Source organism: Mustela putorius, unplaced genomic scaffold (assembly GCF_011764305.1).
Source record: "Mustela putorius furo isolate JIRA1106 unplaced genomic scaffold, ASM1176430v1.1 tig00000698_pilon_pilon_pilon, whole genome shotgun sequence".
Classification (NCBI taxonomy): domain Eukaryota; kingdom Metazoa; phylum Chordata; class Mammalia; order Carnivora; family Mustelidae; genus Mustela; species Mustela putorius.
Genome location: NW_025421449.1, coordinates 4323285 through 4810828, shown reverse-complemented (window position 1 = coordinate 4810828; position 487544 = coordinate 4323285). Strand labels below are relative to the sequence as shown.

General features: G+C 38.0%; 10 protein-coding genes and 1 pseudogene across 59 annotated transcripts; 8 read left to right on the top strand and 3 right to left on the bottom strand.

The window, feature by feature from the left end:
• The first annotated feature begins 4413 nt into the window (after positions 1 to 4413).
• Positions 4414 to 127153, top strand: USP54 (ubiquitin specific peptidase 54). Of its 21 annotated transcripts, none has more exons than XM_004769431.3 (23): positions 4414 to 4528; positions 66148 to 66724; positions 71454 to 71546; positions 87477 to 87611; positions 89648 to 89761; positions 89891 to 89973; positions 90402 to 90507; positions 90620 to 90766; positions 92169 to 92318; positions 93885 to 94053; positions 95608 to 95778; positions 98306 to 98437; positions 98593 to 98973; positions 99199 to 99430; positions 102163 to 102296; positions 103589 to 103756; positions 107074 to 107208; positions 108135 to 108330; positions 110339 to 111735; positions 119716 to 119840; positions 120160 to 120300; positions 123614 to 123800; positions 125832 to 127153. In XM_004769431.3, exons 2-23 carry the CDS (start codon positions 66578 to 66580, stop codon positions 126389 to 126391), a joined length of 5103 nt encoding a protein of 1700 aa, XP_004769488.1. In that variant the 5' UTR covers positions 4414 to 4528; positions 66148 to 66577; the 3' UTR covers positions 126392 to 127153. The 21 variants fall into 21 exon arrangements, 20 of the variants coding, with proteins under 20 accessions (XP_004769488.1, XP_004769487.1, XP_004769486.1 ...); XM_004769430.3 differs by lacking the exon at positions 4414 to 4528 and adding an exon at positions 4544 to 4846; XM_004769429.3 differs by lacking the exon at positions 4414 to 4528 and adding an exon at positions 4544 to 4878.
• Positions 127154 to 128887: 1734 nt separating this feature from the next.
• On the top strand, positions 128888 to 183468 carry PPP3CB (protein phosphatase 3 catalytic subunit beta). Of its 7 annotated transcripts, none has more exons than XM_045083482.1 (15): positions 128892 to 129057; positions 144539 to 144739; positions 145426 to 145550; positions 148646 to 148757; positions 151398 to 151543; positions 151815 to 151954; positions 152058 to 152135; positions 152242 to 152336; positions 155293 to 155418; positions 167376 to 167453; positions 172012 to 172038; positions 174104 to 174185; positions 175557 to 175654; positions 180386 to 180415; positions 181853 to 183468. In XM_045083482.1, exons 1-15 carry the CDS (start codon positions 128973 to 128975, stop codon positions 182029 to 182031), a joined length of 1602 nt encoding a protein of 533 aa, XP_044939417.1. In that variant the 5' UTR covers positions 128892 to 128972; the 3' UTR covers positions 182032 to 183468. The 7 variants fall into 7 exon arrangements, with proteins under 7 accessions (XP_044939420.1, XP_044939421.1, XP_044939417.1 ...); XM_045083481.1 differs by having other exon boundaries at positions 174101 to 174185; XM_045083485.1 differs by lacking the exon at positions 180386 to 180415 and having other exon boundaries at positions 128888 to 129057; positions 174101 to 174185.
• A 136-nt stretch (positions 183469 to 183604) lies between these two features.
• MSS51 (MSS51 mitochondrial translational activator) lies at positions 183605 to 194739 on the top strand. 3 transcript variants are annotated; one of them, XM_004769444.3, is made up of 7 exons: positions 183605 to 186052; positions 190256 to 190498; positions 190777 to 190932; positions 191979 to 192103; positions 192303 to 192869; positions 193189 to 193282; positions 193630 to 194739. In XM_004769444.3, the coding sequence occupies exons 2-7, from the start codon at positions 190278 to 190280 to the stop codon at positions 193847 to 193849; spliced, it is 1383 nt and encodes a 460-aa protein (XP_004769501.1). In that variant the 5' UTR covers positions 183605 to 186052; positions 190256 to 190277; the 3' UTR covers positions 193850 to 194739. The 3 variants fall into 3 exon arrangements, with proteins under 3 accessions (XP_004769501.1, XP_004769502.1, XP_004769500.1); XM_004769445.3 differs by lacking the exon at positions 183605 to 186052 and adding an exon at positions 188279 to 188313; XM_004769443.3 differs by lacking the exon at positions 183605 to 186052 and having other exon boundaries at positions 189855 to 190498.
• Positions 194740 to 199575: 4836 nt separating this feature from the next.
• On the top strand, positions 199576 to 233289 carry ANXA7 (annexin A7). 3 transcript variants are annotated; one of them, XM_004769447.3, is made up of 14 exons: positions 199576 to 199713; positions 205688 to 205742; positions 207512 to 207716; positions 208655 to 208765; positions 209745 to 209809; positions 210226 to 210291; positions 216311 to 216413; positions 216628 to 216722; positions 218881 to 218994; positions 219275 to 219445; positions 222479 to 222649; positions 222729 to 222804; positions 225015 to 225127; positions 227349 to 233289. In XM_004769447.3, the coding sequence occupies exons 2-14, from the start codon at positions 205689 to 205691 to the stop codon at positions 227469 to 227471; spliced, it is 1467 nt and encodes a 488-aa protein (XP_004769504.1). In that variant the 5' UTR covers positions 199576 to 199713; position 205688; the 3' UTR covers positions 227472 to 233289. The 3 variants fall into 3 exon arrangements, with proteins under 3 accessions (XP_004769504.1, XP_004769506.1, XP_004769505.1); XM_004769448.3 differs by lacking the exon at positions 199576 to 199713 and adding an exon at positions 199806 to 199826; XM_004769449.3 differs by lacking the exon at positions 210226 to 210291.
• A 749-nt stretch (positions 233290 to 234038) lies between these two features.
• CFAP70 (cilia and flagella associated protein 70) lies at positions 234039 to 341834 on the top strand. 8 transcript variants are annotated; one of them, XM_004769452.3, is made up of 28 exons: positions 234040 to 234236; positions 235783 to 235885; positions 236847 to 237033; positions 254925 to 255023; positions 255193 to 255272; positions 262534 to 262710; positions 266842 to 267024; positions 268691 to 268785; positions 272401 to 272500; positions 274133 to 274267; positions 281821 to 281991; positions 282175 to 282255; positions 283763 to 283854; positions 291844 to 291904; positions 292233 to 292427; positions 294379 to 294510; positions 299551 to 299676; positions 305387 to 305520; positions 305640 to 305755; positions 305954 to 306181; positions 320782 to 320940; positions 321492 to 321613; positions 323099 to 323251; positions 323778 to 323939; positions 326155 to 326244; positions 330427 to 330528; positions 339487 to 339534; positions 341537 to 341834. In XM_004769452.3, the coding sequence occupies exons 2-28, from the start codon at positions 235823 to 235825 to the stop codon at positions 341615 to 341617; spliced, it is 3372 nt and encodes a 1123-aa protein (XP_004769509.2). In that variant the 5' UTR covers positions 234040 to 234236; positions 235783 to 235822; the 3' UTR covers positions 341618 to 341834. The 8 variants fall into 8 exon arrangements, with proteins under 8 accessions (XP_012899766.1, XP_044939407.1, XP_004769509.2 ...); XM_004769454.3 differs by having other exon boundaries at positions 262531 to 262710; XM_013044312.2 differs by lacking the exon at positions 320782 to 320940 and having other exon boundaries at positions 234039 to 234236; positions 262531 to 262710.
• Positions 312737 to 313383, bottom strand: LOC106003489 (annotated as a pseudogene).
• A 1127-nt stretch (positions 341835 to 342961) lies between the features above and the next one.
• On the top strand, positions 342962 to 344604 carry MRPS16 (mitochondrial ribosomal protein S16). Its single transcript, XM_004769467.2, has 3 exons — positions 342962 to 343184; positions 343627 to 343887; positions 344362 to 344604. The coding sequence occupies exons 1-3, from the start codon at positions 343172 to 343174 to the stop codon at positions 344493 to 344495; spliced, it is 408 nt and encodes a 135-aa protein (XP_004769524.1). The 5' UTR covers positions 342962 to 343171; the 3' UTR covers positions 344496 to 344604.
• Positions 344605 to 344750: 146 nt separating this feature from the next.
• DNAJC9 (DnaJ heat shock protein family (Hsp40) member C9) lies at positions 344751 to 351440 on the top strand. Of its 3 annotated transcripts, none has more exons than XM_013044263.2 (5): positions 344751 to 346158; positions 347207 to 347347; positions 347895 to 348149; positions 350241 to 350327; positions 350603 to 351440. In XM_013044263.2, exons 1-5 carry the CDS (start codon positions 346075 to 346077, stop codon positions 350831 to 350833), a joined length of 798 nt encoding a protein of 265 aa, XP_012899717.1. In that variant the 5' UTR covers positions 344751 to 346074; the 3' UTR covers positions 350834 to 351440. The 3 variants fall into 3 exon arrangements, with proteins under 3 accessions (XP_012899717.1, XP_012899716.1, XP_004769523.1); XM_013044262.2 differs by lacking the exon at positions 344751 to 346158 and adding an exon at positions 346247 to 347032; XM_004769466.3 differs by lacking the exon at positions 344751 to 346158 and adding an exon at positions 346258 to 347032 and having other exon boundaries at positions 350680 to 351440.
• A 1415-nt stretch (positions 351441 to 352855) lies between these two features.
• FAM149B1 (family with sequence similarity 149 member B1) lies at positions 352856 to 426641 on the bottom strand. 7 transcript variants are annotated; one of them, XM_004769460.3, is made up of 14 exons: positions 426397 to 426641; positions 422128 to 422232; positions 420136 to 420265; positions 404373 to 404515; positions 403465 to 403581; positions 392514 to 392681; positions 387506 to 387693; positions 364929 to 365053; positions 362728 to 362834; positions 359682 to 359906; positions 357447 to 357567; positions 357089 to 357214; positions 354474 to 354552; positions 352856 to 353219 (listed from the first exon to the last, which is right to left on the bottom strand). In XM_004769460.3, exons 1-14 carry the CDS (start codon positions 426441 to 426443, stop codon positions 353146 to 353148), a joined length of 1755 nt encoding a protein of 584 aa, XP_004769517.1. In that variant the 5' UTR covers positions 426444 to 426641; the 3' UTR covers positions 352856 to 353145. The 7 variants fall into 7 exon arrangements, with proteins under 7 accessions (XP_004769517.1, XP_004769519.1, XP_004769522.1 ...); XM_004769462.3 differs by having other exon boundaries at positions 352856 to 354552; positions 420138 to 420265; positions 422128 to 422263; XM_004769465.3 differs by having other exon boundaries at positions 352856 to 354552.
• Positions 413077 to 458130, top strand: ECD (ecdysoneless cell cycle regulator). 3 transcript variants are annotated; one of them, XM_045083470.1, is made up of 14 exons: positions 413077 to 413094; positions 428149 to 428366; positions 431758 to 431875; positions 435003 to 435090; positions 435207 to 435385; positions 437105 to 437297; positions 437852 to 437980; positions 439781 to 439909; positions 442474 to 442559; positions 450661 to 450767; positions 450903 to 451083; positions 453070 to 453137; positions 454876 to 455090; positions 457843 to 458130. In XM_045083470.1, the coding sequence occupies exons 2-14, from the start codon at positions 428162 to 428164 to the stop codon at positions 458071 to 458073; spliced, it is 1929 nt and encodes a 642-aa protein (XP_044939405.1). In that variant the 5' UTR covers positions 413077 to 413094; positions 428149 to 428161; the 3' UTR covers positions 458074 to 458130. The 3 variants fall into 3 exon arrangements, with proteins under 3 accessions (XP_044939405.1, XP_004769515.2, XP_004769516.2); XM_004769458.3 differs by lacking the exon at positions 413077 to 413094 and adding an exon at positions 426739 to 426895; XM_004769459.2 differs by lacking the exon at positions 413077 to 413094 and adding an exon at positions 426740 to 426996.
• A 1395-nt stretch (positions 458131 to 459525) lies between these two features.
• NUDT13 (nudix hydrolase 13) lies at positions 459526 to 476755 on the bottom strand. Of its 3 annotated transcripts, XM_004769468.3 has the most exons (9): positions 476658 to 476755; positions 469031 to 469122; positions 466173 to 466312; positions 464602 to 464736; positions 463722 to 463828; positions 462657 to 462782; positions 462377 to 462488; positions 461515 to 461669; positions 459526 to 460604 (listed from the first exon to the last, which is right to left on the bottom strand). In XM_004769468.3, exons 2-9 carry the CDS (start codon positions 469111 to 469113, stop codon positions 460410 to 460412), a joined length of 1053 nt encoding a protein of 350 aa, XP_004769525.1. In that variant the 5' UTR covers positions 469114 to 469122; positions 476658 to 476755; the 3' UTR covers positions 459526 to 460409. The 3 variants fall into 3 exon arrangements, 2 of the variants coding, with proteins under 2 accessions (XP_004769525.1, XP_012899714.1); XR_006607701.1 differs by lacking the exon at positions 462377 to 462488 and having other exon boundaries at positions 460468 to 460604; XM_013044260.2 differs by lacking the exons at positions 463722 to 463828; positions 464602 to 464736; positions 476658 to 476755 and adding an exon at positions 467860 to 467918.
• Between the last annotated feature and the right edge of the window lie 10789 nt (positions 476756 to 487544).

Here is a 487544-nt window from a genome sequence, read left to right as displayed (position 1 = left end):
AAAGAGACTCTCAAGCAGACTCTGCTGAGCGTGGAGCCCAGTGTGAGGCTCCGCCTCCTGACCTTGAGATCATGAACTGAGCCAAAACCAAGGGTCAGATGCTTAGCCAACTGCGCCACCAGGCATCCTGCACATGCACATTTTAAATTGAAAAATTTATTTATTATTATTTTTTAAATTCAACTAATTAACATGTAGTGTACTATTAGTTTCAGAGGTAGAGTTCAGTGATTCATCTGTTGCATATAACACCCAATACTCATTACATCATGTGCCCTCCTTAATGCCATTCCCCTACTCACCTCCCCTTCTTCAACCCTCAGTTTGTTCCCTATAGTTAGGAGTGTTATGGTTTTCCTCCCTGTTTTTTTTTTTTTTTTTAAGATTTTATTTATTTATTTGATAGAGAGAGATACAGTGAGAGAGGGAACACAAGCATGGGGAGTGAGAGAGGGAAAAGCAGGCCTCTCGTCAAGCAGGGAGCCCGATGTGGGGCTCAATCCCAGGTCCCTGGGATCACCACCCGTGATCTGAAGGCAGATGCTTGATGACTGAGCCACCCAGGCACCCCTCTTCCCTCTCTGTTTTTATGTTATTTTGTTTTTCTTAGTTTTCTATTTTGTTTTCCTTTCCCCAATGCTCATGTTTTATTTCTTAAATTCCACATGAGTGAAATCATATTAGTCTTTCTCTCTCTCTCATATGATATTTGTCTTTCTCTGACTGATTTATTTTACTTAGTATAATACCCTCTAGTTCTATCCATGTTGTTGCAATGGCATGATTTCAATCTTTTTGATGGATAAGTAACATTCTCCTCGTTTTTTCTAAAGATTTTTCTGTATTTTTTAAAAAGATTTTATTTATTTATTTGACAGACAGAGATCACAAGTAGGCAGAGAGGCAGGCAGAGAGAGAGGGGAAGCAGGGAGCCCAACACTGGGCTCCATCCCAGGATCCTGAGATCATGACCTGATCTAAAGGCAGAGGCTCAACCCACTGAGCCACCCAGGTGCCCTCTGTGTGTATTTTTTTTAAGGAGAGTGTTGCCATAGGCTGGATTTTCCTCCCAAAAGACCCTAAGACAAAGATTTGGATGTAAGTAATCCCAGAAAGTTGGATGATGATCCCAGAAATCCAAATAGTGTAAGGGAGTGGAAAGAAAGCCAGTAAAGTTGCTTTGGGCAACTGGAGTTAAATCCCATTTGGTACTACCTGAGAAAAATGCTATTGGAAGTGTGGTCCATGGATTGGTGGTATTATTATTTCCTGTGAGATTGGTTAAAGTGCAAACTCAAGAATCTGAGTATTTGATCTCTCCAGGCGATTCATATGTGTCAGTAGATTTTGAGAAACACTCCTTTAGAACAGACCTCAGAATTGCCCCACTGAGGGGGTGAGGAAATGCAGTATTTAGCTACCAAATTCCATCTTTCATTGGTTGCAGATTGCTACTGGGAATGTTAAACTTGCTGGCTAAACTTGTTAAACTTGCTGGTTCTTCCAGGCAAAGAAATACTCTGGTGTCTGAGGTAGAAGCTATAGACTTGTACCATCTACCAAAACTGTAGTAAGCTCTGTGGTGGGCTGAGGGAATACGGGTAGGGCATATCCAACATCCCTATCCAACAGGATCTGGATAAGGGTTCATTGTTTTCATCAGATTCTCACGTTTAAAAATCTGTGACCCCTCCTCCAAAGTTAAAAACTATATTCCTTTTCTTAAAAATCCCACCACCAGGGCTGTATTTCTTTAACAAATGTTTATTGAGTGCCTATTGTATACTAGGTATTATGTCAGGCATCAGCTGTACAAAGACACATACCAACTTTTATGTGACACAATCAACCATAAAATAACTATTAAATGCCTATCCTTAAAGTTGGGGTTAAAAAGAAAAGTCAAAGGTCAGCTAGTCAACAGTTCTGGGAACCTAGAAACTTTATTTTTCTAAGCTCAGAATGTTTGAAATCTTAAATATAACAAAAAATCATGACACAAGCTTATTTACAGGGAGTTTAGGTTGGTTGTGAAATTACCTTCTCAGTAGGTAAGTCTACTTACTCTTTTTTAAGGTTATTTATTTACTTATTTGGCAGAGAGAAAGTGTGTGTACAAGCAAGGGGAGAAGCAGGCAGAGGGAGAATTGGACTCCCCACTGACCAAGAGGCCCAACATGGGGCTCGATGTGAGGCTCGATCCCAGGACCCTGGGTACATGACCTGAGCTGAAGGCAGATATTTAACTAAGCCACACAGATGCCCCAAGAAGTCTACTTGTAGGTCAAATTATTATCAGAGGTTGCAATGGTGGTTTTCTTTTCCTTTTAAAAATTTCTTATTTAGGGACACCTGGGTGGCTCAGTTGGTTGGATGACTGCCTTCGGCTCAGGTCATGATCCTGGAGTCCCGGGATCGAGTCCCGCATCCGGCTCCCAGCTCCACGGGGAGTCTGCTTCTCTCTCTGACCTTCTCCTCGCTCATGCTCTCTCTCACTGTCTCTCTCTCAAATAAATAAAAAAAAAATAAAAAATCTTTAAAAAAATTATAAAAAAAAATTTCTTATTTAAATTCAATTTAATTAACATATACTGTATTATTAGTTTCAGAGGTAGAATTTAATGACTTATCAGTTGCATGTAACATCCAGTGTTCATTACTTCAAGTGCCCTCCTTAATGCCCATCACCCAATTACCTTATCCCCACTCAATGGTGATTTCATGTATTAAGGTGCACACTTGCACAGGATCCAGCTAGCGGAATCCTCAAGCTTTGCTGTCTTTGCCTGTACACTATTCTGTTAAAAAATATTTTCTTCAAAAATGTTTTGTACATTTGAATACCACAGTTCATAGAAGCCACATATTGGCAGCAGATCTAACTGTCTATACTACTCACAGACATTTTCTGTTTGTCATCAGTGTGTTTTATTTTATTTGTCATCATTGTATTTTGAAACTCAGGAGCTCAGGCAGCTATCCTTTAGATAGGTGCTCGTACTCTCCAATGAGTCCTAGTCCCCACTACTACCTTTTTTTTTTTCCGTAGATTATCTTTGTTACTTGCCTAGCTTCTGCAATCATTTGAATTAGCCACTTCAAGAATTTCTTCTACAGAAAACACAATGCCCATAATACAATCCCCCAGTCACCCAGGTAGGGTATTCTCTAGTCTGTGGTCTAGAGCTTTCCTTTCCGGTACTAATAACTAGTCACATGAAGTCATTGAGCTCTTGAAATGTGCCTAGTTGAAATTGAGATGCTCTGTAAATATAAACCTCAAATTTTGAAGACTTAATATGAAAAAAGTAAAATACGTCAATAATTTCAAAATATTTTTAAAAATTTAAAATATTGTTCACGTATTGAAAGATTTTGAATATGTTGGGTTAAATTTCATATTTCTTACTTTTTGAAAACGTGGCCACTAGAAATTTTAAGTCACATAATGCAACTCACAATATATTTCTACCAGACAGTATTGATCTAGACTATCAGAACTATTCAGGGGCTTTGACGGAAGAATGTGAACTTCCCACTTTTATTTTTCTGTTTTACTCTTCCTTGTTCACCAACGTTTTTTCTTGTTTTTAAGTCAAGTGCAGCAGTGAGAATGGAGAAATAGTAGAACAAGGAGTTCTATCTGTAAAACAATCAATTGAGACAATTCACTATCTTCAGACCAAGCTCACCAACGTTCTTTAAATCCATCTTCTGTTCCAGATGCTATTCAATCTGCTTTTACGGTTGTCTGAGAGCAGAGAGAAAGACCTACAACTAAATACTGAGCCAGGAGTTAAGAATATGTCCACAGAGCGGCAAGCAACAAGTGCAAAGTTCAAATCACAGACCAGTGCGGTCCCCTTCCCGTATCCAAGGCCAAACACCTGCTCTTTTGTTCGATTTTTTAAAAAACCGTTTATTTCATATTTTGGTCTGGCGAACTGAGGAGTGGGGGACCCCTATCAAACAGTATTTCTGTGAAACCAAATACCATTTGCAAACTAGTGTGAGAAGAACGAATGAAAACTACTTGTAAGAAGGTTATGAGAAGATGGCAAGGTCAATTTCTGGCTTGCTCACTCCATCTCTAACCACTCTGTAAGCATAAGGAAAATGCCTGGAAATCTAAACTTCAACTAAAGGCGACATTACTCTAACTTCGAGGCACTTGGAGGATGCCACATCCCTGAAGTTATTCCAATGCAGGTTTCGCCATACTAACTTCCCCCAGCTCAGCCCGTGCTCCCTGCAGTAGTTTTCCGACTCTTTCCCTCCAGATCTTTCTTTGCTCTCACCAACTACCAGAGCTTTCCAGGCCACCCCTAAAACGCCTGGCGGCCGCCATCTTACCAACTACTATCGCGAGACATACTTACCCTTCTCGAGCTTGACTCGTTTACTTTCTTGCGAGAAGCTCTTCTCGGCTGTTCTCGCCGTTAGCTGAGGAAAGTGTCGCGAGAGCTGGTTGCCTTGGCTCCCTGTAGCTATAGCAGCCGCGGCGGTTAAGGATGCGGCGGCAGGAGCTGTGAGTGCGACACCCTCAGGGGGGCGGGGTCGGAGGTAACGGGGTGCAGGGGGTAGCCCTGGTTGTGGAGTAGGTAGGGAGGAATGGGCCCAAGTGTGACGTGTGAGGGATAACCTAGGTCCCGTGTGTACAGGGAACTGACGCCGGTCTGTACTAGGGCACTCACGGAGGGCTAGAGCTGCCGGGAGGTCCAGTGGGAGGGACCCGGGTGTAGTAGGGTTCAAGGGGCAGGGGCCGGAGCGTGGAGGGTGTGTGTATTGGCAGGAAGAGGGTTACGCGGACTCAGAACTGGATAAAGGCACCGGACTACATCGAGGAGTAAGTGGGAAGAAATGGGGTATCGAGAAGAGGTGGGTATGTTGAATGGGAGCACGGAGGTTGGGCCCGGTTTGCTTTGCACTGGGGGATGGGGGCCGGTATCGGACCCTTCGCAGCCCCTGAGGGTCCGCGGAACGCTGGTCTAGGACTGCGCGCCAGGACCTGGGTCCTAAATGGCGTGGCGGGAATGGTGGCGTCCGGAACCTCCACTATCACCCGCCCCTTCCAAAGAAATTCCCCACAGTCTGTGAGATGTGGAAGTAGGGTCCTGGTGAACTAGTATTAGTTGGTGAGGTTCTTTCTGCGGAGAGACTGTGAGTGGGATAATGAATGATTGCTACTGTAAAGTGTGGGGTGGGGGCGGGAGAGAAATTCTTGAAGGAAAAAAAAAAAAACACTAAGATGTGCGTCCTCTGGAGCGTATTGAGTTGGAAAAAGGGGTGTGTGTGCTGAGATCACGTTTCTTCCCAGTTTCATTCAAGTATAGAATTCCTTTACGGTGTACTTATGAGATTATATATGCAGTGTAAAACCAGTTTAGCTGATACTGTAGAAGAATGTGCAGTACGACACTTAAGCCTTCCACGAATGTAATTTAAAAACTAAGAAAAGTGTTTCTATTGCAGCAGCACCAGCAGCAAGCTGAACACTAGGGATAGATTTAGTTAAGTTGAATATAAAACGGAGTGTCCCCAAAGTGTGCATGTTCAGGTTATTTGCCTTTTAAGAAACGGATGAAGGTTTTTGTTTGTTTTTTAAGAGACAGAACAAGTTTTGAATATCTGCTGATTTGAGAATAAAAGGAATCTCCCAGGAGTTAAAATCAAGGAGTGGGCAAAATATTTAGTTTCTGAGTCTCAGAATTGTTTTGTGGAGAGGGGTTGGGACCACTTTGCTTCTGAACTCTTTATTTCTAGTGCAAACAATGGCTTCAATTCAGGCATAAAAATAACCTACCCATTTCAGTCTCCAGATACAAACTTTCTGATAATTTTTCTCACTATCTTTTGTAGGTATAAATTTGCAGGGTATAACCTCTCTTGATTATGTAACTGGATTTTCCATGTTGAGGTTCACAAATTCATTAATTAGAATAATGGCTTTTAAATCCTTCTCGCACTAGCCTTGATGTGGTCATTTGACCTATTTATTTGATATGTGTTAGACTAAAACTTTAAATTTGTAATATTCAGAGCTAAACTTTAAAATAGAAATGCTTTTCTGAGGCAAGATGCAGCTTTATGTTGTTGGGTCCAAAAGATTGCTGCATGAATCCATTAAGGAGCTTTACTGAGTTCCTATTATGTATAGAGTATGGTGTTAGGCATTGGGGTGGGGGGGGGAATTCATTCACTCATTTACCCATTCAGCAAACATTTATTGAGACCTATTTTGTGTGATTATAAAGCCTCAGGATAAGCTTTGCTCTCTGTCTTGCAATGCTTAGAATCTAGGAAGGGAGAGTGACAGAGAACAAATAATTACAATGTAATAAGCACAATATGTGAAACCAAGCTTGTGAAACAAGGTTCTTGCCCTCAAGAGTTTACCTAGTTGACAAGACTAAAAAGGAAGAAATAATTTCGAAAATTACAAAACATTGAGCAAATTCTAAACTGTGCTGCATAAGTAGAACATATGTTTCTCAGAAGAGAGAAAAGTTATAATGAAAGCTTGAGAAAATTCACAGGTCAGTTGATAATTTAAGTCTTTTGTACTCTTAAATACCACTGTATGTTCTTAAGTCAACAATAAGGTAATAACTGATATTTGTTGATTAATTATTAGTGTGCCAGGCACATTATCTCATTTTAACTTTATAACTTTACTCTTCAGCTGGTACTACAATTTTAAAGACAAGAAAATGGAAGCTTAAAAATTAAGGAAGTTGCTAAAGATCACAGAGCTAGTAAATGGCAGATTTAGGGTTTGGAGTTGGAAATATGTGTGCTTGGAGAAACCTAAGCAAGATTCCTTTCTTTTGCAGGGAGGGTACCTTGGGATTGGGGGGGCCAGAGATTAAAGGTGGAATTGGCACAAAGACCAGAATTCAATCTCTTTATCTTTGTTCATAGATATTTCTCCCTCACATATTTACACTATATATGGGAACAAATTTAAATATTAACATGATACTAAATATGAAATTTGTATTATACAGAGAATTGAGTAAATTGCCATATTCATGTTGTATATAATTGTATAGGGAACTGTGTTTGGGAAAATAGTTGTAACAAGCAATTGTTAATGGTTGCAGTCTTCTAGAAAGTGATCATTTTAATAATGGAAACGGTTATCTATCTTCACATTCAGTGTAGGGCAAATTTTATTGTAACAGAATTTAAGAGATTTTGTCAAACACTTTCTTTTCTTTCCTTTTTTTTTTTTTTTAAGATTTTATTTATTTATTTGACAGAGAGAGATCACAAGTAGGCAGAGAGGCAGGCAGAGAGTGAGGGGAAGTGGGCTCCCTGCCAAGCAGAGAGCCCGATGCGGGGCTGGATCCCAGGACCCTGAGATCATGACCTGAGCCGAAGGCAGAGGCTTAACCCCCTGAGCTACCCAGGCGCCCCTTGTCAAACACTTTTCTTATATTGCTTTTTTTGTATTGAGAAAAATGTATATACATATCACATGTATTTATATATTTGCATTCAGACTTTCTAAACTCTATATTCTAAAGTCCAAAATGTGATTTTCTGGTTGGAATTCAAATTTTATATCTTAATATATGGTTTCTTTAGAAATCTAAATGAGAGTGATAGATACCATCACTGTTAATACTTAGATCTAGACTTAATGATTAGAGGTGGATGAGTCCAATCCATTTCCTTTTATATTAAGGAAACTGAAGCCTAGAGGAACTTTTCAGTGACTTGCCAAAGTCACACAGCTGCAATGTCCCAGGTGTCCTGACTTCCAATTAAGTATTTCTTCAACTGTATCACATTGCTAAATTATATTTAATAATTGCTATACATAGAGGTATAGGTGCTCTCAGCTACTTTCAGGAAACCGCTGTTGTCAGGAGGCTGCTGACAGAGTACAAACTGATTATATGTTTCCTTTATAGTGTTCTTATACTTCCTACTTATACTTAAAATAAATGCGTTCAGGTTGTTTATTCAGAAGCTTCTTACATTTAGTTTGTTATATTTCTGTTTCACTTTCTTTTTGTTTTAAAGATTTTATTTATTTATTTGACAGAGGGAGAGACAGAGAGGGAACACAAGCAGGGGGAGTGGGAGAGGGAAAAGCAGGCTTCCTACTGAGCAGGGAGCCCCATGTAGGGCTCAATCCCAGGACCCTGGGATCATGACCTGAGCTGAAGGCAGACACTTAACTGGCTGAGCCCCCAGGTGCTCCTCTGTTTCACTTTTTTGTATCTAGCTGCATTATTGGCCCATTTTAACAAATGTTGATCTGCCTTAAAAAAAGTGGAGGGATATAACTATGTTGTAATACATAGTATTCTTTATTCTTAAAGATTTATTTGTTTGTTTGTTTTAGAGAGAGAGTGCATGTGAATGGAAGCATGAGTGAGTGAGGGAGGGGCAGAGAGAGAGAATCCCCAAGCTGACTCCCCGCTGAACATGGAATGCAACTTGGGGCTCGATCTCAGGACCCCGAGATCATGACCTGAGCCAAAACCAGGATGTTCAACTGACTGAGCCACCTGGGTGCCCCTGTAATACATAATATTCTTAATACACACATAGAGATTTGAAGTTGAGTCAGGTGAGGGTTTTTCCAGTGAGTTGACTTTCTGCAATGGTTCTACATCTATAGGCTGGAATAGCATGGGGGTATGAAGAAAATTCTGTGTTTTCTAACATCTTTTAACTAAGTGGGCTGAGTGCCCATGTTTTTCATGTGACTTATTTTTGAGGCATTGAGACATTTTTCTAAGAAAGGTTTAGAGTAAAAGAGTGAGATGAGAGGAAGACCCTTGAGGGCAGAGTATGGAACTTCTATCCCAGAAAGGTTGAAAACTGAGAGTAGTTGAGAATGTGTCAAGTGGATAATGGTCTAAAAGTATTCTGTTAACTCTCAACCTCCACAAAAGAAGACCTTTTCTTTCACTTTGATGCACATACTCTCTGGAAAGATTCTATTCATTTACACTCCTCCAGGGATGGAAGTGGGAAAAAGTATTATTTTCCCAGAATTTACATCAACAATAATAAATAGAGATTGAACAAATTAAAAACCGTTTATTTGATGGGTAAAAAGTGATATCTCATTTTATTTTATTTTTTAAAAGATTTTATTTATTTATTTGACAGAGATCATAAGCAGGCAGAGAGGCAGGCAGAGAGAGAGAGAGGAAGGGAAGCAGGCTCCCTGCCGCGCAGAGAGCCCGATGCGGGGCTCAATCCCAGGACCCTGGGATCATGACCTGAGTCGAAGGCAGAGGCTTTAACCCACTGAGCCACCCAGGCACCTCATGATATCTCAGTTTAAGTTTCGATTTCTTTGATTGCCTGTGAAGTTGAACATATTTCCATATTTGTTTTTCTCTCTAGACTTCACTGTTTATGTTTCTTTAATCTTTTTTAAAAAATTATTTTTATTAACATATAATGTGTTATTTGCCCCAGAGGTACAGGTCTGTGAATCATTAGGCTTACACAATTCACAGCACTCACCATAGCACGTACCCTCCCCAACGTCCATAACCCAACCACCCTCTCCTTACCCACTTCCCCCTGCAACTCTCAGTTTGTTTTGTGAGATTAAGGTCTCTTATGATTTGTCTCCCTCCCAATCCCATCTTGTTTCTTTTTTTTTTTTTTTTAAAGATTTTATTTTTAAGTAACTCTGCACCCGAGGTTGGACTTGAACTTATAACCCGAGGATCAAAAATGTGTGTTCTATTGACTGAGCCAGTCAGGGGCCCCAAACACTTAATTTTTTTAAAATATTTTTTTTATTTTTAAGTAATCTCTACATCCAACATGGGGCTCAAACCTACAACCCCGAGATCAAGAGTTGTATGCTCTTACCAACTGAGCCAGCAGATGCCCCAATTTTTTTTTTTAAAGATTTTATTTGTTTATTTGGCAGACAGAGATTACAAGTAGGCAGAGAGTCAGGCGGGGTGGTGGGGGAGGGCGGGAGGAAGACTCCCTGCTGAGCAGAGAGCCCCATGTGGGGCATGATCCAAGGACACTGGGATCACGACCTGAGCTGAAGGCAGAGGCTTTAACCCACTGAGCCACCCAGGTGCCCCAGATGCCCCAATTTTTATAAATATTTAAATTGTATACTTTAAGAGAAAAAAAATTAAAGAAATTTATGTAGAGGCTAAGGAGCAAAGGACCCCTTTCTAGAATATTCTGTTGGTGGGTTTTCATCCAGTGATTTTTCTATGCCATTTATAATTTATGTAACTATTTATAGCTCTTTATGAAGGATAGTATTTTTTCTGCAGTTCTTTTTTTTTTAATTTAGTTATGTGCCTGTGAGCTCTCATCCTGTTAATACACACTTTTTAACTGCTGATAATATTTCATTTTGAATTCCTGCAATTTATTTAACTTCTTTTATTGATGGACACTTAAGTTATCCACTTAAATAATCCATTTTGCATTTACCAACTAAAATGAACATCTCTTTTTTTTTTTTAAGATTTAATTTATTTTACACAGAGAGATCACAAGTAGGCAGAGAGGCAGGCAGAGAGAGCAGATGGGGGGAAGCAGGCTCCCTGCTGAGCAGAGAGAGCCTGATGTGGGGCTCGATCCCAGGACCCTGAGATCATGACCTGAGTAGAAGGCAGAGATTTTAACCCACTGAGCCACCCAGGCGCCCCTGAAATGAACATCTCTTATTCTTGTGTCTTGTGTAAATGTTCTAGAAATACCTCTGGAGTAGTGGCTAGGATTGTTGCTTGAAATGTATATATATTTTCAAAGGTATTGCCACTCTGCCCTTCAAATAGTCTGTGTACTATTATGCATTGCACCAGCAGTTTATGAAAGCACCTATATCCTTACCTACTTGCCAACACTTGGTATTATTTTTTTTTTTAAAGATTTTATTTATTTATTTGACAGAGAGAGATGACAAGCAGGCAGAGAGGCAGGCACAGAGAGAGGAGGAAGCAGGCTCCCTGCCGAGCAGAGAGCCCGATGCGGGGCTCGATCCCAGGACTCTGAGATCATGACCTGAGCCGAAGGCAGCGGCTTAACCCACTGAGCCACCCAGGCACCCCAACACTTGGTATTATTGATCTTTTTTAAAAATTTTAATTTAATTTATTTATTTGACAGAGAGAGAGATCACAACTAGGCAGAGAGGCAGGCAGAGAGAGAGGGGGAAGCAGGCTCCTTGCTGAGCAGAGAGCCTCATGTGGGACTTGATCCCAGGACCCTGAGACTATGACCTGAGCTGAAGGCAGAGGTTTAAGCCACTGAGCCATCCAGGTGCCCCGGTATTATCAATCTCGTACATTTTTACCAATATGGTAGTCAAAATTTTTTGCTTTAATTTGCAGTTTTTAGACTACTTGGGAGTTAGATCATCTTTAAATTTCTTTATTGGCTATTATATTTATTTCTGTGAAATTTCTATTCCTTGCCTTTTTGAAGCTTTTTCTTTTACCTATTGATTAATAAGAACTCTTTATATGTATGTGGATGCAAATCTGTATTTTATATATATATATATATATATACACACACACACACATATTTATATATATATATATAGCACATATTTTCTCCAGTGTATTGCATTATGTGTACGGTGTCTATTGATGTAATAAAATTTTTATATTCATATAGTCCCATCTTTTTCAAAAGTTTTTTTTTTTAAGATTTTATTTATATTTGACAGAGATCATAAGTAGGCAGAGAAGCAAGCAGAGAGAGAAGGAAGCAGGCTCCCTACTGAGCAGAGAGCCCGATGTGGGGCTTGATCCCAGGACCCTGGGATAATGACCTGAGCCAAAGGCAGAGGCTTTAACCCACTGAGCCACCCAGGTACCCCTTTAAAAGATTTTTTAAAAGTAATCTCTACACCCAGTGAATGTGGAGCTTGAACTGACAACCCTGAGATCAGGAGTTGCATGCTGCAGTGACTGAGCCAGCCAGGTATACCAGTATCATCCAGTTTTAATTTTTGCTGATTTACTGTGTGTTTGAAGGTCAGTTCCCCTCTCAGTCTTAGAATATATGTAAGAGACTTTTTCTTTCAGAATTAGCCTCTCCGGTTTCATTACAAACAAAAATTCTGTTGGAACTGTAATTGGGATTTCAGTTGAAACAGAAAGATTATTTACTTTATGGGACAATTTATATCTTTACAATGTTGAGACTTCCCATTTAGAAACAGGATATTCTTGGGTGCCTGGGTGGCTCAGTTGGTTAAGCGACTGCCTTTGGCTTGGGACATGATCCTGGAGTCCCAGGATGGAGTCCTGCATCAGGCTCTGTGCGCAGTCGGGAGTCTCCTTCTCCCTCTGACCCTCTCCCCTCTCATGCTGTCTCACTCTCTCTCTTTCAAGTAAATAAATATAAGTTTTTTTTTTTTTTTTAGAAACAGGATATTCTCTTTATTCAACTTAAGAAAAAATCCTTCAGAAAAGTTTATAGTTCTCTTCATATTAATCTTGAACATGTCTAATTTTTAAGTCTTTTACAGTTATTTAAAGTTGTTGTGGCAATTGGGATCTTTTACCTTATGACATTTTAAAAAATTGGTTATTGCTGACATATAGTAAAGCTGTTGATTCTTTTATGTTGATCTTGAATTGGATTTCCTTACTAAATGCTTTTATTAAATACAATGATTTTTTCATTTGATTCCTTTGGATTTTCAAGATAGTCATATATTATAGCTGGTGTCTATGGCAGTTTTCATTTTGGCATACAAAATGAAAACTTTTTTTTTTAATCTGTTTTTTAATTTTTTTAAAAGATTTTATTTATTTATTTGACAGATCACAAGTAGGCAGAGAGGCAGGCAGAGAGAGAGAGGGGGAAGCAGGCTCCCTGCTGAGCAGAGAGCCTGATGCGGGCCTCAATCCCAGGACCCTGGGATCATGACCTGAGCCTAATGCAGAGGCTTTAACCCACTGAGCCACCCAAGCGTAGAAGAAATACTTAAAATGGATTTTAATGTCTAGGTTAATGTTGAGCCAGTCACCAGCCTGATCTTATCTTCACTAAGATTTTAAGTTGATTTATTAATATGAAAAATATGGACACAGTTTTTATGTTTATTGAAAATTAGTGGGAAAGTAGAATTCACGTTGAGGTTCACTTTTCAGTCTTTTTCTCCCAGGGAGTACATCTATAGAAATGGCTATCTAAATTTTTTGTTTTGGGGACAGTGCCATATAGTAAATTTGTGAACTCTCTCTCATTCTCATTTATATCAGACATGAACATAAACATTTATATGATTGTAGTATATACAAAAACTTTCTTATCTTTAAAAAAAAGATTTTAGGGGTGCCTGGGTGGCTCAGTGGGTTAAGCCTCTGCCTTTGGCTCAGGTCATGATCTTGGGGTCCTGGGATCGAGTTCCGTATCAGGCTCTCTGCTCAGCAGGGAGCCTGCTTCCCTCTCTCTCTGCCTGCCTCTCTGTCTACTTGTGATCTCTCTCTGTCAAATAAATAAATAAAATCTTTAAAAAAAAGTTTTTAATCTTCTGTTGCTTTTTCAGAGTTTTTCATATTTCTTTCTGTTTGGCTATATAAATGTTCTTTATAGACAAGTGGCTTTCGAGAAAAAAACAATTAGCCCAGTTGTTGGTGTGCAATGAGTGAACTTTTCTGAAATCCATGTTTCAGTATTTAAGTACTTTTTACATATTTTTATTTTTATTTATTTTTAAAGCTTTTGTATATTTATTTATCAGAGAGAGAGAGAGAGCAAGAGAGGGAACACAAGCAGGGGGAATGGGAGAGGGAGAAGCAGAGCTCGATTCCAGAGCCCTGGGACCATGACCCGAGCTGAAGGCAGATGCTTAACTGACTGAGCCACCCAGGCACCCCTAAAGTAAATATTACATTCCCATCAGCAGTGTATCATTGAACCAGTTTCTTGCACCTTCACCAGCATTTGGTGGTGTCACTCCTTTTTATTTTAGCCATTCTGATATATGTGCTGTGATACTGGATTGTGGTTCTGATTTTCATTTCCCTGATAGCTAATAATGTTGAACATCTTTTCAGTTGCTTATTTGCCGCTTATATATTCTCTTTGTTGAAAAATCTCTTTATATCTTGTGCCCATTTTCTAATTGGCTTGCTTGATATTTTACTGTTGAGTTTTGAGAAGTCTTTATATAACCTAGGTACTAGTTCTTTGCTGAATATGTGGTTTGCAAATATTTTCTGTAGCTTATTATTTTTTCATCCTTTCACCTGGGCTTTTTTTTTTTAAGATTTTATTTATTTATTTGACAGACAGATCACAAGATTACAAGTAGACAGAGAGGCAGGCAGAGAGAGGGGGGGGGGAGCAGGCTCCCTACTGAGCAGAGAGCCCAATGCGGGGCTTGATCACAGGACCCTGAGATCATGACCTGAGCCGAAGGCAAAGGCTTAACCCACTTAGCCACCCAGGTGCCCCTCACCTGGGCTTTATAGAACAAAAGTTTCCCCTTCTTGGTTGCAAGTCCCCTGTCATCTCTCAAAGGTAACCACTCATGAATTTAATACTTCTCTGACTAGTTTATACTCTGTAGCCTATTAGTGTATTAGAAGCTTATTGTGGCAGAAGTAAAAATACTGCTGAGGTCCTGTGGAAGGCTAAGGCAGAAAGAGATACTTCTTAGATTTTTTTAAGTTGAAACCTGGTTCATCTTCCTCTCAGAGATGGCTGTACATAAAGGTATACAGAAATATTTGTTGAATGACTACTTGGTACCCAGGTACTTCTGATTGAAGATATTTAGTACCTATATATTATTTTGAAATGATGTCTACATATCTTTTGGGTTAAGATTGTTAGGATCCTTTACCAATAAATAGATAGCTTTGACAGAATAGATGTTTTCTTAGAAGTAGTGAACCTGAGTAACAGACTTGAGGTTTCAGTATTTATTTCTAACTGCATATAGTACATTTAGCTGCCTTAGTTAATAGAGACTTGTGGACAGAACAAATAGTAAGAGATGTACAAGCATTACAATTCCTGGTACAGGAAAGTAAGTTTAATTCTGGAGAATGGGGTTAATTCTGGTGAGGTTCGATGCAGGGTAGGGACCTGTTGAAACAAACAGCTCAATGTTCACTGAGTAGCAGTGAAGGGCCTGACCCTGACCTCCACTGGAGCTGAAAATGTAATCCTCCTCTAGTGAGGCCGTAACTGCTGTCTGAACTTTGTGGTTGTGTGAAGTGGCTATAACAGGAAATGATTCCATGGTACCAGGCTTGTATAGGGAAGGACTTGTTCTAGTTCTGGCCAAGTGGTTGCACAGGTTGTGGGTGTCACTTTACTTATTTATTTATTTATTTATATTTTTTGTGGGTTTCACTTTAAACATACAAAGACCTGTTCGTTGGAGGAGGAGCAGCTTCCTGAGGATCAGGTACGTATCTGAAGGGATGAGCTCATCCTTCTAACCAGACCTGCTCTAGACGCTGAGTGAATGTTTTCCTAATTGCAAGTCCTGCAGCTGGGAGAAGCAGGAAATGGTTGAAGCTTCAGGCAGTTCGTGAGTAGCAAAAAAATAGAAGCAGTTTTGGGACTCTTTTGAAACATGTAGCTGTGAATATCAGGTTGAAGGTGACACACATTGACACTCAGTCTTTGTCTAAGTTGAGGATTACAGTAAAGTGGTGGGTCGAGGAAAGCTTTGGTGGTTTTAACTTTAATGATTCTTTTTGAGGTGACTTAATAATTTATTTTTCATACTGTCTTGTTTGATTTTGCTGCTTTAGGAAATAAGAGTTCTGGGGTCTCCTTTTTAATTTCCAGAGATGGACATTTTTTTCTTTATGACTTTTTTGAGCTTCAGTGGATGGGACTTGTCCTACTTTTGGAGTCTGCTGTGCTGGCTTTCAGAGCTGTATGCATTATTTTTTTTATTTTGTTTTAATTTACATATGCTATTTACTTTAAGTAAGGCTCTTTAAAATGAAATTGGTTTAGGGGTGTCTGGGTGGCTCGGTTGTACATCTGACTCTTGGTTTCAGCTTGGGTTATGGTCTCGGGGTCTTTGGATTGAGCCTGGTGTAGGGCTCCCTGCTCAGTAGGGAGTCTGCTTGAGATTTTCTCTCTCTCTACCCCTTCTCCCCACCCTCCTGCCCCATCATATACACGTGCATTCTCTAAATAAGTGAATAAATAAAGTGAAATTGGCTTAAAAAAAGAAAATATTATTATTTTCTTTTTTTCTTTTAAAAGATTTTATTTATCTATTCGACAGAGAGAGATCACAAGTAGGCAGAGAGGCAGGCAGAGAGAGAGAGAGAGAGAGAGGAGGAAGCAGGCTCCCCGCCGAGCACAGAGCCTGATGCGGGACTCGATCCCAGGACCCCGAGATCATGACCTGAGCCGAAGGCAGCGGCCTAACCCACTGAGTCACCCAGGCGCCCAAGAAATATTATTATTTTTATTAGACTTTTTACTTTGAGATAATTCTAGATTCACGTCGAGTGAGGAGAGATCTGATAACCCTCCTTTATTTTTCAAGATTTTATTTATTTATTTGACAGAGAGATCACAAGCAGGCAGAGAAGCAGGCAGAGAGAGAGGGGGAAGCAGGCTCCCTGCTGAGCAGAGAGCCCAGTGTGGGGCTCGATCCCTGGACCCTGAGATTATGACCTGAGAGCTGAAGGCAGAGGCTTAACCCAAAGAGCCACCCAGGTGCCCTAAGAGATCGGATATACTCCTTATGTGGTTTCCTGAGTAGTAACACCTGGCAAAACTATTGTACAATATATCAACCAGGATATTGACATTGATACAGTGAAAGTACAAAATATTTTCATCACCACAGTATCCATTATGTTGCCCTCTTATAGCCACACCCACTTCCTTTCTATATCCTTTCTTTAACCCCTCTCAGCCTCTAATCAAAACATCAGTTTTGGGGGCGCCCGCGTGGCTCAGTCGTTAAGCATCTGCCTTCAGCTCAGGTCATGATCCTAGGGTCCTGGGATCCAGCCTATCCAGCCCCACATTGGGCTCCTTGTTCAGTGGGGAGCCTGCTTCTCCCTCTCCCACTCCGCCTGCTTGTGTTCCCTCTCTCACTGTGTCTCTATCAAATAAATAAAAATCTCTAAAAACAAACACCCTTCCCTCCCCCGAAAATATCAGTTTCTAAGCAAGAGAATTTTTAAAAAACATTTTACTTATTTGAGAGAGAGAGAGGAAGAGGGAGCACGTACAACCTGGGGGAGGGGCAGAGAGAGGGGGAAACAGGCTCCCAGTTGAGCAGGAAGCTTGACCTAGGGTCTGTCCCAGGATACTGGGATCATGACCTGAGCCAAAGGCAGCTGCTTAACAAACTGAGCCACCCAGGCATCACTTAACCAAGAAATTTTTTGTGCAATCTTAAGTAGTTTTATATTATAAATCCATATAGCCTTAATGAAAAGAGCTCTGGACTGGGATGGAAGATTTTGGTTCACTATAGCTCTGTGACCTTGGGCAAATAATTTTAATTTCTCTGTGCTTCAGCTTCCTTATGCATAAAATGGGATAATGGTATATTAGTTTCTATCTAACCTATTTATAGGATTTTAAGAAATTGTAAAGTTCTTTAAAAAATAAGTTCTAGATACATTATTAGCAACAAGGATGATAGTTTTTTTTTTTTTTTTTTTTAAGATTTGATTTATTTATTTGACAGAGTGAGAGCAGGAACATAAGCAAGGGGAGGGAGAGAGAGTGAGCGAAGCAGGCTTCCCTCCAAGCAAGGGGCCTAATGGGGGTTGGATCCCAGGACCCTGGGATCACAACCTGAGCAAAGGCAGACACTTAACTGAGCCACCCAGGTGCCCCAGGGTGACAGATATTTTCAAACTAGAAAATAGAAAGCAAATTTTAAACCAGAGGGGTGCCTGGGTGGCTCAGGCAGGTAAGTGTCTGCTTTTGGGTCAGGTCATGATCCCAGAGTCCTGGGGTGGAGCCCTGCATTGGGCTCCGTGCTCAGCTGGGAGTCTGCTTCTCCCTCTCCTTCTGCCCCTTCCCCTCACACTTGTGCTTGCTCGCTTTCTCAAATAAATAAAATCTTTCAAAAAGTTGTAAACCAGACACTGTAGCCAGTTAAGAGTGAATGCTTTAGGGATGCCTGGGGTGGCTCAGTCTGTTAAGTGGCTACCTTTGGCTCAGGTCATGATCCCAGGGATTGAGTGCTGGAATCGAGTCCCACGTCGGGCTCCTTACTTGGCGGGAGCCTGCTTCTCCGTCTGCCTTTGCCTGCCACTCTGTCTGCTTGTGCTCTCTTTCTTTTTGACAAATAACTAATTAAATCTTAAAAAAGAAAAGAGTGAACGTTTTAAAATGAATTTAAATCTACGCTCACTTAAATTTCACAGTACTAAATTAATTGATGATCTCAGAGCCACTGTTGTTTATCTGAGAAATCATAAAAACCAAAGAGAGACAAATGTTCTGATATCCAAAAAGAAGAAAGTACTTGGAAAATTGTAAAGTGGATGTTAAATCCTGGAAAAATTATAAATGATTAAATAGATGATATGGAATACTAAATGAAAGGAATTTGTATGAGGTGATTTATCGAAAATTACTTCTATTTCGGTTCTTGAATTCTGTTACTTCTATTTAGAAGTATGAGGTAGTAGGTCAGAAAATTGTTCTAGTTATAGTCATAATCCCACACTTACACAGTTTTTTATGATGCATTTATGACTGATATGTAGTAAAATATGGCTTGGCTGATAAATTAAGTGAATGTGTACAAGATTGAATAGTTGGGCCCACTTAGATTGTTGGCTTCACCAGGAAAATCTCTGGTGGATTATTTTTGGACCTTGGGTAGAGTTAAAATTAAAAACAAAACAAAACATGTTAATTATGTAAGTATTGCAAAACTGTAGGAGTAGTTAATATGGCAGATGATGAATAAAGCCTTAAAAATTAAAGCCATGGGGACGCCTGGGTGGCTCGGTTGGTTAAGCAGCTGCCTTCGGCTCAGGTCATGATCCCAGCATCCTGGGATCGAGTCCCACATCGGGCTCCTTGCTCGGCAGGGAGCCTGCTTCTCCCTCTGCCTGCCATTCTGTCTGCCTGTGCTCGCTCTCTCCCCTTCTCTCTCTCTGATAAATAAATAAAATCTTAAAAAAAAATTAAAGCCATAGAATGAAATTGTAGGCCCAAACTGAAATTAAATTTAATAGAGATAATCTCTGTGTTTAAATTCAGAATCTCAAGTTCTGAGATTCTGAATTCCTTCTCCCTCAGGAGGAGCTGGGTAGACTCGTTAGTGTGACAGATTATCTGGAAATTTTGGTTAATTACAAATGTAGCATGAACTGGCTACGTAATGTGCTGCTAAAAACACTTGGCAGCTATATTATTAGAAGTTTATCCAGGTCACAAAAGTATTGGTTCCAGTGTATTTTTGTACTAGGTTGGAAACACATTTTTCCATGTTTGTTTAAATGGACACTGGCAAAAGTTGAGAGCACTCCAAGAAAGGCAGGCAGAATTGTAAATGGTCCGAAAGCCATTTATATAGGAAACTTTGGGGACTTGTGGAAGGTAGTGTTGATAAGTTTTAAAACTGCAATTATAATAAAACACCCATAATCCCATCATCCAGAATTAACTGCTCTTATCTGTTCTTTTAGAAATATAAAAAATTGAGATAAAGCCAAAACCCGACTTTCCTCCTTCTTCCTACAAGGAACTCTGTCTTATTTTTATCAAGGTAACACATCTCCGTAGTTTCAAAAATTCAAATAGTATTATATGCTTAGAAGGAAAAATAGCAGTTATCCCACCTCTGGAGGAAACCGTAGTCATATATCTTAAATATATATATATTTTTTAAGATTTTATTTATTTATTTGAGAGGTAGAGATTGCACACAAATGGGGGGCGGAGGGAGAGGGAAAAGGAGAAGCAGACTGAGCAGGGAGTCTGATACAGGACTGGGAAGGACCCTGAAATTGTACTTGAGCTGAAGGCAGATGCTTAACTGACCGAGCCACCCAGGTGCCTGGATCTTAAATATTTCTAATAGCATAGTCGTAACACTTGCTTTTAAAAAATATTAAACCTGTATACAGTGCCATAGAAGATGAGTGTTTGGTTCTTTTAAATGCATATATGTCTTTTCCCTTATATTCTCAATATGGTTATGTAATTTTGGGGGGCTAAATCATTATTTTTTTATTTTACACAAATATTGAACCTGAGCTATATAATGTATAATGATTATAATTATTTTCTCATACAACTTTTAATTTTCCTTAGGCATAATTAATTACCTTGCTTTTTTTACTTGCTCAGCTTTCAAAGTTCAGCTTACTAAATTATTCCCAGACTCTCAGCCAGGACCATAAGGCTCTGCCCCATTCATTCAAGTCCAATAGATAATTTATAATTATTTTTTAACCCTTAGAGATCTACTTTGTATATTCTGTATATTCTATATTCTGCTCTAGCATGGGTTGGTTGGTTCTATAGATCTCACCCTGGGATTTCCTTTTACTATCCTCCTGGGAATTCTGTTTCCTGAATTACTTGTCATTTTCTTTCTTGCTTCTCCAGAACCTCTCTGAGAGTTAAAATTTATGAGAATTAAATTTTTTGAAATCTTGCATATTTGAAAATGTTTTTATTCTATCCTCGATATAAAAAATAATACTCTATTTAATAGAATTTTCTGTTGGAAATAATTTCCTCATTATTTAAAGGTATTGCTATTTTCTTCCTGTGTTGCCCATGAAAAGTCTAATATTCTTTTTATTTTATTTTTACAAAAACAAATGGTAGTTTTTAAAAATAAATAAAAATATATAATTTTTAGGAATACAGACTGGGCATTTGCAATATGTTTACTTCAGAAGCCTACAGAAAATGTATTGTTTTTATATGCACATTTCTTTTTTTTTTTTAAAAGATTTTTTTATTCATTTGTTAGCGAGAGAGAGTGAGCACACAGAGGGAGAGGAAGAAGCAGACACCCCACTGAGCAGGGAGCCCAGATATGGGACTTGATCCCAGGACCCTAGGATCATGACCTGAGCTGAAGGCAGACACTTAACTGACTGAGCCACTCAGGTGCCCCTGTATGCACTAATTCTTATGAAGGAATTGGGATCTGACCATTGAGGTACTCCGTTATTATTATTTTTTTTAAAGTAGGCTCTGTGCCCAGTATATGGAGCTGGAACTCATGATTCTGAGATCAAGACCAGAGCTGAAATAAAGAGTCGGATACTTATCTGACTGAGCCACCCAGGTACCCTCCATCATTCTTGTTTTTAAACACTTTTTTTGGTTAAATATACATAACATAAAGCTTACCATTTGAACCATTTTTAAGTGTATGCTTCTGTGGCATTAAGTACATTTATATTGTTGTGCAACCTGATGTCATTCTGATTTCATTCCTTTGTATGATACCTTTTTTTCCTTCTCTCTAGATACTTACAGAATTTTCTCTTTATTCCTAGTGTTCTACAGTTTAGAATTATTTGTGCCATAGTGTGGATTTTTAAATTCATTATGGTAGGGGCTTTGTGATTCCTTTAAATTGAAAACTCATGATCTTAAAATCTGGGATATTTTTTGTACTTTTTCTTTGATATTTTCTTCTTCTCTTTTTTCTGGAAAGCCTGAATTGATTCTCTGTTTTTTAATCCATTATCTTTTCCGTTTCTTTGTCTTTATATTTTAACCAACTGAGCTACCCAGGCGTCCTTTGTCTTGATATTTTACATGTTGGGAGATGTCCTTAAATTTGTCTTTCAAATCTTCCATTGGACTTTGTATTATTTCTTGGTTTAGAGATGCAAAATCTTACCTTTCTGAGAAATACATTTTAGATTTTTAAGTTTTCTTATATTCTCTGGATTGTCGGTCTCCTTCAGGCTCCACCCCCCCATCCCCATTTGAGTACCATCAGCTGTATGTATTTATAGGTATTCTTTTGGGCCTGTTAATTTTCCCAGATGGAAGTCCTCTAGTTTCTTGCTGGGGGAGCTTGGTGTCTGACTACAAGTGGTTTGGTGCTGAGAGGGAGAAGAGGGATGGGGGATCTCCCCATTTAGTATATAGACTTTAACTTAATTTCCATGTGCTTTTTTAAGATTGAAATTTTTAAATTTTAAGTTTTAACTTAAAAATTGAATTTTAAATTTAGATAAAAATATATTTATTTCAGAGTGAGAGCGAGTAAGAGAGAGCATGAGAGGGGAGAAGGTCAGAGGGAGAAGCAGATTCCACATGGAGCTGGGAGCCCAAAACGCAGAAGGCAGTTGATTAACCAACTGAGCCACCCAGGCACCCCATTTAACTTCTTATACACATTTTTTAATTGCTTTTCCATTTTTAAGTTCCACCCCACATTCCCTCCTGCAAAGGGTGCCAATCCTGAGCCTTCCCTGGGTTCTGTAGTAGGAGTATGTATGCTTTTGTTTGCCAACATTTACCCTCTGGTTCTTTCTCTGGTATGTTAATCAATTACCGCACATTTATCTGCTTTCCAGCTTCTAAAATTTTGTGTAAATTCTTCCCCTGTTTTCAGTTACTTTGTCTTTATGGATTTTTACCTTTTGTATTCCTTTACTCTTATTTTTGGTGGAGAATTAAATTAGAAGGGTGTGGAGGTAAATTATTTAATTAATATATTTAAGTAGAAATGCAATCCATTTCTTATAATTTTGTGTATGTATAAAATGTATCCACATCTAATGTATAGTAGTGCTTTATGTGTTTTGGAAATTTTACATAAATGGGAGTGCCTGGCTGGCTCACTCAATAGAGCATACAGCATGTGACTCTTGATCTCTAGTTGATCCCCATGTTGGGTATAGAGATTACTTTAAAATATTTAAAAATAAGGGGCTCCTGGGAGCTCAGTTGGTTAAGTAACTGCCTTTGGTTCAGGTCATGATCCTGGAGTCCTGGGATCGAGTCCCACATCGGGCTCCCTGCTTGGCAGGGAGTCTTCTTCTCCCTGTGACCCTCTCCCCTCTCATGCTCTCTCTTGCTCTCAAATGAATGAATAAAATCTTAAAAAAAATATTTTAAAATAAAAAAAATAAAAATTTTATATGAATGGGGGTGCCTGGCTGCTCAGTCAGTAGAGCATGCAACTCTTGATCTTGGGGTTCAGAGTTCAAGCCCCATGTTTGATGTAGAGATTACTTAAAAAGATAAAAACTTAAAGAGAATTTTTACATAAGTGGACTATTTTAGGGATAACTCTACAACTTTTCCCCTTAGCATTATATTGAGATTGAATAGATCTAGTTTAAATAGATCTAGTTCATTTTTGAATGCTACATAGCAATAAATCTTAAGATTGTAATATATTGTATTTTCTTTTGATGAGCATTTAGATTGTTTTTGTTTTCCTCTAATAAAGATATGTGTGAGAATTTTTCTAAGCTATGATGAGAGGTGAAATTGCTAGGTTACTTATCTATTGCTGCATAACAAATTACCTCAAAATTTAATGACTTAAAACAATTAATATTTGGGGGCACCTGGGTGGCTCAGTGGGTTAAAGCCTCTGCCTTCGGCTCAGGTCATGATCCCAGAGTCCCGGGATCGAGCCCCACATCGGGCTCTCTGCTCAGCGAGGAGCCTGCTTCTCTCCCACCCGCCCCGCCTGCCTCTCTGCCTACTTGTGATCTCTGTCAAATAAATAAATAAAATCTTAAAACAAAAACAAAATAAAAACAAAAACAATACATATTTGTTATCTCATGTTTCTATGGGTCAGGATTCAAGGTGTGTGCTACCCTATGACCCAGCAATTGCACTACTAGGTATTTACTCCAAAGATACAAATGTAATGATCCAAAGGGACACTTGCACCCCAGTCTTTATAGCAGCAATGTCCACAATAGATAAACTATGGAAAGAGCCCAGCTGTCCTTCAAAAGATAAATGGATAAAGAAGATATGGTGTGTTTGTACACATACACACACACACATATACACATATGCCCGCATACACTGGAATAAAACTCAGCCATCAAAAAATGAAATCTTGCCATTTGCATTGATGTGAATGGAACTAGAAGGTACTATGCTAAGCGAAATAAGTCAATCAGAAAGACATCATATGATCTTATATGAGGAATTTAAGAAACAAAACAGGGGTGCCTTGATGGCTCAGCTGGTTAAACATCTGCATTTGGCTCAGGTCATGATCCTAGAGTCCCAGGATCAAGCCTGTGCAGTGGGGAGTCTGCTTCTCCTTCTGCCCCTCACCCTGCTCATGCTCTTTCTCTCTCTCTCAAATAAGTAAGTAAAACCTTTGGGGGGGAAAAAAAAAAACAAAAACAAAATAGAGGGTTATAGGGGAAGGGACAAAAAAAATGAAACAAGACAAAATTAGAGAGGGAAACAAAATGTAAGAGACTTAATCATAGGAAACAAACAGGATTACTGGAGGGGTGGGGGATGGGAAGATGGAGTAACTGGATGATGAACATTAAAGAGTGCACTTGATGTAATGGGCACTGGGTGTTCTATGCAAGTGATGAATTACTGACCTCTACCTCTGAAACTAATACTATGTTAATAATTGAAAGAAGTTCACTTATTTGAATGTGGAAAAAAATAAAGTTCTTAAGTTTTTTTTTTTTTTTTAAAGATTTTATTTATTTATTTGACAGACAGATCACGAGTAGGCAGAGAGGCAGGCAGAGAGAGAGAGAGGAGGAAGCAGGCTCCCTGCTGAGCAGAGAGCCCGATGCGGGACTCGATCCCAGGACCCTGAGATCATGACCTGAGCCGAAGGCAGCGGCTTAACCCACTGAGCCACCCAGGCGCCCAGTTCTTAAGTTTTGATTACAAAAAAAAGAGGAATCAAAGAGTGTCTCTCATAGTTTGCAATCAGGTTGTTAGCTAAAGTTTTGGTTTCCTCTGAAGATTGAGCTGGGGGAGGATCTGCTTCCAAGTTCTCTGATGTGATTATTGGCAGGACTCAGTTCCTCATGGGTTGATTGACTGAGGGCCTTCCTTCGTTGCTGGTTTGTTGGCTAGAGGCCTTTTTCGGTTCCTTGCCTTGTAGGACTCAACACAGAGCAGTTTAAAACACCACACCTGGCTTCCATGACAGTGAAGAAGACAGAAGCCAAAGTCTGTAACCTAATTTTGGTAATGACATCCCAATCACCTTTCCTGTATTCTGTTTATTACAAGTAAATCACCAGGTCCAGCCTGTATTCCAAGAGTGGGGATTACACAAGGGCATAAATAAGGTTGTGTACCACACTGAGTCATAGTCATACTAGAATATTTAGCCTGAAAGAGGTGATTAAGGGAACATAAGAATTTTGTCTTACATATTTGGAATGCTTATGTAAAGAGGAGATAGTAGATCTGCTTACTTTTAGATCAGAGATTGAACTTAGAATGGTGAGTGTAAATTAGAATCTGTCTTAGGGTGAGGGGGGCTTGGTTGAGCATCTGACTTTTAGTTTCAGCTCAGGTCATGATCCTCATTGGTTGTGAGATTGAGCCCCGTGTGGGGCTCCCCAGTCATCAGGAATTCTTCTTGAAATTTCGCTCCTTCTGTTCTTCCCCCAGCTTGTGTGCACGTGTATACTCTCTCAAATAAATAAATAAATCTTCTAAAAAAATTTGCTGCCTTATGGGATAATGTACTCTCTGTTCTTGAACATATTCTGGCAGAGGCTGTGACCCCTTATAAAAAGGATTATAAAAAGTGTTCTTGCATTAGGTTAGAAAGCTAAGTATATGCTCTTTAAAGATTCTACTCGTAAGATTCTATAATTATAAATGAATGAGTTTTAAACTGTTCGTATTTGAATAGTCTGTTCAGGGAGAAGTGTATAAAAATACATGTGCATTTGTACATTTGAGGTTTTATTTATTTATTTATTTATAAGTGAGTCAGTATTGAACTTTTTTTTTTGCTTCTTTTGTAAATAACTTCTTTCCATTTAATGCAGATATTTTAGAATTTTAAAAAAATTATTTATTTATTTACATATGAGAGAGAGAGAGAGGCAGAAGCAGACTCCCCAAGGAGCAGGGAGCCTGATATGGGATTTGATCCCAGGACCCTGGGATCATGACCTGAGCCAAAGGTAGACACTTAACCATCTGAGCCACCCAGGTGCCCCTGAGGTTGATTTAGAAGACCGGGCTAAAGAAATGAAATCTTGCCATTTGCAATGACATGGATGAAACTAGAGGGTATTAGGCTGAGCGAAATATGTCAATTAGAGAAAGACAATTATATGATCTCCCTGATAGGAGGAATTTGAGAGGCACAGAGGGGGGTTTGGAGGGTAGGGAAGGAAAAAATGAAACAAGATGGGATCGGGAGGGAGACAAACGGTAAGAGACTCAATCTCACAAAACAAACTGAGGGTTGCTGAGGAGAGGGTGGTTAGGTTATGGACATTGGGGAGGGTATGTGATGTGAGTGCTGTGAAGTGTGTAAGCCTGATGATTCACAGACCTGTACCCCTGGGGCAAGTAATACATTATATGTTAATAAAAATAATAATAATAAAAAAAGAAGACTCAGGCTAAGAAGGTAAGAGGAGAGCTATAAATTTATACTTTTAATTACTGAAAAAAAAATCAGTGTTCATATCCTATTTTTATTTTATATTCCTTTGGCTACTCTAGGATGTTTACTAATACAATTCTTATTTTAAAATGTTAGAAGTGACTCTTTTTTTCTTCCAGCAAAAAATTATTTTTATTGTAAAAAAAATAGAAAATACAAATGAGGAAAAAATAAGAGGTAAATACCCTATAATATTCCTGCCCAAAGATTATATTAACTATATTAATATGATATAATGACATATAATCTCTTAGACCTTTTTTTTTTTAAAGATTTTATTTATTTATTTGACAGAGATCACAAGTAGGTAGAGAAGCAGGCAGAGAGAGAAGAGGAAGTAGGCTCCCCACGGAGCAGAGAGCCTGATGCGGGACTCCATCCCAGGACCCTGGGATAATGACCTGAGCCGAAGGCAGAGGCTTTAACCCACTGACTCACCGAGGTGTCCTCTCTCTGACCTTTTAATTTAATATGCACACACGCACACGCGCGCACACACACACACACACGTTGTTGGTGGTAGTATGTTCTATAACATCATCGTGAACACTGAATGAGTACTGAATTATTGCTCCTAGAACAAATACGGATTAGGTTCCTGTGTACCTCTGGTTATATTTTCATTAACTGATTAATCCCTAAATTCATTTTATGTGTGTGGTTTAAAGAGATCTTTTTTTTTTTTATTTTTTTGAAGAGTTTTTTTTTTTTTAATATATTTTTGAGAGAGACAGTGCATGCGTGAGCGAGTGTCCAAGAGTGGGAGGAGGGGCAGTGGGAGAAGCAGGCTTCCTGCTGAGAAGGGAGGCTGATGTGGGACTTGATCCTTGGACTCTGGGATCATGACCTGAGCCAAAGGCAGATGCTTGACTGAGCCTCCCAGGTACCCTAAGGACATGTTATTTAATATATATTATTAATTTATTTATGTTGAACTCACAACAGATAGCCCTGTAATTTATGCCTGAATGAATGTATATAACATGTATTATATCCAGAAGGCACATCACAGCCTTCTTAGAAACACTGGATAGCACTTTAGCTCTATGCTTGGAAGTCATTTTGAACAGGAATCACCCAACCAAGAATACAAAAATATGAAGAATGTAACACCACACCACAAAAAAGGACTTTTTTTAATAGTATGAAAGCTGAACCAAGAAGGCCAAGCATTTCATTGTCTAGTTTGACCTTGATTGGGAGTGTGCATTTCAGGCAACTCAAAATCTTTACCATTCTGTATATGTCCATTGACCAGAGAATTGCTGCAAATATTGATTTTGGGGTGACAAATGTATTTTGACAAGTAGGCAAATTTGTGCATACAGAATCCATGAATAATGAGGACTGACGTGTGTGTATGTAGTGGCTTCTGTTTTCCTTTTTTTCCCCAAAGATTTTATTTATTTATTTGACAGATCACAAGTAGGCAGAGAGGCAGGCAGAGAGAGAGGGGGAAGCAGGCTCCACGCTGAGCAGAGAGCCTGATGCGGGGCCCGATCCCAGGACCCTGAGACCATGACCCGAGAGAAGGCAGAGGCCTAACCCACTGAGCCACCCAGGCACCCCTCCATTTTGTTTAATTATATAATTATATAAGAAAGAAGTAATTACATAAGAAAAGTAATTTTGAAAGTACTGTTAAAATTTGCTCCTTTCACCTAACATTCTAACCTTTCAACAAGTATTTATGTCTTGCCCACTGTGTATCCACATAGTGTTCTAGACTCTGGAGATGCCATAGCAAACAAAACTGACAAAGTGTCTGCCTCAGGGAGCTTACATTCTAATAGAGAAGGTATTCTTCTACCAGTACTTCTGTCTACTAGATAGAAGTACTATCTGGTAGTGTTAAGTACAACAACAGCAAAATAAAGCAAGGTAAAGAGATAGGGTGGCAAGTGGTCATTTTAGTTTTAAAAATTTATTTTTTCATTGAAGTATAGTTGAAATAGGTAGTAATTTTAGATGAAGGGAAGTCCCTTTGAGGAGGGTAATATTTAAGTCAAGACCAGAATGAAATGAAGGTTCAGACTATAGAAAGAGCTAGGGAATAGATTTTCAGAGGAGAGAGATTAGCAAGTGAAGAAGTCTTGAGATGAGAAGTTACTTGAAATCTTTGAAAAATAAAGGGCAAAGAGCAGTAAAGATGAAATTGTTAAGAGAAGTAGAAGCTGGATCATGAGAATTTTAAAATAAGGAATCTAGATTTTATTCAGAACGTATCGGGAAGACAATGTAATTACACTGATTTATTAAAGATTATTCTAGTTGCTGTGTAGAGTGACTGATTATAATGGAAGCAAGGGAGACCGAATAGAAGGCTATTGTAGTAGTATTCTAGGCAGTAGATAGAGGTGGCTTTGTCTTGGATGGTAACAGCGGAGGTGGTAAGAAGGGATATGTTTTGATAGTAGCACCCATAAGATTTGCTGATGGTTTGGTGAGATGTTAGGGAAGCAAGGAAGTCAAGCATGGCTCCAACTTTAGCCAGAACAAGTGAGTGAATGGTAGTACTATTTACTGAGATATGGAAGAGTATGGAGTAGCTGACTGGGGTGTACTTGGTGAGAATTAAGTTTTTTTTTCTTTAGGACATGTTAAGTTCGAGATACCTGGTAGACAACCAAGTGGTGATACTCAGTAGAAAGTTGAATGTACATGTCTGGACCTCAGGGGAAGAGAATGGATCTGGAGCTTAAGGGTATGATGTTTATGTGTTTATGATGTTATGTGTTTATGTCAGTAAATATTCATCTACAACATATTTTTTTATGATTGAGTCATGCTCCTGACAGCAAGCCCTCTTGGTCAACTATAGAACCCTGACAGTTAAAACTAGAAATAGACAAGACCACTTAATTCATGTTCAAACTAAACCCTGTTGTGTTTATTTTTTATGGTACTTTGTTAATGCATTGACAGAGATGTTTGCAGTGACCAAAACATTCCAACCAGCAGACCAGAAAAGCCTTGATAGCAACAGAATGCCTAAAAGACCACACCCCACTACATTCCCTTCCCTGCCTGTAATTACCATTGAACACGTATGGACCTTCACCCATGATCACGTGCTCTCTGCCTGCTCTCTCATGCTGCCTCCCTTAACCACCCTCTGTAAAAATCTAGGTGTTCATCTTGCTGGCAGAGATACTGGTTGGTAAGGCTTGAGGCTGCCACCTCCCCCAGTTGCCAGCACTTGAAGAAAATCTCTCCCTTTCTCTTTTCCAAGCCCTCATCTCTTGAGCTAGTGACTTCTCTTGGGGTGAGTTTATCCAAATTTGTTTGGCAACATTCTGGGAAACCCATCCAGGAGCTGTGTCTTCAGTTTGTCCAGTCTGCTTGAGGTTCTTTGGGATGGGGCATTTGGCTACAGTAGCACTCTAGGGCTTACGTGTTTGTTTCCTGAGTTAGTGGCTATGATAGGCCATTCTGTAACATTCCGTTGTATTTAAATGTACTGTATTTTTTTTTTTTAAAGATTTTATTTACCTGAGAGAGAGAGAGAGAGCATGAGAGGGGAGAGGGTCACAGGGAGAGGCCAACCTCCCCGCTGAGCAGGAAGCCTGATGCAGGACTCGATCCTAGGACTCCAAGATCATGATTTGAGCTGAAGGCAGTCACTTAACCAACTGAGCCCAGCCAGGTGCCTCTTTATGTACTGTATTTTGTGATGAGTAATTTTGTAAGTCCATATTTTAAACCAATTCCTGTAGGGTATTTGCAGTGCAGTTTTGACATTAATGAGAATTAGCTCTATTTATTTTTTTATTTTATATATTTTTAAAGATTTTTATCTATTTTACAAACAGAGATCACAAGTAGGCAGAGAGACTGGCAAAGAGAGAGGAGGAAGCAGGCTCCCTGTGGAGCAGAGAGCCCGATGTGGGGCTCGATCCCAGGACTCTGGGATCATGACCTGAGCCAAAGGCAGAGGCTTTAACCCACTGAGCCACCTAGGCGCCCCGAATTAGCTCTATTTATGCCAGTTAAGGGCATTGTCCCTCACAAGACTTTCTGCATTTGAGATGCCAACTACAAGTTCAGGAATCTCCAGGCCATCTGTATTTCTGACCAAATTCAGGAGTTCTGAGCCCCTCAGATTTGATAATTCACTAGAACAACTCGTAGAACTCAGGAAAGTGCTGTTCTTAGGATTACAGTTTTATTATAGCAAAAGGTTACACATTTGAACCAGCAAAAGGGAGAGATGCATAGGGCAAGGTCTGGGAGATTCGCAAAAGCAAAGCTTCTGTGTCCTCAGGATGTGTCACCTTCCCAGCACATTGATGTGTATTACTAACCAGAGAAGCTCACCAACTCTGTGTTCACAGTTTTTACTAGGATTTCATTAGGTAGACAGGAGTGATTGAATCATTGGCTGTATGTTTGAACTCTGTCTTCAACCTGTTTATATTCCCCAAAGGTCAAGCTAATATCATGTGGCTCAGTGCATCAATCCTTTAATCATATAGTTGGTCTTTCCAGAATGGGCATCCCTCATCTTGAAACTAGGGGCCCAATGTCAGTCACTTGGTTAGCATAAACCCAATGTGGCTGGAAGAACCCACCTTAAATAACACAGACACTCCTATCAGTTGGGAAATTCCAAAGGTTTAGAGGCTTACCTCACAGGAACCAGGCACACAGACCAGTCAAATTCTTTATTATACAATAGTGTTAAAACCCAATTAAGTTATTACATCCTTTGGAAAACCTTACTTAGACTTTCCAAGGGCCTTTGTTCACATCTCTGTTACAGTTTTTTTTTTCCTCTCATTAGTGAACCCTTTGAAGGTCCCCTGATTTTAGTCATCTTTGTACCTCAAATATTAGCACTATATCTGGCTTACAGTAGTAAGTAGGCTCAGTAAGTATTTAATGAGTTAAAATATTTAAGCTATAGTTCATAAGAGGAGAAGTTCAGTGTAGAATTCTCTTATTAGAATTTCAAAGGTCAAATAGAATCAGTGGTCTCACTTCATTTCTCTTATTCCATTCATCACCATTTGCTCTACTTTAACATTTTTATATCTTTTTAATGTGGACATCAAATATACAAAAGAGAAAAGGAGATTTTGCTTTTTTTTTTTTTAAAGATTTTATTTATTTGAGAGAGATCACAAGTAGACAGAGAGGCAGGCAGAGAGAGAGAGAGAGAGGGAAGCAGTCTCCCCACTGAGCAGAGAGCCCAATGTGGGACTCAATCCCAGGACCCTGAGATCACAACCCGAGCCGAAGGCAGTGGCCAAACCCACTGAGCCACCCAGGCGCCTGGAGATTTTGCTTTTTAAAATAATATATCAATAGTATTTAAAGAACAACCTTTTCTAATGCATTTAAAATATACCAAATTTCTACTTACACAGTTTATAGAGACTGCATTGTCATATAAGTATTATCATGCTGAACCTCAGAGAATCTTTATGTTTCTTTCTGATATTAAGGATGGATAAGTTCTGGGGCACCTGCGTGGCTCAGTTGTTAAGTGGCTGCCTTCAGCTCAGGTCATGATCCCAGGGTCCTGGGATCAATCCCCATATTGGGCTCCTTGCTCAGTGGGAAGCCCGCTTCTCCCTCTTCCACTCCCTCTGCTTGTGTTCCCTCTCTTGCTGTGTCTTTCTCTGTCAAATAATAAATGGATTCTTTAAAAAAAAAAAAAAAGATGAATAAGCTCTAATGTCTTCTAGTGTGCCCTATCTGTGCATAGGTAGAGAGTACTTAGTAAAAATGGAATAATATTCCCTAAACCACTCTGTATTAAGATAAATATAAATATAAATACACACATGCATGCACACACATATTACCCAAAGTGTATTTATGGGATGGTTTCCCACTCATCTTGATTCAGGGTGCTTTTAATTTTTTTTTTTAAATTTATTTTAAGGGGCGCCTGGGTATCTCAGTGGGTTAAGCCTCTGTCTTTGGCTCAGGTCATGATCTCAGGGTCCTGGGATCAGAGCCCTGCATCGGGCTCTCTGCTCAGCGGGGAGCCTGCTTCTCCCTCTCTCTCTGCCTGCCTCTCTGCCTACTTGTGATTTCTGTCTCTGTCAAATAAATAAATAAAAATCTTTAAACAAAAATTTATTTTAATATATTTATTATTTGTTTTAAATAATGACAATTTAAAATAGTGACACCAACAAAGCCAGCATCACTATTTAAAATGTTTAGCATAACCAGAACTCTGCTGAGAAATGTAAGATTATAAAATTCATAGTTTTTAATTCATCCATCAAATATTAATTAAACATATAAAATATTCGAGATACAACATTAAGCCCTGGGGACTCAAAGATTAATACAGCATGATCCCTAACATTAAGAAGCTTATAGCTTTTGGGGCAAGACACAACATTCATCAGATCACTGAACAATGTTAAGGTAAGAGATTAATGCAGTGCTATGGGGTGCTTACCACGAGTGTGAATATAGCCTGGAGACCTTCCTGGAGTGGAGTGGTGGTGCGTGAAAGTGGGCATAGATGCTTTGCAAACTATAAATACTATGCAAATATAGGCAAGTATTATTGATATATGTTCTTACCAAAGAGTTCCGCCTATAGGAAAAGACAGTTAAATAGTCTGAAGTGGAAAATGATTACTCATTTTTGCTAAGACTTATACACTTTTTCCTTGATTGGAGCTGCTAAAATACTACCTGGTGACTAGTGTTAAGGGAATGTCCAGAAAAAACAAAAACAGAAAAAATTACTGGTGCATTTAGCATAGAATTTAACTTTTAAATCATGTGGCCCCGGGCTGTACATTGTAGGTATTAGATAATGTATATTCAGTGACAGTCACAAACTTGGTCATTGCTTCCAAATAAAATTAAGACCTTAATTCCATAAGGGTGATTTTAGTTCTGGTTTTAGTTCTGATTTTAGTGTGTACTAAACTCCTGTTTGTGCATGGCCAAAGATGGTACTGATTTTGTAGCATCCTGGACACTTCACATCCACCCATGAAGTAGGAATTGGGGCTCTGCATGAGGCACTTCTTGTGCTTACTCTTCTCTTCCTTCAGGGATGGGTGGAGGAGGTCCTCTCATTGGGAGGTAGTCACCACTGGAAAGCAAAAAACAAAAGCAAAAATAAAAATGAAAACAAACCTAATGTCTTTATCTAGGCTGGTTCGTATGAGATAGTATTTCACTGGGATGTATCCTTTTTGGAGTAGTAGAGACACAAGAAATTATTTGCATGAGATTTATTTTTTCTCTATTACATAATTTTCTTTTTCTTTTTGTTTAGAATTTAAAAAACATTTTTGAGAGAGACACACAAAGAAAGTACCAGCCAGGTGAGGGGCAGAGGGAGAAGTAGGCTCCCTGCTCAGCTGTAAGGCTGGATCCCAGGACCCTGAGATCATGACCTGAGACAAAGGGAGATGCTTAACCATCTGAACCACCTAGGCACCCCGTTACATAATTTTTCATTTGCATGAGATTTAAAAAATTTAAGAAATCTGATTTTTATTAAATTCCTATCCTTTTTCCATAAGCTTTTAAACACATTATTTAGAACAGTTTTTACCGATTTTAACTGATTTTTATTAAATTCTTATCCTTTTTTCATAAGCTTTTTTTTTTTAAGATTTTATTTATTTATTTGAGAGAGAATGAGTGAGAGAGAGCATGAGAGAGGAGGAGGTTAGAGGGAGAAGCAGACTCCCCAAGGAACTGAGAACCCGATGCGGGACTCGATCCTGGAAGTCCGGGATCATGACCTGAGCCAAAGGCAGTCGCTCAACCATCTGAGCCACCTAGGCAACCTTTCATAAGCTTTAAAACATGTTTTTTAGAACAGTTTTAGATTACAGAAAAGCTGAGATGATAGTATGGAGTTCTCTATTTCCTCATCCAGTTTTCATTATTATTATTTTTTTAAAGATTTTATTTATTTGACAGACAGAGATCACAAAGCAGGCAGAGAGGAGGAAGCGGGCCCCCTGCCAAGCAGAGAACCCGATGTGGGGCTCGATCCCAGGACCCTGAGATCATGACCTGAGCTGAAAGCAGAGGATTAACTCACTGAGCCACCCAGGCGCCCCCAGTTTTCATTATTACTAACATCTTAGAGTTATTGCAGTTAATGAATCAATATTGGTACATTATTATTAAACACTTCACATTTCCTTAGCTGTTATCTTATGTCTTTTCTTTGTTCCAGGCTCCCATCCAGGATACTGCATTAATTTAGTAGTCATGTCTCCTTAGGCTCTTCTTGGCTGTCACAGACTTTCCTTGTTTTTGATGACCTGATAGTTTTTAGGAGTACTAGTGAAGTATTTTTAGGATGCTTCTCTTCTGGAATTTGTCTGATGATGTTCTCATAATTAGACTGGGGTTGTGGGTTTTGAGGTGTGTTAACCTTATTTTTTTTTAAAAGAGATTTATTTTTTTGATAGACACAGCAAGAGAGGTAACAAGAGCAGGGGGAGTGGGAGAGGGAGAAACAGGCTTCTTGTAGACCAGGGAGCCCGATGCAGGGCTGGATCCCAGGATTCTGGGATAATGACCTGAGCTGAAGGCAGATGCTTAATGACTGAGCCACCCAGTTGCCCCTGGGTGTGTTAACCTTAGAAATAAAACAGTCTTACCAGTAACACTGTTTATTATACTAGCAAAAATGCTTTTACTTGGGAATAACAGAGAATTGCAATTCAGGCTATGCAAGCTATGGCAAAGCCATAGGCAAATCTCACAAAGGAGTGGAACCTTATTTTAATGGAGAAAGAGGAAGTTGGGAGGGTTTGTTTTGAACAAAAGTCCATTGGAGAAAAGCAAGAGTGTAGGGTGATTTTTCAAAGCCTGAGTTGCAGAATTAGTAGATTTTTAAAATATGAGACGCAGTCTACATCGTTCTCTGTTGGGACCTTTAGTTGACAATTCTTTTCCAGTGATGATGATTCTGTTGTATTTGTAATTGACAGTTTTTCCTGTAATTGATATTGAGTGGTACAGCTCCCCCTTCCAGCCTCCCCTTCTAGCATCTAGAGTCCACTTTATTTTTTTTTTTAAGATTATTTATTTATTTATTTGACAGAGAGAGAGATCACAAGTAGGCAGAGAGGCAGGCAGAGAGAGGGGGAAGCAGGCTCCCCGCTGAGCAGAGAGCCCGATGCGGGACTCGATCCCAGGACCCTGAGATCATGACCTGAGCCGAAGGCAGGGGCTTAACCCACTGAGCCACCCAGGCACCCTAGAGTCCACTTTAGTGAGGTTTCCCTTTTTTAGTTTTCACAAGTGGAAGATCACAGATACAGTGCTATTCTTATCACATCATATCAAGGGTATATATTATCGACATGATTTATCATTGTTGATAATGATCTTAATCACTTGGCTGAGGTTGTCAAGTTTCTCTGCTAAAGTTAGTCTCCCCCTTCCCTTTTTCTATGCTTTACTTTTTTTTTTTTTTAAGAGAGAGCGTGGGGGAGGGAGAGAGAGAATCTTAAGCTAGCTCCACACCCAATGCAGAGCCCAGCATGAGGCATGATCTTTTTTTTTTTTAAGTTTTTTTGTCAGAAGAGAGAGAGGGAGAGAGAGCGAGCACAGGCAGACAGAATGGCAGGCAGAGGCAGAGGGAGAAGCAGGCTCCCTGCTGAGTAAGGAGCCTGATGTGGGACTCGATCCCAGGATGCTGGGATCATGACCTGAGCCGAAGGCAGCCGCTTAACCAACTGAGCCACCCAGGCGTCCCAGCATGAGGCTTGATCTTATGACCCCAACATCATGACTTCAGCTGAATCAGGAGTCGGATGCTTGACTGACTTAGCCACCCAGGTGCCTGTCCATGCTGTAGTTTTTGGAACAAGGGCTCCATGCACTTAAGGAGTGGGATTTATTGTCCTTATCTTTCCAGGGGGGAGTAGCTGATAAATTATCTGGAATTCTTCTGCAAGGGAAATTTGTTCTTCTCCATTTGTTTATTTAATTATTTCCTTATTATCACTATGAACTCATAGATTCTTATTTTATACTTTATATTTTATACTTTATTTTATTCTTTTTTTTTTTTTAAGATTATTTATTTATTTATTTGACAGACAGAGATCACAAGCAGGCAGAGAGACAGGCAGAGAGAGAGGAAGGGAAGCAAGCTCTCTGCTGAGCAGAGAGCCTGACACGGGGCTCGATCCCAGGATCCCGGGATCATGACCCAAGCTGAAGGCAGAGGCTTAACCCACTGAGCCACCCAGGCGCCCCTACTTTATTTTATTCTTATTTTATACTTTAGATTTGGCTTTTGGAAGCTCATTCCGTTTGTCTTCTGTGTTCCTTTTGGATACCTCTGTCAATTTAGGATTTTTGTTTTGTTTTTTACCATTTCCTTAGTTTCTGACATAACAAGATGCTTGGGCTTATCTTGTGTATTTCCTTTGCAGTCCTGGAATCAGACATTTCTCCAAGAAAACTGGGTTTATTTCGTTGGAGAGTGGTATTAGAAACTAAGATCTTGTCTCTTGGTGTGCTTGTTACAGCTGGTATGTCATTGATTCTAAGCATTCTTAGCTGACAGAATAAGTCAATATATACACATACATATGTATACTCATACATATAGATCTATAAATATTTCTAGATGTAACCATCCATATTTTTATTAGGTGAAACACAAGTTCATATTCTAATTCTAATCCGTTACCACATGGATCGTTTTAGCCTTTTCTTCCTGCTTATCTTTAATCTCCCATTCTAAAAGCGAGAAACCTTCTACCATCCACCATTCAGTTACCTAATTGTCCAGGTTCAGTATACATGTATAGTGGTTTGAGAGTTGTTAACTTGTACACCTGTGGGAAACAGCTTTATTAGCTAGAGTACAATGCTAATGCATGGTTCCCTATCCTTTTAGTCTAAAAGAATCCAGTAATTTCCAAAGTTATGTGGGCCAATACTTTTATCCACTGTCCTCTTCAATGATGTTGTTTCATAGGTTTGTTGTATATTTTTATTATAGCAAATTTCAAACATATCAAAAATAAGGGAAAGAATATAGTGAACCACATGTACCCATCACCAGCCTCAAGAAAATTATTAAATTTGTGGTTAGTCATGTTTTATCTGTATTCCCTCTTATGCCTCCTAGTCAACATGTGATTAAGAGGGAACACAAGCAGGGGGAATGGGAGAGGGAGAAGCAGGTTTCCCGTGGAACAGGGAGCTGGATGCGGAGCTAGATCCCAGGACTCTAGGATCATGACCTGAGCCAGAGGCAGATGCTTAATGACTGAGCCACCCAGGTGCCCACCCTCATTGGTTATTTTTATTTATTTATTTTTAAGATTTTTATTTATTTATTTGACAGAGAGAGATCACGAGTAGGCAGAGAGGCAGGCAGAGAGAGAGAGGAGGAAGCAGGCTCCCTGCTGAGCAGAGAGCCCGATGCAGGACTCAAGTCCAGGACCCTGAGATCATGACCTGAGCCGAAGGCAGCGGCTTAACCCACTGAGCCACCCAGGCGCCCCCTCATTGGTTATTTTGACGTAAATCCTATGTATATTATTTCCTCTGTAGATATTCCCAAATGCGACTTAACCATAATTTAACCAGTCCCCTATTGCCAGTTTTTATTTATTACAAGTAGTACAACTATAAATATCCATTTATATTTAGCTTGCAACTGAAGGGTGAATTTCCAGAAGTTGAATTGTTGAGACAAAGATATAAGCTTTTAAAATTGAGAAATACTGCCAAATTAATTTTAATACTACCAAGAGTAAATGAGAATTTATCCTTCTCTGTACCTTCACCTACACTGATTTTATCCAACTTTTAAATATTTGGCAATCTGAAAAATGATATATATGTATCTTTTTTTTTTCCTTTCTTTAATTATAAATGGATAGGACATTTTCCCTATCTTTAGTGGTCTTTTTTTTTTTTTTCTTTCTGTGAACTGTGCAGTTAAATTCTTTGCTTATTTAAGAAAAGGAAATAAATTGTCACAAAGGTCCAATTTCTTTTCCTAAACCATTAATACTGTGCTGCCTTATCTCCTTTTTTCCCTTACTCCTAGTTCAGATTGCCAATTCAGGAGTGGTATTTATGTCCCTTCAATGAAGGTAGATACCTGCCCACTTTTTTTCTTCTGTCCTCTTTTTACCCACCAAAGGTTCTTAGTTCTCTGTTTTCTGTGAGCTGTGGATACAGATTGTCTATCGAACAGATGGGTTCTTTTTTTTTTTTTTCAAGATTTTATTTTTCTTTGACAGAGAGAGAGATTGAGAGAGAGAGATTGGGAGAGAGAGAGCATAAGCAGGGGGAGTGGCAGACAGAGGGAAAGGGAGAAGCAGGCTCCCCATTGAGCAGCGAGCCCCCAATCTTGGGGCTCCATCCCAGGACCCTGGGATCATGACCTGAGCTGAAGGCAGATGCTTAACTGCCTCAGCCTCCCAGATGCCCCTCAAACAGATGGTTTTTAAGTCCGCTTCTGAAGGAGTTTTCTAGAGAAATACGCCCAAGAATCGATAGGAAGGATTTCTACAGACATGTGGGGGTACTGTTGGTAATTGTTTAACAAAGAGGATGCCCAGGGAATATCACTTCAGCCTGCTTTGTTCATCTGTTCTTTTTTTTTCCCCAATATTTTATTTATTTATTTGACAGAGAGAGACACAGCGAGAGGGGAACACAAGTAGGGAAAGTGGGAGAGGAAGAAGCAGGCTTCCTGTGGAGTAGGAAGCCTGATGTAGGGTTTGATCCCAGGAGCCTGGAATTATGACCTGAGCTAAAGGCAGGCACTTAACAACTGAGCCATCCAGGCGGCCCTGTTCATCTGTTTTGTCTTTACATGCAAACACGAGACATGCACTCTGACTTTTGCTGCTGTGCCCTTTTGACAGCATTTTCAGCCTTCTTTTTGTCAGAGTGAATTATCTGTCTCCATGTACTTCGGACATAAGTGTACTCAATAGTACTATTGTTGGTTTCTTCAGTTAGGGAAATGGGGATTGCATTCTGTCCTGAATTAAATGACAATGTCAGAGTATAAAATGTAATGACAGACTGATTTTCTTTGCTTTTATATTCCTTAAAAACAACTGTTCAAAATCTCATACACATAGAAGTTGTTTGCCAAGCATTTGAAGCCATCTAGTTTACCAAGTGGCAGCTGCTGCTGTTTATTGGACAGAGTGTAGAAAGAGTTCTCATATGGTTCTCCCCCACAGTTTATCCTGTTATTAATTTTTTGTATTAGTATAGTTTATTTGTTACAAGTAGTGAACCAAAATTGATACATTGTTATTAGCTGAAGTCCATAGTTTATTCAAATGTCTTTAGTTTTTACCTAATATCTCTCTTCAGTTCCAAGTTTCTATTTAAAATTCCACATTAGAAAGGCGCCTGAGTGGTGTAGTTGATTAAGCATTGGCCTTTTGGTTTGGCTCAGGTTGTGATCTCAGTGTCATGAGATGGAGGCCTGCATCGCTCCGTACTTGGCATGGAGTCTGCTTAGGATTCTCTATCCCTCTCCTTGTGTCCCTCCTGCTTGTGCCTTCTTTCTTTAATAAATAAATCTTTAAGAAAAGATATATTACATTACTTGTCCATTCTTGCTGGCTCCTCTTAGCTGTAATGGTTTTGCATACTTGTTTTTGATGATCTTGACAGTTTTGAAGAGTACTGGTCAAGTACTTTGTAAGATGCCCCTCTATTGGAATTTGTCTCATATTTTTCTCATGATTAGACTGGGATTGAGTTTTTTGAATAGAGGATCACAGAGATACTGTATCATTTTCATCCAATCATATCAAGGGTATGTATTATTGATGTGATTTATCATTTTTTTTTAAAGATTGTATTTATTTATTTGACAGATCACAAGTAGACGGAGAGGCAGGCAGAGAGAGAGAGAGAGAAGCAGGCTCCCTGCTGAGCAGAGAGCCCGATGCGGGATTCGATCCCAGGACCCTGAGATCATGACTGAGCCGAAGGCAGTGGCTCAACACACTGAGCCACCCAGGCGCCCCAATGATTTATCATTCTTTTTTTTTTTAATATTTTATTTATTTATTTGACAGAGAGAAATCACAAGTAGATGGAGAGGCAGGCAGAGAGAGAGAGAGAGAGAGAGAAGCAGGCTCCCTGCTGAGCAGAGAGCCCGATGCGGGATTCGATCCCAGGACCCTGAGATCATGACCTGAGCCGAAGGCAGTGGCTTAACCCACTGAGCCACCCAGGCGCCCCATGATTTATCATTCTTGATACTGAGCTTGATCACCTGGCTAAGGCACTGGTTGTCCAGTTTCTCCAGTGTAAAGGGAGTCCTGCTTCTTTCTGTACTCCATTGTTGGGCAGTTTTTCATGTTCTCATTATCCATTTGTGTATTTTCTTTGGAGAAATATCTACTCAGATCCTTTTTTAATTGGAGTTTTAAAAGGGATCCATTTATAATTTGGATTGTTTTTTATTACTCGGCTGTAAGAATTCTTTGTATGTTCTAGATACAAGTCCCTTATATATAATTTGCAAATGTTTCATCCCATTCTTTGGTTTGTCTTATTAATTTTGATGAACTCAGATTTATCTATTTTTTCTTCTGCTTATGTTATATCTAAGAAAATTGCCTAACTCAAGGTCATGAAGATATATGCTTTTTTTTTTGTAAAAGTTTTATAGTTTTTATTCATTTGGACATTTGACCCCATTGTCAGTTAATTTTTACATGTGGTGTGCGTCAGGAGTCCACCTTCATTCTCTTGCATATGGGTATCCAGTTGCCTTAATGCCATTTGTTAATGAGACTGTTCTTTCCACATTAAATTGTCCTAGCACAACTGTATGTTGTTTAAGGTTCAGTTGAATATAGAGAAAAATTTAGCATGTACTTTTATTTATTTATTTATTTATAAAAAGATCTTATTTATTTATTTGACAGAGAGATCACAAGTAGGCAGAGAGGCAGGCAGAGAGAGAGAGAGAGAGAGGAGGAAGCAGGCTCCCTGCTGAGCAGAGAGCCAGATATGGTACTCGATCCCAGGACGCTGAGATCATGACCTGAGCTGAAGGCAGCAGCTTAACCCACTGAGCCACCAGGCGCCCCTGGCATGTACTTTTTTAAAAAAAGATTTTATTCATCTACCTGACAAAGAGATAGAGAGAGAGGGCATGAGTAGGGAGAAGGAGCAGAGGCAGAAGGAGAAGCAGGCTCCCTGCTGACCTGGGAGCCCTGTGTAGGACTTGATCCCAGGACCCTGGGATTAAGACCGGAGCTGAAGGCAGATGCTTAACTGACTGAGTCACCCAGGTCCCCCTGGCATGTACATCAAACAAATTATTGGTAACTCTACCCAAAATCAGTTGAAGTTGGCTCAAGTATGGTAGAAATCTCAGAGGCTTTCACTACTGTTAGAGAGGACCAAAAATAATTTAGGAAACAATATTGCCAAAAATATAAATTACTCTGCTGACACTTACCACAATTGTAGACTCTATGGTTCTCTCCTTTCCTTTTTCTTTTATTTGAGTGTAGTTGACACACAATGCTATATTAGTTTTGGGTGTACAACTTAGTGATTTAATAGGTTTTCACCATGAGTGTAGCTACCATCTGTCCCATTACATCATTAGTACAATATGATTGACTGTGTTCCTTATGGTGTGCCTTTTATTGACTTATTCATTTCATTACTGGAAGCCTCCCTCTTCCCTTCACCCATTTTGTCCCCACTCCCAGCAACCATCAGTTTATTCTGTGTTTATGAGTAGAAACATGTATTTTTTCTTTCTCAGTCTGACTTATTTCATTTAGCATAATACTGCTTTAGGTCCATCCATTTTTGTCTCAAATGGCACAATCTTACTGTTTTTATGGCTGTGTAATATTCCATTGTATATATACCACATTTTCCTTATACATTCGTCTACTGATGGATGCAGATTGCTTCCATATATTGGCTATTATAAAAAGTGCTGTGATAAACATAGGGGTGCATATATCTTTTTGAATTAGTCTTTTTGTTTTCTTTGGGTTAATACCCAATAGTGGAATTAAGATTCTCTCTTCGTCTGCCCCTGCCACATCTCTTTCTCTGTCCCACTCTCTTTCTCCCCCTTCTCTAAAAACAAATAAATAAATAAGAGAGAATGATAGATTTTTTTTTCCTTTTTGTGAGACTAGATTTAGGTGATCTTGCAGTATACTTGAGAGATATTTCACATTCTTTTTTTTTTTTTTTTTTTAGATTTTTTTGAAATTATTTATTTGACAGAGAGAGAGAGAGATCACAAGTAGGCAGAGAGGCAGGCAGTGGGTGGGGAGTAGGCTCCCTGCTGAGCAGAGAGCCTGATGCAGGGCTCAATCCCAGGACCCTGAGACCATGACCTGAGCAGAAGGCAGAGGCTTAACCCACTGAGCCACGCAGGCACCCCAATATTTCACATTCTTACTGCTTTCTAGGAGCTTTCAGTCTAAGTTAAGAAAATTTAAGCCCTCGTTCTAGAGATATGTTGGCCAGTATTCATAATGATAATGCTATTTGAAGTAATTTTTAGAATGCAAAATGTAATTTAATATATGAATTTAAAGGATGATGATAGGGCGTCTGGGTGGCTCAGTGGGTTAAGCCTCTGCTCAGGTCATGATCTCAGGGTCCTGGGATTGAGTCCCACATTGGGCTCTCTGCTCCGCAGGGAGCCTGCTTCCTCCTCTCTCTCTCTCTGCCTGCCTCTCTACCTACTTGTGATCTCTGTCTGTCAAATAAATAAATAAAATCTTAAAAAAAAAATAAAGAATGATGATATTATAATAGTAGAAACCCAACTAAATGGTCTCCAACTACCTTTCCTCTTTTTTTTTTTTTTTTCTTTTTTGAGAGAAAGAGAACATTTGCATGAGTAGGGGTGTGGATGAACAGAGGGGAAGAGAGAATCCCAAGCCTGGCTTGAACCCATAACCCTGAGATCATGACCTCTGCTAAAATTAAGAGGATGATGTTTAACCTACCGAGCCACCCTGGTGCCCCATTCCTCTTTTTTTTAAAGAGTCCATTTGTGTGAGAAATAGACAAGTTTTCTTGGATGGTTTTACTACCTAGGCCTGTTCTTAGTAGCCAAAGTTTCTCCAAAATATGCCCTTAGAATCAGGTTTTTTTACCTTTTTTCTCTTCTTTGTCTGCAATATACCTCTTCTCAGTACCATGTATTTAAGTGAAATGATCAGATATTTAAGGTATACACACTATCAACACTGTGAGTAAATCTCAGAATGAAAACTAGATACAAATTAGCTGTATAGTTTTTCTTGTTTTCCATGGACTTTCCGGTATATTCTCCTTATAGGGTCAAAAAGCTAGAAATTTTTGAGGGATTCCTTGTTAACTAAGATCAAGTCTGTTTCTTAGTTTCATTTTCCAAAACTCCAGTTTTACAGCTCTGAATTAAGCTCCTTTTTTTTTTTTTTTCCCCTATGAGCATATAACCTAGAGATCAAATGCTACTGTTTCTATGGGCTCCACTTGATATAAACCAATCTCTACCCTGTTCCTCCCCACTTCAAGCCTCCGTAGTTTATTTAGAAGTCCACAGACTTCCTCACTACCCTCTGGAGTGCTAGAATCAAGAGGCTTTTATTTTCCAATTTGGCTTATACTCTGGAGCCACTCAGCTCTTGCCTTTACTGCCAACATCAGTATTATCATTAGCATCTCAGAAATAAAAACCAACAAAAATGGTTTTGCTTTGGGGTTACTCCAGGAGGGAGTCACTTTGGCTTTTCTTAGAGAAATTCAGTTTTTCTTTTATGACTTTAAGAGAGGCAGAATGTTCTTTCATTAAATTGAACATTCTGCTGTACCCTACCTCGTTTACTAGTGGAGACCAATTATGAAAGGTTGTAGTGTCAGACCAAGTAGGAACATTTTAGCCTGTGTTCTTTTTTTTTTAATTTTTTAAAATTTTTAAAATTTTTTATATCTTTTAATTTTATTTATTTATTTGACAGACAGAGATCACAAGTAGGCAGAGAGGCAGGCAGAGAGAGAGAGGAGGAAGCAGGCTCCCCGCTGAGCAGAGAGCCCGATGTGGGGCTCGATCCCAGGACCCTGGGATCATGACCTGAGCCGAAGGCGGGCGCTTTAACCCACTGAGCCACCCAGGCATCCCATAGCCTGTGTTCTTCTATTAAACCTGCCTCTACTCCCTATTTCTCTTGATTGCTTTATTCAAGTCTTAGAGGTAGTTTCTCCTTGCTAATGATACTTACATATTTTTTTCCAGAGGTTTTTTTATCTCTTATGGTCAAAGGAAGGATATTATATGTAATACTCCTTGCATAGTACTTGAACAATGTGACAAGTTTTGTGGAAGGACAGTTTTGAAAAGTACTGGTGTAACCAGTCATCCAGGTTTAGGTTCCCAGGACATTTAGACATGACTTCTGAAACCATATATATTACTCTCTTGACCTAGCAGTCGTGTTCACAAAAACCCTCCTATAGGCAGCTTGGCACTTACCTCGCAGACACCTGTAGTTACTCAATTTATTTTAGGTGGAAAGGCCCAGTGGTTGATGCAGGATTGTGTCTGTGTGAGACAGAATCTCGTCTTTTTTTTTTTTTAACTTTTCATTTATTTATTTATTTGAGATAAGCAGGAGGAGCAAGCAGCAGGCAGAGGGAGAGGGAGAAGCAGGCTCCACGCTGAGCAGGGAGCCAGCCGCTGGACTCAATCCCAGGGCCTACGATCATAACCTGAGCTGAAGGCAGAAGCTCAACCCACTGAGCCGCCCAGGTCCCCCTCTCCTGTGCAGTCTTGAAAAGGTAATAAGAAATGTCAAAATATAGGGGAGCCTGGGTCGCTTAGTTGGTCAAGTGTCCCAACTCTTGATCACAGTTCAGGTCTCAATCTCAACAGTTTTGAGTTCAAGAAATAACTGGTCCAAGAAATAACTCATACAAGGTGGAATATGATTATATAGAAGAATTTTACATGATGGATTTTCTGAGGGGCTTCAGAAGAGATTACAACCTGTTAGGGTGAGATTTTCCTGTGGATCACCTCCCTTGCCTGGCTAATATATGAAAAGTCATTTATGTTGTTACATTGAATCAGGGTTGAAGATCTCTAATTCTTTCCCAGTTACTCTAGTTTTATTTGATTAGCCCTACAACAAATATATAACCATCACTGAATAACTTGATTAGAGAGCTTGACCTGGATATTTGTACATTCTTTTTTGCAGTTAGCACTAATCAGTAGAAATTCTGTGTCTCACACTTTGGAATGACATCTCCACCCACACCTACCACTAGGAAACTTGAGTTAGAATGCTAATGGTTAGCAAAAGAAAAGCAGTAATTTTTTAAATTTAATTTTTTTTTTTTTTTTAATTTGGGCACTCTTACTATTGTGAAAGGAGTGTTTTAGTTTAAATGTTAAACTATTAACTATTAAATGTTAAACTATTGTTAAAATGTGAGAACTTAATTAGTTTTGGGCAGTGCCTGAATCTGTTTCATTTTACTAATAAATCTTAATTAAATCTTTTTAAAAGTCAACTTATATTTTCTTTTGCAATCTATAGAAATACAACAGACCTTCATATTTGACAGGGTTTCTGTTGATGAGTTTTTAAAATGACTATGCTTATAAAACAACTTCTTTCAATAAAGTTATTTTATAACTGGGTGTAATATGTAGAAGGGTGTGTGTTGGTCCTCTGGGGCTTTTGTGCCCTGCCTGCAAATGTAAGTTCTGGGCTGAGTGATCACATGTTTGGAGTCAGGACTCTGCCTGCTGTTTGTTCTTGGTGATATAACTTGGCTTCTTCCCTGAGAAAGGGGTGGAGATCTTTCACTGTCCTTGCCTTTGGTTTTGGCAACCTTTGAGATCCAAAGCATTTTAGAATTGATTCCTGAATTCAGAAAACTCAGTTCACACAATAACTTTCTTTAAGAGTATGTCTTGTTTAAGGAGGTGTTTTGCTTATTAAAGTGATATAATTTAAGTCCAGATGGTTTTGGAATTCTGAATTAAGGATTCAAACAATGACATTGTTTTGGTTATTCTCTAAAGTACTATGAATGTGTCTTCTAGTGCTCCTTTTGAGTGTAGTGCAAAGGGCTATTTTTTAGGGCTGGCTCTCTGGTAGCAGCTGCTACTCTGCAAACCTTATTGTTACATTGTTGACCTTTGTCATCAGGAATGCCCCTAGAGAAAACAGACTCCCTAATTGTTTTTCTTAAGCTCTTATGAAGTTTGTGATATGCCCTTTCAAGTTACTTTTGGTTACTTTCTTAAGTATACTTTGTTTACATTTAATTTGGAGGCCCCATCTTTTTAGCTTTATCATAAATTGTCAGTTCTGAGTTCCTGGTAGGTTGTAAAGAAGAATTGCCCTTTCCCTGTTATCCTGTTCTGCAGGAAGCCTTTGTGGTTTAGATTCACAGTTTCCCATTGTTGCTAGTTGCTGTTGTCTCCTCCCTTCTGTACCCTCCCCTCCCCGCAACTCTCGCTCTTCCCTTGGTCTTCCTCATTCCTGGTTTTTCCTTGCCCCATAAATGCCCTTGGGATTGCTGGAGTTTGAACATGCTGTCTGGTAAGTTATTGTCTGTGTGGCAAAACTGCAAGTAGATGGAGGGATTTCGTCTTTGTGTCTGGTCATTCTTTGTGAAGTGTTGCTTGTAACAGTAAAGGTTTAAACTTTGAAATTGAGGTTGTAGGGCTCTCTTCACTTTCAGGAGGGCTTCTGTCATACACTATTGTTTTTGCTCTTCTCTCCTATTTCAATTGTTAAGGCTTTGGAAACTTGATTTTTATTACTGCTTTTAAAAACATTCTCATAGATTTTCTTGAGCTCATTAAGATTAAAGCAGATGGTATGGGTTTAATATTTTAAGTTTCCTTCAAATGGAAGTATATTTATTTTCAGTATTAACATATTGATAAAAGTAATAATGAAGAAAAGATCTATTTTGTGGCTGAGGGGGAAAGTAGCATTTGCTTCTAGTCTCAGAATGATTCTTTTTTCCTCTCAGCAGAATGTTTTTGGCAAAATTCACTAAGATTTTAGTATTATGTACTTAATTCTGGGAAATGGTTTGCTGAATACTTCAGGATAACAAATGCTTCTGGGAATTATTTTGGGGGGGAAGTTAGATTTGTTTATTAGCTCCTGCAATAAAATCTCCAAGATCTATAATCCTTTCGAGAGTAAAATATTAATATTTAGTGTTCAGATTGAGTCGAATATCACCTTAATAATGGACTTTCTTATTTTTTTGGATTGTATGTTTTGATCCTCAACTAAGAAGCTGTACGTGCCCATACCTTTGGTTCTCCAAAAGTATTGCCAATTAAAGTCATTTTTATGGTAGACAGTGTAAGGGAAAACTTGTTCATGGGATGTTATTACTGTTCATTTGAGTCATTTATTCAAGTGATAGGTGTGCTTGTACTATTTCCTGAGTTTCTGTGATGTGGCAGGTGCTAGTTCCTATGCTAAGTACTTTGCATTTACTTCTGATTCCCAGTATAACCCTGCCACATAGGTAGCATTGTCCCTCTGGGAAGCAGTCATGCATAGGTAGAAGGGACATGGGTTTTTATTTTCTGCAAAATGAGAACAGTCCTTATTTGGCAGATTAGTTGTGGGAATTAAAGGACATGCTATGTGTATGGCGCCTAGCTCAGAGTTGGTTTTCATTAAGTGGTGACTGCTATTATAATTTTATAGTTAAATAACTTGCTGAAGATCTCTCAGTTTTGAGTGTTAGAGCTAGGATTTGAACTGACTCAAAACATGGAGTCTGGTAGTATGTTTTTGTTTGAGTATTGCAAAGGCTTTTAGAGTAGATTTCAGTGGATCCCTGTCCATTCCTCCACCTCCTGCCCTTGTAGAGTTGGGGTTCTTTATAGATGCCCTTCTTTTCTTGGTATCTTCTGTCAACCTTCCTAGTCATGTGCTTGGTCTCTCACACTGGAATTGCTTGTGCCATTCAGTACCAGTGTTCTCCCAGCAGTAATGAGTCAAGCCAGTGCAGTCAGTGGCTTCCCTTCCTATTTTCCTCTTGTTGATAGAGCCATCATGCTTTCATTATTGTTTGTGGCAAAATAATTTGGGTAGTGGTGTATTTATAATGATTCCTAAATAGTGCATAGCTGCAATCAAGCCCTTGAATTTAGAAAAATTAGGGGCTTAAACAATTAAGGGAAAAAATTTCTAGCTCTAAATTATTGAGCCAGAGGATAATACATGGTAACTTCATGCAACTCATAGTTATCATTTTGCCTAATATAGTTATCATTCTGGGGCCTAATTTAATTGCTATGATTCTCTTTCCTTTAACCCCTGCTGTTACTGGTTTGATGCCATTAGCAGTGTGTTTTAGAGAGAATATTGTGTTAATCCTTCTGGCCATAAAGAAGAGTATCTTTATTCCACAGACCTTTTGGAAACAGAGTGTGTGATTTAGGTATGATGTAATTTATACAGTAGATTCAGGGAAGAAACAGAGAGATGATTTATCATTCTTATAACTGAGTTAATCTCTAAACTGAAAAATGTGTTTCACAAAGTTTAGTTCTTCATTTATTCTTTTTTTTTTTTAAAGATTTTTTTTTATTTATTTGACAGACAGAGATCACAAGTAGGCAGAGAGGCAGAGAGGCAGACAGTGAGAGGGGGAAGCAGGCTCCCTGAGGAGCAGAGAACCCAATGTGGGGCTCGATCCCAGGACCCTGGGTTCATGACCTGAGCCAAAGGCAGAGGCTTTAACCCACTAAGCCACCCAGGCGCCCCTTCATTTATTCTTTTATTTAATAAGTATTGAGCATCTCTTGAGTGTAAGGCAGTGTAACTTCCTATATTGTATTCTAATAAAGTACAGATATATTGGTTAAGTACTGATTAATGAAGTGCCTGAGGGAAGGAATATGTCTCAATTGGTAAGAAGCAGTATTTAGACAATTCTTTGGAAAATGATTTAATATAAATGACTCTTGCTTCCTAATAGGTGTGACTATCATTAGTCTCTATTACTGTAAGTTCCCAGCAGAATGGCTTTTTCAAACAGTTTTCCTGAGTGGAAAGGATTACTTGTATTAGGTGGCATTGGGAAGATGGGAGTGGGAAAGGGAGTAATAATATTCCTTATTGAGCAAAATGCTGGATATGTACACAGAACACACATGTTTTTTTTTTTTTATATATTTTTTTTTATTCATTTGACAGAGAATCAGGCAGAGAGAGAGGAGGAAGGAGGCTCCCTGCTGAGCAGAGCCCAATGTGGGGCTCGATCCCAGGACCCTGGGATCACGACCTGAGCCGAAGGTAGAGGCTTTAACCCACTGAGCCACCCAGGTGCCCCTTTTGTGTGTGTTTTAAGGGGATTAGTGGTAGATGAGGTTGGAAATTGTACATGGGTTATTTAAGGCCAAGGAGTTTTGACTATGTTTTGTCACTGAAGTTTTCTAAGCTAAACAGTGATAGATCAGAGTTTGCTTTTGGTAGTGTTTTATAGACAGGATTAGAAAGGTAATGGAAGTCAATACAGTAGTCCATGTAAATTGTATTGAGAATGCATTATTTTTAGATTATATTTGCCCTCATTTTGATGTGGTTGTGTTTGTGCTATCACAGGATTTTTGTCATAGGATTTTTTTTTTAAGGTTTTATTTATTTATTTGACAGACAGAGATCACAAGTAGGCAGAGAAGCAGGCAGACAGAGAGGAAGGGAAGCAGGCCCCCTGCTGAGCAGAGAGCCCGATGCGGGACTCTATCCCAGGACCCTGAGATCACGACCCGAGCCGAAGGCAGCGGCTTAACCCACTGAGCCACCCAGGCGCTCTGTCATAGGATTTTTACATTAAGTTTATGTGTGTATGTTTGTGTGTGTAAAAGAGAAAGGAAGAAGGAAGGAGAGAGGTATAGGGGATGGCCAGTTATGATTATTTACTTTTTTTTTTTTTTTAAGATTTTACTCATTTATTTGACAGAGGGAGATCACAAGTAGGCAGACAGCAGGCAGAGAGAGAGGGGGAAGCAGGCTCCCTGTTGAGCAGAGAGCCCAATGTGGGGCTTGATCCCAGGACCCTGAGATCATGACCTGAGCCGAAGGCAGAGGCTTCAGCCCACTGAACCATCCAGGTGCCCCAAAATTGATTTACTTTTTTTAAAAGTACACTCTGTGCCCAATGTGAAGTTTGAACTCAAGATCCTAAAATCAAGAGTTACATGCTCTATCAACTGAGCCAGCCAGGTGCCCCCTCCAGCCATCATAATCGGAGCTCCTATTTTGTGTTGTTCCCAAGAATTTTGCAAATATAATTTTGTTGAGTACTCTCAACAGATTACCTTTACTGTAGGCAGTAAATGATCTGAAAGTGATGGAGTGGGTTGTGAAATGTAGATTCATCTTATTCTTTATCATTATCATCAAAGCATTTATGTCTCACTAATACCAGGTACTGGGCTAATTATATATGTGTGCATTATCCTCATAACAATCCCATAACGTAGATGTTATTTATTAATCCCCGTTTATTGATGAGGTACCTGAGACTTCAGTAACTGATTCAGTAACTTGGTCATGATGTTGTTAGTTGTTAGATGGTGGAGTCCAGACCTGTTCCACCTTCTAACTCTGGATCCCTAAGTTGTATAATTCACATTGTGTTCCCTGGGAATGATACCCCTTGGATGTCCATTGTGAGCATGGTGTTTCCTGAGGTTATGCAATGTAGTTGGCCCTGCAGAGGCTGCACTTTTAACTACTCTGTTCTTTTTACTATCACGCTGCCTCCCTCAGAAGTCAGTAAATTATCTATACAGCTCCGGATCCTTATAAGGATGGACTAAGTAGCCTGCAACTATTATTTCTTGGTTTTTCAGTCATAACAAAGTGAAACGTATCTTCTTGTTCTTTTATTTTCTTCCCAACTGGTTTTGGGAAATTTGCTGTAAATGACAGTTTTCTAAGTTTTTATGAAAGGAAAAATAAGGCTTTCTGTTTTTTATCAGCATACAGTTCTTCTTGTTGTACATGATGTAATAATTTGAAGCTGCCCAAGTCCAACCCTCAGGAAATTGTTTGAGTTGAGTAACTGTATTCACTGGGGAGTTTAAGATAACCAGCCCATAAATCAACGAATAACTTAGCTTTTTTTAAATGGTTGTAGATGCTTATCTGTCTTTATTTTCAAGCTTGAATCAGAAGCAAATATTGATTTAATTGGTATAGTCTCGATTAGAAAAAATCTGCAGTATCTCAAGCTAGCTATGGGCATTTGGGGGGTTCTTTTACTTAAGGAAAGTTAGAATTTATTAGGATGTTGGAATTGGTTGTTCTAGGTTATTGCTTCAAACAAAAATTTTCTCTTTCAATTAAACTTTTCAACGATTCAGTGCCAATTATATTCAACCTCTGTAAAAAGATGCCCTTAAGGGGACGCCTGGGTGGCTCAGTTGGTTGGGCGGCTGCCTTCGGCTCAGGTCATGATCCCAGCGTCCTAGGATCGAGTCCCGCGTCGGGCTCCTTGCTCAGCAGGGAGCCTGCTTCTCCCTCTGCCTCTGCCTGCCATTCTGTCTGCCTGTGCTCGCTCTCTCCCCCTCTCTCTCTCTGATAAATAAATAAAATCTTTAAAAAAAAAAAAAAGATGCCCTTAAGGAATACATGTTATAGTCCATGTACACAAATAACTGTAACATGAGGGAGGATGGGAATGCTCCACATGTACTGAGAGCACAAAAGAGGATGAAATGAGTGAAAATGGAAAGGTGGGAGAGGGAATCTGGGAAGGCTTTTTTTTTTTTTAAATTTATTTATTTGAGAGAGGGAGAGAGAGAGAGAGAGCAGACTCTCTGCTGAGCAGGGACCCCAATGTGGGGCTCAGTCCCAGCCCCCTGGGATCATGACCTGAACTAAAGGCAGGTGTGTAACCAACTAAAACATCCAGGTGCCCCCTGGGAAGGCTTTTGATTCAGCTTTTACTTGTAGGATACTTACGACTTTTTTTTTTTTTTAGATACTTATGATTTTTAACAAGAAGAAATGGGTAGGAAAGGCGTTGCTGGTGGAGGCAATATTAGAGCCAAGGCACTGAGGAAGTTGAGTATAGAGCGTATCATTCATTGTACAGAAAAGAATCCAGCTTACTTGGAGTGGAGGATGAGTGAGGGACACATAATAGGTGCTTAGTGAAATATCTGATCAATGAATGAGTGAGTAGAAGTTGTGGCTGAAAATGGTGGTAAGATCTAATTTCAAACTTTGTGCAGGCACCAGACATACTGAATTCAATCTACAAATAAAAGTTAATTTTATACTGGCAGAGTATGTGAATATAGAAATATGCAGTATAAAAGTCACAATCATGAGCATGAGTCAATAAGGAAAAAATGCTGTCAAAGTAGGTCCAGTTGACTGCTTTTTTTTTCTTGAAGTTTGCTATTTTTCATGATTTTGCCCTCTTAGTATTAGAATAAGAAGACAAGAAAACATTAAGAGAGAGAAACTTGTAAAAAATCCATCCATTAATTTTCCCCTTCGTGAATTAGAAAATTACTGTTTTTCTCTAGCCAAAAGAATGCCCCTTCTGGGAGCCATTGAAGATTTTTGAAAAGGGGAGTAATGTGATATTTTAGGAGTCCTGTGGTAGCTATATGTGGGATTGGAGGCTTGGCAGTGAATCAGTAATGTGGTGACTTGGTCCAGAGGTGGTGAGGATCTGAACCTTAGCAGCATCCACAATGAGAATAGAATGAAAGGAAATAGATATCCAAATCAACTCCCTTATTTCTTTTTTTTTTCTTTTTTCTTTATTTATTAGAGGGACAGAAATCACAAGTTGGGTGGGGCAGAGACAGAGGGAGAGAGAATCCTGAAGCAGACTCCCTACCAAACTTGAAGCCCAATGCAGGGCTCGACAGGACCCTGAGATCATGACCTGAGCTGAAACCAAGTGTCAGCTACTTAACTGACTGAGCCACTCAGGTGTCCCTAGCCCCCTATTTCTAAATAAAAAATAGTTATCAATTATTAATTTTTTAAGATTGTATTTATTTATTTGACAGAGAATATAAGCGGAGGGGAATGGCAGGCAGAAGGAGAGGGAGAAGCCGGCTCCCTGCTGAGTAAAGAGCCCAACACTGGGCTCATTTCCAGGACCCTGGGACCATGACCTGAGCTGAAGGCAGATGCTTAACTGACAGCCACCCAGGGGCCCCAGAAATAGTTATCAATTATTGGACAACTTTCATATCGTTGGTGTCTTAGGTGTTGTCAGTGATTGGTTACCTCTGGTCCAGAGTCCTTTCATTGTATCTTTAGGTCAAATGAGTTTAAATTTCACTTTTGGCTTTACTTTATGTAAGATGATGATGAATTATATATGAATTATGGGTAATTTAGAAAATAGACAAAAGGATAAAAAATCATAATTCCATCACCCTAATAATACTTTTTTAATTTTTTAATTAAAATATTTTTAATTTTGGGCGCCTGGGTGGCTCAGTGGGTTGGGCCGCTGCCTTCGGCTCAGGTCATGATCTCAGGGTCCTGGGATCGAGTCCCGCATTGGGCTCTCTGCTCCGCGGGGAGCCTGCTTCCCTCTCTCTCTCTCTTTCTGCCTGCGTCTCCGACTACTTGTGATTTCTCTCTGTCAAATAAATAAATAAAATCTTAAAAAAAATTTTTTTTAAATTTTTACTTGAAAAATTTTTAAATTTTTTTTAATATTTACTTGAATTTATAAACTTAGATAATAGTTTATTTTAGGCAGATCACGCTCTGAGAAACAGGTTCCTGGGGCGCCTGGGTGGCTCAGGGGGTTAAGCCTCTGCCTTCAGCTCAGGTCATGATCCCAGGGTCCTGGGATCGAGCCCCGCATCGGGCTCTCTGCTCAGCGGGAAGCCTGCTTCCTCCTCTCTCTCTGCCTGCCTCTCTGCCTACTTGTGATCTCTGTCTGTCAAATAAATAAATAAAACCTTTTAAAAAAAAAAAAAAAAAAAAAAAAGAAACAGGTTCCTAAACTAATAGAACAACCCATTAACTGCTGTGCTGTGAACCCAACATAATGAACCCAGAGGTTTCACAAGAAAGCTTCATTGGCCTCTGGTTTACCGGGATCACAAACTATGTCAATGCCTTCTCTTTTCCTATAAATCTTAGTCCACCTACCTTTATACATATAGATATTAACCTTCCAAATGCCTCAGTTCCCTGCTGGGCCCAAGGTTCCATCTCCTTCAGTGAATTATTTGCACAATTTAAAGTGTTTGTTTTTTTTTTTTTACTTTGAACCAATTTTGGACTTAAGTTGCAGAAATAATTCAGAGAAAGGAATTTTCATATTTCCTTCAGCCAGCTTCCTCTAATGTTATTTTTTTTTATTAAAGAGTTTTATTTATTTCTTTTTATTTAAAGATTTTTATTTATTTGACAGAGAGAGATAGCGAGAGAGGGAACACAGCAGGAGGAGTGGGAGAGGGAGAAACAGGCCTCCCGCCGAGCAGGGAGCCCGATGGAGGTCTCGATCCCAGGGCCCCAGGATCATGATCCAAGCTGAAGGCAGATGCTTAACAACTGAGCCACCCAGGTGTCCCAAGACTTTTATTTATTAATCTGAGAAGAGAGGACAAACAGAGAGAGCAGCAGGCAGAGGGAGAGGATGAAGGAGAAGCAGACTCCCTACTGAGGAGGGAGCCCCATGTGGAGCTCGATCCCAGGATCCTAGGACCATGACCTGAGCTGAAGACAAATGCTTAACCGACTTAGCCACCCCGGTGCCCCTAAAGTTATAAGTACAATGATGAGAACCAGGAAGTTAATATTGGTATAGTACTGCCAATAATTGAAGACCTTTTTTAAATTTCACAGGTTTGTCCACCGGTGTTCTTTTCTATTCCAGGATCCTGTCTAGGTTCTCACATTGCATTTTAGGTGTTGTTATTCCTTAATTTCCTGGATTCTGTAAACATTTCTGTCTCTCTTTGTCTTTTATAACCTTGATGTCTTTGGAGAGTATTGATCACTTGTTTTGTCAGTTGTCCCTGAATTTGGATTTTTCTGGCGTTTTTTTCATGAGTGGACTGAGACCATATGGTTTAGATAAGAATACTATAAATAATGTTTTGTCTTCAGTGTATTATTACCATGGGATACATGATGTTAGTATATATTATTGCCGGTGATGTGGACCTTGATCTCTTGGTTAAGGTGGTTTCTACCAGGTTGCTCCATGGTAAAGTTACTGTCTTTTCCTTTGTAGATAATAGTATCTTGGTGGGGATACTTTGATACTATCATTTGCATAAACGTCATATTCTCTACACTTGAAATTAGTAATGTTTACTTAGAGACATCATTGAACTTTATTATGAAATAAATCCCCTTAAGGAGACCTATCCCCTTCTAAGCTTCCCGTGCCTTATATCTGGTTTCATCAAAGGATCCCTAGGCTCTGCAGCAACAAATCCTTTCTAGTCTTCATTGATCTCAGTGATATTCATGTCACATTCATAATGAGGTCTCCAATGTTAGTTACCTGTAGATCTCTGAACCTTGTTTACCTCACAATCTCTTAGGGTGACAGGCTTTTCCTGGCTCAGTGTTCCTCTAAGCCTCATCTCTCTTTATGGATAAGCCAGTTTCATTTCAACAAATATTTGAATGCCTGTTTTGGGTTTTTTAGGAACAGAGGCAGAGAGAAGCTGACTTTGTTGATGAAGAATGCAGTAGGGGATAATTAGAGTGGCTTTGGCTATAGCCTGGTTTATTACTTTGGTCTGAGAAAAATGGCAGCAAATTTTGAGGTACTGGATATATTCTTGTGAAGTAATTGTTCTTTGTATTTCATTAATACAGAGAAATAAAATGTTTTTCTAAATTTAATTGGCTTCTAGAGCATTACTTCTAATGCTGGCAATCTTAAGCTATGGTCTTTTAAATGTAGCCCTGTCATTTTTATTCTGTCAGCTGTGAGTCCTCAGTGGAATTATTACAGTGGATTTTTCAAGAATGAAAAATCCAGGGACACCTGGGTGGCTCAGTTGGTTAAGCTGCTGCCTTCAGCTCAGGTCATGATCCCAGGGTCCTAGGATTGAGTCCCGAGAGCAGGGAGCCTGCTTCTCCGCCTCTGCCTGCCACTCTGCCTGCTTGTGTGTGCGCGCTCTCTCTCTCTCTGACAAATAAATAAATAAATAAATAAGATCTTTAAAAAAAAAAAAAAAGAATGTAAAATCCAAATGTGCATCAACAGTATAATTTAGCTATTTAGTGCTATTGAACTTTATACAATGAAAAACACATACTACATGTTACTTTAATTAAGAAAATAAAAATTTATTAATATTGCTGAATTTAAAGTAGCTTTTTGAATTACATATTTTCTCAATAATATATACTTTAGAAACCTAATTTCTGTAATATAACTCATATTACCCAGATATATATAACTCAGATTCTAGGGGCCTGGAAGCTCATATAATTGAGGGGTTCCTGTTTAAGGAAAACATTTTATAAAAGTAAAAATTAGGTATTGGACCTTGAGGCCCTGTGTAAGAGAGGGAATCTGAAGCTTAATCTTCCCTAGTTTCTTTGTAAATCTGCCTCTAATTGTGGGGGTCTGCAAAAAGGTTAGGACCCAGTTTTCTATCATCTCACACATGGAAAAGTTTTTAGCCTGCTCATAGGAAGCTAGTGTGTTCAGATTGGGAACAATGTAGGACATACAATTTAGTATCTCTACTACACAAGGAAATAATAGGTAATAAGGTAACATGCTTCTTTCCCAATTTTGGCTTCTAGTTTCCTAGAAGTTTACGTGATATTAGAGACTACAAAGGAAAGCAGGCTGTTTTGATGTAGTAAGTTCCAGGAGCTGTGTAGTAATAATGATTAAATAAGTATAAGGAAAATTAAAGGTTAAATAAATACAAATATTTATGTTCAGATTTTCTATTTCTTCATGATTCAGTCTTGGTGGGTTGTATATTTCTAGGAATTTATCCAGGTCTTCTAGGTTATCCAGTTTGTTGGCATATATTTTTTTAATAGTAGTTTCTTTTCTTTCTTTCTTTCTTTTTTTTTTTTAAAGATTTTATTTTTTATTTGACAGAGAGGGACACAGCGAGAAAGGGAACACAAGCCCGGGGAGTGGGAGAGCAGAGAGCCCAATTCTGGGCTCAATCCCAGGACCCTGGGATCATGACCTGAGCCCAAGCCAGATGCTTAATGACTGAGCCACCCAGATGCCCCTCTTTTCTTTTTTTTATTTAAAAAAACCTTGATTTTTTTCCTCCAAATTTTTATTTAGATTTCAGTTAGTTAACATAGTGTTATACTGTTTCAGGTGTAGAATTTAGTGATTTATCACTTACATAGCCTGTACTCATCACAGCAGGTGCACTCCTTAATGCCCATCCCCTGTTTGATATATCCAGCACTTCCCCCCACCTCCCCTCTAGTAACCCTCAGTTACTATAATTTGTTCTCTATAGTTAAGAATCTTAACAGTAGTTTGTTTGCTTGGTTTTTTTCTTTCTTTTTTTTACAAGATTTTATTTTTAAGTTATTTCTACACCCAACGTGGGGCTCAAACTTAAATTTTTTTTTTTTTTTAAGATTTTATTTATTTATTTGAGAGAGAGAGAGAGAGAGTACACGGTTGGGGTAGAGGGGCAGAGAGGGGAAGAGAGGGAAGGAGAAGCAGGCTTCCCATTGAACAGGGAGCCTGATGTGGGACTCAATCCTAAGACCCCGAGATCATTACCTGAGCTGAAGGCAGGCACTTAATGACTGAACCACCCAGGCACCCTCAAACTTACAGTCTTGAGATTAGGAATCACGTGCTTCACTGACCAAGCCAGCCAGGTGCCCCTTCACAGCAGTTTCTTATGATTCTTAGTATTTCTATGTTATTGTAATATTTCTTTCATTTCTGATTTTGTTAGTCTTCTTTCTTAGTCTAGCAAAAGAGTTGTCAATTTTTTTTATTTTTTCAAAAATCCAACTCTTTATTTTATCTTTTCTATTCTCATTCTAGTATGTTAACTTGATTATGAGAGTTCTTTCACAATATATACATATATCAAATCATCATGTCGTACACTTCATTATATACTACATTATAATTTTATTTGTCAATTATACCTTAATAAAGCTGGAAAAATTTATGAACAAGCTTATTTGGCTCCTTAGAGTCTATTCAGTAATAGTAAAATATAGATCACTATAACTTTCAGAGTTGAGAGCAACACAATATTAAATTTTTATATGCTGTTTCTCTTCCTTCCACCTTTGATTGATTACTCCATAGTTGTAGCACTTGGCTGGAAACTAGTAAATGTGGGTAAAGATGATAACGTTTTCTGTACAGTTTGTGAATAAATAGCTGCCAAGTAGCCTACTATCTCTAAGTTTGTTGTAGTTTAGGACTGTTCTTTGTAGAATGCTGTGAGTCCTTTGGTTGCTGCTGTGAGGGGCAAAGTGAGAGAGGAGTTCTAGGCAATAGACTATGGAGATGTCTTAATTTAAATTTCAATACATTTGTACATACAGCATCATTGCCATTATCAGGTGGTGGTGGTTCTTAATCATCCTCTAATAGACATAAAAATTAAGCAAGATTCTGTATTTCTTTTTATTATTTAAAAAATTTTAAAAAAGATTTTATTTATTTGAGAGAACACAGAACACACACAAGAGGCATGAGCACAAGCAGGAGGAGGGGCAGAGGGAGACGCAGACTCCTGGTTGAGCAGGGACCCCAGCAGGATTGACCCTGGGCTCAATCCCAGGACCCTGAGTTCATGACCTGAGCTGAAGGCAGGTGCTTAACCAACTGAGCCACCCAGGCACCCAAGATTCTATATTGAAACTGTATGTGGAAAACTGCCACCAAACAAATAATGAATGCTCACCAAGTTTCTTTCTTTTCTTAAAACTAAGTATCTAAGGATATGACTCTTGGATATAATTGTAGAGACCTTCCTAGAGTGGTGCCTGGCTGGCTCAGTCTGTAGAGCATGTGACTCTCGATCTCAGGGTCATAAATTTGAGCCCCACTCTGGGTATAGTGGTTACTTTGGGTGTGGGCTAAGCATCTTCCTTCAGCTCAGGTTATGATCTCAGAGTCCTGGGATGGTTCCCCACAGGAGGCTCCCTGCTCAGCAGGGAGTCTACTTCTCCCTCTCCCACTGAACCAGATATTGGCTGGTTCAGTGGGAGAGGGAGAATGTGAGAATGTGACCTCAGCTGAAACCAAAGAGTTGGAGGCTTAACTGACTGAGCCACCCAGGCGTTGCTTAAATAAATCAAAAGAAAAGGGGGGGGGAAAAAAACCTACTTCCCTAGAATCTCACCAGCCCAAAGCTGTGTAATGTCTCTTAAAATGTTTATAGTGATGGTGAGGAAAAGCCAGAAGTTTTAACTGAGTCATATTAATACAAAAATACCTTCCTTGATAAGATGAAACAATTAATTTGGAAAGTTAAGAAATATATAGCTCATACTTTATATATATCTGTAGAGTCACAATTTATAAACAGAAAGATGGATTATATGACAAATGGAAAAAACTTTGATAAACTTTTGTGATACTATGGGTGCTTGGGTGGCTCAGTCGGTTAAACATCTACCTTTGGTTCAGGTGATAATCCTAGGGTTCTGGTATTGAGTCCTGCATTGGGCTCCTTGCAAAGCAGGGAGCCTGCTTTTCCCTCTACCTCACCCTTTCTCTTTCTCTCTGTCTCTCATGAATAAATAAATAAAATCTTCAAAAAATTATTTGTGATAATATGTCTGGCAATAACAGATATATGGATATAACACAATTGGCTTCTGACCTCTATCCAGTCCCTGTTCTCAAATGGGGTGGGATAAAACTCTCTACCCTTTAGGGATGGAGGGTAACATAGGTGGGGGGAGGATCATAGAAACATTGGTATAAGGGAAACACTGATCTTAAATAATGGAAAACTTTGGGGCACCTTGGTGGCTGGGTTGGAGCCTCTGACTCCGGATTTGGTCTCAGGTCATGATCTCAGGGTCTGAGATTGAACCCTGCCTTAGGGCTTCATGCTCAGTGGAGTGTCTGCTGGAGATTTTCTCCTTACTCCCTCTGCCCCTCCCCACACTGTGTATGTAAATAAATATAAATTTAAATAAAAATTTTAAATAAATTTAATAAAATTTAAATTAAATTTTAAATTAATTAAAAATTTTAAAATTAATTTATTTATTTTATTTTTTTTTATTTTATTTATTTGACAGAGAGAGATCACAAGTAGGCAGAGAGGCAGGCAGAGAGAGAGGAGGAAGCAGGCTCCCCGCCGAGCAGAGAGCCCTATGTGGGACTCGATCCCAGGACCTGAGATCATGACCCGAGCCGAAGGCAGCGGCTTAACCCACTGAGCCACCCAGGCGCCCCAAAATTTTAAAATTAAAATTAATTTTTAAATTAAAATTAATTTTTAAATTTTAAATTAAAATTAAAAATTTGAATTAAATAAAATTAGATTTAAATAAAATTTAAATAGATCTTTTATTTATTTTTTTTATTTTTTTATTTTTTTAAAGATTTTATTTATTTATTTGACAGAGAGAGATCACAAGTAGATGGAGAGGCAGGCAGAGAGAGAGAGAGGGAAGCAGGCTCCCTGCTGAGCAGAGAGCCCGATGCGGGACTCGATCCCAGGACCCTGAGATCGTGACCTGAGCGGAAGGCAGCGGCTTAAACCACTGAGCCACCCAGGTGCCCTAAATAGATCTTTTAAAAACTATTGAAAACATATAGGAGTTAAGAAGTGGGTGATATATCTTCAGGCTCGGGGTAGTCAAGGAATTTTTTTTTTTAAGAAATTTATTTATTTGAGGGAGAGAGAGTGAGAGCGCACAGCAGGGAGAGGGCAGGGGGAGAGGGAGAAGCAGGGAGCTGAGTTCAGGGCTTGATCCCAGGACCCTGGAATCATGACCTGAGCTAAAGGCAGAAGCTTAACCCACTGAGCTGCCCAGGCACGCCTGTCATTTCATTTTATACGTTCTCTCTTTTTCTTATTAATGCATCCAGTGACTCCAGGATCATGTAGCATCAAGGTAGCCAGTGTTAAGTGCTACAGAAAAATTAAGAAGAATGAGGCCTATGGAAAAGCCAGTAGGTTTTGCAATTAGGAGATTGATTGATTGATTGATTGATTTTTAAATGATTTTATTTATTTATTTGACAGACAGAGATCACAAGTAGGCAGAGAGACAGGCAGAGAGAGAGGGGAAAGCAGGCTCCCCGTTGAGCAGAGAGTCCGATGTGGGGCTCGATCCCAGGACCCCGGGATCATGACCTGAGCTGAAGGCAGAGACTTTAACCCACTGAGCCACCCAGGCGCCCCTAGATTTCTTTAAATGGAGATATTCCGTGAAGTAAAATTTTGGTGGTGGTGGAGTAAAGATCAGTACCATGTCCTGAAGAGATTGATGGTGAGCATGTAGAGGTAGCAGCTGTAAATTATTAATTGTAGAGACATTTAGCAGTGAAAGGTCCAAAAAAATTTGGGACAGTAGGCATAGGAGTTAATAAATTCAAGGTGGTCTTTTTTGTTGCTGTTTTTGTTTTTCAAGAATATAGGGTATCTCTGTGTGGATGTCTTTAAAGGGAAAAGAACTCATGAAGAGGAAATGTTAGAAAGTAATGGTAATAACAATAATTTATACAGTAATTACTATATGCTAGACATCAAATTAGTACTTTGCATAAATTAATTTTAATTCTTATAATAACAAACAAGATACTATAGATGTAGTTGGGGATTATTGACATATGGCACCCCAGCGTTAATCACTTTTAATGGGGCTACTGTTCCTTCATTAGAAACTCAGATACAGGGCGCCTGGGTGGCTCAGTGGGTTAAGCCGCTGCCTTCGGCTCAGGTCATGAGCTCAGGGTCCTGGGATCGAGTCCCGCATCAGGCTCTCTGCTCAGCAGGGAGCCTGCTTCCTCCTCTCTCTCTGCCTGCCTCTCTGCCTATTTGTGATCTCTCTCTGTCAAATAAATAAATAAATAATCTTTAAAAAAATAAAAAAGAAAAAAAAAAGAAACTCAGATACACATCATGGTTTTTCCATTTGAATCATTTATCACTTGGACATGGTCATTCTTTGTAGACCTTCTAAAATGTTACACTGTTCCTTGTAGTAGGCTCAACTGTTTGCCTTTTTACAAATAGAAAGTTAAACTTCGTATTTTAAAAATAACTGTAAAAAAAAATTAAAATTCAAATGTTTCCCCAAGCACATAAATTGTTCTGATATATCCCTTGTCTTTTGTGAGGCCTGCTGTTCTTTTTATATAATTAGAGGAATTATTCCTGGTGGCTTACCACTTTGTAGTATCCTGAGGTCCCCAACCAGAATTTACTTTCATACTTCTAGGCATTGCGGTTTGCTCATTCAGTGGAACTCGTTATTCATCCTCTGTTTGGCAAACTTGCTAGCACTTTGGCATGCTTATTAGTAAATCTTAACCAGCGTGTTAAATCTGTATTGTGCCATTGTTTTACAGAGCCCCCAAAACAAAGTTCAGGATGTTTAAGTAGTTAGGATTATACAAAGTAGTAAAAATGTGGAAATTGAACCCATGTCTTCTACCTCCAAGCTTAGTCTTGGTCCCATTTGTATAATATCGTAATTATTCAACATATACTTGTTCTTAGAACAACTAGACATTATACTGTATTTTAAACTCTCCTTTTCATAGAAATAGTATTAAAGCTTTATTCCATTCTACTTTACCCTCATATCTATACTGTTTTGAATTTATCTTTCTCTTTTTCTTTTTTTCAAATTTTAATTTGGGATTGCTAATATTTTCTGGCTATTATCTACCAGCTTAATGATTTTAGTCATTTTTGCATTAAATCATGAATACTATGTACATTACAAAGTAATTTCTACATAATTTTAAATTCTTTTTTTTTTTTTTTTGCAGTTCTCTTTCAACTTAAAAAAATGGCTTAAAACTTACAGTAAAGTTACAAGTTACAAGAAATGGTACAAAGAATTTCCCATATCCCTTTTAGCCACATTTACCTGTTGTCAACATTATTGCTATATTTGCTCTACCATTCTCCCTTTCTCTCCATATTTACAAATATTCACATACCCACACCCATATATATATATATATATATATATATATTTATTTTCTTCTGAACCATTTCAGAATAAGGTGCAGACATGCTCTTTTACCTCTAAATACTTGAATATTGCCTAAGAAGTTCTTTTTAAAAATAGGTTTTTAGATTGATGTGGGTAAAACTTTTAATTGACTTTGTCATATATCTTACTAGATGGCACAGTAGAAGGATTATGTTGTTTGGTGTTGGACCTGCAACTTAAGTGAAATGTTTTGTCATCAGTATTTCTTGGGATCATTTGTTACTCCCTCTCTTGACCCTGTTCTTTCTGGCACTCACCTCTAGTTTCTGATACACCTAGAGCCAGTGTGAGAGCTTTTTGCCTTACCCTACATAATGCTGCCATTCAGAGCCTGAGAATCTTTTTTTCTGTGACTGCTTTTTTTTTTTTCTCTTGGCTCCCTGAACTCAGGGGTGTGTATCATAGGGCAGCCTGAGTTTCAGTAAGCTCTTAATGTGGATACTGGAAACCCTACCTGTCTGCCAAGTCCTTTTGGCTGTGAGCAAAGTAGAGGCTTGGTACTTGTCATTCCTTTGCAGCAGTTGAGCTGAAGGAATGCCGCCTGGCTTGTTGAAGTTGCTTAGTAGCTCTGAATGGGGTGTGTATGAGGGTGTATATAGAGAGTTGAGGGTCTTTTAATCTGTGTGGGAGATATGGGATCCTTCCTGGTGCCATGCTAATCATCAGGGAGTATTTATTGAGTTCCTCCTTATGATTAGCACTATGATAGGAGCTTTTGAAAGTCTAATAAAATACATAATTAAAGTCACAGATTTATAATAGTTAAAAAAATTCTAGTTCTGCCACTTACTAGTTGATTTGGGCAAGTTAAGTCTCACTGCTGTTCTGTAAAATGGAACTGTTAACACCTCATAATAGAGCTATTGTAAAGAGTAAATGAAGAATGTTAAGTATAGTGTTTAGTATTTGTCTGACACTAGTTAGTATTTCATTTCATACAGTCATTCGGGATATATGACTGATACCATATAAAACAAATAGAGAGTAATAAAAACAAATAGAGAATAATATGATACTACAGTGTGTAGTCAAATACTTTAATTGTGACATGTAGATTATAAATAGTCTGGGAATTTAGAGAAGGGAAAGAACAGTCTTGTGCAACCATTTAATGTTCCTGTGCCTCAGTTTTTCCACTGGATATACTGGATAGTGCTAGGTGATCTCTTAGAGAATGATTAAAATGCTTTAGCATTTTTGCTTTTTAGGTGGTTCATTTGATGATAGGAACTCAGGAAGGGAGAAGCGTGGGGAACTGTTGGAAACCAAATTTAATACTTAACATTCTTAATTTTTTCCTTATATGGACATGGCAGCCTTAAAGGAAAGCTTAAAGCTGGAGATAGAAGTATTTCCTTCCAGGAAAGGTGTCTGCTTTGGTATTTCTACCCTGTTGCTTCACTGGCATTTTTAATTAGTTGAAAACTAATGTTGGTCAATGAATGGCCACTGATTATGAGTGCCTCAGATTTAATCTGAGAAATTATTTGTAACCCATATTATCTCTCTGATCCTCTGGCAAAAATAAAACACACAAACAGGGCAGGAGATTTAGTTCTCTAGGACTTGATGTTAAGGACATATGGTTTACTTGCCTTGAGTGTTTCTGTGAGATGGGACATCTTTCCTCAGAACAGAGTCCAGACTGATAACTTGGCCTTCCATGCCTTTAAACAGGCTTTCATAGTCATGAACATGTAAACGTAAAACACCTTTAAAAATTTCTTTATTTATAATATCTAACAGAAACTGTTCCAATACTTCATCTGGTATATGTTTACTTTGTTACTCTGATTTTGGAAAGTTGGTGTTTTGTTTTTGTTTTTGTCCCAATCAACTTTCTTCTAGAAAATTTCAGAGAAGTTTCCTGTGAAAGTAAATCTGCTCATACCTTTGTTTTTTTCTTTCCTCTTTGGCTTGACTGCTTTTCCTTTTTGTTGTTGTTAAGGTTTTTTGGGTTTTGTTGTTGTTGTTGTTGTTGTTGGGGTTTTTCTTGTGGGGGGGGGTGGGGGGTCATTGTTTGCCAAGGTTTCAAGTTTATAGTGAGAGGTGAGGCAACGTTGATCTTGGCAGAATAGCACAAAGCCAGTAGAGTCATTAAGTGACGCAAGCTTTTAGGTTTTTTTTTTTTCTTTTTGTTAAAGCTCTCTGGCAGAGCTGGCTATTCTAGTCACAGAGGAAAAGAAGAGAAGAGACATCTGAAATTCTGGATGGAATGATAGAAGACTTTAGGGGTGTAGTAAAAAAAGAACAGCAATTAGGAAAAAAACCACAAATAATTCCAACATATTTCTTAACCTTTGTGGATTTTATGTCAGTTGTTTAGAACTTGAGTTTTTACTTTAGATGATGATGGGACAAGGAATACAGAATGTGAGGAGGGTTGCATGGGATTCTTGCTTATTTGTCTGCTTCTCCTTCCAGTTGGGAAAATTCTTCAGTCTACAAGAAGCATCATCAACAAGTCTAAGAAATACATCCTACCGTGATCCTGGATTCTGCTGGAGTTGAGGACTACAGCCACTTCACCACTATTTTATGGAGGCAATTCAAGAAAAATAGAAGGACACAATACCTAAGGATTTCTCTGTTTATGTTAGTACTGTGCCATGTTAAATTTGGGGCATTGTTTGGAGCAAGTTGGAGATGGCTCTGTCATGTAGATCTAAGAAGATACCTGAGTTCCTTGAGCTACACAGATGATGTTTGGAAGGTTGTACACTCAAAGTATTTCAGCATAAATTCATTGAATTCTGGATTCTTTTTTTTACAAGTCAGGACTTCAGCAGACAGAAACTTTTTCCCAAAAAGATACAAAGCCTTTTCTGAGTTTTCAAGCTAAATGTGAACAATAATGTCTTGGAAAAGAAATTATTTTTCAGGGGGCCGTGGTAGTGTCCAAGGGATGTTTGCACCTCGAAGCTCAACCTCCATAGCCCCCAGCAAAGGCCTCAGTAATGAGCCAGGACAAAACAGCTGCTTCCTCAACAGTGCCCTGCAGGTAAGGGCAATTTCTTTCTTTCTGGTGAACTTTGATTCTTGGTTGCTGGTGCTATGTTTCCAATAACTCTTTTTTTTTTTTTTTTTTTTTTAGGATTTTATTTATTTATTTGATAGAGTGAGCACAAGTAGGCAGAGAGGTAGGGGGAAAAGGCTCCCCGTGGAGCAGAGTCTGGTGTCAGGATCGATCCCCCAATAACTCTTTTAAATATAATCCTTGATGGTCTCTGTTTAAGGTTGGCAGACTGAGATCATTTTTAAGCCTATCTGTGTGATCTTAGGCAAGGTACTTATCTCTTCGAATAATTACCTTATTTGTAGGAAAATGGGATTAATAATGATAACAGAAATAACTGTGACTACTACTACTTACCTGCCTGAGGGGAAAGTCCATGGACTAGATGATCTTAATACTTGTTTATTGGTGCGCCTGGGTGTCTCAATTGGTTAAGCGTCTGCCTTTGGCTCAGGTCGTAATCCCAGGGTCCTGGGATCGAGCCCTACATTGGGCTCCCTGTTTTGCGAGCCTGCTTCTCCCTCTTCTTCTGCCTGCCACTCCCACTGCTGTGCTCTCCCTCTGTCAAATAAATAAAATCTTAAAATAAAAATACTTGTTTGTTGACTTTCTTTTTGCTTCCTTTTTTACCTTTTGAGACCAAACTGTATCGCTCTCCTTGTTTTTCTCTAGTAAAGAAAGCAAAGTTCTTTCCACTAGTCAAAGACTTCTAGGTGTATTACTCTTGTCTTCATTAGAAGGCTCTTAGCATTCAGGCTCTTAGCATATACACTGAATGGAGTCTAGTCTTGTCCATTTCTTCTTCTCCTTCCTCTGAGCTCTCTTGTAGTGGTTCATGATTGGTGTCTGGTCAGATATGCTTGAACAAACGTAGTGGAAAGTAATTCCCCTAAGGTGTGATTTTCTATACTAGATTTTCCCTTCTGGTATTGGTTGCCACACTAGTGATAGCAGAATCCCAAAGCTTCTTGTCTGCCTGCCTTCTTTGCCTTGTCATGCACATAGAATGTTAAGTTCATCCCCTTTGGCCTAACTTTCAAGCAATTACTTTCCCTTCTTTTCTGCTCCTCAGAATAAGAGTAAATGAAATTTGCCACCCAAGATAGTTATGCTGGGGTAAAATATTAGTGTATTGTTCAGATGTAATGAGAAAAGAAGTTGCTATGAGAGAAGAAAAGACAAGGCAATGTATTTGGTATAAAAAGCAGTGGACACTCTCTCTAAAATAAATCTTTTTTTTTTTTTAAGATTTTATTTATTTATTTGACAGAAATCACAAGTAGGTAGAGAGGCAGGCAGAGAGTGGGGGGAAGCAGGCTGCCTGCTGAGCGGAGAGGCTGATGTAAGGCTCAATCCCAGGACCCTGGGATCATGACCTGAGCTAAAGACAGAGACTTTAACCCACTGAGCCACCCAGGAGCCCCTAAAATAAATAAATAAATCTTAAAAAAAAAAAAAAATGGACGGGGGCGGCCCTGATGGCTCAGTTGGTTGAGCAACTGACTCTTGGTTTTAGCTCAGGTTGTGGTCTCAGGGTCGTGAGATCAGGCCCCGAGTCGGGCTCTGTGCTTAGTGTGGAGGAGTCTGCTTGGGACTTTCTCTACTTCTCCCCCTGTCCCTCTCTCCTGCTCTCTCTCATTGCTTCTCTTTAGAATAAATAAATAAATCTTTAAAAAAAAAAAAAAAAGCACTGGGGGGTGCCTGGGTGGCTCAGTGGGTTAAAGACTCTGCCTTCAGCTCGGGTCGTGATCCCAGCGTCCTGGGATCAGCCCGCCTCAGGCTCTCTTCCCCCTCTCTATGCCTGCCTCCCTGCCTACTTATGATCTCTCTCTCTGTTAAATAAATAAATATAAAAATCTTTAAAAAAATGCTAGACTTATGAATTAGTTCTAGTGTAATTGTAGACTTGTGACCTTGTACAGGTAATAGTATTTCAGTTTCCTTTCCAAGCTTATTTATGTAATAAAGTTTCATACTTAGGATGCATGGCTGGCTCAGTCAGTGGAGTATCTGATTCTTGGTCTCAGGGTTATGAGTTCAGGCCCTACACTGAGTTAAGAGATTACTTTAAAAAGTTTTATACTCGGGGCGCCTGGGTGGCTCAGTGGTTTAAGCCTCTGCCTTCAGCTCAGGTCATGATCTCAGGGTCCGGGGATTGAGCCCCACATCGGGCTCTCTGCTCAGCGGGGAGCCTGCTTCCCCCTGCCTCTCTGCCTACTTGTGATCTCTCTCTCTATCAAATAGATAAATGAAAATCTTAAAAAAAAAAAGTTTTATACTCTCAGTTTTCAAATTTTTATTGGAAAACACTAAAAAATCCTATGCTGTTAAGCCTAGAGAAAGAATTTAACTATATTCCCTCATTACTACCACAAACTTAAGGCAGTTGGGTGGAGTTTGTTAGTTTTTTTTTTCCACAGATGCTGCATGTGAGTTTTTTGAGTGACATTGCATAAACTAATAATACTTTTGGATTTTAGAAGGAGGCAAAAAGCGGCACCTGGGTGGCTCAGTGGGTTAAAGCCTCTGCCTTCGGCTCAAGTCATGATCCTGGGATTGAGCCCTGCATTGGGCTCTTTGCTTGGCAGGGAGCCTGCTTCCTCCTCTCTCTTTGCCTGCCTCTCTGCCTACTTGTGATCTCTGTCTGTCAAATAAATAAATAAAATCTTAAAAAAAAAAAAAAGCAGGCAAAAAAAAAAGTGTTGATATAGGTGTATGTTTATCTCCTTCTTGGCCACAGTCCTGTTTTGATAATTGTTTTTTCCTATATGCTCTGTCTGATTGAAACAACAATATTTATGACTTTCTGTTCTAATTTTCAGTGCCATATGGAATACATAACACACACACACAAACACACATTTATAAATCCATACTTAAAGATTGAGTCATTGATGGTTTTGAGTGCCTATTGTAATCGTGTTACAAGTTGAAAATAATTGTTTCTATAAACTAATATTCTATCTTTTTAAAAAAAAGATTTTATTTATATTTATTTGAGAGAGAGAGCACATGCGGGGGAGCAGCAGGCAGAGGGAGAAACAGGCTTCCATCCAGCAGGGAGCCTGATGTGGGACTTGATCCCAGGACTCTGGGATCATGACCTAAGCTGAAGGTAGACAATTAACTGACTGCACCCCCCAGGCATCCCATATTCTGACTTTTGATATGAATGCTATGTTGGCCACAGATGTATTGAAGCCATTATGTTTATTATAAAAAGATGTTACTTATTTGGGAGTACAATGTATTTTGAAGAACTTCTGGATTATATACTTTGAAGACACATAAGTAAGAAGAAGCTCCACAAGTATAGTGCCTTTTCAGATATGATGCCATTTAAATGTTTTCCAAGCAAGTGGAGCTTCCTGAGGCATTATGCTATATATTATACCATTTCTTTTTTAGCTAAAGTCCATATTCTATTCAGATTTCCTTAATTTTTGCCTAGTATCTTTTTCTGTTCCAGGATCCCATTGAGGATACCACAGTTACATTTACTTATCATGTCTCCTTTGGCTTTTCTTGGCTCTGTCAGTTTCTCAAAATTTCCTTGTTTTTGATGATCTTAACAATTTTGAGGAGTAATACTATTCGTGTATTTTGTGGGATGCCCCACTATCGGAATTTGTTTGATATGTTTCTCATCATTAGACTCTTCTGGGTCTTGAGAGGAAGACCACAAAAATAAAGTATCCTTTTCATCATATCATATCTAGGTTACATACTATGAACATGATTTATCACTGTTGCTATCACCATTTTTTTATTCTGTTGACATAAAGAAGGTCATACATCTCTTAGAAAGGTCCAAAAATTGAGAAATCTAGCAAAGACAAAATTCTACACTACAATTCAAACTCTAAAAAGTTTTCAGTACCATATGATTTCACTTACATGTGGAATCCAAAAAGCAAAACAAATGATAAACAAAAAGCAGAATCAGATTTATAAATATGGAGAAAAATTGATGGTTGTAAGAGGGAAAGGAGATGGAGGGGTGGGCAAAATGGTGAAGGGGGGTGGGAGTTCCAGTTATGGAATGAATAAGTCATGGGGAGGGGCATTTGGCTGGCTTAGTTGGTAGAGCATGTGACTCTTGATCTCAGGGTTGTGAGTTCAAGCCTTAGGTTAGGTGTGGAGATTACTTAAAAGAGTAATAAAACCTTTAAAAAAATCATGGTAATAAAAGGGAACAGCATAGGGAATATAGTCAGTGGTATTATAATAGTGATGAATGTGACAGATGGCAGCTACACATGTGTTTGTAAGCACAACATAACATATAGACATGTGGAATCCCTATGTTATATATCTGAAACTAATGTAATGTGTATCAACTATATGTAAAAAAAAAAGTTTGTTCCAAAAAATTTTTTTTCTTGTGTGGATCATTTAAATATACCCTCTTCTGCAGCTTTTAACCCATAAATTAACACTTCAGGATCACATTTGATGTATGTTATACCTTATTTTCTCTGTGTAAACTTCCTTCATTTTCAAATTAATGTGTTTTTTAGAATATAGTTATCTGCTCTCATGTTAGCTACCTTACCCTTTTTTGACATTTGTTTTAATATACTAGAATGAGCTTTTCTCTTGAGAATGAAGATATATTCTGTAGTCATTACCTATGTTTTTTTAAATTCTTAACTCTAAGATCAAATGGAAGCTTTTTGTAGAGTAATGAAGTATTTCCTCCCTTTTTTGCCAGGTTTTATGGCACTTGGACATCTTCCGACGTAGCTTTAGGCAGCTTACAACTCACAAGTGCATGGGTGATTCCTGCATCTTTTGTGCTCTCAAGGTAAGGTTTTCAAATCTGTTTCTTCTCACCACCATTAGGCTGCCAAATGATCAATATTGAGGTAGTTTGGTTAATCAGAGTGATGCTAAAGAATTTTTTATTAGTGCAAAGATGAATATGATTAGTTTTTCTTGCTTCGAGAAATTGTTACTTGGCTTAGGTTGTCTGTTTTTCGGAAACTATTTTGTCCATACAGCTCTATTTAATATGATAGGATTTTATTCAAATGTACTTAGACTTTGAGTATTACCTGAAGAGATAATTCTAAATTTTTATTTCGAAAGAATAAACAGCCAGGTATTTTTAGTGGAATTAACTTTTGTCTGTTAAAGCTAAATTTAGCAACAAACTCTTCCTATTGAAAAAAGCCAGTACTAACATTTTTTTATTCCCTGATGTTTCCCATTACCACATTTAATAGATTCATTATACCCATTCGCGACCCCGTTGTCTGACTTCCAAGTTTTTCATTTCTGAATAAAATGAAACCCAAGGATTCAGAGTATGCTGCAATAGAGGAAGAACTAGGTTGTATAAAAGGCCCCATTCTCAATTACTTTATCTGTTGTCCAACATTGAGCTTCTCTGTGGTTTTTTTTTTTTTTTTTTGGTTTGTATGTACAATGGATTATTTATGGCTGGATGAGTCTGCATGAGTTCTGATAAGCATATAGTGTCACTTTTCAGACTCAAGAAGTCATTCTTGGTTTGTGACAGGGATGCTTGAGTGTGGTCATTATAGATTTAATTTAGTTGTTTTTACATCTTGAAGTAAGAACTATAATAAAAATCCAGGAAAATTTCCCAGTTATTTCAGATGTTCACAACAACAGAGCAGCATCACTTTGGAGTTTTAAGTCCATGTTGGGCAGATATTTTTAGAAAGAGATGACTGAGTCTTCTGAACATTATATTGCCTGGGTCACAAATATCTTTTTTCTTTCCCCCTTGGAAGCACTGCAATTTTTAGCAAAATATATGTTATTGATTAATTGGGAGTTCAAATGTGAATTTTTTTTTAAGACTTTATTTATTTATTCAACAGAGAGAGATTACAAGTAGGCAGAGAGGCAGGCAGAGAGAGAGAGAGAGAGAGAGAGAGAAGGAAGCAGGCTCCCTGCTGAGCAGAGAGCCCGATGCGGGACTCGATCCCAGGACCCTGAGATCATGACCTGAGCTGAAGGCAGCGGCTTAACCCACTGAGCCACCCAGGCGCCCTCAAATGTGAATTTTAATGAAACCAAATCTTTTACAAATTGTAACATTTCTGACTGCCCATTCCAACAGAAGTCCATCCACGAGAGTATTTGGCTTGATTTTCTGAAGGGCATATTAACATTAAATATCTAATTTTGGGTCAGCAAGAAATATAGTGGTTCTCTGGCCAGCAAATCCAAGAAAAGTCTAGTTCATGGCATTAAAATCCTAAGTTAGGTACTTGCTAGAGAAATTTGAATCCTGGAGAAATCTCTGGTAGAAGAATCTCTTGAAACTAGAAGCTCTAATCTGTACCAGGAAGTAATGATAGAACACCCCCTTGACGTGACTTTGATTAGTCAGGACTGTGTCATCCAATTCCTTGACCAAGGTGGGATTCTGCTGAACTGGCTGTACCAGTGTTGTTATGTTTTAATTTCCAGAAGTACAAATTGTTATTGTGATATAAATTAGTATCATTATAGAAGCCAAATAGATGAAGAAAACCAACAATGGGACTTCATGGGATACCTTCTGAGAGACCCAAGTAAGAAAGGAGGATATTTTTCAACTTATGAGGCTGAGGATATATCTTGGGACTCTTTCAGAGAAGCAGTTGCTTATGGCAGATGGGTAAATGGGCTTGGGGAATCAAAGGCTCTGTTTTAGATTTTCATAATTCTGAGGAGTTCTAGTATTTTCCTCATCACATCATTGTCTGAACTATCAATGAGGTTTATTTTCCTTCACTGCTTCTTTTGTTATATTGGGAGTATATAAAAATTTTGATGTTTTCCCATAAAGTGCTTTTCAGTCCCTCAGTGCTATATAAGTATTAAATAATTAAGCTCTAAATAATTAAGTTTGCATTCTTTTAATTGTTGTATACCTCATTTGAAAATTATAAATAGACTTATATTGCAAATGGATTAATTTGACTGTGTGGATGAACTGAACGTGGTTCTAAGAGTTAAGAAATTTAAATTGTTAGAATAGTCATATTCCTTCATCCAGGAGGATTTCATTTTCTGAGAGAAGAGAAGGAATGTTGAGTGTTTGGAAGAGTAAATCTGGGATGGACCATCAGCACCTGGAATGTCTCTTTTTTGTTCCCTACTTTAATTTTTTTTTTTTTTTTTAAAGAAAACGAAATGGGGGCAGGGCAGAGGGAAAGGTAGGGAGAGAATCTTAAGCAGTCTCCACGCCCAGCAGGAGACAACCCTGAGATCATGACCTGAGCCAAAATCAAAGGTTGGATGCTTACCTGAGCCACCCATGTGCCCCTAAAAATATTTTTATGGAATATGAAATAATATGATTCATCATTGAACTAGATTCTAGTCAGTATAATAAGACAAAAGGATAAATATTAGAAAGCAGCAAAGGTATTATCTACAGATGATATGATTGGCTATTAAAAAAAATCTCAAAATATCTGCTGATATAGCAGTGGAATCAATAAGAGGATTTAGCATGTTGTTGCCTGTAAGATTAAGGTATAACATTCAATTCTATTTCTGTGTACTAGCAACTAACAGAAAATGCAACTTAAAAAGAGTTTTTATAATAATAACCAAGTATATAAAGCACATATGAATAAATCTAATGAAAAGATAGGACATTTATTTATTTATTTTTTATTTTTTTTTTTTTTTTTTTTTTTAAAGATTTTATTTATTTATTTGAGAGAGAGACAGTGAGAGAGAACATGAGCAAGGAGAAGGTCAGAGGGAGAAGCAGACTCCCCATGGAGCTGGGAGCCCGATGTGGGACTCGATCCCGGGACTCCAGGATCATGACCTGAGCCGAAGGCAGTCGTCCAACCAACTGAGCCACCCAGGCGCCCCAAAGATAGGACATTTATATAAAATCTCCACAGAGATCCAGTATAATGAATAATCACAAAATGAATATCTTGTAACAACTCTTTGGGTGAAAATAGAATACTGTCAGTACCATAGACATTCACCCTCCCTTCTTTCTCAGTCGTATCTCCGTCTTTCTCCCAGGAGTGGTCACTTTTCTGATGTTTGTGGTAATCACTTCCTTGTTTTATGTGAATAGTTTTCCTACCTATGTATCCATTCTTAACCAATCAAATTTAAAAATTATCTGTTTTTTAAAAAATTACTTCTCTGTAAATGGGATCATTTTTAAAAGATTTATTTATTTTAGAGAGATAGAGGGAGTGCAACAGCACAGGGGAATGGAATAAATGGGATGGTCAGAGGGAAAGAGACTCTTAAGCAGACTCTGAACTGAGCATGGATCCATCTCAGGACTCTGAGATCATTACCTGAGCTAAAACCACGAGTCCGTCGCTTAACTGACTATGCCACTTAGGTGCCCTGTAAATGGAATCATTTTATATAAATTCGTGTGTGTGTGTGTGTGTGTTCTTCAGTGCAGTAATATGTTTATAAGAGCATCATATTTTTATGTGGAGGTTGACTTCATTTTTTTTTTTTTAAAGATTTTCTATTTATTTGACACAGAGAGAGAGAAATCACAAATAGGCAGAGAGGCAGGTAGAGAGAGAGAGGGGAGGAAGCAGGCTCCCTGCGGAGCTGGAGCAGAGAGCCTGACTCGGGGCTCGATCCCAGAATCCTGGGATCATGACCTGAGCTGAAGGCAGAGGCTCTAACCCACTGAGCCACCCAGGCACCCCCATCTTCATTATTATATGGTATTTCATTGTGTAAAGAAACCAGTTTGTTTATTCCATTGCTGGTAGTCATTTGGATTATTTCCAGTTTTTAATTTTTTATGAACAATATTGCCAAGAACATTCTTGTATATATCTACATATGTATACACATTTTTTGCATATATGCCCAGGAATAGAATTACTGCATCATAGGATATGTAGATCTTCAATTTTTTTTTTTTTTTTTAAATAATGCTAACTGTCTTCCAGTATTTCCATAAGTCAGTATATTCTGACTGGCAGGTTTGTCCTGGAAGTTGAGAAAATTCAGTTCTGAAATCCTTTTTTTTAAAAGATTTTATTTATTTATTTGATAGAAAGAGACACAGCAAAAGAGGGAACACAAGCAGGGGGAGTGGGAGAGGGAGAAGCAGGCTCCCTGCTGAGCAGGGAGTGGGATGCAGGGTTCTATCCCAGGACCCTGGGATCATGACCTGAACCAAAGGCAGACGCTTAACCGACTGAGCCAATCAGGTGTCCCTAATTTTTCCATTTCTTAAATTGGGTGGTGGACACATGGGCATTTCTTTATTATTACTTGACTAAATATATATATCATGCTTGTTTATAATTTAAATGATGGTTTTTATTTTTATTTTAAAAAAGATTTTATTTATTTATTTGACAGAGAGACACACTGAGAAAGGGATCACAAGCAGGGGGAGTGGGAGAGGGAGAAGCAGGCCTCCTACTGAGCAGGGAGCCCAACGTGGGGCTCGATCGGAACCTGAGCCGAAGGCAGACACTTTTTAACTGAGTCACCCAGGTGCCCCAAATGATGATTTTTATTATTTCTACTGCAGGGGTGCCTCGCAGGATCAGTCAGTAGAGTGTGCAACTCTTGATCTCAGGGTTCAAGCCCTATGTAGGGTATAGAAATCACTTAAAATCTTGACAACAACAGCAAACAAACTATAATCATTTTAGAAAGCACAACTAAAGTATAAAGAGGAAGGCTGAAAGTTGACTGAATTGCATCTCAGAGATTGTCATTTCCCTTTATGCCTCTCTTCTGGTCAATGATATTTCTAGTAATAAGTCGTTCCATCTGCTTACAATAAAAAGAATACTTTTTTTCCAGACCCCTGAGTTGCCTCTCTCTCTAGTGTCATCCTATTTCATTTGTTCTAACCTCAGAATATGCTGGAGTGTTGTTTTGAAGTTACTCCCTTCTTGTATAACCTTGAAGAGTCTCCCTATTAACTCTTAAATCACTTAAAAATGTATGATTATAGGCATTTAAAAAACTAGTTTCATACTTTCTTTTTCCTTTCTTTCCTTCCTCAGGCACTCTCCATTTCAGCTATGATAGCCAATGGTACGCTATCTATACCTGCCTCTTAGATGTTGCAGATGTTAGTCACTTTGCCTGGATCCCTTGGTGCCAAATCAGTAACAACAATAAAACAACACATCCCTTTTAAACTCAACCACATCTAGTCCTTTCAGAACTCCAATTCAGAAACTTATCTTCTTACCCCCAACCCCAGAAATATATCTTCTTTTTTTTTTTGTTAAAGATTTTATTTATTTATTTGAGTGAGAGAGAGCACAAGAGGGGAGAAAGTCAGAGGGAGAAGCAGACTCCCTGAAGAGCTGGCAGCCCGATGGGGGACTCGATCCTGGGATTCCGGCATCACAACCTGACCGGAAGGCAATGGCTTAACCAACTTAGCCACCTAGGCGCCCCAGAAATGTATCTTCTTAATGATGTTTAAAAAATATTGCCTCTATCTAGACCCATGATTGTGTTACTTAATAGTATTTAGCATAGCTGGATGAGTTTTTGGGAAGGTGGTTCAGCATTTCCTCCCTGTTGGTATTCCTTACAGTGCTTGCACCATAATGTAAACACTTAACTTTTCTGGGTTCATATATATTTTTTAAGTATTTCTTAATTTTAGTTATAAACTTTTCGGTATTTGCCTTTTTCTTCTCTTTTTGTCTTTTATGTGCTCTCTCACTCTTGTTCTACTTGAGATTGTCATTGTGACTTTTAGTTTTACACTTTTTTTTAAGTAGGTTTACTTAATCTGGGAGTTTATGCCTCATTTAGTTAGGGAAGGGTGAGATGTATGTGTTTGGTGGGGGTCTTGGGGATTTGATGGTGGGAAGATCTGCTAAAAAGTCAAAAGCCTCGGGTTCTGTCAACAAAGCAGTTACCTGGTATCCTATAATTATAAATTACATTAAATTACTTTGTGGTGTCCCAGTGTGGGTGTAGTTCTATATATTTAAATCCCTTTTTTTCCCTCTGCCTCCTATTTAGAAATTAGAGGAATGTTTGGTGAAGCAAATAAGAATTCCTTTTTCCTGGTACTTTGTGTCCTATTTGCATTCTTTAGTGCTAAGGTTTTTTTTTTCTTCTTTTTTTTAAAAAAGATTTTCTTTATTTATTTGACAGACAGAGATCACAAGTAGGCAGAGAGGCAGGCAGAGAGAGGAGGAGGCAGGTTCCCTGCTAAGCAGAGAGCGCGATGAGGGGTTCCATCCCAGGAACCTGGGATCATGACCTGAGCCGAAGGCAGAGGCTTTAACCTACTGAGCCACCCCAGGTGCCCAGTTCTAAGTTTGAAATGTGAAATTCTTATATCATAGATTTTTTTTTTCAAAACAGAAAACTCCAGACTTCTTGAATTTGAAGTACTCTAGAAGAACTTGCCAGTTCTATAAAGTCAGACTTCTTTATGTTGGTACATAATTGTTTAGCTCTAGAACCCAGTATTAAGAACAAGAGGAGACACAAACATGTTCCTAGATGAATCAGAAACTAGCCAACTTTCCCTTAATCTAATGTTTTGGATGAAGGATTTGCCCTTCTGAGTCTGGCTAGAAGATATATATCCCTGCTTTTTCTCCATTTTTTACTTTACCTTGCACCAACCATTAAAATGCCTTTACTGTTGGTCTTATGTGAACACATTTTATATAATATTTTGCTTTTTCTTCTGCTCTCTGAATGTTTGTCAGTATTTTTGTGCCTTGTGACCTTGGCCAGGTACCATCGTATATGTTGTACCCAGAGCTTACAATTGCTTTTGGTGGTTTATACATAATATTTAGGATAATTTATTTCTTTTGGTTCTATAAAATGTACTAGGTTTTTTTTTTTTCCTATTTTACTTTATACTAAGTTCCTAAAGTAATTTCAGCCTTGAAATCTTGCATGCAAATTATTAATGATGCTTTCATTAAAAAAGAATTTGTGTCAGTGTATCTGTCTTCTTACCATAATGCTGATTTAGCAAAGAGAAGCGATTTTTGTGCTGATTACCCTGTTTCTTCTGAATCCACAAATATATTCCCATCTAGTGTTACTAAAAGATATTTCCTGACCTGAACTGTTGTCATGCCTATAGCCCAGAGCTCTTATTTATTATTCATATTGAATCTGCCCTTTTGCCTCCAGCCCCCAGGGTATGATTTTACTTTGGTGTTGGCTTATTTATTTATCTCTGTCCAGGGGAGGAAATCCGTCCTCTGTACTTAGTATGCCACAAAGATTTTGTTCTCCTTCCAGGGATTGTGCTAGAGGCTTTGCAGTGTGCCAAGACGTAGGACAGAGTGTTTTTTGTTATAGGCAAAGGAAAATGCCTCATTGATTGATTAAATTCAACAAATCTTCTCAATTAGTGATTTTTCTTTTAAGAATGCTAGTACAAGGCATCAAAGCCAGGGAATGATGGTGATGGTGAGGTAGGTGGGGAGGAAATAGGTCCTTGTAATATAAGGTGTTGTGTAATGTAAGTCTATATTGGTAGAGCAGTAAGACTTTTGAAAGGGGCAGAAAAATCTGTGTTCTATTGATAGCCCACCTGTTAATTGGGGGGAGATTTGAGAGTGCAGAGAATGAATACCTCAGTATATTTTATGTATGTATCATATAGTTGTTTCTCTATTGGGTATTGAAGCACAAGCACAGGAAAGTGGTGTAAGAAATTACTCATTGTTCATTATCAGTTCACTCCTTTTTTTGGTAGATTATTAGAATAGAAGGTTCTTCATGGTCAGTATCAGAGCAGAGTAAATCCATTATGCTGGACTATTTAAACCAGGAAATTAGATTTCTTTTTATGTATGTATGTATGTATGCATGTATGTATGTATTTGACAGAGAGAGACAGCAAAAGAGGGAACGCAAGCAAGGGGAGTGGGAGAAGGAGAAGCAGGCTTCCCGCGGAGCAGGGGAGCCAGATGCGGGGCTCAATCCCAGGACCCTGAGCTAAAGAGATGCCCAAAGACTAAGCCACCCAGGTGCCCCAAAACCAGGAAATTAGATTTCTGATATGTTCCCTGGAAATTTTAGATGGTAATAAACAGTCCTCACATGAAGAAGGTATATCCTTATGTCTAATGCAAATATCATCTTGAGTTGAACTTGAGTTGAACTTCTTTGTTTTGCTTATCTATGGGATATGAGTGTATATGTGTGGTCTTTTGGTTAACCTTTCTTAGTCTTAAAATCCTAGGAGGCTGTACCAAAATATTCTCAACTAATTTAGCCATTGATATAACTTGGATAGTATAAAGTTGAGTCTTTTACCCTCTTTAAAATTTGGGGTTTAGAATTTTGCAAAATATTCAAATAGAGGGACATGGCTGCAAGGAAAAACATAGTAGATCGTCATGATTCTTTCCTTTCCACAGTTTATGGCAGAACCTGAAACTTAAACAATCTCAGAATCTTTGTGCATATCCAGAAGGGTCCCCCTTTTCATTTTCCTTGTGGAGTAAGTGGTTATGGTATTGATTCTCAAAATTTGATTTAAATACTGTTGGTAATCTCTAAGGTCCTACAGTTTTGATCTTGACAAAAATTAGCAAATTGACTATTATATTTTGTAAAACCTCACCATTAGTTAATGATTTCCCACTATAAGCGATACCATCCTCTGGTGAATTTGGCCTGTCTGTTCTGTGGCTCTCTGTCCAGTGTCTTTTTTTTTTTTTTTTTAAGAGGTAGGGTTTTTTTTTGTTGTTGTTGTTGTTTTAAAGATTTTATTTATTTATTTGACAGACAGAGATTCAAGTAGGCAGAGAGGCAGGCAGAGAAAGAGAGGGGGAAGCAGGCCAGACCCTGGGATCATGACCTGAGCCGAAGGCAGAGGCTTTAACCCACTGAGCCATGCAGGCGCCCCTCTCTGTCCAGTATCTTGAAGTCTTGGTGTTTCTTTCTGTATCTCTGTGTGTATGTGGGTGTCTATCTCTTTTGTACTGGTCACAGAAATGAGTGTGATAGGTAGCTTATGATGGTCTTAACTTTGCCACTGCAAGTCCACAAAGTATTGGGTTATGGACTCAAAAGAGTGCAAATAAAGCCCATGGGGAGATATGGTATTGGTAGGTGAATGTACTTAAAAGGACTGGTATAGGATATGCAGATAATTATCTAATTGTGAAGTCCAGAAAAGGTAGGTATTTTTAGACATATGGTTAAGGAATCCTAGTAGAGAAACTAACCAGCTGTTCTCTGCCTTTTCCAATGTTGGAGCAAGAGTTTCTATTAAATTGACTGGATATTTGATGATATTAAGGAATTATTATTACCTTTTTCTAACTGTTGTAATTATATTATAGTTATGTTTTAAACAAAAAGAGTTCTTCTTCTTTTTTTTTTTTTTTTTTTTTTTTTTTAAGAGGCATGCCCTGAAATGTTTACAGATGAATAATGTCTGGTATTTGCTTCAAAATGATCTGGGAATGGGGTAAGTGGGTGGGTTGTATATATGAGATGAGATTGGCCACAGGCTGATAATTGTTGAAGATAGATAATAGGTACATGGGAGTTTGTTGTGGTATTTTGTCTACTCTAGTATGTTTGAGATTTTCTGCAATAAAATGTTAAAAATCCAATATTATTGTTTTGGGTGCCAAAATGGCAAATATTTACATACTATTCTCTTCTTTGAAAAAGAAAGTTCGAGAGTCCTTTGAACACATAAAACTAGTGAAAAGTTCTCTTTTCTAGTAGTCTTCAAGGAGTAATAGCTCTTTTATCTTTCTTTCAGAGGATTGTGTTTACAAACAGGCTTGATTGGCCACATTCAGGTTTATAAGTTATTAAGTCTCTGATTTCCAGGAAGTGTGGAGAAAAGGAGAGCCAAAATGATGAGAGATTTGGGAAGCCCAGGTCAAGAAGAGAAAACCTAAGAACTGAGTTAGTAGCAGTGCATAAAGTATGTTGTGCCTTTGCAAAAGTTATTGTTGGACACCCTTCAGGGATGAGTTGGACTGCTAACTTTCCAAAAACCTAGGGCCCTAAAGCATCAAATTTAGTGATGGACCTTTTCCTTGACCCCCATCTTCTCTACTCATGACTTCTTTTAGATGCAAGGCTATGAAGTCCTGAGAGAGAAGTAAATAGCTGTTCGCCGCCTAAAGACAAAAGTCTGTGTTTTAGGGGAAAAAACTTAAGCAACAGCTGCATTTGTAGATGCCAAAACACAAAGACTTTCTGTCTTTATGGTACTTTTATGTTATTTACTTGGTTTTTACTAATCCAAATAATTATGTGCTCATGTGGGTAGAATTGTTTGCTCCATGATCCAAGAGAAATGGGTGGGGAAGCACCTGCTTTTAGTCATTAAAGTCTTATTGCTTTTGCACTGCATCCAAGAAAATACTTAACAGACAAAAAGTAATTTGCCTTTTCCTGAGAATAAAAAGGAAGACCTCTTTGGTTTCACTTTGTGAAGAAGAGCTGAGCGAAACCTCAAAGGTGGGTTTTCTCTGTTTATTGAAATGAAACCATCAGGGATCCCATAGGGAAAAGTGATTCCTGGGTTTGGGTTCTTCCTGCCCTTTCTCACTCCCTGCCCCAGAACTCAGCAATTGGAAGAATACCAGTTTTTGTTCCTTATTGGTGCTACCACCTGTTCTTATTGCTGAACTAAATGTTCTTGGCTTTCTTTGGTGTGAACAGGATCTCCCTCTGGGAAAGGTGGGAGGAGGGTAAAAAAGGGAACAGGAGGAGGCCCGTTCCAGCCCTTGTGCTCATGTGAGAGGGACACACAGGGGTTAGTGTGCTGCCCTAACAGAGGGGCTTTGTACTACAGCTTCTTCCAGAGCAGCAGCTACACAGATGCATGCTGGGAGAGCTCAGGCTGCTTCATCCCTGATACACTTGCCTTTTCCTAACAATAGCAGAGCAAGACTGATAATAATAGTTACAATAAAATAAAGAGGATGCAGGCATTCTGAATACATTCAGATATTCATTGTGTATGGAGACCGTTACCTGTAAATAAGAGATGAGAAAAGAGTATAGTTTAGAGACATGATGACACTGAACACAAGTTGAATTTGTTACTACATATCCACCGTGCATGTAGGCAGAGCTCTGACTTTAGATGTTTCCCTTTCTGTGCTGAAACCTTGCTTAGATAGTCATGGGAAATCTGCCTCTTTTAAGTAAGAGCAACAGAAAGAGAAAAGTTTGGTCCTTCCTACCCAGATTTCAGAGACTGGGGAGGTAGCTTAAAGTAGATGCATTTCTGACCCAAGGTCAGTGGCAGACAGGCTCCTTAGTAACCTAAAATATAATGACAACAACAACAACAACAACAACAACAATGGCAGCTAATACTTAGCATTTATACAGCCAGGCAATAGCTTAAGGTATAGATAGAGATACAGATAATTTATTTAATCTGTAAATAACCATAGGAGGTAAATACTATTGCTAATCCTCTTTTTTTTTAAATTTTTTTATATTTTTAAATTTATTTGACAGACAGAGATCACAGGTAGACAGAGAGTCAGGCAGAGAGAGAGGAAGGGAAGCAGGCTCCCCGAGAGCAGAGAGCCCGATGCGGGGCTCGATCCCAGAACCCTGGGATCATGACCTAAGCCGAAAGCAGAGGCTTTAACCCACTGAGCCACCCAGGCGCCCCGCTAATCCTCTTTTAAAAGAGGAAACTGAAGCCTAGAAGGTTAAGTAGCTTTTCTAAGGTCATAGAGATGGTAAATAACAGGACTGGAATTATGAACCCATGTAGTCTGGTTCCAGAGTCCATGCTTTTAACCATTACTCTATACCATCTCTCAGTGGAATCCTGTCCTTTCTCAAGCAGGGTCATCTGAACCACAGACCACACAACATGACTGGAGTGACTATTTTAATTCTCTTTGATTAATAACATAGCTACTGCTATGCATAGGAGAGAAGTTAGTTCATTAGGAATTGTTGATGCCTTAAAGTATTATGGCTTAATTCTTGAGGGACCTCAGCTGAGAAAGACTAACGGGGCTGTAGTTGGCAAATATTACATTTGTGCAGAACTGTCATGAAGCCAGTTTTGGACTCTGGACAAAGAACCAAGCCTCATCCATCCCATTCTCTAGAGATAGAGCCTTCGTTAGCAGTAATATCTTAGTATTAACCATTGAGAACGGCAAGTTGGGATGTGATAATGGTCACTTACTGTTTTCAGTGGTCAAGCCACCATTACTTGTAGAAGCAGTCACTGCTTCTTTGGCCACCTTTTCCTTTGTTTGTCTGTTCCTCTGTTTCAGAATCCTGTAGGTCACTTGGTATAGATATCTAGTTGTCCTCTGAGAATGTTTAACTGTGGACCTAGACCATTCCTTTAGATCTAGTTTAAGGGTCAATGATAGATATTTTTCTATTTCCAGCAATAAATTATGGAAGGTCCTGCCTTGCCTTTACCTGATCTTAAATATATTTGTGAAAAATATCTAGGTTAATCCAAAATAACTTAGAGTACTTATAAAGATTTCTTCCAGTTCCTAGCTCATAAAACAATACTAAATATGTATTATTAGTACTGTCTCCTCCACATCATATAGAATCCTTTGTAGGGAATAATAGCAGGTTATGTAGCAAATTGTTCTTGAGCTGTTTTGGGGGTAGATGTTCAATGTGTATGAGGAGGAACAGTGTTACTGAGAGAATAGAATGAGGAAAAAAACAGTTCGAACTTGAAGTTAGCAGAATGAGGTTAAATCCCATTTTGTATTACCAGTTATATTACCTTAAGAAAATAATTTCAACTTTTCTAGGTGATTCTTTATTGGCTTTTAAAAAAGAGGGGACTAGGGATACTTGGGTGTCAGTAGGTTAAGTGTCTGACTCTTTTAAGATTTTTTTAAAAAATTTATTTGACACACACACACAGAGGTCACAAGCAGGCAGAGAGGCAGGCAGAGAGAGAGGGGGAAGCAGGCTCCCTGATGTGGGGCTCGATCCCAGGACCCTGAGACCATGACCTGAGCCGAAGGCAGAGGCTTTAGCCTACTGAGCCACGCAGGCGCCCCAAGTGTCTGACTCTTGATCTCAACTCAGGTCTTGATCTCTGGGTCATGGGTTCAGGCCCCATATTGGGCTCCCCACTGGGCATGAAGCCTACTTAAAAAAAAGAGGGGACTTATTTATCTTAATAAGGGTGCCTGGGTGGCTTAGTGGGTTAAGCCACTGCCTTCGGCTCGGGTCATGATCCCAGGGTCCTGGGATCGAGTCCCACAACGGGCTCTCTGCTGAGTGGAGAGCCTGATTTCCTCTCTCTCTCTCTCTCTGCCTGCCTCTCTGCCTACTTGTGATCTCTCTCTGTCAAATAAATAAAATCTTTAAAAAAAAATAATATCTTAATAAGATCTACCCATATCACATCATCCATCCATCCATCCATCCATCCATCCATCTATCCATCCATCCAAAACTAGTTATTGGTTGCCCTCTATATGCCAGTATCCTTCTAAGTGCTGGGAATAATATAGCAGGGAATTAAAGGACAAAAATTTTCTGTCCTCACACTTAAATTCTAGAGAATGTTGTCAGATAATAAGTAAGTAAAATATATGGTATTACAGATGTTATAATACATGCCACAGAGAAAAATAAAACAGGTGAGGGTGGAAGGTTTGAGGAAGAGGGGGTGGCGCTTGCAATTTTAAATAGAGTGATCAGGGGACGCCTGGATGGCTCAGTTGGTTAAGCATCTCCCTTTGGCTCAGGTCACAATCCCAGAGTCCTGGGATCAAGTCCTCATTGGGCTCCTTGCTCAGTGGGGAGCGTGCTTCTCCCTGTGCCTGCCACTTCCCCTACTTTTGCTCTCTCTCTTTTCGACAAAATCTTTGAAAGAAAGAAAGAAAGAAAGAAAGAAAAGAAAAAAGAAAAAGAGGTAAATCAGTCAGGAAATACTATATAGTGAGGGTAGTATTTGGATGAAAAACTGATATGTGAGTGACTGAGCTGCTTATAGTTCAAGTAAAATGAGGACCAAGAATTGACTATTCTAGGTTGATGAGGCCTCCTATTCTTAGATCATATAAGTAGGTTTATAAAATGGTCTTTTTTCTGGTCTCATTAGTAATTCTGAAAAATAACCAAGGGTTTCTTTTTATATGAAGAAATTACTATCAAGAATGTTAGTAAGTTATACTCTTTGGTGTGTCAATATGTAACACATCATTGAATTTATTGTTTTTCTGGGTGTTTTAGTGAGGATCTGGGCCATGTGATGGCCCATATTGTAGTTTTTATGGGGAATGTCTAAAACATATTCTGGACCATATTCTAGTTTTTGTGGGGAATGTCTAATACTACTTGAGAAGGACTCATCAAGCCAGGTGCCACTTGTTGCCACTCTGTTTCCATTCTCTGGATATCACATTTATTATTGTTTCAGATCAGGTAAAGATGGAGGATATAGATACATTTAATTACACCAAAATTAAAAAACTGGTCCACATAAAAGACACTAGAAGACTGCAAGAAGATATTTGCCACAAGTCATATTCACAAAAGATCCAGAAAAACTAAATGTAGTTAGAAAGACTCAAATTAACCAGTCTGAGTGTATTAATTAATTGCTGACAAGGATATGGGGAAATTTATGTATATTTATTTACCTGTAGAAGTAAAAGTTGACATAGCTTCTCTGTAACGGCAACAAATTAGCGGCTGCCAAAATATCTGTCAATAAAGAAATAGATAAATAGATGTCTCATAGACATCTGATCAAATACAGTCCAGCAGGGAAAAAGAATGAATTGTGTGTGTGCGCACGTGCGCTCGTGTGTGTGTGTATAAATTATGGACAGTTCTCAAAAATAACGCTGAATTTAAAAAAGTAAAAGTGTGATATTTTGTATATAAATAAAAATATATGTAAAAGTATTTAAGGGTATATATATATATGTACATGTGTGTACACACACACATACACAAACACAAATACACAGGTATATAGAAGTATTAAAAAACAGAAGACTGCGCAACAAACTCATGATAGTGAGTGGCTGGTAGAGAGTGGGTGATCTTTTTTTTTTTTTTTAAAGATTTATTTATTTATTTATTTATTTGAGAGAGAGACAGTGAGAGAGAACATGAGCGAGGAGAAGGTCAGAGGGAGAAGCAGACTCCCCATGGAGCTGGGAGCCCGATGTGGGACTCGATCCCGGGACTCCAGGATCATGACCTGAGCCGAAGGCAGTCGTCCAACCAACTGAGCCACCCAGGCACCCCAGAGAGTGGGTGATCTTAAATGGGACTTCATCTGTAGATTTGAACATGTTGAACATGTTGAACGTGTTTTCGTGTTTATTTCTAGGTATTAGACAAGTCAGTCTTTGTTTTATTATTGTCCCTTTGAGTAATTCTAAATTAGGAGAAGGGGGCCAAGTTTCATAGGATGAGTCCTCAGAGTATTATTTACCAAACCATTTATATATAATGTCCTTATTTACTATGGATCTTCTACCTCTGTATCAGAGGAAATGAGGTAACCCTATATTACATTAACTCATGACAGTGGTCTCTCCTAATGTGTTCTTGATGGTATCACAGTCAGATGGGAGAGCAAGGATCCCTGCTAGCATAGATCATGCCCTTTATTCTGACTCTTGATTTTTTACTTTGTTGCTAACTTCAAGCATGTCAACTCATGGAAAGTACATTGGTTCCATTGTGAAAAGCACGGAGATGCTAGCTTGACAGACTGGGATATGTAGAAGCTTAATAATAACAACACTATGCTTTTTTCCTTTGTCTAACCTCTTCCCTACAGGGAATCTTTAACCAGTTTCAGTGTAGTAGTGAAAAAGTGCTTCCATCTGACACTCTCCGCAGTGCTCTGGCAAAGACTTTCCAGGATGAACAGCGTTTCCAGCTGGGAATTATGGATGATGCTGCGGAGTGCTTTGTAAGTGTTGGCCTCTGGACCTCTTTGATATGAGGTGAGACTGTTGATGGTCTCCATCAAGGACTGGGTACTTTACTGTAGTATTTACTCTGCCCTTGTATCTACAATTAGAACTAGGAATTTCTGGAGTTTTTCAGAGCTCTTGGGTGTCTCTCTTAATGAAGTAGGAATTGCATAATGGGTTTGTTCTTTTTCCTTTGGGTTTAGAGTAGTTTTGTGCTTGCCATTTTATAAAACAGTGGCTCTTGCCTTCAGAGGAGAAGGGCTTATTAAAATACACATTGCTGTGTCCCACTCCCTTGAGTTTCTGATTCAGTAGGTCTGGATTAGGGTCCAAGAATATCTAGCTCTAACAAGTTTCCAGGTGATGCTAATACTAATGCTGTTGGTCTGGGGACCACTGTACTTTGTGAACTCCTGCATTACTAATAATTAAACAGAGAATAGCTGAGTCCCTAACACAAGTGTAATACGCTGTTTAGGTAGCTACGTTGCTCCCAGTGACTTTAGTAGAAGACTCTTCGGAACTCTGGGTTTTAATTCTATCCATCAGCCTTCAAAAGACTGTGTATCCATTTAAAAAAATCTATATTAAAAAATACAGAGTGATCTATATTCCATTACAGGGTAAAATGTCACCAGAATCAGAGTTACTCCTGAGAAACTGGATCATTTACTGCTGGTGGGAATGTAAAATGGTATAGCCACCATGGAAAACAGTTTGGCAGTTTCTTAAAAAACTAAACTTGCGGGGCACCTGGGTGGCTCAGTGGGTTAAGCCTCTGCCTTCGGCTCAGGTCATGATCCCAGGGTCCTGGGATTGAGCTCTCCGTCGGGCTCTCTGCTCTGCAGGGAGCCTGCTTCCTCCTCTCTCTCTGCCTGCCTCTCTGCCTACTTGTGATCTCTGTCAGATAAATAAAGAAAAAAATCTTAAAAAAAAAAACTAAACTAAACTTACAAATTATCATATGGTTCAGCAGTTGCATTACTGGACTTGTATCCCAGAGAAATGAAAACTTAAGTTTATACAAAAACCTGTACATGAATGTTCATAGAATCTTTATTTGTAATAGTCCCAAATTGGAAACAACCCAATGCTCTTAATGGTGTATAGTGAAACAAACTTTGATACTTCCATACTAGGGAATACTATGCAGTAATAAAAAGGAATGACTGACTTACACATCAACTTGAATGGATTTAAAGGGGATTATGCTGAGGGGAAAAAACACAGTATCAAAAGGTTAAATACCTACCATATGTTTCCATTTATGTAATATTCCGAAATAACAAGCTTATAGAGATAAGCGAATAGATAAGTGGTTACTAGGTGTCAGGGTTGGAATTGGGTGGGTAAGGCTGTAAAGGAATAATGTGAGGGAACCTTGTGATGAAACAGTTTTATATCTTGATTGCATGGTTGTTATATGACTCTTTACATGTGAGAAAATTGCATAGAGTTATAGACACAAATAAGTGTAGGTAAAACTGGTGAAATCTAAATAAACTCTGTAGACTGTATTGATGTCCATTTCTTGGTTTGGTTATTGTAGTATAGTTATGCAAGATGTTACCACTGGAGGAAAGTTGGTGAAGGGTATATGGATCCCCCACACACAATTTTTTTGAAACTTCCTATGAATTTATAGTTACTTAAAATTAAAATTTTTTTTTAAAGTAGAGGTATTCTTTTTTCTTTTTAAAGATTTTATTTATTTATTTATTTGTCAGAGAGAGAGAGAGAGAGAGAGGAGTGAGAGTGAGCACAAGCAGACAGAGTGGTAGGCAGAGGCAGAGGGAGAAGCAGGCTCCCGGCTGAGCAAGGAGCCCGATGCAGGACTCGATCCCAGGACGCTGGGATCATGACCTAAGCTGAAGGCAGCCGCTTAACCAGCTGAGCCACCCAGGCATCCCTAAAGTAGAGGTATTCTTACCTTCCAAGAGGATTACTATTTCTCTGAGTAAACTGCCTACCAATTTGTGCATTTTTTCTTTTAAGTATCACTGATACACTGCTTTTGTTTTTTCCCTATTAGGAAAACCTCCTGATGAGAATTCACTTCCAGATTGCTGATGAAACCAAAGAGGATATATGTACTGCCCAACACTGCATCTCCCACCAGAAATTTGCAATGACATTGTTTGAACAGGTGAACCTTATCTCTATCTACATCACTTCTTCTTCAAGAACACTTTATGCTGGGATGTGGGGTATTAGATGGGTGCCAAAACAATTAATGACTGTGGCTGCTTGGTTTTGCTTTTTTACCTGGGCCCAGTGTGTGTGTACTAGCTGTGGTGCCACTTCTGATCCACTGCCTTTCATCCAGATGGTACATTACATCTCCACCACTTCCCTTTGGTGAGTCTTAAAGGGTTATCTGTTTGTACCCTTAGGTACTTCGTAAGTGATTGAGTTTTCACTGATGGCATCCATATAGCTTTTATTTTTATTGCTAAGACTATGCTATATTGTAGGAACTCAGAACAACTTTAAAGTAACCTTTGTTCTTTTCCGTCCTCTCCCAACTTTTCTTAGGTTCAGTTCTGGTCAACAAGGTGGGAGGTGAAATGGGGATTCTATGAGCTTTGGATTTTGGGACAGGCGCTTATTGTGTTTGGGACAGTGAAGCTGGTCAGGATAAGGGCTTTGGTATAGTGGGCATAGTGGGCAAAGGAAGAAAATCAAACATGTGAGTTAGGAGTTTGTATGAATAATCTATTTGATTTAGTTATAACTCTGAGTAACTTCTACCATCATCTTCTACCCTTCCATTCCCTATCTTGAAGCAATCAGGCTATTTGTATGCTGGAAAGACGAGAAAAACCCTCACCAAGCATGTTTGGTGAACTGCTGCAAAATGCTAGCACCATGGGGGATCTGCGGAACTGTCCGGTGAGTTAAGTCAGGGGTAGAGTTTAGAGTTGGAAGAGGAGCCCTAAGATTAATGGAATTGAGACAGAGCCAGTGGGAAACATCTCAAACTAGTCTTATATATGTATTTCAGAGCAACTGTGGAGAAAGGATTCGGATTCGCCGTGTGTTGATGAATGCTCCACAGATTATCACAATTGGACTGGTATGGGACTCAGACCACTCAGACTTGGCAGAGGATGTCATTCACAGCCTGGGTACCTGCCTTAAGCTTGGTGATGTGAGTATTAGTTACCTTTGTCTCTGACTTGGAGTTCTTGTATCTTAGTATTGCTTAAGTGCAGTGAAAACTAAACACAAAGGTATATCCTAGATGACAAATATTATAGAGTTTTGGACAAGTATACTTATTATATGTGTACACATACATGTGCATGCATGTACCTGCTCACATACCTCCTTTGGGTAGGTGGGAAAGGCTTTTTAGGAAAAATGGGATTACGTTGGCCTTGAAAGACAGGATGTATAAAGCTTAGCTACTGATAAAAATCAAGCAGTTTATAGAGTTATTATGTGCCCTACTCATTATTTATACCCATGTAGAGTAGGAAGGTGTATTTAGCCACAGGTGGAAATAAGGTCAAAAAAGTGAGCAGGCCTGACTAGAGCTGCTATGAGAGGTGAAGGGGTTAAAATTGGTGACCTGAGTTTTATAATACAAAATTTACAGTGAGGAACCGATGTCTGTTGAGAGGATAAGGAAGTAGCTTGGAAGAAAATTGAGTGGTTTAGTGGTTTTCTGTGCATCTATTCAGAGAAATAGGGAAAAAGACTTCAAGCCTGTTGTCCTTAACTTTGTCAGCTCCATGCCCTAGTAGGTACAGCCAGGGTTTTCCTTCAGTTCAAGAGAAGAGCCAGAAATTCTGTAGTTTCCTTTCTACTGGTTTCTTTCTCTTACAGTCCTGTGAGTGAGGAGATCTCTTGTCATTCTTGAATGTCACTAAGCTGCAACTGAGAATAAATGAACTATCTGGGACCTTATTTTAGGTCTCCTTCCCAAGGAATCTCTGACATGAGTAGGTTATGCACAATTAAATCTTCTTTTTCTAAATTTCTGTAGTCTACATCTTCTGTATTCTAGTTTTGTTTTATTTTTATGATTTTCTCACTCATATAAGTTTCTCAAGGCAAATATCCTTTTCTTCAATTTTTTTTGTGTATGTCTTAGAACCTATGGCACTGCTAGACATCTACAAATTGAAGTACTGATAACCAGCATGGTGGTATTGCTCCTTTTAAGGGCATTGTTACCCTTTAGTTAGGGTCTCTGCAGGAAATTTATATTTGTGGCACCAGCTGATAAATAACTTTTGAAACTTGAGTGTTTTTGTTTTGTTTTGTATTTTTCAACTTTGATTCCTCTTATGATAAGCATCAGCAATAACATATTAATTGAAAGTATGAAGAAACATCACCACCTTACCAGTTTACTGCCACTATCTTTCTTGTGTTTTGTCTTTTTAGGTTCATTTCTGATGATTAGTATAGACTAGGGAGAATTTTAGACTGAAGAGTGGAGAAACAAGTCAGTACCTCAATAAGAAATGATGGAGTCTGCGGAGAGGTGATTTAAGAGGGTTGAGTATGTGACTGTTTTTTCCATTTTCTTTTTTCCCCCACAGCTGTTTTTCAGAGTGACAGATGACCGGGCCAAGCAGTCTGAACTGTACTTAGTAGGAATGATCTGTTACTATGGCAAACATTATTCTACATTCTTTTTCCAAACAAAGATCCGCAAATGGATGTATTTTGATGATGCTCATGTCAAGGAGGTAGGAATATTTAAGCCCTTCTTAAAGTGTTTGGTGGCTGCAACCAAAATAACTAGGATAATTACTTGTCTTCTTGTCTTGAGTGTTTATTTTCATTGTTTGATGTCTGTTCACCTATCTGTTGAATTTATGAGAGGGTCAGTCTTGTCTTCTCCAAATAGATGGCAAGTTTCTCAAAGATAGGATGGATATATTTTCTGTTATTTTCTCTGACTTCTCACCATGCAGTCAGTACAGTTCTGCGTTTATAGTTGACAACGGGGTTTTTTTTTTTTAATGTATTAATTGGTTGATTTGAGTGAGAACAGTTTAATGCCTCAAATTAGGCTAGAAGGTTAGCATGAAATTCAGAATTTCAGAGTTCAAATTATCAGTGGGTAATCCTTTGTCCCAGAGCTGCTATCAATTATTCTCTGATTGTTACCTCTCTGAAGTACCTTAACATGTTTTGGGAATAGTGTAGGAAAGAAAAAATGGGGCTATGAGAATATTTAAAGCTGGAAACTTGTTACTGTTTAAGTCACAGAGTCCATGACTGAAGTATTTAAGGTGATCTGTATAAGTTAGGAAGCTTCATGAGGTAAGATTAGCAGGAGGAGATTCCTGACTATAATTTACAGCAATCCATGGACATTAAGCAGTGTCTTCTATAAATAGTAAAGTCTGTCACATTTCTTGATTGTCTCTGTTTTGCTGTTGTAGTTTTGGGGAATTTATATGAATTCTTTGAGCTTTAGCATTTTTATTTGAAAAATAATACTTATAAGATTTTAAACGAGATTTATATGTAAAAAGGATTTTTTTAGTTAAAATAATAATTTAGTTATAAATGTATGAAATTAGCACTATGCTAGTTGTTCAACTCTTAAGAACACACCATCTCAGAATGTGACTGGTTCAAATTTAAGAGAGGGCGAGTTTAGGGATTTGATTGGATTGTTTCCATGCCTCTCCTGTCACTGTTTTGCACTGCTTTGGCAGTGCTGAATCCAGCTCAAAGCTAAGGCCGAGGTTCAGCTGTCTATTCTAAGCAGTTTGACATTTTATGTCCTGCCATGTGTGAACTCTGAAATGGAATGTCATTTATTCTAAGGCAGCCTGTGAGAGTTTCTGCCTGCTGTTTAGCTTCATAAAAGTGATTTTAATATTTAGATGAAAATTATATAATTTATAGAAATGATAGAATTGCAAATTTCAAGCAAGGGCTTTAATCTGTGAAAAGAAATTGATCACCAAAGCAGCTGAAGTCCCCTCACATAGCATGTTAACCTTTGAGAGCTTTCATTTATATCTGATCTTGATGTTTCACAGGAATAAAAGTAATTTTATTAATCATTTCTACCTCTTACAGGGTTTTACGCTTTCTAAAAGGATTTAACAACAACAACAAAAGATTTAACAAAAAATTTATAAAATTTAGGTCTAAGGTCTCTTTTGTGGTTTCTTTACCCAATTTTTGTCTTTTTGTCATTCTTATTTTCTTTAGAAAAACAGAATGGGAAGATATGTTTTGGATTGTGGATACAAAATATAACTGTCATATTCTTCTGATTGTTTCTGGTTCAGATTGGGCCCAAATGGAAGGATGTGGTGACCAAATGCATCAAGGGGCATTATCAGCCTTTGCTACTGCTTTATGCAGACCCACAGGGTACCCCAGTGTCTACCCAGGACCTGCCTCCCCAGGTTGAGTTCCAGTCATACAGCAGAACGTGCTATGATAGTGAAGATTCAGGTGAGCAGTCTAGCTCTTTACTTCTTCCTCCTTCCTTCCAGTGTGATCGCTGGACAGTTATGACTCATACTTAAATCATGAGCCCAACACAATAGCCTAGCCTGTAGATAGAGGATCCGTTAGAGATGGAAAGAAGTGCCAGCTCGTGCTGAAGCCCAAGGTGTGCCAGGCTTTGTTTCCTTCCGCCTTCAAGAATGTTGTTGCCTAAGTCACCTGGCCCTGATTCAAAAGTGAGAAGGCAATTAGGTTGATTTAGCCTGAAGTAATTAGTTTGTGAGGAAGACTCAGTGTTTAACCTTCTAATAATATAAGATGACTGATTCTTGCTGTCAATTTAACAGTGACTTCAGCAAATTGTTAAGACCGAGAAAAATTTTATGTGTTACTACAAGACTAGTCATTTTGTTTGGGATAAGAGATTTTTGTTTTAAAATGCCAAGCGTAGTAGCAGTATCCTTCAGCCTATGAATCAGATTTTCACTTCTAATTCAACTGTTTGCAACTTAAATCACGTTTTCCTGTAGAAACAGTTTGCAGCTTGATGGCTGAAGTCTCAGGATAGCTCAAAGAGGCTTATAATGTATTAGAAATATAACCCTAATAGTTTCGGCTTGTTTTCTAAAAAGGAGGAAAAAGAAATACCCTTTTCATTTTCTAGATCTAGGACTGCTCTGGAGTATAGTTTTGAAAGAGAAGATGCTTGTTCTTGAAATTTTTTCCCCTACCTTTTGTGCTTCCCTCCCACTTGGCATCTGGCGTTCTTCCCAACCATGTACCTACTCAGACCTTTTTCTCCCTTCAGTCAAACACGCATTTCCCCTTTTGTGTTTTTCTGAGCAAGTTGTTCAGAGAAAAGTAATCTGATTGAACTGATTTACTCCAAAGGATATATAACAGCCCTAGGGCGCTGGCACCTGGGTGGCTCAGTCCTTAAGCGTCTGCCTTCAGCTTGTGCCTACATCAGTCTCCTTGCTCAGCGGGATGCCTGCTTCTCCTTCTCCCACTCCCCCTGCTTGTGTTCCCTCTCTTGCTATCTCTCTGTCAGATAAATAAAATCTTTATAAGTACGTAAGTAAATAAATAAATAACGGCCCCATAATTTATCAGATATATTAAAAATGCTTACAATGTTAATTAAATTTTTTTTTTAAAGTGACATTTCTGGCAGTGTAGGAGAAAAATGATGGGCTGGGAGGCAACTGGTTATGTATGCCAGGTTGGCCTGGGACTCTCCATCCAAATAGATCTTACTTTTCACAACTTTTTCCTTTCTTCCACTTTCCCCCATAGGTTTTCTAAAAGCCCCACAGTTTTTCACAGTGGCAGGCAAAGTGAGGGCTTCAGCAAGGTAGGGGCAGGAGTGGGAGGAATTGTTTGTGTGTCTGGGTTATCTGGAAGTTGGGTGTTGGGAAGAACAGCTCTGGTATATCCTTCTCACTCTTCCATTTAGGAAATTCTTGCCTTATGGACCCTTGTTGCCATCCAACTCTTTGCCTTCGCTATCACTGTCCTCTCTTTCCTTACTTTTGTGTATGTGTCTCCTCCTTCCCTCAGGGAGGGAGCCCTCCATCTCAAGTGACACTCGAACAGATTCCTCAACGGAGAGCTATCCCTACAAACATTCCCACCATGAGTCTGTGGTCAGTCACTTCTCTTCTGATTCTCAGGGGACAGTCATCTATAATGTGGAGAATGATTCCACGTCTCAGAGCAGTCGGGACACAGGTAGGGAGTTATACAGTGGACGCTGCTTGCCTGATTCAGTTCCTACATAGAGATTCTCCCAGGGAAAAGAAACTGGGGCAAGTTAGAAATGTTAGTCATGGAAAGGGAGAAAGGCACAGAATTTGGGTAATTGACTGGGATGAAAAGAAGCAACACAACTCTGAATGAAACAATGATAACTCCATTACACATATGCCTATTAACACCAGCATGTCAGTAAGAATGATTGTAATGTGATTGATTATTGATGTGATTGCTTATTTCAAAATCTGCTTTTTGTTCTTCCTATATTCTCGATCCCTGTCCTTCTCATAGTTTTCCAGTAACATTTGTTGCCTTGCTCCTCATCATGTTTTCATGTCAGGCATTATCCCAAGTGGAGGGCTTTAAGAGAAGGGGCATGTTTATGGGCATGGGACACTTGCTCATCACCTTGCTGGACTTCCTGAAGGACAGAAAAGCAAAAGAAGGAAAGCTAGCCTGTTTGTTACTGTGCTCTCCATGCAGAGAACATTCTTGAACTGTTCTGTTAATCTGTAGAAGAATGTGCCTATTGTCAGTGGAAGAAATCAGTACAGAGCATGAAAGGAAAAGAAGTGCATGACTCACTGCTGAGATGAAAAGTTTATCACCTAATGCATCGAACAGTGCCCATATTCTTAGAGACTTGGGAATTAGTGAGCTCATGGCTTCGGATTGGTGGTTCCTACTCTGTGCTTGACTTTTTTTTTGAGGTTTTTATTTAAATTCCAGCTGTTAACATACAGTATAATATTAGTTTCAGGTATACAATATAGTGATTCAACACTCGTCATAGAGCACCTGGTGCCCATCACAATGAGTGGCACTTCTTAATCCCCATCACCTATTTCACCTTTTCTATAAATATTTGTAGTATGTATCTCTAAAATCATTTTTTAAAATGTCATTATCACACTTAAAAATATTAATAGTTCCTAAAAACTAAATAACCAATGAGTGTTCAAAAACATAAGTATCTTGTAATTTTTAAAAAAATTTTTATCATTTTTTAATGGTTTATGTGCTTTATTCTGAATCCAAGTGAGACCTACACTTGATAAGTCTTTTGCATTTCTTTTAAGCTATAGGTTTCTCTATTTTTCCTGTAGCTGATTGTTGAATAACTAGGTATAGTTTGTCTTATAGATTGCCTACATTCTGAAGTTTGCAGATTATATTCCTAAGGTAAACTCTAGCATGTTTCTCTGTTCTCTGTATTTCTTGTAAATTGGCAGTTGGATCTGGAGGTTTGGTTAGATTCATGTTGAATTTCTTTTGATGACTATTGCATTAGGTGATTACTTTGATTTTTTTTTTTTTAGACTGTATTTCTGAAACTGTGAATCAGGGAGAAGCCAAATAACACGATAAACAAGGCATATTTTCCAGGAGAGTCAGGTTTATATTAAAGGTTTGTGAATGGCCAGGGGTAGGGGAGTGTACTCCCATTGGTATAACATTTGCAGATTTAGTTGCTCCAAGTTATTTCCTTCTTTCTGAAATCTTTCCTTTGGGCCTGGAGGTAACAAAGGATCAGATAAAGCAATAGAAGATTACGTTGGTTAATTTCTTGAAAATAGGTAGCATATCACTACCCCTGCTGGTACGTGAATTTGTACAAAAATTTTCATATATTAACTTATGAAAACAAATTAGCGCTTGGTGCATTTGAAAACCTAGAGGCTTTTCTCTAAATCTGTTTTCTAATTTAATTCAGTTGCTTAATTCACCTTTGGCTTCTAGCAGTTTAGATTGATTATATCCTTTATAATCTGACCTTTGCTGTTATCATATCATACATTTACATTCTGTGGCCATGAAGCAGGGCAAGTCATGTAAAAGAGCCCATATCTCCTGGGCTTCCCAGTGATCAGTACTGAGGAATTATGAAGTGTAATCTCTGGGTAAAACCAGGTTTGGTAAAGCACTCTTTGGAGATGGGAATAAGAATTATTCAAAGTTCAAATGCCCTTCTAAATGATTCACATTTAAGGAAGATTTAGAACTGAATCTTAAAGCCACCCACAATCAGAGCGCTCTTGTGGGCAAAGGCTGGGGAACCTGGGCAATACCAGATGTAATAAAAAATTAGGCTTTACTCAGTATGTGTTGGTAAATGAAAGGGAGGCTCTATCTTTTATTTATTTTAGTGAAAATATGTTGATACATGACATTTTTATACAATCTTTACAACTGTCACCTTTTAAAAATTACCAAGTAATGTGTCCTTTCTGGGTCACTGGGAAAGATTATGAGCAGAATCAAGACTGGTAATTGGTCAGGAGACATTGTCAATTTGCAGGATTCCATTTAAATACTTGAGCTTCTCTGCATTTATCTGTATTCCTGCTACACTTAAATCAGATAGCCTTGGCCTCTACAGCTTCTGATTCATGGGTATACTAAATTTGTAGCACTGTTATGAATCCCAGAGGGAGACTAGGTTCTCAAGAGGATGGAGGTCAGTCTCAGAAACCAGCTTACCCCCATTTCCTTGTTCTTTCAGGACACCTGACTGATAGTGAATGTAATCAGAAACTCACATCCAAGAAAGGATCACTGATAGAACGCAAGAGGAGCTCCGGCCGGGTTAGGAGGAAAGGCGATGAGCCACAGGCCTCAGGGTACCACAGTGAAGGCAAGCCATTCTGCACTGTTTGTCTTTCTTCATTCACTCTGGCAAACTTGTGTCGTACTCCAGACTGGCTTTTCTTTTCTGCTTTCACACTTTGGGGTCTGGGTATCTGTCATCATTTTAAACATTTATGTTTATTTAATTCTTTGTGTTTTTAGGAGAAACACTGAAAGAGAAACAGGCCCCTAGGAATGCCTCTAAACCATCCAGCAGCACCAATAGACTAAGGGATTTTAAAGAGACAGTCAGCAATATGATTCACAACAGACCATCCCTGGCTTCTCAGACCAACCTAGGATCCCCGTGTGTGGGGAAGGGAGGAGACCTGACTGACAAAAAGCCTCCTAGGAACCTGTCTTTACATTGTCGTGACTGGGAAGTAGAGAGTACCAGCAGTGAGTCAAAATCCAGTTCTTCTAGCAAGTATCGTCCAACATGGAGACCCAAACGAGAGTCTCTGAATATTGACAGTATCTTTAGTAAGGACAAAAGGAAGCACTGTGGCTATACCCAGCTTAGCCCCTTTTCTGAGGATTCAGGTGAGGAGATAATTAGGGAAGAATTGGGCTTTTGAATAAAGTTGACTTACGTATTTAAAAAACCTGGATTTTCTGGTATACTTAGCAAGGTACATTTTTATGCTGATGCTTTTGGAGATAGGAGTTCAGTGAAGGAGTAGCTGGGGGGAGGGGTTGGTTATGTCTTAATTTGAAGCCGATGCTAAAAATACCTCCTTTTCCATACTTGTCCTTTGATCCGGATAGCTAAAGAATTTACGCCAGATGAACTAAGCAAGCCACCTGCTTACGACGTTAAAACTGGTGGACCAAGCCCCCAGTATAAGCCCTGGGGCCCCGCACGGCCAGGCTCTCACCTTTTAGAACAGCACCCTCGCCTAATACAGCGAATGGAGTCTGGCTATGAGAGCAGTGAGAGGAACAGCAACAGCCCTGTCAGCCTGGATGCAGCCCTGCCTGAGAGCACCAGTGTCTGCAGGTATTGTTTGGCCTTTGAATAGCGGCATTGTCCCTTGCAGCAATGTGAGCCACCAGGAGGCTTTTCAACACACAGGGGTGGAGAAATAGAATTTATTAACAATCAACTTTCTTTCTTTCTTTTTTTAAAAATTGAAATAAAGTTGATATACCATGTATTAGTTTTAGGTGTACAACATAGTGATTGGACAATTCTGTATATTACACTGTGCTCACGGCAGTACATATGGTGACCATCTGTCACCATAGAATGTTATTACAATATTATTGACTATATTCTCTATGCTGTACTTTTTATCCCCCATGTAATTGTACCTCTTAATCTCCTTCTGTTATTTCACCCTTCCCCCAACATTCTTCCCTCCGGCAACCACCAGTTTGTTTTTGTATTTGTGATTCTGTTTCTGTTTTTTATTTGTTTGTTCATTTGTTTTGTCTTTTAGGTTCCACATCTAAGTGAAATCATTTAGTATTTGTCTTTCTCTGACTTACTTCACTTATTTCACCAGTACCCTGGGATCATGACCCGAGCCGAAAGTAGAGGCTTTAACCCACTGAGCCACCCAGACGACCCTCCATTCATCTTTTAATGGACATTTAGGTTGCTTCCATATGTTGGCTGTTGAAAACAATGCTACCCTAAACATGGTCGAGGGTGCTCTGTCAGCTTTCTATGACAACAGCACCCTCTGCTGGAAGAAGGAGCAAAGGCATTTGAGAAAGGAGAGAACTTGATTATGTGTAAAATAATTACTTAGTAAATAACTTGTAATGGAAGAATTAGTGAATCAAAATATAGTTCTATGATCAGAGAGAAAATACAGTTGGTATTTATTCTTCCATTTAGGATGGTTTCTTTCTTTCTTTCTTTTTTTTTTTTTTAAAGATTTTATTTATTTGACAGAGATCACAAGTCGTAAGAGAGGCAGGCAGAGAGAGAAGAGGAAGTAGGTTCCCTGCTGAGCAGAGAGCCCGATGTGGGGCTTGATCCCAGGACCCTGAGACCATGACCTGAGCCGAAGGCAGAGGCTCAACCCACTGAGCCACTCAGGCTCCCCTGGTTTCTTCTTTTTAAGAGTCACAGGGATTCTGTGTTTTGTAAGTCAGTGATACTCATAATTCCAAAAGGTAATAATAATGATTTAATAGTATTCATTGTACCTTATTCCTGGGGCACAGTTTGCTTTATAAATTTCAGGTTTTCATATGCTGTTTCTACTGAGTTGCCACAGAGGCAAATTTCTTAACAGAGTTGCTGTTTGCAAAGAGTGACTATATCTTCTACAAGGGTGTTAGTTACATCCTCATATTTTCCCACTGCTTATCACTCAGCATGGGATCCAGAATTGTCCAATAACCTGTTAAGTTTACACATGAGGGGGTGCTTGGGTGGCTCAGTGGATTAAGCCGCTGCCTTCGGCTCAGGTCATGATCTCAGGGTCCTGGGATTGAGCCCCGCATCGGGCTCTCTGCTCGGCGGGGAACCTGCTTCCCCTTCTCTCTCTGCCTGACTCTCTGCCTACTTGTGATCTCTCTCTCTGTCAAATAAATAAATAAAACCTTAAAAAAAAAATTTACACATGAGAAGATGGCTGCAGAGGTATAAGAAAGAGGAAAGCAATTCATATGAGAGCTTATGTTTATTAATATATTAAATAAATTTTGTGCCAGGTAGTGCTAGATGCACAAAATATGAATGAGGTGAGATAAGATGGGGGAACTACTTTCAGAAATAGTTTAGCAGGTACTTTAAGTATATATTAGCTTGATTTTTTTTTTTTAAGATGTTATTTATTTATTTATTTGACAGAGAGAAATCACAAGTGGATGGAGAGGCAGGCAGAGAGAGAGAGAGAGGGAAGCAGGCTCCCCGCTGAACAGAGAGCCCGATGCGGGACTCGATCCCAGAACCCTGAGATCATGACCTGAGCCGAAAGCAGCAGCTTAACCCACTGAGCCACCCAGGCACCCCTACTGTTGTTTTTTTTTTTTTTAAAGATTTTATTTATTTATCAGAGAGAGAGAAGGGAAGAGAGCGAGCACAGGCAGACAGAATGGCAGGCAGAGGCAGAGGGAGAAGCAGGCTCCCCGCTGAGCAAGGAGCCCGATGTAGGACTCGATCCCAGGACGCTGGGATCATGACCTGAGCCGAAGGCAGCTGCTTAACCAACTGAGCCACCCAGGCGTCCCCCCTATTGTTGTTTTTTAAAAAGATTTTTTATTTATTTAGGACACCTGGGTGGCTCAGATGGTTAAGCATCTGCCTTCAGCTCAGGTCATGATCCCAGGGTCCTGGGATCAAGTCCTGCATTTGGCTCCCTGCTTCTTGGGGAGCCTGGTTCTCCCTTTGCCTCTGCCTCTGTCTCTCTCTCTCTCTGTCTCTCATGAATAAATAAATAAAATATTTTTTTAAAGTATTTTATTTATTTTTAAAAACATATTTTATTTATTTATTTGAAGATTTTATTTATTTATTAGAGAGAGAGGGAGCGCAAGCACAAGCAGGGGAAGCAGCAGGCAGAGGGAGAGGCAGGGTACCCGCTAAGAAGAGAGCCTGACGTGGGACTCGATCCCAGGACCCTGAGATCATAACCCGAGCTGAAGGCAAATTTTTGACTGACTGAGCCACCCAGGAGCCCCTGTTTTTTGTTTTTTTGAGGGAATTTAGTTGTAGGAATGTTGCAGGTTATCACTCTTCTGATGTTTTCACTAAACTCTGGTTTGCTTTTGAAGGGATCCAAGTGCTAAGAGATCAGCTGGGTTGGCACCTTCCTGGCGTCATATCCCAAAGTCTCACAGCAGTAGCATACTGGAGGCAGACTCCATAGCATCCAGGAGTAACTGGACAAAGAATCAGCCCTTCTCAGGTAAGCAGAAAGACACTGGGTTTCGAGGGCTGGATTTGACTGCCAATTCTATTTGGAAATAGCCTTATCTGAGCCCATCTGAAATTAGAGGACAGTTGTATCTTAAAATCTCCATCAGTATGTAAATATGGAGGCATTTGAGCCATTCCATCTTTAGATTTATCTGTTTTTTGTCCTTCATCATGGCTTGCCTGTTTGTTCTTTACTATTTGGGGAGAGCCCTTGTGGGAATAAAAAGGAACAGAAATATGGTGAACAGTGTCAGTAGCACCTGTAATCCTCAGAAGAATAAGTTCTCAGGTTTTTTCCCTTGGTATAGAGGAAGCCTCATGAGAATGGATTTCTCATTGTTTAGTTCTATGAGTTGAGATGACAAAGGGAGACATGAAGGCTATGGGTGAAACTAGGGAGTAAGTAGGTCAGACCTATCCTTATCCCTGCCTCTATATCCTATCCAGTATCCCTGTTTTCTTTTCCCTAATTGAGTGCCTTGTGTCCTCATATTCCCTCCTCCCTTTTTTTTGGAAGAGTGCATGGGCAGGGAGAGGGCAGAGGGAGAAAGGGTCTTAAGCGGACTCCACACTGAGTGCCGTGCTCAATCCCATGACCCTGAGATTATGACCTGAGCCGACACCCAAGAATCCAATGCTTAACTCACTATATCACCCAGGCGCCCCTACAAACTCTCTGTTTTACTGGATGTTTTACCAGCTCTTTAAAGAGATACTGGAAGTTAAGGCTGAGAAATTGACTTGCTTGAAGATTCCCAATGAATTACTGGCAACACATAGCTGAGAATGCTGTCTATTAAGAGCATAGATTATGAATTTAAGCTATTTGACTTTAGTTCAGCTCTACCATTTATCATCTTTGTCACCTTAGGCAAGTTATTTGTTTATTCTCTTCGTGTCTCTGTTTCTTTATTCCTAAAATGTGGGCAATAATAGTATCTATTTCATAGGTTGTCATAAGAATTAAATGAAATAATATATGTAAAAGTACTTAAAACTATCTATCAGTTTTAAATGCTCATGGTAAATGCTCAACCAAATGTTATTTTTCACATTGTTATTGTTCTAATAAAGCCACTCAATAAGTATATTACCATCATCACTATAATCCATAGCCCAGATTTCACCCTGAATCTGATGTGGACAGCACTGTCCAGAACATGAACCCCAAATTGAATCGAGTTCCAAAGGAAAGGCAATGTAGTGGCCATAAATGCAACAGGTGCCTAGTCTTATTTATGGAAATGTGACAATTTTCTCTTCTCCCTTGCTTATATTTAGGTGGGGAGATATCTTCCAAAAGTGAACTGGATGAACTGCAGGAGGAAGTGGCCAGGAGGGCCCAGGAACAGGAACTTCGAAGGAAACGGGAGAAGGAATTAGAGGCAGCTAAAGGGTTTAATCCTCATCCCAGCCGCTTCATGGACTTGGATGAACTGCAGAATCAGGGTAATTGTTGTGAGCATAGATTGTGGGTGATGGGAACAGAGAGAGAAGGGAGGGGAAATATTCAGGCCTGTAAATTCCTAAAGAATTTACATAAGTTGTATTTTATTTTATTTATTTATTTTTAAAAAATATTTTTATTTATTTATTTGACAGAGATCACAAGTAGGCAGAGAGGTGGGCAGAGAGAGAGGAGGAAGCAGGCTCCCTGTGGAGCAGAGAGCCCGATGTGGGACTTGATCCCAGGACCCCGGGACGATGACCCGAGCTGAAGGCAGAGGGCTTAATCCACTGAGCCATCCAGGCACCCCTAGCTAAGTTGTATTTTATCACAATTCACTCATTTTAATGAGAACTAGGGAAAATAGGTGACAAGTCTATTAATTGGAAGACAGGCACTGATTTTGGGTTTACCTATTGAAAGTCTATAGTTTAGGGATAGGGATATTTTTCTCCTCACGAAAAATATTTCCCATGAATATCTGTAGAAGGTATAAATAAAACTAGTCATAATTCAGAAACAGCACAACAGGGCAGTGGGTGAGCTACATTGATGAGGGAAATTCTGCTTGCTGGGCAGAAATATACTCTTGAAATTGCCCATCTGGAGCTTCAGGGAAGTAAGTCTACCAAATATGTTCTAAGAACACAAAGCTTGATTGCCTTTTGATCCTCTGATGATTCGTTCCCAATCTCATACAATTTTCATGTACTTTACAAGGCTTCATCAACTGCCCCACACTAGTTACTTTTCTTCTTCAATTGCTTTAGGATGTCATTTTGTATCAGAGGAGACTAGTCTTCAGGATAGGAGTTTAAAAAGACTGAGGTATATATCTTAATTAGACTCCTGAAACTTACATCTCTCTGTTTTTCTTTCTATGAAATGAATTTATTGTTCTTATTATTCAGAATCTCCAGATGTAACAAATTATGGATATTATAGCAGTGCAAAGAATAGGGGTCAGTGCTGTTTTGGATGGTTGCTTTCTTGTTGACCATTTCCTACTTTTTGTCAACAGAGAAGCTTAGTGGGCTAATTTAGGGCCTATTTGGGGACCATTTTTCTCCTCTAATCCTGCTGTCTTTTGATTTGAGGAAATTGTTGCTTTATATTTCCCAAGGCATTGTATCTGTTTCCAAATTAGTTTTAAATTCCTAGTTCCTTAGTTGTCCCTATATTTGGATAATTTGGATAGTCTTCTTTTCCTTTTCATCCTTAAGCTATGTCACGTTTGGGTCTCGGGTTTTTATTGTTTCTGAAGGAGGAATCTTGTCATCTCCTTCCCTTACTTTTTTTCCTTCCTCTTTTAGTTGGGCAGTACATGAAAGTTGAGAGAGAATCCTTCTGGCCACATTTCATTGGCAGTTCTCCATATACTTTGATTCACAATCTCCTGGAAGAGCAAGGAATGGAGTACTAAGATTCTAAGATTAGAATTAAAATCTAGTATGGTGATTGATCAACTGTAGTTTGTATGTCTATAGAGAACTTTTTTGTTTTTTGTTTTTTTAAAGATTTTATTTGTTTATTTGACAGACAGAGATTACAAGTAGACAGAGAGGCAGGCAGAGAGAGAGAGAGGGAAGCAGGCTCCCTGCTGAGCAGAAAGCCCGATGCGGGACTCGATCCCAGGACCCTGGGACCATGACCTGAGCCGAAGGCAGCAGCTTAACCCACTGAGCCACCCAGGCGCCCCGAGAACTTTTTTTTTTTTTTTTAAAGATTTTATTTATTTATTTGACAGCGAGAAATCACAAGTAGTCGGAGAGGCAGGCAGAGAGAGAGAGACAGAAGCAGGCTCCCTGCTGAGCAGAGAGCTCGATGCGGGACTCTATCCCAGGACCCTGAGATCATGACCTGAGCAGAAGGCAGCGGCTTAACCCACTGAGCCACCCAGGCGCCCCCCGAGAACTTTTTTGTTTTAATGGCTCTCACTACCATCTCTGATTATAAAGATTATATAGATTAAAAAAATTTTTTTTAAGATTTTTATTTATTTATTTGACAGAGATCACAAGTAGGCAGAGGGGCAGGCAGAGAGAGAGAGAGGGGGAAGCCAACTCCCCGCTGAGCAGAGAGCCCGATGCGGAGCTCGATCCCAGGACCCTGAGATCATGACCTGAGCTGAAGGCAGAGGCTTAACCCACTGAGCCACCCTGGCGCCCCAAGATTATATAGATTTAGTCAATGTTAAATATTATGAGAAAACTTTAGGCTGTATCTCTTGATGGACCTGAATCCCAGGTTCTTCTGAACAAACTTACTACTTCCACAGCCTTCTCATTGCTCTCTAAAATGGTGATTTAAGGAGTGAATATTAGGGGTTTGGAAGAGCCTTTCTTATCCAGCTGGAGGTAAGTGGAGGATGGGGACATTATGAGAGAAATGCCTCCGACATTTTGATATTTTTTCTTGTGAGCTTGTGAAAACTCATCATTAATCCCAATCGTGAGTGAATTTACAATACAGCTTACTACCAATTTATGGTTATGAGTGAGTAAAAGCCAAGGGGGAACATAAACTTGAGTGTTCTTTTATAAAAGTTGGCCTTACAGTACTTTTTTCTTGCTTTTTCATCTGGCACTGTACTTGAACTCTTTTGCGCCCGCTTTGGTAGACCTTTGCTTTCACAGGAGGAAGGAGTATTTCATGCTCTGGGTATGGGAAAGTGACTTCTGCAGTCAGCTTAGCAAGGAAGGGTATGATGAGAAAAATACTTATCACTGCTGATGGAACATATGTGCTTGCACACCAACAAGGGTTGTTCAACTGCCCTGGTAGGTGTATTAAGTTTAGGAACTATAGAGCACCTGTACCCAAGAGGTATACTAATTTTTCAGTTGCGGGTGGCATAGAGAGGACTGAATTGATGTAGGAAAGACGTTTTACAGATGGGTTTCCACAGAGTCGTGAAGCCACTTTTGCCTTAACACAGCAGTGGAGGTCTCCATGGAGGTCTGGGACATTCCGACACTGGCTGGCAAGACGTATCTTTTTGCACTGTGGAAAAACAGATCAGTTACAGGCATAAGAGTCCACCCTTCTGCTATAGACAATACTTTGGTCTTTTCTTGAGGGTCCTCTTAAGAGCTCTTAGAATTGGAATATGTGGTGGATAATGACAATACTCCTCTTTCATGGCCTTGGCATGTCTTGGTTAAGGCAAAAACGATGTCCTACATGTTTCAGAGAATTCTTCATGGCAATGAAGAGTTAGAATAAAGGTAGATCAAAGGCTCAGCAAGGAGCTGTGTGCACTGAAGGGAAACGTCACTACATAGAAAAAGTTGGAACAAACTATAATAAAAATGAAAAGTGCTGGCCCTTTCAGGGAGGAGTGACGGCTTTGAGAGGTCCTTGCAAGAGGCAGATTCAGTGTTTGAAGAGTCGCTGCATCTGGAACAGAAGGGAGACTGTGCTGCAGCTTTGGCTTTCTGTAACGAAGCTATCTGTAAGTAACTCTAACTGCTATAGCTATGGCAATTTTAACTAACTTTGCGATAGGTATCATTAGAGTCATCACTCAGATGGGATGAAAACAGCTTTTATGTCTTTTCACTGTCACTCTCCCAAACTGAGTTCCTTTAGGCTATCTTTGCCCTTTGGATAAGTGTGCCACATGCTGTCACTGTGGCCTATGGATATTTACTGGAATAACTTAAGCCGGAGTCCACAGATGAACTATCCAGTCATGCCTACCTTCTTATCCCAAGATAAAGTTAGACCTCAGATTTGAGGTTAGTCTGCTCTTTCTCTAGTCACTGACTAGGTAGGTGGAGCTTATGGCAAGAGGAAATGAGTATATTGACCTCGACTTCCCAGGCCTGTGACTTTGCACCGCATATTTGATTTGTGTTTCTGCCCTGCTTTCCTGGTATGCTGCACCATAAAGTTACAGTGAAGGACTAAGGCTTAGAATTTGTATCTGGTTCTTAAATGTGACCCACAAGAAGCTGTGTTCTGTAAAGACAGATGCAGATTTGGATCTTATTTCTGCTGTTGGCTGTCGGGAAGGGGAAGTTGGGAGCAAAGTGTGGAGACCAGAGTCGGACAGGTCAGTTGCCAAGGACGAGAGTGACAGTCTCTAAGATGGAAGCACCAGTTTCTCTTCCTGACTCATTTTAGTTTAGCTTTTTGTTTGTTTGTTTGTTTTTTTAAATTCGAATTAACCTGTTTGGCCTCCATGGCTTCCATGAATGTTCCTTAGAGCCAGAGAAGCTCTGTACCCTGGACAGTATGTGCATGGTCCACGCCTTGCATTCCTGCTGCATATTTTGAGTTTTACTGCATATCTTTGCTCATTTTTGGTTCAATTTTATTTTTATTTTTGTTTGTGTTTTGTGTTCTGTTTCTGCTATATTTTCTTTTGCATTTTAGCTAAACTAAGACTTGCCCTGCATGGTGCCAACTCTAGCACGCACAGCAGAGCCCTAGTCGATAAGAAGTTGCAAATCAGTATTCGAAAAGCACGGAGCCTGCAGGAACGCATGCAGCAGCAGCAATCTTCGGCGCAGTCGTCGCAGCCCTCAGCCTGCCTCCCCTCTCAGGGGGCGGCCCTCCCTCAGCCAACAAGGTAGTGCCTGCAATCCACTGTAGTTTATGGACACCAGGGGAGGAAATGACCACGGGTGCTCCATAGTCAGAGCTCTCCTTGGCTTGGTGTCTACAGAGGACAGAGAAAAGTCCTCTGGAAAGATTTACTTCTCAGGTCAGACATACCGTGGAAAGCTCATCCCACTGCTGGTCCTTTTCTTAATAGTTCATAGAAAGATACAGAAAGTATGGCATAATCAATAGGCTGTCCATATTTCCTGTGGGTGAGTTTGTCCTGGGACTTGTGTAATAATATGATTATTAAATCTGTACATATTATGTTTTCAGACATGGCAATCTGAGCTCTATTGTAATAGAAACCATGTGATTTTTGGGGGGATTTCAGAGCTTCCTGTCTCTGGTGGAAGCAGAGAAAGCAGTCTTTGCTCTGACTGAACCATAGAGAAGAGACACAAAGATTCCTTTTGTTTTGCTTTGCTATGGGCAGAAATAGGAAAAAACTTCCTGGGGCCACTCATGTAGTTTTCACACTTTAGCTCTTGAATTTGGTTCTATTCAAAATACATAGATTTAAGTCAAAACTAATTTTGGCTGTTCATAAGCCTACGTAGTTCTCAGAATATAAATATTATAAAAACAGCTAACATTTATTGAACATTTTTTTTAAAGATTTTATTTATTTATTTTTAGAGAGAGCAGGCGAGCAAGAGAGAGCTGGGGGAGTGCAGAGGGAGAGGGAAAGAGAGAATCCCAAGTACACTCCACATGGAATGCAGGGCCCAATGTAGGGCTCAGTCCCACCACCCCAAGATCATGACCCAAGCTGAAATCAAGAGTCAGATGCTCAACTGACTGAGCCACCGAGGCACCCCGATTTATTGTCCAGGCACTAAGCTAAGTACTTCAGTTCTCACAATAACCTTAGGAGATCAGAAGGGTTACTTAGCGATATTTTCTGAAAGAGGAAACTCAAGCTCAGGGAGTATAATATACATAAGGCACCCAAGATTCCTCAGCTAGTAAGTGGTAGAGGGTAGAGGTGTGGACTTCAGATCCAGGTCTGTTTCACTCCATTGGGTCTCCTCCATAAGTATAATGATAGGTTCTTCATAATATTGTAAGGGTAACTGGGTGGCTATGACTACAAAAGTTGATAGTATATTATCATTCAAATTTAATGCTAATAGCTAGGATCTTCCTTTTTCTTCTTTTCTCCTACAGTTTACTCTAATAGTTGAATACTGATCTGAGAACCTGATGAGAGATATGTTTGAATATAAGCAATTTAGGCAGCTAAACTCTTTCTAGAAAACTTAACACCACTTAATATATGTGAGTAATTGAGGCTTTTATTTAAGTGCATTTAACAGAGTTTTTTAGGTCAGAAATACAAAACAATTAGTAAGAAACCTAGTAAATGCAGTTAATTTCTTAGTCTTACTCCCAATCTCAAGAGAGTCACAATGCATTACTTTGGGAAAATATCTCAGTGAATAATAAAACCAAATCCATATTATGAAAACACACTTGAAGTGGCTGAATTCTGTGTAATCCCATGAACCTGAATTACACTGTACTCTGAAATGTGCCTTTTGGTTCTTGTGGCTGGTGTGCCTCTCAGGACCCCAGGTATGAGTGATTTCTAGGCTTTGCTCACCTCCATGTCATCTGCATGTGGGATTAGCAATTTTTATTTTTTAATTTGCAAGAAGAATATGATTGGAATGGGACTTTAAAGGCAGTGAAGACTATCGACAAGGACTTCACTTAATATTACTGTGTGGAACTTTGGTGAGGGCAGTTAATAAAAAGGATTAATATTACCTAGTGCTTGGGTGTGAGCTGACCATGTGCCTACCTTCTCTTGTGAACCTCTGAACTGTTGACTCTACTTGTGCTTGTCTTTTTGTTTATTTTTACCATCCCCTTTGTGGATGGCTAGAAATGGGAACCAAATGAACAGGCCTTTTTGTAAGTGATCTTGTCATTTAAGGCAGCTTATGACTGTTTCTCTCCATTTATTTCAGTGAACAGCCTATCCCGCTCCAAGTATTGTTAAGCCAGGAGGCTCAACTGGAACCCTGCACGAATACAGAGTTTGGGGCCAGTTCTTTCATCCACTCACCTGCTTCCTGCCATGAGTCGCACTCATCACTATTCCCAGAGTCATCTGCCTTGTCTGCCTCACACCCCAATTCCCCTAGTAGGTCTGCCTCAAACCTTCTGACTTCAGTTGAGGAGGACAGCATTGACCCCTCTGCACTCCACAGGCAGGCCTTACCTAAAACACCAGGGAGGACTGAGAAGAATGCTCATTATGGTTGGGAACCATTGGATATACCAGAGGGTAAGCTGCAAGGCTACAGGATTGACAACAGCAGCTGTACCAGGTTCCCTCCACAAGAAGGAAGAGGCATTGCTCAAGAACAGCTATTCCAAGAAAAGAAGGATCCTCCTGTCTCATCCCAGGTGATGCCTTGGTCACGCTCAGCTGGAACAGATACCTCTGAGAGAGGAGATGCATACAGCCTAGGCTGTAGTCCTTCCAGTTTATCAGCTCAGCCCAGTCTTTCCCTGTACAGGGCCTGCCACCCCGTAATGCCTGCTGCTTCCTCACCTATGCTTCACTCTCCTGATACTGTGCAGAAAACTAACCAATGCCTCCAAGCCCAAAGCCTCAAAACTCTGTTGACTTCAAAAGTGGATGGAGGCAGTGAGGATCCCTATAAGCCAGAGTTTCCCAGCACAAAGGGGCTTGTCCGCTCACTAGCAGAGCAGTTCCAGAGGATGCAAGGTGCCTCCACAAGGGATGGCATAGGTTCCCAGGATAGAAGTTTGACAAATAGTCTAAGGAAGAACTCTTCCCCTTCTGACTGTAAGCCTCCCTTCCTCCAGGGTCAAGGGAAAGGCCACTGGCCTTGGGCAAAACAACAGTCCTCCTTGGGTGGTAAGGACAGACTACCTTCCTGGGAAGAGCCGGCTAATTATCCTTCTGTTGCCATGAACTCTGGGCAGCCTAATAGTGAAACTTCTAGGGGAAGACAGCCCAGGTTGGCAGAACCAAGCATGAACCAAGGAAAGCCATCTCAAGTGAGAGATGCTAGGCCTAAGGAACTAGGCAGCAGTGTTGACTTGGGGACTTCCTTGCCTTTAGACTCTTGGGTGAATGTCACGAGGCTCTGTGATTCACAACTTAAACATGGGGTCCCTGGGCCAGGAATGAAGTCCTCCCCCCATGATTCCCATACCTGTGTAGCCTATCCGGAAAAAACCCACATCCATTTGCATCCACATTGGAACCAAGACACGGAGCAGGAAACCTCAGAATTGGAGTCTCTCTACCAAGCTAGTCTTCAGGCTTCTCAAGCTGGCTGTTCTGGATGGGGGCAGCAAGATATGGCCTGGCACTCCTTTAACCAAACAGGTAGGGATGCAACCATGGGCAGGGGGAGTGGGGGACATATAAAAGCTGAAAGTGAGAGGACAAGATCAGAAGAGGGATGGTAGTCTGTCCAAACAACATCCCCAGCTTAGGAGGTAGTAGTAGATCTTCTGATTTTATTCATAAAGACTTTAGGACAAGAGCTAGACTTTTTCCTAGCTAGAGTAGAATCATTCATTGTCAATGAATATGTGCCCAGGGCTTCAGCAGTATGCAGTGCTAAGGAGTGGTTCATAGGTCTTTGAGAGGGACTCAGAATGAAATAGGGGAGACTGAGAAAAAAAAAGTTATCCTTCTATGGCTTAGGAGCTTGAATCCAAGATCCAGTTTCCAGATCCAGCTTGTAAAAGGGATGCCCACATTGAGCCATATCTCCCAATGTGGCATCGCCAGATCATACTGAGCCAGAAATATTAGGTTCTTCCTTGATCTCTTCAGGAACTACCAGGTATAGAATTTTCAAGATTGTATGCCTGTTCACTGACTACCCCTTAGATTATGTTGTGTAAAGAATGAAGTCTACACCTTAAATGGACTTCACAGACGTAGTTCTGGAAACTGAAGACATGAAGAATATATATAACTGAACTATTTTCCTGGTTCCATCATTAACTGTCAGCATAAATTTGGACAATTCACTTACTATCCCATGGCCAACTTTTTACCTGTAAAATTAGAGAATGGGTTCAGTGATTTTTTTTTTTTTAAAGATTTCTTCCTACTCTTAAAATGATATATGTGATTCTATGAAATTGAACTCATAGAATTTTATCTTTAGCTTGGTATGACAGTTTCCATAACAGCACAGGTTCCTTGCATGCTGCCAACTGATGTTTAAATACAGCCATACGAGTATTTATTGAGTACCTAGGAGCTTTTCCTAGAAGCTGTTAGTGGGGGGATATCACATAAATATAAGATTTGATATTAAGGTATGTTTTTTAGGATATGGATCATAGTGTAGACTTTGCAGTACTGTTTATTAAGTGCTCCCTAGGTACACGGGACAGAGTACTATGGGAAAAATTCCAAAGAATGAGGAAAAGTGAATACTACCTCAATTAGCTTTCTGTCTGAGGGAGAAAGAATATACAAATGTCAAGTATTTTATGCATCATAAAAAACACATATAAAAGAATATATTGCAATTAAAATTAAACTGAATGTCAAGCAATTATATTACAAAAAAAACCCCATACAAACAAAAAGCTTACATTACCTAAAATAGGAAATTTTTCATTGTAGATGCTTTTGAAAATACATAAAGTAACAAAAATCATCGATAATCCCACTCGTAATTCCATTAGCTTACTTCTGGCTTTGTTTTTTTATGCATATGTTGTCAGGTCGAGGCCAGCTCAACGAATCGACCAGGGTAACCGCGAGGGCTAAGAGGTGATGGAAAAAAAGTTAAGAGACAAAGAGATGGGGGCAGGAGGGACACTGAAGATGATGTCCAACAGTGCCAGTTTTATTCCACATCTTACAAGCATTTATAAGGCAGACCAGAATAGGAGGAGTAATATATCAGTACCTCTTCAGATGACCGCAAGTTCCTATAACAAGTTCACATTAACTACAAGCAAACCTCGTGAGGCCAGGTAGTTTCTGCTAAAGGCATTAGCAAGACAATCAACCAGGGAGTGGGTTATGGGAGGTACAGAACCAAAGGACTAACTAAGAACTCAGGACTCTGGCCACATTGTTTTTTCCTGTAGGGAGAGTGTGTGGGAAGTCACGTAAGCGAGCGCACGACACATTGCACAGACCCTTTCTCAGTGCACACTCAACTTTCCCGTCCTTAACCTTGTCAAGGTTTCCGGACTTTGAAGGAGACACAAGTCAGGGCCTGGTTTGGTCCTTGACTCCAACCATGCCGTGGCCTCCAACAATATATACGATATATTTATTTATTATTCTTACAAAATCATTACAATATATGTATGTGGTTTATTCTCATCATATTTTTAGATTATATTCATAAGCATTTTCCCTTTGAAAAAAACTACTTTTAAGGACTGGCAATATGCTGCATATGAATATACTGTAATATAGTCAATCATTTTACTATACTTCATATACTTCAAATTTTTAGATAAATAGATGATGACTATATTTATATGTAAGTGTTTGGCCACAATTCTGATTAGCTCCTCAGAATAAATTTCCAGAAGGATAATAACTAGTTGAAGGTTATATACATTTATAAATCTCTTGATATGTACTGGTAAATTAGCCTTCAGGAAAATTATGATTCCGAAAACAATTTGAAAGAGTACCTACTAAACATTACTGTTTTGCTTAAGAGGGAGCAAAAATTAATTTTAAAAAATCCATCTGATGAGTCAGTCCTCAAAATCCTTGTCAAACCAAACTAGCCTTTATTTTAACATAAAGAAGTGATCAGGAGGAATAAATCAGGAAGTAGGTAATGAAGGGAAATGTCAACTAGGATCTTTGTATGATAGAATATATCTCTAGGGGAATCCCTCTTTATCTTATCATAAAGCATTTTTTTTAAGATTTTATTTATTTATTTGATAGAGGGAGAGAGATCAAAAGTAGGCAGAGAGAGAGGCAGAGAGAGGAAGGGAAGTAGGCTCCCTGCCTAGCAGAGAGCCTGATGTGGGGCTCGATCCCAGGACCCTGGGATCATATGACCTGAGCCGAAGGCAGAGGCTTTAACCCACTGAGCCACCCAGGTGCCCCTCGTAAAGAATTTTTTAAGTACAAAGGTACTTTCTCACCCCAGCTTTATTGATATAATTGACAAATAACATTGTATAAGGTTAAGGTGTACAGTGTGAAGGTTTGACACATATATATTGTGAAATGATTATCACAATAATGTTAGTTGACACAACCATCACCACAGATAAATTATAGTTTCTTTTTGGTAAGGACATTTAAGAACTACTCTCTTAGCAACTTTAAATAACACAACATTGTTAATTACAGTCACAGTCCTGTACATTAGATTCCCAGGATTTATTCATCTTATATCCTTTGATCATCACCTCCCCATTTTCCTATCGACCAGATGCTATCAACTACCATTCTGTGTTTCAGTAATTCGTCTCTTTTTAGATTCCACATATAAGTAAGATCATGTAGTATTTGTTTTTCTCTTATTACTTAAAAAAAAAGCTTTACTGATATGTAATTTACATACCATACAATTCACCTACTTAATATGTATAGTTCTGTTTTTTAAGAGTATTCACAGAATTATCCATCCATCACCACAATCAGTTTTAAAGTGTTTTCATCACCCCATAGGGCACCTGGGTGTCTCAGTGGGCTAAGCATTGGACTCTTGATTTTAGCTCAGGTCATGATCTCAGGGCTATGAGATCAAGCCCCACATCTGTGCTCAATGTGGAGTTTGCTTGAGATTCTCTCCCACTCTATACTCTCCCTCCTGCCCAGCATATGCTCTCTCTCTCTAAAATAAATAAATAAAATGTTTAAAGTGTTTTCACCACCCCAAAAAGAAACCCAGTACCCATTAGTAGTCATTCCCCATTTCCCCTTACCCCTCTCTCCTCCAGCCCTAGGCAATCTGTAATCCGTTTTCTGTCTATAGATTTGCCTGTTTTGGACATATGATATAATGGAGTTGTACAGTATATGGTGCTTTGTGAGCAGATTAATTTTCATATTATAGTTTCTTTTTTTTTTTTAAGATTTTATTCATTTATTTGAAAAGAGAGTGAGTGAGGAACACAAGCAGGGGGAGTGGGAGAGAGAGAAGTGGGCTTCCCGCCAAGCAGGGAGTCCGAAGTGGGGCTTGATCCCAGGACCCCAGGACCATGAGCTGAGCTGAAGGCAGATGCTTAATGATTGAGCCACCAAGGTGCCCCTAATTTTGACATTATAGTTTCTAAAGAATTATATAAACATTGCCCTTGACATATATTTCTAAATTTCATAGAATTTTGAAGTTAGGCAGACATCATCTTAAAAATAACTTTTTGTTATAGAAAATTTCAAATACATTCAAGAGTAATGAGTTAATGTTACAATAGTCCTCCAATAAGCCAATACTTATCAGTAGCTTCCAGAGTGATTATCTTAACCATTTATCAACATATGGCCAATTCTGATATAGCTATAGTGCCTCCCTCTCCTCCTACATTTCCCCTCCCTACTGGATTATTTTACTATTTATTTATTTAATTATTTAATTCAAAATGTTTTATTTATTTATTTATTTATTTCCTTAAGTTATCTCTATATCTAGTATGGGGCTCAAGCTCATGATCCTGAGATCAAGAATTGTGCAAAGTAGAGTTGTGTAGAGTCAGCCAGGTACCCCTCTACTGAATTATTTTAAAGCAAATCCCAGACATTTTATTATTCCATGCATAAACAATTTGGAATGCATCTCTAAGAAATAAAGACTCTTTTTTTATAAGGCAAAACTATAATATTATACCTAAAAAATTAACAAAAATTTTTAATATAATACAGTAACTAGCCAGTATTCACATTTTTTCAATTGTCCCATAAATGCCTTTTCATAGTTAGTTTATTTCAAATTAGTATTCAAACAAGATCTACACATTGCATTTTGTTGATTTGTTTCAAGGCTTTATTAGCCTATAAAATTCCGGTCTTTTTTTCCTCTTGTCAAAGGGGAAATTTGGCCATTTGTCAAGTCCACATTCTAGATTTTACTAATTATATTCTAGTAGTTTTAAAAACATGTTCTTTTTAAAAACATGTTCTTCTACCCAATTTTTTGTAATCTGGTAGTTTAGGGGTAGAGGCTTGATTAAAGTCAGGTTCAATTTTTTTCTTAAGTTTTATTTTATTAAGTAATCTCTGCACCCAATGTGGGGCTTAACTCACTACCCCAAGATCAAGAGTTATGCGCTCCTCTAGTCAGACAACCCTCAGTTGTGTTTTCTTTTCTTTTTTTTCTTTCCTTTTTTTCTTTTTTGTTAATGGGAATATCTTAGAGATGGTACTTTGTATTTCTTCTTTTTAAAAAAAAAAATTTATTTATTTGAGAGAGTGTGTGTGCATGCACGAGCAGGGGCAGGGGCAGAGGGTGAGTGAGACAGAATCTCAAACGGACTCCACGCTGAGCAGGGAGCCCAACACGGGGGGCTTTAATCTCAGGACCCTGAAAGCATGACCCCAGCTGAAATCAAGAGTCAGATGCTTAACCACTTAGCCACCCAGGTGCCCTACTTTGTATTTCTTCTTATATCAGGAAGTGTATGATGTCTAGTAGTTTTTCTTCTTGTAACTGTTGATCCATGAGTAGACATCATCCTAACTCTGTCTTCTATCAAATCCATATATCTCCTCAACAGTACTCCTTAAAGGTGGCCATCTTCACCTCTGCTGAAGTATCTTTAAAAGAATCAGCCTATTCCCTTCCGGAGGTTCCAGCAGCCACCTCCTTGTCTAGTAATCAGACTTTATTAGAAGAACATCACATTCTAACGATTACAGCTGTAATTCTTAAATCTGGCTGCCCATAATAGTCAAATAGTCACCCAAGGAGTGGCTTTTTAAAAAACAGAGAAATTGGGGCGCCTAGGTGGCTCAGTGGGTTAAGCTGCTGCCTTCGGCTCAGGTCATGATCTCAGAGTCCTGGGATCGAGTCCCGCATCGGGCTCTCTGCTGAGCGGAGAGCCTGCTTCCCTCTCTCTCTCTCTCTGCCTGCCTCTCCATCTACTTGTGATTTCTCTCTGTCAAATAAATAAATAAAATCTTTAAAAAAAAAATAAAAAAAAATAAAAAACAGAGAAATAATTTTATATAAATGGGATGACAGCACACATGCTGTTTTTATTGTAGATATTTTCTTATTTCTCCTCCTGTTACATAAATTCCTACCTTTTATCCTCCACCTTCTAGGGAATAATGTAATGTGCATATTTCTGTATTTTTCTGTTCATATAATCCTATGTAGACCTACATATACAGTAGGGTTTTTTGCCTTGGGATAATATTACAGATTCTTTTTTTCCTTTTAAGTTAACAATCCTTCATGAAAATTCATCCAGGTCATCTAGTTTAACTCCGTTCATTCTTTTTAGTGAGTGGCTGGGCATATTTGATATTAGAGATATCTTAGTGTATTTAGTCATTCTGCTATCAATGGGCATTACTTCATTTCTAGTTTTTTGGCTGCTACAAATAATGCCTCAGTAAACTGGTATTTTTGTTTCTTATTCCTAGGAGTAGAATTGTTGGATAAAAGGGTAAATCATATTTTCAATTTTAATGGATATTTTTAAACAGGATTTTTAGGAGGACTATAACATTTCAAATTTCGTTCAACAATGTGTGGGGATATTGTCCTATACTTTGTGGGGAAGCCTTTGTTTTATTTATTTTTAAAGATTTTATTATTTATTTATTTAAAGATTTTATTTATTTATCAGAGGGAGAGAGGGGGAGAGAGCAAACACAGGCAGACAGAATGGCAGGCAGAGGCAGAGGGAGAAGCAGGCTCCCTGCTGAGTAAGGAGACTGATGTGGGACTCGATCCCAGGATGCTGGGATCATGACCTAAGCCGAAGGCAGCTGCTTAACCAACTGAGCCACCCAGGCGTCCCAAGATTTTATTTTTAAATAATCTCTATGCCCAACTCCTAACCTAGAGATCAAGAGTCACATGCTTCAGTAACTTAGCCAGCCAGGTGCCCCTCCAGGAAGCCTTTTAAAAATAAGTATTCCCAGGCTCACCACAAAGATTCTGATTCAGCAGGGCTGTGGAGAGATAGAGGAATCTGTATTTTTACAGCTCCTAGATGAATCTGAGGTGGTATTAGAACTTCTATACCAGAAAATACTAAAAATAATATTTTAGCTTGGCATTAGGAATATCCTCCTTTAGCCAGATACATGTATTAGGATCAACATATCAAATCAAGATGTGAATTGGTGGGGCGCCTGGGTGGCTCAGTGGGTTAAGCCGCTGCCTTCGGCTCAGGTCATGATTTCAGGGTCCTGGGATCGAGTCCCGCATCGGGCTCTCTGCTCAGTGGGGAGCCTGCTTCCCTCTCTCTCTCTCTCTGCCTGCCTCTCCATCTACTTGTGATTTCTTTCTGTCAAATAAATAAATAAAATAAAAAAAAAAAAGATGTGAATTGGTGGTAGACATACATTAAATGTAGGTCAAGGGCATGTGCGTTTTCAGAATGGAAGGCTTAATTAGTTGTATTGGGGCGAGCCCCTTGGGAGTCACATATCCAGTTTGGAGCAGTTCTTAATACTCTAGCAAAATTTTTAGGAAGAGATAAGCATTTAGTGATTGTTTAGAATTTAAGCAGTTAATGATTGAGAGAATTTGATGGGGAAATACAAGGGTGTTACACATTCAAAATGTCATTGAAGAGTTCTTGTTCATAGTAATAGGAAGTGAAATCAAGAGTCTTGAATTTTAATTCTGATTAAACTACTTACTACCTTTCAAACCCTAGAACTCATTTTCCTGTTATATAAAATGAGGAGGTTTGATAAATGATTATTATAGTCATCTCAATTTCTAAATAGACTGAAGATAATGTTCCCTTTGTCATCACAGACACTCTAGAGAACAACTGTGTTAGACAGTTTCCTCTGTATATATTATAAGTCTTGGGCACAAGTCCGACAGAAGCAAAGCTGATTGTTTTTAAAAAATTGAAATGAGGCAAGATGGGACATTCAGCTGTCTTTCTACAGAGCCCCTTCTGTACAAGTTCTTCAAGGCTTGTGTCCTGAGACCCTCGTTGGCCTATAGGAAGCTATCCATATTCTGAAATTGTTTCTACATTATAGGAGCACATCTCTATTCATTTCAGGAATACATATTTGTTATTTCATGAAAAGAACTCCTGAAAGTTTTTTGTTTGTTTGGTTGTTTTTTTGTTTTTGTTTTTGTTTTTTGCTGTCAGGCTGACGTTAGGGTCCAGGAGAAAAGATGGCTTCAACTTGTATTTATGTTTTCCTCCTCAGGCTCTGCAGATGGTGTGGGGAGGAGGTTGCACTCAGCCCCTGGCCTTGGTCTCTCAAAGACTCCAACAGCAGAAATGGAGCACAGTCTCCATGAAACCAGCACAGTGCCTGCTTCTGCTTCTCAGGTAGCAGCCTCAGGTCCTACAGTGCTGACATGGGGTGGTGCGTTGGGAAAGGAAGTGTGAAAAGATATGAGTGGTAGGGTTGTTGGTAAGGCAGGAGCATGGTAATGTGGGGCTGTTGGAAGAGAACAAGGTCTATGATTGGACTTCTTTTAAATGAGAGGAGATTGCCACATGGCCACTATCTTTCAAATATATCTAATTCAGGTTGCTAGTAGTGAGGTCTTACCCTATTTTCTCCCATACCCCTGGGGACGGGGTCTGTGGGAAAACCATAGGTCTGGTGTTTTGTGTCTGCCTGTGTGTGTCTGTGTGTTTGAAGGCTGCACCTTGCCGAGGCCCCAGGAGGGAATATGGGGAGGATGATCAATACGGTGCAGAGAACTTTCACCGCATCTCACGCAGTCTCAGTGGCACCGTTGTCTCAGAGAGGGACGAGGCTCCAGTCTCTTCCCACAGTTTTGTAAGTAGAATCAGGGTCTGTCTATTCAGAGCACCCTTTTTCTTTTGCTAAGATAAAAATACAGTGTAGGTAGAGGGGCAGGGGAAACTAAAAGTTGTAATTTGGGGGAAGGCCATGTGCATTCAGCAAAAATGATGACACAGTCATTACTTTATTGACACACATTTTGTTGGAGCCCAGAGGAATGTCCCTTCGTAGCAGTTATGGAAGGTATATTATAGGGTTCCCTAGGGTGAAAAGAGTCCTAGTAGCCTAGTAGCCTTGAGTCTCAGAAGCAATAGCTGTTGATTGGGTCAAAACCTGTTGCACTAATCAAGGGAAGAAGGGAAGACATGGGATGGGATATTGTTTTTGCCTTTTCCTCCCCATTCCAGTATAAGATTGAGTGGGGTCTAGTATGCTTTCATGCTAAAATGAAGCAGGTGCATTAGCAAGAAAAGGAAAGTGATATAAAACAGTCGTCCTGAAGGCTTTTCATATAGAATCAATGCAGTGATCTGTAGGTGAAAGGGAAAGGGACACCGAAGTCAGCAGAAATCAATAACTCAAATATTTTCAGTGACTGGGTTTATAAATTATCCTTTTGAGAATTCTAAACACTTGCCCAAGGCAAGTTGAGTTTTGATTACAATGGAGGTCAGGATGCAAAGCTCCAGTGCGTTAAAGCTTATTCACCAGGTAAGTTCAATAAAAATTGAAAAACCAGTTTTAAATACATGATAAAAAAATTAAATGGTATAAAGAATATATAGTAAAAACTAAGTCTCTGTCCTACTAGGCCTTCAGATCCAGTGTCCCTCCCAAGTAACAGTCATGTTTTTCCAATTTATTGTTCAAAATTTCCTAAACAACTCTAAACACCTTGCCATTCTTTTTGGGATAGGTGGTGGTTTCTGCCTAGCATTTGTTCTTATGTACTGTTAGTGAATTTAATGGCAGATTGTTATTTTTCTAGGGAGTTGGCTTCCTCTCTCCTGACTTCTATATATCATTAATTTATTCACTGATTCATTCTTTAAAACAAATGCTGTTTGGGCATGTGTTCTAGGTATTGTGCCAAGTGCTGGGGATACAGTGGTGGGTGAGCTAGATGTAGTCCCTGGTGTCATTACCTTTACAGTGGGTGGGTGAGCTAGATGCAGTCCCTGGTGTCATTACCTTACCTGGGGAGACAGATAAATAATTATAATATGATAAGATTTAATGCTATGGAAGCATAATAGAAGGGACAACTAAACCAGATTTGAGGGATCAAGGAAGCTTCCTGAAGGAAGTAAAGCAACCATAGCAGGTAAAGGAACTTGAAGCAGATACTCACTGAATCAAAAGCAACTCATTTGGTATGCAGAATTAAATTCTGGGGAGGGAAGGACAGTGTTGGCAAATGAGACTGGAAAGAATATAAACAAGAGTCCTATCATGAACCACCGTATGGAGTTTGGGAGGATAGAGAGAAATGGACATGTTGGAAAGCCAAAGAGGAAGTGAAAATCATTGGGATTCGGTGCCTGATTGGATATATGGAGAGGAGAATCATGGAGAATCAATCCAAGAATTATGGGTTGATAATGATGTATTTGAGGGAAGAGATATGTATAATTTTGGATATATTATACTTGTGATATCTGGTAGGCCTTTGGATGTGACACTTTTAAAGCTTGAAATCAAGATTCAAGAATCATAGCCATTGAAAAGAGGAAAAGAATATTGTGAAAAGAGGAGAGAAGCCAGGACATATCCCTGATGAGTACTATATTTAAGTGGTTCATCTGAAGAACCCTTAAGAGAGTGAGGACCAGAGAGATAATAGGAAAGTGTGGCATCACTTTCTTCTGTGCAGGAGAAAGGAAGGTTGTCTATGTCACATACTGAGAGGATTGGCACCTGGTCCTTAGGCTGTATGGTAAATGTCTCTATAATGTACCATGCTGTGGTAGGTACTATGAGCATGGCCTGATGAAATAATTCTGCCCTTGATTGGCTTACAACCTAGTTGGGAAATAAGATATACTGGTATGTAGATTATTTTATTTGATTTGTTATTTGTTAGGTGCGTGTAATGTTCCAGGTCCTGTTGAGGGTGCTGGGAATACTGGAGTAAAAAGAAATATATTCTACCAGGGGAGAAAGACAATAAACAAGTAAACACCAAACAATGTGTAATTGAGAAGAATAGAACAAGGCAAGGGGAGAAGGACTAAAGAGGTAATAGTGGTTATTCTCAGTGGTTATTGAGGGAAGTCAGCTCTAAGAAAATAACATTTGATCAGAGACTTCAGTGAATGATGGTGTGAGCCATGAAGACTATTCCAGGTAACAGAAACAGTTAAGTGAAAAAGCCCTGAGTTGGAATAATCTTGGTGTGTTTGAAGGAACATTAAGAAAGTTGTAGTGAAAAATGGTAGAGATAAAGTGAGAAAGATCAGCATTGCTAGCACATAGCAACTTGCAGGCCACAATAAGGAAGTAGCAGGCTTGGAGATAGGAAGATCAGATTGGAGGCTGTTGCCCTGGTCCGCTTGAGCTTAAATATAAAAACTGTAGGTAGAAATGGTATTTCTTGATAAAGGCAACTAGTGGAATCATGGATGAGAAGTGCAAAAGTAAGGGCAATGTCAACATTTGAATCTAGGTGACTTAGGAAAATGTGGTACCAGGAGGTGCAGCTTGGAAGGATGTTGGTTTGATTTTGGACATATTAGTGTTTTAAGTGTTAAAGGGGATATTTCTGAGACTTTGCCACGAAAATGAGATGAGTGGAGTACAGAACAGGACACAAGCATCAGTGATTACAAACTTGAGTGGCAGAAGACTGGAGTGTAGCAGTGACAGGAGAGAAGGTGGAGTAGTAGAATTCCTGATTATACATTTAGGGAGATACATTTTTAGTTCCCAGTATTTAAAGTGTACAGAATTTTCTTTTTCAGTCTTGGGCTTTCTGATTTTTCTTTTCTCTTTCTTATTTCTCTATTTTAAAATTTCTATCTCAACCTGATTCTAGTGTTAGCATTAAAGAGTTTGCCAAAGACCTAGATGGTAGGGTTGGGAAGATGAGGGCTATGAGAGAGACAGGTTAATGGAAGAGGATCTGCAGTTCCATGTCTCCAGTTCCTAGCCGTCTAGGGATATTCCTAGAGGGGTTGATGGAAAGAGTGACTGAGTAAATTGGGTCCCTCTCTAGAGCTAGGCATATTGGTACTCCAGTTCCCTCCATCTCTCCCTGCTTGCCTCACTGTGTTTACCCAACCATATCCGACTGTGTGTTAATCCTCATCTTTATGTTTTTTTGTTTTTTGTCTTGTCTCACTATAAGGATTCATCAAACGCGAGGAAAAAGCCTTTGGAAACCGGGCACCGTTGTTCCAGCTCCTCTTCCCTCCCTGTCATCCATGACCCTCCTGTGTTTCTCCTTGGTCCCCAAATGTACCCACCCCAACCACAGTTCCTGTCCCCAGATGTCTTGATGCCCAGCATGGCAGGGGATCCCCATAGTCCCCCAGGTAACTCTCCCCAAATCTAATTATCATGTGCCATAATGTGGTACCTTTCTAGAGACAACCCAGAAAGATAAAATCAGTACACATATGGGGGCAGGGTGGAGTCCCAAGGTAGGTAGTAAAGGGATATGAATTACCACTTTAAGATCAAACATTGGTCAAGATGAATTGTGATTGAATCATTACTCAGTTAATATGGTTGGCTGCTGTAGATCCTTAGTCTAACTACCCAAGAGAATGAACAGGGTCTATCGTGATAAGACAAGCTTTTAAACAACCAAGAGGAGTTAATATCGAGTCTTTAGCATCTTCCCAAAACAGAAAGTGTCATCTCTATTAGCTAGTTTCTCTCCTACTATCCCCTGAGTCTCAGCTGAGGGATAGTCTAGAAGGACAAGGAGTAAATGGGAGACCTGGAAACACCTTGTATATGGAATACCTATGTGGTATATGCAGACCCAGACAATCTTGGGAAAGGTGGATGGCATCCTTCTGGCTTTCTTTCACCCTCTGTAGTAAGATTTGCTATGTTTCTTTCTCACGAAGAGGCTGAGTCTACTTAAAGCAGGGATTCTAAGTGGGAAAGGGAAAGTACTACTGGCATCCAATGAGTGGAAGCCAGGGATGCTGCTAAATATCCTACAGTGCACAGGCCAGTTTACCTCTATGACCACCCCCCCCCCAAAAAAGTAGTATCAGCTCAAAGTATCAGTAGTGTTGAGATTGAGAAACCCTAGCTTACAGAGGTAAATGCCCTGGGGCAGGGTGTGGTAGTGGTTCTAGAACCAAAGGTAAGATTTGTATTCTAGGTATGTGTCCACATTTTAGGGAGGTTTGGATAAGCAGGCGTTCTGGATAGATGAACTTCCTGTTACTCAGTGGAGCAGCCAGATAGTCCCCTGTGTTTGGCAATTGTTATGGGCATCTATCCCATTAGGCAACATTTAGTGTAGCCTATTCTGGACTAAATGCTATGGTGAACATAGGGGAGAAAGAAGGCAGCTCTCTGTTCTTAAAGAGCTCAGAGCTGTAATAATCAGGATATACATACATACAGGAGTATACTAAGGAACTAAGGATGTTGATGGGTTATAAAATAAAGAATCGAAAGTATTTTTTATAAGTGATTTTTCTTTCTTTTTCTCTCTCTCTCTCTCTCTCTATTTTTGTTGTTGTTGTTGGGTGCCTGGGTGGCTCAGGCAGTTGGGCGTTCCAACTCTTGTTTTCAGCTCAGGTCTTGATCTCCAGGTCATGAGTTCAACCCCTGCATTGCCTTCCATGCTGGGTGTGGAGCCTACTTTAAAAAAAAAAAATAGAAGTGACTTTTTAAGATTATGTATTTTGTTTCATTTAAGTAAAGGGGAACTAATGTATAGAAAAGGCATTCCATACTGTGTATGTGGTAGGAGTAGTGTGAACAAAAACAGAGATCTCAGGGACTGAGCAAGAATGTGAGCAGAAACAGATTAACTGGAGTAAAAGTACATATTAAGAAAAGCAGAGTGATGTTTTGGAGTGGTGGCTCTAAAAGTAGAGTTGTTATAGTGAGTTATATATTTGTAATATTAGGGAGCCGTTCTTCGGGGGGTGGAGGAAGAATTATAGTAGAGTGAGATAGAAGTTATGACAACATTTGCCCAGGTTGGATGTGAGAGACTTGATTTTGATGTATATTAAGAATTTTTAAAAAAGATTTTATTTATTTATTTGAGAGAGAGAAAGCAAGAAAGCACAAGCAGGCAGAGCAGCAGGCAGAGGGAGATGGAGAAGCGGGTTACCCACTGAGGAGGGAGCCCCGATGTAGGGCTGATCCCAGGATCCTGGGATCATGACCTGAGCATAACCAACTGAGCCACCCAGGCTCCCCTAACAATTTTTAAAAATGAAGTTAAAAGCAGAGCTAGACTTCTTCTTTCCCATATGTGTATGCTCTTATGGCTATAGGGAGTTGAGAGGAATAGTCAGGAATGTCCTTTGGGAAGGAGAATGGTTTACTGAAGATGCTTTATCTTTGGTTTCTTTTTCTCTTCCCAGGAACTTCGAGGAGTGTCCAGCAGTTTCTGGCTGTGTGTGACAGGGGTGAAACTTGCCAGGGGGTCAAGTACACAGGAAGAACTCTGAACTACCAGAGTCTCCCCCATCGTTCCAGAACAGATGCCTCCTGGGGGCCATGGTCAGACACCAACCAGCATATTGGGGCCAGATTCCTGAGTACTCCAGGGTGCAAGCCTCAGCTGACACACACTGCCACACTACCAGAAAGACGCCAGGGCCTTCAGGTTCCTCATGCTCAGTCCTGGGGGGATATTTTCCATTCTTCCTCTCACCCTCCCATTGTTTACCCTGTGTCTCCACCATCAAGCAGTCTTCATGTACCCCTGAGGTCAACTTGGAATTTGGGTCCTGTTCCTGATTCTCGAGTCCCTGGTCCTCGAAGAGTAGATATGCCCCCAGATGATGACTGGAGGCAAACCAGTTATGCCCCGCAGTCTGGGCCCAGGAGGACAGGGGGAGAGGAGTTTCTGTTTGTTCTAGCGGATGCTCCTGGAAGAGAACAGATAAGGGCAAGGGCCCTGCAGCACAATAGGTGGTAAGGGTTACCTCTTTCCTTTCCTGGAGCCACAGCTTTCTCCATTAGACTGTACTGTGGAGTTAGCACGCATCCCTCCAAGGTTCTGCTAGTCTCATCTCAACATAGAGCTGGCAGTTTCTCCTAGGGATAACTGGAACCCCTAATAAGACCTGGCTTCTTGAGGGGAATATTTGAAATTCCAATTTCCATTCACCTAGCAAAAGGAAGCAACTGCTGTTTAGGGTTTTATTTGAGCCACTTTAAAGATGAATCCATATTACCCTGGACACTAGCCATTCCTTAGGGTTTTAGGGCCACCATTTTATTCCTGGATCCTTTATGCCCCCACATGCACCTGAGCCTTCATCCTCTTTTCCCTACTATACTGCCAACTTCTGTTCTTTGTTTTACCCACCTATCCGTATTACCTGACCTTCTGTCTTCCCCATACCCCATCCTTGGAGGGGCATGTAGCTGTGTGGTCATGGTACTGACCATATCATTCAGGGAAGCCTACCTGCCAGGTATTATGGGCTGTCAGCCTTCCCTGTCCCCCCAAACCTTAGGCCTAGAATTCAGAGCTGCCAACATTAACACTTGTCCTTCTGAACAGATGGAGTCAGGCACACTAACACACCTTCCTGTCCTCAGCAGCAGAGCCATTACTGCCACTTGCTCAGTCACTGTTGTAAACCCTCAGAGTCAGCTAAACTATTTTAGGGCCAAACATACTGTTTTTGTAAAGTATTTTTCATTAATAAATCTTTAAGATAGTTGTATTTAATTCCTTGTCATTTGTCTATTTAACGCCTTTTGTATGCTCTTGCTCTTTTATATTGGGGGTGGGGGGAAGGCCTGAAGAAGCAAAAAATAAAAATTCCCAGTGGCCTGGGGCTCCCAAAGAGAGAGCCATGGCACAAACATACATGTATATGTAAGCGTGAGTGTGAGTGTGGCTTTTGATGAAGGTGAGGAGCTAAATAGTTTTAAGGATAATTGAAGGAAATATACTGACGGTAGGATTCAATGGGCCCCTAAAGTGGAGTGACTTTCCTTGTTATTACTGCTGCTAGTATATTTCTTATTCCTTTCCAGCTTAAAGGCCCTCAGTATATTACATACTTCCTCCTTTCCTCCTTAGGGTGATTTTCTTGGGATTCAGATCCTCTTAGAAACTCACTCCTGATCTATGTACAAGTTTGTGAGATGCCTCCTATCCCTTCCTTGTTCTCTTCCCATGGCTGCCCCTCCCCTTGCCTGCATTGTGGAATTTCTGCACTTCTCTGGTGGTTCTCACATCTTTGAAACAGGTGGTTGTTGACAGTGAAGTGGAATAACTATTGCTCAGAAAGGTCCATTTTCACCTCTGCCTCACTCCCAAATTCTCCCTCTAAAAGATATTTTGTGGGCTCCCTTTGCAAAGAATACCCTTTGGACACTTAACCTCCTCTTTTACCTTTTACTCCTCTTTTACCTCAAATCATTAAGATTGACCGAAAGAAGAGGTAGAATGTTTTTCTTTGAGGCCTTTGGACCACTGCTTAACATCCTCCATTGTAAGCAGATTTTGAGTACATTTAGTATTCATCAGGAAGATGGGCAGGAATTTCTCACCCCACTTGGATCCTATGCCATCAAGACATAGATCTTAGTGGATACACTGGCCTCTGTCCACGATTCAGTACATCTCTTACTGTCATACACACACCTTCTAATAATTGTTGATTAAACCATCAGTTAGTTCTTGTCCCACCATCCCTTTTCCCATGAAGGTCCATCTCTATAAAGTTTCTCAGCTGGGCTCAGATTTTGTATGTGCACAGAAGTATCATGTGAAGTATTATAAGAAACAAATTTCCAATTTCCAATTCTCTATATACTCCTCTGCCTTCCAAATCTCTGTTTTCTGAGTGGATCGAGAGGCAGGCTGTGTCCTTTTCAGGTGAATTCTGTACACTTTGAACATCTCTTGGTGTCATCCCTTCCTTTCCCCTTACCTACTTTTGATTTTGGAGCCTATTCTGCTCTACCTATATTTTAATTCTGTACCTTCAGACTCTTGACAGTTCCAGGCTCCAAACAGAAGGGCCAGCTTCTCAAACTCCATTTTGAACAGTCACTTCTCTCTAGAACCTGCAGTGCCTTGTCTATTTTCCGGTCCATTATCAACCAAAGTACCCAGATTTGGTAGCCAAACTGTTATACATTTTTTTCTCTACTAGTAGATTCTAAGGTTTAAGTCTCCCCATCATATCGGGAGCTCCAAGAGAACCAGTGTTACGTTTCCTAGCACTTAATTCAATGCAGCTACTAGCAATAGATATAGTCCGCCCTCTTCACTCTCTATTGTTTCTGCCTGCCCAGAATTTTAACCTGATCCCTTGGCCTCGTCCTGTTTCTCTCCCAGCCTCAGTAATTTTGCCCAGGTCCCTAGAGTCTGCCCCGCCCCCGCCCCCGCAAAGCGCGGTGCATGCCGGTCTTAGCCCCTCTGTAGGGAAAGGGTCCGCCATGTTCCCCGGCGGCGCCGCCGCTTGGCTCTGGTAGCCGCCGCCCCCGCCCCCAACCCCGCCCGGCCCAGCGCCTAGCCGAGCCCCGGGCCCAGCATGGCCGCCCCGGAGCCGGCCCGGGCTGCACCGCCCCCACCCCCGCCCCCGCCGCCCCCTCCCGGGGCTGACCGCGTCGTCAAAGGTGAGAGGTGGACGAAGCCCTGGGGGCCTGGCCTGAGGAGCTGTGTGTGAGGGCGGGCGGGAGACCGTCCCCTCCGGAGCGGGCCCGGAAGGGCGGGCGAGTGACTGGCTGTCTCCCTTGGGGAGTGGCCCCTGGGCGGGCCCCTGCTGGGCTGGGCTGATTCGGTAGCGGTGGCTCCACGGTCTCATGCCTTAAGGCCCGAGACCGGGGTTTCGCTCTTGTGGTCTTCTAGCCTTAGGGGTGAGTCTCCTAGCCGCTTTGAGCCCTTTTCTTTTTTTCTCCTGGGCCTGTCAAAACGGCCCAGAGGCCGCGATTAGCTTCCTGCCCGGCGACAGCTGCACGCCTGGCTTCCCTGGGCGGACCGAGGGGGCTTGGAGACCTTCAGCCACGCGGGGCCGGGCGATGAGCAGTCAGAAATCACCTCGGCTTTGGCCCACGCCTGCTCCCCAGTGACAGCCGTCAGCCCGATTCGCGCCTAGTTAGCGCCAGCCGCAGGGGTTCGCGCTTGGCCCTCAGGTGTCACTCCACGCGGAAACTGGGGGAACCATGTGGGATTGGACAAGGGTGAAGAGACAGGCAGGATTTGGGGGACCCGGCTTTTAAGTGCCGAATAGATGGAAATAAGGCAGCATAAAAGGAAAACGGCTTGTGGATAGAAAAAACCCTTTACTTAGAAAACCGGCCAACACTGGTCAAAGGCCAAAAGGGGTTACCCCTCACCTTGCAAACAAACACCCATAGAAGAAAAAATTAAATATTTCTCAGCTGGGACAGAATTTATGTATACCCACAGCGGATCAGCAGATTAATTTAAAATAGAATACTGAGGGGAAATTGTTGCTTAAGATTTCCATGCTCTCACAGAGCCATCAACTTGAAACACCGATGTGGAGGTGAAAAACAATCTGAAATGGTTATTCTTTACTGTGTAGCTTGGTCAATAAATTGACATCATTTTAGAATAAAGTTTTCTATGTTGTATTACGTTTCTTTTGGAAGGCCAGATACTTCCTGTTTTCATTCAGCTTCTCAAATATACTGGCACAATGTTTAAACACTGTTAGTCCAGTTTTTGAAATTTGACCAGGTATGTTTCTATTAAAATACTTAAAAACAAGAAAGCCTTTTCCTTTGTGTTTTTTATTTTAACTTTTATTTTATTTAAGATTTTATTTATTTATTTGACAGAAAGATCACAAGCAGGCAGAGGCAGGCAGAGAGAGAGGGGGAAGCAGGCCCCCTGCTGAGCAGAGAGCGGATGTAGGGCTGGATCCCAGGACCCTGAGATCATGACCCCAGCCAAAAGCAGAGGCTTAACTCACTGAGCCACCCAGGCGCCCCTATTTTAACTAAAAAAAATTTTTTTTAATTTATTTTATTTTTTTAAAGATTTTATTTATTTATTTGACAGACAGAGATCACAAGTAGGCAGAGAGAGAGGAAGGGAAGCAGGTTCCCTTTCGAGCAGAGAGCCCTATGTGGAGCTCCATCCTAGGACCCTGGGATCATGACCTGAGCCAAAGGTAGAGGAGTTAATACACTGAGCCACCCAGGCGCCCCTATTTTAATTTTTCAATTTGAGCCTCCTTTAATAATAACAACCCTGATCTGTATCCAGGCTTGTGTAGACCATTTTTAAAAGTTAGTAGTATATCCAGTTGGACCAGGCCTTGGAATGAGCTGAATAAAGAGTTTATGGAATCCTTGTCCTGATAAATCTTTATAAAAAGAGAAGGGGGGAGAAAAAAAAAAAAGATTGGTAGTTCAGACTGGTTGTCCTAACATGAAATCCCTGAAGTTCTGTGGGGATTGGGGAACAGAGACATGGGCTGCCTCTTCATTTTCTGACTATATTCATGTTGTATTTTCATGCCCGGAGGTACTTTTCACCTTACTATTAGATAGGACAACTAGTCACATTCCCGAGCAACTTTGTGCTCTCCTTATGCTTGTGAATCTTCTTGGTTTTTTGTCATATATATGATAATGTTTTTCTGTATTGTACTGCTTTAATACAGTAAAAATAAGATTCCAAACATAAGGCATATTCCCTTAAGGGTGAGTTGTGAATCCAAGATGGTCACATTTGTAGATTATTGATATGGAATAAAAGTCATTTGATTTAGGTAAATAGGAAAGGATCTTGTTGGTGTAGAAAATTATAGTTAAATAGAGCTCATAGAAGTAGCATCTCATGTGCTTATTATATTCTTCACCAAGACAACTTTCATTTCTTTATGGAATTTGTTAGCAGCTGGAATGCCTGATAAGGATCACATGTTTAGAGATGGTGGCAACAGACTGGTTTGCACGGCTCATGGAGTCTCCATTCTGGCTTCCTCAGAAATTAATGAGAAATACACCTTTTATACAGAAATCTGGTTTTGGATTTCATCTTCAGGGTTCTCGCCTACCTTCTTTGAATAATTGTACAATCATGTTATATTTGATGATAGAGAACACTCTTGTCAGAACATACATGACCACAGTGCTCCTTAAACTTAAGTTCAACTTACGAAAATCTTGTAAGTTTAGTATGTGCTAATTTTGTATCTGTATCATTTCATAGTAGTAATATCATGGAGGCCATTGTTGGTATTGAATACAAGTAGTCTTTTATTCCCTGAACCTTTTCCTTGTTTCTAAATTTTATACTTTTATACTTTTTAGTCAGAAGGCCTGTATTTTATGGTCATGATAGTTTCAAAAGGGCTGTAGATCTTTCTGTGTTTAATTCATGTGTCTAAAGTTCATATGAAGTTTGAAATCTTGGAATATTGTAGGTGATTCATGTATTAATTTAATTAGCTTTTCACTGACATTAAAATTATTAATGGTGAGGGACGCCTGGGTGGCTCAGTTGGTTGAGCAGCTGCCTTCGGCTCAGGTCATGATCCCAGTGTCCTGGGATCGAGTCCCACATCGGGCTCCTTGCTCCGCAGGGAGCCTGCTTCTCCCTCTGACTCTGCCTTCCACTCTGCCTGCCTGTGCTCGCTCTCGCTCTCTCTCTGACAAATAAATAAATAAATAAATCTTAAAAAAAAAATTATTAATGGTGATTCCATATTGCTGATTATGGGTGATTAGGTTTCCTGGCTAGTGAAAGCAATTTCTTTTTTTTTTTTTCCAGATTGTATTTATTAGAGAGCAAGAAAGCATGGGAGGGTAGGGACAGAAGGAGGGGGATGAGCAGACTCCCCGCTGAAAATGGGATTGATGCCGGGTTTGATCCCAGGACCCCAGGATCATGACCTGAGTGGAAGGCAGAACCACCCAGGCTCCCCACCAATTTTATTTCTGAGCCTACTCCAGCTGTTGCTGGCTTAGGTAAAATTCTTGTGTTTGAAAGTTGCTGTAGCCCAGTGGTTTAGGTGAGATAGTATGCCCTCTTAAGTATTTCCCATTATACATTTTTCTATTCTTCCACTAAGATAAGTTGGAAATAAGAAAAAGCAAACAAAGAAAAAGGGCTAATTGTATCTGCATGAGTGCCTTAACTGCCACATCAGCAAAATTGCTATGGGTAATTAAAGCATAAAACCCTGAATTTATATATATTGCTCGCTCCCTCCCTCCCCAATTTACTTGACTTGAATTGTCCAGATACTACCCTACCTTTTATTTCCAGATACTTTAAAAATATACTTTCTATATAGATGTGGTCTCAGATTTGTAAAACTGTATTGTCTCTTGAGATCATTGAATCTGTTAGTCTTGATAAAAGAATCCACCTTTATCATTTAGAGAGCATTGTCTATACCGTATATGTTCATTTTAGTATGCACACTGTGACTTTCCTTTGTATTCAGTATAGTTTCTTTATTTCCTAGGTTATATTAACCTTATCTCTTAAATTATCAGACTTTCAGATTGAACCAAAGTGCTGAAGAGAGTGTGTGTGTGTGTTAAGTTTTTAAGCTGATATATTTCAAATAGGCAGCTTTGCAGTTCATTTCTGTTCTCTTGCCAGCTGCCCTGCTTATAAGTCTGAGGTCATTTGGCTCAAGTGTTTTCCACTAGATAGCTTTATTAGGATTGCTTATTTTCATTACAGATTGTTAGATGACCCACATAGGTCTTTGGGTCACATGGCTACTTCAGTGTTTCTTGCTAGTTCTATTTCATCATATTTTAAAGCAACTTGAATTTTAATTTTTTGTTTACTAAATGTATTTTGTGGACTTACCTGTCTAAAAAGATAACTCTTGAAAATGATTTTTCTTTTTTCCTTCCACCCCCATTAAACTGTTAAGCATTCTAAAATAAATCTTCAGTACCATGTGTCCTAGAGAAAGCAAAGGAACAGAGAAAATAGTGTCTGTGAGAGTGTGTATATGAGAGAGACAGAAAGAGATGGAGAGAGGAAGGGAAGGAGAGAGAACATTGTGGTAACAAGTCATCTTAGAAGGAAAATGCCAAGGAAGGAATATAGCTGCTCAGTAGTAAGGCAAAAGCTTTAGATTGCAGTTATTGAATGAATTAGCAAGAGCTATTAGGAAACGTTTGATGAAAAGAATCTTGATTTATTAAATGAGGTGTATTTTAGTACCAATCATATGACTTCATTTTATCATAAAAATGTTTATTTATACACAGATAAAATTAAGTGAAGATAATTGGGCATCCTTCTATGTTATGTAATATTTATTTTGGAACATCATAGTAATCAAATAGCAAATATTTATTAAATGCCTGCTGTATGCTAAAAACTGTAGGGAGACAACAGAAGTATAAAAAAATGAGGGGCACCTGGGTGCCTCAGTCGTTAAGCATCTGCCTTTGGCTCAGGTCATGATCCCAGGTCCTGGGATCGAGTTCCACATTGAGCTCCCTGCTCTGCAGGAAACCTGCTTCTCCCTCTCCCATTCACCCCACTTGTGTTCCCTCTCTTGCTGTGTCTTTCTGTGTCAAATAAATAAAATCTTCTAAAAGAAAAAGAAAAACCGTCTTAGTCCTTGGAGAAAAAAGTATTCATGAAAAGTTATTTGTATATGTCATAAGGGTGGGTGCCATTAATAATTGCCAGATAAGTGACTGAGCCAGTAAGGGAGTTTAAAGGAGGTACTGATGACTCTGGAGTGGAATAGTCTAACAAGAGTTTATATAAGGAAGAAGGAGATCTTGAAGGAAGGGTAGGATTTAAATAGCCAGAGGATTGTGACCATCTATGTGCAACATTTACTGAGTACCTGCTTTGTACCAAAGCATAATAGGCATTGAGGAGACACAATTGAATTAGATATAATTAAGTAAGATTGTCTTGGAGTGCTGGCAGTCTAGTGGGGGAGGCATTATTGCAACTAAATAATATAACAAGGTATGTATGAAGTGCTATTGGAACTGTAAAGAAGAAGTTGACTTTTTCTTATTTGGAGAGAAAGCATCAGTGAGAGGATTATGCTTTGAGGTAGGGCTTGAAGGGTGAGTAGAATTTTTGCTAACAGAAGGTAGGACTGGAATAGAGAAAACAGCAGCAGAAAGGCATGGATGGAGTTTGGGAAAAAAGCTTGAAATTGTGTGACAGTAGTGTGTAAATGCTTGGCTGTTGAGTGGCAGGAGATGACGTTAGAAACCATCTTTGGTACACTAAGTTGAGGAGCTGAAACTAAAGCTCTCAAGCAGTATAGCCTCTGGATGATGAAGAGGCTTTGGAGTTCAATTGTCTAGGTTTGAATCCTAGGTTACCTTAATAACCTTTTCACTGTGGACAAGATATTTAATATCACCAACCTTCAGTGTTCTCATTGGTAAAATTGAATTAATAAAGTATTTTTCAGGGTTTTTGAAGGATTAATGGTGATGGTCCATGTAAAGTATGTACCTCAGTGCATAGCATGGCACATGATTGTCTCTTGCACTTACTGAATCTGTTAGTCTTAGTATAAGAATCCACCTTCTCACTTAGAGGGCATTGTCTGTATTGTGTGTATGTTCATTTTAGTACACACACTGTGACTTTCCTTTGCATTTGATATATTTATTTCCTAGGTTATATTAACCTTTTCTTAAATTAACCAGTGGTAGCCATCATCATATTTATTGAAGGTTTTGAAATAGAAGATTGACCCAAATGTAACATGGTATTATATAGAACAAAATATTAGAAGGGGAGAGACTTAAATCAGGGTGAAGGATTAATTATTAAATTTTAGCGAGAGAATTCTGAGTGTTGTAGAGTGGGCAAAATTGAAAAGATTGTAGTAATTCTAGGTGGGGGGGAGTCCTTATTCAGCATCTTAGGACCAAAGTAGTCCAAGTGCAGAATGACCAAAGCATGCATTAAGGGAAAGAGAGAAACCATATATGACACAAATTCTGAATAATTTTAGAAGTAGATATATTGGGGTGCCTGGGTGGCTCAGTTGGTTAGGTATCTGCCTTCGGCTTAGGTCATGATCCTGGGGTCCTGAGATCAAGCCCAGCAAGGAGCTCCCTGCTCACCGGGGAGCGTGCTTCTCCCTCTCCCTCTGCTGCTTTTCCCCATGGATGGGCGCATGCTCTCTCGATCGTGCTCGCTCTCTCTTTAAATTTTTTTTAGAAAAGTAGATATATTGGATCAGTTATTGGGTATGCTAACAAGTAGAAGACCAAAACTTTTTAAGGAAATGATCATACTAATTTTGCTTTAGGGATTGATTAAATTGAGCAATTGTAGTTAGAGGCAAAGATTGGAAAGAAATGTAAAAGACTGAAATGGTCAAAGAGGGAAGGATCTTGGAAATGCGTTTGTGGCTACCCCCCCACCTTTATTTTTTAGTTCTTAAGAAACTACCCCAAAGTTTTGAATAGGTTAATCTGGCAGTGTTTTGTACAAACAAGAGGGAGGGAAAATAGAACTGAGTTCGTTTTTTTTTTTTTTTTTTTTTTGTTAGATTTTTTTTAGTACACAAAGCAATAAGTACTTGAACTAGCATTGCAGCAATGGAGAGGTAAGAAAATGAAGAAAATTTGAAGAATCAGTAGGACTTGGAGTCTTGGAAGAGAACAATAACACCAAAATTTCAAGTTCCAGTGAGAGAGAGGTGATAACCATGTCAAAAATAAGACATGAAGGGGAACCAATTTTGAGGGAAAGGTACTATATTAAATAACCACCACAGATTAAAAGGATCCCAAGGGATACCTTGAAATTTTGAGAACTGTACTGTAGGATTTATTGAATCTTTTTTTTTTTTTTTTTTTTTTTTAAGAGCATGTGGTCAATGCATGGCACCAGAATGGGATTATACCCATTTTCATGATGAGGAAACTTTTGATGACTCTTTGAGCCAGAAGACATTGTCATTTTGTTGGTATAAGACAGATTGTATTGGAGTAGTATTCTGAAGACCTCAATTTCAACCATGGTTCTACCCCTTACTAGTTGAAACACCTTGAGAAAGCCATTTAAGTTCTCTGAACCTTTATTTATTTATTTATTTGACGCAGGGCCCGGGGGGATAGATCACAAGTAGGCAGAGAGGCAGGCCGAGAGAGAGTAGGAAGCAGGCTCCCCGCCCAGCAGAGAGCCTGATTAGGGGCTCCATCCCAGGACCCTGGGATCATGACCTGAGCTGAAGGCAGAGGCTTAACCCACTGAGCTACCCAGGTGCCCCAAGTTTTCTGAACCTCTTATCCCATTTATGAAATGGGGATAAAACCTGCCCTACCAAACTTCCAGGATGCCTCTGAAAATCTTATAGGTTTATGTATGTCAAAGTACATACTTTGTAAACTGCAAATAAAACAGTATAAATATATTGTCATTGCTATATAAATTAGTGTCCAGATATACAAGTGTTTTAGAAACTATATCATTAATTCAGTAAATATTGATTAATAGCAATGTTCTAATCCCCAGATATGTGGTGATGAAAGACATAGCTCCCTCCTTTCAAAGAGTTCATAAGCACATGGGGGAGATATTTTTACAGTGCAATTAGTAAGTGCCATGATATAGATGTGGATTATAGGCTATGATATAGGACCACAATGGAAGGGACACCATTAACTTAGTCTGAGAACATGAGGAAAAGTTTTCAAGATTCGGAACACTGAAATGAGGTTTAAGGACAAGAAGTTAATTAAAAGAAAAAATGGTAATAGTGTACCCCCAAACAGGGCATGAAAAAGTAGAGAGATTTTTAAAAAATGATATAATTTAAAAAACGAAAATAAAGTTTCTGGAGTATAGAAAGTATCTGGAATGTGAGGTAGTGACAAGATGAGGGTTGAAAATGTAGGCAAGGTTCAGATTACAAGGGATCTTGCATGCCATCTGAAGATAAAGAATTAGGATTTTGTATACTCAAGCCAGTTCTGAAACAAGAGAAGGTTAAGATTTGAATTTTAGAAAGAATATACTGACTGTAGTAGAGTAGGCAAAATTTGAAAGATTGTGTAATTCTAGGGGAAAATATCTTTACTCAGTGTCTCAGGACCAAAGGAACAGATCAGAGAATTATATAGGACTTATTGGCCATGTAGGGTGAGGAATAAAGGGAATTCTAGGATAATTCCTAGTTGGGTAATTATTGGTAATGGTTTAGAGGGAAAAATCATACCCTAAATTCTGTACATAATGAGTTTGAGATATGTATTGAACATCCAAGTACAGATATTTGATAGTTTACAAAGGATCTGGAGTTTAGGGGAGAGATCTAGACTGAGCAATCTACTTGAGGGTCCTCAAAATGTAGATTTTAGTTGAAACTATGGTTATGAATGAGATCACTAGTTCAGAGGGCCAACGACAGAATCATAGGACACGCATTTAAGGATCAGGTAAAAGACTAGAAGCCCATGAAATAGACCAATCAGCTGTGACCAGGTGAAGTGTAAGAAAGACCAGGTGAGTGATTTCAAGAACCCAAAAGAGGAGAGAGTTACAGTGGAGGAATAGAGCAGAAGCCAGAAAAATATGGACTGAGGAAAATAGACAAAAAGTGAGAAAATGAAGATCCCCATTGTAGATTTGAACACCCTTTCAAGAAGCTTAATTGTCAAAAAGGATATATATATGGCAGAAGCAGGGATGAGTCAGGGCTACTTGTTTGGATTTTTAGATCTTAAAGATGTGTAAGTATGTTTATATGCTCAAAGGAAAGACCCAATGGAGAGTCAGGCAGAGGAAGCAGTAAGACCTTGGGAGGGATGGGGAGGGTGACTGAAATTAAGAGGTTGGGAGAGTGGGATGCAGGAACCAAATAGAGTGTTTAGTAAAGGACAGGAGGAATACCTCTTCCCTGAAATGGGGAGAAATTTAAAAACACATACTGGTGTAGATGTGGATGGAGAGGAGCAAGAAAGTGAAGTTTGGTCTGAAAGCCTCAATTTTCTCTGAAATTGGACACAAAATTGATAACCGAGTAAGAGATAAGGTTGAGTGAAGGGTTCAAAAAAGAGGAGACCACTTGAAATCTCCCCTGAGGAATATGTGAGAGAATATTTAATAGGATTGCTGAGAAATGCACATAACTAAGGTGAAGACCATGAATTTGTAGTAGCCATTTTGGGCCATTTTGATGGGCCATTTTGATGACTTTATACTAAGCACCCAAGTTTAGAAGCCAACTCAGTGCCACCCAGGCGCCCCAGAACATCTCAGTTCTTAAGTTCTACATAGATCATCCCACATGGACTTTGATGATGGGCTTGAGTGGAGAAGGCTTGTTGAAGGCTTGGAAGCCAGGAACCAGAGTTTTGTGTGAGAGTTGACTAGAAGTTTAGTAGATGGCAGGGACGAGGATAAATTAGCTGGAAGGCATGAACCCCAAAGGAGAAGATACTTTTTTTCTTCTTTGGAGTGATGAATTGGAAGTGGTCATGTGGAGCTGCACCAAGACCAAAGCCTTCTCTGGTGAAAATAGTAAAGTGTGGAAAAATGTGCAGCATCCATTTTGAAAAAAGTGTCTGAAAAATGCTGTCCTTCAGGGTAGCTAAGATTTAATTAAACTAGAGAGATGATAGCATTACATGAAGATCTTAAGAGGGTGTGTGTGTGTCTGTGTGTGTGTCTGTGTGTGTGTGTGTGTGTGTGTGTGTGTGTAGGGGGAGAGCGTTGAGTTAAAAAACATAAAATGGGTATTCAAAATGAAAAGGATTGAGGGGAAGGAGAACTGCCAGAGATGGCCTGGTATGAAAGAAGTACAGAGAAAAATACAGAAACATAGATGATAGGAGGGACTTTATTTGGATAGTTACCAATAATGGTAATGATGAGAGGCCCAAGTTTCTGATTGATACTTTATAGGAAAGTTTTTCAGTTGGCGTAGGTTGCAGGCACTCCACTTGGTGTTGGGGGCCTCATGGGACTAATAATTTGTAGCCTTTGCTTAGAGTTGGGGTACAGGTTTAGTTATTTTCTAGGATCCCTTGCCCAGTAGTAGTAAAAGAAGTATCTGTGGCCTTCCCCCATCCCTGATCAATATGGATCCCTGATTTATTTTTCCAATTGTCTAAATTAAAACTTCCTATAGACATTTTTTTAAGCCACTTTACATTAAATCTGGATGAAATTAGCTTGTGGATGTTATTGATTACTATACAAATATGCGCTTCATTCCAAAATTTAGGTTAAAGGGAATTTTCCAACAGAACAGTTATATCAAAATGAATATTACTAAATCAGGTTTTCTGGTGTTGGAAACTTGGTGATTTGTGATTATCTTGTAGCTCTTTAGCTTATTCCAACTAATCCTTCTTTTAGGCTACATTAGTTTTTGACTGTTTACATTATATTTACATATATTTATGTTCTGCTTTTTCCCTATCACAAATATAGAAGAGTAGGAAAAGTAGGCTGAAAATAAGGAGAGGGCGCCTGGGTGGCTCTGTTGGTTGTGTCTACCTTCCACTCAGGTCATGATCGCAGGGTCTGGGATCAAGTCTTACATTGGGCTCCCTGCTCAGCAGGAGTGTGCTTCTCCCTCTGCCTTCACCTCATGTCGACTGAGTCTCATGCATGTGTGCATGCAAAAATAAATAGAATCTTTTAAAAAAGAAAAGGAGAAAAAAATATACAGGAAGAAAATCCTAGAAAAGCAGGAATAATTGACTGAAGTTGAATTAGAAATAAAAAGAAAAACCATTTAAAAGCCTGAAAATAGATGGGAATACTTTAAAATGCCTTTGGAATTACAAAACAAAGTAATAGTTGAGAATATTAATTTTTAATGAAAAAACTTTTTTTCAAAAGATTTTATTTATTTATTTGAGAGAGAGCACAAGCAGGGTGTAGAGTCAGAGGGAGAAGGAGAAGCAGACTCCCCACTAAGCAGGAAGCCTGATAAGGGACTCGATCCCAGGACTCTGGGCTGGGATCCTGACCCGAGTCAAAGGCAGACGTCAAACAGACCCAGCCCCACCGGTGCAGGAAAAAAACGTTTTTAATTCTCTAGACCGGCAGGGTTAATAATTAACCTCCATTAGCTAAATCCTATTTGGTTGGCTTTCTTTTGCCTGGTCAGATCACCTGCCACAGCTCCTTTCTCCTACTTCCAGAGAGGATGTCCCTTTTCCCTTTTATATCTTTCCACATGACTTTTCTTATGTACTGACATACCAAAATGTACTCTTAATGATGAAGTCTTAGAATATAGATGAGGTTCAATGACATAGAGTTTGGAGCTGATGGACAAGTAAGAGTTCTTGAGATGTCTTTGGTGCAAAATGGTGCTTTATTAAAGCACAGGGACAGGACCCGTGGGCAGAAAGAGCTGCTGCCCTAGGTTTGTGAGGGAGTGGTCCATTATATACTTGTAAGTTGGGAAGGGGGTTAGGGATGGCAGAAGTCTAAGGAATTTTGGAAGCAAGGTTTCTTGGATCTTGAGGGGCTAGCCATTGTTTGGGAAGAAGGTTATTCATTACCAGTAATAAAACCTTTTTGGAGACCTTTTTGATACATATCAGTGGACTTGGGAATGATCATCACACTATCTTAAAGGGTTTAGAGATAAAGTTTTCAAAGGAATTGTTGAAGTAGACTTAATAGGATCCTGGTTGGGGATAGAGGCCTGTCAGGCTAGGATTGCCCTTTGCCCTTAGGAAAGCTCCATGTGGAAGCACTTGTGTCCCTAGAGGAATGTTTCTCTGCCTGTTTTAAGGGCTTGTCAGTGGATAAGGAAATAAAATAATTTTTCTTCTGCCTCTGTTTCCCACATCATTTAGAAACTTCATTTTCTACTTTTAGTGTTGTGTTGTTAGAACAACACTGATATGTAGTTTTCATCTCTCATTTATGGTGGCAGTTCTTTATCCTTCCACAATGTATCCATTCCTTAAAATGTATCCCAGCTAGTTTTGAAATGTAAAAAAAAGTATGCCTTGGGATGCCTGGGTGGCTCACTTGTTTGAACGATTTACCCCTCTGCCTTCTGAGGTCATGATCTCTGGGCTCCCTGCTCAGTGGGGAGTCTGCTGCTCCCTCTCCTTGTGCCCCTCCTCCACTCATACTGTCTCCCTCAAATGGATAAATAACATACTTGAAAAAAAGCACGCTTTGAGTTGAAGAAGGGGAAAAGCATAGGTCTACAGATGATTTACCCATGAGCGTGAAGGCAGCGATACTTTTTTTCAGGTGAATAAAACATTCTGGTTGTTGGTTAAAAAGTGGAAACACCTCAGTGTGAATTGCAGTGGGACATTCACAAATTGTATGAAAACATTGAGTAACATTGGTGACTGGTTGAGTTGAGAGGATGGGGAATGGTGTCCCAGTTGGGTTTTTAGGAAGTTGTATATTTCAAATAGAATTCAGCCAGTAGTAAAATTGTGTTGTTATTAGAAAGTGTACATAATGTTAAATGCATCATCTTGAATGGTATCTGTTTTCCTGAATAGAGTGATAAAAAAATTCTCTTGGCCTGTTGAGAGAATTATGATTCCATCTTAATCTCAAAAATTCATACTTGAGATATTTAACCTTTTCATTTTTATAATGTCCCAAAGTAATCAGTTATTAAAATCTGTAGGTTTTTTTTTTTTTTTAAGATTTTATTTATTTATTTGTTTGACGGAGATCACAAATAGGCAGAGAAGCAGGCAGAGAGAGAGGAGGAAGCAGGCTCCCTCTGAGCAGAGAGCCCGATGCGGAGCTCGATCCTAGGACTCTGGGATCATGACCTGAGCCGAAGGCAGAGGCTTTAACCCACTGAGCCACCCAGGTGCCCCTAAAATCTGTAGTTTTTAAACAGTTGATTTACTGATAGGGTCAAATTTGGTTTATTTACTCTCTGGCTAGAGAAAAAAATAACTTTAACAGAGGTTTTTTTTTTTTTTAAATTAGAATGTAGACATACTATATTTGGGGGAACAGAGTGTATTTTAATGCTTTGTTCCAAATGTGGTGAAAAGTAGTGGAAATTAATATGTTCTAATGAGAAAATAAGGAAGTTCAGATTTTATTTACTAAGTGTCAAAGAAAGCAAGAGGAATTGGTGATTTCAAAACCTTTTAGAATTGGTTGACATCCTTCTGCCTTAATTCTTATTTCACTTCTAAAATATTTTTAAAAGATTATTTATTTATTTATTTATTTACTTGACACAGAGAGAGAGAGAGAGCACAAGTAGGGGGAGCAGCAGGCAGAGGGAGAGGTTCACAGGCTACCCGCTGAACAGAGAGAGCCTAATGTGGGCTTGATCCCAGGACTCTGGGATCAGGACCTGAGCCGAAGGCAGCCGCTTAACTGACTGAGCCACCCAGGTGCCCCACTTCTAAAGTATTGAGTTCTTGGGGCGCCTGGGTGGCTTAATTGTTAAGCGGCTGCCTTCGGCTCAGGTCATGATCCCAGGGTCCTGGAATCTTAACACCGCATCAGGCTCCCTGCTGGTCGGGAAATTGCTTCTCCCTCTACCACTCCCCTTGCTTGTGTTCCCACTAGAGGTCTCTGTCAAGTAGATGAATAAAATCTTTAAAAAAAAAAAAATAGAAGTATTAAGTTCTTCCTAATTTGTTTTCCTGGTAAACTAGAACATCGTTACTTATTATTCTTTCTCATGTCATTGATATAATTCTTTTTTTTTTTTTTAAAGATTGTATTTACTCATTGACACAGAGAGATCACAAGTAGGCAGCAGAGGCAGGTAGAGAGGGAGTAGAAGCAGGCTTCCCCGGGGGAGCAGAGATTCCCAGGACCCTGAGATCATGACCTGAGCCGAAAGCCAAGGCTTAACCAACTGAGCCACCCAGGTGCCCCAAAGTCATCGGTATAATTCTAACCCAGGCTCCTGTTTTTAGGGTTTTTTTTTGTTTAAGTTGAAATGAGAAAAAGCAGTTGGTCCTATACATTTGCAGTCTCCTGTATAATAATTGACTATTACAGTGATGATTCTGAAACATCAGGAAAATACTATATACTGAATGCCTGAATATAAAGTGAGTTTTTTCTAAAACAATTTTTATTTCAGAAAAGAGAGAGCTGCCTTAATTTGAGTCTGCATATAGATTTCTACTATAAATTTCTCTATTTTTTTCTTTATTTTGAAAAACAAAGTACTCTTTCGTAAAGAGCCTAAAACTGCTTCAAACTGATTTTGAATGTATGATAAAGTCACTTGTTGGAGTCAGTGAAAAAGGAATCTAATAAATTTAATATAGTAATTTTTCCTAGGCATATGACCTCAAAATTGTGCTAGATACTATTGAAAATAGACCTTATAGTTTTCCATTCCATTTAACAAATATCAGTTTGAAAGAGTACAGTTGGTAATTAATATATATGGAAACTGTGGCTTGGGATAAATTTGCAGTGATTGCATTTTATGTATATTTAAAAAGTGTGTATCAAACAAATGGAAGTGAAGATTTGCCTTTGAAAAGAATGTTAGATGACTCAAAAATGACTCCAATGATAAGGAATACCCTGATGTCAAAGATGTGCATAAAGATTTTGAATGAAGGTGGTTTGTGATTCATGGAGTAGGAGGAAAAGCAGTATTTCAAAATTACCATGATTTATTAATGTTGTTTTAAATGCATCTGTGCATCTAAATTAAATTTTATAAGTATTTGACTTTTATCTATAGCTCTAAAAGTTTCTTTTCAAGTTGGCCAGAAAATATTGCTTTTAACTTTCTAGGAAACATGGTAGTTCACCTTATATTTGGGAATTCTTCCTATTCAGGCTTATGTGGTAATAAATTTACATTTATTGTACTTCATTAAGGTAAAGACTGTGTAATATGATATGCGAGTTCTGCTAAAAAATGTTATGGCTTAAAGAAAACTTTAGTTATCCTGAAAGAGCTTTTAATTTTTGAGGCAGTACATTCTCTAATAATTCTCAACAAAGAACATGTTATTATACATAGATTAATAAAAGTATAATTTGATTACTCTTTTTAAAAAACCCTTAAAAATATTAACACCTCTATCCAGTAAATAAAGAAGAAATAAAAACTCCAGCTTTTCAGGTTTTACTTTTATTTACGAAGATCCATTGATAGTTTTTATGTTACTGTATTAACAGTGATTTATTTTTTATTAATTAAAACAATTGCAGCTGTACCCTTTCCCCCAACACATCGCTTGACATCTGAAGAAGTATTTGATATGGATGGGATACCCAGGGTTGATGTTCTGAAGAACCACTTAGTAAAAGAAGGTCGGGTAGATGAAGAAATTGCACTTAGAATTATCAATGAGGGTGCTGCCATCCTTCGGAGAGAGAAAACCATGATAGAAGTAGAGGCTCCAATCACAGGTACACTTGTTTAAGTTTTGGATATTATTTTTTTAATTATACCGTTATTTAGTTGCTTGGATCTAAGGCTGTTTACTTTTTAATCTATGGTATACTAAAATAATATTACAAGGACATTATCTTGAATTTTGAGATAATTTTTTGTAATTTTTTTGGTTTTTGCCTATTTTCAGTGAATAGACATGATCTTAAGTAACCTGGGTGCAGAAGTTGGTCTAACTCGCTTTTGTGAAGGTTTCATCAGTTGTGTTGGCCATAATTCAATTTGATTCAACAAATTCTTATTTACTTTGCTTTCAATTATTAGGGGCAAATACCTCAGTGTAACATAGCAGTCAATAGAAAGTATTGCATTAGGATGGAGATTTTACTACCACCATTATAAATTTTGTAATCCTAAGACCTACACTTGGCTTCTTAAAGAGGAGCTTTATAAATTTAGGTGAAAATTCTGTCACTGACTTCAAATTTCATTATTTTGATTATATCTTGTTCTAGATCTTGAGCGCATAAACACTTGGGTACACATCATCCCTATTAGGACTCTTAATAGATACTAAGACTTCCTGCTGATACCTTTTCTTGATAGAATTTACATTATTTCTTATGTAAAAGAAATTAGAATTTAAGTAAAATTTGTTATTTCAGAGGTTTTTTTTTCATATCTAATAATCTTCTTGTTTCAGTGTGTGGTGACATCCATGGCCAATTTTTTGATCTGATGAAACTTTTTGAAGTAGGAGGATCACCTGCTAATACACGATACCTTTTTCTTGGTGATTATGTGGACAGAGGTTATTTTAGTATAGAGGTAATAATCATATACTATCATTTGATTTGCTTTTAAGTGTTACCATAGATGATTTCCATTAATTCCTAGTAAAATAAGTTACTTAAATTACCTATATTGGGTTCTTTTTAATACCTCTGCTATTCTGAAGTTTTTAGGTAAAACTACTACTTATTCTCTTCTGCTTTTCAAACTCTTTTATTTTCTTTGTATTACTCTGTTTATGCAATTATAATTGCCATTTTTCCCAGCAGAAATTATATGTAAACTGAGGGTTCTTTATTGTCCTGTTATCTAGTGGCCCTGAGGACCTAGTGCTATTTCTCTCTCTTGCCCCTAAAGGCATTACCCCATGTGAAAAAAGATTAATTGATTTTTTTCTGATTAAATAAAGCATACTATAATGCTTTTAAGGCTTAAACCCTAGTGCTTTTATTCCACCTTCTATAGCTATTAAGACCCAAGTCTTTTGTGTGTTGTGAAAGTATTCATTTCTTTTAAAAAACAAGAGGCATTAAAATGACCTGTTGATCATTACTTAACAGCTCATGGTTCTTTTTGCTTCATTTATTTCTCTAATTATATATATAAAAAAAAAAGTAAATGTAGAACTATTTGCATTTTTTAATATAGACATTTCTCTTTCTTTTTTTTAAATGAAAATGTAGCCATATTGTAATGTTGTTCTGTAACTTTTTTCATATATCCCTATACTGTGATGTCTTTCCAGGTCAGTATATATAAATTTATAGAATTTTTAATAGCCACATTGTATTCTGTTGAATAAATAAGCCACAGTTAAATATTGTTAGACACTTAAGGTATTCTTAATTTTTTTCCATTACAAATGATGCTTCAATGAGTCTGATTATTTATACATTTTTGCGCACTTGCTGAATTATTTCTGTGGGGCAGATTCTTGGAGGTAAAATTGCTGGATGAAAGCTCTACTAATAGATATTTCTGTGGTGTTGAGTATTTACTGTGTTCCAAGTATATCCTAAGCACTTAACACACATTAATCCTCACAACACTATGACATAAGTACTATTATTTTATCCATTTTATAGATGAGGAAACTGAGGCTTGGAGAAGTTAAATAGCTTCCCCAAGGACACATTGTTAGTAAGCAGTGCAGCCAGTCTTATTCTAAGGCTATACTCTTTTTTTTTAAGATTTTATTTTTATTTTTAAAGAGAGAGCAAGCAAGGGAGAGGGGAGAGGGAGATGGAGAGAGAGGATCTCCAGCACACTCCACAAGGAGCTTGCAGCCTGATGCGGGGCTCCATCTCCTGACCTTGAGATCATAACCTAAGCTGAAATCAGAAATCAATCATTTAGCCAACTGAGCCATCCAAGCACCTCCTAAGCCTGTACTCTTAACCACCTTTCCCAGTAGATAATTGAATCTTTACCTGGTGAATTTCCATGCTGGTTCCTGTTTATATCTTCTCCAGTATTTTTAACCTCCTTTCTCAGGTATACTAGGACTCATGGTGAGGAAAGGAGTTCAGTGTTCTGTCTGCTCAAATTCCCTAAGGAATTTTGTTACCTCTGAGTTCTTCTTCCTTTATTTATAGTTCCATCACCACTATACCTCAAACTTTCCTCAAAGCTTCAAGGAAACCAGAAAATGGCCCCTCTTAATGAAAAAAATAGGGGCCTTTGACAGAAACAATAAAATAAACAATTTTAGAAAGTTTTTTTGGTAACTAAGCATATTGGTGTTTGTGTCCTTATATTCGAGTGTTTTGTGGCTGACTCTTTTAATAAATTTTATTTTTGAAAAGGAAAATAATAAAGAATCAAAATAAGCAAAAAAGAAAGGTAGAATTTAGTATTTCTCTGGCTTAATTTCTTTTGTTCCTTGTGAAAAAAATGTAGGTGTGAATAGTTACACATTTTAATATAACTTAACTGGTTAAAAATAAAGTTTGTTTCCTTTTTGTTTATAATTCTATAAACCAGGCCAATTTCTGTATGAAATATCTTTCCTCTTTTTTTTTTTTTTAAAGATTTTATTTATTGAGAGAGCACAAACAGGAGTAGGGGGAGGAGGGAAGGCCAGAGACAGAGGGAGACAAAATCCCAAGCAGACTCCATGCCAGAAATGGAGCCCAACTTGGAGTTCTTCTATCCCATGACCTTGAGGTCTCCACCTGAGCTGAAATCAAGAGTCCAACGCTTAACTGACTGAGTCACCTAGGTGCCCTGATTTCCTTTTTTTTTTTAACCAAATAAGTAAAATGTGAGTTTCTTATGTTAAATCTATTGAGAGGGGTACCTAGCTGGCTCAGTTGAGAGTGTGGCTCTTGATCTTGAGGTTGTGAGTTTGAACCATGTGTTCAAACACACACACACACACACATAAATCTATTTAGAGAAAAGTGTCTACTATACTGTTTGCTTTAATATTCTTCTTATTTATTTGGATCAGTTTAGGTAATAAGTACCTACTTCAGGTAAGGCAGCAAGTATAACCAACAAAATAACATAAGACAAAGTTATTGCCTTCAGAGGGCTGGATGGCATAATGCTTAAGATCAGAGGGTCGGAATCCCGTCTCTATTATTTAAAAGTTTTGTGATTTCAGACAAATTACTTGAACTCTTTGCTTCAGTTTCCTTATTTGTAAAATAGAAATTATATTACGTACTTTATAGGGTTGTTTGAGGAATAAACGAGGAGTATTAAATACATGTCACTTGATACATTGTAAGTACTCAATAAATGGTCAGTGCTATTATTTTTGACATTATTATTATTTATTGATATACCTAAGAAGGACACCAGTCTGCCAATTGTTTTTAATAGCAAACAATCTATAAATCTAAAGTAATTACATAGATAGTTTAAGTCATTCATTCAACAGATATTTGTTACTCTGTTTCTGCTGTTTAGGTACTTTTCTAGGAGTGGAGGGTGAGAAGTGAATAAGATGACAAAGTCCCCGATTTCATGGAGCTTCTATTTTAGTAAAGGACAAAGAGAAAAAGGTAGTAAAGAGTAATAGAGATTGTAAGGACAATAGGGTTAGAGGAAAATGAGCAAATAATCAAACAACTTAGTTAAATAAAAATAAAAGATAAATTTTCTCAAAACATTTTCTTTTGCAGTGTGTCTTATATTTATGGGTCCTGAAGATTCTGTACCCAAGCACATTATTTCTTCTGCGAGGCAATCATGAATGCAGACACCTTACTGAATATTTTACCTTTAAGCAGGAATGTGAGTACTGTCATGAGAAATATTTTCATTTCCTCAGTATTCCTGTGGAGTGTTATGGCTAGTAAGACTTTACAGTATAACAGAAAAATTTTGTGTCCAAACATACAAAACTTTGAAGATTATTGTTTAGAGAGTTTTTTAGTGTTTAATGGTGTTTTAGTCAGATGTTTTCATTTCAGGGTTTCCTATTAAGTTTGATTTTATAAATATATTTAGAAATGGCTTTGGGTTATATAGCCTTAATGTTTAAGTGATTTTTTTTTTCTAACAGGAAGAATAAAAACCAAAAGGAAAAAAATAATTGTTGCATTGGAGATTTTTGTCCCCCAATATTTTTTTTTTAAAGATTTTATTTATTCATTTGACAGAGAGAGATTACAAGTAGGCAGAGAGGCAGGCAGAGAGAGAGAGGAGGAAGCAGGCTCCCTGCTGAGCAGAGGGACTCCATCCCAGGACCCTGAGATCATGACCTGAGCCGAAGGCAGCGGCTTAACCCACTGAGCCACCCAGGCGCCCTGTCCCCCAATATTGAAGCTCTTCCATGAAGATTCTTAAATTATTCATCTTGTCCTCATTTCAGATTGTTTCAAACATGCTATTGATGAATTGAAATTCTTAACCTACAGTGTTTACCCTATTTCTCTCTTAAATTATTGTGGCAATGGCAATCTAATAACCAGAAGCAAGAATATTATATAGAGCAGTATTTGACCTTTTTTCACACCTCTTAACTGTATGCTTATTAAGTTAATATTCATGACTACAATAATTCTTAAAGTTCTAAAAATAGAAATAATTTCAGAATTATAGAGACTCAAACATGATCCAGTAAAGATCATATTACTAGAGACTTCCAGTAAAAAGAGAAAAATATAGTGGTGAGTAATGGCAGAGAACACAGTCATATAACTTCAGGGATCAGGTGGGTAACCTAAATGAATAGGTTATGAATAACAACAATAAAAGTAATGAAATAATAAAATAGTAAAAAATGAAGTAATAAATGAATAAAAGATGAGACCTGGAAAGTGCATACTTGACCTAAAAGCAATTAATTTAAATTTTTTATTAAACCTCAGTGCTGGAAAACAGTTAACAGACTACCAGTTTAGAACCTCTGGTTGCTGTTATAGGTTTTTCTCGTATTTTTGTGGCTTTTTTTTTTTTAATAAGACTTTATTTATTTGACAGAGAAATCACAAGTAGGCAGAGAGGCAGGCAGAGAGAGAGGAGGAAGCAGGCTCCCTGCGGAGCAGAGAGCCTGATGCAGGGCTTGATCCCAGGACCCTGGGATCACGACTTGAGCCAAAGGCAGAGGCTTTAACCCACTAAGCCACCCAGGCGCCCCTTTTTGTGGCTTTTTAAAAATTTAATTTTTAAAATTAAATTATTTGAGAGTGAGTGAGTGAGAGAGAACATGAGCAGGTGGGGAGGGGCAGAAGGAGAGGGAGAAGTAGACTCCCCACTGAGCGGGGATCCCCCCCAATATGGGACTGGATCCCAGGTGACCGAAGGCAGACGCTTAATGAACTGAGCCACCCAGGCGCCCCAGATTTTCTCATATTTGAATGTTACTGTATTCAAAAGGGGAAAAGGAACTAAGCTCTTTTTTCTTTAGATAATTAATAAACTACTCACCAAAATTGCAGCAAAAATGTAAAATAGCCAGGAATTTTAATAATAGAAAAGAGCAAAGGGATGTGTATGATAATCTTCTTAAACGTAAATGACAGTTGGATTTAGTGGAGTTTTGTCTCTCTGGTGTTATTTTGGCTTCATGCTTCACTGTCCATTTTAAGCATTCATTGTAGACTAGAGGAACCCCTCTGTTCTTCCAATATATGAATAAATTTATCTTTTTTTTTTTTAGTTGGGTGGACCTTGGGTTTTGTTGTGATGTTGTAGTAGTCCTGCCTATAACAAAGTAGTCACTGACTCTTAGAATAAAATAAAGTATTAAAACTAAGTATACTTCTAATTTAGCCTTACTTGGCCTGTAAAGGTAAAGGGTTGAGATGATTTTAGGGATTTGACTTAATTTATTATAAGTAATATTTTATGATGATCTGCTGCATGCCCAAATTTAGAAGCAGCTAATATTTTGTCTTGGAAGACCAATACTGCCTCTTTTACTGATTCTCATAGGGCAAGATGCTTGCCTTTTAAAAAAATGATTGTATACAATAAAATTCACTCTTTCTAGTCTTGAGTTCTCAGTTTTGACAAATGCATAGAACTGCCCATCCCCCACAGCCATGATACAGAAAAGTTTCATCATCTCATAAATTCCTTCTTGCTCCCTTTTCATAATCACCCCCATACTCATTGTAAACCCCTGGCTACCACTTGGCTGTTTTCTGTGTCTGTAGTTTTCTTGCCTTGTTTTTTTTTTTTTTTTAAAGATTTTATTTATTTATTTGACAGATAGAGATCACAAGTAGGCTGAGAGGCAGGCAGAGAGAGAGAGGAGGAAGCAGGCTCTATCCCAGGACTTTGGGATCATGACCGGAGCCGAAGGCAGAGGCTTTAACCCACTGAGCCACCCCGGTGCCCCTTGCCTTGGTTTTAATAGTCAATTTATGTATCTATGTATCTTCAAAATAATAGTAATTGATTATCAATTATTTTTTCTTTTTCTAGGCAAAATTAAATATTCAGAAAGAGTCTATGAAGCTTGTATGGAAGCTTTTGATAGCCTGCCTCTCGCTGCACTTTTAAATCAACAATTTCTTTGTGTTCATGGTGGACTTTCACCAGAAATACACACACTGGATGATATTAGGAGAGTGAGTATATATTGCAGTTCCAAGGTTGATTCCTATTTATAGTACTTTGTTGCGTAGACAGTAGAAGCTTCAAACTTCTCTTCACTGCCAAGATTAGGTAATGGTAAAAAAAAATAATATACTGATATTTTAAGGAAATATCTTCTAACCATTCAGAACAATGTAGTATGGACAGTATTCAAAGTTGGTACCACTTTCCTGTGTCCATTCTATTCTCACTTTTTGACAAGTTATTTCTGTTCTTTGTTTCTTTCTTTTCTTTCTTTCACAGTTAGATAGATTCAAAGAGCCACCTGCATTTGGACCAATGTGTGACTTGCTATGGTCCGATCCTTCTGAAGATTTTGGAAATGAAAAATCACAGGAACATTTTAGTCACAATACAGTTCGAGGATGTTCTTATTTTTATAAGTAAGGAAAATATCCAAGATTAAACACATTTTAGTTGTTAAAATAGCAGATGTTTCATATAGAAAACCATTATTTTACTTAATTTACTTTTTTCCCCCTACAGCTATCCAGCAGTGTGTGAATTTTTGCAAAACAATAATTTGTTATCGATTATTAGAGCTCATGAAGCTCAAGATGCAGGGTAAGAATTCTGTTTCCCTGGCCCAAATTAACACCTTATGTACAAATCAAACTTAGTAACTCATGATTGATGCTTTACGATGCATATTAAGCTATTTGTTTTACAGCTATAGAATGTACAGAAAAAGTCAAACTACAGGGTTCCCTTCATTAATAACAATTTTTTCGGCACCTAATTACTTAGATGTCTACAATAATAAAGGTAAGATATTGTTGATAAAAAATTGTTAAACAACTTAGCATTTTAATTGACTTTTTTAAAAAAAATAATAGAAAAGAGGCATTGTTTGAAACTGTAACTATCCAAATCTTGTTATAAAAAAGTATAAGATATAAGGGAGGGGAGAAAACAAGAAATAAAAATCCAAAATGTAAAACTTAAATCATATGTAACCATTCCACAACTTGGCACTCATAGAAGCTGTCTTACAAAAAAATGTTCTGAATTAAGTCAAGAAACCACACATGATTTTCTCAGACTCCCCTTTCTTAAATCTTTCCCCTTGTAATCAAGAGAATGTTTTCTTATTTACATAAAGCTGTTGCTGCTTTGACCATTTTGTGTATTTACACTGTATAGTTAATTTAGTTTATCATGTTTCTTGGTTTATGTTCACTGATCTAGGTTCTCTTCCCCTTTCTTATTCCCTACTTTCACCTCTTATCATTGCCCCCTGAAGATTAATAATTGAATTGTCCTTGATCAGTTCACTCTGACCTCTCGGATATATTCCTCCATTTTTTCTTAAATCTTTTTTCTTTATGTGCTTTTCCACCAGTTTCCATTCCCTTTCTTTCTGTCCAGATTTGATCTGTTTATAATAATTTGGTTTCATTTAACTTTGAACATAGCTTATTGACAGATAATGCCAAAGGATCTTAATCTAGTTAAGTGTGTGCCAAGGAAATTGAAGATGAGCTTGGGTATGTTTATGTAGTGCACATTTTCAGAAGAGGAAATTAAGAAGCCATCTCCTATTCTGTCTTGACATGTCTCGAATTCAGTTGACTATGCCATAGTTTCCAGGGTCACTGGAGCAGATGTGCCAGGAGGAAAGAACAGAAGGTTAAAGACTTTTAAAAGTATTAGAGAGATAATGAGGTCATCGCTAAATATGGGTCATGGAGTTCAAAAGAGGAACAGAAGAGTTTTTTTTTTAGTTATTGGAGATGATGGTTAAAAGATTAAAACATTTGCCTGAGATCAAATGGTAACATGCTATATAACTTTGATACAGAATATGTTACAAAAACTCAATATTATATTAATTACCCAAAAAACCCTGTACCTTGACTGAGTTGCTCATCTTCAGAAACTACTGTCAATGCAGCCTTTAAGGATTATGCCAGTGCTAAAATATTCTTTTAAATTACAGAATTTCAAATTATAAATTTCAGAACTTCTAGAGAAGTTACCTAATGATGTATGGCTTCATTTTTGAGGAGAATGTATCTAAGTTTTGACCCCACTTTTAAGAACAGAATAGAGGGCTACATTTAACTTTGTACCAGTGCTCTAATGCCTCATCCGTAACCTCCTCTTCTCAGTATTACAGGACCTAGTGTTCAGTGCTCAGCTGATTATTGTCTAATTGGTTGTCCTCTGTTAGTTTGATTTAGGGGGCTAAAGGAATCACTTTTCTGAGTATTCAGAAAAGAAACTCAAACCATTGAATCTGTCTTGTCAAAATCAAATGTCTCTTAGTAGTGATTAAGTCTGCATATAGTGTTAATGATTTGAGTGCTTACATGGTATGGATATGTTTGTAATGTTTCATTTCACCTGGAAGGCAATTTTCTAGATTCTTTATTTTGCTTTAAAGCTTAAAACTTGGTATCATTCCTTAATTTCTGATGCTAAATTTAAAATACTTTTATTTCATAAGGGAAACAAGCATATTACTTGTGCCTTTGTATTAGCCAGAATCCCAAATCTTGGAATTTAATATCTGCATTTTTGTGCTTTTCATTAAAATGGAAAAAAAAAGTAACCACATAATTATTATAATATCTACAAAGCATTTTATACTTTTATATACCTTCATGTGAAATAGATTGTCTGATCGTATAACAAACATCTGAGGTAGTCAAGGTGGACATATTAGTCCTGTTTTATAAATGAGAAACAGATTAGTTAAATAATTTACCAAGCATTGCAAAGCTAGTGTGTGTTGCAGCTTAGATTGGAATCTAGCCTATCTAACCCAGTATTCCATAAAATAGTATAACCAGTGACTGAAATCTCTGTAGTTAATTTAAGATATTATTTCTTTTAATGTATTGAAACATTAGAAAGATACTTGAAATTGAGATGAGTATGTTACCTTTGTGTTATTTGGTTATAATATTTTCTTTTTGGCATTTTAGTGGAGTTTTTTCTTTCTTTTTTTTTTTTTAAAGATTTTATTTATTTATTTGAGAGAGAGTGTGAGAGAGAATGAGAGAGGAGAAGGTCAGAGGGAGAAGCAGACTCCCCATGGAGCTGGGAGCCCAATGTGGGACTCAGTCCCGGGACTCTGGGGTCATGACCTGACCGAAAGGCAATTGCTTAACCAACTGAACCACCCAGGCAGCCCCAGTGGAATTTCTTCTAAATGAAATAAAACATTTCTTTGTAGTAGTTTCACTTGATTTCCCATATTAAGTGAAATAAATACATTCATACAGTCATAAAAAACTGCTTTTTTTCTGGGTTTTGTTTTTGTTTTTTCCTTCATTCCCATCAGCAATGCTTTTCAGGTTGCCTGTAACTAAAAAGATCCTCTTAAATTCCTTCAACTTGTAGGAACTTTTAAACCTAGAAAATTGCTCATTGCCATTCTGTGTTTCCTCTAAAAATTGAGTTTTCACCATTTTGGATATAGTAAAAGTGCATGTTCATCACTGAATTGTAAAGTAAAGCAAACAACTTAGAAATTTGGAAATTTCATTAATAATAAATATAGATCTGACTATGCTCTACATAAAAGTGTGTTAAAAAACAAAAATGTGTTTTTACTAACAATTAGTACCTGTCTCCCTCTACTAGTCCTCATTCAACTCACACCTTGATTCCCCACTCCTTTAAAAACAGTATTTTTTTTTTTTTGCTTTTATGTGTTATAGAGTTTTAGAGCTAAAGACAAGTTGTTACATTCACATTCAAACTTATCTTACAGCTGCTGTATTAAAGTATGAAAATAATGTGATGAATATTCGACAGTTTAACTGTTCTCCACATCCTTACTGGTTGCCCAATTTTATGGATGTCTTCACATGGTCATTACCATTTGTTGGAGAAAAAGGTATTTTTTTTAATGTTTAATTACTGTCACATTTACTCCAGTTTTCTATTGGAGGCACATACTTGATAAAGGAAACTGAAGTCTGGTTTCACTACGGGTTCAGCTCTACTTGTGTCAGTGGGTGTGGATATGAGAGCCTCAAAGATATTTTGGTTAGCTGTTTATAGCCCCCATGTGAGGGTGTCTGGGGGACTGGAAGAAGACTTATAAATAGCCTGATGTTGTCTTCAGCTGTTGGGTTTTCTTTCTGTTTTTCTTTAGCTTACATCTTTTATGAAAGAATGGAAGGATGGCTTTGCTTTAGAATGGACACTTTTGCACATTTTAACACCACTTTTGGGAATGTCAGAGTAATTGATAGAAGGATTTAATAACCCTAGTTTTGGGCAGTGTTAGTCATAGTTCTATACTCTGAGAAAAATGATGAGAAGTTCAGGTTCAAATCTAATACTTCTTCTCCCATGTAAAAAATATGTATACAAATTTAGTGGTAATGCTTTCTGATGATTTCTATTAATAATATATTAGTATATATTTAAATGGCTTTTTAAGAGAAATGCTATTTAAGAAATTTGTGGGGGGGGTGCCTGGGTGGCTCAGTGGATTAAGCCTCTGTCTTTGGCTCAGGTTATGATCTCAGGGTCCTGGGATCAAGTCCCGCATCCAGCTCTCTGCTCAGCGGGGAGCCTGCTTCCCTCTCTTTCTCTATCTGCCTCTCTGCCTTCTTGTGATCTCTTGCTCTGTCAAATAAATAAATAAAATCTTTAAAAAAAGAAAATTTTTTTTCTAGTTGTATAGAATTTTTAGGATTTCCTTATTTCATCACATTCTCCTTTTCCATTTTAGTGCTGATTTTTCCACAAGGCAATGCCTCAGTTTCCATATCTGGAAAACAAGATTATGAGAATACAGACATGATTATAAAACATTTTATTCTAGATCCCTTTTTTTTTTTTCCTCACCTCTTCCATGTTACAAATGTTCCTTTCTGTTTGGGATATGTTACTTCTGCCAATGCAGTTTTGGGTTCTAAAATACAGAGTTAATACTTAAACTCTGTATAGTAAACAGATTTTTTGAAGATTGCCACTGGTCTTCATCAGTTACTCAGTAGGTCAACATTAAGCTAATATGGAGATAGAATTACCCACTTTAGCATTTGAGAAAGGGGGCCAGTAAAGGGCTTAGGTGCAAGGGATGCATTACACTTATAACCTTCTATCTTTGGTGTATGAGAAATAGTTCAATCATAGCATCATCGGGCTAAAGGGAATTTAAGAATTCATCTTGCTCATTCTCCTGCCTTCAGGCTAGACTGCTACTCAACTGTTTTAATGTAATATAAGTAGGGTGGGGGGTGGTAAGAATGGGGAGCATAGAAGGAAAATGGACATTTCGTAAATTCTAATTTCTCTAATGCTTCCACAATAAGGAAATACTTCAGTTATTACTAGTCTAAATATTAGTGCTATCAGTGTTTAAACAAGGAAAGAAATAGAGATAATAGGGGCACCTGGGTGGCTCAGTGGGTTGGCCTGTCTGCCTTTGGCTCAGGTTATGATCTCAGGGTTCTGGGATCAAGCCCCGCATTGGGCTCTCTGTTCAGCAGGGAGCCTGCTTCCCCCCCCTCTCACTGCCTGCCTCTCTGCGTACTTGTGATCTTTCTTTCTCTCTCTCTGTCAAATAAATAAATAAAATCTTTTTAAAAAGAAAGAAATAGAGATAATAGCTTCTCTTAACTAATGCACCTATCAAAAACCAGGACATCATAGAATTTTAGAACTAATAGTGAACTTAATAATCATGTAGTCTGGCTCCTTTTGAGAGATGAGAAAATTTAATCTAGTTTCTGTGGATATATCATAAGTGAAGATGGTGAATCAGGTTTCTATATGCTCCTATATTTGAAATCTGCTACTACGTAATCTTTTGTTCTTTTTTTGCCACTCTAAATCATCTTATAAGATGAGGAAGTATTCAGACCTTTTGACCAGTTTTGTTTTTTTCCTGTGGATCTTCTCCAAATTATTCATGTCTTTCTAAAAATGTGAAGCTTGGATTTGAATATGTACACAAATAGAATCCTAACCAATGTTGAGCACAGTAAGGTTTTTTTCACTCTTTGCATATTTTTCCATTTTAATATCTGTTAGTTGTTTATACAGCCTAACTAGTTGATTCTAATGAAAATTTTCTTTTGTTGTGAATAGCAAATGACATCTCATTTGTTCCACTTTGAAATAGCCAGTTTGACTCTGATCTAGTCTCTGAAAAGCAACTGACCTAAGCCAGAGGCTTCTTTAGAGACTGATTTAATCCTAAAGTTAGATGAAATCTGTAGTTTTTAACCTTTTAGAGGCTTTGCTTTTTTTTAAAGATTTATGTATTTATTTGAGAGAAAGAGTGTGTGTGAGGGTGCATGTGCGCAAGTTCAGGGATGGGGAGAGGGAGAGAATCCTCAAGCAGACTGCTAAGCATGGAGCATGTTGTGGGGCTAGATCTCATAACCCTGAGATCATGACCTGAGCTGAACTTGATGTTTAACTTAACCAACTTAACTGACTGAGCCACCCAGGCACACCTGGGGCTTTTTATTTCTTTTTCTTTATCTTTAAAAAAAAATCCTATGTTGGAAAATTTCCACCATGCACAAAGGCCGAGTGAATAATATGGTGAATTGCTGTGTACCAGTTACTCAGCTCCAACATTTATGAAATCATGGCCAACGTTGTGTCATTTATATCTCCATCCACTACTCCCCACCCCACACTTTAATTATTTTGGGTCATGTTTCAGCTATTTCTTTTATAGCTCTAAATAGCTATAAACATTTTATATAGCTATAAATATTTTAGAATGAATCTCTAAAAGGTAAGGACTCTTTCTTATTATTAAAGTAACTACACAAAAAACTTTTATTAATTTCTTAACACATACCTTTTTGAGAATCTGATTAAAGTTACGGACTTTTGTCCCAGAAAAATTCATACACAAATACATGTATATTTGTATATAAACATAACATTGTCAGGGTGGTTGTAGATCTGAAGTGAATTGGTAACCTCCCTCAGGTTTACTGATCCCAATTTAAGAACTCTGTTCTAGAGGATCCAATATAGTGTGATCTTCCATAGAAGGTCATACATGTAAGATTTATTCATTTAGTAGATTTTTTGGGGGGAAGTCTGTTTTATTCAAGTTACTAAAGATACAAAAACACAAGTAAGATATAGGTCTTTACAGGTTAATAGAGGACTTAAGATACATAAATAATAACAAAAATATAATATTAGGTAAGTGCTCCTAGAGAAATACAGTTTTATCGGAATTGAGAGGAGGGGTTGATTCTATTTATTGAAGGGATCAAAGTAGCATTTGAACCAACGCTTGAAGAATGGTGGAATTGGAATCGTGCTGGTAGATATGGGCGAGAGAATTCTAGGTAAGAGAACTTTCTAAGCCTGAGTCAGAAAGCAAGAGAGTGTAAGACCACTAACAAGTGTTGAGGGGTTTAGATTGATTTACAGTTAAGATGTATGAAGGACAATAGTAGAAAAAGAATGAAAAGTTAAATCGGGACTAGATGATGAGGATCTTGATCACCACGCAGAGTTTGGAGCTTTGATAAATGGTGGGAAGCAACTGAAACAGAATACGACCATGATAGTCATTCAGAAAAATTGGTGAAATGGACTGGAAGAAAGACTCAAAATTGAGAGACCTGTTACGAAGCTCCATTAAGACTCAAGTGGATATATAATGAAGCCCTGGTAGCATGAGAAATAGAGAGCAAGGGAGAACTAAAGAGGTAAAATCAGTAAGACTTAACAAGATTGCATGCTGCAGGGGAAGGAATGGTTGAAGATGACTTGGATATTTTAAGTCTGGTGATGATATTGCCATTAACACTCTCTGATGAAAACCTGCTATTTTAGCAACCCTTCACTCCAGTTGTAGCTGCTCTTGGTCTTCACTGGGATTGCTTGGGTTGGCCTTTGACCATATCATTTTCTTATTAGTCAGATCCCTTCTTGCCTCTCAACATACCTTCAGATTCCTTTCTCTCTCTCTCTTTTTTTTTTTTTCCTACTTCACTTATCTTATAAATCTGAGCCCCAGTAAATGCAACCATCCATTTTCTCCATTCTCACAGCCAGAGTATAGAGCACTGCTAGCGATACTTACATAGCCTTATGCAGTGGTATCACCCTTTGATTGCTAGCATTGGCTGAGCTCTTGACAGTACCCCAAAATTCTTTGTGTCGCTAGTCTTCTTCCTTTACCCTTAGGATATATTCTCAACTTAATTTTTTTTTCTCTTAAACATTCTTTTTGTAGCCATTTCTCTTACTCTCAGAAGAAACATTTACTACTAGTGGGAGTTTTCTCCATTTATTGTTCCCTTGCTTTATAAACTGCACTCATCTTGAATTCTGATCTTGTTGAAGAGGTGACCCTTCCATTTAGAGCTAGAACTACTACTACTTCTTCTTATTCTTCTTCTCTTCTTCTTTTTCCTTAAGATTTTATTTATTTATTTGACAGAGAGAGATCACAAGTAGGCAGAGAGGCAGCAGAGATAGAAGGGGGTAGCAGGCTCCCTGCTGAGCAGAGAGCCCGATGCGGGGCTTGATCCCAGCACCCTGAGATCATGATCCAAGCCAAAGGCAGGGCTTAACCCACTGAGCCATCCAGGCCCTCCATGGGGGCTAGAACTTCTAACTTGACTCTGGATTCCATTATGCTTCTACTTTTTTAGGAACCTTGATTGATCTGTTAGGTCTTCTGTGTCTTCAAACTCTCTCTACTAAGTTTATATAAATTGTTCAAATCCATCTGATCTTTATTTTAAAGATAAATAACATTTCCCCCATTTGTTATTTTTCCTTATCTACTACTATGCTATTACTTTCTTGCCTTTCCTTTAGAGGATGAAAAGTGCTATATGCCTAAAAGCTACTATTTATTATTCATAAATGACTTCTTGTAGTTTTGAAGATAAACCTTAACCTGTCGCCAAGGTCTTTGGATCTTCCTACTTTCTCTTTAGTCTCATTTCTCTCCTTCTTGTCTTAGTCTCTGTTTCTAGCCGTAACACAGCATAACTGATTCCTGAATATGTTATGCTCAATTAAGTTTCATGTCTTCCTAATTTGTCTTTATTTTTTCAAAACAGTTTTACTGAGATATAGTTTATGTCCCATATAGTTAACCTGTTTAAGTCCTACAATTCAGTGGTTTTTAGTATATTTGTGGAGTTGTACAATGGTCATTACAGTAATTTTTGAAACATTTTTATCATCCTTCCCAAGAAGCCCTGTGTCCTTAGCAGTCACTCCCCATTTCCTCCTACCTCTCCTTGCTGGCCCTAGGCAACTGTTTTGCCTAATTTGGACATTTCATGTAAGATAATTTGTGATATTTTGTGACTAGCAACTTTCTATAATGTAGTCAAGGTTTATCCATGTTTTAGTAATTTGTTCCTCTTTGTGACCAAATAATATTCTATTATATGTATATACCACTTTTAAAAAAATTTAGTCTATTTTTTTTTTAAGATTTTATTTATTTATTTGCCAGAGAGGGAGAGCGAGAGCACACACACAGGCAGAGTGGCAAGCAGAGGCAGAGAGAGAAGCAGACTCCCCGCTGAGCAAGGAGCCCGATGTGAGACTCGATCCCAGGACCCTAGGATCATGACCTGAGCCAAAGGCAATGGCTTAACCAACTGAGCCACCCAGGTGTTCCTGGATAGACCACTTTTAAAATAGAAAATTTATTTTGGGTGAGGAGGGTAAAGAAAAGTTTAATTGTAGTGTAGTTAATAATCAGTGCTACATTAGTTTCAGGTGTACAATATAGTGATCAACAGTCCCTTTTACTATTCAGTGCTCATCAAGATAAGTGTGGTCTTAATCCCCTTCACCTGTTTTACCTGTTGTCCTCTCCCCCCTAGCCCCACCAGCCACCTTCTGTCTGGTAACCATTAATTTGTTTTCTATAGTTAAGAGTCTGTGTTTTGGTTTTTTGCTTTTTTTCCTTTGTTCATTTGTTTTATTTCTTAAACTCGACATATGGGTCTTTCTCTGATTGGCTTATTTCACTTAGCATTATAGTCTCTAAATTCATTCATGTTGTTGCAAATGGCAAGATGTCATTCTTTTTTATAACTGGATAATATTCCATTGTGTATATTTGTGTGTGTTTGTATATTTATACTTATTTATCCATTCATCTGTCGAGGGACACGGGCTGCTTCCATAATTTGGCTGTTGTAAATAATGTTGCTGTAAACATAGGGGGGCAGGTATCCCTTTGTATTAGTGTTTTTGCATTTTGGGGGTACTCAGTAGTGCGATTACTAGATTGTAGAGTAGTTCAATTTTTTTTTTTTTTTTAAAGATTTTATTTATTTATTTGACAGAGAGAAATCACAAGTAGATGGAGAGGCAGGCAGAGAGAGAGAGAGAGAAGCAGGCTCTCTGCTGAGCAGAGAGCCCGATGCGGGACTCGATCCCAGGACCCTGAGATCATGACCTGAGCCGAAGGCAGGGGCTTAACCCACTGAGCCACCCAGGCGCCCGAGTAGTTCAATTTTTAACTTTTTGAGGAACCTCAATACTCCACCGTGGCTGCACCAGTTTGCAATTCCCATTAGCAATTTAAGAGGGTTCCTTTTTCTGTGTGTCCTCACCAACACATGTCGTTTCTTGTGTTTTTGATATTAGCTTTCTGACAGTTATGAGGTGATATCTCCTGTAGTTTTGATTTGCATTTCCCTGATGATGAATGATGTTGAGCATCTTTTCATGTGTCTGTTGGCCATCTGGATGTCTTCTTTGGAGAAATATGTTTATATCTTCTGCTCATTTTTTAATTGGATTTTTTGGGGTTTTTTAGGTGTTGAATTATATAAGTTCTTTATATATACTAGCCCTTTATCAGATATGTAATTTGCATATATCCTCTCTCACTGAGTAGGATTGTGGGTTTAATCTGCATTTCCCTGATGATGAGTGATATTGTATACCACATTTTGTTTATCCATTCATTATCTGCAAAATATTTGATTACTTCCACTTTTTAACTATTATCAATAATGCTGCAATGAACATTCATGTATAAGTTTTTGTTTGAAAATGTGTTTATTTTCGTATGTGTAGACCTGGGAGTCACATGGTAACTCTCTGTTTAACCTTTTGAGGTCTGTTTTTCAGAGCAGCTATACAGTCCCACTGGCATTGCACAACAGTGCCATTTTTTTCAAATTCTTGCCAACATTTGTAATTGTGTATTTTTTATTAGAGCCATCATATTGGATGTGAAATTGTATCTCATGGTTTTGATTTGCATTTCCCTAATGAATGATGGTGTTGAGTATACTTGTATGTGCTTATTGGCCATTTGCTTATCTTCTTTGAAGAAATGTTTATTTAAATAATGTGTTTATTAGAAAAAAATTTTTTTTAGAAAAAGAATTTTTAATTGAAGTATAGTTGGCATACAATATTAGTTTCAGGTGTACAGCATAGTGATTTGACAATTTGACAATTATATACATTATGAAAAGCTTATCATAAATACAGTTAACTACCTATCACCATACAAAGCTATTACAATATTATTGAGTATATTCCCTGTGCTGCACTTTTCATCCCTATGACTTATTTCTTTTATAACTCTGGCAGTATGTACTTCTTAATCCCTTTCACCTATCTTGCCTATCTCCCATCCCCTCTCTGCCAATGATGAGTTTCTTCTCTGTATTTATGAGTCTCTTTCTGTTTTTTAGATTCTATGCACACGTGAAATAGCATGATATTTGTCTTTTCTGTCTGACTTATTTCAGTTAGTATAACATCCCATACATTTATCTATTTTGGAGAAGATTTCCATGTTGGCAAGATTTCATTCTTTTTTTTTTATGGCTGAGTAATATTTCACTGTGTATACATACCACATCTTCTTTAAACTTTCATCTATCAGTGGACACTTAGATTGTTTCTATATATTGGCTATTTAAAATAATGCTGCAGTAAACATAAGAGTACATATATTTTTTTGAATTTGTGTTTTTGTTTTCTTCAGGTAAGTCCTTGGAAGTAGAATTACTGGATCATATAGTATTTCTGTTTTTATTTTTTTGAGGAATCTCCATACTGTTTTCCATAGTGACTGCACCAGTTTGCATTCCTCCCAGTAGTGCATGAGTTCCCTTTTCTCTACATTTTTGCCAATACTTGCTGCTTATCTTTTTGATAACAAGCCTTTCTGACTAGTGTGAAGTAATATTTCATTATGGTTTTGATTTGTATTTCCCTGATGGTTAGTGATTGTGAACATCTTTTCAAGTGTCTGTTGGCCATCTGTTTGTCTTTTTTGGAAAAATATTTATTCAAGTCCTCTGCCCATTTTTTAATAGGATTGTTTGGGGTTTTGGTGTTGAGTTGTATGAGTTCTTTATATATTTTAGATACTAACCTCTCATTGGATATATCATTTGCAAATATCTTCTCCATTCAGTAGGTTGCTTTTTCATTTTTTTCTTAAAGATTTTGTTTGTTTGTCAGAGAGGGAGAGCACAAGCAGGGGGAGCTGGAGAGGGAGAAGGAGGTTCCCTACTGGGCAGCCCCCCTCCATGTGAGACTTGATCCCAGGACCCTGAGATCATGATCTGAGCTGAAGGCAGATGCCCAAATGACTGAGCCACGCAGGCGTTCTGGTTGCCTTTTCATTTTGTTGATGGGTTCCTTCACTGTGCAAAAGCTTTTTAGTTTGCTATAGTCCTGATTGTTTATTTTTGCTTTTGTTTCTGTTGCTTGAGGAGAGAACTAGAAAAATACTGCTAAGGCCAATCTCTAAGAGTTTGCTGGCTATTTTCTTTGAGTTTTATGGTTTCAGGTCTGTCTTTTAGGTCTTTAATCCATTTTGAGCTTATTTTTTGTATATGGTATAAAAAAGAGGTCCAGTTTCTTTCTTTCTTTCTTTTTTTTTTTTGCATGTAGCTTTCCAGTTTTCCCAACATCGTTTATTCAAGAGACACTCTTCTCTATCATGTATTCTTGTCTCATTTTTTATAGATTAATTGACAGTATAAGCATGGATTTATTCCTAGGCTTTCTATGCTGTTTCATTGGTCTGTATGTCTTTTTTGTGCCAGTACCATTCTGTTTGATTATCATAGCCTTGAAGTATATAGGCCATTTGTTTATCTTCTTTGAAGAAACATTCATTTAAATCTTGTGTTTATTTTTAAAGTGGTTTTCTTTTTATCTCCTTTTTTTTTTAATCACTGAGTTGTAAGAGTTCCTTGTGTATTCTAGATGCAAGTTCCTTGTTCCTTACAAGATATATCATTTGTAAGTATTTCTCCTTGTTCCTTGAGTTGTCTTTTCACTTTCTTGATGGTGTCCTTTGAAGCATAAGAGTTTTAAATTTTGATGAATTCCACATTCAGAATTTGATGAATTTATTTTTTTTGTTGTTGCATGTGTTTTGGGGATCATGTTTAATAAACTGTTGCCCAATCCAAACTAATGATTTTCCTCTATGATATCTTCTAAGACTTTTATAGTTTAACTTTTATATGAAGGCCTTTGATCTTTTTTGTTTTTGTTTTTGAGGGAGAGAGAGACAGTTGGAAGAGTGAGGGTAAGGGGCAGATGGAGAGGGAGAGAGAGAATCCCAAGCAGGCTCCATATCCAGTACAGAGCCAGATGTGAGGCTCAGCCTCACAACCCTGAGATCTTGAGCTGAGCTAATCTGAAATCAAGAGTTGGACACTTAATTGACTAAACCACCCAGGTTCTCTGGTCTTTGATTCATTTTTAGTTAATATTTGTATATGGTGTATAGTGAGGGGTTCAGCTTCATCCTTTTGCATGTGAATATTCAGTTGTCCCAGCCCCAGTTGTTGAAAAGACTGTTTTTTCCCACACTGAATTGTTTTGGAACCCTTGTTGAAAATCAGTTGAATTAAAATGTGAGGTTTCTGGACTCTTAGTTCTGTTCCATTGATCTATAATGACTACTTCATACTTTTTCTAACCTATGATTAGAAAGCCTTATCTGCGCTCTCCACCTGACAAACTCCTATTGCATGATTCCTCTACCAGAAGCCTTCCTTTTCCCTATAGGTCTTTTTGTATAACTGCATTTTTATAGTATAGGGTTTATCACTTTACTGTGGTATGTGTGTGCATATATATATATATCTGCATATAAATAACTCCTTTAGTAGTTAGTAAACTTCTGCAAGGTAGAGACAGGACCTTCTGTATCTGATTTCCAGTGCCTGGCATGTGGTGTGCTATTAATATATTTATAGGAGGAATAATAGGAGCAGTATTGAATTTTGTTTTGGATGTGTTCATTTCTAGGTATCATTAGGACATCCAGGGGCTAATATTTAATAGGCATTTTTATTTATTAATTGAAACTTGCTTATACCTTTCTTTTTTAAAATACTCATTTGTCAAATATTTATTGGATGCCTATTGTCTATCAATCACTGTATTAGACTCTGAGGTACAATAGTAAACAAAACATCATCCTGCATTTATGAAGCTTTCATTTTAGTAGGAGAAACACGCAATATAAAATGGCTGAAGATGGTTAGCAATAAAACCATCAGGGAAATCCGGAGGCTGAAGGAGAGGTCAACACTAGTGATACAGACTTCGGAATCATCTTCACAAAGGTGATACTTGAAACTGTATAGTTACAGATGGAATGGCCAGGAGCATATAAAATCACCAAAAGACTGTGGAGAGAGAGTCTTGAGAATATCTAAAGTTAGGGGGGAAATAGTCTGAAATGTAGGAAAACCAAAAGAGTAGAACCCTGCAAACTAAGGGAAAAATACATAGAATGGTAAAGGAGTAAGCCTAAGAAAGAACCACAGGTTCAGGTTGTTAGTCATTAGTAATCTTAAGAATTAAGTTTTAGGGAACCTGCTAGAGTAAGTTTTTAAAAAATTGAATTCTGGGTACTCCTTGGTGGCTTAGTTGATGAATCATCTGATGGGTCATGATCCCAGGGTTGTGACATCTGAGCCCCATATCCGGCTTCACACCAAAAGTGGAGCCTGCTTAGGATTCTCTCTCCTCCCTCTGACCCTCCCCACCCATGCTCTTGCTCTTAAAAAAATAGTAATAATAATAATTCTAGAGCTTTTTTGAAACAGTGAAACTGTGCTGTGACTTTTTTCTTACTCTGTAAGGAAATGCTATATCCATAGATGAAGAATTTAAATGTATACATTTTGATGTTATTCATGTCTGGGGGGCTTCATTTTTTGTGTAGAATCTCTCTAAGACTTGTAATCCATTAAATTTCTTTCATTTTTAAGACCTTGTGTTTTGTTTGTTTGTTTGTTTTAAGATTTTATTTATTTGAGAGAGAAAAAGAGAGAGCACGTGAGCAGAGGAAAGGGCAGAGAGGGAGAAAGAGGAAGAGGGAAAGAATCCCAAGTAGACTCCGTGCTGAGCTTGGAGCCCAACTTGAGGCTCAGTCTCAAGACCCCGAGGAGTGCCTGGGTGGTTCAGTGGGTTAAAACTCCGCCTTCGGCTCAGGTCATGATCTCCGGGTCCTGTGATCAAGCCGCCTATGGGGTCAGCATGGAGCCTGTTTCCCCCTCCCCCTCTGCCTGCCTGTTTGACTACTTGTGATCTATCTCTTTCCCTGTCAAATAAATAAATAAAATCTTAAAAAAAAAAAAAAACCCTGAGATCATGATGTGAGCCAAAACAGAGTTGGATGCTTAACTGACTTCAGCCACGCACATGCCCCAAACCTTGGTATTTTTTTAGTTTCTTCATTCTTGCTATCAGAATGTATGTCTTCTTGGGTTAAAAATCATTGACCATTGTATGAATAACTGGTATGTGTACTTATAGACAGTTGAATTTGGTCCACTAACTTGTAACTGTTCTTTTTCTTTTTTCATTTTTGATTAGTGACAGAAATGTTGGTAAATGTTCTGAGTATTTGCTCTGATGATGAACTGATGACTGAAGGTGAAGACCAGTTTGATGGTATGATTTTTCATTTTACTATTTTTTTATTGTGAAATGGTATCTTTTAACTGCCCAGCTTCAATACACACTCTTTTGTGATCAAATGTAGTTATTGTTCTCAAATGGCTATGCCAATTGATAAGAGTCAAGACATTTTCTTAGATACTGTTTAAGATTTTTTCTTAGCGATTTTACCTTTTTTCAGTTGGTATGGGGAAGATGAATTTTGGGAAAAGGGAAATTTGGAAGAACAGAAGGAAAGGAAAATGGAAAGTACTAAAGAATGTGGTTCTTCATGAATATGGACACTGCTTAGAGGGAGAATAAAAATGCTTTTTGTTTCATTGGTACATTGTTTCTTCTTAGTGCATCAGAAACATACCAGAACCCCCAGTGTTGTTGTCACTGTTTTTTTCCCAAAAACTCAAGTAGGCTGTTCCCAACCTATGAGTGGTTGTGTTCTACAAGACCACTTACTGGTTTAATTTGATTTTCAGAAGCATCTTTTCCATAGAAACAAGGTTAAATATGGCTGTTTGCTCTCCTGTAAGCCAACCAGTGCACTGATGTACATTTATAGTATAATTTAATACCATAAAAACAAAATTCCTTTTATTTTTATGTCTTGAAATTTTTATTTAAGACTTTAATTTAAAACTTTTTAAATATTTTTTAAACTTTAAGTCATTGAGAAACAGAAACGTAAACATCTTAAAGCTGAGAACTATTTATTTCCTTCTATATGCTGCTCACATCTTTGTTGCAGCATTCTTTTAATAGTTGTAATCCGTATGTAATTGTTTCCATATATTAAACATGGTCTACATTTTGGTACAACTTAATAGCTACATATTTCTAAGTATATTAATATACCATAATTTTCATAGTTAATCTCGTGTTTTTGTCATTTGCGTTGCTTTCAGTTGTCCTTATTATGAATAGCATGCAATGCATATGTTTATACAATAGTTTTTTTCTTGGGATAAATATCTTGAAGAGAATTATGGACTTAAATATGTGTTTTAGCTTCCTTATTTTAGCTATGAACTGCCAGATTACTTTGCAGAAGAATTGGACCAATAACGAAGTACTTTTAGCAATGAATCCATTGACCTCTTTCTCCACAGTCCCAGCTCATTGAGTTTTGGTCATTTTTACTTATTTTGCTTGGTAGCTACGTAATAGTGAACTACACTTGGTTTAACTTAAGATTTCTTTGATTTCCTAATGATTTTTAATTTAAAAAAATTACTGTCTACTTTTTCAAGTGTATAAACTGTATATCTTATTTGACTACTTAATTAAGTACAATCTGAGTAAAAGCTATTTAGAAATTTCTCTGCTTGCAAACAGATTTAATTCTTAAACACTTTTGTAAGCCCATTTGTTAAAAGTACAAAGTGACTGTACAAGTGTCTCCTACTGCCATCTGTTGGTGGCAAGCAAAGATACGCTTTTTTTTTGTTAACTGAATAAGTTTTTTTTGGTTAACTGAAATAAATTATATCCATTCGTTTTTAGTTTCGATAATAGGCCTTAGTGAATAATATTTTTTTATTTTAGTTCTCCTTTTGTTTGTGTGGAAGTTTTAGCTCTACCATATTTCATTGTATTTGTCTTTTATGTAAAATTTTTAAGTAGTTGCAGTTAAATACTTTTTCCCTATTCTGCCACCTTTTCCCTTTTCTCTTGTTAGACTAGGTCTGGGTTCAGACTCTAGTTTCTCATAGTTGTTATATGACCTCAGGCAAATTTTTTAGCTTCTGAGTCTTATTTTGTTTATCTTCAAAATGAAGATAATGGTACCTACTTCATAATCTTACAGGTGTTGATATAATGACTGAAATAATTTTTGGTTCATAGTTTACTTATTTCTTCAGATAAAGTTTTCTGTTGTATGTCAAATTCTGTGAAATATCAAGTAATAGTTTTAATCGGTATCTCATTAAATCTATATCTGCATCTAGGAAGTTTTTATTTTATTGTTCCAGTTTTTATTATATGTGCTGCCGAAGTGGGCACTAGGAAGTTTTAATATTTACTTCTCTAAACTCAGATCAAGATCTCTTGCTCTATATAATTAGTTCATCTACTATAATTACTACATTTAATATATTTAATGTACAATTATTCCATTTAAAAATCACATAGTTTTTCTCTGAAAAAATCTGTTATTGTCAAGTTAAATTAATACTATAGGATTTTATATCCTTATTACAACTGGTGTCTTTTAACATATATTCTGTGTGTAAGGTATATATTATATACTTGTGGGTTTATCATATGACAGCTTGGATCAGCAGAATTATTTCCTACAGTAATTTTTATTTAGTTCTCCTTAACATTTAAAAATGTCATTTGCATAAGGCTGATACTGTTATTTATTTTTCTACATTTTACTTTTATTTTTTAATTTTTAAAAATTTGTATCAATATCATTAATAGTGATTTTTTTTAAATGTATTTTAAGTAGTAATGACAGGTAATGCTTTAGTCCTCTTCCTATAAAAAAAAATTTCCTTGTTAAGTCCGTTACATTTGGTTTAGATACTTACGATTTATACGAGGACAGTGGCTGAATCACTTGGGATTCAACCAGGAATATGTATAAAATTTTACTACATTCCAAATGAGATTTTATGTATCTAATTAACATTTTCCTCTCAGTGATAAATTATGCTTATTTATCCACTTGTCATATCATTCTTTCACTCCAAAGATGAATTAAGTTTGCTCATTAAAGAGATTTTGTAGCTGTGTAATTTTGGAGAAGTTAACTTAACCTCCCAGGATCTTTTCATCCATGGATTGAAGGAGTAGAAAGGAAATAATTTTAAAATTTGGTAAGCTGTCATTTATGACAGTGTTTCTGTGTGAAAATACACTGAGTTCCAGCTTTGAATACTAGAAATAGATCTCCCTTCACTGCCAACATAGCAGGTATAATTACTCCTCATTTGTTCACCCTTCCATACCAAATATTAGAAGTAGATACTCCAAGAAAATTTTAAGAATATGAATCTGGGAGTTTGTATGGAAGAATGAGAATGGCTTGGGGGAGACCATTGAGGAATGGAGGAATTGGGAGATTAGGGTAGATACTAGGATGGGATAGGGAAAAGAGCTGCTGGAACTGGGTTTATTTCCCTTCCTTAGTCATATTCCCATACTTCTTTCCCTTAACTCTGTATATCTTTTCTCCTTTCCTTTCACTATGATAGCATGCCTTTCATACTCTCCTTCCTTTTTTCCTGTTCAGCAGTAGAACCATTCAGTGAGCTGGGCACAGGGAGAAATCTGACTTAGAAAGAAAACTTGATGGTGTAGGTATTGTTGTGGAGGCAGAATAAGAGTTTAGCTTTTCTGTGGGGAAAGGGAGAGAGCAAGAATGGAGATATTCCAGTGGCAGGAAGGAAAGAATAGTTTTTGCATATTTAAGGTGAGATTGGTTGGGTAAAGGAGTAAGACTTAAGTGATGATCCTTGGTATTCTGCGGTGTTTAATGTATACGTGGAGTTATTTTTAAAGGCAAAAATTTGCCTTTAAACAAAACAATTTGCCTTCAAACAAAACATTGCATGTGTAAGTGCACAGAGCATTCCTTTTAGAGGTATTATTTAATCATTAAAGAAAATTTCTGAACACTGATTTCTGTGATATTTAGAATGCATACTGTTTTTTTCAGATATTTATCTTTTTTCTTGAGTTTGGTAAAGGAAATACAGAATCCACATGTGTTACAGTTTTACTAAACTAAAACTTTGCATTTCCTGTAATGGAATCATGTATCTTTGCATTAGAATGGAGGATATGGAAAGCTCAAATGAAACATTTCTGCTGCCTACTCTTAGAGCTATTACTTGCTTTGAAGCAGTCTGTTGCTATTTCTGCAAAAAGATGTCCCTCCAGCTCCCAGATTGGATTGGGAACGAAAGCACATACTGTTGATCCTGAGTATGTGCAAAAGTTCGAAATTATGTGTTCTTGTTATTATGGAGTGTGGGAGGCTTAGCCTTTCTGTTATTCTAAGTGGGTAAGATTTTCCATTGAGGTAGTTTATAAAGTTACCTACATTTTTCTGTATATACTACAGATTTTGCAGATGTTGGTGTCCTTGAAGAACCACATGAGTTTGTATATCATTTGTGTCATTACCCTTCACTTAACATACTCCCATGGGTGACACATTTCCTTAGGGGTATCAGTATAAATGTGCGATTGTTGTTTGCACAGTCTTTTATCAGTCTTATGTGTTTTCACGTGTTTTTTTTTTTCTGTCCCTAATTTGTCTACTTTCATCAAATATTATAGTCATTCTGTCCATGATTTCTTCTGACCACATATCTTTTAAGAAATCTTTCCTTTAGAGTCCTACCCAGTGGCATCCCTCTTTTATTCACCAGATCCTACAGTACTACATTTTTCAAATTTCGAATATGAGGGCCTTCATTTTTCTCCCTTTCTTTCTACATTCATTCTTCAGTACCACTGCCAAGTTAAATCTCTATCTTTTTATTTGTCTCAACCACCTTTTCTCCATCATTCACTTCCTTTTTTCTGGACTCTCCATCTGAAGAACGGCTCATATATGGCAATAAAAAAGGTACAGACCAGACAGAGTAACACTGTTTTGAAATATGACTTCATAAGTTATCCTCATGTCCATGTAAGTTAGCACATTCATTGAGTACCATTTATGCAGAGTCCTTTTGGGCCTTGTGCAAATTTAGTGTAAGTGCTATCTGAGATAGAATTTGATGTTTTTAGAAGTCATATTCCAAGATATCTGTCTTTCTGTGCATGGAAATATGTTTCCCTCTTTTTCATTCCTCTTGATTTAAAATTTCATTCTTTTGCTTATTTGTAATGTTTTGTACTTTTCCCTGCATGATTAGGGGTGTTTGATTGTCTGTCTTATTCCCCAGAGTAATTTTACTGTGGACATTTACTTTACTATTATGCATGATGTGTTTGTAGACTGATTTAAAATCCTGACTTGTATAGTGTTTTTATATTCCAGTGATTTTTTAAACTTGAAATCAGTACAGTTTACATATTATTCAGTTTTACAGATATATAAATTAAGGCCGAAAATATGAATGTACCTCATTGCAGCCATCCTCTCCTATCCCCATACTCCTCTCCCCCAGTCTAGCTATTTTTAAAATTCCATCAATTTTAAATCAATGTTTATGTTAATTAATTCAAAGAAATCAGAGTTACCTTATGTCCTTGGACAAAACCATTAATAAACTTGGTTTTGTCATCTCTAAAATGAGGAGATTAAACTTTGCATTATTCCTAATGTCTCTTCAAATTCTAATGTTCTACGATGCTGGGACTTTTAGTAATTTTTTTTGTTGCATCTTAAAAATAGCTGCATAGTACCATAGCACCTACGCAGTTTTGAACTTGCAAGAGCTGTAGCTTCAGTGCTCATAATACTACCCTTTGGAGCATCATAAACATGGTCATGGAGCCTCTTTTCTCTAAAATATGTCTTTTGTTTTTGTCTTTGAAATTGGATTTCTTTTCTGTTTCCTTGCAGTAAGGTCCAGTCATCATCTTAGTTTTTAATTATATGGTATTTGTGGGCTGCTTGAATTTTAAATGAGATGCTCTACGCCAGAAAACTTAACGGTTGTTCAGACCTCTGTATATCTACAGCCCCTTTTAGTCTAGTCTTTTTAGCCTTTCTTTTACTTTCTCCTCAACCATGGTGCTTCTCTATGTGTTTTCATCATGCTGAAGCACAGCTCTAAGGAACCACACACACTCTTGGGTCCAGAGTGATTCTAGTTGCTGTATATGAGATGACAAGACTGGGCTGTTGTTGTTCTTTCTGGAGGCCAGGGGAAGGAAGATAGAACTTTTGAGTTTTTACTGAAGATCGAGTTATTATGTTCTATTATTCTCTTCTGTGTTGGTGATAGGCAATACAGCTAACCCTGTAGAGAGGAAACATGAGTGATCCTTTGGCCATGTTTTTTAGGGAATCTTTTCTCATTGCTCACTCTCCTTGTGTCATACTCATCTAGGGATGTAAGAACTATATATTTGCATGATCTTGAGGACATTTAGTTCATGAGGTTAAGATGTGCATTATAATTGATATGCTGGTATGGTCCTTAGTTCATCGTCATCTGCACAGTAGTTATCTCATACCATTGTTTTTAAACCCACTTTGAACAAGGAACTTACTCTGTCTTAGTAAGATGGGATATTTCCAGCCTGCATGTCAGAGGCTTTTATAACAGAAGCCTATACAGAGTTATTACCAATTCTTGTCTGTTAGTCTGCATGCATAGGCCCTCATGAGAATTAAAGACTATAGGATTGTTACCCTTTTCCCCCCCCTCTGGTTTGTGGTACAAGTTGGGTTCTAGTTTCTTTCCCATTGCTGTTTTAATGACTAGCAGTACTGTGAGAGTCATGTTTGTGGATTACTTTTCATTTGTATCTGTATCAGACCCCAGTATTAGACCAGTGCTAAGTTAAACATTGAAGGAGTGAGAGGCTTTCTGGCATGAGTTCACCTAATCTCCTCCATGTGAGCTGGTGGCAGAGGGTTTGATGGGTTAAGATGAGCGTGGTATAGTTAATAGAATGATGCAAATGTGGATGCCCTAAACTTGAGTCTTTTTTTCTATTTATTCCATTGAAAGTAGGTTCAGCTGCAGCCCGGAAAGAAATCATAAGAAACAAAATTCGAGCAATTGGCAAGATGGCAAGGGTCTTCTCTGTTCTCAGGTAATGATATATTTTCCTGATTATTTGCTTTACAGAAATTCTTTTATTGTACTTTGCTATAAGCAGACACCCAAAAGCAATTTAGTAACATTCTTCCTATAAAGAAGTTAGTTTTACATTTATATAGTGAAGAGGGGAACACAGTTCCCTTTGAAACTAGGGTTTTTGACCCTAGTGATTACTATTGCTCACTTGGAGTATGTGTTACCTTTCTGTGATGAAAGCACTAGTTCTACACCTTGAAAATTAGAGTAGGATAAGGAGAGGGTACCTTTTAGAGTATGCCTGATGGACTTACTCGTCCATATAGGAAGTTCCTTTTGTTGGAGCCACAATCTTCTTAGGGTGAATTCAGGAAGACTAGGTTTAAAGGCACACGTAAATGAGTCAGTCCTTAAAAATGTGTTTGCAAAACTGGTTATATCAGACATTTGAACTTTATGCTATAGAAATAACCATATTTTCTTGTGGTGCCTGGGTGGCTCAATCATTAAACATCTGCCTTTGGCTCAGGCCATGATCCCAGGGTCCTGGGATGGAGCCCTGCATTGGGCTCCCTGTTCAGTGGGAAGCTTGCTTCTCCCTCTCCCATGCCCCCTGCTTGTGTTCCCTCTCTCTCTCTGTCTCTCTGTGTCAAATAAATAAATAATCTTTGAGATTTTATTTATTTATTTGAGAGAGAGAGAGAGAGCACGCGAGAGGGAGCATGGGAAGGGGGAGCGTCAAAGGGAGAAGCAGACTCCCTGCTCTGGAGTCTGATGTGGGACTTGATCCTGGGACTCCAGGATCATAACCTGAGCAGAAGGCAGTCACTTAACCAACTGAGTCACCCAGGTGCCCCCAAAATCTTTAACTTAAAAAAAAAAAAAGTATTTTCTCAATTGTATGATTCTCATTGATTATCAATCTCATCATATATTTAATAAAGCTTCTTAGGAAAAACAATATATGCCTCACTTGTAAGGCGTACCCTCTTATCTCAAACATTTAAAATATGGAAGAGAATATCTTGGACTTGAGGAAAATACTTTGGGTAATAACATTGAATGTCATAAATTATTTACATGGCCTAACCTCTGGGCCCCATCTCCTCTTTTAAACTACAAACTTTTTTTTTTTACATGCCCCCCCTACAAACTTTTTTTTTTTTTTAAGATTTTATTATTTGACAGAGATCACAAGTAGGCAGAGAGGCAGGCAGAGAGAGAGGGGGAAGCAGGCTCCTTGCCAAGCAGAGCATCTGATGTGGGGCTCAATCCCAGGACCCAGGGGTCATGACTTGAGCTAAAGGCAGAGGCTTTAACTCAGTGAGCCACCTAAGTGCCCTTGTTGGAAGTCTCTGATGTTTTTTGTTATGTCTCTTTGCTATAGGGAGGAGAGTGAAAGTGTGCTGACACTCAAGGGCCTGACTCCCACAGGGATGTTGCCTAGTGGAGTGTTGGCTGGAGGACGACAGACCCTGCAAAGTGGTAATGATGTTATGCAACTTGCTGTGCCTCAGATGGACTGGGGCACACCTCACTCTTTTGCTAACAATACACATAATGCATGCAGGGAATTCCTTCTGCTTTTTAGTTCCTGTCTCAGCAGCTGACACAGGCAGAATACTATATGGTAGGGAGTGTCTGCTTAATAACATGACCAGGGCAGAAAATTGATAGAATAGGTATTACTTTCAACTGAAAATAATGGTCAGTCTCTCAGCTTTCAGTGAAATGATATGGGAACGGCTCATATCATAATGTCTAAATATTTATTTATTTTTGTTTGTCTAATACACCCTTTTCTTTTAAAAGCCCCAGTTTCAGAATGTCAATCAAGGATATCCATATTACTAAAATGGAAATGTAATTCCAAGTTTCTTATTTTTTATTTTTTTGAGTTATGTAATTGTATTAGACTATGCTTATATTTTCAGATACTTAATTTTAGAATTAACAGTCTGCTTGGGCCCCAAACATTACTTATGCACTTCACTTGCCAAAAGATTTGTGCAAGGTTTTGTACCCTGGTAAATGATGCCAAAGTTTGTTTTCTGTGGTGTTTGTCAAATGTTCTATGTATAATTGACTGTCTGTAACATGCTGTTTTCTTCCTCTGCAGATGTAGCTGCTTTCCTAAATCTGTCTGTCTTTCTTTAGGTTAGCTGTATGTCTGTAAAAGTATGTTAAATTAAATTACTCTTCCAGACGCTTGTCTGTCTTTTGATGTAGAAGCAACTTTGTAGCACCTTGTTTTGAGGTTTGCTGCATTTGTTGCTGTACTTTGTGCATTCTGAACATGAATGTAACGTTAGATATTAAGTCATTGTTATAAGGGGTTGAACTTAAATCCTGTAAGTCAAAATTGAAAGGGTGTTATTAAGTGTGCCTTTATTTTGCATGAAAATAAAAAGAATTATACGTAAAGCATTCCTGTAATCTGGCTCATTGAATATTTTATATTTTTAAAAAAAAACTTATTTTTTTGGCGTAAATATTTGTGTAAATACTGGGTTAACTTTTGAAAGCCCATTACATATTAAATAGAAGAGTGATGTGAATGTTTTAGAGTATACACAAAAACTCAAAGTCTAGATTTCTTTCCCTTGTGGTTGGAAAGCAAAAAATGTGATATGGAATAGCTTTAATCTATGTTTTATTGTAGCCACTTTTGACAGCCCTCCAGGGGTCAGTGCTCTATTGAAACAGGCAGGAACAGATCTGATGTTTTCTTCAGTCATGACTAACTTTCTTCCTGGTGTTAAAATTAGTGAATTTTTTTAAAACAAAAAATAAATAATTCAAATTTTTGAATAAATTTAAAGTAGATTGACTTTTCAGTCTCATTTCACTCAGTCTCATAATAAATGCCTAAATAAATAAGCACATTTTTCCTGTAGTAAATAATTTCTCCTTCTAGCCTATACATGTTCTATTTTATATGTTAGTGTGTTGTCTGCTACCACCACGGTATATGTGAGAAGTACAGCTATGTTTTAAAATGATAGTTTCAAATTTTCATTCTGAGTGATGTTTCCTTTTTTTTTTTTTTTTATTAAAAGAAAACCTGCTTTGATTTTCTTTATATTCCTTGCTCTTCATTTTTCTTACTATATTATAGACATTAGCAAAGGGAGCTAAAAAGAATTTCGCTAAAACTAAGCCCTTAAACATTCAATAAAACTAGCAAAAACAAGTGTTAATAGAAAAGGATGAACTTTAGTAGTTTGAAATATGTTATATTCTTTCTCTTTTTTGTTCATGAAAGAAAAAAATGAAAGGCCTTATGCTTTAATAAATCTCCAGTGCAGTCATCTCCGTTATCCTTGGATATATTATTACTTTGATGTTGTATCTACAGCAAACCTTTCTTTCAGATGTCACAATTAGTACCTGCTAATTACATGCTTTGTTGGCAGCTCAGCATTTCTCATTCTTAATTTGCATGCAGCCTGAAGCCCAGTCTTCCAACTTTGACCTTACCTCCAGCTGCAGGAAAGGTTTGAAGGACAGCTTTCCTATAGGGATTGTATTCCCACAGAGTGAATTACAGGACAGTGCTGAGTTTAAGGGGTCTAATTTGGGAAACTAGATAGCTCCCTAGCTGTGCCAGCGATGGCTCTTCATAGTGTGGAGCAATTTTCCTAGCATAATAAGATAAACCCATTTTGAAGCACATAACAAGACTCCTACAGAAGCTGCATCTGAGTGATTTAAATTTTTTTTCTAATATCATAGTAGACATGTTCTCTGATATGAATAACTCAGAGTTAAATATTACAAAAAGGTTTTCAAATTCTAATACCTCAGTCCTGTCTTCAGAAAATAGTCCAATTGCCTTCTCAATAACCTTAATTTAGATTTCTTGAGTGTTTTCACAAACTACACAGCTCTTTTGGAATAGGAATTGATATATTTTATGTACATTTTTTTCAAGGAAATTTATTTGGGAGCTAGCCCTATAATGCTACCTTCACCAGGACATATATGGGAAAGTATGTGGCCATCTCTTTAAGTAATGCCAAGTTCTTCTTCATTATTTATCCCATGTAGTATTGAGGAACACAGTTTGTGACAGCGCTGAACATAAACTTACTAAGGCCCTGTCAGAATGCCCTATAAAACTGAAAACAAATAGAGGAAAAACAGTGTCTTTCAGATTGAACTTTGCAATTATAAAATCTCTTTTCAGCTTAATGCTTAAGCTTCAAATGACCTTTTATTCAATTTTAAACATTCACGCTTGACATGGTATGCAATTTTGAGTGTGATATGTATTTTGTGTCCTCAAAAGGATTAGGAGCATTTAGAAGCTTCTAGAAAGAGAAGAGAATATCATTTGACCTAGAACATGCTTTCACTTATAATAGAATGGTTTCAGAAGTATGTTGTTAAATTTCATAATTTGAAAAATTTATTAATAGACTTTTGAACTACTGATGCACTCAGATACTAATTCTTACAGTAATATCAGGTTTTATTTTTAATTTATTCCCATATATAATACAAGTTATGAAATATTTCATATAAAATCACTTCTGTTACCATAAGCTCTTTAAAACATTCTGATAGGCATTTATTTTTTTTACCCATTCAATGTCTAAATTATAAAGAAAATAGTCCATATTTTGAAGAATAGAAATTGTAGGGCAGTTCAAGAAGAGGTGGGTCACTTATCCCAGTTTTCTGTGTGGGAAGATACAAAGAATATATTCCAGGTGTACAGAGCTAGGTTTTTTTAAAATGGTGATTTGTACAGTGGGTATACAATAAGTATGTCTGCTTGGATTTGTGATACAGTTTAACAGTTAAGGAAAGTTCATTCTTTTTTATTAGTGTTCATCCTACTTTTTTTGGGTCCCCAACTCACTTTACTATCTGGTTAAGATTAATGAATTTCTAATTTAGATCTACTTTAATTCCCTAGATTAATCAGCTTTCTTTCACCTTAATAACTGCTTTGGACAAAATTTATTATTTCTAAAATTTATTATTTCTAATTGGCCTTTTAGAAGAAGCAAAATAGAAAGGAGGGACTTATTGTTATAAATATTCTGAGTGTGTGCACTTTGGGTAAAAAATGGAGAATTTGCAATATTGTCAGGCAACATTGTCCTCTGCAGTCTTTGATCCTAGTCCTCAGCGTGAGTGCTGTGTACAGTTTGATCCCAGAAATGAGCCAAAAGGATGTTTCACTACAAAATGTATGACTAAATAATGTTGTGATTCTTTAAATGGGCCAGAGACAAGCTGTACTACTGAGTGCATTTCTCCCTTATATGACCTATGTATATGTCCATATCATACAGTAATTAGGATTTATTGCCTATAAGACCTCACTTTTATCTTGATTCCTCTCTTGGTAGATGGGCTTGAAAAGATATATATTGTCCTTTTTATCTTCATTTGAGAATGCATGCTATTAGTACCTGAGGCAGATTTGAGTTCATGATAAACTGAACATAAATAGCTTTTTAAAAAGGCTATAGATATTAATATCTTTAGATATTTGGGACACCAGTGTTAGAATAGAAAGGAAGTTCCTGGAAGACAAGAAGGGTCTTTTTAGGTTATCCATAATCAACAGAGCTACAGAACTGTTCTGCTTAGAGTAATTCACCAGGTTTATAGCCCTTAAGTTTCATTATGGCCGTACTGACGTCTGCAGCTTTTGCTATGCCTTATGAATTAGAAGCAAAAGGAAAAGCATTACTGACCCTTCTACTTTATATCTTGTGGAACAATTGATAATGAGAATTGTTTCAGTTAGATGGGGGAGGGGGGAGAATCTTCTGTTTGCTCTTCTGCTACAATTCTGCCATCATAATTTAACCATAGAGAATTCCCTTGTGATTGTGATGGATGTGATATAATAAATATGTTGAAAAGTTCTAAGGCCATCAAAATACTGAATTCACAATAGGTAATTAATACCGGAGTGCATCTGCATGGGTGCTGAGGTGTCTGTGTTTATATTAGGTCCATGTGTTCTGTGCTCTGAGCGGTGTTGTCATAGTGCTGTGTGTAAACTGTGCTGTGTCAGGAATTGGGGGATTGGATGGGGCTTTCTAATATGGTTACTATTTATGTTAAATTGTAAATGATGATGTAGTATGGGATACTGTGATATTTTACGTGATCATTGCCTTTTCTGCTGTACAATATGACCCTTCTCATCTCTCTCATTCATTTTGCATGCCTCTGCTCACTTCTGTACAGCCACAGTTGAGGCTATTGAGGCTGAAAAAGGTACGATCAGAGTCCTTGTGCTGGGCAGAGATCTGTGGTGTGTGGGTGGGCATCAGAGAATGTCCTATGGGTGTGTTTTACTCCTAGTTTGCACAGCCCAAGATGAATCAGGCTCACTGACTCATCAAGTTTAATAGTCACATTCCTCTTTTTTTTCTTTTCCTTTCTTTTCTTTTCCTTTTTAAAAAAAATTTTTAAATTACAAGGACCAATTTCCATAGTGATAATCTGGTTTTTCCCTTTTCCAGTATTGTGCACAACCAGCATTTACCATTCCTGAATTCTTTAGAGTACAGCATGTTATACTATATTATTATAGCATTTGAAGTTGCAAAGAAAGGTCTATTCTACATTTTGCATGTTTCTATGCTATTTAGATAATTTTTCCCCCAAATGAAACCCCCTCTAGGTATAGGTTTGAGTTAGTTTTTACTCGTTTTCAGTAATTCACCTGAGAGTACAGGAGCTGTCACTATGATTTTTTTTTTTTTCCTGTTTGGCCTAGAGTTTGCTGATAACATTTATTCATATATATCATATGTTGGCTTGATATAACATCACTAAATGCTTTGCTGTTCCAACCATTTATTTGGTTCACATGCACAGACTTTGAGTCCCAGGAATTGCACATATTATAAAGCAACCAGATTATAACCAGTGGTATGGAAATCTTTTGTATGTACAGTTTAATAGTAGAAAAAGCATTATTCCAGATGAAGTGAATGAGAAATTAAAACAATTGGAGGAGGATTGTCATTTACTTTGATTTGGGTTTCCAAAGAACATGCAGTGAATGGCCATTGAATTAAGGAAGACATTTCTTAAAAATATGAAACTGAATACTTTTTACTATCAGCCAAATACAGATCTAACTCCTGGAGGCATTTCCCACCTTTTTCATTTCATTCTGGTGGTGATAGGGTGATGATACCTTGACCTCCAAGATAGTTCTGATCTGCTAAATTTTAACATAGTTTGCCTCTTTCTCCTCCCAAGCCCTTGGTACAGATTTGTATGTCAAGGTTAACCTTGTTTAGCCTCCTCACTTGCCCTTACTCTTGTTGCTGCCTTACTGTGATAGTCACTGGTGATTTTAAGGTCTGAGGTAGGAGAAACTTGGTATAGTAGAAGTCAGACTGAGACCCTGAGACCATTGCCTATAAGTTAATTTGGGGGCCAGGGAAGGGTTATTTTTGTGAGTTCTCTTTTAAAAGCTATGCTAACACTTTTCATCTATGAAACTATTGTGTTTATATTTAGGTTTAAAGATTTCACATTTTAAGGGGAAGTCTGGAATGGGGGTAGGATTCAGTTAAAATAAGATTTAAATATTGCTACATACAGCTAATTTCTTTCTTCTTAAAAATCATTAATTATGTTTGTGAAATCTCAGAAATGTTTTTCTATTACTGACTTTCAAATTTGCATTTTGTTAAGCAATACGAGGATTCTCTCCACCACATAGAATCTGCAGTTTTGAAGAGGCAAAGGGTTTGGATAGGATCAATGAGAGAATGCCACCCCGGAAAGATGCTGTACAGCAAGATGGTTTCAATTCCCTGAACACCGCACATGCCACTGAGAACCACGGGACTGGCAACCATAGTGCCCAGTGACCCACGGCTTCCCAGGGACTCTCACATCTCGGGCCCCAAATGGACAGATCACCCCCAGGATCTGGAGGGGTCGGCCAAGCTGACTGTAAATGTCACAGTCCCTCTGGAGAAACCATTGTGCTTTTTGAGACCCCAGCCCCCTTCCTGGATGGAGGCTTGAGGGCCCTGGGACATGTGGTGATATCTGATAAGATTGAGACATCGCTGCCAAGGTGGAGGGCAGTGAGCAAGGGGCTTGGGGCAATTTCCAGTGGAGGGCAACTATACCTCCATTTATGCTTGTGGTTCACACATTTAAGTTTACAAATGAGATTTCTTTTCCCCTCAGTAGAATTAGATTTTGTTTTTTAACCATGACTTCAAATGCAATCCTAAGAGCTAATGTGGACTTTTTTTCCCCCCATGAAATGTCTTTAAAGGATGAATTAGCATGGTCTTAAAATACATTTCTGAGGTTACTAAGCTGTATTTTGAATTATGGGCAAAATGCTGAGAAAACCAGTTGGCATTTATACAAATGCTGACCTCAGGTCTATAGTTCTTAAATGTGGCTAATTCTGTAATATAGTCTTGGTATTTTTCAATTATGAATGCATAACCTATTTCTAGGCAGACACTCTTGAACACAAATCCAAAAACTAATTTAGAATCTTTTTTGCCCAGATCTTTTGAAATTTACACCCCAGAGATTTAAGAAGAAAACCTCTAAATTTCAAAATTATGAAGAATTACAGAATTACTCATTTAAGGTACTTTAAAAGAAGTTTGTACATTGTCAAAGTAAATTTTAATTCAAATCATGTCTGTAAAACTTGACGTATTTTGTGTATGCATGTTTTCATTTTGCAAATATTTAATATATAGACCTATGATGTACAGGTACGACATGTATAGGTTACCTAGATGTTATGAGAAATTTTAGTTTATTGTGAGTACTCAAGTTGCTTAAATAGCCACCAGGGTGATTTGCTGCTGGCTTTCTATCATTTTTATGTTTTGATGCAAAGGAAATTTTAAAATGTTCTGGAAGTGTTTTTGATTAAGCAATGCAGCATAGAAGCAATGGTTCTGTTCAATCATTCAGATGTTAGTGGAAGCATAAAAGTCAAGATTGCATGTTGAACCTTTTCTTTTGATAGTTACAGAACTGCTTGGTTAAACTAAATGGAACCATGTGCTAATTTTTCACAATTATTGACCTGTATTGATTGCCACTGTAGTTTGGTATTTCCCTTTACTTTGGTGGCCTGCTTCCCTCATGCCCTGGAATACAACTCAGAGCTCCAGGCAGCGGAACCATTTATTGTTTTGTTTGCCAGAAAGTGCACCCTGTATGGTCTCCTGTCTAAGTTGGAAATATTATGCATGTGCAGGACTATTCGAGTATTTTATAAACAGTAGCACACAATAAATTCCATGCATGGGCCGCTGCTCCTATCTCTGTGTTGGGTTTTATTTGGAACATGTAGTCTGATTTGACGTCATGCAAATCAGAAAATCCTGTTAATAGGTCTGGGATATATAGCCTTCAGAGATTATCTCGTGGATGGTTCATGGTAATTTGATAAATTAAATTCTTGTCTTCATAAATTTCCTTTTTTTTTTTAACTTTGGTTACATTTGTCTTACATAAGCATTAATAACTGAAAACTAGAGTACTTTGGGTGCCTATTATAGGCCTCCTAAATCTAATATTTAAAATCACTATTTCATTTAACTTTTAGTTGAAAGAAAATGTTACTATGTAGAGTTTTATTATAGTAGTATTGGGAATTTATTGGGTGTTTTAACAATAAGAGAAAGAATATTCATGATACTGTATTTTCTTGCCATCACGTTCCTTTCTTTTCCATAATCAAAATAAGTATGAAATTTTGCAAATTGAGGGAAATTAGGATATTGCTCAACATTTTATAATATCATATAATGACTTAACAGTTTTCAATAATAATTATAAAAGAGGCACCTTACAAAGCATTCATTTAATTTGAACTGTATATACTTGCCTTATTCCAGGTAGCAAATAGAACTCAAATTGTTGATTATTACAGCTTGCAGTTGCTGTATTATCAGCTTGCATACATAGCAGTCCTTGAACTATCCTTAAAGCTACTGTGCACTGCATACCTTTAAAGGTTCTTTTGGATGTTACTGTTTTATGAAAACTCTGCATCTCTAAATTAAGAGCTTAACTAGTATGTTCCTCAGACCTTAGGTCCATCACTGGGATTCTTGGGTAAACATAAAACATCATTAACAAACTAGAAGAATTATGGGTTGATGGTAAAGATTAAAAAGAAGAAGGAAGTGAGAGAAAGGAACAGAATGCTGAAAAGTGGTATACAGTAAGAGTGGTAGAAAAATCACCCAGTGCCTCACAGACCACTTCCTAACTGTTGAATAAGAACCTCTTTCTAGTCCTTCTTCGTAACTGTGCACCACAGAAGTGTTTTTTAAGGTTTCACCTTGAACCTTAGAAACATTTTAAGGCTTCTAAAAAAATGTAACTTAACAATGAAAGCAAACTGAAAAGTTCAGATCTTTCTAAATTGTAAATTTGAATGTCTACCAAAGCTAGTAGTAGTGATGGTAAAATATAAGTTAATATCCAGTATCAATTTTTTCTATATATTATATCCCTTTATATTCAAAGATGACACTTCTGAGTTAGAGAAGACCATCTCTGACTTCCTGTCCTGCAGTTCAGCAATCATTCACAGAACTCATAACCTTTAAAAATACTGCCAGTTAAATTTGAAATAGGCCTGAAATCTTTGCTTAAAATGAATTACTCCTGTTTTACTCAGGATTTTTGCGTATTGCTACTGACTTTCTTTCCTCCACAGCTATTCTGAATAATATGTAATGTTTCATTGTATCCTTAACACTTAACTTTTACTTTCCCTGTGTGTAGTTAATTTCTACAGTTTGGTGCTCCTTTAGAATCCATCCTCTGCATCTATTCATATGTAAATTTTTGATTTGCCACATTCCAGGACCTCAAATTGACTGTAAGTTGTTCTGTTCCCCAGTTTGATGATGTTCACAGAGGCAGGTAAGTGACATAGCTAGGACCAGGTATAAGCAGAAAGTCAGGTCTTGCAGTCGTGTAGGACCACTGCCCTTCTGGTAGACTCTGGAGCTTGATAAGTGAAAAGGAGCTCAGAATGTGTAATCAGGTTCCCTGGATCATCATTCATTGTAGGAAGGAATAAGATGTTTGAATTGATTCTTTTATATTTTCTGTTCCTAGAAATTGTGTATTTTTAGCCAATAATATTTTGGTTTTGTTTACTCTATTCCTCTATTTATTCCTCTTTTGAAATAAGTAAGTGAAGTGTGCCTGATGACATTTACTCAGAAAGTACCTTGCTCTCCTTTCAGAGAAAGTGAATTTTACAAATTAATTATTTCCCCTACAATTGATTTCCTTCTGTACCATTAAATGACCATTTGTATTCTTCTATCTTAAGCCCAGATTGATCATTGTTGAGTTGTGTTTGAGCAGTGTTTGTTATACTCAAAGGGACTTGGGCTCTGTTGATCTGAGCTAGTGCCTACCTTTCCAACCAAATGATGACTTCTGAACTAATCCCAGGATTTTTGTTTTTGTTTTGTTTTTAATTTTTTTTTTCTCTGACTCTCTGGACTGAGAGCAGAAATGCTGCCTTAGTGAGAGAGGTTCAGGAAGCAACAGGTTTCATCTTTCCTTAGCCTGCCTAGCCTTTGGTGAGTTTGGGAGTGTTGACAGAGTTCTTAGCCTTCTTGGCAGAGAAGGAAGGTCAGAAGGAGAGAAGTCCACGGGCAGAGGGCCAGGTCTCTCCTTACCTCATTAGGGATAGCATTGTCTGTCTGGTTGGCAGGACACACCTAATCACAGAGACTCAGCATTTCAGCAGTTTGCAAAGGGAAGTGATATGAAGGGACAGCTGCAAGTCAGCCACAACCTAGATAGGAGGAGGTGAAGCATTTACTTCACTTGGAAGAAAGAGAGAAGGAAGGAAGCCGAGGGCTTAGCAGGGTAAGTTGCTTTTCCATCAAACCATCTGCTTGCTTAGTTTATAGTTGAGTAAAACATTTATCACCCCTGGGAGTGTTAATCACTGATTAAGCAGCCGAATGTGCTTCATAAGAGCAATATTCTTAATATATTCCTCCTTTTCTCTTTCTCTCTCCCAGCTCCTTCTAGGATCCCCCACTGACTAGAATCATTTCCCCCTTTCCCTACCTCCCCAAAGGGTGAATTAGAGAAAATTAGATTGTCCTTCCTGTTCTGGAGATAGTGAGAAGGTAACTGGTTTGGGTGAAACTTGAGGCTTTTGGTGATGAAGGAGAAAAATGGGAGACCTGGTCTAGGAATAGGCTAATATTGGAGGGAATTTGGAAATAAAAGATAAGAGTTTTTATAGACCGTGCAGACTGTCTCCTCTTTAGTCCTTAGTGTTGGTGTTTTCTCTCTTACGAGAATATATTAGAGCCCAAGTTATTGGGGATAGCTAGAAAAAAGTTGAAGTGATTCCTTGTAGGTGAGGTAGACTCTAATATCTGGAAAATTCTGAAAGCTTATTATATATAATTCCTTCCAGCTTCTCCCTGTCCTGTCTGGTTTTTTGCCTTCATTTCTCAGTCCTATTCCTTCCCCTCAAACTTGGAGGATCCTGGGGCAGGGAAGTTAGAACCAGGGAAGCTGGGTCTGGTCCTAGGGTACACAAACTCCGATATGAACCTCATGTAGATACAAATGCACCTTCTTACCTTACTCTACCTTCTTCCCAGAAATTTAGTTCATTTGTATCATTAACCTTCTCTAGAGGAAACTATCAAGGATTCATCACCACCACTCCTCCCCAAACTGATCTCTGCACTTCCCAGCCAGTTCAGCCAACCCCCCAGAGAGCCAAGAGTTAATCTTCCATTGGAGAAAGACATCTTTGGAAAGGCAGATTAAGTTAGGAAGTACATTTCTGGTCTTAATTGGCTTCCATTGCAGCACAAAAGCTAGTTGAACATCAGGAATATATATTTATTATTGCTCCTGGGATTTAAGACTCTTGACCTACCTCAAATCAAAGATAATTTTTCTCTATATCTTTCAAGAAAGATGAATCCATTCTTTCAAGGTTCAAGAAGGTATCTTGCCTAAAGAGGCTGGGTAGCTAGAGCAGAGGAATGCTTCTCAAGTTGCAGTGATTTTGGAAATTGGAAAGAAGGGGCGCCTGGGTGGCTTTGTCAGTTGAGTGTTCAACTCTTGATTTCAGCTCAGGTCATGATCTTGGGGTTACAAGATTGAGCTTCAAGTTGGGCTCTGCACTGAGTGTGGGGTCTGCTCAAAATTCTCTCCCTCTCCCTTTGCCCCTCCCTGGCTGCTCAAATAGGCTTGCTCTCTTAAAAATATAGATAGATAGATAGATAGATAGATAGATAGATAGATGATAGATAGGATAGACAGATAAATGAAATAAAGCGTATATTTTTTAAAAGTGGAGGAAGTGTCAGGTCAGTTGTTGGAAATGGTGTACTCAGGTGTGAAGGCATCCTTTAGTAAAGGGACATGACCCTTAAATCTTAAAATAATCTATCACCTTGAGGTCTAATTTCTTCTGTATTGGCGAGAATGTAGAAGATATATGCAGATGAGCTTAGCTATTCCTGTTCTGTAGACTCTGAAAACATCCATTTATCTGTGGGATGAGGGGAGAGATTACAGGGGTACAGTGAGAGGATGAGAGAGAAGTACAAAGGAAAATACAGATTAGTTCCCTCATTAAGTAAGGACAACAGTTTGCAAGAGCCATGTTGTAAAATAAGAGACTTTTTTAAAGTTTTCCTTTTAATTCCAGTTAGTTAACATGCAGTGTTATATTAGTTTCAGGTGTACTGGGTGATTCTGGGAAGTTTTTGTTTGTTCTGCCACTTATACCTCAGCTGAATGATGATTCTTGGAGTTTTTTCCCTAACAGATCTGGTCCAGAAGGATTAAATGTCAGACTATTTTTGGAACAAAACCTGATCCCTGATTTGTACTTTAATAGTTACCTTATTCACAATAAAACCAATCACTGTTAGCATTTTTATCCTCTACCATTTTCCTGTCCCTAGAAGCAGTTAATCTGAGGGTTAATAATTTTTTAGCTTCTCCGAGATGCCTGGGTGGCTGAGTTAGTTAAGCATCTGCCTTGTGGTTATGATTTCAGGGTCCTGGGACTGAATCCTGCATTGGGCTCCTTGCTCAGCGGGGAGCCAGGCTGCTGCTTCTGCCTACTGCTCCCTCTGCTTGGGCAGGTACTTGCACGCACACTATCTTTCTCTGACAAATAAAATCTCTTTAAAAATAATTGTTTAGCTTCTCAATCTCTACCTTTTTTATTTTTTAATTGAGGTGAAATTCACATAACATAAAATTAATCCTTTTAAAATGAGCATGTTATGTCATACATTCACATTGTTGCGCAACCATGACCTCTATCTAGTTCCAAAACATTTTCACCATCTCAAAAGAAAAACCTATAACCATTTAACAGTCACTCCCCATCCCTCCCTCTTCCATCCAGCCCCTGGCAGCCGAGAATCTGCTTTCTCTTTGGATTTACCTTTTCTCAATATTTCATATAAACGGAATCATGTAACGTATGATCTTTTGTGTCTGGCTTTCAGTTAGCATAATGTTTTTGAGGTTCACCCACATTATAGCATATTATTAGTACTTCATTTCTTTTAATGGTGTCCTATCTGAGAAATTGCCAAATCCATATTATGACACTTTTCCATATGTGTTCTTCTAAAACTTTATAGTTTTAATTCTTACATTGATGTTATACTTAATAATCAAACTCATACCATTCTATTTCATTAATTCCTAGAGTGTTCCCATCTACAGTTCTATGCTCATGCTCTTCTCTGTGCTTAGAATTCCTTTTTCTGTCTCCATTTATTCAAAGTATTACCATCATTAATGGGTCTGTTCTGACTGCTCTATGCTTTGTAAAGTCGTCTACAGCTAACTAACTGAGGAGACTCCTTCTGATCTGCTTTAGTTTCACTTTTCTTACAGGATTTATATACTGCCTTATATTATAATTTACATTTGATCCCTCTTTAAGACATTTACATATTAAGTATATTTTGCATATGTTTCCCTTATAATATTTTATAAATGATTATATGTGTTTAGCAATAAATATTCTTTGAATAAATGGATGTTTTTATTTTTCCCAATATAGTTCTTTTTGTTTACTCATTCCTTTGGGAAGGAATGGGAGAAGACGAGGAGGGAAAGGAGAATATCAGAGTTCCTCCTAGGTAGTGGGTAGATAATGGGATTAGTTCTACTTTAAAGCTCAGTTGTTTAGGAAATTTTCCTCATAATTTGCATAACTTGCTTTGACTACATAAATCTAAATATTGTGGTGCTGATTTTGTATTGCATTTAATTTCTACTTCTGGGCTGAGTGCTTAAAAATGTGATGATAGGTCTTCTAAAATGAATGTTTTATTTCCCTAGCTAGGTGAGGTTGACTGATTCTCCAAATAGTTGGTAGTTTTGAACAACCAAAATTTCTGTTGCTTTTTCCTCCATTATTTTAAGTTGATTTTTTTCAATGCATTAATAATATATGAATATATTCTTAGTATTCAAGAGTCAAATATTACAGATAAGTCTGAAGTTCCTTTTGATTAACCCAGTTCCTATCCCATTATTTCTTTCCCTCCAAGCTAATCATTGTTATTGGGTTTGTTGTTTTTATTTTTTTTAAGATTTTATTTATTTATTTGAGAGAGAGAGAAAGCATGAGAGGAGAGAGGTCAGTGGGAGAAGCAGACTCACTGCTGAGCAGGGAGCCCAATGTGGAACTTGATCCCAAGGACTCCAGGATCATGACCTGAGCCAAAAGTAGTCGCTTAACCAACTGAGCCACCCAGGCCCCTCTGTTACTGGTTTTATATGAGCCCTGCCAGACCTTTTTCTATGCATTTACTTATATACATAGTTTATATTTCATGTAGAACTTCATATGTGATACATATATAATTATGTTGATATATAATTATTTTCCTCCTGTTTTTTATAACTGCCTATGATGATCAATCATCAATAGATCCTAAGTAAATCTTACTGATAGCTAGGTCTGAGAGACTGTAATGAAAATTGAAAGGTCAAACATATGAAAACACAGTGTACTTGTCTAGCTTGCAAAATTTCATTCTATATCTGTTCTACATATAGTCCCAGGTATCAGTGGACAGCTATGGCTCCAAGATCCCGGCAACGAAGGCACAAGAAACCCCCTTCATCGGTGACTCCCATGGTTGTAACCCCACCCACAGTTGTGACCTCTGTGCCTCTGACCCTCTCAAAACCTGACCCTAGCATTGATGCACTTGGCTTCTTCTCCTTGGAGAATAATGTTCCTGGCCTATCCCAGCTAATCCTTCAAAAGCTAAACATGAAAAGCTATGAAGAATACAAGTGAGTGTCTAGCTCTGTGGAAGAGTAATATATTAATCTCTGGGAGAAATGATTTCAGAAAGCAAGAAGGGAATAGAACTTGGGGAATATGGAGCATTTACAATGAGGGAGTTTCTCATCCTGACTTTTGCAAGTTTTATTACTATAGAAGAAATATAATATGCTCATGTGAGAAATAGTGGGAATAGATGGAAATATATAGGAAACAAGGTATAGGTCATGAATGATTCTGGAGATACTCTTTTTCCTATTGCTACTTCTCCATGCCATTTCTGCAGGTTGGTGCTAGATGGGGGTGCTTCTGTATCAGGCTTTGGATTCCGATGTCTTCGAGAAATGTTCCAGAAGATGGAGGACACATTCCAATTCTGTGCTCACTGTAGAGCTCTTCCTAGTGGCCTTTCAGACTCCAAGGTCCTGCGGCAGTGCAAGAGGTGACTAGTCAGGGGCTAATAGGAAAGTCATCCAGAAATGATCCTGTTCTAAGACTTCATTGCAGGAGGAAAGGTCTAAGAGTTTTCAGATAACTTTGGGCTCACTTCTCATTTTGTGGGATCCAGACCACAGAAAGATTAGAAAAGGACTGGGCTCCTATTTACTTTGGGTGTTATGGGAAAGTCAGACAATGGTCCAATAGTCCCCCTTATGTGCAGTTTCAAGTTCTACGGTTTCAGTTATGTGTGGTGAACCACAGTCTGGAAGCAGATGACCTCCTCTGGCTATTACCACAAAGTTAATAATGTAATGCTGAGTCACAGCACCTACGTCATTCACCTCACTTCATCTTACCATGTTGAAGGCATTTTAGGCATTTTATCATCTCACATCACAAGAAGAAGGGTCAGTATAGTACAATAAGATACTTTGAGAGAAAGGCCACATTCATATAACATTTATTATAGTATAATTATTTTATTATGTTGTCATTAATCTTTTGCTGTGCCTAATTAATAAACTTTATCATAGATATGTATATGCAGGAAAATACATAGTATATATAGGGTTTGGTACTGTCCATGAGTTCAGGCATCCACTGGAGTCTTAGAACATTTTCCCTGTGGAGAAGGGAATAATCTGTATAATCTACTGTATAATTTTCTCCACTTCCTTCCTCTTGAGTATTCAATGGGTAAGATTCTGTCTGTTCTGGGGAGGTTGGGGTTGAGCCACACCTGTGATAAAAGGGCAGCTGCAAACTCCTAATGTTTATTTTTTTTTCTGTAAGGGATGTAAAAAGTGAGTTGTTCCAGATACAGACTGAAGTGTACTCTGACCCAAGAGAATAATTACATTCCTAGTCTCTCGTGCCTCCTCTGCCAAATGTAATCTCCAAAATTGGTGCATCAGCTCTAACTCCTCTCCGTACTTCCCTACTCAGTGATCTTTCTTCCTAGATATAGCAAGTGTCAATTCCCTTCCCTAGACATCTCCAATCACCTTTGAGGTTTAGGAACATCTATTTCTGGGGCTAATCTTTCAGGTGCAGAAATGTCTATTACTGTGGTCCAGAGTGCCAGAAGTCAGACTGGCCAGAGCACAGGAAGGTTTGTCAAGAGCTGCGTCTGGTAGCTGTGGACCGTCTCATGGAATGGCTTCTAGTCACAGGTGAAGTGGTGGTGCTGGAGAACTCTGTCACAGCAGTCATAGTTGGTTATACTGGGAAAAAGATAAGAAAGCATGTTCTTATGAGGAAAACATGAGAAACTCAGTGGGGCAGTCCTGGTCACAAGTAGGAAGAGTAAATTTTAGAAAGAATATTGAAGCCAGGAAAGGTTTAGGTCTCTCTTATCCCTTCTTTCTACAGGTGCTTTTGTCCTACCTTCAGGACCTTGGCCATGCCTGGCTGAAGTTGTACAGGGTTGGGATACCTGGTTTTCTATGCGGCATTTACAGCTAGAAGCTGCACTGGATGCTGTACTAGGTAGTCATGCCATGAACACCCTGTGGGCCAACGTAGGACGGCCAAGGCCAGACCCAGATGTCCTGCAGGGCTCTTTGAAGCGGCTGCTGACAGATGCCCTATCACGGCCCTTGACACTGGGCCTTGGGCTTCGGGCCTTGGGGATAGATATTGGGAAGACTGGGGGAAGCACAGTGCATGTGGTTGGTGCTTCCCATGTGGAGACATTCCTCACTCGCCCTGGGGACTATGATGAGCTTGGCTACATGTTTCCTGGACACCTAGGCCTCCGTGTCATCATGGTGGGTATAGACGTATCTGCTAACTTTACACAGAGCACCTCAACTTCCCCCCTGGAACCTGGCACAGTTCAACTTAGTGGCCATAGGGGCCTCTATCATGACTTCTGGGAGGAACAGGTAGAGACTGGACAGATAGCCCATCCAGATTTGGTGGTGGCATTCCATCCAGGTAAGAGTCATTCAGGGGGATACTGGTTGGCTTTTCAGGGAATTTTCCATCCTGATTCTTATATCTCCTCTATTTGGAACCCCATTCATTTGGTCTGATTAAACATACTATGATGACAACCTTGGTTGATCATTAGCCATACGTGCTATACCTTGGTTCAGAATTTTCCATTGCAGAACCTGGGATGGATGGAGGTGGTAAATGAGCACTGGAGGTGAGCAAGGTGAAGGGATGGGTGGACACAAAAAAGTAAATTGCTTAGGGTCTACCTCAGCCTTTCTTCTCTCTATATCCATTTCTGTTATTTTTTTCCCCATAGGTTTTCATGCTTCCCCAGATTTGATGGAGGCTTGGCTGCCCACCCTCCTGCTACTTCGTGATTATGAGATCCCTACATTGATCACTGTTTACAGGTTCCAACCTCTTCCTATTTGTGATACCTCCCTCCCTCACTCATACCTCTCTCTGTATAGATGAGCTCATTTCTCTCCCCCCTTCCTCATCTTCTGTCTTCTGGTGAGGATTTTCTTCCTTTCTAATCCCCTTGGAACCAAGTCCTATGCTAGTTAATCTGGTACTCAGTGAGATATTTGGGAGAGAAGGATACCCTGGCCTGTCTAGCCTTAGGTAATTTGGGGGATTACTGAGTCCAGAAGTATCAAGTTCTGAGGAATTTCTCTCCTGTGTGTCTCATAATTAGCAGAGCAATTTCTTTTTTCCTCTCTCTCTCTCTCTCTTTTTTAAAATCTGTCTCCTATAGCCATCAGGAGTTGGCGGCTTCTTTGCAGATTCTGGTGGACCTGGATACACACATCACTGCCTATGGAGCTAACCCTTTCGCATCCCTCAAACCTGAACAGGTCTATTCCAACCCCAACAAGCAACCAGTATACTGCAGTGCCTACTATATCATGTTTCTTGGAAGTTCCTGCCAGCTGGATAGGACGCAACTGGAAGAGAAAGTAGATGGTGGGGTTTAAATAGCTGAGGCAGATCCTGACCGGACTTTTAGAAAATTGGGAGGTTGTGATGAAAGTACCCTGCTGATGTCAGGTTGTTGCCAAGCTTGAAATCCACTATATTTTAAACCTTGGCAACTTGTATAGGTAAAGAGTCTAAGATGAATGAGAGTTCCTATATGATTTGACTCTTTTCTGAGATTAGCCACAAGTAGCTTCCAGAAACAGGATTCTAGATTTAATGTGTGGCAAGAAGCCCTAGAATCACTCTCCAGAGCCTAGAATTCCTGACATTTTCCTTTGTGAGAAAGTTGTACCTTTTGACTTGAATCAGATGCTGCCAAGGAAAAGAATGGCACCTTCTTTTTTTTGGAAAAAGACTTTCTTATCTGGCAATCTGGGCTGAAAAATGGAGAGGTGTTAATGACTTGAAGTGGTACAAGAATAGGCAATAGAGAAGTGGCCAGGAACATGAGAGAGATTGTGAGGATTGGCATATTGTTTTATTTCCTGGCTTTTTCTAAGTAAATATCTTATTTTCTTCTTGCTTGGGGCCTTCTAGCCCTAGATCAGCTTTTTGCCTTGTGTTGTATTTAAATATTCCAGGGTAAGAGTACCTGGGTGTGCAGTCATTGTTGAGTTTCTCACTCTTGAGCATAAACTCTGCTCTGGTCACAATCTCAGGGTCATGGGATTGATCCTTGCATTGGACTCCATGCTCAGGGTGAATCTGCTTGATATTCTCTCTCCCTCTCCCTCTACCCCTGCCGCTTGTACTCTCTAAAATAAATAAATCTTTCAAAAAATTAAAAATAAATATCCTAGGGTCTATTGGACTTCAGTTGAATAAACTGGAGTTATTTGTCATTACCTAGTGTATACCACAATAAACTCAGTTTGGGGCTTCTTAAGTTACTTGTTTGTCCTATGTCCTATTCACTGGCAAGTATTACTTGTCTAGTCAGAATACCTCAAGACTGGAGGTTTCTCTCTTGCCAAAGGAGTGATTAACACCAGCTCTCTGTTTGGGCCTGCTATTCTGCCACATCATATCTCATGCCATCCTTCTCTTACCACATTCTCAAAATTAGGATATTCCTTAAGTATTCGTTCCTACAGCCTTGCCATGACCTCAGCCTCCCATCCCTAACCTTAACACACACATATATATTCTTATTGTCCAGTCTGATAGGGGTTATGTTAGAATTCATGTGTTCTAGGGTACCTAGGTGGCTCAACTGGTTAAATGTCTGACTGTAGATTTTGGCTCAGGTCATGATCTCAGGGTTGTGGGATTGAGCCTCATGTTGGGTTCTACATTGGGCATGGAGCCTACCTTAAAAAAAAAAAAAAGAGAGAGTAAAGTAAAAACTTTTGCAAAGTTGGAGGACTTACGCATTTCAGTTGCCAAGTTTACTACAAAACAATGGTAATCAAGACGGTGTGGTACTTGCCTAGGATAGACCTATAGATATAGATAGATAGATATAAATAGATATCTATATAGATATAGAGCTATATATAGATATAGATAGATCAATGACATCAAATTGATATGCAATAAATAAATTGAGAAGCAAGAAATAACATTTATGCACAACTGATTTTTGACAAGAGTAATAAAACAATTCAATGGGAAAAGAACAGATTTTTTAACAGCTGGTGCTGGAACAACAGGATTCCACATGCAAAAGGAGGAAGTTGGACCCTAAGTTCTAACTAAGAGAATTTCTTCTTAGTTAGAGAACTGAATTCTCTCAATAGCAACTGAAAAATTTAAGATAACATACTAACCAACTAACCAATGTTAACATCAATTAGTTAGTTGGTTAGTTGAAGTTGGTTTTCAATTCAGTGAAATTATAATATTAAAAAGTTTATCCTGGGGTGCCTGGGTGGCTCAGTCATTAAGCATCTAAACATCTAGCTAACTAGTCAGTAACTAACTCCAGTCCCGCTGAAGTTGGACCCCCCCCCCGCAACACACACACAACACAAAAAAACTAATTCAAAATGGATCAAAGACCTAAAACTATTCAACTCTTAGAAGAAAACATAAGGGTAAATCTATGTGAAGCTGGATTGGGCAATGGTTTATTAAATATGATATCAAACCTATAAGCAACCAAAATAAAAATAGATAAATTAGACTTTATCAAATTTAAAAACTATTGAAAGGACACCATCAAGAAAGTTAAAAGAATGTAAGAAAATATTAGTAAACCACATATCTGATAATGGACTTATTCCAGAATATATATTAACGAACGGTCACAACTTAACAATAAAAGAACAAAAAAATCCAATTACAAAATAGGCAAATATCTGAATAGGTATTTCCCCAAAGAAGATATACAAATGATCAATAAGCACATGAAAAGGTGCTTAACATCTTTAGTCCTCAGGAAATAAAAGTCAAAACCACAATGAAATAGCACTTCATCCATTAAAACAAGGATAATTAAAAAGAGAAATAAGTTTTGGTGATGTAGAGCAATTGTAGCCCTCATACACTCTTGGTGGGGATATAAAATGATGTAGCCATTTTGGAATACAGTCTGGCAGTTACTCAAGAAGTTAAACATTGAGTTACCATTTGATCCAGCCATTATCTTCCTTGGTATGCCCCATGAGAAATGAAATCATGTACACAAATGACCATAGTTGCATTATTCACAATAGTCAAAAGATAAAAACCCAATGTCCATCAACTTATGAATGGATAAATAAAATGTAGTGTATCCATGTAATGAAATATTGGCCTTACAAGGGAATTACTGATTCATGCTACAACATGGATGAACCTTGAAAATATGTTCGTTGATGTTCATATTAAGTGGAAGAAGTCACAAACACCACATAATATATGAATATATTTATATGAAATGTCTAGAATAGACAAATCTATGAAGCCAAAGTAGATTAGTGGCAGCATATGGATGAGGGGGATGAGGGAATTGAGGTAATGGGTTAAGGGTGTGGTTTTATTTTGGAGGTGATGTAAATGTTCTAAAATTTATTCTGATGGTGATATGGCTGAATATATTAAAAATCCTTGAATTGTACTGAGTGACTAGATCTTCATAAAGCTGTTACCAAAAAAAATTTTTTTTAACTTAGTGTAGGTAGGGGTGCCTGGGTGGCTCAGTTGATTAAGTGCCCAAGTCTTGATTTTGGCTCAGGTCATGATCTCAGGGTTGTGGATTGAGCTTGGGCTCTGTGCTGGCCAGAGTGTGCTTGAGGTGCTCTCTCCCTTCTCTTTCTGCCCCTCCCCCCTGGGGGGAAAAATCTTAGAAACTGTAAAAATGGGGAATATTGGCTAAGCATTTAATGCAATGCCTAGCACATAGTTCATACTTAATAAATGGTACCTATTGTTAAATCCATACCATTTTAATTTTACACAGCAACATAAGCCTTGAGCTAGCATACTGTGTAAGTATTGATTTGATTATGGAAAAGCCAATTGGATGTGTCTTGGTTCAGATAAGATAATGCCGGTGCCAGATAAGGTAATAGTGTTAGGTCCATGGTCAAAGGAACGAGACTGATATAAAGCAAAGGTCAAGCAAAGCTTTATTTCGCGCCAAGCATTGAGAATCAAACCGACTGTTCGGGGTCGCCTTTACAGAGAGAGGGGACCCCCTCCCCAAGCCTCCTCACAGACTTTTATAGAGCAAAGGCCATGTGGTTGAGCCTGGCCACACCCAGGTGGCCAATGAGATTGCAACACAGAGAGAAAGCTGCACAGTCATGCTAGGTCACACACGGGTGGCCAATTGAATTACAGTTCACCCCATAGTAGCTATTTGAACTAGCCTATCATCTTGGTCAGGATTGGTGCCCAAAAGGTGCCCCAAAGGTGGGGCCCACACTCCTTGGTAGCTAGGGAGACATTATGCGTGCTCCACTGTTGGGATGTCTCCACCTGGCCCAACTCATTCCCCCATTCAGGCTCTGTTGTCTCCACCTGACCTGACCCGCCCTTGTATTTGGGCTCTGTTACCAGGGACTGGTCGACTAGTAGAATGCTACTGGTTTCCCCGACTTGCTTTTAAGTAAGTTCCCGGCGGGGTGGGGTAGGGTCAGTTTAAGTTTTACTGCCTACACAACAAAATGGCTGTTCAGCCGAGATGGAGCCTCCCTTACTAAATAGGCCCTTACAATAGTAGGAGGCATGGAAAGGGAAGGGATAATTTCTAACAAGTAAATTGTGACATTTTATAGAAAAAGCATGAAAGTAAAGTCTATAGGGTTTGGTTATTGATTATGATGGGTGAAGTGTTATGTATCTCTCAGAAGAATCAGATTAGGAGAGAGAAACCACGCAGTAACAAGTGACACAAAATTTCCAATTTAGTCATCTGGTGGTGAGAGTACATAAAAGTTGAAATGCCTACCTTCGTGCTAACTGCTGAGAAATCTGAGATGGCTTCTGCCCTTAAAGTGCTTCCAATTTAATAGAAGAAGACTGACTTAAGGGAAATGGAAAACCATTAAAAATCCTGTAGGATAGTACTAAATTGAATTCTGTTTTTTTTTTTTTAATTTATTTATTTAACAGAGATCACAAGTAGGCAGAGAGGCAGGCAGAGAGAGAGGAAGGGAAGCTTGCTCCCTGCTCAGCAGAGAGCCAGTTGCGGGGCTCAATCCCAGGACCCTGGGATCATGACATGAGCTGAAGGCAGAGGCTTCAACCCACTGAACCACCCAGGCGACCCCTAAATTGGATTTTGACATGCTCATCTCAGCAGGTCTATCAGAGCCATTTTTCCTCCAGTATGAGATATAGCTCTGCTTATTTGATCACTTGGCTTGGGTTTTGGTTTTTCCCAAAACATGGTTTTTGCCTTGGGTTTTGCCCGCCATTCATTTGGGGGAATAATTTTTTTAGAGAATAAATTGGTCTATGTCATTCCCTTGATTCAACTTCTCAGTACCTTCCCACTGGAACCAGAATAAAATCCAAATTCCTGGCCCACCCTCATGAGGAAGCTTTTGAGTAGAAAAGCAAGTAGAGTGACAAGTTGGTGGTTCCCAGACTTAAGTGTGCTCGAACCACCTGGAAGCTTTGTTAAACAAATTGCTTGGCTCCGCCCCAGAGTTTGAGTCAGTAGATTTAAGGTGGAGCCTCAAATCTGCATTTCTATCAAGTTTCCTAGTCAAATTGCCGCTACTTGTATGAGGACCATACTTGGAGAACCACTGTAAAAGCTTAACTGGTTTTTGCTCTGAAATAAACTTTTTTAATAAGTTTAAGATACTGGTCTGAGCCCCTGAAATGACCTCAAACGTTTAATGCTAGTGTTTGTGTCAGCTGTTAGGGCTCTAGTATAAGGGAACCTAGAATCACCCAACAACCTGTATGGAGTGGTTTTGATTTATAATGCATCTCGAGTTCTGACTGTCTAGAATTCCAGTAAGTTTTCATTCATTTCATAGGGATCTAACAAAAGACACGGTTTTCATCTCAGTGGAGACGGTACATCAGAGGCCAAGAGGCTGCACCTGGCCTTGATGGTGCGTGGCCCTTCTCAACCCCCCGTCACAGAAAGGGCTGTGGGATTCCTTAAAACCGCTGTGACTTGAGAGAGCCCTAAAGGGATTGAATGGTCCCTGCGGCCGAGAAATGTGATAAAACTGGCTCGTTCAGCAGGAGGGTGCGTCTCCTCCCGCAGGTGGAGCGGCGCGGTAGGAGCGACGCGGAAGCAGGAGCGGGGCTGAGCCGGGTACCGCCCCCTCCAGCTGCAGGGGCGTTCCCAGCTGCCGCGGCGATCCTAACGGGCTCGGGCGGAGGCCCCTGGCGCTCCGCCTCCCGGCGCCCTCCCCCGGCTCCATCTTGCTGCCGACCAGGGTTGGGCTGTGACGCTGCTCCCTCGGGTCAGGTGAGGAACGGCGCCCCCTACCCTTCGTGTGCCCCTTTCCTGGGTCACCTCGCTCATGCCAGCTCTGAGGTGCGCCGTCTGGGAGATGGCGGGGCCCGGCGTGTGTCCCCGCGGTAAGGGTTCCGTGGAGGTGCCTGCGGGCCTCCGGGGCGGCGGGCGTCTCCGCGTGTGGGTCTCAGGATCCTGGCTCCCCTCGCGGGGGCTTTCCGGCGAAGGCGCACGCCTTGGGGTAGACGAGGCGGCCGGCCTCCGTGCCACTCGGATGCGATGTTCGGAGAACAGAGGGAGCAGTGACACCCCGCGCGCAGGCAGGTGGACCACAGGTGGACCACAGGTGGACCACAGGTGGACCACAGGTGGAGGCACTGAGGCCAGAGGATGGCCGTGCTGAAGTGACCTCGAGGAAGGCTGAGTAGGGAAACCAGCAAGGAGCAAGGAAAGCTGTCTGGCTGGTGACTAGATTTTCCGGTGACACAGCAAATTTTGGGAAATTTGACCTGTGCTTCACTAGGCCTGGGACAGAATGCGTAAGCCTAAAATTGTACGTTGCCTCAAGTTTATAGTTCTTGAAGCTGTTCTAGGAAATAGCATTCCAGATTTGGTTCCTCTTCCCCGAACAGCCACAGAAGTGTGCTGATATCAGGCCCGTCTGTCCTGAGCGAACACTTCCTATGCAGCGTGAGGTGGCCAATGTCCACCATGAAAGTGACGGAAATGAGAAGTCCTAACTACCTTTAAACTCCCTAATATCTTCTATCTGATAGGAAGCTGATCTGATAATATGATAATTAATTAGAGTGTAATGAATTACGTCTCAGGCACAGAAGGAGTTTCAAGCTCTAGATGGCAGGGAGAAGAGAGAATTTTGGCCACTCCAAATTTAAGCTGCTTTTTAGTCCTCACTGGCAATGGTTGACTACCCTGTCCCTTACTCTAGTTTTTTATCCAAAGACCCTTTATGACTGATCTAAATCGGCCTTCCCCACCAAGAGGCAGGTTTGGGGAAATTGTAGTAGCTCCTGTTGGCCATTTTCATTTGCCCTTTCTGTTTCATAGATCTGCGATAGCTGCCTCTTGTGTTCCTGGGCTTCCTGCCATCTTCAGACTCCTATAGTGAGACCCACCCCTTTTAGTAGCTGACTCACTGGGTGGAGATGGTTTGGAGAACCAAGAATGATTTCTAGTCTTTTAAAACTAGTTACGGATGGAGAAAGTTAAAATGGATATATAAGCTTTTGTTTGCCAGTATAGTCTTATTACTCCTTGGTCAAAATGAGTAATTTATTGAGTCACCCTGGAATTTGTTTATTTTTTTGCAAAAGCTTTTTATTTTTATTTTTTTATAGATTTTATTTATTTATTTGACAGAGAAATCACAAGTAGGCGGAGAGTCAGGCAGAGAGAGAGAGAGAAGCAGGCTCCCGCTGAGCAAAGAGCCCGATGCGGGGCTCGATCCCAGGACACTGAGATCATGACCTGAGCCGAAGGCAGTGGCTTAATCCACTGAGCCACTCAGGCGCCCCTGCAAAAGCTTTTTAAATCTACCTTTTGAATAGATGATAAATACACAACTCCAAAAGGGCTAAAAGTACATTGAAAATTGATTTTCCTTCTCAGTATGCCTCAATTGCCTCCTTGGAGGCAGCTACTGGTTTCTACCTTTTTGAGGATACCTTCAGAGATGTTCTCTTATACATACAAGCAAATAAATGTATTTTCTACACTTATAATTGGCAGTTTATGCAGTTGTTTTTTTGTTTTTTGTTTTTTGTTTTTTGTTTTTTTTTAGTTTATGCAGTTTTTACCTTGCCTTTTCCCCCTACTTATTGTGGTTTAGAGATGGTTTCATGTATGAGTTAAAAAATACGATTCATAGACCAGGAACATCAGCATCACCTGGAAGAATCTCATGTCCCATCTCAGAAATGAAGCAGAATTTGGATTTTTAACAAGATCCCCAAGTTATTCACATACACATCAAAGTTGAAGAAGAAAAAAAAATAAATAAACGTTGCAGAAGTACTGTTTTGTCTAGTACGTTGTTCAAAGAAGGGAGAGAGATTTGAGCTTGGTAAGTCAGGGAAGGGGAGTGAGCCCAGGTGTGAGGGCCAAGTCAGTTAGTAACAGTGGCTGAAGCAAAGGCATGTTGGGAATGGTTCAAGTGGTAGAGATTTCACATTGGAGGTTAGGTATTGTTAAGAGATAAATTGGAACCAGTACTAAGAAGACCTGAATATCAGTTCCATGAATTTTCATGTGATACTCCAGCAGCAGTCTTTGAGGAGTTTTGACTTGAAGAGTCATATACTGAGGGAGGAGCATTTCAGGAAAATTTTAAGTGTGAGAGTATATGCAAGGACATAAATAGAAAAGTAATTTTAGTAAAATAAGCACCAAGTGATGAACACCTGGTCTAAGGATATGACCATGAGAACAGAATTTATGGGAAGAGTAGAAGAGGCATTTCAAAGGAAAAAGAAAAACATTGGGTTATTTACTGTACTTAGTAATACGTAATTTAAGTAGTGGTACTAGTAACCGGATTTTTTCCCTCAGGTTTTTGTTGAAATCCCAATCAGCCAACAGACATACGGTATTAGTTTCAGGTGTAGACTTTAGTGATTCATCACAACACCGTGTGCTTATCACAAGGGCCATCCTCAACACCCATCACCTGTTTAACACCCCACCCTCCTGCCCAGTAAGCATCACTTTGTTCTCTATAGTTGAGTCTGTTTTTGGTTAGATAGAGGATATTAAGAGTGATCTGGTGGGGAAAAATGAGTATTTAATTCCACACCAATACTGAAGGTCTCCTAGCTGGCTTCTATCTTAATATAGTCCTCATTCTTTTTTCATCTTACAATTATATCCCACCTTTTGCTTTGCACATGGTAGTGTTCAACTTCCCCACCAATGTATCCATCACCTTGAAAAACAGTTTAAACCTCTGATCATCCTTTAACTCTCCAGTCTTAGTACAGTGTTTTAAGGTAGATGCTAAAAAAATGATTATTTGACTTTATGTAGATATATTTGCCAGGCATATTGTATCTGATCACCAGTAGTTTTTTTAAGAAATGGTCAGGCTCTGAAATGGTATTGTTTCGAATGTGTGTTTTTCCCCCCTCTGTTTATTTGTATTGTTTTAGGTTAGTGGTATTTTCTTCAAATGCAAAAGGCATTTACACACATACATACGTATGTGTATATATTTGTGGCTTTTTGCTTCACCCTGGCTGTATTTGTTTTACATGGGCTGTGTTTTACTTATTTTAGTTTAAATTCTATTAATTAACATACAGTATATTATTAGTTTCAGAAGTAGAGGTCAGTGATTCATCAGTTGGTATAACATCCAGTGCTCCTCACATCACCAGTTACCCCACCCCCCCCCCCTTCTAGCAACCCTCAGTTTCCTATGATTAAGAGTCTCATTGTTTGTATGAGCTGTCTTTTTAAAAAAATCTTTATTATGGAAAAATTGAAACATGCATGAGTGGGCAGAAGAGTGTGTTGAATACCCACATACTTGTCACCCAGCATAAATAACCCACTCGTGATGATCCAGTTTAATCTATACTCCTGCCCAGCCCTTTCATATTATTTTGAAGTGATTCCAGGATATTACAGCATTTTATATATATTCAGTGTGTATCTCTAAAAGATGAGATGCTTCACAAAAATCATACCAATATGACAGCTAAATATCTAATAATTTCTTAATATCATCCGATAAATAGGTTATTGTTTGCATTTCCAAAGAGGAATGAGTTCCTTTTGAAGAAAAACACTTTGAATTCATTCTTCTTTTTAGAGAGGGAGAGAAAGAATCTTAAGTAGGCTGCACACCTAACACAGAGCTCAATCTCACAACCTGGAGATCATGACCTGAGCTAAAATCAAGAGTCAGACACTTAAACAACTGTGCTACCCAGGCATCCCTCAGTATGTACTATAGTTCAGGAAAACCATAGAGTTGATAAAAGGAGATTTCTCAAAGATTGCAGATAATAAATGAAGAAAAAAATGATAGAATTAGATCTAGGCATTGATTATCAACCATGAAAAAGAGAGATGGCTGATCATTTATGTGTTCCCTGATAGAAGCAAACAATATTTTCTAAGTATGCGTGCCAAAAAAGTAATCTGATCAACCTTCTAGACCTGACTACAAATTTGTAGTAAGTAAATAACTGTTAAAGATTATCATGGAGATTCAATTGGCAAAATCCAGATAGAGGGAGATTTCAAGACAAATTGTCAGTTCCTTCAACAAGTAAGCTGCACGGAAAAAAAATAGAGGTGAGGCTTTTACAAGAGATTTAAGAGACATGCCAAATGATTAGACTATATGGACCTTATTTGTATACTGATTTGAACAACCAAACTGTGAAAATGATTTTAAGACATTTGGATAAATTTGAACACTGAGTGGACATCTGATAATAGGAAATTAAATTTTTAAGGTACAGTATTGGTAAATAACTATGGCTTAAAAGAGTCTTCTTTTTACAGATAGTATATTGACATATTTATGAGTAAAGGGATATGATGTCCAGGGAATTGCTTTAAAATGATCTAGGGAAGGAGCACCTGGGTGGCTGACTTTGGCTCAGATCATGATCTCAAGAGTCCTGGGATCAAGACCCATGTGGGCTCTGTGCTCCATGGGGAGTCTGCTTGTCCTCTCCTACGCACCCCCACCCCACCCCCAGCTTATGCTCTCTCTCAAATAGATAAAATCTTAAAAAAAAAAAAAAAAAAAAACCCTAGGGAAGGGTACCAATGCAATAGAATTAACTATGACTTCATAATTATTGAAACTGAATATGAAGGTTATGTGAACTTTCATTATATCAGGTTGAACCACAACAAATTTGTATGTTAAAACAGGATTTCAGTAATGCCATGTAGTTCAATCTAACAGTATTCTAAAATTTTTGAATTTTCCATAATAACCAAGTAAAAAACAGTAAAAATACTTAAAAGACAATAGAAATTTGAACACTGACATATTGATGATATTACAGTTTTATTTTAAAAACAACCCTGTTAATTAAAAAAAGTTACGTTTGTAGGTATATATAGTGAAGCATGTATAGGTTAAAATGGTAACATGCCTGGGATTTGATTCAGAAAAATCCAGTGGAGTGATAGGAGATGAGTGAGAGTACTGAAAAAAAAAATTGGCCATGAATTAGTAATTACTGCAGCTGAGTGTTGAGTCTTTGGGGTTTCTTACACCACTAACTTTACTTTTGATTAAGTTACAAAAAGGTTTGTGTGACAATGGAATGCTAACTTCCCCCCCCCCCCAAAGATTGTATTTATTTATTCGACAGAGAAAGACTTCGATTGAGGGAGAAACAGGCTCCCTGCTGAACAAGGAGCCCAAGGTGGGGCTGGATCCCAGGACCCTGGGATCAGGACCTGAGCCGAAGGCAGATACTTAACCAACTGAGCCACCCAGCACCCCCAGAATGTTAACTCTTAACCATTGTTTCCCATAATGTTGCATCACCAAATAAGGGATATCTGTGGCACCTGAAAAGCCTTTATTTTAATATGTATATGTTCATTTTAATCTTACCTTCTCAAGAAGCTATCATAAGTTTTCCATTTATGGAAGTGATATGAAGTAATCATAAAATAAATTTAAGTGAAAAATTATTTCGCTTAAAAGATAGTCTGTAAATATTCCACAAGTAATAGTACTAGTAGTATTCAGATATGACAGATTGTGTGGTATGAGGAGAATGAAGTTGGAACATTTACTATGCTTTACTGACTCTACTGGTGTGAATGGTGAAACAAAGAAGCGTTTTACAAACTTTGCTTATACCTTTACTATCTACCTATTGAATGCCTGACAGACTCTTTTGAGAGAAGGTATAAAACTGTATGACAATATATATCTTCAAAGGACTTAACCCTTACAAAAAAAATTAGAGGACTTTTTTTGTTGTTACAGAATGTCATACCCAGGCTATCCCCCAACAGGCTACCCACCTTTCCCTGGATATCCTGTAAGTATTGCCACTTTAAAGAGTCACATAGCTTGTGTACTTGGAACCAGCATTGTATAAGACTAGTCCGTGACAGATGTTACTGGTTTGCTAGAACAGGGGTCATAATCTCAATTGCCCAGAGGTACTGAGTAGAAGTGTGTTGGGTGGGTATTATGGACGAATGAGAGGGCACTTGCCTCACTAAGGAAAGCCAGCAGCTAACTCAGCTGTAGCCCAAGCCATGGCGGGAGGCTGACTCAGTGTTGCTAATACTCCATTTCTTCAAGTAAAACCTGAAATGTGGATTTGATATGAAATTGCCTCATCTTTTTGAACTGGAAAATTAATCTTTTTAAAGGTTAAGTGTTGTATGAGCCAATAACACATATATGTAAGTTAAATCCATCCCATGAATCACTGGTTTTTAACCTTTGTGTTAGAAGGTTTAAAATAATTAAGAAGGGCTTGACTCAGCAAATTGCAGTAGATTAAAGGTCCCTGGATTTGTATTTCTGAGACTGAGTATTTGAAGTTCATTTCATAAATGTGCTACTAGGTTCTGCCTTGTTGATGTCTGGACTGTGAGGACTAAACTCACAGCTGAGACATTTAAGTGAGAATTACGCATTTCAGTTTTATATTCCCTAACTGAGTAAGGCTTCTTTCTAACTCTGGGAGAATACAAAGAGAGGCCTATGTAGGTTAATGAGAATGTGTGAGTCCTTATGTAAAATGAATAAATAGCTCTCCTGAATTTATCATAGGAGTGATGAGAATTATGACTATGTTCTCAGGCTCCTATATCCTGAACTGGACTCTGGCCACCATTTTGTCAGTGTGGGCTAATTTCTGAAACGACAACCCCAACCTCTAAGTGACTTTACACAATAAAAACTTATTTCTTACTACTTTAGTTCCTAGAAATCAGTGGTGGGAAGGTGGGAGGGTGGGAGGAATCAAGGAGGCTTTAGTCCATGTAGTCTCTCAGGTTCCCAGGCCCCTTCCACACACTGGCTCTTCCATCCTCTAGTGCCATAGAGTCTTCCCCTGGATTCTCTGCTTCCATTTGGCCAATGAAGGAAAAAACGATGAGAGCATATAGAGGATTGCACAGGTTTTTTAGGGGCCAGGCTGGAAGTGGTGTATATCACTTCTGTCTCTGCTCATTCACCAATACTCAGTCATATTCTACTTAACTGCAGGGGAATCTGGGAAAGGTAGTCTAGCTTTATGGCCAGAGGAGAAAGTTCGGTGAATATGTGACAGTCTCTGCCACTCTCAGACATTGTCTAGTCTGAACTGGGCTTCAAAATGTCACACCCTATGTATGACTCAGGTCAGTTTTCTTCTTCCCTTTTTTTTTTTTTTTCTATTATGCAACAGCTTCAGGTGTGTTACAAGAGAGCTGTGAATTCTCTTTAGGGTAGAGAGCTGTATCTTTCTCATATTTCCAGGTGCTAGAAAAATGAAGAAACTGATGAGCTTTATTAGTTTTTCTGGAAGCCTTGAGGTTTGTAGAGAGTCTAGTTCTTACTCCCCAATAGAGAAACAGACCCCTCTTGCCTGACACTGAATTTAAATAAAATTTAACTGAGTTCTGACAAGCAAATGTCTTGACAAACTATACTGACTGGTAAACTAGTAGAAGATACTGAGACTTTTAGTGGGATTTTTAAGATGTAAAAGAAAATCTAGACCTTAACAATTACTGCTGTTTGTTTTTTTTTTTAGGTGGGTCATATTTCTGTGTAATCACATTCATTTGAAAAATTTTCTTATTTTTGCAGCCTGCAGGTCAGGAGTCATCTTTTCCCCCTCCGGGTCAGTATCCTTATCCTAGTGGCTTTCCTCCAGTGGGAGGAGGTGCCTACCCCCCAGCCCCAAGTAGTGGCTACCCTGGAGCTGGAGGCTACCCGGCCCCTGGAGGTTATCCAGCCCCCGGAGGTTATCCTGGTGCCCCACCACCAGGGGGAGCTCCATCCTATCCAGGAGGTGAGTAATGGGTTGTGGCATTAGTGATGATTTGGGTTGCCTTTTTTGTATGGGGTCAGAGATGCTCTTAGCCTACTTTCTATCGAAGATAGTAAGAACCTAGCTGGCAAGATAGAGGGATAAAGGTTCTTAGGGAGTATGAAAGCTGGAAACAGTCTTAAAAATTCTGTTGTGAGGGGCGCCTGGGTGGCTCAGTGGGTTAAAGCCTCTGCCTTTGGCTCAGGTCATGATTCCAAGGTTCTGGGATCGAGCCCCGCATTAGGCTCTCTGCTCAGCGGGGAGCCTGCTTCCTTCTCTCTCTCTGCCTGCCTCTCTGCCTACTTGTGATCTCTGTCAAATAAATAAATAAAATCTTAAAAAAAAATTCTCTTGTGAAAAAAGAATAAATCTCGTGGTAAAAAAAAGGACCAGTATATAACAGTTTGCTTTGTTTTTTTTTTTTTTTTTTTTTTTAAGATTTTATTTATTTATTTGTCAGAGAGAGAGATTGAAAGAACAAGCAGGGGGAGCAGAAGGCAGAAGGAGAAGCAGACTCCTTGCTGAACAAGGAGCCCAATGTGGGACTTGATTCCAGGACCCCAGGATCAAGACCCGAGTTGAAGGCAGACACTTAACTGACTGAGCTACCAAGGCATCATGTTGATTATTTGTAATCTTAAGAACTGATTAAGTTCAGTTCAGTTAGCATGATTGTGATCTTTAAGACAGCTTTGTTAAAGGGTAAAAAAGCTTAGCACTTCTGTATTATAAGTTATTTACGCAGATGAATGAGATAAAAATTTTGTAATGGAGAAGGAATTGGTAAGTTGAATTTAGACCAGAAGAGACTGCTGTTATAGCATTAATAGCCTATTTTTTCCCACTGTTCTTAGTAGATATTTTTCTAAAGTTGACTCTTCAATCATAAGAACTGTCACTGTATTTATTCTTTTTTCTAGTTCCTCCAGGTCAAGGGTTTGGCACCCCACCAGGTGGAGCAGGCTTTTCTGGCTATCCACAGCCACCCTCACAGTCTTATGGTGGCAGCCCAGCACAGGTCCCACTACCTGGTAGGTACCAACTATCCAGAGATAAACAATAGTATGCTGTCTTAAATCTTTCAGTTGCCATTGAGAGAACTTGGTTTATGTTTGGGATAGTCTTCAGTAAACTTTATTCTAAGTACTTCTATAAATAATTTTAAATATATGGTTTTGTGAAATGGACTAATTTGTTGGAGAAGTTTAATCAGTAAGATGGAAATAAGTACCCACTTTTTCAATTACAAAATATCTGTTCCAAAGCCAAAAAAGCAAAACATTTAGAAGCTTCTCTGCTCACTCCTATACCACTCCTAACCTCTCAGAACTATGTCCTGACATCCTTTTCAGATGGAATCAGAATTTAGTTTGCTTTGAGTGTTTAAAGAAAAAAAAAGGATTATTTGTTAAATTGTGTAGAACATGAGATATTTTAAAAGGTTCTTATGACCAAAGTTGGTATTATTTCTGTTTTTTTAGAATTTTTATTTATTTGATAGAGCACAAGCAGGGGGAGTAGCAGGTGGAAGGAGAAAGAAAGGCAGGCTCCTCTCTGAGCAGGGAGCCAGATGTGGGGCTCAATCCCAGGACCTTGGGATCATGACTTGTGCCGAAGGCAATTGCTAAACCCAGGCACCCCACCAAAGTTGGTTTTCAGTTCAGTGAACTGTAAACCTGGGGTGCCTGCGTGGCTCAGTCGTTAAGCATCTGCCTTGGGCTCAGGTCATGATCCTGGGGTCCTGGGATTGAGCCCTGCATTAGGCTCCCTGCTCAGCGGGGAGCCTGCTTCTCCCTTTACTGCTCCCCCTGCTCGTGTTCCCTCTCATTGTGTCGCTCTGTCAAATAAAATAAATCTTAAAAAAAATAAATAAAAAGTTTATCCTAGTAACTAACATGGTGTGAATGTTCTCATATCTTTTCCATATTCATAGTAGTCAATGCTGTTTTGAAAAATTAAATCCTTTAAGACCTGTTTATTGTTTGTTTGTTTTTTTTTTTTAATGTGTAGGTGGCTTTCCTGGAGGACAGATGCCTTCTCAGTATCCTGGAGGACAAGCTCCTTACCCAAGTCAGGTATTTCTGCTCCTTTCTTTATATTTCATCCAATTTAATTGGATAATGCCAAAGAAGGGCACCACTCCTTTGCTGACATTAGAGATTTCCAAGAAGCACAGTAGATGGTTTATTATAGTCACTTAAGATTCTAATCTTTGGTCTGGTAGACTTACTGCTCACTTCGGTCCATCTTTTGCTGTGTGTCCTGATTTTAAGAAGACAAGCATAGGTCTCTTCCCACAGGTGATGATACTCATAACTTTTCCATAGAGATTCACTTGGGTTCTTGGTATTGGTTTTCTTTTTCTTCTCCCCTTGCTGACAATTAAAACTATGAACTTGCGTGACTGAGTAATTGGTATTTCTGGCAGTGTTTGAGAAAGTGTGGATTTGTTTTCTCTTTTTACCCTCATAATGTTCTACTCTTTTTTCAGATCAATACAGAATCCTTTCCTTCCTATCCTGTTTTCTCTCCTGTTTCTTTGGATTATAACAGTGAAGTGAGTAAGGTTTTCTAATGTTCACTAATTAATAGGTATCCTGTATGTGCCTTCATTACTTTCTGATTTCTCATGTATTTGTCTCTCACAACTTCCTTGAGGACTCAATATCTGATTTACCATTTTGTCCTTTTAGTGCTTGACAAGGCTTTAACCATCATAGCCAATTAGCCCTGGGAGGTCTCCCATATATCAAATTTTTGCCTCATCTCTGTATAGCCCTTTATTTATTATTTTTTTAAAGATTTTATTTATTTATTTGACAGAGAGAGCTCACAAGTAGGCAGAGAGGCAGGCAGAGAGAGGAGGAAGCAGGCTTCCTGCTGAGCAGAGAGCCTGATGTGGGACTCGATCCCAGCACCCCGAGATCATGACCTGAGCCGAAGGCAGCGGCTTAACCCACTGAGCCACCCAGTCGCCCCTATAGCCCTTTATTTTAATACTGTTTAGTTTTTAATTGCCTTGTTAATTCTTTTATATCCTATGCAAGTTACCAGGAACACAAGCAGTATACTTTTATGCTTCTCTTTATCTTGATTTTCTTATTTATTAACATATTATTTCTTCATAAAGATCTATCATTTTCAAGCTTTTTTAAAGCTGGGCTGGGAGGGGGCTTACAGTGGTAGAAGCGAAACATGTTAGCTGTTTTCTGGTTTACTTTCTTGATTTAAGGTATTTGAGCTCCAGAGAGATTAAGAAACTTGTCCAGAGCCACACAGCTAGTGAAAGACAAAGCTAAGACTAGATCTAGCTCTTCTGACTCTCAGACCAGTTGTCTTCCTATCACAGTGCTGTTGGCTGATACTGTAAATGATATTCCTCCAAAGCACATAGAGAATTGTTTGTGATCCTTTTTAAATCTGTTTTTGATCCTTTTTAAATTGAAATTGATCTTTAATCATATTATAAATCTATAACTTTATTTAGTATATATAGAAATTATATATAAATAAATATAAAACTTTAGACTTATTATAAATCTGTAACTTTTAGTAATATATGAGAATTTTAATTTTATTTTAGCTTAAGCATGCTCATAGTTTTAGAAACATTTTATGACTGAATATAAAAGATTTTCAAACATAAGACACTAAAAATGAAACACACATACACATGCAACTCCTGTGTAACAATTTTTACCTTAAGATAGAACTAAAACAAGTAGGTGGAAGTTTACTGAGTGGTAGATTTTGGAAGATCTTTTACATGGAAGTAGAGCAGGCTGCCTTGTGAGGAGAGAGCTCCCTGTCACTGAAAGTCCTCATGTGTGTGTGTTTAGGAAGATGAAAATTTTTGTCTTGGTTGGGCATTTGGATCAGGTGACCTTTCCTGATTGACCCAAATTTTGTTTTTCAGTAGGAAGGTTGGCATCAAATGAATGTCGAAGGGTGGAATTTTTGGTGGCAGATAGTGTGGGCTTTGCTATGCTGAGAAATTTTCCCTAGTTTGAGTTTTGACCTCTAGAACATAGACCCTGATTTCCTTTAATTCATTGTAATGGCTGAAGGATAGTATTTTTTTTTTTTTTAAGATTTATTTATTTATTTATTTGACAGAGAGAGAGATCACAAGTTAGGCAGAGAGGCAGGCAGAGAGAGAGGAGGAAGCAGGCTCCCTGCTGAGCAGAGAGCCCGATGCGGGACTCGATCCCAGGACTCTGAGATCATGACCTGAGCCGAAGGCAGCAGCTTAACCCACTGAGCCACCCAGGCGCCCCAAGGATAGTATTTTTGATGAAGATTCACTTCAAATGTAGACTTTTAACATAGAATAAGACAATTCCATTTTTTTCCTACAGATGAAAAATGGAGTAGTTTTTAAAAAGATTTTATTTATTTATTTGACAGACAGTGAGAGAAGGAACACAAGCAGGGGGAGTGGCAGAGGGAGAAGCAGGCTTCCCGCCGAGCAGGGAACCTGATTGGGGCTTGATCCCAGGACCCTGGCATTATGACCTGAGCTGAAGGCAGATGCTTAACAACTAAGCCACCCAGATGCCCCAAGATTTATTTTTTTTAAGATTGATTGATTGATTGATTTTAGCACGCACACACATGCATATGTGGTGGGAAATGGCAGAGAGTTTTAAGTGGATTGCATGCTATGTGGGGAGCTTGACCTGGGGCTTGATCTTATGACCCCAAGATCATGACCTGAGCCAAACCTGCACCAAACCACTACACCACCCAGGCACCCCATTTATTTGAGAGAGAGAGAGCCCCCACAGTGCAGGGGTAGGGACAGAGAGAGATGGAGAGAGAAATCCAAGTGGACTCTGTGTTTGCTGTCACGACACTGCGATCACCATCTGAGCCGAAACCAAGAGTCAGATGCTTAACCAACTGTTCACCCAGACATCCCAGTTTTTGTTTGTTTTTTGAGAAAGAAGAGGATAACAGAAAATGAGACTCATCAAATAGTACATGTTGAGGGTTAGTTTCTCTCACTGCCTAGTCCAGTGTATTATAAACAAAGGCTTTTTGCCCTACTTAGGTTTTAAAGATTTTTTTTTTTTTTTTATTTGACAGAGAGAGGGATGACAAGTAGGCAGAGAGGCAGGCAGAGAGACAGAGGGGAAAGCAGGCTCCCTGCTTCCGAGCAGAGAGCCCGATGCGGGACTTGATCCCAGGACCCTGAGATCACGACCTGATCTGAGGGCAGAGGCTTAACCCACTGAGCCACTCAGGCGTCCCTGCCCTACTTAGGTTTTAATGAAGGTGGTTACATCAAAGGAAATTTGCTTTAGACTCATGTAAAGGCTTATGTTGAAAAAAAAAATTTATACTTGAATATTTGGAGTTGATAATGGTTTCATTTTTTTCTTAAAACCACTATATAAGTATTTGTTAGTTCCTTGCTTATATTCCTGGCTTAGAAACTTGAGTATGGGATGGTTGTTAGAAAAAAATGTTGGTTTGAGAATATAGATAACTGTGAGAAATTATTGACCCTACAAATGTTTGCTAAAAGATGGTTTGTTCCCTTTATCCCCTTTTACTTCGCTCCTGTAGTTGCTGGCATATTGCTGTATCCAGTGAGTATAACTTTAAATGCAGTTTCAGTTGCAATTGAGTCATTTTACATTTTGCAGTCATGTTGAATACATCTTTAAATTACATTTGAGAGATAATGAGTTAAATAAAATATATTATTAAAATTCAGTTTTGGGGCACCTGGGTGACTCAGTGGGTTAAAGCCTCTACCTTCAGCTCAGGTCATGATCCCAGGGTCCTGGGATTGAGCCCCGCATTGGGCTCTCTGGTCAGTGGGGAGTCTGCTTTCCCCTCTCTCTCTGCCTCCCTCTCTGCCTACTTGTGATCTCTGTCAAATAAATCTTTAAAAAAATAATTCAGTTTTAAGAAACTGTGGTGGGATATCATCTCACTTCATCCCGTCTCTCTTAGGCCCTGATTTGAATAGTTTAAGAAAACTATTGAATTGTTTCCTAGCTATGTATTTTTAAATTTTCAAATAATTTCAGACTTAAAAAAAGTTATAAAGATTGTATATAGGGGGATTCTGAGTAGCTCAGTCAGCTAAGCATCTGCCTTCAGCTCAGATCATGATCCCAGAGTCCTGGGATCAAACCCTGCATTGGGCTTCCTGCTCCCCCGGAGCCGCTTCTCCCTCTCCCTCTGCCTGCTGCTCTCCTGCTTGTGTTCATTCTCTGTGTGTGTGTGTGTCAGATAAATAAATAAAATCTTTAAACAAAAAACTGTAGGGATGCCTGAGTGGCTCAGTTGATTGGGTGTCTGCCTTCGGCTCAGTTCGTGATCCTGGGGTCCTGGGATCAAGTCCCAGGTCGAGCTCCTTGGACAGTGGGGAGCTTGCTTCTGCCTCTGCCTGCAGCTTCTCCTGCTTGTGCTCACTCGCTCTCTCTGACAAATTTTTTAAAAGTTGTACATAGAATTCCTGTATACCCTTTACCCAGATCTTCCAATATTAACTTCCTACATAAACACAGCACAGTGATCAAAGTCAGGAAATAACAATGATATAATAATATAACCCAGCTTATAGACCTTATTCAGGTTTTACCAGTTGTCCCAATAATGACCTTCTTTTCTGGTTCAGGATCAAATCCAGTATGAAACATTGCATTTATCATATCTATTAAGTTTCCTTTTTTTCCCCATTTTTATTTTATTATTTTTTAGTAGTCTCTCTGCCCCATATGGGTCTCAAACTCCAGACCCTGAGATCAAGAGTCACATGCTCTACTGACTGAACCAGCCAGGTACCTCTCTTAAGTTTCCTTTTTTAAATTTTTTTAAAGATTTTATTTATTTGACAGAGGGAGATCACAAGTAGGCAGAGTAGCAGGCAGAGAGAGAAGGGGAAGCAGGTTCCCTGCTGAGCAGAGAGCCCGATGTAGGGCTCAATCCCAGGACCCTGGGATCATGACCTGAGCCGAAGGCAGAGGCTTAACCCACTGAGCCACCCAGGCGCCCCTTAAGTTTCCTTTAATGTGACACAGTTCTTCAGTTTTTATTGTTTATGACCTTCACACTTTTAAAGAGTGCTACTACTATTACCAGTTATTTTGTAGAAAATTCCTTGGTTTGGGTTTGTCTGATACTTTCTCATGACTAAGGTTAGGTTTTGCCATTTTGGAGGGAATATCACAGAAATGATCTTGGATCCCCAGTGCATTATATATCAGGAGACTTATTCTGTTACTGGAAATGATTGATTTTGATCACTTGGGTCTGCCAAGTTTTCTACTATACTGTTACAAACTATGCAAATACCTTGGATTGCATCATACTTTTAATAATTTTAGCATCCATTGATATTTCTCTCCAGAAACAGTTACTACCATGGCATTTGTTAAATTGATTTTTAAATTTCCCCATAGATTTGTATTTTTAAAATACAGTCCCTGTTTTGCTTTCTGGTTTATTTCCTATGTCATCAATGAAGAATATTCTACCTCCCAGAATCTCCGATCATTGTTCCCTTTTATTTTGTGCTTTCTTATTATAAAACATTTTATTTCATCTTTGATAATGAGGGCTTGTAGAAGAAATCGGAGATACTGTCAAAATTATATTGCCTGGGGGCACCTGGGTGTCTCGGTCAGTTAAGCGTCTGCCTTTAGCTCATCATGATCTCAGGTTGCTGGCATTGAGCCCTGCATCGGGTTCCCTCCTCAGCGTGGGAATCAGCTTCTCCCTCTGTCCCTCCTCCTTGCTTGTGTGCTCTCAAGTAAATCTTAAAAAAAAATTATATTGCTTGTCCGAAACCTCATTGGGCAGCTCAAGGTCTACTTAACTAAAACCCTTATTATATTACTGTCTTTAAATCAAACACTGCTGCTCATCTCACACTATCCAGGGATCGATCTCTTTTTTCCTCCTACTAAGAAGAAAATCAAGACTCAGAAAGATTTTGGCAAGTTTCACAAGCTTGACTTTCTTCTCTCCTAAAAGTTTGGCGTTTAGCTGTTTTTTGGCAGGTAGAGAATAGGTCTTTCTTGCCTGCTCCAGAGTGAGCCTTCATAATAAAATACTCGGGTCCTTTGTCCTAAAACTTAAACATGGCCTTCTTGACTAAGAGTGTTGACTGGGGAAGTCTTAAGTTGTCTTCTTGACAGCAGAGAGTCCTGACTTTTTTTTTTTTTAATTTATATTTCTTTACTAAAGATGTTGAGTATTTTTTCATGTTTCTTTTTTCCCCAATTTTATTGAGATATGAGTAACCTGTAACATTGTATTAGTTTTGGGTGTACAATATGATGATTTGATTTGATCTATTTTTTTTTAAATTTTATTTATTTGGGAGAGTGCAAGAGAAAGTGAGCTGGAGGAGGGGGAGAGGCAAAGGGAGAGGGAGAAGCAGATTCCCCACCGAGCAGGGCGCCGGATTTGGGGGCTCAATTCTGGGACTCTGGGATCCTGACGTGAGCTGAAGGCAGGCACTTAACGGACTGAGCCATCCAGGTGCCCTGATGTATTTTTATATTATGAAATGATTAGCACAATAACTGAGTTGGATTTTGTGCCTTGTGTTTCAGCCTGCTGCGATGACTCAGGGAACTCAAGGAACAGTCCGACCAGCTGCCAACTTTGATGCCATGAGAGATGCAGAAATTCTTCGTAAAGCAATGAAAGGTTTTGGTAAGGAAAACAGGTTTTTAATCTTATTTATAATTTTGATTGATTGAATCTAAAGTACAAATAAGCTTTATTTTACAAGTGAAATTTATGTGTCCACCTGTGCACGTGACTCAGTGTAGTCTGGCACCAGGCACCTTGTAAGCATCTAAGAGATGTTGTCAAGGAATACCCAGGACAGAGTTCATCCTTACTTAAACATGTATGGTTCTTTCAGGGACAGACGAGCAGGCAATTGTGGACGTTGTGGCCAACCGTTCCAATGATCAGAGGCAAAAAATTAAAGCAGCTTTTAAGACCATGTATGGCAAGGTACATATATTTTTTCTTTTCTGGCCACAGACAGTGGCCTGTAGACTTTACATTTATGTCAGGTTGGATACTATCTTTTTATTAGTGCTGGTGGTGCGTAGTAGAGACAACTAGATTTCAGACACCATAGGAGTGGTGTGTTCACTATTTCTCTTAAAAGCCTTTCTAATTTTGGAGTAGTCCTTGATCTCATAGTCCTACTCATACCTCAGATGATGTCTGATATAGGATAGATGCTCAGTAGAAAGTAGATTATGGCCATAATAGCATAACTGATAGTAGATAAATTTATATATAAAATAGGTAGATAAATAGTATAATAGAAAAAGAGTTTGGTTCTCAGCCTTCTCTTTACATGGGATTCAAGGACTTTTTCTTGGTGTTTGGCATCCTCTTCCACTCCTCTCCCTCCCTCTAAACATATCCTGTCTTAGGATGCATGCAACTTTTTGTCATTCCCTGCACACATCCTGGTCTTTCATAATGCTGTGCTTCGTATACATTGTTCTCTAGGCCTAGAACACCACTTCCTCTTTTTTTTTTTTTTCTTCATGGCGAACACCTTATTTAGGATTTAGCTTGCATCAGCTACTCTGTGAAGTTTCTCTCCTTTCTCAGGGCAGAGTTTTGCTGCCATTTTCACGGCAGTACAGTCATATTTTGTAAAATCTCTGCCATAACTGATCTTCTTGCCTACTCCCTGCAGCAGTGAGCTCCCCTCAGACAAACCATGTCCTCTTCATCTGGGCATTTGCAGCACCAAGTATAGGAGTAGTAACAAATAGCCACTTAATAAATATTTCCTGAATGGATGGTCAGTGACAAAATCCAGCAAGATTCTAGGGCTAAAAAGCGCTATTGCTTCTGATATATGAAGGGGAAAGCTGGATAGCATTATTTTTCTATTTAGATAGAAATCCTAAAATTTCCTAACATTCTCTGGAACCGGTTTACTTTTGTCAGAATGGGAATAGAGGTTCATTGGTTTGTCCCACTTCACCTATTCTATGCCTTACTCTCTCTGCCTGGCCCAGCTCCACTTCTTTAGTCTTAAAGCTGATTAAGTGACACAAAGTCTAGATTTCCTTACAGTTCCACATCAGATTCACTTCACTAACAAAATTATTTTCCTTGTTATGAATCTCTTTAATATATACCCTATGCTGTGCTGTCCTGAATTTTCTCCTATATCAGTTTTGAATTAAAACTAAATTCACAGCCTATGTTTGTTTTTGGTTTTTTGTTTTGCACCCAGCCACCTTTTCTCTTGGCTTCCTGGTTTTTTAAAAAAATTGATTAATTAATTTAAAAGATTTTATTCATTTATTTGACAGATAGAGATCACAAGTAGGCAGAGAGAAAAGGGGAAGCAGGCTTCCTGCTGAGCTGAGAGCTCGGTGTGGCGCTCGATCCTAGGACCCTGAGACCATGACCTAAGCCAAAGGCAGTCAGAGAATGACAAATTACCATATGATTTCACTCACGTGTGGGATTTAAAAAACAACACAGATGAGCATAAGGGAAGGAAAAATAAGGTAAAATCAGAGAGGGAGACAAACCATCATAAGAGACTCTTAATTATAGGAAACAAACAGGATTGCTGGAAGGGAGGGGATGGGGGAATGGGGTAACTGGGTGATGGACGACATCAAGAAGGGCGCTTGATGTAATGAGTACTGGGTGTTGTATGCAACTGATGAATCACTAAACTCTACTTCTGAAACTAATAATACACTATGCTAATTAATTGATTTTAAATTGAAAAAATAGGGGTGCCTGGGTGGCTCTGTGATTAAGCATCTGTCTTCGGCTCAGGTCATCTTCCCAGGGTTCTGGGATCGAGCCCAGCATCAGGCTCCCTGCTCAGCCAGGAGCCTGCTTCTCCCTCACCTATTGCCCCTGCTTGTATTCTTTCACTGTCTCTCTGTCAAATAAATAAATAAGATTTTTAAAAAATTAATTATTGAAAAATTAATTTGCATGAGTGTAACAAACTCTAAATGTATATATTTACTTGTTTTTAGTACATACTATTCAAATTTGAAATTTTAGGCTTTCATAAAGCAACTCAATTCCATTTTCCATATTTTTTTAAAAAAAATTTAGGCAGTAAAATTTGGAGAACACACATACTTAGTTTTTATTTGTAATTAAACAGGATTTAATCAAAGACCTTAAATCAGAGTTAAGTGGAAATATGGAAGAACTGATCCTTGCCCTATTCATGCCACCTACATATTACGATGCCTGGAGTTTACGGAATGCAATGAAGGTACTGTGTGTCATTTACTTTGTATATTTTATCCTATTTCAAATGGAAAACCCCACAAATTACGGCAGTTTTGAATATACAGAGACAGCTAAATCAATACATTATATTATATCATCTGAATATAGAGAGAGCTTTGCAGGTTTGGAGGCCAAAGAAGTATTCGATGGAATAGTGAGATTTAATTACTTCCAGCAGTTTTTTTTTTTCCTTCTTTTTATTTATTTATTTATTTATTTATTTATTTATTTAGTATAATTCTCCCTTTCTTCATTTCACACAGGGAGCAGGAACTCAGGAACGTGTATTGATTGAAATTTTGTGCACGAGAACAAATCAGGAAATCCGAGAAATTGTCAGATGTTATCAGTCAGAATTCGGACGAGACCTTGAAAAGGATATTAGGTCAGATACATCCGGGCATTTTGAACGTTTACTGGTATCCATGTGCCAGGTGAGTATACCATGAATGTATGCTGATAGAGGGAACATTCTTCATGTTCTATGACCAGTGAGCATTCCTTATTACTTTTAGTATTTAACTCACTCGGAATCTTGCCATCGTTACAAGGGGCAACACAGAATCCAACATACAAATTTCTTTGTAGTCACAATTGAGATTTATTTCTGCAGATCTGGCTTTTGTAAGGGATTAGAAATTAACTTCTTTAGGGTGCCTAGGTGGCTCTGTGGGTTGAGCCTCTGCCTTCGGGTCAGGTCGTGATCTCAGCATCCTGGGATAGAGTCCCACATCAGGCTCTCTGCCTGGCGGAGAGCCTGCTTCCCCATCTCTCTCCCTGCCTCTCTGCCTACTTGTGATTTCTCTCTGTGTCAAATAAATAAATAAAAGAAAATAAAAAAAAGAAAAGAGGGTGCCTGGGTGGCTCAGTGGGTTAAGCCACTGCCTTTGGCTCGGGTCATGATCCCAGGGTCCTGGGATCGAGTCCCGAATCGGGCTCTCTGCTCAGCAGGGAGCCTGCTTCCCTCTCTCTCTCTCTCTCTGCCTGCCTCGCTACTTGTGATCTCTGTCTGTCAAATAAACAAATAAAATCTTTAAAAAAAAAAAAAAAGAAAGAAATTAACTTCTTTAAAGTTATATGGAATCAGAAATCAACTTGAGACTCTCTATTTTAGGCTGGGGATGAAATTTTGTACTTTAAGCTTAGCATTGTACTGTCAGTTAAATTGGACCATCAACTGAAAATATGCAGGACCATCACGGAAGTGCTAGAGGAAGTGAAAACTGTGAGAAGAGCCAGAAATGCAGAAACATTTCTTGGACTTCACAGCAATGTGGTGATAAGCACCTTCCTTATTCTGATTTCCCAGATGTGCTGGAGAAGTGACAGAAAATTCTCCAAATAGAGTATTTGGAATGATATTAACATACTTATAGATGAGATGATCAAGGTTTATTTGAAATAAATGATGCAGAAGACCAGCAAACTGATTCAGTATCAGGAGTCAGTGGCTTTCCTGCTAGTATAGAAGGTTGGATAGTCCCAAGAGATCTGAGAGTAGACAACATGCTTTTCAGAGCAAAGGGAGATAGTGGCAGGAAACAGTGCACCAGGGTCAGTGGATGTGGACATGAGAAAAGAAAGCAAATGGTTGGGAAGAAATTGAATTTACCTATGATGGAATAACAGTAGGAGAGTAGATTGGCATTTAAAAACAATAACAAGAAGAAACACAAGAAGACAAAAGCAGGAATAGAGACTTAACACTCATTTTTTAGTATTATTAAGTGATTATTAAGACTTTATATGAGGGGGCGCGGGGCGCCTGGGTGGCTCAGTTGGTTAAAGCCTCTGCCTTCGGCTCAGGTCATGATCCCAGGGTTCTGGGATCATCGAGCCCCACATCAGGCTCTCTGCTCAACAGGAAGCCTGCTTCCTACTCTCTCTCTCTGCCTGCCTCTCTGCCTACTTGTGATCTCTGTCTGCCAAATAAATAAATAAAATCTAAAAAAAAAAAAAAAAAAAAGACTTTATATGAGGTGCTAAGTTTCTTTATGCAGAATTTAAAGCCTGGCTACTTTATGAAGTAAAGGGGCCTCTTTCAGGGAGTGAGCAGAGGAATGTCTTCCCAGGAAAATGAGATTTGTGTTCTGTGTTTGAGTCCAAAAGCAGTCATCTGGAGAGTTTTTCCTGAACATCTTTCATGTGCTACCTATAGTCTCCCTTTTAGAATATGCTTCTGTATATTCCATGTGCCCAGTGGTCTTACGGATATAGCATCTCACCTTCAGGAACACCTCTCTCCATTTTGTTCACAGACAGGCATGGAGACTCTAGAGGGCAGCCTTTCCTTTTTTTGGATTTGTGTTTCTGTTTTTGAGAGAAACCAAATGCCCATCTAAGCTTAGCTCTTGCTCAGACCCAGAGCTCCCTTTCCAGCTGTCTCCTTCCTCTTCTCAGGGAAGAGTTTGGTATACAAATTGGCACAGTCTAGCAGAACTTGAGTTATTTATAGCTTCTTCTAAAAAGTTCGTGTGTCTCTTGTATGTATACAGCCAGAATTTACATGATGTATCATTACACTTGGCTGAAGGAAAGGAGGTTCATGAAGCCTCCATATTATAAATTCCCTCCCTTGACTTAAATTCTTGAGAGCAGGGACCTGGTCTTTCTTGTGTCCCTACCACCTAGCACATCCTGTTGGTTCACTTTCTCTGGAGAACCCTGGCTAACAGAGCCTCACACAAAACAAGTGCTCTTTAGCTTTTAGCTGCATGAATGAAAGCAAACTGGAACTCAGTATAACACATATTTATCTTAAATCTCAGCTAAGGAAAATTATAATTTCTTCACTTGAGTGGTAGTTTATATCTCCTAGTAGAGATGTTTTTCTTTTCTTTCCTTTTTTTTTTTTAATTAGGGTTTTTTTTTTGGCTTTTTGGTTTTTTGTTTTTAATATTTTATTTATTTATTTGACAGACAGAGATTGCAAGTAGGCAGAGAACCAGGCAGAGAGAGAGGAGGAAGCAGGCTCCCTGCTAAGCCCGATGTGGGGCTCGATCCCAGGACCTTAGGATCATGACCTGAATCGAAGGCAGACGCTTTAACCCACTGAGCCACCCAGTTGCCCCTAGAGATGTTTTTCTTTTTTTGTTGTTGTTTTTTTTTTTTTTTTGAGGAGGCAGGGAATGAAGATATACATGACAAACTTTATGCATTGATTTTCAATAAATTGTTCTTTAAGTCCAAAAGTAACTAGGGTTTTTTAAAAGATTTTATTTATTTATTTGACAGAGATCACAAGTAGGCAGAGAGGCAGGCAGAAAGAGAGGGGGAAGCAGTCTCCCTGCTGAGCAGAGAGCCCAATGCGGGGCTCCATCCCAGGACCTTGAGATCATGACCTGAGCCGAAGGCAGAGACTTAACCCATTGAGCTACCCAAGCGCCCCCAGAAGTGACTAGATTGTTAAAAAATTTTTCAGTAGAACTTGTATCATGTTTTCCAATTCTTGCCTTCCTCTCTTGCAGGGAAATCGTGATGAGAACCAGAACGTTAACCACCATTTGGCTCAGGAAGATGCTCAGCGTCTCTATCAAGCTGGTGAGGGAAGACTAGGGACAGATGAATCCTGCTTTAACATGATTCTTGCCACAAGAAGCTTTCCTCAACTGAAAGCTACTGTGGAGGCTTATTCCAGGGTATGAGCTTTTCTTTTGAAGATTTGGCTTCAGTTTTAGGTTGTGAAAATATTTTAACCCTTGTACTTCTTGTTTGCAGGTGGCTAATCGAGATTTGCTAAGTAGTGTTGCCCGTGAATTTTCTGGAAATGTTGAAAGTGGTTTAAAGACCATCTGTAAGATACTTCTACATTTTGCTTTGTTTTGTTTGTAGATGAAAAAGCTTTGAATAGTTGTTTCCATTAAATGATGAAATTAATATAGCCTAGGAATCTGCTTAGGCAGAGGCTGAGCCAGTCCTATGTTTTTATATATGTAGTTCCCTATGAATGGTGGTGGTGTGATCAGAAAGGGTTATTTGGAATTATTTGGTCTTCATTCTGTATGCTTTTCATGAAGACTGAGCAGGAATTACAGTAGATGTAGCGTTTCCATTGAAGTGAATGGGGAAGCCTTAAGGAACTACAAGTGTGACCACACAAAGCCTCATTTTGAGCTCCCAAAAAAATGTTTTGTTTTTTTTTTAAAAGATTTTATTTATTTATTTGAGAGACAGCATGAGCGGAGGTGGGTGGAAGGGAGGGAGATAGAGAGAGAGAGGGGCAGACTCCCTGCTGATCGGGGCTCAATCCCAGAGCCCTGAGATCATGACCTGAGTTGAAGGCAGACACTTGGCTGAGCCACCCAGGTGCCCCAAAAAACACCTTTTTAAAAAAAGTTTATTTATAATCTCTCCACCCAACATGGGCTTTGAACTCACAATCCCAAGATGAAGAGTCACACAGTCCACTGACTGAGCCAGTCAGGTACCCCTCAAAAAACCCCTTTCAGATAGGATCCAATGAGACCCCTTTCCCTTTTGAAATTAAAAACAAAACAAAACTTTCTGGTGTTCTTTGAGTTGTCCAATGAAATGGAAATTTAATTCTCATGGAGAATATAGGACTAAAGAGAGTGTTATTAACACATTGGTATTAATAATTGAGTGTCCTAAAAATAGTACTGTAGTAATTGTAGGTAAAGCAGTCATGTAAAGTTAGTATATTTCTACCATCTGCAAGAAGAGACTTTGCTAAGTTAATTTTCCTAAGAGAAAATGTCAGACTTATTATCATTCTCAATTTTTGACTCAAATCTGTTTTTTGTTTTTGTTTTTTTTTTTTTAAGATTTTATTTATTTAGGGCGCCTGGGTGGCCCAGTGGGTTAAAGCCTCTGTCTTCAACTCAGGTCATGGTCTCAGGGTCCTGGGATCGAGTCCCGCATCAGGCTCTCTGCTTATCAGGGAACCTGTTTCCCCCTCTCTCTCTCTCTGCCTGCCTCTCTGCCTACTTGTGACCTCTCTCTGTCAAATAAATTAAAAAATCTAAAAAAAAAAGATTTTATTTATTTATTTAACAGAGATCATGAGTAGGCAGAGAGAGAGGAGGAAGCAGGCTCCCTGCTGAGCAGAGAGCCCAATGCGGGGCCTGATCCCAGGACCCTGGGATCATGACCTGAGCTGAAGGCAGAGGCTTTTTTTTTTTTTTTTTCCAAAGATTTTATTTAGTTATTTGACAGGCAGAGATCACAAGTAGGCAGAGAGGCAGGCAGAGAGAGGAGAGGAAGCAGGCTCCCCGCGGAGCAGAGAGCCCAATGTGGGGCTCGATCCTGGAACACTGAGATCATGACCTGAGTCGAAGGCAGAGGCTTTAACCCACTGAGCCACCCAGGCGCCCCTGAAGGCAGAGGCTTTAACCCACTGAACCACCTAGGCGCCGCTCCTCAGAGCTTTCTTTGTAATGGAGTCTTAGAGCTGCTGCTTTTGGAGAGTCAGAGGTGTGGGGACTTGGCTGATTTGAAGAGAATCTTTGAGTTCTTAAGTCAAGACGGGGAAGATGGGGAAAATGATGTCATCTAGAGTCCGGCGTGGGCTTGGGTGAGAGAAGGTACTACTGTACTGAAGGCAGCCGTGATTTACACGTGATTCACTAAGCCACCCAGGCGCCCCACAAATCTGTTTTTTGTACTGGAACGTATCTCATATCCTTCTGTCAGCCAAACGATTTATTTGACGTCTAGAATTCAGATTTCAGTCATTATTTCTTTTAAGTAAGATATTTACCAGGGCACCATTGTCACAGATTTTCTCCCTTGAAGGGGGAAAAAAACGTAAAGAATCTAAGCTCTTGCATCTATGGAGAAAAACATGGGATTTATTGGCTAAAGGGAATCCTCTAGAATTAAAGGTATCCTGTCTGCAGCTAGAAAGATGGATGAATGCTAAGAAAAATCAAGATTTCTGAGGTGACTATAAGGAAGGATCAAAGGCAGGCTGGAAGTGATAAATGAAGCTGAAGCATGGATACCTTGTCAAGGCATCACATGTGAATTATCTTTGACTTGCAGTGCAGTGTGCCCTGAATCGCCCTGCCTTCTTTGCTGAGAGGCTCTACTATTCTATGAAAGGTGCCGGCACAGATGACTCCACCCTGGTCAGGATTGTGGTCACTCGAAGTGAGGTGAGTCTTTCTTTTCTTATTTGATCCTACTTGATTTTTTTTTTTTTTAGATTTATTTATTTGTGGGGGAGAAAAAGGGAGAGAGAAAGAGAGAGAAAACACAAGGGGATTGAGGGAGAGAATCTTCAAGCAGATTCCCCCGCCCACCCTGAGTGTGAGCCCATGGAGGGCTCTGTCCCAGGACCCTGAGAGCATGACCTAAGTTGAAATGAAGAATGACATGTTTAACCAACTGTGCCACCCAGGTGCCCCTGATCTTCACTGGATTTTGAATGTTGATTTCCTAAAGGTTCCTCAGCTGACAAATAGGAAAGATGTTCTCCCTTTGTCACCTCTGGTAGAGGTTATATAAAGCAGTGTTCACTCTCCTCATGCCGAGAGAGAGGATTGGGTTGGAGAAACCAATCACTGTGCCAAGAGATTTTCCTACTTGAGAAGGTCTGTGGAGAATACTGATTTATATCCAATTGGAAAATGTTTATCTTTTCATTTTGCTAATGTAAAAAACTGTATGACAGATTAACCCAATTGGATATAAAAATTCTTGAAATTTAGCATGCCTTCTAATTATAAAATTATTTTTAAAACCTTTTTCTCGGGGCGCCTGGGTGGCTCAGTGGGTTAAAGCCTCTGCCTTTGGCTCAGGTCGTGATCCTAGGGTCCTGGGATCGAGCCCCGCATCGGGCTCTCTGCTCAGCAGGGAGCCTGCTTCCTCCTGCCTCTCTGCCTGCCTCTCTGCCTGCCTGTGATCTCTGTCAAATGAATAAATAAAATCTTTAAAAAAAAAAAAAAAAAAAAAAAAACAACCTTTTTCTCTTTACCTAAATATACCTCAAATGCTTTCTTTTCTTTGACTTTCTATATTTATTGCACTTCTTACTTGAAAGAAAACATGCCATAAATTATGGTAGGAAAGATAAATCATTTTTCAAAAGACAACAATCATATGGTATTTTTAAAAAACTTTGTGTATCTATACTCAGACCCAGGTTTTTTAAGCATGATCTCTTTAAATCGCAATAAAATATATACAACATAAAACTTAACATCTTAACCATTTTATTTATTTATTTATTTATAGATTTTATTTATTTATTTAACACAGAGATCACAAGTAGGCAGAGAGAGAGGGGGAAGCAGGCTCCCTGGGGCTCAATCCCAGGACCCTGAGACCATGAGCTGAGCCAAAGGCAGAGGCTTAACCCAGTGAGCCACCCAGGCGTCTCACATTTTAACCATTTTAAAGTATGCATTCCAGTGGCTTAAATTAAGTACATTGACATTGTTGTACTGCCATTACCAGCACAACTTTTTTTACCTTGTAAAACTTAAAATCCATACTCATTATATAATAATTCACCATTCTCCTTTCTCCCCAGCCCATGGCAGCCCTTCTGCGTTCTCTTCCTCTGAATTTGACTACTCTAGGTACCTTGTATAGGTGAAATCATACAGCATTTACCCATTTGTGACTGGCTTCTTTCACTTAGCATAACTTTTTCAGGACTTATCCATGTTGTAGCATGTGTCAGAATTTCTTTTCCAGGCTGAATAATACTGTTCTGTATGTGTAGACCACCTTCTCTTACTCATCTGTAGTGGACACTAGGATTGCTTCCACCTTTCGGCTCCTGTAAACACAGGTGTACAAATATTTGCTTGAGTCCTTGCTTTTCACTTTTGTGTATGTACCTGGAAGTGGAACTGAAGTATCATATGGTAATTCTGTTTTGTTTTTAGTATATGTGCTGCCGAAGTGGGCACTGTTTTTTTTTTTTTTTTTTTTTTTTTTTTTTTTTTTGAGGAATCACCAAACCTTTTTCTACAGCAGCTGCATTGTTACATTCCTACCAGCAGGATACAAGGGTTCCAGTTTCTCCACACCCTTTCCAACAGTTGTTATTTTCTATGTTTTTTAGAGTAACCTTCCTATCAAATGGTTTTATTTTTTTAATGGTTTTTAAATAACCAGCATTTTGAGGATAATAGATGAAACTGGTACCACCCTTCTTCAGTATTTTTACAGAATAGCGAATCCACCCTTCATTGAGTAATGCCAGCAGTGGTATGAATGCTAGCAGTCAAATGTTTGTCACTTGGTGTTTTTTTCTGCCCTCTGCTTTGATTATAATTAGGCTCTTTTCACTATTAAAGAATAATTCTAATCTCAGTTTTCTTTTAACAGCTTTTTTCTAATATCAAAAATATCTCTTGCATGCAGATTGATCTTGTACAAATAAAACAGACCTTCAGTCAGATGTATCAGAAGACCCTGGGCACAATGATTGCGAGTGACACAAGTGGAGATTACCGAAAGCTGCTTCTGGCCATTGTGGGCCAATAGGAGGGATTTTTTTTTTTTTTTTTTAAATAAATGAAGCATATCCTTCAGTGATTGACCTGCATGCAGCAGTATCAACCATCACCTAACCAAAAGAGCTTTTTACTAAGGACCGTGTCAGGGTATTGTGCTTGGTTTGCACATGTGGTTACTGCCTTAATTCCAATGTTATTTTTTTCTCTATATACAATCAATTTGAAGCCATATCACAATGATGTACTAATGCAATGGTTGTAAGGCATAATTCGCACTGTTCTTATCCTAATCAGGATCCCAAATTGAATAAAAAATCACAGCAGTTTCCAAGTCTGCATAATAAAGCTGAATAAAAGAAAAAGTTGCAAAACTCTGCCTTCCAAAGCACATGTAGGTCCATTGGACAACTATAGTTGGTAGTATGTCAAAACTGTATTACTTTTTTAAAGATTCAGCTCTTTGGACCTAGAAGAGTAATTTGCATCTTATTTTACATAAATTGGTATTCTATATTTATAAGCATTAAACTTTTCACGTAGGAAAAGGATGAGTATTGCCTGTAGTAACTTTTTAAAAAGGGATTATATGTTTATATGCGTAAAATATATAGCCTACCTTTATGTCTACTAAAACTCCCTGAATATCTTCATTGTTCTGTGGTTTTGAAAAAAAAAATTATGAAAGACTATAAAAACTAGTAACAATTTAGTCATGATTCAAGAAAGTGAAGCTTGACAAATAGGAGGGGCTCAATTAGTGAATGAAGCTTATAGTATCTCTGGGAAAATTGGGTCCTAGCTCCTTGGAGTAGTTCAGGAGCTCACTCAGTGGTGTAGCAGGATGATTACAAAACCCATTGGCTTATCCCCACTACCGTGCAATTACTAATTGAGTATACTGAGCATTATAATAGGTAGTCAGGAGAAATACCAAGAAAGATTTGTAATATACTGGGGATTCTAAACAAAAATTAAGATACAAAAAACCCTGTAAATGTTAGGTAAATTCTGTTGAGGATGAGAACCCTATTCTATGTATGAAGTTCCCCGGCACAAAGCAGAAATTTAATACAGAATTGGTGAGTGAGTGTACTAAGAATTGAGAAGAACAGTAAATATCAATTGTAGTTCAATGAATATTGTTTTTGTGTAAATACCAAGGGGTATATAAGGTGGTATAAGATACAACCTTATTCTAAGGGAGATAGACCTCTCTCTGTACAGTTGTGGTGAAGGCAAGATACCCGGGTAGAAGGATAATGAGTTAAGGTGTATGTTAATTACTTTGAAATAGTTTCATTGAAAAAGTTCAGTTTTGATGTAGATTTTGAAAAAGTAACAGTGATTGAATTTGGTAAATACGAGAAGGGGGTAAGGTATTAAGGAAAGAAAAGATAGGAGCAATATATTTTTAAACTTGCTGAAAATTGAGATATAATTTATATACCATTCACCATTTTAAAGTGTACACTTCAGTGGTTTTTAGCATATTCACAAATTTGTGCAGTCATCACCATAATCAATTTTGAACACTTTCATCATCCAAAAACTTGAGACCTACCAGTAGTCACTTCTCATTCCCTCTCCTCCTGTCCAGCCCTTGGCAATCACCAGCTCACTTTGTTTATATGGATTTGCCTATTTTGGGCTTTTAATATGAATGGAATCATTCAGTATGTGGCCCTTTGTGTCTGGCTTCTTTCAGTTAGCATACTGTTTTTAAGGTTCATCTGCTTGTAGTGTGGGTAAATACTTCATTCTGTTTCATGGCCGAATATTCCACTGTAAGGACATTTTTTTTTTTTTGGTCCATGCATCAATTGGACATTTGGGTTGTTTTCACCTTTTGAGTCTTATGAATAATGCAGCTGTGAACATTTATGTACAAATTTTTGTGTGGACATGTGTTTTCAGTTCTCTTGGCTTTAGAACTAGGAGTGGAATTGCTGGATCACATAGTATCTTTATGTTTAACTTTTTGGAGATCTGCCAAAATGTTTTCCAAAACAGCTGCACCATTTTACAGTCCTACCAGCAGTGAACCCACCTTCCAATTTCTCTTTGTCTTAACCCAAAACTATCATTATCTAATTATAGCCATCCTAGTGGATGTGAAGTGACCTCCCCCTTGTGGCTTTGATGTGCATTTCCATAATGACTATTTTCTGTGCTTATTGGCCATTTGGATTATCATCTTTGGAAAAATGGCTTCTAATACTTTGTCCAATTTTTTTAATACTTTGCCCATTTTAAAATTGTTGAGGTGTAAGGGTTATATATTCTGTAGGGTAGAAACTTACATGATTTTGTACTCTGTTCTTTTATGAAATGGTCAGTTTAGGTGCAGCCACTAGAGGAGACGGAGGAGAGGCTCAGGAAAACTATTATATTCAAAAATCCTGGAGACAAGAGGCACTGCCACACACAGGGCCATAGGCGAAAGACACCAGGGTGGTCAGGAGGCGGAGGGGAATGCTTAGACCATGACTTTTATTGGGGTTTCTGGAAAGGCGTAGCAGGACAGGGTAAACAGGTAAGTATTGGCTAGTTGGAGTAATTTTGTAGCATTTGGGCTACATGAGTGATCTTTTAATGTCCTCATACCTGGCCATGGGATAATGAAGGCAGAGAAAAATTGCCCCCTGGGGTGAGGGCCTGATTATAGAAGGTATGGCTCTGGCTTGGTTAGTTTGCATATCAAAGCCATGCTCCTTGCTGGAACTTTTGCCAGCTCAATGAATGGGTTTACCTGGGAGGAGGTAGTCTCTTCCTAATCAGAAGTTTTTTAAGATGGAAAAACAATACACCAAAAATTATATATCCACTCAATATAGATTTACAAATATTTTTCTCCTGTGCTGTGGATAGCCTTTTTACTCTTTTTCTTTTTTTAACTTTTTTTTTTAAAGTAATCTACACCCAACATGGGGTTCAAACTCACAACCCCAAGATCAAGAGTTGCATCCTCCACCAACTGAGCCAGCCAGGTGCCCCCTTTTTACGTTCTTGATGGTGTCCTTTGATGCACAAAAGTTTGAAATTCTGATGAAGTCCAATTTTTTCTTCTTTGGTCACTTGTGCTTTCACTTTCCTGTCCAAGAAACCATTGTCTAATGAAAGGGTAACATGATTTACCCATATTGTCTTCTAACATTTTTATGGTTTTAGTTCTTATATTTAGGTCTTTGACATTTTTTGTTCATTTTTACATATGGTGAGATAGATGTCCAACTTCTTTCTTTTGGATTTGGATATATGGTTTTCCAACCATCATTTGTTGAAAAGACTATTCTCTCCCCCGTTGAGTGGTCCAAGCACTCTTGTCAGAAATCACTGTCCATAAACAGTTTTATTTCTGAGTTCTCAATTCCATTCCATTTGTTTATACATTTATCCTTATGCCTTGATTAAGCTGTACTTAATTACTTGATAAAGTAGCTTTGTAGTAAGTTAGAAATTGGGAAGTGTGAGTCCTCCAACTATGTTCTTTTCAATATTGTTTGCCATTCTGGCTCTCTTGAATTTCCATATGAATTTTAAAATCAGCTTTGTCAATTTCTGCAAAAAAACCAATCTGGGATGTTGATTGCTTTGACTAAATCAATTTGAGGGTGAGCAATACATTTGATTGTATTATTGGATGCTATCAGAAATAAATTGACTGGAGATTACATATTAGCTATTTAGAAATAAGTCCCTTGGAGTAATGAGAAAAGAGTTATTGGGATATGAGTCATTTAGTGGAGGTCTTTGAAACCCAAACTAAAGAGTTAAATATTACAGCTTTTTTTGGCCTCCAAACTTGTTTGTATATGTAGATGATTAAATTCTGATTCTCAGTACTATTGTATTTTCTGTAGCACTGAAGAGCGTCTTTTCCATGTTTCCTTAGGAAGTTGAGATTTTAAACCAGTCAAAAAAAAATTTTTGAGTGCCTTTCCTTGTAAGGACTAAGGAAATTGAGAGTGGCCATTGTTAAGCATTCCAGGAGGAAAGAACTAGAACAAAAGGGTTTGCCCTCAGGCGCTCTACACTATCATTTTTTATTGACAGTGATTAATTATGTTTAAGGAAGTGACACCTGTACTTAACTTTCATGCCTAGGTATCATGAGTGATCCAGTTCCCTAGTGAAGACTTAATAAGCCTCACTTATTACATAATGTATTTCATGCGCAGGGTAGGATGGCTAGCTCAATGCAAATTCATTCATAGCCCTCACCTGGGAAGAAATCCAGAGAGAAATGCCTTAATAGTTCCATAGGTCTAATTTTATTTTTTATTATAACACCACAACCTTTAAGAGATCTTTTCTTAATTTTTATAATTTTAATGTTTACAGCAGAAATAAAATTTATTTTTAAAATTTGGCTCTGGTAATTCTATATCCTCAGATGTTTCCATGGAGAGTGGTATGTGTCTGTGTGTATTGAAATAATTGTAAATGTACAGAAAAGTTGCCAAAACAGTGCAAAGAATTTCAATGTCACTTTCACCCAGATTCTCATATAGTTAACATTTTATTGCTTAATTGCTCACTGTGTGTGTATGCATGCGTGCATGCATATATTCTTTATTATTAGTCTTTTTCTAGACATTTTGAGGGTCGACAGAGGAAACTACAGATGTGATATTCCATGATTCCTAAACACTCTTGCATATTTTCTGAACAGGGACAGTCTCCTACATAAAAGCAAACCTTCCATATTAGAAAAGCAATTTTGGTAAACTACCATTAAATCCACTGAGGCAGTACAAATTTTGCTCACTGTCCCAATAGTGTCTCTCTTCCTTTCTGGACCAAAATACTATCCAGGAATACATTTTGCCTTTAGCTGTCATGTATCTTCATGTCCTTCATATCCAATAGTCCTTTAATTTGGAACAGTTCCCCATCTTTTATGTCTTTGACAGTTTTGTTTTGCTTTTTTTTTTTAAAGATTTTATTTATTTGACAGGCAGAGATCACAAGTAGGCAGAGAGGTGGAAGCAGGCTCCCTGCTGAGCAGAGAGCCTGATGCGGGGCTCAATTCGAGGACCCTGGGATCATGACCTGAGCTGAAAGCAGTGGCTTAACCCACTGAGCCACCCAGGTGCCCCTATGTCTTTGACAGTTTTAAAAAGTACAACACATACTTTCAATAGGGTGGCCTACAGCCTAGTCCCTCTGATGGTAGGAATACCACAAAATGATGCTTTATTTTTCCCAGTGAGTCTCAACAGGAGGCATGTAATGTAGACTCCTCCCAACCCTGCTGGTTAACCTTAATCACATGATCTTGTTGGTTTCTTCATTTCACCATTTCTTCTTTGTAACTGATTAGTATTCCAAAATCATGCCAATACCATCTTCTCCTCAAACCGCCTCCCACCAACTTTAGTATCCACTGGAGACTCCTACCTGAATCATCCACTTCTATAGTGGGTGTCAAATGGTAATTCTCTATTCCCATTATTTCCTCTGCCTTATTGGATTGGAATTGTTTTTCTTTCTCTTTCCTTATATCAATGTGAACCTGTAGATTCCTATTTTACTCAATGGATTGTAATCCATTATCAGTTTATTTTGATGCCCACATTGTCTCTGATTTGGCCAGTGGGAATCTCTTTAAGCTGGCTCTTAACATTGCAACATTTGCAGATATGTATATTGCTAAAGTTCATCCATGTATAGCTGTAGTTAATTTAGACTGCTATGTAATATGTTATTTGTGACTATAGATCAGTTTATTCACTCTTCCATTGAGGGGCACTTGGATTGTTTCCATGTTTTTGTTACTGTATTTTACTGTTCCAGATCTCTACTGTTGAGTTTGAAATGTATTAAAATTTGGGATTAATATCATATACTTCAAGTCTGTTTATTGTATGTTGTATAAGTATTGAGCACTAGAAGTGTTTTGCAACAGTTTTGACTGTTTTGCAAACTCACCAACAGTATATCAAACGCTCACTTTAAAATTTTTTTTCTTCCAAGTTTTTATTTAAATTCCAGTTAACAGTGTAATGTTAGTGTCAGGTGTAGGATTTAGTGATTAATCAGATGCAGTGCTCAATCCAAAATGTGTACTTCTTAATACCCATCACCATAACCTCTCTCTCTCCTCCACCTCCCCGCCCCACTCCCATCCAGCAACCTTCAGTGTGTTTTTCTACAGTTAAGAGTCTGTTTTATGGTTTGCTTTTGTTTAATACCCTATGTTCATCTTTTACGTTTCTTAAATTCCATATATGACTGAAATCATAGGGTATTTATCTTTGACTTATTTCATTTAGCATAGAGGATCACTGAAAATACTGTTAACCTGCATTTTTCATGGAGAAAGATTTAAATGACCGGTTTTCAAAAATCCCGGTTTACGTAGGGATACTGAAAGAAAAGGGTCGAGAAAACAAAATCGAAACTTGGAAAACTTTAGGCGTATGCCAAGGCAAAGTTGTACCTTGGACGAACTGACTCGGGGAGGGAGGCTAACGCTCAAGCGCTGTTTCCAGAGCGCAGGCGCAGAAACCTCCCAATAGCCGTTGCCTTCCCCGAAAACTTTATCGCGAGTCTTGGGATAAACTTGTGGTGATTGCCGGAACTAAATTCTCGCGAGAGGTAATTAGTAGTTGCCATAGTTGCGCATAAATACTTTTGCGGGCGCCTCAGGTTAGACTGCTGTATCACTCCCCAGAAAACCCTCTGCTTCCGGCCTCTCTACCGTGGTCCTGTGACCACACCCCGTTCTCTCAGTCTCTTCAGCTGCAGCCGGTTGGAAACGCAAGGCCGCCTCCGAACACAGGGCACTCTGGTATGGACCTAAACACCCCCCACCTGGCTTGGCGCGGAAGCTACTGCCAACCTCTCAGGCCTCCCATTTGAAGCCGGGCTTAAACCCCCTTTCCGCTTTGCCCCAGATACCACGCAGTAGGTCCACACTGCACCTCTGTCCCCAGATGACACGCCGTCCATCCTGTCCTTCATCAAACCTGTTTCTGATGTGACTGTTCTCTTGCATTTTCTTTTGTTTTTAAAAATTTTGTTTTTAATCTATGCACTCAACGTGGGTCTCGAACTCACAACCGGGAAAGCAACAGTCTGATGCTCCACCAGCTGAACCAGCTAGGTGCCCCTCCCTTGCATCTTCTTAGGAGTAACATGGCAAGAAATGAATGCCTCTTGGGGGCAACAGGAGCCGCCGCCCCTACCTCCCCCCCCACCCCCAGCCTGACTGCCCTGACCGTTAGTAACCAGCCAGATTTCTTGCATTCATTACACAATAAATATGCTGCTAAGACAAGGGTTAGTGCCGGGCACTCAGGGACTGTAAATGTGAGTGAGAGATTACTTGTCCTGGAGAAACTGTGCATTCAGGAAAAGCAGTGCACATTAATAACACCATATGTGCCTACATCATAGATTAAGCAGTTTTACTATTTTAGTGGATATTCACACCAAATGTGAAACATGAGAAGTTTATATTATCTTTATTACAGAAGGTCAAACTGAGGCTCATAGAAATTAGACTTTTGTCCAGGGTCAGGCTAGTGAAGGTCTAATTCATGTGGTACTATTGAAAAGGAAAGGAGAGTAATGTAAAAGATCATTTCTAATGTGAATTTGATAAAAAAAAAATTGTCAGGGTCACTTAGGCCCAGAATGAGCCTGGAGACAGGGTATTGGACAGTGATCTGAGGTATTTGGATGACTGAAAGAGGGAGTACCTGAGAAGAGGCAGAATAAAGCCTGGGGACAGCAAAGTATTGCCTTCTTTTTTATACCACCAGTCCTAGATAGATGTAGCATAGTGTGTCCTCAGTAAACGTTTGAATTGCCATAAGTTCCATTTTGAATTGAGGCAGAAAATCTTTATATCCAATTTATTGTTGAAATTGTGTCATTAGTGTTGTAAAATAATTAGACAGTATCTCTGACTTAATAAGATATATGTCAGAACTTTTGGTGGTGGACTAACCATTATTCTTTGTGGTTGTTTCTTTCCTGTTATATTTTTGTAAAAGTGAGAGATTAACCTATCAAAGAATACCATGAAAGATGGAGGCTGGGGTTGGGAAGTAAGGGAGATGGCATTCCTACCCTCTTTTTCTTGGAATGATTTGTGCTTGATGGATTAATTATATGTGTAAAGATCATGTTAGCACTAACTGATGGAATTCTTCTTGTGACCAGCTCTGTAAAGCACTATTTAGCAGCAAAGTTTGGAAAGGGTACAAAAAAAGTGCTGGACTAGCTATGGCATTTTCCTAGGTTCTCCCTAGTATTGGTTATGTATTGTAATGTGGGTACTTCTGCAGCTATGGTACTTGAGGGGACAGCTTGATTCATTGTATTTACAGAGACCAAAGAAGACCAGAGGGACTTTGCCCAAGTGCTGCTATGGAACAGGTGTCATCAACAGGCAGACCTGTGCAGATCACAGTGACAGATGGATATGACTTGGTAAATTTATTTTTGGAAATTAGAGAAGTTCTTAGTTTATTCATTTTTCTTGAAAGTATATTTGCCTTTGAGTTCAGGTTTCCCTGTTAAACATCTGTCTGCAGGTTGCCTGACGATGTATTGGAAGCACCAACAGGAAGAATGCTTTTGCACCCTCCTATAACACCAGACCTGCTGGTCTTAACATTGCAGTGGCATTTCTTTCTCAGTTTTCCTTTTTGTTAGACTATATAATCAGCAGGTCACATCACTATGTGTGTAAAATACCTGGGAATTTGAGTACTACATTTAATGGGCAAAACAAGAAGTGATTTTTGTTTTTTAGACAGCAGGTCTTTTCTTCTGAAAAAGATCTGAATTCTTCCAGAGTTTCTTTTGTGATTAATTTCACTTGGTTAATTTAAATAATAAAACTACAATATGATGTAGCTTAAAAATTACAAGAATAATGAAATGGCAAAGTATTCACTATTATGAAGTAAAATAGCTCATTCCAAAACAGGATGTAATGAATGATCTCTATTTGTTTTAAAAGGTTATATAAGAGATGTATCTATAAGTGTATGTGTGTATTTTTACACACACATATATATATTCATAGGGAAGACTAGAAAATATATTCTAAAATGTTACTGGTGCTTGCATGTTAGAGTGAGATTATAGGTAATTTGTTTTCCTGTGTGCTTTTCTTACTATTTACAATGTTTCACAATATACTTTTATAAATATAAACATGAAAATTATTTTTAAAAACTCCCTACATAATAGCATTTACATAGAATTTTACAGTTAGCTACAACTAGTTTTGTTTAATGACTTTCTACCTACCCCTTTTCTATTTGTGATATAGCTTGTTAGGAAAACATGGAAAATGCTATTTAGTTCAAGTCAAAATGATTTGCCAGATATGTAGGAAAATTCTCTATATGAGTATAATTGTAAAGTCTCTTTCTGTCAACAGAAAGGTTTTAAAGGAGATACTCCAGTTACTTTTATTCGTGCAGAATTCAATCAAGTGATTTTGGGAGACTCTGCAAAAGTTACAGTTTCTCCAGAAGGAACTGCAAAATACAACTTCACGAGCAGTTTTGAATACAGTCCTGAAGGAGGAATTACTTTAGATGACCTTGCCCACAAACCTGTGTTCTGTAAGTCCTTGTGGTACTAAAGGTATTAATTATGTTGAGTATGTTATAAGGATATTCTGAGATATTTAGTAGCTGTTTGGGAGGACAAATGAACACAGCTTACTTTTCCACCTGGGAATAACATGGTATGGTTTCAGTCCTACCTGCTTTTAGCATCGGTCTTCATGGCCTGCTAATTTTAATCAGTTTGTATCAAAGCCCTTTTGACATTTGACTGAAATTTGCAGCCCTTATCTCCTAAGCTGGGTTGGGAGCTTTTCCTAAATATTCCTATATCTAGGGTTGCCAGATTTAGGGGGAAAAAAAGTAAGAAACGTATATACTAAAAAATTATTCATTGGTTATCTGAAATTCAGATTTAACTGGGCATCTTGTATTTTGATTGGCAACCCTGTCTGTAATTCTGTATACAGTACTTCTGTACACTTTTTATTGAAATTCAGGTCTGTATTTTATTTCAGAATTTCTAGTGCCTAGAAATATCTGGGACATAAAAGGTCTCAAAAAGTGTTTGCTCAATGAATGAATGAACTTTTACAGTTTCTAAGAACACAGTATTATCTCTGACATACTTTGTTCTTACACCTGTATACTAGTCTAAGGCTTTTGTTTTAATCTATACTCTTCATTTTTGTTTTGTTATTTTTTTAGTGGCACATCTCCTGTGGCACCTGCCAAAAACCAGATTCCAAGATCCCAGACCCAGAGAAGTGGGTCCTGGGAATCATACAGTATTCTAGAGCATTGCATTCTAAACTTTTTTTTTTTTTTTTTTTTTTCATAAAAGTCACCTGAGACTCTGGGAGAAAATAGTCCTCAGAGCCCTACCCTAGACTACTAAATTCATGATTGCCAGGGAAGGATCCTGGAGGGAAGCTGCATGTAGGAACAAGTCTCTGGTGACTGCTGGGAAGCACTACTCCAGAAAAGTGATTTATACCTCTGGCCTACCTGGTAATCAGTCACCCATGGAGGCATCCATCTGATCCACACTATCTGATCATTCTCTTCTACTTCTTTCGTCTTTGCTTTGTGCCTCTCTGTCAATCCCAACCCCAAATAAGGGGAGTCAATGTCCTAATTGCGTTCCTCCCTGACATGTTAATTGGGAAAGGCAGAAGAGGACCATTGTTTTAAATGTGTCATTGAACCCATGAGAAAGAGAGGGCCAGCTTTTTGTTCCAGAAGCAAAGCAGAAACTGAAACCCGGAGCTCTTGAACAGTTGGTATTGGTGTGTGGTGGTGTGGGGGGAAAGGGCATTACTCCAGAATCTAGGGGCTTAGGTTTTAGACAAGCTAAGGGGCTTGTTTTGGGCTTTAGACAAGATAAGGGGCTAGGTTTTAGACAATCTAGGGGCTTAGGTCTTAGACAAACAGAGAACTTGGGCTGCTGTAGATGGGAGTTGAGACTGAGACCAATCCCTTTACCACAGGCCAAGACTCTCAAAAAGAATGGACTAGAAAAAAAAAAAAAATCCATGCCCCCTCATATGTATCTAGCCATTGAATAGATGAAAAACGTCTTTCCTAATAAGTAATAATGATAGGGTTATGCCAATCATTAAATAACATATATTTTCTTAATACACACAAGGAACATTTATACAATAGAAACTGACCAAATACTAGACAATAAAAGAAGTCCTTCCATATAACAAAGAAGCAACGGCACACAGACTTAGTTTTCTGATCAAAATACAAGTCAGCAAAATTAGAAACCTGTAACAAAAACATAAAAAAAAGAATCCATTTGGAAATTTTAAGGCACACTTATGTTGATTCATGGGACAAAGAAAAAAATCATAAGAAAAACTATAAAGCATTTAGAATCAAACAATAGTAAAACACCAAATATCAAACTTGTGGGGAAAAGCTAGAGTAATACTTAGAAATACATTTATGTTCTCAAGTGCAGTCATTAGCAATCAAAAAGGATTTAAAATGAAACCTCTGGGGGGAGCCTGGGTTGCTCAGTCGGTTAAGGATCCAACCTTTGATCTCAGCTTAGGTCTTGATCTCAGGGCCACGAGTTCAAGTCCCATGTCGGGCTCTATGCTGGGCGTGGAGCCTACTTTAAAAAAATTAATAAAGTAGAATCTCTGGATATATATACGTTCCCCTATTCCTTTCACTAAGTACAACTGCAAACCTCAGGCTTTTTATGTAAAACAAACATGAGGAACTCTGAAAAGTGGAAAGAAGAAGGAAACATGAGACATGAGGAATGACGTATGGTGAGCTGCCTGGGTTTTATTTTTGCCTTGTATATCCCAGACTTGATGCTGAAGAAACCAGCAACCTGGAAACATGAATGAGTGCAGACCAAAAAAAAAAAAAAAAAAAAAAAAAAGAAAGAAAGAAAAAAGAGAGAGAGAGAGAGATACCTCTACTCTAACTAAAGACCAGAAAATGGGCAGCCTTGCAAGACAAACTCAGTAACTACTCTGCACCAGCCAGACACCACAAACAAAAAAATGTGACCCCACTCAAAATCAAGCAGAATGGAGGACTTAGACTTGTATTCTTGCAAAGCTGAAATTCTTGCCCCAGCTGGGTGGTGGTCAAGAATACCAGATGGAAGAAAGGGCTTCTGTGCTGTCTGGTCATGAACCCTCTCTCTTACCATCAGGTTTTAATGGAGACCACATGGGGAGCCTGGATTTCTGCCCCAATCTGGCAGTAACAAGATGCCATCTACTGTCCACTGGAGTGGTATCAGAGGAAGCCTAAAGTAGGGTTGAGACTTACCATCACCTAGTGGTACTGAGTCTACACCCACTGTGGTATCACTGGAAAAGAAGTGAGGAACCAGACTCTCACTCCTTGTCATCAGTAATGAGGAACTGTCTCCCCGCCCCCCTAGGTATCAATAGAGGCTAAGTGGAGTTAATAGTGGGGGACAATGGGGAAATCCCCCCTCCTTCCTCTGTTGGAGCAGTGTTAAAAAAAAAAAAAATCCAGCTAAAACAGATGGTTTAAGGTCCAGAGTTTCATAACATACAAAAAGTCCAAGATTACATGAAAATCACTCATCATACCAAGAACCTGAAGATCTCAAACTGAATTTTATTTTCTTTGACTATATTAGCATTTTATTTAAAAATTTTTTTATTATACTCAGCCAACATATAGTACACCATTAGTTTTTTATGTAGTGTTCAATGATTCATTGCAAACTGGATTTTAAAAGAAAATCAGTAGATGCTAACTAACACTAAGATAACATATGAGAATTCTTAGACAAAGATTTTTAAAAGATTTTTAAAATAATGGATCAGTGAACAATTGAAGACATGCAAAATAGACTCAGCAGAGAAATTGAATGTCTTAGATACAGAAGATAATGGAAATTTTAGATCAGAAAAATACAATAACTCTTAAAAAAAGCTCAGCAAATGATCTCAACAGCAGAATGGAGGAGACAGGAAAGAATCAGTGAATTGGAAGATAGAACAACAGAAATACCCAATCTGAATAATATAAAAGAAATAAGAAAAAAAATGTGAACAAAGTCTCAGAGGCCTGTAGTACTATGACAAAAGATCTATTGGTGTCATCAGAGTCTCAGGAGAAGAAGGGAGGGGCTAAAAAAATATTCAAAGAAGTGAAAGCCTAAAAACTCACCAAATTTGGCAAGAGACATACACCTACAGATTCAAGAAGCTGATCAAACTCTCAGTAGGATAACCCAAAGAAATCCATATTAAGAAACATCATAATTAAACTTCTAAAAACTGAAGACAGAACAAAATCTGAAAGCAAAGGAAAACATTTAGAATGTTATCAGTTTGTCATCAGAAACCATGGAGGTCCAAAGGGAATGGCATAGTATTTTCAAAGTGATAAAAAGAACTGTCACCCAGAATCCAATACCTGGAGGAAAGATGCGAAGGGGAAATTAAGACATTCTCATATTAAAGAAAACAAAGTCTGAAAGAATACCCTGAAAGAATGACTGAAGGAATTTTTCCCAACAGAACAGAAATAATAAAGAACCTAGTAACACCAGGAGGGAAGAAAGAGTGTGGAAAATAAAAATTGGGATGAATAAAGTAAGTTTTCCTTCCCTTTGAGTTTTCTAAATTGCGTTTGATGCTTGAAACAAGGTATAACAGTCTGATGCAGTTCTACAGGAATATTGAAAAAACATTTTAGGCAGTTATAAACAGGAAAGGTAAAGACACATAAAGGGAGGTAGTTTTGGTACTTCAACTACTGAAATGATGACACCTGTAATAGGCTGTAATAAGTAATGTATATAAAATGCAGTACCTAGAGCAATAACTAAAAAAGGTATACAAATAGATACTCTTAAAAGTATTATAGATATATTAAATATATAATATGTATTATCTATATAATATATATGGATATTATATATAGATAATATATATTATCTATATAATATAGATATATTATAGATATATTAAAATGGAATTCTCAAGAATGTTCTTGCAGTCCACAGGAAAGCAGAAGACAAATGAAAAAGAGAGGACAAACAACCCCAGCAGACTTAAACCGTAACATATTAACAATTACATTAAATATAACAAGAGACAAGAGGTTGCAGAATAGTTAAAAAAAAAACACACACACAACCTAACTATATGCTGTCCACAAGAAGCTCGAAATATAACTCTGTAGTCAGCTATGTAAAAGAATAGAGGGATAGAGAAAGATACATGTATACACATTCATCAAATAAGTGAAAGTGACTATATTAGCATCAGATAAAATAGATTAGGCAAAGAAAATAACCAGAGACAAAGAAGTTCATTATGTAATGATAAAAGAGACAACCCATCAAGAAGACATAGTAATACTAAATATATACATGCACCAAACAACAGCTGCAAAATATGTGAAGCAAAACTGATTAAACTGAAAGGGTGAATAGACAAATCCACAATTATAGTTGGGGACATAAACACCCCTCTCTCAATTTGTAGAATACCTAGATAGAAAATCATCAGGGATATAGGAAAACTCAACAATACCCATCAGCCTACAATATCTAATAAATATTTATTGAACACCCAACAGTAGCAGAATATGCATTCTTTTCAAAAGGCCACAGACCACATATCAAAACCATATTCTGGGTTATAAACAACCTCAACACATTTGAATGAACTAAAATAATGTGTTCTCTGACAACAGTATCAAGCTAGAAATCAATAATAAAAAACAGGAAACTCTCTAAACATCTGAAAACAAAAAGACACCCTAAAGTAATCCATAGGTCAAAGAGGAAGTCTCAAGGGAAGTAAAAAAAAAAAAAATACAGTGAACTGAATGAAAATAAAAGTACAAGGTAACAAAATTTGTGGGACATAGCTAAAGAACTGCTGAGAAAATTAGAATACTAAATGCATACTTTAAAAAAAAGGAAAAGCCTCAAATCAATAACCTGTCATCTCAAGGATTTAGAAAAAGAAGTACAAACAGAAGGAAGAACATAATAAAGATAAAAGCAGAAAGGAATAAAATGAAAAACAATAGGGAAAGATCAATGAAACAAGTAACACACTGGTTATTTGAAAACACCAAAATTGACAAAACTTCAGGAACAGTGGCCAAAAGCAGTGAGTGGGGGGAGAGAAAAGGCACCACAAATTATCTATTGGAAGTGAAATAGGATAACATCACAGATGGTAGACATTAAAAGAATAATAAAGAGAAGAACAACTCTACATACATAAATTTCTTAAGAAAATGGACCAGTATTTTGAAAAGCACAAATCACAACTCATCCTATATAAATAAATAAAGTGGCCCTGTAACTGTCAAGGAAATTGAATTCATAATTTGAAATTTCTGGAACCAGAAAGTCTTACTGAATAATTCTACCAAAAGTTAAAAATAATAACTAACACTAATTGTACACAATCTTCCAACAAATAGAAGAGGAGGAAACATTTAATTCATTTTATGATGCTAGTGTTACAACGATACCAAAACAAGACAAAGACTGTACGCAAATGGAAAACTGGAGACCAGTATCTGTCATGAATATAGACACAAAATTCTAACAAAATACTAGCAAGCAGAATTCAATAAATAAAAAGAATCATACAACATTATGAGGTGGGATTGATTCCAGGGATCCTTGGTTGGTTCAGTATTTGAAAATAAATCAATGTGTTCTACTATATTCATAGTCTAAAGAAGAAAAAGCATATGGTCATATTGGTCAAAACAACAAGTGACAAAATTTAACACCAATTCATGATAGAAACTCTCAGAAAAATACAAATAGAGGGAACTTCAACAGCCTGACAAAGGCTAACATTATACTTAATGGTGAAAGATGGAATGCTTTCCCCCTTAGATTGAGAACAAAAATCAAGATTTGCTCTCACCACTCTTAAAAACATAGAGCTGGAAGTGCAATAAAGTAAGAAAAAGAAATAAAAGACATCTACATCTGAAAGGAAGAAATAAATCTGCTCATATTTGCAGATGACACGGTTCTCTATGTAGAAAATATCAAGAAATGTGCAAAACTTCCAGAAAGAAAAAGATCATAGGATGCAAGGTAAATGCACAAAAGCAATTATATTTCCATATACTAATGATAAATACATGGACACTAATACTAAAAATACATCATTTACTGTTGCTTTTTAAAATGAAAAGTTTAGTGTAAACTTAAGAAAACATATATAGCATTTATGTGCTGGAAACTATATACTGTTGAATGAAATTTTTAAAAATCTTTATAAATGGAGGGACACACTGTACTCAGGGACTCGAAGACTCAACATAGTTAAGATGTCAATTCTCTCCAGACTGATATAAAGGTGAAATGTAATTCTTATCAAAATCCCAGAAAGATTTTTTCTAGATATGGACAAGACTATTTTAAATATATATATAGAAAAGCAAAGAAACTAGAAAAATTAAAAACAATTTTGGAAAAGAATAAAATAGGGTGAATCACTATATTTGATTTCATGATTTATTATTTAACTACATTAATTAAAATTATATGCTCTTAGTGGAGGGATAGACACATAGATCAATGGAAAAAATAGAAATAGATCCATCTAAATATACCTAATGATTTTCTTAAGCTTTTATTTTTAAGTAATCTTTACACCCAATGTGGGGCTCATACAACTCTGAGATCAGGGGTCACACACATTACCAGTTGAGCCAACCAGGCACCCTTGCCCAATGATTTTTGATCAAAGTGCAAGATCAATTAATTGGAGGAGAGGTAGTCTTTTCAACAAATGATGTTAGAGCAATTGAACACCTGTGTGCAAAAAAATGAACCTCGACTTTAGTCTTGTACTTATGCAAAAATTAACTCAAAGTGGATCACATTTAAATGTGAAATGTAAAGCCACAAAACATCAAGGGAAAAAATGAGATAAACTTGAGGATCTAAGGTCATGCAAAGAGTTCTTAACACCAAAAGCATGAGCTATAAAAAAAAAAAAAAAGCTGATGAATTGACTTCATAAAAATTAAAAACTCTTGCTCTGTGAAATACCCTGTTGAGAGGATGAAAAGCTACAGAGTGAGAGAAACTATTTGCAAATCACAATCTGACAAAGCAATAGTATCTAAAATACATAAAGAATTCAAGATTCAACAGTAAAAAATACTCCAGACAAACCAATTAGAAAACAGACAAAAGACACAAAGAGACAGTTGACCAAAGAGAATATACAGATGGCATATAAACATATGAAAAAGTGTTTAATATCATTAGCCATTAGGGAAATGCAAATCAAGACCACAATGTGATAGCACTATACACATATCAGAATAGTTAAAATTGAAAATAGTGAGGGGCGCGTGGGTGGCTCAGTGGGTTAAAGCCTCTGCCTTCAGCTCAGGTCATGATCCCAGGGTCCTGGGATCCAGCTCTGCATTGGACTCTCTGCTCAGCAGGGAGCCTGCTTCCTCCTCTCTCTCTGCCTGCCTTTCTGCCGACTTTTGATCTCTGTCTGTCAAATAAATAAAGAATCTTTTAAAAAAATTGACACATGCCCAATGGTTACAAAATTGTTTAATTATGGTATATGTTAAGCTCTATCTTTAATAGAATGGTTCTCTTAACATAAAAAAGATTAAAAGCAAATGAGTTTGATATTTAACTCAAGAAGTTACTAAAATAACAGAGAACCCCAAAGAATATAAAAAGAAAGAAATAAGAACAAAAATTAATTAATTAGAAAATGAGCACTAGAAAAGAGCTGCAAAACAAAACCTGTTTTAAAAGACTAACAAAATAGACAAACTTCTGGCATGATTGAGCCAAAATAAAACCAAACCAAGAAGACAAACAATGTTAAGAAGAAAATGTGGCTTTAATACAGATAGAGTAGACTTTTGAAAATTATAAAAACAATATTTTTGAAGATTCTGGGAAGGTAGGCAAGTAGGAATTACCAGGAATCTGTCTCCCACCCACCCAACACTTGCACTGCCATATTCTGTCTGATACAACTATTTTGGAGCTCTGGAGTCTGTTGAAGGCTTGCAACTTACAGGGGAAGATTTGGATGGCAAATTGTGGTTTATTTTGGTTAATTTCAGATCTAAACACAGTAGAAGCTGCTCATTCCTCACCTCTCTATACATGTGGCAGGGAGCCATGTATGTGTTCTTCTAGTAACTTGCACACAGCTTGTTGGAGCCAGGATAAGCTAATAGGACATGTCCTTCAAATCTTGTGGATCTGTGCTCTGCTGATTGCTGCTTCTGATCACAGAGGTGCAGACAAAGAGGCTATTAGGTGTTGTTGCACCTCTCTCCATCCCATTATTAGTAAGACCCTTCTACTATTGAAAACACCAAGAGATGTAAAGGCAGCATCTTCCCCCCCCCCTTACCTTTTCTCTTTTTCTTCATTCAGGAACCGCCTTAACAACCAGGACACTTAAAAACAGCTGCAAGTAAGGGGAAAAGCTAGAAAGTGGCCATGCATGTCCAGGGAAAGGCTCAGAAAAGACCTGAAAAGACCTTAAATTTATACCTCAGGCTGACCTTCAGCACAGAGACAGCCTAAAACAATGGCAAATAAAAATAAAAACAACAAAAGACAGTAAACTCTGGGAAAGGGGAGAATCTGATTTCCAGACTTATCCCATTATTAGATTCAAATATCCAAAGTTCAACAAAAAAATCAAAGGGCATACAAAGAAACATGAAAGTATAGCCCATTCAAATTAAAAAAAAAAAATCACAAGAAACAACAGTGTTGGTGAGGTTGTGGAGAAGAAACTCTCATGCACTGTTAGTGAGAATGCAAACTGGTAACAGCCACTGTGGAAAACGCAATGGAGTCTCCTCAAAAAATTAAAATAGATAGGGCACCTGGGTGGCTCAGTTGTTGGGCATCTGCCTTCAGTTTTGGTCATGATCCCAGAGTCCTGGGATGGAGCCCCACATTGGGCTCCCTGCTTGACAGGAGGCCTGCTTCTCCCTCTCTCACTCCTCCTGCTTATATTCCCTCTCTTGCTGTCTGAAATAAATGAATTTATTGCTGTCTTGCTGTGAAATAAATGAATAGAATATTTAAAAAAATTAAAATAGAATTACTATATGATCCCGTAATTCCACCGTTGGGCATTTACCCAAAGAATGTGAAAACACTAATCTGAAAAGTTAGGTGTACCCCAATGTTTACTGTGGCATTATTTATAATAGCTAAAATATGGAAGCAACCCAAATGTCCATCAGTAGAGGAATGGGTAAAGAAAACGTGGCATGTATATGTATGTATGTATGTATATATATATTATATATATACATATATATGTGTGTATATATATATTTCAACCATAAAAAGGAATGAAATTTTGCCAATTGCAACAACATGGATGGATTTAGAGAATATAATTTTTTTAAGAATCTATTTTTTTATTTGACAGAGAGAGACAGTGAGAGAGAGAACACAAGTAGGGTAAGTGCGAGAGGGAGAAGCAGGCTTCCAGCAGAGCAGGGAGCCCAACATGGGGCTTGATCCCAGGACTCTGGGATCATGACCTGAGCTGAAGGCAGCCGCTTAATGACTGAGCCACCCAGTGCCCTAGAGGATATGATGTTAAGTGAAACAAGTCAGAGATAGATGAATACCATATGATCTCACTCATATGGATTTTAAGAAACAAACAAAAAAGAGACAAATTAAAAAAAAAACAGACTCTTAACTATAGAGAACAAGCAGTGGTTTCCAGAGAGAAGTGGGTGGGAAGATGGATGAAATAGGTGAAGGGGATTAAAAGCATGCTTATCATGATGAGCACTGAGTAGTGTATAGAATTCTTGTATCACTATATTGTACACCTGAAATTAATATAACAGTGTATGTTAATTATACTGGAATTAAAAATAAGTAAACAAAAATTTTTAAAAAGGAATATTTCAAATCAACAATCTAACTATACAACATAAGGAACTAGAAAAAGAAAAGCAAAACTCCAAAATCCACAGAAGAATTCATAAAAACTAGAGCAGAAGTGGGCAAATTACAGAGTAAAAAACAACACAGGGAATCAATGAAATCAAAAGTCAGGTTTTTAAGTTTTTAATTTTTAAAAAAATATTTATTTATTTGACAGACAGCGATCACAAGTAGGCAGAGAGGCAGGCAGAGGGGTGGGGGAAGTAGGCTCCCCACTGAGCAGGGAGCCCGATGTGGGGCTTGATCCCAGGACTCTGGGATCATAACCTGAATTGAAGACAGAGGCTCCAACCCACTGAGTCACCCAGGTACCCCTAAAGTCAGGTTTTTTAAAAAGGTTATTCATTCCTATGGAGAGAGGGTGTGTGCGTGTGCACATGAGATGGGGAAGGGACAGAAGGAGAGGGAGAGGGAGAATCCCCAAGCATACTCCACACTGAACATGGAGTCCAACATGGGGCTGGATCCCAGGACCCTGAGATTATGACCAGAATCAAAATCAAGAGTCAGATGCTTAACTGACTGAGCTACCCAGGTGGCCCCAAAAGTCAGTTTTTTTTTTAAAAGATCAACAAAATTGGGCGCCTGGGTGGCTCAGTGGGTTAAGCCCCTGCCTTCGGCTCAGGTCATGATCTCAGGGTCCTGGGATCGAGTCCCGCATCGGGCTCTCTGCTCAGCAGAGAGCCTGCTTCTCTCTCTCTCTCTCTGCCTGCCTCTCCATCTACTTGTGATTTCTCTCTGTCAAATAAATAAATAAAATCTTTAAAAAAAAAAATAAATAAAAGATCAACAAAATTCACAAACCTCTAGCTAGATGGACTAAGGAAATACTTTTTTTTTTTTTTAAGATTTTATTTATTTATTTGATAGAGATCACAAGCAGGCAGAGAGGCAGGCAGAGAGAGAGGAGGGAACAGGCTCCTCGCTGAGCAGAGAGCTGGATGCGGGGCTCCATTTCAGGACCCTAGGATCATGACCGGAGCCGAAGGCAGAGGCTTTAACTCACTGAGCCACCCAGGAACCCCCAGTTAGCCTAATATTTTCACAGCATAATGAGGACTTTCTAAGACAATTCCTTCCTCTGTGTCAAATACAGGGTTATCTATTCCAGTCTTTGGAGGAATCTGGGCTAGTTTCTTAAGTCTCATGGAAGAATTAAGGTCAAGTTCTTGTTTTCTCCCTTCTTCTTCACGCCTGCGCCTCATGTCTTCCTGTTGCTGCCGAATGCGCTCCAGCTGTGCACTTCGACGCACTGGCATCATCCTGGCGCCCAAATCTCCGGGGCAGTCAACAGCCATCTCTCGATGCTTCTGAGGTTCCTGTTATGCAAATTGGAAAGAACTGGTCTCCTATCCTCTTAGTTATAACTAAAGCTAGAAATTAAAGTGGGGATATTACTACCAATTATACAGAAATTAAAAGTATACGTGAGTACTCTGAAAAATCGCTCATCAACATATTGGATAACCTACATGAAATGGACAAATTCCTAGGGACACAAAACTACCAGATTAAAGCACAAAGAAAAAAATTTTTTTAAGATTTTATTCATTTATTTTATTTTTTTTAAAGATTTTACTTATTTATTTGACAGAGAGAAATCACAAGTAGATGGAGAGGCAGGCAGAGAGAGAGAGAGGGAAGCAGGCTCTCTGCGCAGAGAGCCCGATGCAGGACTCGATCCCAGGACTCTGAGATCATGACCTGAGCTGAAGGCAGCAGCTTAACCCACTGAGCCACCCAGGCGCCCAAGATTTTATTCATTTATTTGACAGACAAGAGATCACAAGTAGGCAGAGAAGCAGGCAGAGACAGAGAGGGGGGAAAGCAGGCTAGCAGGGAGCCTGATGCAGGGCTCAATCCCAGGATCTTGGGATCATGACCTGAGCCGAAGGCAGTGGCTTTAACCCACTGAACCAGCCAGGTGCCCTTAAAGAAAGAAAATCTTAATAGAACTATAATTATAAGGAGATTAAATCAGTGATTAAAAAATTCTCTCAACAAAGAAAAGTCCTGGGCCTGATGGCTTCACTGGTGAATCCTACTAAATACTTGAAGAACTAATCCCAATACTGCTGAAACTCCTCCCCCCCCCAAAAAATGAAGAGTAGGAAATATGTCCCAGCTCATTCTCTGAGACCAGTATTATCCTGACACTAAAGCTAGACAAGGACAGTATAAGAAAACTACAAACCAATATCTCTTATGAACATTGATGCAACGATGCTCAACAAAGTACTAGCAAACCAAGTTGAACAGCATACTAAAAGGATTATGCACCATAACCAGTGGAATTTATTCTTGGAATGCAAGAATGACTCAACATAAAACTCCATCCATGTAACACATAAAATAAACAGAACAAAGAAAAAAAAAACCCACATGATATTTCACTTGATAGAGAAAAAGCTTTTGACAAAATTCAACACACTTTCATGAAATAAACACTCAGCAAAGTAGGAATAGAGGGAAACTACCTCAAAATGATAAAAGCCATATATAAAAATTTCTCAATGAACACTTTACTCAATGGTGAAAGACTGAAAATATTTCCTCTAGGAACAAGGCAAGGATTCCTGCTTTCACTTCTTTTCAAAATATTAAAAGTTCAGGCCAGAGCAGTTAGGCAAGAAAAAGAAATAAAAGGCATCCAAGTTGGAAAGGAAGAAGTAAAATGATCTCTGTTGCAGATTATATGATCAGTTTTATATATGATTATGTGTAGAAACCTTAAAAAGATTACACACACCCCAGCATAAATAATATAAATAATTTTGATAAAGCAGCAGGATATGGGTCGCTGGTGTGGCTCAGTCAATTAAGTGTCTTACTCTTGATTTTGGCTCAGGTCATGATCTCAGGGGCGTGAGACTGAGTCCCATGTCAGGCTCCATGCCCAGCACAGAGTCTGCATGCGTTTCTTCCTTTGCCTCTCCCCTCCATTCTCTAAATGAATGAATGAATGATTGAATGCATAAATAAATAAATAAATAGTTTTTAGAAAAGCAGGAAAAGGGAGCTGAGGGAAATTGGAAGGGGAGGTGAACCATGAGAGACTATGGACTCTGAAAAACAACCTGAAGGTTTTGAAGGCGGGGGGCGGGAGGTTGGGGAAACCAGGTGGTGGGTATTAGGGAGGGCACGTATTGCATGGAGCACTCACTGGGTGTGGTGCAAAAACAATGAATACTGTTATGCTGAAAAGAAATTTAAAAAAACAGGATACAAATTCAGCATACAAATATCTGTTGTATTTTTATATACAAACAGTGAGCAACATGAAAAGTTATAAATCAATTCCATCAGAAGGAATAAAATACCTAAGAATTAACTTAACCAAGAAGACAAAAGACTTGTACAATGAAAACTACAAAACATTGCAGAAAGAAATTAAAAATGACACACATAAATTAGAACACATTCCATATTCATGTATTGGAAGTTAATATTGTTAAAATGTCAATACTACCAAAAGTGGTTTATAGATTCAATGCAATCCCTATCAAAATCCCATGATTTTTTTTTCAGAAATAGAAAAATCAATCGTAAAATTAATATGGAATCCAAGCAACCCCCCAAAGAGCCAAAATGATCCTGAAAAGGAGCAAAGTTGGAGGTCTCACACTGTTTTCAAAGCTTACTACAAAACTAGAGTAACCAAAAAAGTATGGCATTGGCAAAAAGACACATATAGAACAATGGAACAGAATAGAGAGCCCGGAAATAACCCCTCACACATAGGGTCAAACGATTTTTGACAAAGGAACCCAGACCATTTAATGAGAAAAGACAGTATTTTCAACAATAGATGCCAGGAAAACTGGATATCCCTATACAGAAGAATGAACTTGGATTATTACCTAACACCATATATGAAAATTAACTTAATATGGATTAAGGACCTAAATGCAAGACTGCAAACAATAAAACTCTCAGAAGAATATATAAGACAAAGCTTCATGACATTAGATTTGGGAATGATTTCTTGGATAAGATACTAAAGGCACAGGTGAAAAAAAAGAGAGAGAGAGAAATTAGAGGTGCTTGGGTAGCTCAGTTGGTTGAGCAACCAACTCTTGGGTCAGTTTGGGTCTTAATCTTGGAGTCAAGGAATCAAGCTCCCTGTCGGGCTCTGCAGTTGGTGTGGAATCTGCCTGAGATTCTACCCCACTGTGTACCTCCACCCACCCCAGCTCACACTCACTCTTTCTAAAATAAATAAAATCTTAAAAAGAGAGGGAGAAATTGGACTTAGTGAAAATTTAAATATCTTGTGCATCAAAAGACCTATCTATGAGTAAAAAAGCTGCTCACTTATATGATTTGCAAGTCATATATCTGATAAGGAATTAGTATTCAGAATATAACAACAAAAAAACCAACATGATTCAAAAATTGGCAAAGGACTTGAATAGACATTTCTCCAAACATCTACAAATGGCCAATGAGCACATGAAAAAGTGTGCAACATCACTAATCACTAGAGAAATGCAAACCAAAACTATAATGAGATATCAACTCATACCTATTTGAATGGTTAAAAAAAATAGAAAACAACTGTTGGCAAGAATGTGGACAAACTGGAATCTGTATGCACTTTTGGTAGGAATGTAAAATGGTATAATTGCTGTGAAAGCTAGTCATTCCTCAAAAAATTAAAAATAGAATTATAAGTTTTACTTATGGGAATATATCCAAAATAATTGAAAGCAGAGTTTCAAAGAAATATTTGTACACTGATGTTCATGGAAGCATTATTCACAAAAGGTAAAATATGGAAGGAGTCTACATTCTGTTGACAGAATGGATAAGCAAACTTGTGGCACATATATATATATACAATTGAATATTTTTCAGCCTTAAGAAAGTCAGGCATATACTACAACATGAGTGAAATTTGAGTTCAATATACTAACTGAAATAAGCCAGTCACAAAAACACAAATGTTCTATGAGGCATATCATCAAATACTTAGGGACAAAAAGGATCCTGGTGGTTCCCAGGGGGAAGGGAGAATGGATATTATTGTTTAATGGATAGAGTTTCAATTTTAGAAGATGAAAAGAGTTATGGAGATAGATGGTGGTGATGGTTGCACCAAAAATGTGAATGTGTTTAATACCATTGGGTAGGATGGTAAATTTAATATGCATGTTACCACATAAAAAAGACAATAAAAAAGAACATTTTTCAATTGCTTTTGAAAACAAAGATCACAGAGTTTGATAACATACCACATAGGTGTGTATGTTATCAAATTGTATTATCTTTGCCAAAAATACTGAAGATGAACCTAAGTTTGTAGGAAACAAGAACTGAGAAACAAATTAAATACCATGGGGTGGGGGAGACAAATACAGAAAACGAGATAGTCTGCAAATTAACTGGCCTGATGTCTTCATCAGTGTCAGAAAAAAAAAATGTATCTGGGAGAAAAGACTGTTCTTTTTTTTTAAAGATTTTATTTACTTATTATTTGAGAGAGAGACAGCATGAGAGAGGGCGAGGGCCAGAGGGAGAAGCAGACTCCCTGCAGAGCAGGGAGCCTGATGCGGGACTCCAAGATCATGACTGAGCCGAAGGCAGTCACTCAACCAACTGAGCCACCCAGGCACCCAGAAAAGACTTTTCTAAGTGAAAAGAAATGTAAGAAACATGAAAACCATATGTTCTCATCCAAAGAGACCACATGTTGGTATTTGGATCCTAGTTTGAACAAACAAGCTACAAAATAAATTTTGGGATAACTAAGAAATATTAAATGTAGACTGGACATTAGATGAATTAAAGAATTACACTTAATTTTATTATTATACACTTGGTAGATTGATAAAGTTATTGTTATTATGTAGGAAAATGCCATATTTTGAATTTGTATACTTTAGTATTTAGGGGTAAAATGTTATGATGTCTGTAACTGACTTGAAAGTATTTTAGCAAACAAGAATAGATGAAGCAAATATGAAGCAAATATGACAGCATATTAACTAAATCCAGGTGATGGCTATATAGATATTCATTCAGTATATCAATCACTCTATTTTTTTAAAGATTTTATTTATTTCTTTGAGAGAGAGAGTGAGAGAGGGCATGAGAGGGGAGAAGGTCAGAGGGAGAAGCAGACTTCCCACAGAGCTGGGAGCCCAATGTGGGACTAGCTCCCAGGACTCTGGGATCATGACCTGAGCCAAAGGCGGTTGCTTAACCAACAGAGCCACCCAAGTGCTCCAATTGCTCTACTTTTTGTGTATTTCAAATTTTTCATAACAAATGTTAAACACATACACTGAGTAATGCTGCAGTGAAAAACCTGGTACATACTTCAACATGCTCTATTAATCACTGTAAGGTCAGTACTAAGTCGTATGTTAGCCGAAACGGGAAGACCTAGAACAGTATTTTTCAAACTGCAGACTGCGACTTTCTAGTCATTCCTAAAATTGAAGGGGATCAAGATCAGTGATTTCTTTCTTCCCTCCTCCCTCCCTCCCTTCCTTCCTTCCTTCCTTTCATAAAGATTTTATTTATTTGACAGAGAGACACAGAGAGAGAGGAAACACAAGCAGGAGGAGTGGGAGAGGGAGAAGCAGGCTCTCCGCTGAGCAAGGAGCCGGAGGTGGGGCTGGATCCCAGAACCCTGGGATCATGAGCCTAGCTGAAGGCAGCCGCCCAACAACTGAGCCACCCAGGCACCCCATGACCAGTGACTTCTTCTACATGAAATAGAATACAAAAATGCTCAAGTGTTTTCAGTTAGTAAATAGGAATATTATGTGGAACTTTGTTTTAATTGTTACTTTTATACATATGCGTGTACCTGATTATGTTGTAAAGTCTGTTGTGTTTTTTTTTTTTTTTAAAGATTTTATTTATTTATTTGACAGACAGAGATCACAAGTGGGCAGAGAAGCAGGCAGAGAGAGAGGGGGAAGCAGCCTTCCCGCCGAGCAAAGAGCCTGATGCAGGGCTCCATCCCAGGACCCTGAGATCATGACCTGGGCAGAAGGCAGAGGCGCTAACCCACTGAGCCACCCAGGCACCCCAAAATTCTGTTTTTTACTATAACATGTATGCAAAAGATTTAATAGGTATTTAATAGTATTTTTTAAAAAAAACTTTATTTTTTTATTATTTATTTGACAGACAGAGATCACAAGTAGACAGAGAGGCAGGCAGAGAGAGGGGAGGAAGCAGGCTCCCTGCTGAGCGGAGAGCCTGATTCAGGGCTCCATGAGGGGCTTGATCCCAGGACCCTAGGATCATGACCTGAGCTGAAGGCAGAGGCTTTAACCCACTGAGCCACCCAGGCAACTCTTTAATAGTATTTTTCCACCAGAAGTCATTAATAATGGGGCCTTCTCAGGTTTCAAGTTAATTTCTCTTAAATCTCTTTGATGATGCTTTGTTTGCTGATTATCAGATGGATGACCCAGATATGTTCTCATTTTCTTTGTTTTGATTTTTCTAGTAACTATGACTGAAGTTTTACCAAAGGAAAAGAAACAGAAAGATGAGAAGACCTTAATTCTTGGTCAGGCTGTGGTGGACCTTCTTCCTTTACTGGAAGGTCAGATGTGTGAGTTGCTCAAAAGTAGATATAGGAAAGCTCATGAAATTTAGCTCCACAGAAGTGCAAAAACTGGCCTCAGTGAATTTGAGGGATTTGATAAAAAGATGAGCACAATTATCTCTGCCTAACCCTTCCTTCTATGGCTTGATTTGCTTTCTCTTTGCAGGAGAGAGTTCATTTGAAACAATGGTCCCCTTGCACCCGGTGCCAGGCTCGCCTTTAGAACCTCTTCGGTCAGGTGTAAAGGTAATTAGAGTTAATCTCGACTTTCAGCCTGTCGTTCAGTCTACCAAGTCTGTTTCTTATACAGATTCGATTCAGTTGAGTCCAGTTCACCAAGTGTAATCTTTTCACAGTGTTAAGTTCTGGGAAACAAAGATAAATCTAGAGTCCTACTCAGTTGTCCATAATCTCCATGTCATGGGTTATAATCAGTGTGATTAAATAGTGGAGTAGGGCATGCGGGCACAGAGTAGTTATTGGTTACTTTGCCCAGGGGTACTCATAGAGAAAGCTTAACCATGGAAATGCCTCTTGAGCTATGTCCTGATAGATTAAGTTGAATAATACGTGAATGCACCTAACACACTTTCTGGCAAAGTAAGCCTGAATTGGTAGGCTGTGGTCATCTGGTTTGTCTTCCAGGCTGTGTTTTCCATTCTTCCTGGGAATCAGTAGCTTCCTGGGACATTACTTTTGCCACTCTGGTGAAAGTGCACTCACTTTCAGCAGATACCAGAACTGCCTTCTGTTTTGCAAAAGTAAAAGAGAGAGAAGGGCCCAAATGGCCCAACTATTCTGAATGCAGTTCCCTGATTAACCATTGCTGGGAGTCCCTTCTTGTTGATTCTGACCTTGGAGCTGCCATAATCCACTCCTACATCGGCTGTGGTCCTCTCCCTTTCTTATTTTAGGCTGTGGTTGGTTTCTTCTAGATTGTTTTTCTGTTTTAATTTGTCTTCTTTCTCTCTCCCTTCCTTCCTTCCTTCCTTCCTTTCTTTCCTTCCTTCCTTCCTTTCTTTCTAGGATTCCTATAAATTTGCAGTCCACTGATAGCACTGACAGCATTTCTTTTTTTCCAGGGATGTTGTAGCATTATTTTTTTTTAATTGGATATAAAGGTGTAATTTAGTATCTTTCTGTAATTCCATGTGACTTGTGCTAGAAAGAGGTATGTATCTGAGCTCAGTCTGCCTTCACTGGTCCAGTCTCCCTTCTTATGCACTTAGATGTACTTATGTTGATTTTCCTTACATATCTTTAGAAGAAAAATTAGTCAAATGGATTATTAGTCCTTAGGATGTTTGCTCATAGTATTCCTGTGTTTACTTGTTTTACACATTCAATGAAAAAATATATGACACTTAATGTCCACTCACTTGAGAATTCTCCCTAATTTTATAGTTAAGCATCTACACTGGTTATTCTCGAGACTCAAAGAATAAAATGACATAAACCCGACATTGGAAGAGTTTCCAATTCATCTTCAAGTATTCCCTGTCTTGACTGAGTGATACAAGTTAGAAAACTTAGGGACGTTTAACTTTTCTTTCCAGAGACATATTGATCCGAGATGTCACATTCTTCAATGCCTCTCTTTCTTAAAATCTTCTTCCCTTTGGTGTTCTCTTTTCCTGCTCATTGACTGTACCTTCTCAGGTTCCTGCACCAGACCTCTTTCCTCTGCCTGTGTCTTATATGTGAAGGTTCTGACTTTGGCTACCTTTTCTTCTTAGACTGTGTTCATACTCTTGGGTTGCAGGGGGGAAGTTATTCATTATTTAAGTCACCAGTATGAGTGCTTTCTTGGACCCTAAATAAAACCACTGCCAAAATCTGCCTTTCAGCATACCCAGCCTTTTATACCCCCTTTTATTCCTACTCTTTGTTGCCTTATAACCTCTCAATGGAACGTTACAAGTAGCCTTGTAACTGCCCTTACCTCCCTCCAGTTTTGCCTTCTCACTGCTTGCCAGGGGACTTAAAAATATGATCACATCTCAACCCCATTTCACTACTATGTAGTTCATGAATTCCCCTCCTACTTACATGTTAAGGTCCAGATTCCTTAGCAGGCAAGCAACAGCTTTTATAATAGGAAGCTCCCACTTGTTTAGTATCATCTCTCAGATTCCCTTTCTTATGCTTTATATTCTAAAATCCTGAACTACTTACACCTGAACAAAATACACCATGCTATTTTAATTCTCTTATATAAACTCTTCTTTTATGTTCAGAATTATTTTTTTTCCTTTCTCAACTTACCTAAATTGAAAACTTTTATTTATTCATAAATTTAGGCATCACCATCCCTCCTCCCCAAGAATTACTCACTTCCTCTTTGGTGCTCCTTGGCTAGGGCATTTTATACAAGTCTCTATTATAGCATTTATCATAAATCATGGAATTACAATATGAATCCCATAATAAAAGAGGCCATGTCTCCTTTATCTTATATTCCTAATGTGGTGGTAAAGTACCTGGCATATAATTAGCAGCCAATACACATTGTATTTTATTTATTTCTTATATGGAATGTTTCATGAATTTGTGGGTCATCCTCATGCAGGAGACTTAGTAATCTTTGTATTGTTCTACACCAACAATAAATATTTTAAAGTTTCTTTCTATTGTATCCTGTGTGAAAACATTGAATATATACATATATATCTATATCTATACCTATATCTGTATATATACGTGTATATATGTATATATTTGAAAAAATATTTTCTTACCGAAAAGTATATTTCATTTCCCGCCCTCACTGCCTGACAAGCCCAGACTTGTCAGGGTGTTGTTCAGCCACCTTCAGGGCCACATGGGGGCCAGTCTGTGATGTACTTTGAGGAGTTTCAGGAAGGGTTCTCCCCTGCCTGAACTTAACCTGATGGTTCAAGGGTCCCTGCGGCTAACATTTGTATTGTGTTTGTGAAGCTCAGGAGTCTCAAGTTTGGGCTGTGCCAGGCAAGGAGAAAAATGAAAGATTTGGGGTTTTTCCAGAAAAAAAATAAAATAAAAATAAAAAGCACATTAGCCAAATCAGAATTTCTATTGGAGACATAACTTGGAAATTTCTCATTAGTAGAATATGTAATTCTTTTTTTTTTTCCTTAAAAGTTATTTGAGAGAGAGAGAGAGAGAGAAAGTGGCAGGAGGAGGGGAGGGAGAGGGAAAGAGAGAATCCCAAGCAGACTTCCCATTGAGTGTGGAACCCAAGGTAGGAACCCATTGAGTGTAGGGCTTGATCTCAGAACACAGAGCAGAAACCCAGAGTCAGATACTCAACTGACTGAGCCACCCAGGTGCACTAGTAGAATATATAATTCTTTAACAATAATATTAATTATTCTTCTTAATGTTGATTTCTAAGCAAATAAAAACGAGCAAATTATTTTTCTCATGTCTAATTTAAAAAAACAAAAAAACAAAACAAGAGCTATCTTGATAGCCCTACTTGGGTATATCACTAACATTGAATCCTAGGTAGGTCTTCTAAAAAACTAATTTTTGAGCTTGTTCATGCTACCAAGAAATACTTTCTCACCTATGAAAATGGAAATATATTAAAGGATATGATTTTCAAATATTTAGTAAAAAAAAGCCCTAAAATTTTATTTTATTTGTTTACTTTAGATTTTATTTAAATTCAAATTAGTTAACATATGGTGTGTTATTAATTTGAGGGGTAGAATTTAATGATTCATCAGTTGCATATAATACCCAGTGTTCATTACATTAAGTGCCCACATTAATGACCACCACCCACTACCCTATCCTCCCATCCACCTCCCCTCTAGCAACAACCCTCAGTTTGTTCCCTATAGTTAAGAGTCTCTTATGGTTTGCCACCCTCTCTGTTTTTATCATATTTTCTTTTTCCTTCCCTTGCCCTGTGTTCATCTGTGTTGCTTTTTAAATTCCGTATGTGAGTGAAATCATACGGTATTTGTCTTTCACTGACTTATTTCACTTAGCATAATATCTAGCTCCATCCATGTCATTGCAAATGGCAAGATGTCGTTTTTTTCGGTGGCCAAATAATATTCCATTGTATATGTATATACCACATCTTCTTTATCCATTCATCAGTCGATGGACATCTGGGCTCTTTCCATAATTTGGCTATTATGGACATTGCTGCTATAAACATTGGGGAGCAGATGCCCCCTGAAATACCTGTTTGTATCCTTGGGATAAATACCTAGGTGTGCAATTGCTGGGTCATAGGGTAGCTCTATTTTCAACTTTTTTTTTCCTTAAAGACTTTATTTGACAGAGAGAGACACAGCGAGAGAGGGAACACTCGGGGGCGGGGTGGGTGGGGAGAAGCAGGCTTCCCACAAAGCAGGGAGGTGAGGCTGGGTTCCAGAACCCTGGGATCATGACCTGAAGGCAGAGGCTTAATGACTGAGCTACCCAGGCACCTATTTTCAACTTCTTGAGGAACTTCCATGTAAGGACCTATTTAGCCAGAGTGCTTCCATCTGGTTAAACAATAACTTTGTTGTTTAAAACTTAAACTGTCCCTGCTCCCCTTCCCCCTGGGGACTTATTTAAAAACAAGTCCTGGAAACCAGTCCCAGGTAACAAAGCCCAAATACAAGGGTGGGTCAGGCCAGGTGGAGACATCCGATGGGGGCGGGGCGCATACTGTCTCCCTAGTTACCAAGGAGTATGGGCCCCACCCTTTGGGCACCTTTCGGGTGCCAATTCTGACCAAGGTGATAGGCTGGTTCAAATATCTACTAGGGAAAATTGTAATTCAGTTGGTCACTTATGTGTGATCTAACATGACCGTGCAGCTTTCTCTGTGTGTTACAATTTCATTGGCCACCTGTACATGGCCAGGCCCAACCACATGGCTTTTGCCCTTAAAAGCTGGTCTGTGAGGCAGAGAGAGGTTGCCCTCTCTGTAAGAGGCATGGCCCGAAACGTTCGGTTTGATTCTTGATGCTTGAGCGAAATAAAGCTTTGCTTGACCTTTGCTTTGTATCAGTCTTGCTCCTTTAATCACGGACTCATTATTGGGGGACCTAACATTCCATACTGTTTCCCAGAGCACCAATTTGCATTCCCACCAACAGTGTAAGAGGGTTCCTCTTTCTCTGCCTCCTCACCAACATCTGTTTCCTGAGTTGCTAATTTTAGCCATTCTGACTAGTGTGAGGTGTTATCTATCTCATTGTGGTTTTGATTTTTATTTCCCTGCTGCTGAGTGATGTTGGGCATTTTTTTTTTTTCACGTGTCTTTTAACCATTCATATGTCTTCTTTGAAGAAATATCCATTCATACCTTCTGCCCATTTCTTGATTGAATTATTTGTTCTTTGACTGTTGAATTGGATAAATTCTTTATAGATTTTGTGTACTAGCTCTTTATCTGATATGTCATTTACAAATGTCTTCTTCCATTCTATAGGGTGCCTTTTAGTTTTGTAAATTATTTCCTTTGCTCTGCAGAAGTTCTTTATTTTGATGCAGTCCCAATAGTTCATTTTTGCTTCTGTTTCTCTTTCTTCTGGAGACATTTCTAGTAAGAAGTTGCTGTGACCAAGGTCAAAGAGGTTGCTGCCTGTGTTCTTCTGTAGGAATTTGCTGGATCTCCCTGTCTCACTTTTAGAACATTCATCCATTTTGAATTTATTTTTTTGTATGGTATAAGAAGATGGTTCAGTTTCATTCTTCTCTATGTGGCTGTCTAATTTTCCCAACAACATTTGTTGAAGAGACTTTTTTCCATTGTATGGAAATGAAATTCCATACAATTTTCCATTGTATGGAAATATTCCTGCTTTGAAGAAGGTAGTTGACCATATGGCCAAGGGTCCTTTTCTGACTTCTCTATTCTGTTCCATTGATCTATGTGCCTGTTATTGTGCCAGTGCCATACTGCCTTTATGATTAAAGCTTTATAATGTAGCTTGAAGTCCAGGACTATGATGTGTCCAGCTTTTGTTTTCCTTTTCAACATAACTTTGTCTATTTGGGGTCTTTTCTGGTTCCATACAAATTTTAGGATTGTTTGTTTCAGGTCTGTGAAAAATGCTGGTGTTATTTTGATAGGGAGTGCATTGAATGTGTGTTAGGTCCATTATTAAATAAAATGAGACTGAGACAAAGTGGAAGTTATTTAAAGCTTTACTTTATGATAAGTATTAGAAGTTAGACTGATTGGTCAGGGGAACGAGACTGAGACAAGGTGAAAGTTATGCAAAGCTCTATTCTATGCTAAGCATTAGAAGTCAGACTGACTGGCCAGGGCTGTCTCCGAAGACAGCAACCCCTCCCCAACTTACAGACTACCTTTTATAGAGCAAAAGTCTGGCCACACATAGGTGGCCAATGAGATTGTAGTCATGTTTAGGTCACATGCAGGTGGCCAATTGAATTACAATTTACCCTATAGTAGCTGTTTGACCTAATCTATTACTCTGGTCAGAATTGGTGCTCAAGGTTGGCGCTCGAACAGCGGGGTTTACATTCTTTGGTGGTTAGGGAAAAAGTATGTATGTTTCTTACTGATTGGATGTCTCCACCTGGCCTGACTTGTCCTTGTATTCTGGGCCCTGTTATCAAGAACTGGCCAACCTGGCCTTGTATTCTGGGCTCTGTTAGTAGGAACTAGCTGACCATATTTTACTGGTTTCCCAGACTTGCTTCTAAATAAGTTTTTCTGGGGGGAGGGAGGCAGGGTCAGTTTAAGTTTTACTGCACAAACAACAAAATGGCTTTTAACCAAGATGGAGTCGCTCTGGCTAAATAGGTCCTTACAAAGTGCAGATTGCTTTGGGTAGTATAGACATTTTAACAAAATTTGTTCTTCCAATCCATGAACATGGAATGCTTTTCGATTTCTTTGTGCCTGCCTTAGTTTCTTTCAGAAGCATTCTATAGTTTTCAGAATACAGATGTTTTACCTCTTTGATTAGGTTTATTCTTAGGTATCTTATATAAAGTTTTTGGTGCAATTGTAAATGGGGTTGATTCCTTGATTTCTCTTTCTGCTGCTTCATTATTGGTGTATAGAAATGCAATAGACTTCTGTGTATTGTTTTTATATGCTGTGAGTTTGCTGAATTCCTATATTAGTTCTAGCAAGTTTTGGGTGGAGTCTAATTTTTAAAAAGTACTACATTTAAATTACAAAAGTCATCACAGAATATAAACTGGCAAAAAAAGGCAACCCAATGTCACTTGTGTGAAACTACTATTAACATTTCAGAAATAGGACCTTCCAGTCTCTCTTCTATATGTATTTGTATACATATGTGACCTCAGTAGTAGAGGGGAAAGGCCTCTGCCTTAGGAATAAGATTCTTATCTCAGCTATAGTTCTAACTCATGGGACCCAGAGAAAATTATTTGAATCCTCTATGTGGAAATAAACTTGACCTTCTTATCTTGAATAGTAATATGAGATACAAATAAGATAATGAAAAAAAGGGGAGGTAAGAAGGTCTCTGGCATTTTCAAAATGCTGCATAATTTTATTCTTTTTCAGCAGTGCAGTCTTGAAGTTAAAGTGTTTGTGGCAGAACCCTTACTGACCACAGCACAGATCTTAGGAGGCAATCTACTGAAAGTCACATTGGAGGCTGCCTACTCTGTGCCTGAATCTTTTGTTCCAGTAGGGCCTATGCAAAACTACATGGTTGGTCTGCAGGTTCCATCAGCTGGAGAGGTAAAGCCCTATAGCCAGATATTTATATAGATTTAAGCACTCATATGGTCATCTCTTCCTCACCTGCTAAGATTTCATTCAAAGCAAGCTCTATTAATGGCTGAGACTTTTTTTAGGTTTAAAAAAAATAAAATTTACTTCTATTTTATATGTAGATATCTACAGTTTAACTATACATATAGTATCTATTACATATAATTTATGTCAATAAATACATATTATGGTGGAAAATATGTAAAACATTTTAAAATTGACTATTTTTAATGTGTTTCTATACATTACTTTTATGCATATTTTGTGGATTTTGTACAGTGTACTTAATTATATAAAGCTTTCTCTTAATTTCAGGTTATTTTCTTAGTCCAAATTTCTTTTCTTTTCTTTTCTTTTGTTTTTTTTTTTAAGATTTATTTATTTATTTTAGAGAGGAGGAAGAAAGAGTGGAAGCATGTGGGAGGAGGGGCAGATGGAATTGGAGAGGGAATTTCAAGTAGAGTCCCTGTTGATTGCAGAACCTGACAAGCACCACTGGATCTCATGACCCTGAGATTATAACCTGAGCCAAAATCAAGAGTCAGATGTTCAGCTGACTGAGCCACCCAGGTGCTCCCATAGTCAAAATTTCTATGGAGTGATTGTGTTGGATTTTTTGAGGCTTTTGGTAGAGATTCCCAAATTGCTTGCTACAAAGGTATAATTAGTTAATACTGTCATCTATTTTATTCCATCTGCATTTTAGTGAGAATGCTTCAATTCCTCTTCACCACTTAATTCCCACCAGCAGTATAAAGACTTCTAGTTTCTCCATATCCTCATCCACATTTATTATTTTTTGTTTGGTTTGGTGATGATACCTATTCCAATAAGTGTGAAATGGCATCTCCTTTTGTTTTAGATTTGCATTTCCCTAATGACTAATGACACTGAGCATCTTTTTCCACCCCTATATTGCCATTTGTATATTTTCTTTGGGGAAATGTTTATTCAAGTTCTTTGCCCATTTTTGAATCAGGTTGTTTTTTGTTGTTGAGTTTTAAGAGTACTTTATATATTCTAGCTATTAATCCATTTTTGTGAAAATTTTCTCCCATTTTTTATTTTGTTGTAGTATTTTTTGCTGCACAAAAATTTTAATTTTAATGGAGCTCAGTTTTTCTATTTCTTTCTTTTGTTGTCTTGTGTTTTTGGTATCGTGACCAAGAAATCATTGCTTAATACAATGCCATGAAGTTTTCCCCCTGAGTTTCCTTCTAAGAGTTTTATAGTTTTAGTTCTTATATTTAGACCTTTGATTCCTTTTTTTTAAGGTTTTATTTATATACAGATCACAAGTAGGCAGGTGGGGGAGGGGGATGCAGGCTCCCTACTGAGCAGAGAGCCTGATATGGGGCTCAATCCCAGGACCCTGGGATCATGACCTGAGCTGAAGGCAGAGGCTTAACCCACTGAGCCACCCAGGCACCACTGGCCTTTGATTCATTTTGAGTTAATTTTTGTATGTGGTTTAAGGTAAGGGTACAACTTGATATTTTTGCATATGGATAATTAGTTTTCTGCATCATTTATCAGAAAGACTGTCCTTTCTCCACTGAGTGGTTTTGGCATGCCTTATTTTGACAATTTTTGCCAACATTTTTTTTTAAAGATTTTATTTATTTATTTGACAGAGAGGGACACAGCAAGAGAGGGAACATAAGCATGGGGAGTAGGAGAGGGAAAAGCCAGCTTCCCACAGAGCGGGGAGCCCCACATGGGACTCAATCCCAGGATCCTGGGATCATGACCCAAGCTGAAGGCAGATGCTTAACAACTGAGCCACCCAGGTGCCCACCAACATTCTTGTTTTTATGGAGGAGCAGATTTTCAGAGGTCTTTACCATTCTAGAATTCCTCTCCTTTACAAAAGTTTTAAGCTAACTCAAACCACTAGAATTGTTGAATTATATGTATGACTATTTTAAATTTACTGGAAACTGCAAAATTGCTTTCCATAGTTATACCAATTTATATTTCCATCAACTATGTAGAGAATACCATTTCCTTCACAATATTGCCAATGCTTCCTATTTTCAGACAGATTTTGCTAAACTGCAGTTAAAATGATATCTCATTGTTTTAATGTTCATTGCAATTGTTATTAAGGATATCTAGCATGTTTTTATTTAAATGGTGGATTATGTAATTTCCTTTTCTATAATTTGCCTATTTATATCTTTATCAATTTCCTATTGCAAGTATATTTTAGATAAGTTATATGTAGGAATGTACCCATATTTTAATCCTTTGTGAGATTTAAGTTTGTTTTTAAAAAGGTATATCACAGGGGTGCCTGGGTGGCTCAGTGGGTTAAAGCCTCTGCCTTCAGCTCAGGTCATGATCTCAGGGTCCTGGGTTCGAGCCCCTCATTGGGCTCTCTGCTCAGTGGGGAGCCTACTTCGTACTTCTGCTCCTCTCTCTCTGCATGCCTCTCTGCCTACTTGTGATCTCTGTCTGTCAAATAAATAAATAAATAAATCTTTTTTTAAAAGGTATATCATAACTCCCATATAGATATAAAAGAACAAAGAGGATATAAACCAAAAAGAGCTCAAAGACCTCAATGTGAGACAGGAATCCATCAGAATCCTAGAGAAGAGCATAGGCAGTAACCTCTTCGATATCAGCCACAGCAACTTCTTTCAAGATATGTCTCCAAAGGCAAAGGAAACAAAAGCAAAGATGAACTTTGGGACTTCATCAAGATCAAAAGCTTCTGCACAGCAAAGGAAACAGTCAATAAAACAAAGAGGCAACCCACAGAATGGGAGAACATATTTGCAAATGACAGTACAGACAAAAGGTTGATATCCAGGATCTATAAAGAACTCCTCAAACTCAACACACACAAAACAGATAATTATATCAAAAAATGGGCAGAAGATATGAATAGACACTTGTCCAATGAAGACATACAAATGGTTATCAGATACATGAAGAATGTTCATCATCACTAGCCATCAGGGAGATTCAAATTAAAACCACATTGAGATATCACCTTATACCAGTTATAATGGCCAAAATTAGCAAGACAGGAAACAACATGTGTTGGAGGGGATGTGGAGAAAGGGGAACCCTCTTCCACTGTTGGTGGGAATGCAAGTTGGTGCAGCCTCTTTGGATTACAGTGTGGAGATTCCTCAAGAAATTAAAACTAGAGCTTCCCTATGACCCTGCAATTGCACTCCTGGGTATTTACCCCAAAGATACAGATGTAGTGAAAAGAAGGACCATCTGTACCCTAATGTTTATAGCAGCAATGGCCATGGTCGCCAAACTGTAGAAAGAACCAAGATACCCTTCAACGGATGAATGGATAAGGAAGATGTGGTCCATATACACTATGGAGTATTATGCCTCCATCAGAAAGGACGAATACCCAACTTTTGTAGCAACATGGACGGGACTGGAAGAGATTATGCTGAGTGAAATAAGTCAAGCAGAGAGAGTCAAGTATCATATGGTTCACTTATTTGTGGAGCATAACAAATAACATGGAGGACATGGGGAGATGGAGAGGAGAAGGGAGTTGAGGGAAATTGGAAGGGGAGGTGAACCATGAGAGACATGGACTCTGAAAAACAACCTGAGGGTTTTGAAGGGGTGTGGATGGGAGGTTGGGGTAACCAGGTGGTGGGCATTAGGGAGGGCACGTATTGCATGGAGCACTGGGTGTGTTGCAAAAACAGTGAATACTGTTATGCTGAAAAGAAATTAAAAAAAAAAAAAAAGGACAGTCTGAAGAAATAACCCATATATAAGCAATCAGGAATGTTGAAATGAATTTGCTAATAATTCTAAACTCACCATCATCCACAGGGCAATAATCAATTACACCACCACTGAACAAAATATATTTGCATACCTGTGGACAACAATAATTTGCATTATTATCAATTTTTAATAAATTAAATATTTATAAAATAGCACAAAGACAATGAAGGGTACAGGCTCCTCTGTAGAATCAGATAATCACAGGAGCAAGAGTCTGTTAGACAACACCCAACACTACATTGAAAAGATACTTCAGTAATCTTTTTTGTTCATTTTGAAGCCTTTACAAAATTTCCTGATGTATGATAATTTATTCTGTAGAAAGACTATCCCATTTTGTTCAAGAATGGAACTCTGAAGCTTGGAGGGGAAAGAGAACCTGTTCCCAGGCCCAAAAAATGGCCAATTGCCAACATTCTGGCTCCAGGAGCTAATTACATTCCTGATAGTTTCATTGTTGGTGGACCCTATGAGGAAGAAGAAGGAGAACTCAACCGCCCCGAGGTGAGATAATTGTGCAATTTTTTGGTGATAAACTAAGTGCACAGACAGATGCCAGAACATTTTTTAAATCACTCTAATTTATGTATATTTGTTTTTGTTTAAACAGTTGTCTAATTCTGATGAAAATGTCTCCTGACTTCTTAACAAAATAATTCTAAACTCACCATCATCTAAATGTCTCCTGACTTCTTAACAAAATAATTTATTAAGTTCAAATTTACTCTTTATTTTAAATTTATTTATTTATTTTTAAACATTTTAAAAAACATTTTATTTGATAGAGAGGGAGAGCATGAGCAGGGTGAGGGGAGGAGTAGAGGGAGAGGGACAAGGAGACTCCCCACTAAACAGGGAGCCCTACTCCATGCTGGATCCAAGGACCCTGGGATCATGATGTGAGCCAAAGGCAAACGCTTAACCAGTTGAAACACCTAGGTGCCACAGATTTATTTATTTTTGAGTAGGTAATAATATGAACATTGGTCATGCATATAAAAGCAAATATATCTACTCAAAGGAAAAAAGAAAGACTCACAAACAAAAATATTTGGAAGAATGAAGTTTCCTTGCAAAGAGTGCAAATGAGTAAGATTTCAGAAAGACTGACTTACAGACATTAGCATAATAAAAGGGATAAAAACCGTTTTTCTTTAGGAAGTCTAGATTTATAGGAAGTATTCAAAATCCTATTATTTTCAGAACTAGAACCTGTCAGGAAGACACTATTTTTTTAAAAAAAATCTCAGTTTTTAAAGTGTTTATTTATTTGTTTATTTTTACTTTATTTTTAACTTTTTTTTCCACTAAGTATATAAAGTGCTTAGTCATATTGAGAGCAGAGAAAAATGTCTTTATAAACACACACATATATATACATACATGTATTCTTTCCCTATTGTTTGTTTGTTTACTGAAATGATGACATACTCACATTTTGCAACTTGCTTTTTAGTGTGTCTTGGTGATTTTTCCACAATGCTACATAAAGAACATTCCTATTCTTTTTCTTTCTTTGCACTTGCTGTATGACATGACATTGTATATGGACATACTTAAATTCACTTACCAGTCTCCTATTGCTGGATGTTTAGGTTGTTGACATTATTCTTTTCTTTTTATTCTTCCCTCCCTCCTTCCTTCCTTCTCTCTTTCCTTCTTCCTTCCTTCCCTTATTCTTCCTTCATTTCTTCTTTCATTCTTTCTTTCTACATCCTGTACTTGTAGAGAGCAGAGAAAATGCTGCAAGCATACTTGCAAATGTTTCTTGAATGAGTTAGTAATCGTTAGTGGAAACATTCAATAAAATAATTTGTTAAATGAAGATGGTTGAATTATTTTAAGTATCTGACTAAATATTTTAAATAGTTGGGGGCATCTGGGTGGCTCAGTGGGTTAGGCCTCTGCCTTTGGCTCAGGTCGTGATCTCAAGGTCCTGGGATGAAGCTCCGCATAAGGCTCTCTGCTGGGCAGGGAACCTGCTTCCTCCTCTCTCTCTGCCTGCCTCTCTGCCCACTTGTGATCTCGCTCTCTCTGTCAAATAAATAAATAAAAATCTCTTAAAAAAAGTGTTGTGATCCATTTTTAAATCCATTAAAAGAATGCCCCAAAGATTGAGCAGGATGAAGTTATGGTACACTGAGAAAACAAGTTTTTTACTATTTTACAGGACAAGGAATTTAGGAATCAAGCAGAGAGCATAAAGAAAAGGATTATTTGGGACTTGGAAAGTCGCTGCTACCTTGATCCTCCTGCAGTGGTCAGGTAGGAAGAGGAAGGGAATATGTCTAAATACCAAAGATTGTAGGTGGGAAGAAATGTTACTTTTGTTAATTTTATCTATATTTGAGTTAAGGTAATCTGAGAATCTCTTCCATCATATTTGCTAATAAAAGAGGCTTTTAGTATCAGTGGCTTAACCAAGGTAGGTTCTGATTTCTTTTCATATAAAACAAATTATATTTTTGTTTATATAAACATATAAAAACAAATCCAGAGCTGGTATATATGGTAGCTTCACAGTGTTATCAGGTATCTAGGCTTCATCTTTCTTTTTGTACCACCTTCTTTAACATGTGCCTTCCAACTATCTTCTTTAACATGTCCCTTCCATCCTTTTTTTTTTTTAATTTTTTTATAAACATATAATGTATTTTTTCCCCAGGGGTACAGGTCTGTGAATCGCCAAGTTTATACACTTACACAGCACTCACCATAGCGCATACCCTCTCCAATGTCCATAACCCCACCACCCTCTCCTGACCCCCCTCCCCCCAGCAACCCTCAGTTTGTTTTGTGAGATTAAGAGTCACTTATGGTTTGTCTCCCTCCTGATCCCATCTTGCTTCATTTATTCTTTTCCTACCTCCAAAACCCCCCATGTTGTATCTCCACTTCCTCATATCAGGGAGATCATATGATATTTGTCTTTCTCCGATTGACTTATTTCACTAAGCATGATCCCCTCTAGTTCCATCCACGTTGTTGCAAATGGCAAGATTTCATTTCTTTTGTATAGTATAGTATTCCATTGTGTATATATACCACATCATCTTTATCCATTCGTCTGTTGATGGACATCTAGGTTCTTTCCATAGTTTGGCTATTGTGGACCTTGCTGCTATAAACATTCGGGTGCACGTGCCCCTTCAGATCACTACATTTGTATCTTTAGGGTAAATACCCAGTAGTGCAATTGCTGGGTCATAGGGTAGTTCTATTTTCAACTTTTTGAGGAACCATGCTGTTTTCCAGAGTGGTTGCACCAGCTTGCATTCCCACCAACAGTGTAAGAGGGTTCCCCTTTCTCCACATCCTCGCCAGCATCTGTCATTTCCTAACTTGTTAATTTTAGCCATTCTGACTGGTGTGAGGTGATATCTCATTGTGGTTTTTATTTGTATTTCCCTGATGCCAAGTGATGTGAGCACTTTTTCATGTGTCTGTTGGCCATCTGGATGTCTTCTTTGGAGAAATGTCTGTTCATGTCCTCTGCCCATTTCTTGATTGGATTATTTGTTCTTTGGGTGTTGAGTTTGCTAAGTTCTTTATAGATTTTGGACACTAGCCCTTTATCTGATATGTCATTTTAAATATCTTCTCCCATTCTTTCAGTTGTCTTTTGATTTTGTTAACGGTTTCCTTTGCTATGCAAAAGCTTTTGATCTTGATGAAATCCCAATAGTTCATTTTTGCCCTTGCTTCCCTTGCCTTTGGCGACGTTCCTAGGAAGAAGTTGCTGTGGCTGAGGTCAAAGAGGTTGCTGCCTGTGTTCTCCTCAAGAATTTTGATGGATTCCTTTCTCACATTGTGGTCCTTCATCCATTTGGAGTCTATTTTTGTGTGTGGTGTAAGGAAATGGTCCAATTTCATTTTTCAGCATGTGGACATCCAATTTTCCCAACACCATTTATTGAAGAGGCTGTCTTTTTTCCATTTTTTATTGCACCTGATTAATAGCTTTTTTTATTTCAACTTGGTTAGATTTTAGTTCTTTTATTTCTCCAGAAACTGTTCAGGGAGCAAAAGCTCCCCAAAGTGAACCCAAGCGGATTACTTAGCCAGCCCCTGGTAAGGGCGGTACAATTTCGCCTCAGGCAAAGACACTTGAGAATCACTACAACAGGCCCGTCCCCCAGAAGATCAATAAGAAATCCAGCCAAGACCAAGTTCACTTACCAAGGAGAGCAGGAGAATTCCAGAGAAGGAGAAAGCAAAGCATGGAGCTTGTGGCTTTTCTCCCCATGATTCTTCAGTCTTGCAGTTAATTTAATTTAATTTTTTTTTAATTTTTTTTTTCTTCTGCTAATTTTTTTTTAACTTTTACCCTTTTCTTTTTTAACATTTCTTAACTAGTTTATCTTAACAATACCTTTCATTAAAAAAGTAATCTTTTTTGAACCGCTTGGGTTCACTTTGGGGAGCTTTTGCTCCCTGAACGCTTTCCGTAGAGTTCTGGAGGACAGGAATGAAAATGGCGGCCTCCCAATCTCTGGCCTGGAGGATCCAAGATCTCGGGGCCCCACTCTTCAGTGTGCCCTCAGTGAAAAGCGCTCAATCACTCCCGTCTCCCTGGCCTCCAGCTGTACTCTGATCTCACCCAGCCTTCGAGCAGTTCAAGGTAACCCCAAGCTGAGAGCTCTCTCCTTGGCTCTGTCTCTGTAGCTGGCTTCCCCACTCTAATACCTGTAAGCTCTGCGACACCCAGACACCCCCGATCCTTCTGTGACCCTGCAGGACCTGGGGTCTGCTAGAAAGAGCTGGAGTCAGATAAGGCTCTAGTAAAGCAGTTTCCCTTAAAGAGTAGGCATTTGTTATGGATAACAGTCCAGGCATATTTTGAAATGGTTACTTTTCCCTTCTTCCTGACTAGGAGGGAGGATTTTTCTCATATCTTCACCATGACTATTTTATGGCACCTCTTGATTTCAAACCAAAAAACTATGGGGATCACCTAAGACTGGGCTTCCAGGAGTCTATAATCCAGCCTCCAGCAATTTGTCAAAATTACCATTATAGTGTTTCCTCCAGTTACTGGCTCTGTTGCTTTCTCCTACTTGCACGCTTATCTCAGCTGTGATTCTCTATACTTTCCTGTATCTCCAAATTTCAGGGTGGTGATTTGCCCCCATGAACTTAATTCCTAGATGGATCTAAGAAAGGTCATTGATTTTTTCAGTTTTACCAGCTTTGTTGTTGTTGTTGTTGTTTGTTCTGAGAACAGGAGCAACAACTTCTAAGTGCTTTATGTGTCAGAGCTGACACTGTAAGTCCTACATTATTTTCACAGGAGAAATAAACATATCTTATACTATTTACATACATGTCTGATTATTTCTTTAGAAAAAAATCACTAGAAGTGGAATTTCTGGATCAAAGATTATGACCATTTTAAGACTTTTTCTTCATATTGCCAAATTGCTGTCAAAAATGTAGTTTGTCTCTACTAACAGTACAGTAGAATTATTTTTGGAATTTTATAGATTTGGAAAGGTTTAAAAAAATGACCTACCTAATAAAGATATTTATATACGTGTGCCTATTCCACTACTTTTTAAAAAAGAGTTATTTATTCATTTTGGGGGCGGAGAAGAAGAGTGCAAGGGTGGGAGAGAGAGAGGCAAAGGGAGAGGGAGAAAAGAGAGGCTCACAAGCACTCTTCACACTGAGCCCTGAGCCCCATGCAGGTCTCAGTCTTGCAAGGATAAGTCCCATGAGCCCAAGATCACGACCTGAGCCAAAACCAAGAGTTAATTGCCTAACTGACGGCACCACCCAGGCATCCCTCCATTACTTTTTAAAGGAGAGGAATACTTCCCTTTAAATTACACTAATCTCATTTTTGTATATAATGCTAATGGACTGATTTTTGAATTGCAGTCTTCAGAAGCGAATTGCTGATTGTCGATTTTGGCCTGTAGAGATCACGAGAGTTCCTCTGACTACTGCACCCAAAGGGAAAGCTGCAAAATTTGATAAGGTTTAATTTGTTTGCTTAAAAATATGTATATAAGAAAAGTCTGGTTAAATCCAACATTTTATTCTGCTTCTAATTCTGATACCAAAGGAGAGTGTGAACTGATGTGACTACTATCTAGAGTGACCATCCTAACCTGATATGCCAAGTAGTTTCCTGGTGTTAGCACTGAAAATCTCATATTCTTGGTAACTCTCCTGTCCCTGGCAAATTAGGATAACTGGTCACTCTAGCTCCCCATTGTTCACTAAAAATTGTTTAGACTTTATTCCCAGACATCCTATTTCCCTTTACCTCTTTATTATAGTTTTATAAAACCACACAAAACAGCCATTTTTATAGGTCACAGTAGTTAAATATTGGCAATATTTTTCAACCTAATGCATCTTCCTGAATTTCTTTTAGACATGCTACTTATAATATTTCAGCAATTAGAGTAATAGAACAATTAGAGTAATAGAACTCATTGATGTACTTTATTCTGAAAAGATCTAGCTTTGTGAGCCCATAACATGTTCTCTATCGTGTTATTTGTGCATGTCTGGTCTTTTCTGCTTGTTCATAAAATCTCTGATGGTAGGGATCCTGTCATAGACTGCTTTGTATCCTCCACAGCAATTAGCATGATTCATGGTATATGGGAGATATTTAACAAGTATTGAAATTATTTTATTGATCTTTAAAATAAAGCTTTTTGCATAATAAAAATGCTACTGCTAGTAATTATTTCTCCCTTTGTAATATATAATGTACATTGGCTAACTTTTCTTAACAACACAATGTTATTACACAAACATAGGACTTTTTAATCTAATTTCTAATTATTATAATATGTGAAATCAAAGAAATGACTTGTAATTTTGTGAGAATTAAATGTGTTTTCTTTCACTAAATTGATTTTTTCTTTATTAAAGTTTTCTATGGAAAACCATACAAATAAAAATTGTGTGGTTATATTAATTAACATGTTATTCATCTTTGTAATGGGAGTTTAGATGAAATTAGAGATGACAAATAGATGATGGAAGACTATCATTCATTCTTATCATCCATGGCAGATATTATTGATTAATCAAAACACTCTTTCTTTCTGAACTCAGGTAAGGATACAGAATCTTTCTCAATAAAGTAGTCTGAAACAAATCCACCAATTTATAAGAATTTAGGCATAACTTAAAGTCTATTTGTCATCACTGGTCTGGATGATTTGTAAGGTCCCTTTCATTAATAAAAATCTATAAACTAAAGCTAAAAGCGACAGCTTCTGAGTCTTTAACATTTTTGTTGTTTTTATTTTATAAAGCTTCACTTTTTACTTAGAAACAACATGGTGAAATTGACTTTTTGATTGAATACATATGTTATCAATTAATTTGAGTATGTGTTGATCTAACTACTGCTTTTATTATTCATTAGCACTGTGATGTGTATTATTTCAGTGATCATGGTATTATTAAACTCATTTTGAATATAAAGAAGTGTAAATCCAAAATATCTATGTAACTGGCCCAAAGCCAATAGTTATGTAGCATAGCTAGTTCCTAAAGCCAGGTCTTTGAATGACTAGGTCAGAGCTCTGTATCTTATGCTACATTGTGCTATAGCACTAACAGCTCTCTGGTTTTATTCCTTTAGGCTGATGATGAAGGTCAGCTTTCATTTCATGGTGTGGCTTATGTTAATATGGTCCCATTGCTGTATCCGGGTGTGAAGAGGATTCGGGGAGCTTTTCATGTTTATCCCTACCTAGACAGTACAGTCTATGAAAAGGTAAGAAAAAATTGTATAAAGGTATTATCCTAATTTATCCTTTATTTGTGTGTTTATTTAAATCTTTAGCATACACATCTTTGCAATTGAAATTTGGGACTGGTTGCTATACTAAGGTATTAATCTTGCAGTCTGTCTGTCATTGAACCCTAAAAACGTTAGGATAATGAAAAGCCAAAAACTGGAAACAACCTAAATCTCCATCAACAGGTCAATAGAAAAACAAATTATGTTGTATATCTATATAATGAAATGCTACTCAGTGGTAAAAAAGGAATGAACTATTGATACCTGCAACATGGATGAATCTCAAATACATTATGCTAAATGAAAGAAGCCAGATAAAAGAGAGTACCTAATGTATCATTCAATTTGAATAGCATTCTAGGAAAATAGTCTGTTGTGATGAAAAGCAGACCAGAAGTTGATTGGGAACAGGAATAGAGCAAGGGATAGATTATAAAAGAATGTGTGGGAAGTATTAGGGATGGAGGAAGTGTTGGTTATCTTGATTCTGGTGATGGTTTCATATGTGTATATATGTGACAAAATTAATCAAATTGTATAATTTAAATATGTAGTTTATTATATTTCAGTTTTACTCAGTAAAGTCAGATACACAATCTTTAGGATAATGAAAGAAGTCTATTATGTTAAGTGTGCAAAAACTTAAATCCATGAGTAGATTAATGAGCTACAATATGGTTCTTTCCATTTTCAGGTGTTAAAATGTTGAAATCACTTATCTATCTTTTTTTACCTATCTATATGTCTACATATAAATTGAGAATATATATATATATATATATATATATATATATACCCCCCCCCCAAAAACAAAAAGTCGATTTTACCATGTTGTTTCTTAGGAGAAAGTGAGTCTTTATAAAACACAACAATAATAACAAAAACATATTACTGTTCCATCATTATTAGGACAGCTATTTTTCAATAATAGAGTCATGAAAGATCTATCATCTATTTACAAACCAATTGAGTAAGATTCTTTCTATATAAGTACCCTTTAATCAGAAATCACACTTATAGGGCTGTATCTTAAGAAAATAATTTAATAAGATCAGAAACTCCATATTCATAACAACTTTTTGGGATCTATAATAGTAAAAACTAAAAATAAATTTAAATGTCTAATAATAGAGAAAGGTTTGGTAAATTATTATAAATAAAAATGATAAAATATGTGTCCATTAAAAAAGATAATTGTTAATGTTTTATAAATAGTTAAATGGACAAAATGAAAGCCAAAATGTTACATATAGCATAGATCAAAATAAATTCAAATGAGTTTATTAAAATAGTTAAATGTGAATAATAAAAAGTAGAAGTGTCTATTAATGAAAAGATATGAGTTCAGGGAAGACTTCCTAGGCTTAAAAGCAATGAAAGATAATAAAAGATTAGATTACCAAAAAGGGAATAGCTTCTATATGTAGAAGAAACCCTCATAAACAAAATTACAATGTAACTGAAAAACTGGGGGTAATATTTGAATACATATCTGAAAGTATTCCAAAATATAAAGCACCTTATCAAACTGATAAGAAAAACACACCAATTTTTTTAAAGGGTGCTGCTTCCTGACAGTGCACAGGAGAAGAATGAGGCACAAACAAGTCAGCTGCAAGAGAAAGGGAGCAGGGGTTGACAGTAGAAAATACTCTCACCTAAACAACTCCTCAGTCCTGTATTTATTAGATATTAGAAAGTAATCAACAAAGGAGCTGAAGAAGGCTATACATTAATCATATGCCTTGTAGATAAGAAGGAATAGGAATTATACACTGATTATAACTCTTATAGATAAGCAAGAAGAAAAGCAGGATATGCCTGGTCAAGCAGTATAAAATTTATAGTTGAGCAAGCACATTCAAAGGGATCATCTAATTAGCCACAAGTGGTCTCTGGTGTAGGGGAGATAACAGAAAAAAGAAGCAGGCAGTGTTCCACCCTGAGAGAGCTGGGCATCCCCACCTGCTCAGCTTCAAGGATGTATATCATCCTCTCCCCCGGAGGCTTGTTGCCAGTATATGTTTTTCTTAAGGCTATATCTAAGCATGCTTGGTAGCTACTATAATTTCTCATGGGTTATATTTTAAGCAGTACATTGTTCTGAGGGACAGTTACAAAAGGGCAAAGTACGTGAAACAGCAGATCACAAAAAGAAATGCCAATGGTGAATAAGTATAAGAAGAAACATCTGGCTTTATCTGTAATCAAAGAATTGCAAATTAAAATAATAATAAAGTATCATTTTACCTGTAAAATTAGACAATTCCTTAAAATATGATAATGCCCATTGATGGCAAAGATATAGTAAAACAACAACTCTCATTCACTGCTAGAAGTGTAAATTAGTATAAATTATCTACAAAAAATTTTTTTTTGTCAGTATGTATTAAGAAGTTTAGAATACTTAAATCTATTCCCATAGTATTCCTACCTCTATGAGTCTATTTTAAGGGACTAAGTAGAATTGTGTCCAAGTTTTACTACATGAGGATATTCTTTGGCATCTGAGGGAAACAGCATATCATAATTGAAAGGTTATAGGCTTTGATGTTAGTCAGCTGCTAGTTTGAATTCTGGAACAGCCATTCACTAGCTGGGTGACTTCAGGCAAGTGGCTAAGTTTCTCTCAACTTTAGTTTATTATTCATCAGTAAAATGTAGACAATGCTTGTTTCCTAGTGTCGTTTTACATATTAAATGAGGTAAACTATCTGAAGTACTAGGGGTATAGTTGACACATGGACATTTTGATCTTTTACTTTTATTATATCCATATGGTTGGAGAATATTGTGTACACATTAAAAATTATCCTCATAAAAAATTTAAAAACATGAGATGATGCATGTGATTGTCTATTAAATTTCATTCAATATGATCACAACCTTTAAAAAATATGATCATAATTTTAAAATATATAGAAAATATTAGAGAGGACGTCTTTCTGTCCATGTCTGAGAGAGTAGGTTGTCAAATTTTCTACCTCTTCCCCCCAAAAGCAGCAGTAAAGATGGACAAGTTGACAAAAAATCATTTCAACATTCTAGAGATTGACCAAAGGCATCAACAAACTGAGAAGTATGAATGCATGAAAAACTTGGATTCTGAGGCATTATTGCTTAGGGCTACTCCAAAAACTTCCCTAAGCTTTTCTCTACTCTATTCCTTTGTCTTAATCAGTACAATGATTCTTCTAGAACAGGATAGGCTGGGAGGACTAACGACTTTGCTGCCATAGAAAATTCAAACAATTTGGAGCAGTGGGTTAAGGACTGATGCCCAGTGATGTTGTTGGTTGAAATGGAGATCCTGTGGAGAACAACCAGTATAATTGTAATGAGAGTCTCAGGAGAGAAGAGAGAGTAAGAGGCAGAAGTGATACATAAAGAAATAATGCCTGATCCAGATGGCCCACAGACACATGAAAAAGTGCTCAACATTACTTGGCATCAGGGAAATAAAAATCAAAACCACAGTGAGATACCACCTCATACCAGTCAGAATGGCTAAAATTAACAAGTCAGGAAATGACAGATATTGGCGAAGATGCAGAGAAAGGGGAACCCTCCTACACTGTCGGTGGGAGTGCAAGATGCTGCAGCCACTCTGGAAAACAGCAGGGAGGTTCCTCAAAAAGTTGCAAATAGAGCTATCCTACGACCCAGCAATTGCATTACTGGGTATTTATCCTAAAGATACAAACATAGTGATCGAAGGGGCATGTGTACCCAAATGTTTATAGGAGCAATGTCCACAATAGTTAAACTATGGAAAGAACCTAGATGTTGGGGCACCTGGGTGGCTCAGTGGGTTAAAGCCTCTGCCTTCAGCTTGGGTCATGATCCCGGGGTCCTGGGATCAAGCCCCACGTTGGGCTTTCTGCTCAGTGGGGAGCCTGCTTCCTCCTCTCTCTGCCTGCCTCTCTGCCTACTTGTGATCTCTCTCTCTGTCAAATAAATAAATAAAAATCTTAAAAAAAACCACCTAGATGTCCATCAACAGATGAATGGATAAAGAAGATGTGGTATATATATATATACTGGACTACTATGCAGCCATCAAAAAACTCTGAAATCCTGCCATTTGCAACAATGTGGATGGAACTAGAAGGTACTATGCTAAGCAAAATAAGTCAGTCAGAGAAAGACAATTATCATATGCTCTCTCTGATATGAGGAATTTGAGAAGGGGGTAGGTATGAAATGAAATGAAACAAGATGGAACTGGGGAGGGAGACAAACCATAAAAGACTCTTAATCTCAGGGAACAAACTGAGGATTGCTGGGGGATGGTGGGGAGGGATAGGGTGGCTGGGTTATGGATGTTGGGGATATGTGCTATGGTGAGTATTGTGAATTTTTTAAGATTGATGATTCACAGACCTGTACCCCTGAAGCAAATAATACATTATATGTTAATTTTTAAAAAAGAAGAAATAATGTCTGGAAATGTCCCATGTTTGATGAATACATTAATCTACATATCCAAGAGGTTTAGAGAATCCTTGGTAGGATAAGCATACAAAGAAATACAATATAGACATTATAGTGAACTGTTAAAAGACAAAGAGAAAATCATGAATTCAACAGGAGAAGAACAACTCATTGGTTATAGGGGTGCATGAGTGTAGTTAACAGCTGATTTTTCTTCTGAAACAGTGGAAGTCGGAAGGCAGTAGAATAACATATTCAAAGTGCTGAGTGAAAACTCTAGCAATCAAAAATGAAGGCGAAATAAAGACATCACAGGGTAAACAAATATTAGAAGACTTTGTTACTAACTCATTTGTCTTGCAAGAATCACTAAAGAAAGTTCTTCAGCTTGAAAGGATATGGCACCAATTGCTAATGTGAATCCACCAGAAGAAACAAAGAGCACTAGAAATGGTTAAATTTAAGTTAATATAAGGGTGCCTAGGTGGCTTAGTGGGTTAAGCCTCTACCTTCGGCTCAGGTCATGATCTCGGGGTCCTGGGATCAAGCCCCGCATCAGGCTTTCTGCTCAGCTGGGAGCCAGCTTCCCCCCCTCTCTCTGCCTACCTTTCTGCCTACTTGTGATCTCTCTTTCTCTCTGTCAAATAAATAAATAAAATCTTTTTTTAAAATCTGAGTTAATATAAAAGATTTTAGAAATATATTTTTTAAATTTTACTCTTAATTTCTTTGAAAGATATTATATAAAGCATTAATTATATTGTTGAGTATATAACATATAGATTTAATTTATATGATAATGATGGCATTAAGGAGGGAGGATAGTATGGAACTACAGTGCATTAAAGTCTCTACATTATACCAGAATTAAGTTAGTATTAAGTTAGTATTAATGTGGTAGAGATCATGATTAATCAGAATGGCTAAAAATCTCGTGTGTGTTTGTGTGTGTACATACACATGTATACAGATACAGATGTATATATAAATGTATATAAACAAAGGAATTAAATAGGAGCATCACAAATATTTAACATAAAAGAAGGTACTTAAAGAAAGAGGAAAGGAACAAAAAAGATAAGATATATAGAAAACAAAGGCAAAATGGCAAACATACTTGTAAATACTTCAACAATAACTTTATATGTAAGTAACATTAAACACCCCAATGAAAGGATAGAGATTACTAGACCAAATTTCAAAAAATCAAGAATTGGGTGCCTGGGTGGCTCAGTCGGTTAAGCATCTACCTTCGGCTCAGGTTGTGATCCCAGACTACTGGGATTGAGCCCCACATCAGGCTCCCTATGCGGTGGAGAGCCTCCTTCTCCCTCTCCCTCTGCTGCTTTCCCTGCTTCTGTTCTTTCTGTGTCTCTGTCAAATAAATAAATAAGAATATTTTAAAAATAAAAAATCAAGAATCAATGATATGCTGTCTAAAAATGGACACACTTAGATTCAGATACACATAAATTGTAGTGAAAGGATGGAAAAGATATCTCTGGAAATGGAAATTGTGAGAGCTGAGTGGCTATATTTATATCAGACAAAAGAGAACTCAAGGAAGTATTACTAACAACATAGAATGGCATATCAGAAATATTAAAGAGTCGATTAAAAAGAAGATAGAATTTACAAATTTATATACTTATGTATAATAATAAGTATATAAATATACTTTTAATATAATAAGTATAAGTATATAAATTATAATAAGTATATAAATAATAATATATAATAAGTATATAAATTAAATTGTATACGTATCTAACAACAGAACCTCAGCACTTCAAGCAAAATCCAACAGAATTGAAACGAGAAATAATCGGATGATAACATTTAGAAATTTCAATATTTCCATTTCATTATTTGGTAGAAAAACTATTCAGAAGATCTAGGTTAAACACCAACTTACCATACAACCCAGAAAATCATTTTTAAGAACTTACCCAAGAGAACTGAAAACCAGCATTTACACAAAGACATGTAGGTGAATATTTATAGTATATCAGTGAAACAGTCACTGTAATGAAGATAATGTAAATATCCATTGCTTGTCTCCTCCAACCAAAGTTTTCTTGTGTTTCCTGTTTTCCTCTCATACCTATGACCACTCTTCTCCTCTTTGTTTTTGGTCTGGCTTCTTTCATTCAGCATAAATTGTATTTAGATTTCATCCATGTTCTTTAATCAAAAAATATTGTTATGAGATTCTTTTTGCAGTCATTTATCTAAAGTTTGAATTTTCTCATACAAAGTCTTTAAACTTGCCCTATTTTTCCTATTATAGTTGGTAGCCCAGTAGATTAGATTATATTTCTTTTTTTAAAAAGATTTTATTTATTATTTATTTGACAGACAGAGATCACAAGTAGGCAGAGAGGCAGGCAGAGAGAGAGAAAGGGAAGCAGGCTTCCTGCTGAACAGATAGCCCCAATGTGGGGCTTGATCCCAGGACCCTGGGATCATGACCTGAGATGAAGGCAGAGGTTTTAACCCACTTAGCCACCCAGGCGCCCTAGATAATATTTCTTATACAGAAATAAATTCTACCACTTAAAGTTAATCTGGAATTGTGTGTCAAAGATTAAAAGCCTTCTGAGAATAAGAATTATGAAACACCAAAATCAGGCAAAGTTGAAAGGTTTCCTCATAATAACTTAAAATTTTATTTATTTATTTATTTATTTGAGAGAGAAGGCGAGAGAACATGCACATGTAGGTGAATGTAGGGGGAGTGGCAGACAGGGAGAAGCAGGTTCCTTGCTGAACAAAGAGCTGGATATGGGACTAGATGCCAGGACCCTGGGATCATGACCCAAGCAGAAGGCAGATGCTTAGCCATCTGAGCCACTCAGTATCCCACCTCATAATAATTTAAATAATAGTATAGGCAGATAACTTTCTATGATGGTTTTACCTGTTCAATAAATACGACAGTCAATAAAGATTTCCATTTTCCCATCTCCCTCTGATTCTACAATGCTGAAATTATCTAGAAAACTAAATTATGCTAAAAAATAATGTGAGTTTCTTTCAAATTTGTCTCATTTGCCTGTGATTCACTGCTTTCTTTTGTTGTTTCTTTTCAGACCAAATGTTTATTCAGCTTGTTCCGGGATACTGGCCATCTTTTGACTCAGAATAATAAAATAGGAGGATTTAATTCTCCATTGTCGAAACCTATTGTTTCTAAGAACCTGAAAGAAGAGAAAACAGTCAAAGAAAAGGAATTGGAAGGAAGGCTTAGGCCTGGGGATTTGGTAGGTTGTTTAGAAGGTGATGATTTTGCTAGTTTTGTTATATGCCAGAGGCTTGCACTGATTTCTTATCTGGAAAATTGCATCAGTTTAGTTTAGATTTTGTTGCAACATAATGATCATTGTTCCTAACACTGTAAGACCATATAAGAATTCAGTTTTTGTGGTATGTTCACTTTCTTTCAGCAAGCACCTAGTATAAAATCTCAGAGCTCAGATACTCCTTTGGAAGTTGAACCCTCTCCAAGCCACAATCCAGAAGGACAGGTAACTATGCATAAAGAGTTGGAAAATTAAGTATGATATTGTGAAAAATGCTTGTTATCTTAGTTACCATCCCATATTTCCCATGACTAGTTTATGGCTGTAGGTAAATTTCTTTGTCTTATTGAGATTCTCTAAAATGAGCAGGTAGTACCAGGTTAACTTTAAGGTCCTTTCTAACATTACAAGTTTATGTCTGTCATTAGTCTTATGCACTAGGAGGAATGCAAAGATTTATAATCTGCAGCCTTTACTCATCTGTGTTCAGGAACTCAGTGGTCTGGTGGATGAAACAGATTTATACATAACTAACCATAATATGGAATTTTGATGAATGCTTTAATAGAGGTACAAATAAAAGGGCAGTGAGGGCTCAAAGAAGACAAATTAATCACTCCTAGAATGGAGCAATCTCAGAAGGCTACATATAAGAGGTGGCATCTGCTCTAAGTAGTGAAAGATGAAGAGAAAAATTTGCCAGATAAAGATGAGGGGGTAAGCATTTCAGGGCCTGGGAATACTTGAGTCAAGGCACAAAGAAGGTAGCAGAATTTGGAGTATATCAATTAATTTAGTGTATGGAGTAGAGAAATGAAAAGAAAGAGATTCTAGAAGGAGGTGAGAAAGGAGAGGCTACACTGAGTTGTAGAAAGGCTTGTTGAAAGCCTTGTTAAAAAGTTTGGGTTTCATTATATAGGTGATGAGGGACTCTTAAGCCTCATCTTGGAGACTCACATGAAATGTTTTAAAATCATGTGGAAATAAGACCTTATATGCATTTAATGGGCTGAACTCTTGCAAGGATGTGAAAAAAAGAGAATGAGTTGGGGTGGGGGCTTCAAATATAAGTTTATAGGTTTTTATTATAGTACAGATGAGTGTTAGTGCCAGTCTGATTTAGGGAAGAGGTTGTAGAAAAGAAAGTCAGAAACTTGAAGAGGGAAGATCTGGAATTGGGAAGTTTGAGGGTGCTGAGGAAGAGAAGCAGAAGATAACTCAGGTTCAAGAGAAAAGTCAAAAGAGAGGCCAATATAAGGGAAATGATAAGTTCAGTTTGGGACATGTTGTATTTAGGATGCTGGCAAAATTCTGGGTAAAAATGTCCATCAGGTTGCAGTTGGTAGATGGTGATGTAGATGCTGTGAGTGGGACTATCAGAACGTTATGTGAATATTTCCATAGGACTTGGAAGGTGTGGTGGCAGAAAGAATAGCCTTCACTTAAAACAGTTCTAAGAAAAGTATTGAACAAGTTAAACAGCACTTCAGCTAAGATTGAACTTTCCAAGAATAAAATTGAAAATGCTTTTCTGCAAGAGATAACCACTGTTACCTTTTCTTTCCAGTTATTTTTCTGTATTAAAAATATTTTGACAGTCAAGATCATGCTGTATACATATATTTGTACCTGCAGTTTTCTTACTTGTATTATGAATGTTAGGGTACTAAAATTTGTTTTTATATATCTATTTTTAATGGAAAGAATAAATTAGAGAAAAATATCTTTACAGCAATATATAGAAGCAGGGACATACATTGTGTTGGAGATTCAGCTGGACAGAGCCTTGGTTCCAAAGCGAATGCCAGAGGAGCTAGCCAAAAGGTGTGTAGCAATGGTTCTTATACTTGTTTTGCAAAAACATTTTAGGTATAAATAAAAGGAATTCAGATTGTCCCCATAAATATAGTTTTTCTAGGCTAAGTAGCGGAAAGTTTTTTTTCCTCAGATGAAATTTCTTTCATTACTGTGGTTTTCTTATTACAAAAGCAGTATATGCTCATTATAAAAAAAACATTTTGAAAAAATTGAGTATATTATAATATCTGAGTATAATATAATAATATAATAAAATATAAAATAATAATATAATAATAATCTGAGTATATAAAAACACTCAGATTTCTACTCATCCAGTGATAGCCACTTTAAAAAACTGGTACTTATCCTTCCGGAGTTACTGTAAAGTTTCTGTATTATACACACATACCACAAACATACACACCCATGTCACATATAAATAAATGTGATTTTTAAAAATGGTTTTTATATTGTACCATAGTGCTTTGATTGTTTCTAGAAAATTATCCATTTCATCTATGTTATTCAATTTGTTGATATACAATTGCTCATGACATTCTCTTATTATTCTTTTTATCTCTATAAAATGGGGAGTAATGTTCCTGCAGACCTAGATAGGAGGATTGACTTCATCACCTTGAGATCATGACCTGAGCCAAAATCAAGAGTCAGATGCTCAACAGGCTGAGCCACTCAGGCACCCCAGTTACAGATTATATTTTTATACATTTTGTGCCTGTTAGCAAAGATTTCTAACTACTATTTTATGCATTTACCTTCAAAAAACAAATAAACAGGAGCTACAAACCAAAAGTACAATAATACTCATTTTCATATTTACCTTTACCAGTGTTATTTCTTCAGCTACCTTCCAGTTACTGACTAGTATCCTTTCCTTTTAGCCTGAGAGGCTCCTTTTAGCATTTTGTATAGATTAGATCTTACTAATAGACTCTTAGTTTTTGTTTGTTAATTTTTTCTTCATTCTTGAAGGGTAATTTGCTGTATATAGAATTTTTGGTTGGCATTTTTTTCTTTCAGAACCTTAAATATGTTACCCTAGTACCTTCTGGCCTCCATGACTTGGGTTATTCTTATTGACATTATTGAAATTATCTGTTTATCTTATGTGACAAATAACTCCTCTCACTGCTTTTTGAGTTGTTCTCTTGTCTTTGGCTTCTTACGATTTGACAATGATGTGTCTTAGTGTAGATCTTTTCAAGTTTATTCTGCTTGGAAATTGTTATGCTTCTTGGATATATAGATTCATGTCTTTCTGGCCCTTTGTCTTTCTCTTCTCCTTCTGAGATTCCCATAACCTGTATGTTGGTCATACAAATAGTGTATGCTGATGGTGTCCCACATATTTTAGGCCCTGTTTACTTTTTGTTTGTTTTTCTTTCTGTCCTCAGATTAGGTAATTTCAATTATCCTGTCTTCAAGTTTGCTCATTCTTTTTTCTGCCTGACCAAATCTGTTGAACCCTCTAGTAATTTCATTTCAGTTAATGTACTTTTCACCTACAAACTTTCTATTTGGTTCTTTAAAATTTCTATCTCTTTATTGATACTCTATTTTTATTTTGTTTATACATCATTTTCCTGATTGTTCTTAATCCTTTGTTTGTGGTTTCCTTTAACTCTTCGAGCACAAGTAAGTTGTTTTATTTCACATCTTTTTGTAGCAAGTCCAGTGTCTGGGCTTCCTCAGGGACAATATCAATTTGTTTTTGTATTTCAAAAGAGCCATATTTTTATGTTTTTTAAAAATACATCTTGTGATTTTTTTTGTTGTTGTTGAAAACTGGACAGTTTGATATTATAAAGTGGGAACTTCGGTAATCAGATTTTCCCCTTCCCCAGCGTTTGCTATTCTTAATTGTTGAAGTTGTAGGTTGTGTTCAGCCAGTATTTTGATTGAAATTTTCTTGAATGGCAGGATCTTGATATAATCAAACAAATAAAGATAAAACAAAAAAAAATTTTTTTTAATCGATGATTACATGCTGGAGCATTCTCTCAGGTTTCTTTCTTTTTTTAAAGATTTATTTATTTATTTATTTACAGAGGGACAGAGCATATGCGAGCAGGGGGAGTAGGGGGACCACATAGAGAGGGAGAGAAGCAGACTCCCTGCTGAGCAGGGAGCCTGAAGTAGGGCTCAATCCCGTGACCCCAAGACTGTGATCTGAGCCAAAATCAAGAGTCAGACATTTAAATGACTGAGCCAACCAGGTGCCCCTGGAGCATTCTTTTATTGCTTAACTAGGCTGTTTATAATTCTGCTTCAGCCTTCACTTCCTGCTTGTACTGGGACTACGGATCAGTCAATGGTGGAAGCTTAAGGTCTTCTCAAGTTTTTTCTGAACATGTATCCCATCCTGAGCATATATATATATAGCTTTCTAAATTCTTCTATACAAGTACTTTTGAATACCTTAATTTCCCAGAGAAACCTGCTTTTCTTCCAAGGCCTTAGGTGGTTGTTGTATATCAACCACAACCTTTTGTCCCACAGAGCTATGGGTTTTTTTATAATCTTACAATGTTTTTGAGAAATGTGCACCCACTGGTTTTCTATCTTTTCCAGATAGGAAAAATAGTATTGAGTGCTGTATGTCAGTCATTCAGGTAGCCCCAGATAGGTTAAAACAAATGCAGTAACTTGTGAACAAGGACTGCTCTGCTTCTTCAGAATCAGAGCCTAGTGTGCCACACTGGAAATGCAGGTTGCCCTGAGCTGGGAAGAGGATGAGGCAAGGGCAAGTAAAAATGCCTCTAAGCTTGCCCACTATTATAGTTGCCTTTTTCTTGGTTTTCAGTATTTGTTTCATTGCTGTAAACTCTTGATTGTCTTCCACAGTTCTCGCAGAGTTGGTTCAGACAGTTTCTGATTATTATTTTCAGTGTCTCTACACAAGGATGGGAGTTTAGAGTTTTTTACTCTATCATTTTGCTGACATCTAGACTTTACCTTTTGATGCGAGGGACACTATGCTCAATGCAGGATGAAAGGAAAGGAGATTATTTATTACAGATATTTTTAAGGCCTTTGATAAATATCCCCAAGTTGCAGCCCAAAAAGTTTGCAGTTCCGCAAGTAGTGTATGAGCCTGCTCTTTCTTCATACATTCACCAACACAATACTTTTTTGTATTTGCTATTTTGACAGGGGAAGATATTTTCTCATTTTGATTTAATTTTTTGAAAGTTTCTCATTTTAATTTTAATCCACATTATAAATGTTTTAGTGAGATTAAACATATTTTCACATATTAAACATTTGGAAGTCCTCTTTTGAAAATAACTTGCTTGTAGTGGCACATTTATCCTTAATACCAAAAAGTTTAAAAACTTTTAAAAACTTTGCATTTAATCCCTTTCCGAAAATAAGTTGATAATATTTACTATAAATGATATATATAAAATAAAATTGATAATCTGGAAATAGAAAGTTGAAAGCTCAAGCCATGGAAACAAAGAGAAAGAAAGTATTAAATAGAACTTTCATAAATAAGCATCAAATCTTTCTTGTTTAACAAAAAGGGAAGTACTATAAATTATGCGGCTCTAATCCTACAGGAGAACCCATGCTAGTTCTGCAAGAGATCAGATATCTTCCTGACATTAATTTCTAAAACAGATATCTCATTTGAGATCTTACATAGGGAATACTTAGTGACAAAATAACAGCAAGTTTAATGAAAGTTTTATAGCAAATGTAGGTGCAAGTTTTCTATAATTTTTTTTATTGAAGTACAATTAAAATTTAACATTTTATTAGTTTCAGGTGTACAATGTAATGATTCAATAGTTGTAAAACTGAAATGATTACCACAATAAGTCTAGTTAATATCTGTCACCATGCGAGTTATACAAAAATTTTTTTCTTGTGATGAGAGCTTTTAAGGTCTACTTTTTTAACATTCTTCAAATACGCAATACAATATTTTTTTAAGTTTTATTATTTATTTTTAGTAATCTCTATACCCAAAATGTGGCTTTAACTCATGACCCTGAGATCAAGCATCACGTGTTCTTCCAACTGAGCTAGCCAGGTGCCCCTCAAATATGCAGAACAGTATTTTTTTTAATCTTATTTTTTAAAAGATTTATTTATTTATTTAAAAAATTTTTAAAAATATTTTATTTATTCATTTCAGAGAGTGAGGAGAGAGAGATAGAGTGCACACATGAGCATAATGGGGGGAGGATCAGAGGGAGAAGCAGACTCCCTGCTAAGCACAGATCTGGATGCAGGACTCAATCCCAGGACCCTGAGATCATGACCTGAGCCAAAGGCAGATGCTTAATGAACTGAGCCACCCAGGAGCCCCTATTTATTTATTTTAGAAAGAGAGAGAGAAAGCCTAGTGGGGAGGTGCAGAGGGAGAGGGAGAGAGAATCTCAAGTAGACTTCCAGCTGAGTGCAGAGCCTGATGCAGGGCTCCATCCCACCACTGTGAGATCAAGACCTGAGCCACCCAGGTGCCCCTGCTCTTAGACTTTTAAAAAATATATATTTTAATTATTTATTTGACAGACAGAGATCACAAGTAGGCAGAGAGGCAGGTGGGGGAGGAGGGAAGCAGGCTCCCTGCTGAGCAGAGAGTCCTATGCAGGGCTCAGTCCCAGGACCCTGGGATCATGACTTGAGCCAAAGGTAGAGGCTTTTATTTATTTATTTATTTTTAAAGATTTTATTTATTTATTTGACAGACAGAGGTCACAAGTAGGCAGAGAGGCAGGCAGAGAGAGAGAGGAGGAGGCAGGCTCCCCTAGGAGCAGAGAGCCCGATGTGGGGCTTGATCTCAGAACCCTGGGATCATGACCGGAGCTGAAGGCAGAGGCTTTAACCCACTGAGCCACCCAGGTGCCCCTAGACTTTTTAATTAGATATAGTTATTACCTATGAGTTTTTCTTTGGCTGTAGAGAGGTAAAAGTCATATTTCTCCTCCAAGCTAGACCAAGTGTCAGTATTATAGACCAAAGACAAATTAAGAATGGCAGTGCTAGAATAGTGGATCCAATATTCATAAAAGTTGATTTGCCTTTGGTTCCTGGCTGAGACATATATGTACCTAACTGCTGAATCTTTGTCAATGTATATATTTAATGCACTCTTAAACATAAAGAGAAGCTCAATTACATTTACAATAACAGAAATACAAATTTAAAAACTACCCTGAAATACCTTTTTTTAATTGCAGAAGATCAAAAAAGCTTAATAACTCATTAAGTTCTTGGTGAGCACATTAGAAATAGGTTCTCTCATTCATACTAGTGAGAGTATAAATTGGTAAAAATCCTGGGGAGAACAGTGTCGTAATAGCTATTAAAATACATAAGCATGTGTCTTTTATCCTAGTAACTCACTTCCAGTAACTTCTTTACAGATAAATGTTCTTAGCAAGGCCATTAGTGACTACTGCATTATTAAATCCAATGGTCTTTTCAAAGTCATTGTGACCTGTTATTAGTGTTTAATGATTCAGTCCTCCTTGAAGCTTTTTCTTTACCAGGCTCTCAGAATACTATACTCTCTTGGTTTTATTCCTCCTCCTCTGGCTTCTTTATCTCTCTAGCCTCTAAATGTTGGAGTCTCTCAGAGCTCAGTCCTTGGACCCTTTTCAATCTACATTTACTCCCTTGGTTTTTATCTAGTCCCATGGCTCTACCTACCATCTAAGTGCTGATGGCTTTCAAATTTGTATATGGACCATGGACCTTTCTCCTGAACTCTGGATTCATACATTTAATTCTCATAAACTCTCTGGTCAGAATCATTGTAATCTCTTACCTGGTTCCCCTACATCTACTATTCTATCCTTCAGTTTATTATTTTTATAATGTAAAAGCTTTATTGAGATATAGTCCACATACCATTCACTTCACCCATTTAAACTGTACCCAAACCACTGGTTTTTAGTATACTCATAGAATAATACAGCCTTCACCACAATCAACTTTATAACATTTTTCTTACCCCTAAAAGAAATCTCATACATATTAGCAGTCACTCTACATTTCCTCCCAACCCTCATGCCATCCCCTCTCCCAGAATCCCCCAGCCCTAGGCTACCATGTATCTACTTTTTGTCTGTATAAATTTTCCAGCTTTGGACATTTCATATAAATGGAATCATACAATATGTGGTATTTGTGACTGGCTTCTTTCATTTAACATAATGCTATCAAGGTTTATCCATACTGTGGCATGTATCAGTACTTATTTTCTTTGTTGTTGAATAATATTTCACTATATGGGTATACCACATTTTCCCCCATTCTTTAGTTGATGGACAGTTGGACAATTTATTCTTTTTTTTTTTTAAGATTTTATTTATTTATTTGACAGAGAGAGATCACAAGTAGGCAGTAGGCAGAGAGGCAGGCAGAGAGAGAGAGGAGGAAGCAGGCTTCCCGCTGAGCAGAGAGCCTGATGCGGGGCTCGATCCCAGGACCCTGGGATCATGACCTGAGCCGAAGGCAGAGGCTTAACCCACTGAGCCACCCAGGTGCCCCTGGACAATTTATTCTTAATATAGCCTTCTATACTGGTTGTGTTAAAGTGGAGGTCAACTCATGTAACTAACTTCTCTGCTCAGAAACTACTAGTGACTCCCTGGCACACTCTGAGTAAAAGCCTAAATCTTTACAATGGCCTACAAGTGCCTATGTATTCATTATGTACTTTGCTCTCACTTTTTCTATCCATTCATACTTGGCTTCCTGCTGTTCTTTACACATGCGAGGCATACTGTTGCAGCAAGGCCTTTACACTTTCTGTTCCCTTCTGCTTGTACTTTCCTTATCCTAGGTATCTACACAACTTGCTTCCTCACTTCCCTGAGGTCTTTACTCAAATGTTACTGTCTCAGTAAGTGTCTTGATGAAATGTGTTTCCCTACTTCACCACCCTAGCCGCCAACATAGTCCATCTGCCTTCCTGCATTATTTTTCTCTGTGGTGCATATCACTAAAATATTTATCTTAATAATTGTCTTTCTTTTCCCACTAGAATATAGGTTCCACGAGGGCAAGAATTTTTGCCTAATTTGTTTAATGCTCTATCCCCAACACTTAGAAAAGTGCCTGATGGATGGTAGGCACTCTATATGTCTTGAATGAGTGAATAAATAACATTGTCTCTGGAGAGGAAATTGGGTGGCTGGACAACAAGGTTGTCAACAAGGAGACAATTTAGTATATATTATTTCTATACCCCATAAGTTTTGAATCATAGGATATAATTACCAATTAAAATAAATAAAACTAAAATTAGAAATAATGAGCAGAGGTATATAATTACATAGGACCTATTAAAGAAAAATTGAATTTGTATATTTGATTGTAAACTTTAAGGTAGTACTGTATACATCAGCAGGAATCTGAAACTATAAGGAGGAAAAGCTAAGAACTTAATTTCCTCTAGTTTTTGTAAGATCTCTAGAAAATGGAAGGTAGAAGTTTTGGCATAACTAGGTTGATAGTAACAAGATGCATTTTCTTAACACAACATCTGATATCAATATTATAATTTAATGCAGTCATAAATTATGTGTACCAAGAGGACACTTTTTATCCTAGATGAAGAGGAAAGAAAAGTATTCACTTGCCTGTGCCATTTAGACTTCTAAAACTTCATTCTTTCAGAGACTCTATGGAGTGCACTTCCTCATAACACCCATTTCTTGCCAACTCCTGAGTCAGGCAGTCTCTTGAGTGCAGTAACAGTTTAAAAAAATGTATAAGAGTAAAACTGGGCTGAAATTAGCCAAAAGTACAACTTTGCTGATTTCTGGGTAGCTGGCTTCTTTCCTATCAAATCCATAGCCACATACTGTTCTGTGGTTCACATCTAGACTTTTACATGAGAGAATTGTAATGCTCAAGCATGATGTGGAAACAAAACATAGATCTCTCCCGTACAGGCCCTTTGGAAGTAGGAATAAGAGAACATAAATCTGCAGATAATAAAGTTTGTTTTTGTCATTTTCTTTGGTACAGGGTCAAGGAAATGATTCCTCCAAGGCCGCCTCTTACCCGTCGGACAGGAGGAGCTCAGAAGGCAAGTGCCAAAGCCACGGTGAAACTATAAGTAATAAAGTGTTGAATGTACCCACTTGAAAATAAGGCATGGATTCTTCAGTATGTTTTCTAGAGGGGGTGAGAAATTGTAGCTTCACATATTTCTCTTCTGGTTCTTTTTGTGACCAGTGACATAAAATGAATAGTGAATAGTGTTTCCTCTTTGGCTGGTAGTCTCTGAGCTGAAAAGTAAAGGGCAATTTATACCTAAAGCATTATTGAATGTAAAACCCAATCCAGTTTCAGACTTCCATTATATATCTTGATCTCTTTGCAGCCTCTTTACCAGATATTTTGTATTTTGCTAGGCAGTGAGTGACTACCACATGCAGATCAAGAATATTTCTAGAGCTATTCTGGATGAGTATCATAGGATGTTTGGAAAACAGGTGGCCAAACTGGGGAATAACATGGATAGTGAAACCGTGGAGGAGCAGAAGTGCCTGCTCAGCTATGAACTTAACTGCTCTGGAAAATACTTCGCTTTCAAAGAACAGCTCAAGGTAAATCTTCCTTTAATTGTTCAATGGAGTTTTATGAGGCTTCTTTTCTACATTCCTAATTATTAGTTTTTCTGTGGTCATGTTCAGCTATGCTTCCACACTCCTTGCTGTTGGTGCCAAGAGTTATGTTCCATCTGATAGAACATGAGAAGCTCCACTTGTGCAAAGCCTTGGTTTTAAGTCTTTACTTGAGGCTAGGCCAGATTTTGAGCCAGGTTTCATATTACTGTGGCAGGTAGAAACTTTGTCCCTGGTATTGATTCCATGACTAATTCTCTGTCTCCCATTACCTACCTTTCCATAGTCCACAGAATCACTAATATTTGAGAAATATTTACTTAGTGATAATCTTTTGCATCATAATGGTTAACATTTATTTTTAAAAAATTTTTAAACATTTTAAAAATTTATTTTCAGCATAACAGTATTCATTGTTTTTGCATCACACCCAGTGCTCCATGCAATACGCGCTCTCTCCTATACCCACCACCTGGTTCCCCCAACCTCCCACTCCCCGCCCCTTCAAAACCCTCAGATTGTTTTTCAGAGTCCATAGTCTCTCATGGTTCACCTCCGCTTCCAATTTCCCTCAACTCCCTTCTCTCTCTAACTCCCCTTGTCCTCCATGCTATTTGTTATGCTCCACAAATAAGTGAAACCATATGATAATTGACTCTCTCTGCTTGACTTATTTCACTCAGCATACTCTCTTCCAGTCCCGTCCATGTTGCTTTTATTGACCATTTGCAGTACACTAGGCAAAATTTTTTTAAAAATTATTTATTTCTTTTCAGCGTAAAAGTATTCATTGTTTTTGCACCACACTCAGTGCTCCATGCAATCTGTGCCCTCTCTAATACCCACCACCTGGTCACCAGACAAATTTTTAAATGCTTTGTATTTTACTAATTTAATCCTAACAACAACGCTATGAAGTAGATAGTCTTCATTTTACAGTTGGAGAAATTCAGTATTAATTGGTTAAGTAATTTCCCCAAGAGCGTAGAACTAATAAAGGGTAAAGATGAGACTCATATTCAGGCAGCCTTCTTGCTCCAGAATTCACGTTCTTAACTATGCTGGATTGCCTCTCTGTGCACATTTATCATGTGTTCTGTACTGTACATAACAGATACAAAGAAAGCACATGGAAGTAATAAGGTGAAAAACAACTGATGCCCATGGAGGTGAGGAGCTCTTCTCAGTAGGTGGCATATTCACAACTTAGTTTGATTCCTGGTTCTACCATTACTAGCTGAATGGTCAAATGACTTTACCTCTCTGAGATTTAATTACTTTGTGTAATGATGAGGAATAATAATAATACTATCTCGTGAAGTCATTATGAGAATTAAATAATATGATACATGGAAAGTGCTTAGTATAAAACCTGGCAATAATGTTAGCTGGGAAGGGGGTACTGTCATGGCTACAGCAATATGTTATTTGTACAGCATTTTAAGTTTTATCACCTACTTGTTATCTTTCTTTGACTTCTCAATAATTTTCTGAGTAAGATAATAAGACCAGAAGTACACATCCATATAACAAATGAGGAAAATGAGGTAGTAACTTCAATTTTTGAGGTTGTACAGTGGTAGAATTATAATTCCATTCTCTAGATTGTCAAATCACACCTTTTCCTCTTGTATCAGGTGGTCACCATGAGAGATGTAATGCATAAACCTAATGCTGAGGTCTTCTTTAGCTTTATGGCTCTCTTCACATATTCTGCATTGACTGTATTAGAGAGAGCGTCGAGAAAAGAAGTCATGCAGAGTATGCTGACTGGGGGAAAATCAGAGACCTGACATTCTAGTAGTTACCAAGGGAGAAATTAATCACTTTCTGAAGTTCTGATGAGCCTTAGACCAGGGCTCAAGGGAGGCCTATGTTGTCAGTGTGGTGCTGGACTCTATATAATCAAATGGATGATCTATGTCTCTTACAGCATGCTGTAGTAAAGATTGTGAGAGAGAAGTATTTGAAGACAACACCATTTGAAAGCCAGGAGGAACTGCAGACATTTATTAGTGAGCTCTATGTGTTCTTGGTGGATCAGATGCATGTGGCCTTAAACCAGGTAGGTGCTCAAGAACTAAGAGCCTTTCCTTTTCTTCATAGGACATCAGGGTCTCTGAATGATTCCTTCTTTGCTTGCTTCCTTTCTTCATTCAGCAAACATTTATGAGGTGTCTACTCTGTTGCACTGACAAAGATGAGTAAGAAACTGCCTAAATTATAAAACTAGTTTTTGGGAGAATGAGGGAGAATAATTCAACTTCCTGGCATAATAACTTTCATAACTGTCTTAAATGTGATGGATAAAAGAAATATATAAAGTCAGCTAATTAAATTATAAAACAAAAATCATCATTTTATTCATTCTGTGAGTGTGCACAATTTTCAGTTTGCTCTCCATGATTGGCAATCAAAACTAAGAAACATTATGAGCTTTCAGATATTATACCTGAATGACAATGACAGTTCAAACGTGCCTTTTCTTTTCTTTTCTTTTTGAGAGGGCAGCGAGTAGGGCAGAAGGAGAGGGAGAGAGAGAGAGAGTCCCAAGCAGGCTCCCTGCCCATTGTGAAGCCCCCATACAGAGCTTGATCTCACAACCCTGAGGTGATGACCTGAGCCTAAATCAAAGGTTGCATGCTTAACCCACTGAGCCACTCAGGTGCCCCCAAACATGCCTTTTCTACTTGACTGTTAGCCTTCTCTTCTCCCATTTGTCTCTTTCTATATATATTTGCACAGCTTGCATATTGTCTTCATTTGCTCATTTTAAAATGTATATAATTGTGGTTTATTTGAAAACAATGGCGAAAATCCAAGTCTTTTTGTCCCCTTGGTCGTCTCTAAGCAGCCATGGTTCCTCAAACCCTCTGTTTGTTTTTCCCTTTACAGTTGCTTTCTTCTCTATCACTATTACTTTTTCTTTCACCTTGTCTTTCTGGAGGGGGAAGGTGAGGAGTGTCCGATATCCTAGGATTAAGAAAACAATTCTACCTTGAGCACAGATGATTTAGACAAATTGCTTTGAGAATTGAGCATGAGATAGTAATTACTATTGCCTTGTGCTGTCAAGGAATCCCTGTCTAGTAGAGAAGAGAGACATCAAATGCAAATAAGCGCAGTAGGGTGAGGTAAGTGCTATGATAGGGACATGTCCATGGGAGAGCAAGTTTGGGGATGCCTAAAGAGTGGTCAGCTTCACCCTGAGAAAGGTGTCAGGAAAGGATTCACAGAAGAGCTGTGCCTTGAACTTGAAGACTAAAAATTTTCCAGGTGGATGTTTCAGAGCATTTGAGTCATAGGGAACATCACAAAAGCTTGGAAGATTGGAAGTATGGCATATACAGAAACTGCCTATCATTTAGGAACAGAGGATGAAGTGGAGATCAGTTCCTAGTAGGGGAATTGAGAATGTGGATGGAAGCCTTATATGCTACACAAAGAAGTTTTGACTTTTTCCCTTAATAGCATTTGGAAGCAATAAATTTAATTACATTATAAGTGGAATAATATGATCAGATCTACATTTTATGAAAAACACTCTGATGGCAGTATGTCATATGGGTTAGGTGTGATGAAACTGGTGGTGTTAACCAGTTATTATTTGGTAATAAAGGGGTCAACGATTCTTAAGTTTAAGGTTCAATGATGGGGTAGCTTATAGTACCATTAACCTGAACAGGAAATACAACACAAGTGAATTTGGTAGGAGGCAGGTGATTGTTGAAATCACTTTTGAACATTGGTTCTTGTGGGGTTTTTCTCAAGAGAGAGATCTGAGCTGGAGAGAAGATTTGGGGAGCCATGAGTATATACAGGCATTACTTGGAGATATCGACAAGTTTGGTTCCAGACCACCACAATAAAGCAAGTCAAATGAATTTTTTGGTTTCCCAGTGCATATAAATGTTTACACTATACTGGAGACTATTATGTATGCAATAGCGTTATGTCTAGAAAAACAATGTATGTATCTTAGTTAAAAAAAAAAATACTGTATTGCTAAAAAATCCTGACCATCATCTGAGTTTTCAGCGAATTCTAACGACAGATCGCAGATCACTGTAACAAATATATTTAACAATGAAAAAGCTTGAATTATTGTGACAATTACCCAAATGTTACACAGAGGCACAAAGTGAGCAAATCCCATTAGAAAATGGCACAATAGATTTGTTTGACACAATTACCACAAATCTTCAATTTGTAAAAACAGACAAAAAAACAACCAAAAGACAAAAAAAAAAAAAAACCAGTATCTGTGAAGTGCAACAAAAGATATGCCTTAGATACTAGTTAAAATATGATCATAAATTAAGCTGCTGAGAAAAACATGAGTCGAGAGAGAAGTGAGCTGTCAGTGGAACCCTATCAAGCAGCAGCATTTAAGGGATGGGTGAGTAAAAGAATGAATGGAAGGAGGGGTGCTTGGGTGGCGAGTCATGATCCCAGGGTCCTGGGATTGAGCCCCGCATCAGGCTCCCTGCTCAGCGGGAAGCCTGCTTCTTCCCTCTCCCACTCCCCCTGCTTGTGTTCCCTCTCTCGCTGTGTCTCTCTATGTCAAGTAAGTAAATAAAAATCTTTAATTAAAAAAGTAATTAATGGAAGGAGATAAGTGAATTGTTAAAAAGGTAAAAGCCAGAAGACAGTGGTATCACAGAAGCTAAGGGGAGATAATTTTAAGAAGAAAAAATAGTCAACAATGTTAAATATCCCTAGGAGTTCATGGGGAAGGAGAATTGGAACAAGGTCATCAAAAGGTATAAACTTCAAATTACAAGATAAACTAGTACTAGTGATGTAATGTACAGCATGACGACTAAAGCTAACACTGTTGAATGATATATGTGAAAGTTAAGGGAGTAAATCTTAAGAGTTCTTATCACAAGAAAAAATTTTTCTTTTTTTCTTTTTCTTTTTATTATGTCCATTTGAGATGATGGATACTAACTAAACTTATTGTGGTAATTATTTTATAGAATGTGTCTTTCAAACCATTATGCTCTATGCCTTAAACTTACACAGTGAGGTATGTCAATTATATCTCAATAAACTGGGGGAAAAAAGAAAAACAAAATTTGAAAAGTTTTCATTGAATCTGAAAATAAAGAGGTTATTAACTTTCACATAGCAATATCAGTGAGCTAATGGAGTAGATTCAAATTATAATGAACTGTGGAGTAAATGAGTGATTAAGAAGCAAGTGAATATAAATTCAAGAAGTTGGAAAATGAAAGGAAGGGAGGGGAAAGTAGTAGCTAGAAATGATAGAGATTTTTTAAGCTGGAGATGTCTTTAGCATATCCATAGGTTTGGGAAAAGGAGTCAGCAGATGGGAACAAATTGAAAATAGAAGGAAAGAGAGAATAATTGATGGCAAAGCCCAGGGTATATACAGGTAGGAAAGGATCAAGAACAGAGAAGGATGTGATGCTTCTTCCTCAGACTGAAAGGAAGGATATACAATGGATGCAGAAATAAATTCTTTCAGTGTGGAGTTCATTAGTTGAGGGATTTCTGGCCTAATGATTTCCATTTCCTTTGTGAAGTAATGTCTTTGCGGACCTTGAAGGAAATAACATTTGAATAAAGAACATGAAGAAGGGGCGCCTGTGTGGCTCAGTACGTTAAGCCTCTGCCTTCAGCTCAGGTCATGATCTCAGGGTCCTGGGTTCGAGCCCCGCATCAGGCTCTCTGCTCAGTGGGGAGCCTGCTTCCCCTTCTCTCTCTGCCTGCTTCTCTGCCTACTTGTGATCTCACTCTCTGTCAAATAAATAATAAAAATAAAATCTTAAAAAAACAATAAATAAAAAATAAGAAAAAAAACATGAAGAAAGAGAAGAATATTTAGGTACTGCATGATAGCATTATGGAATTTGTTGTTGAACAAGGACAACTACATAGATTGCAGAGAGTATGAAAGGTCTTCAGCTAAGGCTGAATGCCAAAGAATCTGTGGCAGCCCAGAGATTTCTTTGTGTACGCAGTTTTCCTAAGGACCTATTAGCAGCTCTTGTCTAAGACTTAAGAAGTCAGATAGCAGGGTTGTTTTAATTGGGGAATCTTCAGACCAAGTGCAGAAGAAGGACAAGGTTGCCTGGGACCTGAGTGTGCTGGCGAGAGAATAGTATGAATGGATGATCAGAGGTCCAAGCTTACCCACTTGGGAAACATAGGCATATTGGAAATGAAGGAAATAAAGTTAAAGAGCAGTTTTCAGGGGATTAAGTGACCAAAAGACTGAAGGCTTGTAAAGTAGATTCTGGGAGTGGAATGTTAGAGATAAGAGTATTTCTGGTTTGCAAAGAAGTGTGTTGCTGGAGGGATTTGGAGGTCAAGATCATCAAAGTTAAAAATAACAAAAACAGAAGCATTATTCCATGATCAGGAACTCTCTTTGGCCCATCTTAAATTTAGCTTTACTCTCTACATCCCTTAGCAACTCTACTTGTTAATGTCACTGAAAATATTTTTACTTCTAATTAAAGAATTTGGGGAGGTCTGCCTTGACAATATCTTCTGATCCAGGAGATTACTTACTATACCAGAACTGCTTTCCTAAGTGGGTATATAGAGAATAATATTTTGGGGGGTTTTCTCCTACATTCTGGCGATTTCTAAGATGTTTCCTTTTTGGGATATGTTTAAATATCTCACTAAAAGTACAGAAGCAACTTCCAAAGCGTTACCCTTATCTCCTGTTTTTTCAATGTTTGAAGACTCTAGCTAGTGTTTGCCAACCTTTTTCATGTAATGGCACCTAAAAATGATAATATTTTTCATGTACACTAGAGAAAATGTAAGCTGTTTGAGGTCAAAGGAAGCTTACGTAGAGATTTTTGACTGCCCTGAGGGTTGAGGAGCCCAAATTAATTTTTACTCACTTCTATGAGCTTAGGTTGTTGGTATTCAGACACCTGAGCTTCTCTTTCACCCTCGATATTTCTCTCTTGGTTCACTCTCACTCTCTTAATATATCGACAAGGCTGTAAAAAACCCTAATATCATTTTCAACCTTATAACTGGGTTCTCACGTCTAGTTTATTCTTATAAGACTCTCTACTTGTAATTGTTTTGTTTTGTTTAATATCTTGATGACAAGACCATGCCAGACGATATCCAAGGTGCTGTTTCAACTATCTATACAAGCAGTGAACAGCTTCGACTCTTTGCATTTGAAGCAGAAGTCAATGAGAACTTTGAAATGGCAGCAGTGTATTATGAAGAGGTAATTAAATGTCTTGCCAGTGGTAATTGTTACTATTATTTGTATAATATGGATATAACAAATAGTTTTTAATTATTTAAAACCCAACAGGACTGATGAAAGGATAGACACATAAATCAATAAAATAGAACCTAAAAATAGATCCACACAAATAAGGACATTATATTTTTATTATTATTATTATTTTTTTTAATTTCTTTTCAGCTTAACAGTATTCATTGTTTTTGCAACACACCCAGTGCTCCATGCAATATGTGCCCTCCCTAACACCCACCACCTGGTTACCCCAACCTCCCACCTCCTGACCCTTCAAGACCCTCAGGTTGTTTTTTGAGTCCATAGTCTCTCATGGTTCACCTTCCCTTCCAATTTCCCTCAACTCCCTTCTCCTCTCCATCTCCCCATGTCCTCCATGTTATTTGCTATGCTCCACAAATAAGTGAAACCATATGATAATTGACTCTCTCTGCTTGACTTATTTCACTCAGCATAATCTCTTCCAGTCCCGTCCATATTGCTACAAAAGTTGGGTATTCATCCTTTCAGATAGAGGCATAATACTGCATAGTGCATATGGACCACATCTTCCTTATCCATTCATCCGTTGAAGGGCATCTTGGTTCTTTCCACAGTTTGGCGACCGTGGCCATTATATTTTTGACAGAGGTGTAAGGAAATTCAATAGAGAAAAGACAGTCTTTAAAAAAAAATGGTATTAGAACTGTTGGTCATCCATATGCAAAAAATAAACTTTGACTTAAGCCTCAAACATTGTATAAAAAAATCAACTTAAGAGGCACCTTGGTGGAGCACCTGGGTGGCTCAGTGGGTTAAAGCCTCTGCCTTCTGCTCGGGTCATGATCCCAGGCACCTGGGATCGAGCCCCACATCGGGCTCTCTGCTTAGAGGGGAAAATGCTTCCTCCTCTCTCTCTCTGCCTGCCTCTCTGCCTACTTGTGATCTCTGTCTGTCAAATAAATAAATAAAATCTTAAAAAAAAAAAAAGAAGAAGAAGAGGCACCTTGGTGGCTCAAGTGGTTGAGCATCCAACTCTTGCTCTCGGTCAGGTCTTGATCTCAGTGTCGTGAATTCAAGCCCAACACTGGGCTCTAGGCTGGGTGTGGAGCCTACTTAAAAAAAAAAAAAAATCAACTTAAAATGAACCATAGATCTGAATGTAAAACATAAAACTGTAAAAATTTTAGAAAAAAAACAAAGAAGAAAGTCTTCATGACCTGGAGTTTTGGACATGATGCAAAAGCATGATCCATAAAAGAAAAATAGGATAAATGGAAGTTCATCAAAATTAAAATGTGTGCTTTGTAAAAGGTAGTATTAAGAGAAAGAAAAGAAAGGTAGATATTGGGAAAAAATATCTGCAAAACATATATCTGACAAAAGATTTGTATCCAGAATATTAAGAACTCCCAAAATTTAACAGTAGAAAAATGACTAAATAAAAATGGGCAAAAGATTTGCAAAGATATTTCACTAAAGAGGACATAAATATGATAAATGAGAACATGGAAAGAAGTTCAACATCATTAGCCATTAGGGAATGCAAATTCAAATCACAATAAAGTGCCACTACAATACATTAGAATAACTAAAATGAAAAATGGTGACAATAAGAGGTGCTGGTGGGGATACAAAACAACTGGAACCCTCATACTTTGCTGGAGGAACCCTCATACTTTCCTGCTGTAGCAGGAAATCCTGCTACATTACTGAATGTAGTAATGATGAAGCAACCCTGGAAAATAGTTTGGCAGTTTCTACTCCTGGGTATTTACCTTAAAAAAGTATAATCTTAGTGATATTCCCATGCATTTTGGCCATTTGTAGATCTCCAGAGAAATGTCTGTTTAAGTCCTTTGCCCACTTTTGAGTCACTTTTGTTTAATTTTTGTTGTTGAGTTTTAGTAGTTCTTTACATATTCTGAATATTCTTACCAGTTACAGGTATATGATTTGCAAATATTTTCTCCCATTCTGTGAATTACCTCTTTACTCCATTGAGTTTCTTTTGATGTACAAAAGTTTTTTTTAAAGGTTTTTGATGAAGTCCAATTTGTCTTTTTTTTTCTTTTGTTAACTGTGCTTTTGGTATCATATCCAAGAAATTATTGTGATATCCAGAGTCATGTTATAGTTTTAGGTCCTACATCTAGGTCTTTGATCTATTTTGAGTTATTTTTTGTATATGGCATTAAGTTGGGGTCCAACTTCATTTTTTACATGTATATGTGGATATCCAGGTTTCCTAGCACCATTTGCTGAAAAGACTGTCCTTATATATTGAATGGTCTGGGTCTCTTTGTCAAAAATCATTTGACCATATATGTGAGGGCTCTCTATTCTATTCCATTGTTCTATATATTTATCTTGATACTAGCACCACACAGATTACATAACTTTTTAAGTTTGGAAACCTGGTGTCTGTTTTTATGCCAGTACCATGCTGTCTTGATGATCACAGCTTTGTAGTAAAGCTTGAAATCAGGCAACGTGATGCTGCCAGTTTTGTTTTTCTTTTTCAACATTTCCTTAGCAATTCAGGGTCTCTTCTAATTCCATACAAATTTTAGGATTGTTTGCTCCAGCTCATTTTTATTAGAATGGCATTAAAAGTATAGATTGCTCTAGGCAGTATAGACATTTTAACAATGTTTATTCTTCCAGTCCAGGAGCATGGAATGCTCTTCCATCTTTTTGTGTCTTCTTTGATTTCTTTCATGAGTGTTCTGTAGTTCCTCGAGTACAGATCCTTTACCTCCTTGTTTAGGTTTATTTCCAGATATCTTATGGTTCTTGGTGCTATAGTAAATGGAATCAATTCTCTAATTTCCCTTTCTGTGTTTTCATTGTTAGTGCATAAGAAAGCCACTGATTTCTGTACATTGACTTTGTATCCTGCTACATTACTGAATTGCTGTATGAGTTCTAATAGTTTGGGGGTGGAGTCTTTTGGGTTTTCCATATAAAGTATCATGTCATATGCGAAGAGAGAGAGTTTGACTTCTTCACTGCCAATTTGGATACCTTTAATTTCTCTTTGTTGTCTGATTGCTGTTGCTAGAACTTCTAATACTATGTTGAACAAGAGTGGTGAGAGTAGGCATCCTTGTCGTGTTCCTGATCTCAACGGGAAGGCTGTGAGCTTTTTCCCATTGAGGATGATAATTTGCTGTGGGTTTTTCATAGATAGATTTTATGAAGTTCAGAAATGTTCCCTCTATCCCTATACTTTGAAGTGTTTTAGCCAGGAATGGATGCTGGGTTTTATCAAATGCTTTTTCTGCATCAATTGAGGGGACCATGTGGTTATTCTCTCTTCTCTTATTGATTTGTTCTATCACATTGATCGATTTGCGAATGTTGAGCCATCATTGCAACCCAGGGATGAATCCCACCTGGTCATCTTTTCAATGTGCTTTTCAATGTGCTGTTGGATCATCTTTTTAATGTGCTGTTGGATCCTATTTGCTAGGGTCTTGTTGAGAATCTTAGCATCCATACACATCAGTGATTTTGGTCAAATTCTCCTTTTCGGTGGGGTCTGCTTGGTTTGGGGATCAGGGTAATGCTGGCTTCATAAAAAGAGTCTGAAAATTTTCCTTCTGCTTCAATTTTTTGAAACAGCTTCAGGAGAATAGGTGTTATTTCTTCTTTGAAAGTTTGGTAGAATTCCCTGGGGAATCCATCAGGTCCTGGGCTCTTGTTTTTTGGGAGGTTTTTGATCACTCCTTCTAGCTCATTACTAGATATTGGTCTATTCAGGTTGTCAATTTCTTCCTGGTTCAATTTTGGAAGTTTATAGTTTTCCAGGAATGCATCCATTTCATCTAGGTTGCTTAACTTATTGGCATGTAATTGTTGATAATAATTTTGATGATTGTTTCTATTGCCTTGGTGTTAGTTATGATCTCTCCCTTTTCATTCATAATTTTATTAATTTGGGCCTTCTCTCTTTTCTTTTGGATTAGTTTGGCTAATGGTTTATTGATCTTATTGATTCTTTCAAAAAACCAACTTCTAGTTTCTTTGATGCGTTCTACTGTATCTCTAGTTTCTATCTCACTGATCTCTGCTCTAATCTTGATTATTTCCCTTCTTGTGGTGGAGTTGGCTTAATTTGTTGTTGATTCTCCAGTTCTTTAAGGTGTAGAGACAGCTCGTGTATTCTGGATTTTTCCATTATTTTAAAGGGAGGCTTGGATGGCTATGTATTTCCCCCTTAGTACCGCTTTTGCTGTATCCCGTAGATTTTGGACTGAAGTGTCTTCATTCTCATTGGTTTCCATGAATTGTTTAAGTTCTTTGATTTCCTGGTTGATCCAAGAATGCATTCTTAAGCAAGGTGGTCTTTAGCTTCCAGGTGTTTGAATTCTTTCCAAACCCTTCCTTGTGGTTGAGCTCCAGTTTCAAAGCATTGTGATCTGACAATATGCAGGAATAATCTCAATCTTCTGGTATCAGTTGAGCCCTGATTTGTGACTCAGTATGTGGTCTATTCTGGAGAAGGTTCCACGTGCACTCGAGAAGAATGAGTATTCTGTTGTTTTAGAGTGGAATGTTCTGTATATATCTATGAGGTCCATCTGGTCCAATGTGTCATTCAATGCTCTTGATTCCTTATTGATTTTCTGCTTGGATGATCTGTCTATTACTGAGAGTGGCATGTTAAGATCTCCTACTATTAATGTATTCAGATCAATATGTCTCTTTATCTTGATTAACAGTTTTCTTATGTAATTGGCTGCTCCCATATTGGGGGCATAAATATTTACAATTGTTAGATCTTCTTGGTGGATTTAAGAATTATGTAGTGTCCTTCTGTATCTCTGACTACAGCCTTTAGTTTAAAATCTAATTTATCTGATATGAGAATCACTACCCCGACCTTCTTTTGAGGCCCATTGGCATGAAAGATGCTTCTCCATCCCTTCACTTTCAGTCTGGATGTATCCTTAGGTTCAAAATGGGTCTCTTGTAGACAACATATGGATGGGTCCTGTCATTTTATCCAATCTGCAACCCTGTGTCGTTTTATGGGCGCATTTAGGCCAAGTATGAGTTCTCCAGTTTTGTTCTTTTTCAAGATTGTTTTGACTATTCAGGGTCCCTTGAGAATCCATTTAAATTTTAGAGTGTTTTTTCCTATTGCTACAAAAATTATTAAGATTTTGATACAGATTGTATGGAATCTGTAAATTGCTTTGGGCAGTATTGACATTTTAATAATATTAAGTCTTTCAATCCATATACATGAGATGTGTTTCCATTTGTTTATGTCATCTTTAATTTCTTTTAGCAATGTTTTATAGTTACTCATTATGAAATGCTTTTTTTATGTATTTGTACTTAAACTTATATTTGCCATCTCAAGACCATGACAGAATTATTATATGTGAATCTTTAAAATGAACTATAAAATGAATCTATGTTCCTAAGTAATTAGAGGAGTTTATGGTGACTAAGAAGCAATGACTTGAAGATTTAATTTAAAAATTATTCCAATAAGTATTTATTCACCACATACTATGAGCCAGAATAGTGTCTGTGCTAGATATGCAGAATTCAGCAGTAAAATTTTAAAATATGACAGTTTCTGCTTTCATACAACTTAGAGTATTTGTGGTTTTATGGGCATAAAAAATATGACATTGTATTACAATAACTTTGGTCCTCCTGGTGCTTCATGTGATAGAGGTTGGTCCGTGAGCCCCAGAACCTGGAACACTGGCTGGACTATGGTGCCTTCTGCCTCCTAACTGAGGATAACATCAAAGCACAAGAGTGTTTTCGGAAAGCCCTTTCCCTCAACCAGAATCATATCCAAAGGTATGGGTGGAAGGGAGATGAAGGATGAGTAGGAGTACATAAGCTTCTATATGAAATTGTCTTGGTTCCATGACTGACATGGGACCATGCTGTGAATCATGTTGGTGGTCTCTTCTCAGCTTGTTGCTGTGTGGTGTCCTGGCTGTCCTTATGGAGAAGTATGAGCAGGCAGAAATTTTCTTTGAGGATGCTACTTGCTTGGAACCAACTAATGTTGTAGCCTGGACTTTACTTGGTATGGTATTTTCCTGTGATATGAATGTGTTTTCTTCCATTATAAGGTTCTCCCTTTCTCTTTTCATTCTTTAATGGCTTATCATATAGTTCTTAAACTTTGGTAAAATTAGGAAAATAGAAGTGAAATGTTGCAGTTCTTCAGTTTATGATGGTGGAAAAAACAGTCACATTTATTTCAACATCTTTCTTTCTTCAGGTTTGTACTATGAAATTCAAAACAATGATATTCGAATGGAAATGGCATTTCATGAAGGCTTCAAACAACTTCAGGCACGAACGCTTCAGGCACAAGTAATAAAGCAGAGGAGCACTGGTCCTTTTGAGTACATTGAAGAAGGAGGGAAAGTAGATGAACACAGTTTAGGTCCTTGGGGAATCACTAATGGTTCTTCTGCAACAGCAATGAAGGCGGAAACCCCAGCAGGTAGGACCAGGAAATGGAGATGATGAGTGGCTATTGAAACAATTACTGGCCTTATGAATAGGGTCTGGCACATAGTAGGTAGTAAATAATCGTCAAATGATTCAGTAGATGGAGTTTTGGGTTATCCCAGAGATACCAGGAAAGACTCCTTTTAATAATTCCTCATTCATATGACTGGAAGTCTGAAGCTATTGCTGCCATTCAGGTTTTTTAATCTTAGAGAATTTACTGTTTCTGTGTTCCAATAAGAGTGGTATGATTGTAACAGAGTAAATTTCTTTCATTTTCCCCTCACTTTCTTTTCTAACACTCTCAATCCCTCTCTTGTGATTCTTTTTCTTTTTCTAAGATTTATTTATTTGAGAGAGAGAGAGAGAGAGAGAGAGTATGAGCAGGAGGGGCAGAGAGAAAAGGAGAGAAAATCTCAAGCAGACTCCACACCAGGCATGGAGCTGGATCTGGGGCTTGATCTTACAACCTGAGATCACGACCTTAGCTAAAATCAAGAGTCCAACACTTAACTGACTGTACTGCCCAGGCACCACCACTTCTCTTGTGATTCTTAAGTTTATTTATGTATTTATACACGTGTGTGCGTGTGTGCACTCGCACATGCGCACGTGCATACACAAACACACACACACACACACACACACACTCCCCTTTTCCCCTGTTCTTATCATTCTCCTTTCCTCCATTTTAGGAAATTGATCATTCTGATCTGTTTTTTTTTTTTCATGTTCAAAAGTATGTTCAATGTATTCTTCTCCTACCCACTTAAGCCCCCATGTTGCATCACCACTTCCTCATATTAGGGAGATCATATGATAGTTGTTTTTCTCTGCTTGACTTATTTCGCTAAGCATGATACGCTCTAGTTCCATCCATGTTGTCGCAAATGACAAGATTTCATTTATTTTGATGGCTGCATAGTATTCCATTGTGTATATATACCACATCTTCTTGATCCATTCATCTGTTGATGGACATCTAGGTTCTTCCCGTAGTTTGGCTATTGTGGACATTGCTGCTATAAACATTCGGGTGCACGTGCCCCTTTGGACCACTACGTTTGTATCTTTAGGGTAAATACCCAGTAGTGCAATTGCTGGGTCATAGGGCAGTTCTATTTTCAACATTTTGAGGAACCTCCATGCTGTTTTCCAGAGTGGATGCACCAGCTTGCATTCCCACCAACAGTGTAGGAGGGTTCCCGTTTCTCCGCATCCTCGCCAACATCTGTCATTTCCTGACTTGTTGATTTTAGCCATTCTGACTGGGATTGGGAGGGAGACAAACCATAAGTGACTCTTAATCTCACAAAACAAACCGAGGGCTGCTGGGGGGAGGGGGGTTGGGAGAAGGGGGGTGGGGTTATGGACATTGGGGAGGGTATGTGCCTTGGTGAGTGCTGTGAAGCGTGTAAACCTGGCGATTCACAGACCTGTACCCCGCAAGCGGTGCTACTGAAGTTTCCTCTAATCTGTTTAATATGTATTTTTGTTTATGTGTTTCTTGTATATGTTATTTTGTTTATATGTTATTGCATATTGTTATTTTGTGTGCATCTAACAGGTGAAGTACAATTGACATTTCATAAACTGCACATATTTAACACATACAAATTGATATGTTTGACATCTGAACACAACCATGAAAACATCAACCCAATCAAGTTAATAAACATATCCAAAATCTCCTAAACTCTCCTTGTGCCCATTTGAATCTCTTTCTCTGGCTTCCATTTCCAGACAACTCAAGCATCTCTCTGTCACCATCAATTAGTTTGCATGTCTAAAATTTTAGAATTCTAGAAAAATTTCCACCATTTTCTAGAACTTCTAGAGTTAAATAGGATCATATAGTATGTTTTATTTTTCCACCAATCATGACTGTTTTGAGTATAAAACATGCTGTTGTCTATATTAATAGTTCATCCCTTTTTATTGCTAAATAGTATCCCATTATATGAAGATACCACAACGTGTTTATCTATTCACCTGTTGATAGATATTTGGGGTGTTTCTAATTTGGGACTACTGAAATAAAGCTGCTATGGATATTTGTCTACACGTATTTTTATGGATATACACTTTCATTTCTTCTGGATAAAATATTTAGGAATTGAACTGCAGGGACCATGAGTTATTTAGCAGTATGCTTTTAATTTTCTTTATTTTCTATTTTAAAAAATTATTTAAATTCAATTTATTAACATACTATACTATGAGTTTCAGAGACAGAGTTCATTCATTCATCAGTCTTATATAACATCCAGTGCTTATTACATCACATGCCCTCTTTAAGGTCCATCGCCCAGTTACCCCCATCCTCCTACCCTCTGCCCCTCCAACAACCCTCAGTTTGTTTCCCATGATTAAGAGCATCTTATGGTTTGTCTCCCTCTCTGATTTCCTCTTGTTTTACTTTTCCCTCCCTTCCCCTATGCTCCTCTGTTTTGTTTCTTAAATACCACATATAAGTGAAATCATAATTTTCTTTCTCTGATTGACTTATTTTGCTTAGCATAATACCCTCTAGTTCTATCCACATCATTGCAAATGGCAAGATTTCTTTTTTTTTTTTTGATGGCAGTAATATTCCAGGGTGTGTGTGTGTGTCCATTCATCTGTTGATGGACATCTGGGCTCTTTCCATAGTTTGACTATTGTGGGCATTGCTGCTATAAACATTAGGGTGCAGATGCCTCTTTGGATCAAGGATCATTACATTTATATCTTTGGGTTAAATACCTAGTAGTACAATTGCTCAGTCATAGGGTAACTCTATTTTCAACTTTTTGAGGAACCTCCTACTGTTTTCCAGATTGGCCGTGCCAGCTTGCATTCCTACCAACAGTGTGAGAGGGTTCCCCTTTCTCTGCATCCTTGTCAACATCTGTTGTTTCCTGACTTAATTTTATACACTTTTAATTTTCTAAATAAATGGGGATTTTTCCAGACATCTTTTATTAAAAAATATTTTATTTATTTATTTGAGAGAAAGAGAGAGAGATCACATAAACAGGGGGAGGAACAGAGGCAGAGACTAAAAAAGAAGCAGACTCCCCACTGAGCAGGGAGTCTGATGTGGGGCTCGATCCCAGGACCTTGGGATCATGACCTGAGCTGAAGGCAGACACTTAAGCAGTTTAATTTCACTGTGGCTAGAAAAGACACTTTGTATGATTTGAATCCATTTAAATTTATTTTGACTTGTCCTATGGTCCAGGATGTGATCTTCTTTTTAAATATTTTATTTTATTTTTTCAATGTTCCAAGATTCATTGTTGATCTATCTTGATAAATATTCCATATTCACTTGAAAAGAACGTGTATTCATTCTGCTGCTGTTGAGTGTCCCGTAGAATTTTGGTTAGGTCAAATTAGTTGGTTATATGTTCAACTCTCCTATATCCTTGTAATTTTATGTCTTTGAAGTTTTGTTTGAATAATTCTTCTTGCCTCAAGTCACATTTCTTCTAACTCTATAATCTTTGTTTTATGTTTATTTGGATTCCATCTTTGAAAATGATGCTAAGTAGACATCTAGTTCTATTTTTCTTCATTATAGGAATCTAGTTTTCTCAAAATTATCTATTAAACAACTGTCTTTTCTGTTTTAATTCAAGGTATATGTCTCCAAGCTTTTTAATCTATCTACTGGTCTGATCTTAAAATATTGTATTCTTTTTATTGCTGTAGTGTTGTAGTATGCCTTAATATCTGGTATGTCAGTTTCTTCCATTTATTTGCCTTTTTATACCTGACTTACCTATTCATGGACCTTTATTTAACTATATAGATTTTATAGTGTTTATCAAGTACATAAACAATCCATTTTAAATTTTTATTTGGACCCTATTGAACTTTCATTTTAGGGATGATTAACATCTTTGTTATTAAATTCTATTCTATTCAAGTATATGGAAGGCCTTTCCATATCTTCAGATCATTTTCTGTGTTCTTTATCAAAGTTTAACATTTTTTGCAATGAGTCTGTTTAAGTAGTTAATAAGAACTTAATAGATACCATTGCTACCATAAAGTATCTTATTTTAATTATACTTTCTCATTGGTTATTACTGGCATTTTTTAATGTATGCTATTGATTTTGATATTTTAGACTTTAGTGTATACTATTGTTTTTTAGGTTAAATTTATATATGACTATCACTTTTATTGATTCTAATAGATTGTGTAATCTATTTTTTCCCTTGAATATGATTATCATATCATCTGCCAACAACAATGATGATAAGGTTACCTTTTCTCTCCCAATCCTCATACTACTCATGTCTTCTTACTATCTCCAATAATATGTTATATATTAATTGTGGTGGTCAACCTTGTCTTATTTATTATCTTAATGGGACTGAATTTAAAATTTGTCAATTAAATATAAGATATGCTATAAACTTTTTCTAGAAAACTTTTATAGAATTAAGGATGATCCCTTCTAATCCTAGTTTTCAATGAACTTTTTCTTCATTCATAGGTGTTGGACTTTATAAAATTATTTTTCTGCATCAGTTGAAAAAAATAAAATGATTTTGAACTACATTGATAGATATGCTTTATATTGAACAATCCTTGCATTCAATGGATAAATCCTACTCGATTAAAATGAATTCTTTTTTAATATACCTTTGGATTTGAATAGCCAATACTTTATTTTGGATCTTGGCATCTATATTAATAAATAAAATAACCTATAATGTTCTTTTGTCACCTCTTTTATAATCAAGATTATTAGGCAGCTTTTGTTCCTTTGCTATTCTTTATCAACTTATATATGATAGGAATTGATTTTGACTTGAAACATTGACAAAATTCAACCAATAAAACAACCAGGACCTGAGTTTTGTGGCAGGAAAAGGTGTCTGACTACCATTTCATTTTCTTAATATTTATGTTCTTTATTTCTTATTTTGTTATTCATGACATTTTATGCTTTTTAGGAATTAATCAATTTCATCTGGGTTTTTTAATTTTAAAAATTTTGTATTAATCAGTTACTTTTAATAGATGTCATTTTTTAGAGGAGTTCTATGTTCACAGCAATGTTGAAAGAAAGGTTTGGAGATTTTTCATATACCTCTGCTCCTACACATGTATAGTATCTCCTATTAACATTCCTGATGACATATGATGAGAAGTATCTTACCATTTATATATCTTTATATAATATATATACCATTTATATATCTTACCATTTATATATCTTCTTTGATGGGTATATATTAAGGTCTTTGGCCATTTTTTAATCAGGTGTTTATTTTCTTATTATTGAGCTTTAAGAGGTTTTTTAAAAATATAATTTTCTTTTTCTTTCCTTTTTTTTTTTTTTTAGATTTTATTTATTTAATTGTCAGAAAGAGAGAGAGAGCACAAACAGGGGGAGTGGCAGGCAGAGCAGGCAGAGGTAGAAGCAGGCTCCCCGCCAAACAAGGAGCCTGATGTAGGTCTTGATCCCAGGACCCTGGGATTATAACCTGAGCTGAAGACAGCTGCTTAACCGACTGATCCACCCTGGTGTCCCTTAAGAATTTTTAATGTTTTTTTAACTGAGATATAATTGACATTATTTAGTTTTGGATGTACAATATAATGATTCAACATTTATGCATATTGCAAAATGCTCACCACAATAAGACTTCTTAACATTCGTCACTACACAGTTACAGTTTTTTGCTTTTGATGAGAACTTTTAAGATAGCTCTTTTGGCAATTTTTAAATATACAGTAGAGTATTATTAATTATAGTCACCATGCTGTATATTACCTGACTTATTTATTTTTTAACTGGAAGTTTGTACCTTTTGACTACCTTCACCCGTTTCACCTACTCCTATTTCTTGCCTCTGGCAACCATGAATCTGTTCTTTGATTTCAAGTATATTTTTTCTGTTTTTGTTTATTTTATATTTCACATAAAGTGAAATCATATGGTGTTTATCTTTGTCTGACTTATTTCACTTAGCATAGTGTCCTCATGGTCCATTCATGTTGTTACAAATGGCAATATTTCATTTTTTATGGCTAAATAATATTCCATTGTATATATGTACACATTTTCTTTATCCATTCTTCCATTGATGGATAGTTAGCTGGCTTTCATGTTTTGGCTGCTGTCAATAATGCTGCAGTGAACATAGGAGGGTACATACATCTTTTCAAGTTAGTGTTTTCATTTCCTTTGGATAAATACCCAGAAGTGGAATTGCTGCATCATATGGGTATTTCTAGTTTTAATTTTTTGAGGAAACTCCATACCATTTTCCATAATGGCTGCATCAATTTACATTCCCAACCACAATGCACAAGGGTTCTCTTTCTCCATATCCTCACCAACACTTGTTATTTCTTGTCTTTTTGATGATAAGCATTCTAGCAGGTGTTAGGTAATATCTCATTGTGGTTATGATAAGCATTTCCTTGATGATTCATGATGTTGAGCATCTTTTCATGTGTTTGTTGACCATTTGTATGTCTTCTTTGGAGAAATGTTTATTCAGATCCTCTGCTCATTTTTATTTATTTTATTTTTATTTTTTGTAGTTTTATGGTTTTACACAGATATGATGTGCACAACAAGCTATCTATTCATTTTCTTTGCTGTGCAGCCCGGGGTTGGGATTGGTGACTCTGATTGCCATCTGGGCTGCTCTTTCCACAATTGCTTTGTGGTTCTTGGAGGAGGCATTGTGAACAATCTCACAGTAAGATTTGTCGCACATCAGCTGCACTTCAAGCTCCTTGACATTGTGGACTAGGATCTCCCAGAAGCCACTGGGCAACATTGTGCTTTGTTGCTCCCATAACCAATGTTGGGCATCAAGATCTGGCCCTTGAATCTTCTATGTACCCTATTGTCAATGCCTCTGGGTTTCTGCCAGTTGTGCTTAATTTTGACATATCGGTCTGACTGGTGCCGGATGAACTTCTTGGTCCTCTTTTTTTTTTTTTTTTTAAGATTTTATTTATTTATTTGACAGACAGAGATCACAAGTAGGCAGAGAGGTGGACAGAGAGAGAAGGGGAACCAGGCTCCCAGCTGAGCAGTGAGCCTGATGTGGGGCTTGTTCCCAGAACCCTGGGATCACAACCCGAGCCAGAGGTAGAGGCTTTAACCCACTGAGCCACCCAGGCCCCCCTCTTTTTAATGATCTTAGGCTTCACCAAAGGTTTGAGGATAGCCATGATGCCCAGTAACAGATGGCCACCACCTCCTCAGACAGTGCCTAGGAAGAGAGGTGAGAGGTCCTCTGCTCATTTTTCCTCCCTCTTAAAATATTTATTTATTTATTATTTTTATTGTGTTATGTTAGTCACATACAGTACATCATTTGTTCTTTTTTTTAAAAAACATATAATGTATTATTGCTTCAGGGGTACAGGTCTGTGAATCATCAGTCTTACACAATTCACAGCACTCACCATAGCACATACCCTCCCCAATGTCCATAACCCACCCACCCTATCTCTCCCCACCCCACCCCCAGCAACCCTCAGTTAGTTTCAAGATAAGAGTCTCTTATGGTTTATCTCCCTCCCTGGTCCCATCTTGTTTTGTTTTTTACTGCCCTGCCTCTCAAGTTCCTCATATTAGAGAGAGCATATGATAATTGTGTTTCTCTGACTGACTTATTTTGCTTAGCATAATACTCTCTAGTTCCATCTACATCATTGCAAATGGCAAGATTTGGGGGGTTTTGATGGCTGCATAGTATTCCATGGTGTGTGTGTGTGTGTGTGTGTGTGTGTATCACATCTTCTTTATCCATTCATCTATTGATGGACATCTAGATTCTTTCCATAGTTTGGCTATTGTGGACATGGCTCCTTTAAACATGTGGGTGCATGTGCCCCTTCAGATCACTACAGTGCAATTGCTAAGTCATAGGGTAGCTCTGTTTTCAACTTTCTGAGGAACCTCTGTACTGTTTTCTAGAGTGGCTGCACCAGCTTGCATTCCCAGCAACAGTGTAGGAAGGCTCCCTTTTCTCTGCATCCTCACCAACATCTGCCATTTCCTGACTTGTTAATTTTAGCCATTCTGACTGGGGTAAAGGTAGAACAAATCAACAAACTTAGGAGTTGGTTCTTTGAAAGAATTAATAAAATTGATAAACCCTTGGCCAGACTTATCAAAAAGAAAAGAGAAAGGATCCAAATTAATAAAATCATGAATGAAAGAGCAGAGACCACAACCAACACCAAAGAAATACAAACAATTATAAGAACATATTATGAGCAACTATACACCAGCAAATTTGACAATCTGGAAGAAATAGATGCATTTCTAGGGACATATAAACTTAACCAGAAAGAAATAGAAAACCTGAAGAGATCCATAACCAGTAAGGAGATTGAAGCAATCATCAAAAATTTCCCAAAAACAAGAGCCTAGGGCCAGACGGGTTCCCAGAGGAATGCTAACAAACATTTAAAGAAGAATTAATACCTATTCTCTGAAACTGTTCCAAAAAATAGAAATGGAAGGAAAACTTCCAAACTCATTTTATGAGGCCAGCATTACCTTGATCCCAAAACCAAACAAAGACCCCATCAAAAAGGAGAATTACAGACCAATATCCTTGATGAATATGGATGCAAAAATTCTCACTCAAATACTAGCCAATAGGATCCAACAATACACTAAAACGATTATTCACCACAACCACGTGGGATTTATTCCTGGGCTGCAAGTTTGGTTCAACATCCGCAAATCAATGTGACTCAATATATTAATAAAAGAAAAAACATTCATATGATATTCTTAATAGATGCTGAAAAAGCATTTGACAAAGTACAGCATCCTTTATTGATTAAAACTCTTCATAGTGTAGGGATAGAAGGTACATACCTCAATATCATAAAAGCCATCTATGAAAAACCCACAGCGAATATCATTCTCAATGGGCAAAAACTGAGACCTTTTCTCCTAAGGTCAGGAACAGGGCAGGGCTGTCCATTATCACCATTGCTATTAAGCATAGTACTAGAAGTCCTAGCCTCAGCAACTAGACAACAAAAAGAAATAAAAGGCATCCAAATCTGCAAAGAAGAAGTCAAACTTTCACACTTTGCAGATATGATACTTTATGTGGGAAACGCAAAAGACTGCTAGAACTTATGCAGGAATTCAGTAAAGTGTCAGGATATAAAATCAATGCACAGAAATCAGTTGCATTTCTATACACCAACAGCAAAACAGAAGAAAGAGAAATTAAGGAGTCAATCCCATTTACAATTGCACCCAAAACCATAAGATATCTAGGAATAAACCTAACCAAAGAGACAAAGAATCTGTACTCAGAAAACTATAAAGTACTCTTGAAAGAAACTGAGGAAGACACAAAGAAATGGAAAACATTCCACGCTCATGGATTGGAAGAACAAATATTGTTGAAATATCTATGCAACCTAAAGCAACCTACACACTCGGTGCAATCCCTATCAAAATACCATCCATTTTTTTCAAAGAAATGGAACAAATAATCCTAAAATTTATATGGAACCAGAAAAGACTCTGAATAGCCAAAGGAATGTTGAAAAAGAAAACCAAAGTTGGCAGCATCACAGTTCCAGACTTCAAGCTGTAAACAGCAAAACAGTATGGTACTGGCACAAAAATAGACACATAGATCAGCGGAACAGATTAGAGAGCCCAGAAATGGACCCTCAACTCTATGGTCAACTAATCTTGGACAAAGTAGGAAAGACTGTCCAATGGAAAAAAGACAAGTCTCCTCAACAAATGGTGTTGAAAAATTGGACAGCCACATGCAGAACAGACTCATACAAAATAGACTCAAAATGGATGAAAGACCTCAATATGAGACAGGAATCCATCAAAATCCTTGAAGAGAACACAGGCAGCAACCTCTTTGACCTTAGTTGCAGCAACTTCTTCCTGGAAACATCGCCCAAGGCAAGGGAAGCAAGGGCAAAATTGAACTACTGGGACTTCATCAAGATCAAAACCTTTTTTTTTTTTTAAATTTATTTATTTATTTGACAGACAGAGATCACAAGTAGGCAGAGAGGCAGGCAGAGAGAGAGAGAGAGAGGGAGAGAGGGAAGCAGGCTTCCTGCGGAGCAGAGAGCCCGATGCAGGGCTCAATCCCAGGACCCTGAGATCATGACCCGAGCCGAAGGCAGCAGCCCAAACCACTGAGCCACCCAGGCGCCCCAAGATCAAAAGCTTTTGCACAACAAAGGAAACAGTCAACAAAACCAAAAGATCACCTACAGAATGGGAGAAGATATTTGCAAATGGTATATCAGATAAAGGGCTAGTATCCAAAATCTATAAAGAATTTATCAAATTCAACACCCAAAGAACAAATAATCCAATCAAGAAATGGACAGAAGACATGAACAGACACTTCCGCAAAGAACATCCAAATGGCCAACAGACACATGATGAAGTGCTCAAAATGACCTCTGCTCATTTTAAAAATCAAGATTTTTTTTTTTGCTACTGAGTTGTAGGAGTTCTTTATATATTTTTAATATTAACCCTTTATCATATATATGATTTGCAAATATTTTCTCCCATTCAGTAGGTTGCCTTTTCATTTTTTTGTAGGTTTCCTCTGTTGTGCAGAAACTTTTTAGTTTTGTATAGCCCCTCTTGTTGATTTTTGCTTTTATTGACTAACAATATGCATCTTGATTATGATAGTGTTTAAAAGAATCTATAAAGGGGATAAAATTGCTTAGGACTACACACACACACACACATATACACAAATGCATATGAGAACTGGCAAAACCAGAATGAGGTCTTTAGTGCATTTAAGTATTGTACCAATATCAGTTTCCTGGTATTTATATTACACCATACTATAGTGGTATAAGATATCACCTTTGAAAGGTATTATATAATACCATTGACGGTATAATAAATAGGTAAAGAGTACACGGTACTATATGTTTTACATTTGCAACTTCCTGTGCATCTATAGTTATTTCAAAATGAAGAGTTAAAAAAATTCTTACAAGTAGCAATTGAGAGCACTTATGTGGAGTCTCAAAATATAAAGCTCCATGTAAACTGAAGACAACAACAAGAACAACCTTAAAAAGGTAATATTCAAACTTATCACTTCTTTATTACTTTTCTACATTTTATTATAATCTGTGCTATTGAAGTTATTTATTTATAATTGTATTCTTATGTAAAAATACTATGTAATGGTATTTTCTTGTGCATCTCTTCCTAACTCTGCGTTCAGTGATGTAACACTGGTTGCTTGAAATCAGCTATAATAGGAGAATTTATATCATGGAAATCAGCAAACACTATAAACCAGCCTTCAACATATCCAAAAGCCAATTGTTGAACAGCTTATCATTCAATATATAGGAAAACTTCAAGCATTTGTAAATTAAACAATATGCTTCTAAATAACCCATAGATCAAAGAAGTCACAAAATAATTTGAACTGAGTGATAATGCAACAAATCAAAATTTGTAAGATGAACTAAATTAGTTCCCAGAAGGAAATTTGTAGCTTTGAATGCCTCTATTAAAAAAATAAGAAAGGTCTAAAATCAGTTATCTAAGAGTCTACCTTAAGAAGCTAGAAAATAGGGCGCCTGGGTGGCTCAGTGGGTTAAGCCGCTGCCTTCGGCTCAGGTCATGATCTCAGGGTCCTGGGATCGAGTCCTGCATTGGGCTCTCTGCTCAGCAGGGAGCCTGCTTCCTCCTCTCTCTCTCTGCCTGCCTCTCTGCCTACTTGTAATCTCTCTCTGTCAAATAAATAAATAAAATCTTTAAAAAAAAAAAAGAAGCTAGAAAATAAGTAAGTGAAAGGAAAAAAATAATAAAGATCAGAGTAGGAATCGATGAAATAGAACGTAGATGAGAATAGAGAAAAGTAATGAGACCAATAGTTGATTCCTTGAAAAGATCAATTAAATAAATAAATCTAATTAGGGGAAAGAAGAGAGAAGATACATAGTACCAATATCAGAAATGAAAAAGGGAACACCTCTGCAAATCTTACAGATATTAGAAAGATAATAAGGAAAATTATTAATAACTTAATGCCAACAGGTATGAATATAATGTAATGTAATGTGAATACCTTGACAGACATACAAAGTATGTCAGGAAGAAAGAGAAAATCTGCATAGACCTACTCTCCTTAAGGAAGTTAAATATGTAATTAAAAAAGAAAAGAGAAAACCAGGCCTAACCCATTCCTACCATAGACTCAGAAAATACAAGAGAGAATACTTCCCACAGTTTGACCACAGTTATCACTGTGGTATTCAAAACCAGACAAACCCATCCCAAGAAGAGTACACACCAATAAGCCTAATGAACGTAAACACAAAAATTCTTAACAAGTATTATTCCATAAAATTTAGCAAGGCAGGCAGAGAGAGGGGAGGAAGCAGGCTCCCTACCCAGCAGAGAGCCCCATGCGGTCTAGATCCCAGGACCCCGAGATCGTGACCTGAGCCGAAGGCAGAGACTTAATCCCCTGAGCCACCAGGTGCCCCTAGTCTGAAGTATTTAACCACTCTCTCCTTCCTGAAATACATGTGGCATTGCATCCTACATCTCCCAACAGTCTGGGTTTCCTTTGTTAGCTTCTCTTTCTTGTTAAACTCATTAGAGGTAATCATCTCCCAATAATATGTCTTACTTTCTAAGAGCCAACCTGCACTCAGTTTCCATTTTACTACTGATAGCTCTCAAATTTCTATATTTAGCCCTGACATCCCTCCAGAACCCAGGAGCTGAATTTTTCTACTAGGATATTCAACTGCTTATCTCCCAAATTGATTCTACATTGCTGTATTAAGCACCCAAGTCTATGATCTCAGTCATCCCTGCATCCTCTTCCTTTCTAGATTGAACTTCCCCCATCCTTATAACAGGTTAATTCTCAGGACTATCTGGTTCTCTTTCAAAATGTTCCTTGCATCCTCCCTTTATTTTTTTTTTTTAATTTTTTATTTTTGATAAACATATATTTTTATCCCCAGGGGTACAGGTCTGTGAATCACCAGGTTTACACACTTCACAGCACTCACCAAATCACATACCCTCCCCAATGTCCATAATCCCACCCCCTTCTCCCAAACCCCCTCCCCCCGGCAACCCTCAGTTTGTTTTGTGAGATTAAGAGTCACTTATGGTTTGTCTCCCTCCCAATCCCATCTTGTTTCATTTATTCTCCCTTTAAAACTTCTACTACTCTTCATTACCAAATACCCAGATTGTTGTAACAGCCTTTCTACAAACCTCTTTGTCTCCATTTTGTATTTTTTATTCCTTGCTTCATAGCACTGCTAGAGTAATTTTCATAAAATACCACTTTCATTTTCAGATTTTTCTGTTCAAAACTCATTGTTTTCTCCTTTTGTTTACAGAAGAAAAATCCTAGCATTAAAATGTCAATACAGGGGCGCCTGGGTGGCTCAGTGGTTAAGCATTGGCTTTCAGCTCAGGTCATGATCCCAGGGTTCTGGGATTGAGCCCCGCGTCAGGCTCTCTGCTCAGCAGGAAGCATTATTTTCACCCCCTCAACCCCTGCTTATGTTCCCTCTCGCTGTGTTAGTCTCTGTCCAATAAATAAATAAAATCTTTTTAAAACATGTCAGTACAGTCTACCTCCAAACTTTCTCTTAATTTTCTCTATGTTATTCTCAATACCCATTAAAATAATTAGCTCACTACTTTTGTGCTTTTGCCAATAGCATGCTCTCAACCTTAAATGCCTCTCCCCCTTTACCTATCCAACTTCTGGCCATTTTTCAAAGCCATATCTTTTGCTCTAGCTGAGGGTGACCTCTTCTGACTGGGAACCAACTGGCAACTGTTCATTTCCTCCCTGGCATTGCTTTTTATTTTTATTCATCAAACATTTATTTATTTGAGAGGCTGCAAGACAGGTTCAAGAGCTTCAGCAAGTTATTTAACTTCTCTGTGATTCACCTTGTTTAAAGGAGCATAGTAAGTGTTGTGAAATATAAAGACTATACATTAAGGTTTTTAGCACAATCTTTAATACAATTCCTGCCATATAGCCATGTTCAAACATAGCTGCTCATAATGATGATAATGGTGTTTTTGAATACTAAGATGAAAAGAATTCCTGTCCTTCAAGAATTTTAATTTAACCTAAAAATATATTAACCTCATTTAGATTCTTCACATTCTGGGTTTAGAAAATAACTTTTATAATAGGTATTTATTTGACATCATCATAACTTAGGTTAGCAGCAGGGTTGGACTAGGGATTATAGTTATAGAAGCTGAGCTGTCAGTTTAGCTTGTACTCTTTAAATTATTCAGAAATATGAAAAGTCTGGGGCACCTGGCTGGCTCAGTCAGTGGAACATGTGATTCTTGATCTCAGGGTTGTAAGTTTGAGCCTCATATTGGGTGTAGAGATTTCTTAAAAATAAAATCTTTAAAAGGTATGTAAAATGTCTACAAAACAAGTCTGTCCATGCAGTATTTAGAAAATATGTTTCTTGTGCTTTGAAAATAATTATATTTTTCCTCTTTTAATATCCAATGGAAGAAGGGTTTTTTTTTTTTGTTTCTTCATTAAAATTTAATCAATTTAGGACCAGGAGCTCCAACATCCATTCTAGATGACTTTCTTGAAGAATCATCCAAACTGCTTTCTGACTCACAAGAACACATTTTACCCACACAATCTCAGGATCCAACTGTTAGCCAAAAACCATCCAATATACTTCTCAAGGAGATACCAGTTGAAAAAGGTACTTAGGAATAAAGATTTCCTCTTGAAATAAGGGCATAAACTATCTAGAAAAGATGAAAACTCTTATGATTACCAAAATGTAATCTTGTTTGAATTTGATTAGTTTGTCATATTGCCTAAGTTCCTTCATATGAGGCTAGACTTGATAATCCAAACTCAGTAGTGCAACCCTTTCAATAGGCAAGAATTTATATTTAGCTCAGAGAAGTGGCTAACTACAGATTTAGGATTTTTTAACAGTGATTCTTCATTTTTAGAATATCAATAGGTTGTGTTTCACATTCAGGAAGATATGAATACTTCTAGAATGCATTTCATTTGGTTGTAACTTGCATTTGAAACACCAGTAGACTAACCTTGAGAACTTTTGAGATCTTTGGGGACCATTGCTATAAAGGAATTTATTGCTTTTCAGATTATAACCTCTCTCATATATTAGATTAGAATACTCTCCTTGCTCATTAGTAGTAATGTTAGCTCACTGTCTGAGTTTCTGACAATTTTTTCCTTTACATCTAGTCATCTATTCTTTTAATTTAATATTTTCAGAAACATCAAAATGTCAAGATTCATCAACCTTTTTGCATCCTAGCCCTCATGGTGTTTCCCAAACTCCTGCCACCATCTTCATGGAGACCATACGTTTCTTGATGAAAGTCAATGCTGTCCAGGTCAGAATATTTGGAAAAGGGCATGTAGATGGAAAGATTTTAGTGAACTACTTATTAAATCCATAGTGACATCTTTCCAAGCTTTAATATGCATGATGCAGAAATCAAATATGCTTTTGAGAACACACTCTAGGCCTAATGGTGTGAACATCCAAATATGAACCACTCTCTACAGAGAGCATCAGAACAGCTCACTGCAAATCTGTTCCCTCAGAATACCAGCAGAGCAAAATTGGACTCTAAAGGCTTATGTAACCTGATGTCAATTTATTAACAGAATTCATATTATGTGAGTGTTGGAGCTTCACAGGAGCATTATCATATCTTTCTTTCTTTCTAGGTAGTTAATGTGGGGGAGTAAAAATACTAAATTTTCTGAATTTGTATAACTGGGCTGGATATGTGACTTGCTTCAGATTTGACTTACCCATACAGTCACAGTTAGAGCTACTCGAGGAGAAGAATAAGAGCATCCTGTGTGGTCTACCTACCAAATGGGAAACAAGAAATATTTCCATGAAACAAGTAGTAGGAAAGAGAGCAAGATCCGGGAACCAGGAGAGTTGGCCCTGATCCTGCAAAGTATATGTTCCACCTGGGGGTGGCAAGCTCAAGAAAGGGCAAGAATTATGACCTGACTAGGAGTGGGCCACATTAAACAGGAACTTTTAACACATTAAACATTAATGTGTAGAGAAACAGTATACATTAGAGTAGAGAAATGTGTAGTAGAGAAACATTTCTGTATCCCAGATTAAATAAGTCTCTATCCCCACCACCCCATGCAAAGAGCCAGAAATGTAGGTATAGGGAACAGCTCCAGAACCTCCTCCCACTATTTTTCTAAGAAGGTGTAAGTGTTAACAGGAGTTTCTATAGGATAGGCTAAGATGGGAATGGAGGGAGAAGAAAAGTAGAGCTTCTCCCTCTGCTTAGTAAGTACATCTGACTTTGTTAAATTTGCAAACCTTATATAGAATTAAAAATAAAGAATAGCCCGAAGTATAAAACTGGAAAACATAGAGGAGAGAGTTTTTCAGAAACAAATATGTATGTTTCTAAGATCCTGAGCCTAGAACTTTAGAAAAGGAGGTTTTGCCTCACTAAGTTTCCTCAATAATTGTAGCTTCCTGGAAATGTTAGCTCATGTGTCAGTGGAGTGGTTGATGAAGAGCTTTTGTTTGCTGCATAACATACATGCAAAAATTCATCTAGTTTTTTGACCAGCAAGACCAGTATTTTTCAGTACTGCAGATTTTTATTTTGGAAATGTCTGTATTTGGTGACTAGGTGAATAGTGAGTAATGGAACCATGATGTGCTGAATCTTTATAATTCACCTCTAACCTTTTGAAGTTGGTAATCATTTCATTCTATAATATGTTTCTTATTCATTATTATCTGGCATAATATTCAGCTGCAAGAGCTATGGAACTGACACAATGCAGCTATTGTATACTCCTTATAATCTGTTTTTTCCTCATAGTATGTGCACAGAGTGCTTGCACATGAGCTGTTATGCCCTCAAGGAGGCCCCAGCTGCGAGTATTACTTGGTGCTGGCCCAGACACACCTTCTCAAGAAGGACTTTGCCAAGGCAGAGGAATACCTTCAACATGCAGCCCAGATGGACTACTTGGTAATAACTTTTTTTGGAACCTCTTGAGTATAGTTTGGGGGAGGGGCAAGCAGGCTTTCTTAAAGGTGATGATGCCATATCACAGGTAGATTTCTAGTTACTAGAGGTGGAGGTCTTCAACTTCCAGTAAACTCATCTATTTCCTTCCATTTGTTTTTCTCAAGCAGTTATGAGTTTTGAAAAGGGCAGAGAAAAGGATAAGGATAGCTCTTTAGCTGATAATTGATCTATTTCATATTTTCTGGATTTCTTCTTTTTTTCTCACTGTGAACATTCTCTTGGTTATGTTTGAATGTTTTCTTAATATTTACCCCAAAGACAAAATAGTTTTGAAAAATGCAAGAAAGAAATGAGGGAGCAGACCTAGAAAAATACCTCCCAGTGCAACTAAATGGTCCTTTTTCTAACTGAGTGCTATTAGAAAAAGAAGAAGGACTTAGTCTAATTTTAAATGTTAAACAAAGATCATTACTGGACTTTTAAATACCACCTCATCCCAAGTACTACTTGTTCTTTACCTTCTCAGAACCCTAATGTCTGGGGCTTGAAGGGCCATCTCTATTTTCTAAGTGGAAATCATGCTGAGGCCAAGGCATGCTATGAGCGAACCATTAGTTTTGTAGTGGATGCTTCTGAGATGCACTTCATCTTCCTGCGACTGGGACACATCTATCTGGAAGAGAAAGAGGTGAGGGACACAGGATGGAGAGTAACCATGTAAAAAAATCAGGTCATGGTCAGGACCTGAATTCAGTTCAAACATCAACATACATCTGTGTGGACCCAACACAGTAATATCATATTGATACTTTTATATCCAAAGATAAAGTGACTTGACCAACATTAGATAAACTAGTAATTAATAGAAGTAGGATTCAAATCCAGGCAGTCTAATATTGGAGTCTGTGGTTTTAACCATTATGATACTAAAAAGTTGCGTAGAACTCAATAAATGTTATCATAGTTAATATTTCAGGTAACTTTCTTTTATTAGCAGTAGTTGAACATTCTTAGCTTGACTTACCTAATGGAAAATGTCAAAAGAACTTCTTCAACCTTCTTCCTTAACATGAAGTTTTATATTTAATTCAGCTAAGGCTAACTCCATTCCACAGGGAACTCTAACATGACTCCTTTGTAATTACTCTCCATATTTTAGGAATCACCCCCAAGATCTTCTAAAAGAAACTTTGGGGGCACCTGGGTGGCTCAGTGGGTTAAGCCTCTGCCTTTGGCTCAGGTCATGATCTCAGGGCCCTGGGATTGAGCCCCAAATTGGGCTCCTCTACTCAGCAGGGAGCCTGCTTCCCCACCGCCCCCCACCACGCCCTGCCTGCCTCTCTGCCTACTTGTGATCTCTTTCTGTGTCAAAAAAATAAATAAAATCTTAAAGGAAAAAAGAAACTTTCTGTTATGGAAAATTTCAAATACACACAAAGTATGGGGCACCTTGGTGGCTCAATCAGTTAAGCACCCAGCTCTCCACCTCAGCTCAAGTCTTAATCTCAAGGTTATGAGTTCATCCCCTGCACTGGGCTCCTTGCTGGATGTGGAGCCTACTTAAACAAACAAACAAAAAAACAAACAAAAAACACAAATAAATACTAAGTAGACAGAATAGTAGAAATGAACCAATGTGGACCCATCATCTTATATCAACAATTATCAACTCTCTGCCTTTTGACATTGGGCTTTTGTTTTGACTTCATTCTATTTCTACCCCAGAACACCCAATTATCTCTCTATTTAAAATAAAGGGACGCCTGGGTGGCTCAGTGAGTTAAGTGTCTGCCTTCAGCTCAGGTCATGATCCCAGGGTCCCAGGATCAAATCCTGCATTGGACTCCCTGCTCAGCATGGAGTCTGCTTCTCCCTTTGGCTCCCCGCTGTTGTGCCTTCTCTTTCTCTGACAAATAAATAAATAAAATCTTTATAAAATAAAACAACAGCAGCAACAAGAAGTTGTGATACCTTATAATTTAAGTATGAAGGCCCCCATTAGACATAAGGGAAAAAAAATCATTATCCCACTGCAGTGAAATAAATAAGAAGTTTTCTTTCTGACATCATTGCAAGCTACATCTGAACCCAGCTTCTGACTTAAATAGTCACTAGGCAAGCAATTTCACTGGGCAAGCAACTCTTAGGCTATGTGCTGAGGCTTACCTATAGTTACGTCTCTCATATTGGAGATGGGAGATAAGAAGAGGTATAATTCTTTTGGAAGTTTGTTTCTTGAGTTTTTCTGAATGTTTCCTGTATTACTCAGCACTAAAAAGAAATAAGCTAGCAAACCATGAGGAAACATAAAGGTAGCTAAAATACATATTGCTAAATCAAAGTAGCCAGTCTGAGAAGGCTACCTACTGTGTGATTCCAATTGTATGACATTCTGGAAAAGGCATAACTATGGAAACAGTAAAGAGATCAGTGGTTTTGGGGGGTGGGGGAAGGGAAGTGATGAACAGATGGAGGACAGAGGATTTTTAGGGCTGTGAAAGTACTTTAATAATGGATGCATGTCATTATACATTTGTCCAAACCTATGGAATGTATAATACCAAATATGACTGTGGACTTTAGGTAATGATGATGTATCCATGTAGTTTCATCAGTTGTAACAAAGGTACCACCCTGTTGGAGGATGTTGATAATGGGAGAGGCTATCATGTGTAGCAGCAGGGAGTGTATGAGAAATTGCTATACTTTCCTCTTAGTTTTGCTGTGAACCTAAAGCTGCTCTTAAAAAAAACCTGTATCTTAAAAAAAACAAACACAATTTAAGGGCTCATTTAACTCAGATTGGTCTTGAGTACAACTACAGAAGCCCTATGACTATCCTAGCAATATAGCATTTGAAACTTCCAGAAGAACAATAGCTTAGTGGTGCTTTCTTTCTACAGTATGAAAAGGCAAAGAAAACCTACATGCAAGCCTGTAAGAGATCACCTTCATGCCTTACCTGGCTAGGACTGGGAATAGCCTGTTATCGGGTAAGAGGATAAAAGCTTGAGACTAGGCCTGTGAATATAGCTGACCTTGATTCCTTGGGCTTCTAAGCATCCTGGGAGTTTGTAATGATGGTGAAAAAAGTTACTTTTCAAAGGTATTCAGTAAATAAAAAATCAATCCATACTGTAAAAATAAAAGTCTTCAAAATCCCACAAAAATCTGAACCAGAAAGCTATATAATAAAAAAACTTTAAGTTACTTGGTACAGAAGCTCATAATTTTATGATGTTATTTGTAAGGGAAAAAATGATATGATAAATGAAGAATTTACTCGATTAAAGAAATTTATTGATGCTTATTAAGCTCTGTGGCCCTTCTGTTTCCAGGAGGAGCTGCTTTAGCTTCTGGGAGATCTTTTGCTCCCCACCCCTAAAAACTCTCTAGCCACCCTTTCCTCTGTTCTTACAATCTTTGAAAGAGTCATGCAATGTGTTGTTCATGTCCAATTTCTTCAATGTATTCTTTTTTCTTTTTTCTTGTGTTATGTTCGTCACCATACAGTATTCTTGATGCTAACCTCTCATTTTCTCCCTAGTACCGTATTCTCTTCATTTTGTCTTTTTCTTTGGATTATATTTTTAACCTTTCCTTCTCAAACAGTTCTTTCACCATTTTTCCCCCTTTTTATTATACAACAGTGGTAACAGCCAAATGAGTTGCCTGTATTCCCTGCCTCCTCTTCCTTATTGCTGTTCTTTTTTTAACTATAAAGGTGATACATGTTCATTATACAAAATTTAGAAGATAGAAAATATAAAGAAAACTTAAAAGTATCCATAATCCAACCACTCAGTGATAACTACTATTAACATTTGAATGCATTTCCTGCAGCCTTCTTCATACATATATGAAAGCAATTTTAATGTATAAAACTGTAAATAAAATATTTACTGCTTTTTAATCTTCTTTCTACTTAAGCAGTATAGCACTGATATCTTTTTGCATCACCAAATAGTCTAAAACATGATTTCTGATGCCTTCATTGTGTTCCCTGATTTGGATGTGTAAGTGAATTGACAATGTAGTATTTCATACTAACCAGGACACTTCAGAGGATGGAAAGGGTGCTATTAATAATTACACTGGGACACAGGGACTGTCCCAGGTCAACTGGGACATATGATCATTTTTAAAAAGGCTGTGTGCTCCCCTGTTCTACCTTCTCAGAAAGAATATAAAACATAGCTGTTAGAAAATTGATAACACTGTCAAAAGTACCAGAAACTAGCTCTACAGACTATTCAACATAAGTCATGCTTCTGCTTGTTTTGAGTACTTTAAATAATATTTTCATTGAGATAGAAACTAAAAACAAAACAAAAATCTTTTTTTTAACTTTGTGTAAGTTTTTATTAAATTACCAATTAGGGACCCCCCACACACACACACAATGTGAACTTTCCGATCCAACGTACAAAATAGAAATCTTAATAAAAGATTAAATTAAGCCTCACCACTAAGATGTCCAAGTAATCCCTATTCCCCATAAGTATTTTAGTCATACTATACCTATATGTGGATATATCATAATTTTTTTTGACCAATCACTCATTATTGGGCATGTTGTTAGTTTCTACTATTACACTATTGTAGATAAAACTGAGATAAACATTCTTGTACATAAATCTCTGTGCTTAATTCTTTTTATTTCCTTAGGATATATCCTTAATGTAGAAAAATTTTAAAGTCTTTAAATTATAGTGTCAATTTGCCTTCTAGAAAGAGTGTATACTGATTTATACCTTTCCAGGAGGTATGAGAGCACATTTCACTGTTACCTCATCAACATTGGGCATTATCATTTGCCAATGCGATCGATACCTTAATTTGCATTTTTATCAATAATGAGGTTGAAATATGGGATAAACATATCTTTTTACTTATGAATTATCTGCTCAGACCCCATGTCCCATTTACCTTTCATTTCATTACTATCAGGCTTACTACTTTACCACTTTAACCTTACCACTTTACTGTCCCTTCTGACAGAAGTTCCCTTAATATCCTAATTGCTAAATGCCATAGATACTTAGATGAATTTCTGGCACTTAACCCTGTTGACTGCTTTCTTCCTGAAGTCCTCTCCTTCCTTGACTTCCACAATACTTCATTCATATCCTTCCAGTTCTATGCCTTCTTCTCTGATACCTTTCTCGGCCTTTTTTGTCAGCTCCCACTCTTTTACCTACCATAATTGTTGGGTCCTCCCAGGTTCTACAGTCAGCCCTCTTGTCCTGTCAGCACATTTATTTACCCTAAGGAAAAAATACATCAACCCCAGTGGCCTAAACTACCACTTGTGCCCTAATGAATTCTAAACCTTTAATGCATAACACTTTTCAAGTTCTGACCCTTATATCAAACAGTGTAATGGACAGCTCCATTTTCATGGTTCCCTAGACACCTTAAAATGTGCATATCTGAAATACAACCCAACTTAACCCTGAAGGATTCTCACATTCCTTAAGTCTACACCTTCTCCTATATTCTGTGTCTTGGTATATGGAGCTGTAATGAACCTGATCAACCACGCCAGAAACTTAAAAGGTATCCTAGCCTACTTCTCCTGTTACTTTTAATTAGGCATCAAATATCCTATTGATTTTGTCTCTTCAATGTCTCTTGAGTCTCTTGTCTCCTCTCCATCCTATTTTTATAGCTCCAATTCAAGCCTCATACCTTCTGCTGCTAGCATGATCTCTTGTCCTACCTTAATCCATCTACCACATTGTTATCAAAGTGGTCTTTAAAATATGCAAATATTGTGTTACTCCCCTACATAAACTCTTCAATGGCTACCCCTTGTTTCAGAATAAAATTCACATTCCCTTGAATGAACATATATCATCTGGTGCTTAACTCTTTAGTTTTATCACTTACTTTATTCTCCCTGATCTCTCTCTCTTTTCTCCAGCCCCACATGCGTACTTAAGATTGTTTCCTGACCACACCACACTCTCTTGTGCCTCCAGGCCTTCATATATGATACTCTTTTTCCTGGAAATGCCTTTCTTCACCTTGTATAGCTAATAGACTCCAATTTATCCTTTAGGACTCACTTTAGTAATATTTCCTCTCAGAAGCTATCCTTTAATTTCAGGGTGCAATTATTCCCATTTTCCTGTGTCCCTCCACTAGATCTACATATGCTTTTATTATAGAAATGTTTACTTTGTATTGGAACTATTTATGTTTGGATTTTCATTTTTTTTTTTTACTTATCTGTCAGTGAACTCTTTGAGAGGTTGTATTTTTTCATTTTATTCACAGTACCTAGCATACTACCTGTCACAGAATAAATCCTTAGCAAGTATAATTGACTAATTACACTGATTGAATGAAATTGGTTGAATAATGAATCAATACACTGATTGAATATTGAATCAATATCTTAAAAACATTTAAACTGTGGACCAAAGTATGGGCAATGCTTAAAGGCCATTCTTCATTGCCTAGAAACTCATAGTTTCCTTTTCAAAACAGAAAAAATGAAGAGGTACTATATTGGTGAAAGGAGTGCCTTATTTCTTCCTTAGGTGATCTTTCGGAAGATTTTAGAAAGCAAACTCACTTTTAGGAAGGAGCAATGATATCCGTATGTCCAGAGCTCAGAGAGCATTTTAGAGCCTGAATATTATATTGATTGCTCAAGATCATATTAATAATAACTAATATTAGTATTTTGACAGGTTAATAGGACTTTAACCTTAAGAAAGGGATTCACAATGTAAAGGAAAAAACAACATGTATCTGACATCCTACTGTGTGGGGGGAAATCATATAATGATGCAGGCACAGTAGTGAATACTTCTGGTTTTTCAATCCTGACACCTGAAGCTCCATGGTTCATGGATGCCCTGATGGAATTGCTGTAGAGGGAAGGAGGAAGAGAGGGGTGTAAGTTGAAAGCCTAACAGGCAGGACTCCAGATTTCTCACTTGCCTGTTTAATCCAAACAGTTCTTCTTTTAACAGGTTCATATATTGGGCTACAACATACAATTTTGTTTGAAGAGTTCTGAGCTGAAAATTTTAAAAGGAGAAAACTGTTTGTATAGGTCACATTACCAATGTTATTTGGACATAATGTTTTCAACTAAACTGACTCCAGCTGGCTTAAGGGAAAACTGCTCTGACTTAACACACTTTTCTTTTTCTGTCAAGCTGGAGGAGCTCACAGAGGCTGAGGATGCTCTCTCTGAAGCCAATGCATTGAACAACTACAATGCTGAAGTATGGGCATATCTGGCTCTGGTCAGCCTGAAAGTGAGTGTTTGTTAACCCTACACAGTGCCCTTTTAGGGCAAAGATGTAAGGAAGTGAGTAAGGCAAGAGATAGGTAGATGGCCATTAATGCATGGTAGTTGAGGTTTAATGAGATTTGGTCATTATACTGATGAGGAAGGAGAGGTCCAGTCTGAGAAGCTGCTACTTGGAATGTGCTTACAAAATCGGTTATATGGGGCGCCTGGGTGGCTCAGTGGGTTAAGCCTCTGCCTTCGGCTCAGGTCATGATCTCAGGGTCCTGGGATTGAGCCCCGCATCGGGCTCTCTGCTCAGCAGTGAGCCTGCTTCCCCTTCTCTCTGCCTGCCTCTCTGCCTGCTTGTGATCTCTCTCTCTCTCTGTGAAATAAATAAATAAATAAATAATCTTAAAAAAAAAAAAGAAAGAAAGAAAATCGGTTATACACTCACATGTATTTGTCTGGAAGGGAGAATCTAAAAATGAAAGCAAGCCATTTGGACTTGTTGGTCACAGGTGAGCAGGAGTGGGGTGGGCCAGGGCTGATCGCCAGCCAGGGTTCTGGGTTAGGTGACTTCCCTGTGGTACTTTCAAGCGGCTCTGCAGGCCCCAAGTAGGGTACACTAACTAAGCCCAGTCCTGCACATCCCCTTCCTCAAGATGAATGATGTGGTAATCAGAGTCTGGTCTAGGACTTGGGTTAGCAGAGATAAATGGGGAGCCATCAAGCAGTGATTGATGGTGCAGTGGGATGGTAGATCATGTTAGGGGGCAATGAGCTGTTTGTTCGACAGGTCTCTTGACCTGCCTGAGCTCTCAAGCCTGGGACACTGGTATGCATTCCTTGTATAGTCATTCAAATTATGCTCTGGATCTACAAAAAATTCATATGTATACTCTGATTTCCCTCTTTATTAGTTATGTATAGCTTAGAAAAGCTATATAAGAATCCACTGATAAAAACAAAGGTGGACTAGGAGCACCTGGGTGGCTCAGTTGTTTGTGTCTGACTCTTGGTTTTGGCTCAGATCATGATCTAAAGGTCATGATCTCAAGGTTGTAGGATCTAGCCCCATGTAGGGCTCCTCATTCAGTGGGGAGTCTGCTTGAGATTCTTTCTCCCTCTCCCTTTGTTTCTCTGCCTCCCCCACTCACTCCATCTCTTTCTAAAATAAATAAATAAATAAATCTTTAAAGAAATAAATAAAGGTGACTATAAAGATGCAAACATAAATAGTTTGCCAACAAACATAAATGGATTATTCAAAAATCTCCTGTAGACTAGAATGGTTTTCCCCAGAGAGCCATTGTTTTTAAAATGGGCCCAATAGCTACAAAGCATCTTCTTTTTTTAAAAAATTTTTTATTGTGTTATGTTAGTCATCATACAGTATATCATTAGTTTTTGATGTAGTGTTCCATGGTTCATTGTTTCCATATAACACCCAGTGTTCCATGCAATCCATACCCTCCTTAATACCTAACACCAGGCTCTTCCATCCCCCTTCTAAAACCCTCCCTTTGTTTACTGGAGTCCATAGTCTGTCATGGTTTGTCTCCTACTCCTATTTCTCCCACTTCATTTCTCCCTTCTCCTAATGTACAAAGCATCTTCTTTATAATTGTGTGTGTTTTTATTTCCTAACAGGCCAGAATATGGGAGAGATAATTTAGATATTTACCTGATACGAATCAGGAAATACATGTTATTTATATTTAAATTATATTTAGTTATATTTACTAACCTCCTTCCTGAATTCTTTTTTCATTAGTTTTCATTTCAAAAAAATAAATACACTTTTTAAATGGGAATATTCTTGTATCAGAATATAAGCAAGGTCAAAGACCATCAAAAGAGATGCTCCACTAGCCTTCCTAAAACATTCCTTCTTGTTAAACTGTTGGCTGAGGGTGCTTATCCTTGACATTTATGAGAGATTAGGTAGGGTGTATTGTGGGAGTTTGTGATAACTCCTTTACCTATAGAACATAACTCTCCCATACTTAAATAACTTGGCTAAATAACTTGTACATCAGCTTAAGATCAAATGTGGAATAACAAGAGTGGCTTTCAGTTTTCCAATGGCCAATATAACATTAAACTGACAGAGAGAATTATGACTGTAAGAGAAATGAACAGGGGCGCCTGGGTTGCTCAGTGGGTTAAGCCGCTGCCTTCGGCTCAGGTCATGATCTCAGGGTCCTGGGATCGGAGTCCCGCATCGGGCTCTCTGCTCAGTGGGGAGCCTGCTCCTCCCACCCCACTCTCTCTGCCTGCCTCTCTGCCTACTTGTGATCTCTCTGTCAAATAAATAAATAAAATCTTTAAAAAAAAAATTGGGGTTTCTTAGGAATTTACCCTGAAACTGTTCCTCCAACAACTAAAAAACTACACATGCATAAGATACTGATTATAGTATTATTGTGATTGCAAAATATTGGAAACAACATACATAGGATAGTATTTGAATAAACTATGGTATATCAACATAATGGAGTACTATGCTCCTGAAAGAAATAATGGAGAAGATCTCTATGAAATGATGTGGAGTGATTTCCAGGATAGATTGTTCAGTAAAAACAACAACAACAACAAAACCTAAAGTACAAGATTTTCTTTTTTATTTTTTTCCAAGATTTTCTATAGTATACCACCTTTTGTATAAAAAGGAAGGAAAAAGAAGAAATTATACACAGATTGGCTCATTTGTGCAAAAAAACAAACAAACAAACAAACAAAAAAAAACAACCAAACAAACAAACCACAGGAAGGAAAAACCAGAGATTAATGAGACTGGGTTGTATAGGTCATGGACAGACATAGGGTAGAAGGAAGGTAGAGAATGAGGGGGTGATCCTCTGTACCTCTCTGTTCAGAACTGAATTTTGGAACCATGTTAATGTTTCATTTTTTAAAAAGAAATAAAGTCAGTAGGAAATGGGAGATTGTATAATATGATAATAACAACAACAAAACAAAACTACTTCCCATGAATAACATAACACTAAAGGTGGGGAAAAGAGAACTAATTCAGTATACTTTTGAAAAACTATTTGAAATATACACTCTCAGACTAAAGAGGAAAAAACCTCTACACAGATATTGGATTTCAGTTAGTAAGCTGCTTTTTTTTCAGAGTCATTAGTTAGCAGTTCTAAAATTACTAAGTATTCTATGATTTGGCAAATAAGAGATTATATTGTGGGTAACGGGAGCCAAGTTTCTTATTGTTGGAAGAGTTACAAATATGGAAACCAGGAAGATAGAGTGACTTTGCAGTGGAGGATTAAAATTGAAGATACTGACAAAAGACCATGATTTGATGGATTTTATATTATCTATTTTTTTTATATTATCAAATCCATGATTTGATGGATTTTATAATATCTATCTTATAAATAGATATTATATGTAGTTGAGGATGCATGGGTACACCTAATGCTCAGGTCTTGAAAATCTAAAATTGGAGTCCATTAAAAGGAACTAGGGCATTTGTCCAGTTTAAAAAAAAAAATAAAGGAATCGTAGGTTTCTTGGGAATGGCTGGTTCTAGAACTTGGATAGGGAAAGTACAAGATGAAACTGGAATATCTTTTTGAATCAAAGTAAAAAGTGTTCAAAGAAAGATTGAGACATATCAAAAAACACATAGGGAAAAAAGAAAAGACTAAAGGACTTCCATAAAGGGGATCCCCAGTGGCCCTAGTTTACAAATGAGAATCTATGAGCCCACAGTAACATAACTGAACAAATAAATGAATGGTATACAAGAAAGCTTATAGTGGAAGGCCAACTATTAAATGAGTAAGGAATTCAGGAATTAGAAAATCACAATTTGGAAACCACCATAATAATAATTAATGCAGGGGCGCCTGGGTGGCTCAGTGGGTTAAGCCGCTGCCTTTGGCTCAGGTCATGATCTCGGGGTCCCGGGATCGAGTCCCGCATCGGGCTCTCTGCTCAGTGGGGAGCCTGCTTCCTCCTCTCTCTCTCTCTGCCTCTCTGCCTACTTGTGATCTCTGTCTGTCAAATAAATAAATAAAACCTTTAAAAAAAAATAATAATAATTAAAAATGCAGGAAACAGTCATCAATAAATGTTGAAATTATAGATGAATGTTTATGGAGTAAGAAGATATTTACATAGTCTCAAAGTATTTCTCCATGAGATATTTATAAATTACAAAGGGAAGCATAGTAAGGTTATAGTAGAAAAATCTGGCAGATAACAATCTAAACAAATCACCAGTATTACCATCAGCATGTGCCTCCTGATTGGATGCAACACAACAGCATTTTTTATGGCATTCCTGCCAAAAATTCAGAACCTGATATAATCATGAGGAAACATCAGACAAACACAGATTGAGGAATATTATACAATTATTGTCCTGTATACTCTTCAGAAATGCTAATGTCATGAAATATAGACTCAAGAAATATTCCAGATTAAAAGAAAGGCTGAAGATGAATTTTGAATGCTAGGCATGATGCTAGATTTTATTTTGCTATAAAGGACATTTGTGGAGGGGGGCTCCTGGATGACATGGTTGGTTAAACATCGAACTTGGCTTTGGCTCAGGTCATAATCTCAGGTCATGAGATTGAACCCTGTGTCAGGCTCTGTCCTCAGCTCAGACTTTGGTTGGGATTCTCTCTCCCTCTCCCTCTGCCCCCTGCTTGTGATCTCTCTCTAAAGTAAATAAATAAATCTTTTTTTAAAAAAAGGCATTTGGGGGGACATTTGGAAAAATCAGAATGAGGTATATAAGTTAGATAATAGTATTGTATTTATGCTAATCAGCTGATTTTGATAATTACACTGAGGTTGTGTAAGACTGTCCTTGAAAACACATACTGAAGTATAAAATTACATCATTCTGCAATTTATTCTCAAATGGTTCCAGAAAAGTTAAAATATATACTTATATGTGTGTATGTGTACAGAGAGAACTATTCATGTAATCTGCCTTTAACCTGAAATTATGTTGAAAAAATTAAAAGGTAATTCATTAAGATAATGCAAATTAACACCACACTACATATTCACTAGAATGGCTTGAATAAAAAAGATTGACAATACCAAATATTGACAAGGATATGGAGAAACTGGGACCCTCGTGGATTGCTGGTGGGGTTGCAAATTAGTACATACACTTTAAAATACAGTTTAGTGGATTCTTGAAAAGTTAAACATTTACTTTCCACATATCCCAGTGATTCCACTTCTCTATATCTAGTTCAGAAAAGTGAACATATGTCCACACAAATGTTTCTCTATTTCATTGCAGCATTTAATAATAGTTAAAGACTGGAAATATTCCAAATGTCCATCAGTGAATCAACAAACAAAATGTTGTATATGTACACAATGAAGTACTACTCAGCAATAAAAATGAAATTCTGGGGGCGCCTGGCTGGCTCAGACAGTGGAGCATGGGACTCTTGATCTCATAGTTGTGAGTTCAAGCCCCATGTTGGATGTGGAGTCTACTCAAGAAAAAAATGAAATTATGATATATGTGACAATATGAATGAACCTCAAAAACATTATGCCAAGGGAAAGAAGCCAGGTGCAATAGATTATATATCATTTTATTCAATTTATATGAATTTAGGGAAACTATTGAGATAAAAATAGATCCCTAGTTCCCTTAGGGCCAAGGATGGGAATTGGGATTGATTGCAAACAGGAATGAAGGAACTTTTGGGGAGTGATAGAAATCCTCTAAAACTGATTGTGGTGATGGTTGCACATTTGAACCTTAAAATTAGTGAATTTTATGGTGTGTAAATCATACCTCAATAAAGCTATTTTAAAGACTATAAATTCCCCCCAAAATGAGGAACAAATGGACTATTCAGTAAATACTAATGGAGCAACAGGCTATCCATATGGAAAAAATTAGTTCACATACACACACACATCCAGCTGGCATAAAGGCCTAAATCTTAAAATCTTGGCCTGCTTAGGAGAAAATATAGAGAAGACCTCTATAGCCTCAGGATGTGCAAGCTTTCTTATGACCATAAAAGCACTAGTCAAAAATAAAATACCATAAATTAACAACTTTAGAATTGGAAACATGCATAACAAAACACTAAAAACTCAAGGACTTTATTATAAATACTTGCAAAATTTCTAACAATTATAGTTTATATAATTATATAATATAGCTATTACATAAATATGTCCTACAATAAGGGGAAAAAACCTACAAACAATCTGATTGAAAAACAGCCACAGAGGCTCCAGCATGGCTCAGTCACTTAAGCGTCAGAGTCTTGATTTTGGCTCAGGTAATGATCTCAGCCTTGTGAAACTGAGCCCTGCTTTGGGCTCTGCACTAGGTGTGGAGCCTACTCGGGATTCTCTCTCACTCCCTCTTCCTCTGCCCCCTGCCTTAAAGTAATTTTTAAAAAATAAAGAGAAATGGTCACAGGATAGGAACATATAATTTGCCGAAGTAGAAATTGTTAAAGTTAATAACTGTATGAAAAGAAGTTCTGCCTTGGGGCGCCTGGGTGGCTCAGCGGGTTAAAGCCTCTGCCTTCAGCTCGGGTCATGGTCTCAGGGTCCTGGGATTGAGCCCCCACATAAGTCTCTCTGCTTTGCGGGGAGCCTGCTTCCTCTTCTCTCTCTCTGCCTGCCTCTCTGCCTACTTGTGATCCCTCTCTCTGTCAAATAAATAAATAAAATCTTAAAAAAAAATAAGAAAAAAAGTTCTGCCTCATTTGTAATCATGAAAATGCTGTTTAAATTGACAATGTGACAGGGTGCCTGGGTGGCTCAGTTGGTTAAGTGTCTGCCTTCGGCCAAGGTCATGATCCCAGGATGGGATTGAGTGAGCAGGGAGCTCTCTTCTCCCTCTCCTTCTGCCTCTCCCCTCTGCTGCTGTGCTCTCTCTGAAATAAAAAAAAATCTTTTTTAAAAATGACAGTGTGACAGAAATTCACACCTATCAGATTGGCAAAAATTAGTCTGATATAATCAACATTGATAAGGATTCTCGTAATTGCTAGTGGATATAAATTGGTACAATTACTTTGAAGTGCAATATGGTAGTATTTACCCAAATTCATATCTACAACTTGGCAATTTTATTATCTAGATACATTCCTAAGAAAAATACCAGAAGGGGCACCTGGGTGGCTCAGTGGGTTAAGCCGCTGCCTTCGGCTCAGGTCATGATCTCAAGGTCCTGGAATCGAGTCCCGCATCGGGCTCTCTGCTCAGCAGGGAGCCTGCTTCCTCCTCTCTCTGCCTGCCTCTCTGCCTACTTGTGATCTCTCTCTGTCAAATAAATAAATAAAGTCTTTTTTAAAAAAAGAAAAAGAAAAATACCAGAAGACATGTACAAGAATGTTTACTGCAGCATTTTCCATAATAGCAAAAAAACTTGGCACTCTTTTTGAAATCATTTTGGCTGTTCCAGATCCTCACACCATTTGGACCTCTGCCTCCCTAAGACAGAAGTGAAACAAAGGTAATGCTGACAGAAAAGGAAGATGTGCTAGAAAAACAACTGAAATTCCATGAACCTCAGGGGGGAAATCTTTGAAGTGTAGATATCATGGGAGAGTCTTTTAAACACTGAAAGTTTTGTGAACAGTAAAAATTTACCATGAACTAGCACTGTTCGGGAAATTAGACTAGATATTCACTAAGTTTCCTTCAGGCCTGAACATTCTGTAGTTTCCATATCTATTTAATATTCTGTATTATGCATGTAGTTCCTATTTATGTATTTCCCATGACATTGCATACTCTAATTTGTTATGCACAAACGTTTTAAGTATAATAGTGAATTCATATTATTCTCCTTTAACTCCTAGGTGAGTGCTTCATGCAAAGAATAACTGGGAGGAATAGTTAGTGTTCTCATCTCATATCCAGATCAGCGTGGAAGTAATTCCAGTATCTGCTTTTCCTAATACATAGGATAAAGTATAATAATTAAAAACTTGGACTCTGGAGCCAGGCTGCCCTGTTTAAAAACCTAACTCCTGGGGCGCCTGGGTGGCTCAGTGGGTTAAAGCCTCTGCCTTCGGCTCAGGTCATGATCTCAGGGTTCTGGGATCGAGCCCCGCATTGGGCTCTCTGCTCAGCGGGAAGCCTGCTTCCCCCTCTCTCTCTGACTGTCTCGCTGCCTACGTGTGATCTCTGCCTGTCAAATAAATAAATAAAATCTAAAAACAAAAACAAAAACAAAAAAAACCTAACTCCTCCACTTATTAGCTTCATAACCCTGGGAAATTATTTGTCCTCTCTGTGCTTAGGTTATTTCTACCTGTAAACATAGAATTGTAAATAAAAGGTTTTCTCCTAGAGTTGTTTGAGGTTTAGGAATGAAAGTATGTAAAGTGCTTAAAACAATGTAAACAATTAAGACAATGTAAACCACAAAGTATTATATAGATTTTATCTATTATTAACAAAATGGCTTTAGTCCTGAGAGAAGCATGTAATTCATGATGCTTTCAGGGGGAAGAAGAATGAGAGATGAAGTTATCTTTAAGCTTTTTTTTCTCATTTTTAAAAATTTTCTTTTTTATCGTATTATTATTTTTTAATGTAGGCTCCTTGCCCAAGGTGGAGCCCAATGCAGGGCTAAAACTCAGGTCCTTGAGATCAAGACCTAAGCTCAAGTGTCAGATTTTTAACAAACTGAGCCACCCAGGTGCTCTTCTTTAAACTTTTTGAAACAAAGAATATATGTGTGTATATATATTATGTGTATATATATCATATATATGCATCATATATATGAGATATATAGAGATATCTATATCTATCTATCTATCTATCTATCTATCTATCATCACCTATCACCTTTCATTTTCCTGCTTCCTCTTTGAATTCAGAGGTTCTTAATTAAGAAAGGTATGGAGTCCTCTCTCTTGGTAGAAATATTTGTGGCAACATACTTTCCTACCATTATGTTTATGTCATTATCACCAGCTGCTGCTCTTTTTTTCAGGCTGGACGGCAAGTGGAAGCAGAGCAGGCCTATAAGTACACAATGAAGGTACGATGCAGACGCCTCTGCAGTTTTTACTGTACTGAGGTTGGGCAGTTGGGAAGAAGATGCTGGCTTGATTCGGGACTTCAGAGCATTCCATCATTTCATAATGTGAATACTTTTCTAGAGGCTCTACTTATCATCTTTGCCATTATCATAGGGCTGCTGGGGGATTGGAATAACCAAGCCACCCAGGTGTGCCACCCCCCCTTTTTAAAAGATTTTGAGTGAAAGAGCAGAGCTAGAGAGAGAGCACAAGTGTGTAGGTGGGGGAGGTTTCTACCTCTTTAGAGAATTTGGTTTAATGGAAAGACAGATGGCCAGGGTGTGAGTAGACCTGAATTATGGTCCTAGTTTTGCCACTAACTTTACTGTGTTAACTTCTTTGAGCCTCATTTTCCACATGTACACTGAAGGTATATATAGGTCAACAAATTTTGTGTAAAGGGCAAAACAGTATTTTTGGCTTTGTGGGCCAAACGGTCTCTATTATGTCTATTACCCTCTGCCCTTGTAGTGCAAAAGGAGCCACAGACAACACATAAACAAATGAGCATGGTTGTATTTCAAATAAAACTTTACTTAACAAAATAGCAAACTAGATTTGACTCATAAGCAGTAATCTGCCAACCCCTGGTCTATTATATTATGAATTACAGTTCATAATTAGTGGCTTTATTTTTCTCATCTAGTGAAAAGCCCAAGGCTGGTACCAGATCTCCACAATGTCACCAGAGACCCAAACTTTCTTTTTCTTTTTTTCCAAACTCTTTCTGTTCCACCAATCATAGAATGCAGTTCCCATCCTTCATAGTTGCAAGACAGCCATTGTTGCTCAAACCACCATATACTTGCTTCAGGCAAAATAAAGAACAAAAGGGAGGAAAGAACAAAGAGGACATGCTAACTATTACCCTTCCCTTTAAGAAGCAGTGACTTTATGGGTATAAAAGATACAGCATAGGGAATATGGCCAATGGTATTATAATAGTGTTGTGTGGTGACAGATGGTAGCTGTACCTGTAAGCAGTGTAATGTGTAGATTTAAAATCACTATGTTGAACCATAAGTGACTCTTAATCTCACAAAACAAACTGAGGGTTGCTGGGGGGAAGGGGGTTGGGGAAAGAGGGGTGGGGTTATGGACATTGGGGAGGGTATGTGCTATGGTGAGTACTGTGAAGTGTGTAAACGTGGTGATTCACATACCTGTACCCCGGGGGATAAAAATATATTATATGCTTATAAAAAATTAAAAATTAAAAAAAAATCACTATGTTGTACAAATGAAACATAGTGTGTGAACTATACTCATAAAAAATAAAGATGTTTAATTCACACGTACATAGCATTTGATGGTAAAGAAAATCATTTTCAGAGAAAAGTATCTACTTTTGGGTGTGGAGAGGGTGCAGGAGAAGCAATGACCTTGGCCTACATTTCATTGGCCACAATTGGTCATAAGACTACCCCTAGCTCTAACAAAAGAAGGAAATGAAGCTTTGTAGCTGGCTGCATTCCTGCCCTGAAAAGAAATGAAGATTTTGTTAGAAAGAGAGTGGGTATTCAGTAGGCAACTAAATATCTCTACTACACATCTAAAGGCTAAAAATAAATTCAGATCTAGTATCTGTTTTGTGTGTCTTTGATTCCTGTGACTTGCCAAACTGGAATATTGTAGTCAAGATAGACTGGGTGATAATGTGAATTTAAAAAACAAAACAGAACAAAACAAAACACAACACTTTATTATTAAAGTTATTTAACAAAAAATACACAAGTTGTAAATGTTCATATTACTTGAATTTTCATAAAGTGAACATGTCCATGTAATCAGCACAATGTTCTGAGGTCTTTTAACGGAGTCACCATGAAATAGGGAATAAAGGAAGAGCCCAATTTCAGGCCAAGAAACCGTATTCTTTAACTATGGCCCAGCAAATGAAGGGCTTCGATATCGGTATATCAGGCATGATACAAATCCTTCCCTTCCTTCCTTCTCATGCAGCTGAAACTAAAAGATAAGGCCCTGCTTGCAGAAATCCACACGGTACAGGAGGCAGTTGGCTTTGGAAATCCATCTTTCTGACATCCTTCCAGCTGAAGATCTGTGTGGAACTCTGAGCTCCTTTCCTTCCAAGAGAGATTAAACCCTGGACATTTCACCATATGAGGCCTGGGGATGGAAAGTACCATCCCCATTCACTTATTTCCGTTGGCTAATTTACTGGATGGCTGTTACTGGATATTTTACAGGTTGACAATAAACTGCAGGACAATAAAAAATGAAAAAGATTCAAAATTCATCAGTGTGGTTCTGGATTTAATTAAGGTCTACTGAGGTATATATAAGAATATAATTACTTGTGTGATTAAGGTAAAGTGGGTTCATTATTAGGGTTTCTGTTTAAAAGCTTTCCAGGTCATTCCTGGACTGATAAGGCCAACTTCTAAGGTCTCTGGCTAGGCTCACTTTCTGGAACTTGAGAATTAAGGCATTAATTTCTAAGGTGGACCTAAAGGAAGACTACTCTGCTGGGTCACTGTATTAGGACAAACACATTAGTTGTAGCCAGACCCTTTGGATCCAGTGGTGAACAGAGCTGAACAGAGAAGTCTGCCGAAGGTGGAGGTACTGACTACCTCTAAGCAAGGGTATCTTCATGGATCTAAATCACAAGGGCTCCAAGAAGAGTCCATGAACTTTAAGAGATGCAAAATTCCTCTTAACTGAGGCCAGTATTCTAAGACTAAAGATGACAAAGGAACATTATTACTTCACTCCTGTCCTGATCACTGCATAGCAAAACCAGGAATCAAGAGTCCTCTTCCTTAATTTTTTAAAGAAGGTGCAGAAAATTGGAGGGAGGTGGGAGAAAGGAGGGAATGTGGGAGGCATATTAATAAACAAGAATAAAACAAACCCTACATTCATTTATAGTCCGCGTGCAGTCTTAGTTCTAACGCTACTTTAAGAAATCCTTCTGAGGCAACAAGTATCAGGTTCGCCTTGTCCTCTGCTCCCCCAGGACTGTGCGCTGACCACCTCCGTGGACTCTGGAGTAAACCCAGCATCTCCCCCACGTGACTGTGAGCTTCCGAGGGGCAGGACAGCGCCCTTTCAGGTAGGCAATTCTCAGCACTGCACTTTGGCTCTAAACACGTGCTCTAAAGTTCGCTGGAAGAATGGATTTGTGGAACACTTTAGCACTTCTGGCCACTCCCTGGGATTCGCCCAATATTCCTCACTCCATCAGGAACGCAGAACCCGGTGTAAGCCGAGAACATCCACACAGCTCGACTGACGCTACCACCCCAAGTATACGCAAACTGCAGCGCGCCTCTTTTACCGCAGTTTAAGGTACTTTAGAGTCGTGGCGTTGCATTATGGGAAGTGTAAGGGCGGGAAAGCGGAAGGGGCGGGGATAGAAAGCGGAAGGGGCGGGGCGAGCGGCGTCTTTCCCTCCCTGCATAGGGGCGGTAGGGCTTGGGTGGCAGGGTGGTGTGGTCGGGGGTGTTGCAGTGTGGACTTTGCGTTTGTCCTCCGCCCCACCCGAGGCGGTAGAGCTGATTGGTGGCGGGAGGCTGTGCACTTGGAGGCGCGGCAAGTGGCGCACAGGCCTCGGCGCACGTTGGCTGCACCATGGTCCAGCTCAGTGAGTGACCTTCCGGGTGGTCGCGGGGCCGGGAGGCGTATGGGACCCGATGAAGCAGCTCTTCTAGTTGAGCTGGAGGCAATCCGAACTTGAAACAGCCACACTACCTTACGTTTGTCCCTCTCCTCAGGTTTTTCTCACTTAATCTTTCCTTAAAATTTATGAGACAAATGGCGTTCAGTTTCTAGATAGGCGGCTGAGGGTCCGTCATGGTCACAGAGCTATTAAATGGCAGGCTGGTGTTGAGCGGATTGAGGAGGTAGTGGTTTCTGCCTGATGTGCATGAGAGGAGTTTCACAAATACACCATCTAAACTGGGTTGACAATAATTGGGTGGATGCAAGCAAGCCCCTTCAGTTGAGGAAGGGGCTTGTTTTATCTATCTCATTTTGTCTATTTTATGTACTCAGTTCTTGTGTGTTAACAACTTAATTCTCTGCAGCTACTGTCCTGTGCAAAGCCTATCGTGGAGGCCATTTAACCATCCGTCTTGCCCTGAGTGGGTGTACCAACCGGCCTTTCTACCGCATTGTGGCTGCTCACAACAAATGTCCCAGGGATGGCCGTTTCGTGGAGCAGCTGGGCTCCTATGATCCACTGCCCAACAGTCATGGAGAGAAAATCGTTGCTCTCAACCTAGAACGGATTCGGCATTGGATTGGCTGTGGGGCCCACCTCTCTAAGCCTGTGGAGAAGCTTCTGGGTAACTCAGCTCTAACCTTACTTCATTGAGGGGATATTCAGTTGAAGTCAGTTTCAGGATGATAAGAGTTAAGAATGATTTTCATTACCTCAGGCTGCTTAGGGCTAGGGTGAAAGCTGAAGTTGTGATCTAATTGTCATTTTGACTGGAGATCCCTTTTGTGAACTCTTATGAGACTTCCTGAGTGAATGGGATTTTGTACTGAAAATGGGAATAATGTGTCTTGAATGGCTATCTGTCCATTTATCTTTTTTCAAATAAGGACATTAGCGTTAGGAAGTAACATCCACGGTCTCCTTGTAGTAAATGGAAGGGAGGGAGTTGGGGGAAGAGATAGTTTGGCAAGAGAGGAGCTTGTTTTAAATTCTTGCTATAGGTCAGGTCTCTGTTAGACCTCAGCTCTGTGAGGCCAAGTTCCCAGGGAATCATTGGCTTATACCATGTTATAATGAATGGAAATCCTGTTGCTTTTAGGTCTTTCTGGCTTTTTCCCTCTGCATCCCATGATGATCACAAATGCCGAGAGGCTGCGAAGGAAACGGGCACGCGAAGTCCTCTTAGCATCTCAGAAAACAGATACAGAGGCTACAGAAGCAAAAACGAGCTGACTTCAATGAGCAGAGCATTGGGAGAAAGGTCAAAGTCCTCTTAAAACACTTATGCAGAGCGCTTCGTCTTATTAGATTTGGAGGTCAATAAATGGAGTTTTCTGCGTCACCCATGCTCTTCTGGACTGTCCTGAGCTGGACTCAGAGTAATTTGTTCTTTCTGACATAGAGCTGGGTCCAGATACTAGTGAGCTTTTTTAGCCTTCATTGAGAAAAGAGAGTGGCTCTGGGGTGTGTTGTACTTTTGGGTTGGGCCCTGGATCTATCAGACAACTTTACAGTCTGCTGCCTTGCATTACTTCCCTGTTTGAAAGCCCCCAGCAAGCCTGTCCATGGTCTGTCTGTGCAATTCGTTCCTTAATTATTTATGGTCAACCCACTAGCTCAAGAACACAGTTACTTTGCTTATTTATTTATTTATAGTTACTTTCTCTTGTTTGACATATAATCTCAAATTTACAAAGGGAGATTTTTTTTAAATGAGATTTTAGGCTTTAATAGCATGCTTTTAGAATGAGAAACTGGAAGAAACGTAATATTGAAAAGTACCTACATACATTCTTGACCCTTTACAGGTAGAGGTTATTCATGAGGATTATTAGGTATCATGAAAGGGGGTAAGATTGTCTCCATTTTATTGAAGAGAGATTGAGGTTCAGATGTGGAAACTTGACCAACGCCATCTCTTTTCATTTGGGCAGAGCTAAGATTCATACCCCAAATGCATATCTGGAGAGCCCTTTCCAACACATTATATTGTCTATGGCAGGGTGAGTGTGAGATGAGCAAAGATGAGGGGTTTTTCAAAAGTCCACTTAAAAAGCCAGTGATAGAATGAGGTTTAGGTGTCATGAGTTTGATTAACAAATGACTGGCTGTGACCCAAGCCCAAAATGTCACATCTGCTTCACCAGAACTGCAGGACAAGCACAAGTGTGGATCAGAGGATTTTAGTGCACACTCTGGGTGATATAATTTCAAATTCTGGCACAGGACTAGGATATAGAGCTGACAGAGGAGATACTAAAGCCCTATCAGTGTACCAACTTATTTTCTGGGTTTTATATATTGAGAACAATTATCAGCCATCTCATTATGGGGTCAAGACTCTCCTAGGGTTGTCTCTGGTGGGCCTCCCTTGCTTTGAGGGGACTTTGAAGGCAGGGCAGGCTGAGAAGAACTGACTGGATTTGATCATAGATGTGGGAAAGAAAAATGCTATGAAAACCATGGGAACTCTGGAAGTTAAAATAATACACTCTGGAGAGTTTAAGGTTTTTGGATAAGCTTTAATTGGTAGAACCGAGAAGAATGATTATGAAAAGTATTGACTAGTAAAGGGAACTGCTGGGAAATTGGTTAAGGTATTATTTTGATCTATTGAATTTCTGCTAACTCAAGTATTCACTTTATGCCCTGATCTTCCTGTGATTTGTGTATATATACTTCCTGTGTGAGCACATCCTGTCCCTAATTTCCAGGTTTCCATAGCTTTAGCCTTACTTTGGATCTGTTGACACAGTTTCTCACCATCTTAGTTGATTACATCAGTTTATGTTGCTGTCACCTCAAATCCAACATGTGCAAACCTAGCTCTGCATTAAAAAAGAAAGAAAGAAAGAAGAAGAAAAGCCTTTGCTTCAGCAGCCCTATTTTTACTCAGGTGAGGGTTTGGGTCATGTTACCTTAACCAAAGTAGAAGGTGATTAGGAACTGGAAGGTGAGTGGGTATGATTCTGTAATAAATGTTAGTTTTTAAAAGGCCAGTATTTTGTGCTTTTGGTTTACGCTTTTTTCTTGTGGGAATTAGGGAAAGTGCTTCCCTAGAAGTCCCAGCCAGTAGGTTAATAAATTACCGGTTCTTAAGAGTTTTGCGTACACTTGTCAGGATCACTGAAAAAGAACAAATCTAACAATGTTGAACCATGTCAAATCGCCAAAAGCTGCTATTATGCAATTTTTTACTTTAAAAAGGCAAACAAAACAGCAGTATGTAGTTTTGATGTGGTATGACGTGCCATATATTAAATGAACTGCACTGCGACTCTGGTGAGAAGATAAGCGCCAGGTTTCTCGAGTAAGGGGTAGAGGGCGTCTGGCACCGGAGCCTCCGGTAACCACAAGAGAGGAAGCTCCTGCCGCGGCTCCGATCTCCTTTTAAGTCTTGGCCACGCCCCTGTTTTGCAGCTGCCGTAGAGTGCGACGTCGTGCCACGCCTATTGGGCGCTTTTTATGACGCAGTAGGCCGCGGGGGTTTTTTTTTGCGCGGGAAAAGGGGGCAGTCTGGAGCTCTAGGCTGTGTTGCTTGGACGGGCAGTTTCTGTGGAGTTGCCGCTCGCTCTCTGTCCCTGCCGGCTATGGGGTTACTGGAGCTGTGTGAGGAAGTGTTTGGTACCAGTGACCTTTACCGAGTGTTGGGCGTGCGGCGCGAGGCCTCGGACGACGAGGTCCGACGCGGCTACCACAAGGTATCCCTGCGGGTGCATCCGGACCGGGTAGGCGAGGACGACAAAGAGGACGCCACCCGCCACTTCCAGGTGCGCAAGTCCCGGCTCCACTGGCCGCCTGCATTTTTCTCTGTGTTCTGGCCGCCCGGAGCTTTCCAGGCGGAGTGCACCCAACATGGCCTGGTGTTTTTCTAATGTTTATTTCTCGCAGCGCGGTTTCAACGAGGGATGCGAGGGTGACTTTTTGTTGCTCTTAACCTGCAGATCCTCGGGAAAGTCTATTCTGTTTTGAGCGACAAAGAGCAGAGAGCATTGTACGATGAACAGGGAACCGTAGACGAAGATTCTGATGTGCTCAGCCAAGATCGGGACTGGGAGACGTACTGGAGGTTACTTTTTAAAAAGGTAGAGGACCCTGGAAATTTCTTTGTGGTGGTTCTCTTCATTCATTCAACAAACGTTTATTGAATGGTTTTAAGGTACTGCATTTTGTGTTGCGTAGGAATGAGGAATTTCTGTTTCACCTTAAAATACGCATATGTGCAAGTATTCTTCGGGAGATAACATATCTTTGAAGAAGAATTAGTCTGTTTAACCGTCAAACATAGGTACTTTTACTGAAATGGGTCTTTAATTTCCTGTTGATGTAGAGCAGTTGCAGGGGAAAAGGTTTAATATTTTATAAGGTAATGCTTTATTTTACATATCGACATGTAAGTGTTGAGTTCTGGGAAACTTCCTTTAAATTTTCCTGGTCTGTAGTTCAGTAGTTGTGAAGGTTGGAATAGGGAAAACTCTGGAAAAGCTTTGGCATAGAAAGTGTGGTTCCTTGCAACAATTTCAACTGAAGCACCTGTTGTACTTGGGACTTTCAACACCTCAGTCTAGTTTTACTAGTATACTTTTTATTTAAAATTCTCAGAGTTAAAGCATATGTTTCTCATTTGTTCAGATATCTCTAGAAGACATTCAAGCTTTTGAAAAGACATACAAAGGTTCTGAAGAAGAGCTGGCAGATATTAAACAGGCCTATTTGGATTTCAAGGGTGACATGGATCAGATCATGGAGTCTGTGCTGTGTGTGCAGTACACAGATGAACCCAGGATAAGGAACATTATTCAGCAAGCCATTGATGCTGGAGAGATCCCGTCCTATAATGCCTTTGTCAAAGAATCGAAGCAAAAGATGAATGCAAGGAAAAGGAGGGTGAGATTTTGAATGCTGTTTTTTTATATGTCAGTTGATTCCAAAAAGAATGTGAGGGTATTTACAATAATAGAAATATATAAGGTTACTGAGATGAGAGTAAGGGTTAACTCTTTTCTAATAAAATGAGCATATGAGCTCTTTAAGAGAAACTTTTTTCCCCTAGTATGTTATGCTCAAGAGGATTTTGCTAGGTGGATTGTTTAATATCATCTTAAAATAACACTGAAACATTCTTTATGTGGGCCTTCTTGTAGCTTTGTCACAGTTTTCCTCAAGAGAGAAAGTATGGAGTTCAGATACATAAGGTGGACAATGGTTCTCACTTGATTAAAAGATGGGGAGAGGGTGACTAAAACTTTCCTTTTTTTAAGAAGATATTTATTTATTTGACAGACAAGTAGGCAGAGAGAGAGGAGAGGAGGAGGCGGCTCCCCGCTGAGCAGAGAGCCTGATGCGGGACTCGATCCCAGGACTCTGGGATCATGACCTGAGCTGAAGGCAGAGGCTTTAACTTACTGAGCCACACAGGCGCCTTCTAAAACTTTTTTTGAACTGTGTCTTGTTAATACAGATTTTCTTTTGTTCTTGCCCAGATTGACTCTTGAATTGGACCCAGAATATACATTTCTTAAAAAAATGATTTAGTTTATTTTGATGAAAGTGTCTTCCCAAACACACTTGAAGAGGAAAACTTGTAGCTTCTGTGGAGTTGGTTAGGATAGGGATGATGGCAGGGAAAAGGAGCTTAAAGACAAGACAGCTAAAGTTCTGGGACACAAGCCTCTGTGTCACTGGTCTTTTGGGGAGGACCACACTGGTACTGAAGTAACCATTGCCTCAACCTGGCTTTCCTGGTGGGAGCTCAGTGGAGAGTAGTGTCATATTTTAGGTCTCTGGTGGGTGCCTCATTTTCTGTCGCTGAATTGGAGGTGGAGGTAGGTCTGCAATTTTGATACAAGATACATACAGGGGAAAGCTTGGGGGGGTGGTGTGCGCGCATGGAATGTGTATCAAGATTATCATTTTGGGGGGGGGTGCATTGCTGACTCAGGCAATAGAGCGTCTGACTTTTAATCTCAGGGTTATGAGTTCAACCCTAACATTGGGCATGGAGCCTACTTTAGAAAAATCATTTTGGCTTATAGGCTGCATCTGTGTAGGCCCACTCTGACAGTTTCAGCTGGTAGTCATTTTCTCCAGTGTAGCTGAGCACAGCTGTATCCAATAATAGGATATTAGCTTGAGAAACTTTCTTAGAGTTGGGGGCAGGTGGATGGCATAGTTCTTTAGAGAGACTGGCAAATCTAGGGAGTGGTATATAGTTTTAAAAGAATTTAATGCAAGGACTAAAAGTAGACAGTGAAAACACTTTATTGGAATAACAAAACCCTAATGTATCAGCATCCCAGTATTTATAGAGTGTTCATTGCTACTTAGAAAATTGACTGGGGTTTGGGACCTATTATAGTGTTGTTGCCCTAAAGGAACAAAGTCATTAACCTTTCCCAAGGTATTCTCCCCCCCACCCCAAGGTATTCTTATGGTATTTTGGAATCAGTGCCATAGGAAAATTTGGCAGAAGGTGGCTTTGAAATTAGATAAAGAAAGGTTAAAACTGAATCTGTTAGTGTTTATTCTGACTACTTGGGAGTTTTAAACCAGGGTTAATCAAGGCTGCCACCAAGTCACATGTAGTTAAAAAGTAGGTTTCCAGAGGAGAGGAATTTAGATGCCTGTAATCCTGGCAACATTTTTGAAGACATCCTTGATTAAATAACCTTTCTTTGCTCTCCTAGCATTTTGTTTTTATTCTTACCGCATGGTTTAAGAATACTAAACTACTTGCTACCCCTAGCTAGTAAAAATTGGGGAAACTTAGAAATGCTTATTAGAATCAGAGGATCTACTGCATGCTGTCAGCAGTGTCTTCTTTTAATGAATGACATATTTATGTAATTGTCTTGTTTTAATCTATATATCCCTCAAATTGAAAGGTTCTTACCATAGATTTTCTTTTGGGAAAGAGGGTATATTTTTAGTATATGCTAGGTTGCCATGGAGTCTATCTAATATGAGTTTCTGATTTAGGCTCAGGAAGAGGCTAAAGAAGCAGAAATAAGCAGGAAGGAGCTGGGTCTTGACGAAGGAGTAGATAACTTGAAATCAATCATTCAGGTAAGCCTGGCAGGTATTTCTGAAGGTTGTTGCTACTTTTTTCAAGTTCTGATCCCTACTGCTAATACTTTTTTCGTAGTGTATAGTGTTGTATTTTGTTTTCTTCTTTAAAAACATAAGTTATATATTATATTTTCATCCTTTTAAAGTGCATAATTTAGTGGCTGTTAAGCATATTCATCAAATTGTAGAACAGCACTAATAGAACATTTTTGTCACCCTAAAAAGAAGCTCGTTTCTCATTAGCTGTCATTCCCTGTTCTCCCTTCCACCAGCCTCTGGCAACCACTATGTATCTTTGTCTCTGGATAGCCTTGTGTTTTGAAAGCTTGTGTTTTAACTTCTTAAACAGAGCAGACAAAAGGATCGGCAAAAAGAAATGGACAATTTTCTGGCTCAAATGGAAGCAAAGTACTGCAAACCTTCCAAAAGAGGAGGGAAAAAAACGCCTCTCAAGAAAGAAAAGAAATAATGGGATTTTCTCTTCAGAAGTCCTTTGGTGTTAATTGGCGCCATTGTAGGCAAGATACAGTCAAGATTTGAAGAAAGAAGTGAACCCTGCTCTTGAGAAAAGCTGTCTTTCCAGCCTAAATTCAGCTCTACTCTAAACCAAGCAGAATCTCTCAACCTGATTTTAGTAATTCTAGAAATCCCCTGACATTCTTTGAGGTCCTGCATGAAGGAATTTGGAGATTTTTGTGGGAATGGGGGAGTGATGTACTTCCTGGCAGTGCTTGCATCTGTGATCTTCTGTACAAGGAACTTATATCTATAATGTGGGTCTGTCCCATATTGCCTTTAGCAGTTGTTTTGCCGCATGAGTGTGCACACAGCCACAGAGTATTCGGAGTGACGTGTGTGATATTAGAACAGTAATTCTGTTCTAGCTCTGCCTAGCTAGAATGTTTTCAGAACACTTGGTGGACATCTTTCTTTCAAATATTTGCCAGTTTGCTTTCAGGCTTAATGTTCTTGAATAGATCCTCTCTCCTTTTTGTTTTACACAGCCAGGTTTTGTACTCTTTGTTAGAAGTACAGGAGAAACAGATGTTGAGATTACTTTAAGCATCTTTGTAAGACTTGTACATGATGAAATAAACAAGTTAAAAATGACTGTTAAGTTCTGGGGCCTTTTAAATGATCTCAGTGATCATTTAAACTATGATCTAGAAAAACTAGTGTTGAGAGAAGAGAGAAGAAAAGTAACCAAATTAGCTTTATAGTAGGTAGCCAGATCTTAGTAGTATAAAGAAGTTGTCCTGCCTGTAACTGTTCAATGTCTGTCCTTAGGTCACAGATCTTGTTTGAACTTGTTTCCTCATCTGTAAAGGGTGAAGGAGTTGGGCTAAATGACTTCCTAGGGGTTCCTTCGGATTCTCTTAACTTTGAAAGGCAGGCCATCTTGATCCAGTGATTTGTTATGCACTCATGTTTTGATTTGTGAGAAGAGTATAGAGATGTTTACATATATTTAGTCAAATTGGTATGTACTCTTCGGAATATATGGACATTTGTTGGCAACTGATAAAGTCTTTGAGTTACAGACTTATGCATATGGTATTGAATATATAACAACCCTTCTGTTACTGAGTTTTATGTGTGATTAATCTGAGGTAAGCACATGACACATTTTTAGTTTATGATTACAAATAAGTTAAAAAATACTCTTTAATTATATTAAAATATAATTTAATGCAGGTTGTTTGAAGCATGTCTTCATATGATAGCATTACTACACTTTGATAAAATAAATATTACCCCTATTTATGATCTTTTGAATTTATCCCCTCTGAAGATTTACAATAAGATCTAAAACTGGTATCATCAAAATTAAAGTTCAGTGAAATTTAAATAAAATTAATTTAAGCCATAGTTAAAACCACTGCTGCATTTATGAGTGTACTCCCAAAAAGGTCGATGGTGAAGTCAGAAGAATGCTGAAGTTCTGTACTTCTGCTCTTAGGATATGTTTATGCTAAACTAATTACCAGAGTTTCTGAAATGTTGAGGTAATGCTGACTCACTAATAGGTTCTACAAATTTTTGAAGTCAGCTTAGAGTTTAAGTAGAAAATCTGTTAAGTTGAGTATAATAGTTAAAAATATATATATATGACCACTGAGGTCCTTTAAGAAGAAAAGAAGCATAATCTAGTAGGAAGCAGGCCTTGTGAGGTTGAGCTGTCCTATCTGAAAATATATATACATTATGACATATAAGTTAGTTTATACCGATGCTCCACATTTATGTCTTTACTTAGCCTTTCCATATCTCTTTGCCTATAAGATTGGACATCTAAAGAGAAAGCTTTATGAGTGACATCTGTTTGATGAGTAACTCAGATTTTTGACAGCTCTGTCTCCTAAAACTGCCTTAAAAATGAGTGGACCTCTCCAGAAATTCATACAAGCAGAAGTATTGTGAGGCCGGTGATAATGTTATCAAACAATTATTTGCTTTTTGTGTATATATAGACTCACAGAATCCTATAATAATTGAGCTGATCATTGTTAACAGACAGCATGAGATTTGGGGATAATAATTCATTTGTTACTTGTTTGGGTACAAATTTTAAGTCCAGTGGAATAGGTTAACTTAGGCTGAGAGAAGACAGGAACTGGAGAGAGAAACAGTACCCATGTAATTTTTGGCGGATCCTCTTTTTTTCTCAGTCAGTTATACCAGATTAACACTTCATGAAGACGGTTTTAAGTGGTCTCTTGTATACAAGCTTTGTGTCACAAGATGACTGAACACTGATTCATGAATTTTTCTCACGTTGTTCCCTGCAGCCTGAAGCAGTTTCTTCTCATTTCCCCTATGGCCCCTGCCTGCTTCTAGAGACTGGTCCACCTCTGTTCTGAGATTTTGTAGACCCATGTAACTGAGGACCTGTCAGACAAAGGTGACATCATAGAATAACATTAGTAGACATTCTAGATTTGGTAATCTTAAGTTCATATTTAAGGGCTTTTTGGCTTCAGTTATCAGTTGGACTTAAGTTTGGAGACTGGGACTAAGTGATAAAGTATATATTCATCAAGGCAATAAAAACCACATTTGCATTATTTTATCATGTAAAACCAGAAAAACTATAAGATACGAAATCTAGTTTTAGAGAAGAGGCCACTGGGTGCCTGGGTGGCTTAGTTAAATGTCTGCCTTCGGCCCAGGTCATGGTCCCAGAGTCCTGGGATTGAGCCCTAAATTGGGCTCTGCTCAGTGGGGAGTCGCTTCTCTTTGCCCTTCCTCCTTGCTTGTATGCATGCATGCTCGCTCTCTCAGATAAATAAAATCTTTAGAAAAAGAAAAAACCATTAGAGAAGAGGCTACTAATTAGAAAGGACTAACATGTCTGTCTGAAATGTTACGACTATCAACAAGGTTGAATGTAGTAACTCCACTCAGACAGCATTGCTTCTGTATGAGGACTAATCTAAGAAAGAATCCATGGAAAGCATTCAGAGACTACCACACAATGCTAATAGGAAATGAACAAGAGAATTCACTTGGATGACAGAGATGGTTTGAGGCCGATTACTTTTGATTACTCTTCTTAACCGGAAAGCATTTCAACTGCCTAATACTTTTGCTTTCACCTACAACATAAAAATGATCCTGATGGTTGTGAATAATTTATAGGAAGAATTAAGATATCCTTAAGTTTTCTCCCCTTCTATGAAAATACACTCTATAGAATATGACTTAGAAATCAAAACATAATGGGATAAACAGATTCCACAAGTCTTGATATTTTTGAATTTCTTTTTTTTACCTTGGCCTAGCAGGTTAACTGACCAAAGCAGTTTATTCTAAGGCGCTTTGGATTTTCCCTATGTAATAAAACCCATGCAGTGTTTGAGTGTTATAAACATGACTTATTTAGCATAAACTTTTTAGATTGGAAAAAAAAAAGTTTATTTTGCCAGAGTGGTGAGAGTTAATGTATATATCTGGAACTTGGCTCTGAGCAATAGAGGTCATCTCTGTTTTTCTTATTATCCTATTTCCAAAAGGAATTTGTGATTTACAAAGATGTAGGGAAACAAAATACGATAAAATCTAGAAGAAGGGAAAACAAACATAGAAAACAAAGGCAGTGTCTTAACATAGCCACGTCATAGTAAATAAGAGCCATGGTCCCACCTGTCACTGCAGATCCTCTACCAGGTCGGGCCTGATGAGGATACTCAACAGCACACGAATGATGATACTGTGTATCTGGCTGCAAAAGAGAAAAGATGACACACTTTTTATGATGTGACTTCTCCCAAAGGATAATGTGTTAGTGGGTTTCCTGGGAAAATCTTAAAATCAGACAACCATATAAATGGCATTGTCTGACAGTCTGAGGGACAAGTTGGCCAAATGCGTTCTTTTTTTCAAGTAAAAAATTCCAAGTCAGAGGCCCACAAAGCCATTTGTTAACGTGTAAACAAATTTTAAGTTCTTTTTTTAATTTTAAGTTCTAAACTTAGTTAATATGCCTTTAAGAAAATCTTAGTGCTTATAAATAATCCATATGGTTTAATATTTTTAAGTATTTATAATTGGCTGCCGAGGGAATTTTATCTAATTTAGACTGTCTGCTGATTGTTTAAAACAACAGAATGGAGCCTTTTCAATAACCTTGAAACACCCTTGACTTTACCTCCATACTTGAGATGTGACTCTCAACATGAAACATTTCAAAATTACCTCAAGGAATTTAAAGATTTTTAGACGTGGCTAAAATACTGAATCAAAAAAAGCTGTCAGTGCCATTCTGCTGGTGCTTCTGGAATAAAGAACATCCCTCTCCATTCCCTGTCAGAGCACTTCAGTCAAGAGGTCTCAGGAATTTTTTTCTGGTGAAGCCCCATATTTTTTTTTTAATTGGGGTCACCAAACATCTTTAGGGGACCAGACAGTATATATTTTAGGCTTTGTGGCACATACTGTTGCGGCTATTCCACTCTGCTGTCGTGGGAAAGCAGTCCTAGTACAGTACATAATGAGTATGGTAGCTCTACTATAATAAAACCTGATGTACAGAAACAGGCCATTTTTGTGGGAAGCCAAATGGCCCATAATAGTTGCTTGCTGACTCCTCTTCGAGATGAGAACACCAAAGAGCAGAGTGCTAGTCTGAAAGTGCCAAGCCAGGGACCCGGATCTGGTGTGCTGCGTTACACTGAGCTACCAGCTCATCTCCCTTTGCATGATAGCACATTGGGAGAGAACTAGCTAAGGTACAAAACTCTTACTTTATTGTTATAAACATCAGGAAAAAAAGAAACTTCATCTGTTTAGTTTAATTGCTAAGGCAACCAAAAATTAAATGTTTTATAGGGACTCTAGCTGTAGAATATAATCATCAAGCACTGCATAGCAAATGCTCTGAATCAAATTATGAGATGATTAAAAGAGGTTTTCAGACTTTCTAGGATTCACATGGAGTAAGAATCAGCAATGCTCGTGTTTCCCTTAAGCTCCTGTTTTAGTGAATCTCTCCCTAAGTAAAGCATCTTGAGGTTTGTTGAGTTGAATAGTGTCCCCCATCCCCTACCCCCGCCAAAATTTGTCTGCCTGGAACCCGTGAATATGACTTTATTTGGAAATAGGATCTTTGCAGATGTAGTCAAGATAAGATGAGGTCATATTATGTTAGGGTCAGTCATAAATTCAGTGATGCAAATCTTTATAAGAGGGGAATTTGGACACAGAGACACGCAGGGAAGAAGGCTGTTTGAAGGCAGAGGCGGAAATTGGGACTGATGTGGCTGCAAACCAAGGAGTACCAAGAATTGCTGGCGACCACCAGTCAAGAAGAGATAAAAAAAAATCCTTCCTTACAGCTTGGAGAGGAAACATGGTTCTGCCGACACCTTGACTGGACTTCTAAGCTCTAGAACTGATAGAATAAATTTCTGTTGTTTTAAGCCACCCAGTCTGTGGTGATTCGTTATGGTAGCCCTAGGAGACTAATAGACCGTCTCATTAATTTGTTCTCACCGCTCTTTTAGTGGAGAATTGTATATTGCTTGAGGCTGATACAAGGCTTCTAAGTCTTGTATCTGATATAAGGCTTACAAGTGGGCTTCAGATATCACCATCCTGAAAAGTGGCATAGGATTTGAGGCCCCTGGCTCCTGGACACTGCATGTGGCTCCAGTTCCCCAGGCTCTTCAAACGCTCTTGCCACAAAGCAGATGTGGTGGGGCTGAGTGGCTGGCCTACAACTAGGTAAGGTCAGTGCAGGACCTCCAACCTCCCAACTAAGCTTTTTCTAGTACTTGCTTAAGACTAAAAGGGCCAGTAAATGCACATTAAATGGTAAGGTGATGTGAGCAGCTCAATACCAATTTAAAAAAATGTCATGACTTGCCATCCATCAGTCCACATCATAATCTGATAGCACTCTTTGGTGTAACTCCCTAAGAGCAGTGTGAGAGGAGTTCTGCTGATTTGATGTATTGGAGTTTAACATTTTTTTGCTTATTCTCAGAAATATCCAATAATTTAATATTTAACGTTTAAATTGTTTAAAATTTGTGACTTACGTATAAAGCATTTTACCTTATTACCTTTTTAAATTCTTTTTGAGTGTCAGAGGCCAGTTAGAATTTCAATAAAATGTACTTACAACACTTATTTTTATGGTCAAGAGCCTCCGCTTTTATTCTTGGAGTTGATTAAGGGACCATGTGAAATTTTAAGTCTGCCAAACTAGTTTTTTTCTTTCCCCAACTGTCAAGACCACAGAGGAAGTATGTCACTACCAAAAATGATTGAGTTGTGTTGGGCCTGGAGAAGAAGTCTGGTAGAAGGAGCCTCTCCTGGGGCTGCTGATGGTTAGGCTCATCCACCACCGCACTTCGAGCTCGACTGGAGTCGCCGTGGGTTTTCTGCAGGGAAGGCAAGAATTACAGAAACTGTTAAATCAGTTTGTAGTGCATCAACCCAAGTAGGTATGGTAACTGTAGGCCAAGCAGCTCCAGTTCCGTTGTCATAAAGTTAGGATTCAGTTTGTACTCTTGACAAAATACAGTATAAGTTAATTCCAGAACAGGGGTCCTGCAGAATTACTGCCCATGAGGTTTTATAAGCGCATGGAAAGGCAACAGGAGAAAGACATACCATTTGCCTTTGTGGCCCCACGGTGCTCAAGTGTTCCACGTCAGCTGTGCCAATAGGGGGCAGCAGATTGTTTCGGCTCAGGGGCATTGGTGAGGGAGAGAGCGAGTCAGCGGCTACTGGGCTGCAGATCCCACCAGCGAACATCAAGATATGAAAGGATAAAGTTATAACAATACAAGCAAACTGATTAGAATCAAATAAATGAGGGATATGAGTTTAATGTCATGCATAGAATGCTTCCTATGTTTTTAAGTAAAGCAATCTCAGTGAAAGGATTTTGGAAAATCAAGAGTTGAGGGATTGGTTTAAATAATATTTTCTGATTTGGGTTGAAACTTTATCCTGAGCACACAGCAGAAGTGGACCCTTTGTCTCACAGAGAGCTGGTGTTATACTATTTTGGTGTTAACCTATTACGGATTTGTAATTTCACATCTGGTGGAATTCACAGTTCTGGGTCTTGTGGTTGTCCTTTTCACTAATACCAGTAGTCCTTCCTTATCCATTGTTTTGTTTTCCATGATTTCAGTTACCCATGGTCACTGGGGTCCAGAAGTACACGATCCTCATTCTGATGTATTGTCAGAAGGTCACTGTAGCCTAATGCTGCCTCATAGTGCCTCCATTGTTAACCTCACTTCATCTCATCACGTAGACATTCTGTCATCTCACATCATCACAAGAAGGATGAGTGTAATACGGTGAAATATGAGACATTCACATAGATTTTATTCCAGTATACTATTATAATTGTTCCACTTTATTATTAGTTACTGTTAATCTCCTACCATACCTAATTTAGAGGTTAGATTTTATCACAGGTACATATGTATAAGAAAAAAACATAGTATATATAAGGTTTGGTACTATCTGCAGTTTCAGCCTCCATAGGGGGTCTTGGGACATATCCCCTGTGGATAAGGGGGGGACTACTGTAATTATAAGTGCCAGGTAAATTTCTTAAACTTTTCTTCCATGGCATTTCCAGCAGTTTTTTAGCATTTCTCATACTCAAGACAGTACCTGGAAATCAATGATACTTTCATGTCCCAGAAGAAACAAAGTAACTTGTTTCCACTTTGAAGAAATTGTCAGAAGGTATGAGGATTAATTATGCCTCAAGAACACTCATCCTCCGGACGCCTGGGTGGCTCAGTTGGTTGGGCAGCTGCCTTCGGCTCAGGTCATGATCCCAGCGTCCTGGGATCGAGTCCCACATCGGGCTCCTTGCTCGGCAGGGAGCCTGCTTCTCCCTCTGCCTCTGCCTGCCTCTCTGTCTGCCTGTGCTCGCTCTCCCCCACCCCTCTCTCTCTGGTAAATAAATAAAATCTTAAAAAAAAACCAAAAAACACTCATCCTCAATTGAGTGAATCTATATCAATACCAGCATCAACACAGTAAAATGGTAGGTGAGAAGAACTCTAGTGTCCTGACAAAGATTTTTGGGCATTACAGGCATCTCTTTTAGTGAATCTATTGGGATAAATTAAAAATTGAAGTCAAATAACATGTTGGGAAGGAAGTGTAAGGACATCCATAATTTAGAAGCTGAATTCAAAACATAGTTACAGCCATATTATCTTATACCCTTGGTTATAGTCTTAGACTCAAACATCCTAAGATGTTTTGTGAGTCAACAACTAATGAAAGGATTTTATAAAAAGTAGGCTTCTAAGTGTTTTTTGCATGACAAAGCTCAGAGTGAATTAAGGGTGGGAAAAGGAAAAAAGAATATGGTTAGTGTTATTTCCTAGGAAGTGCCAAGGTATATTTTGCCTGGTATACAGACAAGTACTTATCTTAAGTTAAAACGTTATCATTTGTCAATGGAATAAGCAGATCCCAGTGGTACAGAAAAATATTAAAGGAGAGTTAACTTATTTTGGGATGAATTTCACTGAGCACTGAGGAAAGTGTTTGATAAGATACGTAGATCTTATTTCTTCGATAAGTGTCACTGAAGTATTCTAGCCGACATCTTATTGTAGAAGTAAATAGCTAAATAGCTAAGTAAATAGCTAAATCAACACATCTAATACCTGAATTTTATTGAGATTTAAGCACATTTCTTTCTCTGTTGGATTTAAAGCAGTGTGTATACAGTCCATCCTGAGAATATCTAATGACTAGTTTCTAGGCATGTATTTCAACTTTACGTTTAAATTCATTCTCTATATAAAATTATTCTTCATTAGTTTTACCACAGTTTCCCCAAATTCTGCTTTTGAAACCTACACTCGGGATCCTCTGAGTATTTCTTCCACAGGTCTTGGCGTTCCAGCGCGTGAATGGCTTGTGCCGATGGGATGAAGGGTACGTGGTGGGGGATTGCGTCTCCTGGCAGACTGTACTGTGTATGATAGAGCTGATGTACTAAGCTCCAGGGCTCGATTTGGCCAATTTCGAGTTGAAAGAATGGTACTGGATCCAGGTCTCATAAGTAACTTGTCATCAAGATCTCTAGTGGCCAAATCAGAAACCCACAATGAAATCAACATTGCTCTGTATAGGGAAACAAGACTCAAAGGCTTAGGCTATAAAATATATTCAAGGGAGGAAAAAAGCAAAAGTAAATAACCTAATTTATATGAATCACATAATCTAGCCTCAGACATGAGAACATGTTCTTAAAAGGACTGCATTTTAGCCATACAGGTAATTTACTAGAATGGAGACTTGGGGGAGCCTGGGTGGCTCATTTGGCTAAGTGACTGCCTTTCGCTCAGGTCATGATCCTGGAGTCCCGAGATGGAGACACGCATCAGGCGCCCAGCTCCACAGGGAGTCTGCTTCTCCCTCTGACCTTCTGACCTTCTCCCCTCTCATGCTCTCTCTCTCTCTCAATCAAATAAATAAATAAAATCTTAAAAAAAGAAAGAAAGAAAAAAGAATGGAGACTTGGGAAAGCAAGTCCATTATTCACCTTCCATGACAGTCACTTCTTCAGTTACAGTGAAGGCTGACTTGAAGATTCCCTGCTCTGGAGTGCTTCCTGAAAGTTGACCCCAGGGACTGAAATTCCTACCATATTGGAAGCCTTCTTTGTGCTGAAGGAAAGACTTAGTTGAAAGGCAAATAATTACTGCTTAGGAGCAGTGTGACACCAGCGAGGCTCCCACATGAAGATTAAAATGCTGAGCTCATTGGAGCCTGAGGGGGCGGGGTGTGTTTGGTTCCTTGGAAAGCTGGAGCAGGCAAACCATCTAGAGCCTCATGCTGCACAGGGCACTGGGGCTACTGTAGGTCCCTGTCTGCACAAACAACTAAAGTACAACACTTTCCTATAAGTACTCTGATAAGTAGAATACTATGCCCAAATAGTTAAGGAACTTACTCTGCCCTACAGATTCCAGTTTTTGTTTTTGTTTTGTTTTTTTAAGTGGGTACAATACTTGTAAGACACCTGAGAGACACTTTGGACAAGGAAATGGAGGGAAAGAGAATTAAGCTTAAGAATTAAGCTCTGCCACATGCTCTTTTGGCTTTCAGCAAGTTCTTCAAACGTTGAGGCCACTTTGCTATCCTGTAGTGCAAAATATACCTCAGTGTTTGGAGGCGAATACCCACCAAGAAATGGAGCTAAACCTTGAGCATTACTCACAAGAGATTGTGCTGGTCTTCCTGCCGTCATAACCATTAATAGCCTTTTCTTTACACACCTTAACTGCTTCTTGTGACAGAAGCTTTAGCTGCTTCCTGCTTACCTTTGTCTTCTGAACTACTCATTCATTATTCTGGATTCAGTTATCACCTTTAGCCTTGTAACTTCTAGATCAACCTCCAAATCTGACCTTTTCCATATTTTCGGTGAGATGGCTTGGCATTATAAACTCAACATGCCCCAAACCAAATTTATCTTTACCCCACAACAAACTTCCCTTGAGCTTTGAAATCTCAGAGTTGACTTTGGTTCCTCTATTTATATACAATCTGATTTCTTTTGCAATATCTCCTAAAATATTACATTCCTTTATCCGTTGGGACAACCCTGAATATAGACTATTAGTAGCTTATGGTTGAACTATATTAGAATCTTTACCTTCAGTTCCTCCTGCTTCAATTGAGTCTATGTTCTTCCACTGTAAAATCTATTTTTCAGATTCCTGACTTAAACTGTGTGCCCCCCAAGTGAAATTCATATGTTGGTGGGAGTGTCAAATGGCATACTTACTTTGGGAAACTTTATGGCAGTTTCTTACAAAGCTAAACATACACTTATCTATCCTATGACAATCTCTACATATTGACTCAAGAAAAATAGACCAGGGGCGCCTGGGTGGCTCAGTGGGTTAAAGCCTCTGCCTTCGGCTCAGGTCATGATCCCAGGGTCCTGGGATTGAGCCCTGCATCGGGCTCTCTGCTCATCAGGGAGCCTGCTTGCTCTTCTCTCTCTCTCTGCCTGTCTGTCTGCCTGATTGTGTCAAATAAATAAATAAATAAAATCTTTAAAAAAAGAAAAGAAAAAGAAAAATAGACCATAGGTCCACAAAAAATACCTGCGCAAGAATGTTTATGGTGCCTTTGCATAAGAGCCGCAACCTGGAAACACCCCATATGTTCATTAGCAGAAGAGTAGAAAACAAATTGTAGTGTATTCTTACAATAGAATATGACTTAGCAATAAAAGAAGGTCACGTGCAACAATATGAATGGATCTCAAAAACATGGCATTCAGAACCTTCTAGTCTGGTCATAGCCTTCATTAATTTCATAGTCTTCTTCCTCGTGAATCACACCATGATCTATTTTAATTCTAGAAGATTGTCAGTGATCTTTAGTCAGAAGCATTAAAATTCTGACCTATCCCTTTTCTTAGTATAGCAAAACCGGTCTGCTTTCCCTTCTAAATAGTTTTGTATTTTTTGTCTCCAGACCTTTTCCTACACTATTCCTCCTACCTAGAATGGTCTTGTTGCTCTTCTCTGCTTATCCCAACTCTCATCTTTGACGGAAAAGTTTATACTAGAGTTAGCCACCCAAATGCCCCCCTTCTTTGGGACTGTCATGCATTCACTCTGAGTACCACACCCTTGACATTCAGTCACAACAATGCCCTATATGGTTAAGGCTCTTTTTACCCACATGTGTCTTCTCTTTCCAGTTACATTATCAGCTCCTTGAGGGTGGAAACCATTTCCCTTGGATGTTTTTACTCCCCATATGTCTCTGGTTGTTTGGTGGGTACTCAATATATGCATGATGATTGACTGATTTAGCTTTCCTTTTATTTCTCAGTGATCTAGGTAAATTTTAGAGTCTATTAAAATTTTACACTTCTTACAGTAGCTTGTCCATTAGGGAGAGATTTCTTGGCTGTAGAGGCATCCCATGAACCAAGAGACCATTCATATTTGGCTGATGACCACTTGCTGCTTGACAGAGATTCATCTATATGTCAAAAGAAAATGTTACTTGTTATTGGTTAGTGAAGACATTTGCTGTGTTTCCCAACTTTGCCAAAACTTAATATTTTCAAATTAGATAGTCTGTGCATTTTTCTCCTATGCCTTAACTTTTATAACGTCTTTGGCCAGTAGCTGAGCTGGGGCTTCAAGTCCACTGTTAAGATGACAAGTCAGACTCCTTTTCTCTTCATTTCTAAATGACAGCAGGTAGGGGAAGTCTGATCAACTGAGATGAAAGCAGTTAACAGCCACTCAGGGGAGTGAGAACTCCATTACTATCATTATTTACGCTAGAAAAGAAAACCTAAGAAGAAAAAATACGGAACAAATATAGAAAAAATTAAGAGTAAACTCTGATATAATCTCTTTCACCATCAAACAGTCTTATGCTCTGCACAAACTAATCCCTTATCTTTCACTACCCCTGGGGCAGTCAGCTATCAGTCATAACCTAAGTTCTGAATACTGTAACTAGCAAGAGTTCTCACATTAGCAGGATTTAATCTTCCATGGACTGACATTGCCACCTTGGAGTGCTGTTAATTTTCTCTGTCAGGTCATCAGTTCAGTGTGCTTTCTGGCCAGCTCCTCTGCCACAGCATGCATTTGCCTCCTACTTTCTCTCAGGAATATGTGAATTAATGCTTTTTCCTTGATCATTTCCTTGGTCATTCCTTCTTTTTCCTTAGCCAGGAACATTTAAGTTAATTATGCCTAACTACCTGACCCATAGTCAGACCACTTCGGCATGTTAGAAGTATTTTATTACCATGAAAGGAACATTAGTTCACCTGGTTAATCCTCCAGTTTGGTAAGATATGGATGGGCCTTGCTGATTTTATTTTTAAATAACCCATTTGTAAATCCAGTAGCAGAATATCAGGCCAGTAAACCAACAAAGCAAATACTAAGTCTGGTAGTGAAACCCAGGGTGGATGAGCGTGGCTCAAGGATTACAATCCCCCTGCAGCGCCCCCATCCCGTTTTGGTTTTTTGTTTTTGGCCAGAAGTAACACTGGGAAACTATCATGTAGCAACTAGATAAATCATAACACAGGGATGAGACCAGGCTCATTAGCCTTCTGTAAGAAATGACCATGTTTATGCTTGTCCACAGACTTCACTGGGACCACTTGTTCCTTACTTTGGTTTGCCTTTTACACCTCAGTTATTAGCCAGTCCTAAACATGCAAAAGGCAGAAAAGTCAACAGATTCAAATATCAAAAATAAAAACCAGGTAGGCTGAGATAAAAGAAAAGGGAGTCAAATGGAGAAATTCAAAGGATAGGATGTTAAGGCCACAGAACATCTGAGATTGGTCCCCCTTTCTGTCATATCCTTTATTCTTCCCAGATAGAATTGGGCTAACCACATAGCTGATTATACATTGCATAACTTATGGATGACCTTAAAAAAGAGGGGACTGAGGGGTACCTGGGTGGCTCAGTTGGTTAAGCATCTGCCATTGGCTCAGGTCACCATCCGAGGATTCTGGAATGAAGCCCCTGCGTTGGGCTCCCTGCTCAGCGAGGAGCCTGTTTCTCCTCCTCCCTCTCACTCTCCCCCTGCTCACGCTCTCTCTCTCAAATAAATAAATAAATCTTAAATAAAATATTTTTAAAAAGAGGCCATTTGTTTAAAAAAAAAAAAAAGCTGACCAGAAATGATCAATCCTAATTTGCTACTAATTTTTTAAAAATTTCTTTTAGAGCGCATGTGTGCATGCACAGGGAGAGCTGGAGGAAGGGGAGGGGCAGAGAGGAAGGAGAGAAAGAATCTTAAGCAGGCTCCAGGTCCAGTGCAGAAACTGCCCCAGAGCTTGATCTCACCGCCCTGAGATCATGACCTGAGTCAAAATCAAGAGTGGGACCAACTGAGGCACCCAGGTGTCCCATTATTAATTTTTTAAACTTAAACTTATCAATGCAAAGAGTCACTGGCTTATTGTGATAAACACATAGCTTTACTGAAAAAAACTGAGTCATAGATAATAAAATTAAGGCAAATAACTCTGAGCAAGCTTCTTCTGGCAAGAACAGCCCTAGGTTCTCCAGTACATTCCTGTGTAGAGCTTACTGGATTTGAGGTGATGGACGGCACCTTCGACTGTGGCACTCGAGGTAACACCAAAGGTTGTGGTTCACTCAGCACGCAGGGGCTTTCTGAAGCTGGTCTGGTGATTGCAACATTACTCTCATCATCTGAGCAAAGGAACAGAATCTATTATCCATGGATATCTTCAGACCCACAGCAAAACAGTAAAAAAAATCTTCCCCAAGAATTCCTAATCTCAAACTAGGCTTCACTCATTTTTGCAGCCTAATTTCATACCACCTGCATGTTTAAAACAACAACAACAAACAGCCTTAAGTTAAGAAGTTAGTTTAGGGGACGCCTGGGTGGCTCAGTTGGTTGGATGACTGCCTTCGTCTCAGGTCATGATCCTGGAGTCCCGGGATCGAGTCCCGCATCGGGCTCCCAGCTCCGTGGGGAGTCGGCTTCTCTCTCTGACCTTCTCCTCGCTCATGCTCTCTCTCACTGTCTCTCTCTCAAGTAAATAAATAAAATCTTAAAAAAAAAAAAAAGAAGTTAGTTTAGAATGTTTTCCCAGGCTGATGATGCCTATTGGTACCCGGCAGAAGGAAAAACAAAGATCTTTAGGGCAAAGATATCCAATAGAACACTTGGGGTTAATGGAAATGTTCTACAGATGAACTAATGTAATGTGTGCACGCACACATGTGGCCACATGTGGCTCTAGAGCCCTTAAAGTCTGGCTAGTGTTACTGAGCAACAGACTTTTAAAGTCTTGTTAATTTTAACAAATTAAAATTTAAATGGCCAAGCAGATTTAGAAAAGGAAAAAAAACGCAAAGGAGAACTAAAATGGCTAAAATTAAAAACAGCAGAATTAATAGATTCAGATATCTGTTGCTGAAGACAATTTGTGAGCTGGAAGAAAAAGATGTCAAGAACTAATTCTGAATTCAGTGCAGAGGAAAGGAGATGAAAAATATGAACTGTACTCTAAAAAGTTAGTTTTACTATATGGAAACTATACCTTGTTTTAAAAATGGACAAATAAAATGACAGCGAAATATTTAAACTATCCATTGATAGTTAAACACTGATCAGGATACTGATGTGATTGTCAGTACAGGAACTGTTAGTGGGCGTAGGGCGTATAGAACTGGCACAGTCTTGTTGGATAATTTGGTGTGATCTCTAGTAAACTGAAGATGTATATTCCCTATGACCCAGCAACTCTATTCCTTGGTATATACCCTAGAGGGAATCTTTTTTTTTTTAATTTTTTATTTTTTCAGTGTAACAGTATTCATTATTTTTGCACCACACCCAGTGCTCCATGCAATCCGTGCCCTCTCCAATACCCACCACCTGGATCCCCCAACCTCCCACCCCCCGCCCCTTCAAAACCCTAGAGGGAATCTTGCACATGTGTACCAAGAGAAATGTTTAAGATAGTTTAAGGCAGGGGGCGGCTGAGTGGCTCAGTGGATTAAGCCTCTGCCTTCAGCTCGGGTCATGATCTCAGGGTCCTGGGATTGGCCCCCGCATTGGGCTCTCTGCTCAGCAGGAGCCTGCTTCCCCCTCTCTCTCTGCCTGCCTCTCTGCTTATTTGTGACCTCTCTCTCTCTGTCAAGTAAAAAAAAAAAAAAAATTCATTTAAGGCATCATTGGTCATAACTGCAAAACACTGGACCTGGGGATTTGAGCACTTCTTACCATCAGTTATGGCTCCAAAACTCAACTCAAGATGAGGAATCATGTTTCTGAGCAGAATTAATATTCATTCTGGGTCTTCATTGTTTTTAAATCACTTTCATTATCATCATTTGGTTTACAATAATATACTGTGGTTTCCTTCAGAGAAACTATATCTTGACAATAATGTCCAGTGAAGCTTGTTTCCTCATTAGCAAATTAGGATTAATAGTAAAAATAATTATCCTTTTTAATTATATTATGTTTTTATTTTAAAATATGTTTTTGTAATTTTGATTTTAAAACTAGTCTTATTAAAAGTTTAAAAAGACCATTAAAATAAGCTAGAAAAATATTTATATTTTCTTAGCGTTGTATATATGTCTGGGTTACAGTTGACAAACCTTAATATACCACAAGTTGTCACATGATCCTATGTAGTTTGATTTTGTTTCTCATGTAGGGGTAGAAAAAATTGCTTTAGTAGCAGGGATAAGTTTGTACCAGCACCCACAGGTTGGCTCTGGGAGCAGCTAGCCAACTGGTCCACACCAAAGCCAAAAACCCAAGAGTTCTCTTTTAGGAACTATTGTCTATGCTTTAATTTAATGTAACCCATTTATTCCTTATACAACCCTATATTAGTATTGTATTGTTCTATAGATTAAAAAAAAAAACAAAACTGAATCACAGTGAGTTTAAGAAACTTGCATTGGGTATAAAGTTAGTGTCAGAGCCAGAGCTAAATCCAGGTTTGTCTGGTAACAAACTGCTTTTAACCATTATAGGATAAGACTTCTCACAGGGATAAAATGGACCAAATATGATCCATTACCTGTTTATCTTATTGCAGTAAAACATGTGTAACACAAAATTTACCATTTTAACCATTTTAAAGTGTACATTTCAGTGGCAGTAAGTACATGCATAATGCGCAGTCATCATCACTGGTTCCACAAGTTTTTCATCACCTCAAAAAGAAATCTCATGTCCATTACTATTGCTAGTTTATATAAATAAAGTTGCAACAGTACTTTATTTTCACTGCTGCATAATACTGTCTTGTATGAATGTATCACACTGTAGTGCTGTGGGACATTTGGGTAGTTGCAAGTTTTTATTTTCTAGCATGTGGTGCTATTATAGACATTCTTATGTATGTTTTAGTGAGCATATATAGTGCATTCGGGGAGATGTACATAACCACCACATTCTCTCATTCTCATATTGTTTATGGCCACTTTCAAGGGCAGAGTTGAGTAACTGCAACAGACTGGATGACTGACAAGGACTGGCTCTTACACACAAAGTTTGGTGACTTCTCTTTTAGGGGGTCAACTCACTAAATAATCAGTCCACTAAACCACTTAGAGATCCTCCAGCTCCATTTCAAGATCAGTTTCTTGAAGTTGGACTTGATACTGAAAATTGAAGGAGTTCCTTTATTTACCACCAGTAGTGTTTTTTATTACAGCAGTTCAGATTTAACTATGGACTTTATCATTTATCTGTTATTTCCAAAAACTTAAACTCATATGATATAAATCAGGGTTTTTTTAAAAAAAAAGATTTTATTTATTTATTTGACAGAAAGCACACAAGCAGAGGGAGGGACAGGCAGAGGGAGAGGGAGAAGCATGCTCTCCACTGAGCAGGGACGCTTATGCAGAACTTGATCCCAGGGCCCTGGGATCATGGTCTGAACCAAAGGCAGATGCTTAACGCACTGAGCCACCCAGGCAGCCCTAAACCAGTTAATTTTTAAAGGGTTTTAATTCTCGGGGCACCTGGGTGACTCAGTGGGTTAAAGCCTCTGCCTTCAGATTGGGTCATGATCTCAGCATCCTGGGATCGAGCCCTGCATCAGGCTCTCTGCTCAGCGGGGAACCTGCTTCCCTTCCTCTTTATCTGCCTGCCTCTCTGCCTATTTGTGATCTCTGTCTGTCAAATAAATAAATAAAATCTTTTAAAAAAAATAAAGGGTATTCTGTTTTCCAATTCCAGCTTTATTTATTTATAAGATTTTATTTATTTATTTATTCATATATATGAGGGGGGGAAGGGGCAGAGGGAGAGGAAGAGAGAAAATCCTAAGAAGACCCCCTGCTGAGTACACAGCTCCACATGGGGCTCAATCCCACAACCCTGAGATCATGACCTGAGCTGAAATCAACAGTTGGATGCTTAACAGACTGAGCCATTCAGGTGCCCCTCCAATTGCAGGTTTAAAGGAGAACTTGACATGCATACAACAGAGTGGCTTAAAGAAGAGCCCACATAGACAGGATCAAATGTAGCAAACGTGGAGGAACTGAAACTCTCATACAATACTGAAGAGTGTAAATGGGTGCAACCACCTTGGAAATTTTTTGACAGTCCCCACTGAAGTTGTAATAGCATACCTTATGACCTAGCGGTGCTACTCCCTAGTACATATGTTCACCAAAAGACATGTACAAGAACATTCCTGACAACACCGTATGCTTTCAAATATTAACTGCAAACTGGGGCACCTGGTTGGCTCAGCGGGTTAAGCCTCTGCCTTCCGCTCAGGTCATGATCTCAGGGTCCTGGGATCAAGTCCCACATCGGGCTCTCTGCTCAGCGGAGAGCCTGCTTTCTCCTCTCTCTCTCTCTCTCTCTGCCTGCTTCTCTGCCTACTTGTGATCTCTCTCTGTCAAATAAATAAATAAAATCTTAAAAAAAAAAAACAACTGCAAACTACTCAAATATCCATTAACAGTAAAATGTGATCTAGCCATATGATAGAATATAACAACAAAACTATTATTCCAAGCAAAAGAGTTGAAACTAACAATGTTGAGTTTAAAAAGACAAATATAAAATGGTATATACTATAGGAATCCACTCTTATAAGTTAGGCTAGGGTTACTCTTAGGGTTGGAGGAGTTCAGTGACTGAAAGAAAGCATGAGAGGGGTTTATGAAGTGTTGGTAATATTCTGTTCTTGGTCTGGTTGCTGGTCATACGTGTAGATTCATTTTTTTAAATTGAAACCTATTTAACATTAGTTTCAGGTGCACAGCACAATGATTTGACAGTTATGTACATTTCAAAATGCTCAGTGCAGTAAGTGTAGTTACCATCTCTGACCATACAAAGTTACTACGTTATTATTGACTATGCTCCCTATGCTGCGCTTTTCATCCGATGACTTACTTCTTTTATAACTGGCAGTTTGTATCTCTTATTCCCCTTCACCATTTCACCTATCACCCCCCACCCTCCCCTCTGGCAACAACTAGTTTGCTTTCTATGAGTCTGTTTCTATTTTTCATGTTCGTTCCTTTGCTTTTTTAGATTACTTGTATAAGTGAAATCATGGTATTTATATTTTTCTATCTTATTTCATTTAACATAATACTTCTTAAGACCATCCATGTTGTTGGGAATGGCAAGATTTCATTTTTTATGGCTGAGTAGTACTCCACTGTGTATATATATCACATCTTTACCCATTCCTCTATCAGTGAACACTTAGGCTGCTTCCACATCTTGGCTGTTGTAAATCAATAATGCTGCAGTAAACATAGGGGTTCATATATCTTTTCAAATTAGGTATTTCTTTCCTTTCACTAAATCTCCAGAAGTGAAATTATGGGATTGTATGATACTTAATTTTTAATTTTTTGAGGAACATCCATACTCTTTTCCGTAGTGACTACAGCAATTTACATTCTCACCAATAGTGCATAAAAGTTTCCTTTTTTCACATCCTTGTCAACACATCATAGTTCTTGTCTTTTTTTTTTTTTTAAGTAAGTTCTATGCTCATCATGGGGCTTGAACTCATGACCCTAAGATCAAGAGTCACACGCTCTACTGACTGAGCCAGACAGATTCCCCAGTTCTTGTCTTTTTGATATTGGTCATCTGACTGGTGTGAGGTCTCCTTGTGGTTTTGATTTGAATTTTCCTGATGATTAGTGATGCTGAGCATCTTTTCATATGTCTTTGGCCATCAGTATGTCTTCTTTGGAAAAATGTTTATTCAGATCTTCTGCCCATTTTTAAATCACATCATTTGGTATTGAGTTGTATGAGTTCTTTATATATTTCACAAATTAATCTCTTACTGAATATCATTTGGTAATATCTTCTCCTATTCAGTAGGTTACCTTTTCTTTCTTTTTTTTTAATGATTCCCTTCACTGTGCAAAAGTTTCTTAGTTTGATATAGTCCCAGTTGTTTTTAATTTTTGCTTTTGTTTTCCTTCTTGGGGAGACAGATCAAAAAATATTACTAAGGCTGATGTCCATGAGTTTATTTAAGGCTGATGTCCATGAGTTTATTACCTATATTTTCTTTTAGGAGTTTTATAATTTCAAGTGTTGTACTTAAGTCTTTAATCCATTCTGAGTTTATTTTTGTATATGCTGTAACTGGTCTGGTTTTAATCTTTCATTATAACTGTCCAGTTTTTCCAACACCATTTATTGAAGAGACTATCTTTTCCACATTGTATATTCTTGTTTCCTTTGTTGTAGATTAACTGACCATATATACATGGGTTTATTTTGGGGTTCTTAATTCTGTTTCATTGATCCATGTGTCTGCTTTTGTGACAGTATTATGTTTTGATTACTGTAGCTTTGTAGTATAGTTTGAATGATGAGATTGTGATACTTGCAACTTTTTCCTTTCTCAGGATTGCTTGGGATATTCAGGGCTTTCTGTGGTTCCATACAAATTTTACAATTTTTCATTCTAGTTCTATGAATAAGGCTTTTTTTAAAAATAGGGATTGCATTGAATCTGAAGATTACTTTGCATAATATGGATGTTTTAACAAAATTCTTCCAATCCATGAAGATGGTTTATCTTTCCATTTATATGTGTCATCTTCAATTTCTTTCATTAATGTCATACTTTTCAGAATACAAATCTTTCAGCTCCTTTATTAAATTTATTCCTATGTGGTTTTTTGTGTAAATAAGATTGTTGTTTTTTAATTTTTTATTTTTTATAAACATATATTTTTATCCCCAGGGGTACAGGTCTGTGAATCGCCAGGTTTACACATTTCACAGCACTCACCAAAGCACATACCCTCCCCAATGTCCATAACCCCACCCCCCTTCTCCCAAACCCCCTCCCCTCAGCAACCCTCAGATTGTTTTCCTAATTTCTCATTCTCCTGTTTTGTTACTAGTGTACAGAAATGTAACAGATTTCTGCATATTGATTTTGTATCTTGCAACCTTAACTGAATTGATTTATTAGAACAGGTTTTCGCTGGAGTCTTTAGGTTTTTTTTTTTTTTTATGTAATATGTCATCTGCAATCTGCAGTTTTCCTTCTTCCTTTCTGATTTGGATGCCTTTTTCCCCTGGTCTGATTGCTGTGGCTAGGGCTTCCAATACTATGTTAAATAAAGGTGGTGAAAGTAGACATCTTTGTTTTGTTTCTTTTATCTTAAAGGGAAAGTTTTCATGTTTTCACCATTGAGTATGATAGTAGCTGTGAGTTTGATATTTATCGTCTTTATTTTGTTAGGTATGTTTCTTCTATACCCATTTAGTTGAGAGTTTTTATCATGACTGGATGTTGGATTTTGTCAGATGCTTTTTCTGTATCTACTAGATGATCATGTGATTTTTATCCTTCATTTTGTCAAAATCCACATTGATTTGTGGATGTTGAACCATTCTTGCATCACTGGAATAAATCCCACTTGATCTTGGTGAATGACCCTTTTAACATAGTTTCTTAAATATTTATTTATTTATTTGGGGGAAGGACAGAAAGAGAGGGAGAGAATCTCAAGCAGAATCCCCACTGAGCATGGAGCCCAACACATGGCTCAGTCTCGCAACCCTGAGATCATGACCTGAGCTGAAATTAAGAATCAGCTGCTTACCTGACTGAGCCACCTAGGATCCCCTTTTAATATAATTTTAAGTTCCGTTTGCTGATATTTTGTTGAAGATTTTTGCACCTATGTTGATCAGGGATATTGGTCTGTGATTTATTTTTTATTTTTATTTTTTTGTAGTGTGTCTTGTTTTGGTATCAGGATAATGTTGATTTCATAGAATGAACTTGGAAGCATTCCTTCCTCTCCTATTTTTCAAGATAGTTTGAGGGGGATTTTTTAAAAGTTTATTTTATTTTATTTTATTTTATTTATTTATTTAATTTGAGTGAGAAAGAGCGAGCAGCAGGGGAGGGGGAAAGGAATAGTGAGAGAAAGTATCCCAAGCTGCCTCCATACCCAGTGCAGAGCTTGATGTGGGGCTTGATCCTATGACCTGGAAATCATGACCTGAGCCAAAATCGGGAGTCAGATGCTCAACTGACTAAGCCACATAGGTGCCCTGAGAGCAATAGGTTTTAACTTGTCTTTAAATGTTACCTAGAATTAAGCTGTGAAGCATCATGCCCTGGACTTTTCTTGGGAGATATTTTTGTTTGTTTGTTTGTTTGTTTTAGAGAGCTGCTGTTTATTTTTTTTTAATTTAAAAAGATTTATTTATTTTAGAGAGAGCTTGAATAGGGGGGAGGGGCAGAGGGAGAGAGGGAATCCTCAAGCAGACTCCCACTGAGCATAGAGCCCAACGCAGGGCTCTATGAGCCCTATGAACCCAATGGATCCAATCCTGAGATCGTAACCTGAGCTGAAATCAAGAGTTAGATGCTTAACAAACTGAGTCACCCAGGCACCCCATCTTGAGAGTTTTTTGATTACCAATTTAAAATTTTGTCACTAGTAATTGATCTGTTCCAAGTTTTCTATTTCTTCCTGATTCAGAGAATTGTATATTTCTGGAAATTTACCCATCTCTTGTAGATTGTCCAATTTGTTGGTATGAACTTTTTTTTTTAAAGATTTTATTTATTTAACTTGACAGAGATAGAGAGACACAGTGAGAGAGGGAATACAAGCAGGGAGAGGAAGAGGGAGAAGCAGGCTTCCCACTGAGCAGGGAGCCTGATGTGGGGCTCAATCCCAGGACCCTAGGATCATGACCTGAGCTGAAGGCAGACACTTAATGACTGAGCCCCCCAGGTACCCCTGGCATGAACTTTTTGATAGCAGTCTCTTATAAGCTTCATATTTCTCTGATGTAGTTTGTGAGTTCTCTTTCAGTTCTGATTTTGAGTCCTCTTTTTTTCTTGATGAGTCTGGCTAACACTGTATCAATTTTATATTTTTTCCGTTTTATTTTTTCAGAAAAACAGCTCTTAGTTTCAGTGAACTTTTCATGATTTTTTTAGTCTCTACTTCATTTACTTCCACCCTGATCTTTATTATTTCCTTCTTTCTGCTAACTCTGGGCTTTGGTCTACTATTTCTAGTTCCCTTATGTAAATTTAGAATGAAACTTTTCTTGGTTTTTGGGGTATCCCTGTTTTGCTGTAACCTTCCTTCTTAGAATTGCCCTTGCTGTATCCCAAAGATTTTGAACTGTCCTGTTTCCACTATTATTTGTCTCCAGGCATTTTTTTAGTTCCTCTTTGATTTTTTCATTGACACATTGGCTATTTGGTAGTATGTTTATCATCTTCCATGTGTTCATATTTCTTCTAGTTTTCTTGTAACTGGTATCTCATTTCATACCATTGTGGTTGGAAAAGATACTTGATGTGATTTAAATATTTATTTGTTTATTTTAGAGAGGGAGGGAGAGAGTGAGCATGAGGTGGGGTGGGGCAGAGGAAAACAAGCAGACTCAGGGAGCCGGACTTGGGGCTTGATCCCAGGACCCTGAGATCATGACCTGAGCCAAAATCAGGACTCAGACACTTAAACAACTGAGCCACCCAGGTGCCCCTAATATGATTTAAATATTAAATTTATGGAGACTTGTTTTGTGGCCTAATATGTGGTCCATCCTGGAGAATGTTCCATATGTACTTGTTCTATGGATACTCTGCCATTTTTTGGATGGAAGGTTTTGTATATATCTGTTAACTCCATCCTGGGTAATATATCATTCAAAGATAATTTCCTTATTGATCTACTGTCTGAACGATCTATCTGTAATGTACATGGGGTGTTAAAGTCCCCTTCTATTATTGCATTACTGTTGATTTGTCCCTTTATGTTTGTTAATGTTTGCTTTATATATTTAGGTGCCTCTATGTTGGATGCATAGATACTTAGAACTGTTATATTCTCTTGTTGGATTGATCTCTTGATGGATTTATTATGTAATGCTTCTCTTTGTCTCTTATTAAAGTCTTTTAAAGACTATTTTTTCTGATATAGGTATTAGTAGTCGAGCTTTCTTTTGGTTTCCATTTGAATGAAATATCTTTTCTCTACCCTTCACTTTACTCTGTGTCCTTATAACTGAAGTGAGTTTCTTTTAGGCAGCATAGAGATAGGCCTTGTTTTTTTATGCACTCACCTAATTTCTTTTCATTGGAGCATTTAGTCCACTCACATTTAAAGTAATTATTGATAAGTATGTACTTATTGTCATTTTGTTAACTGTTTTCTGGTTATTTTTGCATTATTCCCTGTTTCCTTCTTCTTTTATTATTTTAATCCATTGTGGTTTTATGACTTCCATTATTGTTATTTTTTGATTCCTTTCTCTTTTTTGTGTGTATATTGGTCAAAGGTTTTCAATGTGGTTACTATGAGGTTCATATATAATAACCTATGTATATACAGTAGTCTATATTAAGTTGATGTTTGCTTAAGTTTGAACACATTCTAAAAGGACTTGATTTTTACTCCATGTTTTATGTATATGATATCATATTTTACATCTTATTTTGTGTATCTTCACTTATTTTTTGTAGATATAATACATGTTACTACTTTTGGATTTTAATCTTCATAGTAGTTTTATAAGTGATTAATTACTACCATTACTGCATGTTTGCTTTTAACAGTAAATTTTTTTTTCTTTCAAAATTTTTACTTCTAGTTATAGCCTTTTTGTTTCTACTTAAAGCTCCTTTAACATTCTTTGTAGGGCCAGTTTAGTAGTGATAACTCCTTTAACTTTTGTTTGGGAAATTATCTTTCTTTCAATGTTGAATGACTTTGCTGAGTAATGTTTTCTTGGTTGTAGGTTTTTCATTTCAGCACTTTGAATATATAATGCCACATTCTTCTGGCTTGCAAAATTTCTGCTGAAAAATTAGTGAATAGCCTTATAAGGTTTTCCTTGTATGTAATGGTTTCTTTTTCTCTTGCTGCTTTTAAGATTCTTTGTCTTTAATTTTTGTCATTTTAATTATTTGAATGCACTTCCTTGGGTTCATCATGTGTGAGGTTCTCTGTGATTCCTTGGACTGAATGTCTGTTTCGTTGTCAAGTTTAGGGACTTTTTAGCTATTATTTCTTCAAATAAATTTTATATTCCCTTCTCTCTCTCCTTCTGGGAGATAGAGATAGGAAGATGGTGGTGGAGTGGGAGGACCCCAGGCTCACCTTGTCCCTTGAATACAACTGGATAACTATAAAATCATCCTAAATATCCTAGAAACTGACTTGAAGACTGACCAAACAAACTCTACAATTAAAGGGAGAGAAGTGGTCACATCAAAGAAGGCAGGAAGTATGGAGATGTGATTTAGGGGAGAAATGGATCACGGCTGCTGCAGATGGGAGGGAGTCATGGACAGGGAGAAGGTTGGGAGAGAGAGAGAGGCACACAGAGGAATGCACAGGGAGAACATTTCCCCATAGACACTGGCTTCAAAAATGAGAGAGGCTGAATTTCATGAGGTCTTGCAACCAGTGGGGCTTAAAGCTTGGAATTTAAAAGGTCGGCAGGCTTGGCTGGGATAGAGTCCAGACTCTAAGAGTCCTGCTCTTAGAGAGAAGGTAGGCAAGGAACCTGGGGACATACAGTATGGAAACAGCAATCTGAAGAAAACATAGGGCACAGAGTGGAGAGATTATTTGCTCTTCTCAGAGTGTGTCCCTGAGGCAATATTCACAGAGACATCTCTCCACTGTTCTCAGAAAGAACAGAGCTGGCCAAATGCCATTTTCTCCCCCTAACCCCAGCATAAACACAGAGCCACCTGCAAGGAGCAGCACAGCGGCTACCTAACTTGCTTAAACTAAGCCCTGTGCTCCAGTTGAGCTGCCCTTCTCAGTCATGCTAACTTTGTCCTAGTGTTGCAGACCCCTCCACCAGAAAACCAGCCATACCACTCCCCACACCAGATCTCCCAACCAGAGAGTTTTGCAGGGCCTCAGTTCCAGTGGAAGTAGTGACAGGTCTCATTTCACAGGCAGACCAGGGCACATGTAGTTAGAATTCACCACATTCAAGCTAGGGGCCAAACACTGCCCACAGCAGGAAAGGAGAGCCTCTGCAGATGACTGGCTGGAAGGATAGAGCAGCCAGAACACAATAGTACAGCATATGCAGCACACACTAGAGACACTCCCTGAAGCACCAGGCCCTGGGCACTACTTGGCCTCTTCTTCATAAGGCCATTACTTTCAGAAACAAGAGACATAACTGGCTTTTCTGACACACAGAAGCAGGCATAGACTTAGACATAATGAGAGGACAGGAATTCATCCCAAATGAAAGAACAAAATAAGGTCATGTCCAGAGATCTAAGCAAAACAGATATAAATAACATGCCTGATGGAGAATGTAAAGCAACAATCATAAGGATACTCACTGGATTTGAGAAAAGAAAAGAATGGAAAACATCAGTGAGACTCTTGACCACAGAGGTAAAAGAGTTAAAAAGTCATATAGAGATGAAGAGTGCAATAAATGAAATCAGTTGATGCAATGAACAGTAGGCTGAAGAGCAGAGGAACAAATTAATGGCCTAGAGGAAAAAATAATGGAAAGCACTAAAAAGAGAGAAAGAATTATGCATATGCATAATGGGAATAGACATAGGGAACTCAGGAACTCTATCAAATGTAATAATGTTGTACTATAGGAGTCCCAGAAGAAGAAGACAGAGAAAAGGGGACAGAAAATCCATTTGATGAAATAATAACTGAAAACGTCCATAATCTGGGGAAAGAAACAGGCATCTAGATCCAGGAGGCACAGAGAACTCCCATCAAAATCATCAAAAGCACACCCTACCCCAAGACATATTGTATTTAAATTTGCAAAATAAAGTGATAAAAAATATTAAAAGCAGCATGATAAAAGAAATCATTAACTTACAAGGGAAAATCCATGAGGCTAGCAATTTTTCAAGAGAAACTTGGCAAACCAGAAGAAAGTGGCATGATATATTCAGAGGGCTGAAGGAGTAAAGTCTGCAGCCAAGAACACTCGATCCAGCAAGGCTATCATTTAGAATCGAGATAAAGAGTTTCCCAGACAAACAAAATCTAAAGGAGTTTGTGACCACTAAAACAGCCCTGCAAGAAATACTGACGGGGACTCTGTAAATGGAAAGGAGAGATCAAAAGTGACAGTATAAAGGCAGGAAAAACAAAAGCAGTAAAAATATTTCTGTAACATCAGTCAAGGAACTCACAAAAAGGATATAAAGTATAACAACATATATCTAAAATGTGGGGAGGAGAAAAAGAATGGGTTCAGCCTTAAGTGATCATCAGCTTAATATAGGCTGTTATGCAGAAAAGGTTATATATGAAAAAAAAAAGGTTATATATGAACCTGATGGTAACCATATATCAAAAACCACTAATAAACATGCAAAGAATAAAGAGAAAAAAAATCCAAATATATCACTAAGGAAAATCAGTGAAACATGAGAGAGAAAGACAAGAAAGAATCAGAGAAATGCTCCAGAAAGATCACAAAACAAGTAATAAAATGTCAATAAATACACAACTATTAATTACTTTGAATGTAAACAGTCTGAACACTCCAAAAAGACATAGGGAGTCAGCGGATTAAAAAACAAAACAAAACAAAACCAGGCACCTGGGTGGCTCCGTGGGTTAAGCCTCTGCCTTCAGCTCCTGTCATGATCTCAGGGTCCTGAGATCAAGCCCTGCATTGGGGTCTCTGCTCAGCACGGAGCCTGCTTCCCCCTCTCACTCTGCCTGCCTCTCTGGCTATTTATGATCTCTCTCTCTGTCAAATAAATAAATAAAATCTTAAAAAAAAAAACCAATATACTGCCTAGAAGACACTAATTTTAGACCATGAAGACACCTATAGATTGAAAGTGAAGGGACAGAAAAACATTTATTATGCAAATGGAATAGTAATACTTATATTGGACAGACTAGACTGTTTAAACTAGACTTTAAAACAAAGACCTGTAATAAGAGACAAGGGCACTGTATAATAATAAAGGGAATACTACAAAAGAAGAGCTAACAATTGTGTATATTTATCCATCCAACATTGGAGCACCTAAACACATAAAACAATTACAAACATAAAGGAACTAATCAATAATATAACAATAGTAGGGGTCTTTAACTTAAATCAGTGGACAGGTATCTAAACAGGAAATCAAGAGGGAAATAATGGCTTTGAATTACACATTGGACCAGATGGACTTAACATATATATTCAGAACATTTCCTTCTTAAACAGCGGAATACATGTTTTTAACGTATATATGGAACATTATCCAGAATAGATCACATATTAGGCCACAAAATAGGCTTCAGCAAATACAAGAAAACTGAAGTCATACCATGCACCTTTTCTGATCACAACATTATGAAACAAGTCAACCACAAGAAAGACTCTGGAAAGACCACAAATCATGGAGGTTATATAACATATACTAAATAATAAAGATTAGAGCTGAGATAGGTGACATAAAAACTAAAAAAAAAGAAAAAAGAAAAACCCAGTAGAACAGATCAATAAAACTAGGAGGTGGTTCTTTGAATAAAATTAACAAAATTGATAACCTCTAGCTAGATGTATCAAGAAGAAAAAAGAAAGCACCCGAATAAAATCACAAATGACAGAGAAGAAATAACAACCACTACAGAAATACAAACAATTACGAGAATACTATGAACATAACAACAAATTGGATAACCTAGTAGAAATGGATAAATTAAAAAAAAATACAACCTCCCAAGACTGAATCATAATGAAACAGAAAATCTGAACACATCAGTTACTAGTGAAGGAGATTGAGTAAAAAACAAAACAAAACAAAACAAAAAAATCCCAACAAATAAAAATTCAGGACCATATGGCTTCACTGGTGAATTATTACAAACATTCAAAGAAGAATTAATACCAATCCTTACTCTTCCAAAAAACAGAATAGGAAAGAATTCTTCTTCTTCTTCATCTTCTTTTTTTTTTTTTTTTTTTTTTTTTTTTTTGAGGCCAGCATTACCCTGGTACCAAAACCAAGGATACCACAAGAAAAGTACAGGCCAATACCCTGATGAACATAGATGCAAAAATCCTCAAAAAAATCTTAGCACACCAAATTCAACAATACATTAAAAGGATAATATATCAAAAAATAAAAGAATAATACATCATGATTGTTATTAATCTAGGAATGCAAGAATGGTTCAACATCCACCAGTCAGTATGCCACACTACATTAACAAAATGAATAAGTATCATACAATAATCTCTATAGATGCAGAAAAAACATTGACAAAGTTCAACACTTTCATCAAAAGTGGGTGGGTATAGAGAGAATGTACTTCGCCATTATAAAGTACATATATGACAAGTCCACAGAGAACATCGTGCTCAACAGAGAAAAGCTAAAAGCTTCCTCTAAGATCAGAAATAAGACAAGGATGTCCACTTTCACCACTTGTATTCAACATAGTATTGGAAGTCCTACCAAAAGCAGTAGGCAAGAAAAAGAAATAAAAGGCATCCAATTGGGAAAGAAGAAATAAAACTCTCACTGTTTGCAGATGACATATACAGAAACTGTAAAGATTCTATCAAAAACTTAGAACTAATAAATGAATTCAGTAAAGTTGTAGGATACAAAATCAATACACAAGAATCTGTTGTATTTTTATACACTAATAATGGACTATCAGAAAGAGAAATTAAGGGGGGAAATCCCACTTATAATTGCATCAAAAAGAATAAAATACCTAGGAACATATTTAACCAAGGAGGTAAAAGACCGGTATAGTGAGAACTATAAGACACTAATGAAAGAAACTGAAGAAGACACAAATAAATGGAATGGTATTCTGTGCTCATAGATTAGAAGAATTAATATTTCTATTAGAATTAAAATGTCTGGGGCATGTGGGTGGCTCAGTGGGTTAAAGCGTCTGCCTTCGGTTCAGGTCATGATCTCAGGGTCCTGGGATTGAGACCTGCATTGGGCTCTCTGCTCAGCAGGCAGCCTTCTTCTCCTCTCTTTCTGCCTGCCTCTCTGCCTACTTGTGATCTCTGTCTTTCAAAAAAATAAATAAAATCTTTTAAAAGAAAAAAAACCCTAGAATTAAAATGTTCATACTAACCCCCCAAAATACAGATTCAATGTGATTCTGATCAAATTTCCAATGGCTTTTTTTCACAGAAATAGGACAAACAATCCTAAAATTTGCATGAAACCATAAAAGACCCCAAATAACCAAAGCAATCTTGAGAAAGAACAAAAATGGAGGCATCTTGCTCTCATATTTCAAACATAGCTATAGCATATACCATATACATAGCCATAGCAATTAAAACAGTACGGTACTGGCATAGAAATAGACACATGGATCAATAGAACAGAATGAGAACTTAGAAATAAATCCATGCATGTATGCTCAATTAATTTATAACATGCATACAACAGGGAAAGGAGAGTCTCTTCCATAAATAGTTTTTAGAAAATTGGACCAGTATCTCACACCATACACAAAAGCCAATTTAAAATAGATTAAACCCTTGAACATAAGACATGAAACCACAAAACTCCTGGGGAAAAAATAAGAGGTAAGCTTCTTGGCCAAGACCATGATTTTTTTAATCTCATGCCAAAAGCAAAACCAAGGAAAGCAAAATAAAACATTAACTAAAAAGCTTCTGCATAGCAAAAGGAAAAAGCAACAAAATGAAAAGGCAACCTAGTGAATCAGAGAAAGTATTTGTAAATCACCTATCTGATAAGGGTATTAATCCAAAATATATGAAAACATATACATGGCCAAAAAATCCAAGTTAAAAATGGGGAGAAGATCTGAATAGACTTTCCCGAAGAAGAAATACAGATAGCCAACAACTACATGAAAAGATGCTCTACATCATTAATCATCAGGGAAATGCAAATCAAAATCACAATGAGGTATCACCTCATACCACTCAGAATGGCTATTATCAAAAAGTCTAGAAATAACAAGTTGGCAAGGAAATGGAGGAAGGGAACCCTTGTGCCCTGTTCATGAGAATGTAAATTGGTGTAGCCACTATGGAAAGAAGTATGGATGTTCCTCAAAAAATAAAAAATAGGGACACCTGGGTGGCTCAGTCAGTAAAACACCTGCCTTCGACTCAGGTCATGATCCGAAGGTCCTGGGATTGAGCCCACATTGGGCTCAGTGAGGAGCCTGCTTCTTCCTCTGTCCACTCCCTCCCTCTGCTCATGCTTTCTCTCAAATAAATAAACAAAATCTAAAGAAAAAAAATAAAGTGTTTTTAAAAAATTAAAAATAGAGCTACCCACATGATCCAGCAATTCTACCTCTGGGTATTTATCTGAAGAAAATGAAAACACTAACTTGAAAAGATGTATGTACCTCCATGTTTATGGCAGCATTTATTTACAACAGCCAAGATATGGAAATCATCAATCATCAATAGATGAATGGTTTAAAATGTATATATATATACAATGGAATATTCTTCATTCATAAAAAAGAATGAAATCATTCCATTTGTGACCTTGAGGGCATTATGCTAAGTGAAGTAAATCAGAGAAAGAAAAAGTACCATATGATCTTTCTCATAGATGAAATATAAAAACAAATAAAGCTCATGGATAAAAGAAAGGTGGTTGCTAGAGGCAGGGGGTGGGGAACTGGACAAATGGGTGAACATTTTTTGTTTTTAGAATAAACTGAATTAAAAATTTTTTCATATCTATAAAAATTAACAATCAACAGACTCACATTTACATACAGGTTGAAAGTTTTAAAAAATGTTTTTAATGAGATAAAATTCATATAACATAAAACTCACCATTTTTAGCCATTTTTACAGTATACAATTAACTGGTTTTTAGCATAGTCACGATGTTGTGCAATCAGCACCACTATCTAATTTCAGAAAATACCTGTTACTCCAAAGACATACCACATACCTCTCAATTTTCTTCTTCCTCTATCCCTTGGCAACCACTAAACTACTTTCTTTCTCTATGGATGTGCCTGCTCAGGACATTTCATCGGAATGAAATCATACAATATCAGGCTCTTTGTGTTTGGCTTCTTTCACTAAGCATAATATTTTCAAGTTTCATCTATGCTAAAGCATGCAGGATTACTTTATTTTATGAAAGAATAATATTACATTGCATGGTATATTAGTTACTTAGCCTGCTATAACAAAATACCACAGATGGGATGGCTTAAATAACAGAAATTTATTTTCTTACAGTTCCGGAGGCTAGAAGTCCAAGATCGAGGTGTTCTCTGGCTTGTAGACAGCTTTGTCCTTGTGGGACCTCTTTTCTGTGCATGTACAGAAAGGGAGCTCTGATGTCTCTTCCTCTTCTTATAAGGACACCAACTGTATAGGATTAGGGCCCCACTCTTATGACTTCATTTAACCTTAATTACCTTCCTAAAGGTCCTATTTCCAAACAGTCACATTGGAGGTTAGGGCTTCAACATATAAATTCTGAGGAGGACACAATTCTGTCCATAATATAACAGGTATAACAAATTTGGTTTCTCCATTCATAGCTGTGGACATTTGGGTTTCTACTTTTTAAAAAATAATTTTATTTTTAAGTAATCTCTAATACCCAATGTGGGGCTCAAACTCACAACACTAAGATCAAGGGTCGTATGCTTCACAACTGAGCCAGCCAGGTGTCCCTGATTCTACTTTTTGACCATTACAAATAATGCTGTTGTGAACATTCATGCACAGGCTTTTGTGCGGATATGGTTTCAGTTCTCTTGGTTATATACCTTTGAATGGAATTGCTGGGTTATAGGGTAACTTTATGTTCAACTTTTTGAGGAACTACCAAATTGTTTACACAATGGCTGCACTATTTTATCTTCCATCCAGCAATGTATGAAGTTTCTAATTTCTCCACATCCTCACCAATCCTTGTCATTGTCTTTTTTTTTTTTTTTTTTTTTAAACATAGCCATCCGATGGGTATGAAGTAGTATTTCTTTGTGACTTTGGTTTTGGTTTATATTTCCATAAAGAATGTGATGTTGAACATCTTTTCATATGCTTATAGGCCATGTGTAATCTTTGGAGAAATAATCAATTCAAGTTGTTTGCCCATTTTTCAATTGGGTTGTTTGTCCCTTTGTTGTTGAATTGTACTTTGTATATTGTGGATGCTAGATTCTTATCACATGTTTGAATTACACTTATATTCTCCCATTCTGTAGGCTGTCTTTTCACTTTTTTTAATAATATCCTTTGATATGTAGTTTTTAAAATTTTGATAAAATCCAGTTTATCGATTTTTCTGTTGTTGTTTATGGTCTTGGTGTCGTATTTAAGATTCCACTGCCAAATTCAAGCTCATTAAGATTTAATTCTCTGTTTTCTTTTAAGAGTTTTATAGTTTTAGTTCTTTAATGTATGTTTGTGATCCATTTTGAGTTGATTTTTCACACATACTGTGAAATAAGGTTTCAAATTCATTCTTTTCCATGTGGCTATCCAGTTGTTTTCGCACCATTTGTTGAAGAGACTATTCTTCTCCCATTCAGTGGTCTTGGCACCCTTGTTGAAAATCAATTGGCCATAGATGTGTGGGTTTATTTCTATACTCTTGCTCCTATTCTGTTGATATAATCTATCTATCACTTCTTATGCCGATACCACACTGTTTTAGTTAATGTAGCTTTGTATCAAGTTTTAAGATCAGGAAGTGTGAGGCCTTTTTTTAGTATTATTCGGGAAATTCACTCAACCTGTAAATCTGTTTGGGGAGTATTGCCATTTTAATATTAAGTCTTCAAATCCATAAACACAGGATGACTTTGCAATTCTTTAGGTTGTCTCTATTTTCTTAGAAATTTTTTGGAATTTTTATAGTTTTCAATATAAAAGTCTTACATTTCCTTGGTTAAGTTTAATCCTAAGTATTTTATTTTTTGATGCTATTATGAATGAATTGTTTTCTTAATTTCATTTTCAATGATTCATTGATAGGGACTAGCAGAATTTTGAGAAGTATAATAGAGAAACCAAAAATTGCCTTGAACAGACTTAGTAGAAATCTGGATTTGGAAGATGCTGTAGGGGAGGGTTTAGAAGGAAATAAGGAACATGTTATTAGAAACTGAAAGAAAGGAGGTCCTCATTTAGTGTAAGAAAGCTTAGTGAAATGGTCTTCTGTGGTCAAGTGGAAAGCAGGACTTCTAAGTGATGATTCTGGATATGTAGCTAAGGAGATTTCCAAAGTGTTGACGGTGAGGCCTGATTATTTTTCTTGCTACTTATAATAAAACATGAGATGAGGAAGAGAAAGTGAAGGAAAAATTAATAAAGAAAACTATACTTGATTTTGAAAATTCTGTATCTTTAGATGGCAAAAGAGTTTAATGAAAGAAGGCTATCAGACTCTCAAAATGCTACTGGCAGGAGGCAGTCTGATAAAACTACTTAGCTGCATACTTGAGCTACATTTTATGAAAAAGGAAGGATGACTCAGAGGGTAAAACCAAGAGCCCAGGGCCCCTGGTGGCTCAATCAGTTAAACATCTGCCTTCGGCTTGGGTTATGATCCTGGAGTCCCGGGACTGAGTCCCATGTTGGGCAGAGAGTCTGCTTCTCCCTCACCCTGCTCTAGTGCTCTCTCTCACTCTCAAATAAATAGATAAGGTCTTAAAAATAAGAACAAAAACCAAGAGCCCAGAGGTTGGAACATAGAGCTGAGAGGCTTATTTCTAGGATTGGAACTCCCAGAATTTTCCCAACTGGACTTCAGAATTGTTTGTTTGTTTGTTTATTTTAAAGATTATATTTATTTAACAGAGAGAGAGATCACAAGCAGGCAGAGAGGCAGGCAGAGAGAAAGGAGGAAGCAGGCTCCCCACTGAGCAGAAAGCCCTATGCGGAGCTTGATCCCAGGACCTTGAGATCATGACCTGAGCCAAAGGCAAAGGCTTTAACCCACTGAGCCACCCAGACGCCCTTGGACTTCAGAATTGTTATGAACCTTTTTTTACCTTCCATTTCTGCTCACACACCTCTTATTTGGAATGTCTGTGATCCTTTCCCTGGCCCATTACTATATGTTGGATGTATTGGGGTAAGGTAACTGTTATCTAGGAGTGGAATGGCTGGACTATATCATTAGATGTTTATATACCTGTGTATATCGCCTTTCATTTCACAGGTCTATAGATGGAAAGGAATTGTGCCACAGTAATTTTACTTAATGTATTACGGCCAGCAACTTCATTTATATCAGGGCCTGATTTAGATGATAGTATTTTGGACTTCAGAGCCAATGCTATAATGAGTTTCTTGGAAGCCTTGGTAGTTAAATATATTTTGAATGCCGGAGCCCATGAATAATTGGGGACCAGTGGGAAGATTGTAATGGATAGATCTAAGGTGGTCCCTCTGTGATTCGTACCTCTTGGTAGTCACACCTCTGTGAAATCTGCTCCCTTTGAATGTGACTTGCTTCAGACCAACAGATTATGGTAAAAACGATGAGATGTCACTTCCATGAATGTGTTATGTTACATAAGCTTCTATGTTGCTAGCTGACTAGCTCTCAGTCTTTCTTGCTGGCTTTGAAAAGGAAAGCAGATGTGACTCCTACAGCTACAAGAAACTAGATGCTTCTAAAAAGGGAAGTGGATCCTTTCCTAGTTGAGCTTCTACAAGAGAACCTAGTTGTGGTCAATACCTTGATTTGCAACTTTGTGAGATCCTAAGTAGAGGACTAGCTAAGCCATTCTTGGGACTTCTGACCCACAAATCTGTGAGATAATAAATGTGTGTTGTTTGAAATTGCTAAGTTTGTGATAAATTTTTTTGTGTAACACAGAAAACCAGAACAACTCTTAAAAAGCTAAATATACATTTAACCATATAATCAGACCATTCCACTCCTAAAAATTTACCTCAGAGAAAAGGAAATGTATATTCAAAAAACTCCTTATACAGTAACATACAGACCAGATGTACATGTAATAGTCACAAACTGAAAACAATCCAAATATCCATGAACAGGTAAATGGATAAACAAATTATGAAACAATGGAATACTTGTTAGAAATAAATTGCTAACACACAATTACATGGATGAATCTCAAAATCATCATGCTGAATGGAGGAAGCTGGCTAAAAGTAAATACCGTGATTCCATTTATATGAAACTCTACAAAAGAAAAACTAAACTATAGTGACAGAAAGCACATTTACTGTCACTTGGGGATGGTGGATCAGGCACAGGCAGAAGGGAAGGATTACAAAGGTCATGAACTTTTGGGGGTGATGGATATGTTCATTATATCCACTGTTTTGTGGTTTCATGTTTGTATACATAGGTGACTTTACCAAATTGTACACTTCAAATATGGTTTATTGTGTATCAGTTCTTCTTAAGTAAAGCAGAATGTATTTGCCACTTGCACATTTTTTTTCTCACAAATAACCATATTCAAAGAAATCACAGTCTTGTCATCATAGAATGGGCCCTGTTACTCATCCATTCATTCTCAAATAGTTTTTCCATATCTGTTAGTTAGTGTCTGTGGGAAATGCAAATATGAATCTTTTACACTAAGGAAGTATATAATCTGATAAAATAGTTAATTAGGCTTTGGAAATCATCAATAATTATTTTTTAATATTGTTTTCACAAAGATCCTTACCAGAAGCCAATCCCTCCCAATGACTACGTGTCAGCTGTTCCATACAATTCAGAACCTTGCTCCATACGTCGTCAAACACATAAGCAAGGACATCCTCTTTCATGCAGTAAAATGGAGCAATGGGAGGGTATCCTAATTTCTGTTTCTCTGGAGCTGCTTGTAATTTCTTTCCTTGAAACCCCTCTTCCCTGTAACAGAAGCAAATAAGACTTCATGGTTATTCTTTTTTTTTTTTTTAGATTTCATTTATTTATTTGACAGAGAGAGAGACAGTGAGAGAAGGAACACAAGCGGGGGAGCAGGAAAGGGAGAAGCAGGCTTCCGGCTAAGTAGGGAGCTCAATGCGGGACTTGATCCCAGGACCCCGGGATGCTCGATCCTAGGGCCCTGGGATCACTACCCAAGCCGAAGGCAGACACTTAACAACTGAGCCAATCAGTTGCCCCCAAAATTCATGGTTGTTATTTACTGTGTGTTCACCACTGTCCTTCGTGCTTCTTAAGGAGTGTGGTTTGTGTGCCTTTCACCACCACTGACTCAGCGTAAATATGTTAGCAGATGTGTTAAGCTGCCTTGTAATCTAAGGGAGTTCTCAACAGAGGAGAGTGAATCTCCCTCTTTACTCCCACCTTACCCACTACTCTGCCCCCTGCCAAAAAGAACAAGAAAAAGAAGACTGAGACAGAGTGTATATTTTTTAGCTTTAAATAGATAAACACCATCAACTGAGCAATAAGCTATGACAAGCATACAGAAATAATCTTTTTGTTATAACTGGATACCATTTAGGTTAATATTAATGTAATATCTAATCATGGGCATATAACTGTGCCACATAATTACTTGAGGCAATGATTCATTGGGGAAATAGTGTACTTTTACTAATCCAAATAAACGTTTGGTAGTTGGCTGGAAAGGAAAGGGGGGGAGCCAAATAGCACAAAAAGCTACTCTGAGGCTCTTCTGGAGACCATGCATCTATCTGTAGGCCAGAAACTCTCAGCCAAGTCTTCTCCATCGTGGAGTCCCAACAGCCCCAGTATTGTGGGGGCAAAACTCTAGCTGACAGATGTACTTACTATGACAGATGTATTATAAATTAAGATAAAGCAAATTCTGGAACAGTTGGATTACAAAGAAATATTTTAAGGCCTCTACAGTGAAAATTATCCCTAGGGTAGCAGAGGTCTCAAGAATTATGGGGCGCCTGGGTGGCTCAGTGGGTTAAGCCGCTGCCTTCGGCTCAGGTCATGATCTCAGGGTCCTGGGATTGAGTCCCGCGTGGGGCTCTCTGCTCAGCGGGGAGCCTGCTTCCTCCTCTCTCTCTCTCTGCCTGCCTCTTTGCCTACTTGTGATCTCTCTGTCAAATAAAAAATAAAATCTTTAAAAAAAAAAAGAATTAAATGGGAAGCTCTAAGCAGGAAAGAAGGATGCTAAGATGTTTGTACAGGGCAACTTAAGACTTTCCCCTCTTCTTTTTCCCAGAAGAGCTGGCCTGGCTTTAAGTTGGGGAGAAGGCTGATTAGTCTTAATTGTATTTAAATTTGTTTCTTTTTATAGGACATAACACTTTCTTATGATGAAAAAAATTCAAATTATACAGAAGGAAATGTATATATGTAGTGAAAAATAAGTTAACATCTCTGTCCCCCAGTCACCATTCCCAGAAGCCAACATTATTTATAGTTTGATCTAGAGAAATAGTTACATTATATACTATGCTGCTCCTCTCTCTTTTACTTAACAATGTAACTGGCCCTTGATCCCTATTAATACAGATCAATATGCCTCTTAAAAAATAGCTGCAGTGGGGGCGCTTGGGTGGCTCAATTAGTTAACTGTCTGCCTTCAGCTGAGGTCATGATCTCAGGGTCCTGGAATCTAGTATCACACTGGGATCCCTGCTCAGCTAGGAGCCTGCTTCTCCCTCTTTCTCTCCCTCTGCCCCTCCCCTCTGCTTGTTCTCTCTCTCCCAAATAAATAAATAAAAACTTAAAAAAAAATAGCTGCAGAGTATTCCATTAGTTATACCCCAGCATATCTAACTGGCCAGTTGCTGACCAACCAACCTTTTGTTCTTATAGTCAGTACTGTATTTAATATCCTTGTACGTAGTTCTTTGGCTACATGGGTATTATATCTGTAGGATAAATACCTATAAACAGAATTACTGAGTAAAAGGATATATGCATTCCAATTGGAAAGATATTGCCCACTTTCCTCTAAAGAGGAAAAATCTCCAGTGTTGAAAAAACATGCCTTTTTTTTTTTAATTTCAGCATAACAGTATTCAATATTTTTGCACCACGCCCAGTGCTCCATGCAATCTGTGCCCTCTCTAATACCCACCACCTGGTTCCCCCACCCCCCGACACTTCAGACCCCTCAGATTGTTTTTCAGAGTCCATAGTCTCTCATGGTTCACCTCCCCTTCCAATTTCCCCCAACTCCCTTCTCCTCTCTAACCAAATATACCTTTTTTTTCCCATTCAAGTAATTATCAAACTTCTTTATTTTTTTTCTCTGCCAGTCTGACAGGTAAAATAGTATCTCATTATAGTTTTAATTTGCATTGCTGGTTGCAAATGAGATTGAATTTTATTTCCTTTATTTAAAATCCATTTTCTTGGGTGCCTGGGTGGCTCAGTCAGTTGAGCATCCAACTCTTGGTTTCAGATTAGGTCATGACCTCAGGCTTGTGGGATTAAAGCTCATGTAGGACTCCATGCTCAATGCAGAGTCTGCTTGTCCCTTTCCCTCTGCTCCTCCTCCCACTTGCACACTCCCAAATAAATAAAATCTTAAAAAAATAATAAAATCCATTTTCTTTTTATGTGACCCATTCATTTTTTAAAAAGATTTTATTTTATTTATTTGACAGAGAGAGATAGCAAAAGAAGGAACACAAGCAGGGGAAACAGGAGGAGGAGAAGCAGGTTTTCTGCAGAGCGAGGAGCCCAACACGGGGCTTGATTCCAGGTGCCTGGGATCATGACCTGAGTTGAAGGCAGAAACTTAATGACTGAGCCATACAGGTGCCCCAAACCATTCATATTCTTTATCTGTTTTGTCCTTGATATTTTCCTTGTTGATGACCATATTAAGGAAATTAAGTCTTTGTGCATGTATAAACTGCAAATATTTTGCCAGTTTGTCATTTGTCTTTTGAATTCATGAGGTTTTTATGTAGAAATTGTATTTTATGTAGTTTTTAAGAATTTCTTAAATGACTTGTAGATTTTGTGTTATGATTAGTTAGAAAGGCCTTCCCTATTCCCAAATTATTTTTTTTAAAAACAATCTTTCATATTTTATTCTTCTAAATTTATATGATTTCATTTGCCACATTTAAATTTTTTATATATGTGCAATTTATTTTATTTGAAGAATAAGTTAGGAGCCTTACTTTTTTAGATGATTTTTTTCTATGTTGCATCAAAATCATTTGCTGACATTATTATATATCCTGATTTTGTATAGGTGTTTTGGTTTATTTCTGGGCACTTAATCGTTTCAATTAGAAACATTCTAAAGGTTCAACTACTCTGTCATTTTTAATCAATATCTCAGTGGTATTCTAAAGGGAAGGCTGCCTTTCTAAAAGTCTTCTATGTTAGGGCACCTGGTTGGCTCAGTCAGTTGGTTAAGTATCTGACTCTTGGTTTTGGCTCAGGTCATAAATTCAGGGTTGTGGGATCAAGTCCTGCACTGGGTTCCATGCTCAGCAAAGAGTCTGCTTGAGATTCTCTCCCACCCATTTCCTCTCCTTCTGTCCCTTCCCCTACTCATGCATTCACACTTTCTTTCTCTCTCTCTCTCAAATAAACATATTCTTAAAATTCTTAAACATATTCTTCCTGTGTTACCTGAAAATTAACTTTTATTTATCAGAAAAAGGGAAAGAAATGCCCTTGGGACACCTATGATGCATTTAAATCACATTTTAAATTAGTTAAATCAACTTTTTTTTTTAATATATGTTAAACCAAGGGAGAAGACCTTTGCTTTGAGGAAAAGAAAGAGAAATTAGAGATAATTTGAGCTAAACCAGATGAAATGAAGGTAAAGGGGACAGTCTCTAGAAAACCGTAAGTACATAGTTACTATTCTCTTGCAACAGTGAGTTTGCTCAGTGGTGTTATATATATAAATCTGGGTTATGTTTAGCTGACACTAGAATTGTTTACAGGGAGCAGGAGAGTAAGCATGGCTCAGCGGGAAATAGGTAGAAGTCCAGAATCATGTGACACAGTAGAAACTAGATCTAATTATAGCCTCATTGCCTAAAATGAAATTCTCACTTCTATATGTGTTGCTCTGACTATAAATTCTGGAACTTTTGAATGCTTAGAGGAATAGCTTAAGGGGTTACTGTTTGAGAAAGGAAGCATAGAATAAAGAAGAGAGCACTGGATTTAGTATAAGATGAATAAAGTTTTAGGTTTTAGCTTTACCTCAGACAAATCATTTAACCACTCTGATTCTCATCTATCCTATAAATAATATCTATGTCACAGGACTATTGCCAGACTATAGTAAGAATGGATATAAATAAACATTATTAATTGTAAAGTCTGTGCTAAGTTAAGGTTTTATATAAACTATATATATCTTTCAAACATGATTTATGTAAACAAAGTTCACACCTCTTCAACTAGGTTCTTTTGAAGAGTTTCAGAGTTTCTATGAGTTAACTGGTCATGATTTACAAAAGGTAAAATCAAACGATGAGAAGAAAAAAAATTAACTCATTTTAAATGTTTAATCTCAGAAAGAGGCAAATGACATGTGCAGGAAGAAAATACAGAAGGAAGTCTGGTACAAAGAAGCAACAGGAATTTGTATCAATTTAGCACATGAATTCTGGATACCTGAGAAGTGACAGGAAATAAATAATCAAGTGACATAAATCTAATTATAGGTAATATTGGCAGTATACTTTAGAAAAAATAGATATTAATAAACAAAATAGGAGGGGAGTAAATAGCTTTAAAGCCATAATACTCACATATCAGTGTGGTCGAAGGCTAAGTATTCCTCTATTATTCCTTCAGAAAAGATTACACAGTCTTCCTCTTCTCTCTCCATAGAATACAAACTAGGGGATTTGGCAATGGAAGATGCTTTATGAGCATAAGAAGATGAAAAATGTAATTTCTTTCCCCTAATACCAAATCTGGGAGAGGAAAAAACAAATATCAATTATGGACAACATCAATAGTTCTTAGAGCATCTCAGTCATACAGGTTTCAGCTCAAAATCCTGAAGAAAATGAAAACATTAATTTGAAAAGATATATGCACTCCAATGTTTACTGCAGCATTATTTACAATAGCCAAAATATTGAAACAAACTGAAGTATCCACAGATAGATGAATGGATAAAGAAGATGTGGTGTACACACACAGTGGAATATTACCATAAAAAGACTGAAACTTGCCATTTGCTACAACATGGATGGAAGTAGGGGATATAATCTTAAGTGAAATAAGTCAGACAGGAAAAGACAAATACCATATGATTTCACTTAAATGTAAAATCTAAAAACCAAGACAAATGAACAAACCAAACAAAACAGAAACAGACATAAATACACAGGACAAACTGGTGGTTGCTCAAGTGAATGGGATTGGCCAAAATAGGTAAAAGGTATTAAGAAGTATAGACTGCCAGGGTGCCTCGGTGGCTCAGTGGGTTAAGCCTCTGCCTTCAGCTCAGGTCATGATCTCAGGGTCCTGGAATCAAGCCCCCCATCAGGCTCTCTGCTCAGTGGAGAGCCTGCTTCCCCCACCCCCACCTGCCTCTCTGCCTACTTGTGATCTCTCTTTCTGTGTCAAATAAATAAATGAAATCTTTTCAAAAATAAAAAGTAAAAAGTCAATGAAAAATTAAGAATATTTATTAAGAATTACAACTTTCAGGTACCTCCAGAGGTTATATGCTTATTTCAGTAACTCCATCATAGTCAAAATGCGTATTCCTTAAGGACAGGATTTCCTTCGGAGAAAGCCAGTCAAATCTGAGCAATTGTTTTTTTAAAATGGCTCTGTTTAACCAAATATTAGATTTAACCAATGTATATTTTGTGTTATTCTTCACACTTTTTTGTACCTTAGGTATTTTTTAATGGAAAAAAAAAAGAATAAACCCAAGGCAATTTTCAACAAGGCTAGTGGGAAAATCTTATTAAAAGACATTTTGGAAATATGTATTAGCAGCTTTAAAATAAACATACCTGTTGATTCCATCATTCAGTTATTTTCTCTGTAGGGATTTCCTTCAAGGATATGACCTACAAGATTTGGCTATAAAAATTATCATTATAGAATTGTTTATAATTACAAAAAATACCAAGTGTTCCAAAATACACAGTTGGGGATTGGTTGTTTAAATAATGAAATAGTCATGCAATGGAACATTATGAGGTCATTAAATTAATGTTGTGGGAGAAAATGGAAGATGTCCACAATAAAATGATAAGTATAAAAAAGATTATAAATACGTAGTTTCATAAAACTCTACACATATGTGGCAGAGAAGGGTAGGTGCTTCCCAATATCCATTCTTTCCTAGTAAATAATGCCAACTTAATTCAGAAGAGCAATACATCCATCTCAAAGACTGCATTTCCCATTACCATGTAGTCAATGTAACTTATGAGATATGAGCAGAACTGTTTTGTGGGATGCTGGGAAGGCTGTTTAAAGAAAAATGGCTTGGCTATAAGAAGTGCCCTTTTGCCCTTCTGCCTTTCCTTTCTGCTATCTGGGAAGTGAATGTCATGTTTGGAACTCTATCAGCCATCTTGGACCATGATTCTTCATATGTTAGAGAAAAACATCCTGATTTAGTATGGTATAGCAAAAAGATGAAAAGGGTCTAGGACCCTGAAAACACCATGCCACCACTGTACTACCTTTAGATACTATTCCTCCAGACTTCTTTTAAAACAGAAGCAATCTAGGGGTGCCTGGGTGGCTCAATCAGTTAAGTGTCTGCATTCAGCTCAGGTCGTGATCCTGGGGTCCTGAGATCAAGTCCTACATCAGGCTTTCTGCTCAGCATGGAGTCTGCTTCTCCTTCTCCCTCTGCCCCTCCCCCTGCTCGTGCTTGCTCTCTCTCTTTCTCTCAAATAAATAAGTAAAACCTTTTTTAAAAAATAAAAATAAAACAAAAACTTATATAAGCTATAAAATAAAGTGTACGGTATATAGGAAGTGACTGGAAATGTACGGCTAGACTGTGTAGAAATTTGAGTATTAACTTGGGCTAATTGTTAGCAATAAAAAGTACAGTTTTTAAGAAGAGGAATGACAAGAGTCTTGCTTTAGATGACTGCATGGCGGGGCCCCTGGATGGCTTAACTGGTTAAGCGTCTGACTCTTGATTTTGGTTCAGGCCATGATCTTAGGGTCATAAGATCACCTGCGTAGGAACCTGCTTAAGATTTTCTTTCTCCCTCTCTGCCCCTCCCCCACCCTGCCCCCTGCTCACTCGTTTGCTCTCTCTTTAAAAAAAAAAAAATATTGCTGTGGTGGTGATGAAGAAGATAATGCACATCTGACTCTTGGTTTTGGCTTAGGTCATATGGTCTTATGAGTCCTGAGATTGAGTCCCATGTTGAGCTCTGCGCTCAGTGGGGGAATCTTCTTGAAGATTCTCTCCCTCTGCCCCTTCCCCAGCTCCTGCACATACATGTGTGCACTCTCTCACTCTCTCTCTCTCATAAATAAATAAATATTTAAAAAAAAAAGATAATGTGGTTAAGGAGACTAGTGCAAAAGATAAAACAAGAGCAGACAGGCTGGTGAGTGTCTGCACCACAGCAGGAGGCACCCTGTATTTGGGGATAGAGAGATGGTTAAGAGGTGAGAAACAGTTTGGAGAACCAACACATGTAAATCGGTGGGTATTACTGTTTACAAAAAAGTCTCAAATTTGAAACTTAATGTTTTTTAAGTCTCTGTTCTGAAATTCTAAACAGGGATTCTCAAATCCAGCTTACAGATTCATGCCAATTCATGACAACATTTTTACTGATCTACACCAAAAGGAGGAAAATAAGAACAGTGCCCAGGAAGACTGCCAAATTTCCTTTCTTGAAAAGGATTGTTCTTATTTTGAGATTATGTACTTCATGCTTTTTTGTGTGTTAATACGTCTTTTCTTTTATAAAATAGTGATGTTAATTTTTGCTTTTTTTTTTTTTACCACAACAAACAAAAGCTGTCATGTCAAATGCTAGATACCCAGTATTCCATATGTTATTGTGCTATTGTGTCATTACATTTGTATTATTAACCAATCATTTCTTTAATCTGTGGTTACTTTTTAAAAAGATTTTTAAAAAATTTCTTTATTTGACAGAGAGAGAGAGCACAAGTAGGCAGAGAGGCAGGCAAGGGAGATGGAGAAGCAGGCTCTCTGCTGAGCAGGGAGCCCAACGCAGGGCTTGATCCTACTAACAGAATTTTTTTAAAAAATTAAAGATTTTGTTTTGGAGACAGAGAGCATGAGCAGAGGGAGAATCGGAGGAGAGGGATAACCAGACTGCACTGAGCATGGACTGGATATGGGGCTCGAACTTAGGACCCTGAGATCATGACCTGAGCTGAAACCAACTGAGCCACCCAGGTGCCCCTTGGTTTTATTTTTAAGTAAACTCTACAGTCAACATGGGGCTTGAAATCACAACCCCTTGTTCCCACCCTGGGATCAAGAGTTATATGCTCTATCAACTGAGCCAGCCGGGACCCAACGATTTTTTTTTTAAAGTAATCTCTACATCCAATGTGGGATTATATATAATTTGCTTAGTAAAAAAATAACAGTGGTATTTCCTAATCATGTATTGCTCTGGTAGTAATATTTAATTTGAGATGTTTTCTTGTGAGAGGAAAAAAATCATGGCATTTTATTCTTCTCCCACATGCATGGAGGATAAAATGACTTTGCTAGGGGTTTTTTTTGTTTTGTTTTTAAGATTTTATTTATTTATTTGCCAGAGAGAGAGAGAGAGAGAGAACACAGGCAGGCAGAGTGGCAGCAGAGGCAGAGGGAGAAGCAGGCTCCCCACTGAGCAACTAGCCCGATGTGGGACTTGAGCCAAAGGCAGCCGCTGAACCAACTGAGCCACCCAGGCGTCCCAGACTTTGCTAGGTTTTTTAAACAGAGTTTAATTTGGAGCCAGTCCTCCCAGGTATAGTAAGCCTTCATGGAGGTAATCATTGCAAGACCCTCAAATGTAGTTGAAAGGAACATGTGGCCAAGGGTACCTTCCTGACCAGGATCTGAAAAGTATAATTAGCCACTCTTAACTCCATTTCAGATTAACCTTATTATCCAGTGGACCTCAAGAAAGGATTGAAGTAGGGGAAATTTACATGAAGGAGTGATTTCATGATGCCAAAAGGAAGAAAACATAACTTATATTAGAAAGGAAATAAGACTGGATGAACTTCCAGTATAACTGAAGTACCTCCATGGCTTTGGAGAGCTTCAGAGAACTCTTTATGTATAAATAAATAAATAAATAAATAAATCTGATTTGTAATGAGCTTAACTGCCCCTTCCATTTAGGATAGTTGTAAAAAAGAAATCAAAGAAAATGAAAACAAAGGCTATAATTTATAATGAGCGATACAAGGGAGGTAGGCATAGGACCAACAGCAGCCATCCCATACCACCTTAATGATTTTTGTAAATTGTGGTAAAAAATATAACATTAAAATTTCCATCATAACCACGTTTTTCTTTTTAAAGAATTAATTTATTTATTTGTCAGAGAGAAAAGAGCAGGAACATAAGCACGGGGAGTGGGAAAGGGAGTAGCAGGCTTCCCACGGAGCAGGGAGCCCAATGTGGGGCTCGATCCCAGATCCCTGAGATCACGACCTGAGCCAAGGCAGACACTTAATGACTGAGCCACCCAGGCACCCCCATCATAACCACTTTACACTGTACAGTTCAGTAGTGTTAAGTATATTCACATTATTATTGTGTAGCAGAGATTTCAAGAACTTTTTCATCTTGAAAAACTGAAACTCTAATCCCCATTAAATACTAATCCCCTCCTCTGCTCCTGGCAATTACCTTTCTACTTTCTATGCTTCTGGCTATGCTAGATACATTATGTGAGTAGAATCATACTGTATTTATCCTTTTGTGACTAGCTTTTTTCACTTTGCATATGTCTTTGAGTTTCATCCATGTTGTAGCATGTAAAAGGATTTCCTTCCTTTTATAGTGACATATTATTTTATTGCACATAAATATCACATTTTCTTTAGCCATTCATCTGCTGATAGACATTTGGGTTGCTTCCAGATATTTTGTCAATTGTGAATAATGCTGCAGTGAACATGGTTGTACAAATACCTCTTTCAGATCCTGCTTTCATTTTTTCCCCCCTTTGGATACATATAGCTGGGAGTGGGATTGCTGGATCATATGATAATTCTATTTTTAATTTTTTAAGCAACTTCCATACTGTTTTTCACAATGGCTACACCATTTTATATTTCCACTAAAAGTGCACAAAGGTTCCAATTTCTCTGTATCTTTGCCAATACTTTTTATTTTCTATTCTGTTAACAGTGGCCATCCTGATGGGTGTGAGGTGATATCTCATTGTGGTTTTGATTTGCACTTTTCTTATGATTAGTGATGTTGAGCATCTTTTCATATGCTTGTTGGCCACGTATGTATCTTCTTTGGGGAATTGTGTAGTCTAGTCCTTTGTTCATTTTTAAGTTGGGTTATTTTATTGTTGTTAAGTTGCAGAAGTTCTCTTTATATCCTGGATGTTAAGCCCTTATCAGATATGTGATTTGTAAATAGTCACTTCCATTACATAGGTTGCCTCTTCACTGGATTGACTGGTTTTTTTGATGCTCAGAAATTTTTAAGTTTGATGTAGTCCAATTTACTTATTTTTGCTCTTGTCATCTATGCTTTTTTTAAATCATTGCCAAATCCAATAGCCTAAAGCTTTTCCCTTGTGTTTTATTCTAGGAGTTATATAGTCTTAGGTCTTACATTTAGGTCTTTAATCTGCTCGGAGTTAATTTCTATATGTGGTGCAAGGTAAGGTTCCAAATTCATTCTTTTGTATCTGGGTACCTAGTTTTCTCAGCACCATTTGTTAAAGTGTCATTTCTCCATTGTGTAGTCTCTGCACACTTACTGAAAGTCATTTAGCCATTTATACAAAGGTTTTCTACTCTGTGCTCTCTATTCTTTTAGTGATTTTCAAGGATTACAGTTCTGCATATAGTCATACTTTTTAATATCTTGGTAGGTATTATAGTTAGCTCATTTTTGCTGAGGTATATATTTAAAATAAAGGTAGACAGATCCTTATGCTACCTTGAAACAGTAATGAGCATTTTTTTTTTCAAGTAGAAATGCCCTTAAACTCATATTCTCATGGTCCTTTTTTGTCTGTGTTTTCTCCTTATGCTACCGCCATCTTCTATTATTTTATGCTTCTGAAATTCCATTTTGACCTAGGCACCAATTTTTTTTTGATTGATAACATTGTTTTGCAACTATAATATCAATGTATACATTAATTCATTTTTAAATCATTTGGTATCATTTTTATGCTTTCATTTAGTAAAAAAAACACTGAATGCTAACCATGTTGTAATCACTGTGCTAGGTGTTAAGAAATACAAAGACAAAATACTGTATTTCTGTCTTTTTTTTTTTTTGTGTACCACTTTTCTCTGGCCAAATAACTCAAGAATAGAAACTGGACCAAATACCTAGTTTAGTGCATTTGACACCTTAAAGAAAGCCAATGTGAGAGAATTAGTGAATGAGAGAGAGAATGACAGGAAGATAGTGAGAGATGTAGGCTTAAGTCAGCTTATGATATAAATTTTTATTTTTATCTTAAATTCAGTGTGAAGTTCTTGAAGATTTTTAAGTGCGAGACAGAAAGTATCAACCCTTAATTTTAAAAGGAAAATCAGATATAATGTTGAGTGGCAAGAATGGATATAATTTGAAATATGTTTTTAAAATTTTTTATCTTTTATAAACATATATTTTTATCCCCAGGGGTACAGGTCTGTGAATCACCAGGTTTACACACTTCACAGCACTCACCAAAGCTGAAATATTATTTTTATAGAAAGTCTCAGTCATTTATAAACCTTATTTTGTGGCAAATTGATTTGTTAAACTGCAAAAAATCAAAATGACATATTTTTCCATACCTCTTACAGCAAAAAGTAATAAAACAGCAGCAGCACCAAGTTACAGATTTCACTACCCAAATTTTGTTCTCAAATACTCTTAGCCTCTCAACAGAAGTAGGTCTCCTTACATTTCAGCTGATTTTAGGTCTTGGAGAAAAAATTAAATATAGGTCTGGAACATCCTGCTGTAACCAGAAAGCAAGGATACCGTCAAGACAAAAACAAAAGAACTAGCTTGACATGGCCAAGTTGTAACAATCTGAGCATCAATAGTAATTTTGATTAATTAAAATATATATTTTTCACTGATCTGAGTTCAAACTGGTATTCAAGAAAAATATCAAGTATGGACAAAGTAGTGGTTACATGAAAGTAAATATCATGGATTATGTTTGTTATTGCTTTCCATAAGCAGTAGTATGCTAATGAAGCTGGATAATTTGTTTCATCTAGGTATATGTCTGTGTATGAAGTATAGATAGATGTTTATCTGTATAGTAAATGAAAGTAATAATTGAAAACTGTAAGCAGATAGTCCAGAAAAGCAAATCCAAAAATAAGAAGAGCTACTCAGTAGTGGGGTAGCAAGTAGAAAGGAAAGAAAGGAAGCCTGCAGTATGTTGCTGAATGATTTAGTCAGATATCCTAAAAAAAGAGGGACTAATTGCTCAGGCTTGATTACTTATTTCCTTGGAGATGAGTGTCCAAATGGAACTACTACTTATAAAATAATAAGGCATATATAAATATTATGCTAACAGGTAAATATATTAATGACATGACATGAATTATATAATTTTGGTCAGTAAGAAAGAATATATCATTTCTGTGGAAGACATTGCTTGGTAAAAAACTGGGTAAGTTATATAAAAAGAGTAAACTTAAAAAGGCTTATTGATGTAATGCATGAGGTTTAAATTTAAAAAGAAAGCTCAGTCTAGTGACAAGAAACTTGAATTTAAATCCCTTGAAAAAAGTAAACAAATCCCATTATCTGACTATTTAGTTGATAACCCAGGTCCTATAACCATAACTGGCCTAATGCAGTAATGTTTTACTTTGTGGTCTTTTGAAAAGTCTACAAGTCCAAAAAAAACGCATCAAAACTACTGCTACTAAAACTCTTAGCAGATGATTCAAATAAGTAAAACTACAGTTTGGTAAAAAAAAAAAAAAAATTAGGAACAACAACAACAATAAAAGAATTAAAACTATGATACTTTACAATAGATTTAAGGGTAAACATAGGTTTTGAAATAATTCTATTTAGGTTTTTAAAAATATTTAAATTTCAGTTAGTTAACATACAGTGTGATATTAGTTTCAGGAGTATAGTATAGTGATTTAACACTTGCATACATCACCCAGTGCTCATCACAAATGCGCTCCTTAATCCCCATCACCTATTTCACTTATCCCCCCACAACTCCCCTTTGGTAACCATCAGTTTGTTCTTTACAGCTAAGGGACTATTTCCCTTTGTTTTGTTTTGTTTCTTGAAGTCCACATATGAGTTAAATCATATAGTATTTGTCTTTCTCTTAGTTTGCTCAACATTATACTCTCTAGATGCATCCATGGCAAGATTTCGTTCTTTTTTATGGCTGAGTAATATTCCATCTTGTGTGTGTGTGTGTGTGTGTGTGTGTGCGCGCACACACCCCCCCCATCTTCCTTATCAATTCATCAGTTGTTGGACACTTGGGCTGTTTCCATAATGCGGCTATTGTAGATAATGCTGCTATAAACCTCAGGTGCATGTATCCCTCTGAATTAGTGTTTTTTTTTTTACTTTTACTTTTTTATTTTATTTTTTATAAACATATATTTTTATCCCCAGGGGTACAGGTCTATAAACCTGGTGAATTAGTGTTTTTATATTCTTTGGGTAAATACCTAGTAATGTGATTGCTCGATCATAGGATAGTTCCATTTTTAACTTTTTAAGGAACCTGCATACTCTTCCAGGGTGGCTGCTCTAGTTTGCATTCCCACCAACAGTGCAAGAGGGTTCCCCTTTGGGCACCTGGGTAGTTCAGTTGGTTAAGCATGCGCCTTCAACTTGGGCTATGATCCCAGGGTCCTAGGATGGAGCCCCCTGCTCAGCGGGGAGCCTGCTTCTCCTTCTTCCTTTGCACCTCTCACCCACTCATGCTCGCTCTATCTTGCCCTCTCTCTCTCAAATAAATAAATAACTCTTTTAAAAAAGAGGGTTCCCCCTTTCTCCGTATTTCTTACCAATACCCACTGTTTCTTGTATTGTTGATTTTACCCATTCTGATAGCTATGAGGTGATAGTTCATTGTAGTTTTGATTTGTATTTTCCTGATGACCAGTGATGCTGAGCATCTTTTCAGGTGTCTGTTGGCCATTTGCAGGTCTTCTTTGGAAAAATTTGTGCTCATGTCTTCTGCCCATTTCTAAATTGGATCATTAATTTTCGGGATGTTGAGTTTTATAAGTTCTTTATATATTTTTGGACATATCAGATATGTCATTTGCAAATATCTTCTCCCATTCCAAAGGTTACCTTTTAGTTTTTATTGATTGTTTCCTTTGCTGTGCAGAATTTATTTTGATGAAGTCCCAATAGTTTATTTTTGCTTTTGTTTCCCTTGTCTCAGGAGATATATCTAGAAAGAAGTTGTTATAGCTGAGGTCAGAGAGGTTACTACCTGTGTTCTCTTCTAGGATTTTTATGGTTTCAGTTCTCACATTTAGGTCTTTGTTCTATTTTTAAAGATTTTATTTATTTAGGTCTTTGTTCTATTTTTTAAGATTTTATTTATTTATTTGAGAGAGACAGAGTGAGCACGAGCAAAAGGAATGGCAGAGGGAGAAGGATGGGAGAAGCAGAGCCCCGCCAAGCTGGGAGCCCGATGTGGGGCTCAATCCCAGGATTCTGAAATTGACTGGAGCCAAGGGCAGATGCTCAACTGGTGAGCCACCCAGGTACCCACTTTAATCTATTTTGAATTTATTTTTATGTGTGGTGTAAGAAAGTGGAATAATCCTATTTAGGTTTATTTTGCTGTTGTTTAAAGAGTTTGAGGTATTCAAAAGAATTACCTGTCCTAAATAATATACTAATTATACATCTTAAGCTAATAAACTAATAGTTTAATTTCTGTAAAGAAATTAAGTTGTAATTAATACTACGTGTTTAAGAAAAAATCAGTTTTTCAAAATTTTTTCAAAATATCTTTTTTTTAAAAGATTTTATTTATTTATTTATTTGTCAGAGAGACAGATCATGTGAGTACAAGCAGGTGAAGCGGCAGGCAGAGGCAGAAGCTCCCCACAGAGCAAGGAGCCTGATTGTGGGACTCAGTCACAGGACCCTGGGATCATTACCTGAGCTGAAGGCAGATGCTTAACGAACTAGCCCTCCAGGCATCCCTCAAAAAATATTTAAAGTGTTTCTCAGACCTCTAAATTTTTTTAACCCAGTCTATCTACACTTTATTTCAAGAAGGAAGTGCCTGTATTTATAGATAAACATAAATACAGAGATAGAGATGAATCTAAGTAACAAAAATATCCTTAAACCCTAGGGAATGTCTTACTTTTCAAACAAAAAAATTGTACAAGAAAATTCTTATGTGCACAAAAACTATAGTTAATCTTAACAGAATTCTCTGTGCTTTATTAAATACCAACAAGTAAAAAGTTTTTTAATCCCCTAGTATAACTGGCAGAATGTAACACTTACACATTTGGATACATAAATACTCACATATTAGAAATACTCACATAGTAGAATCTCTTTCTTGAGAAAGTATTGCCTCATGTGAAGCTGAAACAACAGAAGGGGATCTAGGATACAGTCCATAACCTTCACTTGGAGTGATTATCTGCCTACCCAGAATCCTTCAAAATGAACAACATAAAGAGACAATTAAGCATCTTTACCTGTCATTCATACAAAATGTAGATATTTTTGGAACAAATTTACTGGCTCTATATAAAAGACTACATACTTAGTCTGATACTGATTAAGAATAATTTTTGGGAGAAAATGTGAATCCACAGAGAGAGGTATAGCTCTCTTCCAAAAAATGGAGATGGAAAAGATAAAGCTAAAGCCTCCCCACCATTGAAAAAATCAAGGAAGCTGAGCAAACATTTGTAATTTTCCCTCTATCCTCTACAATAATCTTCATTAAATCTGCCAAAATGGATGAAAGCCAGGCCAATTTAGTGAAAATTATGAATTATATTCTTAAGAACATGATGCTTTATAAATTTTAAGTATAAATTTTAAGTCATAAGTACAGTAATGTGGTTTCTGAGGAACGTTTCCTAACAGCTTATGTCTGCTTTCAAGTATACATAAGAATTTTCTTGTAGACAACAGTGTAAACAAATACATTTTCTGACCCTCTTGCTCAAAAGAAGAGCTGTTTGGATGGCCACAATACACAGATCTCAGCTACTGGTATAGAAATTGTTTTACTCAGGACAACATAGTGGTAGTTAGGAAAACTCCAAGAAACTTCCATCAACTTGAATTTTCTCTCAACTGAGTCTGTATACCATATGGCCTTATTTAAATTCATTAAAACCAAGCCTATAAAGATTTCAAAATAGCAGCTTTTTTAGATATCTGCTTTCCAAGTTTTAGTTAACCATGATACAAGCCAACCATGGGGCTCTAATACCTGAGGTGAGGAAAGCTACATGTCCATTGTTGGCACTCTTCTTGTAGACTCTTAGTATGCACACTCAACTTCTGCTCATATAAGAGCTCATCAATGGCTGTGAACATTGCCTGGACTTTTTCAGTGGCATTTTGATCAAGTTCCTAGAAGAAAATACCACACCAAAATATTTAGGTAACCTTTTAAAATCATAAAGGTTGAAAGCAATCAAATTTTGTTTTCAATACTTAATCCATTTCAAATACTGTTGAATTTCCATGATAGAAAAGCTATTGAATTTTTGTATTTTATAATATTCAGATTTCCTTTATAGTATTATTCAAAGAAAATTTATAGAAATATTAACTTTTTAAGTAACATTTTCTTCATCATAAAAATATTATGTTTATTGTAATTTTGAAAGATCCAGAAAAGTATGAAGAAAAATTAAAATTACCAGTAGTTCTACCAAATATAATGACTGCTAATTTAAGTATAGTTGCTTGGTTCCAGTATTTTTTTTAGAGATATCTCAGTCAATCCTATAAATTTGACTCTTGAACAACATGGGGCCTGGGGTGCTGACCACCACCTCCCCCCAGATGCACAGTCGAAAATCCATATATAACGTTTGAGTCTCTAAAAACCTAACTACTAAGAGTCTACTGGTGATTGGAAGCTTTCCCAATATCCCATATTTTATCTATGTATTACATACTGTATTCTTATCATAAAGTAAGTTAGAGATTATTGAGAAAATCATAAGAGAAAACACATTTACAGTACTGTACTATTTTGAAAAAAATCCACATAAAAGTGGATCCACACAGTTCAAACCTGTGTTGTTCAAGAGCCAAGTTTAGTCTGTATTCTTCAGTTGACAGTTTAGGTTATGTTCCTGCCCTCTGTAATTCTTTAGCAGCAGCCATAGGGATCTGATCATGTTTTCTGATTCTCTGTTTACCCTCTACTTCATCTGTATTTATGCATCCTTTTATAGTCTGGTGGAAGAAAAGTTAAACCTTTTTCAAAAGTATAAGATAAGAAATCTGTATTTTCATTCCAAGAATGAAAATCATCTTCTACCCAATTAAAAAAGGCTTGCTAAACAGATATGAAGGTTAACTTTAAAGACTGTTGACCTTAACAAAAACAAGAGTCAGCTATTTTATCTGCAAAATGAGCTTATTTGGGAATAGCAGAAAAGTGGAATTGGGGACAAGCAAACTTATGGCAAACCACAGGCAAGTCCAGAAAAGAGGAGAGGGGCTTGCTTTTATAGGTGAAAGGAGAAAGCTAAAAAGGTCCATTATGGCTTCTCATTAGTTGAGTGTGGTGGTTTCTCACTAGCTGGGCTCTTGCTGGGTAGGAAGAAATTCTTCCTTCTGTTAGGATATATAAAGTAAGTTTCTTCCTGTTGGGGAATACGAGTTATGGCTTCTTATGGAGGTTGGTAGCGTGTGAGAGATCTCCTTTAGGGCTTCTCAACTCCATGTTTAATGACATTTATTTATTTTCACAGGACTCAAATAATATTCTAAAAATTTCTTACAGTTTTCAAACTCCTGCGGGGGTACAATGGGACTTTACTAGTCTCAGTGAAATTTGTTATTTTTTTCATGGAGGTCAAAGTTCATTGTTATAGATAGAATGGGATGTTGAGAAAGAAGTGACTAGGCACAATCTCCTAACAAGATACCTTTTTTTCTTTTGCATCGCATGCATTTTTTTTTTAAATTTTAACTTCAGTATAGTTAACAATAGTGCCATGTTAGTTTCAGATATACAATACAGTGATTCAACAATTCCATACATCACCCTGTGTTCATCATGACAAGTGCAGTCCTTAATCTTCATTATTCTTTCACCCATTCCCCAGCCACCTCCCCTTTGGTAACCATGTTTGTTCTCAATAGTTAAGAGCCTGTTTCTTGACTAATTTATTATTTTTTTCTATTAAATATTTATCTACTTAAATACTATTATTCTTGTTGGTATTTGCCTTTTAATACTTTTCCCATTCCTTTATTTTCAACATTTGGGTATCATTCTGTCTTTGACATGTTTATTTAAATAGCATGTAGCTGGAATTTTAAAATCCAATTTCAGAGACTCTTTTATTACTAGGTGAATTTTATCCACTTTTACTTATTGTAATGTGCAATATTTGAATATTTCTACCATTTGTTTTGTGTTTGTATTTATCCCTCTTTTTCTTGCGTTGTTTATTGTCTTCCTTCTGTTATGCTGATTTCCTTATTTCCCCTATTAATTTGGAAGTTATTCATTATGTTTGTATTCTATTAGTAGTTACACTTAAAATTTTAGCATCCATAATCCTTTATTATTCTAACAAAGTCTGATGTTTTTTAGCATTTTGGTTCTCCACTGAAACAAAGCAAGAACTTTGATCATTTCATAATATATACATATATCAAATCATTATATTGTATATCTAAACTAACATAAAGTTATTGCAATTATATCTCAATTTTTAAAAATTAAATTTAAAAACAAAAATGGGGGGAAGAAGAACACAGATATGAGCCATGTTGTGTGAGGATAGAATCCACAGAATTTGATGACTGTTGTGTGAGGATAGAATCCACAGAATTTGATGACTGATTTGATGAAAGAGATGGTTAATGAAGATGAATCTGAGCCTCTATGCTGCTGATAGAAAGGATAATGCTAAGGATGCTAGGGATGCCTGGGTGGCTCAATCGGTTAAGCCACTGCCTTCGGCTCAGGTAAGATATCCTTAACTGAGAAGATCTCAGTGGTCTTTATACAAAGTAACCAATTGGTACCATATGTTTTTACTCAGCCATAAATATAAATGAAATCTTGCCATCTGCAACAATGGATGGCTCCATGGATGAATCTAGAGAGTATAATGCTAAGTGAAATAAGAGAAAGACAAATACTGTATGATTTCACTCATATGTGGAATTTAAGAGACAAAACAAATTAAGACAGACTAAGAACAGACTCCTAACTATAGAGAACAAACTTATGGTTACCAGAGAGGAAGTGGGTGGGGGCATGGGTGAAATAGGTGAAGCAGATTAAGAGTACACTTACGATGAGCACTGAGTAATGTATAAAATTGCCGAATCACTATACTGTACACATGACACTAATATAACACTGTATGTTAACTATACTGATAAATATACTGATAAAATACTAATAAAAATAAAAATAAATTAAGTTAAAAAGTGGTATCTGGATATCCTTACCTTGTTCCTGATCTTAAGAGGAAAATATTCAGTTTTTCCCTATTACATACAATGTTAGCTGTAACATTGCACTTTGTCAGGTTGCACTTTGTCAGGTTGCTGAATTTCCTTTTTATTTCTAGTTTCATGAGTTTTGTCATGAATGGATGTTGGAGTTTTGTCAAATGTTATTTCTATGTCTACTGAGATGTCATTTTCTGCCCTTTATTTCATTACAATGATGTATTAAATTAATTTTCTCATATTTAACAAGCTGTGAATTCCTGGAATGAATCCCACTGGGTCAGGATCAATAATCCATTTATGTTGCTAGATTTGGTTTACTAATAATTTAAAGTTTTTCCTCTGATTTAAGAAGGATATTAATTTGTAGTTTTCTTATGATGTCTTTGTCTGATTTGGGTATCAGGCTAATAATAGCCTCATAGAATGAATTAGGAACTGTTCCCTCTTTTCTGAAAGACTGGCAATATTTCTTCTTTAAATATTTAAATAAATTGTAGAAATACAGTTGATTTTTTGTAATTTCTACAATTGATTTTTTATATTGACCTTGAATCTCATGGCCTTGTTAAACTCTATTAGTTCTAATAGTCAAATTTGTTGTTGGATTCTACAGAATTTTTTGCATACAGAGTTCTTGTGATGTCTTTGTCAGGCTTTGGTAGCAAGGTAATATTGGCTTCATGGGATGAATTGGGAAGTATTCCTTCCTCTATTTTCTGAACAAGTTTATGAAAGCTAGTTATTATTTATTCTTTTTTTTAAAGACTATTTATTTATTTGACAGAGATCACAAGTAGGCAGAAAGGAAGGCAGAGAGAGGGGAGAAAATAGGCTCCCTGCTGAGCAGAGGGCCCAGATCGGGGTTCGAACCTGGGACCCTGAGACCATGACCTGAATCGAAGCAGAGGCCTCAACCCACTGAGCTACCCTGGCGCCCCAGTTATTATTTATTCTTTTAAGTCCTAGGTAGAGGGGCACCTGGGTGGCTCAGTGGGTTAAGCCTCTGCCTTCAGCTCAGGTCATGATCTCAGGGTCCTGGGATCCAGGCCAGCATCAGGCTCCCTGCCCAGCGGGGAGCCTGTTTCTCCCCCTCTCTCTGCCTAATTGTGATCTCTCTCTCTCTCTCTCTCTCTGTGTCAAATAAATAAATAAATAAATAATCTTTTTTTAAAAAGTAAGTACTTGGTAGAATTGACCAATGAAGCCGTTTATGCCTAGGTTTTTCTTTGTAGGAAGATTTTTTAATTACTAATTTATTTAATTATTATAGATCTATATGTATTTTTTATTTGAGTCAGTTTGGCAATTGTGTCTTCCTCAAAATTTGTCAATTACATCTAAATTATCTAACTTCTTGGCATGAAGTTTCTTATTACATTCCCTTAAGTCCTTTTCATTTCTGAAAAGTCAACAATTATGTCCCACTCATTCTCTTCTAATCTTGTTAATGTGTGTGTGTGTGTGTGTGTGTGTGTGTGTGTGTCTGTGATTTTTTTAAAGATTGATTTATTGATTTGAGAGAGAGAATGAGAAAGGAGAAGGTCAGAGGAAGAAGCAGACTCCCCATGGAGGTGGGAGCCCAATGTGGAACTCGATCCTGGGACTGGATCCTGGGATTCTGGGATCATGACCTGAGCTGAAGGCAGTTGCTTAACCAAGTAAGCCACCCAGGTGCCCTGTTCTTGTTTTTGTTTTTGTTTTTTTCCTTGATTAGACTACCTAAAGACTTGTCAATTTTGTTGAATTTTTCCAAAGTACCAAGTTTTGTCTTTATTGATTTTCTCTATTGTTTTTTTGTTTTGTATTTTGTTAATTTCTAATCTGTATGGTTTCCTTCTGCTTCTTTTTTAGTTTCTACAGGTAGAAGCTCATGTTATTGATCCTTTTTCTGTAGGAATTTTTATCTATTTTTGAAAGTTTATTATTATTAGTTTCAGATGTACAACATGATTCATTATTTGTATATATTGTGAAATGATCACAATAAATCTAGTTAAAATAGGTCACATACAAAGTTACAGAATTTTTTTTCTTGAACTTTTAAGATCTACTCTCTCAGCAACTTTCAAATATGCAATACAGTATTACTAACTATAGTCACCATGCTTCACATTACATTCCCATCACTTATTTGTAACTGGAAGCTTTTAAATATTGACTCCCTTCACCCATTTTGCCGAAACCCCAACTCCCATCTCTGGCCAACACCAATCTGTTTTCTGCATCCATGAGCTTGATTTTTTTCCCCAATAGAATTTAAAGCTATTAATTTTCCTCTAAGTACCACTTGAGCTACATCATACAGATTTTTGATATTTTGTGCTTCCCCTTTCATTCAACTAAAAATATTTTTTTAATTTCCTTTGTAGGTTTCTTCTTCAACCCATTAATTAACTAAAAGAGAATTGAATTTCCAAATATTTGGGGATATCCCAGATTTCTAGGTGATGATTTCTAACTTAATTCTAGCATGTTTGGAGAACATACCTTGTATATTTTTAGTCCTTGTAGAGTTATGAGACATATTTTATATATACAGGATATATATTCTGTTGTCTTTGGTGGAATGTGAGATCAAGTTGGTGAATAGTGTTGTTTGAGTCTTTAGTATGCTTGCTATTATTAGATTATCTCTCTCTCTAGTTGTTCTATCAAGTGTTGGTAGTGTAGGGTATTATTGAAGTCTCTTGCTCTAATTGTTGTGTTGTCTGTTTCTCCTTCACTTCTGTCAAATTTTACTTCATGTGCTTTAAGCCTTGTTAGATATGTAATATTTATTACTTTATTTTTCTAATGAACTGACCTTTTTATCATTATGAAATATCTTTTTTTTCTAGTAGTAGTCTCTATTTTGTCTGCTTTGAATTTTTATTTCGTGCCCTTTCATGATCTTCTCTATACCTGCATGCTGCTTGAATACATGGAGAGCTTATCAGAGCACTATGACTATCTTTTTTTATAAGATTTTATTTGTCACAGAGATACAGAGAGAGAGCACACAAGCAGGGGAAGCTGCAATCATTACCTGAGCCAAGCAGATGCTTAACTGTTATGAACCACCCAGATATCCCAGCACTATGCTATCTTATTTCCCAGATCTCCTTGATAAATTTCTGGATAGTTTGCCAGTTCATTTTTTTGTCTTAGCCACTACTAAATCCACAGACTATCTGAGCCACTATTTTGCCTTGTTTGTATGCCACTGAGTTTGCTACTGTTTTGATGATGGCATTGGGTATAGTCTGTCCAAGTTTGGCTCCACTCTGGTGGTTAAGTTGCTAGTTATCATGCCTTGTCCCTTTGTAATAGAACAGGCTCTCCCTGTTCTTAAAACATGGTTCTACTGATTTTCATGAATAACTGCTTTGCTGTTTTAAGTACCTATGGTCAATTTCAGGGTCCTGAAATGGTTGCTTTGATCATTTTATCCAGTTTTATTGGTACTTTTGGGGAAAAGGACTTGTCAGGCTATCCATTCTACCATACTCTAAGTCCCACCTCATAATTTTCCTTTATGATTATGTTTTTGTCAGGTTTTTAGCATCAATATTATGCTGGCCTCATAATGTGAATTAAAAATGCTCCTATTTTTTGGAAAAAGTTTGTGTAACTGTTATTTCTTCCACAAAAAATGCATGCTAAAGTATTGAAATCACCTAGGCCTACAGCTTTCTCTAAGAGAGTTGTTTGATTCAGTTTCTTTATGTATTTTACAACTATTCAGATTAAAGAATTTGTCCATTTTACCTAAATTGTAGAATTTATTGGCATAAAACTGATCCTACTGTTAATATTCTGTTAATGTCTGTAGGATTTGAGCTCATCTTTCATTTTTTTTAAAGATTTTATTTACTTATTTGACAGAGAGAGATCACAAGTAGGCAGAGAGGCAGGCAGAGAGAGAGAGGAGGAAGCAGGCTCCCCGCTGAGCAGAGAGCCCGATGCGGGACTTGATCCCAGGACCCTGAGATCATAACCTGAGCTGAAGGCAGCGGCTTAACCCACTGAGCCACCCAGGCGCCCCTGAGCTCATCTTTCATCTTTCATTCATGCTATTTGTAATTTGTGTTTCCTTGCTTTTTCTTGACCAGTATCACCATAGGGTTTATCAATTATTAATCTTTTCAAAGGATCAACTCTTGGATTTATTCATTTTCTCTTTTATTTATCTGTTTTCTATTTCAGTGATTTTTTCTCTTCATTTTTGCTCATTTCATTTTTCTTGGGTTTAATCTTTCTAGCATCTTAAGGTAAAAACTTAAATTATTCATTCAAAGCTGTATTCTTTTCTAAAACAGGTGTTTAAAGCTACAAACTTCCTTGTAAAAACTACATTAGAAGCATCCACATTTTGATATTTAGTTTTTTTGTTATCATGTTCAAAATACCTTCTAATTTTCCTTATAATTTGATATTTGGAAGGGTGTTAATTTCCAAGTATTTGGGCTTTTTCTAGGTATCTTACTGTTATTGATTTCTAATTCTATTGTGATCAGAGAATATACTCTGTGAGACTTAGTCTTTTGAACAATATTGAGACATTTCACAGTCCACCATACAGTCTGTCCTTGTGAACACTACATGTGTGCTTCAGAGGAATATGTACTCTGTATTTGTTGGGTGTAGCATCAGATCTTTCATATTTTAACTGATTTTTTAAATTTAATTTCTTTTCAGTGTAACAGAATTCATTGTTTATGCACCACACCCAGTGCTCCATGCAATACGTGCCCTCCATAATACCCACCACCAGGCTCCCCCAACCTCCCACCCCCCAACCCCCTTCCAAACCCTCAGATTGTTTTACTGATTTTCTAATTGTTCTAATAATTACTAAAATCTTTAATAATAATTGTGAATGCACTGATCCCTCTCTTTATCAGTTTTCTTCATCCATATTGAAACTCTATTAGATGTGTACTTACTTAGAATTGTCATGTCTTCCTGGTGAACTGTGTTATAGAGTGAATTGTGTCCTCTTAGTTTGAATTCCTGTGTGAATTCCTATATTGCAGCCTAACCCACAATGTGGCTGTATTTAGAAACAGAGCTTTTAAAGAGGAAATTAAGGTTAAATGAGGTCATAAGCTCTTAACTGTAGAGAACAAACTGATGGTTACTAGAGGGAAGGTGGGTAGGGGGTGGGTTAAATAGGTGATGGCGATTAAGAAGGGTACTTGCTGTGATGAGTGCAGGGTGTTGCATGTCAGTGTTGAATCACTAAATTCCACACCAGAAACTCATAGTACACTGTATGTTAACTGGAATTTAAATAAAAATTGGAGGAAAAAAGTGAGGTCATAAGGGTGGGGCCATAATCTAATAGGACTGATGTTCTTGTAAGAAGAGGGAGATATCCGAGATCTCTCCACCTGTGCACAGGCCTAAAAGAAAGGCCATGTGAGGATACAGATTCTTGGAGTAGAGGCCTCATCACAAACCAATCTGGATGGAACCTTGCTTTTGGACTTCTAGCCTCCCAGAACTGTGAGAAAGTAAGTGTCTGGTGTTTAAGCCACATAGTCTATGGTATATTGTTATGGCAGCATGAGCTGACAGATTGCCTCTTATCTCTAGGAAATATTCTTTCTTAGGACAAACTCCATGTTTTCAGGTTTACTTTGTCTTTTATCAATATAATCATGTCATCCTACTGTGTTCATGATATATCTTTCTCTATCTTTTAAATTTCAATCTATTTGTGCCTATATATCTGTAGTGTATTTCTTCTACGTAGTATACATACAGTTGATTCTGGCTTTTTTTATCCACTCTGACAATCTCTGCTTTTATTTGGAGTGTTTAATTCTTTTACATTTGTTTTAATTGTTGACATGGTTGAGTTGAAATCTACCATCTTCCTATTTCTTTTCCATATGTTTTTTGGTCCTCTCTTATTCCTTTACTTTTTTCTTTTTCCTTTCTTGACTTATTTGATTAACAAATCAAATATCTGTTAGTAATGCATTTTATTTCCCCAACTGGCCTCTTAGCTTATTCTTACAATTTTAATGCTTGCTCTAGAACTAATAATACACATTCATAACCTATCAAAGTCTAGTTAAGAGTCAATATTTTACCACTTCATACCTCCTTCTTCATACTTCCCACTTCTCTTGATACCTGACACTTCACAAATGTAATAACCTTAATAGTATAACCCATTTACACTCACACATCCATTCAGCTATATTTGTCTCATCCTTACTTCTTTTTTTTTTTAAATTTTATTTATTTATTTGACAGACAGAGATCACAAGGAGGCAGAGAGGCAGGCAGAAAGAGAGGGGGAAGCAGCCTCCCTGAAGAGCAAACAGCCTGATGTGGGGCTCGATCCCAGGACCCTGAGATCATGCCGAGCCGAAGGCAGAGGCTTTAACCCACTGAGCCACCCAGGTGCACCCTCATCTTTACTTCTACAAGTATAAATTCCATCTTGCATAAGTAAGAAATCACAAAAAAAATAGAGTTTTATATTTACCCACTTATTTACAATTTCTAGTGCTCTTTATCTCCCCCTGCCCAGCATATTCCAGCTGCTTCATCTTCCATGAACTCTGATCTCTGTTCCTCAGCACAGTGGAATCACCATGCCATGTTTGGACTCTGGCTCACAAATCCATAGAAAATTACCCCCAATTAGGAGCCAGGGTAAACAGGGGCTCACTTCCTTTCTCTCAGGGACTGTAAATATAACTGTCTGTTATCCAAGAGATACCCAACATGAGGTTTCAAAGTCAAAACAGAATAAGGAAAGCATTAACCTGGGAGGGCACCCTGGCATATGAAACTGGAACCTAAGCAGCGTAATGAGGGTGTCTGTGTAGGAAGATGGCCTATTGTATGGTAAGAAACCAAGAGGGGTGGAGAGAAGGTCTAAGCAGTTTTCCTGACCCTGAGCAGTGCAAGAGGGGTGTTCTAGTTACTATGGCATTATAAGAAATCACTCTAAAACTTAATGACTTAAAAGAGCAACGATCACATATTATCTCCCCAGGTTTACATAGGTCAGGAATTTTTATAGATCATAGCAGGAATGGCTTATTTCTTCTCCACAACATCTGAGATATCAGTTGAAAAACTTGAAGACTTGGACCTGAATTCATTTGAATGCTCATTCATTCACTCAAATATCTGGCAGTTGATGTTGGCTTTTACCTGGGTTTTTCCATGTGGTCTGCTCTGAACTTCCTCACAACCCAGTGGCTAGATTCCAAGTATTCAGAGAGAGAGAAACAGAGGCAGGCAGAAGTTGTTTTACCTTCTGACCTAGAAAATCATGTAGCATCACATTCACTGCATGCTATGGACTGAGGTAAATAAACCATTCAGGTTCAAGAGGAAAAAACTCTCAATGGAGAAGTATCAATAACTTATAAGAAGAGCATGTAAAAGGGGATATATACTGGCATGACTTTTGAAAATACAGTGCCACAGTTGGTGTTTTCACATGGGGGAGCAGGTTGTTGCAGGGTGTTGGAGCACAAGTTAGATGAAGAGGATGTCCAACGGGAGGGCAGCCAGCTTATAATGCTGGTACCAGAACAAAGAGAAGAAGGCTACTGTGTGGGGAGTAGGCAGCCTCACACAGGATGACAGTCCAAGCAGGGTGAGGAAGGTGCCAGGATGGAAGTCAGGACTACACTGGGTGTCTGGCTCTGAGCAGGGTGAAAAGAACATCCAATGGGTGAAAGGGTGCAGGGGGCAATGACCAGTACAGGGTGTTGAAACATTTGTGAAGTGAGAAGCTATCTCCAGAGGTTAGGAGGCAGTGGCATTAGTAGGAAACTGGTTACATTCAGGGGGATTTATCAAATAAGTAACTATATTAAGGATAATGGAACCCAGGTTTCTTATTATCAAAGAAAAAAGTTGCAAATATGGAAAAGGAAAAAAACTAGAATGAACTTTGAACAACTGAAAAGCAATGGGCACACCTAGCACCCAAATCTTTCTTTGTAAATATGGCACTCAATAAGCCTGGAGTATCTTGTGCCAGAAAGTAAGTAAGTGCTCAAAGAAGGATGAGAACATGTCAAAATGGCACAGAAGCCAGTATGAAGGGCATTCCACTGGTTAAAAGCTGGGACATTATGAACTTCAAGATAAATAATGATAATGATATATTACAACTCACAGAATGAAATAGGATTCTATGAGTACACTAATGTAAATAAATTCAAAAATTGAAAGTTTGATGAGGAATAGGATAGTAGCTACATAATTTCAAAGTTACTTCTCCAAAAAATACTTTTTTTCTTTTAAAGCTTTTATTTATTTAAGAGAGAGACAGGGAGAGCACGAGCAGGGGGAGGGGCAATGGGAGAGGAAGAAGCAGAGTCCCCACTAAGCAGGGAACCCAACTGGGATCATGGTCTGAGCCAAAGGCAGATGCTCAACTGACTGAGCTACCCAGATGCCCCCCCAGAAAATACTATTAAACAACAGAAAAAAAATTAATGTGTAAGACATCACACCTTAATTACGTGATCAGAGTGAACATCATCAATGACGGGACAAATGAAGCCATGCATCACCAAATAGAATGCAATGAGAAAAACAAGCTCATATCTGTGATATTACAAATTGAGGAACTATTCCAGATGGAGACTAAAGAGATATAACAATGTTAAGTGAACTTTTGGCTTAAAGGATATTATTGGGACAACTAGTGAAATTTTAATGGGGGTCTAGAGATTAGATGTTAGCCACATTTCACTGTTAGTTTCCAGAATTTGATGCTTACACTCTGGTCATGTAGTGTCCTTGTTTGAAGGAAATACACAAAAATATTTAGTATGAGGGATTATCATGTCAGCAACTTACTCTCAAATTATTCATGAAAACTAGTTTTTTGTACGTTACTAGTAACTTTCCTGTAAATTTGAGGTTGTTTCAAGTTTTTAAGAAAATACCCTATGTAGCATTTTGCAACTCTGATCTTAAAACTTGGATTTCATTAATTAAGACACAACCTTAAAAACAAAATAATGGATTTCATACATGTGATACCTGCAATGAAGTGTTTGTGTAATACAAGGAAAATATCAACATTCTTAAATACTAACTAGAAACCTTAAAAAACAATCATAGCAATAAAGGTTGACAATAAATGTATTCTTCAAAAAATTGTAATAGTTTTCATATGACCCAGTGATTCTACTCCTAGGTATATACCTAAGAATATTGAAAACATGTCTACAGAAAAATCTGCACACAAATCCACACAGGCAGAAAGCAGATTGGTGATTCTCAGGGAGCTGAGGGACTGGAGGATTGGGGAGTGACAGCTAATGTGTATGGGACCTCTTTGGGGGGTGATAAAAATGTCCCAAAATTAGTCAAAAGTGAGGGTTGCACAACCTTTTGAATATACTAAAAACCACTTCATTGTTCACTTTAAAGGAGTGAATTCTATGTTATGTGAATATCACAGTAAAAAAAAATCCAGTGAAAGTTTAATCTAGTATTAAATAGATGAGAAATCTATTAACAAATAAATAATCAGAAGTTTATGGGTGCCTGGGTGGCTCAGTGGGTTAAGCCGCTGCCTTCGGCTCAGGTCATGATCTCAGAGTCCTGGGATCGAGTCCCGCATCGGGCTCTCTGCTCAGTAGAGAGCCTGCTTCCCTCTCTCTCTCTGCCTGCCTCTCCATTTACTTGTGATTTCTCTCTGTCAAATAAATAAATAAAATCTTTAAAAAAAATAATCAGAAGTTTAAAAAACATGACAAAGAATATAAATTTTTCCCAGAGGCCAAAATTATCCTAGAACTCATTTCACTTGAAAAACAGGTACTGTACACCTATATAAGAGCAATAAATAGATTAAAAATGGTGATCACAATGACTAGTGGGTGCTCCAGCTACTTAACATGAAGCGATCATGAAATATTAAACATCCTGCTAGGCATGAGATATTTCTATACAACAAATACACCCAAAATGCCAAAATTGCCCATGCTCAGGAATCCTGAACTAGTCAGTAAATGGTGCTAAAAAAAATTCATAATCCATATGGAAAAATTATGTTCCTGCTGTGTATCATATACAAAAAACAATTCCAGGTGGATTATAGACTTAAATATAGAAATTGTGAAAGTTATAAAGCCACATACTAGGAAAAGATATTTGTAGTACACTTAATAAAGGATGAGTGTATGATTGCTACTACTAACCAAAGCAGTAACAGTGGCTTAAACAAAGTTTATTTTTCTCATAAAAAAATTAGTCTAGTGGTAGGCATTAAAAAGCTGATATAGTGGCTCCATGGACATCAAGGACTATTTTCTCTATTGTTTCCATTCTCAGTGAAACTTCATGGTCCAAGAACGCTGCTGTACCTTTAGCCCCAGTTCCATGTTCCAGACAGGAATTTGGAGAAAAGGGGTAAAATGGAAAAAACGGCATTCCAGAAAGCTTCATCTCCTGACTTTGTACAATTCATTAGCTGCCACTACCTGTAACAGAGGCTGAGAAATTTTCAACTGGGCATAATACCTGAAGTTCTATGGGGGAATGGATATAATGTAGGTATCTGAAAGTCTATGTTATAAACATCTAGAACAGGGGTCAGCAAACTAAGACCAGTGCCCCGAATCTGCCCCACAGCCTGTTTTGTAAATTAAGTTTTATTGGAACAGTCACACACCCATTTATTTACCCATTATCTATGGCTGCCTACTCACTACAGTGAGAGTTGAGGGTCCTGACGGGGCCTGCAAAGTCTAAAATATTTCTACTTTATCAAAAAAGTACACTGACCCCTAATCTAAAGATAAAGGTCTCCTATTAATATGAAAACAATAAAAAATAAAAATAAATGGATATGAAATATAAACAGGCAAGTCACAGACTACAAATATGTGCAACATCATGTATGAACTTTCCAAACAATGCTGAGCATAAGAAGCCAGATACAAAGAATACATATTGTATTATTTCATTTATATGAAGGGCAAAAATTTAAAAAGCTAGTGAAAAGGGTTAGAATAGCAGTTATCTTTGGGGTTGAGAGAGGGCATCCAGGAGCCTTGTAGGATGCTGAATGCCTATATCTTATCTGGGTGCCATCTCTCTCTCTCACACACACACTCTTTCTCTCTCTCTCTCTCTCTCACACACACACACACACACATACACGCACGATATGTAAGTTGTGTATTTTTATTTTTCTCTAACCAACCCAATAGCACAGATACCTTCTTTTAAAACCTAAAAGTCTGGCAAAGATTAAAAAGTTTGGTAAGTCACTGCTCTGGTCAAAAGCAGAAGAGGGGAACCTGGGTGGCTCAGTCATTGAGCATCTGCCTTTGGCTCAGGTCATGATCCCAGGGTCCTGGGATCGAGCCCCGTATCAGGCTCTCTGCTCAGTGGGGAGCCTGCTTCCCTCTCTCTCTCTCTCTCTCTGCCTGCCTCTCTGCCTACTTGTGATCTTGTGATCTCTGTCTGTCAAATAAATAAATAAATTCTTTTTTAAAGAAAGGGAAAGCTCTAATTATGATATTAGGAATATTATATAAGTATTTATATATAACTATTCAAATTTGACAGGTATGGAAGTAGTAAAAAAAATATTTATATGGAATAATGGTGAATGGAAAAGCAGACCACAAATACAACAAAGTAAGGAAAGTGTATGTACAACCAAATTCAAATTACTGGAAAATAATTCATGGTGATAATAATAGATTATAACAATTAGCAGACTTCTGTAAAGAAAAACAAGTTGCTGACAACAATATGGTATAAAGTCAGTATTGTGGAAAAGTGCTTACAAAATAAGTGAAAAAACAGAGCATAACATTGTATGTACACCATGATTACAGCTAGGTCAAATTAATAGAGACTGAAAGAAGACACAGAAATAAAAATATGTATTGCAACAAGGCAATAAATGTGCATAAAATGTGACCTTAAAATCTTCTTTTAAGGTTTTAAGCTTTTAAAAATAATATTTTATAATGGGAGATAGCCATAAATAAGTAAATAAGTAAATAAATAGTCAATCTCTCCTCAACACATAATAAATAATGACTAAATAACATTTTGGGTACATATCTTTAGTCCTTTTTTCTAAAATTCATATAAGCAAAAAATATATATAAACTCAAAATAGAACCACACTATCCATACTATTTTTAATTCTGCTTTTTTTCATTTAATTATATATCATATTCATTTTCCCAGTCTATAGTGGCTTAATAATCAAGTTCCAAAAACAATTTAAACAACAAGTAACATTAGTGGTGGAGAGACACATCAGTGGACTACACAAAGCAAAAGCAGACCCATGGCCCAGATCCATACTAACCTGCAACTGTTAAGTCAAACATTAAGCATTTCTAAGGATCAACCACTGTATCCATAAAACAAAGTAAATACTGAAAGAGGGTAAAAACCGATAAGAATTATTAAAATGTAAAGAACCAATCTTCATAGAGTGAAGGAATGAAATATACTTGACAAAAGTGACAGATCCTAACTCACAGAATAGTCTCCCAAGCATTCCATCAGATCGGTAACATACAACTCACACCATAGCCCCAGGAGAAGTCTGAGCTGCCTTCTGTAGAGATCCCTGTGCCTGTATAGCTTGGAAAAGCAGATCTTGAATTCCCAGTGTCAGCTGATGTAAAAGGCGATTCTTGTGTGATGTCAGACTCACTAAGTGCACAATTTGGAAGGAAGAGAGAAAACAGAAAAATTGTTATACTTCCTCAAGTTTCTGTAGCAGTAACTACCCAGCAATTTACTAGGTGACAACCATGCATACAAATATATCCACAGAAACAAAAAAAAAATGAAGAACTTAACATTTAAGCTCATGGAAAAGTCCTAATTCCTATAGAATTGATGACAGTGATTCTAAATATAGTCATAGTTTACAACAAATACTTTAGCATTCCACTTACAACATCTACCCTTGAAAACGAAAGACATTTCAGAAATATGAACAGTAATGTCTGAACTTGTATGGCACTTTTATAGATGTAATTCCATTTTATCCTCACAACAATCTGGTGATGAACTCAGTTCACCCCCATTTAAAAAAACTTTTAAGTTATATTTATTTAAGTAATCTCTATACCCAATGTGGGGCTCAAACTCATGACCCCAAAATCAAGAGTTGCATGCTCTTCCAACTGTACTAGCCAAACACCCCAATTAACCCCCATTTTAAAGACAATCTGAGATTGAGTTCTAGATATTGAAATTAGGTTTTATGACAATAACTTTTCTGCTTCTCAGAACCCTCTTTGAAATTATAGTATGCTGTTTGTTTGTTTTTAAAAGATTTTATTTATTTGACAGAGAGATCACAAGTAGGCAGAGAGATAGGCAGAGAGAGAGGGGAAAAAGGGCTCCCAGCCAAGCAGAGAGCCCAATGTGGGGCTAGATCCCAGGACCCTGAGATCATGACCTGAGCTGAAGGCAGAGGCTTAACCCACTGAGCCACCCAGGTGCCCCACAGTATGCTGTTTCTTAAAATGGTAACTGCAGCTAATACTTATTCATTTACCATATGCCAATCATTGTGCCAAGTTTTATATCATCTCATTTATATTCACAACATCCTTTAAGAAATACAACTATTATAAGTAACTTGCCTGTTGTTACCCAGCTAATAAGTGGCAGAACCAGGATTAAAAATGCTATGTTGGGGCTCCTGGGTGGCTCAGTTGTTAAGCGTCTGCCTTCGGCTCAGCTTATGGTCCCAGGGTCCTGGGATCTGGCTGCACAGAGCTTCCAGCTCAACAGGGAGCCTGCTTCTCCTTCTCCCACTCCCCCTGCTTGTGTTCCCTCCCTCATCGTGTCTCTCTCTATCAAATAAATAAATAAAATCTTTAAAAAAAAATAAGATGTTAGAGCTCCTAGGTGGCTCAATTGTTAAGTATCTGCCTTCGGGTCAGGTCGTGATTCCAGGGTGCTGGGATGGAGTCAGGCATCAGGCTCCCTGCTTAGGAGCCTCTCTCTCCCCCTGCTTGTGTTCCCTCTCTAGCTGCCCCTCTCTCTCTCTGTCAAATAAATAAATAAATAAAATCTTTTTAAAAAATAATAAAAATCAGGGACGCCTGGGTGGCTCAGTTGGTTAAGCAGCTGCCTTCGGCTCAGGTCATGATCCCAGCGTCCTGGGATCGAGTCCCACATCGGGCTCCTTGCTCCACAGGGAGCCTGCTTCTCCCTCTGACTCTTCCTTCCACTCTGTCTACCTGTCCTCGCTCTCACTCACTCTCTCTCTGACAAATAAATAAATAAAATCTTTAAAAATAATAATAATAATAAAAATCATATGTTAGACTCCTTCTGAGTCTTGGCTTTTAACTATGTAATAATACTACTTTCCAAGGGTTGTAAGTATGATGTTTCCATTATCTGTTCCAGAATGAAAACTGAATGGTACTGAAAATATGATAAAAGTTCTTGTTTTGTTTCATTAGTACAAGACTAGATATCAAGCCTAAGCCAAAAAACACTTTTGCCATTATCAAGTGTAATAAGCAAATGAGTACACTTTGTGTTATTACCTTTGGGAACTTGTGTCTTTTTCATGGCTTTCATTGGTAGAAGAAATTTCATCTAGCTGCTCTGGAAGAGGATGATGACTAATAGCATGTTTTGTTATTCCTTTCCTGTGAAAGATTTTTTAAAAAGTTATATTTCCTGTAAAGAAAAAATATATACTTTTCAATAACTTGACTACATGTTAGTCACCTACTTCCAGCTGCTCTGTGACCGTACCGTACTGTATGGTAGCCCCTAGCAACTAGCAGTTAAAATGTGGTTAGTCGGTGTGGTGAGCACCAGATGTTGTATGGAAGTGTTGAGTCACTATACTCTACACCTGAAACTAATATTACACTGTATTTTAACAAACTGGAATTTATTTTTTTTTTTTTATTTTTTTTTTATTTATTTATTTGACAGAGAGAGATCACAAGTAGGCAGAGAGGCAGGCAGAGAGAGAGAGAGGGGAGGAAGCAGGCTCCCTGCTGAGCAGAGAGCCCGATGCGGGACTCGATCCCAGGACCCTGAGATCATGACCTGAGCCGAAGGCAGCGGCTTAACCCACTGAGCCACCCAGGCGCCCTAACAAACTGGAATTTATATAAAAACTTTAAATATGTAGTTAGTCAGAAATGAGATGTGTTTTAAGTATAGAACACGGGATTCTGATGTCTCAATTCAAGAATGTATAATAGAACATCAATAATTTTATCTTGATTACATGTTAAAATGATAGTATTTTGGATATTCTGGGTTAAAAAATACACTCTTAAAGTTAGTTTCACTGCGAATTTAAATTACAGTAAGTTATAACCATAAACCTTTTAGAACAGTTAACACAAAATACAGTTATAACACCCAAGGTGAGCGATGATTTGGAGAAACTAGATGCTTCATACACTGCTTATGGAAATGTAAAAAGGTACAGCAACTCTGGAATAGTCTCATAGTTTCTTTTTTTTTTTAAAGGTTTTTAAAAAATTTTATTTATGAGAGAAAAAGAGAAAGAGAGCATGGGGAAGAACAGAGGGAGAAGGACAAACAGGCTCTGCACTGAGCACAGAGCCCAACATCAAGTTGGATGTGGGGCTTGATCCCAGGACCCTTGAGATCATGACCTGAGCTGAAACTTAACTGACTGAGTAATCAAAGAGCCCCAGTCTCACAGTTTCTAATAAAATGTGTACCAATGTCAGTTTCCTGGCTTTGACACTACACTAGTTACATAAGTTGTGGTCATTGGGAGAAGGTGGGTGGAAGGTTCATGGGATTCTCTGTATGATTTCTGTAATGGTGAGTCTATAATTATTTCAAAATAAAAAGTCAAAAAATTAATTTCATCTGTTTCTACTGTTTTTTAACATGACTACCTGAAAATTTAAAATTCCATATGTGGCTGTATTATATTTCTATTGGACAGAGCTGCTCTAGAGAGTTCAACTTGTACATTGGATTAAACTAAGGGATCAATTATTATATGTTCCACTCTCAATCATCTATAGTAGACTTTCCTCCCCCACAAAATTCTGCAATAAAATAAGTTTAGGGAACATGATAAGCTAAACAAAGTACATAGGTCTCTTTAGAGTCTTCAGTTTGCAAATCTCTAATACTCTTACCTCATAGGCAAGGAAAGTGAAGCACAGAGATATTAAGTAGCCTGCTTAAGGTCATGTCTATGAAATGATGGAGCCAGGATTCAATTTCAAGTACTCTGGCTTTGAGGCTTCTCAAAACAAATGAATAATTTGAGATTTTAGTGAATGGAACCATTTTTGTATATAAAGATAAAGCTAAGGGCACAGTAAGCAGAGCTTGTACTTGAAATTATTTCTCAAATGGTGGGGATGGATTTGTGCAGAGCTATTTGTACTTCTCTCATTCAATGGTTCTACAACGAAAAACTTGTCTTTGAGACAGTGGTATTAAACAGAAATGTGGATTCCAGCTACAAAAAAGAAACACAAGTCTGTCGAAGAAATCTGACCATGAAATGATGATTAGATAATACCAAAGAAATACTAAATTTGATCATAGCATTGTTTTCATGTAAGAAAATACTTAGAGGCACCTGGGTAGCTCAGTTGGTTGGGCATTTGTCTGTTTGCCTTTGGCTCATATTGTGATCCTGGGGTCCTGGAATCTAGCCCTGCCTTAAGTCCCACATCAGGCTCCCGGCTCGGCAGAGAGTCTGCTTCTTCCTCTCCCGCTGCCCCTCCCCCTGCTCATGTGCTTTCTCTCACGCAAATAAATAAAATCTAAAAAAAAAGAAAAGAAAATACCTATAATTTTTAGAGATGCACACTAAGGTATACAGGGGTGAAATGGTAAGTGTCTGGGGTTTTGCTTTCTTATTTACAGACGATGAACAGAGAGGCTGAAAAAAGAGAAGATAGATGAAGCAAATATATCAAATTTTTGATAATTGTTGAATGTAGGTGATAGGTGGTTCATTATATTATTCACTATACATGTATATTTGAAATTTATCACTTTTTAAGTGTTAAGCTGTATTTTGAAGATTGCTTTTTTAAAAAACTCTTTTCGGTGGGCCGGTTAGCTCAGCTGGTTAGAACGTGGTGCTAATAAAAAACTCTTTTCAATATTTGTAATTTGGAACTATTAGGGAGAAAACTAAAGTTCCTTCTTCAAAGAAAATTATTCTAACACCTAAAGTAAAAATTGTTTTATTTTACTGTCATTTAGATACATATAATCCCCTTGTGACTTCATTATTCATATCATCCTGACTCCTCTAGAGAATCATCTTTGAAGAGAGTTGCCTTTAGAGAATAGAGGGTATCAATCAAATCAACAATAGAGAACAAGTAATGTAACTGTATTGGAGTAATTTTTTCCACAAATGATTTTTTTTTACTCTCAGAATGGTCAGAATAATTATAAAAGCAGATTTTTAGCTAACTCCTGTTCCCTTTACTGGAAAATTACTTTCTTTTTTCTACTTCCTAAAAAGCTTATTATCTGAATTGCCAGGATATCTGTGTAGAAATCCTATTATTTAGTAGATAATAAGCTTCTGAAAGGCAAGGAAGGATCACAGATTTTCTTTGTATGGCTACTGTACCAAGTAAAGGTGGGAAAGGACAGGAAATTACCAGTTACTGAGGATCTACGATGTGTCAAGCCCTGTGCCATCACTTTAGATAGGCTTTTAGAGAAAGTCTTAGTCCTATATTACAGAAATGGATGCTCAAATATTTATTAATCTGCTGAAAAGTCACATGACTAGAAAAGAGTCTAGCCAGAAACCCAGATTGACTGAAGATCCCATGCTTGCTATTACCATGTATGGTTAGTATTTACTTTTTAAATATATGGTTGCTAAAATTACAAACTCCAAGGCAAAAAAAAAAAAAAAAAAAGTTGGAATTTGAGGATTAAAAAGCCCAAGCTCAAAAACCTATTGGTTATATAACCTTAGGATGTGTAACCTTTCTAACATTCCATGTTCTGAAAAACTGAAAGATAATCATCCCCATCGTACAGAGTTGTTGCAAGGATCAAGATGTGAAAGTCTTTTTGAAAGTATAAGGCATCAACAAATATACAACTTTATCATTACTTGCTAATTACAACACTTCACCAGGGGTGGGAGGTGGGCTTTTAAGCTTAAATATTTGCTCTCTAGAGCAAAAATGATCCTTAAGGATTCTGAAATTTAACCTCAGAGGTGGGGAAGCAGTATACATAACGATTATGACCAAAGCTTCAGGGTCAGACTGACACCAGGTTTGTGTGCTCCACCACTTTCTGCCTGTATCATCTTGGGCATGCAACAATGTTAAATCTGGGACCTTTATTTGTAGAATGTGCAAAATAATAATCCCTATTCTGTATCCTTGCTGAGAGGCTTAAGTGAGCTAATGCATATAATCAGCTTTGCACAGTGCCTGGCACTAGATAAACTGAACTTTTCTCTAGCACTCAGCTATTAGTAACTTTTCGATTTGTCAATGCCCGTTGACAGGCATGAAGCACTGAGGAAACTACAAATGCCGCAGGGGGGCCAGTCCCTAAGTTCAGGAAGTGGAGCCCAGGAGGGCCAAGTCCTAGGACAGCACAAGTGACATGCCCTTAGCTGGAGATGGAGGCAGACCCGGCAGCATCTGTCAAGTCTGGGAGGCGAGAATTCCAATGAAAAATTTCCTTCCCTCGCCCTGGAAACGGAAAAGTGAGAAGCACTCGTTGGGAAGGGTCCCAACCAGAGCGCCCGAAACCCGCCTCAGCCTCCCCCGGCCCCGGCTAGTTTAGCAGAGCAGACCACTCACAGCTCCAAGCTCTGAGGCACTGCCTTCCGAGTGTATCTGGAGATCATCCTCCTCTTCCTCCTCTGCCGCGGAGGGGGCGGGCACGCCAGGGTGGAGGCCTCCGGACCTGGCCCTCCGGCCGGCTCCGGCCCGGCCCCCTCCCGCCACCTTCCGGCCCCGTCACGCCCCGTCGCCTAGACTCCGGACCGCCGCCACTCCCTGGGTCTCCACCCTTGCAGTCCTCGGCCCTCCCTGCTTCCTCGTAGGGGCGGAAGTGACGAATGCACCGGGGCACCCGCGTAATGCTCCCGTGGACGCACAGCAGTGACGCCACCGAGGTTCCGGGGCCGAGCGAGTCTTTCAGAGCTTCCGCTGGCCTCCGGTAGCGGTGAGCCGTTTAGACTGACCTTGGGCAAGGCTTTGGCAAGCAGCTACTGGCAGCTCCCGACCGGCTCACGCGGTGGTAGGGGCGGTCCAGGAAAGTTCCGCCGCGGAGACTCGTGGGGGAGGCCCGGGAATCGTAAGCGGAATTGGCTTCCCTTTGTCGAATGGAGGGAGGGAGTTTAGTCGGAGTAAAGAGCACCAGACTCCCGCTCAGTCCTCGACTGCGTGGTCGCTTCTGTATGTGCCAGTTTTCTCACTTGTACAGCAAGGAGTTAGCCTGCGTGACCTCAAAGTCCCTTCCAGCTCTGACACAGTTTCTTCATAAAATGTGCTTGGCATTATGGGTTGGGTGGATGGAATTATCTGTCCTTCTGGGTTGAGTAGCCAAGTGATGATTTGGACAGATTGGTTAGAAGATGCAGGTTCCTTTCGACCTCGTTTTATTAGCCCATGAGAAAACCGAGTAAGAATCGAACTCGAATTGTGCCTTAGAATGGACCATCCAGTACAATGCCTCCCTTTCCCAAGCCTCATCTGGCTGCAGTAGTAAGCGAGTACTTTTGTTGTAAGGGAAAACCCCTTAGAACCTAGAGATACCTACCGCCTCTTAACATACCGGAGTTATGTACCACCACTATCACCACCACTACCACCCCCCGAAAAAGGGTCAGTTTTAGGGCAGCTGCACGATAAAGAACCATGCACAAATTATTTTGGTGTGACATGATAGGACATGAATGTTTTGTGGTTTGGGGTTCCTCTATGCCCTACAACATTCATAAAAAGAGATTTAAATTCTTCAGAGTGAGGGAGATTGCCCTAAAGAGCTTTTAAATAAAAACAATTTAAACTGGGGGAGAAATTTAGAAGTGAAAGAGTAACACTCTCATTCTACAGTTGAGGAAAAAGCCCCAGAAAGAGAAATTGATGTGCTCAAAGTGACAAAACTGATTAGTGGCAGAACTGGGACTTTTGATGGTATTTAAACATAAGATGTTACTGTTGTGCTTCTCAAAGTGTGTTTCACACACAAATGTTAGTATGAGGGTAAACTTTTTTTTTAATGTTTTTTTTTTCAAAACGTTTTTATTTTATTCTTGCATGCTATTAGTTAATTTGGGAATGTGATACTCGATTTCCATTTACTGTATTATGTCAGAAGTTCCTTTAATATAATTTCAAGTATGAAAACATAATCTTAAGTATAAAACATCATTACAAGAATATTAAATAGGTGTTACTATTCATACTTGATCAAAGCTAAAAATTAAATGATAGCATCTGGATAACTGAATTTTGGAAAACAATGGAATCATGTCGAATAGTTCAGAGAATTGAATTTTAATTCTACATTCTATGTGATTTATATTATTGAAACTTTAAATGTAGTTTTCAAAGAAGAATGGAGGAAAATATGAAGCTTGCTACAGTGGAAGACACTGTGGAGTATCACCTATTCCTGATACCAGATGAACAAAGGGACCCAGAAAAACACAAAGAGATTCTTCAAAAGTATATTGAGAGGATAATGACTCATTTTGCACCTTTGCTGGTCCCCTATATCTGGCAGAATCAGCCTTTCAATCTCAAATATAAACCTGGGAAAGGTAAGGTTCTTTTACTTACTTTGATGTAATGTGTGACTTCTGAGTCTGACAGCAGTGATCTATAATAGTCCATAGTTCGCTCAGTGTTGTAAGAAGATGTATAACCTGAACTTTTTTGATTAGTGATGCTTGCCTATATTTAGTTAGGACCGTAACTTACCAAAAAAAATTTTTTTTAATTAGTTTGATGAAAGCTCTCTAATAGTAATTATTTTGAGAACTAATATATACTCAACATTATTAGACTATGGCTGTTTTTTGGAACTTTACTCTTCTGTGCTATAATATATCTAGGTACCTATACTAAACAGGTTCAGGCATCTGGCTTCCTTAACCATAGCTTCCATTAGTGATTACTCTGTATTCCTCATTCTTCAGATTCTTTTTTTTTTTTAAAGATTCCATTCATTTATTTGACAGAGAGAGATCAGAAGTAGGCAGAGGGGCAGGCAGAGAGAGAGGAGGAAGCAGGCTCCCTGCTGAGCAGAGAGCCTGATGTGGGACTCGATCCTAGGACCCTGAGATCATGACCTGAGCCGAAGGCAGAGGCTTTAACAAACTGAGCCACCCAGGCGCCCCACTGTATTCCTCATTCTTGATTATGTGTTCAGTAGGCTGCCTTGTTTGACATAGTTGTGAAACTATGTGGCTCTGCCTGGCTTATAAAGAGAAATAATTGGGCTTATGGCCATTATTTGCTACTCAGAATCATTTTGAAGTTGCTTCACTGCTTCTCTGGGTTGTTCGTGCTTGATCTGTGCCCTCTGGCCAAATATGGCACTTTTTCTTATCATTTCATATAGCTTTAGTAAAATGGGGCACGAATAGGTGACCCACAGCTCTTATTCATGCAGGGTCTTCTTTCAGATCAGGAGTCTGGCATCTTTTGATACTGTCAGTCTAGGTCTCAGTGTAGCATTTATCTGTTATCTTTTGGCTGGCAGTTGCCAAATGTGTTCCCTGTTGTTAATTTTATTAAACCCTTATTCACTGAAAGACATGTGATATTTATTGACAAGAACATCATCACATTAGCACAGCACACTAAAACAAACTCCTTATCTTTTTCCTAGAACATAGTTTTTGCCCAATGTTTTCTTGTCTTGCTTAATGATGTTGTTATCTACCTAGTTATTCAGTTTGTTAATAATTCAAAATTACACTTAACTGCTCACTTGACCATGTTCTATCAAGCACTAAGTCCTAGTGTGGTTACTCCTAAGTAAGACCCCTTCTGTGCATTTGTTTGGCTACAATCTAGGCCCTCTTTACCTCTTCATCTGAAAGACCACAGCAGCCACCTGAATAACCTCTGGTTCCTGTATCTGCAGTTCTTCTCTCACACTGATATCAGTGATCTTTGTAAAACACAAATTTGATCACATCAGTCTTTTGTCCAACATCCTTCATTAATTACCCATTGCTTCTGGATAAAGTTCAAATTGAAGTTTAATATATAAGGTAGATAAAAGTAGACACTAATTGGAGGCTCTCTTAGTTGAAGAAATTTGAGAGATCTGGGGTGCGGAGAAGAGTTGGTTAGGCTGTTCTTCCTACCTTTTTTTTTTTTGCTGTGGCAGCTCTTGGGACACTTCACAGTGTGCTTGTTTGACCTTTAGTCTATTAATGTGGTTGGTTACATTGATTGATTCTCATATGCATTACATTGCATTCCAAGAATAAATTCTACTTGATCATGGTGTATAACCTTTCAGTGTGTTGAATTCAGTTTGCTAGTATTTTGTTGAGGATTTCTGCATCAGTATACCAGGGATATTGGTCATAGTTTTCCTGTATTGTCTTTGTCTGGCTTTAGTATGAGGGTGATGCTGACCTCCTAAAATGGGTTTGGGAGTGTTCCCTCCTCTTAAGTTGTTTTTAAGAGTTTGAAAAGGATTGATGTTAATTCTTCTTTAAATGCTAGTAAAATTCTCTAGTGAGCTTTTCTTTGTTGGGAAGTTTTTAATTATTGATTCAATTTTCTTTTCTAGTAACAAGTCTGTTCAGATTCATATTTCTTTGTGATCCAGTCTTTCTTTTTTTTAAAGATTTTATTTATTTATTTGACAGAGAGAGATCACAAGTGGGCAGAGAGCCAGGCAGAGAGAGAGGGGCGGGAATCAGGCTCCCTGCTAGAGCAGAGAGCCTGACTTGGGGGTGGGGTGGGGGCTGGAATCCTGACCTGAGTGGAAGGCAGAGGCTTTAACCCCCGGAGGCACCCAGGCACCCCAGTGATCCAGTCTTGATAGGTTGTGTGTTTCTAGGAATGTACTCATTTCCTCCAGGTTTTACAGTCGGTTGGTCTACAGTTGTTCATAATGTTCTCTTATAGTCCTTTTTATTTCTGTAGTATAGGTTGTAATGTCGCCTCTTTCATTTCTGAGTTCAGTTACTTACGTCTCCATTTTTTCTTACTGATCTAAGATTTTGTCAACTTTGTAATGTTTCAACAAACCAAATCACTTTTTTTTTCTATTTTTCTATTTTCTGTTTCATTAATCTCTATTCTAATCTTTACTATTTCCTTCTTTCTGCTAGCTTTGGATTAGCTTTTCTTGTTCTCATTCCTTATGGTTAAAGTTAGGTTGTTGATCTGAGATCTTTTATAACTATAAATTTCTTAGCACTGCTTTCAGTATGTTACATGTTTGTTTTCATTTGTCTAAAGGTATTTTCGAATTTCCCTTGTAATTTCTTCTTTGATTCATTGGGTTGTTTAAAAGTGTATTAAGTTCTGCATATTTTTGAGTGTTGCACTTGTTTAAGAAACTTCTGCCCCATCTAAATCTAGCTTCCTGGGCGCCTGGGTGGCTCAGTGGGTTAAGCCTCTGCCTTCGGTTCAGGTCATGATCCCGGGGTCCTGGGATCGAGCCCCACATCGGCCTCTCTGCTCAGCAGGGAGCCTGCTTCCTCCTCTCTCTCTCTGCCTGCCTACTTGTGGTCTCTGTCTGTCAAATAAATAAATAAAATCTTAAAATAAATAAATAAATAAATAAATAAATCTAGCTTCCTGATATCCCTGGAACACTATTATGGTCTGCCATGCTTATATATGTTTGCACATGCTATTCTCTCTTTCTGGAAAACCTACCCCTGTCATTCCTCCAAATGAGCATAGCTCAGATATCACATTATTTATGCTCACATTCCCCTCAGTGCATATATCTCTTCATCTTGTTTTGAGATGGCATGGCAGTTCATCTCCTATTGTCTAGACCCTTGGGTCCTCACAAGCAGGCTTCTTGTAGCCTGTTCAGGATTACAACCCCAGCTCCTGTATGGTACCTACAGCATGGTCAGTCAATGTTTGTTTATTTGAATGATTACTTGTATTTTTATGTGCACTGACAAATTTATTTGGTTATATGATTGCTTTTTCTCTTGTTTTTAGGAGATGTTCCTGCTCATATATTTGGCATGACGAAGTTTGGGGATAACATTGAGGATGAATGGTTTATTGTTTATATAGTAAAGCAGATTACAAAGGAATTTCCAGAGTTAGTAGCAAGGTATTAGTTATTTTAATAATCTAAAGGAATTCTCTTGCTGAGACTGACTACATTTTTATCCATTTAGTAAATTTTTTTTTCGGTAATCTGGTGGAGACTGTACAAATTTGAGACATAGATTTTGAAAGTGACTTTGTGTTTTCTACCTTTTCTTTTGTAGTTGTAACTTCCTTTAGTTGAGGAAAAAATTAAAGTACATTGGAGAGCTTAACTTCCAAAATTTTTAAACAAAACCTTCCTATTTTAGTTTTTTAAAAATAATTCTCATTATGAAAGACTAAATACATACAGGGTGCCTGGGTCTCAGTCAGTTGGGCATCTGCCTTCAGCTCAGGTGGTGATCCCAGGGTCTTAGGATCGAGTTCCATGTCAGGCTCACTGCTCAGTGTGGAGTTTGCTTTTCCCTCTGTCCTTCCCCTGACTCATTTTATCTTTCTCTCTCAAATAAATAAAATCTTAAAAAAAAAAAATCTAAATACAGATGGTAGAAAAATCCAAACAATACCAAAAGGTGTACTACAGTTTAAAAAAAATCATAGGAAAAAAAAAATCCCAGTTGTATGTACATATACATATTTTACAAATTTCTTTACAGTGTCTTTCTCTATTATACCTTAACTGTGTATCTTTTTGAGAAATACAGAAAAATTTAACAAAAAATCAGGGAACAGTTATATTGAAAGCAAAGTAGATAATACTGCATTCTAAATGTATTTAAAATGGGAACTGATAGTTCTCTGTAATTACCAAGTTGTGTCAATAGAGGTTGTTTCACCTAATTTTCCATATATTATGCTCATTTTCCTGTCAGTCCCCAAATTGTATTCTGTTCCCCCAACCTCTTCCCCAGCAAAACAAAAAGAAAAACAACTCTGAAAACATTATTATATCAAAATTTCAAACACGAAAGTAGAGAGAATGCACCTGTATGTACTTGTCACACAGCTTCAACAGTTTTGTAATTGGACAATTGACATGGGTCAATTCATGGACATTCTTACTTTATCTATACCTTTCCCCTACCCCCCCATTACATAGCAAGATTATTTTAAAGCAAATCACCAACAGTATGCCATTTGGTCTTTAAATACTTTAAGATGTAAATATAAGAGGTAATGCTTATTTTAAATACTACTGTTATTACACCTAAAAATAATTAGCAATAATTTCCCAATAAATGATAGAATTATAAGGAAACAAACACAGAGATACTCGTTTCTATCTGTACATGCATATTAGGGAGAGAGCAATGCCTTTTGTGTGTGGATTCTGATATTTATTTTATTTTTTAAAGATTTTATTTATTTACTTGAGAGAGATGCACACACACACAGAGCATGAGTGGGGGAGGAACAGAGGGAGAGGGAGAAGTAGACTCCCTACCGAGCAGGGAGCCTGATATGGGGCTCCATACCGGGACCCTAGGATCATGATCTGAGCTGAAGGCAGCTGCTGCAGATTCTGATCTGTATTTTATGATGGCTCATACCTACACTAGGCCTGTAAAGCCCTTTCAGTAATAAACATTATTGTCCTAGCAGTTTTTTAAACAAATTAGAAAAATGAAGAACTTCCTCTATCTATGTCTCTAACAAGTTAATCTTCCTTAGGTGGGGCTCTAATCGTTTTCTACCCTGGTTTGAAACCTTTCATTCTTTTTGTGTAGAAAACTAAGTTCATTCTCATTGACTCTGCTTACATTTCTTAAAAATTTATTTATTTATTTATTTGAGAGAGAGCACAAGCAGGGGGAGAGGCAGAGGGAGAGAGAGAGAAAGAGAGAAGCAGACGCTCCACTGAGCAGGGATCCTGATGCAGGGCTCAATCCCAGGCCCTGGGATCATGACCTGAGCTGCAGGCAGACACTTAACCAACTGAGCCACCGAGCCGACCTGACTGCTAACATTTAAAGCTCTTCACAAAATGATATAATTGCGCTTTTTTTTTTTTTTTAAGATTTATTTATTTGAGAGAGAGAAAGAGAGAATGAACAGGAGGGGCAGAGAGAGAGGGAGAGAGAGAATCTCAAGCAGACTCTGTGCTTACAGACTCTGGGAGCCCAACCCAGGAGCCCGATTCAGTTTCACAGCCCTGAGAGCCAAAACCAAGAGCTGGGCACTTAACCGACTGTGCCACCTAAGCGCCCCATAACTGTGCATGTCTAGTCTTGTTTTTTACTAATTGTCATTCTCCAGATATCCACCTTAAATAGCCACCTCCATGATTTTGCTTATACTATTCCCTCTCCCAAGAACATCTCTCCTTTCTTCTTATAGCCACCCATTAAAAGGGAAAAGACCTAGAACAGTATATAAACTATGCTACCTTTTGTGTGACAAGAGGAGAAAATAAGAATTTATATTCCTATTAGCTAAATTATGCATAAGCAATCTCTAGAAGGATAAGCAAGAAATAACAGTGGTTGGAGGGTAAGAAAGAGGCATATAAAGACAAAAGTAGGAAGGAAACTTTTTCATTGTGTAACTTTTTATGTATTTTTTGAAGTCTTACCTATTCAAAAATTTAAATTTAGGGGCACCTGGGTGGTTCAGTTCTCATTAAGCAGCTAGCTCTTGATTTTGGCTCAGGTCATGACCTCAGTATCCTGGGATCGAGCCCCACTAGGCACTGGGCCCAGTGGGAGAACTTGCTTCAGGATTCTCTCTCCCTCTGCCCCTCCACCAGCTCACATGCTTGTGCTTTCTCTCTCTAAAGTAAATAAATAAATCATTAAAAAATTAAAATCTTTTAAAAAATTTTAAATTTAAAAAAGTGATAAAAATGAGTCAAAACAAAAGTATCTCTCAAGGTCCGGGTAACTTCCATAAATGCTTTCCTAATCTTGGCACTAGGTGATTTTTTAAATATTTTTCATATTTTTGTCTGGTGTTATTTATATACTTACTTTTTCTCCTTATCATCTCTTCCAAATCCTCCTTCAATTTTAGAATCTCCTTCAGTACTTCCTTCAGTGTCTTACGTATTATTTGCTTTATTGTAATAACCTATATATAGCATGTAGTAAGGTATTTACTAAAATGAAAGAAAAAATATTAGAATAAATGTGTTTTGATTAGTTGAATATATATGCTTTTTGAATGCATAATTGGAATTTCTTTTGCATTAGGATTGAAGACAATGATGGTGAATTCTTGTTAATAGAAGCTGCTGACTTTCTCCCTAAATGGTTGGATCCTGATAATAGTGCCAATAGGGTAAGTATACCCAAATTTGGAAAATTTACAGAGATGAAATCTTGTTGTAACATTTTCCGTATGTACCTAGAGTTTGTCAGTGCCCAGAATAAAAATTAAAATGTCTCATTTTGCAGGTGTTTTTCTACCATGGAGAACTATGCATTATTCCTGCTCCAAGGAAACCTGGAGCAGTGCCCTGGTTACCCACCACACCCCCAACAGTCCCTCAAGCATTGAATATAATCTCAACACACCCAGAAGAAATTTTAGCTTCAGAATCTATACGAGCTGCTGTGAATAGGCGCATCAGAGGGTAAGGAAAATATTTTCATTGTTAGTAAAGGAGTCTTTTGATTTAGACAGCTCAAGTCTTACGTTGCATGTAGAATTTCTTTCAGCTAGTTCATTTTCATTTTGTCTTCGTCCTTCATGAAAGTGGCTAACAGATTAAACTTATGTTCTGGGGCACCTGGGTGACTTAGTCGGTTAAACATCTGCCCCTGGCTTAGGTCATGATCTCAGGTTCTGGGATTGAGCTGCATGTAGGGCTCCCTGCTCAGTGGAGAACCTGCTTCTGCCTCTCCCCCTGCTTGTGCTCGCTCTCGCTTGTGCTTGCTCTCTCTTGCGCTCTCGCTTGCTCTCTCTGTCAAATAAATAAATAAATAAATAAATAAATAAAATCCTTAAAAAAATAGATACACTTGCATGTTTTAAAATTAAGGAATAGATACATCTTTTAATTCTCATTCATAGGTGTTAATATTCTAGTCCCAATATTTTTGCATTTATTTACTTAGATACTGTAGCTAAGTATTATCTATATCCATAGATAAAAATTTTGAGACCAGTAGGAATGAAAATCCAAGGGAGCACAATGTACTCTGTGGTTCTAGGGCAGTGGATGGCATTCTTTGACCTATGTGGTACACTTCAGGCTCTATTCACAAGACAGTCTTTACCTAATAACATATTAGTTTGGCCTTTCATATTTGAGTACCTATTCAATGTTTAGCACCATTCAGGTTTTAACAATATAAAATCTCTTTTAACTTTGCTCAGTATACTTTGTACCATTGTTTTAGAAGAATTAACTCTGATTTTATCCTTGTTCCAAAGAATAGTAGGGTTTTTGTTTTGTCTTTATTGAACAACCTTTTTTTTTTTTTTTAAGAATTTTGTTATTTGGGGCACCTGGGTGGCTCAGTTGGTTGAGCAACTGCATTCGGCTTGGGTCATGATCCTGGAGTCCCAGGATCAAGTCCCGCATCCGCCTCCCAGCTCCGCAGGGAGTCTGCTTCTCCCTCTGACCTTCTCACCTCTTATGCTCTCTCTCACTGTCGCTCTCTCAAAAAAATAAATAAAATCTTTAAAAAAAAAAAAAAGAATTTTGTTATTTATTGTAGACACAGAGAGAGACAGCATGGAGTGGGGGGCATAGAAGGAGAGGGAGGAACAGACTCCCCGATGATAAGGACCCCCATGTGGGGCTCAATCCCAGGACCCTAGGATCATGACCTGAGCCAAAAGCAGATGCTTAACCCAGTGAGCCATCCAGGTGCCCCTACTGAACTACCGTAATTCCTTTTCATTATTTTCCACTTTTTCCTACTTTTTCTCTTTCTCTCTCTTCTTTTCAGCAGTTTTTAGTGTATATGGTAGTTTTAATTTCACCTTCCTTGTCATTGTACCTCTTACTCTTGATGAACTAAGACAATATAAGAGGAAGTAAATAGTAGAAGAATTCTAGATGTTTACACATCATAAAATAAAAATGATTATGGGGCACCTGGGTGGCTCAGTCATTGGGCATATGTCTTTGGCTCAGGTTGTGAGCCTGAGGATCAGGATCCAGGGTTCGAGCCCTGCATTGGGCTCCCTGCTCACCGGGAAGCCTGCTTCTCTCCTCTCTCTCCCTTCTCTCTTCCCTGGCTTGTGTTCCCTCTCTCGCTGTCTCTCTGTCAAATAAATTAATAAAATCTTTTAATAAATAAATAAATAAAAATAAATAAAAATGATATGTTGCCTGTCACAGATACCCAGAAAAAATTCAAGCCTCTCTTCATCGCGCACACTGCTTCCTTCCAGCTGGCATTGTAGCAGTGTTAAAGCAGCGCCCCAGATTGGTGGCTGCAGGAGTCCAAGCATTTTACCTACGGGACCCCATTGACCTGAGAGCCTGTCGTGTTTTCAAGACTTTCTTGCCTGAAACACGAATAATGACATCGGTAAGATAGCTCTCTTGGTCATTAAGTTTCTATCACTGGAAAGAGAGTAAAACATTATTCTAATTATGCAGTAGAAAAAACTGGAAATAATTCTATTTCCTCATGGCAAGTTAATATACTTTTTTTCTTTTTTCTTTTCTCCCAGCCATGGAGGAAGATTTCAAGAGACTTCATTTCCTATTTTATATCTAAATGTTTCTTAGATAGTTTCTGACCATATTTTTCCTATTTTCTTTTCTTCTTAAGAATAAGACATTTCATTTCTTCCAGAGACTTGAGAATTATTCTTTATCTTCTATCCACCTAAATTGCCATATAATGTAACTAATGAGAAGAATTCCATTAGTGATTACTAAAAAGTAGACAGTAAGGTTGGTTTTGTGGCATGTGAACTGTATCTCAATAAAGCTGTTAATAAAAAATGTTGGCAGTGAATAGGTTAGATCTTTGCATTTCATACGAATACAAACTCATAAATAAAATTATGAACTGTGAAATGATAGTCAAATTTTTACTTTCAGGAAGACTCATGTATTTTGTGTTCCAATGTCCAGGTGACTTTCACTAAATGTCTCTATGCACAGTTGGTACAACAAAGGTTTGTGCCAGACCGGCGGAGTGGATACAAGATGCCTCCTCCATCTCATCCCCAGTATCGAGCCCATGAATTGGGCATGAAGTTGGTAATGAACCATAAAATTTTATATTCTTCCTTTAGGTAAAAGGGCTCTTAATGGAGTAGTGGTACAACAAAGGAAGTCTAGAAATATACCTTACTTTTGTGAGAATGTAGTAAAATATGGCATCTTAAACAAGACAGAAAAATGGGGTATTCAGTTAATGATAATAGAACAGCTGTGAAGCTGTCTGAAAAATTAAATGTTGATTTCCTCACACCTATCCCAAAATAAATTCCAGGTGGACCAAATACTTAAGAGAGAACATTGAAACCATAAAATCGGAAAGAAAACACAGGAGAATTTTTGATAATCTGAATAGGAAAGACCTTTTTAAGCCTGACTTAAAACTTGAAGCTATTAAAAATAAAAAGACTGATAAATTTGATTATTAAAGATTAAACATTTCTGGGGCACCTGGGTGTCTCAGTCAATTAAGCATCCAACTATGATTTTAGCTCAGGTCATGATCTCAGGGTTGCTTAAAATTCTCTCTCTTCCTCTCTCTCTCCTTCTACTCCTCCCTCTCCTAAGGAAAAAAAAAAAAAAAATTAAGCTTTCCTATGGGTGAAAGAAAAATCCCATAACTAAAGTCAAAAGGTAATAAACCTGAAGAAAGTATTATATTTGCAATTTAAATTACAAAGAGCTAATTTATTTAATATATAGAGAGTTCCTATAAGTCAATATGAAAAAAATACTAATTAACAAAAAATGTTCAGAAACTGAACAGAGTCCACAGGAAAGGAAATGCAAATGATTTTTAATCTAAATGTAAGAAAAATGTTAGCCCTCGCTAACATAATAAAAGTAATGCAACTTAAAGCTATAAAACTGTTTTCTATCATTTGGCAAATATCAGAAAGTTTGATAATATATATTGGATTAATGAAAATATATATAGAAGGAGATACTCTCAAACATCATTGATGGGAGTGTGAGTTGATTTAGTGTCTTATAAAAATTTGTGAATATCCATCAGTATATAAATGCACAAACCCTTCTGCTCAGCATTTTTTAACTTCTAGATATTTATCCTCTGTATATTTTAAATGTGTACAAAGATGTATGAGGGTACTCATGACAGCATTATTTGTAGTAGTAAAGATTGGAAACCACCTTAATGCCTATTGGTAGGGGAATAGTTAAATTATGGTCTGCCTATGCAGTGAAATGGTTAACTTTGTATGATCATATAAAATGATCTCCAAAGCATATACCTTAGTGAAAAAGCAAGGTTTAGAACAGTATGTTGCCATTTAATGACCAAAGGGATGCAGTAGGATATATAGACACAGACTACACATCTGCTTGAATGCATTTTTACTTCTGAAAAGATATGCAAGAAATTGATAATAGTTTTCTCTAGAGTGATCAGGAAATCTCCCTGTCTGACTGACTTTGCCATGCTCACTCATATTTTTTAGTCCAAGGACAATTAAAAATAAGTGATTCCCTTCCTTCCCTTTCCATGTTTAAGACCTTGCTGAACTCATTTATAATTTCTGTTAGACAAGAAACCTTTTAAATGCCTTTTTTTAAGCAAACAAGAGAGTTTAAATTTCTGGTTTTGTAATCAGCAAGAAAAGAAATCTCTTTGAGGAGGACAAGAATGTTTGTATTGTTTGCCTTCCCTTTATAATTTTTAGTAATCTATAGATATTGAAAAACTTGGAAATAGATTTTTCATAAAATTCCAAGTGTTATAAATGTCCATATGCCCTTATGTCCAGTCACCTAGATCTTAAGTGTGGCTGAATGGAAAGAAAGTAACTTAATAATGAAAATTCTGTCTATTTCATCTAGGCTCATGGATTTGAGATCTTGTGCTCCAAATTTAGCCCACATTTTTCTGACTCCAAGAAATCCTTCATGACTCCCTCACCACTCTGGGCTGGCTTCCTCGAAAGTCTGAAAAAGAATGATTATTTTAAGGTAGGACTTGCAAAGCACTTGTAAAATTGTACAATCCAGGGAAAATCAAGCTGGTGCATTAGAGTCCTGTGGTCCATATTTAATGTGTAACATGACTATAGAAGTGAGAGTTAAAAAGGACCATTCTAATTCAGTGTTAATGAGGGGGTGGCTATGAACTGTTTTCAGTATTTTAGAAAAACTACTAACATTTATATATATTGTTATTTATACTAACATTTAAGTTGTTTGTATCAGAAGAACAACTTTGGCAAATCATAAGGCAAACATGAAGACACCAAACAGAAAAATGAACAAAGACATAAATTTTAAAAATTACAAAAAGAGGGGTGCCTGGGTGGCACAGTGGGTTAAGCCTCTGCCTTTGGCTCAGGTCATGATCTCAGGGTCCTGGGATCGAGACCCACATCAGGCTCTCTGCTCAGCAGGGAGCCTTCTTCCCCTCTCTCTCTGCCTGCCTCTCTGCCTACTTGTGATCTCTCTGGCAAATAAATAAATAAAATCTTGAAAAAAATTATGTAAAGAAAACTAGCACATTTTTCTTAAAATACTCACTTTTTTTTTTTTTTTTTTTTTGGATCAAAAAAAGTTTATTCTGGATAATTAATTTAAAAAAAATCATACCTGTGATGTGTGCTACAGAAACTCAGATACAGTAATTGCATATAAAACCCGACCTAATTGTGGTAAAGCGAAGATTATGCAGAAACACGCTTCAGGAAATAGATGCTCACGTCCCCAACACCTGAGACACCTCAACAGAATCTTCCAGAAAGGCTATACGTCTGAATACAATATGTGAAAAAGTATCTGTGTGATATTTAGTGCTATTGAAGGTGTAGTGAAGTTAATACTCCTATTCACTGCCATAACGTCGCAAATTGATAGAACTTTAACTGGAAAATAAGTTGCTAATGTGTTCCAGAAGCTATAGAAAGGTTCAAAGGTTCAAACTCAGAACTTTAATTTGAATGATGTATTTTAAGGAAACATCCAAGAAGTAGAAAAATTCATTAAGAATATAATGATACAGGAATGGACATTTCTTCAAAGAAGACAGGCCAGTGGCCAACAGATACATGAAAAGATGCTCAACATTACTAATCTTCAGAGAAATGCAAGTCAAAATAACAGTGACATAACACCTCACATCTCTCAGAATGGCCAAAATCTAAAATATAAGAAAAAACAAGTGTTAAAAATAAAAAAAAAGAAACAACAAGTGTTGATGAGGATGTGGAGAGAAAGGAACCCTTGTGCACTGTTGGTGGGAATGCAAACTGGTGCAGCCACTATGGAAAACTGTGGAATTATATGATCCAGTAATTCCACTACTAGTTATTTACCCAAGAAAATGAAAACACTAGTTCAAAGGGATACATGCATTCCTATGTTTATTGCAGCATTATTTAAAGCCAAGATTATTTATAGCCAAGGGAAGCAACCCAGGTGTCCCATCAAGAGATGGATAGGTAAAGAAGATGTGAAAATATATATATATATATATGACAGCCATAAAAAACGAAATCTTGCTATTTACAACAACATAGGTGGATCTAGAGGGTAAAATGCTAAGTGAAAGAAGTCAGAGAAAGACAAATACCGTATAATTTCACTCATGCGGAATTCAACAAACCAACTGAACAAAGGAAAAAGGCAAAAAATAGACTCTTAACTCTAGAGAGTAAACTGATGGTTACCAGAGGGAAGGTGGGGGGATACGTGAAATAGGTGAAATAGGGGAATTACGAGGACACTTACTGTGATGAGCACTGAGTAATGTAGAGAATTGTTGAGTCACTATATTGTATCCCTGAAGCTAATAGAGAACTGTAGGCTAACTGTATTGGAATTAAAATTTTTTAAAACATGGTGATACAAAGACTGTAGCAATATGGAAAGGTGCTTATGATATTGTAGTCTATTTTTGAAAGAATATAAAATACTAAGTATGAATGCCAAAATAAACATAAATGTGAAAAGCAGGAGTGGTAGTTAAAGTGGGATTATGCTATTTTGGGATCTATTTGTACTTTGTTTTATAAATTAATTACTAATCAATTATTTATTAATAACTAATTAAATATTAGAAAATGGTAGAAGGGGCGCCTGGGTGGCTCAGTGGGTTAAAGCCTCTGCCTTCGGCTCAGGTCATGATCCCAGGGTCCTGGGATTGAGCCCCGCTTCAGGCTCTCTGCTCGGCAGGGAGCCTGCTTCCTCCTCTCTCTCTGCCTGCCTCTCTGCCTACTTGTGATCTCTGTCTGTCAAATAAATAAATAAAATTAAAAAAAAAAAAAGAAAATGGTAGAAAATCTTCCATATTGGAAAGAGGTCCTTAATGGTGAAAAGAATTAGGAACTACTACATATAGCTGAGTGCCCTTATTTGGAGAAACTAGAGCCCAAAAAGGTACATTAGTGACAAAACAGAGTTTGGACTCAAGCCTCATGATTTCTAAACAATGTATCACACACTGCCTCCCTGAAAATTGCTGGTGAGCAAATTATTTTAATGATAGCATGTAAATAACGTTCTGATAGGCCTTTTTTTTTTTTTTTTTTAAGGGACTGATAGAAGGTTCTGCTGAGTACCAGGCAAGGCTAGAAATGGGAAAGAACTACTTCCAACTGTCAGTAAACCGATCAGAAAGGTGAGTTCATCGCTACGTAACCATGGCAGCAGAGTGGTGACCTGCTGGAAGTTAAGGAGTTCCTCACTCTTGAGATAGTTGTAGAAGTTGGAGTTGCCGTATTTAAAGAGTTAATGGCAGGATCATGATTGCTGAAGGGCTGAATTGGGGGAGAGGAGATTTTGCTACAGATCACCGGGTCTGGCACCTGTCGTCGTCATTATCGTCATCTAATGGCTAACATTTATTGGTAATTGTAATGTATAGGCCACTTTAATTTGTTATATCTCTCTTACAGTCCTATGAAATAAGTATGATTATTGTTCCCTGTTTACAGCAGAGAAGCTGAAGCCAAGAGAGATTAAGTAGTTTGCCAAAGGTCACACCGCTAATAAGTGACAGATACAGGATTTGAACTCAGGCAGTCTGATAATGAGCATATGCTTGATTCCTATTGGAGCCCTTGGTTGAGTCTGGCTACTTTTAGGTAGGTCTGAACCACAGGATAAAGCACATATTCCTCTTTCAAATCAAATCTCATTCTGACCTGCCATACATTTCCTGGGGTAAGAAGGAAATGAGCACAAGATTGGGAGGAAGTGGCACCCCTCTTTAAAATTTAATAAAACCGAGGTCTCATAATGGTGGCATAACGTATCTAACTAACCCCTGCCAACTGTAATTATAAACTTTGGTGAGACTATAAGAAACAGTTATTTGAAGACACAATAGAACAACAAAATAAGGCAAAAATTGAAGGAAATAGGACCTAAAAGAAGATCACAGTAGATGGTGGTCCACATTATCTGAGTTGTCCCCCTGAGGTCACCTCCTAGTTAGTGCAGCACCAAGGAAAAAATAGAGCTCTAGCAGAAAACCTCAGTCTTATTGAGCTCAGGAATCAAAGGTCAGAATTTGAGTATGGGAAAAACTTCAATTTGTGTGTACAGAATTGAATTTGAGGTACTCAAAGCTGTTAAATAACATGAGAGAATACCTTTGTATATATTATGGTTAAAAGGTCCCAAGTTGTGTGTGTTTTTCATTTTGTCTTTGGACTTTTTTTTTTTTTCCAAGTTAAACTTACTGGTTTTGAACTCTAGTCATTTTGCTTGCGTCACAAACATCACATATTTGTGTAATAGAATGTTTTTGAAGACTGGTGAAGCAAGGTCGATGCTGAGAGAACTCTAACCTCAGTTGTCTGTGAGATAATTATGACTTTACACCTGTCATTTCTCTCAGAACTGTCTGCCTGTGCCTTTGCACTCCCATCAGTTTTATGGCAATAATTGGTGGTAAAAGGATTCCTTCTCAGGGTATCATTTCAGAAAACTTGGGAAAGGAGACTAAAAGAGGTGGCCATCATGGTTAGGAGAATCTCCCCTAGATGATTCCCATCTGCGTCAAAGGGCCACTCTGCTTGTGAACTGTTACCTTACAGACGGGTTAAAGAGATATCAAGAAAATAAGAGAGACTCATGTAGGAGAATTAGGGCTCCTGGCACAAAACAAGATAGATTGGGGGTTGGGTAATTCTTTTGAAATAATGAAGTTCATAGGGCGCCTGGGTGGCTTGGTTGGTTAAGTGTCTATCTTCCTCGCAGGTCATGATTTCAGGATCCTGGGGTCAAGCCCTATGTCAGGCTCCCTGCTTGGTGGGGACCCTGCTTCTCCCTCTCCCCCAGAGCTCCCGCTCTCTCTCTCTCACTTGCTCACTCTCTCTAATAAAGCCTTAAAATAGGTTCATTGTTGTTACAAAATAACATTCACTCAATATAGCAAATACAGAAAGATGTAGTAAGGAAAAATTCATATCAGAAAGTCAACTACTATTATCATTTTGCTCTACTGCCTTCCATTATTTTCCCCCCATATTCATCTAGTTATTTTTAAAACATTTTTATACTATACAAAAATTTTGTATCCTGTCCATAATTTTTACTCATTATTATCTTACCTTTTCCCATGACGTTAAAAAGTCTTTATAAGCATAATTGTTAAGGAGCTGCATAACATTTCAGTAAATAGATATTATTTACCACATTTTTACTACTGGAGAAAGAATTTAAGTAGCTTGTATGTCCAACATTTTATTTTATTTTATTTTTAAGATTTTATTTATTTGACAGAGAGTACAAGCAGGGGGAGCAGCAGGCAGAGGGAAAGGGAGAAGTAGGCTTCCCGCTAAGCTAGATTCCAGGACCCTGGGATCATGACCTGAGCTGAAAGCAGAGGCTTTAACCCACTGAGCCACCCAGGTGCTCCTACATCTCCATTAGAGTGTTGCAAAAGAGACTCCCATTCCCAAACCAGGATAACTTCTGAACAGTTTAAAACCAAACTCACATCTCTCTCCAGACCTGTTTTTGAATTCCCAGTGTATTTGTTTTTTTTTTTTTTAAATACCTGGATTAATTTATAGCACTCACCATAGCTGTGAATTGTGTAAGACTGATGATTCACAGTCTTATTTGTAATCCTGAAACAAATAATAATTATATGTTAATAAAAATAGTAATAATATAAAATGGTTGTTTTAATTGACTAAAAAAAAGAAAACATATGCAATTAAAATTGTGATGATGTGATTTCTTAAAAACAAAAACAAAAACAAAACAAAACCTGGATTAGTATCACAGACTGTTTCCCAGTCTCTTTTTAAAGTGCTACCGTCCTCCTTATCACCTAAACTTCCTGGCTCTCCTTGGATCCAGACTCTTGATCCTTTTTATTACTATCTTGTGTCTTGCATTTTTCTTTTTTACTCTTAGTAGCTACTCTAATTACTTGTTTCTTTTTTTTTTTTTTCCCCTCTCACTCATTTCTTACTCTGGCAATACCTAAATTTGTTTTCCAATGGCTAGCAACTCTTAATTTGCAATGCAACCATTAGACCCAAGAGAATGTTTGAAATATGCTTCAATCATCTTCAGTCACTCTCCTAAAAATTATTAGAGATTGTAATAGTTAAAAACTGAACAATGTGTTAGTGTCCATCAATAATAGATAAACGAATTACGTTGTAGTTATATGATAGATTACAATCCATTAGTTAACCAGAGATTAGCTAAATGTACATAAATCTAATCCAGGATTTCTCAGCCTTGGCACTGTTGACATTTTGGACCAGATAATTCTTTTTTGTGGGGGACTGCTCTGTGTATTATATGTTGTTTAGCAGCATCCCTGGCTTCTACCCAATAAATGCCAATAACACTCTACCCCACCCCCAGCTGTGACAACCAAAAATATGGCCAGACATTATCAGATGTCCTCTGGGGGCAAAACTGTCCCCAGTTGAAAACCACTGATCTAAATAAATAGATTTTGAAAACATGTTGATTGAAAAAGGCAAGTTGTAAATATGTAGAGTATGGATGCTATATATATATAAATGTTTAGGACACAAAATGTCATGTGTTTTTTTTTTAATTTTTTAATTTTTTTATAAATATATAATGTATTATTAGCCCCAGGGGTACAGGTCTATGAATCGCCAGGTTTACACAGTTCACAGCACTCACTATAGCACATTCCCCAATGACCATATCCCCACCACCCTCCCTCTCCCCCTCTTTCCCCTACCGGCTCCCCTTGGTTTGTTTTGTGACATTAAGAGTCTCTTATGGTTTGTCTCCCTCCTGATCCCATCTTGTTTCGTTAGTGTATGAGAGAGGTATAGGCACGGATCCTGATGCAGGGCTCAGTTCCATGAACCTGAGATCATGATCTGAGCGAAGACCAAGAGTTGGTGCGCCCAACTGTGATACCCGGGCACCCCTAGACTGCTATTCTGAATAAGTTGGTCAAGGAGGCCTTTCCAAGGAGGTTCTATTTGAGAAGAGATATAAATGAAGTGAGGGAATGAGGCATACGGGTATCTGGGGGTAATAAAATTCCAGGGAAAGAGAACACTCAACAACAAATATAACAAATACATGCGCGTGTGCACGCGCACTCACATGCTCAGTGGACCAGAAGGATTATTTGTGGGAGCAGTCACCTCTGGATAATAATGAAACAGACTGGAACTGATAGTGTTGGTCATCAAAGGAAAAATATTAGCTTTATCTATAAATTTTTAAAGTATGGGCATATGTTGTGTTTAATTTTTTGTGTTAAGGCTAATCAGTCATACCTTTAGACTAGAAGTAAGTATAGCAATATTAAAATTCTAGGTGGTAGGATGTGGACATTTGTTGTATCATTTTTTTCTGCTGTATCTTTTGGACTTGTCTGTATTATTTAAATCTCTTAAAACAAAAATTAAAAATAAAAAAGAAGCCATCAGTGATCACTCACTACTTATTTCATTGAGTCCAAACTTAGCCATTTCAGGCTCACTGTGCTCTCATTCCTGTCCATCTGTTCAGCTTCATCTTCGATGCTTTTGCCAGACTGAACACCATTTGCTTTGTGAACATGTTCCTCACTTCTTTGCCTTTATACAAATGCTCATTTTCTCCCTTGCCTGAAATTCCTCTACCCTATCTTACTTGTCAGAATCTTCCCCATTCTGGATGCCTGGGTGGCTCAGTTGGTTAAGGTCTGCCTTAGGCTTGGGTCATGATCCCAGGATCCTGGGATTGAACCTCACATTGGGCTCCTTGCTCAGTGGGAGTCTGCTTCTTCCTCTCTACCTCTGCCCCTCCCTCTGCTCATGGACTTGCTGTTTCTCAAAATAAATAAATAAAAAGTCTCAAGAAAACATCTTCCCCATTTTTTAAACAAAGCTTTATTTTGGAGAGAGAAAGAGAGCCTGTGTGAGTAGGGAAGGGGGCAGAGGGAGAGAGAGAATCTCAAGTAGACTCCCTGCTAAGTGCAGGGCTCAATCTCAGGACCCTGAGAACATGACCTCAGCTGAAATCAAGAGTTGGACACTTAACCAACTGACCGAACCACCCAGGCTCCCCACCCCATTTTTTTTTTTTTTAAAGATTTTATTTATTTGTCAGAGAGAGAGAGGGAGAGAGAGTAAGCACAGGCAGACAGAATGGCAGGTAGAGGCAGAGGGAGAAGCAGGCCCCCTGCCGAGCAAGGAGCCTGATGTGGGACTCGATCCCAGGACGCTGGGATCATGATCTGAGCCGAAGGCAGCTGCTTAACCAACTGAGTCACCCAGGCGTGCCCCCGCACCCCATTCTTTAAGGCCTAACTCAACTACTTCCATTGTCTTTATCATTTCTTTTTAACTTTTCTGTAGTTACTGTAATTAATTACCTTCTCCTGTGATTCTTCATAGCATTTGGTCCAACTCTTGATTTCAGCTCAGGTCGTGATCTCAGGGTCATGAGGTTGAGCCCTGCACACAGCAGGTGGTCTGCTTGAGATTCTCTCTCCCTTTTCCTCTGCCCTTCTCCCTGCTTACATTCTCTCTCTTCTCTTTCTAAGATAAATATGATTTTATACTGTGTAATTTATTACAGTTACTTGTGTATTTCTTTTTCTCTCCTAGTAATATTTGCATAATATGTAGCAGGGATAATTTCCTGTCACCTACATGATTTAGCAAGGTATGCAAATCTTTATTTAAATGAATGTAAGTCCATTCCATAATTTGATTTGCTCCATTCTAAATAGATCAGACAGGTTTCCATCAGATACACAGGTCACATTGCCATCATAAAATAACATGCTTGGGATGCCTGGGTGGCTCAGTTGGTTAAGCATCTGCCTTTGGCTCAGGTCATGACCTAGGGGTCCTGGGATTGAGTCCCGCATCAGGCTCCCTGCTCAGCAGGGAGTCTGCCTCTCTCTCTGCCTGTGCTCCCCCGCTTCTGTTTTCTCTCTCTCTCTGGCAAATAAATAAATATTTTTAAAAATAATAGTAAAATAAAATAACATACTCATCGTACAGATAATATCTCTGTGTGCATTTCTTCATCAGTTTGTTGTAGAAGGATCATAAGTTAGTATCTGAACACTTGGTTTCAAGACTTTGCTCTAACTCAGTGACCTTTCAGACATTATAGAACTTCACTGAGCTCTGGTTTTCTCATCTGTAACCAGGATTATTACCTCATAATAGTAATTAGGGAACTGAATAAGAAACTGTATTTAAAGGGCTAGCCTAGGGGCGCCTGGGCGTCGTTTCAGTGTCTGCCTTTGGCTCGGGTCATGATCCCAGGGTCCTGGAACCAAGCCCTCCATCGGGCTCCCTGCTCAGGATGAGCCTGCTTCTCCCTCTCCCCCTACCTGCTGCTCCCCCTGGCTGTGCTCTCTCTCTTTCTGTCAAGTAAATCAATAAAAATCTTTAAAAAATAAAATAAAGTGCTAACCTAGTATTTCATACATGCAATATTAATTTTAGTTCATACTTTCTTCTGGGTTTTCTTTTCCTCGTATGTATGCTATGTATAAATTGAAAGAGCTGTACTGTCAGCAGCTTCATAATTGTCTTCCATGCTTTCTGCTACAGAACCAAAGGCAAAGCTGAAATGGATAACCTCTGAGCTTCTAAACTCCCATTTCAGTCAAAGCAGTTTTTCTTTCTCAGCTTTACTGAAAAATAATTTGAGGAACAGAATTGTAAGATATTTAAAGAGTACATCATGGTGATTTGATATTTGCACATGTGAAGAGATCTAGTTAATTGGCAGTTCCATCACCTCACATATTTATCTTTTTGGTGGCGCAATTTGAACATTAAAGTTCTACTCTCTGAGCAGATTTCGTTTATATGATACAGTGTTACAGTCACCATGTTTTACATTAGATCCTTAGATGGTATTCAGAAACTCTGTACCCTTTTACCAGCCCCTCCTTATTTCCCTCACTCCCTAACCCCTGGCATTCTCTTTTCTACACTCGGTTTCTATGAGGTTTACTTTTTTTTTTTTTTTTGACATTCCACATACGTGTGATACCATGCGGTGTTTGTCATTCTCTGCTTTATTCCATTAGCATATTGAAATCCTCCTTTCTCATATTTCTTCTTTATCCTTCTTTCTCACATATATTTCTCTGAATAATACATTTGTATATATTATATGTATTTATAATATAATTGTATTGATTATTATTTTTTATTATTATTATATTAATTATGTACATCTCCTTTATCCAGTCATCCACTGGTGGGCCCTGAGGTGGTTTCCATGTCTTTAGCTATTGTGAGTAATGTTGCAGAGAAGGGAGTTGCAGACATCTCTTCAATATCTTGTTTTCTTTTCCCACATATATATATATATATATATATATCCAGAAGTAGAATTGCTGGGTCAGATGGTAGTTCTGTTTTTAATTTTTTGAGGAATCTCCAGACTGTTTTTCATACTGTTTGCACCCATTTTTCCCACCAATGCACAAGGCTTCCCTTTTCTCCAAATCCTTACCAACTGACTTGTCTTTTTGGTAATAGTCATTGTGACTGGTGTGAGATGGTATCTCATGGTGATTTTGATCTGCATTTTCCTGATGAAGAGTGATGTTGAGCACCTTTTCATGTGCCTGTTGGCCATTTGTATATCTTGTATTCAGGTCCTCTGCCCATTTTTAAATCAGATTGTTTTTAATTGATGAATCATTGAACACTACATCAGAAACTAATGATATAGTATATGTTGGCTAATTGAATATAAATTTTAAAAAGTAAATCACATTTTTTGTTTACTATCGAGATGTGTGAGTTCTTTTTCTATTTTGGATATTAACCCTTTATCAGATGTATGGTTTTGCAAATATTTTCTTGCATTCAGTAGGTTGCCTTTTCAGTTTGTTGATAGTTTCCTTTGTTTTTCTTTGAGCCCTTTTACATTCTAGAGTTCCTGGTAAAATTTTTAAGAAAAAGGGGATCTATAAAACAATTATTTAAAAACAAGTTAGAGGGGCGCCTGGGTGGCTCAGTGGTTAAAGCCTCTGCCTTCAGCTCAGGTCGTGATCCCAAGGTCCTGGGATCGAGCCTTGCATCGGGCTCTCTGCTCCGCGGGGAGCCTGCTTCCTCCTCTCTCTCTGCCTGCCTCTCTGCCTACTTGTGGTCTGTCAAATAAATAAAAATCTTTAAAAAAAAAAAAAAAACAAATTAGACTAGATTATTCCTCCCGCTTTAAAATACTATTTTTTGTGATTATTTTTCTGAGCTGTCTTATAAAAATATCCCCATGTTTTTTATTTTTTATAGTTCTCTTGCTATGAGCCCAGGTGAAGAAATCTTAACCTTATTACAGACCATACCATTTGATATAGAAGAGCTTAAGAAGGAAGAAGCTAATCTTCCCCCAGAAGATGGTAAGTGGTGGACCAGGATAGAGCAGAAGGGTTAGGAAAAATGAAAATATTCCACTAAGTCTCACAAGGCCCTCTTCTGAGAGTATCTGCCATGTTCAGTGTGGTATGGCAGTGTCATGTTTTCTTCTTTTTCAGATGACCAGTGGTTAGATCTCTCACCAGATCAGCTGGACCAGCTGCTGCAGGAAGCTGCTGGCAAAAAAGATGCTGAGCCAGTTTCCAAGGAGGAAGAGAATTATGACTTAAGTCAAGTCTCAGAAAGCATGAAAGCTTTCATTTCCAAAGTCTCAACCCACAAAGGAGCAGAGCTGCCTCGGTAATTTGTGTTAGAGTATAAATATCTGAGTAGCTAGAATGCAGATGTTGAAGTCATCTAGTCATTGCCATTTCCACTCTTGTTTTTCTTTTCAGTAAATGATTTGTACTGCTGTGTTTCCCTCTTTTACTGCCTAGTACCGTGATAATTTATCTGGAGTTGTATTTCTTTTTTTTTTTTTTTTAAAGATTTTATTTATTTATTTGACAGACAGAGATCACGAGTAGGCAGAGAGGCAGGCAGAGAGAGAGAGAGGAGGAAGCAGGCTCCCTGCTGAGCAGAGAGCCCGATGCGGGACTCGATCCCAGGACCCTGAGATCATGACCTGAGCCGAAGGCAGCGGCTTAACCCACTGAGCCACCCAGGCGCCCTGGAGTTGTATTTCTAATAGCCTGATTCTTTGCAATTCTTAAAGTGAGTCAGAGAGGCTACTCAACAGATCTAAAAATGTCCATCACAGAGCTGTGCAAGGAAATTGAGTATTTTATTCTTTAAACTTTTGCTCAGAACTTTATGGTCTCTTAACATCTAGCTCTCAGCAAACCCATACTTCCAATCAGTCTGCCACCCCCAAGCCGATGGGAAGCTTCACATTCAAAAGAGGGCGTTAAAAGAGTTTATCAAAGGAAGAAATAATAACAGAAGAAATGGGAAATTACATTTGGCAAGTAATAGGAAAGTAAGGTATTTGGAATTGCCAGTTGTACAGCAAATATATCTTTATTCGTGTTGATGCTCTTGAGATGATGTTCATGAGAAGATTGAAATTCATGTTCAGTGTTCTCTTTTTAAGAAAGCAGGGGCGCCTGGGTGGCTCAGTGGGTTAAGCCACTGCCTTCGGCTCAGGTCATGATCTCAGGGTACTGGGATCGAGTCCCACATCGGGCTCTCTGCTCAGCAGGGTCCTGCTTCCCTTCCTCTCTCTCTGCCTGCCTCTCTGCCTACTTGTGATCTCTCTCTGCCAAATAAATAAATAAAGTTCTAAAAAAAAAAAAAAAAGAAAAAAAGAAAGCAGAGATAAGGAGCGCCTGGGTGGCTCAGTCATTAAGTGTCTGCCTTTGGCTCAAGTCATGATCCCAGAGTCCTGGGATTGAGCTTCCTGCTCTGCGAGAAGCCTGTTTCTCCCTCTTCCACTCCCCCTGCTTATGTTCCCTCTCTCACTGTGTCTCTCTCTGTCAAATAAATAAATACAATCTTAAAAAAAAAGAAAGAAAGAAAGAAAGCAAAGATAAGGGGGTGTGGAGGTGCCTGGGTGGCTCACTCAGCTAAGCCTCTGACTCTTCATCTCAGTTTAGGTCTTGATTTCAGGATTATGAGTCCAAGCCCCATGTTGGGCTCCACCCTGAGCATAGAGCTAGCTTGAAAAAAAAAGAAGAGAGAAAGAAAGCAGAGATAAGAAAAAGTATGTTCTTAACTTTTTTAAAAGTTTAGTTCCTAAAGAAACAGACTTTATTTTTAAATTAACTCAGAGATGTGATTTCTTCTGCTAATTCTATCTATCTATCTATCTTGTCTTGTGGGAGGTGCAGGGTAGGTAGGTCTCTAAATCAGCATAAGCTAAATGTGCATAAACAAAGTGAAATTTTTACTTTTGTTTCTTTTTTTTTTTTTTTAAGATTTTATTTATTTCTGCAAGAGAGGGGCAGATTGTGAGCACAAGAGGTGAGGGAGAGGCAGAGGGAGAAGGAGACTCCCTGCTGATCATGGAGCCAGATGAGGGACCTGATCCCAGGACCCTGGGATCATGACCTAAGCCAAAGGCAGATGCTTACCCAACTGAGCCACCCAAGCACCCTTTACTCTTATTTCATCAGTCTTTCCCATTTCTTTTGCCCTGCAAGACCATTTAAACTACAGTTTTTCTTGCTGCACTTATTTTGAGATCATATCTCTAGTAGTTTTCCTAAGAATGGCACTGCTTTAAAAAAGAAAAGTTCCAGAGAGTTGTGTTCAAGATAAATGGTCTTTCTCCTTTAATCTTTACAGAGAACCTTCTGAGGCTCCAATCACTTTTGATGCAGACTCTTTTTTAAATTATTTTGACAAGATTTTAGGTAAGTTACAGTGTGATTTTATTTTCATTTTGAAACTGTAAGTATCAAGGCTGTTGCTAGAGTACTAGAGCATTGGGTCTCTTGGAAATCAAAGTATTTGCTTTCTCTTGATTATTTTGAATTGCTTTCAACCATGAACTTCTGTGCAGTTGAATTATTTTGTAGAGGATACTTAGCTCAATGCCTAACATAGTAGCTGCTCATTGAGTATTTGTTGAATGAATGAATGCTGTTTGGCTAGAGATGGTTTCACCTTGGCTTCCATGTTACACTGTTTTTTCTCTTTTAGATGTACGGTACTTAACACTAATAATACAAAGACAAATAGCCCAATTTTAAAAATCAACAAAGGATATAAACAGGCAATGCCTTGAGGAAGAAATATAGACAAATAAATATTTGAAAATACTTAACTGTTTCTAGTAAGTAAATGTACAATACAAAATAAGAACTTGTTTTTTTGCCTATCATATTGCCAAAGATTTAAAATATTGACAATACCCAGTTTTCTCAAAGGGTTGAAGAAATGGGTACTATCAAACTGTGAGCGTGGAAGTGTAAGATGTCTTTCACAAGAGAGTTTGGAACTCTAGAAAGTTTATAACCTTTGACTTAGTTATTTTGCTTCCAGGAATTTTTCTCTATGAAAAAGACACTATGTGCTAAAATGGTGATTATAGCGTTGTAGTAGAAAAAAGTAGAACATCCTAAATATCCATGAAGAAGGAAATGGTTAAATAAATTATAGGGGGCACCTGGGTGGCTCAGTGTGTTAAGCCTCTGCCTTGGGCTTTGGTCATGATCCCATGGTCCTGGGATCGAGCCCCGCATCGGGCTCTCTGCTCAGCAGGGAGCCTGCTTCCCCCACCTCCCTCTCTCTCTGCCTGCTTCTCTGCCTTCTTGTGATCTCTGTCAAATAAATAAATAAAATCTTTTAAAAATAAATAATAGTACAACTGTATTATGAAATATTACACAATCTTAGGAAAGAATGAGGTCCATCTATATGTTTTCACAAAGAAGGACTTGCATGACATATAACTAAGTGGAAAAGCAAACATGGTTCGGTGTGTGTGTGTGTATATACATATATATACACCCTTATGTTTTTATACGTATGTACAGAACTACATAAAGGCTGGGTACCCACCAAACTATTAAAAGATGCTTAACTCTGGGAAGAGAGTGAGAAGTGAGACAATAACAACTCCATATGGCTTGGATATTTATATCAAAATATATTCATGTATTCTGTAGCTTTTAAGTTTTTTTTTTTGTTTGTTTGTTTGTTTTTTTTAAAGATTTTATTTATTTATTTGACAGAGAGAAATTACAAGTACACTGAGAGGCAGGCAGAGAGAGAGAGAGAAGGAAGCAGGCTCCCTGCCGAGCAGAGAGCCCAATGTGGGACTCGATCCCAGGACCCTGAGATCATGACCTGAGCCGAAGGCAGCGGCTTAACCCACTGAGCCACCCAGGCGCCCCGCTTTTAAGTTTTTTAAGTAAAAAATTTTAGTAATCAAATTCATAATAAAAAATAAAGCTATATTTTTCATCTCAGCCTGTGTACCTTTCTGCAAATATCTACCCACAGTACCATTTTCCAGAAAAGAGTTTTATGAAGTAATTTATCTCTGTATATTGGTCCTTTTCTGCAGATAATATTTAACTCTTTGAGAGATATAATCACTGATGAAAAAATTACCATTTGGCTCTTTCTGTGTTGGGGTCTGTGTAGGGCCAAGTTCTCATGAATCAGACTCCGATGATCTGGATGAGGAAGACTTTGAATATTTAGACAGTGATGATGACTTGGATCTTAAAACACAGGAGACTGAGGAGGATGCATCTGTGAAAGGAACTCTTAATAATCTCAAGTCATACATGGCCCAGATGGACCAGGAATTGGCACATACCAGTATCGGCAAAAGTTTCACCACCCAGAAGCAAATGGTACGTGAGTGTTTAACCTCTTCCCCTATCTGAATATCTTAGTATTATGAAGAAGAACTGAAACTGTATTTTATCTTAGGTTTTTTTTTTTTATTTTTATCCTCTTATTGGTGATGAATTTGATTTTTTAATTTGAAATAAATAAGAATATAAGATTGCTAATGTTTCCCTAATAGGATGAAGGATTATTAACTTCTTTCTCCCAAATATAAGCTTATTATATTACTTATTCTATGTTATCCATTAATGATTTAAAAAAAAACTCATACTGTGTGGTCAGACTGGTTTGTGGTTACATTCTACTACTAACACCTTACACAGACTTTAAAAAAAGAAAGGAGGGTACCTGGGTGGCTCAGTGGGTTAAGCCTCTGCCTTCAGCTCAGGTCGTGATCTCAGGGTCTGGGATCGAGCCCCACATCGGGCTCTCTGCTCGGCAGGGAGGCTGCTTCCCTGTCTTTCTCTCTGCCTGCCTCTCTGCCTACTTGTGATCTCTGTCAAATAAGTAAATAAAGTCTTTTAAAAAAATAAAAATAAGGGGCACCTGGGTGGCTCAGTGGGTTAAAGCCTCTGCCTTCGGCTCAGGTCATGATCACAGGGTCCTGGGATCGAGCCCCACATTGAGCTCTCTGCTCAGCAGGGAGCCTGCTTCCTCCTCTCTCTGTCTACTTGAGATCTCTGCCTATCAAATAAATAAATAAAATCTTTAAAAAAATAAATAAATAAAAATAAAAACAGAAAGGATCTTAAATAAATCCAAGTTATTTTCAAATCTTAATAGTGTTTGTTTTATGTTTTCTTAATTTAGGACCAATTTAAGAATTCACCTTCCACTCATTTTTTTTTTTTTTAAGATTTTATTTATTTACTTGACAGATCACAAGTAGGCAGAGAGGCAGGCAGAGAGAGAGGAGGAAGCAGGCTCCCTGCTGAGCAGAGCCCGATGCAGGGCTCGATCCCAGGACACTGGGATCATGACCTGAGCCGAAGGCAGAGGCTTTAACCCACTGAGCCACCCAGGCGCCCCTTCCACTCATTTTTTTAATCCTAGTTTTTATACCAGCAATGTCTAACCTGGACCTAAGAGACATTATGTAAGAGAGTGGACCCTGGAGTCTTGGGGATTAGGGTTTGAAGTCCAGCTCAGCCTCCACTGTGAATATATATCCATTAACCAGTAATCCTTAAATTGTAGAATTAATGTGAGAACTAAATAAGCCAACAGTGAAATCCATATTAAGGCCCTTAATGAGTGTTATTCACCTTGCTTTCATCATCTAAACCACATTTAAACAATAATCACTTTAAATATTGCCCAAACCTAATAGAAACCAAGAAACCATATCTTTAAGATTTATCTAAAGCAGTGTTTCTAAAATATTAATATGTATATGAGCCATCTAAAGATCTAAGTAAAAGTGAAGTAAAAAAGAAATTAAGGGCCACCTGGGTGGCTCAGTGGGTTAAGGCCTCTGCCTTCGGCTCAGGTCATGATCCCAGTGTCCTGGGATCGAGTCCTGCGTCGGGCTCTCTGCTCAGCAGGAAGCCTGCTTCCTCCTCTCTTTCTCTCTGCCTCTCTGCCTACTTGTGATCTCTAAATGTCAAATAAGTAAATTTTTTAAAAATCTTTAAATAAAATAAAATAAAAAAGAAATTAAAGTGTAGGAAATAAAATGCATATTCGGGTTAAGTTGGTCTAGGGGTAAGCCTGAGATCTTACATGTCTAACAGGCATGTAATCAGCATATTGCTGATTCCTGGGGTGCACTTGGAATAGCAAAGATACTAAGGCCTATAAATCAAGCTACAGTCTTTCACATTCTTTCCCCAACCTGTGAAACCACAGAGGTTCAAGTAACAATTCAAATTCTTGGTGGTTTGAGTCCACAGAGCCTTGGGTTTTTACTTGAAGTTTTTTCATTGGGGGAAAAAAAAGGAAATTAGTTTCTTTCATTTAGAGAAAAAATCAGCTTCTCTTCTATTTATTTATTTATTTATTTTTTTTTAAAAAGATTTATTTATTTATTTGAAAGAGAGAGAAGCAGCACGAGAAGGGGAGGGTCAAAAGGAGATGCAGACTCCCCACTGCTCAGGGAGCCTGATGCAGGCCTTGATCTCAGGACTCCAGGATCATGACCTGAGTTGAAGGCAGTTGCTCAACCAAATGAGCCACCCAGGCATCCCAGATTCTTTTTTTTTTTTCTTAATGTTCATATTTGCCTATCTCTTTTAAAACTCTTAGGCAAGGGGCACCTGGGTTTCTCAGTGGGCTAAAGCCTCTGCCTTCAGCTCAGATCATGATCCCAAGGTCCTGGGATCGACCCCCACATCAGGCTCTTTGCTCAGCGGGGAGCCTGCTTCCGCACCTCCCCCCACCCCGCCCTCTATCTGCCTCTCTGCCTACTTGTGATCTCTGTCTGTCAAAAAAAACAAAAAACAAAAAACTCTTAGGCAAGCTATGTCTCCTTAGCCTTGGTTATCTCCCTTGGGCTATTTTAAAACACGGCAGAAATCCAATTTATAGAAACTTTTCCTAGAAAGAAGTGTGTTAAAAATCTTTGGAACCAAATTCTAATATGTATATTAAATTGTGAAGTTTATTAGACCTCATTTTTATTTTCTGTTATTAAGGATGAGAAATTTCCTTTTTAATTTAGAATTCAGTTTTACATTGTTGCTTGGGTTTTATTGTAACTACCATCTAATCTAATGGCCTATTATCCCATGATTTTGTTTTCTCTCCATAAATAAGGAACCTCTATCCCAGACTACCAATAATAATTCAGATGAGGAAGATTCTGGTACAGGAGGATCTATTATGACACCAGTGGATGTAGACCTGAACCTGGTTTCAAATATACTGGAATCCTATAGTTCCCAAGCTGGACTGGCAGGACCTGCGTCGAACCTTTTACAAAGCATGGGCGTACAGCTGCCTGATAACACTGATCACGGGCCTACAAGTAAGCCGATGCAAGATTAGCCAGCACACCTAGCCTTTCTTTTTTTCTTCTTAAATAAATATTGAGTCTCAACTGTGCTCATGTCTAGTTTCGATGACTCATTTAGTTAAAATGTTTCTTTAATACAAGTTTCACAGGCTAACTTCTCTGTGAACCCCAAATGTTGTCCACTCTGCATAAGTCTTTGTGATCTCAGCTGAGGTACATACAAGGTTTTGAAGTCAGTAGAAGAGAGAAAAATCAAGCCCCTGGACAGCCCGAGAGATTTATATAGTCTGTGTTTAGAACATTAAGTTTATCTTTATTGAGGATTAAAGGAAGAGAAAGGAGGGTCATAGGCAAAAATGAGAAATGAATGAGTTGCTTTTTTATTCGTTACCAGAAATGACCTTGAGCCAGGTTCACTCCAGTGATAAATACATTTGTTCTAATATTTTACCTGTTTGTGCTCTCCTCCTTCATGGACTGAGTGGCCCTTTTTATCCTTAGCACCTTTATCACTCATTGCCACATGAATATTGTCCAGCCAGATAGGCCCTGTACCAAAGATCCTTTTATTTATCTGTCATTCTCAGTACCCCAAGCCTGCCCTCTTTTGCCTCAACTTTCAGATATCCTTGGAGTTCTAAGAAGCAAAGCCCTCTTTCCACTCACTGCCAGGAAACAAAGTTCAATGTCATAGCTCTTCTATGAGCCTCTCTCAGCTTTTCCAAAACAACACGTTAATCCAAAAGCAAACAGTTACTCCATGGTAAGTTTGAGACACTCATAACCAGGAATCCTGCACACTCCCCTTTCTATCAGTATTTTCAGATTGGGGATGTGTACACATGTGCTCACAAACATACCCCCAGAGACAGACAAGATTGGGAGATGTTTATACACATGGACCCTGAACTGTTTTCTTCTAACCGCAAGATATGAAGAAATCTCAGGACCTCTCTTTTGAGAGTGCTTTTCCCTTCTACATGCTGGTTCAGTTCAGGTCAGGGCAAGCTGCCAAACTAAGAGGACAATCAAGTCCCATCACATACTATCCCTCAACATTTCCTGATGAAGGCACTTTGAGTTCCCCAAAGCACTGATAATTTGCTGGCAATGGCAAAAGCAGTGACCTTTTGGGATCAAAGAGAAAGTCAGCACTTCATCTTGTCTAGTTCTAGAATCTCTTGCTTAGTCCTGTAGACTTTAATGTATGAATAATCTTGGGATCTCTGGCACTTTTGTCTTTTATCACAAATTAGTACCTGAAATTGTCTGAAGATATAAATCTCTCCCATTCAGTCCTGCTTTCAAACAGACCTAACAGTATTTCCTCTGCCCATCACTTCAGTTGTTCCACACTTGGAACCTGGACTTCAGTATTTATCATACAAATAGATTCCTTTTCTCCCTCCTCACCCTCTGCCCCAGATTCTCACTTTCTACTATTTCCTCACTTCATAAGGCAAAAATGCACATCTGAACCAGGGTGTGGACATTTATTTTATTTCCTCCAGATAAATTTTCCCCTATGACAAGGTATAGAATGACATATATGAATGATGAGCAATCCTAAATTTAGTTTATCCCATAAAACAAGAAATGGTTCACCCTTACTAATCCCTTAGCTGAAGTTATAACACTTAACAGTATGCAAATGACAGTAACCATTTTATATTTAGGAAATCAGACATGGCAAAGTGATCATCTTTTCTTTGGGTCATTAGCTGTCCAAGTAATGGCAAAAGACTTAGTTATCTTAAGCCCCACTGGGATGCAGTTGCCTCAGCAAAACATCACTGCATCTGATTTATTACTGAGTACTCTGAGGAAGACCTTGGCTCCCACTTTCTTCATCCCTTCAGATGACTTAAAGAAATATGACTTTTATTTAAATACCATGTACACAGTAACTACCTGTACATGAGTTTTTAAATGTTATATTGTTCAATTTTTCCTAATTCTATGAGGATGAAAAGTAACTCAGTAGTGGGTTGAGATTTGCTGTATGTCTTCACTACTAAGTTAACATTAAAATTATACCAGGCACATTTTGGCAGTTAGTGTAAACCCAGCATTAATGAGATACATGCCGAAAGGTGTTTGCTTCCAAGACCTCAGCTGAAACGGATGCACGGGGGCCTACTTTCAAACTAATGCTTCAGACTTCCCTCTGATTTTGACATCAGTTTGGCATTTTGATTGCCTATGAATAAGAACTTCCTTAACACTGCTATTAGAGGCATCCTGGTCACCTCCCACTCTGTCTTAGTATGAAGTTGGAGATGGCCTTCGGTTACCTCCCCTTTTATCAACTGATCTCTCTTATGACCTTCCAGGATACTGAGAAGGGATCTAGGTGGCTCAGTCTGGGCTAAGCAGGCAGGGTAGAGCAGGACGGCTTTTCCACCCACTCCTTAATCAGTTGGTGGGCAATGGCTAACTTGGGGGGCAACCAGAATGTCCCGTCCTGTTGCTGAGTATATGGACTCTTTTTCCTCAGGGCTGTGGCCACCTCATCATGACTGAACCAGCCAGCTGCCTCTAGTTCTTTCAAGTTCACCTGGATCTAAAAGACATAAAGGAAAACAGAATGTAAGGTTAGGACCTACAAAATTTAGAATACTCTCGCCAAAGGTGAGAAATTGTTCCCAGAACTAAGCAGGGCCTCGGATCTACAGGCTGGGAGATGATTAGTTTTAGATACTGCACAGAAGCAGAAGAGGCATAACTAAAAGGAGAGAGTTAAATATATTTTTTAAATAGTGTAAAAAAAAAAAAGTGCCTTTTAAAAGTCCCAGAAACACAAATACCAAAATACTAAAGAGTGGTTAATAGTGAGGTGTAATATATAAATAACTTTTGATTAACTTTCAATTTAAAGAAAAACATAAAATTACTCCTCTAAAGGATAAGGGATAATTAATGATTATCAAAGGCACACTGTATCCAAAGGAAGCTGAGACAGATGAGATATTATTAATTCTATGCAAACCAAAACACAACAGACTTTGGCAAGTAAGGACCACAATGCCTTCTCTCAGGGATGCTGCAGAAGAGCAAGATGAGGTTGGGTGAGACAACATCTAAATCCCTTTCACCCAGAAGTTCCTTTGATTTTGTGTAACTGGTCCCCAACCTCCTAAGAGACTTGAACAATAAGACCAACCCTGAAATCAGTCATTTAATTTGATATATTTATTGTGTGCCTACTCTTTGTAAGATGCTCTGCTAAGTCCTGCTGAAAAATAAATTGTCACGTAATTGAGATACATAGAAAAAAGAATGTTAATTGTGTGGCTGCTCTGAATTTGCATGGAGATTGTTTCCTTTATAAGATTGCAAACTCCTTAAGGGAACAAATCCTACATTACACATCTTTGAATAACGTAGACAATGCTGGACTAGACAGGTGCCTACTGGCCAACGTGGGTGAAGCAAAGGAAATACCACAGCATAAGGGAAGCATGAGAACTTACCTCTGTCTGCCCTGGTTTCACAGTTGCATGACAAGCAATCATGAGTGAGCTATTAGGAAAGGGCCAGTGCTGGGATGCAGAGTACTGCAGTCTTTCCACCTCTAATCCCACCTCTTCTGCAACTTCTCTCCGGACAGCCTCTTCCAGACTTTCACCTATAAGCACTCAGATTAATTCAGGACAGCCCTGCAGCGGGAAGGGTGATACAAATGCCCAACTTGAAAGGAGCCCGAAACTGGCTCCAGAGTTTCAATGAATTATTCTTGGGGAGAGCCCTAAATCCCTGAGTCTCTACAACAACAGGACTCAAATCTGGAGTTGGGTGCTGAACTACAATACTTATACTAGTTACTTACTTACTTAGACTGCAAAATAAGAGTGACAATTAGAGAGGCTACCGCTGACCTCAGCTTTAACAAAATTCTAATGCCTTGTTTCACCTTTTGCAAATTTTACCCCAGTAGACTGAGAAAAAAAAAACCTATAAATATCTATTGAATTCTGATAAATAAGGTGCATGCTGAAATATTTAGGGAGAAGTGTACTAATGTCTGCCAACTATGAATCAAAGAATACAACAGATTGAGGGATGGATAGATATGTGATAAAGTAAATGAAGAAAACAAGTGTAGGATGTAGGTGGTAAGTGTATGGGAGAGTAACTGTATAATTCTTTCAGGTACGCCATATGTTTGAAAACTTGTCTCATACTAGACAGTTACAATGCCAGAAGGCAGTTTTTTGACTTGTCAGGAAACAGTGTGCTTGAGACTCCAGAACAGCAGCAACAAGATAAAGAAATACCTACTACTGTTAAGCTTTCGTGTCCTCCAGTCATCTGCACATGCCCTAAACTTCTTACCTATGTCACAAAAACCTGCCAAAGCAGAATACATTCCCTTGGGAAAGGAACTCTGGCGAGCAAGCAGGCATCGAGTCCCATCTGACACTAGAGTGATCACCACAGGAGCCATCTAGGAAAAGGGAATGGAAACTTAGACACGACATTAGGGTTTTGGGCCTGTTAATGGAATGAAGGAATGGATAACTAAGGAAAGCCTTTTAACTGTATAGGCTTCTATCCCTAGGACAAGCTAGCACACAGTCTTCTTGGATTACGGCCCTTTTAAAGTAGTGCTTACTTGTGGATAATAGATGATCTTATTGGAAGGGCACACACGCTTGCTGCCAGCCATATTCTTCTTGGTGGGCTGCCCACTTCTGCTACAGAACTGATGAGCATCATGCCAACGGAGAAGAGCCTGAGCCTAGGAATACAAAGATAGGCTGATTTCATTTGGAGAGAATGTGAAGGTTATCTGTAATAGGGCTGGGCCTAGTATTTAGAGCAATTCAAAAGGAAATGCCAATCCCTTTCCAGCTCACCTACTTTAAATGGGTATCAACTGTTTGAACTTTTAAAAAAGGAAACTATCTGGACACACTCCTCTAGCATCTGAAATATGAATAAGAGAAAGTATGATTCATTTAAAATACATATAATATATAAACTATTATAAATGAATGTCCCATGTACTTAGGACCCAACTTAAAAATAAGATATTTTCAATATTTCCAGTGTAATGCCCCATCAGGTACTCCTCCCCAGTAAAGGTGGGATTTTTTTGCAAATAAAAATGCTTAGAGATGGGGCGCCTGGGTGGCTCAGTGGGTTAAGCCTCTGCCTTCGGCTCAGGTCTTAATCTCAGGGTCCTGGGATCAAGCCCCGCATCCGGCACTCTGCTCAGCAGGGAGCCTGCTTCCCTTCCTCTCTCTCTCTGCCTACCTCTCTGCCTACTTGTGATCTCTGTCAAATAAATAAAATCTTTTAAGAAAAAAATGCTTAGAGATGTCTTTTTAAGTTAAATGAACAACCAAAAGCACTTTAACAAATGAAGTCTAAAGTAATTTCTCATAGGAATAACATAATGATGTATGTTATGCTATGGGTCACTAAAAATATCATGAGGCTGATAGATCTGCATGTCCTTGGGAGAAAATGGTCCTGTGAAAAATAAGGGCAAAAGAAAGGAGAATAAGCAATCTCTCTACAGCACATTGTCCTCTGCCAAGGTTTATAGGAAAGACTGTGATCTACCTGCTCAAGAGGAAACCAGATGTCATTCTAGCCTTTGCATACATGCATGTATTCACACCAAAACACTGCTTTACTAAATTCCCTATAGAACTAAGAAGTCAGAATCTACCATGGTCAGCAAGGAGGCATCCTTTGTGTTCAGCTGAAAGAGAGCCTTCGTCAGCTCAGTGAAAGAGCCCTTGAGCTCTGTCTCCATTTCTGGTTTCTGTAAGGCAGCTAGAAAATGAGAACAGAGGATGAAATGAAACAAACACTGAACTTTGCCTTGGGCCCCCCTCAAGTGTTTCCCAAACTCACCTAATAATACTCAACTAAGGAAAACAAAAAATATACAGGTTCTCAAGCCCCAGCCTGGAGATTCTGAACAGCAGGTGAGTGAGGCCCAGAAATCTTTATTTTTTAGTAAGCACTGGGTGATTTCTTATATTCAGGCAAATCTGAGAAACATCAGAGCATAGTATTTCTCAAGATCCTCTTCAGAGTAATAAGAATATTTGCACTAACCACACACTATCCCTGGAAAAGAGGTAAAATGGCACCTCTAAGCTCCTATCTGCACTGCATAACAGCATCATTACATTTACAACTAGACCCAGGAGAGAAGGAAAGCCTAGTTGGAACCATGAACCTTATACCAAACTGGTTCCCAAAGGCAGGTCTGAAGACCCTGAGCATGGTAACATGTTTATTCACCTGAGATAAGAATGATGTCATGAAAGAGTTAAGAAATATAAAATGTATAAAGGTACAGAGAATAAAATAATAAACATCTGTGTAGCTACTACCTAGCTTAGAAAATATTAAAATGTTCCTTATCTTATAAATGATGATAGTAGATGGGTCATACTTTTTTATATCCTAAATTTTAAAAAAAATCAAGGTTGATAATCTTTGGTATTCACAAAATTTTCTTTTAAGTTTTACTATTACATGAGATCCCAAAGTCTGAGCACCACTGGGAAGTACTCATTAGAAATAATGTTCTATACCATTTTGGGAAGAGGAGCTGGTCAGACCTAGATCCAGAGCAAACCATGCTTCATGCTGGTCAGAGCATCCAATCAGCACAGAGTCTTCTATTCTTTGTGTGTCCTGTCCAAACTTTGCCAGGAGCCTTTCCAACTCTTAAGAAGCAAAAGGAGAAGGGAAGAAAACAGAGGTTTTCACTAAATCACCATAGCCATATTAACCTTCTAGGAAATCATCCACTTCAGCTTGAATAGGTATACCTGCTTCTAGCCACTGTCCTGCAGCTGATTAGCTATGTAATCTTGGCCTAATCACTTAGTCTCTCTAGACCTCCATCTTCCCATCAGCAACCTAAAGTGTTTAGACTAAAAGAATTCTTTTTTTTTTTTTTTAAGATTTTTATTTATTTATTTGACAGAGATCACAAGTAGGCAGAGAGGCAGGCAGAGAGAGAGGAAGGGAAGCAGGCTCCCTGCTGAGCAGAGAGCCCAATGTGAGACTTGATTCCAGGACCCTGAGATCATGACCTGAGCCGAAGGCAGCAGCTTAACCCACTGAGCCACCCAGGCGCCCTAGACTAAAAGAATTCTTGCTGTGTACCACTGTAATCTATGATTGTTTCATGAAAGGAGGCTATCCCTAGTTCAAAAGATACATGATAAGCTAATGTATTACGGTGCTGAAAAAAAAAGTGTCATGCTTAAAATGCTAGAGACCAAATCAGTTACATATAATTTAGATTACGCTGCATGTGTGGCCTAGGGTAGACTATTCATCCAAGATCCAAGTCTGTGTAAGACAAGTGCTGTATAGGGAGAAAATATGACCTCTTGTGCATGAAGAACGTATTTATTTGTTCATAATACAACATATCATTGCTTTCTATTGGCATCCTGATACACTTCTGCACTGCTAGAAACTACCTATCCAAGTATTCAACATCTGGCCCATCGAAGAAATTCACTGGCTTTGTATTTAGAAATCAGTCAGTGTATATTGACATCATAGAATACTGAAAGTTAGTACCTTGAATGCTAAATCCCAGTGCCTTATCTTTATTTACATACCCTAAAAGAGTTCCCAAGTTCTCAAATTAATTTTAAGTCACTTTTACTTTTGATCCTTCTAAAAGAAATGAAGTTATGATGCAAATCTTAAGTAGTAGAACAGTATGTACTTCCATGGAGGCTAAAAATCACTGGTTTAAGCAGGGCTGGGCAAATATTTTGGGTTTTGTGAGCCATGTGGCTCTCTGTCACAACCACTCTGTTCTGCCACTGTAGTTCGAAAACAGCCATAGACAATACGTAAATGAATGAGCAAGGCTGTGTTCCAATATTTACAAAACCAGCAGTGGGTTCCAATTTGGACAGCAGATTCACTGACCCCTAGTTGAAGCCAATAGTGGTTCATACCGTCACTAAATAATGTATGGACAACTCAGGTTTATACACTAAATAATTAATTGGTAGAAGTAACTTGAAAAATCTGGACTCTAAAATGGAAGAAGCCTTCTCAGGGGTTTGATATGGATGAAATTCTGCTTAATGGCCACAGGCTGGTCTACTCTATTGGTCCTCTTTGGGCTTACCTAGTAGGCTATGCCGGGGAGCCTGGTACTGGTGTCCAGATTTCTGAAGCAAAGGAGCCAGGCTATGAAAGAGGTAAAATGCTCCTGTCTGCTGGGCTTTTTTACATGCATCATCATCTTCCTTCAGCTCAAATAAATACCTGTATTTTGGAAATAAAGCATTATTAAACCACACTTAGTTACTTGCATAGCATTCATCTTTCAGAATTCGGTTCTTGCATCCCTCTCCTATCACAGTTATTTCCTTTTATTTATATCCTAAATTGCTCTTTCCCCTGAAAGACTATGATCTCCTTAAGGGCAGGGTCAGCCTTAGTTCTTTATCTCCAGTAACTAGATATCGAATGGCTCAGTTCAATAAATATTTATTGAATTGAATTTCAAGAGTAATAAATATTTACTGAATTGAACCTCAGGGTACTTTGCCAATATTACGCTGTGAGGCAAGAATTTATATGCAGTGAAGTGAAAGGAAAACAAGTACAGCGATAAAATATCAACCACAGAATAGCTAGGGATGAGTGCAGACTTTATTATTATAGATGGAAGAGCCAACACTATACTTTCAGTTTTAACTCTCTTTCAATCTAGGGATGATAAAGAGCAGGCGTTATCTTCAGTGCATTCCTGCTTCCAACACCTAGTCCCCCAGGTGGACACCATTAGCTCCTTATCTCTATCAAAGAGACCACTGGTGGGAAAATGAAGCCTATACTTGACCTACACTTATTTAATAAGTGTAATATCTTCAATGGCCAAAATACAAATGTAGAAAAGATAACATCCTATCATTAGCTTCTCTAGAAGAAATAGTACTGGTTCCAGATCTAAGCTTTTCAAGCACCTTCATTAAAGATTACCTAAGTTTATCCCTTCAAGAGCCTTGAAAATCAAGTCAGGCTCCACATGATTCGGGGGTACTATAATAAAGATTCTCCTTCTGGACCCTTAGGGATAACCATTTTTGCCAATTAAAAGCCCCAAACAGACTCAGATTTATGGCAGATTTTGTCACTGAAGTAGGTAATGCAGTTTATAGATATTTCCTGTAGGATCTGGGAGATTTTGTAACACAGAGTTAGCTCAACATAAAACTACAAAGGAAAATGATAAATGTGTCCCAGCGACATGTTTAGGAACCTATTTTTGACTGTATGATAAAAGGGGTTACAATGAGCTCTTTATAAACACAAGACCAAAGAAACCTGAGATTTTAATACTCAATGGTATTTTTAAACTTATTATAAGAGACTGTCACTTCCTGGGGCAAAGACTTAATGCATGTTGAAGGAGAGACTTGTGCCACTCAGAAGTTACCAAATATAAACTATAGAACAAACAAAGCTGCCTTCCTAAAAGAACAGTAAGAGTCATACAACCTGCGCTTTACCCTAATGACTCTAAAAAGCAAAACACCTACAAAAACACTCAGGTTAAGGTCTTAAATCTGGGGCCTCACTGGAACTGGAACTGAGATCCCAAAAGTTCCTTACATTTTCCTTCTTGATCAGGAACACTAATTTTAAAAATTCCTTTTCCCCCTTTAGTTATAATAGTACGGAAACAACACTAAGATTATTGGACAAAAGCTTATTTTCCTATTTATAAAAATCAAAAGTCATCCCATTAAAATCAGAAAATACAGTTAGCAATTTGTTCAAAAAAGGGAAATCATCAAGAATCTCACCATTCAGAGATGATCACTGTTTACACCTGGGAATTCTTTAAACAATTTATTGTGTGTACCTGCACATAGATAGGTATATTCAGGATCATACCTACTTGTAGCCTTTTTTCTTTAACATTCTTTTCATGCCATGTTCTTTATTGACAGGATTTCATTCTCGTGATTTTTTTACTAATTTTAAAATCACTTTAATACAGTCAGTTTTAGACCATTCAATAACTATACAGTAATTCAGTTATTGTTCTCGGAGTCTCAGCCTGAGAACAGCAAATAACCTACAATAATATAAGTACCACAATTTCCTTTTCTCACTTTTGTTCATGTATCGTTCTGTGCTTATGTGCCTTTAAATTCTGGACTGGGCACTCACCTTTGGCAGAGCTTTTCCAGTAGGAGGCCCTGGTTATGAGCGCATTTCTTCAGAGGAGTTTCACCTTTGCTTCTACAAGGTGCCCAGCGGTCTTAGAAGTCTACAACTACTACTTACATTCTTTTTAGGTTGGGGTTTGGGTGGCATAACACAGATGGTGCAAATTTAAACCCCCAAAACCATGAGAATAGCTAGTGATTTCAAATTCACAGATTTCAAATTTCCCAGGCTGTGACAAAGAAGTCCTTTACCATCTTCCTGTACTGGAGTAGGGTTTTTGGTTTTGGTTTTTCTCCTAGTCTACCTTTAACTGGTAGTTTAGTTCTTTCTTAGAGGGTGAGGGCTGAAGTAATTAGAATTATCTACCTTATTTTCAGGAAACTTCATGAACTATTACTATTCAGTATAGTTTTTAATTCCATCATAGGGGTGTACCGTCGTTTAATTAATTTCTCCCTTCTTGGTCATTCATCCATTCAGTAGTCCTTTAGTGCCTACTATGCACGTGGTATTGTTTTATACATGGGTACCAGAGGGGTACCCATATGCAGAGGGGTACCAGAGTGGGAAAGACAAAGTTCTTATCTTAATAGAACTTAATATTTAAATATGTCAGATATTTTAGTTATTACTGGAAATTTAGTTTAGAATGTTTCCAATTATAATTTGTAATGACTGTCCTTATATGTAAATCTTAATCTTGTATCCTTCATCCTCAATATAGGATTTTGAGATATTTATATTTTATAATTTAATGGGCCAAAAAGAGAATAATCAGAGCTCAGATTGGTCACAACTCACCGGGTCTTAGCGACATAAGTTGACAGCAGCCTAAAGTACCAAAAAGATTTTCTCCTGCAAGCAATTCCACAATACAGGGACATTGTCAGGTCCTTAGAGAAAAGAGAAGTTAAAAGAAAAAAAAGTCATAGTGTGCAATTAAAGTAATGAATCACCAAGATGGTTATACTTTCAGCCAGGATAGGATTACTTTTTAATATTGAGGAAAGAAACTGAATAGGAGTCAGGTGATCTGGCTTCTAAATTGCATTTATTCCACTAACTAGCTGTGGGATTTCAACTTTTCAGTACCCCTTTTCTAATCTACAAAATTGCAACCTGGGGGCACCTGGGTGGCTCAGTGGGATAAAACCTCTGCCTTCGGCTCAGGTCATGATCTCAGGGTCCTGGGATGGAGCCCCACATCAGGCTCTCTGCTCAGCAGGGAGCCTGCTTCCTCCTCTCTCTCTGCCTGCCTCTCTGCCTACTTGTGATCTGTCTCTGCCAAAGAAATAAATAAAATCTTAAAAAAAAAATTGCAACCTGTTCCGCCTACCTAATAGGTGGAGACTCTGCTATCTACAAAAAATACATTCTTCCTCCTAAGAATTATTGCTGAAAGGTAGCTGCTAAGCCACAATGTACATTTCTCTCTTTATATCTAAGCAGTGCCAAAAGTAGGTCTTAACAATGCAATGTGAGTGTAAGTAATGTATATCTCTTCTAGGATGAAGCAGTTAAGAAGTGGGTATGCCTAGAGGCTCCCAGGTGGCGCAGTCAGTTGAGCATCAAACTCTTTGTTTCATCTCAGGTCCTGATCTCAGGGTGGTGAGATCAAGCCCCATACCAGGCTCTGTCTTCAACTGGAGTCTTCTTGAGATTCTCTCCCTCTCTCTCTGCCCTTCCCCCCACCTTGGTGTGTGTGCACATTCTCTAAAGTAAATAAATCTTTAAGTAAAAATTTTAAAATAATAATAAAAGAAGTGGGTATGCCATCATCCCCTTTCCTCCTCCTGCTTGTAAGACTCTGGAATGGCAGAACCATTAGATGGAGAAACCTGGATCCTTGAATCACAACATGGAGAAAAGCCACCTTCCAACTAAAGTACTCACACACACACACTTTGGACGATTTATCAGTGAGAAATAAACTTCAGTCATATTAAACAAGTGAACTTTTGAAGTTTGTTATAGCAGCTAGCATTACTCTATCTAAGACCAGGTAAGACGGGGAATGTCTCCAAGTAACTGAAGTAAGTTTCTCAGAATATATGAAAGCCAAAGTCCCTCTGAGAATGAAGTAAGAGGAATCCTATAGGCAAGAAAAATATAAAAATCATGGCCATTAAGAAAATATTTCAAAAGGCAGCTATGCAAATCTACATGAATCCAAGATATTTTCTATTTTGTGTGTCTCATTGTGAGAGAAAAAAAATTCTTTATCTTATGAATCCATTCTGTAGAAGGTGATTCCTGTTATTTTTTTTTTAAGATTGTATTTATTTATTTGTCATAGATCACAAGTAGGCAGAAAGAGGGGGATGCAGGCTCCCTGCTGAGCAGAGAGCCTGATGCGGGGCTCAATCCCAGGACCCCGAGATCATGACCCGAGCCAAAGGCAGAGGCTTAATCCACTGAGCCATCCAGGCACCCCAAGGTGATTCCTTTTAAATTGTTTATCAATAACTATTTTATTCCCCCATTGGCAATAAATTCAAGAAGTTCCACTGAAATGAAAAAATCAGTACAAATAACCAGCCACCCTTTTAACTGTACCCAAGGGAGGAAGCTTTGACACTAAACAAATTACTGAGGAACATCTAAAGTTTAGGCTTACTTCTTGGTTGCATAATTATGAATCACTGATGACTAATCCTTGGACAGTTTTGGCTACAATCAGTGTCCTAGCCAAGGGTAAAATATATTTAGCAAACAACATTCAACAAAAAGTATTTATTGAAAACTGACTTTATGCAAGATCCTTTAAGGAACACAGAAATGTACTGTGGAAAACCTGCTATCAAGGGTCTCTAATAGGAGAGAGAAGACAAACAGCTTTCCCAGAAGGCAACATGTGATATGTGGGTTAAAAACCATTCTAGAAGAGTATTAAAAAGCATAATTCCTAGTTTAATAACCTAAAGACTTGTGTGATATACTGGAAGAAATACATTTACATTTCTTGTACATAGATATGTCCTACGTATATGTCTCGTGTACAACTCTGAGAATGTAAACTGATACAGTATTTGGGGGGGGGGACTGGGAATATGTATCAACATGGTAAATAAACATCCTTTCACCTAGCAATTCCACTTCTATGAAATTATCTTGTGAAGAAAAGGATAGGTATAGGAACATTAACAAGAAGTATGATGAAGGGGAATAATATACAGCTCTTAAAAATAAATAGAAGAGGGGTGCCTGGGTGGCTCAGTCATCTGACTCTTGGTTTTGGCTCAGGTCATGGTCTCAGAGTCCTGGGATCAAGCCACACATCAGCAAGGAGTCTGCTTGGGATTTTCTCTTTCCCTCTCCCTCTCCCCCCCCCTCTCAAATAAGTAAAATCTTTAAAATAAATAAATACAAGATAACAGTGGAAACATTCATATACAGTAACAGGGAAAGATATTCCACAATATATGTTTAAGTAAGAAAAGCAAGTAATATTTGGTTTACTACCATATAATTAATTTATAAAGGAAAGGACATAGGGGTGCCTGGGTGGCTTTGTTGGTTAAGCAACCAACTCTTGATTTTGGCTCAGGTCATGATCTGAGGGTTGTGGGATTGAGCCCTGTGTTGGTCTCTGTACTGGGCATGCAGTCTGCTTAAGATTCTCTCTCTCCCTCTCCCTCTGTCCCTGCCTGCCCCTTCTCTCCTTCTCTTAAAAAAAAAAAAAAAAAAAAAAAAAAAAAAAAAGAAAAACAAAAGGACACATACATATCAGTAAACATAAATATATATTTATTTCTATTTTTAAAGTGACTAGAAGTACACATACTAAATCGTTAACAGAGTTACCTCATCACAGTCCCAGGGAGCCAAAAGTAATTCTTTTTGTTAGTTCCTTGAATCCTGAGAGCCAAGAGCTATTTGGTGGCACTATTAACTACCAACTATGTGGCCCACTGTCCTTGGCTGCCTGATGTTTTGTCTAGTTTGTTACTAAATTAACCTTAGCCAGTTGTGGATTATCATGGCCTGCTGACTCATGGGATGGTGGTCACAGCTTGTAAAAAACAAAGTGAAGTTCTTTTTTTTTTTTTTTTTAAAGATTTTATTTATTTATTTAACAGAAATCACAAGTAGACGGAGAGGCAGGCAGAGAGAGAGGAAGGGAAGCAGGCTCCCTGCTGAGCAGAGAGCCCCATGCGGGACTCGATCCCAGGACCCCGAGATCATGACCCAAGCCGAAGGCAGTGGCTTAACCCACTGAGCCACCCAGGCGCCCCCAAAGTGAAGTTCTTAATGTAACTTTGAAAAAACATTAACAATCAAGAGGAAAACCACTCCAAAGAACAAATAATCCAATCAAGAAATGGGCAGAGGACATGAACAGACATTTCTCCAAAGAAGACATCCAGATGGCCAACAGACACATGAAAAAGTGCTCCATGTCACTCAGCATCAGGGAAATACAAATCAAAACCACAATGAGATATCACCTCACACCAGTCAGAATGGCTAAAATCAACAAGTCAGGAAATGACAGATGCTGGCGAGGATGCGGAGAAAGGGGAACCCTCCTACACTGTTGGTGGGAATGCAAGCTGGTGCAACCACTCTGGAAAACAGCATGGAGGTTCCTCAAAATGTTGAAAATAGAACTGCCCTATGACCCAGCAATTGCACTACTGGGTATTTACCCTAAAGATACAAACGTAGTGATCCAAAGGGGCACATGCACCCGAATGTTTATAGCAGCAATGTCCACAATAGCCAAACTATGGAAAGAACCTAGATGTCCATCAACAGATGAATGGATCAAGAAGATGTGGTATATATACACAATGGAATACTACGCAGCTATCAAAAGAAATGAAATCTTGCCATTTGCGACAACATGGATGGACTAGAGCGTATCAAGCTTAGCGAAATAAGTCAAGCAGAGAAAGACAACTATCATATGATCTCCCTGATATGAAGAAGTGGTGATGCAACATGGGGGTTTAAGTAGGTAGGAGAAGAATCAATGAAACAAGATGGGATTGGGAGGGAGACAAACCATAAGTGACTCTTAATCTCACAAAACAAACTGAGGGTTGCTGGGGGGAGGGGGGTGGGGAGAAGGGGGGTGGGGTTATGGACATTGGGGAGGGTATGTGCTTTGATGAGGGCTGTGAAGTGTGTAAATCTGGCGATTCACAGACCTGTACCCCTGGGGATAAAAATATATGTTTATAAAAAATAAAAAAATTATTTAAAAAAAAGAGGAAAACCACTTATTTCAACTGAGAATTGTACCTTCATTGGTACAGTCATAAGCCTAGTAGATAAAAATTAAGTCTAAAGCACCTGGGTGGCTCAGTGGGTTAAAGCCTCTGCCTTCGGTTTAGGTCATGATCCCAGGGTCCTAGGATTGAGCCCTGCATCAGGCTCGCTGTTCAGCAGGGAGCCTGCTTCTCTTCAAATCTCTCAGCCTGCCTCTCTGCCTACTTCTGATCTCTGTCTGTCAAATAAATAAATAAAATCTTAAAAAAAAAATCAAGTCGAATTCCTTTTCTAAATGGTCCCTTGTATATCTTTATACACATCTTATATAAAAACTATAGAGCTTATTGAAAAGTAAAAGAGGAGAAAGTGATTTCCTTAAAAATCAGCTTTAACTGTATATATTTATTTATATTTAACTGTATATATTTCTCTTTGAAATATATAATTTGAATTATAAAATTAACATAATTATATTACAGGACATCTAGAAGACAGAATTGTGAGACTGTCCATAATATGACCACATAAATATAACATATATTTTCTAATCTTTTTTATATGTATGATTTTTTTTTAAGATTTTATCCATTTATTTGACAGAGATCACAAGCAGCAGAGAAGCTGGCAGAGAGAGGGAGGGAAGCAGGCTCCCTGCTGAGCAGTGAGCCTGATGTGGGGCTCGATCCCAGGACCCTGGGATCATGACCTGAGTGGAAGGCAGCTTTAACCCACTGAGCCACCCAGGTGCCCCCGTACATGTACAACTTCTATATATTTGTAATTAGAGGACACACTTTTGTCAACGTGCTTTCACGAAACACATCACAAGCAGTTTTCTGTTTTTGTATAAGCTATAAAATATTTTTAGCTGCAAAATAATACATTCAGGTAGACTCATCCTTATTTGGCTAAACATTCCCCTGATTTTAGACATTTAGGTTGCTCTGATTTTAAATTACCAGAAATAAGATACCACTAAATACCTATGTGCTGATATTTTCAGGCTACTTCTTTTAAGTTTCCCAAAGTAGAATTACTGGGACAAAATTTAGTTTAAAATCATATGGCTCTTTCTACACATTGCTGCATTTACAAGATTCAGTAGTGTTTGGCTTTAAAAAAAAAAAAAAAAAAAAAACCTTTCATTTTATATTTTTTAATAACTACCGAGATTAAAAGTGTTTTGAGATTTAATAGTTCTGGTTTCCCTTTTGCAAACTGTTTGATGCCCTGTGCTCATTTATTTACTGTGGTTTTGACCATTCTAGGTTTTTAGAATATTATAGTACATTTCCAGCATTTTCCATAACAGGATCACAGAAACGCAGTACAGGAACCAACTGATATATGTGTTGCATTTCTTTGTGTACCTCAGTCCAAAAGAAAAAAGAAAAAAGAGGTCTTTTAACAATGAGGATATGTGAACCGACTTGTAGAATAAAAATATTATTTCTTAAAACTCCACGCTATTTATTATTATAGAAATTTAATGCAGGGAAAATGTGTTACTTTTTTCTAAATGGTTTGTGATTTTTTACTCTTCTGGAGGTCTTCAGTGTGATGTTTTATTTAAAGTGTATTGGCTCAAGAGCTCACTTTCAGTAAACTTGCTGGAAAACAACTGGTAAACCTGCCATGATCCTCCACATTACAAACAGAACTGTTTTTGTTTGAATTGGCAACTATTATGGTATTTTATTCCTGATGGCATGCTGAGGATAAAAGTTCACTATTCATGAAATAAGTTTTGGAAGAAAATACTAGCACTGTTATTTTACATTAGATGACAAGCTCAGGCTTGCCTTCTGTTTTACAGTCTGTGCCTATCTCCAAACTGAGGAAGGAACAGGGAAGTAAGCACTGAAGAGACTCTGGACTTTTATTCTCCCACTGACTGAATTTGTGATCTGGAGCTGTCACCTAACTCCTTGGAGCTTCCTTTCTGTCTCATTTCTCAGAGGGGAGGGAAGGAGAGAAAATGGATCTGAAGTGTATTACAACCATGTCAGGTTTCTACCTAATTCTCAGATCTGTTGGACTGTAAAATCCTTAAGGGGTGGTATCTTCCCCTTTCTATAGCACCCAGCACTGTTTCTATCACAATGTAAAACATAATATAGATAGATGGGTGAATGAATGAATGAACAAATTTATCCCATTTTACAAGTGAGGAAGATAAAGCTTGAACTAATCTGAAATCACAGTTTAGACAGTAGCAGTTTCAAGCCCAGGGCTATCTGGCTCCAAAACTCATGTTTTGATGAGAAATACATGGGAAAGCATTTTTCAACATTCATTTATGATTTATGTCTTTAAAAGTACAAGGACGGGGCACCTGGATGGCTCAGTGGGTTAAAGCCTCTGCCTTCGGCTCAGGTCATGAACCCAGTGTCCTGAGATCGAGCCCCACATCGGGCTCTTTGCTCGCCAGGGAAACTGTTTCCGCCTCTCTCTGCCTACCTCTCTGCCTACCTGTGATCTCTGTCAAATAAATAAATAAAAATCTTAAAAAAAAAAAAAAGTACAAGGACTGATAAAGATGAAAGATAATATTGTTTTTACCAAAAATTATTTGATAAAGAGGCAAGGTTGTTAAGATTAACAGTATCTCTCAAGCCCCTGTAATACATAATTCCTACATTTTTTATCCTGTTCATTTTAAGAAGAAAGATTACTTTGTAAAGTACTACAGCATGAAGAAAGGGTCCATCTCGAATCTCTGTGGTTATTCTACCAAGAAGTTTGGTAGAGTTTGAGAGAGCCCTTTTCAGTCTGTCTATTTATTCATTACTGTGGACCTCAGAGGAATGAGGAAATATGCAAAACTGAGGAGCCAAAGGACACAGATTTCAAGGTCTCCTTAAGTAGCTTTATGGTTTGCTTTCTAAAAATGTTTCCTCCCTTAATTAAAAAATAATGCAGGCACAAGGCAAAAAGGTAAGCAAGTTCCGTTTTTAAATGACTCTCCAAGAAAGTACCAGAAAAATACTAGCTTTAGTTAGAATATTAGCTTTATCTTTAGTTAAAAGGATGGTTCTATAAGTTACGATGCAAAACTGGCCATTCCCTGGATCCTGCAATAAGGAAAAGACTAAGCTAAAAATCACAAAATGCTGTGACCAAGAGCTTTTTTTCAAGTTTTGATTATGCCTTCCCATAAAATCCTTCCTTTGCTTAGAAACTCAACAGTTTTCTGTTCCGCTGTACTCACTCTGAATTTGGGGGAGGGTGCCTTCCTAGGCCTCAGGAATCAGCAGAAACCAGGGAACTAGCAAGGCTACTGGGAAGTAGGGCTTTCCCGCTTAGGGCCCTCTGCCACACTTCCCAGAATACCCTATTGATGCACTCTGGGAAATGTAGTTCTGTTTTCATGCTAGCTGTTAAGTCTTCCAAGGTTAACCGTGGTTGTAAGCGTTCTTTTGCCACACTTCCCAGAATTCACCTAGAGAGGCACCCTGGGAATTGTAGTTTAATCCAGAGGCATGTTAAAATCCACTACAACAGCAAAGTTAACAGTGAATGTCAAAAGCAAAGATCTAAGATCTTCTAAATCCATTACCAGAAAAACTACCAACCTTGTCTTTGGAGAAGCAGTAGATTCACTTTTCAATAACAAAAAGATAGTCATTAAACCCATCCTAGTACACAAAAGACTATTTTGTGGGGAAGGAAAGGAGTGTTGGGGCAGGAACTAAGCTAACTTTCGAACTTTCTGTCTGCCCACTTTAGAACTAGTTCTAACATTTCATGAAATCTGCCAATTGTAAAGGACATGACTATGTCTAAAGGCGTGTGAGCTTATGTCAGAATGCATCCCTTGATCAACCAGGGCAGTATTCCATAGCACTGAAAGCAGTCTAGCAAAACTGCTTTGGTTCTGCTCTTTTCTTGCTTTAAAGTTGCTTGCTTGTAGGAAAAGACAGTTTTGAAGGACCTTCATTCAACATGTATTTAATAAATACCAACCTGGGACTGTTAATAGGCACCAGATACAGCAGGGGTGAAAAATGGAAAATTTCTGTTTTTGTGCAACTTACATTCTAAAGAAAAAAACAAGTAAATATACAATGTGTTTGGCTATAAGTGCTGAGGAGAAAAATAAAGCAAGATAAGAGGAGGGAGGATTTTGCTATTTTATATACAGTGGCCAGCCTTATTGTAAAGGTGATATTTGAGCAAAGACAGTGAAAGAGTTGAGGAAGGAAACCAAATGGAAATCTATGTGAAGAGATTCATAGACAGGAGAAAATCAGCAGATGCAAATGTCCTGGGGAGGAAGAGTAACTGGCAGGTCTGAGGAAAGCCTAGGACAAAGCATGATAATCAGAGATGAGGTCAAAGTGTAGCCAAGTATCAGATCACATAGGGCTTCACAAGTCTTACAATTCTTATCGAGCCATTGTAATCCTTTGGTTTTTACTCTGGGAGGGTTGGGATGTGACAGAAGAATTTGAGCAGGAGAATGAGATGATTTAACTTACATTGTAAAGGAATTTCTATGTGTGTGGAGGGTAGATTACAGGGGATACTGATTATTAAAACCTGGATGTTATTATTAACATGTAACTTGGTTACATGGGAAGGAAGAATAGTAATTCTGGTTGACCAGCCATTTATTTTGGGTCTTTCCATTAACACATGAACCCAAGCATTTTATCAGATTGATTCATTGTTCTTAAGGAAGGCGCAGAAAACTCGAGGAATACAAGATTATAAAGTCAATAAATTCCAAAGAGATGGGGAAACGTGCTTGGAGGAAGTTAGGGCTCTAATAATTTTTTTAAAAAATCAAAATGACTCTGTTTTTAAGCTACTAAGTATAAAGTGCTATATAATAAAAATAATGGTATGGTCTGAATCCTCATGTTCCCTCAAAATTTATATGTTGAAATAATAATCCCAATGTGATAGTATTAGGAGGTGAGGACTTTGAGAGGTAATAGGTCATTAGGGTGGAGCTCTCATGAATGAGATTAATGCCCTTATAAAAGAGACCTAATGGGGCACCTGGGTGGCTCAGTGGGTTAAGCCTCTACCTTATGCTCAGGTCATGATCTCAGGGTCCTGGGATGGAGCCCTGCATCAGGCTCTCTGCTCAGCAGGGAGCCTGTTTCCCCCCCCCCCCTCTGACTGCCTCTTTGCCTACTTATGATCTCTGTCTGTCAAATAAATAAAATCTTAAAAAAAATAAAAAGAGTCCCAAGAGGATTTCCTTGCTCCTTTTACCATGTGAGGATTTGGAGAGAAGTCAGCAGTCTGCAGCCTAAAGGAGGGTCTTCACCAGAACCCAACCATGCTGGCACCCTGCTCTTGGACTTGAGGACTCCAGGACTGTAAGAAATAAATTTTTGTTGTTTATAGGATACCCAGTCTGTCGAATTTTGTTATAGCAGACCAAATGGACTAAGACAAATAGAGAAGATTTTAACTAGGCATTTACTGTGGTCCAGGTACCATGCAAAGTGTTTCATGAATTATCACTAATCCTCACATCCTATGAGATAAGTAGTATTATTCGCACTTTGAAAAAACAGAGGGTTAGAAACGTTAGAAAAGGAGAATGAAGAGTGAGTGCTAGTGGGAACAGAGGTTTGGGGTTTTTTTTGAGGGATGAAAATATAAAATTGATTGTGGTGATGGCTGTACAGTTCTGTGAGCCCAAGATTGTTCAATAAATTGCATACTTTAATTGGGTAAGGTAAGTTATATGTTATTTGAATTGTAGCTCAATCAAGCTGCTAAAAATATTCAGTCAAATCATTAATTGTGTTAAACCATCACAGTGCATGATTAGTAAATACAGCAAATATGGTATAAATAACTATAATTCTTCTAGTGTTTTTAGGTCATAATAAGGTAAAAATGATCGTTCCTCAGACATGTTTAAGTTTAAATCAATGGCAATTTTAAAATAAAATATAATAAATTAATACTTTTTTAAGGGCAAAAATTGACCTTCAAGTGGTTGAATCCCAGTCTAGCTTTTAGTGGTGAAAGTAACAATGTATTTATGTATTACTTATTTTTAAAAAAACATTTTTTGGGGGCGCCTGGGTGGCTCAGTGGGCTAAAGCCTCTGACTTCGACTTGGGTCGAAGGGTTATGGTCCTGAGGTCCTGGGATGGAGCCCCGCGTTGGGCTCTCTGCTCGGCGGGAAGCCTGCTTCCCTTCCTCTCTCTCTGCCTGCCTCTCTGCCTATTTGTCTGTCAAATAAATAAATAAAATCTTTTTAAAAAAATAGAAAAAAATAAAAAGAACTTTTTTTCTTAAAGATATTACTTATTTATTTGTCAGAAAGAGAGAGAACACAAGCAGCAGGCAGATAGAGAAGCAGGCTCTCCCCTGAGCAGGGAGCCTGATGTGACTGTGCCAGAGCTAAAGGCAGTGGCCTAACCAACTGAGCCACCCAAAATACTTATCTATTTATTTTAGCGAGAGAGCACGCACACTCACACATGAGCAAGGGGAAGGGCAGAGGCAAGATGGTAAGAGAAAATCTCAACCCGACTCAGGGCTGATTGTGGAGCCCCACACAGGGCTCGATTCTCTGACCCCAAGTTCATGACTTAAGCCAAAACCAAGAGTTGGGTGCTTAAACAGCTGGTCACCCAGGCACCCTGAAAGTAACAATGTATTTAAAGATATGTGTTTATTAATTCATTGAACAGTCTTTATTGAAAAACTGTCATATGTCAGGCATCATGCTAGAATTGAGGTTATAATTGTGAATAACATACTGTCTTTGCCATCAAAAATTAATTATACATGCATATGTGTGTATTATGTGTGTTTGACAGAGAGAGTGAGTTAGCATGCAAGCATGTGAGAAAACAGCTCATTTACTCAGTCTTCAGCCACTTCTGGGGATGGACATAGAATGTAGGGTGTACCTGAGCAAACTGGCAGGTTTATGGTTGGATATGTCTCATTACATGTGAGACAAGAAAAAGATCTTAGCAAATAGGTGGGAAGGTGTTTATGTGAGAGTCCCTCAAATAATCAACCACTTGCAAAGACCCCCTATCTGCATAGCTAGTGGTGCCATAAACACTGGGAGATCCTTAGCTTCTCTTCAGGAACAAGGTACAATAGGTTTCCTTCTCCTCTACCCAAATATGGGATAAGGCTTAATTTGAATACATGATTTTGTTAGCATAATGCAGTCACTCAGTTGACTAGGTTTCTGTTTCCTGTCAATTGAACTCTTGCTGTCTTTGCTTTTGCACCCCAACCCTCTTTTTTAAATGACTGTGAACCATTTCACTGTAGTTACTAGCAGTTCCAATAGAATATTGACAGAAGTTAATTTAAAAACTACCAGTATCATTATCATTTAAAAGATTTAGCAAAAGGCTTTCAATAATAAGTTATGACTATAGTTAAATAACTAGTGTCTTGTGTAATTTCACCTTTACCCCAATATCTAAAGAGGTTCTGAGTATTAGAAAAAGTGTATATTGTGTGTCATTATATCTCCAAAGCAAATATAATTTTTTCTGTAACTTCATCTGGTAATTATTTTAGTTCTTTAAGCCTCAGTTGGAAAAAACCCTAAATCTCTAGTACTTTGTAACACAGGTATTATCCAGATACATGATCCTTATGTTTTCGATGTTGGATGGAAAGAATTTAGAGATTTCCCCCTGATTTACATGATTCATACTCTCTTTATTCCCACATTACAATGGAAGCTTGGGAGGTAGCTGTTATCAATTATCTATTATAACAATAATACTTATAACAAACAATCGCAAAGGCACAGAAGCTTACAGCAAGTGTTTATTACCCACACAACTGGAGGGCTTGCCTAGGTGATTCTGCTGATCTCTGTAAGCTCATTTATATGCCTAGAGGTGGTACACTGTTGGATAATTGAAAATGGTCTTGACTAGAACAATGGGGGTGCCTTGGCTGTGCTCCATGTGTCTCTCATTTGCTAGCAAGCTAGCATGGGCACATTCTTTGGATGATGATGACAGATGGTAAAAGCACACGTGGAAATATGCAAGTCCCCACAAGAGATCACTCTTACTTCTGTTACCAACTACAAGTTTTAAGGTTTCCCAAGACTATTCTCAGGGTTTTTTTTTTCCCCTAAATATTTTGTTTATGTATTTGACAGAGAGAGAGAACACAAGCAGGTAGAGCGGCAGGCAGCGGGAAAGAGAGAAGCAGGCTCCCTGCTGAGCAAGGAGCTCTATGCAGGACTTGATCCCAGGACCTGGGATCATGACCTCAGCTGAAGGCAGATGCTTAACTGACTGAGCTACCAGGCATCCCCATTCTCAGTTTTGTGCACTCACAGAACTTACTGAAAGCTATTACACTCATGATTATGGTTTATTAGAGGGAAATAATACAGATTAAAATCAGCCAAGGGGAGAAGCACATAAGGTAGAATCTGGGGAAGTACCAAAAGTGGAGCTCCCATTATTCTCTCCCCAAACACTTAGGATGCATTACTTTTCCAGCATTAATGAGTGACAGTATATATAGGATGCTGCGGATCAGGGAAACTCACTGGAACATTGCAGTCCAGAGTTTCTACTGGGGCTCCATCATCCAAAGCTCCTACTGTAAATCACATTGTTGGGCTTTCTGGTGTGGACAGTTCCTATTCCAAGGCTATTGGGTATGGCCAATCCCCACCTAAGTCACATTGTTAGATTCTCAGTGGGCTCCAAGACCACCAGGCAAACAAAGACACTCCTATCAGGCATGAGATTACCTCCTAGAAACCAAGGGCCAAAACCAGACCTCATTTTGGGAAAGGTAAACTTTTTTTTTAAAGACATAAGCCTGAATACAGGAAGTAGGGCAGAAGTATGACTGTTAGCTCAATGAATCTAATACAGTAGCTCTATTAAAAGTATTCCTTGGGGCGCCCGGGTGGCTCAGTGGGTTAAAGCCTCTGCCTTTGGCTCAGGTCATGATCCCATTGTCCTAGGATCGAGCCCCACATCGGGTTCTCTGCTCAGTGGGGAACCTGCTTCCCTTCCTCTCTCTCTTGCCTACCTGTGATCTCTGTCTGTCAAATAAATAAATAAATAAACAAAATCCTTTTTTAAAAAAGTATTCCTTAAATTGGTATAGAATATTAAACAGTGTTCTTTAACTTTAGGATTGACTTGAGAACTAACATTAATCCCATAGAATAATTATAAAATTAGCATCATTCTCTTTACCCCTTGTACCCATTAAGATTGGAACTAATCACTCCATTTCATAATTTTTGTGGAAGTCATTGAAACAGATCTAAAACTCACCAACTTTGGCTCTATGATTAAAAAAACAACAAAACAAAACCTCACACATTCTATATTATACAGCATCTGATGATGATCACTCTCCTATTAATATTGTACTTCATGCTTCTCCAAAAATTCTCAAAACAACTATCTCAGTCGATTCTCATCTTGTTTTTGTGTCTTTGATGGGGCAAATATTATTAGAGTCATTTGGTGGATAAAGCGTGAAAGTTAAAGCAATTCACTTAGGGCACCCTTCTATACTGTTAATGATGGACTAGAACCTGGGCTCACTGATTCTTCCAAAGCTCCTTCTAGATCAAAGTTTTTCCACCTACCAAATCTTATGATTCTGTGACTAAATGAATTCCAGGGCCTAAACTCTGAATCTTGCTTCACTAAATAAAGTTGAGGTTTCTGGCATGCTCGCCTGGTTTGTTTGAACTCTTGACAAGTTCCTTTGGGTGGAAGAATGCATGGACGAGCCAAGCTGTACAAATCTTTCAGACAGCTAAGTCAGATGCTGTTTGTTTATAAACAAAAACATTCTTCTGAAGTGTAACTTAATTGTTTTCAACAAAAAAAATATACTTTTTATATTTGTAAATATATCTTATGCTTGACAGAATAGTTTTTGGACATTCCCCTGCAAGCTGTAGCACTTGAAAATATGTAATACTTAGGACTCAAGTTATTTATATTAAAAGAGTGATACATTGCTCAGGAAAGATACCAGAAAATGAGAAAGGAGTAGCTGGAGTTTGATACAGCTGTCATGCTACTCAAAAATCGTTTGCAACCAAAATTAATAAATAAATGTGCCTTATTCACCAGTGTATTTCCAATGCTGGATATAAATGCCTAGAAAATTTTAAGTGCTCAATAAATAGTTGTTGAATGAATGAATAAGTGAATCATTAAAAGACTTCCTTACTACAATAAATTGATCCAAATAGAGTAAAGGCAAAAGTTGCTTGGTAAAAGGTAGTAGTCTCCTGACATGATTGTTTTCCTTTTGAAAACAAGTACACCTCCTTTGGGAATTAGAAATTTGGTTCAAAACAAGAAAACAGCTGACAGCTGAATTGGAGCTGTCTCTAAAATGACTCTTAATACTAGTACTAGGGTACCTTGTCAGTTAAGATGTGTTTGGTTACTTGCAAATGAGATTTGAAAAAATTCAAACTTACTTTGCTTAAGCAATAAGTGAATTTCTTAATTTGTGTAGTTAAAACATTCACCTATAATTTAGGCTTCAGATACTATTTGATTAAGGTTTTACTCAGTCTCTTTCAACTCTGATCTATTTCATGTATTGGCTCGTCCTCAAGTTGGCTTTTATCATGGTAGATGAAGTGCTGCCAGGAGATCTTAGGGCTATTTACATTTTTGTTACTATCTAGAGAGTATGTCTCCCTCAACCATGAAACAAGTGTTGGTCTTCACTCTATTTGAATCAATTTTGGCTACAATCCCCACTTTCTGAACCCCTAACCAAACAATTCCTGGCATCAAAGGAATGTCATGAATTGATCAGGACCTGGGTTAAGTGATCATCCCTGATTGCTGTGGGAAGACGGATTTCACTTTACTGGCGTGAATCAGGCTTATCAGGATGAGGGGCCTCCCCTGATTTCGGAGTCGATAAATTTCTTGGATATGCAGTTTGATTTTATTATTTTTGGAATGTACTGTCTCATTATCTCTGCAGATATTTTTAAAGGCCCATTTCCTTTCTCTTCCCTTTCTGGGACTATGTAAGATATATGTAGGATTTTTGATGCTGTCCCATAGCTAATTTCACTGTTGGTCTAGTTGTTTTTCACTTTTTTTCTTGTTGATTACTGGCATCCCTTACTTTTCAAAAGTTTGCATAATACCACTTTGCTTTTATGAAAGACCTACATCAGTACCTGTTTTTGCTAACTGAAGGAAATCAGAAGAAGATTTGCGTTTCTATCAAAAAGTCAAAAGGCAGAAATCGTGTTCAGTGTTTGTTTTGCAGTGAGTTATTTAGAGGCAATATGCACTCTAGGTAAGTGGCACTGCCAAGCTCCTTCCCCAAAAACTACACTCAGCATCTCAGCACCAAGCCACCATAACTTTGTACTGTGTCTGTGAGCATCTGTACTTTATCTTGATTTATTTTGTGCATCTGTTAGCAAGATGTGTCCTAAGATATCAGAACAGCCTAAGAGAGGTTGTTTTGGGGTCTGGGAATGCTAAAAAAATTTCCATATAAATTAATCATTATTGCTTCTTCACTTTATGCCATTCAGCTTAGGGAAGGTTTCATAGAAATGTTTTACTTTTGGATAACTGGTGAAACCTGTATTGGTTTGGATAACTTATTCTTCTGTACCCAGCTGTGTTGAGTACACTTATTAGTCCATCTAAAGAATTATTCAGGGCGCCTGGGTGGCTCAATGGGTTAAAGCCTCTGCCTTCGGCTCAGGTCATGATTGGGATCGAAGCCTGTATGGGGCCCCCTGCTCAGCGGGGAGCCTGCTTTCTCCTCTCTCTATCTCTCTCTCTGCCTGCTTCTCTGCCTATTGTGATCTTTGTCAAATAAATAAAATCTTTTAAAAAAAGTTTAAAAAGAAAGAAAAATGGAAGAATTATTCATCTCTGAATAATGGGATTTTTTTGTCCTAGCACTTGCCTTTGACTTTCTTAGAATTTTCATCTACCTACTGAAATTCTCCATTTGTTCATGCATTTTTGTCCACTTCTTTCGCTAGTTAGTTTGAAGTCCGTGTCTGAGAGTTCCAACATTGGACTCACCTCTGACTGCATTTCTGTTGACTACTTTGTTTCTTGACAATGGGTTTGTGTGTCTCATGGTTTTATAATGAATGCTGGACATTATGTGTAGAACAGTACTGTTTTCTGGTAAGCAGTGTCCGCACCTGACAATGAACACACCTCTTCTTCTATCAGGATGTTAATATTGGGAGTTGGTTCAATCTAGTTAGAAGAGGAGCTGGGCTGGGGCTTTGTACATCACAGACTTGAAATTCATTTAGCAGGAAGATACTGTTTCCTTATGCTTAGCATGGGGGCTGGTGTTTCAGAGAGTTTCTCTCAGTGTTCCTGCTTTCCCCGTGCTTCCTTTTTTTTCTTTTTTTCGTTTTTTTGTTTGTTTTGTTTTTTGTTTGTTTTTTAAAGATGTTATTTATTTATTTGACAGAGAGAGACATAACGAGAGAGGGAACACAAGTAGGGGGAGTGGGAGAGGGAGAAGCAGGCCTCCTACCAGCAGGGAGCCCAATGTGGTGCTGGATGTGGGGCTTGATCCTAGGACCCTGGGATCACCATTTGAGTCCAAGGCAGATGCTTAATGACTGAGCCACCCAGGTGCCCTCCCTTGTGATTTCAATTGCCCCTGCATTCTTATGCCACAGAGGGACTCTCTCTCTCCACATTCACTGTTAGGCTGGGTTTGTAATAAAGATTTTCTGTGTCCTAGTCCAGTCTCAGTCTTAGGGAGAGTCTGTGTGTCTGGGCTTTGGGAGGTGGGAGTTCTTCAGTCTCCTCTCTGTGGAAGCCAACTCAGCCTGTTATCTATGGCTGATCTTGAGCAAGAGTTTTTGCTCCTCCCTCACCAATAGTGGATCTCAGTTTGTTATCAATGTAGGATCCAGGGTTTAAGAGAATTTCTTGTCTCCCCTGCGAAGATAAAGGGCTTTCTTTCTATAGATCCCCTAACCACAAGTGATCTTTGTCTGTACCCTGGGGGCCAATAAGTTTGCTACCATTTATCCAGTGGCTTATGGCTTTTGCTTCATAGTATAGAAGAGTCTGAGGAAAAAGGATCTGGGGGTTTTGGGCCCAATTCCTAGCAGCTGCCAATTACCTCCTTTGTGTCTGCAACATTTGGTGTTCTTCATGATCTCCTGCCCTGCTTCTAATCATTCATCTCAGTACCACTGAGCTTGTGGGGAAATCTTGCAAGTGCAATTTCCTTTTGTGTCTGAGGCTCCAAACTGACATACTAGCCTACACATGACCATTAGCAATTTGTTAAACATTTTGGTGAGTTATTTCTTACTCTCCCAAAGGTCTAAACCGTATGGCCCATTTCTCCTTGGAACTCCAGTTACTTGGTTGCCTTGCAAACTCAGCTATCTGGTGTGCTCAAAAAATGTATGATTTTGCAGATTATCTGGCTTTTTTGTTATTGTGGGAGCAAAATTCTTTGCATTTTTTTTTAAACATTCCAAGCAGAAGTAGAAGTCACACCTACCCTGAAATGCTGGGCAGTTTGGAAAGTCTTAATGTTGGCAACATGGGGGATGAATTCTAGGTAGGCAGCATACAGTGTTCATTTCAGGTACAAATGTAATCAATAAATACAATTCTGGTAATAAGTTTTATAAAGGAAAAGTCTGACTTTGTTTAGACAGTACATAGGTTAAGATAGACTAAGCAATACTGAAGTTATAAATAAGTTTTAGTGAGTTAACATGATAGAAGTTTGTTTTTCACTCAAGCTACACCCAGTGGAGATCATCAAGGTAGTGCAGAGTTTGAAGCTTTGTTCATCGTGGCAGCTCAAGAGATCTGTATTGATTAAGGCTTCATCTCAATATGGGCTTCCATGGTGACATGGCTTCTGAGTCTCAGAAGGGACCGTGATGAAACATATTTTGACTTTCATACATGTCACTTTCAATGGCCAAAGCAAATTTGTTGGCAACAATTAACTTTAAAGAAGGTGGAGAAGAGGGACTCCTGGGTGGCTCAGATGGCTGAGGGTCTGCCTTCGGCTAAGGTTGTGATCTCCAGGTCCTGGGGTCAAGACCCATGTCAGGCTCCCACTTTGTTGTTGTTTTTTTTTTTTTTTAAGA

What these genes read in the sequence shown, in the direction of transcription:
- NUDT13 (XM_004769468.3), bottom strand. Translation starts at nt 469,113, where the DNA reads ATGTCCCTGTATTGTGGAATTGCTTGCAGGAGAAAATCTTTTTGGTAC. An exon ending in TCCCCGGCATAGCCTACTAG is followed by an intron (nt 464,737 to 466,172) that starts GTAAGCCCAAAG and finishes TTGCTTCTTAAG; the next exon opens with AGTTGGAAAGGCTCCTGGCA. An exon ending in AGATCATCTATTATCCACAA is followed by an intron (nt 462,489 to 462,656) that starts GTAAGCACTACT and finishes CCCTTTTCCTAG; the next exon opens with ATGGCTCCTGTGGTGATCAC.
- MSS51 (XM_004769443.3), top strand. Translation starts at nt 190,194, where the DNA reads ATGAAAACACAGTGTACTTGTCTAGCTTGCAAAATTTCATTCTATATC. An exon ending in GGAATGGCTTCTAGTCACAG is followed by an intron (nt 192,104 to 192,302) that starts GTGAAGTGGTGG and finishes TTCTTTCTACAG; the next exon opens with GTGCTTTTGTCCTACCTTCA. An exon ending in GGTGGTGGCATTCCATCCAG is followed by an intron (nt 192,870 to 193,188) that starts GTAAGAGTCATT and finishes TTTTCCCCATAG; the next exon opens with GTTTTCATGCTTCCCCAGAT.
- USP54 (XM_004769431.3), top strand. Translation starts at nt 66,578, where the DNA reads ATGTCTTGGAAAAGAAATTATTTTTCAGGGGGCCGTGGTAGTGTCCAA. An exon ending in TCCTCAACAGTGCCCTGCAG is followed by an intron (nt 66,725 to 71,453) that starts GTAAGGGCAATT and finishes CTTTTTTGCCAG; the next exon opens with GTTTTATGGCACTTGGACAT. An exon ending in CTCAGGGTACCACAGTGAAG is followed by an intron (nt 98,438 to 98,592) that starts GCAAGCCATTCT and finishes TTGTGTTTTTAG; the next exon opens with GAGAAACACTGAAAGAGAAA.
- ANXA7 (XM_004769447.3), top strand. Translation starts at nt 205,689, where the DNA reads ATGTCATACCCAGGCTATCCCCCAACAGGCTACCCACCTTTCCCTGGA. An exon ending in AGCTCCATCCTATCCAGGAG is followed by an intron (nt 207,717 to 208,654) that starts GTGAGTAATGGG and finishes TCTTTTTTCTAG; the next exon opens with TTCCTCCAGGTCAAGGGTTT. An exon ending in AGCACAGGTCCCACTACCTG is followed by an intron (nt 208,766 to 209,744) that starts GTAGGTACCAAC and finishes TTTAATGTGTAG; the next exon opens with GTGGCTTTCCTGGAGGACAG.
- ECD (XM_045083470.1), top strand. Translation starts at nt 428,162, where the DNA reads ATGGAGGAAAATATGAAGCTTGCTACAGTGGAAGACACTGTGGAGTAT. An exon ending in CAAATATAAACCTGGGAAAG is followed by an intron (nt 428,367 to 431,757) that starts GTAAGGTTCTTT and finishes TCTTGTTTTTAG; the next exon opens with GAGATGTTCCTGCTCATATA. An exon ending in AAAGGAGCAGAGCTGCCTCG is followed by an intron (nt 451,084 to 453,069) that starts GTAATTTGTGTT and finishes TAATCTTTACAG; the next exon opens with AGAACCTTCTGAGGCTCCAA.
- CFAP70 (XM_004769454.3), top strand. Translation starts at nt 235,823, where the DNA reads ATGGAACAGGTGTCATCAACAGGCAGACCTGTGCAGATCACAGTGACA. An exon ending in CCAGAGGAGCTAGCCAAAAG is followed by an intron (nt 283,855 to 291,843) that starts GTGTGTAGCAAT and finishes TCTTTGGTACAG; the next exon opens with GGTCAAGGAAATGATTCCTC. An exon ending in GGAGATACCAGTTGAAAAAG is followed by an intron (nt 320,941 to 321,491) that starts GTACTTAGGAAT and finishes TAATATTTTCAG; the next exon opens with AAACATCAAAATGTCAAGAT.
- PPP3CB (XM_045083481.1), top strand. Translation starts at nt 128,973, where the DNA reads ATGGCCGCCCCGGAGCCGGCCCGGGCTGCACCGCCCCCACCCCCGCCC. An exon ending in AGTAGAGGCTCCAATCACAG is followed by an intron (nt 144,740 to 145,425) that starts GTACACTTGTTT and finishes TTCTTGTTTCAG; the next exon opens with TGTGTGGTGACATCCATGGC. An exon ending in CATGAAGCTCAAGATGCAGG is followed by an intron (nt 152,136 to 152,241) that starts GTAAGAATTCTG and finishes TTTGTTTTACAG; the next exon opens with CTATAGAATGTACAGAAAAA.
- MRPS16 (XM_004769467.2), top strand. An exon ending in GCCTGTGGAGAAGCTTCTGG is followed by an intron (nt 343,888 to 344,361) that starts GTAACTCAGCTC and finishes TGTTGCTTTTAG; the next exon opens with GTCTTTCTGGCTTTTTCCCT.
- FAM149B1 (XM_004769465.3), bottom strand. Translation starts at nt 426,443, where the DNA reads ATGATCTCCAGATACACTCGGAAGGCAGTGCCTCAGAGCTTGGAGCT. An exon ending in TTGGGAGGGATTGGCTTCTG is followed by an intron (nt 365,054 to 387,505) that starts GTAAGGATCTTT and finishes TCCTTTGCTCAG; the next exon opens with ATGATGAGAGTAATGTTGCA. An exon ending in TGGGGCCACAAAGGCAAATG is followed by an intron (nt 357,215 to 357,446) that starts GTATGTCTTTCT and finishes CCTTCCCTGCAG; the next exon opens with AAAACCCACGGCGACTCCAG.
- DNAJC9 (XM_013044262.2), top strand. Translation starts at nt 346,853, where the DNA reads ATGGGGTTACTGGAGCTGTGTGAGGAAGTGTTTGGTACCAGTGACCTT. An exon ending in ACGCCACCCGCCACTTCCAG is followed by an intron (nt 347,033 to 347,206) that starts GTGCGCAAGTCC and finishes CTTAACCTGCAG; the next exon opens with ATCCTCGGGAAAGTCTATTC. An exon ending in ACTTGAAATCAATCATTCAG is followed by an intron (nt 350,328 to 350,602) that starts GTAAGCCTGGCA and finishes CCCTTCCACCAG; the next exon opens with CCTCTGGCAACCACTATGTA.